The sequence below is a fragment of the Mobula birostris genome, chromosome X, assembly GCF_030028105.1.
Source record: "Mobula birostris isolate sMobBir1 chromosome X, sMobBir1.hap1, whole genome shotgun sequence".
NCBI lineage: Eukaryota > Metazoa > Chordata > Chondrichthyes > Myliobatiformes > Myliobatidae > Mobula > Mobula birostris.
The window spans coordinates 12,059,444-12,545,301 of NC_092402.1; the positions used below are offsets into that span (position 1 = coordinate 12,059,444).

At 44.3% G+C, this 485,858-nt stretch overlaps 1 protein-coding gene across 2 annotated transcripts; it reads right to left on the reverse strand.

Moving 5' to 3' along the window:
• Positions 1 to 103,671: 103,671 nt before the first annotated feature.
• Positions 103,672 to 398,602, reverse strand: npepps (aminopeptidase puromycin sensitive). 2 transcript variants are annotated; one of them, XM_072249568.1, is made up of 23 exons: positions 398,243 to 398,601; positions 329,805 to 329,889; positions 303,162 to 303,239; positions 301,706 to 301,827; positions 297,927 to 298,034; positions 285,879 to 286,079; positions 283,215 to 283,311; positions 279,828 to 279,861; positions 277,669 to 277,783; positions 261,603 to 261,767; positions 250,141 to 250,245; positions 244,813 to 244,873; positions 235,125 to 235,234; positions 216,279 to 216,342; positions 203,002 to 203,141; positions 194,246 to 194,380; positions 182,982 to 183,201; positions 168,141 to 168,283; positions 154,797 to 154,853; positions 143,431 to 143,538; positions 136,491 to 136,646; positions 124,429 to 124,476; positions 103,672 to 104,811 (listed from the first exon to the last, which is right to left on the reverse strand). In XM_072249568.1, the coding sequence occupies exons 1-23, from the start codon at positions 398,525 to 398,527 to the stop codon at positions 104,659 to 104,661; spliced, it is 2,790 nt and encodes a 929-aa protein (XP_072105669.1). In that variant the 5' UTR covers positions 398,528 to 398,601; the 3' UTR covers positions 103,672 to 104,658. The 2 variants fall into 2 exon arrangements, 1 of the variants encoding a protein (XP_072105669.1); XR_011883929.1 differs by lacking the exons at positions 103,672 to 104,811; positions 124,429 to 124,476 and adding an exon at positions 141,889 to 142,024 and having other exon boundaries at positions 136,557 to 136,646; positions 398,243 to 398,602.
• Positions 398,603 to 485,858: the final 87,256 nt, after the last annotated feature.

Here is a 485,858-nt window from a genome sequence, read left to right on the forward strand (position 1 = left end):
ACAGCTTCTTCCCCTCTGTCATCAGGGAGGAGGTACAGGAGCCTGAAGACACACACTCAGCGATTCAGGAACAGCTTCTTCCCCTCTGCCATCAGGGGGAGGTACAGGAGCCTGAAGACACACACTCAGCGATTCAGGAACAGCTTCTTCCCCTCTGCCATCAGGGGGGAGGTACAGGAGCCTGAAGACACACACTGAACGATTCAGGAACAGCTTCTTCCCCTCTGTCATCAGAGAGGAGGTACAGGAACCTGAAGACACACACTCAGCGATTCAGGAACAGCTTCTTCCCCTCTGCCATCAGGGGGGAGGTACAGGAGCCTGAAGACACACACTCAGCGATTCAGGAACAGCTTCTTCCCCTCTGCCATCGGGGGGAGGTACAGGAGCCTGAAGACACACACTCAGCGATTCAGAAACAGCTTCTTCCCCTCTGCCAGCAGGGAGGAGGTACAGGAGCCTGAAGACACACACTCAGCGATTCAGGAACAGCTTCTTCCCCTCTGCCATCAGGGAGGAGGTACAGGAGCCTGAAGACACACACTCAGCGATTCAGGAACAGCTTCTTCCCCTCTGCCATCAGGGGGGAGGTACAGGAGCCTGAAGACACACACTCAGCGATTCAGGAACAGCTTCTTCCCCTCTGCCATCGGGGGGAGTTACAGGAGCCTGAAGACACACACTCAGCGATTCAGGAAAAGCTTCTTCCCCTCCGTCATCAGAGAGGAGGTACAGGAGCCTGAAGACACACACTCAGCGATTCAGGAACAGCTTCTTCCCCTCTGCCATCAGGGAGGAGGTACAGGAGCCTGAAGACACACACTCAGCGATTCAGGAACAGCTTCTTCCCCTCTGCCATCAGGGAGGAGGTACAGGAGCCTGAAGACACACACTCAGCGATTCAGGAACAGCTTCTTCCCCTCTGTCATCAGAGAGGAGGTACAGGAGCCTTTAAGACACACACTCAGCGATTCAGGAACAGCTTCTTCCCCTCTGCCATCAGGGAGGAGGTACAGGAGCCTGAAGACACACACTCAGCGATTCAGGAACAGCTTCTTCCCCTCTGCCATCGGGGGGAGGTACAGGAGCCTGAAGACACACACTCAGCGATTCAGGAACAGCTTCTTCCCCTCTGCCATCGGGGAGGAGGTACAGGAGCCTGAAGACACACACTCAACGATTCAGGAACAGCTTCTTCCCCTCTGCCATCGGGGGGAGGTACAGGAGCCTGAAGACACACACTCAGCGATTCAGAAACAGCTTCTTCCCTCTGCCATCAGGGAGGAGGTACAGGAGCCTGAAGACACACACTCAGCGATTCAGGAACAGCTTCTTCCCCTCTGCCATCAGGGAGGAGGTACAGGAGCCTGAAGACACACACTCAGCGATTCAGGAACAGCTTCTTCCCCTCTGCCATCAGGGAGGAGGTACAGGAGCCTGAAGACACACACTCAGCGATTCAGGAACAGCTTCTTCCCCTCTGCCATCAGGGGGGAGGTACAGGAGCCTGAAGACACACACTCAGCGATTCAGGAACAGCTTCTTCCCCTCTGCCATCGGGGGAAGTACAGGAGCCTGAAGACACACACTCAGCGATTCAGGAAAAGCTTCTTCCCCTCTGCCATCGGGGAGGAGGTACAGGAGCCTGAAGACACACACTCAACGATTCAGGAACAGCTTCTTCCCCTCTGTCATCAGAGAGGAGGTACAGGAGCCTGAAGACACACACTCAACGATTCAGGAACAGCTTCTTCCCCTCTGCCATCAGGGGGGAGGTACAGGAGCCTGAAGACAAACACTCAACGATTCAGGAACAGCTTCTTCCCCTCTGCCATCGGGGGGAAGTACAGGAGCCTGAAGCACACACTCAACGATTCAGGAACAGCTTCTCCCCCTCTGCCATCAGGGAGGAGGTACAGGAGCCTGAAGCACACACTCAGCGATTCAGGAACAGCTTCTTCCCCTCTGCCATCAGGGAGGAGGTACAGGAGCCTGAAGACACACACTCAACGATTCAGGAACAGCTTCTTCCCCTCTGTCATCAGAGAGGAGGTACAGGAACCTGAAGACACACACTCAGCGATTCAGGAACAGCTTCTTCCCCTCTGTCATCAGAGAGGAGGTACAGGAGCCTGAAGACACACACTCAGCGATTCAGGAACAGCTTCTTCCCCTCTGTCATCAGGGAGGAGGTACAGGAGCCTGAAGACACACACTCAGCGATTCAGGAACAGCTTCTTCCCCTCTGCCATCAGGGGGGAGGTACAGGAGCCTGAAGACACACACTCAGCGATTCAGGAACAGCTTCTTCCCCTCTGCCATCGGGGGGAGGTACAGGAGCCTGAAGACACACACTCAGCGATTCAGAAACAGCTTCTTCCCCTCTGCCAGCAGGGAGGAGGTACAGGAGCCTGAAGACACACACTCAGCGATTCAGGAACAGCTTCTTCCCCTCTGCCATCAGGGAGGAGGTACAGGAGCCTGAAGACACACACTCAGCGATTCAGGAACAGCTTCTTCCCCTCTGCCATCAGGGGGGAGGTACAGGAGCCTGAAGACACACACTCAGCGATTCAGGAACAGCTTCTTCCCCTCTGCCATCGGGGGGAGTTACAGGAGCCTGAAGACACACACTCAGCGATTCAGGAAAAGCTTCTTCCCCTCCGTCATCAGAGAGGAGGTACAGGAGCCTGAAGACACACACTCAGCGATTCAGGAACAGCTTCTTCCCCTCTGCCATCAGGGAGGAGGTACAGGAGCCTGAAGACACACACTCAGCGATTCAGGAACAGCTTCTTCCCCTCTGCCATCAGGGAGGAGGTACAGGAGCCTGAAGACACACACTCAGCGATTCAGGAACAGCTTCTTCCCCTCTGTCATCAGAGAGGAGGTACAGGAGCCTTTAAGACACACACTCAGCGATTCAGGAACAGCTTCTTCCCCTCTGCCATCAGGGAGGAGGTACAGGAGCCTGAAGACACACACTCAGCGATTCAGGAACAGCTTCTTCCCCTCTGCCATCGGGGGGAGGTACAGGAGCCTGAAGACACACACTCAGCGATTCAGGAACAGCTTCTTCCCCTCTGCCATCGGGGAGGAGGTACAGGAGCCTGAAGACACACACTCAACGATTCAGGAACAGCTTCTTCCCCTCTGCCATCAGGGGGGAGGTACAGGAGCCTGAAGACACACACTCAACGATTCAGGAACAGCGTCTTCCCCTCTGCCATCGGGGGGAGGTACAGGAGCCTGAAGACACACACTCAGCGATTCAGGAACAGCTTCTTCCCCTCTGCCATCGGGGGGAGGTACAGGAGCCTGAAGACACACACTCAACGATTCAGGAACAGCTTCTTCCCCTCTGCCATCAGGGAGGAGGTACAGGAGCCTGAAGACACACACTCAACGATTCAGGAACAGCTTCTTCCCCTCTGCCATCGGGGGGAAGTACAGGAGCCTGAAGCACACACTCAACGATTCAGGAACAGCTTCTCCCCCTCTGCCATCAGGGAGGAGGTACAGGAGCCTGAAGCACACACTCAACGATTCAGGAACAGCTTCTTCCCCTCTGCCATCAGGGAGGAGGTACAGGAGCCTGAAGACACACACTCAGCGATTCAGGAACAGCTTCTTCCCCTCTGCCATCAGGGAGGAGGTACAGGAGCCTGAAGACACACACTCAGCGATTCAGGAACAGCTTCTTCCCCTCTGTCATCAGAGAGGAGGTACAGGAGCCTGAAGACACACACTCAGCGATTCAGGAACAGCTTCTTCCCCTCTGCCATCAGGGAGGAGGTACAGGAGCCTGAAGGCACACACTCAGCGATTCAGGAACAGCTTCTTCCCCTCTGCCATCAGGGGGGAGGTACAGGAGCCTGAAGACACACACTCAGCGATTCAGGAACAGCTTCTTCCCCTCTGCCATCAGGGAGGAGGTACAGGAGCCTGAAGACACACACTCAGCGATTCAGGAACAGCTTCTTCCCCTCTGCCATCAGGGAGGAGGTACAGGAGCCTGAAGACACACACTCAGCGATTCAGGAACAGCTTCTTCCCCTCTGCCATCAGGGGGGAGGTACAGGAGCCTGAAGACACACACTCAACGATTCAGGAACAGCTTCTTCCACTCTGCCATCGGGGGGAGGTACAGGAGCCTGAAGACACACACTCAGCGATTCAGGAACAGCTTCTTCCCCTCTGCCATCGGGGGGAGGTACAGGAGCCTGAAGAACACACACTCAGCGATTCAGGAACAGCTTCTTCCCCTCTGCCATCGGGGGGAGGTACAGGAGCCTGAAGACACACACTCAACGATTCAGGAACAGCTTCTTCCCCTCTGCCATCAGGGAGGAGGTACAGGAGCCTGAAGACACACACTCAACGATTCAGGAACAGCTTCTTCCCCTCTGCCATCAGGGAGGAGGTACAGGAGCCTGAAGCACACACTCAACGATTCAGGAACAGCTTCTCCCCCTCTGCCATCAGGGAGGAGGTACAGGAGCCTGAAGCACACACTCAACGATTCAGGAACAGCTTCTTCCCCTCTGCCATCAGTGGGGAGGTACAGGAGCCTGAAGATACACACTCAACGATTCAGGAACAGCTTCTTCCCCTGTGCCATCGGGGGGAAGTACAGGAGCCCGAAGCACACACTCAACGATTCAGGTACAGCTTCTCCCCCTCTGCCATCAGGGAGGAGGTACAGGAGCCTGAAGCACACACTCAGCGATTCAGGAACAGCTTCTTCCCCTCTGCCATCAGGGAGGAGGTACAGGAGCCTGAAGACACACACTCAACGATTCAGGAACAGCTTCTTCCCCTCTGCCATCGGGGGGAAGTACAGGAGCCCGAAGCACACACTCAACGATTCAGGTACAGCTTCTCCCCCTCTGCCATCAGGGAGGAGGTACAGGAGCCTGAAGCACACACTCAGCGATTCAGGAACAGCTTCTTCCCCTCTGCCATCAGGGAGGAGGTACAGGAGCCTGAAGACACACACTCAACGATTCAGGAACAGCTTCTTCCCCTCTGTCATCAGAGAGGAGGTACAGGAGCCTGAAGACACACACTCAGCGATTCAGGAACAGCTTCTTCCCCTCTGCCATCAGGGGGGAGGTACAGGAGCCTGAAGACACACACTCAACGATTCAGGAACAGCTTCTTCCCCTCTGCCATCGGGGGGAGGTACAGGAGCCTGAAGACACACAGTCAGCGATTCAGAAACAGCTTCTTCCCCTCTGCCATCAGGGAGGAGGTACAGGAGCCTGAAGACACACACTCAGCGATTCAGGAACAGCTTCTTCCCCTCTGCCATCAGGGAGGAGGTACAGGAGCCTGAAGACACACACTCAGCGATTCAGGAACAGGTTCTTCCCCTCTGCCATCAGGGGGGAGGTACAGGAGCCTGAAGACACACACTCAGCGATTCAGGAACAGCTTCTTCCCCTCTGCCATCGGGGGGAGGTACAGGAGCCTGAAGACACACACTCAGCGATTCAGGAAAAGCTTCTTCCCCTCTGCCATCGGGGAGGAGGTACAGGAGCCTGAAGACACACACTCAACGATTCAGGAACAGCTTCTTCCCCTCTGTCATCAGAGAGGAGGTACAGGAGCCTGAAGACACACACTCAACGATTCAGGAACAGCTTCTTCCCCTCTGCCATCGGGGGGAAGTACAGGAGCCTGAAGCACACACTCAACGATTCAGGAACAGCTTCTCCCCCTCTGCCATCAGGGAGGAGGTACAGGAGCCTGAAGCACACAATCAGCGATTCAGGAACAGCTTCTTCCCCTCTGCCATCAGGGAGGAGGTACAGGAGCCTGAAGACACACACTCAACGATTCAGGAACAGCTTCTTCCCCTCTGTCATCAGAGAGGAGGTACAGGAACCTGAAGACACACACTCAGCGATTCAGGAACAGCTTCTTCCCCTCTGTCATCAGAGAGGAGGTACAGGAGCCTGAAGACACACACTCAGCGATTCAGGAACAGCTTCTTCCCCTCTGCCATCAGGGGGGAGGTACAGGAGCCTGAAGACACACACTCAACGATTCAGGAACAGCTTCTTCCCCTCTGCCATCAGGGAGGAGGTACAGGAGCCTGAAGACACACACTCAACGATTCAGGAACAGCTTCTTCCCCTCTGCCATCGGGGGGAAGTACAGGAGCCTGAAGCACACACTCAACGATTCAGGAACAGCTTCTCCCCCTCTGCCATCAGGGAGGAGGTACAGGAGCCTGAAGCACACACTCAACGATTCAGGAACAGCTTCTTCCCCTCTGCCATCAGGGAGGAGGTACAGGAGCCTGAAGACACACACTCAGCGATTCAGGAACAGCTTCTTCCCCTCTGCCATCAGGGAGGAGGTACAGGAGCCTGAAGACACACACTCAACGATTCAGGAACAGCTTCTTCCCCTCTGTCATCAGAGAGGAGGTACAGGAACCTGAAGACACACACTCAGCGATTCAGGAACAGCTTCTTCCCCTCTGTCATCAGAGAGGAGGTACAGGAGCCTGAAGACACACACTCAGCGATTCAGGAACAGCTTCTTCCCCTCTGCCATCAGGGAGGAGGTACAGGAGCCTGAAGGCACACACTCAGCGATTCAGGAACAGCTTCTTCCCCTCTGCCATCAGGGGGGAGGTACAGGAGCCTGAAGACACACACTCAGCGATTCAGGAACAGCTTCTTCCCCTCTGCCATCAGGGAGGAGGTACAGGAGCCTGAAGACACACACTCAGCGATTCAGGAACAGCTTCTTCCCCTCTGCCATCAGGGAGGAGGTACAGGAGCCTGAAGACACACACTCAGCGATTCAGGAACAGCTTCTTCCCCTCTGCCATCAGGGGGGAGGTACAGGAGCCTGAAGACACACACTCAACGATTCAGGAACAGCTTCTTCCACTCTGCCATCGGGGGGAGGTACAGGAGCCTGAAGACACACACTCAGCGATTCAGGAACAGCTTCTTCCCCTCTGCCATCGGGGGGAGGTACAGGAGCCTGAAGAACACACACTCAGCGATTCAGGAACAGCTTCTTCCCCTCTGCCATCGGGGGGAGGTACAGGAGCCTGAAGACACACACTCAACGATTCAGGAACAGCTTCTTCCCCTCTGCCATCAGGGAGGAGGTACAGGAGCCTGAAGACACACACTCAACGATTCAGGAACAGCTTCTTCCCCTCTGCCATCAGGGAGGAGGTACAGGAGCCTGAAGCACACACTCAACGATTCAGGAACAGCTTCTCCCCCTCTGCCATCAGGGAGGAGGTACAGGAGCCTGAAGCACACACTCAACGATTCAGGAACAGCTTCTTCCCCTCTGCCATCAGGGGGGAGGTACAGGAGCCTGAAGATACACACTCAACGATTCAGGAACAGCTTCTTCCCCTGTGCCATCGGGGGGAAGTACAGGAGCCCGAAGCACACACTCAACGATTCAGGTACAGCTTCTCCCCCTCTGCCATCAGGGAGGAGGTACAGGAGCCTGAAGCACACACTCAGCGATTCAGGAACAGCTTCTTCCCCTCTGCCATCAGGGAGGAGGTACAGGAGCCTGAAGACACACACTCAACGATTCAGGAACAGCTTCTTCCCCTCTGCCATCGGGGGGAAGTACAGGAGCCCGAAGCACACACTCAACGATTCAGGTACAGCTTCTCCCCCTCTGCCATCAGGGAGGAGGTACAGGAGCCTGAAGCACACACTCAGCGATTCAGGAACAGCTTCTTCCCCTCTGCCATCAGGGAGGAGGTACAGGAGCCTGAAGACACACACTCAACGATTCAGGAACAGCTTCTTCCCCTCTGTCATCAGAGAGGAGGTACAGGAGCCTGAAGACACACACTCAGCGATTCAGGAACAGCTTCTTCCCCTCTGCCATCAGGGGGGAGGTACAGGAGCCTGAAGACACACACTCAACGATTCAGGAACAGCTTCTTCCCCTCTGCCATCGGGGGGAGGTACAGGAGCCTGAAGACACACAGTCAGCGATTCAGAAACAGCTTCTTCCCCTCTGCCATCAGGGAGGAGGTACAGGAGCCTGAAGACACACACTCAGCGATTCAGGAACAGCTTCTTCCCCTCTGCCATCAGGGAGGAGGTACAGGAGCCTGAAGACACACACTCAGCGATTCAGGAACAGGTTCTTCCCCTCTGCCATCAGGGGGGAGGTACAGGAGCCTGAAGACACACACTCAGCGATTCAGGAACAGCTTCTTCCCCTCTGCCATCGGGGGGAGGTACAGGAGCCTGAAGACACACACTCAGCGATTCAGGAAAAGCTTCTTCCCCTCTGCCATCGGGGAGGAGGTACAGGAGCCTGAAGACACACACTCAACGATTCAGGAACAGCTTCTTCCCCTCTGTCATCAGAGAGGAGGTACAGGAGCCTGAAGACACACACTCAACGATTCAGGAACAGCTTCTTCCCCTCTGCCATCGGGGGGAAGTACAGGAGCCTGAAGCACACACTCAACGATTCAGGAACAGCTTCTCCCCCTCTGCCATCAGGGAGGAGGTACAGGAGCCTGAAGCACACAATCAGCGATTCAGGAACAGCTTCTTCCCCTCTGCCATCAGGGAGGAGGTACAGGAGCCTGAAGACACACACTCAACGATTCAGGAACAGCTTCTTCCCCTCTGTCATCAGAGAGGAGGTACAGGAACCTGAAGACACACACTCAGCGATTCAGGAACAGCTTCTTCCCCTCTGTCATCAGAGAGGAGGTACAGGAGCCTGAAGACACACACTCAGCGATTCAGGAACAGCTTCTTCCCCTCTGCCATCAGGGGGGAGGTACAGGAGCCTGAAGACACACACTCAACGATTCAGGAACAGCTTCTTCCCCTCTGCCATCGGGGGGAGGTACAGGAGCCTGAAGACACACAGTCAGCGATTCAGAAACAGCTTCTTCCCCTCTGCCATCAGGGAGGAGGTACAGGAGCCTGAAGACACACACTCAGCGATTCAGGAACAGCTTCTTCCCCTCTGCCATCAGGGAGGAGGTACAGGAGCCTGAAGACACACACTCAGCGATTCAGGAACAGCTTCTTCCCCTCTGCCATCAGCGGGGAGGTACAGGAGCCTGAAGACACACACTCAGCGATTCAGGAACAGCTTCTTCCCCTCTGCCATCGGGGGGAGGTACAGGAGCCTGAAGACACACACTCAGCGATTCAGGAAAAGCTTCTTCCCCTCTGCCATCGGGGAGGAGGTACAGGAGCCTGAAGACACACACTCAACGATTCAGGAACAGCTTCTTCCCCTCTGTCATCAGAGAGGAGGTACAGGAGCCTGAAGACACACACTCAACGATTCAGGAACAGCTTCTTCCCCTCTGCCATCAGGGGGGAGGTACAGGAGCCTGAAGACACACACTCAACGATTCAGGAACAGCTTCTTCCCCTCTGCCATCGGGGGGAAGTACAGGAGCCTGAAGCACACACTCAACGATTCAGGAACAGCTTCTCCCCCTCTGCCATCAGGGAGGAGGTACAGGAGCCTGAAGCACACAATCAGCGATTCAGGAACAGCTTCTTCCCCTCTGCCATCAGGGAGGAGGTACAGGAGCCTGAAGACACACACTCAACGATTCAGGAACAGCTTCTTCCCCTCTGTCATCAGGGAGGAGGTACAGGAACCTGAAGACACACACTCAGCGATTCAGGAACAGCTTCTTCCCCTCTGTCATCAGAGAGGAGGTACAGGAGCCTGAAGACACACACTCAGCGATTCAGGAACAGCTTCTTCCCCTCTGTCATCAGGGAGGAGGTACAGGAGCCTGAAGACACACACTCAGCGATTCAGGAACAGCTTCTTCCCCTCTGCCATCAGGGGGGAGGTACAGGAGCCTGAAGACACACACTCAGCGATTCAGGAACAGCTTCTTCCCCTCTGCCATCAGGGGGGAGGTACAGGAGCCTGAAGACACACACTGAACGATTCAGGAACAGCTTCTTCCCCTCTGTCATCAGAGAGGAGGTACAGGAACCTGAAGACACACACTCAGCGATTCAGGAACAGCTTCTTCCCCTCTGCCATCAGGGGGGAGGTACAGGAGCCTGAAGACACACACTCAGCGATTCAGGAACAGCTTCTTCCCCTCTGCCATCGGGGGGAGGTACAGGAGCCTGAAGACACACACTCAGCGATTCAGAAACAGCTTCTTCCCCTCTGCCAGCAGGGAGGAGGTACAGGAGCCTGAAGACACACACTCAGCGATTCAGGAACAGCTTCTTCCCCTCTGCCATCAGGGAGGAGGTACAGGAGCCTGAAGACACACACTCAGCGATTCAGGAACAGCTTCTTCCCCTCTGCCATCAGGGGGGAGGTACAGGAGCCTGAAGACACACACTCAGCGATTCAGGAACAGCTTCTTCCCCTCTGCCATCGGGGGGAGTTACAGGAGCCTGAAGACACACACTCAGCGATTCAGGAAAAGCTTCTTCCCCTCCGTCATCAGAGAGGAGGTACAGGAGCCTGAAGACACACACTCAGCGATTCAGGAACAGCTTCTTCCCCTCTGCCATCAGGGAGGAGGTACAGGAGCCTGAAGACACACACTCAGCGATTCAGGAACAGCTTCTTCCCCTCTGCCATCAGGGAGGAGGTACAGGAGCCTGAAGACACACACTCAGCGATTCAGGAACAGCTTCTTCCCCTCTGTCATCAGAGAGGAGGTACAGGAGCCTTTAAGACACACACTCAGCGATTCAGGAACAGCTTCTTCCCCTCTGCCATCAGGGAGGAGGTACAGGAGCCTGAAGACACACACTCAGCGATTCAGGAACAGCTTCTTCCCCTCTGCCATCGGGGGGAGGTACAGGAGCCTGAAGACACACACTCAGCGATTCAGGAACAGCTTCTTCCCCTCTGCCATCGGGGAGGAGGTACAGGAGCCTGAAGACACACACTCAACGATTCAGGAACAGCTTCTTCCCCTCTGCCATCAGGGGGGAGGTACAGGAGCCTGAAGACACACACTCAACGATTCAGGAACAGCGTCTTCCCCTCTGCCATCGGGGGGAGGTACAGGAGCCTGAAGACACACACTCAGCGATTCAGGAACAGCTTCTTCCCCTCTGCCATCGGGGGGAGGTACAGGAGCCTGAAGACACACACTCAACGATTCAGGAACAGCTTCTTCCCCTCTGCCATCAGGGAGGAGGTACAGGAGCCTGAAGACACACACTCAACGATTCAGGAACAGCTTCTTCCCCTCTGCCATCGGGGGGAAGTACAGGAGCCTGAAGCACACACTCAACGATTCAGGAACAGCTTCTCCCCCTCTGCCATCAGGGAGGAGGTACAGGAGCCTGAAGCACACACTCAACGATTCAGGAACAGCTTCTTCCCCTCTGCCATCAGGGAGGAGGTACAGGAGCCTGAAGACACACACTCAGCGATTCAGGAACAGCTTCTTCCCCTCTGCCATCAGGGAGGAGGTACAGGAGCCTGAAGACACACACTCAACGATTCAGGAACAGCTTCTTCCCCTCTGTCATCAGAGAGGAGGTACAGGAACCTGAAGACACACACTCAGCGATTCAGGAACAGCTTCTTCCCCTCTGTCATCAGAGAGGAGGTACAGGAGCCTGAAGACACACACTCAGCGATTCAGGAACAGCTTCTTCCCCTCTGCCATCAGGGAGGAGGTACAGGAGCCTGAAGGCACACACTCAGCGATTCAGGAACAGCTTCTTCCCCTCTGCCATCAGGGGGGAGGTACAGGAGCCTGAAGACACACACTCAGCGATTCAGGAACAGCTTCTTCCCCTCTGCCATCAGGGAGGAGGTACAGGAGCCTGAAGACACACACTCAGCGATTCAGGAACAGCTTCTTCCCCTCTGCCATCAGGGAGGAGGTACAGGAGCCTGAAGACACACACTCAGCGATTCAGGAACAGCTTCTTCCCCTCTGCCATCAGGGGGGAGGTACAGGAGCCTGAAGACACACACTCAACGATTCAGGAACAGCTTCTTCCACTCTGCCATCGGGGGGAGGTACAGGAGCCTGAAGACACACACTCAGCGATTCAGGAACAGCTTCTTCCCCTCTGCCATCGGGGGGAGGTACAGGAGCCTGAAGAACACACACTCAGCGATTCAGGAACAGCTTCTTCCCCTCTGCCATCGGGGGGAGGTACAGGAGCCTGAAGACACACACTCAACGATTCAGGAACAGCTTCTTCCCCTCTGCCATCAGGGAGGAGGTACAGGAGCCTGAAGACACACACTCAACGATTCAGGAACAGCTTCTTCCCCTCTGCCATCAGGGAGGAGGTACAGGAGCCTGAAGCACACACTCAACGATTCAGGAACAGCTTCTCCCCCTCTGCCATCAGGGAGGAGGTACAGGAGCCTGAAGCACACACTCAACGATTCAGGAACAGCTTCTTCCCCTCTGCCATCAGGGGGGAGGTACAGGAGCCTGAAGATACACACTCAACGATTCAGGAACAGCTTCTTCCCCTGTGCCATCGGGGGGAAGTACAGGAGCCCGAAGCACACACTCAACGATTCAGGTACAGCTTCTCCCCCTCTGCCATCAGGGAGGAGGTACAGGAGCCTGAAGCACACACTCAGCGATTCAGGAACAGCTTCTTCCCCTCTGCCATCAGGGAGGAGGTACAGGAGCCTGAAGACACACACTCAACGATTCAGGAACAGCTTCTTCCCCTCTGCCATCGGGGGGAAGTACAGGAGCCCGAAGCACACACTCAACGATTCAGGTACAGCTTCTCCCCCTCTGCCATCAGGGAGGAGGTACAGGAGCCTGAAGCACACACTCAGCGATTCAGGAACAGCTTCTTCCCCTCTGCCATCAGGGAGGAGGTACAGGAGCCTGAAGACACACACTCAACGATTCAGGAACAGCTTCTTCCCCTCTGTCATCAGAGAGGAGGTACAGGAGCCTGAAGACACACACTCAGCGATTCAGGAACAGCTTCTTCCCCTCTGCCATCAGGGGGGAGGTACAGGAGCCTGAAGACACACACTCAACGATTCAGGAACAGCTTCTTCCCCTCTGCCATCGGGGGGAGGTACAGGAGCCTGAAGACACACAGTCAGCGATTCAGAAACAGCTTCTTCCCCTCTGCCATCAGGGAGGAGGTACAGGAGCCTGAAGACACACACTCAGCGATTCAGGAACAGCTTCTTCCCCTCTGCCATCAGGGAGGAGGTACAGGAGCCTGAAGACACACACTCAGCGATTCAGGAACAGGTTCTTCCCCTCTGCCATCAGGGGGGAGGTACAGGAGCCTGAAGACACACACTCAGCGATTCAGGAACAGCTTCTTCCCCTCTGCCATCGGGGGGAGGTACAGGAGCCTGAAGACACACACTCAGCGATTCAGGAAAAGCTTCTTCCCCTCTGCCATCGGGGAGGAGGTACAGGAGCCTGAAGACACACACTCAACGATTCAGGAACAGCTTCTTCCCCTCTGTCATCAGAGAGGAGGTACAGGAGCCTGAAGACACACACTCAACGATTCAGGAACAGCTTCTTCCCCTCTGCCATCAGGGGGGAGGTACAGGAGCCTGAAGACACACACTCAACGATTCAGGAACAGCTTCTTCCCCTCTGCCATCGGGGGGAAGTACAGGAGCCTGAAGCACACACTCAACGATTCAGGAACAGCTTCTCCCCCTCTGCCATCAGGGAGGAGGTACAGGAGCCTGAAGCACACAATCAGCGATTCAGGAACAGCTTCTTCCCCTCTGCCATCAGGGAGGAGGTACAGGAGCCTGAAGACACACACTCAACGATTCAGGAACAGCTTCTTCCCCTCTGTCATCAGGGAGGAGGTACAGGAACCTGAAGACACACACTCAGCGATTCAGGAACAGCTTCTTCCCCTCTGTCATCAGAGAGGAGGTACAGGAGCCTGAAGACACACACTCAGCGATTCAGGAACAGCTTCTTCCCCTCTGCCATCAGGGGGGAGGTACAGGAGCCTGAAGACACACACTCAACGATTCAGGAACAGCTTCTTCCCCTCTGTCATCAGAGAGGAGGTACAGGAACCTGAAGACACACACTCAGCGATTCAGGAACAGCTTCTTCCCCTCTGTCATCAGAGAGGAGGTACAGGAGCCTGAAGACACACACTCAGCGATTCAGGAACAGCTTCTTCCCCTCTGCCATCAGGGGGGAGGTACAGGAGCCTGAAGACACACACTCAACGATTCAGGAACAGCTTCTTCCCCTCTGCCATCGGGGGGAGGTACAGGAGCCTGAAGACACACACTCAGCGATTCAGAAACAGCTTCTTTCCCTCTGCCATCAGGGAGGAGGTACAGGAGCCTGAAGACACACACTCAGCGATTCAGGAACAGCTTCTTCCCCTCTGCCATCAGGGAGGAGGTACAGGAGCCTGAAGACACACACTCAGCGATTCAGGAACAGCTTCTTCCCCTCTGCCATCAGGGGGGAGGTACAGGAGCCTGAAGACACACACTCAGCGATTCAGGAACAGCTTCTTCCCCTCTGCCATCGGGGGGAGGTACAGGAGCCTGAAGACACACACTCAGCGATTCAGGAAAAGCTTCTTCCCCTCTGCCATCGGGGAGGAGGTACAGGAGCCTGAAGACACACACTCAACGATTCAGGAACAGCTTCTTCCCCTCTGTCATCAGAGAGGAGGTACAGGAGCCTGAAGACACACACTCAACGATTCAGGAACAGCTTCTTCCCCTCTGCCATCAGGGGGGAGGAACAGGAGCCTGAAGACACACACTCAACGATTCAGGAACAGCTTCTTCCCCTCTGCCATCGGGGGGAAGTACAGGAGCCTGAAGCACACACTCAACGATTCAGGAACAGCTTCTCCCCCTCTGCCATCAGGGAGGAGGTACAGGAGCCTGAAGCACACACTCAGCGATTCAGGAACAGCTTCTTCCCCTCTGCCATCAGGGAGGAGGTACAGGAGCCTGAAGATACACACTCAACGATTCAGGAACAGCTTCTTCCCCTCTGTCATCAGAGAGGAGGTACAGGAACCTGAAGACACACACTCAGCGATTCAGGAACAGCTTCTTCCCCTCTGTCATCAGAGAGGAGGTACAGGAGCCTGAAGACACACACTCAGCGATTCAGGAACAGCTTCTTCCCCTGTGCCATCAGGGGGGAGGTACAGGAGCCTGAAGACACACACTCAACGATTCAGGAACAGCTTCTTCCCCTCTGCCATCGGGGGGAGGTACAGGAGCCTGAAGACACACACTCAGCGATTCATGAACAGCTTCTTCCCCTCTGCCATCGGGGAGGAGGTACAGGAGCCTGAAGACACACACTCAGCGATTCAGGAACAGCTTCTTCCCCTCTGCCATCGGGGGGAGGTACAGGAGCCTGAAGACACACACTCAGCGTTTCAGGAACAGCTTCTTCCCCTCTGCCATCGGGGAGGAGGTACAGGAGCCTGAAGCACACACTCAACGATTCAGGAACAGCTTCTCCCCCTCTGCCATCAGGGAGGAGGTACAGGAGCCTGAAGCACACACTCAGCGATTCAGGAACAGCTTCTTCCCCTCTGCCATCAGGGAGGAGGTACAGGAGCCTGAAGACACACACTCAACGATTCAGGAACAGCTTCTTCCCCTCTGTCATCAGAGAGGAGGTACAGGAACCTGAAGACACACACTCAGCGATTCAGGAACAGCTTCTTCCCCTCTGTCATCAGAGAGGAGGTACAGGAGCCTGAAGACACACACTCAGCGATTCAGGAACAGCTTCTTCCCCTCTGCCATCAGGGGGGAGGTACAGGAGCCTGAAGACACACACTCAACGATTCAGGAACAGCTTCTTCCCCTCTGCCATCGGGGGGAAGTACAGGAGCCTGAAGCACACACTCAACGATTCAGGAACAGCTTCTCCCCCTCTGCCATCAGGGAGGAGGTACAGGAGCCTGAAGCACACACTCAGCGATTCAGGAACAGCTTCTTCCCCTCTGCCATCAGGGAGGAGGTACAGGAGCCTGAAGATACACACTCAACGATTCAGGAACAGCTTCTTCCCCTCTGTCATCAGAGAGGAGGTACAGGAACCTGAAGACACACACTCAGCGATTCAGGAACAGCTTCTTCCCCTCTGTCATCAGAGAGGAGGTACAGGAGCCTGAAGACACACACTCAGCGATTCAGGAACAGCTTCTTCCCCTCTGCCATCAGGGGGGAGGTACAGGAGCCTGAAGACACACACTCAACGATTCAGGAACAGCTTCTTCCCCTCTGCCATCGGGGGGAGGTACAGGAGCCTGAAGACACACACTCAGCGATTCAGGAACAGCTTCTTCCCCTCTGCCATCGGGGAGGAGGTACAGGAGCCTGAAGACACACACTCAGCGATTCAGGAACAGCTTCTTCCCCTCTGCCATCGGGGGGAGGTACAGGAGCCTGAAGACACACACTCAGCGTTTCAGGAACAGCTTCTTCCCCTCTGCCATCGGGGAGGAGGTACAGGAGCCTGAAGCACACACTCAACGATTCAGGAACAGCTTCTCCCCCTCTGCCATCAGGGAGGAGGTACAGGAGCCTGAAGCACACACTCAGCGATTCAGGAACAGCTTCTTCCCCTCTGCCATCAGGGAGGAGGTACAGGAGCCTGAAGACACACACTCAACGATTCAGGAACAGCTTCTTCCCCTCTGTCATCAGAGAGGAGGTACAGGAACCTGAAGACACACACTCAGCGATTCAGGAACAGCTTCTTCCCCTCTGTCATCAGAGAGGAGGTACAGGAGCCTGAAGACACACACTCAGCGATTCAGGAACAGCTTCTTCCCCTCTGCCATCAGGGGGGAGGTACAGGAGCCTGAAGACACACACTCAACGATTCAGGAACAGCTTCTTCCCCTCTGTCATCAGAGAGGAGGTACAGGAGCCTGAAGACACACACTCAGCGATTCAATAACAGCTTCTTCCCCTCTGCCATCAGGGGGGAGGTACAGGAGCCTGAAGACACACACTCAGCGATTCAGGAACAGCTTCTTCCCCTCTGCCATCAGGGACGAGGTACAGGAGCCTGAAGACACACACTCAGCGATTCAGGAACAGCTTCTTCCCCTCTGCCATCAGGGGGGAGGTACAGGAGCCTGAAGACACACACTCAACGATTCAGGAACAGCTTCTTCCACTCTGCCATCGGGGGGAGGTACAGGAGCCTGAAGACACACACTCAACGATTCAGGAACAGCTTCTTCCCCTCTGCCATCAGTGAGGAGGTACAGGAGCCTGAAGACACACACTCAACGATTCAGGAACAGCTTCTTCCCCTCTGCCATCAGTGAGGAGGTACAGGAGCCTGAAGACACACACTCAACGATTCAGGAACAGCTTCTTCCCCTCTGCCATCAGAGAGGAGGTACAGGAGCCTGAAGACACACACTCAGCGATTCAGGAACAGCTTCTTCCCCTCTGCCATCAGGGAGGAGGTACAGGAGCCTGAAGACACACACTCAGCGATTCAGGAACAGCTTCTTCCCCTCTGCCATCAGGGAGGAGGTACAGGAGCCTGAAGACACACACTCAGCGATTCAGGAACAGCTTCTTCCCCTCTGTCATCAGAGAGGAGGTACAGGAGCCTGAAGACACACACTCAGCGATTCAGGAACAGCTTCTTCCCCTCTGCCATCGGGGGGAGGTACAGGAGCCTGAAGACACACACTCAACGATTCAGGAACAGCTTCTTCCCCTCTGCCATCGGGGGGAGGTACAGGAGCCTGAAGACACACACTCAACGATTCAGGAACAGCTTCTTCCCCTCTGCCATGGGGGGAGGTACAGGAGCCTGAAGACACACAGTCAGCGATTCAGGAAAAGCTTCTTCCCCTCTGCCATCAGGGAGGAGGTACAGGAGCCTGAAGCACACACTCAGCGATTCAGGAACAGCTTCTTCCCCTCTGCCATCAGGGAGGAGGTACAGGAGCCTGAAGACACACACTCAGCGATTCAGGAACAGCTTCTTCCCCTCTGCCATCGGGGGGAGGTACAGGAGCCTGAAGACACACACTCAACGATTCAGGAACAGCTTCTTCCCCTCTGCCATCAGGGAGGAGGTACAGGAGCCTGAAGACACACACTCAACGATTCAGGAACAGCTTCTTCCCCTCTGCCATCAGGGAGGAGGTACAGGAGCCTGAAGACACACACTCAACGATTCAGGAACAGCTTCTTCCCCTCTGCCATCGGGGGGAGGTACAGGAGCCTGAAGACACACACTCAGCGATTCAGGAACAGCTTCTTCCCCTCTGCCATCAGTGGGGAGGTACAGGAGCCTGAAGACACACATTCAGTGATTCAGGAACAGCTTCTTCCCCTCTGCCATCAGGGGGGAGGTACAGGAGCCTGAAGGCACACACTCAGCGATTCAGGAACAGCTTCTTCCCCTCTGCCATCGGGGGGAGGTACAGGAGCCTGAAGACACACACTCAGCGATTCAGGAACAGCTTCTTCCCCTCTGCCATCGGGGAGGAGGTACAGGAGCCTGAAGACACACACTCAGCGATTCAGGAACAGCTTCTTCCCCTCTGCCATCGGGGGGAGGTACAGGAGCCTGAAGACACACACTCAACGATTCAGGAACAGCTTCTTCCCCTCTGCCATCAGGGGGGAGGTACAGGAGCCTGAAGACACACACTCAACGATTCAGTAACAGCGTCTTCCCCTCTGCCATCGGGGGGAGGTACAGGAGCCTGAAGACACACACTCAGCGATTCAGGAACAGCTTCTTCCCCTCTGCCATCGGGGGGAGGTACAGGAGCCTGAAGACACACACTCAACGATTCAGGAACAGCTTCTTCCCCTCTGCCATCAGGGAGGAGGTACAGGAGCCTGAAGACACACACTCAACGATTCAGGAACAGCTTCTTCCCCTCTGCCATCGTGGGGAAGTACAGGAGCCTGAAGCACACACTCAACGATTCAGGAACAGCTTCTCCCCCTCTGCCATCAGGGAGGAGGTACAGGAGCCTGAAGCACACACTCAACGATTCAGGAACAGCTTCTTCCCCTCTGCCATCAGGGAGGAGGTACAGGAGCCTGAAGACACACACTCAACGATTCAGGAACAGCTTCTTCCCCTCTGCCATCAGGGAGGAGGTACAGGAGCCTGAAGACACACACTCAGCGATTCAGGAACAGCTTCTTCCCCTCTGCCATCAGGGGGGAGGTACAGGAGCCTGAAGACACACACTCAACGATTCAGGAACAGCTTCTTCCCCTCTGCCATCAGGGAGGATGGACAGGAGCCTGAAGGCACACACTCAACGATTCAGGAACAGCTTCTTCCCCTCTGCCATCAGGGGGGAGGTACAGGAGCCTGAAGACACACACTCAGCGATTCAGGAACAGCTTCTTCCCCTCTGCCATCAGGGGGGAGGTACTGGAGCCTGAAGACACACACTCAACGATTCAGGAACAGCTTCTTCCCCTCTGCCATCGGGGGGAGGTACAGGAGCCTGAAGACACACACTCAGCGATTCAGGAACAGCTTCTTCCCCTCTGCCATCAGGGAGGAGGTACAGGAGCCTGAAGACACACACTCAGCGATTCAGGAACAGCTTCTTCCCCTCTGCCATCAGGGGGGAGGTACAGGAGCCTGAAGACACACACTCAACGATTCAGGAACAGCTTCTTCCACTCTGCCATCGGGGGGAGGGACAGGAGCCTGAAGACACACACTCAGCGATTCAGGAACAGCTTCTTCCCCTCTGCCATCGGGGGGAGGTACAGGAGCCTGAAGACACACACTCAGCGATTCAGGAACAGCTTCTTCCCCTCTGCCATCGGGGGGAGGTACAGGAGCCTGAAGACACACACTCAACGATTCAGGAACAGCTTCTTCCCCTCTGCCATCAGGGAGGAGGTACAGGAGCCTGAAGACACACACTCAACGATTCAGGAACAGCTTCTTCCCCTCTGCCATCAGGGAGGAGGTACAGGAGCCTGAAGCACACACTCAACGATTCAGGAACAGCTTCTCCCCCTCTGCCATCAGGGAGGAGGTACAGGAGCCTGAAGCACACACTCAACGATTCAGGAACAGCTTCTTCCCCTCTGCCATCAGGGGGGAGGTACAGGAGCCTGAAGATACACACTCAACGATTCAGGAACAGCTTCTTCCCCTCTGCCATCGGGGGGAAGTACAGGAGCCCGAAGCACACACTCAACGATTCAGGAACAGCTTCTCCCCCTCTGCCATCAGGGAGGAGGTACAGGAGCCTGAAGCACACACTCAGCGATTCAGGAACAGCTTCTTCCCCTCTGCCATCAGGGAGGAGGTACAGGAGCCTGAAGACACACACTCAACGATTCAGGAACAGCTTCTTCCCCTCTGCCATCAGGGAGGAGGTACAGGAGCCTGAAGACACACACTCAACGATTCAGGAACAGCTTCTTCCCCTCTGTCATCAGAGAGGAGGTACAGGAACCTGAAGACACACACTCAGCGATTCAGGAACAGCTTCTTCCCCTCTGTCATCAGAGAGGAGGTACAGGAGCCTGAAGACACACACTCAGCGATTCAGGAACAGCTTCTTCCCCTCTGCCATCAGGGAGGAGGTACAGGAGCCTGAAGACACACACTCAGCGATTCAGGAACAGCTTCTTCCCCTCTGCCATCAGGGGGGAGGTACAGGAGCCTGAAGACACACACTCAACGATTCAGGAACAGCTTCTTCCACTCTGCCATCGGGGGGAGGGACAGGAGCCTGAAGACACACACTCAGCGATTCAGGAACAGCTTCTTCCCCTCTGCCATCGGGGGGAGGTACAGGAGCCTGAAGACACACACTCAGCGATTCAGGAACAGCTTCTTCCCCTCTGCCATCGGGGGGAGGTACAGGAGCCTGAAGACACACACTCAACGATTCAGGAACAGCTTCTTCCCCTCTGCCATCAGGGAGGAGGTACAGGAGCCTGAAGACACACACTCAACGATTCAGGAACAGCTTCTTCCCCTCTGCCATCAGGGAGGAGGTACAGGAGCCTGAAGCACACACTCAACGATTCAGGAACAGCTTCTCCCCCTCTGCCATCAGGGAGGAGGTACAGGAGCCTGAAGCACACACTCAACGATTCAGGAACAGCTTCTTCCCCTCTGCCATCAGGGGGGAGGTACAGGAGCCTGAAGATACACACTCAACGATTCAGGAACAGCTTCTTCCCCTCTGCCATCGGGGGGAGGTACAGGAGCCTGAAGACACACACTCAACGATTCAGGAACAGCTTCTTCCCCTCTGCCATCGGGGGGAGGTACAGGAGCCTGAAGACACACACTCAACGATTCAGGAACAGCTTCTTCCCCTCTGCCATGGGGGGAGGTACAGGAGCCTGAAGACACACAGTCAGCGATTCAGGAACAGCTTCTTCCCCTCTGCCATCAGGGAGGAGGTACAGGAGCCTGAAGCACACACTCAGCGATTCAGGAACAGCTTTTTCCCCTCTGCCATCAGGGAGGAGGTACAGGAGCCTGAAGACACACACTCATCGATTCAGGAACAGCTTCTTCCCCTCTGCCATCGGGGGGAGGTACAGGAGCCTGAAGACACACACTCAACGATTCAGGAACAGCTTCTTCCCCTCTGCCATCAGGGAGGAGGTACAGGAGCCTGAAGACACACACTCAACGATTCAGGAACAGCTTCTTCCCCTCTGCCATCAGGGAGGAGGTACAGGAGCCTGAAGACACACACTCAACGATTCAGGAACAGCTTCTTCCCCTCTGCCATCGGGGGGAGGTACAGGAGCCTGAAGACACACACTCAGCGATTCAGGAACAGCTTCTTCCCCTCTGCCATCAGTGGGGAGGTACAGGAGCCTGAAGACACACATTCAGTGATTCAGGAACAGCTTCTTCCCCTCTGCCATCAGGGGGGAGGTACAGGAGCCTGAAGGCACACACTCAGCGATTCAGGAACAGCTTCTTCCCCTCTGCCATCGGGGGGAGGTACAGGAGCCTGAAGACACACACTCAGCGATTCAGGAACAGCTTCTTCCCCTCTGCCATCGGGGAGGAGGTACAGGAGCCTGAAGACACACACTCAGCGATTCAGGAACAGCTTCTTCCCCTCTGCCATCGGGGGGAGGTACAGGAGCCTGAAGACACACACTCAACGATTCAGGAACAGCTTCTTCCCCTCTGCCATCAGGGGGGAGGTACAGGAGCCTGAAGACACACACTCAACGATTCAGGAACAGCGTCTTCCCCTCTGCCATCGGGGGGAGGTACAGGAGCCTGAAGACACACACTCAGCGATTCAGGAACAGCTTCTTCCCCTCTGCCATCGGGGGGAGGTACAGGAGCCTGAAGACACACACTCAACGATTCAGGAACAGCTTCTTCCCCTCTGCCATCAGGGAGGAGGTACAGGAGCCTGAAGACACACACTCAACGATTCAGGAACAGCTTCTTCCCCTCTGCCATCGGGGGGAAGTACAGGAGCCTGAAGCACACACTCAACGATTCAGGAACAGCTTCTCCCCCTCTGCCATCAGGGAGGAGGTACAGGAGCCTGAAGCACACACTCAACGATTCAGGAACAGCTTCTTCCCCTCTGCCATCAGGGAGGAGGTACAGGAGCCTGAAGACACACACTCAACGATTCAGGAACAGCTTCTTCCCCTCTGCCATCAGGGAGGAGGTACAGGAGCCTGAAGACACACACTCAGCGATTCAGGAACAGCTTCTTCCCCTCTGCCATCAGGGGGGAGGTACAGGAGCCTGAAGACACACACTCAACGATTCAGGAACAGCTTCTTCCCCTCTGCCATCAGGGAGGATGGACAGGAGCCTGAAGGCACACACTCAACGATTCAGGAACAGCTTCTTCCCCTCTGCCATCAGGGGGGAGGTACAGGAGCCTGAAGACACACACTCAGCGATTCAGGAACAGCTTCTTCCCCTCTGCCATCAGGGGGGAGGTACTGGAGCCTGAAGACACACACTCAACGATTCAGGAACAGCTTCTTCCCCTCTGCCATCGGGGGGAGGTACAGGAGCCTGAAGACACACACTCAGCGATTCAGGAACAGCTTCTTCCCCTCTGCCATCAGGGAGGAGGTACAGGAGCCTGAAGACACACACTCAGCGATTCAGGAACAGCTTCTTCCCCTCTGCCATCAGGGGGGAGGTACAGGAGCCTGAAGACACACACTCAACGATTCAGGAACAGCTTCTTCCACTCTGCCATCGGGGGGAGGGACAGGAGCCTGAAGACACACACTCAGCGATTCAGGAACAGCTTCTTCCCCTCTGCCATCGGGGGGAGGTACAGGAGCCTGAAGACACACACTCAGCGATTCAGGAACAGCTTCTTCCCCTCTGCCATCGGGGGGAGGTACAGGAGCCTGAAGACACACACTCAACGATTCAGGAACAGCTTCTTCCCCTCTGCCATCAGGGAGGAGGTACAGGAGCCTGAAGACACACACTCAACGATTCAGGAACAGCTTCTTCCCCTCTGCCATCAGGGAGGAGGTACAGGAGCCTGAAGCACACACTCAACGATTCAGGAACAGCTTCTCCCCCTCTGCCATCAGGGAGGAGGTACAGGAGCCTGAAGCACACACTCAACGATTCAGGAACAGCTTCTTCCCCTCTGCCATCAGGGGGGAGGTACAGGAGCCTGAAGATACACACTCAACGATTCAGGAACAGCTTCTTCCCCTCTGCCATCGGGGGGAAGTACAGGAGCCCGAAGCACACACTCAACGATTCAGGAACAGCTTCTCCCCCTCTGCCATCAGGGAGGAGGTACAGGAGCCTGAAGCACACACTCAGCGATTCAGGAACAGCTTCTTCCCCTCTGCCATCAGGGAGGAGGTACAGGAGCCTGAAGACACACACTCAACGATTCAGGAACAGCTTCTTCCCCTCTGCCATCAGGGAGGAGGTACAGGAGTCTGAAGACACACACTCAACGATTCAGGAACAGCTTCTTCCCCTCTGTCATCAGAGAGGAGGTACAGGAACCTGAAGACACACACTCAGCGATTCAGGAACAGCTTCTTCCCCTCTGTCATCAGAGAGGAGGTACAGGAGCCTGAAGACACACACTCAGCGATTCAGGAACAGCTTCTTCCCCTCTGCCATCAGGGAGGAGGTACAGGAGCCTGAAGACACACACTCAGCGATTCAGGAACAGCTTCTTCCCCTCTGCCATCAGGGCGGAGGTACAGGAGCCTGAAGACACACACTCAACGATTCAGGAACAGCTTCTTCCACTCTGCCATCGGGGGGAGGGACAGGAGCCTGAAGACACACACTCAGCGATTCAGGAACAGCTTCTTCCCCTCTGCCATCGGGGGGAGGTACAGGAGCCTGAAGACACACACTCAGCGATTCAGGAACAGCTTCTTCCCCTCTGCCATCTGGGGGAGGTACAGGAGCCTGAAGACACACACTCAACGATTCAGGAACAGCTTCTTCCCCTCTGCCATCAGGGAGGAGGTACAGGAGCCTGAAGACACACACTCAACGATTCAGGAACAGCTTCTTCCCCTCTGCCATCAGGGAGGAGGTACAGGAGCCTGAAGCACACACTCAACGATTCAGGAACAGCTTCTCCCCCTCTGCCATCAGGGAGGAGGTACAGGAGCCTGAAGCACACACTCAACGATTCAGGAACAGCTTCTTCCCCTCTGCCATCAGGGGGGAGGTACAGGAGCCTGAAGATACACACTCAACGATTCAGGAACAGCTTCTTCCCCTCTGCCATCGGGGGGAAGTACAGGAGCCCGAAGCACACACTCAACGATTCAGGAACAGCTTCTCCCCCTCTGCCATCAGGGAGGAGGTACAGGAGCCTGAAGCACACACTGAGCGATTCAGGAACAGCTTCTTCCCCTCTGCCATCAGGGAGGAGGTACAGGAGCCTGAAGACACACACTCAACGATTCAGGAACAGCTTCTTCCCCTCTGCCATCAGGGAGGAGGTACAGGAGCCTGAAGACACACACTCAACGATTCAGGAACAGCTTCTTCCCCTCTGTCATCAGAGAGGAGGTACAGGAACCTGAAGACACACACTCAGCGATTCAGGAACAGCTTCTTCCCCTCTGTCATCAGAGAGGAGGTACAGGAGCCTGAAGACACACACTCAGCGATTCAATAACAGCTTCTTCCCCTCTGCCATCAGGGGGGAGATATAGGAGCCTGAAGACACACACTCAGCGATTCAGGAACAGCTTCTTCCCCTCTGCCATCAGGGGGGAGGTACAGGAGCCTGAAGACACACACTCAGCGATTCAGGAACAGCTTCTTCCCCTCTGCCATCAGGGGGGAGGTACAGGAGCCTGAAGACACACACTCAACGATTCAGGAACAGCTTCTTCCACTCTGCCATCGGGGGGAGGTACAGGAGCCTGAAGCACACACTCAACGATTCAGAAACAGCTTCTTCCCCTCTGTCATCAGAGAGGAGGTACAGGAGCCTGAAGACACACACTCAGCGATTCAGGAACAGCTTCTTCCCCTCTGCCATCAGGGGGGAGGTACAGGAGCCTGAAGACACACACTCAACGATTCAGGAACAGCTTCTTCCCCTCTGCCATGGGGGGAGGTACAGGAGCCTGAAGACACACACTCAACGATTCAGGAACAGCTTCTTCCCCTCTGCCATCTGGGAGGAGGTACAGGAGCCTGAAGACACACACTCAACGATTCAGGAACAGCTTCTTCCCCTCTGCCATCAGAGGGGAGGTACAGGAGCCTGAAGACACACACTCAGCGATTCAGGAACAGCTTCTTCCCCTCTGCCATCCGGGAGGAGGTACAGGAGCCTGAAGACACACATTCAGTGATTCAGGAACAGCTTCTTCCCCTCTGCCATCAGGGAGGAGGTACAGGAGCCTGAAGGCACACACTCAACGATTCAGGAACAGCTTCTTCCCCTCTGCCATCAGGGAGGAGGTACAGGAGCCTGAAGACACACACTCAACGATTCAGGAACAGCTTCTTCCCCTCTGCCATCAGGGAGGAGGTACAGGAGCCTGAAGACACACACTCAGCGATTCAGGAACAGCTTCTTCCCCTCTGCCATCAGGGAGGAGGTACAGGAGCCTGAAGACACACACTCAACGATTCAGGAACAGCTTCTCCCCCTCTGCCATCAGGGAGGAGGTACAGGAGCCTGAAGCACACACTCAGCGATTCAGGAACAGCTTCTTCCCCTCTGCCATCAGGGAGGAGGTACAGGAGCCTGAAGACACACACTCAACGATTCAGGAACAGCTTCTTCCCCTCTGCCATCAGGGAGGAGGTACAGGAGCCTGAAGACACACACTCAACGATTCAGGAACAGCTTCTTCCCCTCTGTCATCAGAGAGGAGGTACAGGAACCTGAAGACACACACTCAGCGATTCAGGAACAGCTTCTTCCCCTCTGTCATCAGAGAGGAGGTACAGGAGCCTGAAGACACACACTCAGCGATTCTATAACAGCTTCTTCCCCTCTGCCATCAGGGGGGAGATATAGGAGCCTGAAGACACACACTCAGCGATTCAGGAACAGCTTCTTCCCCTCTGCCATCAGGGGGGAGGTACAGGAGCCTGAAGACACACACTCAGCGATTCAGGAACAGCTTCTTCCCCTCTGCCATCAGGGGGGAGGTACAGGAGCCTGAAGACACACACTCAACGATTCAGGAACAGCTTCTTCCACTCTGCCATCGGGGGGAGGTACAGGAGCCTGAAGACACACACTCAGCGATTCAGGAACAGCTTCTTCCCCTCTGCCATCGGGGGGAGGTACAGGAGCCTGAAGACACACACTCAACGATTCAGGAACAGCTTCTTCCCCTCTGCCATCGGGGGGAGGTACAGGAGCCTGAAGCACACACTCAACGATTCAGAAACAGCTTCTTCCCCTCTGTCATCAGAGAGGAGGTACAGGAGCCTGAAGACACACACTCAGCGATTCAGGAACAGCTTCTTCCCCTCTGCCATCAGGGGGGAGGTACAGGAGCCTGAAGACACACACTCAACGATTCAGGAACAGCTTCTTCCCCTCTGCCATGGGGGGAGGTACAGGCGCCTGAAGACACACACTCAACGATTCAGGAACAGCTTCTTCCCCTCTGCCATCAGGGAGGAGGTACAGGAGCCTGAAGACACACACTCAACGATTCAGGAACAGCTTCTTCCCCTCTGCCATCAGAGGGGAGGTACAGGAGCCTGAAGACACACACTCAGCGATTCAGGAACAGCTTCTTCCCCTCTGCCATCCGGGAGGAGGTACAGGAGCCTGAAGACACACACTCAGCGATTCAGGAACAGCTTCTTCCCCTCTGCCATCAGTGGGGAGGTACAGGAGCCTGAAGACACACATTCAGTGATTCAGGAACAGCTTCTTCCCCTCTGCCATCAGGGAGGAGGTACAGGAGCCTGAAGGCACACACTCAACGATTCAGGAACAGCTTCTTCCCCTCTGCCATCAGGGAGGAGGTACAGGAGCCTGAAGACACACACTCAGCGATTCAGGAACAGCTTCTTCCCCTCTGCCATCAGGGAGGAGGTACAGGAGCCTGAAGACACACACTCAACGATTCAGGAACAGCTTCTTCCCCTCTGCCATCAGAATTCTGAATGGACATTGAGTCCATGAACACCACCTCACTACTTTTTTATTTTCTATTTTTTGCATTAGTTATTTAATATATGTGTATATATATTTACTGTAATTCAGTTTTTTTCTATATTATTGTGTATTGCATTGTACTGCTGCCACAAAGTTAGCAAATTTTACAACATATGCCGGTGATATTAAACCTGATTCTGAAATCGATGTTCATGCCATCAGTTGGAGGCTGCCTAGACAGAATATGAGGTGTTGCTCCTCCAAGCTGACAGTGGCCTCATTGTGGCTAGGCAAAATGCTGGCGGAGCCCAGCAGGTCAGATGGCATTTCCGACATTTCAAATTACACTTTTCAAGCACTCAATCGGCCGTGAGTGAACCGCAGGACGTGAGAAGCATTATATAAATGCGAGCAGATTTTCCACCCTTCCCTCTTCTTCAGCTGGATATCGGACAACCCATTATTGTACAGACTGGCTCTGAGCCCTGGCTCAGTGACTTCAGGTTCAGAGCTTGGTCAGGTCAGCAAAAATATCCAAGAGGGGGAAGGGAGGAGGAGAGGAGAATGAAGCTTCAAGCAATGCATTACAGATGCAGCAAATTCCTCCTTTATTCAGCCATTACTTCCTGTCTGTCTCCTACAAGACTTCAAAATTGTTTCATTTCCAGTACACAAGTGTAAAGGAGAACAAAATAATTGTTACTCTGGTTCCAACACAGCACACAAAAAACCACAATAAGATAAAGAATATAATAATTTAAAAAAAACACAAAAACTAATTACACAAGACAGCTTATATACATAGATTGACTGGACGTCCCTAAAGTGATGCTGGGCACAGGAGTGTCTGTACATAAGGTGACTCTGACAGGAAATGATATAGAGAGGCTTTGAGGAAAGAGAAGCAGAATAAACGGGGTAAAGACAGTAAGTTAGTAGGGCTGAAGTGTGTGTACCTCAATGCAAGAAGCATCAGGAACAAAGGTGATGAACTGAGAGCTTGGATACATACATGGAATTTATGATGTAGTGGCCATTAAAGAGACTTGGCTGGCACCAGGGCAGGAATGGATTCTCAATATTCCTGGATTTCAGTGCTTTAAAAGGGATAGAGAGGGCAGAAAAAGTGGAGGAGGGGTGGCATTACTGGTCAGGGATACTATTACAGCTACAGAAAGGGTGGGTAATGTAGCAGGATCACTCTTTTGAGTCAGTATGGGTGGAAGTCAGGAACAGGAAGGGAGCAGATACTCTATTGGGGGTATTCTATAGGCCCCCTGCTAGCAATAAAGATACAGAGGAGTAGATTGGGAGGCAGATTTTGGAAAGGTGCAAAAATAACAGGGTTGTTACATTGGGTGACTTTAATTTCCCTAATATTGATTGGCACCTGATTAGTTCCAAGGGTTTAGATGGGGCAGAGTTTGTTAAGTGTGTCCAGGACGGATTCCTGTCACAGTATGTGGGCAAGCCGACTAGGGGGAATGTCATACTAGATCCAGTACTAGGTAATGAACTGGGTCAGGTCACAGATCTCTCAGTGGATGAGCATCTGGGGGACAGTGACCACCGCTCCCTGGCCTTTAGCATTATCATGGAAAAGGATAGAATCAGAGAGGACAGGAAAATTTTTAATTGGGGAAGGGCAAATTATGAGGCTATAAGGCTAGAACTTGCGGGTGTGAATTGGGTTGATGTTTTTGCAGGGAAATATACTATAGACATATGGTCGATGTTTAGAGATCTCTTGCAGGACGTTAGGGATAAATTTGTTCCGGTGAGGAAGATAAAGAATGGTAGGGGGAAGGAACCATGGGTGACAAATGAGGTGGAAAATCTAGTCAGGTGGAAGAAGGCAGCATACATGAGGTTTAGGAAGCAGGGATCAGATGGGTCTATTGAGGAATATAGGGAAGCAAGAAAGGAGCTTAAGGGGCTGAGAAGAGCAAGAAGGCGGCATGAGAAGGCCTTGGCGAGTAGGGTAAAGGAAAACCCCAAGGCATTCTTCAATTATGTGAAGAAAAAAAGGATGACAGGAGTGAAGGTAGGACCGATTAGAGATAAAGGTGCCTGGAGGCTGTGGAAGTGAGCGAGTTCCTCAATGAATACTTCTCTTCAGTATTCACCAATGAGAGGGAACTTGATGATGGTGAGGACAATATGAGTGAGGTTGATGTTCTGGAGCATGTTGATATTAAGGGAGAGGAGGTGTTGGAGTTGTTAAAATACATTAGGATGGATAAGTCCCAGGGGTCTGACGGAATATTCCTCAGGCTGCTCCACGAGGCAAGGGAAGAGATTGCTGAGCCTCTGGCTAGGATCTTTATGTCCTCGTTGTCCACGGGAATGGTACCGGAGGATTGGAGGGAGGCGAATGTTGTCCCCTTGTTCAAAAAAGGTTGTAGGGATAGTCCGGGTAATTATAGACCAGTGAGCCTTACGTCTGTGGTGGGAAAGCTGTTGGAAAAGATTCTTAGAGATAGGATCTCTGGGCATTTAGAGAATCATGGTCTGATCAGGGACAGTCAGCATAGTTTTGTGAAGGGCAGATCGTGTCTAACAAGCCTGATAGAGTTCTTTGAGGAGGAGGTGACCAGGCATATAGATGAGGGTAGTGCAGTGGATGTGATCTATATGGATTTTAGTAAGGCATTTGACAAGGTTCCACACGGTAGGCTTATTCAGAAAGTCAGAAGGCATGGGATCCAGGGAAGTTTGGCCAGGTGGATTCAGAATTGGCTTGCCTGCAGAAGGCAGGGGGTGGTGGTGGTGAAAGCTTATGGGGTGTTAGCTTTCATAAGTCGAGGGATAGAGTTTAAGAGTCGCGATGTAATGATGCAGCTCTATAAAACTCTGGTTAGGCCACACTTGGAGTACTGTGTCCAGTTCTGGTCACCTCACTATAGGAAGGATGTGGAAGCATTGGAAAGGGTACAGAGGAGATTTACCAGGATGCTGCCTGGTTTAGAGAGTATGCATTATGATCAGAGATTAAGGGAGCTAGGGCTTTACTCTTCGGAGAGAAGGAGGATGAGAGGAGACATGATAGAGGTGTACAAGATAATAAGAGGAATAGATAGAGTGGATAGCCAGCGCCTCTTCCCCAGGGCACCACTGCTCAATATAAGAGGACATGGCTTTAAGGTAAGGGGTGGGAAGTTCAAGGGGGATATTAGAGGAAGGTTTTTTACTCAGAGAGTGGTTGGTGCGTGGAATGCACTGCCTGAGTCAGTGGTGGAGGCAGATACACTCGTGAAGTTTAAGAGACTACTAGACAGGTATATGGAGGAATTTAAGGTGGGGGCTTATATGGGAGGCAGGGTTTGAGGGTCGGCACAACATTGTGGGCTGAAAGGCCTATACTGTGCTGTATTATTCTATGTTCTAGTGGTGGTTGGGGGTGTGGAGGGGTGGGTTAGTGGGTGGAGGTGTTGATCAGCTTGGGGAAAGTGACCGCTTTTGAGTCTGGTGGTCCTGGTGTGGATGCTACGTAGCCTGCTCCCTGATGGGGGTGGGACAGACAGTCCATGAGCAGGGTGGGTGGGAGCCTTCATGATATTGTTGGCCCTTTTTCTCTCACCTTTCTGTATATCTGTCCTTAATGGCGGGTAGGCTGGCACTGGTGGTGCAATCCAGCTGTATTTTTTGTTGAACAACTTCACTCTAGTTCAAGAATTTCTTCCCCACATCAGGTTTGCATTCACTTTGTTATATGACATTGTTGTGTTACAGCAGCAGTACGGTGCAAAGATATAAAATTTCAATAAATTACAAAATAAATAAACAGTGCAAAGAAAATAAATTAAAAGTAGTGTTAATATTAACTCAGCCATGGTCAGTCCCAAGCCCGACTGTGAAAGGAGGAGGGTTGCCAACCCCATCACATAAAAACCTAGAGCTACAGAAACACCAACAGAAGCTTCAAGGACATCCTGGGAGAGGAAGGATCTTCGAAGGACCAGACTTTGAAAGACTGGCCCAGGACAGATGACTCTGGTGAGCTGCTGTTGGTGGCCTACGCCCCAGTAGGGATGATGTGCTTAAGAAGACGAAGTGTTCATATTCTGAAGTTAAGGGTGGATTCCCTTAATGGAGAATGGCTGTGCGTGACCTCGTTTAATGTCGGGAGACTGATGCACAGACAGCCACCACACAGTCCTTGAGAGATTGAGGACATGGAGTGCAAGACGACTGGGGACCCTTCACTGCTGCAGTCTCAGCGCCATTATGATGTGCCGTCATCTTCTGTCAGCTCTACTTTTGAGGTCTTGGTTGGATCACTCTTTGTCTGGAACATCCCCCTTGACCTTACCGCTGTCAGACAGCGTCACCCTCGGGATCTCGGGAACTCACAAGCCCCTCCACTATGACAAGGTGACAATCCTCAGAGAGGAATACACTAAATATACAGTAATACAAATTACAATATTAAATATATATAAAAAATAAAATATGGTGGGTGCCAAAAGAGAGTAAAGTTTTGAGGTAGTGTTTGTGGGTTCATGGACTGTTCAGAATCTGATGGTGGAGGGGAAGAAACTGTTCCTGAATAATTGTGTGTAAGTCTTCAGCCTCCTGCACCTCCTCTCTGATGGTTGCACACCTTTCCTCTTTCAGTGAGTTTTTGGTCCTGGGTTAAGTATGTATGATAGGTTCCTGTGCATTACCATGGAGAACCTCACTACTTTAGAGATGCTCTATTATTGAAAGTTGTTGAGGATTTTTCCAAACGGGCAACACATTGAGATGAGTACTCGATTAGAGGATAAGACAATGGCTACCTTGGGGTCAACTTTTCAAGAACGTTTAGATTTAATGCCACAATATTTATCACCACCATCCCAAACAACTTCCTGCAGGACTTCCCAATTGCACTGTTTGAGAGGGAGAACAAGGCCAAACTTCAAGAGATCAGGGAGGTTTACCAGAATGATTTTGGGAATGAAAGGGTTAACGTATGAGGAATGTTTAATGGCTCTGGGCCTGTACTTGCTGGAATTCAGCAGAATGGGGGAGGGGATCTCATTTAAACCTATCGAATATTGAAAGACCTAGATAGAGCGAACATGGAGATGATGTTTCTTACAGTGGGGTAGTCGAGGGCCAAAGGCACAGCTTCAGAATAGAAGGACATCCCTGTAGGATCAGAATCAGATCAGGTTTAATATCACTGGAATATGTCATGAAATATGTTGTTTTGCAGCACCAGTATATGGCAGTACATTATAAAAAAACTATAAATTACAATACAAAATAAATATTTATTCATCCAGTTTGTGTGCGTGTGGTGATCTGTCTCAATGACTATCGCCCCAATTGCATTTACATACACAGTGATGAAGTTATGTCAGAGATTGGTGATGAAACATATCGGCTTCTGCCTGCGAGGTAACTTGAATCTGCTCCAAATTGCCTACCGAAGTAACAGATCCACGGCAGAAGCTCCTGCCTCAACCCTGGAACATCTGGACAGCATAGCAGCATACATCAGGATGCTCGTTATCGACTACAGCTCGGCATTCAATGCCATCATCCCCTCAAAACTAATCAATAGGCTCCAAGAGCTGGGCCTCAATACCTCCTTGTGCAATTGAATCCTCAATTTCCTCACTTGCAGACCCCAGTCAGTTCAGATTGGCAACAGCATCTCCTTCATAATCTCCATCAGCACGGGTGCACCACAGGGCTGTGTACTTGGCTCCCGGCTCCACTCGATTTACACCTGTGACTGTGTGGCTAAGCACAGCTCCAACACCATATTCAAGTTTGCTGATGACACCACTGTTGTTGGCTGAAACAAAGGTGGTGACGATTCAGTATACAGGAGGGAGATTGAAAATCTGGCTGAGTGATGCCACAACAACAACCTCTCACTCAATGTGAGCAAGACCAAGGAACCAAGTGTAGACCTCAGGAGAGTGAAACCTGAGGTCCATGAGCCAGTCCTCATTGGATGATCAGAGGTGGAGAGGGTCAGCAACTTTAAACTCCTCAATGTTATTATTTTGGAGGACCTGTCCTGGGCTGAGCGTGTAAGTGCAATTACAAAGAAAGCCCAGCAGCACCTCTGCTTCCTTCAGAGTTTGCAGAGATTCAGCATGATATCTAAAACTTTGACAAGCTTCCATAGATGTGTGGTGGAGAGGATATTGACAAAATGCAACACAGTCTGGTATGGAAACACCAATGCCCTTGAACAGAAAATCTTACAAAAAGTAGTGGATATGACCCAGTCCATCACGGGTAAAGCCCTCCCCACCATTGAGCACATCGACATGAAATGCTGTCGCAGGAAAGCAGCCTCCATCATCAGGGACCCCCACCACCCAGGACATGCTCTCTTCTCGCTACTACCACCAGGAAGGAGGTAAAGGAGCCTCAGGTCTCACACCTGTTGCAAGGACGTGGCTGGGGATGAACCCAAGAGCAGGACACAGGCACGGAGACAGGGTCGTGAGGCGTTAGTGCAGCCATGAACGTGGAACAGGTATTCAGGAGAACCTTTACACAGAGACAAGGTTTACGTAGATTATCCAGGGAATAGTGCGCAGCTTAGAACCGACAGTCCTAAGGGATCAGGAAACGAGGTTTACACACACTAGGATAGACCAACGAACTGGCGAAGCGTGACCGTGACGCCAGCGTTCTTATCCTCAGTCTGCTGATGGAAAGCAGGTGTGCTGTAGTTAATGAAAACTGGGAACAATTGGAAATCAGACGAGGGGATTAAGACCTAATCAAGGAGATAATAGCAAGATGGGGCATTGCCAGATGGGACCATGACAGTATCCCCCCCCCCCCCAAATGGGAGCCTCCAGGCGAGCCTCTAGGCTTGTCCGATGGTCCCGATGGAAGTCTTGGTTGAGGGAGGGGCCCAGGAACGCTCCTCTGGGCTGTACCCTTCCCAGTCGACCAGGTATTGAAGGCCCCTGCCCTGATGACACACATCTAGTAGCCGCCAGACGGTGTGTGCCGGATGGTTGTCGATGATCCGGGTGGGCGGAGGGGTTTCGGTCGGAGGACACAAAGGGCTGACAGAAAGTGGTTTTAATTGGGAAACATGAAAAGTAAGTTGGATGTGCACAGATCTTGGTAGTTTAAGTCGGACTGCTGTGTGGTTGATGATATTTTCAACCTTGAAAGGTTCGAGGAAGCGAGGGGTGAGTTTCTCAGGCTCGTTTCTGAGAGGGATGTCTTTGGATGAGAGCCACACCTTCTGCCCAGGTCTATACTCAGGCGCAGGAGTCCGGTGTTGATCGGCAATCCTCCCATTGCGATCGGCTGATCTGAGCAGGGCCGTGCGTGTGTCCTCCCAAACCTTGCAGCACTGATCGATATGGGCCTGAACAGACGGTACCGCAATCTCCTCTTCTGGCGCGGGGAACAGCGGGGGTTAGTACCCAAGGGAGCACTCGAAGGGAGACCTTCCAATGGCAGTACTAACCAGAGAGTTGTGGGCGTACTCAATCCACGCAAGGTGGTCACTCCAGGTAGATGGGTTGTTAGTTGTAATACAACGTAGTGTCACCTCCAAGTCCAGGCTGACCTGTTCCGTTTGCCTGTTCGTCTGTGGGTGGAAGCTGGATGACAGGCTGACCGAGGCACCTAAGACTTGACAGAAAACCTTCCATACCTGCGAGACGAATTGGGGACGATGTCCATGGGGATTTCCGTGTGAAGGGGGTAGACCGGTGATGAAATCTAGGGCGATGTGTAACCAAGGATGACCAGGGACAGGTAGGGGACGAAGTAATCCCGCGGGTGGCCAATGGGAGGCTTTTCCACGGGCACAGACGGAACATGCAGAGACACAGGGACAGGTATCCGCCTCCACGGAAGGCCACCAAAAGTGTCTTTTCAGGAGAGCCAGTGTCCGATCACTCCCGGGATGGCAGGTGAACCGAGATGTGTGTCCCCACCAGAGAACCTGAGACCTGACGGAATCAGGCACTAAAAGGTGATCAGGGGTCAGGGTCATCCCTTTGGGCTTCCTTTACTGTGGACTCAATCTCCCAAGTGAGGGTTTCCACCACACAGGATGGTGGGAGGATAGTGTCTGGGCTGGAAGTGTCCTCCTTGGAGTTGTATTGGCGGGTGAGCGCGTCCGGCTTCCCATTCTTGGATCCTGGACGGTATGAGAGGGAAAACTTGAACTGTCCAAAAAATAATACCCAACGGGCCTGGCGAGAGTTCAAACGTTTGACGGTCTGAATATATCCCAGGTTCTTATAATCAGTCCAAACAATAAACAGGTGTTCCGCGCCCTCCAGCCAGTGCCTCCACTCCTCCAATGCTAGCTTGACTGCCAGTAGTTCCCCATTCTCCACGTCGTAATTCCGCTCGGCAGGGGACAGTCGGCGAGAAAAGAAGGCACAGGGATGAAGCTTCTCGTCCAGAGTTGATCATTGGGACAGAACTGCTCCTACCCTGGAGTCAGAGGCATCAAGCTCAACAATGAATTGACGGGAGGGGTCCAGTTGGACCAGGATGGGAGCGGTTGTGACCCGCCTCTTCAGGTCAGTGAATGCCGGATCGGAATCCCAACGAAAAGGTGTGGTAGGCAAGATAAGTCGGGTGAGGGGTGCCGCCACCCAACTGTAGTTCCTGATAAATTGGCGATAAAAGTTTGCAAACCCCAAAAACCGCTGAAGTTGCTTGCGAGTTGTGGGTCTGGGCCATTCTTCCGCCGCCCGGAACTTCTCAGGATCTGCCCTCATCTGCCCACTCTCGATGATGTAGCCCAGGAAATTGAGCGAGTGAACATGGAACTCACATTTCTCTGCCTTCACAAATAACTTGTTCTCCTACAGTCTCTGGAGGACTAGATGGACACGGTGAATGTGTTTCTGGAGGCTGCTAGAATATATTAAAATATCATCTAGGTAGACGAACACAAAGCGATTAATAAAGTCTCTCAGTACATCATTGATTAGAGCTTGAAAAACGGCGGGGGCATTGGTGAGGCCAAACGGAATGACCCAGTATTCGAAGTGGGCCAATGGTGCATTAAAGGCTGCCTTCCACTCGTCTCCCTCCCTCATCCTGACTAGATGGTAGGCACTACTAAGGTCCAACTTCGAGAAGATGGTGGCTCCGTGAAGTGGTTCAAATGCCGAGTTAATGAGGGGCAGTGGGTACTTATTTTTAACTGTTATATTGTTTAGGCCTTGGTAATCAATACAGGGATGAAGTGACCCATTCTTCTTCTCTACAAAGAAGAAACCCGCGCCCACCGGGAAAGATGAAGGTCGAATAATGCCCGTTGCGAGGGACTCACTAATGTATTTCTCCATGGCCTCTCTCTCCGGTCGGGAGATAAAGTCGACTGGTCGTCTATAAGACGAGGCCCTGGGGAGAAGGTCGATAGCGCAACCATACAGGCGATGCGGAGGCAGGGAAAGAGCCCGGTGTTTGCTGAATACCTGTCCCAGGTTATGGTATTCTGCGGAGACTCCAGTCAAGTCGAGGGGTTCCAAGACAGGCGGGGTCGCGGTAGCCTCCCTAGGGGGTGGAGCCGACCACAGACAGGTGGCGTGGCAAAACGGGCTCCAACTGGCTATCCTCCCGGTAGATCAGTCGATGTAGGGGTTGTGGTGGTTCAGCCAGGGATATCCTAGAACTACGGGGGCTTGAGGAGAATGGATGAGATTAAATCGTACCTCCTCTCGATGGTTTCCGGAAAGAATCAAGGCCAGGGGTGGCGTACAGTGGGTAACCCGAGCCAGCAGTTTTCAGTCCAGCGCCCGGGCCTCCAGAGGGGTACTTAACGGCTCCCGGGAGCAGTCCGGGAGGCGATGTCCTCGTCCAGCAGATTTCCCTCGGCACCGGAATCCACCAAGGCGGATAGAGACAGGGACTGTCGTTGATAATTCACGGTAGCCGGGATCTGCATCCGGGTCTGGGGGACTGAAGGGAGTGTCGTCCGGCTCACCAGGGTCCCTCTTTCCACCGGTGAGCCCTCCCTTGTGGCCGCAGAGGACAGGTATCCCGGAAATGTCCCAGCTGGCCGCAATAGTAACAATCCCCAGCTCTCCGTCTCCGAAGTCGTTCGGCAGGGGAGAGACGGTTCCATGGTTCCGTCCCAGCTGCATCGGTTCCTCCCCCAGGGTAGTGGGGACGGTCAGAGCAGGAGCTGTACTTGGGGCGGCTGGGGAAGGGAGGCTGGCTGAGGATGGGAAAGTGGGACGGGGGCTGACCCGAGAATCGGGGTGACTGGTCTTTTCTCTCAGACGCTCTTGAAGTCGATTATCGAGCCTGGTGGCTGGAGAGATCAGAGAGTCCAGACTGTCCGCGTCATCCCTCGCTGACAGTTCATCTTTTACCTTATCGGAGAGGCCCTGTCGGAGCACCTTCCGTAGGGCCTCGTCATTCCACCCAGAGTCAGCCGCTAATGTTCAGAACTCGATGGAGTATCTTGCTGCGATTCGTGAACCCTGACAGAGAGTTAGCAAGCACTTAGCGGTGTCCTTACCGTGAATGGCCTGTTCAAAGACCTTTCTCACTTCAGAGACGAAGGAGGGGAAGGAGCAACAGACCTCTGGTTGGTTGTCTCAGATCGCAGCAGCCCATGCCGAGGCATCCCCTCGTAACAGCCCCATGATGTACGCAATTTTTGATCTGTCTGAGTTGTACGTACATGGCTGTTGCTCAAAGACCAAAGAGCACTGTGATAAGAAGGCCCGGTACTTCCCTAGGTCCCCAGCGTAGGGTTCCGGTTCAGATACGTACGGCTCTCGAGGGGATTGTGTTGCCATCCCAGGCTGTGCGGTTTGGTCAGTCAGGGTTCTTGGAAGGGGCGGAGTAAGGGAAGCGGATACCCGATGGCCGGCTCACTGTCCTTCCTCACATTTGTGGACAGCGCACGAAGGTTTTCCGTGACCTCTCTGAGCAGCTGGTCGTGGGCGCCCAGTAGGTAGCCCTGGCTGGCGAGGGCCTGTTGCACGGGGTCCATGTCCACTGGGTTGATTCTGGCCAGTTCATTCTTCTTCTTCTGCTTGGTACTGCGCAAGCACTGCCGGACGGCTGTTATAACGCACAGTCTGTGTGAACGGCGTGAGCGTTAAATCGTAAAATAAGCTTTTTTGACTAGATCCCCTAAATCGATTTAAAAATATTAATGTCCGAAATACTGCGCAGGTCTGGCGGCATAAGATTCCACTCTCTTGTTGATCCTGGGTAGAGGGAGTAGTGGTAGCAAATCTTATTGAATGAAGGAGTTTCCAATATGTGAGGTCCAGTTTGCTGTCGAGTTGAACTGACCCTGTGACGAATTTGGATGTTTGGTGGAGTGATGTTATGAACTTCTTTGAAAATGAAAATTAACCGTAGTTTAATACGTCGGTTTTCAAGTGGCTCTCATTGAAGGTTAGAGAGCACGTTGGTGACACTGGATTTCCTGCTGTAATCGTTTAACACAAAGCGAGCAGCACGGCGTTGGATTTTTTCGATGGATTTCTTATTGTTATCTTGATGGGGATCCCATATGGCCTCGCAATACTCAAGCTTTGGACAGACGAGTGTCTTGTATGCCATGTCCTTGACCGATTTAATACATAAGTGGAGGTTTCTTCTCAGGATACCCAGCATTTTATTTGCTTTGGCTGTAATCTGATGTGGCATGCCCAGTGAAGATCCTTGCTAATTTCAACACCAAGATATGGGTGGTGGGTGACTGTTTCAAGGATCTGTCCATTCATGTCATATGTCGTGTTGATTGGTTTAACTTTGTGACTGACATGCATAGCATAATATTTAATAGAACATAGAATAGTACAGCACAGTACAGGCCCTTCGGCCCACAATGTTGTGCTGACCCTCAAACCCTGCCTCCCATATAAGCCCCCACCTTAAATTCCTCCATATACCTGTCTAGTAGTCTTATAAACTTCACTAGTGTATCTGCCTCCACCACTGACTCAGGCAGAGCATTCCACGCACCAACCACTCTCTGAGTAAAAAACCTTCCTCTAATATCCCCCTTGAACTTCCCACCCCTTACCTTAAAGCCATGTCCTCTTGTATTGAGCAGTGGTGCCCTGGAGAAGAGGCGCTGGCTATCTACTCTATCTATTCCTCTTATTAGATGAGTTGAAGGACATTTTCCATTGAGCCTCCCATTGACATAATGAATCAATATCATTTTGCAGCGGCTGAGCATCTTGGTCATTTTTTTATCTCACTGTAGATTATGCAGTCATCTGCAAAAAGTCTGACTTTAGACTTGACTATACTTGGCAAGTCGTTGATGTAACTGAGAAAAAGTAAGGGTCCTAACACAGTCCCCTGGGGCACTCTGGATGTTACTGGAGATTCAGGGGACTCTGTCCCCTCAAGAAGCACACGCTGCTGTCTGTTGGTAAGGGACATGTTTAACCAATGTAGAAGGCTGTTGTTAATGCCCGCATGTTCAAGCTTACGCAGCAATCTCTGGTAGGGGACCGGGTCAAATGCCTTTCTGAAGTCGAGTATGATCAAGTCTGCTTGGCTTCTATTGTCAAGGGTCTTTGCTAAGTCGTTGATCAACCCTGCAATTTGCATGTCACAAGATTGGCCCTGTCGGAATCCATGTTGATGGTGAGTAAGAGCATTGTGCCTGTCTAGATGGTCCATAATGTGACGGTGAATAATATGTTCAAGGATTTTACAAGGGATGGAAGTGAGTGAAACCAGTCTGTAATTTCCCGGGTTTGTACGCTCGCCCTTCTTATAAATGGAACGACATTCGCTTTCAACCAATCGCCCGGTAATGTCCCAGTATCAATAGACTTCTGAAATATCTTTTGCAAAACAGGAGCTAGACTGGAAGCACAACTCTGTAGAATCATAGCTGGTACTTGATCAGGTCCTGGTGCTTCCTTAGGCTGTAATTCCTCGAGAAGCTCCTTAACACCTGTTACAGTTATAATGAGATCTGGAAAGTCTGGGGTATTGCGGGGATCTAAAGTGGGGAGTTCATTCAAATTTTCCCTTGTAAACACGGAGCAGAGCATCCTGTTGCAAGGACGTGGCTGGGGACAAACCCAAGAGCAGGACACAGGCACGGAGACAGGGTCGTGAGGCGTTAGCGCAGCCGCAAACGTGGAACAGGTATTCAGGAGAATCTTTACACCGAGATAAGGTTTACGTAGATTATCCAGGGAATGGTGCGGAGCTTAGTACTGACAGTCCCTCGGAATCAGGAAACAAGGTTTACACCCACTAGGATAGACCAACGAACTGGCGAAGCGTGACCGTGACGCCAGCGTTCTTATCCTCAGTCTGCTGATGGAAAGCAGGTGTGCTGTAGTTAATGAAAACTGGGAACAATTGGAAATCAGACGAGGGGATTAAGACCTAATCAAGGAGATAATAGCAAGATCGGGCATTGCCGGACGGGACCACGACAACACCACCAGGTTCAGGAACAGTTACTACCCTCAACAATCAGGCTCTTGAATAAAAGGGGATAACTACACTCCACTTGCCCCATTATTGAAATGATTCCACAACCAATGATCTCACTTTAAGGACTCTTTATCTCATTACAACATGTAATATGGGTCGATATGGGTAGAGCCGCATAACACTAAGGGGCAGAAGACGCTGGTGGGAGTTGTGTACAGGCCACCTAACAGTAGTAGTGAGGTCGGAGATGGTATTAAACAGGAAATTAGAAATGTGTGCAATAAAGGAACAGCAGTTATAATGGGTGACTTCAATCTACATGTAGATTGGGTGAACCAAATTGGTAAAGGTGCTGAGGAAGAGGATTTCTTGGAATGTATGCGGGATGGTTTTTTGAACCAACATGTCGAGGAACCAACTAGAGAGCAGGCTATTCTGGACTGGGTTTTGAGCAATGAGGAAGGGTTAATTAGCAATCTTGTCGTGAGAGGCCCCTTGGGTAAGAGTGACCATAATATGGTGGAATTCTTCATTAAGATGGAGAGTGACATAGTTAATTCAGAAACAAAGGTTCTGAACTTAAAGAGGGGTAACTTTGAAGGTATGAGACGTGAATTAGCTAAGATAGACTGGCAAATGACACTTAAAGGGTTGACGGTGGATATGCAATGGCAAGCATTTAAAGATCGCATGGATGAACTACAACAATTGTTCATCCCAGTTTGGCAAAAGAATAAATCAAGGAAGGTAGTGCACCCATGGCTGACAAGAGAAATTAGGGATAGTATCAATTCCAAAGAAGAAGCATACAAATTAGCCAGAGAAAGTGGCTCACCTGAGGACTGGGAGAAATTCAGAGTTCAGCAGAGGAGGACAAAGGGCTTAATTAGGAAGGGGAAAAAAGATTATGAGAGAAAACTGGCAGGGAACATAAAAACTGACTGTAAAAGCTTTTATAGGTATGTAAAAAGGAAAAGACTGGTAAAGACAAATGTAGGTCCCCTACAGACAGAAACAGGTGAATTGATTATGGGGAGCAAGGACATGGCAGACCAATTGAATAATTACTTTGGTTCTGTCTTCACTAAGGAGGACATAAATAATCTTCCAGAAATAGTAGGGGACAGAGGGTCCAGTGAGATGGAGGAACTGAGCGAAATACTTGTTAGTAGGGAAGTGGTGTTAGGTAAATTGAAGGGATTGAAGGCAGATAAATCCCCAGGGCCAGATGGTCTGCATCCTAGAGTGCTTAAGGAAGTAGCCCAAGAAATAGTGGATGCATTAGTGATAATTTTTCAAAACTCTTTAGATTCTGGACTAGTTCCTGAGGATTGGAGGGTGGCTAATGTAACCCCACTTTTTAAAAAAGGAGGGAGAGAGAAACTGGGGAATTATAGACCGGTTAGCCTAACGTCGGTGGTGGGGAAACTGCTGGAGTCAGTTATCAAAGATGTGATAACAGCACATTTGGAAAGCTGTGAAATCATCGGACAAAGTCAACATGGATTTGTGAAAGGAAAATCATGTCTGACGAATCTCATAGAATTTTTTGAGGATGTAACTAGTAGAGTGGATAGGGGAGAACCAGTGGATGTGGTATATTTGGATTTTCAAAAGGCTTTTGACAAGGTCCCACACAGGAGATTAGTGTGCAAACTTAAAGCACATGGTATTGGGGGTAAGGTATTGATGTGGATGGAGAATTGGTTAGCAGACAGGAAGCAATGAGTGGGAATAAACGGGACCTTTTCAGAATGGCAGGCAGTGATTAGTGGGGTACCGCAAGGCTCAGTGCTGGGACCCCAGTTGTTTACAATATATATTAATGACTTGGATGAGGGAATTAAATGCAGCATCTCCAAGTTTGCGGATGACACGAAGCTGGGTGGCAGTGTTAGCTGTGAGGAGGATGCTAAGAGGATGCAGAGTGACTTGGATAGGTTGGGTGAGTGGGCAAATTCATGGCAGATGCAATTTAATGTGGATAAATGTGAAGTTATCCACTTTGGTGGCAAAAATAGGAAAACAGATTATTATCTGAATGGTGGCTGATTAGGAAAAGGGGAGGTGCAACGAGACCTGGGTGTCATTATACACCAGTCATTGAAAGTGGACATGCAGGTACAGCAGGCGGTGAAAAAGGCGAATGGTATGCTGGCATTTATAGCGAGAGGATTTGAGTACAGGAGCAGGGAGGTACTACTGCAGTTGTACAAGGCCTTGGTGAGACCACACCTGGAGTATTGTGTGCAGTTTTGGTCCCCTAATCTGAGGAAAGACATCCTTGCCATAGAGGGAGTACAAAGAAGGTTCACCAGATTGATTCCTGGGATGGCAGGACTTTCATATGAAGAAAGACTGGATGAACTGGGCTTGTACTCATTGGAATTTAGAAGATTGAGGGGGGATCTGATTGAAAGGTATAAAATCCTAAAGGGATTGGACAGGCTAGATGCAGGAAGATTGTTCCTGACGTTGGGGAAGTCCAGAACAAGGGGTCACAGTTTGAGGATAAAGGGGAAGCCTTTTAGGACCGAGATTAGGAAAAACTACTTCACACAGAGAGTGGTGAATCTGTGGAATTCTCTGCCACAGGAAACAGTTGAGGCCAGTTCATTGGCTATATTTAAGAGGGAGTTAGATATGGCCCTTGTGGCTACGGGGATCAGGGGGTATGGAGGGAAGGCTGGGGCGGGGTTCTGAGTTGGATGATCAGCCATGATCGTACTGAATGGCGGTGCAGGCTCAAAGGGCCGAATGGCCTTCTCCTGCACCTATTTTCTATGTTTCTATGTTCTTGTTATTTAATGCTATTTATTTATATCTGCAATTGTTATCTTTTGCACTCTGGATGATTTTACATTGATCTTGTTATAGTTATTACTCTATAGATTTATTGAGTATGCTCTCAAGAAAATGAATCTCAGGGATGTATATGGTGACATATATGTACTGTGATAATAAATTTCCTCTGAACTTTGAATCTCCTGCCTTCTCCCCATATTCCTTCATGCCCTGATTAATCAAGAATCTATCAACCTCTGACTTAAATCTACCCAATAACTTGGTATCCACAGCCACCTGTGGCAACAGATTCCACAGATTTACCTCTCTCTGGATAAAGAAATTCCTCCTCATCTCCATTCTAAATAGAAATCCCTCTATTCTGAGGCTCTGATGTCCGTGTTGGGGCCACTTCTTTTTACATTGTGCATCAACGATTTGGATTATGGAATAGATGGCTTTGTGGCTAAGTTTGCTGATGATACAAAGATAGGTGGAGGGGTCGGTAGTGCTAAGGAAACGGAGAGTCTGCAGAGAGACTTGGATAGATTGGAAGAATGGGCAAAGAAGTGGCAAATGAAATACAATGTTGGAAAGTGTATGGTTATGCACTTTGGCAGAAGAAATAAACGGGCAGACTATTATTTAAATGGGGAGAGAATTCAAAGTTCTGAGATGCAACGGGACTTTGGAGTCCTCGTGCAGGATAATCTTAAGGTTAACCTCCAGGTTGAGTCGGTGATGAAGAAGGCGAATGTAATGTTGGCATTTATTTCTAGAGGAATAGAGTATAGGAGCAGGGATGTGATGTTGAGGCTCTATAAGGCACTGGTGAGACCTCACTTGGAGTACTGTGGGCAGTTTTGGGCTCCTTATTTAAGAAAGGATGTGTTGACATTGGAGAGGGTACAGAGAAGATTCACTAGAATGATTCCGGGAATGAGAGGGTTAACATATGAGGAACGTTTGTCCGCTCCTGGACTGTATTCCTTGGAGTTTAGAAGAATGAGGGGGGACCTCATAGAAACATTTCGAATGTTGAAAAGCATGGACAGAGTGGATGTGGCAAAGTTGTTTCCCATGATGGGGGAGTCTAGTACGAGAGGGCATGACTTAAGGATTGAAGGGCGCCCATTCAGAACAGAAATGCAAAGAAATTTTTTTAGTCAGAGGGTGGTGAATCTATGGAATTTGTTGCCACGGGCGGCAGTGGAGGCCAAGTCATTGGGTGTATTTAAGGCAGAGATTGAGAGGTATCTGAGTAGCCAGGGCATCAAAGGTTATGGTGAGAAGGCGGGGGAGTGGGACTAAATGGGAGAATGGTTCAGCTCATGATAAAATGGCGGAGCAGACTTGATGGGCCGAATGGCTGACTTCTGCTCCTTTGTCTTATGGTCTTATGATATCCCCACTCATTCTTCAGAATTCTAGGGAGTACAGACCCAGCACCATCAAATGCTCCTCATGTGACAAGCCTTTTAATCCCAGAATCATTTTTGTGAACTCTCCAATCTCAGCACATCCTTTCTTAGATAAGGGGCCCAAAACTGCTCACAATACTCCAAGGAGGTCTCACCAGTGCTTTATAAAGTGTCAACATTACAACCTTGCTTTTATATTCCAGTCCCCTTGAAATGAAAGCTAACATCACATTTGCCTTTCTCACCACAGACTCAACCAGTAAATTAACCTTTAGGGAATCCTGCACAAGGACTCCCAAACCCCTTTGCACCTCAACTTTTTGAATTTTCTCTCCATTTAGAAAACTGCTTTTGCTTTTATTTCTTCTACCAAAGTGCATGAACATATATTTACCAACACTGTATTCCACCTGCCACCTCTTTGCCCATCCTTCTAATCTACCTAAGTCCTTCTGTAGCCTCCATGCTTCCTCATAACTACCTACACGCCTACTATCTTTGTATTGTCTGCAAACTTGGCCACAAAGCCATCAATTCCATCATTGACATATAATGCAAAAAGAAGCAGTCGCAAACCAGACTACAGTGGGGTTCCCTGTGGAACACCACCATAGTCACTGGCAGCCAACTAGAAAAGGCTCCTTTTATTCTCAGTCCTGCGAACCAATGCTCTGTCCGTGCTAGAGTCTTTCCTGTAATACCATGGGCTTGTAGCTTATTAAACAGTGCCATGTGTGGCACCTTGTCAAAAGCCTTCGGAAAATCCAAGTACACAACATCAACCGATTCTTTTTTGTCTATCCTGCTTGTTATTTCTTCAAAGAATTCCAACAGATTTGTCAGGCAAGATTTTCCCTTAAGGAAACCATGCTGACTATGGTCTATTTTATCACGTGCCTCTAAGTACTCTGAAACTACATCCTAAACAATCAACTCCAACATCTTCTTAACCGCTGAGGTTAGGCTAACTGGCCTACAATTTCCTTTCTTCTGACTCCCTCTCTTCTTGAAGAGTGGAGTGATAGTTACACTTTTCAAGTCCTCCGGAACCGTGACAGAATCCATTGATTCTTGAAAGATCATTACTAATACCTCCACAATCTCTTCAGCCACTGCTTTCAGAACACTGGGATGCAGACCATCTAGTCCATGTGACTTATTTACCTTCAGACCTTTCAGTTTCCCAAGAATCTTCTTCCTACTAATGGCAACTTCACACACTTCCTGACCCCTGACACTCCCTAACCTCCGGCATACACCTAGTGTCTTCCACAGTGAAGAATGATGCAAAATACTTATTCATTTCATCCGCATTTCCTTGTCTCCAATTACTACCTCTCCAGCATCATTTTCCAGGTGTTTGATATCTACTCTCACCTCTCTTTTACACTTTATATATCTGAAGAAACTTTCCTCTTTAATATTATTGGTTAGCTTACCTTTGTATTCCACCTTTTCCTTCTTTCGGACTTTTTTATTGCCTTCTATTCGTATTTGAAAGCTTCCCAATCCTCTAACTTCCCACTAATTTTTGCTCTACTATATGCCCTCTCTTTGGCTTTTATGTTGGCTTCAACTGCCACGGCTATGCCATCTTGCCTTTAGAATACTTCTTCTTTGGGATGTATTGATCCTGCGCCTTCTGAATTCATAGAGATCTACAGCGCATTACAGGCCCTTCGGCCCACAATGTTGTGCTGACCATGTAACCTACTCCAGAGACTGTCTAGAATTTCCCTGGCGCGTAGCCCTCTGTTTTGTGAAGCTCCATGTAGCTATCTAAGAGTCTCTTAAAAGACCCTATTGTATCCGCCTCCACCACCGTCGCTGGCAGTGCATTCCACGCACCCACCACTCTCTGTGTGGAAAACTTATCTCTGACATCCCCCTTGTACCTACTTCCAAGCACCTTAAAACTATTCCCCCTTGTGTTAGCCATTTCAGCCCTGGGAAAAAGCCTCTGGCTGTCCACAGGATCAATGCCTGTCATCATCTTATACACCTCTATCAGGTCACCTCTCATCCTCTGTCACTCCAAGGAGAAAAGTCCAAGTTCACTCAACCTATTCTCATAAGACATGCTCTCCAAGCCAGGCAACATCCTTGTAAATCTCCTCTGCACTCTTTCTATAGCATCCACATCCTTCCTGTAGTGAGGTGACTAGAACTGAACACAGTACTCCAAATGGGGTCTGACCAAGGTCTTGTACAGCTGTAACATTACCTCACAGCTCTTGAACTCAATCCCATGGTTGATGAATGCCAACACAGCATACGCCGCCTTAACAACACTGTCAATCCGCACAGCAGCTTTGAGTGTCCAATGGACACAAGACAAGACAAGACAAGACAAAGGAGCAGAAGTAGGCTATTTGGCCCATTGAGTCTGCTCCACAGCTCCCCCATGAGCTAAGCTATTCACCCACCTAGTTCCAATTTCCGGCTTTTTCCCCATATCCCTTGATACCCTGACTAATTAGATACCTGTCAATCTCCTCCTTAAACACCCTCAATGATCGGGCCTCCACAGCTGTATGTGGCAACGAATTCCACAAATCCACGACTTTCTGGCCAAAAAAATTTCTCCTCAGCTCTGTTTTAACTGGGTACCCTCTAATTCTAAGACTATGGCCTCTTGTCCCGGACTCACCCACCAAGGGAAACAACCTTTCCACATCTACTCTGTCCAACCCTTTCAACATTCGAAATGTTTCTATGAGATCCCCTCTCATTCTTCTATACTCTAATGAATTTTTGAAATTTTCGTTATTTTTTTTTCTCCAACGGCGTTCTGAGAGGCGGGACTGCGCAGGCGTGTGACGTCGGGCAGTGCAGCGCGGCAGATTTAAAAGGAACAGAGCCTCATAGAGCGGGCAGCGTAGTTTGCGGGCTGCGGAGTGAGCTGGGAGCAGAGTGAAGGCTTAAGGGCTTCGGCTCAACGAGCTTAGGTGGAAACGGGCGAGGAAGGTTTGGCATTCATTTTCTGTTGTTATTTGAGGAGAGGGGCAGTATGAGTGTGAGGGCAGTTTGCTGTTCTCGGTGTCGGATGTGGGAGGCCCTGGAGTCTTCAAGCCTCCCGGACGTCTACATCTGCGCCAAGTGCATCGAGATGCAGCTCCTAAGGGACCGCGTTAGGGAACTGGAGCTGCAGCTCGATGACCTTCGTCTGGTCAGGGAGAGTGAGGAGTTGATAGAGAGGAGCTACAGGCAGGTGGTCACACCGGGGCCACGGGAGGCAGACAAGTGGGTCACGGTTAGGAGGGGGAAGGGGAAGAGTCAGGTAATAGGGAGTACCCCGGTGGCTGTGCCCCTTAACAATAGGTACTCCTGTTTGAGTACTGTTGGGGGGGACAGCTTACCCGGGGGAAGCGACAGTGGCCGTGCCTCCAGCACAGAGTCCGGCCCTGTAGCTCAGAAGGGTAGGGCAAGGAAGAGGAGGGCAGTTGTGATAGGGGACTCGATAGTAAGGGGGTCAGATAGGCGATTCTGTGGACGCAGTCCAGAGACCCGGATGGTAGTTTGCCTCCCTGGTGCCAGGGTCCGGGATATTTCTGATCGTGTCCAAGATATCCTGAAGTGGGAGGGTGAGGAGCCAGAGGTCGTGGTACATATAGGTACCAATGACATAGGTAGGAAAAGGGATGAGGTCCTGAAAGGAGAATATAGGGAGCTAGGAAGGGAGTTGAGAAAAAGGACCGCAAAGGTAGTAATCTCGGGATTACTGCCTGTGCCACGCGACAGTGAGAGTAGGAATGCGATGAGGTGGAGGATAAATGCGTGGCTGAGGGATTGGAGCAGGGGGCAGGGATTCAAGTTTTTGGATCATTGGGACCTCTTTTGGTGCAGGCGTGACCTGTACAAAAAGGACGGGTTGCACTTGAATCCTAGGGGGACCAATATCCTGGCAGGGAGGTTAGCGAGGGTTACTGAGGTGACTTTAAACTAGAATGGTTGGGGGGTGGGAATCAAATTAAAGAGGCTAGGCGTGAGGAGGTTAGTTCACTACAGGGGGATGGGAACCAGTGCAGGGAGACAGAGGGGTGTAAAGTGAGGGTAGAAGCAAAAAGTACTAAGGAGAAAAGTAAAAGTGGCAGGCCGACAAATCCAGGGCAAGCATTAAAAAGGGCCACTTTTCAGCATAATTGTAAAAGGACTAAGAGAGTTGTAAAAGAGCGCCTGAAGGCTTTGTGTGTCAATGCAAGGAGCATTTGTAACAAGGTAGATGAATTAAAAGTGCAGATTGTTATTAATGATTATGATATAGTTGGGATCACAGAGACATGGCTCCAGGGTGACCAGGGATGGGAGCTCAACGTTCAGGGATATTCAATATTCAGGAGGGATAGACATGAAGGAAGGGGAGGTGGGGTGGCGTTGCTGGTTAAAGAAGAGATTAATGCAATAGAAAGGAAGGACATAAGCCGGGAAGATGTGGAATCGATATGGGTAGAGCTGTATGACACTAAGGGGCAGAAGACGCTGGTGGGAGTTGTGTACAGGCCACTTAACAGTAGTAGTGAGGTCGGAGATGGTATTAAACAGGAAATTAGAAATGTGTGCAATAAAGGAACAGCAGTTATAATGGGTGACTTCAATCTACATGTAGATTGGGTGAACCAAATTGGTAAAGGTGCTGAGGAAGAGGATTTCTTGGAATGTATGCGGGATGGTTTTTTGAACCAACATGTCGAGGAACCAACTAGAGAGCAGGCTATTCTGGACTGGGTTTTGAGCAATGAGGAAGGGTTAATTAGCAATCTTGTCGTGAGAGGCCCCTTGGGTAAGAGTGACCATAATATGGTGGAATTCTTCATTAAGATGGAGAGTGACATAGTTAATTCAGAAACAAAGGTTCTGAACTTAAAGAGGGGTAACTTTGAAGGTATGAGATGTGAATTAGCTAAGATAGACTGGCAAATGACACTTAAAGGATTGACGGTGGATATGCAATGGCAAGCATTTAAAGATCGCATGGATGAACTACAATAATTGTTCATCCCAGTTTGGCAAAAGAATAAATCAAGGAAGGTAGTGCACCCGTGGCTGACAAGAGAAATTAGGGATAGTATCAATTCCAAAGAAGAAGCATACAAATTAGCCAGAAAAAGTGGCTCACCTGAGGACTGGGAGAAATTCAGAGTTCAGCAGAGGAGGACAAAGCGCTTAATTAGGAAGGGGAAAAAAGATTATGAGAGAAAACTGGCAGGAAACATAAAAACGGACTGTAAAAGCTTTTATAGATATGTGAAAAGGAAAAGACTGGTAAAGACAAACGTAGGTCCCCTGCAGACAGAAACAGGTGAATTGGTTATGGGGAGCAAGGACATGGCAGACCAGTTGAATAATTACTTTGGTTCTGTCTTCACTAGGGAGGACATAAATAATCTTCCAGAAATAGTAGGGGACAGAGGGTCCAGTGAGATGGAGGAACTGAGCGAAATACATGTTAGTAGGGAAGTGGTGTTAGGTAAATTGAAGGGATTGAAGGCAGATAAATCCCCAGGGCCAGATGGTCTGCATCCCAGGGTGCTTAAGGAAGTAGCCCAAGAAATAGTGGATGCATTAGTGATAATTTTTCAAAACTCGTTAGATTCTGGACTAGTTCCTGAGGATTGGAGGGTGGCTAATGTAACTCCACTTTTTAAAAAAGGAGGGAGAGAGAAACCGGGGAATTATAGACCGGTTAGCCTAACGTCGGTGGTGGGGAAACTGCTGGAGTCAGTTATCAAGGATGTGATAACAGCACATTTGGAAAGCGGTGAAATGATCAGACAAAGTCAGCATGGATTTGTGAAAGGAAGATCATGTCTGACGAATCTCATAGAATTTTTTGAGGATGTAACTAGTAGAGTGGATAGGGGAGAACCAGTGGATGTGGTATATTTGGATTTTCAGAAGGCTTTTGACAAGGTCCCACACAGGAGATTAGTGTGCAAACTTAAAAGCACACGGTATTGCGGGTAAGGTATTGGTGTGGGTGGAGAGTTGGTTAGCAGACAGGAAGCAAAGAGTGGGAATAAACGGGACCTTTTCAGAATGGCAGGCGGTGACTAGTGGGGTACCGCAAGGCTCAGTGCTGGGACCTCAGTTGTTTACAATATATATTAATGACTTGGATGAGGGAATTAAATGCAGCATCTCCAAGTTTGCGGATGACACGAAGCTGGGCGGCAGTGTTAGCTGTGAGGAGGATGCTAAGAGGATGCAGGGCGACTTGGATAGGTTGGGTGAGTGGGCAAATTCATGGCAGATGCAATTTAATGTGGATAAATGTGAAGTTATCCACTTTGGTGGCAAAAATAGGAAAACAGATTATTATCTGAATGGTGGCCGATTAGGAAAAGGGGAGGTGCAACGAGACCTGGGTGTCATTATACACCAGTCATTGAAAGTGGGCATGCAGGTACAGCAGGCGGTGAAAAAGGCGAATGGTATGCTGGCATTTATAGCGAGAGGATTCGAGTACAGGAGCAGGGAGGTACTACTGCAGTTGTACAAGGCCTTGGTGAGACCACACCTGGAGTATTGTGTGCAGTTTTGGTCCCCTAATCTGAGGAAAGACATCCTTGCCATAGAGGGAGTACAAAGAAGGTTCACCAGATTGATTCCTGGGATGGCAGAACTTTCATATGAAGAAAGACTGGATGAACTGGGCTTGTACTCGTTGGAATTTAGAAGATTGAGGGGGGATCTGATTGAAACGTATAAGATCCTAAAGGGATTGGACAGGCTAGATGCAAGAAGATTGTTCCCGATGTTGGGGAAGTCCAGAACGAGGGGCCACAGTTTGAGGATAGAGGGGAAGCCTTTTAGGACCGAGATTAGGAAAAACTTCTTCACACAGAGAGTGATGAATCTGTGGAATTCTCTGCCACAGGAAACAGTTGAGGCCAGTTCATTGGCTGTATTTAAGAGGGAGTTAGATATGGCCCTTGTGGCTACGGGGGTCAGGGGGTATGGAGGGAAGGCTGGGGCGGGGTTCTGAGTTGGATGATCAGCCATGATCATAATAAATGGCGGTGCAGGCTCGAAGGGCCGAATGGCCTACTCCTGCACCTATTTTCTATGTATCTATGAATACAATCCAAGAGCCGACAAGCGCTCCTCATATGTTAGCCCCTGCATTCCAGGAATCATCTTCGTAAATCTTCTCTGAACTCTCTCCAACATCAGTACATCCTTTCTAAGATAGAGGGCCCAAAACTGCACACAGTATTCCAAATGAGGTCTCACTAATGCCCCATAGAGCCTCATCAACACCTCCTTACTCCTATACACTACTCCTCTTGAAATGAATGCCAACATAGCATTCGCTTTCCTTACCGCCAATCCAACTTGGTGGTTAACCTTTAGGGTATTCTGCATGAGGACCCCCAAGTCCCTTTGCACTTCCGATTTTTGAATTTTCTCCCCATCTAAATAATAATCTGCCCGATTATTTCTTCTTCCGAAATGTACGACCCTACATTTGTCAACGTTGTATCTCATCTACCATTCCTTTACCCACTCTCCTAAACTGACTAAGTCTCTCTGCAACCTTTCCGTTTCAACATTTCCTGCTCCTCCACCTATCTTGGTGTCATCCGCAAACTTAGCCACAAAACCATTTAATCCATAATCCAAATCATCGATATACACGGACCCCAAGATCTCGCTGATTCCCCACACTGCCAAGAGTCTTACCATTAATATTATATTCTGTCTTCAAATTTGACCTACTGAAATGAACCACTTCACATTTATCTGGGTTGAAGTCCATCTGCCACTTCTCAGCCCAGTTCTGCATCCTATCGATGTCCCACTGTAACTCCTGACAATCTTCCAGACTATCCACAACACCCTCAACTTTTCTGTTATCAGAAAACTTACTAACTCACACTTCTACTTACTCATCCAGGTCACTTATAAAAATCACAAAGAGAAGGGGTTCCAGAACAGATCCCTGTGGAACACCACTGGTCACCGACCTTCATGCAGTATATGAACCATCTACAACCACGCTTTGCCTTCTGTGGGCAAGCCAGTTCTGGATCCACAAAGCAAGGTCTCCTTCAATCCCATGCCTCATTACTTTCTGGGAACCTTATCAAATGCCTGACTGAAATCCATATACACTACATCCACTGCTCTACCTTCATCAATGTGTTTTGTTACCTCCTCAAAGAATTCAATCAGGCTTGTAAGGCACAACCTGCCCTTGACAAAGCTGTGCTGACTATCCCTAATCAAATTATGTCTCTTCAAATGCTCATAAATCCTGCCTCTCAGGATCTTCTCCAAAAACTTGCCCACCACTGAGGTAAGATTTATTGGTCTATAATTTCCTGGGTTATCTCTACACCCTTTCTTGATCAAAGGAACAATGTTTGCAACCTTCCAATCCTCTGGTTCTTCTGTCCCTATAGATGATGCAAAGGTCACCACCAGAGGCTCAGCAATCTCCTCCCTCACTTCCCACATTAGCCTGGGGTATATCTCATCCGGTCTCTGACTTATCTAACAATGCCTTTCAAAAGCTCCAGCACATCCTCTTTCTTAATGTCTATACACTTGTGCTTCAATCCACTGTAACTCTTCCCCACAATTGCTGAAATCCTTTTGGTGAATACTGAAGCAAAGTATTCATTAAGTACCTCCACTACCTCCTTTGACTCCATGCACGTTTCCACTCGCACTTCTGATTGGTCTTATTCTCACACAGCTCATCCTCTTCCTCTTCACAAACTTGTAGAATGCCTTGGATTTTTCCTTCATCCTGCTTGCCAAGGCCTCCTTGTGGCCCCTTCTAGCACTCCTAATTTCATTCTTGAGCTCCCTCCTGGCACCCTTGTAATTTTCTAGATCTCTAACAGTACCTAGTTCCTTGAACTTTCATGAGCTTTTCTTTTCTTCTTAACTAGATTTTCTACATCCTTTGTACACCATGGTTCTTTTACCCTATCATCCTTTCCCTGCCTCAATGGAACATACCCATGCAGAATGCCATGCAAGTGTTCCCTGAACGTCTGCCACACTTCTGCCATGAATTTCCCTGAGGACATCTCCCAGTTTATGTTCCCAAGCTCCTGCTTAATAGCATCATATTTCTCCTTACCCCAATTAAATGTTTTCCAAATTGTCTGCTCCTATCCCTGTCCAGCACTATGGTAAGGGAGATAGAGTTGTGATCTCTACCTCCAGAATGCTCTCCCACCAAGAGATCTGACACCTGACTAGGTTCATTTCCCAATACCAGATCAAGTACAGCCTCTCCTTTAGTTGGCTTATCTACATATTGCATCAGGAAACCTTCCTGAACACACCTAACAAACTCCACCCCATCTAAACCCCTTGCCCTATGTCATTGGTACCAACATACACCTCGACATGTACCTCCCCTTCAAGAATATTCTGCAACTGCTGAAAGACACCCTGGACCCTAGCACCCGGGAGGCAACACACTATTCTGGCATCTCTTTTGCTGCCACAGAATCTCCCATCTGTCCCTCTAACTCTCGAATCCCCTATGACTATTGCTCCGCCTGACTTCACCCTTCCCTTCTGAGGCTCAGAGCCAACTCCTTGTGATTTTTATAATTGACCTGGATGAGGAAGTGGAGGGATGGGTCAGTAAATTTGCTGATGACACAAAGGTTGGGGGTGTTGTGGATAGTGTGGAGGGCTGTCAGAGGTTACAGCGGGACACTGATAGGATGCAAAACTGGGCTGAGAAGTGGCAGATGGAGTTCAACCCAGATAAGTGTGAGGTGGTTCATTTTGGTAGGTCAAATATGACGGCAGAATATAGCATTAATGGTAAGACTCTTGGCAGTGTGGAGAATCAGAGGGATCTTGGAGTCTGAGTCCATAGGACACTCAAAGCTGCTACGCAGGTTGACTCTGCAGTTAAGAAGGCATACGGTGCATTGGCCTTCATCAACCATGGGATTGCGTTTAAGAGCCGAGAGGTAACGTTGCAGCTATATAGGACCCTGGTCAGACCCCACTTGGAGCACTGTGCTCAGTTCTGGTCGCCTCCCTACAGGAAGAATGTGGAAACCATAGAAAGGGTGCAAAGGAGATTTACAAGGATGTTGCCTGGATTGGGGAGCATGCCTTATGAGAAAAGGTTGAGTGAACTCGGCCTTTTCTCCTTGGAGCGATGGAGGAGGAGAGGTGACCTGATAGAGGTGTACAAGATAATGAGAGGCATTGATCATGTGGATAGTCAGAGGCTTTTTCCCAGGGCTGAAATGGCTAGCACGAGAGGGCATAGTTTTAAGGTGCTTGGAAGTCGGTACAGAGGAGATATCAGGGGTAAGTTTTTTACGCAGAGAGTGGTGAGTGCATGGAATGGGCTGCTGGTGGCAGTGGAAGTGGAAACGACAGGGTCTTCTAAGACAGTGGTCCCCAACCACCGGGCCGCAAAGCATGCGCTACCGGGCTGCAGAGGAAGCGATATGATTTGGTGATAGGAGTCAGCTGCACCTTTCCTCATTCCCTGTCACGCCCACTGTTGAGCTTGAACACACGCGAGGTCATTACCCGCGTGTCATCTATGTCAGCGCGGGAAGGAGATCAACTCCTCGAGCTTGCAAATGATGGCGGGCTGGAAAGTATGTTTGACATAACATCTCTGCCGGCATTCTGGATCAAAGTCAAGGCTAAATATCCTGAGACAGCCACAAAAGCACTGAAAACGTTGCTTCCATTTCCAACATTTCTCTGCAATGAATGCAACGAAAACTAAATTGCGGAATAGACTGGACATAAGGAACCCCCTTCGAGTATCGCTGTCTCCCATCACCCCTCGATGGGACCGTCTTGTTGCAGGGAAACAAGCCCAGGGTTCCCACTGATTCAGCGATATTGGTGTGTTGCAATGATTTTATATGTTCATATGGGGAAAATATATGCTGTGTGTTTAATATCCAAACATTACTTAAAATGTTATGGTGCTATTGACTTACTTATATGGCCATATAACAATTACAGCTCGGAAACAGGCCATCTCGGCCCTTCTAGTCCGTGCCGAACGCTACTCTCACCTCGTCCCACCGACCTGCACTCAGTCCATAACCCTCCATTCCTTTCCTGTCGATATACCTGTCCAATTTTTCTTTAAATGATAATATGGAACCTGCCTCTACCACTTCACCTGGAATGTCGTTCAACACTTACTTCAAGCTCCCCGTCCTCCCCTGATGATTGACTTATCACTATATTCATGCGGGGAAAATATGCGCTGTGTGTTTAATATTAAATTCGTTAGATAAGCCCTTTTAGAAAGGAAATTGAGTGTATTAGCCACTTATCACTGATATTCCGGTCGTGATTAACACCCCCCTCCCCCCCCCCGAACAGAATCGCCAAAAACGATTTGTAGAAAAGAACCGTACACGCATGCGCAAATCATGCATGCGCGCTGGTGCCCGCGCAAAGCTTCATGGTCATTGTAGTCTTCCTCGGGGTAAACCCAGCGTATTTGACTGCTACTCTTGTCCGTTGGCAACCCTACCACCACCCCCGGTCGGCCGGTCCACAGTGCGATAAAGATTGCGGACCCCTGTGTTAAATTATCATCATTATTATCTACCATGTTATATGACATAGGCGATCGTGATCTCATGACTTTGATTGCTCTCGGCAAAATTTTCCACAGAAGTGGTTTGCCATTGCCTTCTTCTGGGCATTGTGTCGACCGTTGAAGAACTTTGGTAAAGGAATTAGAGCCAACGCCTGTTTTTTTATTGTTAATAATTTTATTATAAATAAGTCTTAATTCTTGACTAAGGTTTGAGAGTCAATGTACAATTTATGGTAAACATCTTTCATTTGAATATGGACTGAGAGTCAGCGCATAATTTTATTGTAAATAACATTATTTTGTAATATTTCTGAATAAAGTATTTTTGGAGAGAAAAAAATACTCTTCAGAGATTATCTGCTTGGCAACAGTGATCACACTCCCATGGCTTTACATGCTAAACCTTGCCCAAGGGTGACCTAGTGGAGGAAAGGAGATCCTTGTACCTCCTTTGGTAGAGACGTATCTCCACCCCACCACCAACATACTCTGCTAAAGCATCTCACTCAAATGGTAGCAACTTGTCAGTCTAGATAAAGTACCCCACCTCTTGGACTCAGGCTTATAGCAGCAACTCTGTGACTCAGAGATGACATCACAATCCATTGTCGATATGGGATATATAAGGTCGAGTACCCTCATAGTTTTAGCATTTGCTACCCGGATTTGTGTATCGCTATCAGCTTGGCAGATTTCCCCCTCTTAACCCAGGAGATTTGAGACCAACTCTTCATCTTCTCAGCCAGTCGACGCCATGATCATGATCTTGGTTATACTGGTTCTTTTCGCTATGCACCTGTACGTACAGATGTATTTTACTCCGGAACCTTCTGAAGAAAGAATCGATTGGGAACAGAGTGAAGAGAAAGAAATATATGAGAAGCTGGTGGAGCACAGAACCAATTGTTTGTCTTAATGAGCTCTAAGGACTGAGAAATAAACAATAAAGAATTTGCCCAATTTGATTTTGTATTTCTTTATTTCTGAAAGTTCAAAAGAAGTTGAAATTAAATTCATTATCAAAGTACGTAGATCTCCATAAGACCATAAGATTTCAGAGCAGAATTAGGCTATTTGGCCCATCGAGTCTGCTTTGCCATTTCATCATGGCTGATCCATTTCCCTCTCAGCCCCAATATCTTGCCGCTTCCCCGTATCCCTTCATGTCCTGACTAATCAAGAACCTATCAGCCTCTGCCTAATATATACCAAATGACTTGGCCTCCATAGCTGCCTTTGGCAATAAATTCCACAGATTCACCACTCTACGGTTAAAGAAATTCCTCCTCATCTGCATTCTAATGGACCCCCCCCCCCATTCTGAGGCTGCGTCCTTTGGCTTTAGACTCTCCCATCATAGGAAATATCCTCGCCACATCCACTGTATCGAGGCCTTTCAATATTCTGTATTCTTCTTCACCTCATTCTTCTGAATTCCAGTGAATACAGGCCCAGAGCCATCAAACACTCCTCATATGATAAGCCATTCAATCCCAGAATCATTTTCGTGAACCTCCTTTGAACCCTCTCCAACATCAGCACATCCTTTGTTACACGACCATATTCTACCCTGAGATTTATTTTTTGTGAGCATTCACAGTAAATACAAAGAAACATAATAGAATCATTGAAAAACCACACACAACACAAGAAACAAGCAATTTGCAAAAGGCAACAAAATGCAATTACAAAATGAAAAAAAACAAACAATCTAATAAAGTAATAAGCAATAAATATTGAGAACATGAGATGAAGATCCTTGAAAGTGAGAAGTAGAGAAATAAGAGGGAAAGGGTGGTGAAAAAGAGAAAAATGATGGAACAAAGTAATAAAAATAGTCTTAGAATCTCAAAGAGAACTTTACAATCTTGTGGAATGAAATTTTTACAATTTAAAGTCTGGGTCAGAAGGGCTGACTGTCACTGCTTTAACAATGACTAAATTTTCAAACATTAAAGCGAAGTTTACATAAGTAGATGGAGGGAAGGGGTATGGAGGGCTATGGTCCAGATGCAAATCAGTGGGACTAAGCACAGTAACAGTTCATTGTGGACTAGATGGGCTGAAGGGCCTATTGCTGTACTGTGGTGCTCAATGACTATATTTAACATTCTGTGCTTATTGATCAGAGAAATTGCAATTCCAGCAAACTATTAAATGTAGTATGGAGGTTTAATACAAGATATTGTGTGAGGCAGAGTGGAATGGTGATTTATCCAAGAGGTGTTCTCCTTCCTATTTATGTTTAGCTGTTGTGTTTGGAGAAGGCCAAGCACAATCATGCTGGTGTGATAGGAAGGCTTCAAGTTCAAGTTTAAGTTTAATTGTCATTCAAACACACATGTGTACGGGGTCTTTCTTTTGTTACATTTAAAATGGCGATTTTGTTATGTTAATCTGGGAGATGCGGCTTTGTTGTGTTTAACGCTGCAGAGAGTTTGCGCTAACAGTTTGTTTTACTTTAAATGAGAATACCAGGTTCTATTAGCCAATGGGTGGTTATGTATCGTTTTGTTTTCGGATGCCATGCTGTATGACTGTGGACTGAGTTTTGGCGGGGAGTCGGGAGGAGAGACGAGGAGGACGGCGGACGTGCGGAGACGCTCCGGTCGATCACTTCGGGTGGTCCCGAGCCGTGGGTCGACGGAATTCGGGTGGTCGTCTGACGTCGAATTGAGCTCCAACGGTAGCGCGTGAAGAACTTGGACTTTGATAAGTGTTGGCGCCTTTTTTTTTCATTACTTTCCTCTCTGTATCAAATGTATATTAATACTCTAGAATTAGTAATATCTATAAAGTGTATGTGTTAAAATTCACTGGGTGTGCTGGCTGATGATTGATTCGGGCGGTGATTGACCCTGTGGGGAGTGTTGAGGCGGGTGCTGGGCGGGATTTCCCCTAGACATTCACGAGCCAATATAACGGAACGTTACAAGTGGGGGCTACCGTCAGGGATTTGGACTTTTCGGGAAAGTTGTACTTGTCGTTGCGGTAAGTGGTGTGAAGATGGATCGAGATAAGATTGTAAATTGGTGTGAAATGGAGGAGGTACCGGTGAATCATGCGTGTGTGGTAAGCGGGGTCGATTATCGCATTCCGGCAGAGGTACTGGTGCGAGGGTTGAGTTTGATTAAAGGTATCGGGCAGGTAGAACTTGTAGCTGGAAGGGGTGGGAAAGAACTGGAGGCCAGCTGGATGTTGGTGCGGACGAGTGCCGACGTCATGACTTTGGAATTACCAGCGACAGTCCACGCCCCGGGGGAGGCGAGGCCGCGGGGTCTCCACACTCTCCCCGAGGACGCAAGTGAGGAGGTGCCGGAGGAGGAGGAGCTAGATGAGGCCCCCGGCCGGGTGCCCGTAGCAAGAGGTAGAGGTGTGGAGTGGGAAGGTTTGGCCAGGCCCGGCCCCCATGGGTGGGATGAGACTGCCGAGTTAACGGCTGCCATTACCTCCCTGGCGAGAAGGGTTGAGGTGCACCGCCCGAAGCTGAGAATTTTCTCGGGAGCCAAGCCCACCCCGGAAGGGGAGGATGACTATGATACCTGGGTTGAAGATACATCCCAATTGTTAGAGGTGTGGCCAGTTTCGGATGAGGAAAAGAGACAGCGATTGGTGGAAAGCTTAAGGGGTGGGGCGGCCCGGGTGGTCCGCGATCTGAGAGCGGCATGCCCCTTGGCTGCCCTATCGGAGTGTTTAGACGCTTTGGAGGAAGTGTTTGAACTGTCAGGGGATCCCTGGCGGCATTTAGCGGAGTTTCAACGGATGGGGCAGAGAAGAGGGGAAAAGCTCTCAGACTATGCTTTCAGGCTGGAAGGAAAGCTTACGGGGTTGCTGCGACGAGGGGTAGTGAGGGAGGACGAAGTGGCGGAGTTAAGGATGAGCCAGATATGTAGCGGGTCCCGGGAGGATGACAGAGCGGCTTGGAGTGTACGGCAGTCATTTAAACAGAGCTCCCCTCCATCATTCGGACAGCTGATCCGAGAGGTACGGGCCGAAGAGTGTGCTTTGGGCCGACCAGGGGGCTCGGACCCTCAGGGACGGTCTTCAGCGGTTCAGGAGGTGGTAGTCGAGGTGAGACCAGAGAAATCCAAGGGGTCTCCGGGGGGCCGTATCGGGAGGAGAGAGGCGGCGAGTAGTGGGTGCTATAACTGTGGGAGAGAGGGGCATTTCCGGCGGGAATGTGAGTGGCCGGGGGCGTGCTACCGCTGTGGGGAAGCTGGCCACTTGCGGAAGGATTGTGAGAGACGAGATGCGCCGAGTGGGGAGGGCCCCCGGGCCACCAAGAAGGGAGAGGTGACGGGAAATTTAGGAGAGGCTCAGTGAGGGAACGGACTGGAGTTTTGGGAGGAACACATTCCCAGAAAACCGCTATGGAACCCCGGAACGAACAAGCCCAAATTCCTGATGGACTGGTGGGACCCCGTTCCAGCATGTCTCTACGGATAGAGGAAATCTTTGCGAAAGCCATCCTTGACACCGGGTCGCAGGTTACCTTACTGTACCGGTCGTTCTACAACAAACATCTGAAACATTTGGCAGTAACTCCGTTTAACGCATTGGAGATTTGTGGCATAAGTGACGGTGATTACCTGTACGATGGATACTTGTCACTGAGATTGGAATTTTTGGAGGGAGATGTGGGAGTATCGGAAGCCTTTGAGACGCTGGTGTTGGTTTGTCCGGACCCGGTGGAGACCGGTGGTGCTGCCCTGTTAGTGGGGACTAACTCCCCTCTGGTGCGACGGCTCTTGGGAGCCTGTAAGAAGGCGGCGGGGGAGAACTTTTTGGAGACCCTCTCGGTCCACCCCGTGTTCCGAGCGGTGTACGAAGGAGTGGATGACCCCCAGGGGCTGGATCCTGAGTGCAAACGAGGGACGGTGTGGTGCACTCAGGCGAGGCCTAAGGTGATACGGCCAGGGGAGGCGGCATTAGTGATGGGGACCTCCAGATTCCCCGGATTACCGCTGGGTGAGGCCCTGCTAGTAGACGCCCCCGACGACCTGGAAAGGGAGTCCCGGTTCCCGGCTGGGGCGCTGGTGAGACCTGAATTGCAGAGGCCCTCAGCTGTACAGGCACGGCGGATGGGGGTGATGATACGGAACATAACGGAGAGGGAGATCACCTTTAAGCGCGGGATGCCCCTCGCGCACTTGTTCCCGGTGACGGTGATGTCCAGCGCCCCCGTGAAGCCCACTGGAAGAGAACTATTGGGAAACGGGGGGCGGCTGACCGAGGAGGCCTTTAATTTTGAAAACTCCCCTGTACCGCCGGCGTATAAGAGCAGGCTGGTGGAGAAGATGCTGAAGTTAGGGGGTGTCTTTTCTCAGGGCGAGTTTGATGTAGGGTGTTCCAAGAGCACTCGGCACACTATCCGGGTGACAAATGACACCCCGTTTAGGGAGAGGTCGCGGCGGTTGGCCCCAGCAGATGTGGAGGATGTGCGGCAGCACTTGCGGCAATTGAAAGATGCAGGGATTATTGCGGAGTCCCGAAGCCCATATGCGTCCCCCATAGTGGTGGCAAGGAGGAAAAATGGGAAGGTACGCATGTGCGTGGACTATAGGACCCTGAACCGCCGCACTGTTCCCGACCAATATACGGTCCCGAGGGTGGAAGATGCATTGGCCTGTCTGAGTGGTGCACAGTGGTTCAGTGTATTGGATTTGCGGAGTGGGTATTACCAGATTCCGATGAGCGAGACTGATAAGGAGAAGACAGCCTTTATCTGTCCCCTGGGGTTTTTCCAGTTCGAACGAATGTCCCAAGGTATCTCGGGGGCCCCAGCCACCTTTCAGCGGCTCATGGAGCGGACAGTGGGGGACATGAACCTGCTGGAGGTATTGGTGTACCTGGACGACCTGATAGTGTTCGGATCTACGTTGGAGGAACATGAGGAGCGGCTGCTGAAGGTGCTGAGTCGGCTGAAGGAGGAAGGGTTAAAACTTTCCCTGGATAAATGCCAGTTCTGTAAGACGTCAGTCAGTTATGTTGGGCGCATAATCTCGCGAAATGGAGTGGCCACCGATCCGGGTGAGATAGCCGCAGTCACCACCTGGCCGAGACCTCAGAAGGTGAGCGCCTTATGCTCGTTTTTGGGGTTTTGCGGATATTACCGACGATTCGTGAAAGGATATGCGAAAATGAGTCATCCATTGAACCAGTTGCTGTGTGGCTATCCACCTGTGGGGAGGAGGAGGAAGGGAGACCGAGGGTCGGAGGTAGGAGGATACTTGAACCCGGGGGAGCCTTTTGGATTGAGGTGGGATGCTCAATGTGAGGAGGCGTTCCAATCTCTAAAAAGGGCGCTGACGCAGGCCCCAGTGTTGGCTTTTGCTGATCCCCGGAAGCCGTATGTTCTACACACTGATGCCAGTCACGAGGGTCTGGGGGCTGTTCTGTACCAGGAACAGGGAAACGGATTGAGGCCAGTGGCGTTTGTCAGTCGGAGCTTGTCGCCATCTGAGAGAAACTATCCCACTCACAAGCTGGAGTTCTTGGCGTTGAAATGGGCGGTGGTGGACAAGTTGAGTGACTACCTATACGGGGCCCAGTTTGAGGTGAGATCTGATAACAACCCCCTCACTTATATCCTGACCTCGGCGAAGCTGGACGCTACTGGGCACCGGTGGTTAGCAGCCTTGTCTGCCTATGAGTTCAGCCCGAAGTACCGCCCGGGGAGTCGGAACATCGATGCAGATGCCCTGTCTCGTCGGGCGCACGACGAGTCAGGCACGGCCGAGGAGTGGAAGAGTGTCCCTGCCCAGGGAGTAAAGGCCATGTGTCAAGTTGGGAGCGACGGGGAAGTAGGAGCACAGATGGGAACGGATCGGGCAGTAGATCAACTGGGGGCTGACGGTGACGCGCTGCCCACTGGTTACTGTAATGTGACTGCTCTGAGGAACAGGCAGCTGCCGGAGTTGAGTCCCCAGGAAGTAGAGGCGGCTCAGCGTGATGACCCAAGCATTGGCACTATCTAGTACGCGGTTAGCCAGGGTGATATGGGGCAGGTGGAGAAGGCGAAACATGCCTCCGTTCCCCTACTCCTGGACCGAGTCACGGCGCCTCCGGACCACCCCCGGCGCTGGCAGCTGGTCATGCCTGAGAAGTATCGGAAGACTGTGCTCAAGTCACTATATGATGATTCCAGGCACTTAGGGGTAGAGAAAACCTATGGATTAGTCAAGGACCGGCTTTACTGGCCCCGGATGAGGGGGGAGGTGGAAGAATACTGTGAGACCTGTAGCCGTTGCGTCAGGAGGAAGACCTTGCCTGCGCAGGCGGCTCCGTTATCCCACTTGCAGAGTGCAGGACCCATGGACCTGGTGTGTATGGATTTCCTGTCTATTGAGCCAGACACCAGCAATACCGCGAATGTCTTGGTCCTCACGGATCACTACACTAGATATGCGCAGGCTTTTCCTACTAAGGATCAGAAAGCGACTACAGTGGCGAAGGTGTTATGGGAGAAGTACTTTGTTCATTATGGCCTTCCCCGGCGGATCCACAGTGATCAGGGACGGGACTTCGAGAGCAGGCTTATCCATGAATTGCTGGATATGCTTGGGGTTGAAAAGTCCAGAACCACCCCCTATCACCCGCAGGGTGATCCTCAGCCCGAGAGGTTTAACCGGACCCTGCTGGACATGCTCGGCACCTTGGAGATTGGACAGAAGAGTAAGTGGAGTCGGCACATCGCCCATTTGGTTCATTGTTACAATTGTACTCGCAATGATGCTACGGGGTACTCGCCCTGCTATCTGATGTTCGGACGGGAAGCGAGGTTGCCCATTGATCTGTGTCTTGGGACTGAAGCGGGGGAAATACCTTCGAAGCCATGTCTGAAGTACGTGTCCGATATGAGGAGAGAGTTGAAAAGGGCGTACGAGTTGGCTGAGGCGGCAGCCACCAAGCAGAACCAGCGGAATAAAAGGAGGTATGATCAGAAGGTAAAGTTCGTCCAGCTATTGCCGGGAGACCGAGTCCTTATCCGGAATTTAGGACTACAGGGTAAGCACAAGTTGGCGGACCGTTGGGCAGCCACCCCATATGTGGTGGAGAGTCAGATGCCGAATCTCCCGGTTTACCGGGTGAGACCTGAGGGCGGGCAGGGGCCTGTCAAGGTACTCCATCGGAACCACCTGTTGCCTCTGGGTCGAGAGGTGAAGATGGACCCAGAGCCCAAATGGGAGTTTACTCCTATTACGAGGACTCTGCGAGGGTGCGGGGCGAGGGAAGAGCCCGCTGCGAAGAAAACGGGGCCGGTCCCCACCTCGAGAAGGGATACGTCATCGGAAGATGATGATTCGGACGTGTGGTACCTGCTTCCGTTCGCTGATTCCCCGGTGCCGGGAGAAGAGACTCCTGGCCCTTCCATCACTGAGTCAGGGGAACCGAGGGAGGGTGTTGCAGAGCCGCCTGTATTACAGCCGGCATTGGGGGAGGAGAGGGTGGAGGCAGAACCCGAGCCAGAGGGCTCACCGGGGCAGAGGGATCCCGGTGAAGGGGAAGGTCCATCAGATAGGCTCGAGGGGTCAACTGGGGTGCCTGAACAGGGAGAGACAGCAGAGGAAGTACAGGGGCCCAAGAGGAGTAGGCATCCCCCGGAAAGACTCACTTATATAGCGCCGGGAGAGCAGGGTGTGATCTCTACTGCCCTGCAAAGTTATGTCACTGCGTTATGCACCTGGGTTGGGTTTTGTGTTTTACAAGGAGCACTGGTGAATTCTGTTAACGTCATGAGGGCATGACTTTTTGAGGTGGGGAGAGAGTGTACGGGGTCTTTCTTTTGTTCCATTTAAAATGGCGATTTTGTTATGTTAATCTGGGGAATGCGGCTTTGTTGTGCTTTAACGTTGAAGAGAGTTTGCGCTAACAGTTTGTTTTACTTTAAAATGAGATAACAGGGTTCTATTAGCCAATGGATGGTTACGTATCGTTTTGTTTTCGGATGCCATGCTGTATGATATGACTGTGGACTGAGTTTTGGGGGGGGGGAGTCGGAGGAGAGACGAGGAGGACGGCGGACGTGCGGAGAGGCTCTGGTCGATCACTCCGGGTGGTCCCGAGCCGTGGGTCGACGGAATTCGGGTGGTCGTCTGAAGTCGAACTGAGCTCCAACGGTAGCGCGCAAAGAACTTGGACTTTGATAAGTGTTGGCGCCTTTTTTTTTCATTACTTTCCTCTCTGTATCAAATGTATATTAATGTCATAGAATTAGTAATATCTATAAAGTGTATGTGTTAAAATTCACTGGGTGTGCTGGCTGATGATTGATGTTTGTGATTGATTCGGGCGGTGACCGACCCTTTGGGGAGTGTTGAAGTAGGTGCTGGGCTGGATTTCCCCTAGACATACACGAGCCAATATAACGGAACGTTACACATGAATACCCATGTATACAACCAAATGATCCAGCCTTCCTCCAGGGCCGAGGTGTCAAACACAGTACCATCAGTCACACACAGCACAAGGCACACATAGCACATATAAGATATCAGTAAAATACAGTCACACACACACAAATACAATCCAAGTGCTTAAGTACATGAGTGTTGGAGCAGTCTGCAATTGAACACAATACAATTTGCCTTCTGCCTTAAGAACACTGGGGGCAGCACCAACACCAGCTTGGACGCCACAACACACCACCTCTGGTGGAGCGCACCGACCCCACCTCTCTCCTGGGTGGCTGTAAACAAGCGACACTGTGTCTTGAGACCTTACAGCTCCCCTGCCATCTGCCAATACTGTAGATCAGCATTCCACATTAACAATATCCAACAGGATCTCGCGATCACGAGAAAGGAGACTGAGACAATCACTGGCTATTAGATTGCACACCACCTTCATGCACTGACTTCTCTGATGCCTCTAATACAGACAGCAGCATGATATGCACCAAGTTCAGCTCCTTCACTTTCTCAACCAATAAGCAACTCATTCATGGGGTAGACCTACAGTAGTTTTGCAATAGCAAAAATTACGTTTAAAAAAGATAATAACACCTTTGGTTAATCCCGTAGAACCTGCTGTAATCAAACATGCCAGCCTTTTACCAGGAGATTGAGAATATCTTGGATTTTCTATAAATATATATGTGTAAATCACAACTAGTTATGGCAACTTCTGTAACCAAAACCACTGAATATTACAGAGAGTTCTGAATACAGCCCAATGTATCACGAAAACCAGCCTCCCCTCGATTACCTCTGTCTACATTGCACGTTGTCTCAGAAAAGCAGCCAATATGTTCAAAGGCCTTCCCACATTCTCTCTTATTCTTCTGCACCAGGGGTTCCCAACCTTTTTTATGCCATGGACCAATACCATTAAGTAAGGGGTCCGTGGACCCCAAGCTGACAACCCCTGCACTACACCTTTCTTACCTAAGCCCCTGTCCAAATGCCTTGAAACCTTGTAATTGTGTCTGCCTCTACCACCTTACCTGATGACACGAAAATTGCTAGAACAATGGACAGTGAAGAATTGTGTTTAAGGTTACAACAGGAATCCAGATGATATGGAGAAGTGGGCAAAGGAACGGCAGATAGAATTTAACTTAGACAGTTGTGAAGTGATGCACTTTGGAAAGTTAAACCAGGACAGGACATAAACAGTGAATGCCAGAACCCCGGGGAGCGTTGTGGAACTTAGAGACAAGTACATAGTTCCCCGAGTCTGCTGACACATTGTTAGGGTATTGAAGAAGGTGTATGGCATACATGCTTTCATTCGTCTTGACAGTGAGTACAAGAGTATTGATGTCATTTTACAGCCATGCAATACGTTGGTGGGACCACACTTGGAGTACCGTTTGCAGTTCTGGTCAGGATATGATTAAACTAGAGAGGGTGCAAAAAAGATCAGAATCAGAATCAGGTTTATTATCACCGGCATGTGATGTGAAATTTGTTAACTTAGCAGCAGCAGTTCAATACAATACATAATCTAGCAGAGAGAGAAAATAATGATGATAATAATAAATAAAATAAAACATAATAAATAAGCAAGTAAATCAATTAAGTATATTGAATAGATTTTTTTAAATGTGCAAAAACAGAAATACTCTATATTTTTAAAAAAGTGAGGTCGTGTCCAAAGCTTCAAAGTCCATTTAGGAATCGGATGGCAGGGGGGAAGAAGCTGTTCCTGAATCGCTGAGTGTGTGCCTTCAGGCTTCTGTATCTCCTACCTGATGGTAACAGTGAGAAAAGGGCATGCCCTGCGTGCTGGACGTCCTCAATAATGGATGCTGCCTTTGTGAGACACCACTCGCTGAAGATGTTCTAAAGGACTCAAGATTCAAGATTGTTTAATATATTTTCCTGAACACAGTGTAAAGGAAAATGAAACAATTGTTACTCCAGATCTGCTGCAGCACAAAAAACAACAAGATAAAGAACACAATAATAACAAAGCACAATAAATATAAATACATAAGTTAGCTTATATATTGATCGTATGTCCATAAAGTGACAGCAAGGCACAGGAGTGTCTGTACACAAGGTGACTCAGACAGGAAAAGATGAGCTGGTGGTGGTTGGGGGTGTGGTGGGGTGGGTTAGTGGGTAGAGGTGTTGATCAGCCTCACTGCTTGGGGAAAGTAACTGTTTTTGAGTCTGGTGGTCCTGGTGTGGATGCTACGTAGCCTCCCTGATGGGAGTGGGACAAACAGTCCTTGAGCAGGGTGGGTGGGATCCCTCAGGATGTTACTGGCCCTTTATGTAAATATGTCCTTAATTGCGGGTAGACTGGTGCCAATGATGCTGTGGGCAGTTTGGTGTTATCATACCAGAGGCCTTGATTTATGAGAAGGGACTGGATAGGTTGTGACTGTTTTCCTTTTCGTAAAGGAGGTAGAAGAGTAACTTTATAGAGTTTTATCAATTCATAATGATAATGAAGTGAATAATCACAATCTTATTTCCAGTAAAGTAAAAGTAAAGGGCATAGGTCTAAGGTTAGAGGGGAAAGATTTAAACGGGATCTGAGGGGCACATCTTTCCATGTGATCTGTGGTCGGTTTATGAAACAAGTTGCCAGAGGAAGTGGGCATTGTGTCGACCGTTAAAGAACTTTGGTAAAGGAATTAGAGCCAGCGCCTGTTTTTTTAATGTTAATAATTTTATTATAAATATGTCTTAATTCTTGACTAAGGTTTGAGAGTCAACGTACAATTTATTGTAAACATCTTTCATTTGAATATGGGCTGAGAGTCAGCGCATAATTTTATTGCAAATAACTTTATTTATTGAATAAGGACTCAGAATCAACGAATGTCTTTTTTCTATGTAAATAACTTTATTTTGTGATATTTCTGAATAAAGTATTTTTGGAGAAAAAAAATACTCTTCAGAGATTATCTGCTTGGCAACAGTGATCACATAACACCCGCTCCCATGGCTTTACATGTTAAACCTTGCCCAAGGGTGACCTCGTGGAGGAAAGGAGATCCTTGTACCTCCTTTGGTAGAGATGTATCTCCACCCCACCACCAACATACTCTGCTAAAGCATCTCACTCAAATGGTAGCAACTTGTCAGTCTAGATAAAGTACCCCACCTCTTGGACTCAGGCTTATAGCAGCAACTCTGTGACTCAGAGATGACATCACCACAACTTTATGTTTCCTGCAGTTGCCTGCTATCTCTCTGCAGATTTGCACTTCCAATTCTCTTTGACTATTGGGTGGTCTGTAATACAATCCCACTAATGTGGCCATACCTTTCCTGTTTCTCAGCTCCACCCATAAGGACTCAGTAGACAAGCCCTCTAATCTGTCCTGCCTGAGCACTGCTGTAATATTTTCCCTAACAAGCAATGCTACTCCCCCACCTTTCATTCCTCTGCCTCGATCACATCTGAAACATCGCAACCCTGGAATATTAAGCTGCCAGTCCTGCCCCTCCTGTAGCCAAGTTTCACTAATTGCTATAACGTCATAATTCCACGTGTCAATCCACGCCCTCAACTCATCCGCCTTCCCCGCAATACTCCTAGCATTGAAATATATACACCTCAGAAGATTTTTACCACCACTCACAGCCTTTCTATTAGCGGATTTGCTTAAACTTTCAACATCATTTATTTTCACCCCAGCCACACTGTCAGCTCTGGTACTCTGGTTCCCATCCCCCTGCAAATCTAGTTTAAAGCCTCCCCAATAGAACTAACAAACTTCCCTGAAAGGATATTGGTCCCCCTGTAGTTCAAGAGTAACCCGTCTCTCTTGTACAGGTCCCAATGATCCTGAAATCTGAAACCCTGCTCCCTACACCAGTTCCTCAGCCACTTGTTCATCCTCCAGAGCATCCTATTCCTACCCTCACTGGCATGTAGCACAGGTAGGAATCCTGAGATTACCACCCTCGAGGTCCTGCTTTTCAACTTCCTACCAAGCTCTCTATACTCACTGTCCAGGACCTCCTCACTCTTCCTTGCTATGTCATTGGTACCGATGTGCACCACGACATCTGGCTGATCACCTTCCCACTTCAGAATGTCAGGCAATCGATCAGAGACATCATTGACCCTGACTAATCAAGAACCTATCAGCCTCTGCCTAAAATATACCAAATGACTTGGCCTCCATAGCTGCCTTTGGCAATAAATTCCACAGATTCACCACTCTACGGTTAAAGAAATTCCTCCTCATCTGCATTCTAATGGACCCCCCCCCCCCCATTCTGAGGCTGCGTCCTTTGGCTTTAGACTCTCCCATCATAGGAAATATCCTCGCCACATCCACTGTATCGAGGCCTTTCAATATTCTGTATTCTTCTTCACCTCATTCTTCTGAATTCCAGTGAATACAGGCCCAGAGCCATCAAACACTCCTCATATGATAAGCCATTCAATCCCAGAATCATTTTTGTGAACCTCCTTTGAACCCTCTCCAACATCAGCACATCCTTTGTTACACGACCATATTCTACCCTGAGATTTATTTTTTGTGAGCATTCACGGTAAATACAAAGAAACATAATAGAATCATTGAAAAACCACACACAACACAAGAAACAAGCAATTTGCAAAAGGCAACAAAATGCAATTACAAAATGAAAAAAAACAAACAAACTAATAAAGTAATAAGCAATAAATATTGAGAACATGAGATGAAGATCCTTGAAAGTGAGAAGTAGAGAAATAAGAGGGAAAGGGTGTGAAAAAGTGCGAAAAAGGTTGGGGACCCCTGTTCTGTATCATAAAAAGGAAAAGCAAAGTGAAAGTTAATTTACTCATTAAAAAAGTATGTCTTGACATATGTCTTATGTAACATTCCAGACAAGAGTACCAAAGATAAAATTGGGCAGATGACAATGATGCTTATACAAGTGTTGAGACTCAAATGTAAAATAAATTCTTAAGTTGGGTGGCGGGGTGGAGATATGTCTCTACCAAAGGGAGTGTAAGGTGGTCCTTCCCTCCACTATCCTGCAGGTCACCCTTGGCCAAGGTGTAGCAGCTGCTTAGCCCCCTGATCAGGGTCACGGGAAACCACGGGAGCAGGTGGTGGATGGTCGTACTAGCAGCTGGTGCAGATCACAAGTCCTGGTTATGCGACCACTGACGCCAGGCAGACAATCTCTGAAGAGTATTGATAATGGCCGGGGTCACCCGTCTTGTAAAGACACTGCCCAGAAGGTGGCGATGGCAAACCACTTCTGTAGAAAAATTTGCCAAGAACAATCATGGTCATGAATAATGTTGCCAATGTAAGCAATGCAATTCCATACATCTCAGGACAGGTGGGATGGATATCAATGGCTTAAAAATCTTTAAGACTGTGAGTGACTGGGAACAGAGGATATATGATTTCCATATTATGTGTAAGTACTGCACTGAACAATACCTTACTATAAAAACCTAGCCTCCCTCCTCCCCTGAAGGCACTGACTTCTGCTGCTATATGGTTCCATTCATTGGAGTATCACAAATTGTATATGTGGGTTTTCAAAGTTCAAAGTAAATTTATTATCAAAGTAGCCTGAGATTCATTTTCTTGTAGGCATACTCAATAAATGCAAGAACCATAATAGAATGAATGGAAGACCACGCCAAATGGAGGGATAACAAGAGTGCAAAAGAAAACAAACTGTGCAAACACAAAGAAAAAATAACAATAAATATCGAGAGTGTGAGATGAAGAGCCCTTGAGGTGAGCCCATTGGTTGTGGAAACAGTTCAATGATGGGGCAAGTGAAGTTGAGTGAAGTTATCCCCTCAGGTTCAAGAGCCTGATGGTTGAGGGGTAATAACTGTTCCTGAAGCTGGTGGTGTGAGTTCTGAGGTTCCTGTACCTTCTTCCTGCAGGCAGCAGCGAGAAGAGAGCATGGCCTGGGTGGTGGAGGTTCCTGATGATAGATGCTACTTTCCTGCAACAACACTCGGTGTAGATGTGCTCAGTGGTGGGGAGGGTGTTACAGGTGATGGACTGGGCCATACACATTACTTTTTGTTGGATCTTCTGTTCAATGGCATTGGTGTTTCCATACCAGGCGGTGATGCAGCCAGTCAATATGCTCTCCACCACACATCTATAGAAGTTTGTCAAAGTTATAGATGTCATACCGAATCTTCGCAGACTCCTGAGGAAGTAAGGAATTACTGATTCACTATGTCAAATTCCAAAGAAGCAAAAGGCATGAAGCACAAAAGAGTTGCTAGTTCATTTAAAGCGGAATGGCTGAATGAAACAGTAGAAACTGCTGCACTGAAAGCTCATGAGGTCAGGAATGTGCAGGGTGGAGGGTGCAGATGCTTTTTTGCTGGTGGGGGAGGAGGGGAGATTGTTGCTTTGATGCTGCTTGTGTGTGGGAGGGGGGAGCTGGGGGGATCTTTGGGGTTCTAACATTTAACTGTCATTCATTCTTTGGGGCACTCCTCTATTTTCGTGGATGTTTGTGTGGAAAAAGAATTTCAGGATGAATATTATATACACTTCTCTGACATTCAATGTATCTATTGAAACCTATTGAAACATTATTTATCACCTGTACATCAAAACATACTGTAAAATGCATTATTTGTGTTAAGGTTGTGCTGGGGGCAGCCCACAAGTGTCTCCACATAGTCCGGTGCCAACATAGCGTGCCCACAATACTCCACGGCACAGCAGCAAGCCCCTTTCCTCCCTCTCATCCACCCGCCCACCCACTCAAACACAGAGATGAGGACGGCACGGGAGTGTAGTGCTTAGCATTTTACAGTACCGCGACCCTGGTTCGATTCCCGTATCTGCCTGTAAGATGGGTTCCTCTGGGTGCTCTGGTTTCCTCCCACGGTCCAAAGATGTACTAGTTAATTGGTCATTGTAAATTGTCCCGTGATTAGACCAGGATTACACTGGGGGAATTGCTGGGCGGTGTGGCTTGAAAGGCCAGAAGGGCCTATTCTGTGCTATATCTCAATAAGTAAATAAATACAGGCCACTTTCGGGTCTCCAGCCTCCATTGGACTCGTAGATTAACAAATGTCAGGGATTCAACTTGCCCGGTGGACTCACAGACCGAGGGCTTTGGCCATTGGGCCTTGACTTCCGATTGACTTTCAGCCTTCGAACTTCTGTATCATGAGATATAGCCCTGATCTTATTTTTATTTTATTTTATTGATACACAGCGTGGAATAGGCCTTTCCAGCCCTTCAAGCTGCACCACCCAGCAACTCCCAATTTGATCCTGACCTAATCACGGAAGGATGCGGCAGCAATAGACAGAATGCGTAAGAGGTTCACCATGATATTGCCTGGCATGGAGGGCTGTAGTTAGTAGGTGAGATTGGAGAGGCCGGATTTATTTTCACTGAAGCATAGGAGGCTGTGGGGGAGGGGGGGCGACGTTATAGAAGTTCATGAAACTTGGATAGATTATCAGAATATGTTTTCCAGGTCAGGGGACTCTAGATCTGAAGGGCACAGGATTAAGCAGAAAGGGGAGAAATTGAAACGAGGTTGAGGGGTACATTTTCACATAGAGACAGTGGTGAATATGGAGTTACATTGCAGGAAACAGGCCCTTCAGCCGAGGTCATCCATGCCGACCTAAGCTAATCCAATTTGCTTACATTTGGCCCACATCTCCCATACATTTGAATACCCAAATATCTTTTAAACAATGTAATTGCCACTTCCTCTGGCAACTTGTTTCATAAACCGACCACCGATCACATGGAAAGATGTGCCCCTCAGATCCCGTTTAAATCTTTCCCCTCTAACCTTAGACCTATGCCCTTTACTTTTACTTTACTGGAAATAAGATTGTGATTATTCAAAGATCTACGTACTTTGATAATGAATTTACTTTCAACTTCTTTTGAACTTTCAGAAATAAAGAAATACAGAATCAAATTGGGCAAATTCTTCATTGTTTATTTCTTAGTCCTTAGAACTCATTAAGACAAACAATCGGTTGTGTGCTCCAACAGCTTCTCGTATATTTCGCTGTCTTCACTCTCCTCCCAATCGATTCCTTCTTCAGGAGGTTCTGGAGTAAAATACATCTGTGCGTACAGGTGCATAGCGAAAAGAATCAGTATAACCAAGATCCAGATCATGGCGTCGACTGGCTGAGAAGATGAAGAGTTGGTCTCAAATCTCCTGGGTTAAGAGGGGGATATCTGCCAAGCTGATAGCGATACACAAATCCAGGTTGCAAATGCTAAAACTATGAGGGTACTCGACCTTATATATCCCATATCGACAATGGATTGTGATGTCATCTCTGAGTCACAGGGTTGCTGCTATAAGCCTGAGTGAGTTACTTTATCTAGGCTGACAAGTTGCTACCATTTGAGTTAGATGCTTTAGCAGAGTATGTTGGTGGTGGGGTGGAGATACGTCTCTACCAAAGGAGGTACAAGGATCTCCTTTCATCCACTAGGTCACCCTTGGGCAAGGTTTAGCATGTAAAGCCATGGGAGTGTGATCACTGTTGCCAAGCAGATAATCTCTGAAGAGTATTTTTTTCTCTCCAAAAATACTTTATTCAGAAATATTACAAAATAAATATTACAAAATATTACAAAATAAAGTTATTTACATAGAAAAAAAACATCCGTTGACTCTGAGTCCTTATTCAATAAATAGTTATTTAAAATAAAATTATGCGCTGACTCTCAGCCCATATTCAAATGAAAGATGTTTACCATAAATTGTACGTTGGGTTGCCAACGGACAAGAGTAGCAGTTAATACTATTTCCGACACCTCCCTCCCCTTTCTAGATCTTTCTGTCTCTGTCTCTGGAGACAGCTTATCCACTGATGTCTACTATAAGCCTACTGACTCTCACAGCTATCTGGACTATTCCTCTTCTCACCCTGTCTCTTGCAAAAACGCCATCCCCTTCTCGCAATTCCTCCGTCTCCGCCGCATCTGCTCTCAAGATGAAGCTTTTCATTCTAGGACGAGGGAGATGTCCTCCTTTTTTAAAGAAAGGGGCTTCCCTTCCTCCACTATCAACTCTGCTCTTAAACGCATCTCCCCCATTTCACGCACATCTGCTCTCACTCCATCCTCCCGCCGCCCCACTAGGAATAGAGTTCCCCTGGTCCTCACCTACCACCCCACCAGCCTCCGGGTCCAACATATTATTCTCCGTAACTTCCGCCACCTCCAACGGGATCCCACCACTAAGCACATCTTTCCCTCCCCCCCCCCCCTGCATTCTGCAGGGATCGCTCCCTACACAACTCCCTTGTCCATTCGTCCCCCCCATCCCTCCCCACTGATCTCCCTCCTGGCACTTATCCGTGTAAGCGGAACAAGTGCTACACATGCCCTTACACTTCCTCCCTTACCACCATTCAGGGCCCCAGACACTCCTTCCAAGTGAGGCAACACTTCACCTGTGAGTCGACTGGGGTGATATACTGCGTCCGGTGCTCCCGATGCGGCCTTTTATATATTGGCGAGACCCAACGCAGACTGGGAGACCGCTTTGCTGAACATCTACGCTCTGTCTGCCAGAGAAAGCAGGATCTCCCAGTGGCCACACATTTTAATTCCACATCCCATTCCCATTCTGACATGTCTGTCCACGGCCTCCTCTACTGTAAAGATGAAGCCACACTCAGGTTGGAGGAACAACACCTTATATTCCGTCTGGGTAGCCTCCAACCTGATGGCATGAACATCAACTTCTCTAACTTCCGCTAGGCCCCACCTCTCCCTCGTACCCCATCTGTTACTTATTTTTATGCACACATTCTTTCTCTCACTCTCCTTTTTCTCCCTCTGTCCCTCTGAATATACCTCTTGCCCATACTCTGGGTACCCCCCCACCCCCCACACTTGTCTTTCTTCCCGAACCTCCTGTCCCATGATCCTCTCGTATCCCCTTTTGCCAATCACCTGTCCAGCTCTTGGCTCCATCCCTCCTCCTCCTGTCTTCTCCTATCATTTTGGATCTCCCCCTCTCCCTCCAACTTTCAAATCCCTTACTCACTCTTCCTTCAGTTAGTCCTGACGAAGGGTCTCGGCCCGAAACGTCGACTGCACCTCTTCCTACAGATGCTGCCTGGCCTGCTGCGTTCACCAGCAACTTTGATGTGTGTTGCTTGAATTTCCAGCATCTGCAGAATTCCTGTTGTTAATATGCTGGGTTTACCCCGAAGAAGACTACAATGACCATGACGCCTTGCGGGGCCACCAGAGTGCATGCATGATTTGCGCATGCGTGTACGGTTCTTTTCTACAAACCGTTTTTGGCGATTCTGTTCGGCGGGGGAGGGGGGTGTTCATCACGACCGGAATATCAGTGATAAGTGGCTAATACACTCAATTTCCTTTCTAAAAGGGCTTATCTAACGAATTTAATATTAAACACACAGCGCATATTTTCCCCGCATGAATATAGTGATAAGTCAATCATCAGGGGAGGACGGGGAGCTTGAAGTAAGTGTTGAACGACATTCCAGGTGAAGTGGTAGAGGCAGGTTCGATATTATCATTTAAAGAAAAATTGGACAGGTATATCGACAGGAAAGGAATGGAGGGTTATGGACTGAGTGCAGGTTGGTGGGACTAGGTGAGAGTAGCGTTCGGCACGGACTAGAAGGGACGAGATGGCCTGTTTCCGTGCTGTAATTGTTATACGGTCATATAAGTAAGTCAATAGCACCATAACATTTTAAGTAGCGTTTGGATATTAAACACACAGCACATATTTTCCCCATACGAACATATAAAATCATTGCAACACACCAATATCGCTGAATCAGTGGGAGCCCTGGGCTTGTTTCCCTGCAACAAGACGGTGCCATCGAGGGGTGATGGGAGACAGCGATACTCGAAGGGGGTTCCTTATGTCCAGTCTATTCCGCAATTTAGTTTTCGTTGCATTCATTGCAGAGATATGTTGGAAATGGAAGCAATGTTTTCAGTGCTTTCGTGGCTATCTCAGGATATTTAACCTTGACTTTGATCCAGAATGCCGGCAGAGATGTTATGTCAAACATACTTTCCAGCCCGCCGTCATTTGCAAGCTCGAGGAGTTGATCTCCTTTCCCCGCTGACATGGATGACACGCGGGTAATGACCTCGCGTGTGTTCAAGCTCAACAGTGGGCGTGACAGGGAATGAGGAAAGGTGCAGCTGACTCCTATCGCCAAATCATATCGCTTCCTCTGCAGCCCGGTAGCGCATGCTTTGTGGCCCGGTGGTTGGGGACCGCTGATACAGAAGATTTAATCAAAATTTTCATTTTGATGCAAATACTTTAAACCAGAATCCAACACCTCACTGTTTATTTCCAGCTCCTAATAATTTTATGGTGTAGTTGACAATTCCAGGTCATGTTGAAGTACATAAGGGACTATTAATATGTTAAAAAAAAGATAGATTTCAGTAGATTCCTGTGATTTGTCTTTCCACAGACAGCCACAAAACAAAGGAACACCATGGAATCCGTTCGAAGAAAAACATCAGACAATCAACATGCAAAAAAAAAGAAGAAATCGCACAAAAAAATGAGCAAAATACACAAACACCAAGCCACAAATCATCGAAACAGTCCAGGCATATTCAGCTCAGTTCAGTTCAATCTGGCTCTGTGTCGTTCGTCAACTTCAGGCCACAAAAAGAAAGGAGCAACCAAAAACCAGAAAGTTATTTAAAATACTATGTACATATTGATAGGTACTGAAGCATTGCTTTCCACTGACCCACAGCAGCATCATGTTGGCTCATGAACCTTCATTACTTTAACCTCCATTTCCTCGTTAATTTGAGTTCCTCACTAACTAATGTAATTAAGATGTGACACATAGGGAGCAAACTCAATGCCATTTTAGTAGAGTTTTATTTTTAAGTGAATTTCATCTTTGTTTTTCAAATATATTTAAAATTTTCCCCTTTCCTTCCTTGAATTTTATCTATGTTAAACTACCCCCCCCATTCCTTAAATACGAGTGAACACAGGTGATTTGCTTGTTAGCTCAATGTGAACAGTTGTTATGAGGGACAAGAAGAGGTACGGGTAGTTTTGTGGTATTAGAAATGAAACTGGATTGCAGATCCACTGTGCTCTAAGCCTCCTGTGATGGCACGTGTTCATTTCAATTCATGCCATGTCCACATGGTCCTGATTTTGAGAGAATTCTGATTGAAAGAGTAAGTCAGAAATAAAATCCTTCTCTGACTGGCCTCAATCCTTTTAACAGAAATGAATCTCTCCAAAGCTATTAGTGGTCAATTAACATGCCATGTGACTGTCATCTGATGAGTTCAGAATCAGGCTGATTCTCACTGACGTATGTTGCGAAATGTGTTGTTTGTGGCAGCAGTACATAAGAAATTGCTACAAGTTACAATAAGGAATATAAAACAATATAGATAACTATTGCAAAGAGAGAGCAAAATAGTGAAGTAATGTTGATGGACCATTCAGAAATCTGCTGGTAGAGGGAAGAAGATATTCCTAAAACATTGAGTGTGTGCTTTCAGGCTCCAGGACCTCCTCCCTGAGGGTAGTAATAGGAAGAGGGCATATTCTGGGCAGTGAAGGTCCTTAGTAATGGATGAAGCCTTCTCGAGGTACTGCCTTTTGAAGATATCCCCAATGCTGGGGAGGCTTGTGCCTACGATGGAGCTAGCTGAGCTTACAACCCTATGAAGCTTTTTTTTTGTTCCTGTGCACCCTTTCACCAAAATCATCCAGAAGTCCACAAATGACCATGCCACGCCTGTTAGAAAGTGCACCTTACTGTTGACTTTTGACGCCAGAAATAGTAATTGATTTTAAAAACGCAAACACGAGGAAATCTGCAGATGCTGGAATTTCAAGCAACACACACAAAAATGCCAGTGAACGCAGCAGGCCTAACTGGAAGAGAGGAGGAGGAATGGGGTGGCACTCACTTGGTGTCGGCTCTGTCCAGAACCCGGTCCGATTGGTCTCCAATTACCTCCTGGTTCAGGTAGTAACGCATTCTAACCCTGAGGAGCACCCTGGGGAAACAGGATGGGGGAGAGGGGGGTAAGCTTAGTCCTGACGAAGGGTCTCGGCCCGAAACGTCGACTGTACCTCTTCCTATAGATGCTGCCTGGCCTGCTGCTGTGTGTTGATAGTAATTGATTTATGACACCTTTCCAGTCCTGTTGAAGGATCTCAGCCTGGAACACCAACTGTTTATTCATTTCCATAGATGCTGCCTGACCTGCAGAGTTCCTCCAGGGATTTTGTGTGTCCAAGTCAATCATTCTGACCCCAGAATACTAGTACAGTAACCAAACTCTGTAGATAGGCACATGGATGATACAAAAATGGAGGGTTCTGTAGGAGGGAAGGATTTGATTGATCTTAGAGTCAGTTAAAAGGTTGGCACAACATCATGTGCCAAAGGTCCTATACTGTGCTCTATGTTCTAAAGCAGTTACAACAATTGGAAGAACTTTTGAAGTATAGTTACTAATGTAACCTGGTAAACAACTAAGCAAGTGCCCATTAATATCAATGTGTTAATGGGATTGTCTGTCAGTGAGGCTGAGTGAGGGATACATTTTGGTTGGGAGAAAAGGAGAACACCCCTTCTTTGAAATATTTCAGGGGGAGTTTTGTTGTCCAGCTGGATGAGCAAACAAGGTCTCTGTTAAAGCAACAGAGGAACATAAGTCATAGTCATAGTCATACTTTATTGATCCCGGGGGAAACTGGTTTTCGTTACAGTTGCACCATAAATAATAAATAGTAATAGAACCATAAATAGTTAAATAGTAATATGTAAATTATGCCAGGAAATAGGTCCAGGACCAGCCTATTGGCTCAGGGTGTCTGACCCTCCAAGCGAGGAGTTGTAAAGTTTGATGGCCACAGGCAGGAATGACTTCCTATGACGCTCTGTGTTGCATCTCGGTGGAATGAGTCTCTGGCTGAATGTACTCCTGTGCCAAACCAGTACATTATGTAGTGGATGGGAGACATTGTCCAAGATGGCATGCAATTTGGACAGCATCCTCTTTTCAGACACCATCGTCAGAGAGTCCAGTTCCATCCCCACAACATCACTGGCCTTACAAATGAGTTTGTTGATTCTGTTGGTGTCTGCTACCCTCAGCCTGCTGCCCCAGCACACAACAGCAAACATGATAGCACTGGCCACCACAGACTCGTAGGACATCCTCAGCATCGTCCGGCAGATGTTAAAGGACCTCAGTCTCCTCAGGAAATAGGGACGGCTCTGACCCTTCTTGTAGACAGCCTCAATGTTCTTTGACCAGTCCAGTTTATTGTCATTTCGTATCCCCAGGTATTGTAATCCTCCACCATGTCCACCCTGACCCCGTAGATGGAAACATAAGGAGCCCTGGTGTAAGGTTTTAACCCAAGATGTTGACAATTCCTTCATCCCCACAGATGCTGCCCGACCTGCTGGGTTCTTCCAGCAGATTCTTACTTCAGATTCAGCATCTACCATCTCTTGTGGCTCTGTTAAATCAGCGGTCCCCAACCACCGGGCCACAAAGCATGCGCTACCGGGCCGCGAGGAAGCGATATGATTTGGTGATATGAGTCAGCTGCACCTTTCCTCATTCCCTGTCACGCCCACTGTTGAGCTTGAACACACGCGAGGTCATTACCCGCGTGTCATCTATGTCAGCGGGGAAAGGAGATCAACTCCTCGAGCTTGCAAATGACGACAGGCTGAAAAGTATGTTTGACATAACATCTCTGCCGGCATTCTGGATTAAAGTCAAGGCTAAATATCCTGAGACAGCCACAAAAGCACTGAAAACGTTGCTTCCATTTCCAACATATCTCTGCAATGAATGCAATGAAAACTAAATTGCGGAATAGACTGGACATAAGGAACCCCCTTCGAGTATCACTGTCTCCCATCACCCCTCGATGGGGCCGTCTTGTTACAGGGAAACAAGCCCAGGGCTCCCACTGATTCAGCGATATTGGTGTGTTGCAATGATTTTATATGTTCATACGGGGAAAATATGTGCTGTGTGTTTAATATCCAAACATTACTTAAAATGTTATAATGTTATTGACTTATATAACCATATAACAATTACAGCACGGAAACAGGCCATCTCTGCCCTTCTAGTCCGTGCCGAACGCTACTCTCACCTAGTCCCACCGACCTGCACTCAGCCCATAACCCTCCATTCCTTTCCTGTCGATATACCTGTCCAATTTTTCTTTAAATGATAATATCGAACCTGCCTCTACCACTTCACCTGTGATTCGTTCAACACTTACTTCAAGCTCCCCGTCCTCCCCTGATGATTGACTTATCACTATATTCATGCGGGGAAAATATGCGCTGTGTGTTTAATATTAAATTCGTTAGATAAGCCCTTTTAGAAAGGAAATTGAGTGTATTAGCCACTTATCACTGATATTCTGGTCGTGATTAACACCCCCCTCCCCCCGAACAGAATCGCCAAAAACGATTTGTAGAAAAAAACCGTACACGCATGCGCAAATCATGCATGCGCAAGTCACCGGACGCAGTATATCACCCCAGCCGACTCACAGGTGAAGTGTCGCCTCACCTGGAAGGAGTGTCTGGGGCCCTGAATGGTGGTAAGGGAGGAAGTGTAAGGGCATGTGTAGCACTTGTTCCGCTTACTTGTTCTGTGTCCGGTGCTCCCGATGTGGCCTTTTATATATTGGCGAGACCCGACGCAGACTGGGAGACTGCTTTGCTGAACATCTACGCTCTGTCCGCCAGAGAAAGCAGGATCTCCCAGTGGCCACACATTTTAATTCCACATCCCATTCCCATTCTGACATGTCCATCCACGGCCTCCTCTACTGTAAAGATGAAACCACACTCAGGTTGGAGGAACAACACCTTATATTCCGTCTGGGTAGCCTCCAAACTGATGGCATGAACATCGACTTCTCTAACTTCCGCTAAGGCCCCACCTCCCCCTCGTATCCCATCTGTTAACTTATTTTTATACACACATTCTTTTTTTCTCTCTCCTTTTTCTCCCTCTGTTCCTCTCACTATACCTCTTGTCCATCCTTTGGGTTTTCTCCCCCTCCCCCTTGTCTTTCTTCCCGGACCTCCTGTCCCATGATCCTCTCGTATCCCCTTTGCCAATCACCTGTCCAGCTCTTGGCTCCATCCCTCCCCCTCCTGTCTTCTCCTATCATTTTGGATCTCCCCTCCCCCTCCCACTTTCAAATCTCTTACTATCTCTTCCTTCAGTTAGTCCTGACGAAGGGTCTTGGCCTGAAACGTCGACTGTACCTCTTCCTAGAGATGCTGCCTGGCCTGCTGCATTCACCAGCAACTTTGATGTGTGTTGCTTGAATTTCCAGCATCTGCAGAATCCCTGTTGTTTGCGTCCTGTATTCACCCTTTTCGATTCTGTCTGCCTTTTACATTGTGACTCATCCTGTTGACTACAATTTTGCCCGATCATCAGCCTTTCCTTGCTGGCAGTCTCACTACACGTGGCCTCGGTTTGTAAACCAACTACCCCATCCTCAGTCCTTCCACTCACTTTAATATAAATTAAATAAGTCGTGCAAAAAGAGAGAAAAAATGAAAAAGGAGTACTGAGGTAGTTTATTATCCAGTCAGAAAGCTAATGGCAGAGGGAAAGAAGGAGTTCCTACAAGATTGATTGTGGCTCCAGCCTCCTTGATGGTAGCAATGAGAAGAGGGAATGTCCTGGGTGGTGGTTGGGATGCTGAAAAGCCTGAAGATAGATAAGTCACAGGGACAAGATGAACTGCACGCGTCCTGGGTGATGGACGCTGCCTTCTTGAGGCATTGCATTTTGAAGATGTCCTCGATGGTGGGGAGGCTAGGGCTCATGATGGAGCTGGCTGAGTTTACAACTCTCCACAGTTTTTTCCAAACCTGTGCAGTGGCCCCTCCACACCAGACAGTTGGAATGCATGTCCTCCATGGTAGATCTGTAGAAATACGTGAGAGTCTTTGTGACGTACCAAATCTCCTCAAACCTCCAATGAAATACAGCCGCCATTGTGCCTTCTTTGTAACTGTATCAATATGTTGGGCCCAGGGTAGATCTTCAGAGATGTTACCAACACGAACTTGAAATTGCTCACCCTTTCCACTTCTGATCCCTCGATGACAATTGGTGTGTGTGCCCTCGACTTCCCCTTCCTGAAGTCCACAATCAATTCCTTGGTCTTACTGATGTTGAGTGCAAGGTTGCTGTTGTGACACCAATCAGCTGATCCATCTCACTCCTGTACGCCTCCTCGTCACCATCTGAGATTCTGCCGACAATAGTTGTACCATCAGCCAACTTGCAGATGTCTACAGAAATGAAGAGGAATTTCTTTAGCCAGAGTGTGGTGAATCTGTGGGATTCATTGCCACAGACAGCAGTGGAGCTCAAGTCGTGCGATATATTTCAAGCAGACGTCAATAGGTTTTTGATTAGTAAGGGTGTCAAAGCTTATGGGGAAAAGGGAGGAGAATGAGGTTGAGAGAGAAAATTAATCAGCCAAGATGGAATGGTGCAGTGGACTTGACTGGCCCAATAGCCTAATTCTTGTTCTCTACCTTATGGTCTTATAGGGATCTCACTTCACTTCTCGGTTTTCTTTATGACACTGTAAGGCTGCCATTTGGCCCTTCACCTATGCTAGCCCTCAGGGTAACCTATTTTCACATATGCCCATCAATTCTCTACCCACCAAAACAGCAGCCAGTTAACCTACAACCAGCAGGGTTGTGAGATTGTGGGATGGGGGAAACCAAGGTGAAACACACATAGTCTTAGGAAGAACATGCAAACTCCACATGGACAGCCACATGGAACCCAAGTCTCTGGGTCTTCGAGGTTTCAGCACTACCTGCCACCTCAGCTCCCCTCCCTGAAGGACTGCAGAAGCTGGGATTATTTTCCTGGGAGTGACAGTTGAAACATTTGATTGAGCTGGACAAGCTCACAATAGGATCAGATGAGGTAGACGGAGGCAGATTGTCCCCACAAATAATTCAACAAGTTTATAGTTTTGGGCACAGCATATGCAGTAAAGGAGAATTTTGTTTTTTGAGGATGTGGTTATGATCTGGAGCCCACCGCCCGCAAGGCTGGTGAAGACATGTCTAATCTGGCTTTAGAACAGAGAACATTACAGCACAGTTACAGGTCTTTTGGCCCACAATATTGTGCTGCCTCTTTAACCTACTCCAAATCAATCTAACCCTTCCCTCCCACATAGCCCTCCAATTTTCTATCATCCACGTGCTTTCATGAGGGCACTGGGAACGTAGTTGGAGGACACTTGTTTGCAGTGATCATCACACGTGATCAGTTTACAGCAGGGCGGGAAAACAGCACAGTGGCTAGTGTGTCACTGATTGGTGTTCAGTCCCCCCGCTGCCTGTAAGCAGTTTGTACCTTCTCCCTGTGACCACATGGGTTTTCTCCAGGTGCTCCGGCTTCCTCCCACCTTCCTAAGACAAACAAGTGAGGGTTGCAGAGTTGAGGGCACGCTATGTTGGCGCCAGAAGCACGGAGCCACTTGCAGGCTGCCCCCAGCACATCCTTGGACTGTTGGTTGTTGACCCAAATGGTGCGTTTCACTGTTTGTTTCAATGTAGATATGACAAATAAAGGAAATCTTGAATCCTTATTAATGGTCATTGCAATCGCCTTACAGCACCGCGATCAGGGCTCGCGTTCTACTGCTGTCCATAAGGAGTTTCTACATTCTCCGTGTGGATTTCCTCAGAGTGCTTCAGTTATTTCCAACGTTCCAAAGACATACAGGTTAGGGTTGTGAGTTGTGGGCATGTTATGTTGGCCCAGCGCATCCTCAGGCTGTAATGGTTGCCAATGCAAACGATGCCTTTCACTGTATGTGTCAAATAAAGCTAATCTTTATCTCTTCTCCAAATACCTCAAAACTTCATCCCTGGTCTCCCTGCTGCTTTAAGGTCAAGTCTTGACAGCTATCTGAGGTATTGAGTTGCTTGGGTAGGATTCAGTGAGTTTTTGCCAGTCTCCAATACCTCAGCCTATCTTTAGCTCCAGGCCAGCACCGTCTGTGATCCCGTTTGTGTCTCCCCCCACAACCAAAATGAATACAACTAGGCTGCTTCCAACCGGATTTCCCAGATGGTGATCAGGAGCACTGATCCTGAAACTTTCCTGCCCCCCACCAAATGCAGAAACTTTGTGTTTAGAGTCATAGAAAAGTACAGCACAGAAACAGGCCTTTCGGTCCATCTAATCTATGCCGAACCATGTAAACTGCCTGGTGCCATCAACCAGCACCTGGACCATAGCCCTATCCAAACTTCTCTTAAATGTTGAAATCAAAATCGCAAGCACCACCTGTGCTGGAAGCTCATTCCACACTGTCATGACCCTCTGAGTGAAGAAATTTCACCTCATGTTGTTCACCTTTAACCCATGACCTCTTGTTGTAGTGTCACCCAACCTCAGTGGAAAAACCTACTTGAATTTACCCTGTTTACACTCCTCATAATTTTGTGTACCTCTATCAAATCACTTAATCTTCTACGTTCCTAGGAACAAAGTCCTAACCTATTCAATCTTTCCTTATAACTCAAGTCCTCCAGTTCCGGCAACTTCCTTGTAAAAATTCTCTGTATTCTTTCAACTTTATTTACATCTTTCCTGTAGGTAGTTGACCAAAATTCTTTCATTAAAAGATTCCTCTGGCTGAAATAACACAGACAAACCAGGAGCAGGAGAAGGCTTTGAACCTTTGAAGCAGCTGGCCAGCTGAGCCGTTCGGTGAGAGCACTGAAACTGGTCGCATCACCCTTCGGTGTGGACAAGCAACTGCACAGCATTGGAAAAAGCTGAAGAGGGGTTGTAAACTCGTCCAGCTCCATTGTGGGCACTCACCTCCCCACCACTGAGGACATCTTCAAAAGGTGATGCCTCAAAAATGTGGTGTCCATCATAAAGAACCCTCACCATCTGGAGCATGAGTGTAGTTGCTATTACTAAGGACGTGGCTCAAAGCTCTGAAGGTAGATAAGTCATCTGGACCAGATGGACTACACCCCAGGGTTCTTAAAGAGGTGGCTGAAGAGATGGTGGTGGCATTAGTAGCGATCTTTTAAGGATCACTCGATTCTAAAATGGTTCCGGAGGACTGGAAAATTACAAATGTCACGCCGCTCTTTAAGAAGGGAGGGAGGCAGCAGGAAGGAAGTTATAGGCCAGTTAACCTGACCTCAGTGTTCGGGAAGATGTTGGACTCCATTATTTAAGGATGAGATTTCGGGGTACTTGGTGCATGATAAAATAGAACAAGGTCCAGCATGACTTCCTGCAGGGGGATATATTACCTGACAGGTGTGTTGGAATTTTTTTCCAAAAAGTAGGACAGACAGAGGAGAGTCAGTGGATGTTGTTTACTTGGATTTTCAGAAGGCCTTTTACACGGTGCTGTACATGAGGCTGCTTAGCAAGGTAAGGGCCCATGGTATCACAAGAAAGATACTAGTATGGATAGATTGTCTGATTGGCAGGAGGCAAAGAGTGGGAATAAAAGGAGGCTTTTCTGGTTGGCTGCTGGTGGCTAGTGGTATTCCACAGGAGTCCATGTTGGGACCGCTTACCTTCAAATTATATGTCGTTGATTTGGATGACGGAATTGATGGCTTTGTGGTTGGGTTAGCTGTTGAAAGGAAGATAGATGGAGGGACAGGTAGCGTTGAGGAAGCAGGGAGTCCGTAGAAGGTCTCAGATTAGGAGAATGGGTGAAGGAGTGGCAGATGGAATACGGTGTAGGGAAGTGTATGGTCGTGATTTTGGTATTTCATGGACTAGATGGGCCAAAGGGCCTGTTTCTGTGCTGTACTTTTCTCTGACCCTATGATACAAAGATTGGTAGTGTTTTGGATAGTGTAGATGAATAAAGACATAGACTATTTCTAAACGGAGAGAAAATTCAAAAATCAGAGGTGCAAAGGGACTTGGGATCCTTGTGCAGCGAATTTTTAATCTTTAATCTTTCATCCCTCCACGTAATAACACATAGAAAACCTACAGCACAATACAGGCCCTTCGGCCCACAAAGCTGTGCCGAACATGTTCTTACCTTAGAACTACCTAGGCTTTACCCATAGCCCTCTATTTTTCTAAGCTCCATGGAGTCTCTTAAAAGACCCTATCGTATCCACCTCCACCACCGCTGCCGGCAGCCCATTCCACGCACTCACCAATCTCTGAGTAAAGAACTTACCCTGGTATCTCCTCTGTACCTACTTCCAAGCATGTTAAAACTGTACCCTCTCATGCTAGCCATTTCAGCCCTGGGAAAAAGCCTCTGACTATCCACACGATCAATGCCTCTCATCATCTTATACACCTCTATCAGGTCACCTCTCATCCTCCGTCGCTCCAAGGAGAAAAGGCCGAGTTCACTCAACCTGTTCTCATAACGCATGCTCCCCAATCCAGGCAACATCCTTGTAAATCTCCTCTACACCCTTTCTATGGTTTCCACGTCCTTCCTATGGTGACATGACCAGAATTGAGCACAGTAAAAGCATAAAGTATTTTGTAAATGGGGAGAAAATCCAAAATTCCGAGGTGCATATGGATTTGGGAGTCCTCGCGCAGGATTCCCTGAAGGTTAATTTGCAGGTTGAATCAGTGACAAGGAAGGCAAATGCAATGTTAGCATTCATTTCGGGAGAACTAGAATATAAAAGCAAAGATGTCATGGTGAGGCTTTATAAGGCATTGGTCAGACTGCATTTGGGGTATTGTGAGCAGTTTTGGGCCCTTTATCTATGAAAAGTTGTGTTGGAATTGGAAGGGTCCAGAGGAGGTTCCTGAGAATGATTCCAGGACTGAAAAGGTTAACGTATAAGGAGAGCTTAATGGCTCTGGGCCTGTACTTGCTGTAGGTTAGAAGAATGAGAGGGGATCTCATTGAAACCTACCGAATATTGAAAGGTTTTGATAGAGTGGTTGTGGAGTCTCCTATAGTGGGGGAGTCGAGGACCAGAGGGCACAGCCTCAGCATAGAGGGACATCCATTTAGGACAGAGATGAGAAGGAGTTTCTTCAGTCAAAGGGTGGTGAAGCTGTGGAATTCATTGCTACAGGACGACTGTGGAGGCCAAGTCATTGAGTGTATTCAAAGCGGAGTTGGATAGGTTTTTGATTAGTCAGGGTGTCAAAGGGTATGGGGGAAAACATGGGAGAATGGTGGTGAGAGGAAATGGCGTAGTAGAATCGATGGTCTGAATGGCTTAATTCTGCTTCTATTCCTTATGGTCTTAGAATTTAGAATGGGAACAGGCCATTCAGCCCACAATTTTATGCTGAACCCAATAAATTAGTAATCAAATGGCTAACTAAACTAATCTTTTCTGCCATTTTCCTCACATTTATGTGCCTATCTAAACGTCTCTTAGAAGCCTCTAATATATCTGCCTGTACCAGCACTCCAGGCAGCCAATAATCCCTGAGTAAAACATTTTGCTCCTCCTACCTCCTTTGAAATTACCCCCTCTCACCTTAAATACATGCCCTCTGGTATTAGACATACCAAGCCTGGGGAAAAAAGATAACGTCTGTCTATGATAGACAGAAAAGATACTATCTGAGCCTCTCGTAACCTTATAAACCTCTATCAGATCTCCCCTCAGCCTCTGGCACTCCAGAGAAAACAACCCAAGTTTATCCAGCCACTTGTGATAGCAAACAACAGGAATTCTGCAGATGCTGGAAATTCAAGCAACACACATCAAAGTTGCTGGTGAACACAGCAGGCCAGGCAGCATCTGTAGGAAGAGGTGCAGTCGACGTTTCAGGCCGAGACCCTTCCTCAGGACTAACTGAAGGAAGAGTGAGTAAGGCATTTGAAAGTTGGAGGGGGAGGGGGAGATCCAAAATGATAGGAGAAGACAGGAGGGGGAAGGATAGAGCCAAGAGCTGGACAGGTGATTGGCAAAGGGGATACGAGAGGATCATGGGACAGGAGGTCCGGGAAGAAAGACAAGGGAGCGGGGGGACCCAGAGGATGGGCAAGAGGTATATTCAGAGGGACAGAGGGAGAAAAAGGAGAGTGAGAGAAAGAATGTGTGCATAAAAATAAGTAACAGATGGGGTACGAGGGGGAGGTGGGGCCTAGCGGAAGTTAGAGAAGTCAATGTTCATGCCATCAGGTTGGAGGCTACCCAGATGGAATATAAGATGTTGTTCCTCCAACCTGAGTGTGGCTTCATCTTTAGAGTAGAGGAGGCCGTGGATAGACATGTCAGAATGGGAATGGGATGTGGAATTAAAATGTGTGGCCACTGGGAGATCCTGCTTTCTCTGGCGGACAGAGCGTAGATGTTCAGTAAAGCGGTCTCCCAGTCTGCGTCGGGTCTCGCCAATATATAAAAGGCCACATCGGGAGCGCCGGACGCAGTATATCACCCCAGTCGACTCACAGGTGAAGTGTTGCCTCACCTGGAAGGACTGTTTGGGGCCCTGAATGGTGGTAAGGGAGGAAGTGTAAGGGCATGTGTAACACTTGTTCCGCTTACACGGATAAGTGCCAGGAGGAAGATCAGTGGGGAGGGATGGGGGGGATGAATGGACAAGGGAGTTGTGTAGGGAGCGATCCCTGCAGAATGCAGAGAGAGGGGGGGAGGGAAAGATGTGCTTAGTGGTGGGATCCCGTTGGAGGTGGCAGAAGTTACGGAGAATAATATGTTGGACCCGGAGGCTGGTGGGGTGGTAGGTGAGGACCAGGGGAACCCTATTCCTAGTGGGGTGGCGGGAGGATGGAGTGAGAGCAGATGTACGTGAAATGGGGGAGATGCGTTTAAGAGCAGAGTTGATAGTGGAGGAAGGGAAGCCCCTTTCTTTAAAAAATGAAGACATCTCCCTCGTCCTAGAATGAAAAGCCTCATCCTGAGAGCAGATGCGGTGGAGACGGAGGAATTGCGAGAAGGGGATTGCACTTTTGCAAGAGACAGGGTGAGAAGAGGAATAGTCCAGATAGCTGTGAGAGTCAGTAGGCTTATAGTAGACATCAGTGGATAAGCTGTCTCCAGAGACAGAGACAGAAAGATCTAGAAAGGGGAGGGAGGTGTCGGAAATGGACCAGGTAAACTTGAGGGCAGGGTGAAAGTTGGAGGCAAAGTTAATAAAATCAACGAGTTCTGCATGTGTGCAGGAAGCAGCGCCAATGCAGTCGTCGATGTAGCGAAGGAAAAGTGGGGGACAGATACCAGAATAGGCACGGAACATAGATTGTTCCACAAAGCCAACAAAAAGACAGGCATAGCTAGGACCCATACGGGTGCCCATAGCTACACCTTTAGTTTGGAGGAAGTGGGAGGAGCCAAAGGAGAAATTATTAAGAGTAAGGACTAATTCCGCTAGACGGAGCAGAGTGGTGGTAGAGGGGAACTGATTAGGTCTGGAATCCAAAAAGAAGCGTAGAACTTTGAGACCTTCCTGATGGGGGATGGAAGTATATAAGGACTGGACATCCATGGTGAAAATAAAGCGGTGGGGGCCAGGGAACTTAAAATCATCGAAAAGTTTAAGAGTGTGAGAAGTGTCACGAACATAGGTAGGAAGGGATTGAACAAGGGGGATAAAACCGTGTCGAGGTATGCAGAAACGAGTTTGGTAGGGCAGGAGCAAGCTGAGACAATAGGTCTGCCAGGACAGGCAGGTTTGTGGATCTTGGGTAGGGGGTAGAAATGGGAAGTGCGGGGTGTGGGAACTATAAGGTTGGTAGCAGTGGATGGGAGATCCCCTGAGCGGATAAAGTCGGTGATGGTGTGGGAGACAATGGCCTGGTGCTCCTTAGTGGGGTCACGATCGAGGGGTAAATAAGAGGAGGTATCCGCGAGTTGTCGCTGTACCTCGGCAAGGTACGGGTCAGTACGCCAGACTACAACAGCACCCCCCTTATCGGCGGGTTTAATAATAAAGTTAGGATTAGAGCGGAGGGAGTGGAGAGCAGAGCGTTCGGAAGGAGTGAGGTTGGAATGGGAACAAGGTGCGGTGAAGTCGAGACGGTTGATGTCCCGTCGGCAGTTAGCAATGAAGAGATCCAGAGCAGGCAGAAGACCAGAGCGAGGTGTCCATGAAGAGGAGGAGGGTTGAAGACGGGAGAAGGGGTCATCGATGGGGGTGGAAGAGTCCTTGCCGAAGAAGTAGGCTTGGAGACAGAGCCGGCGGAAGAAAAGTTCCGCATCATGGCGAACGCGGAACTCGCTGAGGTGTGGGCGAAGGGGGACAAAGGTGAGGCCCTTACTGAGGACAGAGCGCTCTGCCTCAGACAGTTGAAGGTCGGAGGGGATGGTAAAGACCCGGCATGGTTGAGAGCTGGGATCAGAGGGGGGAGGGGGGGAGGCTGGGGGTGTCAATGGAGAGGGGAGGGTTGGGGTGAGAAGAAGATGGAGCCTCTGAGGGCTCAGGAGCTGACGGTGGGTTCTGAGGGAGACGGGGTTGCAGAGTGGTGGTGGGGGAAGGGGAGACGGGAGTCACAACAGCAGCACATAAAGACCCGGCCTGGAGTTCAAGGCTGGCGTCGCAGTTGGTGGTTGCGCAATCGCTGTGAAGGTGTCCACGGTCGTTGCTGGAGTCCAGGTTTTGAATATGCCCTGAGCTGTTGGAGCCGGAGAGATCAATGGCAGAGGCTGCAATCTGAAGTTCATGCCTGCTAGCGTCAGGGCCAGCAGGCTCTGGAGTCCGTAGATGTAGGATCTTGCGATCTTTGCCTAACATGACGAAGTCAAAAAAACGGCGATTGCGGCGTGAATCCGACGGAGGATGAAATAACGGGTAGGACCATTACAGACGGCGAAGAAAGTGTCCCGAAGGTGTGGAAGGGTCTGGGATAGGGACACCAAGTACCTCCTCATGGCGGAGAGGGTCACCTTCAGAGCTTGACAGGAGAAGCGGCGAGAGGCAGAGTCAATAAAATGTGAGTACCTGGGATCCTCAGAAGGTCCAAATTGAGTGGCTTGGAAACGAATCCTAAAGCCAACTGGAGTAAGTTGGCGACGAGGGTACGTTCCAAGAAAGGATATATGGCTGTGATAGCGAGTCTGAGTCAAAGTGTGGTCGAAAAGTTGAAGAGCCGAAGAAATTACAGATGGGGAGCAGTGAGAGATGGCTTCACTGAACTCCCGTCGAAGAGAGGATCTAAACTTCTTCGGTGTAGGCATCACCGGAAGAGGCTTCACAGTAGTGAATTTAAACACAAACAACAGGAATTCTGCAGATGCTGGAAATTCAAGCAACACACATCAAAGTTGCTGGTGAACGCAGCAGGCCAGGCAGCATCTGTAGGAAGAGGTGCAGTCGACGTTTCAGGCCGAGACCCTTCGTCAGGACTAACTGAAGGAAGAGTGAGTAAGGGATTTGAAAGTTGGAGGGGGAGGGGGAGGGGGAGATCCAAAATGATAGGAGAAGACAGGAGGGGGAGGGATGGAGCCAAGAGCCGGACAGGTGATAGGCACATGTTTTGTAAACCAGGCAGCATCCTGATAAACCTCTTCTGCAGCCTCTCCAAAGGCGCAGCATCCTTCCTGTAGTGGGGTGACCAGAACTGTACACAATACTTCAGACATGGCCTAACCAGAGTTTCTAAAGCTGCAACATAACTTCCTAACATTTGAACTCAATGCTTCGATTAATAAGGGCAAACATACCACATGTCTTCTTCACCGCCTTATCAACCTGTGTAGACATTTTCAGGGAGCTATGAACTTGGATCCCAAGTCCCCTCTGCTCTACACTGTTAAGGGTTTTGCTCTTAACTGTGAACTGTCTCTTCTTAGTTGACCTACGAAGCAAGGTGCAACACTGCACATTTTGCCAGGTTAAACTCCTTCTGCCATTTGTTCACCTGTATCTGCCACCGATCTATATCCCACTGTATTCTCTGTCAGTCATCTACGCTATCCAAAACACTGCCAATCTTTGTATCATAGGGTCATAGAAAAGTACAGCACAGAAACAGGCCCTTCGGCCCATCTAGTCCATGCTGAACCATTTAAACTGCCTCCTCCCATCGATCTGCACCTGGACCTCCATACCCCTAATATCCAAACTTCTGTTAAACATTGAACTTGAGCTTGCATGCAGCTCATTCCACACTCTCACAACCCTCTGAGTGAAGATATTTCCCCTCATGCTTGCCTTAAACTTCTCACCTTTCACCTTTAATCCATGACCTCTAGTTTTCCAACCTCAGTGGAAAAAGCCTGCTTACATTTACTCTATGTGATGTTCAGTCGTTTAGTCGAGCCCAACTCTCCGTGACCTCATGGACCATGGGGTCCATAGGGTTCTCATGGCAAGATGCGGAAGTGTATTGCCAGGTCTTTTTTCCTGGCAGATACTGCTGCTGCCCAGGCTGGGACTCGGCTGGGTTTGAACTCAGCACCATCTGCCTCAAAGTCCAGTGCTGATGCCATGACCCCACCAGCTGGCCCAACTCCATCCGTACCCCTCGTAATCTTGTTCACCTCTATCAAATCTCCTCTCAGTCTTCTACGCTCTAAGAAACGAAGTCCTAACCTATTCAGTCTTTCCTTATAACTCAGGTCTTCCAGACACAGCAACATGCTTGTAAATTTTCTCTGTACTCTTTCAACCTTATTTACATCTTCCCTGTAGGTAGGTGACCAAAACTGTACACAATACTCCAAACTGGGCCTCACCAACATCTTATACAACGGAAACATAACTTCTAATCTTCTGTACTCAATATATTGATTTATGAAGGCCAATGTGGCAAAAGCTTCCTTTACGACCCTATCTGCCTGTGGCGGCACTTTCAACAAATTATGGATCTAGAATTCCCAGATCTCTCTGTTCTACCGCACTCCTCAGTGGCCTACTGTTATCCATGTAAGACCTAACCTGGTTGGTCCTACTGAAGTAGAACACCTCGCACTTATCTGCATTAAATTCCATCTGCCATTTTCAGCCCATTTTTTCCAGCTAATGAAGATCCCTCTGCAAGCTTTGATAGATTTCCCCACTGTCCATTACATCCCCAGTCTTAGTGTCATTCACACATTTGCTGATCTAGTTAACTACATTATCATCCAGATCATTGATATAGATGACAAACAGCAATGGACCCAGCACCGATCCCTGTGGCACACCACTAGTCACAGGCCTCCAGTCAGAGAGGCAACCCTCTACTACCATTCTCTGACTTCTCCCACAAAGCCAATGTCTAATCCAATTACTACCTCGTCCTGAATGCTGAGCAACTGAACCTTCCTGACCAGCCTCCCATACAGGACCTTGTCAAATGCCTTGCTAAAGTCCATGTAGACAACATCCACTGCTTTGCCTTCATCCGCTTTCCTGGTAACTTCCTTGTAAAACTCTCCAGGACTGGTTTGACATGACCTGCCATATGCAAAGCTATGCTGACTATCCTTAATTAGTCCATGTCTATCCAAATACGTATATATCTGGTCCCTTAGAATATCTTCCAATAACTTTCCCACAGCTGATGTCGGACTCACCGGCCTATAATTTCCTGGTTTACGTTTAAACAGCGGAACAACATTAGCTATCCTCCAATCCTCTGGTACCTCTCCTGTCGTTAAGGATGATTTAAACACCTCTGCTAGGGCCCCAGCAATTTCTGCACTTGCCTCCCGTAGGGTCCGAGGGAACATCTTGTCAGGCTCTGGGAATTTATCCACTCTGACAGCAAACACCTCCTCCTCTGTAATCTGTACAGGGTCCATGAAGTTGATGCTGCTTTGCCTCACTTCTGTAGACTCTGTGTCAGTCTTCTGAATAAATAGAGATGTAAACAATTTACTTAAGATCTCCCCCATCTCTTTTGGCTCCGCACATGGGTTACTATTCTGATCTTCCAGAAGACCAGTTTTGTCCCTAGCAATCCTTTTGCTCTTAACATACCTGTAAAATCCCTTAGGATTCTTCTTCATCTTGTCTGCTAGAGCAACCTCATGCCATCTTTTAGCCCTGCTGATTCCTTTCTTAAGTTTTCTTGTGCTCCATAAACACCTCATTTGTTCCTACCTGCCTAGAGCTGCCATGCACCTCCTTTCCTCTCTTAACCAGTTTCCTTACACTCATTGTCTTTACCGTTTCTTCTGACAGGCATATAAAAGCTTTGTACTCTCAAAAATACACTTTTGAAGGCCTCCTACTTATCAAGTACACCTTTTCCAGAAAACAGCCTGTGCCAGTCCACACTTGCCAGACCATTTCTGATACCTTCAAAATTGTCCTTTCTCCAATTTAGGATCGCAACCTGCGGACCAGACCTACTTTTCCCATACTTAGTTTGAAACTAATGGCATTATGATCACCAGATGCAAAGTGTTCCCCTACACAAACTTCTGTCACCTGCCCTGTCTCATTCCCTAATAGCAGATCAAGTATCACACACTCCCCCGTTGGGAATTCTTCGTACTGATTAAGGAAACTTCCCTGAACATAGTTGACAAACTCTTTCCCACCTAGGCCTTTTACAGTATGGGAGTAACATCATCTGCAAACCTATTTACTAACCCACCCATCTATATTTTCATCCAAATCATTTATATACATTGGAATCAGCAAAAGTCCCAACACAGATCCCTGTGGACCTCCACTAATTACAGACCCCCAGCTTGAATAAGTCCCTTCAACCACTACCCTCTGCCTTCTACGCACAAGCCAGTTCTGAGTCCAAACAGCCAATTCGCCATGGATCCCATGCACATTAATCTTCTGGATTAGCCTCGCATGTGGGACTTTGTCACACACCTTCTTAAAATCCATGTAGACAACATCCACTGCCCTACCCTCTTCAATCTTTCCGGTCATCTTGTCAAAAAACTTAATTAAGCTGGTAGGGCACGACCTGCTCTGCAAAACCCATGCTGCCTCTCCCTAATTAGACCATGGGTTTCCAAATGCTCATATATCCTATCCCTAAGGATTCTCTCCAGTAACTTCCCTAACACTGACATGAGATTTATCATTCATTATATGCTGGAAAATTCAAATACTGCCTAGTTTAGTTGAATAAGTCATCCAACGGGCAGATTAACAACTAAAATTTGAGTGTATTGTCAGCTGACTGTACATATACATGTACAACCAAACGAAACAACGTTCCTACAGACCATGGTGCACCCACAAAACATATATCACACACAGCATATAAAACAAAATATTACCACAAATGTTAATAAAACATAATACAATACTCATTTAGTGTGCAGCACAAGCAAACAGTTCGCTGCCCTAGTGATGAGACCTCGGTGGTGGCAGGGTATTCATTAATAGAAACATAGAAACATAGAACACAGAAAATCTACAGCACAATACAGGCCCTTTGGCCCACAAAGCTGTGTCGAATATGTCCTCATCTGAGAAATTACCAAGGGTTACCCATAGCCCTCTATTTTTCTGAGCTCCATGTACCTACCTGTCCAGGAGTCTCTTAAAAGAACCTATCATTTCCATGTCCACCACCGTCACCGGCAGCCCATTCCACGCACTCACTACTCTCTGCGTAAAAGGCTTTAACTCTGACATCTCCTCTGTACTTACTTCCAAGCACCTTAAAACTGTGCCCTCTCGTGCTAGCCACTTCAGCCCTGGGAAAAAGCCTCTGACTATCCACACGATCAATGCCTCTCATTATCTTATACACCTCTATCAGGTCACCTCTCATCCTCCGTCGTTTCAAGGAGAAAAGGCCAGGTTCACTCAACCTATTCTCATAAGGCATGCTCCCCAATCCAGGCAACATCCTTGTAAATCTCCTCTGCGCCCTTTCTATGGTTTCCACATCCTTCCTGTAGTGAGGCGACTAGAACTGAGCACAGTACTCCAAGTGGGGTCTGACCAGGGTCCTATACAGCTGCAACATTACCTCTTGGCTCCGAAACGCAATCCCACGGTTGATGAAGGCCAATACACCGTATGCTTTCTTAACCACAGACTCAACCTGCGTAGCAGCTTTGAGTGTCCTATGGACTCGGACCCTAAGATCCCTCTGATCCTCCACACTGCCAAGAGTCTTACCATTAATGCTATATTCTGCCATCATATGTGACCGACCAAAATGAACCACTTCACATTTACCTGGGTCGAACTCCATCTGCCACTTCTCAGCCCAGTTGTGCATCCTATCGATGTCCCACTGTAACCTCTGACAGCCCTCCCCACTATCCACAACACCTCCAACCTTTGTGTCATCATCAAATTTACTAACCCACCCCTCCACTTGCTCATCCAGGTCATTTATAAAAATCATGAAGAGAAGGGGTCCCAGAACAGATCCCTGAGGCACACCACTGGTCACCAACCTCCATGCAGATCTGAGGGAATCTCACAGTCTGGGGGAAGAAGCTCTTACCCAGTCTGGCCGTCCTAGTCCTGATGCTCCTGTACCTCCTTCCTGATGGTAGTGGGTCAAAGAGAGAGTGGGATGGGTGGTCGGGATCCTCAACAATGCATTAGGCCCTTCGTATACAACGCTCCCGGTAAATGTCACAGATGGGGCGGTGGGGGCGGGGAGGAGGAGGGAGAGCCCGGAGAGCTTGTCTGCGTACAACGTATACAAGTAAAATAATATGTTTCAGATTTATTTATACACGTACATCAAAATACATAGCGTAATGCAAAGTTTGTATTAACAACCAACATGACCTAAGGACGTGCTGGGAGCAACCTGCAAATGTCACCACATATTCTGGCACATCCACTGTGTCCAAAAGAACACCACCAGCAAGGACAACATTACCATGCTCAGCCAGGCTCCAACCCCAGGACAAGCTGCCTCGGGGCCTTCAGTCTACATTGGACTCATAGACTTTAGGGCTCCAACTTCTGAAGTAAACTCACAGACTCAGGGCTTCAGCTATTGGGCTGAATCCCACTCCCATCAGGGAGGAGGCTACGTAGCATCCACACCAGGACCATCAGACTCAGAAACAGTGACTTTCCCCAAGCAGTAAGGCTGATCAACACCTTCACCCACTAACCCACCCCTCCACACCCCCAACCACCACTACTTTATCATTTCCTGTCACAGTCACCTCATGTACAGACACTCCTGTGCCTAGCGTCACTTTATGGACATACAATCAATCTATGTATATAAGCTATCTTATCTATTTATATTTATTGTGTTTTTTAAAAAATTACTGCTGTGTTCTTTATTGTGGGTTTTTTTCTGCTGCATTGGATCCAGAGTAACAATTATTTCATTCTCCTTTACACCTGTGTGCTGGGAATGACAGTAAACTATCTGGAATGTTGAATATTGCAGCTATGTAAATCTTTGGTTAGGTTGGTATTGTGTGCATTTCTGATTGACCCTTTACAAGGAAGGATGTGGCAGTTTTGGAAAAGGCCAGAAGAGAGTTAACTAGAATGCTGTCTGGATTTAAGGATACAAACTACCAGGAGAGGTTGGACACACTTGGGTTGGTTTGTCTTGAGTGTCAGAGGCTGAGGGGAGACAGAAGGTGGCAGGGGTGGGGGAATCGCATTGAAACTAATCAAATATTGAAAGGCCTAGATAGAGTGGATGTGGAGAGGATGTTTCCTATAGTGGGGGAGTCTAGGACCAGAGGGCACAGATAGAGTGGATGTGGAGAGGATGTTTCCTATAGTGGGGGAGTCTAGGACCAGAGGACAGACACAGCCTCAGAATAGAGGGACATCGGTTTAGAACAGAGATGAGGAGGAATTTCTTTACCCAGAGTGTGGTGAATCTGTGGAGGCCAAGTCTCTGGGTATATTTAAAGTGGAGTGTGATCAGTTTTTGATTAGTGAAGATGTCAAAGGTTATGGGGAGAAGACAGGAAAATGGAATTGAGAGGGTTTATCAATCAGGTATGATCAAATGGTGGGACAGATTTGATGGGCCGAATAAACTAAATCTGCTCTTATGTCTTATGGTCTTTATAAAATTGTGAATGGTATAGATAGAGTAGGTAGTTAGAATCTTTTTCCCAGAGTAGAAATATCAGAGTAGAAACACGAGAGGGCATGCATTTAGGATGAACAGGGGGAAAGTGGTTATGCAGGGCCAGTTTTGTTTTTACATACAGTGGTGGATAGCTGGAGCAGGCTGCCAGGGGTCATGATGAAAACAGATATGATAGTGGTATTTAAGATATACAGGGAATGGAGGAATATGAATCACATGCGGGCAGAATTTATTTTAATTCAGCTGTGTTTGGCACAGACAGCACAGGGCAAAGGGCCCATTCCAGTTCTATGTTGAGTCCAATTGGGGCTGGAAAGGGCCTGCCCTGGGGTTGGAAGGGGCTGGAGCATTGTTGACATGTAACCACTAGACTCAACCGACTTGAGTCCATAGCCTGTGGGCTCACTTTCAAGGACTTTGCAGCTCATGTTCCCAGTATTAATTAATTAGTTTTTAAAATTCTTTGCACCAATCTGCCCTCTTTTGCTCATTGACTGTTTGTCAGTCTTTGGTTTTGTGTGGATTCTATTGTATTTCGTTGTTTTCCTGTGGGTGCTTGTAAGAAAATGAATGTCAAGGTTGTATATAATATATATACTTTGATAACACTGGACAACAAAGATTTTGCTTCCTGAATATCTTTGGGAGTATATTATGGATTTTAGGCTGCTGATCATGAAAATCACCTTGAAATTTCCCTATCACATGTCACTTTTTGAAATCACCTATATTTGTTATTTCATTCATAATTCAAATCAGAATAACTGATGCCAAGATTAAGGAAGACATTTTTGTTGATCCACAATCCTACAGGTTATCAATGACAGGCAATTTGAAGAACTTCTACAAACAACAGGAATTCTGCAGATGCTGGAAATTCAAGCAACACACATCAAAGTTGCTGGTGAACGCAGCAGTCCAGGCAGCATCTGTAGGAAGAGGTACAGTCGACGTTTCAGGCCGAGACCCTTCGTCAGGACTAACTGAAGGAAGAGTGAGTAAGGGATTTGAAAGTTGGAGGGGGAGGGGGAGATCCAAAATGATAGGAGAAGACAGGAGGGGGAGGGATGGAGCCAAGAGCTGGACAGGTGATAGGCAAAAGGGGATACGAGAGGATCATGGGACAGGAGGTCCGGGAAGAAAGACAAGGTGGGGAGGGGACCCAGAGTATGGGCAAGAGGTATATTCAGAGGGACAGAGGGAGAAAAAGGAGAGTGAGAGAAAGAATGTGTGCATAAAAATAAATAACAGATGGGGTACGAGGGGGAGGTGGGGCCTAGCGGAAGTTAGAGAAGTCGATGTTCATGCCATCAGGTTGGAGGCTACCCAGATGGAATATAAGATGTTGTTCCTCCAACCTGAGTGTGGCTTCATCTTTACATTAGAGGAGGCCGTGGATAGACATGTCAGAATGGGAATGGGATGTGGAATTAAAATGTGTGGCCACTGGGAGATCCTGCTTTCTCTGGCGGACAGAGCATAGGTGTTCAGTGAAACGATCTCCCAGTTTGTGTTGGGTCTTGCCAATATATAGAAGGCCACATCGGGAGCACCGGACGCAGTATATCACCCCAGTCGACTCACAGGTGAAGTGTCGCCTCACCTGGAAGGACTGTCTGGGGCCCTGAATGGTGGTAAGGGAGGAAGTGTAAGGGCATGTGTAGCACTTGTTCCGCTTACATGGATAAGTGCCAGGAGGGAGATCAGTGGGGAGGGATGGGGGGGACGAATGGACAAGGGAGTTGTGCAGGGAGCAATCCCTGCGGAATGCGGGGGGGGGGAGGGAAAGATGGGAAAGAACTTCTACTGGGACCAGAGAAAATCACTTGGAACATCCTTGAATGGATGCTATTGAAACTTTTCTTGGCAACTACAGAGCTGCAAACTACATGCAGCTGGTTGACAACATGCTTCAAACATGCAAAACCAAGAGGTGCAACATGTCACTAAAGATTCATTTTCTGCATTCCCATTTAGACTTCTTCCCTGTAAGTCTCGGTGCTATCAGTGACGAGTGTGGTGAAAGGTTTCACCAGGACATTGCAATCAAGTAGAAATGGTATCAGGGTAGCTGGAATCCATCAGTGCTGGCTGGATATTGTTGGACACTTAAGCAAGAAGCCACGAGGACTGAGTACAAATGAAAATCAACAAAACATTTTTAGCTTAGTTGAACTACTGTAAGGTGTCAGAACTGTTAAATTAAACATATTATATTCAATAAAAGTTCATTTCTTGTTTCTCCAAATTCCTACATGATACAGTACAAGTAGTCTGAAATTATATTTGTGTTCGGCTTCAAGCGGTCTATCATAAATAAAAACAATTCTGAGGAAGCAACACTTTTGAAGAAATTTGTTGTCCAGTGTAATAAATTTACTTTGAACTTTGATTTGCTGATGTTGTTTGATTACCTGTTGTGTTCAGTGTTGCTCTGCTGAACGCTGTGGGCACGCTATGTTGGCGCCAGACTGCGTGGAGACACTTGCGTGCTGCCCCCAGCACCACCTTAGGATGTGTTGGTTGTTAACACAAAAACGACGTATTTCACTGTCGGTTTCGATGCACAGTGCCTACAAAAAGTACTTACCCTGTTGGAAGTTTTCTGTTGCTGTGTCGAAATAGCCAAATTAAATCCACTGTGATTCAATGTTGTAAAACAATAAAACATGAAAACTTCCAAGGGGGTGAATATTTTTTATAGGCACTGTGTGTGCCCAAGACTTTTGCACAGTACTGTATGTGATAATAAAGCTGATTCGGACCTGAACCTTTGAAATGGAATTTCAAACATACCCTCATGGCTTTCATCAGTCTGGCATCTTCAAAAAAAAACAACCTGGGACCTGGGTACCCTGATCAACAGCTGATGTGGCATTTTTTAAATCTGTTGTCACCTTCATCCCAAATGTAAACCTCAGGTCATTAGCGCATAGAGACAGACTATTCAGCCCACTAAATTTGTGCCAACCAACAACTACCCATTGATCCCTTTTATATAAATATGCCCACATTCTCATGAACTCCCCCAGATTCTGCCACTCACCTACACACCATAAGACATTCGTACTGGATTAGACAAGTCTGCTCTGCCATTGGATCATGACTGATCTATTATCCTTCTCTACCCCATTCTTCTGCCTTCTTCCTGTAACCTTTGACACCCTCACTAATCAACCTCTGCTTTAAATATATTCAATGACTTCGTCTACACAGCTGCATGTGGCAATGAATTCCAGAGATTCATTACCCTCTGGCTGAAGAAATTTCTCCTCATCTGTTCTAAAGGGACATCCTTCTATTCTGAGGTTGTGCTCTCTGGTCCGAGACTGCCCCACTATAGGGAACATCCTCTTTATATTCACTCTATCTAGGCCTTTCGATATTTGATAGGTTTCAATCAAATCCCTCCTCATTCTTCTAAACTTCAGCAAATACAGGCCCTTCTGGTCCTAGACACAAGGGGCAATTTACAGTGACCCATTAACCTATCAACCTGCATGTCTTCTGAATAACATTTTTACATTTGTATTGATCCAAAAGCTGGTTTGCCCAACACTCCTTCAAGACCAGAGGAGAGAGCATCCTGGACATTATTGCCCTGGTCTCCAGGTGGCACATGAACCTGCAATGGTCAGCACATCACTGATGAAACTGTGGACAGCACTCAAGCAACCATAAAGCTGATAATCCATCATTCAGAAGAAAAAGCACACACATCACATACAGGTAGCATCACTGTCTGGTAAGGGAATTGCAAGGTATCTGACCACAAGTCCCTGCAACAGACTGAGAAGACTGCTGAGAGGATCATCGGGGTCTCATTATTTATTATGATACAACGTAGTAAAGACCCTTCAAAGTGCACTGCTCAGCAACCCCCAATTTAACCCTAGCCTAATCACAGGACAATTTGCAATGACCAATTCACCTACCCAGTACATGTTTGGACTGTGGGAGGAAATTGGAACACCTGAAGAAAACCCAAGTACTCCATGGGGAGGACGTACAGAGACTCCTTACAGATGACGCCGGAGCTGAACTCTGATTTCTGACGTCCCGAGCTGTAACAGTGTTGCTCTCGCTACTACACTACCATGGCATCCATCTATCCATCTGGGATATTTATCAAGTGTGCTGCGTATGCAGGGCCCTTAGAATGATCAAGCATCTCTTCCATCTGTCCAATCTCTTTGACCCCCTACCATCAGGCAGGAGGTACTGTAGCATCAGGACAAGAAACATTAGGCTGGGAAACAGCATCTTCCCCCAGGATGCGAAATTACTGACCTTCCTATCACAACCCAGATCTCATCACGTAGCCCGTAGCTTCATACTGTTTACTTTGTAATTTATGTTGTAAATGCACCTTATACTAAATGTTAATCTACTGGAATATACTTTATTTGTTACTCTGTTTGTGGTTAATATTACTTTGTGTTGTGGGGGAGTTGTGCACTGTGTTGTGCACATGGTCCGAAGGTACGTTGTTTCGTTTGCCAGTATACATGACAATAAACTTGAACTTAAAAAAAAAATAAAGACACTATTCACTTTGACAATTTTGTTTTTTATTAACACCAACTGTATCTTAAAACAAAAAGCACAACGAATATTTCAGGGAAGCAGTTTGACAATTAGTTTGATGACCTTCTCCAAGCAAACCAAAGCCACGTTAAACATCAGATTTTTTTTTTGTTAAAATCAGGTACCACCCATCCCTCCGAATGCTTTAATGTATTTTGCAGGATTAGTACAACACGGCTCTCTCACTTGCAAGTTAATTCTACCATTGACAAAGTTGTTTGCCTGCATCCCTCCCGCCCCTCCCCTCCCAAATTACACGCCAGTTTGTACCAGTTTTAAGGCTTTCAGAACGGTTATATGTAAGCAGAGGAATCAGGACCCCGTATTGTTGCTACTCTTAAGCAGTGTTCCCAGGCAAAAGGGGCTTTAACTCACATCAACTTGTTCAAGTATTAAAGTTATATAATTTCTTTTAAAACAATCTCTGTGCTAAATGGCAAATTAACAGTCAGAACGGCCTGGGAAAACACACCACAGATTCATGCATTCTATTCTCATAATGCTCCCTAACCCACATTATTTTAAAATGAAAGCTCATCTAATACAATGGTTTTTATTTATATATCCTATTTTTTTAATTCGACGTGGCTGTTATTCCTCTTTAATGAAGGACATCAATGATTAAACTGAGGCCTAGAAATAATTAAATAAGAATTAGCTTGCCTTGGCCAGAGAGGATGGAAGTAATCACATTACCACAATATAACCAGCAGTCTTGCTTCAGTGTTCAAAGTTGTCACCAATCCAACATTATAATACTATGCCACTGTCCGCACACATGATAACACATTTCAAGTGCCAATAGGTTTATTTTCTCTCTTAAAAATGAGGTATAAACTACATTCATTTCCAGCCACTGTGACAGCCATGAAATATACTTTCAAACTCCCCTCCCTGTGGCAAGGCAGTGGGATGACGGCGGCTCAGGTGGGGGCGGCGGTTCCTCCACTCAGACCGTCAGGTGTGCCGCTTTGCGCTGCAGGAGAAACTGCTGGATGGCTTCGGCGTCACGCTTCAGCCAGGCTCCGTTCAGCAGGATGTTCTCACAGGACTGCTGGATGGTCCGCTCTGCTGCTGGAGCGGGGTGCGTCTCGAAGAAGCTCTGAAAGTGAAGAGAGGTAGACAAACCATTGGGCAGCTGAAGCAGAAGCACCATTATTGAGGCAAGGTAAAGACCTGCTGAAAGTGGCACGACTCATTGACAAACCTGAATATCACATCACAGGGTGAAGGTACAGGAACTCAGCACCCACCCCACCAGGTTCAGGAACAGTTATTACCCCTCAACCATCAGAAAGGAGATACAGGAGCCTCAGGACCCACACCACCAGGTTCAGGAACAGTTATTACCCCTCAACCATCAGGAAGGAGGTACAGGAGCCTCAGGACCCACATCACCAGATTCAGGAACAGTTATTACCCCTCAACCATCAGGAAGGAGATACAGGAGCCTCAGGACTCTCACCACCAGGTTCAGGAACAGTTATTACCCCTCAACTATCAGGAAGGAGATACAGGAGCCTCAGGTCCCACACCACCAGGTTCAGGAACAGTTATTACCCCTCAACCATCAGGAAGGAGGTACAGGGGCCTCAGGACCCACACCACCAGGTTCAGGAACAGTTATTACCCCTCAGCCATCAGGAAGGAGGTACAGGAGCCTCAGGACCCACACCGCCAGGTTCAGGAACAGTTATTACCCCTCAACCGTCAGGAAGGAGGTACAGGAGCCTCAGGTCCCACACCACCAGGTTCAGGAACAGTTATTACCCCTCAACCATCAGGAAGGAGGTACAGGGGCCTCAGGACCCACACCACCAGGTTCAGGAACAGTTATTACCCCTCAACCATCAGGAAGGAGGTACAGGAGCCCCAGGTCCCACACCGCCAGGTTCAGGAACAATTATTACCCCTCAACCATCAGGAAGGAGGTACAGGAGCCTCAGCACCCACACCACCAGGTTCAGAAACTGTTACCACCCCGAACTGTCAGAAAAGAGGTACAGGAGCATCAGGACTCACGCCCCCAGGTTCAGGAATAGTTAGTACCCCTCAACCATCAGGAAGGAGGTACAGGAGCCTCAGGGCCAAACCACCAGGTTCAGGAACAGTTATTACCCCTCAAACATCAGGAAGGAGGTACAGGAGCCTCAGGACTCACACCACCAGGTTCAGGAACAGTTATTACCCCTCAACCATCAGGAAGGAGGTACAGGAGCCTCAGGACCCACACCGCCAGGTTCAGGAACAGTTATTACCCCTCAACCATCAGGAAGGAGGTACAGGATCCCCAGGTCCCACAGCACCAGGTTCAGGGACAGTTATTACCCCTCAACCATCAGGAAGGAGGTACAGGAGCCTCAGGTCCCACACCGCCAGGTTCAGGAACAATTATTACCCCTCAACCATCAGGAAGGAGATACAGGAGCCTCAGGACCCACACCACCAGGTTCAGGAACAGTTATTACCCCTCAACCATCAGGAAGGAGGTACAGGATCCCCAGGTCCCACAGCACCAGGTTCAGGGACAGTTATTACCCCTCAACCATCAGGAAGGAGGTACAGGAGCCTCAGGTCCCACACCGCCAGGTTCAGGAACAATTATTACCCCTCAACCATCAGGAAGGAGATACAGGAGCCTCAGGACCCACACCACCAGGTTCAGGAACAGTTATTACCCCTCAACCATCAGGAAGGAGGTACAGGAGCCTCAGGACCCACATCACCAGATTCAGGAACAGTTATTACCCCTCAACCATCAGGAAGGAGATACAGGAGCCTCAGGACTCTCACCACCAGGTTCAGGAACAGTTATTACCCCTCAACTATCAGGAAGGAGATACAGGAGCCTCAGGTCCCACACCACCAGGTTCAGGAACAGTTATTACCCCTCAACCATCAGGAAGGAGGTACAGGGGCCTCAGGACCCACACCACCAGGTTCAGGAACAGTTATTACCCCTCAGCCATCAGGAAGGAGGTACAGGAGCCTCAGGACCCACACCGCCAGGTTCAGGAACAGTTATTACCCCTCAACCGTCAGGAAGGAGGTACAGGAGCCTCAGGTCCCACACCACCAGGTTCAGGAACAGTTATTACCCCTCAACCATCAGGAAGGAGGTACAGGGGCCTCAGGACCCACACCACCAGGTTCAGGAACAGTTATTACCCCTCAACCATCAGGAAGGAGGTACAGGAGCCCCAGGTCCCACACCGCCAGGTTCAGGAACAATTATTACCCCTCAACCATCAGGAAGGAGGTACAGGAGCCTCAGCACCCACACCACCAGGTTCAGAAACTGTTACCACCCCGAACTGTCAGAAAAGAGGTACAGGAGCATCAGGACTCACGCCCCCAGGTTCAGGAATAGTTAGTACCCCTCAACCATCAGGAAGGAGGTACAGGAGCCTCAGGGCCAAACCACCAGGTTCAGGAACAGTTATTACCCCTCAAACATCAGGAAGGAGGTACAGGAGCCTCAGGACTCACACCACCAGGTTCAGGAACAGTTATTACCCCTCAACCATCAGGAAGGAGGTACAGGAGCCTCAGGACCCACACCGCCAGGTTCAGGAACAATTATTACCCCTCAACCATCAGGAAGGAGGTACAGGAGCCTCAGGACCCACACCGCCAGGTTCAGGAACAGTTATTACCCCTCAACCATCAGGAAGGAGGTACAGGAGCCTCAGGTCCCACACCACCAGGTTCAGGAACAGTTATTACCCCTCAACCATCAGGAAGGAGGTACAGGAGCCTCAGGACTCACACCACCAGGTTCAGGAACAGTTATTACCCCTCAACCATCAGGTTCCTGAACCAGAACGGATAACTTCACCTCCCCCATCATTCAAATGTTCCCACAATCTATGGACTCTTCACCTTACGTTCTTGATATTTATTGCTTTTTAAAAAATTATTTTTTTTTCTATTTTCACATTTTGTTGTCTTCTGCACTCTGGTTGAACACCATAGTTGAGCAGTCTTTCATTGATTCTGTTATGGTTATTATTCTATAGATTTATTGAGTATGCCCACAAGAAAATAAATCTCAGGGTTGTATATGGTGACATATATGTACTTTGATAATAAATTTACTTTGAACTTTTGAAATTTGAACATCAAATACAAGGCATCTTACGGAAACAAGGTAGTTTGTGTATGCTTTCACAGCAGTGGGCAAGAACAGACACACAAAAGCGTGGGACTACAATGCTATGGCCATTACAGAGACTTGGTTGAGAGAGGGGTAGGAATGGGTGATTAATGTACCAGGTTTTTGAAGTTTTAGAAAAGATAGAGGAGGAGGTAAAACGTCTGGGGGCGGGGGGGGGGGGGGAGAAGAAGAGGAGTTGTACTAATCAGGGACCATATCACAGCTACACTCAGGGAGGACCGAATGGAGGGGTCAGACACTGAGTCCATTTGGGCGGAACTCTCGGATAGGAAGGGTACAATCACACTGATGGGATTCTACTACAGATTGCTCAATGACCACTGGGACATTGAATAGATATGCAATAAGATTAATGAAATGTGTGAAAATAATAGGGTTATTGTCATGGGGGATTTTAGCTTCCCTGATATAAACTGGGACCTTCTTAGTGCAAGGGGTTGAGATGGGGCAGGAATTGTTAAGTGTATCCAGGAGGGTTTCTTAAGTCAATATTTGGATTGTCCATCGAGAGGCGGGGCTGTACTGGACCTGGTGTTGGGTAATGAGCCTGGCCAGTTCACCGGGTGAGCAGTTAGAGAACAGCGACCACAACTCCTTAACTTTCAGGGTAGCTATAAATAAGGGTAGGCATGGTCCTTGCAGGAGAGTCTTAAATCGGACTAGGGGAAATTATGAGGGCATTAGGCAGGAACTAAGAGTTCATTGGGAACACTTTTTTGTCAGGCAAGTCTACATTAGATATGTAGAGGGTGTTTAAAGATGAATTGCACAGAGTATAGGAAAGGTATGTTCCTGTTAGAAGGAAGGGTGGGGATGGAAAGATTAGGAAACCTTGGGTGTCCAGAGAGGTAATGAATTTAGTCAAGAAGAAAAAGGAAAAGTGTGTAAATCTTCAGAAGTTAGGATCAAACGAAGCACATGAGGAGTGTAAAGAAGCCAGAAAAGAACTGAAGAAGGGAATGAGGAAAGCCAAGAGGGGCCATGAGAAGTCCTTGGCAAGTAGAATTGAGGTGAACCCCAAGGCAGTCTATACATACATCAAGAGCAAGGGGATAACCAGGGAGAGGGTGGCACCACTCAAGGATTCACTTGGATGCAGAGAATGAGAGAGTGAGGTACTTAATGATTACTTTGCTTCAATATTTACCACGGAAAAGGATATGGAGGAGGAAGTGTTGGGTCTCCTAATGAGTATTAAGGTGGAGAAATCCCTAGGGTCTGATGGGATTTACCCCAGGTTATTGAGGGAGGCAGGAGATGAGATTGCTGGGGTCTTGAACAGTATCCTCATGTCTAAGCACAAGCGGGGGTCCGGAGGACTGGTGAGTGGCTAATATTGGACCTACTTAAATGGGAACAAGGAAAAATCCTGGAAACTACAGACTGGCGAGTCTCACGTCAGTTGTAGGGAAATTGCCGGAGAAGATTCTTAGATAGGATATGTGAGCATTTGGGAACCCATGGCCTAACTAGGGAGAGACAGCATGGCTTTGTGCAGGGCAAGTCATGTCTCATCAACTTGATTGAGTTTTTTGACAAGCTGACGAGAGAGATTGATGAAGGTAGAGCAGTGGATGTTGTCTACATGGATTTTAGGAAGGTGTGTGACAAAGTCCCTCATGGGAGGCTAATCCAGAAGATTAATGTGCACGGGATCTACAGCGAATTGGCTGTTTGGACTCAGAACTGGCTTGTGCGTAGAAGACAGGGGATAGTGGTTGAAGGGACTTCTTCACACTGAGAGTGGGGGAGATTCAAACAAGAGGACATGGGTTGAGAGTTAAAGGACAAAAGTTTAGGGGTAACATGAGGGGGAACTTCTTTACTCAGAGAGTGGTAGCTGTGTGGAACAAGCTTCCAGCAGAAGTGGTCGAGGCAGGTTCGATGTTGTCGCTTAAAGTTAAATTGGATAGCTATATGGACAGGAAAGGAATGGAGGGTTATGGGCTGAGTGCAGGTCAGTGGGACTAGGTGAGAGTAGCGTTCGGCACGGACTAGAAGGGCCGAGACGGCCTGTTTCCGTGCTGTAATTGTTATATGGTTATATACTGGAGGTCTGTAATTTGTGGAGTTCTGCAGGGATCTGTGCTGGGATCTCTGCTGTTTGTGATGTATATAAATGACCTAGATGAAAATATAAATGGGTAGGTTAGTAAGTTTACAGATGATACCATGACTGGCAGAGTTGTGGATAGTGTAGAAGACTGGCAAAGAATACAGCACGATATAAATCAGTTAAAGATAGAAACTGGTTTAGATATGGGAAGAGAAATGGCAGATGGAGTTTAACCCAGATAAACGTGAGGTGTTGCACCTCAGTTGGGCAAATGCAAGGAGACAGCACACTGTTCAGGGAAAGGTCCTTAACAGTGTTGCTGAGCAGAGAGATTCTGGGGTCCAAGTTTATAGCTTCATGAGAGTGACAGGTCGACAGGGTGGTTAAGGCGGCTTATGGAATGTTTGCTTTTATTAGTCGAGGCATTGAGTTGAAAAGTCAGGAGGTTATGTTGCAACTTTATACAGCTCTAGTTAGGCCACATCTGGAATATTGCATACATTTCTGGTTGCCCCACTGTAGGAAGGATGTTGAGGCTTTGAAGAAGGTGCAGAAGAGATTTACCAGGATGCTGCCTGCTTTAGAGGGCATGTGCTAACATGAGGGGCTGGTTGAACTTGGGGTTGTTTGCTCTGGAGCGACGGAGGCCGAGGGGAGACCTGATAAGAGGGTTATAAGATTATGAGAGGCACAGACAGAGTGAACAGAGAGTATCCATTTCCCAGGGTAGAAATGTCTAATACCAGAGGGTATGCATTGAAGGTGAGGGGGGTGGGTTCAAGGGGGATGTGAGGGGTAAGTTTTTTTACTCAGAGAATGGTGGATGCCTGGAATGTGCTGTCTGGTATGGTGGTAGAGGAAAATATATTAGAGATGTTTAGATAGGCATATGAATGTGAGGAAGATGGAAGGATATAGACATTGTGTAGGTAGGGGGGTGGATTAGGTTTTGGCCTTATTTTTGATTCAGATTTTAGTTGGTTCGGCACAACATTGTGGGCTGGGACTGGAGATGCTGGAATCTGGAGCAACAAACTATCTGTTGGAGGAACTCAGTGTGTCGATCAGCATCTGTGGAGGGAAAGGAATTGTTGATGTTTCAGGTCCAACCCAAAACACCAATAATTCCATTCTTCCCACAGGTAAACATAGAAAATAGGTGCAGGAGTAGGCCATTTGGCACTTCGAGCCTGCACCGCCATTCAGAATGATCATTGCTGATCATCCAACTCAGAACCCTGTACCTGCCTTCTCTCCATACCCCCCGATCCCTTTAGCCACAAGGGCCATATCTAACTCCCTCTTAAATATAGCCAATGAACTGGCCTCAACTGTTTCCTGTGGCAGAGAATTCCACAGATTCATCACTCTCTGTGTGAAGAAGTTTTTCCTCATCTCGGTCCTAAAAGGCTTCCCCTTTATCCTTAAACTGTGACCCCTCATTCTGGACTTCCCCAACATCAGGAACAATCTTCCTGCATCTAGCCTGTCCAATCCCTTTAGAATTGTATACGTTTCAATAAGATCCCCCCTAATCTTCTAAATTCCAGCCAGTCTCAGCCTAGTCGATCCAGTCTTTCATCATATGAAAGTCCTGCCATCCCAGGAATCAATCTGGTGAACCTTCTTTGTACTCCCTCTATGGCAAGGATGTCTTTCCTCAGATTAGGGGACCAAAACTGCACACAATACCCCAGGTGTGGTCTCACCAAGGCCTTGTACAACTGCAGTAGTACCTCCCTGCTCCTGTACTCAAATTCTCTTGCGTTGACTGCCAGCATACCATTTGCCTTTTTCACCGCCTGCTGTACCTGCATACCCACTTTTAATGACTGGTGTACAATGACATCCAGGTCTCGTTGCACCTCCCCTTTTCCTAATCGGCCACCATTCAGATAATAATCTGTTTTCCTGTTCCTGCCACCAAAGTGGATAACCTCACATTTATCCACATTAAATTGCATCTGCCATGAATTTGCCCACTCACCTAACCTATCCAAGTCACTCTGCATCCTCTTAGCATCCTCCTCACAGCTAACACTGCCGCCCAGCTTCGTGTCATCCGCAAACTTGGAGATGCTGCATTTAATTCCCTCGTCTAAATCATTAATATATATTGTAAACAACTGGGGTCCCAGCACTGAGCCTTGCGGAACCCCACTAGTCACTGCCTGCCATTCTGAAAAGGTCCTGCTTATTCCCATTTTTTCAGGTACTGCTCGACCTGCTTGGTTCCTCCAGCAGACTGTGTTGGGTGAGAGTGGATGTGGATATTGCTCACCCTTCATCAGATCCTGATATGATTTAACAACCGAGTTTTTATTTATTTTATTTACAGATACAGTGTTCAACAGGTCTTCCCGGCCCTTCGAGCCGTGCCACCCAGCTGCCCACTGATTAACCCTAGGCCTAATCACAGGACAATTTACAATGACCAGTTAACCTACTAACTGGTAAATTGTTGAACTGCGGGAGGAAATGAGAGCATCCGGAGAAAACCCACTTATTCCGCAGGGAAGACACCACTTCCTACAGAGGATGCCAGGATTGAACTCCGACACTGAGCTGTAATAGCATTGCACTAACCGTAGCAGCTCTGGCAGAGGCACTTCTCATAGCGCAATAGCTCCTCAGTGAAATGACTATCTCGATTACACCTTAACCTCCTGGAGCAAGGTTTGCCATTTTTTCAGTTCAAAGTTCTGTAAACTTGCTCAGTGGCAGATCAGTTACAAGTTTTTTCTTCCAGAGCCTCAGATTACTTCTTTACAACTTTACAAATGTTGTTGCAATGTGTTCACTTCACACCATCACTTTCTAAACTAAGGTGAGAGACATCAGAGCGGAAGTTGACAAATTCCCCGTTTCTCTCAAATTTCCATCTGTTTGAGGTCCTCCGCTGGTTGTAGTTGACCATGTATGTTGTACCCCAGCTGTATACACAAGCCAGGGCAGTACTATATGGAGAGCAAACTGTTGCCCATGCACCAGGCTTCTCCTCTCCACACAGCTGATGAACCCAAAGGAACGGCAGAGACCGATACAGTTTGGTACCAGCGGTATTGCAGGAGTTGCCGGTCAGTGTTGAGCTCAATGTAGGACTGTCTTAGGGACTCCAGCTCTGGATTTTTCCCCTCGGGGGTTTACTACCAAAACCTTCCCCATGAGTGGGTATAGCCGCAAGGCAGCAGAGGTTTCTGATCAGAGTATTCCTTCTCCTAGGTGAGCTGCCAACCACGGCTGACGTGCCCCATCTGCTCAAAGCAACTGGTCTTAAGGTGTCAATAGCCCCTTCTCTTGTCAGTAGAAACAGTTCTGCTGAGCTTAGTAGCTAAACCACACGTGAAGGCCAGGAGCTTGACTTGGTTGTCAGAGGCTATTTGAGACACACGTCATTGGGAGCATTTAATAGGTAGTGGGAACTTATCCCCACTACTACCCACCCCCCACCCGTGACATCCTTAAGGAACCAATCTTCCATCAGCTACACAGAAGCCATTCTGATGAAGTGTGGGAATAAACAAAGCAGCCAGCATCAACCCAGGCACCAGATTCAGAAATGACAAAAGGCACATCCAACAGTGATCCAGGAAAGTCAGTCCAACAAGTTAATCAAAGCAACAGCCTGATGCATCATAACCACAAACTCAAACTGCTCCAAATAGGCAACACTGCGGTGTTGCTGAATCTTCAATACTGACCAGGATGTTAAACGGCACATTCATAGAGAGGACAGGGACTGGATATTCTGCGGTGACTCTAATTCCCCAAAATATTCCCACTAACTTTATGTTGAAAGCCAGAAGTGTGATGGCTGGACACAAAGGTTAGTGGTGTTGTGGACAGTAAAGTATGTTGTCGTAGGTTACAGTGGGACAGTGATAGGATTCAGGGCTGGGCTAAGAAGTTACAGATAGAGTTCACTCCAGGAAAGTGTGAAATGATATATTTTGGGAGATTGAACTTGAAGACAGAATACAGGGTTAATAGCAGGATTTTTAGCAGTGTGGAGGAACAGAGAGATTTTTGTGTCCATGTCCATAGATCCCTCAAAGTTGCTGAATATGTTGATAGGGTGGTTGAGGCATATGGTGTGTTGGCCTTCATTAGTCATAAGGTAATGTTGCTGCTTTATAAAACTTTGCCTAGACCTCACATGAAGCATTGCATTCAGTTCTGGTCGCCTCGTTAGAGGAAGGATGTGGAGATTTACCGGGATGCTGTGCAGATTAGAGAACATGTTTTAGGAGAGTAGACTGAGGCTCTTTGGAGCGAAAGAGGATGACAGGTGACTTGATAAGGGTGTACAAGATGAAAAGATGCAAAGATCAAATGGACAACCATCACCGTTCAGATAACAAACAACTTTCAATGTATTACAGACATACAATACAAATCAAATCAGTTTGTTTTCTTACACTTGACAAGAGGTACAGATCAAGTGGACAGCCAGAGACTTGCTTCCCAGGGTGGAAATGGCTAATACAAGGAGGCATAATTTTAAGGTGATTGGTGGAAAGTCAGATAGATTAGGGACATTTAAGAGAGTCTCAGATAGGCACATGGATGAAAGAGAAATGGAGGGCTATGTGGGAGGAAAGGGTTAGATTGATCTTGGAATAGGTGCATTGCGGGCTGAAGGGCCTGTACTGTGCTGTACAGTTCTATGTTCTAAGCCCTCATAAGTGCAGCTCCAATAACATTCAAGCATCCTGGCATTATGCAGGATAAAGTGACCCATATAAAAAGTACACCCTACTCCCTGACTCCAACCCACCCTCACTGGCAAGTAATGAAACAAGAGTGCGACTTGCTGTTCTGTGGCTTTGAGCTTTGCGTTCTCATGGTTGGCGTTATTTCACAGCCATTTTTGATTTCTCTTCATACTCTGACTTCAAATCCTGCCACATAGTTTGGAGTGGCTCACGAAGATGACTCAACATCACCACGCCTCTGGCAGCACACAGTAATGTGTGGACCCACTCTCCTTTCAGTTTCCTTTTTCTTCATCCCTTTATCTTTTCCACCCATCTCCTCCCAGCTTCTTACTTCATTCTCCCCTCTCCCACCCACCCACCTGCCAGCTTGCACTCCTTCCCTTCCTCCCATCTTCTTATTCTGGGTTCCCCCCTCACCTCCTCTTTTCCTGCCCCAATGAAGGCTCTCAACCCAAAACGTCAACTCTTTATTCCTCTCCAAAAATGCTGCCTGACCTGCTGAGTTCCTCCAGCATTTTGTGAGTGGAGCCAAATTTTTGCTTGAATGTGATGAGGCTCAGGTCCTATTCGTTATCTTCAAAAATTATTTTATTAAGTTAAATTTAGTGGAACTGAACTTTACAATTCATTAATGTAAATAATATACAAGACCACAAGAGATTAGGAGCAGAATTAGGCCATTTGGCCCACTGAGTCTGCTCCACCCTTTCATCATGGCTGATCCAATTTCCCTCTCAGCCCCAATCTCCTGCTTTCTCTCCGTATCCCTTCATGCCCTGACCAATCAAGAATCTATTAACCTCTGTCTTAAATATACATAAAGACCTGGCCTCCACAGCTACCTATGGCCAAGTATTCCACAGATTCACCACTCTCTGGCTAAAAAAATTCCTCCTCATCTCCAGTCTAAAAGGACGCCCCTCTATTGTAAGGTTGTCTCCTCTGGTCCTAGACTCTCCCACCGTAGGAAATATCGTCTCCACATTCACTCTATCAAAGTTTTCTATCATTCGATAGGTTTCAATGAGGTCACCCCCCATTCTTCTGAATTCTCATGAATACAGGCCCAGAGCCATTAAACCCTTTTCATATGACAAGCCATTCAAACCTGGAATCATTTTGTGAACTTCCTTTGAACCCTCTCTAATTTCAGCACATCTTTTCAAAGATTATGGGGCCCAAACCTGCTCACAATACTCCAAGTGAGGCCTCACCAGTGCTTTATAAAATCTCAACATTACATCCTTGCTTTTATATTCCAGTCCTCTTGAAATGAATGCTAACATTGCATTTGCCTATCTCACCCCAGACTCAACCTGCAAATTAACCTTTAGGAAATCTTGCTGCATAAGCACTCCCAAGTCCCTTTGCACATCAGTTTTTTTTGTATTTTCTCTCCATTAAGAACATAGTCTACACTTTCATTTCTTATACCAAAGTGCATGGACTATACATTTCCCAATACTGTATTCCATTTCCCACTTTGCCCGTTCTCTTAATCTAAGTCCTTCTGTAAGCCTCTCAACTTAAAACTACCTGCCCCTTCAACTATCTTTTTACCACCTGCAAACTTTGCAAAAAAGCCATCAGTTCCATCATCCAAATCATTAACATATAATGGAAGAAGAATCGGTCCCAGCACAGACCCCTGTGGAACACCACTTGTCGTTGGCAGCCAACCAGGAAAGGCTCCCTTTATTCCCATCCTTTGCCTCCTGCCAATCAGCCACTGCTTTATCCATGCTAGCATCTTTCCTGTAATACCATGGGCTCGTTGCTTGTTAAACAGCCTCATGTGTGGCAGCTTGTCAAAGACCTTCTGAAAATCCAAGTACACAACATCAACCGATTCTCCTTTGTTTATCTTACTTGCTGTTTCTTCAAAAAAATGCCAACAAATTTGTCAGGCAAGATTTTCCCTTGAGGAAACCATGCTGACTATGGCCTATTTTATCACTTGCCTCCAAGTATTCTGAAACCACATCCTTAACATGACCCCAGCATCTTCCCAACCACTGAGGTCAGACTAACTGGCCTACACTTTCCTTTCTTCTGCCTCTCCCCCTTCTTGAAGAGTGGAGTAACATTTGCAATTTTTCAGTCTTCCGGAACCATTCCAGGATCTAGTAATTCTTGAAGGATCATTACTAATGCCTCCACAATCTCTTCAGCTACCTCTTTCAGAACCCTGGTGTGTACACCATCTGGTCCAGGTGACTCATCTACCTTCAGGCCTTTCAGTTTCCCAACCTTTTCCCTGGTAATGGTAACTTCACACACTTCATGACTCCTGACACCCGGAACTTCCACCATCCTGCTAGTGTCTTCCACAGTGAAGACTGATAAAAAAAAAATACTTATTCAGTTTGTCTGCCATTTCCTTGTCCTTCATCTCTACCTCTCCAGCTTCATTTTCCAGCAGTCCAATATCCACTCTTGCCTCTCTTTTACACTTTATGTATCTGAAGGAACTTATGGTATCCTCTTTAATATTATTGCCTTGGTTACTTTCGTATTCCATCTTTACCTCCTTAATGACCTTTTTTTAGTTGCCTTCTGTTGGTATTTGAAAGCTTCCCAATCCTCTAACTTCCCACTAATTGTGGCTCTATTATATGCCCTCTGTTTGGCTTTTATCATGGCTTTGACTTCTCTTGTTAGCACGGTTTGTGGCATCTTTCCTTTAGAATACTTCCAGAATTGCTTCCAGAAATTCCAGCCATTGCTGCTCTTGCATGTTAAATTTGCCTGCTCTACCGTTATCCCTGTCAGTGTTCTTTTCCAATCAATTCTGGCCAACTCCTCTCTCATGCCTCTGTAATTCCCTTTACTCCACTGTAATAGCAATATATCTGACTTTAGCTTCTCCTTCTCAAAACTCAGGGTGAATCTGATAATATTATGATCACTTTCCTCCAAAGGTTCTTTTATTGGCGGGAGGAGAAGATGGCAGCGCGTCGCGTGTGCACAGCTCTCCGATGAAAAATGATGTCGTATCTGTTAAATAGGGGCTGTGGACAATTCTGATTTGATGGAGAAGGGATGTGAAAGCACAGAGCAACTTTGTTGTGTGTTGCTTGAATTTCCAGCACCTGCAGAATTCCTCATGTTTACTGATTTTCTTAATCTACCTGCATATCAAAATCCCCCATGACTATTAAATACAATATATATTCCATTTAAATACAATAATAAAGAAACTACACATCCTGTCATTTTATTTGCAATATTCATGACCATCTGTTAACACTGCAGTCAGAATTTCAATCAGTGGAAACTCAGCCCAGATTCCAGCAGAAAGATGCTGAACCATCAGTGTAACCTCATGTGCTCTCAAACCTTATTTTTTAAATACTTCAGTTGCTAGCTGCTGAAGCAATATCCAAGAGAAGCTTACAATTGAGCCAGTTAAAAGTGAAGTACTACATTTTTGATTTGATAGAAGTATACAAAATTATAAGTGGTATAGATGGAGGTCATGGGTGAAGGGTGAAAGGTGAAATGTTTAAGGGGAACCTGAGGGGCAACTTCTGTAGAGGGTGGTGAGAGTGTGGAACTGGTGAATGTAGGTTTAATTTTAACATGCAAGAGAAGTTTAGATAAGTACATGGATTGGAAAGGTATGGAGGGCTATGGTCTGGGTGCAGGTCAATGCAGCTAGGCATATTCAGCTCAAACTAGATGGGCCGAGGAGCCTGGTTCTATGCTGTTGCGTTCTACGATCGGAAGATATTGAATCCTTGTGGGTTGAGTTAAGAAACTCAAGGGTAAAAGGACCCTGATGACAGTGGCTGGGATGTGGACCACAGATTACAAAGGGAAATGGAAAAGGCGTGTCAAAAGGGCAATGTCATGATAGCCCTGTGAGATTTCAACATGCAGGTTAATTGGGAAAATCAGGTTGCTAATTGATCTCAAGAGAATGAATTTGTTGAATGCCTATGAGATGGCTTTTTAGGGAAGTTTATCGTTGAGCCTACTAGGGGATTAGCTATACTGGATTGGGTGTTATGTAATGAACCAGAAGGTGATTAAGGAGCTTAAGGTAAAAGAACCAGTTGATTAAGAGGCAGTGATCAGAATATGATTGAGTTCAACTTGAAATTTGATAGGGAGAAAGTAAAGTCTGTTAAAGCAGTATTTTAGTGGAGTAAAGGAAATTACAGTGGTACAAGAGAGGAACTGGGCAAAGTAAATTGGAAGAAAATGCTGGCAGGGATGACAGCAGAGCAGCAATGGTGAGAGTTTCTGGGAAAAATGAAGGTGGTGCATGATAGATGTATTCCAAAAACAAAGAAATACTCAAATGGCAAAACAGTACAACCGTGGCTGACAAGAGAAGTCAAAGCTAATGTAAAAGCAAGAGAGGGCATACAACAAAGCAAAAATTAGTGGGAAGACAGAGGATCAGGAAGCCTTTAAAACCCCACAGAGAGTAACTATAAGAATCATTAGGAGAGAAAAGATGAAATATGAAAGCAAGCTAGCAAACAATATCAGAGTGGATAGAAAAAGCTTTTTCAATTATGTAAAATATAAAAGAGAGATGAGAATGGATAGCGTATTGCATCACTAAGTGTATTGCATCAGCCTTCACTGTGGAAGACACTATCAGTGTGCCAGATGTTGAAAGGTGTGAGGGAAGAGAAGTGAGTGCAGTTACTATTACAAGAGAGAAGGTGCTCAAAAAGCTGAGGGTACACAAGTCACCAGACTAACTGCACCCTAGGGTTCTGAAAGAGGTAGCGGTAGAGATTGTGGAGGAATTAGTAATGATCTTTCAAAAATCATTGGACTCTGGCATATTACCAGAGGACTGGAAAATAGCAAACGTCAATCCACACTTTAAGAAAGGAGGAAGGTGGCAGAAAGGAAATTATAGATCAGTTAGCCTGAGCTTAGTGGTTGGGAAAATGTTGGAGTCAATTGTTGAGGATGAGGTTATAGAATACTTAGTGACACAGGACAAGATAGGACAAAGTCAGCATGGTTTCCTTAAGGGAAATTCTTGCCTGACTAACCTGTTGGGATTTTTTTTTGATAAGATTATAAGTAGGATGTGGCACGTGGCCAAGTGGTTAGGGAGTTGGGCTCACAATCTGAAGGTCGTGGGTTCGAGTTGTGGCCAAGTCAGCGTGTTGTGTCTTTGAGCAAGGCACTTAACCACACACTGTTCCAGTCCACCCAGCTGAAAATGGGTACCGGCAAATGCTGAGGGTTAACCTCATGATAGACTGGCGTCCTATCCGGGGGGTGGGGAGAGTCTCGTACTCTCAGTCACTTCACGCCACAGAAACCGGCATAAGCACTGGCCTCATGGGCCCCAAGGCTCGGGACAGACTTTAACTATAAAATAAGTAGGATAGATAAAGTGGATGTTGTATATTTGGACTTTCAGAAGGCCTTTCACAAGGTGCCACACGAGGCTGCTTACCAAGTTAAGAGCCCATGGTATTACAGGAAAGTTACTGGCGTGGTTAAAGTATTGGCTGATTGGTAGGAGGCAGTGAATGGGAATAAAAGGATCCTTTTCTGGTTGACTGTCAGTGACTAGTGGTGTTCTGCAGGGGTTGGTGTTGGGACTGCTTCTTTTTAATTGTACATCAATGATTTAGATGATGGAATAGATGGCTTTGTTGCCAAGTTTGCAGATAATACAAAGATTGGTGGAGAGGCAGGTAGTGTTGAGGAAACAGGTAAGCTGCAGAAAGACTTAGACAGATTAGGAGAATGGGCAAGAAAGTGGCAAATGAAATACTAAGTTGGAAAATGCACGGTCATGCACTTTGGTAGAAGTAGTAAATGTGCGGACTATTTTCTAAATGGGGGGTATACCAAAAATCTGAGATGCAAAGTGACTTGGGAATCCTTGTGCAGAACACCCTAAAGGTTAACTTGCAGGTAGAGTCAGTGGTGAGGAAGACAAATGCAATGTTAATATTCATTTCAAGAGGGCTAGAATACAAGAGCAGGGATATGATGGCTTTACAAGGCATTGGTGAGGTCTCACCTTGAGTTTTGTGAAAAGTTCTGGGCTCCTCATTTAAAAAAAATGTACTGGCATTGGAGAGGGTTCAGGAGTTTCACAAAGATGATTCTGGGAATGAAAGGGTTATCATTTGAGGAATGTTTGATAGCTCTGGATCTGTATTCGCAGGAATTTAGAAGGATGAGGGGAGATCTCATCGAAACATTTCGAATGTTGAAAGGCCTAGACAGAGTAGATGTGGAAAGGATGTTTCCCATGGTGGGGGAGTCTAGGACAAGAGCGCACAGCCTCAGGATAGAGGGGTGTCCATTTAAAACAGAGATGCGGAGAAATTTCTTCAGATGGTGGTGGATTTGTGGAATTTGTTACCACAGGCAGCTGTGGAGGCCAGGTCGTTGGGTGTATTTAAGGCAGAGCTTGATAAGTTCTTGATTGGACACGGCATCAAGGGTTACAGGTAGAAGGCCAGGTAGTGGGGCTGAGGGGGGGAAAAAGGATCAGCCATGATTGAATGGTGGAGCAGACTCAATGGGCCAGATGGCCTAATTCTGCTCCTATGTCTTATGACTCTAAATTATTAGAAAAAGCATTGCTGATTACTGAGTAGAATACCTTCCCGAAAGAAAGGGGGTGTACTGGGCACGTATTTGATGAAAACTAATTTTCAGACTCATGGAGAGAGACTGAGTGTAGGACAAAGTGAAATAGCTCTTTCAGAGCCAACCATAATCGGATAAGAGGCTCCCGACTGCCCTATGCCAGTCTCCTCCCCATTCCATCATGGCTGATTTATTATCCCTCTCAACCCCATTCTCCTGCCTTCTCCCCATAACCTTTGACACCCTTACTAATCAAGAACCTATAAAACACCACTTTAAATATACCCGATATCTTGGCTTCCACAGCTACCTTTGGTAAAGAATTACACCAATTCACCACTAAATGACTAAAGAAATTCCTAATGATGAATGAACGTTTAAGGGGACCACGAGGGGAAACTGCTTCACTCAGAGGGCGGCGGGAGTGTGGAACGAGATGCCAGTGCAAGTGGTGCATGCGATTTTGATTTCAATGTTTAAGAGAAGTTTGGATAGGTGTATGGATGGGAGGGGTAGGGAGGGCTATGGTCCAGGTGCAGGTCAATGGGGCTAGGCAGATTAATAAGATCAACGTGGACTAGGTGGGCTAAAGGGCCTGTATCTGTGCTGTGCTCTATGACTCTATAAGAGGAGAGCCAAGTAAGAGACTGATGAATGAGGCATGAAATAGCCAAGGTGAAACCTGAGTGAGAAGCTAAAATGGATGATAATTCTGTTTCTGCGGTCGAAAGTTATGTGAAAGGGTGAGGTGTGGGAGAGAAGAAGGAGATTACATTTTGTTGCCCAGCTATAAGGTATGAGATGGGGAATGGCAAGGATGTTCATGTTGGTACACTCAATGTGTCAGTTCCGTCTGACAGGGAATGGTCTTATCTGTACTAACTCTGAATTATAAAAACAGGCAAAATGAAGTTGAGATGGTTTACTTTGCAGGCTCACTCACATACGCACATAAGCTTACAGAACTCAGCACTGCGTGCTTACAAATCATAGGAAACAAAGCTCTAAAGGAACTGAGTAGATTTTACACCAATGACGATCCTCCATGAACAGTTTATAGTAGTGAAATATCTTATGCAAAGTGCCTCTGGGGAAACTCTGGAGAAAAATCAATAAGCTATTGATGGAATCATTAATCACTTAACAAACTCAATAATTCCCCTTTAGTTTAGGCCATTAATTCTCTTCTGAGACGATTACACAAAATCACTACAGTTTCAAGCCCCCTTTCACAAGTGGCAAGAGAACAAGAATCTGGATTGTCATCTACATGGGATTATGAAGGTGCAGCAAATGCAGGCTTTAGAAGCTTTAGATATGAGGGTTCATCTGCTCTCCCTAAACAGCACCTATGTCCTTTTAACCACAGAGGCAATCCTCACAGATTGTCAGAGCCATAGAGCACCACAGCACAGAAACAGGCCCATCTAGTCCATGCCAAACAGTATTCTGCCTAGTCCCATTGACCTGCACCTGGACCACAGTGTTCTATACTCCTCCCATCCATGTGCTTACCCAAACTTCTCTTAAATACTGCAATTAAACCTGTAGCCATCACTTCGCTAGCAGCTCATTTCACACTCACACCAGCCTCTGAGTGTAGTTCCTCCTTATGAGCCCCTTAAAATATTTCACCTTTCACCCTAAACCTATGACCTCTAGTTCAAATCTCACCCAACCTCAGTGGAAAAAGCCTGCTCGCATTTGCTCTAGCTATACCCCTCAAAATTTTGTATGCAGTACTGTACAAAAGTCTTGGGCACCCTAGCTATATATATGTGCCTAAGACTTTTTCACAGGACTATATTGGTCAACGCGGTGTGTTGAGTGAACTTGTAAATCTAGTGGGAGCAAAGGATGGTGGGAATGATGAGGGTGCGGGACAGGTGGTACAGAAGGAGTGCCAGGGGTGGGGTGGTGCAGGTGTAGACACATCCAGCCCTGAGACACCAGGCAAGGTCATTTGATTCCAAATAATTGGATTATTGATCATTACAGAATGTCTCTCTGGCGCTTCCCTCTCCCCTCTCCCTTCCCCTTTTCCCCAACCATGATTCCCCTCTCCCGGTCCCCCTTCCCTCTCTAGAAACCCATATCAGAATCAGGTTTATCATCACTCACGTGCCATGAAATTTGTTTTTTATTTGCTGCAGCAGTACAGTGTAATACATAAAATCACTGCAGTACTGTGCAAAAGTCTCAGGCACCCGATCTATATACATGTGGCTAAGACTTTTGCACAGTATTGGACCTCTGTCAAACCTCCCCTCATTCTCCAATGCTCCAGGGAATAACTTCATAACCCACGTTTTTCATTATATGTAATTTTTGTGGCCTTTTTTTTTTAAACCCAATGTTTCCACATGGGAGACCTCCTGCAATGATCAACAAGCCACATGGACATGAGGCAACAACCAGCAGGTACATAAGTATTCCTTGAAAATATCTTTCCCCTCCCCAACTCAAATACTGACAACTTTAAGGACTCTTCTCCCCCCGCCCGCCCCCCCCCCCCCCCACCAACTCTCACATCATTTACACATCTTGGAAAACTCTAAGATCCTCTAATTCTAGAAAAACACACACAAGATGCTGGAGGAACTCAGCAGGTCAGGAAGCATCTATGGAAATCAATAAACAGTCAAGGTATTGGGCCAAGATCTGAAACATCGACTGTTTATTCCCCTCCATAGATGCTGATCAATAACCTTTCAGCAGATCCTGCCTTCTCTCAAGTGTTTTTTTTAAAAACACAGAGATGAGCTTTTAATTGGCATTTCTACCATTTCCACTCAAAGCAACACACACAAAATGCTGGAGAAAGTTAGCACGTCAGGCAGCATCTATGGAGAGCAATAGAGAGCCGACGTTTTGGGCTGAGACCCTTTATTAGGACTCAAAACTTTTTCACTCAAAATTCAGATTTCCTGCATCTGCAGTATTTTGGTTTTGAACCAGAAAGTTGAAGGTTCAGAAGATCGTGGGGCCAGTTTTCCTTCCTAAATCCTCCACTTTCTCCTCCCCAGCCTAAAAAAAATGACTTCTTATGTCAGCAAAGTTGCAACCAGTGGGCAACTTGGTGTCAAAATGGCAAACATTAACCAGTTTGGGATAGAATAAATGTTATAGCTGAAACAAAACCTTATAATGAATACAAATAATTGAGAATTCCTTTTTTACCTTGACATCAGCTGCCATCTTATCACCGGTAAAACCTTCCACCGTTAGCTGAAATGCAGAAGGTAAAAAGAGTGATTAGTAAGAGAACTTTAATATTTTCCTGCCCACAAAATACTACTCAGTACGCAAATCAGAAATAGCCTTCAGGTTAATAAACTTTCAGTTTTGGAATATCACATACCATTCTTAAAACCTAACAATTTAGATGCAGCTTTTGTAATCCTCTTTTGATTGAGCATCTACTCACTTGCCCACTTTCTACTCATTTATTTAGAGATACAGAACAGTAACAGGTCCTTCCAGCCCAACGAGCCTGTGCGGCCCAATTACATCCATATGATCATTTAACCTACAAACTTGTATGTCTTTGGAATGTGGTAGGAAATCAGAACACCCAGAAGCTCACCAGGAAATCCAATCGTAGGTAGGAGTTTCCTGTTTATTTCATTGTGCCCATATCTTCATGGCCATTCTATTAAGAGGTTTGCTGGACTACTTCAAAGGATATGGGTAAAAGTCAACTCTGTGCCCAGAGCTACATACAGACTAGCTTCGAAGGAGCTTACACTTCCTTCCATAAAGGACATCATCAAGCCAACTGGACTTCCTGACAACACAGTGGTAGCACAAATTCAATGGGATATATTCTTTCCATTAACAGTGGGTTATAAGTTTCCTGACCTCCCCATGGCTCTGCCTTATTCAGATTTATCTATCACATGTACATCGAAGCAGGGAAAAGCGTCATTTGCACTTAACAACCAACACAACCCAAGGACTGTGCTGGGTGCAGCCCGCAAGTGTTGTCACACATTTTGGTGCCAACATAGCACAACACACAAAATGCTGGAGGAACTCAGCAGGTCAGGCAGCATTAATGGAAATCAATCAACAGCTGGTGTTTCAGACAGAGAACTTCATCAGAACTGGAAAGGAAGGGAGAAGATGTGGAATTTGTTGCCACAGGTGGCTGTGGAGGCCAGGTCATTGGGTTTATTTAAGGCAGAGGTTGATAGATTCTTGATTAGTCAGGGCGTGAAAGGTTATGGGGAGAAGGGAGGAGAATGGGGTTGAGAGGGATAATAAATCAGCCAAGATGGAATGGTGGAGCACACTTGATGGGCCAAATAGCCTTATTCTGCTCCTATGTCTTGTTGGTAAGTGAGGAGAAGAGGTAGGAGGTCAGTGTGGGGAATAGAAGCAGGAAGGGGGAGGGGAAAAGAAAAAAAACACTGGAAGGAGAAATTGATGTTCATGCCATCAGGTTGGAGGCCACCTAGACAAAATACGAGGTGTTGTTCCTTCATCCTGAGAGTGGCCTCATCGTGGCAGAAGAGGCTGCCATGGACCAAGATGTTGAAACGGGAATGGGGATAGGAGTTAACATGGTCGGCCATTGGGAAATTCCGCTTTTTGTAGACGGAGCAGAGGTGCTCGACAAATCGGTGCCCTATTTTAATTCCGATTTCACCAATGCAGAGGAGGCTGCATCAGGAGCAATGAAAGCAATAGATGATCCTACAGGTTCACAGGTGAAGTGTTGCCTCACTTGGAAGAACTGTTTGAATTCTGGGAAATGGAGACGCAGATGAGGGCAGCGTCAATGGAGGGAGGGAAACCTCATTCTTTAAAGGAGGAGGACATCGCTGACGTCCTGGAAAGGAAAGCCTCTTCCTGGGAAGATGTGGGGGAAGATGAAGAAACTGAGAAAAGGGAATAGTATTATTACAAGAGACAGGGTGGGACATAGCATGCTCATAACGTTCAGCAGAGTAACAGGTGGAGTAGACTTGATGGGCCGAATGGCTTAATTCTGTTCCTTTGCCTTATGGTCGACCACAACAAAAACACCAGAACAAAACAAGCCCCTTTTCCAACCATCAACTGGCGCTACATTCTCAGTAAGGATGAGTTAGCTTCCATCTATAAGGTGATAACACCCAGCTTTACCTCATCATGACTCCCACTGGCTCCACAGCTACATAACACTGACTACTTGTTCAGCATTCACATATTTCAGAGCTGCCAACTACATCTAAAATAGGGGTTCCCAACCTTTTTTGTGTCATGGACCCCTACCATTAATTGAGGGGTCTGTGGACCACAGCTTGGGAACCCCTGACTGACAGTAATACCACACATTCACACGAGTTGCCAGGATTTGAAGGTGTTGGCAAGGTCCCAGTCACTCCCACTCTCATGTACCTCCAGGCTAGAATCAAGCCAACTCCGAGAGTGATGCCCATTGCAACCGTTACACAGACCTCATCAGCTTCCCCACACATAAAATCAATACTTTTTGTTGGCATTTACAACCTTCCCCATTGGCCTTCACCATATGATGTGGCCTCTAGCACTTAGGGATGGCAGAATGTCTTGTTATCTAGGACTTCCCACAGTACACTGCTCTCTTGCTATTGTAATGGAATATGAGATTTTACTTCTCAAAATTTTGGGACTGGTTTTCCACACAAGTATTGGTCTTGGTTGGGTGGAGACATCTCTCTACCAAAGTAGGTGTAAGGCACTCCTTCCCTTTGCTAGCCTGCAGGTCACCCTTGGGCAAGGTGTAGCACCTGCTTAGCAACACCTCTAACACCACCCCCCCCCACCCTCCCCGATCAGGGTGACGTGAAACCATGGGATCAGGTGGTGGATGGTCGTATGAGCAGCCGGTGTATATCACAAGCCCTGGTTACGTGACCACCGACACCAGGCAGACAATCTCGAAACAGTATTGATGACAGTTGGAGTCACCCATCTTGTAAAGACACTGACCAGAAGAGGGCAATGGCAAAACATTTCTGTAGAAAAATTTGCCAAGAACAATCATGGTCACTGAAAGATGATTGCCCTCGTCATATAATGAACAAACAAACACGAGTAAAAAACAAAAAAGAAAGACTAGTTACTCATTGTAAAAATCCACACTACAGGATCAGACCTGAATTAGTTGTGGTCTCAGCCATTGCCATTAGTGGTACAGAGGTGTCCAGTTTAACATCAAGGTTTCAGGCTTCTGGAGGCGGCATATTATTACAGTGCCAGGGATCCAGGCTGAGTTCTGTCACCCTCTGCAAGGAGTTTGTACAATTCCTGCAACCTTGTGGGCTTCCTCCAGCATCACAAAGTCGCACAGTTCATTGGTCACATGGGTGTAACTGGGCAGTGTGGACTCATTGGGTTGTTACCATGCTCTATCTCTAAATAAGAGATGACCTCCTGCTCGCAGCCACTGGATGAAACCAGTTCGCAAGCTGGCTGTGATAGCTCTCAAATCAGGGGAAATTCCCAGGAAGGCTCTTGCTACACAATCTCACAAAGAGAAAATGTGTTTTTATGGCTCAACAGAATGAACAGCTTCTAGAGAAAGCCAACTCGCATGACGTTTAAAATGCAATATGTATCATGTACTGGCTGAGGGGGAGAAACCAGGTGTGGAAAGAACCTTACTTTCCAATTGTTACGAGCAATGACATTGCAATATTAATGACAGTTGAAGGTAATTACAATCCTTTAAACTTGGATCTAAGTGTAGATGCAACCATACTCCATGTCACAAAGACACTCGTAAACTTCTATAGCTGTACCGTGGAGAGTATTCTAACTGGCTGCATCACTGTCTGGTATGGAGGAGCCACCGTACAGGATTGGAAGAAGTTGCAGAAAGTTGCAAACTCAGCCTGCTCCTTTATGAGCACTAGCCTCCTGAGCATCCAAGACATCTTCAAAAGGTGATGCCAGCATCCATCATTAGTGACCACCAACACCCAGGACATGTGCTCTTCTCATTGCTGCCATCAAGGACCATGTACTGAAGACACACACCCAGTGCCTTAAGAATAGCTTCTAACCCTCCACCATCAGATTTCTGAACGGACAATAAACTAACCCATGAACACTAGTTCACTATTTTTGCCCTCTTTTTTCCCTTTTTTTTTTTGCTGTGTGTGTGTGTGTGTGTCTATATCTCTGTGCGTGTGTGTCTGTGTGAGTATAAATATACATACATGTACACAGTCAATATACTGTGCAAAAATCATAGGCATCTCATATATATCCTTTCTATCTGCTCTTTCAAACCCTGATATTTCTACAGCTTCTCAATTTCTTTCTTCCTGATGTTACTGTCATTCGGGAGTGCCACATCTATTACTATTGCTTTCTTCTGTTCGTTGTCCAGTACTACTGTCTGGTTGGTTGGCCAGTACCTGCTTATCAATTTGTATTTGGAAGTCCCACAGGATCCTAGCTCTGTCATTCTCTACTAACTTCTCAGGTGTTTCCCATTTGGACTTGGGAGGTGTCCAATCCATACTCAGCACAGATGTTCTTATACACAATTCCTGCAACTTGGTTGTGCCATTCAGTGTTTACTGTCCCCACCTGCATCTTGCACCCTGCTGGATGGTTTCAGTGGATTCCTTGCACTGTCTGCATCTTGGGTCTTGTCTGGTGTGAAAGACCCCTGCTTCTATTGCTCTTGTGCTCAGCGTCTGTTCTTTGTGCTGTCCCTCAGCCCTGTCATTTCCAGCAATTGACAGGACTTTCTTATGTCAGCCACCTATATCTGTTGATGGTACATCCCGTGCAGTGGCTTGTCCTGCCATGGCCTCTGGTCCTCTGGCTCTACTTCATCCACTTCCATTTCCACGACCCCTGCCTGCTATCTGAGGTATTCTCCTAGCAGGTCATCCTTAGGGTCCATCTTCCTGACATACTCATGGATGTTTCAAATTTCTTCCAGAACTATGGACTTTACACTTCCAAGTCTCTGTCCTCCTTTATTCTGGCAGGTGTACAATCCACCTGACATTGGACTTTGGATGGAATCCCTCCACGCATTGTTAGTAGTTTCCGGGTCTTGATGTCAGTGGCTTCCAGTTCATTGCTTAGCCAGCACACTATTGCGGCTAGGTATCTGATGACTGGTAGGGCAAATGTGTTGATGACTCTGATCTTGTTTTTCCCATTCAGCTAGCTTTTAAGGACTGGTCTCACACTTTGGAGGTACTTGGACACTGCAGCCTTCCTTGTATCCTCATCGTGTCTTCCATGCGTCTGCAGGATCCCCAGGTATTTATAGCTGTCCTGTACATCTGATATGTGGTCTTCAGGTAACTCAACTCATTCGGTCTTGATGAGTTTGCCTCTTTTCACTGCATCCGGCTGCATTTTTCCAGTCCAAATAACATCCTGATGTCTCTGCTGTCACCCTTGTCAGGTGGATTAGTAAGTCACCACCTCTTTCATTTCTGGCACACAGCTTGATGTCATCCATGTACAGGAGGTGGCTGATGGTCACTCCACTCTTGAACCTGTATCCATATCCACTCTTCGAGATGACCTGGCTGAGGGGGTTCAAGCCTAAGAACAGCAGTGGGGATAGTGCATCACACCCTGGTATATTCCACACCTGATGGTCACTTGTGTTACTGGCTTTGAGTTAACTTCTGGCATTGTCCTCCAATGGCCCATCAAGTTCTTGATGAAGGTCATTGGTGTCTTGTTGACCTGTACAGAGACAGGCACCCCAGGATCCATGTGTGGGGCACTGAGTCATATACTTTCTGACAGTTGATGCAGGCTGTGCTTAGGTTGGTTTGCCTGGTCCTGGAGTATCACGTCTGCTTTGTGTACCAGTAGTTGGTGCTTGGAGTCTCTGGTTCCATTATCAATCCCCCTCTGAGCAGGTCTCAGGAATTTACACGTTCCTTCAGCTTGGCAGCTATGATGACTGTTGTTATAGGCTGGTAGTTTGATGGTGTTGCTCCTTTGTGAGGATCCTTAATTATGAGTACTGTCTTGCTTGAGTTAGCCAGTCAGGGTGGGAGCCTACTTCAGGCAGCTGGTTTATTTGAGCTGCCAGGCTGTGTATGTAATGCTGTTAGTTGCTTCAGTCAATAGGTGTGGATCATGTCAGGCCCTGGTGATGACCAGTTCTTCATACTTGCTACCCGTTGCTGGACATCTGCTGCTGTGATAGTGATTGGTTCTTCCTCTGGGAGGTTGCAGAGGCTTGCTTGTAGGTCTTTCAGCCATTGAGCACTGGCTTTATGTGATGCTTCTTTCTCTCAGACTCTTCCAGTACTCCTCAGTTGCTGTTTTGGTTGGTTCAGGTACTGGTATGCTGTTGCTCTGGAACTGTGCAAATACTTCTCCTGGTTCTTTGGAAACGAGTGCATTTAGTTGCTTGGCCTCTGCATTCTTAGTGTATCTCTGTAGGCTGGTAGCCAGAGCTGTTAACTGTCGCTTGGCAATTTCCAGAGGTTCGGCTATGGACATACCCCGTACTTCCTTAGTATCAGAGGGCCAGGGTTCAGGTCCTGGTGATGGCGGCCTGGTAGGGGTCTTGGGCTGGACCCCTTGTGCTTATGCTACATCTGCCCACAAAAACCTTTGGATGACAGTGACAAGAACAAGAAGTGTCACGACAATTCAGATGTCGCCCGGACTAACAAGGTCCACAACAATGGTTGGGGAACCGGTACCATCTGGCGACCAGAACAAACCATAAATGGATGAGATTGGACAAAATGGAATTATTGGAATGCTACTTTAATAGCAACCCACATGAAAGAGTATATATCAAGCACATGCGGGGTCTCTGGCAACAACAAAGACCGTCGTCCACATTCACAGAAAATCACCTGGTTACCCAACGACCAAACATTGTCAACAGAGGATTGCTATCACATCTTGAATTGGAGGACATACAATCACGATGTACCACAACAACACCACCGCAGAATCGAGGTGATTGGGAATTACAAGTTGAAATCCCAGCTCCACAATTCACAGATGGTGCAAAGGTAACACACCTTGTACACAGGAAATGCAAGTTTGAACCTCATCTTGGGAAATATTGATGTTGGTTGCTGCAAAACAACGAGAAGCTCATAGCTAAACTGGAGACTGTCAATTAATGAACCAGGCTCCCCAGACTTAGTAACAAAATTTCATCAGACAGCTTGCTATAAGCAACCAATGAAGCACTACTCACAATTGCAACCTCCAACATAACTGAGACCAATAACCTGATAAATCCATCAGCAGCAGCAGTCCCAGAAATGCTGGGCTACCAAAAAAATACAATGGAGAGTACTGTCATAAACAACCCCCCCCACCCCTCCCGGAGATGATGATTCACAGCCAAATTGAAAACCACTAGGGTGGAAGTCAGCACACTAACTGAGCTGCAGAAAGGTGGGAAGAGGAAAGACTCATTTCGGCTACTAAGGGAAAAAAAAATATATATCTAAGACTTTCGCACAGTATTGTATACGCTATATTTCTTATTGAAATTTATGGTTTATTTTACATATTGCAGCTAAAGCTTCTGTTGGAGCAGCACCGTCATCAGACCATAGCAACACAGGAACGCTGTCCAAACACTGAGAGCATCTTAACATCAGAGGTGTTGGCAGATACCTCAACACTGTTATAGGAGCTTCAAGAGATAAAACAATTCAGGAATCGCATTTCAAGTAAAAAAAAATACCAATTTGTTTCCACACCTGTACTTCTACCCCCACCTCTTCACCATCCCTATCCCAAGACGAGCATAAATCATCCTTAATTTATTTCATCTTTGGCAGGCTTTCATCTGCCAAAGCTCCAGGTTCTTGAGTTCTCTTTCCAAACATCTCAACCTTTTTCTTCCTTTAAGGTGCTCGATCTTTCCCACTCCCATGACCAACCCTTTCGCCATTTGTCTTAACATCATCTGACAGTTCAGCATCAAACACTGATCATGCTCCCATGAATCAGAATCAGGTTTATTACCACTGACACTTGTCATGAAATTTGTTGTTTTGTGGGAGCAGTACAGTAGTGAAGAGCGCAAAATAGCCCTGGGGATGATTTTCCCTGTTGAAGGTACTACTGCATAAGGAACAAAGGAAATTAAAGACCATGAGGAAGTAGTATAATCCCACCAACATGCTCTGACATTCACTACTACCACTGACCCAATGTTCTATCTACCTTCCTGCCCTATCACTAACTTCAAACATCTGTCCGTCTTGAATAAACCCAATCACTGAGCATAAACAGCCTCCTGAGGTACAATATTTCAGATATGGAAAAATGTCCTAAGTTAGGAACAGAATGCAATGATTGTAATCCATTACGCTTGTTATAGAGTCATTGAGAACTACAGCACAGGAACAGGGCCATCAGCCCATCTCATCCATGCTGAACTGTTATTCTGCCTGGTGTCTTTGACCTGGCCCCCGGTTCATAGTCCTCCATACTCCTCCTGTCCATTACTTAAACAAACTTTCTTAAGTGCTGCAAGCGAAGGTGCATCCACCTTCTGTTGGAAGCTCATTCCACAATTACGTCACCTTCTTGAGCGAAGAAGCTCCCCCTCAGGTTCCCTTTAAATATTTCAGCTTTCATCTTTGATCTACCGAACAGTAGTAGTGAGATCGGAGATGGTATTAAACAGGAAATTAGAAATGTGTGCAATAAAGGAACAGCAGTTATAATGGGTGACTTCAATCTACATGTAGATTGGGTGAACCAAATTGGTAAAGGTGCTGAGGAAGAGGATTTCTTGGAATGTATGCGGGATGGTTTTTTGAACCAACATATCGAGGAACCAACTGGAGAGCAGGCTATTCTAGACTGGGTTTTGAGCAATGAGGAAGGGTTAATTAGCAATCTTGTCGTGAGAGGCCCCTTGGGTAAGAGTGACCATAATAAGGTGGAATTCTTCATTAAGATGGAGAGTGACATAGTTAATTCAGAAACAAAGGTTCTGAACTTAAAGGGGGGGTAACTTTGAAGGTATGAGACGTGAATTAGCTAAGATAGACTGGCAAATGACACTTAAAGGATTGACGGTGGATATGCAATGGCAAGCATTTAAAGGTTGCATGGATGAACTACAACAATTGTTCATCCCAGTTTGGCAAAAGAATAAATCAAGGAAGGTAGTGCACCCGTGGCTGACAAGAGAAATTAGGGATAGTATCAATTCCAAAGAAGCAGCATACAAATTAGCCAGAAAAAGTGGCTCACCTGAGGACTGGGAGAAATTCAGAGTTCAGCAGAGAGGGACAAAGGGCTTAATTAGGAAGGGGAAAAAAGATTATGAGAGGAAACTGGCAGGAAACATAAAAACTGACTGTAAAAGCTTTTATAGGTATGTAAAAAGGAAAAGACTGGTAAAGACAAATGTAGGTCCCCTACAGATAGAAACAGGTGAATTGATTATGGGGAGCAAGGACATGGCAGACCAATTGAATAATTACTTTGGTTCTGTCTTCACTAAGGAGGACATAAATAATCTTCCAAAAATAGTAGGGGACAGAGGGTCCAGTGAGATGGAGGAACTAGGCGAAATACATGTTAGTAGGGAAGTGGTGTTGGGTAAATTGAAGGGATTGAAGGCAGATAAATCCCCAGGGCCAGATGGTCTGCATCCCAGAGTGCTTAAGGAAGTAGCCCAAGAAATAGTGGATGCATTAGTGGTAATTTTTCAAAACTCGTTAGATTCTGGACTAGTTCCTGAGGATTGGAGGGTGGCTAATGTAACCCCACTTTTTAAAAAAGGAGGGAGAGAGAAACCGGGGAATTATAGACCGGTTAGCCTAACGTCGGTGGTGGGGAAACTGCTGGAGTCAGTTATCAAGAATGTGATAACAGCACATTTGGAAAGCGGTGAAATCATCGGACAAAGTCAGCATGGATTTGTGAAAGGAAAATCATGTCTGACGAATCTCATAGAATTTTTTGAGGATGTAACTAGTAGAGTGGATAGAGGAGAACCAGTGGATGTGGTATATCTGGATTTTCAAAATGCTTTTGACAAGGTCCCACACAGGCGATTAGTGTGCAAACTTAAAGCACACGGTATTGGGGGTAAGGTATTGATGTGGATAGAGAATTGGTTAGCAGACAGGAAGCAAAGAGTGGGAATAAACGGGACCTTTTCAGAATGGCAGGCGGTGACTAGTGGGGTACCGCAAGGCTCAGTGCTGGGACCCCAGTTGTTTACAATATATATTAATGACTTGGATGAGGGAATTAAATGCAGCATCTCCAAGTTTGCAGATGACACGAAGCTGGACGGCAGTGTTAGCTGTGAGGAGGATGCTAAGAGGATGCAGGGTGACTTGGATAGGTTGGGTGAGTGGGCAAATTCATGGCAGATGCAATTTAATGTGGATAAATGTGAAGTTATCCACTTTGGTGGCAAAAATAGGAAAACAGATTATTATCTGAACGGTGGCCGATTAGGAAAAGGGGAGGTGCAACGAGACCTGGGTGTCATTTTACACCAGTCATTGAAAGTGGGCATGCAGGTACAGCAGGCGGTGAAAAAGACGAATGGTATGCTGGCATTTATAGCGAGAGGATTCGAGTACAGGAGCAGGGAGGTACTACTGCAGTTGTACAAGGCCTTGGTGAGACCACACCTGGAGTACTGTGTGCAGTTTTGGTCCCCTAATCTGAGGAAAGACACTCTTGCCATAGAGGGAGTACAAAGAAGGTTCACCAGATTGATTCCTGGGATGGCAGGACTTTCATATGAAGAAAGACTGGATGAACTGGGCTTGTACTCGTTGGAATTTAGAAGATTGAGGGGGGATCTGATTGAAAAGTATAAAATCCTAAAGGGATTGGACAGGCTAGATGCAGGAAGATTGTTCCCGATGTTGGGGAAGTCCAGATAGAGGGGTCACAGTTTGAGGATAAAGGGGAAGCCTTTTAGGACCGAGATTAGGAAAAACTTCTTCACACAGAGAGTGGTGAATCTGTGGAATTCTCTGCCACAGGAAACAGTTGAGGCCAGTTCATTGGCTATATTTAAGAGGGAGTTAGATATGGCCCTTGTGGCTACGGGGATCAGGGGGTATGGAGGGAAGGCTGGGGCGGGGTTCTGAGTTGGATGATCAGCCATGATCATAATAAATGGCGGTGCAGGCTCGAAGGGCCGAATGGCCTACTCCTGCACCTATTTTCTATGTTTCTATCTCTCGTTCTAGTCTCACTTAACCTCAGGAGAAAAAGTCTGCTTGCATTTACCCTATCGATACCCCTCAATTTTGTATACCTCTATCAAATCTCCCCTCATTCTCCTAGGCTCCAGGGAATAAACCCCTGACCTATTCAACCTTTCCCTATAACTCAGGTCCTCAAGTCCCGGCAACATCTCTGTAAATTTGCTCTGCACTCTTCCAATTTTATTGATATTTTTCCTGTAAGTAGTTGACCAGAACTACACACAATGTTACAGTCTCACTAACGTCTTATACAACTTCAACATTTCAACTGTCGTACTCAATAATCTGATTTATGAAGGCTAGTGCCTTTAAGTTCAAACCCCACCTCTACAACTCACAGATGGCGCAAAGGTAATAAAGCTTTCTTTATGACCCTATCTACCTGTGATGCCACTTTCAAGGAATTATGGATTGGTATTCCCAGATCTCTCTGTTCTAACACTCCTTTTGCTGTATCCGCTTAGCCCTTGACATGATCTGTGGTCACACTGACCATAAGATAGACGAGCAGAATTAGGCCATTTGGCTCATCGATGGGCCAAATAGACTAATTTCTGCTCCTATGTCCCATTGAGTCTGCTCTGCCATTTCATCATGGCTGATCCATTTCCCTCTCAGCCCCAATCTCCTGCCTTCTCCCCGTATCCCTTCATGCCCTGACCAATCAAGAATCTATTAACCCCTGCCTTAAATATACCCAATGACTGGCCTCCACAGCCACCTGTGGCAATGAATTTCAGAGATTCATCACTTGCTAGCTAAAGAAATTCTTCCTCATCTCCATTCTAAATGGACATCGCTCTATTCTGTGGCTGTGCACTTCTGGTCCCCCACCATAGGGAGCATTTTCTCCACATCCATGCTATGAGGGCCTTTCAACATTTGATAGGTTTCAATGAAATTCCCTCCCCCCTCATTCTTCTGAAGAACTGAGATAAAGACTTTTACTGAGGAGTTTTGTGAAATTCAATGACAGCCTTCCTAAACAAGATAGTGTAAAGTTCAATAGCTGAAGCAGCACACTCATCACGTATGTTTTCTGTTTACCTTGATCAATCGTGATATTAAAAAGCCTCCTTGATAGCGATTGTACAGCTCCTCCCAGTTGTCCTTTAGAAACTTCCAGGCTGCTTTTCTCCCAGTTAAACTTCCACCTGACACTCCGCCAAGTACAAAGACTGTGTCCTGGGGACGAACTTCCTCCTGAAAGAACAACATTGATACTGTTAAAAAAAAAATAATAATCACTTTTCAAGAAACACTTTTCCCCCTTGGTTGTGTGTGAGCTCCACGAAGGCAAAAGCACTGTGTACAGAAATAAAACAAAGAAATGCATTTATGGCTCACTGGTGTTGTCTCAATTGTTAGTGACTGAGGTGTCCCCTAAAGCAGGGGTTCCCAACCTTTTTTTATGCCGTGGACCAATATCATTAAGCAAGGGGTCTGTGAACCCCTACCCGAAAGGCATCATCTCATCCAAGTTATAATTGATTCATGCTTGAACTCACATAGATATATTTTCAGATTCAGTTTTATCACATGTACATCGAAATATGCAGTGAAATGTGTTGCTTGCGTTAACAACCAACCCGCCCAGGACGTGCTGGGGTAGCCCACGAGTGTCACCACACATTCCGACGTCAACATAACATGCCCACCATGTTCAGCACAACAGCAGAACTCACTGGTTAGCAGTCAGCGTCTGTAGAAAGGAGTTTTCTTTTTGGCTCTTCCCCATCTCTGGTGGCTATGTTTGAACAGCACTTTCCTGATCACTGCCCTGCCCTAGACCAATTTTGCACAAAGTGATCATTAAATGGACCCAATCAACCACTGAATAATCGGGTGCTATGCTTTTTGGTTCTCCTTCACAATATTGTTAGAACCGTGCCAGGAAGATGTACACTTGCTGAAAGGTGTCAGTGGGATGGGGGCATAAAGATCGAGATCAGACATTTAATACTAGACCAGATTTAGTTCCTTAATAAGTTGGAACTGATTCCCCCTTCACTCATCTGGTTTAAAAGCCAGCAGACGTCTGGAATCAAGACCTGCCAGTCAAAATAATAATTTTTGTTATATAACAAGTTTACCAAATCCTTGCGATTTCACTTCTGTCATTCAGACAAATTTCCTCTGTAAAATAAAACACTACAAAGTTCTGCTAGTTCCCAAAGACAGAGCATTGATAAGGCATTGGTCAGACCATACTTAGAAGTAGTGTGAGCAGTTTTGGGCCCATTATCTACGAAAGAATGTGCTGGCATTGGAGAGGGTTCAGAGGAGGTGCATGAGGAATGAGCGAGTTAACATATGAGGAGAGTTTGATGGCTCTGGGCCTGTACTTATTGAATATTGAAAGGTCTAGATAGTGGATGTGGAGAGGATGTTTCCTATAGTGGTTGAGTCTTGGACCAGAAATCATAGCCTCAGAACACAAGGAGGTCCCTTTAGAACAGAGATGAGGAGGAATTTCTTTAGCCAGAGTGGTGAATCTGTGGAATTCATTTCCACAGACAGCTGTAGAGGCTAATTCATTGGGTATATTTAAAGCAGAGGTTGACAGGTTCTTGATTAGTCAAGGCATCAAAGGTTACAGGGAGAAGGCAGAAGAATGGTGTTGGGAGCCATGATGGAATGGTGGAGCAGATTGGATGGGCTGAATGGCCTAATTCAGCTCTATGTCTTATGGTCTATTGGGTTACAGTTTGAACAATTCAACCTGATTTGGAATGAATTCCAGTTCTGAATCATATTCTATGCAGCTTGGGCAACACTGCCTTATAGCACCTAATTTTAAAGGACAGAACAGCATTTATTAGTTTGTACCTTGTTTAGCATAAAAATCCTGCTGATAGAGAGAGAAAATAAGACTAAAAGAAAACACTGACCAACTAATATAAAGGAAAGTCAAATAAATTCACGGGGGTGTGGATGATAATACTGATACACTTAAGATGAATGGGAAGACGACTATTTACAGCCCAAAACTCCCACTTAGACTGGTTGGGCTTAATAACCAGCTTCTGAATGGCACATTTAAGATATTCATGGTTTTAAGTCCGATCCAAACTGAAACTTTAACTGTAAAGTTAAACACCGTTGACCTCCAGGTTTTCCCTTTCAAGGAGGATTGGTCAGCATGGTTCAGTTGAACCATAGACATAATCTATTTTCCATTTGAGGCTGTAAGCAGTTCTCTTGTTTTTAATCTTTCTTAATACAAGTGCAGAACAGGCCCTTCGGCCCTTCTAGTCTGTGCCGAACTATTATTCTCTCAAGTCCCATTGACCATCTTGGAAACTTTTCACTACAATGACATCCTCCAACCAGTGGCATGACTCAGGTAGAGAGCTGGTCTTGAAAGTAATTGTGGATCAGGCTGACAGGGACACAAGCATGTGCATGAATCACATACACTCAGTGGTCACTTTATAGGCACTGAGTGGTTCTGCTGCTGTAACCCATCCTCTTCAAGGTTTGATATGTTGTGCATTCAGAGACGTTCTTCTGCTCATCACTGTTGTAAAATGTGGTTATTTGAGATACTGTCAGCTTGAACCAGTCTGGCCACTCTCCTCTGATCTCTACTCATTAACAAAATGTTTTTGCCCACAGACTGCCACTTCGTAGATGCTTTTTGTGTTATCCTCTGTAAACCCTAGAGACTGTTGTGTATGAAAATCCCTGGAGATCAGCAGCTTCTAAGATACTCAAACCACCCCATCTGGCACCAACAATCATCTCACAGTCAAAGTTGCTTCAATCACATTTCTTCCCCTTTCTGATGTTCAGTCGGAACGTCAAATCTTGACAATGTCTGCACGCTTTTATGCCTTGAGTTACTGCCACGAGATTGGCAGCAGGATATTTGCATTAACGTACAGGTCTACCAAATAAAGTGCCCACTGAGTGTATATTAGCAGCCCCATGTTAATGTAGTGCGGGCACTGCCAGAAAAGTGAGAAAGCTGAATTAGAACAGTAGATATCAGCAACACAGACACAGTATATGCAAGGTGACCAAAAAAAACATAGCGGCATTGTTGATGGAGTTACTGCAGGGAAAAGAAATGTTTTAATAACCAATAGAAGAATTAGCAACAAAGCATAACAGGAAGAGTGACCGGTTACCTCTGCAAAGAAAATATCAACCAAAATATGAAAGGTAAGTTGCTGAACATGCATGATATAAAAAGTAAAATTATTTGCAAGTCGTAGCAACAGGAAAGTGAGAGAGTACCGCAGACTGGTATCAATTGACATTGTGTCTACACAAAACATTTGGGTAGAGGGTTAGCATTTAAACACATCTAAAACTTTGACAAACTTCAAGAGGTATGTGGGAGAATATATTGACCAGTTGCATAATGGCCTGGTGTGGAAACACCAATGACCTTGAACAGAAAAGCCTCTGAAAAGTTGTGGATACAGCCCAGTCCATCATGAGTAAAGCCCTCCCAATCATTGAGCACATCTACACAGAGTGCTGTAGCAGGAAAGCAGCATCCATCATCAGGGAACCCGCCATCCAAGCCATGCTCTTTTCTCACTCTTCTACTCACGCAGGAAGGTGGTACAGGAACCTCATGGCTCACATCACTAGTCTCTTGAACCAGAGGGGATAACTTCACTCGCCCCATCACTGAACTGTTCTCGCAACCTATGGACTCACTTTCAAGGACTCTTCATCTCAAGTTCTGGATATTTATTGCTTATTTCTTTCTCTTTTGTACAGTACTGTGCAAAAGTACACTAAAAATTCTGTAAAGCGAAGATGCTTTCAAAATTAATGTAAAATTTCTAAATATGAAAAGTACTATAAAGAGCAGTAAACAGTAAAAAAAAAACTAAATCAAATTAATATTTGGTGTGTTCATCCTTTGCCTTTAAAACTGTAGTGCAGTTATATAAGAAAAATCGGCAGGTAGATTGTTCTAAGTATTTTGGAGAACTTGCCACAGTTCTTCTGTAGACTTTGGGTCTGTCTCTCCAGCTAATCCCAGACAGCCTTGATGTTGAGATCAGGGCTCTGTGGAAGCCATACCATCTGTTGCAGAACTTCTTGTTCTTCTTTTCACTGAAGATAGTTCTTTATGACCTTGGCCATGTGTTTGGGATCATTGTCCTACTGCAGAATGAAGTTGGGACCGATCGGACACCTCACTGTTGGTATTGTGTGATAGATGAGAATCTACTTATACTTCTCAGTATTGAGGATTCCATTAATTTACCCAGTTTGATTCCTTCTACACCTGTTTTTTGTTTCTTTCAGTTAATCAGTTTAGTTCATTCAACTCATTATGCCATTGATCATTAACACCCTGTTTGATATCTTTGTTTAATCCTGCACTGGGCTATATACCTACAAAGTAATCAGGTTTTTATTTGAAAAGTAGTCTATTACTTAATATGCTATTTTCTTTAATGAAATACAAAAAAATCTGTCAATTTTAATTTTTTGTAAAATGAATATTTGGAAATGTAAACCTTGCTCTTTTCTACTGACTCACTAATGTAGAAGACAAAACTAAACATCTAAAACAAAATTTATTAAAAAAATCTAGGGTGCCTAAGACTTTTGCACAGCACTGCTTTGCAGTTTGTGTTTTGCACCTTTTTGTCCATCCTGTTGGGTGCGGTCTAACAGTGATTCTATTGTGTTTCTTGTGAATGTCCACAAGAAAATGGATCTCACGGTTGTATATGGTGACATATATATATATATATATATATATATATATATACATACACACACACACTTTCAAAGTAAATTTATTATTAACTTTGAGGGGCCCAATGGTGTTTTGTGATAGGAAGATTCATTTAACAGGTCTCTCTTTTTAAAGAAATATTATTTAAGCTGTCAACATCAGGTTTAGTATCACTGCCAAGTGTCATGAAGTTTGTTGCTTTGTGGCAGAAGTAAAGTGCAATACATTAAAAAACTATAAATTACAATAAGGAAAAAATACATATATAAATTGAACAAGTAGTACAAAATGAGAGCAAAAAATTGAGTTAGTGTTCATGGATTGGTACATTGTCTGGTCAGAAATCTGATAGCAGAGGGGAAGAAGCTGTTCCTCGAATATTGAGTGTGCACCTACAGGCTCCTGTACCACCTCCCTGAGGTGAGAAGTGGGCATGTCCTGGGTGATGGGGGTCCTTAATGATGGATGCCACCTTTTTGAGGCATCGCCTTTTGAAGATGTCCTGGATGCTGGGGAGGCTAGAGCCAGTGATAGAGCTGGCTGAGTTTGCAATCTCCAGGTGTTATTGCATTATTCAACCATAAGTGATAAATCTATAACTCTCAGAAATATAGCTTAATAAAAATCATTGCAGTTCCAGCATGTTCATATCAATGCAACTAAGCCAGAATAACAGAATAAGGTAATCGCATCAGTCAAGTTTCCAACAACACTAATTTGTCTTTGATTTACTCTTTTCAAAGCGTAGTCTGCTCACACCCCCTACAAGCGCATCTCCTGTAAGCGGATCATCTCATCTCGGTGGGCCATTCATGGAGAATACCGTGGCTGAGAATGTCGCACCCTCCCAGCTGGTGGTGAGCAGTTCCTGCAGGGAAAGAGCGACAGAAAACCTGTGGTTTAGGCCCCTGAGCAGACCAGCCATTTAGAATAGTGCGCATCAGGGGTTGGGGGAGGGGGGTACTGGCTCAGATGTGAGTCTGATGGGTTTTTTTTTTGTTTAAAATGGGAAACCATTGGTGGATTTGGGGTATTTTCTACTCTTGAACATACTAAGTTCCAAATCAAACTCATGTATATGTAAAGGGTTTGGCAAAGTGGCTGAACAATGCTAGGATAAAACAAGTCATTGGGCACTACAGCTTGGAGTGCGCTCTGAAAGGAAATCCAACACAGGGTCAATTAAGTTCATTAAAATTCCTCCTGGATGGAAGCTTTGGTGTTGAATTCCAAAGATGGATTTCAAGGCTACATCAGTAACATGGTCCTTTTTCATTATCCAAGATTTTTCAAAAAGGAGCTCTTGAACTTGAGAAATTAACACCAACAACATATCAGTCAAGTCTTTTCCCCATGACTAAGGTAGCTAAGACCAGCTGAAATTTACACTGATGTCATTAGAGTTCCCTTTCCTAAGAAAAATTCTATGGCCCCTACATAAGAGGGAGGTGGATGATAGACAACCAGTGGTTTAGCTCCTCCTGGCTGAATTACTGATCAACTTAACCTTCCATCCAACATCTCGTTAAATGACCAATGGTCATGGAAGCTTTGATCACTGAAAGAAAGGCTTAGGGCAAGGCTGGACTCTCCTTGACTATGATGGCTTGGGTCTGCTGTTCAGAAATCTGCTCTATAGGGCATGTTGAGAGTGCAAGCAGAGGCTGGAGAGGCGTCTTCGCACAGTGAGGTCCTGTACAATAGTGCAGCTTTGAGATCCACAAATGAAAAAAATATGGGCGAAGGAATGGTGATCTGGTATTTTTGTTTGGATGGGCCAATCCTTCTCACGTTGAATCAGTGCAATTATCACAAGTTCAGGTAGGGAGATTCGCTATGCTGATGGCAGTTCTGCAGAGCTAGAGTGAGGAAAAATATTCCTGAGAAAACAAATAGCAGCAAAGATATCAGGCACAGAGAAGTTTAAATTCTGAGGGAATACAATTAAAAAATCCTTAACTACCAAAAGGTAAATTACTGTTTTACTCTTAAAATAATAATGTGAATAGAGAAGATACTGAAAACCATGGCCAGTGCACAACAAATGTAGGATGTACTATTTATGAGGAGCAGTGCTATTTTCAAATGGAAGGGAAGGCGGAAGTTGCTAAAGGTTGCATAAAGTCTTGAGAGGGTTCTCAAAACATTTAAGTTCCATGTGATCCAAACACTGCCTGTTACCTTTGCATTGTGCAAGCTACTTGGAAATTAATGCACAAGTGAGATGGAGTTAAACTTGGACAACCAATTATCAGATAGCAAGAAATAACATACCGACGTAGCAAAGGTCAAAACCTTCTGAATGAGGTCAGGGTGTGAGATGGCGCCCAGTAGTCTTTCAATTCGAACCTTCTCTTCCTGGAGATCTGCTTGGGTATGCAGCTGAAAAATGAAATGGCATACAAAGCTGTTAAGTTGTAGTTCCAAGTGTGTCATACTTGATCTGTGCATTATTTCTCTTCACAAGAAGGGTTTTTGCTGAAGCAAGCAATTTCAGCACAGGATTAAGTAAGAATAGGAAACTCGACTTTCTCTACATCCTCACTACTATTGACAACCAAGTTCCAGTGCCAGTGGTACTCTGTATCTCACACTTCTGGATCCAGCAGACTGCTCATGTAGGAGGACAACCAAGCTTGAGGCACTCACATCTAACATGGGACATTACAGCACAGAACAGACCCTTTGGCCCAAAATTTTGCGCTGATCTTTTAATCTCAGCCTTCCATCCCATATAGCCCTCCATTTTTCTGTCATACATTTGCCCAAGAGATACTTAAATATCCCTCATGTATCTGCTTCTATCACCACCCCAGGCAAGGTGTTCCACGCTCCCACCACACTCTGTGTAAAGAATTTACTTCTGATATTCCCCTATACTTTCCTCCAATCACCTTAAAATCATGCCCCCTTGTATTAGCCATTTCCACCCTGGCTATCCACTCGATCTATGTCTCTATCATCTTATACACTTCAATCAAGTCATCTCTTATCCTCCTTTTCTCTAAGAAGACCCTTAGCTCGCTCAACCTGTCCTTATAAAACATGCTCTGTAATCCAGGAAGCATCCTAGTAAATCTCCTCTGCACTTTTTCGAAAGCATCTACATCCTTCTTACAGTGAGATGATCAAAACTAACCACAATACTCCAAGTGTTATCAAACCAGGGTTTTATAGAGCTGCAACATTATCTCATGGTTCTTGAACTCAATCCCTGATGCACTAAACACCTTCTTAAAAATCTGATCTACTTGCACCGCAGCTTTTGTCATCCTCCCCAACATTTCCCATTTTTGTCTTAATTTTTCAACACTGGAATGTTTTTATTCCATTTATTAGGAAGATGAACCCCAGTTAATTTGTACACAGCCAAAGGGAACTTGGAAGACACTGAGACAAGACCTGACAGTGCAGCTGTCACAAACACAAAGCTGGCCAATTGCTCGTTAGCACCTATTTGGTCTTTAAAGATCTACCCTCAGCCTCCACCTGCTGCCCTTCCCTCCCATCTGACTGAATGCTGTATGAATTTAATTTCTGTCATGATCTATTAGGCCACTCTGCTTGAAAATCTCATCTCCTTTTCCAGCTGAAACCCTGATGAATGATCCTAGCCCAAAACAGTAGCTATTTATTCCCCTCCATAGATACTGCCTGACCTGCTGAGTTTCACCAGTATTTTGTGCACGTTGTTCCAGATTTCCAGCACCTGCAGAATCTTGCTTCCATTTCTGTCAGATTTTCTTAAATTTGTTTATTTTAAAAAGTTAAATCATGTCCATAACATTTCCTGCTCAGCAGACTTTTTTTGAAATGCAGTTTGCTCTTTTATTTGGCAATGTAAGTATATACCTCGGTTGAATCTGTCACTGCCAAGTCAGAACTGCAGTGGTTGAACTCCGAATTTGTCATGATTCTAATATCCATTAAAGAAATTGGTTGCTAGCATGACTGATGACCTTTTCAGAGGTGCTAGTTGACCTGGTGAGCATTCCCGCAGTCACCCCCACCATTTTCAACATCGGGAAAACATTCGGGCTACTGAGCAACAAACCATATATTTGTTGTAAGTTAACAAATTTCACGTCACATGCCGGTGATAAACCTGATTCTGATATATTATTTGCCCTCTTAAGCAACAAGCAATGTGCAGTGACAACCAATTCCCATAGATGGCAGTGTCAGACCAGGTCATAAAAAACTAATCGGTTCCAAATGCAGAAAATATGGAAAATTTAAATCGGATTTAAGGGATGCCTGAAAAATGGAAAGACTTGCATTTATTTATAGGTGAAGACATTTACCTTATAGATAATAGCAATTGGTAACTGTAAGGATGCACAAGAAAATTGCTCCCTGATATCAGACCCGCTCTTACAGTATTATGTTTGTAGCTGTGCCAGTTAGGAATCACAGTACCTATAAAAAGTATTCATTCCTTCTCTCTCCCCGCCCCCACTGGAAGTTTTCATGTTTTATTATTTTACAACATTGAATCACAGTGGAGTTAATTTGGATTTTTTTGACACTGATCAAAAGAAAAAGACTCATGTGTCAAAGTGAAAACAGATCTCTACAAAGTGATCTAAATTAATTACAAGCATAAAACACAAAATAATTGATTGCATAAGTATTCCCTCCGCCCCTTAATATGACACACTAAATCATCACTGGTGCAGTCAACTGGTTTTAGAAGTCACATAATTTGTTAAATGGAGATCACCATGTGCAGTCAAGGTGTTTCAATTGATTGTAGTAAAAATACATCTGTATCTGGAAGGGCCAACTGCTGGTGAGTCAGAATCCTGGCAAAAACTACACCAAGACGACAAAAGAACACTCCAAGCAACTCCGCGAAAAGGTTATTGAAAAGCACGAGTCAGGAGATGAAAGCAAGAAAATTTCCAAGTCACTGATTATCTCTTAGAGTCAGTCATCAAGAAATAGAAAGAATATTCACAGCTGTAAATCTGCTTTGAGCAGGCCGTCCTCAAAAACTGAGTGACTGTGTAAGAAGGGGATGAGTGAGGGAGGCCACCAAGAATTTTATGACAACTCTGGAGGAGTTACAAGCTTCAGTGGCTGAGATGAGAGAGACTGTGCATACAACAACTGTTGCCCGGGTGCTTCACCAGCTGTAGCTTTATGGGAGAGAGACATAGAGAAAACCACTGTTGAAAAAACAGACATGAAATCTCAGCTAGAGTTTGCCAGAAGGCATATGGGAGACTTCAAAGTCAGCTGGAAGAAAGTTCTATGGTTTGATGAAACCACAATCGAGCTTTTTGGCCATCAGACTAAATGCTACGTTTTGCTTAAGCAAACACCGCACATCATCAAAAACACACCATCCCTACCGTGTAAGCATGGCGGTGGCTGCATCATGCTGTGGGGATGCTTCACTGGAAGGCTTGTGAAGATAGAGGGTAAAATGAATGCAGCAAAATACAGGGAAATCCTGCAGGAAAATTTGATGCAATCTGAAAGAGAACTGCCGCTTGGGAGAAGGTGTGTTTTCCAGCAAAACAATGTCCCTGAGCATAAAGCCAAAGCTACACAGGAATGGCTTAAAAACAATAAGTTAATGTTCTGGAGTGGCCCAGTCAAAGCAAGTAGCTGAAGAAGTGAGCGGAAGAATTCGGGTCGAAAAAGTTGTTTTTTTTTTAAAAACTGCTCGGGGAGAAGGGTCTGCACTGCGCAGGCGCGTGAGGTAGCGCGCCAAGGTTTAAAAAGCACCACCATATACAGCGGCCATCGTCGGAGTGGACTGAGTCAGAGTGGGATGGCTTTAGCTCAAACAGGCTTCGGCGAGAACAGGCAAATGCCAGGGTAGGTTCCGGTAAGTTTTTTGTTCAGATTGTCTAGCGTAGAGAGAATGCCAGGCAAGATGTTGGAATGCTCCTCTTGCAGGATGTGGAAAGTCAGGGAGTCCTCCAGTGCCCCTGACAACGACACCTGCAGGAAGTGCATCCAGCTGCAGCTCCTGACAAACCGCGTTAGGGAACTGGAGCAGGAGCTGGATGACCTGCGGATCATTCGGGAGAATGAGGAGATTATAGATAGTAGCTACAGGGAGGTAGTTACGCCAAAGGAGCAGAGCACAGGAAATTGGGTCACTGTCAGTCGAGGGAAGGGGAAAGGGCAGGCAGAGCAGGGTTCCCCTGTGGCCATTCCCCTCAACAACAAGTATACCGCATTGGATACTGTTGGGGGGGATGACTTACCTGGGACAAGCTGCAGTAGCCGGATCTCTGGCACTGAGACTGGCTCTGCAATGCAGAAGGGAGGGTGGAAAAGAGGAGAGCAGTAGTGATAGGGGATTCGATAGTTAGAAGTGCAGATAGGAGGTTCTGTGGTTGTGACAGAGAATCCAGGATGGTTTGTTGCCTCCCAGGTGTCAGGGTCAAGGATGTCTCTGATCGATTGCCTGACATTCTGAAGTGGGAGGGTGATCAGCCAGATGTCGTGGTGCACATCGGTACCAATGACATAGCAAGGAAGAGTGAGGAGGTCCTGGACAGTGAGTATAGAGAGCTTGGTAGGAAGTTGAAAAGCAGGACCTCGAGGGTGGTAATCTCAGGATTCCTACCTGTGCTACATGCCAGTGAGGGTAGGAATAGGATGCTTTGGAGGAGGAACAAGTGGCTGAGGAACTGGTGTAGGGGGTAGGGTTTCAGATTTCAGGATCATTGGGACCTCTTCTGGGGCAGGTGGGACCTGTACAAGAGAGACGGGTTACACTTGAACTACAGGGGGACCAATATTCTTTCAGGGAGGTTTGTTAGTGCTATTGGGGAGGCTTTAAACTAGATTTGCAGGGGGATGGGAACCAGAGTGCCAGAGCTGACAGTGTGGCTGGGGTGAAAATAAATGATGTTGAAAGTTTAAGCAAATCCGCTGATAGAAAGGTTGTGAGTGGTGGTAAAAGTCTTCTGAGGTGTATATATTTCAATGCTAGGAGTATTGCGGGGAAGGCGGATGAGTTGAGGGCGTGGATTGACACGTGGAATTATGATGTTGTAGCAATTAGTGAAACTTGGCTACAGGAGGGGCAGGACTGGCAGCTTAATATTCCAGGGTTCCGATGTTTCAGATGTGATCAAGGCAGAGGAGTGAAAGGTGGGGGAGTAGCATTGCTTGTTAGGGAAAATATTACAGCAGTGCTCAGGCAGGACAGATTAGAGGGCTTGTCTACTGAGTCCTTATGGGTGGACCTGAGAAACAGGAAAGGTATGGCCACATTAGTGGGATTGTATTACAGACCACCCAATAGTCAACGAGACTTGGAAGAGCAAATCTGCAGAGAGATAGCAGGCAACTGCAGGAAACAAAGTTGTGGTGGTAGGGGATTTTAATTTTCCATACATTGATTGGGACTCCCATACTGTTAGGGGTCTAGATGGTTTAGAGTTTGTAAAATGTGTTCAGGAAAGTTTTCTAAATCAATATATAGAGGGACCAACTAGAGGGGATGCAATATTGGATCTCCTGTTAGGAAACGAATTAGGGCAAGTGACAGAAGTCTGTGTAGGGGAGCACTTTGGTTCCAGTGATCATAACACCATTAGTTTCAATTTGATCATGGACAAGGATAGATCTGGTCCTAGGGTTGAGGTTCTGAACTGGAAGAAGGCCAAATTTGAAGAAATGAGAAAGGATCTAAAAAGCATGGATTGGGACAGGTTGTTCTCTGGCAAAGATGTGATTGGGAGGTGGGAAGCCTTCAAAGGGGAAATTTTGAGAGTGCAGAGTTTGTATGTTCCTGTCAGGATTAAAGGCAAATTGAATAGGAATAAGGAACCTTGGTTCTCAAGGGATATTGCAACTCTGATAAAGAAGAAGAGGGAGTTGTATGAAATGTATAGGAAACAGGGGGTAAATCAGGTGCTTGAGGAGTATAAGAAGTGCAAGAAAATACTTAAGAAAGAAATCAGGAGGGCTAAAAGAAGACATGAGGTTGCCTTGGCGGTCAAAGTGAAGGATAATCCAAAGAGCTTTTACAAGTATATTAAGAGCAAAAGGATTGTAAGGGATAAAATTGGTCCTCTTGAAGATCAGAGTGGTCGGCTTTGTGCGGAACCAAAGGAAATGGGGGAGATCTTAAATAGGTTTTTTGCGTCTGTATTTACTAAGGAAGCTGGCAGGAAATCTATGGAATTGAGGGAATCAAGTAGTGAGACCATGGAAACTGTACAGATTGAAAAGGAGGAGGTGCTTGCTGTCTTGAGGAAAATTAAAGTGGATAAATCCCCGGGACCTGACAGAGTGTTCCCTCGGACCTTGAAGGAGACTAGTGTTGAAATTGCGGGGGCCCTGGCAGAAATATTTAAAATGTCGCTGTCTACAGGTGAAGTGCCGGAGGATTGGAGAGTGGCTCATGTTGTTCCGTTGTTTAAAAAAGGATCGAAAGTAATCCAGGAAATTATAGGCCGGTGAGTTTAACGTCAGTACTAGGTAAGTTATTGGAGGGAGTACTAAGACACAGAGTCTACAAGCATTTGGATAGACAGGGGCTTATTAGGGAGAGTCAACATGGCTTTGTGCATGGTAGGTCATGTTTGACCAATCTGTTGGAGTTTTCGAGGAGGTTACCAGGAAAGTGGATGAAGGGAAGGCAGTGGATATTGTCTACATGGACTTCAGTAAGGCCTTTGACAAGGTTCCGCATGGGAGGTTAGTTAGGAAAATTCAGTCGCTAGGTATACGTGGAGAGGTGGTAAATTGGATTGGGCATTGGCTTGATGGAAGAAGCCAGAGAGTGGTGGTAGAAAATTGCTTCTCCGAGTGGAGGCCTGTGACTGGTGGTGTGTCACAGGGATCAGTGCTGGGTCCATTGTTATTTGTCATCTATATCAATGATCTGGATGATAATGTGGTAAATTGGATCAGCAAATTTGCTGATGATACAAAGACTGGAGGTGTAGTGGACAGTGAGGAAGGTTTTCAGAGCCTGCAGAGGGACTTGGACCAGCTGGAAAAATGGGCTGAAAAATGGCAGATGGAGTTTAATACTGACAAGTGTGAGGTATTGCACATTGGAAGGAGAAACCAACGTAGAACATACAGGGTTAATGGTAAGGCACTGAGGAGTGCAGTGGAACAGAGGGATCTGGGAATACAGATACAAAATTCCCTAAAAGTGTCGTCACAGGTAGATAGGGTCGTAAAGAGAGCTTTTGGTACATTGGCCTTTATTAATCGAAGTATTGAGTATAAGAGCTGGAATGTTATGATGAGGTTGTATAAGGCATTGGTGAGGCCGAATATGGAGTATTGTGTTCAGTTTTGGTCACCAAATTACAGGAAGGATATAAATAAGGTTGAAAGAGTGCAGAGAAGGTTTACAAGGATGTTGCCGGGACTTGAGAAACTCAGTTACAGAGAAAGGTTGAATAGGTTAGGACTTTATTCCCTGGAGCGTAGAAGAATGAGGGGAGATTTGATAGAGGTATATAAAATTATGATGGGTGTAGATAGAGTGAATGCAAGCAGGCTTTTTCCACTGAGGCAAGGGGAGAAAAAAACCAGAGGACATGGGTTAAGGGTGAGGGGGGAAAAGTTTAAAGGGAACATTAGGGGGGGGGGGCTTCTTCACACAGAGAGTGGTGGGAGTATGGAATGAGCTGCCAGACGAGGTGGTAAATGCGGGTTCTTTTTTAACATTTAAGAATAAATTGGACAGATACATGGATGGGCGGTGTATGGAGGGATATGGTCTGTGTGCAGGTCAGTGGGACTAGGCAGAAAATGGTTCGGCACAGCCAAGAAGGGCCAAAGGGCCTGTTTCTGTGCTGTAGTTTCTATGGTTCTAAGTCCGAGTCCAGACCTCAATGCAATTGAGGATTTGTGACTGAACTTGAAAAGGATTGTTTACTCACGATCCCCATGCAATCTGACCGAGCTTGAGCAGTTTTGTAAAGAAGAATAGGGAAAAATTTCAGTGTCCAGTTGTGAAAAGCTGAGAGAGACCTGTCCACACAGACTCAAGGCTGTAATTGCTACCAAAGATGCATCTATTAAATAGTGACTTGAAGGGGGTGAGTAATTATGCAATCAATTATTTTTGTTTAATAATTGTAATAAATTTAGACCAATTAGGAATTTGTTTTCACTTTGACACAAAACAGTCTTTTCTGTTAATCGGTGTCAAAAAAGCCAAATTAAATCCACTGTGATTCAATGTTGTAAAACAATAAAACATGAAAACTTCCAAGGGGATGAGAATACTTTTTATAGGCACTGTAACATTAAACATCTTTAATTAAGGTTTGCCAATGCATTAAGAACCCACAATCTCTACAATGCCCTTTTCTATGTTGGGGAAGATATTCTGGCTCATAAAACCATGTAGGGAAACTTCTTTGAAAATACTAACAAAGATCAGATGTGATGCGATGGTGGCATGGTAGTATGCAGTTAGTGTGGCAAACACTGCTCGGGGTTCAATTTCTACTGCTGTTTGTAAGGAATTTGTAGGTCCTCCCCGTAACTGTGTGTGTTTCTTTCCACACTCCAAAGACATTTGTGTAGGGTTAGTGAGTTGTAGTCATGCTACATTGTTGCGGGAAGCATAGCGACACTCGTGGGCTACCCCCTGCACATCTTCAGACTCTGTTAACCATTGATACAAACAACACTGTGTTTCGACATACGTGTGATAAATAAAGCGTTTTTTTTTACCAATTATATAAAGTAGCACTTATATCAGCAGCAATAAACACTCAATGTCAATATCTTAGTATGTGTATGTTTTAAGCAGACTATAGACTTCTCTTTACTCCTACTTCCTGTAGCAATGAAACTCGGTACCATCGAATCTGATAGTGTCTGTGTGTGTCACATGAGAGACAGAGTAGAAATGGAATGCGTAAGACACAGTCTCCCCACAAGCATCTCTGCCAGTCTCAATCAGGACACCAGAGCATCTAAAATTCAGCAAGCTCTGGATTGAACACATCCACATGAAACACTGGATGATGGATGAAGTAGCATCCATCATCAGGACCCCCACCACCCAGGACATGCTCTCTTCTTGCTGCTGCCATCGGGAAGGAGGTACAGGAGCCTCAGGATTCACACCACCAGGTTCAGGAACAGTTACCACCCCTCAACCATCAGGCTCTTGAACCACAGGGGATAACATCACTTGCCCCATCATTGAAATGTTCCCACTATTATGGACTCACTTTCAAAGTCTCTTCATCTCATGTTTTTAAAATACATTATTTCTTTTCGTATTTGCACAGATTGTTGTCTTCTGCATACTGGTTGAATGCTCTAGTTGGGCAGTCTTTCATTGATTCTGTTTTAGTTATTATTCTATAGATTTGTTCAGTATACCCACAAGAAAATAAATCCCAGGGCTGTATATGGTGACATACATGATCTTTGATAATAAATTTATTTTGACACTTTGATAAAACAAAATCTTTGGGATGAAAGCATTTTAAAGATCAGCATTACTTGTCACACGTACATCCAAACCACAATGAAATGTGTCGTTTTGCGCCAATGACCAAATAAGAAGGGGAGAAGTTACATCCTGAAACCCAAGTATTAAAGTCAAAGTATTATTACCCTATCTGCTGCTCATGGCCTCCCGTCAACGAGAGACAAAATGCCCCCTTGGCAGAACACCCTTCAGTCTGCCAAGCTTGTTGTTGCTTGTCACTTTAGATTTCCCTCTTCTCAACTTAACCTGTCCTTGGCCACTGTATCACCTTGACAAATACCACCACCTTCCAACAAAGCACTTTACAGGTTTCTGGATTCAGCACAACAGTCAAACAATTTCAGAGAATGATATTGCTATTTCGACTGTCACTTTGTCTTGACTCCACCTTTTCAAATTCAAATTTAATTGTTATTCAACCATACACGTGTATACAGCTAAATAAAAGTGTGTTTTTCTGGGGCCAAAGTGCAAAACATAGTACATACAGTTACATGCAGCACACAGTTACGATAGCACATACAGCCACAAAATAATATTAACCCAATCTCTGAGTGGTATGTTCTAAAGATTGATGGTGCATGGGATGTTGCCCTGGAGCCATGTTTCTGCAAGAACAAGCAGACCACAGTTCCTCACACTGGGTCACCTGTAGACAAAGGCAATCCAGCTCTTCTTCCAGGGAATGAACACTGAAGATCAACCCCGATTGGAGAGATGGCCTGCAGGGACCAGCCCCCAACCCTGTACAGATTCCAGCACACTCGCCACGCCTCTGTTCCCTCCCACACCACCTCCAGCGCCTCCTCTCCTGGGGGGCATTCCATTAACTGCCCCTGCACAGTTGTTGAATCTCTCAAGTTCCATCTCCTCCAGTTGCTCCTTTGATCTCCCTTCCTCCAGCTTTCCTTGCATCTTGAAACTGATTTTACCAGTTCAATGTGAAAGACTCAATGTTAACCATTAATCAAATGTTAACCAATTCTTCCATCACAAAGGCTGCTCAGCTTGCTGAGCATTTCTAACATTTTGTGTCTTTGGTTCAGATTTCCACCATCTAGTTTTTAGTTTCTCCTGTATGTGCACACTTTCTTTCACTGCTTTGAAAGATTAAAAAAATTAAATCTTTTAAATATTAGCTTTATTTGTCACATATATATCCAAACATACAGTGAAATGCGTCAAATCAAATCACTGAGGATTGTACTGGGCAGCCCACAAGTGTCACCATGCTTCCAACACCAACATTGCATGCCTACACCCCACTAACCCTAACCTGTATGACTTTGGAATGTGGGAGAAAATGGAGCATCCAGAGGAAATCCATATAGTTCTGGGGAGAACAGCGACGGGAATCGAACCCCAATCTTCCAGCTGGTACTGTAAAGTGTTGTGCTAACTGCTACCCTACTGTGCCACTCTCATTGTTCATGGGACCACTCAAAACATTACACCTTTCTCTGAAATAAAGATCTTAAAATTGAATTTATACTCATCTCTCCTCCTCTTACATTATTTTTTGAAGGTACAGACCCTTTCATAATATCAGATGTCCAAATTTATGGTCGGGTCCTTGTTGAACCCTCGAGGAAGATTAGGCAGCCTTAAACTGAAATATAGTCAACACTATAACAATAAATCACCCATTTTTCATGGTAATCTCTGCACTGAATTGTTACTGCATGGGAGCTTAGCTGTTACCATAACCCTTTAAGCGCCAGCGATTGGAAGATCAGTGTTCAGTCTTGCCGGTGTATGTAAGGAGTTTGTACATTGGACTTGTGACCATGTGCTCCAGTTTGCGCCCACATTCCAAAGGCATACAGGTTAAGGGTTAATAAGCCGTGGGCATGGTATGTTGGCGGCAGAAGTATGGCGACACTTGTGGTCTGCCCTCAGCACATCCTCAGACTGTGTTGGCTGTTGGTGCAAATGAAGCATTCCACTGTACGTCTCTGCATGCCACTGGCCCTGGTTAATATTTCCAACTTGGCCAAAGGCCCCATTCACCAAAAGATTGACTAGCACAACACATCCTTCAAACCAAACAAAGTAAGGGAGAAGTACAAATATTGCTCAGTTTCTGGTTTAATTTCTGGAGCAGCAATAGCAACCAGCTGACAGAACATTAATGGGAATAAAAAACAATAATGGCTCGTGGGCTTAAGATGCAGAAACAGTTACCTACCTTCAACATTGTATCTAATGTTGTTGCATCTCCATGCTTCAGAACTGTCAAATATACCTGAGGAAATGAGACAAGTCAGGTCACCTCCAATTGAAAGGAATGTGGTAAGAACATTACAGATCACCGCTTACAGCATGGTTTGAAACACAGAAACAAGATCACAGCAGCACTTCAACTTCGAATGGAGCTTTGATCACCAGCGTGAGTGGGACCTCCTGGCACAACCTGGGAGAGAGAGGGCCAGCACAATATCGTGGGCCAAACTGCATGTTCATCCAACCTATCCTCTTTCCTCATGTTCTTTTCATATCTTACTTCATCCATCCTAATTCATTGGAAACGTGAGTAATTATATTGAATTGAATTTACTTTCTTACATCCTTCACATACATGAGAAGTAAAAATCTTTACGTTACATCTCCGCCTGAATGTGCAATGTACAAATTGTAGTAATTTGTAAAAAAAAAAAAAGCATGTACAGCAAGATATACAACAGAACAGTCAATATAGTTTAGAAATACAGTTGTGTCAGCATGAATTAATCAGTCTGATGGCCTGGTGGAAGAAGCTGTCCTGGAGCCTGTTAGTCCTGGCTTTTATGCTGCGGTACCGTTTCCCGGATGGTAGCTGGAACAGATTGTGGTTACGGTGACTCGGGTTCCCAATGATCCTCTGGGCCCTTTTCACACACCTGTCTCTGTAAATGTCCTGAATAGTGGGAAGTTCACATCTACAGATGCACTGGGTTGTCCGCACCACTCTCCGCAGAGTCCTACGATTGAGGGAAGTACAGTTCCCATACCAGGCAGTGATACAGTCAGTCAGGATGCTCTCAATTGTGCCCCTGTAGAAAGTCCTTAGGATTTGGGGACTCATGCCAAAAGCATGAAAGTATTATACCACAAGCAATAGCATCAGAATTAGGCTATTTAGACCATCGAGTATGCTTTGCCATTCCATCATGGTTGATTCACTTTCTCTCTCAACACCATTCTCCTGCCTTTTCCCCATAACCTGTGATGCTCTTGCTAATCAAGACTCTGTGAACCTCTGTTTTAAATATACCCAATGACTTGGCCTCCATAGCCGTCCATGGCAATGAATTCCACAAATTCACCACCATCTGGCCAAAGAAATTCCTCATCTCTGTTCTAAATGGATGTCCCTCTATTCTGAGGCTGTGCCCTCTGGACCTAGACTTATCCACCACATCCACTATCGAGGCCTTTCAATATATAATAGGCTTCAATGAGAACTGATCCCCCCCCCCCACCCCCCCAATTCTTCTAAACTCCCGCAAGTACAGGCTCAGAGCCATCAAACACTCCTTATACACCCTTTTATTCCCAGGATCATTCTTGCAAAACAGCTCTGGGCCTTTGTTGTCTTCATTCAAGTTGATTCATAAATTACAGAAAAGAAATTGTTGAGGTCAGGCACCAATTCATTGAATATCTGTGGTGCCCTGGTTAAGATTTCTACTGTTATGCTGTAGATATTTCATTTTAGCAGTTTTCTACAAAAACAGTGTGTCCTGTTGGTAAACAACAGGAATTCTGCAGATGCGTTCACCAGCAACTTTTATGTGTGTCCTGTTGGTAGAATGTTTTGCTTTTGGCTAAAGACAAGAAGCCATGTTGTTCAACTTAGGAATGTTGTGTCAGCCAATTAAGATGGTGGGGTGGGGAGAAGATTGTAGATAGAATGGGGCAGAGAGAAATTTGTGACTGACAGTAATCTAGCTTGGGGTCTTTTGGCAGGAGCTGCAGAGCGGGGCACAAGGGAAGAATCCACAGAATGCCATTGGAGGAAAGTCCCCTTTGCCAGAAGTGCTTTGTGCAGATGAATGGCTCCCAAGAGCAAGAGCAAGGACAAGGGAAATTTGTTCGTGATGGACTTTGAAGGAAGTTCAAAATATGGTAAATGCTTTCACGTAGACCATGGGTCCAGCTCGTGAGTAAGAAATACACTTCCAAATACTCCAGTATGAGCTCCAATGATTATGTGCACATTGGACTGGTTTAACTGCAATGGACCCTTTCCTTTTCTTTTTTCCTGTTTAACTGTTTGACAAAGCTGAAATTGTTAAATACACTTTCTTTATAATTTTATGCAGTGTACAATCTGTTATTTCTTGCTAACCGATAATTATATATGGGCAGTATTTAAACAGCATCCACCCAAATCGAGGCTTCTTTAATCGGAACATCAGGACATTCCTGTTTGGTTGAACCTCAAATCATACTGACACAAGACGTATATTGTTTATGAAAGGTGGCCTTCTCACTGCTGAGTTGCGTGGCTGTCAGCAGAGTTAGCTAACGAGCCAAGTTTGTATACGAGCCCCGGTGAGAGGTGAATGCTGTTTTAGGATTGATTAAGCGGTTTGTGTGTTTAAGCCAGTGGTTAAACTACTGTTGGAGAAAGGTACTCTATTATGGATGCCACAGGGATTAATGTTTGCTGCGATTCGAGAAGGATATCCATAAGTAACAATTGTGTTCTGAGCAGGGTGGATGTCTGAATTCCTGACAAACTGTTACTTAGAGTGCTGATTTCTGTAAAAGTCTTGGGAAAAGTTATGCTGATTGAATGGTATTTTGACCAATCAGCTGGTAAGGATGTCGTTAGTCCAGGCTACCAGTGACGTAACTGAAGTCTTGTTGCCTGATAAGATAGGGGCACCTGGAGAGGTGGGGCCATGGGCAGTCCATATTTTTAGAGAAAGGGGGCATGTAGCTGAGGGTAAAGACTTTAAAGACAAGTTGTTCTCATTTCAGTGTAGTGAGGGAAAGGAGTTATCCAATGTGAAAGGTCTAATGGATCCTTCAGCAGTTGATTTAAATTCTGAGCTGGTTTTGACTATTATATCACTGGTTGATAAATGCAAAAGTATACCTGCAGAAAGCCAAAGTTATCATTGGCTGGGAGTGTTCTCTGGGGTTAACCCCACACCCGATGAGGAAGAAGAATATGAGACTTGGGTGGAGCAGACATCTCAGTTACTGGGTGAATGGCAGTGCTCATAAAAAAAGAGACTGGTAGAGAGCTTAAAGGGCCCAGCGGCTGATATAGTGAGGTTCCTAAAAGCAGAAACTCATCAGCCATGTCAGCTAATTATTTGCAAGCTCTGGAATAGGCTTTTGGCATTGCTGAAGGTGCAGCCGATCTTAAGATAAAATATAGGCACACATTCCAGGAGGAAGGAGATAAGTTGTCTGCCTACCTTTTCAGGTTGCAGAAGCTGCTGCAGAGTTTGTGCCACAAAGGGGGCACTCAGCTGTCTGAGAGAAATTATTTGAGGATGGAGCAAGTTCTGAAGGGCGTGCTGTCACATGACGTAATTATGCTATGTATCCGAATGACGCCCAAGGTCCGCCCCCTCCATTTTTTACCGAATTACTCACAGAAGTTAGCCAAGAGGAAAACATGATTGAGAAGCCAAACATTTCCAAAAGCTGAGTAGTCTCTTCAGCGGTAGCCTCTGCTGCTAATGTGACCCCCGGTACCAAGGAGACAAAGCTTTTGTGGAAAGAGGTGAAAAGCCTACAAGCTGAGCTGACTCAATGGATGTCTGCTAATGTTTCATCTAAATGTGACACGTACGTTGGGAACCCAACCCACCTGTAGGACTTATGATGCACAGGAATTCTGCTAAAAAGGGTCTTTTGATTAGAGAGGCAACCAATATTCTCTGTTACAACTGTGGGGAAGATGGATATTTCAAGTGAGACAGTGAGCAGGAAAATCTTCGAAAAGTCAGCAGTTAATCAAACAGAAGAAAAGAGACAATACTACGGAGACACCTAGTAAAAGAATGGGCTGGCGTCTCAGAGAGGATACGTTCCAATCAGTGTATCAAGGAAAATACTAAAGCACAAAAAACTATTCCTTAAGGTTTAGTGGGACCAATCCATATTGATTGAAGGTGTTTATGCTAGAGCTGTACTTGACACAGGTTCCCAAGTAACTTTGCTTCATAGATCCTTTTACAACTGGTATTTGACGTAGTTACCATTGATGCCACTAAGTGCCCTTGAGATTTGCCCCAAGGAAGGGCCTCTGCCCGAAATGTCGACTGTTTACTCTTTTCCATAGATGCTGCATGGCATGCTGAGTTCCTCCAGCATTTTGTGTGTGCTGTTTCTAACATAGCTGAGCAGTTCTGATGTTAATTTATAAAACATGTATGCGTGCGTGTTTGCGTACATGTACACAATGAACAAAATCAGTACAGACATCTAGTGCATGCAGATACTGAATGCTTGAAACCGCAGTGAGCAACACAGTTCTTAATTGTCTTCCTGCATACTTCTCGCCAACTACCAACAATAAAAATCATTACTTTTTAAACACAAACACACACAACTGGCCATTTTAAAATTGATCGCCCTGAGCACGGTGTAGGGTCTAACGGCCACACAAGTGCGCGTGACTGACACTAGCTAGAACCTGTTTGGTAACAGTCTCATGCCCCAATTAAGTGGCATAGTGTCCCAAATAAACAAAGGGAATCCCAACTATTTTGTCAATTAGCTTTCATTCTTTGAGTTGCCCCAAATAAGCAGCTGCCGTGATTAACCGATGGTCCAATTAAATCCATTGTATAATGGTGTAGATTAAATGGATCTTAAACTGCATATTATTTGTCATTTTAAACAACCCTGATACAATTATTCCTCTAATAGAGTACATTACCAGTTAGCAGTTATACTGACTACTGCTGCCCACACATGACATTGTATTAATCATAAGCTGTGGTTAAGACACTTGAAAGTCAGCATTACTCTTAGCTTACCATATCTGAACCCTTCCATTTGAGTAGCCTGGTTTTATTATTCTACACAGAAGTTTCACCACTATAATTTGTACAACAAATTATAGAACATGGTATACACACCCTGATAATAAATTACTGAACTTCGAATAAAAATAGTTCAACCTCACACACCATTCTGGTCAACTAACCCCCCTTAAACCCTCCAAAAACACAAAATTAATAGTTTTTTTCTGTTTTCCTAGTCCAGATTTCCTTTACACAGGGCAAGAATGAAACTTCCTCTCATCCTCAACTACTTACCATAGGAATAGATTTTAACATTAATAGCTGCAGCACAGAGGTGTACAAGATGATAAGAGGGAGGTGATGGACAGATGAGGAGGAGGGATGGGATAAGAGGGGAGCCAGAATGGAGAATTGAAAAAGATGGGGGTGGAGGGGGGGGGGGAGAGAGAAAAATTTAAAAAAGAGAGAAGGGGGGGAGGGAGCAGAGCTGCCAGCTTGTACTTCTTCCCCTCTCCCCCACCTTCTTATTCTGGCTTCTTTCCCTGTCCTTTCCAGTCTTGAAGAAGGATCTTAGCCTGAAATGTCAACTGTTTATTCATTTCCATAGATGCTACCTGACCTGCTGAGTTCCTTCAGCATTTTGTGTGTGTTTCTCTAGATTTCCAACATTTGCAAAAATCTCATGTTTATGTAAAAATCACAGCTGCTGTTGACTCCCACAGAAATACTGAACTGAAGATCTAAATGTTCCCACAGTAAAGCAGGCTGTTTGGCCCACCTTGCTTGAACTGGCACTTTGAAAGCCCCAATCAACCGGACTCTTTCATGGAAGGAGAAACTTATCAATTCTAGCCTGCAGCCCTTCGTCAGAGTGAGGAAAAAGAAAGATGTAAGCAGCTTCAGTAGGCGAGAAGGTGGGGGAGAAGGGAAAACCTAGGATACAGCGAGCCAAAATGATTTAATGGCAGCAGTTCCAGTGTATTAATCTTCTAGTGAGATCTAATCGGATAGCGAGGTCAGCTGAGAAGATCATTGGGGTCTCTCTTCCTGCCATTACAGACATTTACATTACACGCTGCATCCATAAAGCAAACAGCATTATTAAGGACCCCACGCACCCCTCATACAAACTCTTCTCCCTCCTGTCATCTGGCAAAAGGCACCGAAGCATTCGTGCTCTCACGACCAGACTATGTAACAGTTTCTTCCCCCAAGCCATCAGACTCCTCAATACCCAGAGCCTGGACTGACACCAACCTACTGCCCTCTACTGTGCCTATTGTCTTGTTTATTATTTATTGTAATGCCTGCACTGTTTTGTGCACTTTATGCAGTCCTGGGTAAGGTTTGTAGTCTAGTGTAGTTTTGTGTTGTTTTTTACGTAGTTCAGTGTAGTTTTTGTATTGTTCATGTAGCACCATGGTCCTGGAAAACGTTGTCTCATTTTTACTGTGTACTGTACCAGCAGTTATCGTCAAAATGACAATAAAAAGTGACTTGACTTGACTTCTTGGTCTGCGTAATGATCAACTAAAAGTAGATACAAGATAAAAATAATTCCAGGAACTAAGGTCTTTTTTTGAGGAATACACAAAATGCTAGAGGAACTCAGAAGTTCAGGCAGCATCTATAGAAATTCGGATTTCCAGCATCTGTAGAATCTCTTGTGTTTATTATTTCTTTTTGAAGTCCTTCTCTTTGATTGGTAAGACTTCATCACCCATACCAATGTTTCTGGCAAACCTTCCATTTCTCCTCTACTGTAGTTGACAAAGCTTCCAATAATGCCTGTTGAAATGATCCTTGTGGAACGCCACTGGTCACAGACCTCCAAGTCAGAATAACACCTCTCCACCGCTACCCCATGGCCAAGCCGATTTAGAATCCAATCTACCAAGTTTCCATGCACTTGACCTGCCCTCATGGTTTCCTCTCCCTACCAGAATTACAGATTTCATAATGTCTTCATCTTTCACTCTACTAGCCTCAACATTCACAAGATGATCCTCACCACATCCAACAGGACACTTCCATCAAACACATCATCATCACTCACTTCAGCATTTAAGGGAAATTCCCTCTGCAACAATTTGGTCAATCACAAGCAACATCCACCACCATCATTCCATTTCTCCCTACCACTCACCATCTTCCATAGCTAGGTGAAACAATGACTTCCATATACTTGGATATTCCTTTGTCCCAAGGGCAGAAATGGCTAATACAAGAGGACACAATTTTACAGTGATGGTTAGTAAGTTTAGGGGCGATGTCAGAGGAAGTTTTTGCTTTACATAGAGTGTTGTGGGTGTATGGAACATGCTACCGGGGGGTGGTGACAGAGGCAGATACATTAGAGACATTTAGGAGACTTTTATATAGACACGTGGATGAAAGAGAAAAGGGAGGGCTATATGGGAGGGAAGCATTATACTTAACTTACTCCGAGATCAAAGGTGGGCACAGCATTGCTGGCTCATCAGTACTGTGCTGTACAACACAACACTGTTCTATTATACCAAATACAGAATATTGCATCCAGAAGATAAAAACATATGCTGTGCAAGGAAATTTGGTGGATTAGATTCTAAAATAGCTTGGCCATAGAAGACAGAGGGTAGTGGCGGAGAGGTGTCATTCTGACTGGAGCTCTGTGACCAGTGGCGTTCCACAAGGATCAGTGCTGGAGCTTCTTGTTTTTCGCAATGTATACCATTTAAATGAAAATATAGGATTAATTATATTGGGATAATTGGTAAGTTTGTAGATGACATGAAAATTCAGAGTTATAGAGAGTAAGGAAGGTTGTGAAGGATTCAATGGGATATAGACCCGATGTAGAGAAATTGGAGACAGAGTTTAATCTGGACAAATGAGTTGTTGTGGGAGGTAAAAGTATACAGTAAATGAGAAGAACCTTAAGGAAACTGAAGTGCAGAGGGATCTCACGCTGCAAATCCATAAGCTCCCTGAAAGTAAATTAGATGGTAAAGAAAGCACTGGGCATACTTGTTTTCATCACTTGAGGTACGAGGATAAAAGCCCAGAAGTCATGTTGCAGTTCAATAGGACTTCGGTTAGGTCTTAATCCGGAGTACTGTGCGAAGATCTCCTCACCACATTACAGGAAGGATATGGGGCTTTGAAAAGAGATGCGCCAGCATGTTGACTGGATTCAAAAGCAGTAACAAGGATAGGTTGGATAAACTCATTTTGTTTTCATTGGAATCTTGAAACCAGAGGGTGACTTGACAGAAGTTATAAGATTATGAAAGGCAAAGATAGGGTAGATAGTCAGTCTTTTTTTCTCAGGATTGAAATACTAGAGAGTAAAGCTTTAAGGTGAAGGGGGGGGGGGGAGCTTAAAGGAGATTTACGAGACAAGAAAATGTGGTAGGTGCCTGCAACGCAATTCCAGGCTGAGTGGTGGAAGCAGATACGATTGCAGCATTTTGACGATCACATACCAGGAAAGAAATGGAGGAAAAGAGGACCACTTGCAGGTAGCACACATCAAAGTTGCTGGTGAATGCAGCAGGCCAGGCAGCATCTCTAGGAAGAGGTACAGTCAATGTTTCAGGCCGAGACCCTTCGTCAGGTAGGTTGGATTAGCTTTGATTGGAATCATGGTGAGCACAGACCTATGGGCTGAAAGGTCTATTCCTGCACTGTTTCATGCTCCTTGTTCCACACCCAAGGCACATCCAGTTTTCTCTGCAGATGCAGCACAGTAGTGTAGTGGTTAGCACAACGCTTTACAGTAGAGGTGACCAGGGTTTAATTCGCACCGCTGTCTGTAAAGAGTTTGTACATTCTCCCTGTAACTGTGTGGGTTTTCTCCGGATGCTCTGGTTTTCTCCCACAGACTAAAGTTAATAAATTAATTGACAATTATAAATTGTCCTGTGATTAGGCTAGGATTAAATCAGGGGACTGCTGGATTGAGTAACGTGGCTCGAAGGGGGGCCGATTCCACACTGTACCTCAATAAATTAAAATAAAATAAAATACTATTTGACTTGAGCATTTTTAGTGCTGCCTCATGCAATTCTCTAACTGAATTACACAGAGACATAGAAACATAGAAAATAGGTGCAGAAGTAGGCCATTCGGCCCTTCGAGCCTGCACTGCCATTCAGTATGATCATGGCTGATCATCCAACTCAGAACCCTGTACCTGCCTTCTCTCCATACCCCCCCGATCCCTTTAGCCACAAGGGCCATATCTAACTCCCTCTTAAATATAGCCAATGAACTGGCCTTAACTGTTTCCTGTGGCAGAGAATTCCACAGATTCACCACTCTCTGTGTGAAGAAGTTTTTCCTAATCTCGGTCCTAAAAGGCTTCCCCTTTATCCTCGAACTGTGACCCCTCGTTCTGGACTTTCCCGACATCGGGAACAATCTTCCTGCATCTAGCCTGTCCAATCCCTTTAGGATTTTATACGTTTCAATAAGATCCCTCCTCAATCTTCTAAATTCCAACAAATATAAGCCTAGTCAATCCACTCTTTCATCACATGAAAGTCCTGCCATCCCAGGAATCAATCTGGTGAACCTTCTTTGTACTCCCTCTATGGCAAGAATGTCTTTCCTCAGATTAGGGGACCAAAACTGCACACAATACTCCAGGTGTGGTCTCACCAAGGCCTTGTACAACTACAGTAGTACCTCCCTGCTCCTGTACTCAAATCCTCTTGCTATGAATGCCAGCATACCATTCGCCTTTTTCACTGCCTGCTGTACCTGCATGCCCACTTTCAATGACTGGTGTATAATGACACCCAGGTCTCGTTGCACCTCCCCTTTTCCTAATCGGCCACCATTCAGATAATAATCTGTTTTCCTGTTTTTGCCGCCAAAGTGGATAACCTCACATTTATCCACATTAAATTGCATCTGTCATGAATTTGCCCACCCACCTAACCTATCCAAGTCACCCTGCATCCTATTAGCATCCTCCTCACAGCTAACACTGCCACCCAGCTCCGTGTCATCTGCAAACTTGGAGATGCTGCATTTAATTCCCTCATCTAAGTCATTAATATATACTGTAAACAACTGGGGTCCCAGCACTGAGCCTTGAGGTACCCCACTAGTCACTGCCTGCCATTCTGAAAAGGTCCCGTTTATTCCCATTCTTTGCTTCCTGTCTGCCAACCAATTCTCCATCCACATCAATACCTTCACCCCAATACCATGTGCTTTAAGTTTGCACACTAATCTCCTGTGTGGGACCTTGTCAAAAGCCTTTTGAAAATCCAAATATACCACATCCACTGGTTCTCCCCTATCCACTCTACTAGTTACATCCTCAAAAAATTCTATGAGATTCGTCAGACATGATTTTCCTTTCACAAATCCATGCTGACTTTGTCCGATGATTTCACCGCTTTCCAAATGTGCTGTTATCACATCTTTGATAACTGACTCTAGCATTTTCCCCACCACCGGTGTTAGGCTAACCTGTCTATAATTCCCCAGTTTCTCTCTCCCTCCTTTTTTAAAAAGTGGGGTTACATTAGCCACCCTCCAATCCTCAGGAACTAGTCCAGAATCTAAAGAGTTTTGAAAAATTATCACCAATGCATCCACTATTTCTTGGGCTACTTCCTTAAGCACTCTGGGATGCAGACCATCTGGCCCTGGGGATTTATCTGCCTTCAATCCCTTCAATTTACCTAACATCACTTCCCTACTAACATGTATTTCGCTCAGTTCCTCCATCTCACTGGACCCTCCGTCCCCTACTATTTCTGGAAGATTATTTATGTCCTCCTTAGTGAAGACTGAACCAAAGTAGTTATTCAATTGGTCTGCCATGTCCTTGTTCTCCATAATCAATTCACCTGTTTCTGTCTGTAGGGGACCTACATTTGTCTCAACCAATCTTTTTCTTTTCACATATCTACAAAAGCTTTTACAGTCAGTTTTTATGTTCCCTGCCAGTTTTCTCTCATAATCTTTTTTTCCTTTCCTAATTAAGCTCTTTGTCTTCCTCTGCTGGACTCTGAATTTCTCCAAGTCCTCAGGTGAGCTGCTTTTTCTGGCTAACAGACTCCACTAACCTTCGTTTGGTAACTAAAACATTGTCAAATATAAACTGAGCAGTCAATTTTAAAATCACGTAGCCATTATTTAAGGAAGGTCGCATGCATTGCTTGGATAGATTTGTCCACCTGATTACAGAATTTCTAAAACCTATTGTGAAATTAAGAGCCTGCAACAAAGGTGGGCAGATGAACTGAGTTGGCATATGAGTCCACTGAAAGCACCTTGATTTTTGCAGCAACACACATCAAAGTTGCTGGTGAATGCAGCAGGCCAGGCAGCATCTCTAGGAAGAGGTACAGTCGATGTTTCGGGCCGAGACCCTTCGTCAGGACCGCTTCCTAGAGATGCTGCCTGGCCTGCTGTATTCACCAGCAACTTTTATGTGTGTTGCTTGAAATTCCAGCATCTGCAGATTTCCTCGTGTTTGACTTTTGCAGAATTGGCCTTGTTGTTTGGGAAGGCACAAACAGCAATAGGTAACGCATCTGCCAAGTAAGTTTCACAAACATAGATTTTGCAGATGCTGGAGATCCAGAGCAACACACACAGTACAGCATCCACACCAAGGTGAAGCTGTTCCAGAGCTGAGTTCTGTACACACCATTGTACGGGTCAGAATACTGGCTCATGACAGAGAGCAACCTTGCCAAGCTGTTGTCATTCTACACTGTGAGCCTCTGGAAGATCCTCCATATTCTCTGGCTGAGAAAGATCTCTAATCACACCCTACTCCTTTCAGTGTCATCAAGAGATCATTGCCACAATCATCATGAGGAAACACTGGAGATTGATTGGACACGCGATGAGAAGAGAGGTCAACTCCATCATTAAGACAGCACTTGATTGGACCCTTGAAGGGCAGAGGAAATGCAGGACCTTTGAACTACACCTGGGGCACAATAGAGAAGACTGCCAAGGACAGACAGAGATGGATGACCTTCATTGCTGCCCTAAATGATAGCGATGTAATGGGCAGTGAATAAGTACAAACAAAATGCTGGAGGAACTCAGCAGGTCGGGTAGTATCGATGGAGAGGAATAAATGGTCATTGTTTCAGGCTGAGACCCTTCATCAGGACCCTAAAACATCGACTGTTTATTCCTCTCCATAGATGCTGCCTGACTTTGAGTTCCTCCAGCATTTTGTGCATGTTGCCAAATCAGTTTGAGTAGGATTCAGAGTGATATTGTCTGATCTGTTCACTACGTACTGGGACGCTAGAAGGCAGGGTAACATATACTGTCTCATCTAGCATTCAGTAAGACAATTGTGGCCAAAGAAGGACTTTCCCCATCAGTGCAGATTCAGCTGAGCTACATTAACAGGAGGCTCCTACATTATCTTATGATTAAATCCTGATTTCATTGTTCCACTACAATGAAATATTACCATACTGGAGGACTCATGGGACCTGTCCACCACGTGCTGGGATATTAAATTACTTTCTTGTATTCCTTTTCTTTCTTAAATAACTAGCAACATACCATACACCGCAGCTGTGAATATCTGCCTACTCCTCAGTATAGCTGGAGGGGGGTGTGTCTGTGTCTCTGTCTCTGTGTGTCTTCCATTTTGTTGGTTGGTTGTCCCTTCTGTGCACAGTCTTTCATTTAATTTATTGTGATTCTTTTGCTTTGAATGCCCACAAGAAAATGAATCTCAGTGTAGTATATGGTGACGTATGTACTTTGACAGTAAGTTAACAGTACTGGGCAAAAGTCTTAGGCATATATAAAAAATTCTGTAAAGCAAAGATGCTTTCAAAAATAATGATATTAAAAGATTCTAAATATCAGAAAATTCACTATAAAGAACAGTAAACAGTAAATCAAATGAATATCTGGTGTGACCACCCTTTGCCTTTAAAACTGTATCAATTCTCTTAGGTACACTGTTATGCAGTTTTGTAAGAAAGTCAGCTGGTAGGTTGTTCTAAGCATCTTGGAGAACTTGCCACATTTCTTCTGCAGACTTTGGCTGTCTCGCTTGCTTTGTCTCTCCAGGTAATCCCAGGCAGCCTCAATATTGAGATCAGGGTCTATGGAGACCATACCATTTAAAAACATATTAAAAATATATTGTGCCTAGGATTTCTACACATTACTGTACTTTGAACTTTTTTTCTTCCTCATTAATATAGATTTTGGTTCTACAATTTATTCTGGAGGCATCACATTCAACAGATCTTTACCTATTATTCAGCCCCAATCAAAGTGTTAAATTTGGAAACAGGAGCCTAATAATCACATTGAAATAGACACCAAATATCAGGCAGAAACTTCAATTCAGAAACCTACATGGGAAAGGAAACATCAAGGAATCAAATGTGATCACGATAATGACTGAATTGATGACAGGACATAATTTCCAGTAAACTTTCACTCACAGAACATATTCAAGAACCAAATACCAGAAAGAGTTTTTGTCAAGTGGTTCCTTTGTTGTCATAATCTTTTACCCTCTGAAATAAAGCTACATTAAAAGCAACTCAATGCAAACTTACGGGGCTTCGGAGATCAGCAGAGAGAGCCTGCCTTCCTTCAACGTGGTCCTTAAACCTGCGCCTTGCTTCCTCGATTGTTGGTAGGTGTCCAGCTTTTCCCAACTTTCCCAGGACCAACCCTCTCAAGAGAGCATCTAGATGACCTAGGACACATTCAAGAGAAGAGACACTCAGTATTGGTTTAAATTCAATTGAAATGGCACAGAATTTGACATGCAGACTGAGGAAGTGTGACCAAAATGCAGCTTTTATGTGGAAGAGGGCATATTGAAGAATTTAACTTTGATATTTATTCTACAAGGTGCCTGCCATCTGATAGGGCAGCATTTTCCACTCATTTCTAGTATAATCTTCAGGCCACACCATTCAGTGACTTGTGACTGTATGTACTGGATCATAACTATGTGCTGTGGGTGACTATATCTACTATGCTTTGCACGTTGACCCCGGAGGAATGATGTTTTGTTTAGCTGTATACATGTTTATGTTTTAATGACAATGACCCTGAACATGAGATTTTGGTTTTGGCTAGCTTCTAGGTCTTTAATGAGAGACTCTAGCCAGTGGAAATTGTTCTTGGCTTCACTTGCACGTTGCTCAGTGGAAGGGTCAACTTAGCCATTAGCCATGCCTCATCCAATAGAGAGCGAGTGCTTGCCCTGGCTTATTATTTCCACTCAACTACATAATGTCATTCCTCACCAATGGATATCTTTAATAAGATCATTATATACTGGATATATATCTTCAAAAGGCAATACCTTAAATAGGCAACATCCATCACTAAGAACCCCCATCACCCAGGACATGCCCTTTTTTCATTGCTACCACCAGGGAGGTGGATCAGGACCCTGAAGAGACACCCTATGCAGACATCAAACCAACCCATGAATACTACCTATCTCGTTGTTGGTTTTTTTTTGGGAGTACTTAATTTATACAGTACTGTGCAAAATTCTTGGTGGGGGGTGTGTGTGTGTGTGTGTGTACACACACACACACACATACAAACACATATATATGTAACTTGCTGTAATGGCTTCTCTGTAACTCTGGAGAGTTTTGTGGGCTTTTGCTGGGGAGAGTTGAGGAGAGAAGACGCGAATGGAGAGATTTGGTAGACCGCCGGACAGGGTGGACTCGGAGTGAGGGTCCCAAGGGCAGACGATCGGAAGTGGTCAATGGTGAATGATCGACTTATCAGTGAGCAACTTTGCGCAACAGACTGTTAATAAGATTGGGCCCTGTTTTTCTTTTTTTTCCCCCCCAGTTTCTTTACTAACCATATAGTCAAAGTAAGAATTATAAAGCTTAATCGTTTATTTGCATATTGTGTACTGTTTATTATTTCGGAGTACTGATTTGTTACAGGGGACACATTGCACAGCATCCACCCAAACGAGATTTCTTAAGTTTGGCCGGGCCGGGGGTAATCACCCCCTATATTAAGTTGATAGCCGTAGCGACAGTTACATATACATACACACACATACATACATATATACACATGTATATAGAGCTAGGGTGCCTAAGACTCTCACACAGTACTGTACTTGTCAACGTGGATCAGAGCGAGTTTGTAAATCTGGTGGGAGCAACGGATGTTGGGAATGGTGAGGGTGGAGCACCATGGGAGGGATGTGGTACAGGTGGCAGAAAAGGAATGCCAGGGATGGGGGCAGACACATCCAGACCTATGAAACCAAGCAAGGTCATTTGATTCCAAACAATTGGTTTATTGATGCCTCCCCTCTCCCTTCTCCGTTTCTCAACCACGATTCTACTCATGCTTCCCCCTTCCCACTCTGTCCACAACAAAGACCCATATCAGAGTCAGGTTTACCCTTCATACCCCATCCCTTATTTATTTATTTTCCTCTCTCTTTTTTCTCCCTCTGTCCCTCTCACTATAACTCCTTGCCGATCCTCTGGGCTCTCCCCCTCCCCCTTCCTTTCTCCCTAGGTCTCCCGTCTCATGATCCTCTCCCTTTTCCAGCCTCATATCCCGTTTGTAAATCAACTTTCCAGCTCTTAGCTCCATCCCTCCCTCACCTGTCTTCTCCTATCATTTCGGATCTCCCCCTCCCACTTTCAAATCTCTTAATATCTCTTCTTTCAGTTAGTCCTGACGAAGGGTTTCGGCCCGAAACGTCGACTGTACCTCTTCCTAGAGATGCTGCCTGCCTGCTGCGTTCACTAGCATTTTTTGTGTGTGTTGCTTGAATTTCCAGCATCTGCAGATTTCCTTGTGTTACCATCACTCACATATATTTGTTTTTGTTTTGCGGCAGCAGTACAGTGCAATACACAAAAATACTGCAGTACTCTGCAGACTTATCACCCTAGCTATATACAGTATAAGTGCCTAAGACTCTTGCACAGTACTGCTTGTATATATTTCTTACTGTAATTTATAGAATATTGTATGTATTGCACTGTACTGCTGCCACAGAACAAATTTCATGACATATGCCAGTGATATTAAACCTGATTCTGATTCTAGTGTGGGATTACAGTCCCATCTTTCCTAAGCTAGCTGGACATGAAGCTTTTCATGAGTACAGCAAAACAGATGATTTTTAATGACAAGGTTTTCTGGTATTTATCGTCAAATTACTGAATTGAATTCAAGTTTACAACATGCCAAGCTGAAGTCTGAATTCATACCGCTTCCAGTCTAGTGCAATAATCACCAAATTACTGGTGTATATTCTTTCTACAGAACCCTGAGGTAATACAATATTTATTATGAACAGTCTTTGGAAGAGTTGCCTAGTTTGAGTTAATTAAAGCCATTAAATCACAGGAAAACACAAAAGAATACACTAATGAGGCATCTTTTAAGAACTGAAAGACTAAGTATTTGGACCTAGTCATTCCGAGGCGTTTTTGTCCAAATTCATTAACTGCAGACAGTTCCAGGATCATCATTTGTAACATCATCTTTCTTGGGCAATATCTTCCAAAAATCTATTTCCTCTCAGCACAAGGGTTTCTTTGAATTAAATGCCATTATTTTGGCACAGCTTTATTTATATCACTGACAAATTATTGGATAAAAGTCTAATAGGTTTAGTATTTTATTGTTAGAGATATTTTCTGGAAAATTACAATGCTTTGGTAGCAAATTGGTTTGCAAGTTAAATTTGGAAATGAGGGAAATCATGGAAACATACAGTGAAATACTACATGCACACAAAATGCTGGAGCAACTCATCAGTCAGACAGCAACTATGGAGAGTAATAAACAGTCGACGTTTCTGGCTGAGACCCTTGTCCTGATGAAGAGTCTTGACGGAAGCGTCAACTGTTTATTCCTCTCCATAGATGCTGTCTGACCTGCTGAGTTCCTCCAGCATTTTGCATGTGTTACTCTGGATTTCCAGCATCTGCAGAATCTGGTGTTACTGAAATACTACACTTGCTCTAGATTTAACAATCCAGAAAATGTGCAAGCCTGTACTTGTTAAGAATAACTGTTAATCAGTTTAAAATTTCTTTCCATAAGCAAACTCTCTGGATGGAGGATGATTTGTTGCCAGCCTGGTGTTGTGGGTTTTGAGGTGGCTAATGAGGCTGCAGTGCCTTTCTCATCACTGGTCAAAATGGATGACCATTCAGCATGGTGTTGAGAATGTTGATTCCATGAATCAGGAACACAATGAAACTGTCTCACCACCTGCCCCATCTGTGGGTGATTCTGCAGCTGCTATACTGACCTCAAATACCATAATATGAAAGGTATTTTGACTTCCTTCTTTTGGTAGCGCAGTAGTTAGCTTAATGCTCTTGCAGTGCCAGTGACTGGGGTTCAATTCTCAATGTTGTCTGTAAGAAGTTTGTACATTTGCCCCATGACTGCAGCGGTTTCCTCCCACATTTCAAGAATGTACTGGTTAGGGTTAGTGAGTTGTGGGCATGCTATGTTGGTGCTAAGAGCATGACAACACAATATTTGCTGACTTGGTTTGACACAAACAACACATTTCAAGATATATTTCGATATTTTTATGTACATGTGACAAATAAAGCTAATGCTAGTATGAGCAGACCACAATCAGTAATGATAGGCAGGACACCTCCCCCATGATTATTCTCAACACTGCTTCTCCCTAAGGTTGTGTCCTCAGCTTCTTACTCTACTCCCTGCACACTGCTCGGCTAACTACTCCCTCTACAAGTTTGCAGATGATACCACTGTGATGGGCCAGATCTCAAATAATGATGAGTCAAGAGCACAAGAATGAGATAAAGAGCTTAGTAACATGGTGTCATGACAACAACCTTTCCCTCAATGTCTGCAAAGCAAAAGAGCTGGTCATTGACTTCAGGAAAGGGGGGGGGGGGCAGTGCACAAAGTCCTGCCTACATCAATGATGTTGAGGTGAAGAGTGTTTAAAGCTCCAAGTTCCTTGGAGTTAACATCACCAATAGTTTGCTCTGGTCCAACCAAGTGGACACCATGGCCAAGAAAGCTCACCAACAACACTATTTCCACAGAAAGCTAAAGAAATTTGGCATGCCCCAATGACCCTTACCAATTTTTTCAATGCACCATAGCAAGCATCCTGCTTGGAGGTATAATTGCTTGGTAGGGCAACTGCTCTGCAAGTCACTGCAAGAAGCTACAGAGTTGTGGATTTACAGTTGAGCACATCACAGAATCTGGCCTCCCCCTTCACTTCTTGCTGCTGGAGTAAAGCAGCCAGCATAATCAAAGAGTATAGCCCTCGAAGTCAGGGTTTTGAAAAATTTATAACCATTGCAAATTGCACCTTTATCTGGAATGGAAATCCAATTACACCAAGGCAACTGTCGCTCCACATTTGAAGCTTTGTGAGCAGTACTGGACCCCACATCTAAACAATGATGTGCTGGCATTGGAGAGGGTTTCAGATGAGGTTCACAAGAATGAAAGGATTAATGTATGATGAGTATTTGATCGCTCTGGACATGTACTCACTGGAGTTTAGAAAAATGAGGAAACCTCTCGAATATTGAAAGGCGTAGATAGAGTGGACATGGAGAGTCTAGGACCAGATGGCACAGCCTCAGAATAGAAGGATATCACTTTAGAACAAAAAGGAGGAATTTCTTTAGCCAGAGGGTGGTGAATCTGTAGAATTCATTGCCATGGATATCTGAGGAGGCCAAGTCTTTGGATATATTTAAAGCAGAGGTTCTTGATGAGAAAGGGCATCAAAGGTGAAGTGAAGAAGCCAGGAGAATGGGATTGAAAGGAAAAATAAATCAGTCATGATGAAATGGTGGAGCAAACTGGATGGCCTAATTCTGTTCATAGTCATACTTTACTGATCCCGGGGGGAAATTGGTTTTCATTACAGTTGCACCATAAATAATAAATAGTAATATGTAAATTATGCCAGTAAATTATGAAAGAAGTCCAGGACCAGCCTATTGGCTCAGGGTGTCTGACCCTCCAAGGGAGGAATTGTAAAGTTTGATGGCTGGCCACAGGCAGGAATGACTTCCTATGACGCTCTGTGTTGCATCTCGGTGGAATGAGTCTCTGGCTGAATGTACTCCTATGTCTTATGGTCCAATATCACTCTTAAGTTCCTCTGAACTGGTGAAGTGGATGCAAAGTGTACAGTTAATAAATCTGTTCATGATTATTGTAGCTGTGTCCGCTCCTCTTCATTACAGGTACACAGCTAGCAAGCCAATGGTTGATGCAGGCATGATACACACAACAGAGTCAAATATTACTTCCCTACGGGGCCAGACAGGAACAGATATTTATCTCATCATATAACTAAAAGTGAAGAATATTTATTTATACTTTTATTTAGAGATACAGCATGGTATCATATCCTTCTGGTCCAAAGAGCCCATGTTGTTCAGTTGCACCCATGTAGTGAATTAACCTACTAAACCATATATCTTTGGAATGTGGGAAGAAAGTGGAGCAGCCAGAGGAAACTGATGTGGTCACAGAGAGATCATACAAACTCCTTACAGACAACAGTGGAATGGAACTCAGGTCGCTGGCTCTGTAATAGCGTTCTGTGAACTGCTACACAACTGTGCCTTTCCATTCTTGATGGACAGTATATGTTTCCATCATAACACATACCCTTAGGTCAAAGTATAAAATATAAGCAAGGTAATAAGCCAAATATCACACCACTGAGCCCTGTCAGATAAGTTCTGCTCTCCTATCTAAAGGACTAATCTTCCAGTTTCTCATTTCCACACCCAGTCCCACAAGGAATCTTCAGGTGCTCCTGGATGGTTTGGAGTTTGTAAAATGTGTGCAGGATAGTTTTTTGCAGCAATACATAGAGGTACCAACTAGAGAAGGGGCAGTGTTGGATCTCCTGTTAGGGAATGAGACAGGTCAGGTGAAGGAGGTTTGTGTTGGGGAGCACTTTGGGTCCAGTGATCACAATGCTATTAGTTTCAAAATAATTATGGAGGATAGGTCTGGACCCAGGGTTGACATTTTTGATTGGAGAAAGGCTAACTTTGAGGAGATGCGAAAGGGTTTAGGAGGAGTGGATTGGGACAATTTGTTTTATGGGAAGAATGTAATAGAGAAATGGAGGTCATTTAAAGGTGAAATTTTGAGAGTACAGAATCTTTATGTTCCTGTTAGGATGAAAGGAAAGGTTAAAAGTTTGAGAGAGCCTTGGTTTTCAAGGGATATTGGAAACTTGGTTCAGAAAAAGAGAGATATCTACAATAAACATTGGCAGCATGGAGAATATGAGGTGTTCGAGGAATATAAAGAATGTAAAAAGAATCTTAAGAAAGAAATTAGAAAAGCTAAAAGACGATACGAGGCTGCTTTGGCAAGTAAGGTGAAAATAAATCCAAAGGGTTTCTACAGTTATGTTAGTGGCAAAAGAATAGTGAGGGATAAAATTGGTCCCTTGGAGAATCAGAGTGGACAGCTATGTGTGGAGCCAAAAGAGATGGGGGAGATTCTGAACAATTTCTTTTCTTCGGTATTCACGAAGGAGAAGGATATTGAATTGGGTAAGATAAGAGAAACAGGTAAGGAGGTTATGGAAACTATGATGATTAAAGAAGAGCGAGTACTGGAGCTTTTAAGGAATATAAAAGTGGATAAGTCTCCAGGTCCTGAGAGGATATTCCCCAGAACCTTGAGGGAAGTTAGTGTGGAAATAGCAGGGGCTCTAACAAAAATATTTCAAATGTCATTAGAAACGGGGACGGTGCCGGAGAATTGGCATATTGCTCATGTTGTTCCATTGTTTAAAAAGGGTTCTAAGAGTAAACCTAGCAATTATCGGCCTGTGAGTTTGACGTCAGTGGTGGGTAAATTGATGGAAAGTATACTTTGGGATGGTATATATAATTATCTGGATAGACAGGGTCTGATTAGGAACAGCCAACATGGATTTAAAGCGTGGAAGGTCATGTTTGACAAATCTTATTGAATTTTTTTTGAAGAGGTTACTAGGAAAGTTGACGAGGGTAAAGCAGCGGATGTTGTCTATATGGACTTCAGTAAGGCCTTTGACAAGGTCCCACACAGAAGGTTGGTTAGGAAGGTTCAATCGTTAGGTATTAATATTGTAGTAGTAAAATGGATTCAGCAGTGGCTGGATGGGAGACGCCAGAGAGTGGTGGTGGATAACTTTGTCAGATTGGAGGTCAGTGACTAGTGGTGTGCCTCAGGGATCTGTACTGGGTCCAATGTTATTTGTCATATACAGTAATGATCTGGATGACGGGGTGGTAAATTGGATGAGTAAGTATGCAGATGATACTAAGATAGGTGGAGTTGTGGATAATGAAGTAAGTTTTCAAAGCTTGCAGAGAGATTTAGGCCAGTTAGAAGAGTGGGCTGAAAGAAGGCAGATGGGAGTAAAATGCTGATAAATGTGAGGTGCTATATTTTGGCAGGAATAATCAAACTAGGACATACATGGTAAATGGTAGGGCATTGAAGAATGCAGGAGAACAGAGGGATCTAGAAATAATGGTGCATAGTTCCTGGAAGGTGGAATCTCATGTGGATGGGGTGGTGAAGAAAGCTTTTGGTATGCTGGCCTTTATAAATCAGAGCACTGAGTATAGGAGTTGAGATGTAATGTTGAAATTGTACAAGGCATTGGTGAGGCCAAATTTGGAGTATTGTGTACAGTTCTGGTCACCGAATTATAGGAAAGATGTCAACAAAATAGAGAGAGTACAGAGAAGATTTACTAGAATGTTACCTGGGTTTCATCACCTAAGTTACAGAGAAAGGTTGAACAAGTTAGGTCTTTATTCTTTGGAACGTAGAAGGTTGAGGGGGGACTTGATAGAGGTATTTAAAATTATGAGGGGGATAGACAGACTTGATGTGGATCGGCTTTTTCCATTGAGAGTGGTGGAGATTCAAACAAGAGGACATAAGTTGAGAGTTAAAGGGCAAAAGCTTAGGGGTAACATGAGGGGGAACTTCTTTACTCAGAGAGTGGTAGCTGTGTGGAACGAGCTTCCAGCAGAGGTGGTTGAGGCGGGTTTGAAGTTGTCCAATTTAACTTTAAATGACAACAATATGGACAGTAAAGGAATGGAGGGTTATGGGGTGAGTTTCGGTCAGTGGGACTAGGTGAGAGTAAGAGTTTGGCACGGACTAGAAGTGCCGAGATGGCCTGTTTCCGTGCTGTAATTGTTATATAGTTATGGTTATATGGTTAACTACACAGAGCTATAACACAGCATCTTCTTTTCTGTACACTCTCATCAACCTTTAGTGGATTAATTGGAGGTTTTCAGAACCTCAAAAGGATTTCATTTCTTTCAAAAAAGTACTTTTAGCCAGAGACTGCAGGATGAAGCCTGGATTATGGAGGCAGTTCAACAAAAGATGCACTTGGTTTGTGTGAAGAACAACTTCTTCTGCATACTCCGGTCTTCACTTTTGTTTGTACTTGTTCATCCAACCCTTAATCAGATATTGTCATCAGCAGCTAAAGCATTCTGAACGTTTTTCTAGTAACAGCAACAGTCTTTCACTTGTAGACTCTCACACAGTTCAGAAATATCATCGCCCTGCATGATGTGATCAATGAGTGCACAGTAACATTTATTTTCCTAACCATACCCCTCTCTGGGTACCAGACGTAAGACATAGGAGCAAAATTAGGCCATTCAGCCCATTGAGTCTGTTCTGCCATTCCATCATGGCTGATTTTTCCTCTCAACCCCATTCCCGTCTTCTCCCCATAACCTTTGACACCCTTAGTAATCAAGAACCTATCAATCTCTGCTTTAAATATTTTTATTTCAAAATATACTTTATTCAAAAATAAAGTTATATAAAATAAACCATTCAATAACTTTCCATCCTTTACATACGTTTCCATTATGGTCTGTACATATCCATACTGATGGCCACCTACGTGGCACTCCAGTTGTTCACCTTACCACATCATTGTTGAGGGGTATAGTCCCCGCCACCCGACCCCTCCCACTCCCGCGGGTGAAGAAACCTATACCGTGATCCTTCCCCACCGGGCCCTTGCGGTGGCTGCACCAGGTTTCAGCGCGTCCCTCAGTTTGTACTCCTGCAGCCGAGAATGTGCCAGTCGGCAGCATTCTCCCACGGACATCTCCATGTGCTGGCAGATCGTCAAGTTTCGGGCCGACCAAAGAGCGTCTTTCACCGAGTTGATGGTCTGCCAGCAGCACCGGATGTTGGTCTCCGTGTGCGTCCCCGGGAACAGCCCGTAGATCAGAGACTCCTCTGTTACACAGCTGCTGGGGATGAAACGTGACACCAGCCCGTCCATCCTCCTCCACACCCTCTCTGCAAACTGATAGTGTGTAAAGAGGTGGGTCACAGACTCCTCCTCACTGCAGTCCTCTCGTGGGCAGTGGGGTGTGGAGACGACGTTCCGGGTGTACAGGAGGGATCTGACTGGGAGGGCCCCTCTCACCGCCAGCCAGGCGAGGACCTGGTGCCTGTTGGTGAGATCTGGCGATGAGGCATTTTGCCAGATGAACTGGACGGTCTGCTCGGGGAACCACCCCACTGTGTCCATCACGTCCTTCTCCTGCAGTGCCTGCAGGACATTACGTGCCGACCACTGCCCGATGGCCCTGTGGTCAAAGGTGTTCTCCTGGAAGAACTTTTCTATGAAGGACAGGTATGGTGGCAATGACCAGCTGACTGGGGCATTGCGCGGGAGTGGGGCCAGACCCATCCTTTGTAGCCAGGGTGACAGGTAGAACCTGGGCACATAGTGGTACTTGGTGCCCACATACCTGGGTTCTACGCACAACCTGATGCAGCCACACACAAAGCTGGCCATCAGGGTGAGGGCAACATTGGGTATGTTCTTGTCCCCATTGGCCAGGGACTTGTACATAATGGTCCGTCTGACCCGCTCCATCTTGGATCCACAGACAAATCTGAAGACAGCTGGGATGATTTCCGAGCTGTAGGAGCGGGGGATGGGCCACACCTGCGCCAAGTACGGCAGCCCTGAGAGCACCTCACACCTGATGACCAGGTTCTTGCCCGTTATTGAGAGGGAGCACCCTCCCCACAGTCCCAGTTTCTGTTTCACTTTGGCAGTCCGCTCCTGCCAGTTCTTGTTGCACAGCTCAGCCCCTCCGAACCAGATCCCCAACACCTTCACGTGATCAGACCTGATGGTGAAGGGGACACTGGATCGGTCAGGCCAGTTGCCGAAGAGCATGGCTTCGCTCTTCATGCGGTTGACCCTAGCCCCCGACGCTAGCTCGAACTGTTTGCAGATGCTAATCAACCTGCGAACTGACCTCGGATCAGAGCAGAAGACGGTGACGTCGTCCATGTACAGGAAGGTTTTCACTCTGCTTTAAATATACACAATGACGTGGCCTCCAGAAGCTGTCTGTGGCAATGAATTCCACAGACTTACCAACCTCTGGTTAAAGAGATTCCTCCTCAACTTTGTTCTAGGAGGACTGCACATTTAGACCATCTACACCCATTTCCAATATACCAGGGAACAAGATCTAAACAAAACATGAAAGATTGCTTTTTCCTCTCCCTTCAGCCTGAACAAACAGGTAATTTTATATCATATAATCTAACTCAACTATGATTCAAATGCTAAAACACACTCAAGATTATAAATTGATGGGATCCTTGTTATTTGATATTTACATAAATTATTTGGTTACAAATGCTTGAGAAATTAGTTTGCAAATGACTCAAACCTAGGAGGTTTGTTGATGGTGAAGAAGCTCCAATGATTCAAAGTATTTATTATTGAAGTATGTATGCAGTATACAACCGTGAGATTAGTCTTCCCACAGACAGCCACGAAACAAAGAAACACCATTGAATCCATTGGAGAAAACATCAAACACCCAACATGCAAAAAAAAACAAATCACGAAAAAAAGAACGAGTAACACACAGAATATACTTTATACTTTATTGTCGCCAAACAATTGGTACTAGAACGTACAATCATCACAGCGATATTTGATTCTGCGCTTCCCACTCCCTGGATTACAAATATTAAGTATTAAAAATAGTTAAAATTAATAAATATTAAAAATTTAAATTATAAATCATAAATAGAAAATAGTAAAATGGAAAGTAAGGTAGTGCAAAAAAACCAAGAGGCAGGTCTGGATATTTGGAGGGTACGGCCCAGATCCGGGTCAGGTTCTGTTCAGCAGTCTTATCACAGTTGGAAAGAAGCTGTTCCCAAATCTGGCTTTACGAGTCTTCAAGCTCCTGAGCCTTCTCCCAGAGGGAAGAGGGATGAAAAGTGTGTTGGCTGGGTGGGTCGTGTCCTTGATTATCCTGGCAGCACTGCTCCAACAGCGTGCAGTGTAAAGTGAGTCCAAGGACGGAAGATTGGTTTGTGTGATGTGTTGCGCCGTGTTCATGATCTTCTGTGGCTTCTTCCGGTCTTGGACAGGACAACTTCCATACCAGGTTGTGATGCACCCTAGAAGAATGCTTTCTACGGTGCATCTATAAAAATTAGTGAGGGTTTTAGGGGACAGGCCAAATATTAAACATCAAACCGCAGAGTCCTTGAAACAGTCCAGGAATGTTCAGTTTAGTTTAATTCAATTTAGTGCTGTGTCGCTTGTTGACTGCAGAGCCACAGAGCCAGTCCACCCCGATTAAAATTGCGCAAAGTGGCAACAAAAAAAGGAGTAACCAGAAACCAGAAACACATATAACATGAACTGCAGAGTCCTCTACATACGAGGTTGTAGATTTCAGGATGATCTGGTTAAAGAAGTGGGTCAAGAAGTGACAAATCGATTTCAATAAGATATGAGGTGGTGCATTTTGAAAAGTCGAATCAGTGAAGGACTTGCATTATAAATGGTAAGGCACTAAAGAGTGTAATGGAACAGAAAGACCTTGGAGTGCAAGAAGATAGTTTATTGAAAGTAGTATCACAGGTAGAAAGGGTGGTGAAAAAGTCATTTAGCACAGCGGTCCCCAACCACCGGGCCACAAAGCATGCGCTACCGGGCCGCGAAGAAGCAATATGATTTGGCGACAGGAGTCAGCTGCACCTTTCCTCATTCTCTGTCACGCCCACTGTTGAGCTTGAACGCATGCGAGGTCATTACCCGCGTGTCATCCATGTCAGCACGGGAAGGAGATCAACTCCTCGAGCTTGCAAATGACGGCGGGCTGGAAAGTATGTTTGACATAACATCTCTGCTGGCATTCTGGATCAAAGTCAAGGTTAAATATCCTGAGATAGCCACGAAAGCACTGAAAACGTTGCTTCCATTTCCAACATATCTCTGCAATGAATGCAACGAAAACTAAATTGCGGAATAGACTGGACATAAGGAACCCCCTTTGAGTATTGCTGTCTCCCATCACCCCTTGCTGGGACGGTCTCGTTGCAGGGAAACAAGCCCAGGGCTCCCACTGATTCAGCGATATTGGTGTGTTGCAATGATTTTATATGTTCATACGGGGAAAATATGTGCTGTGTGTTTAATATCCCAATGTTACTTAAAATGTTATGATGCTATTGACTAATAAGTGACCTATATAACCATATAACAATTACAGCACGGAAACAGGCGATCTCGGCCCTTCTAGTTTCGGCACGAACGCTACTCTCACCTCGTCCCACCGACCTGCACTCAGCCCATAGCCCTCCATTTCTTTCCTGTCGATATACCTATCCAATTTTTCTTTAAATGATAATATCGAACCCGCCTCTACCACTTCTACTGGAAGTTCGGTCAACACTTACTTCAAGCTCCCCTGATAATTGACTTATCACTATATTCATGCGAGGAAAATATGCGCTGTGTTTAATATTAAATTCCTTAGATAAACCCTTTCAGAAAGGAAATTGAGTGTATTAGCTACTTATCACCGATATTCCTGTCGTAATTAACACCCCCATCCCCCCCGAACAGAATCGCCAAAAACAATTTGTAGAAAAAAATCGTACATGCATGCGCAAATCACGCATGCGCAAGTCACACATGCGCGCTGCTGCCCGCGCAAGGCTTCACGGTCATTGTAGTCTTTCTCAGGATCAACCCAGCGTATCTGACTGCTACCCAGCATATCTGACTGCTACTCTTGTCCATCGGCAACCCTACCACCCCCGCACCCCCCCCCCCACACCCCCGGTTGGCCGGTCTGCAAGAATATTGTCAAAATGAAACCGGTCCGCAGTGTGAAAAAGGTTGGGGACCCCTGATTTAGCACACTGACCTTTATCAGTCAGGGCACTGAGAAAGGAGTTAGGACATTATGTTGCAGTTGTGTGAGTTCTTGGTGAGGCCACAGTCAGAGGACTGAGCACAGTTTTGGAAAAACATGGTTATACTGAAAAGGAATGCAGAGAAGATTTATGAGTATGCTGACAGGATTGGAAGAGCGGAGTTATCAGGAGAGGTTTGATAGGCCGGGTCGTGATTCTTTGGGAGAGAGTTGGATGAGGGCCAACCTTATGCAAGTGTTTAAAATTGAGAGGCACAGATAGGGTGGATGGTTACAGACTTTACACAGTAAGGTGTAAAGATTTATAAGGGGCAACTTCTTCATGCAGAGGGTGGTGACTATATGAAATAAACCTTCAGAGGAAATGTTTAGGACAGATACAATAATAATAGCAGGTACAGTTAAGCACTTAGATACGTATGTGGAGCGGCAGGGCTTAAGGGAATATGTGCCAAATGCAGAAAATTGGGACTAGCTGGGTGGGCACCATGATTACAGTGGAGTGGTTGAAACAAAGGGCCTGTATCTTTGCTATGTTGCTCTGTAACTCTAAGACATATCCCATATTCTAAAGGGGATAAAGATTTAAAGATTAGTTTTATTTGTCACATGTACACATAGAAACATACTGTGTCAACAACTAACACAGTCAGAGGACATTGCTCGGGGCAGCCTGCAAGTGTCACCACACTTCCAGCACAAACGCAGCACACCCACAACTTATTAACGGATATGCCTTTAGAATGTGGTAGGAAACCAAAGTACCTGGAAGAAACCCATGCAGTCACGGGTACAACGCGCAAATACCTTACAGAGAGCAGGTTTGAACTGAACCCCTAATTGGTGATTGCTGGCATTATAAAGCATTGTACTAACGGCTACACTACTGTGCAGTCCCATTCTTTTATATTCTGTATAAAAGGTCCCATATTCTTTTCAATTTTGACATGATTTGAACAGGATAAAAAGCACCTGGGTGGAGGAGTGAAGATGCATCTGTATCAAAGGAGGTGCAAGAACAATCATGGTCATGGAAAGACCATGATCGCCCATGCCATACCACATGGCACATAATGAATAAATGAAAAAGGATAGTTACTTTAAGCAGAGATGAGTTTTTAAATATTAAAATCATACCTTCGCCAGGTTTAGGATCCCAGCCAAGCTTCAAGCCAACGTTGGAGAACAAGTCAACAATGAATTCTTGAATTTCATCATGGAAGTCTGTATGGGATAATAAGGTAGAAAGTGTCCCCAGATTGGTACTTATATCGCTCCACACTGTGTAATTTGGCTCATTCACAAAAGCTTCCATGACTTTCAACACTTCCACTGTGCTGACAATGCCAGCTCGAGCCTGGAAAACACACAAAAAGCCAAATCATCAGCACGGAGGTTAATATATTGGAACAGCCTTCAGAGGTGTGGACGGTTGATGTGTTGAGAAGAATGGGGATGAGAGAAAAGGGATAATAAATCAAACACGATAGAGTGCCAAAAAGACTTAATGGGCCCGATTCTGCTCTTGCCTTATGGTCTTACTGAATTACTACAAGTGATGACTATACATTCAGATAAATGGCAGAGCAGACTTAAAGAGAGTCCAGAGAGCCCAACAATTGTCAACCAACGCCAGATGTTTTAGACAAGAAAACTATGTGGAGGCTAAATCATTGAGTATATTGAAAGCTGAAGAGGTAAATGCGAAAACAATTGAGGGGAAAACACTTAACCTTTCTGGTCAGTGACTTTCCATCAGATTAACTTTAATGCAGGGATTCCCAACCTTTTTATGCCTGTGCACACCAGGTTGGGAACCCCTGCTTTTGTGTAACTCATTATTTCTAACAGCCAAATTAACATTTTGGTAATATTAATTTAGGCCAGATGTAATGAAGAGGGAAGTTTTCATGTAGTTGTTATTTCAATGTAAATTACACACCCCTCCAAGGCAGGAATAAATAATTCTCCCGTCTCTCAGTACCACGCACATATGCAAGGACAATCGAAAGTGACTTTGCCATCATCAGGGTCCTCCCACCATCCAGGACATGCTTTCTTCTCACTGGCGCTAACAGAACGATGGTACAGGAGCCTCAGGACACACACCACCAGGTTCAGGAGCAGTTATTACAACTTGACCATCAAGCTCTTGAACCAGAGAGGATAACCTCACTCAACGTCACTTGCCCCATCACTGAAACGTTTCCACAATCTATAGCAGGGGTTGGCAAACTTTTTGCCTCTGTGGGCCAGTTCGCATATTAACGAGTGGACAGTGGGCCAGATAAATGCCATAAAAAACTTGAAATATGGGAATTATCCATTTAAAAACATCGTTATGTCGAAGCTAATTGGCATCACAACTGATGGGGCCCACCATCACTGGTGCCCCATCAGTTGTGATGCCAATTAGCTTTGACACATTAAGTTTCATTTCAGACACCATTTTCAACAAAGGTTCAAAAATGTCTGCTCCAGTAACCGTGTCCTTCATAGGAATTAATTGAATAAACTTCAAAAATTTGAAAAGTTGAGGTCACTGCTCGCACAAACACTGCAAGTTGCGCAGTGTCTCTCAAGTCTGTGCTCTCATCAAGCGCAATTGAAAAAAAATGCAATTCGTTGCAGGCATCCCTCAAACAACTTTTAACATCTGCTGACATTTCTTCAACTCACCATGTGTTCGTTCTTGCTGACAGGCTGATAGACGCAAATAAAGATTTCTTTTCAGGACAAACAATATCCACCACTGCCAGTAAACATTCTTTGATAAACTCCCCACTTGTAAATCTTTTCTGCAATACGTTTTGAGACTTTGTAGCTGGCACGGGTATTTCCTTCATTTTCACTGCTTTTTCGGCACTCAGCATCTACCTTCCTGCGTTTTGCATTCATTGCCATTGGAATTTTTTTTCTTTGATTTTATTTCGAAACGTGAGTTATTCAACAAGTATCGTAGCACATGTAAATATCTGGACATCTAACGTGGATTTCTTGTTAAAACACAGTAACGTTGTTTCTGTTTACAAATGTGAACGACCCCATCTGAAAACCTGCGCGTGCACGGAGAGTATCTAATACAGATTAATAAGGTAGTCTGCCTTCCCGTCATTCGTATATACCAGTATTTGGTTTGGAACAAAACGGGACCTGGGGCCAGTGTAACAAGACACCATGCATGTCCATCAGTGTGGTCGTGTGAAACACTCAGAATAAGGAAAAACCGCTCGCTGGCCGGATAAGCATAGTATCCCAATATTTGCTTGCGGGCCAGATGCCTACCCCTAATCTATAGACTCACTTTCAAGGACTCAAATCATGTTCTTGATACTTATTGCTTATGTACTATTCTTTCTTTTTGTATTTTCCCAGCTTGTTGTCTTCTGTACACTGGTTGAATGCCCCAGTTGGGTAGTTTTTCATTGATTCTATTGTGACTATTATTCTATTATTGATTTATTAAGTATTAAGCATTCCCGCAAGAAAATGAATCTCAAAGTTGTATATGGTGATATAAGTGTACTTCGAACCTTGCTGAAGGATTTCTGACCTCACTTCTGGCCTCCTTCAATCAACATGGTTGTGGGGCGGTGAGGAGGGAATTTGTTCAACAAAAATGCAACCAAAATTGTGGCACTGTTGGCATCCAACTTCTAAGTCATTTGAAGACATGCCAGTGGGAACAACAGGTACTTGTTCAAGCTTCTAGTCATCTTATAAACATATCAGTACGCTTGCCATGTGAGAGCAGTTTGAAGCTACTTTGTATAAGGGACAAGTTGAGATTCTGGTATGTTAAAGTGAACAGCATGATATTATTTCACTTGAAATTGGACAGCAGTTCAAAGCCAAAAGAATTGCTTTAGAATTAATCACATTGAAGGACAGGTACCGACCGACCTGCAAAAGTTTTGAACTAGCTAACGAGTAGAGAGATCTAGGAATGACAACAGGCTTGATGTGCTGCATCGTTACTGAGTTATAAATCAGAGTCTTGATCTATATTGGCAAATTTGTATAGTATTGTCTGAAGTTATATGCTTGAACCTATACACTGTAGCCCACTGTTTGCTGCGAATACTCTATTCAACTCAGGACAATAAATGACATTACCCTTATTAACCTGAGTTGTGGTGACTGATTTTTGTCCAGTCAAAGTTTACCTCTACTCTGTTACACTGAAAGATATTTTCAGTTTACATATATTCTTCAAATATTCTCACATAGTTTCCATGGCCTGGCTACTTCCTTTCTCCAATTTTCCTTGAGCAGTATACGTCTGGGTTATCTGTGTCCCTTCAACTATTGCACTGAGTAGCTCTGAAAAGCCCCAGCCTTGAAAGACAAAGTCTTCGTCAATTTACTTATTTACTCCTTTAAGGGTGTTTTGACCACACCTTGAAAATTTGTCCTTATATTAATCCTTATTGGACCCAGTGTCAACTTTTTGTTTGATAACATTTTGGGATGTCCTTGCTATGTCAAAGAAACTATGCAAATGGAGCTAGTTAGTTAACATGGTGACTTTAAGACACTTTGCTTCTTATACAAGTATTGGATTATAGTGACTAATGAAGCCTTTTGAAATACAAAAATACAAAAGGATGGGGATTAATACCAACCTTTATACTAATCTTTCACTTAATTGCTACATTTATAGATTATTGTAATTTGAGGAAATCTCAGTATTCTCAACATTATTGTTCTTCAATGCTAGATGTTAGTAGTCTAAAATGACATGGAAATATTATTCACTCTCAAGACAAAAGAATACCCATACAGCACAATTCAAATTATGCAAATTCATAAATTAATGTGGATTAACCAATTAACTAATCATAAACCAAAGTACAGTACTGTTCAAAAGTCTTAGGCACCCTTGATATATACATGTGCATAGTACTTTAAATCCACACTAATTTATGACCCTGCATAGTTTGAGTGAAAAAGTTTATTTGAAGACAATATTTGGAAGAATAATTAAATATGGTTACATATACTATATAGTATTTATAAATACTATCCTGCAGTTTTTTTTTAAAGTCACTTTAAAGCATAGGAACATAGAAAATAGGTGCAGGAGTAGGCCATTCGGCCCTTCGAGCCTGCACCGCCATTTATTATGATCATGGCTGATCATCCAACTCAGAACACCGCCCCAGCCTTCCCTCCATACCCTCTGATCCCCGTAGTCACAAGGGCCATATGTAACTCCCTCTTAAATATAGCCAATGAACTGGCCTGAATTGTTTCCTGTGGCAGAGAATTCCACAGATTCACCACTCTCTGTGTGAAGAAGTTTTTCCTAATCTCGGTCCTAAAAGGCTTCCCCTTTATCCTCAAACTGTGACCCCTCGTTCTGGACTTCCCCAACATCGGGAACAATCTTCCTGCATCTAGCCTGTCCAATCCCTTTAGGATTTTATACGTTTCAATCAGATCCCCCCTCAATCTTTTAAATTCCAACGAGTACAAGCCCAGTTCATCCAGTCTTTCTTCATATGAAAGTCCTGCCATCCCAGGAATCAATCTGGTGAACCTTCTTTGTACTCCCTCTATGGCAAGGATGTCTTTCCTCAGATTAGGGGACCAAAACTGCACACAATACTCCGGACCAAAACTGCACACAATACTCCAGGTGTGGTCTCACCAAGGCCTTGTACAACTGCAGTAGTACCTCCCTGCTCCTGTACTCGAATCCTCTCGCTATAAATGCCAGCATACCATTCGCCTTTTTCACCACCTGCTGTACCTGCATGCCCACTTTCAATGACTGGTGTATAATGACACCCAGGTCTCGTTGCACCTCCCCTTTTCCTAATCAGCCACCATTCAGATAATAATCTGTTTTCCTATTTTTGCCACCAAAGTGGATAACTTCACATTTATCCACATTAAATTGCATCTGCCATGAATTTGCCCACTCACCCAACCTATCCAAGTCACTCTGCATCCTCCTCACAGCTAACACTGCCACCCAGCTTCGTGTCATTCGCAAACTTGGAGATGCTGCATTTAATTCCCTCATCCAAGTCATTAATATATATTGTAAACAACTGGGGTCCCAGCACTGAGCCTTGCGGTACCCCACTAGTCACCACCTGCCATTCTGAAAAGGTCCCGTTTATTCCCACTCTTTGCTTCCTGTCTGCTAACCAATTCTCCATCCACATCAATACCTTACCCCCAATACCATGTGCTTTAAGTTTGTACACTAATCTCCTGTGTGGGACCTTGTCAAAAGCCTTTTGAAAATCCAAATATACCACATCCACTGGTTCTCCCCTATCCACTCTACTAGTTACATCCTCAAAAAATTCTATGAGATTCGTCAGACATGATTTTCCTTTCACAAATCCATACTGACTTTGTCCGATGATTTCACCGCTTTCCAAATGTGCTGTTATCACATCTTTGATAACTGACTCCAGCAGTTTCCCCACCACCGACGTTAGGCTAACCGGTCTATAATTCCCCGGTTTCTCTCTCCCTCCTTTTTTAAAAAGTGGGGTTACATTAGCCACCCTCCAATCCTCAGGAACTAGTTCAGAATCTAACGAGTTTTGAAAAATTATCACTAATGCATCCACTATTTCTTGGGCTACTTCCTTAAGCACTCTAGGATGCAGACCATCTGGCCCTGGGGATTTATCTGCCTTCAATCCCTTCAATTTACCTAACACCACTTCCCTACTAACATGTATTTCGCTCAGTTCCTCCATCTCACTGGACCCTCCGTCCCCTACTATTTCTGGAAGATTATTTATGTCCTCCTTAGTGAAGACTGAACCAAAGTAGTTATTCAATTGGCCTGCCACGTCCTTGTTCTCCATAATCAATTCACCTGTTTCTGTCTGTAGGGGACCTACATTTGTCTTTACCAGTCTTTTCCTTTTTACATATCTATAAGAGCTTTTACAGTCAGTTTTTATGTTCTCTGCCAGTTTTCTCTCATAATCCTTTTTCCCCTTCCTAATTAAGCCCTTTGTCCTCCTCTGCTGAACTCTGAATTTCTCCCAGTCCTCAGGTGAGCCACTTTCTCTGGCTAATTTGTATGCTTCTTCTTTGGAATTGATACTATCCCTAATTTCTCTTGTCAGCCACGGGTGCACTACCTTCCTTGATTTATTCTTTTGCCAAACTGGGATGAACAATTGTTGTAGTTCATCCATGCAACCTTTAAATGCTTGCCATTGCATATCCACCGTCAATCCTTTAAGTGTCATTTGCCAGTCTATCTTAGCTAATTCACGTCTCATACCTTCAAAGTTACCCCCTTTGAGTTCAGAACCTTTGTTTCTGAATTAACTATGTCACTCTCCATCTTAATGAAGAATTCCACCTTATTATGGTCACTCTTACCCAAGGGGCCTCTCACGACAAGATTGCTAATTAATCCTTCCTCATTGCTCAAAACCCAGTCCAGAATAACCTGCTCTCTAGTTGGTTCCTCGACATGTTGGTTCAAAAAACCATCCCGCATACATTCCAAGAAATCCTCTTCCTCAGCACCTTTACCAATTTGGTTCACCCAATCTGCATGTAGATTGAAGTCACCCATTATAACTGCTGTTCCTTTATTGCACACATTTCTAATTTCCTGTTTAATACCATCTCCGACCTCACTACTACTGTTAGGTGGCCTGTACACAACTCCCACCAGCATCTTCTGCCCCTTAGTGTTACGCAGCTCTACCCATATCGATTCCACATCTTCCCGGCTTATGTCCTTCCTTTCTATTGCGTTAATCTCTTCTTTAACCAGCAACGCCACCCCACCTCCCCTTCCTTCATGTCTATCCCTCCTGAATATTGAATATCCCTGAATGTTGAGCTCCCATCCTTGGTCACCCTGGAGCCATGTCTCTGTGATCCCAATTATATCATAATCATTAATAACAATCTGCACTTTTAATTCATCCACCTTATTACGAATGCTCCTTGCATTGACACACAAAGCCTTCAGGTGCTCTTTTACAACTCTTAGCCCTTATACAATTATGTTGAAAAGTGGCCCTTTTTAATGCTTGCCCTGGATTTGTCGGCCTGCCACTTTCACTTTTCTCCTTAGTACTTTTTGCTTCTACCCTCACTTTACACCCCTCTGTGTCTCTGTATAGGAGGGAAGCCAACTTGATGCTAATCTGCCAAGGATTAGTGAAGATCTTTTAGATGTTTGTTAAAATGCTTATTATCTCCTTTTTCTCTTCCCAACCCATTTCCTTCCTTAATCAGGTTAATTTTCATGGTGTATTGAGTCTTATCGTAGCAAAAGCAGATGATAGTGCTGAAGGTGAGGTAACTGGCTTACAAACAAAGGCAGCATTGTACTGAGGAGGAGAGACTGATGATAGGGCAAAAGCGCAGTCAACAAGATGAGTTGCAATGTAAAAGGTGGACAAAATTGAAAAGGGTGAATACAGGACTGAAGGTGTTATATTTGAATGTGCATAGTGTATGGAGTAAGGTTGATGAAATTGTAGTGCAGTTGCAGATTGGCAGGTATGATGTCGTAGGCTGTACTGAATCACAGCTGAAAGATGATTATAACAGGGAGCTTAATGTCCAAGGATGCACATTGTATCGAAAGGACAGGCAGGAAAGAAGAAGGGGCGGTGTTGCTCTGACAGTAAAAAATGAAATCAAATCATGAGAAAGAGGTGATATAGGGTCAGAAGGTGTTGAATCATTGTGGATAGAGGTAAGGAACTACAAGGGTAAAAAGACCCCAATGGGAACTGTATACAGACCCTCAAACAGTAGTAAGAATGTGGTCTACAAATGACAATGGGAGATAGAAAATGCATGCCAAAAGGGCAATGTTACAACAGTCATGGGGGATTTCAATATGCAGGTAGATTGGGAATATCAAATTGGTGCTGGATTCCAGGAGGGGGACTTTCTAGAGTGCCTATGAGATGGCCTTTTAGAGCAGCTTGTGGTTGAGCCCACTGGGGGATCACCTATTCTGGATTGGGTGAATGATTAGAATTGATTAGAGAGCCTAAGGTAAAAGAACCCAGGGTAAAATGATCATAATATGATTGAATTCACCCTGAACTTTGAGAAGCTAAAGTCAGATATATCAGTATTACAGTGGAGTCAGGGGAATTACAGGGGCGTGAGAGGGGACCTGGCCAAAGTTGATTGGAAAAGAACCCTGGCTGGGATGACAGCAGTTCCGTTAAGGCTGGAATTTCTGGAAGCAATTCGGAAGGCACAGGATGTATACACACTAAAGAGGAAGAAGTATTCTAAAAACAAGATGACACAGCTGCAGCTAACAAGAGAAGTCAAAGCCAAAGAGAGGGCATATAAGAGAGCAGAAAGTAGTGGGAAGCTAGAGGATCGGGAAGCCTTTAAAAAACAAAAGAAGACAACTTTAAAAAAAGTCAAAGGTGGTAAAGATGAAATACAAAGGTAGCTAGCCAATAATATGAAAGAGGATACTAGAAGTTTCTTCAGATACATAAAGTGTAAAATAGAGGTGAGAATGAATATCAGACTCCTGGAAAGGTAGTAATGGGGGACAAGGAAACAGCGGACAATCTGAATAAAGTATTTTGCATCAGCCTTCACTGCGGTAGACACTAGCAGTATGGTGAAAGTTCCAGGTGTCAGGGGTCATGAAGTGTGTGAAGTTACCATTAGTAGAGATAAGATTCTTGGGAAGCTGAAAGGTCTGAAGATAGATAAGTCACCTAGACCAGATGGGGTACACCCCAGGGTTTTGAAGGAGGTGGCTGAAGAGATAGTCATAGTAATACTTTATTGATCCTGGGGGAAATTGGTTTTCATTACAGTTGCACCATAAATAATAACAGAACCATAAATAGTTAAATAGTAATATGTAAATTATGCCAGTAAATTATGAAATAAGTCCAGGACCAGCCTATTGGCTCAGGGTGTCTGACCCTCCAAGGGAGGAGCTGTAAAGTTTGATGGCCACAGGCAGGAATGACTTCCTATGACGCTCTGTGCTGAATCTCTGTGGAATGAGTCCTGTGCCCACCCAGTACATTATGTAGTGGATGGGAGACATTGACCAAGATGGCATGCATCTTAGACAGCATCCTCTTTTCAGACACCACCGTCAGAGAGTCCAGTTCCATCCCCACAACATCACTGGCCTTACGAATGATTTTGTTGATTCTGTTGGTGTTTGCCACACTCAGCCTGCTGCCCCAGCACACAACAGCAAACATGATAGCCCTGGCCACCACAGACTCGTAGAACATCCTCAGCATCGTCCGGCAGATGTTAAAGGACCTCATTCTCCTCAGGAAATAGAGACGGCTCTGACCCTTCTTGTAGACAGCCTCAGTCTTCTTTGACCAGTCCAGTTTATTGTCAATTCGTATCCCCAGGTATTTGTAATCCTCCACCATATCCACACTGACCCCCTGGATGGAAACAGGGGTCACCAGTACCTTAGCTCTCCTCAGGTCTACCACCAGCTCCTTAATCTTTTTCACATTAAGCTGCAGATAATTCCGCTCACACCATGTGACAAAGTTTCCTACTGTAGCCCTGTACTCAGCCTCATCTCCCTTGCTGATGCATCTAACTATGGAAGAGTCATCCGAAAACTTCTGAAGATGAGAAGACTCTATGCAGTAGTTGAAGTCCGAGGTGTAAATGGCGAAGAGAAAGGGAGACAAGACAGTCCCCTGTGGAGCCCCAGTGCTGCTGATCACTCTGTCGGACACACAGTGTTGCAAGCACACATACTGTGGTCTGCCAGTCAGGTAATCAAGAATCCATGATACCAGGGAAGCATCCAATGCATCGCTGTCAGCTTCTCCCCCAGCAGAGCAGGGCGGATGGTGTTGAACGCACTGGAGAAGTCAAAAAGCATGACCCTCACAGTGCTCGCTGGCTTGTCCAGGTGGGCGTAGACACAGTTCAGCAGGTAGATCATGGAGACATTAATGATTTTTCAAGAATCACGAGATTATGGAATGGTTCTGGAAGACTGGAAAATTGCAAATGTCACTCCACTCTGCTCCTATTTGTCTTACCTGACAAATCTGTTGGAATTTTTTTAAGAAATAACAAGCAGGATAGACAAAGGAGAATTGCTTGATGTTGTGTACTTGGATTTTCAGAAGGCCTCTGACAAGGTGCCACACATGAGGCTGCTTGACAGGAGGTAGTGTGGGAATAAAGGGACAATTTTCTGATTGGTGCCAGTGACTAGTGGTGTCCACAGGGATCCGTGATAGGACAGATTCCTACTATGTTATGTGTCAATGACTTGGATGAAGGAATTGATAGCTTTGTTGCAAAGTTTGCAGATGATATGCAGATAGGTGGAGGAGAAGGTAGTTTTGAGGAAGTAGAGAGGCTCCAGAAGGACGTAGAGAAGAAATGGGCAGAGAAGTGGCAGATGGAATACAGTGTCAGGAAATTTATGGCAATGCACTTTGGTAGAAGAAATGAAAGGGTTGATTATTTTCTAAATGGAGAGAAAATACGAAAAACTGAGGCACAAAGGGTCTTGGGAGCCGTTATGCAGGACTCCCTAAAGGTTAATTTGCAGGTTGAGTCTGTGGTGAGGAAGGCAAATGCAATGTTATTTCAAGAGGACTAAAATATAAAAGCAAGAATTATAAAGGACAGCTGAGGCCTCACTTGGAGTATTGAGAGCAGTTTTGGGCCCCTTATATTAGAAAGAATGTGCTGAAACTGGAGGTTTCAAAGGGTTCGTGAAAATGATTCCAGTTTGAATGGCTTGTCATATGATGTGCATTTGATGGTTCTCGTGCTGTATTTATTGGAATTTAGAAGAATGAGGGAGAACCTCCTTGAAGCCTATCGAATCGTGAAAGGCCTTGGTAGAGTGGATATGGAGAAGATATTTCCTATGTAGGGAGAGTCTAAGACCAGAAGACACAGCCTCAGAACAGAGGGGCGTCCTTTTAGAATGGAGACGAGGAGGAATTTCTTTAGCCAGAGAGTGGTAAATCTGTGGAATTCTTTGCCACATGCAGCTGTGGAGGCCAAGTCTTTATGTGTATTTACGACAGAGGTTGATAAATTCTTGATTCGCCAGTGCATGAAGGGATACGGGGAGAAGGCAGGAGATTGGGGCGAAGAGGAAAATTAGATCAGCCATGATGAAATGGCGGAGCAGATTGGATGGGCCAAATAGCCTAATTCTGCTCCTATAACTTATGTTCTTAACACGATTAACTTTTACAAACATAAGTATTTATGAGAACTATTTGTATAATTTCATATTATTATATATGGAGAAAACTCTGAATCAGTCAATGATGACTGCAAATGTTATTTTAACAAACTTGTAAGTAACTTCAGTTACGGCCATGAGAGAGATTATTTGAAGCATTTTTAAGAACAGGAGTGATTCATATATGGACTCCCTCCTGACTTACCAGTGAGAACAAGTCATTCTGAAGCCCCAGTCGGTCTACAGGAGGAAGTGCAAGGTTCCGGATGCTGGATAGTAAACTCTCAAGCATTGTTGGACTGTACTGAATTCGGTAGAAGCCCACCGTTCCAGGATTCAACTGATGATTAAACAAAAGGAAAGCACAAGAAGAATGATTTGTGTGCATTGCATATACAGCTTTTACTGAACTCACATTGAGTTAAGCTAAACATCTATTCTTCAGTACTCTTCGAAACAGGTAAAAATGAGCATTAATCTGGGTTTAAAGAAAAATAAGGTTTTAAAGATCTTGGAATTTTGAAAAAATAGAAAATACTGTAAATATTCAGACCAGAAATGCTGCATGACTTTACTGTGTATTTCCAGCATTTTCTGTTTTTCTTTTGTAAACACAAGAGATTCTGCAGATTCTGGAAATTCAGAGTAACACACACACAAGTGCTGGAAGATTTTGAAGTGTCTCAGCCTGAAACATCAGCTCTATTCCTCTTCATAGATATTGCCTGACCTACCGAGTTCCCCAACACTTTGAGAATGTTACACTGTTTTTCTTGTAGGTAGATTTACCTTAGTGCTCAGGGTCAGTACAGTAGACAGAAAATGAGACTTTCATCTAGTACTTTCATTAGTGGGAGAATCTCAAATCACAGGGACATAACTATAAGGAAAGGGCTGATCATTAAAAACTGAGGTACAGGTTTCTCCCGCCATCCGAAGGTACAGCGTTCCTATGAAACGGTTTGTAAACCGGAATGTCGTAAAGTGAAGAAGCAATTACCATTTATTTATATGGGAAAATTTTGTGAGCGTTCGCAGATCCAAAAAATAACCTACCAAATCTTGCCAAATAACACATAAAACCTAAAATAACAGTAACATATAGTAAAAGCAGGAATGATATGATAAATACACAGCCTATATAAAGTAGAAGTACTTTTCCACAATCATTGCCGCACTGTTCTCTGTAGCAAAAATCTCACGCAAGCACTCTGGGCAGGAATACTCTCTCCAGTAACCTTTAAGCTATGAAGCTGCCAAATCATAGCAAATAACACATAAAAATACACAGCCTATATGAAGTAGAAATATGTATGTACAGTGTAGTATCACTTACCAGATCGGGAAGACAGTGCCGAGCACACTGATGATGGTATGTTAGGCTGAGTCGTCGGAGGTTGGGGTTGTGCAGTGGTCCCCAACCTCCGGGCCGCGGACCGGTACCGATCCACGAAGCATGCAGTGTTGAAGCGGTGGCTGGAACACACCCAGCACATCTTTAAGAAAAAAAGCCGAAATAAACAAGCTAATTAATTAGACGCCGCCTGGCACGTAAATGTCAGCCCAGATCAGAGGCGACGCAATCAGCAATTGCCTCTGATTTGGGCTGACATTTATGTGCCGGGCGGCACCTAATTAATTAGCTTGTTTATTTTGGCTTTTTTCTTAAAGATGTGTTGGGTGCGCCCCAGCTACCGCTGCATTCTCCGCGGCAATGTATCAGTCCACGGCCTGGGGGTTGGGGTGGTGGAACACTGGGGTGTCATCTCATCGTCGTCTGTTTCCATCAGGGCAGGCAGGTCATCTTTTATGTCTGTCTGCCTGCCTCGATGTCGAAGGTCGAGGTTCATCGTCTGCTGTGGCTGATGTGGAAGGCTTGAAAAACGACAGTATGCTTGACTGCTTAGCCTTGCGCATTTTGTTTTTAAATCATACAGTCCTTTGTAAGCACTCAAACCATCCTGCAAATATGCCCTAAACCAACGTACCCTTTCAAAATTAAAGTCATACTTTATCATTGCAACGAAAATCTCATGCAGTTGCTTCACGTTCAGTTCCTGGACGACTTCACTTTCCGTCCGTTCGCTACTGCATTTGGTTTTGATTGTTATCCTTTCCTCTTTCAATTGCATCAGCTCTTCATCCATCAGTTCTTGGTCATGGGATGCCAAAACCTCTTCAACATCATCTTCGTCAACTTCCACAAGCCAAACTCACTTTGTCCTTACTTTGTTCACCATGATCGAAATGCTTAATTATGTCTAGTTTTACGCTAAGTGTAAAACCCTTACGAGCTCTTTTAGGCTTTTTCGATACCTTAGAACTCATCTTGCTAACGGCTGCTCACAGGCACATGGTTAAGCAATGCCGGCTAGAATGCAGTTCCGGGGCAGGAGCTTGGCTGCTCGGGGCGCACGCTGCCTTTATCGCGCACTGCTTTTTTTGCCTTTTATCGTAACAATGAAAACACCTTCTGTTAGTGAAAACAGGTAACTAATGTAGGTAACACACATCAAAGTTGCTGGTGAACGCAGCAGGGCAGGCAGCATCTCTGGGAAGAGATACAGTCGACGTTGTAGGTCTTTTGCAACAGCGAGGTTTCATAAAGTGAACGTTCGAAAAGCGGGGGACACCTGTACATAGAAATTTCTCCCACAGGGTGGCCAACCTCTGGAATTCTCTGCCCTGGAAGACTGTAGAAGTTGGATTATGAGTAGTATTTAAAGTGGAAGCAGATAGATATCCAATAGATCAAAGAATAGTGGGGTATGGAGATGGCACAGAAGAAGAGTTGTCGCCAGCATGGATCAACTATAATTGTATTGAATTGCCCAACAGGCTTTAAAGGCCCTAATGACTCACTCCTGCTCCTACTTATGCTCTTGATAACATCAAACAATTCAACTCACCAGCACTGTACTAAGACTGTTCTGATATTCTAGTTCAATGTAATGGTCACCACCTCCTCTGTTTGATGCTTCAGATCCAAACTTGCAACAGGAAAGGGCAGTTCTGCTGACTTTTGCTGATAACTCATGAGTGCAACTGATGCATTGTTTAGTGTGGGCTTGGAGCTTCAATGTTAAAAGTTTTAGAACCGAGCCCAACCAACAGCATTCTTAATGCAACATGAACATGATCATTCCCAGAACCACATGCCCATCTTTCAAAAAACAATTCATGAGGAAAATGAGAAAGTAACTTCCTGCAATAGGAATTCTTATTACACACAACTGCCATAGACCGTAAAACCATAAGACTTGGAATCAAAACTTGGCCCATTAGTCTCCTCTGCCATTTCATCATGCTGATCTGCTGATCTCCTCTTAACCCCATTCTCCTGCCTTCTCCCTGTAACCTTTGACACCCTTGCTAATCGAGAACCTATCTACCTCTGCTTTAAATATACCCAATGACTTGACCACCACAGCTGTCTGTGGCAAAGAATTCCATAGTCATTACTTAATGAGAATGGGGAACAGGAAAGTCACTTAAGTTAATTCCACACATTAGCCAACAACAATCATAATCAGTTTTAATATCACTAGCATATGTTGTGAAATTTCCTGTTATTCCACAACTGTAAAAACTTCAGATTCTGAAGTTTAAATCTCTCCGAAGTTTGAAGTCTCTCTGCATTTCAATAGAATAAATTAATAGATTAATTGCGATTGTATTCATTCCTAATCTGTACACTAAAGGAATCTCATTGAAACCTATCAAATATTGAAAGGCCTAAATAGAGTGGCTGTGGAGAGGATGTTTCCTGTAGTGGGGGAGTCAAAGACCAGAGGGCACAGTCTCAAAATAGCATGACCATTTAGAACGGTTATGAGGAGGAATTTCTTTAGCCAGAAAATGGTGAATCTGTGGAATTCATTGCCACAGATGGCTGTGGAGGCCAACTCATTGGGTACATTTAAAGTGGATGTTGATAGGTTCTTGACTATTGGAGAATGGGGTTGAAAGCGATAATAAATCAGCCATGGTGGAATGGTGGAGCAGACTCAATGGGCCAAATGCTCCTATGTCTTATAAAAATCTCAAGGTCAAAATCACCATTACAGCATTGATGCTTTGAGCCTTCTTTCTCCAGATTTATAAACCAGAATATCAAACTGTTAGGTTTGATGATTTAAATCCAGTGTTAAAGCACCAGCTAACTCACAACTCACTCAGATTAGTCATACAAACGATTTTGGAAATTGAACAATGCAAACTCGATAGCTGCAGAGTTAGTGAAATCTGAACAGAAAATGGACGGGGATAACTCATACTTGTGGAGACTTGACTCTGAGGTTTTTCAAACAGTCTTATAGTTTTGTGTCTCAGATTGGACAGATTTCTGATTCATACACAGATAAACATTATTTGTTGGGTAAAAACATGCATGAAAACAGCTGTAAACATCAATGCAACAGCACTCCATGTAAATGTGCTCAATAGTGAGAGGCAGCAGTGAATACAAAGAGCCTGCCACTATGTTGGAAGATAAACCATCTCCAGGAAAGAAGGGAAAGTCAAAACAAAAGAAGACCTTTTTTTCCCCCTCCCCTCCTAAAGTGTACGCAAGGTGGTTCATGACTGAATCTAACAGACCAGATGGTAGATTGGTCAGTTCAAACTAAACAGGAAAGATGCTCCAAAATTTGTAACTACTAGGGTATAAGCATCACTAAAATTTATACATGCCCAAATGAGTCCAGAATTATTATTATAACCAATTTTCACATCTCCTGGGTTTAGTTCATGTCAAATGTATCAGAAAGTGATTTTACACTGTCAGCCCACTGTTAACCATAGGACTACATTTAAATGTGAAACGGAGACATCTCTTTCTCCCTTACTAGGAAGGGAGAGAACCTGTGGTATGTTGAATACCGGGTGAATGCATAGTCAGTCTTTGGAATGCTGCAAGTCTGCGTCTTTGCTGTTGCTTTTGCTGCACGCTTGCGGTTCTAACATTTAACTGTTCATTCATTCTTTGGGGCACTCCCCTCTGTGTTCATGAATGGTTGCGAAGAAAAAGCATTTCAGGATGTATATTGTATACATTTCTCTAACATCGAATGTACCTTTGAAATGGTGTTTTAAGACAAGTGATATGATATGCTCAAACCTAAACTACCATCAGTGTGAGGTGTTGTTTCTAAAACACCAGATGCAATTTGGTGGTTTAGGAACCCAGTGCATCACAGGCAAAGCCCTTCTCACCAATGAGCACATCTACACGGAGTGCTGCCACAGGAAAGCAGCATCCATCATCAAGGATTCAAGACCATGCTCTCTTTTCGCTGCTGTCATCGAGGTGGTGGTACAGGTTCCACACCACTAGGTTCAGGAATAGTTATTACCCTACAAGCATTAGGGTCCTGAACCAGCATGGATAACTTCACTCACCCTAACATTGAACTGACTCCACAACCTATGGACTCACTTTCAAGGACTCTACAACTTGTGTTCTCAACATTATTTATTGATTTCACAATTTGCCTTCTTTCAGACATTGGTTATTTCGTCAGTCTTTATCTATGCAGTTTTCCACAAAATCTATTTTTTTTTATTTTTCTGTAAATGCCTGCAAAAAAAAAAAACAAAGCTCAAGGTAGTATATAGTAACATTTAATAAGGCACTGATCAGAATTGGACAGGGTACTAACTTTGATAGTCAATTTACTTTGATTTTCTTCATGTTTGATCTCTTTGCCCTTACTTAAAAAAAAAAGCCCCAGACCTGATAGGCTTGCTAAATTAACACACACAAAATGCTGGAGGAACTAAGCAGACCAGGCAGCATCTATGGAAATGAGTACAGTTGACGTTTCGGGCCAAGACCCTTCAGCAGGACTTGGCCCGAAACGTCGACTGTACTCTTTTCCACAGATACTGCTGGCCTGTTGAGTTCCTCCAGCATTGTGTGTGTGTTGCTTGGATTCCAGCATCTGCAAATTTTCTCTTGTTTGTGATAGGCTTTCTAAATTGTCTTTTTAATCTGTTCTGGCACCTGCAAAGATCTGTGCACAAATGTAACCAGATTTCTATCTCTGTATTCCTTGTTCTCAATGGTTATTATTATTATTTTGTTTTTCTTTTTGTATTTGCACAATTTATTGTATTTTGGACAGTGGTTGTCCATCTTTATGTGTAGTTTTTCATTGATTCTATTGAACTTCGAATTAGGAACGGGCAATAAATGTTAGCTTTACCAACATATCCACGTCCCAAAAAAGAATGAAACCTTGAGCCAAGTATTTAATGACCATCAACTGAAATGAACATTTAGAAAGGTCACGTCATATAAAAGGATTCATACCAACTAACAGCTAACTGCATGGGTACTCCATCAGGACATCTTCAAAAGGCGATGCCTCAAGGTGGCATCTGTCATTAAGGACTCCCTAAACCTAGGACACACTCTTCTCATTGCTACCATCAAGGTGATGGTACAGGAAACTGAAGATACACACTCAACGTTTTAGGATCAGGCTTCGTCTCCCCCCGCCATCAAATTTCTGAATAGAAAATGAACCCATGTACAACTACTCACTATGTTTTTTCCCCTTTTGCAGTACTTATTTAATTTTTAAATATTTATCTTTTTGTAATTTATAGCTTTTATGTATTGCAATGTACTGCTGCCGCTAAACAATATATTTCACAACATATGCCAGTGATATTAAACCTGATTCTGAAATGCATTTGCAAATCTCGAATATTTCACCAAATTTCATCCAAGAAAACTGTACATTATGGCTGTCGCCAAATAAGTGTGAAATAAGTACCTTGACAGATGTATATCAATGTACAGGATTTTAGAGAGAAAAACATTTGGCAACAGTTGCAAAGCCAATTGATGTTTGAAAAAAGCACATCGTTATTTTCTTAATTTTGAGGACAAGCTAACTACAAGCCAAGATACTTTGCAAAGAGGGAACAAAACGACTGGCAGAGAAACAGGCAGACAAATTGAGGGTGAGGGCAAAATAAGACACAGAGGTCAAGATAAACACAAACAAGAATCACTAAGATGCACAAGGACAGTGTCGTATCCAATAACAATGAGAACAGAAGCATATGAAAGGCAAAAGCATGGGCAGGGAACAATCAGGCAGAGTGAAAGGTATCGCCAAAGCGAAAGATGAAGGCTAATAAAAATGTGCAAATACAAAGAGGTATACAACTAGAGGCAGAATCAGATTTACATCAGGACAATTACAATCCAAAGTTTGATGTAAATAAATTTTATGCTATGTTTTATAATGATTAGGTTGAGATGCCTCACAGAAAGCAATTGACGAAGATGCTGCATGAACAATCCAAATATTTCATGAAAATGAAGGACAAACTTGTCTCATCTAAAACATGGGAGGCTCCAGTCCTGGGGCAAAAACTGCACTTACGAGGGGTGATTGATAAGTTCGTGGCCTAGGGTTTAAGGAGTCAATCTTAGAAAACCTAGCACATTTATTTTTCAACATAGTCCCCTCCTACATGTACACACACAGTCCAGCGGTCGTGGAGCATACGGATCCCTTCCTTGTAGAAGTGGTCCACAGCAGGAGTGATTGATAAGTTCATGGCCTAAGGTAGAAGGAGAAGAGTTATACAGCTCTCGTTACATGCATATGCAGTTCAACTCTGAGTGAAAATGCAGAAAGTTTGAAATTAATAACTCATCTCCTTCTACCTTAGGCCACGAACGTATCAATCACCCCTGCTGTGGACCACTTCTGGAGGTCCAAGACGCCGATTTCTACAAAGGGATCTGTATGCTCCACGACCGCTGGACTAAGTGTGTAAATGTAGGAAAAATAAATGTGCTCGGTTTTCTAAAATTGACTCCTTCTACGCTAGGCCACGAACTTATCAATCACCCCTCGTATTTTAGCCAGCCCCCACAGCCCAGCTCTCTATTTCCAGTATTTCCTGTCATTCTTCTGGAGTTTCTAGCTTCATGTTTAAAATTTTTGCTAAACTGTTCTAAATGTCCTGAAAGAACTATGCTTGTCTGTCTAGCGCACATTTTGGAACTACTTTAATAATGCACCGTGATGTCCATCAGGAAATATTTGCAAAATAAATGATAACAGATCAAAATTCATTTCAAGCAGCCAAAATTCAAAATTTGCTTTGTACTTTTTTTTTGTTGGGCTACAGTACTGTGCAAAAGCGTTATGCATATATACAGCTTATACAGTTAGGGTGCCTATGAGTTTTGAACAGTACTGTATATCGGTTAAATTAGGAAGGTGATTGGGAAACAGAAATAAAAATACTTAGCTTTGTATTAGCTCAGCAGTATTAAGTGTTATTTGCTAACTGGAAAGACAGAACATACAGTACTGTCTAAAAGTCTTAAGCACCCTAGTTATATATGTGTGCTTAATACGTTTGCACAGTACGTGAGCAAAACAAACCAAGTTGTTTTTTTTTTACTTTATTCTTTTCGTGGTCGATAATAGACATTTTGTTTTCCTGCCAAAGCTTTTCTGAAACCAACACTTACAGAAATGCAATGATCACTTTCCTTGTGCCTGGGTTTTATTCAGCAAGTTTTGCAGGCATCAAGTATAAGATCAAAAGGCAGTCAGTTCATGATCTGTGCTCCAAATTCTGTGGAACTCTGCACTGAGACTCAAATGCACTGCCCTTAAAAGAATATCTTTTTTACAAACAGTATCCTTATACAGTGAATTATCTTATCCTATTAAAATGTCTTCCAGCAGAGGAACAGAAGATGTTAGGTCAAAAGAATGGAGGCAAAGGATTAGATTAGTCACTTTGACTTCACTTGTGTGCATGAAGCAATTCATAAAAGAGCAATGTTGCCAAAGCCCTAGGAAACAGATTGCCTGTCTGGACTTCAGCAAAGACCTAAAGAGGATGGAGAAAAAGCCCATTTAACTGAAAGATGCAGAAGAACACATACCCTAAACTACTTCTGAAGCTCTCGTGACTTACCTTTATCCATTGATGCGGTTTCACATTCTTCACAGTGATAGTCATCTCTGGCTGGTCCAGTAACACCTTCATATTATCACAGCTTACATCTTCACTGGTGCAGATACTAATAGGGACCATCCAGTGAGGACAGTCACTACCTGGGAAACACAGGAGAGGTGTACTTATTCATGAATGGATTTAAGTAGCAGAGCCCTTCAGAAGATTGACCAATTTCCCTCAATGTGAAGAAAAGACCTCAATAGGAGCAGAATATAACAGTTAAATGAAACAGAATACAGGGTCCAAATCAAAAAGCAGCTGAGATTCCTAAAATGCCTGGATAAAGTCCTACAATTTGATTGAGAATGGATGGTGTAAATAAACTGGCCAGAGCCTCATCGCTCCCCATCACCATCCAAGTCAGCTGGCAAGTAGAGGCTTGGCTATGAAGTACCTTCCTGGCTGGAGAACGCACAAAGAATGACCATTCAGAAAAGCTCCTTGACATTTGATAATATCATCCGGTGCTCTGCTCAAAAAGTCCGTGTAGGAAAGAAAGAGAAGGAAAACATGGATTATTTTAAAAATAAAAAATGAGAGAGTAAATAGATCTTTAACAGTTGACCTCACTGGGCTCCACTCTCCACATCAGTTATGACTGATGACTATCACTAAAGACCATAAAACATAGAAGCAAAATTAGGCCATATGGCCCATTGAGTCTGCTCTGCCATTCCATCATGGCTGATTTATCCCTCTCAACCCCAGTCTCCTGCCTTCTCCCCATAACCTTTGACATCCTTATTAATCAAAAACCTATCAACCTCCACTTTAAGTATACTCAATGACTTGGCCTCCATAGCTGTATGTGGCAATGAATTCCACAGGTGCACGACCCTCTGGCTAGATATTCCTCTTTTTCTCTGTTGTAAACGGAATTGTAAAGGGATGCCTTTGTTCCTTTAGTTCAGGGGTTCCCAACCATTTTTATGCCGGCATAGACAATATCATTAAGGGGTCTGTGAACCCCGGGTTGGGAAGCCAATAAAACTTCAAGAAGATAGAACACAGGATCACAAAGGCATTTTTGACAATCAAAAGCTACTTCTAATTCTTCCCTTTTCTTCTGCTCACTATACCACCCAACAGGCTAAATTCACTTAACAATTCTCCAATATCACCAATTAACTTGATGTGTCTTCTTTGTTAGAAGACACTATTACTTCAGTAATCTCACACCATGAATAGGTTCTTAGAAAAGAACATCACATTCTCTTACAAAGGGAGAGATAATGACTTTGAATTATGTTATGCAAATCCTACCTCATAAATTTGGAATAGAGTTTCTGTGGGTAATAACTTGTTTTGAGGATGCTGTTTTAAAGGAACAGCTTCTTCTGCTAGGTCATCAGATTTCTGAATGGACATTGGAGCTATGAACACAACCTCACTACTTTTTTTTTCCATTTTTGCACTACCTATTTAACTTTAATATACATTTTCTTCTTATTGTTAGTTTTTTTTATTATGCATTGCAATGTTCTGCTGCTGCATAACAACAAATTTCACAATATATGCCAGAGACATTAAAGCTGATTCTGAATTCTGATTATATTAATGAGTACCAAGTGTTTTCTGAACAATTTTAAAGAAAATAGCTTTGAATATTTGAATGCGAGAATGGGCTTATTATGCTCATTATTTCCAGAAGAACACACATACAAGTTAGAAATTTAAGCTGAGTGATGACAAGGTGGCAAAGCCAGAACAGCTGCCAACGCACAGCTCCAGCGTCCTGACCTCTGGAGCTGTCTATGTGGAGCTCTCCCTGAAAGTCTCCTCCAAGTGCTCTCATTTTCTCCCACATCCCAGGTGTGTGCGTTAGTAGCTTAACTAGTCACTGTAAGCTGCCACTGGCGTGCAGCTGGGTGATAGAAATTGGGGGGGGGGGGGGGCGTTGATGTGAATATGGGATTAAATAAAAACAAACGTTTCTGCAGGTGCTGGACATTTGAGGTCAGTAAGTCAGGCAATGTCAATGGAGAGGAATAAACAGACAACACTTTGGCCTGATAGTATGTTTTTGAGTTGGTGTGGGGAAGTGACATTTGGACATTGGGCATGAGTCTGACATGCTGAGTTTCTCCAGCACTGTATGTAGAATGGGATTTACATGGGATGATAGACTGAAAATCTTGTTTCCTGAATGGACTCCACACCAAAACGCTGGTAGAAACATACAACAGGTTAATTACCTTCAAGGTTTTGAATAAAACTGACTCTAATGAGTGGAATATGGGGAGACACTTGCAGGCTGACCCCAGCACATCTTTAAGCTGTGTTGGTTGTTAACGTAAAAGCCGCATTTCACTGTACGTTTAATGTACATGTGATAAATGTGATTGGAAACGTATCTACACACAACCTGCTATGAACTCAGTGGATCAAGCAGCATTGGCAGAAGAAAATAAACTGGTGACATGTCAGGCTGAAGCCTTGTGTCAACGTAGAGGCGAGATGGAGAAGGAAAACTGCAAAAAAAAAAAAAAAAAAAAAAAAAATTCGGAAGCTACTGATGGATTGAGTAGGGGTATAAGATGAGAGATGGGCATTAACATGCAAGGGAGGTGAGTAGGCGCAGAATTGAGGTGGGGTGACAGAGACAGTGGGGAGGAGACAGGAGAGGAAAAGTAACCAATGGAGCAAGGTGGGGGAGGAGAGTGTGATTATAGGAGACAGTGGAGATATGCAGGAACACCAGTGCTAGATTCTGATAATTAAAGGAGATCAGAATGGGTACCATTAGAGGAGAGGAGAAAGGTGAACGATTGTTGGAACAATGAATCCATAAAGCAGGGGTTGCCAACCTTTTTTATGCCATGGACCAATGCCACTAAGCCAGGGGTCTATTGCACCCCCCCACCCCCATTTGGGAACCCTGGTCATAGAACAATACATACAAAATGCTGGAGTCTCTCAGCAATAAGGGAGTGTGTTTATTTCCCTCCATAGTTGCTGCCTGATCTGCTGAGTTCCTCCAGCATTTTGTGCATATTCACAGTTGGTACAAGATGAGAGGCGTGGTAGTGGGGAGTGAAAACTGTGAAATTGGTGTATGGAGAAGGGAGACAGGTGCAAATATGGATGAAGGGAGCTGGGAGGAGGATAGGAAGTGAGGCAAAGGAATAGATCAGTAGTAGTTGTGACGGGCTGTTACATCTCACACAGGGTCCTCCCTCCTACAGCTCCAATCACAACTATCTTTAATGGTTCTCATTTTCACTTTTACTTTTCAGAATTGAGCACTTTGTATCCCTGCTTACATCACTCCAGCAGCTGTCTTCCATCCTCACGCTCTCCTCCACCCCCCACCTTGATCCAGCTGTTTTTTTTTCTGTCTCCACCTATCATTCACATTCCATAGGCTTCCAACTCTACTCCACTCACTTCCTCCTCCTCGCTCTAACTCCCCATCACCTTACTGAGACCAGGGGTTCCCTACCTGGGGTCCACAAACCCCCCGGTTAATGGTAAGGTGCCAAAGCATAAAAAAGGTTGGGAATCCCTGCCCTAGACCAATCATCTGAGTCCTTTCTTGCGATTCATTCCACCTCTATACTGGCCATCTTGCCTCTCCACTCTCAGTCCTGATGCAGGGTATCGATCCGAATACTGCTGGACCCTCTGAGCTCTTTCAGTAGATTAACACACACAAAATGCTGGAGGACCTCAGGTCAGACAGCATCTATAGAAAGGAATAAAAAGTCAACGTTTTGGGCAAAGACATCAGGACTTTAGTAGATTGTAAGCTGCTCCAAGCTTACAGTCTCTTAATCCTCTACTGAAACAGGTTGCTATCTTTTTTTTATTATTTAGAAATAATACATGGTAACAGGCCCTTCTGGCCCAATGAGCCTGTGCCACCCAATTACACCCATATGATCAATTAACCTACTTGGCACTACAGCAGCATAGAGGTTAGCGTGACACTATTAAGGCTTGGGGCATCAATGTTCAATCCTGCCTGGCGTCCTCTGTAAGGAATCTCTGTATGTTCTCTCCGCGGAATACGTGGGTTTTCTCTGGGTGCTCCAGTTTCCTCCCATAGTCCAAAGCTGCACTGGGTAAGTTAATTGGTCATCGTAAATTGTCCTGTGATTAGGTGAGGGTTAAATCAGATTGTCAGGTGTTGCCGGGCAAGATGACTCAAAGGGCCGGAAGGGCCTATGTTACGGTGAATCTCTAAATAAAATAAGTAAATCCATACGTGTTTGGAATGTGGGAAGAAACTGTAGCACCTGGTGGAAACCCCAAGGTCATCGGAAGATCTTACAAACTGCTTACAGGCAATGGCAGGAATTGAAACCTAATTGCTGGCGTTGTAATAATGTTACTTTAACTGCTACACTACTGTGCCACCCTGTAACTCCACAGACTTTAATTCTGGAACTCCATAGTCGCTAAGTGCAGGAGCAGAGCAAAGGGATGCTACTTAAAAAACTGATTCAATCCCCAACACTTAACTATATGGTGCAGACTGATGCTGTTTAGTATGTTTGAAAATAGTCTGCACAGAATTCAGTGAGGACTTCAGAGCTCATTCTCTGCCAGATACGTTTTCATGGAGATAGTGGGCTAACAGCATCATCAGCCACTTATTTCAGCTCTGTTCTGTAGTTCAAGTACCACAAATATAACAAGATCCATCTTTTTGCCTCAGTCAAGGAGCAAAAATAAAAACAGGAGTTCCCCCTTTGAATTCATCCAGTTGTGACTTAAAAAAGTCATATAGTGTTTGGCAGAAATGAATATTAAGAAAAAATCAATTGGTTAACAAAATATGATGCATATCTTGCTTCTGTACTCAGACAACAGTAAAAATAACTCATACAAATCAAATTTGGTGAAATGTTTGCATTCTAAAAATCTCAATTTAATGACAATATAACCAGGAGCATCCCTTTTCCACACACTCATTTTTCTACAGCTGGAATTCATTGTTAGTTCCCATCTCGCACCTCATACAAGTGAGTCTTTGTTACCTATCAAGCCCAATTAGTGAGATCTAGAGATAATTTGACCACAAGAGGTGAAGCTGAGCCTGAGCGTGATCCTGCACCTCAGACAGCAATCACTGATAAATGTATTCCTAACTTGCCCGAAAAAAATCCAATTGTGATATCCTTAGAAGTTGTTCAGCACCAACGAAAAATGGCCATGGTTGACCAGACCAGCTTATTCCAAAGCATCTCCTTTGTTGCCCATCTGAGGGTTTTTTTAAAATTCATATTTACCTATCTAGTCCTATCTAGAGATGTAGAAGACTCAAGTAATGGTTTTTCTTCCAAAACCATCAACCATAGCCTTCCCCATTCGTCACAATTGCTCAGGTTTGAGATGAAATCTGATGATATACACATCTAGATCAGTACGTCACTTGATTCCTTTACTTCTTCAACATTATCAACTGTTGTCCAACAATAGGTCCAAGAAATGTCCCTGCATTAAGTTCTGTCCTAAAACGTCAACAGTCCTTCCCACCCCCACCTCAGATGTTGCTCGACCTGCTGAGTTCCTCAAGAAGATAACGTGTTGATCCAGATGCCAGCATCTGCAGTCTCTTATCTCCATTACAGACAAGTTGTTAGAATAACTGCAACTGCTCCTCTACTGACCTGTTTTTCAGGTAACCTTGGACAAGTTATTCTCATGTACTAATAAACTATCCTTATTTAAAATTGAAGATTGGTTATGAACCCCAAGGTTCATCACCAAATTCATTCCTCAGCACATTTCCCATTCAAACTCTCATGATTTTATTGTGGGAGAATTGATCATTCCAAAGTTCTCCTGCTTATCTCTCTCACTATATCATCCATGAACTTAAGAAAATCTCAATACTTATTGCTCATTTCTAAACCTCATGTCAATTCCCAAACATCCACACTTGTGCATTTGCAATTTCCCCTATCCCCCCACCCCATAATGAAAAATCCTCAATACCAATTTTTCCTCATCTACAGTCCACCTGTGTTAACGGACTTTACAGTAAGAAACTACAGCTTCCCAACATGATCATTTTTCACAGTCTGAAACAGAGGCAAGGTGCGAATTGAGCGGTGGAGAGAAGAAAAGAAAAATATATAGAATCTGACTGTCGATGATTTATGGGCAGATTCTATATCAAACCACATTCTCTGATCATTAAGGCAAATACATGTCATTTACTACTTGTTCAGTCCTGAGCAACAGGAAGTCAGGAAAGTGAGTTTGACACCCAACTCCCACTCCGATATATCTCTCAAGTTACAAATTTAAAGATAATGAAGACCATAAGATATAGAAGCAGAATCAGGCCACTTAGCCCATCGAGACTTCACCATTCCATCATGGCTGACTTAAAAACCCTCTCAACCCCATTCTCCTGTCTTCTCCCTGTAACCATTGAAGTCCTGACTAAACAAGAACCTATCAACCACTGCTTTAAATATACTCAAAGATTTGGCCTCCAAGGCTGCCCATGGCAATGAATTCCACAGATTCACCATCCTCTGGCTAAAGAAATCCCTGCTCATCCCTGTTCTAAATTGATGTCCTTATATTCTGAGGCTGGTCCTCAATTCCCTCATCACAGGAAACATCCTCTCCACATCCACTCTGTCCAGGCCTTTCATTATTCAATAGATCTCAATCATTCATTCTCATTCTTCTAAATTCCAGTGAGTACAGGCTCAGAGCCATCAAGTGCTTCTCATACGTTAACCCTTTCATTCCTGGAATAATTCCTATCGACCCTCTCCAAAGCCAGAAAATCGTTTCTTAGATAAGGAGCCCAAAACTGCCCAAACTGAAAGGTATCCACCATAATTTTACAGCATGGAAATAGGCTCTGCTAGTACTTCTACGTCACGGGAATCTTCACTTAAGTAGCTTCAGTTCAATTATATTTATGCCACTTCTCTAAAGACAACTTGCTCAGTCAAAAGTTCCAATTCTTTAACCACTCTGACTGAATTACTTTCACCTAAATTCCTACTGGATATATTCAACTCCCACACATGGACACATCTTCTCTACTTCAATGCTGAACAATCTTTTCAGAAACACTACAAACTTTCCTGAAGAAAGAAGCTTATTTACTGTTGCCTTCCACCAGAAAACTTATCTCCTTTATTTCTTGGTGTCGTCCTCCGAGTTTATCTCCTGATGTCTCTTTTCATTCATTGAACCTTGGACATCTACCTGATTTGTCAAGAGGCAGCTGTCACCTCACTACATGTCATTACAGTCCAATGACCACAGAATCATACAGCACAGAGATGAGCTGATTGGTCAACTGTGTCCATGATGACCATGATGCATAGCAAAGCTAATCCTATTTGCCTGAATTAGGTCTGTTTACTCTAAGCCGTTCCTATCTAGATACCTGTCCAAATTCACTTGGGTGTATTGTGAGCAGTTTTGGGCCTCTTATCTAAGAGAGGATTATTGTAAAGGGTTCAAAGGAGGTCCATGAAAATGATTACAGATTGAAAAGCTTATCATATGAGAAGCAATTGGTGGCTCTGGGCCTGTACTTGCTAGAATTTAGAAGAATGAGGGGGGAAATCCTATTGAAACGTATCATGTATTAAAAGGCCCAAGTTGAGTGGACATAGAGAGGATGTTTCCTATGGTGGGGGAGCTTAAGACCAGAGGACACAACCTCAGAATAGAAGGACATCCATTTAGAATGGAGATGAGGAGTAACTTCTTCAGCCAGAGGATAGTGAATCTGTGGAATTTGTTGCCCCAGGCAGCTGTGGAGACCAGGTTATTGAGTGCATTTAAAGTGGAGATTGACAGATTCTTGATAAATCAGGGCATGGAAGGTTATAGGGAGAAGGCAGGAGAATATGGGGTTGAGTGAAAATTGGATCAGCCATAATCAAATGGTGGAGCAGAATCAATTGGCTGAATGGTTCAATTCAGCTCCAAAGTCTTATGTTCTTTTAAACATTGTAATTGTATCAAACTCTACCACCTCCTTTGGCAGTAATATACAATGGACTTTTCAAACCTACTTAAAATGTTGACCAATTTGCTCAGTGGTAGACAACACACTCTGACTCACTGTCCCATATTATTCAGTCAATTTTAGTTTGGAAGGGCTTGAGCATTGGCCTCTGTGCACTTCTTAAAATTTTGGGATGGAGAACAGTGTTAAATTGCTACTGGCTACAGATTATTTGAGCACTGAAGGGACTGAATGCAAACAATTGTTGTTAGTGGCACAAACCCGCCTGGCTGATGATGTATTATATTCCAATAATAGTCTAGGGAAGATAATATGGTATAATTGTGCTTAAAGGAAATTACTCAAGAATGTATTCACTAATTGCTTCCAAGGAGACAAATGTCACCAAATGCAAAACTAGTTCAAGTTGATAAACTAAATGGCAATATGCAGTCTGTGTCAAAATTTGGGTCACCTTGTTTAAAAAAAACATGTGGTTTGAACATCCTAAGAAGAAACCTGGCAGGATACATGGCAAATTGATCTGGATTCAATTCTCACAGCTGTCTGTAAGGTGTTTGTACATTCTCCCTGTGGCTGCACAAGCTTCCTTTAGTTTCATCTCACATTCCAAAAGTGTACAGTTTAGAAGGCACATGGGTGTAATTAGGTGGCATGGGCTCATTTGGCCGGAAGAGCCTGTTACTGTACTGTACCTCTAAATAAAATAAATGCACATGCAAAATAATATCTAGATGGAAAGCAGTCATGATATACTGTCAATTTATAGACTACAGAATGGTTAATTAAGAGTGAAAGCAGGAGAAAGTTGAAGTCTGAAGATCTCACCAAATTAATTGCAAGTTTGGAATACTGAACATATGATCATCATGTGCCCTGTCATATGGAGTGGGCGATCGTGGTCTATGACCACGATTGTTCTTGGCAAGGTTTTCTACAGAAGTGGTTTACCATTGTCCCCTTCTAGGCAGTGTCTTTACAAAATGGATGATCCCAGCCATTATCAATACTCTTCACAGATTGTCTGCCCGGCATCAATGGCTACATAACTGGTACTTCTGATATGCTGCTCATACAACCATCCACCACCTGCTCTCATGGCTTCATGTGAACCTGATCAGGGGCATTTAAGCAGGTGCTACACCTTGCCCAAGGGTGACCTGCAGGCTAGTGAAGGGAAGGAGTGCCTCACAGCTTTGGTAGAGACATCTCCACTCTGCTACCCAAAATTAACATTATAGTTGAACTTCAGTTGTTGTGTTACTGAACATAACATTTATAAAATCTTTATAAATGCACAAAGGAGGCAACTTGCAAGTATGTCACCTTTATGTCAGTGAAACACAAGTAAATTCTTGTAAAAAGAATCAGTACAGAAAGAAGGAAAATTCAAAACTATCTTTGGAGAAAAAAAGTGGAAATTCTGCACCTTCATGCAACTTGAAATACAACAATCTACTCTTTGTCCCAAGGTTTATCATGTAAATATTAGAATGGAGCACAGTTTGCTGTATTTTTGATAGCTCTTGGCTCAAGTTTCCTAAATGGAAATTGGGAAGAGAATAAACCCAATGTCTTCAAATACTTCTCCCATCACCGCATCTAATTATTCTGCCTCTTCACAAGACCCATCTTTTGAGTTACAATTTCTGGAGTGAGACAGAATCATTTCGCCCAAGTGGTCATTTCTTCATTAACCCAGACACGGATTCCAAATTCACTCTGTTTAGTCCAGTCCTGTCTTTACACGTGCTTTTTCCTATTAGGTTTATGGGTATACGTAGAACTGCTATCAAATTTCCACCACTTTTCAGTGGTGGCAATCCTCAGTCTATTATGGCTTCTAGGTGGCAGGTTGAAGATACATCACTACCAAAAAAGGTGTAAAGCACTCCTTCTCTCTGCTAGCCTGCACATCACCCTTGGGCAAGGTGTAGTGTCCCCACCCCTCAAGATCAGTGTCACGTGAAGCCATGGGAACAGGTGGTGGATAGTCGTTTGAGCAGCCGGTGCATATCACAAGTCCTGCTTATGCGACCACTGACCCCAGGCAATCTCTAAAGAGTATTGGTAATGGCTGGAGTCACCCGTCTTGTAAAGACAATGCCCAGAAGGCAATGGTAAATCACTTCTGCAGAAAAAATTGCCAAGAACAACCATGGTCATGGATAGAGAAAAGAATTTGAAGAGCTTCAGATTAAAGCCCATGATCACCCACATCATACCTCATGGCACATAAAGATGATGATGATGATTATGGTTTACCTGCCCCATCCCTTTTTTTAAAGAAATGTCATAAATTGAAGTTGTAGATGATGCTAGCTTCATTTGAGACAAAAGTTACTTTAAATTAAAAAAGATTAGCATTGCCAAATGTGTTATTCTTGGCAAGACTTTTTCTTCTTCTCCCCATGGGAACTACATTTCCTACAAGAACATTTATCAAAACCACAGGTTTGCCTCGCATGACCAGAATACATTGAAGCTGGGTTTCAATCCTCATTCTGGACAGATTATTTTAATTTGGAGGTAATGGCAATTTCCCTTTTCTTAAAACTCATTACCCCAAGAATACTGTACTTGCATCTTTGGTAAAGTTTTGAAAACAATTTAAAGTAAAATCAACTGGAAAATACACAATTCTTTATTATGTATTCCAATGCACTGTTGCTGCATAACAACAAATTTCATGACATATGCCAGTGATATTAAGCCTGATTCTGATTCAATTCAAAACGTTGCTTTTCTGCCTGTCTCTCTCCATTTAGGATTTAGAACAGAGAACAGTACGGTACAGGCCCTTCAGCCCACAATGTTGTACCAATCCTCTAACCTACTCCATGATCAAGCTGACCCTTCCCTCCCACATAGCCCTCCATTTTTCTATCATCCACGTGCCTGTGTAAGACCTTCTTAAATGTCCCTAATGTTTCTGCCTCTACCACCACCTCTGGAAGAGTAATCCACATACCTACCACTGTTAAAAGAAAAAAACAACCTGCCTCTGCCGAACACCCCCACCAATCTTCTTTCAAACAGCTCAAAGCTATGCCCTTTTGCATCAGCCATTTCCACACGAGAAAAAGTCCCTCACTGTCCACTTGATCTATGCCCCTTTTCATCTTGTACACCTCTCCATCAATTCATCTTGTACTCATCTCCATAGAGAAAAGCCCAAGATCACTCAACCTGGTGCTAAACGGCAATTCCTTTGCTTGCATCTTCAGAAACAGCTCCATTTCTATCTTTAATACCTTTATTTTTATTTTTCCCTTTCAAGGTTATTTTGAAGACCCTAACCTGGAGTTACACGCTGACTTCAGTTCTTTGCAGGAATGGGACCCGCTCTCAGGGTTTCACAACCGGCCGTCGTTCGGCACACCAAAGGCTCGGCCTAAGAGTCCAGCTTGGATTTGGATCTCAGGGCTCTGGAGATGGGCGGATTGAGGGTTGGTGTCATGGCAGGAGACCCATGTGTCATCGAGGTAGTCGGGATATCTGCAGTTGTGTGTCTGGAGACCCAAGATCTTTGAGATCTTCAGGCACAGAGCTCGGAAAAAAGTGACGTAATGGACTTTTAACACTGTAAACCGGTGAGTTGTTTGTTATGTCTCCCACTCGCTGGGAAAACGGAGACACCTCCTTCTCCCTTATTAGGGAGAGAGAGAGAGCCTGTGGTATGTCGTATACCGGGTGAAACGCGAAGGCTTTGGGGTAACTGCAAGTCTGTGTCTTTGCTAATGCTTTGCTCACTCTTGAGTGCTCGGTGGCGGTGCTGATGCTGTTTTTTTGCCGGTGGGGGGAGAAGAGGGCGGACTGTTGCTCGCTACTGCTTACGTGTAAGGAGGGAGAGGAGCCGGGGGGGGGGGGGGGTCTATGGGGTTCAAACACTTAACTGTCGTTCATTCTTTGGGGCACTCCTCTGTTTTTGTGGATGTTTGTGAAGATCAAGCATTTCAGGATGTATATTGTATACATTTCTCTGACATTAAATTGGACCCTTGAACCTATCCTCATAAGACATGCCCTCTAGACCAGGCAGCATCCTGCACCCATTCTGAAGGTTCCACATCCTTCATATGAAGAGGTGACCAGGACTGAACACAATACTCCAACTGTGGTCTGGCAAGTTTTATAGAGCTGCAACATTACCTCATGGCTCTTGAACTCAATCCCTGAACTAATGAAGGCCAACATACTTTCTTAATCACCCTATCAACTTGCACGACAACTTTAGAGTGATCTGTGGACATCGACCCAAAGATCCCTGATGGAAAATGAACTGAAAGTCAGTATAAAAGCTATGCTGCAACTGCAACAACACAAGGAACCAGTAACCCCACTTAAGTCAAAAGGAGAACGAGTGTGCAAGATGCAAACTCACAAATGTAGTTAGTGATGCTAAGCCAGTTGCTTTCAGCTGGGGGAGGTAGAAAGGCAATAACTTCTCAAGAAAATAACAACGGGCAAATTTTGGTTTTGCCAGCGACATCCAGATTCTGTAAATGAATTGCAGAAAATTATGGCTCTAATTTGGACACAGTGGCAGAAAGTTGAAACTACATTTAATGCCTATTTCCAAGTTTTGAGTGGCTAGGTGGAGATGTCTCTACTAAAGGAGGTGTAAGGCGCTCCTTCAATCTGTTAGCCTATAGGTCACCCTGGGCAAGGCGTAGCACTTGCTTAGCCCCCCGATCAAAGTCATGTGAAGCCATGGGAGCAGGTGGTGGACGGTCATTTGAGCAGCTGGTGTATATCACCAACCACTGATGCCAGGCAGACAATCTTTGAGAGTATTGATAACGGCAGGGGTCAAATGCCTTATAAAGACACTGCCCAGAAGGTGATAATAGGAAACCACTTCCATAGGAAAATTTGCCAAGAACAATCACGGTCATGGAAAGACCATGACTGCCCACGTCATATGACACAGCACATGATTATGATTTCCAAGTTGTGAAGCATTATTGCCAAGATGAAATTCAAACATATTTAATTCTTCAAGTTCTAACATTTCAATTTAGCGTAAAATGATCAATCAATTCAGGAACACTATAGTTCAGGGGGTTTCCAACCCTTTTTTATGCTATGGACCCCTACCATGAACCGAGGAGTCTATGAACCCCAAGTTGGGAACCCCTGCTATAATTGCATCCTCTGAGATGACAGTAACTGCACTGGGATATCCATGAAAAGGAAACACATTCAATTCTGGAAGTATGAAGAGCTTTTTTCAATATTTAAAGATAAATTACAACAAAGCAGCATGTGCACTTACCAGTAAATGGTCCACTGGCACAAAATTTCTTCTGGGAAATCTTCAATACTCGGTCATCTTTCTCCTGAAAGAGATTTTAAAGTTTATTTTTAGTTATCACTGAACTCCACATCGAGCATATGAGATGAACACAAGCTTAAATGTTTTGTGACATGTCTCAAATATCTAAGGAGCAATGGGTAGAACTAGTGAATAAGAGAGGGGTGATAACCTTGTTCCTCCAAGAGAACCACAATCTTGTGGTTTGGAGGCTTGTGTGCCCCAATGACCCAGAGAACTATGCTGGCTGGACTCAGGGCTTTTTGCTTTGGGTCTTGGTAGGGTCACCAACTCCAAATGAGTCAAAGAGTAGAGGATAGACTAAGAGTGGTCCACCAGGCCTCCAGGTTCAGAGGTTCAGCTCAGGGCTAACAACACTGACAGGTAAAACAAAACCGTTACAGAAACATAGAACATAGACATAGAAAATAGGTGCAGGAGTAGGCCATTCGGCCCTTCGAGCCTGCACCGCCATTTATTATGATCATGGCTGATCATCCAACTCAGAACCCCGCCCCAGCCTTCCCTCCATACCCCCTGATCCCCGTAGCCACAAGGGCCATATCTAACTCCCTCTTAAATATAGCCAATGTACTGGCCTCAACTGCTTCCTGTGGCAAAGAATTCCACAGATTCACCACTCTCTGAGTGAAGAAGTTTTTCCTAATCTCGGTCCTAAAAGGCTTCCCCTTTATCCTCAAACTGTGACCCCAAGTAATGAAGAATCTTTCTACACCCAAGTGCAATGGTATTCCTGAGTCTCCACCGGGGACTTGCATGACTGACAGCAGTGAAAACTGAGAAGAAGCTACTGGCCTGATGAAGGAAGTCCTGAACACCACCAGAGATGGAGGACCTTCAATGCTGCCCTAAATGCCAGCAACATAACAAGCCGCAAGTAAGATCACCTTTTTGGAGTTATACTTTAGGCTTCCCGATAGTAGGTATTAGAGGAACAGGTAATAAAGCAAATCACATAGAGGTGTAAAGTAAATTGGGTAATAGTAGTGCAAGATTTAAAATTTTCTAACATTGACTGGGGTAGCTTTGAGACAAGGGGCTCAGATGGGGTGGAATTTGGCAAGTACCTCCAAGTAAATATTTTTCAGGCAATATGGGAGGACAGTCTTACTAAAGATAAAGATAAACTGAATCACATGCATATTGAAGCATACAATGAAATACATTTTGTGTCAACCACCAACACAATCCAAAGGCAGCCTATAAATGTCGCCATAACTCCAGTGCCAACATAGCCTGCTCACAACTTACTAACCCAAACTTCAACCATATGTCTTTGGAGTATGAGAAGAAACCAGAGGACTGGGGGCAAAACCACACGGTCACAAGAAGAACATAAAAAACTCCTTACAGACAGTGGAGGTAATTGAACCCTGATTGGTGATCACTGGCACTGTAAAGCATTACACCAACCACTATGCTGCCATCAGCAGACAACATTTGGCCTCATCTTAGGAAATAATGCTGAACAAGTGGTGGAAGTGGAAGTAGGGAAAACACTTCGGGAGAGTGACCATAATCCAACAGAGGGCATAGGCTTAGCATCACAGAAATGTAGAGCACAGAATCAGACCCTGTCAGTCACCTTGTCTATGCTGACCATGATAATTATCCAAACGAATCCCATTTCTCTGCCTTTTCTGTCAAGTATCAGTCCAAACACTTTTTAAACATTGTTGTTATTGTATCTGCCTCCATTGGTAGCTTGTTCCAGATATTCATACTCTTTTTGTGTGGAAAATCTATCCTTCATTTTCTTTAATTCTCCACCCCCCCCCCCATCTTACTTTAAATGCCCTCTATTACCTAAATTTTGCTGTCCTGGGAGGAAGATTCTATCTATCCTATCTTTGCCTGCCATTATTTTATAAACCTGTATAAGGTCACCCCTCATTGGCTAGGCTGCCCAAGCCACCTTCAAAGTTCAAAGGTTCAAAGTAAATTTATTATCAAAGTATGTATATGTTATATGTTGAGATTCATTTTCTTGCAGACATTTACAAGAAAATAAAAAATACAATAGAATATACAAACCCCATTTCCAGAAAAGTTGGGATATTTTCCAAAATGCAATAAAGACAAAAATCTGTGATACGTTAATTCACGTGAACCTTTATTTAACTGACAAAAGTACAAAGAAAAGATTTTCTATAGTTTTACTGACCAACTTAATTGTATTTTGTAAACATACACAAATTTAGAATTTGATGGCTGCAACACACTCAACAAAAGTTCGGACAGAGTTAAAATAAGATTGAAAAGTGCACAAGATTCAAGTATCAGTTCAAAAGGAACATTTCTCAATGCAAGATTGCAGAGAATTTAGGTCTTTCAATATCTACTGTACATAATATTGTGAAAAGATTCAGAGAATTCAGAGACATCTCAGTGCGTAAAGGGCAAGGTCAGAAACCACTGTTGAATGCGCGTGATCTTTGAGCCCTTAGGCAGTACTGCCTAAGAAACCGTCATGCTACTGTCACAATTATAGCCACCTGGGCTCGGGATTACTTCGGAAAACCATTGTCGCTCAACATAGTCCATCGCTGCATCCAGAAATGCAACTTGAAACTGTATTACGCAAGGAGGAAGCCATACATCAACTCTATGCAGAAATGTCGGCGAGTTCTCTGGGCCTGAGCTCATCTCAGATGGACCGAAAGACTGTGGAACCATGTGCTGTGGTCAGATGAGTCCACATTTCAGCTAGTTTTTGGAAAAAACGGGCATCGAGTTCTCCGTGCCAAAGATGAAAACGACCATCCAGATTGTTATCAGCGAAAGGTGCAAAAGCCAGCATCTGTGATGGTATGGGGGTGCATCAGTGCCCACGGCAAGGGTGAGTTGCATGTATGTGAAGGTACCATTGACTCTGAGGCGTATATTAGGATTTTAGAGAGACATGTTACCATCAAGGCGACGTCTCTTCCCGGGACGTTCAGCAGGACAATGCCAGACCACATTCTGCACGGGCTACAACAGCGTGGCTTTGCAGACACAGAGTGCGTGTGCTTGACTGGGCTGCTGCCAGTCCAGATATATCTCCTATTGAAAATGTATGGCGCATCATGAAGAGGAGAACGGAGACCACGGACTGTTGAGCAGTTGAAGTCTTATATCAAGCAGGAATGGACAAAACTTCCAATTGCAAATCTACTACAATTAGTATCCTCAGTTCCAAAACGATTAAAAAGTGTTATTAAAAGAAAAGGTGATGTAACACAATGGTAAACATGCCTCTGTCCCAACTTTTGTTGAGTGTGTTGCAGCCATCAAATTCTAAATTTGTGTATGTTTACAAAATACAATTAAGTTGGTCAGTAAAACTATTGAAAATCTTTTCTTTGTACATTTGTCAGTTAAATAAAGGTTCACGTGAATTAATATATCACAGATTTTTGTTTTTATTGCATTTTGGAAAATATCCCAACTTTTCTGGAAATGGGGTTTGTACAAAGCACGATACATAACGAGAGGTACCAACTAGAGAAGGGGCAGTGTTGGATCTCCTGTTAGGGAATGAGATAGGTCAGGTGACGGAGGTAAGTGTTGGGGAGCACTTCGGGTCCAGTGATCACAATGCCATTAGTTTCAAAATAACTATGGAGAAGGATAGGTCTGGACCCAGGGTTGAGATTTTTGATTGGAGAAAGGCTAACTTTGAGGAGATGCGAAAGGATTTAGAAGGCATGGATTGGGACAATTTGTTTTATGGGAAGGATGTAACAGAGAAATGGAGGTCATTTAAAGGTGAAATTTTGAGGGTACAGAATCTTTATGTTCCTGTGAGGTTGAAAGGAAAGGTTAAAAGTTTGAGAGAGCCATGGTGTTCAAGGGATATTGGAAACTTGGTTTGGAAAAAGAGAGATATCTACAGTAAATATAGACAGCATGGAGTAAATGAGGTGCTCGAGGAATATAAAGAATGTAAAAAGAATCTTAAGAAAGAAATTAGAAAAGCTAAAAGAAGATACGAGGTTGCTTTGGTAAGTAAGGTGAAAATGAATCCAAAGGGTGTCTACAGTTATATTAATAGCAAAAGGGCAGTGAGGGATAAAATTGGTCCCTTAGAGAATCAGAGTGGACAGCTATGTGTGGAGCCAAAAAAGATGGGGGAGATTTTAAACAATTTCTTTTCTTCGGTATTCACTAAGGAGACGGATATTGAATTGTGTAAGATAAGGGAAACAGGTGAGGAAGTTATGGAAACTATGATGTTTAAAGAAGAGCAAGTACTGGCACTTTTAAGGAATACAAAAGTGAATAAATCTCCGGGTCCTGACAGGATATTCCCTAGGACCTTGAGGGAAGTTCGTGTGGAAATAGCAGGGGCTCTGACAGAAATATTTCAAATGTCATTAAAAAAGGGGATGGTGCCGGAGAATTGGCGTATTGCTCATGTTGTTCCATTGTTTAAAAAGGGTTCTAAGAGTAAACCTAGCAATTATCGGCCTGTGAGTTTGACGTCAGTGGTGGGTAAATTGATGGAAAGTATTCTTAGAGATGGTATATATAATTATCTGGATAGACAGGGTCTGATTAGGAACACTCAACATGGATCTGTGCGTGGAAGGTCATGTTGACAAATCTTATTGAATTTTTTTGAAGAGGTTACTGGGAAAGTTGACGAGGGTAAAGCGGTGGATTTTGTCTATATGGACTTCAGTAAGGCCTTTGACAAGGTTCCACATGGAAGGTTAGTTAGGAAGGTTCAATCATTAGGTATTAATATTGATGCAGTAAAATGGATTCAGCAGTGGCTGGATGGGAGACGCCAGAGAGTAGTGGTGGATAACTGTTTGGCAGATTGGAGGCCGGTGACTAGTGGTGTGCCTCAGGGATCTGTACTGGGTCCAATGTTGTTTGTCATATATATTAATGATCTGGATGATGGGGTGGTAAATTGGATTAGTAAGTATGCTGATGATACTAAGATAGGTGGAGTTGTGGATAATGAAGTAGGTTTTCAAAGCTTGCAGAGAGATTTAGGCAAGTTAGAAGAGTGGGCTGAAAGATGGCAGATGGAATTTAATGCTGATAAATGTGAGGTGCTACATTTTGGTAGGACTAATCAAAATAGGACATACATGGTAAATGGTAGGGCACTGAAGAATGCAGTAGAACAGAGGGATCTAGGAATAATGGTGCATAGTTCCCTGAAGATGGAATCTCATGTGGATAGGGTGGTGAAGAAAGCTTTTGGTATGCTGGCCTTTATAAATCAGAGCATTGAGTAAAGGAGTTGGGATAGAAACATAGAAAATAGGTGCAAGAGTAGGCCATTTGGCCCTTCGAGCCTGCACCGCCATTCAGTATGATCATGGCTGATCATCCAACTCAAAACCCTGTACCAGCCTTCCCTCCAGACCCCCTGATCCCTTTAGCCACAAGGGCCATATCTAACTCCTTCTTAAATGTAGCCAATGAACTGGCCTCAACTGTTTCCTGTGGCAGAGAATTCCACAGATTCAGCACTCTCTGTGTGAAGAAGTTTTTCCTAATCTCGGTCCTAAAAGGCTTCCCCTTTATCCTCAAACTGTGACCCCTCATTCTGGACTTCCCCAACATCGGGAACAATCTTCCTGCATTTAGTCTGTCCAATCCCTTTAGGATTTTATACGTTTCAATCAGATCCCCCCTCAATCTTCTAAATTCCAATGAGTATAAGCCTAGTTGATCCAGTCTTTCATCATATGAAAGTCCTGCCATCCCAGGAATCAATCTGGTGAACCTTCTTTGTACTCCCTCTATGGCAAGGATGTCTTTCCTCAGATTAGGGGACCAAAACTGCACACAATACTCCAGGTGTGGTCTCACCAAGGCCTTGTACAACTACAGTAGTACCTCCCTGCTCCTGTACTCGAATCCTCTTGCTACGAATGCCAGCATACCATTCGCCTTTTTCACCGCCTGCTGTATCTGCATGCCCACTTTCAATGACTGGTGTATAATGACACCCAGGTCTCGTTGCACCTCCCCTTTTCCTAATCGGCCACCATTCAGATAATAATGTTTTCCTGTTTCTGCCACCAAAGTGGATAACTTCACATTTATCCACATTAAACTGCACCTGCCATGAATTTGCCCACTCACCTAACCTATCCAAGTCACCCTGCATCCTCTTAGCATCCTCCTCACAGCTAACACTGCCACCCAGCTTCGTGTCATCCACAAACTTGGAGATGCTGCGTTTAATTCCCTCATCTAAGTCGTTAATATATATTGTAAACAACTGGGGTCCCAGCACTGAGCCTTGCGGTACCCCACTAGTCACTGCCTGCCATTCTGAAAAGGTCCCATTTATTCCCACTCTTTGCTTCCTGTCTGCCAACCAATTCTCCATCCACATCAATACCTTACCCCCAATACCATGTGCTTTAAGTTTGCACACTAATCTCCTGTGTGGGACCTTGTCAAAAGCCTTTTGAAAATCCAAATATATCACATCCACCAGTTCTCCCCTATCCACTCTACTAGTTACATCCTCAAAAAATTCTATGAGATTCGTCAGACATGATTTTCCTTTCACAAATCCATGCTGACTTTGTCCGATGATTTCACCGCTTTCCAAATGTGCTGTTATCACATCTTTGATAACTGACTCTAGCATTTTCCCCACCACCGATGTTAGGCTAACTGGTCTATAGTTCCCCGGTTTCTCTCTCCCTCCTTTTTTAAAAAGTGGGGTTACATTAGCCACCCTCCAATCCTCAGGAACTAGTCCAGAATCTAAAGAGTTTTGAAAAATTATCACTATTGCATCCACTATTTCTTGGGCTACTTCCTTAAGCACTCTGGGATGCAGACCATCTGGTCCTGGGGATTTATCTGCCTTTAATCCCTTCAATTTACCTAACACCACTTCCCTACTAACATGTATTTCGCTCAGTTCCTCCATCTCACTGGACCCTCTGTCCCCTACTATTTCTGGAAGATTATTTATGTCCTCCTTAGTGAAGGCAGAACCAAAGTAGTTATTCAATTGGTCTGCCATGTCCTTGCTCCCCATAATCAATTCACCTGTTTCTGTCTGTAGGGGACCTACATTTGTCTTAACCAATCTTTTTCTTTTCACATATCTATGTAATGTTGAAATTGTACAAGGCATTGGTGAGGCCAAATTTGGAGTATTGTGTACAGTTTTGGTCACTGAATTATAGGAAAGATGTCAACAAAATAGAGAGAGTACAGAGAAGATTTACTAGAATGTTACCTGGGTTTCATCACCTAAGTTACAGAGAAAGGTTGAACAAGTTGGGTTTTTGTTCTTTGGAGCGTAGAAGGTTGAGGGGGGACTTGATAGAGGTATTTAAAATTATGAGGGGGATTGATAGAGTTGACGTGGATAGGCTTTTTCCATTGAGAGTGGGGGAGATTCAAACAAGAGGACATGAGTTGAGAGTTAAAGGGCAAAAGTTTAGGGGTAACATGAGGGGGAGCTTCTTTACTCAGAGAGTGGTAGCTGTGTGGAACGAGCTTCCAGCAGAAGTGGTTGAGGCAGGTTCGATGTTGTCATTTAAAGTTAAATTGAACAGCTATATAGACAGGAAAGGAATGGAGGGTTATAGGCTGAGTGCAGGTCGGTGGGACTAGGTGAGAGTATGCATTTGGCACGGACTGGAGGAGCCGAGATGGCCTGTTTCTGTGCTGTAAATGTTATATAGTTATAAAGACTGACAAAGTGCGAAAGACGACAAACTGCAAATGAATAATATAGAAAAGATGAGTTGTGAAGACTCCTTGAAAGCCAGTCTGTTGATCGTGTATCAGTTCAGGGTTGTGCTGAGTGAAGTTATCCACTCTGGTTCAAGAGCCTGATGATAACTGTTTTTGAACCTGCTGGTGTGGGCGCTAAGGCTCTACCCGAAGGCATTAGTGAAGAATGTCCCAGATGGTGGAGGTCCTTGATGACAGATGCTGTTTTCTTGTGGCAGTACTCTTTGCAGATGTACTCAATGGTGGGGAGGGCCTTGCGTGTGATCGACAGGGTTCTATCAACCACTTTTGTAGATGGTTCTGCTCTTGGGCATGGCAACCACAGCCCTCCTGTTTTTGCTACATCCTGGCGAATCTATTCTGAACTCTCTTGCTACTACATCCTTCCTGACATGTGGCAATGAGAACTGTACACAATATTTTAAGTGTGGTCTTTCTTTTTACATCTTTTTATTAACTTTCAAAATTATAAACTCAATAACAAAGTTGATACAAAGAGATTGGAACAATCTTAATAAGCATATACAAAAAGGATTTTAAGTAACATAGGTATAATAGAGTTCCAAACTCATAATGAAATTAGTCATACAGAAAAAAAAGAAATATAGAGAAAAAACATATACAAACAAAGAAAAACCCCAAAAGAAAAAAAAACCCAAAAAGAAACAGAACAGGGCTAGACCAATATCTTGAATCAGACACATTCAGTAATGTCGCCAACTCCGCTCCTCTATTCATATAATTTAAAAAAGATTCGGAAAGGTCAAATTACATCATATGAAAATGTTGCATAAAAGGTTTCCAAGTTTCTTCCAATTTAACCAAAGGATCAAAATTATCACTTCTAATTTTTTCTGAATTTAAATTTAATATAGTTTGAGAAAACCATTGGAATGTAATAGGAGGATTGGTTTCCTTCCAGTTCAACAAAATAGATCTTCTAGCCATTAAAGTAACAAAAGCTATCATCCGACAGGCTGAAGAAGACAAAGATCTATGTTCTACCATTGAGAATCCAAAAATTGCTGTAATAGGATGGGGTTTTAAATCAAATCAGAACTGTTGAAATAATATCAAAAATATGTTTCCAATATTTTTCCAAAAGAGGACAGGACCAAAACATATGAGTTAAAGAAGCCACCTCAGAGTGACATCTATCACAAGTAGGGTTTATATGGGAATAAAAACGGGCTAATTTATCTTTGGACATGTGGGCTCTATGTAATACTTTAAATTGTATTCATGTATGTTTAGCACATATAGAAGTAGTACTAACTAACTGAAAAACGTTATCCCATTTCTCTATAGGTAGACAAAGTTGAAGTTCCCTTTTCCATTCATTTTTAATTTTATCAGATATACCTAGCTGTAATTTCATAATTATATCATAGATAATTGCTATTAATCCCTTCTGAAAAGGATTTAAACCTAAAATTTTATCAATAGTATCAGTAGGATTTGAAGTCGGAAAGGTAGGCAACCTCTTCCGCTTAATCGGGTGGTTTAAGCCATTTGTATTCCAAGAAACCAAATTAATAATCTTATCCATCGTAATGAGCTCGAGCATACGTAAAGGGTTAACCAGAGTACAGACTCATGACCCTGGAAGGGGAAAAAAGATCCAAAGAGGAACTGGAAGTTATGACATTTCAGACATTTTGGTAGTTTCAGGTCAGCTCATTTAAAAAGCAAAAATGAATTAAAGAACAAGAATACCACCCTCCTCCCACAAAACCCCCCCCAAAAAAAACCAGAAAGTGGCCAATGCTAAATCTAAAGCTAATCCTAACCCTATCTTTCCAGAAGGCAACCCAAAAGAAATATGTTTACCAAAAGAAATACCACCCATATTCAAAAAAAAGTAAAAAAAAGCTATAATGGTAAGAAAAAGCTTACACGATTATAAGCATCTAATAGTTCCTTCTTACTCATATTTCAAAGAACATCAAACGTTAGATTATATTACTAGATTAATTTTTCATATATAAGTGATCGGAAGTGACGTTAGAAACAGAAAGGATTCTGGGGAGAAGAAAACAATCCACCATCTTAAAATATAATACTCCAGTAATATTTCAGAAAGAAAACAAGCATTAAAATTGTAACTAAATAACTTTCAAAAAGTATTAAGAGTAAGATATACAAGATCACTAACAGAAAAGCATAATATCATTTAACAGTATAAAGCGAACCTACACTGCAAGATCAAGGGAAAAACCCTCAAACTATAAAATCAAAGACGAGAGAGAAAACAAAACGATACATTAATTAATCGAGGCAGATTATCGAGAAAACTTTGGGCTTCCATCGAATTTTTAAACAGGCTACGCGAGTTGTCCAGCATAACCACTCTCAAACGGGCTGGAAACAGTAGCGCTATTTTATAGCCCCGACAATAAAGTTCTGCCATCTGTGGTTTAAAAGCCATCCGTTTTTTCAGTACGTCTTGGCTGTAGACTTCAACAACCCTGAACTTGAATTCTTGAAATTGGATCATACCCTTCTTCCGAGCAGCTCAAATAACTCGTTCCTTATCATGGACATAATGAAACTGAATGATGATTGGTTTTGGTCTGGTCAAATTCTCTGGATTAAAACAAAAAGAACGGTGCGATCTAATAGTGGGGGCTCCTCTAATATATCGGAACCAAACACATCCATTAGCAATTTAGAGAAATATTTGGTGGGATCTCCTGTCTCAACATCTTCAGGAAAACCGATTATTCGCAAATTCTATCGTCAGGAGCGATTTTCAAGATCGATATTCTTAGCTTGATAACATTCCAGTTGCTGAGTTACCGAAGTTAAACTTGTTTCAAGAGCTTCAATTTTTCAATCCCTTTTGCAGCCATCTTCATCTAGTTCCAAGATTCTGACTTCTTGTTGATTAATTTCACGTCTGAATGTTCTTGAATCCTCTTGCATCGACTTCAACACTCCTCCAATTCCGGTGAGTCTTTGATTAACTGTTTCATCTAGAAGTTTCTTCATTAGTTCCATAGTTACCGGAGCTTCCTTTGATGTTCCAGGATCACCAATTTTTTTTTCCCGTTCCCGCCAGAACCTTTCCCTTCTTTAATTTCTCGTGCTCTGGTATTCATTTTCAGTAAGTAAAAGTCATAGTTCAATGATATAAATGTAATATAAATCATTTATTGTAGGTATAGGTAAAGTAAATAAGAGTGGTTACATGTAAAAGAGTAAAGGGTATGGAGCGGTGCCAAAATACAGCTTACTCCATGGGTCCCCTGCCAGAAAGCCAAGTGTGGTCTAACCAATGTTTTATACAACTGTAACATGACACTAAAGGTGATTGGAAAGAGTATTAAAGGGAATTTCACATGAAATCTTAAAAAAAAAACAATACACATAGAATTTGGCTGGCAGGGTGGTCTCTACCAAAGGAGGTATAAGGTGCTCCTTCCCTCTGCTAGACTTGCAGGTTATCCTTGGGCAAGGTGTAGCACCTGCTTAGCCCCCCAATCAGGGTCACATGAAGCCACGGGAGTAAGAGGTGGATAGTATGAGCAGCTGGTGCATATCACAATTCCTGGTTATGTGACCACTGATGCAAGGGGTCACCCATCTTGTAAAGACATTGCCCAGAAGGCAACAGCAAACCACTTCTGCAGAAAAATTTGCCAAGCACAATCATGGTCATGGAAAGACCATGGTCACCTATGTCATACACATGGCACGTAATCATGCTGACGATGATGACACATAGAATGATTTATATCCAGAACTTCCTACCAGATTTGTTGGTGAAATCAGATACAATCACTATTTTTGAGAGGCATTTAGAGGGGCAAATGAACAGGCAAAAATGTTCATGCTCCCATTGTTTACCCAAGGTCCTCATGTTATTGTCAGAAAAGTTAGTTCGTTGGGCTCACCACATCCATATTGACATTCTTGCACATCAATGCCAATTGTATTTATCCACATGATCCTGGGCAGTGTCTTTACAAGACAGGTGACCTCAGCCATTATCAATCCTCTTCACAGACTGTCTGCCTGGCATCAGTGATCACATAACCAGGGCTTGTGATATGCACCGGCTGCTCATATGATCATCCATCACCTACTCTCATGGGCCTAGCAGGAGCTACATCTTACCCAAGGGTGATTTACATGGTTAGGGGAGAGAAGGAGTGCCTTACATCTCCTTTGGTAGTGACATATCTCCACCTTGCCACCTGAGCCTATTCAAATACCCAAAGTGCCTCAAACAAAAAAAAAGTGCTGGTTGTCAAGTACCAATCTTTTTAGCCAGAGGGTGTTAGATCTGTAGAAATTCATTGCCACGAAGGGCTGTGGAGGCCAAGTCATTTGGGTACATTTAAAATAGAAGTCCACAGGTACTTAATCATGCCGTCAAAGGTTACATAGAGAAGATCAGGAGAATGGGGTTGAGAGGAATAATAAATCAGCCGTGATCCAATGGCAGAGAAAACCTGATGGGCTGAATGACCTAATCCTGTTCCTTTGCCTTATGGTTTAACCCATGCTGTTTTAAGTACACTGGTCAGAAAAGATTTTATTCAAAGCCCTGCAAATCTCATAACCCTTACCTTTAACTTACACCACAAACAATTATGTGAAGCAATGAGTTTCTTACCACTTACACTGTGTCCCTCAATCTGTTACCAAGTAGCTTTTTCCACCCCAAGGAAAACAAGCTCATCCTATCCAGTTCTGCAACGGCAATGTCCTTTTCTATCTGAATACTGATAATTATTCCTTCAAGACTTCAGCTGTTTACTTTGGTGCTAGGCACCAGACAAATAATCTCCAATAATGCCACCCCCCATTTCCTCATGACTGCTTGGAGGCCTCTAGAGACCCTCATTAAAGTCATAGCGTCATAGAACACTACAGCACCAAACTATTAATCTGCCCAGTCTCATCAGCCTACACCAGGGCCATAGCCCTACCATCCACGAACCTATCCAAACTTCTCTTAAACATTGAAATTGAAAACGCATCCACCGATTGCGCTGGCCACCGGGAAGTCCTCCTTGTGACAGATGGTGTGGAGATGCTCGACGAAGTGGTCCCCTAATTTACAAAGGGTCTCACCAATGCAGAGGAGGCTGCATTGGGAGCACTGGTAACAATAGGACAACCCCAGCAGATTTGCCTCACCTGGAAGGACTGTTTGGGGCCCTGAATAGAGGTGAAGGAAGTGGTGTCTGGGCAGGTGTAGCACTTGGGCCACTTGCAGAGATGAGTGCCTGGAGGGAGATTAGTGGGGAGGGATGAATGAACAAGAGAATTGAGGAGGGAGTGATCCCAGCAGAAAGCTGGGGGGTGGTGGGAGGTGAAGACATGTTCAGTGTTATGATCCTTTTGGAGATAGCTGAAATTGCAGAGGATAACGTATTGGATCCAGAGGCTGATGGGATGGTAGGTAAGGAGAAGGGGGACTCCTTACTAACATTAGTCCTGACGAAGGGTCTCGGCCTGAAACGTCGACTGTACCACTTCCTAGAGATGCTGCCTGGCCTGCTGCATTCACCAGCAACTTTGATGTGTGTTGCTTGAATTTCCAACATCCGCAGAATTCCTCGTGTTTGCATTTTTTAATCCTGAAAGCTAATTGGCCGCTGTACATAGCCTGAGTGAATTATTTGTTCTCATGCTTCCAATCTCCGAATGGGTGCTCAAAGTGCCAAGCTGCCGTGAGTTGTAGCCCTTTCCATTCAATCGGCGAACCTGAGCGAGCTATGCCTTCTCAGGCTTCCGATCTATGAATGGCTGCTGCTCAAAGCCTGGAGGCTTAAGTTTTCCTACTTCATTTATTGGTTCCCCACAACTTACTGTACTCACACGTCCGAGTATCTTGACAAATTAGCTTTGGCTCTCCTCGGCAGCTCTATCAAACTGCACCCACGCAAGGACATTAAGCCCACCTTTCGCCAGAATGGCCCCAGCAATCAAGAAATTTAATGCCCCCCCATACCATCTCTTCAACCATGCATTCACCTGATGACTCCCCCTATTACTTGACTCAATAGCACATAGCAATGGATGTAATCTAGGCATTAAAACGTTGTTTTATTTGTTACCCAGTTACACAAGTTCAAATTGCAGAACCTCATTCTTCATTTCACCTCTATCATTGTGACACCAGCTTAACTGCGATTAATCCATTTACACTCTCTCTCTCTCAACAGATATGGTACTGTATATACAATCAGTAGCCAGTTTACTAGGTACATCCTATCCTCGTTATATGCGTCTTCAGACAATGCGGATTCACAGTTATGCAAGGAACCTATTTCTACCAACTTCTTGTTATATGCGTCCAAAACTCACAGTTATGCGAGGGCACTGCTTTCCCGCCAATACAAGTCACGTGCGCACGCCTCACAGTCTCACCCCCGCCAGTCTCGCATTGGTTTTGGCAACATGTGGATGTGCGCTCTTGCGCTCTTAAACTTTTGTGTTTTTACTACGGTGTAGTGATTTTGTGCTTGAAATATTTAACTATGCCTCCTAAGTGTCCGATGTCAAGTCCTGGGCTATCAGCCAAGCAGCAGAGAACCACTAACACTTGGGAAAAGAAGTTGGAAATTATAAACGGGGCGGTGTCAGGTGAAGGTAACACAGCTCTGGGACGCTACCTGTGCAGTTGCGGGCTACATTAGCTGAGTTGGGCATCACACCAAAGCAGGTGTTTAATGCAGATGAAACCGGACTTTTTTGGAAGTGTATGCCGAAACGCACTTACATAAGGAAGAAAAAACTGTGTCAGGTTTCAAGGCAGCAAAGGATAGATTGACTTTGCTTAGGTGTTCCAATGCCAAAGGAGACTGTAAGATGAAGCCTCTCTTAGTTACCATCCTCTCTTAGTTTACCATTCACTAAATCCCTGTGCTCTTAAGGGTTTGTGTAAGAATATGCTTCCTGTCCACTGGGCAGCAAACAAGAATCACTGGTCAAATCTTTGAAGATTGGTTTGCTAATCATTTTGCTGTTGAGGCTGAACGTTACTGCCGGGAACAGAATCTTGCCTTTAAAGTTCTTTCGTTGCTTGACAATGTGCCAGCCCATCCTAAACATTTGGACAGCATTCATCCTAACATAAGTGCGTTTCCTGCTGCCTAACACAACATCGCTGATTCAACCACTCGACCAAGGTGTGATATCCACATTCAAGGCATTTTTTTTTTTAAAAGGCGAACTGTCTCTCAGATGCTGCAAGCAACAGACAATTTTGAAAATCCTGGGAGTTTACCAATGGTGAGGGAATGGTGAAAGTCCTTCAACATCAGACATACCATCAACGACATTGATGAATCCTGGGAAGAGGTCAGGTCTGGAAGGAAAATGCTGGAGTCAATTATAAAAGATGAAATAGCGGTATATTTGGATAGCAGTAGCAGGATAGGTCCGAGTCAGCATGGATTTATGAAGAGGAAATCGTGATTGACTAATCTTCTGGAATTTTTTGAGGATGTAACTTTGAAAATAGACATGGGAAAGCCAGTGGATGTAGTGTACCTGCACTTTCAGAAAGCCTTTGATAAGGTCCCATATTGGAGATTCGTGGGCAAAATTAGGGTACATGGTATTGGGGGTAGGGTACTAACATGGATAGAAAATTGACTGGCTGACAGGAAACAAAGAGTAGGGATTAACGGGGTCTTTTCAGAATGGCAGGCAGTGACTAGTGGGGTACCACAAGGCTCGGTGCTGGGACCACAGCTATTTACAATATACATTAATGATTTAGATGAAGGGATTAAAAGTAACATTAGCAAATTTGCAGATGACACAAAACTGGGTGACAGCGTGAAATGTGAGGAGGATGTTATGAGAATGCAGAGTGATTTGGACAGGTTGGGTGAGTGGGCAGATGCAGTTTAATGTGGATAAATGTGAGGTTATCCACTTTGGTGGCAAGAACAGGAAGGCAGATTACTATCTGAATGATGTCAAGTTAGGAAAAGGGGAGGTACAACGAGATCTGGGTGTCCTTGTTCATCAGTCACTGAAAGTAAGCATACAGGTACAGCAGGCAGTGAAGAAAGCTAATGGCATGTTGGCCTTCATAACAAGGGGAGTTGAGTATAAGAGCAAAGAGGTCCTTCTGCAGTTGTACAAGGTCCTGGAGAGACCCCACCTGGAGTATTGTGTGCAGTTTTGGTCTCCAAATTTGAGGAAGGACATTCTTGCTATGGAGGGAGTGCAGCGTAGGTTCACTGGGTTAATTCCAGGGATGGCGAGAATGTCATATGTTGAAAGATTGGAGTGACTGGGCTTGTATACACTGGAATTTAGAAGGAGGAGAGGGGATCTGATTAAGATTATTGAGGGATTGGACACGCTAGAGCAGGGGTCCCCAACCTTTTTTGCGCTGCGGACCGGTTTAATATTGATAATATTCTTGCGGACTGGCCGACCCGGGGGTGGGGGGGGGGGGGGTGTAGGGTTGCCAACGGACAAGAGTAGCAGTCAGAGAAAGACTACAATGACCATGAACCATGAAGCCTTGCACAGGTATCAGTGCGCATGTGTGACCTGCGCATGCATGTACCTGCCGATATTATTCTCTGCAAAGCGTTTTTGGCGATTCTGTTCAGGGGGGAGGGGGGTGTTCATCACGACCGGAATATTGGTAATAAGGGGCTAATACACTCAATTTTGTTTCTAAAAGGGTTTATCTAACAAATTTAATATTAAACACACAGCGCATATTTTCCCCGCATGAATATAGTGATAAGTCACTCATCAGGGGAGGACGGGGAGCTTGAAGGAAGTGTTGAACGAATTCCAGGTGAAGTGGTAGAGGCAGTTTCGATATTATTTAAAGAAAAATTGGATAGGTATATGGACAGGAAAGGAATGGAGGGTTATGGGCTGAGTGCAGGTCAGTGGGACTAGGTGAGAGTAGCTTTCGGCACGGACTAGAAGGGCCGAGATGGCCTGTTTCCGTGCTGTAATTGTTATATGGTTATATAAGTCACTTATTAGTCAATAGCATCATAACATTTTAAGTAACGTTTGGATATTAAACACACATATTTTCCCCGTATGAACATATAAAATCATTGCAACACACCAGTATCGCGGAATCAGTGGGGGCCCTGGGCTTGTTTCCCTGCAACAAGACGGTCCTATCGAGGGGTGATGGGAGACAGCGATACTCGAAGGGGGTTCCTTATGTCCAGTCTATTTAGTTTTCGTTGCATTCATTGCAGAGATATGTTGGAAATGGAAGCAACATTTTCAGTGCTTTCGTGGCTATCTCAGGATATTTAGCCTTGACTTTGATCCAGAATGCCGGCAGAGATGTTATGTCAAACATACTTTTCAGCCCGCCGTCATTTGCAAGCTCGAGGAGTTGATCTTCCCGCGCTGACATGGATGACGTGCGGGTAATGATCTCGCGTGTGTTCAAGCTCAACAGTGGGCGTGACAGGGAATGAGGAAAGGTGCAGCTGACTCATATCACCAAATCATATCGCTTCCTCGCGGCCCGGTAGCAAATGGTCTGCGGCCCGGTGGTTGGGGACCGCTGCGCTAGAGGCAGGAAACAGGTTCCCAATGTTAGGGGAGTCCAGAACCAGAGGCCACAGTTTAAGAATAAGGGGTAGACCATTTAGAATGGAGTTGAGGAAAAACTTTTTCCACACAGAGGGTTGTGGTTCTGTAGAATGCTCTGCCTCAGAAGGCAGTGGAGGCCAATTCTCTGGATTCTTTCAAGAAGGAGTTAGATAGAGCTCTTAAAGATAGCGGAGTCAAGGAATATGGGGGCAGGAACAGGGTACTGATTGTGGTTGATCAGCCATGATCACAGTGAATGGCGGTGCTGGCTCAAAGGGCTGAATGGCCTACTCCTGCACCTATTGCCTGTTGTCTTCTACTCTGAAGCAACTGGCAGAATTTTTTTTTTTTAAGGCTGAGGAACACTTGGCACAAATGGCGATGGACAAGGACCCAAGTTTAGAATGGAGTCAGCATTTCAGTTGCTCCCTGCAGTCAAGCCTTTTTCCCTACAAGCAAATTTATGCTGAAAAACAAAATGCTGCCAAGCAAACTATCCTCACTACTTTCTTCAAACCGGTGTCATCACCTGCTGCCGGCAGTACTGAGGGTTCTGAGAGTCTTCCTTCACCCCTTGCTGTTCTTGATGATCCTGATGACACAGAACCGTCCACCTCATCCATGTAAAGCTGCCCGACATCACAACAACCACTCAACTCCTGCAGCAAACATACCTGCCACTGCTGGTGAGTACTGTACACCCTAGTATGTTAACTTTCTATGATTTATTATGTTGAATATTACCTTAAATTGATGAAATATAATACGAATGTTGCCTTGTGGTACTGCTTTTGTGTCGTATTGGTATGAAAATGTGAAAATTACAGATAAAGCATATTTAGGAAGCCCTCAAGAACGCATCCCTATTTTCTCCATTTAAATAATTATTCACATTATGAGTTTTCACTTTATCCGTCAACTTCGAAGAATGTATCCCCTGCATATAATGAGGATAGGGTGTACAGGAGAGGAATGCGGTGTGGTCTTCAGCTGCCATAGCCCATACATTTCCATATTCGACATGTTGTGCACTCAGAGATGCTCTTCTGCAAACCACTGTTGTAACGTGTGGTTATCTGAGTTACTGTCACCTTCCTGTCAGCTTGAACCAATCCGGCCATTCTCCTCTGACTTCTCTCATTAACAAGATGCTTTCACCCACAGTACTACCATTCACTGGCTGTTTTTTGTTTGTTTTTACACCATTCTCTGTCAACTATAGAGATTGTTGTGCATGTAAATCCCAGGAGATCAGCAGTTTCTGAGATTCGCAAGACCCCACCTGGCATCAACAATCATTTCACGGTCGAAGTAACTTAGATCACGCTTCTTCCCCATTCTGATGTTTGGTCTGAACAACAACTGAACCTCTTGACCATGTCTGCATGCTTTCATGGACGAGTTGCTGCCACATGATTGGCTGATAAATATTTGCATTAACAAGGTGTACAGGTCTACCTAATAAAGTGGTCACTGAGTGCATATATAGATATAACTTGTCTTAAAGTAACTCACCTGTTCTTCTTCCACATAAATGAGGGGAAACCCCATCTGTTTCGTCCATGTGCTCATTACAGCATTAATAGGCTTCCCACTGGCCTCTTCCAAACAGCTCCAAAGATCCTCTGTAAGGTTCAAAGTTCAAAGTAAATTTATTATTAAAGTACATGTACTTATGTCACCATATACAACCCTGAGATTCATTGTCTTGCGGGCATATTCCATAAATGCATAGAATAATACATAACAGAGTCAATGAAAGGAATGGAGTAAAAAAAATAATGCCACTCAGGGTCCTTGATGTGTTTTTTCAAAACCTCAAAACAAACCCAAATCAGATGAGATTTATTTGTCACATGTACATCGAAACATGGTTCCTGTAAGTTCCCTCTACCTATTAAATGCTCCCACTGGCGAGTCTCAAATAGTCTCTGACCACCAAGTCCAGCTCTTGGCCTACATGCGTGGCTTAGCTACTAAGCCTTGCAGAACTGTTTCTACTTACAGGAGAAGGGGCAAAGGCAGGTTACCTGCACCAGTCGTTTTCGGCAGATGGAGCTTATCAGCCGTGGTTAGCAGCTCCTCCAGAAGGAAAACTCTGATCTCAAACCTCCGCTGCCTTACGGATATACCCACTCAAGGAGAAGGTTTCAGGAGTAAACCCCAAGGGAAAAATCTGGAGCTGGAGTCCCTAAGGCAGTCTTATATTAAGTTCAATGCTGACTGGCAGCTCCTGCTGGTGCCAAACTGTATCAATCTCTGCCGTTCCTTTGGGTTCAGTAACTACATGGAGAGGGTGAGCTTGCTACATGGGCAACAGCTAGTTCTCCATATTGTACTGCTCAGGCTTGCTTATCTAGACAGCTAGGACACAACATTCATGGTCGACCCTGACCAACGGAGGTCTCCACACATCGAAACATGCAGTAAGAAGCATCATTTGCTTCAACAAACATAGTCTGAAAGTGTGCTGAGCATAACGTGCCTACAATTTACAAAGCCCAACATCCTAGGAATGTGAGAGGAAACTGGAGTACCAGGACGAAACCGCGATTTGGGAGGAATTGAATCCTCGATCACAATCAATGGCACTGTGAAACGTGTTACACTAACTGCTATGTTATCATCCTGCCCACATAGTTGCTAATAGAAATATGGAAGCCAGAGTGAGAGACCTGAATGACAAATAAAAAGACAATTTGTGGAAATAACACGAGACACAGGACTAGGAGGAGGTCTGTAGATAAACCTCCAGTCTACTTTGCCATTCAAAAATAGCTCAGCACCATTTTTCTACCCTCTTATTATAAACACAATAGGCAAAGTGAAATCGGCTTACTTAACAATGGAGTATAAACTTTGCATCTAACTGACTTTGTTTTGATGCATACAAATTGGTGATGAGTTTGTTTGTTACGATCTCTCCATGACCATGATTTTAACAATTTTTTTTCCAGAAGTGGTTTGCCATTGCCTTCATCTGGGCAGTGTGTCTTTACAAGACGGGTGACCCCAGCCATTATCAATACTCTTCAGAGTTTGTCTGCCTGGCATCAGTGGTCGCATGACCAGGACTTAGGACTTGTGATATGCACCAGCTGCTCATATGACCATTCACCACCTGGTCCCATGGCTTCATGTGTCCCTGACTCTTTTTTTTGGGGGGGGGGGGGTTTGCTAAGCAGGAGCTATGCCTTGCCCAAGGGTGACCTGCAGGCCAGTGGAAGGAAGGAGCACCTTACACCTCCTTTGGTTGAGACGCATCTCCACCCAGCCACCCAGGTGCTTTTTATCTTGTTCAAATCATATCCAAATTGAAAATAATGTGGAAGCTTTTATACAGAATACTAAAGAATAGGACAGCAAGGCAGTGTGGCTGTTAGCACAGTACTTTAGTAGAGACGCATCTCCACCCCGGTGATGGGCAGACATGCATATAATGATGTTGAGGAATGCAGCACTTCCGCGTGGTCATGTTTTCCTGGCATGGGGGTGGCAAGGGCAGTGAACATAATCTTATTTTGTTGCAACTGAACCTTAGAGAAACCTGTTAAATAGCTGTTTAAGATGTAACAACCAGATCTCTGAGACATAGAAGCCTCTGAGTGCCCTATTGTATGAATCACAAGTCAAAAGTAGCAAATAATTATGAAAGTTCAATGTTATATTTGCAAGGAAACAGACTAAAGTTGGATTTAATTTCAGTCATATCAGGCATTGCTGAGACAACATCTGGAGAACTGTGTACAGTAGTGGTTGCCTTTTTTTTTTAAAAAAAAAACATTTGTTAATGAGATTTAGGCAGTCCAGAGAAGGTGTACTAAACCAATACCAAAATTTGGTTAGTTAGGAAATTAAAAAAAAGTGGCTAGAACTGTACCTGCTACAGCTCAGATGGCCTGATTGAATCAAAACCCTGGAGAGTGCTGACAAGGTGGATGGGGAGAGCATGTGCCCCTCCTGCAGGAGAATCTAAATTAAGGAGTTGATGTTTAAAAACAAGGGGGGGCCAATATGAGTGACAGAACTGGGGGATCAACACACAAAATGCTGGAGGAACTCAGGTCAGGTAGCATCTATGGAAGGGAATAAACAAGACAAAGTCTTGGCTGATACCCTTCATCTGGACTGGAAAGGAATGAGGAAGATGCCAGAATAAGAAGGCTGGAGGGAGGGGAAGAGGTACAAGCCAGCTTCTCAAAAAGGACGGATTGCACTTGAATCCCAGGGGGACCAATATCCTGGTGGGGAGGTTTGCTAAGGCTATTGGGGAGAGTTTAAACTAGAATTGCTGGAGGGTGGGAACCGAACAGAGGAGGAAGAGGCGGTTAGCTCACAAATAGAGAAAGCTTGGAGACGGTGAGAGGGAGGATAGGCAGGTGATAGAAAAAAAACGCGCTCAGACCAATGGTTTGAGATGTGTCTATTTTAATGCAAGGAGTATTATGAACAAAGCTGATGAGCTTAGGGCGTGGATCAGTACTTGGAGCTATGATGTTGTGGCCATTACAGAGACTTGGATGGCTCAGGGGCAGGAACAGTTACTTCAAGTGCCAGGCTTTAGATGTTTCAGAAAGGACAGGGAGGGAGGCAAAAGAGGAGGGGGCATCAGAGATAGTGTCACGGCTGCAGAAAAGGAGGAAGTCATGGAGGGATTGTCCACTGAGTCTCTGTGCGTGGAAGTTAGGAACAGGAAGGGGTCAATAACTCTACTGGGCGTTTTTTTTTTATATCTAGACCACCCAATAGTAACAGGGATATCAAGGAGCAGATAGGGAGACAGACTCTGGAAAGGTGCAATAATAACAGGGTTGTCGTAGTGGGAAATTTAAATTTTCCAAATATCGATTGGCATCTCCCTAGAGCAAAGGGTTTAGATTGGGTGGGGTATGTTAGGTGTGTTCGGGAAGGTTTCTTGACACAATATGTGGATAAGCATACAAGGAGAGGCTGTACTTGATCTGGTATTGGGAAATGAACCTGGTCAGGTGTCAGGTCTCTCAGTGGGAGAGCATTTTGGAGACAGTGATCACAATTCTACCTCCTTTTCCATAGCATTGGAGAGGGATAGGTACAGACAAGTTAGGAAAGATTTTAATCGGAGTAAAGGGAAATATGAGGCTATCAGGCAGGAACTTGGAAGTATAAATTGGGACAGATGTTCTCAGGAAAATGTATGGGAAAAATGTGGCAAATGTTCAGGGAATATTTGCGTGGTGTTCTGCATAGGTATGTTCCAATGAGACAGGGAAAGGATGGTAGGGTACATGAACTGTGGTGTACAAAGGCAGTTGTAAATCTAGTCAAGAAGAAAAGCTTACGAAAGGTTCAAAAAAACAAGGCAATGATAGAGATCTAGAAGATTATAAGGCTAGCAGGAAGGAGTTTAAGAATGAATTTAGGAGAGTCAGAAGAGGCCACGAGAAAACCTTGGCAGACAGGATTAAGGAAAACCCCAAGGCATTCTACAAGTACGTGAAGAGCAAGAAGATAAGACGTGAGAGAATAGGACCAATCAAGTGTGACAGTGGAAAAGTGTGTATGGAACTAGAGGAAATAGCAGAAGTACTTAACGAATACTTTGCTTCAGTATTCACTACAGAAAAGGATCTTGGCAATTGTAAGGATGACTCACAGTGGACTGAAAAGCTTGAGCATGTAGATATTAAGAAAGAGGATGTGCTGGAGCTTTTGGAAAGCATCAAGTTGGATAAGTCACCGGGACCGGACGAGATATACCCCAGGCTACTGTGGGAGGCGAGGGAGGAGATTGCTGAGCCTCTTGCGATGATCTTTGCATCATCAATGGGGACGGGAGAGATTCCGGAGAATTGGAGGGTTGTAGATGTTGTTCCTTTATTCAAGAAAGGGAGTAGAGATAGCTTAGGAAATTATAGACCAGTGAGTCTTATTTCAGTTGTTGGTAAGCTAATGGAAAAGATCCCTAGAGGCGGGATTTATGAACATTTAGAGAGGCGTAATATGATAAGGAATAGTCAGCATGGCTTTGTCAAAGGTAGATCGTGCCTTATGAGCCTGATTGAATTTTTTGAGGATGTGACTAAACACATTGATGAGGGTAGAGCAGTAGATGTAGTGTATATGGATTTCAACAAGGCATTTGACAAGGTACCCCATGCAAGGCTTATTGAGAAAGTAAGGAGGCATGGGATCCAAGGGGACATTGCTTTGTGGATCCAGAACTGGCTTGCCCAGAGAAGGCAAAGAGTGGCTGTAAACGGGTCATGTTCTGCATGGAGGTCGGTGACCAGTGGTGTGCCTCAGGGATCTGTTCTGGAACCCCTGCTCTTAGTGATTTTTATAAATGACCTGGATGAGGAAGTGGAGGGATGTAAATTTGCTGATGACACAAAGGTTGGGGGTGTTGTGGATAGTGTGGAGGGCAGTCAGAGGTTACAGCAGGACATCGATAGGATGCAAAACTGGGCTGAAAAGTGGCAGATGGAGTTCAACCCAGATAAGTGTGAAGTGGTTCATTTAGGTAGGTCAAATATGATGCCAGAATATAGTATTAATGGTAAGACTCTTGGCAGTGTGGAGGATGAGAGGGATCTTGTGTTCTGAGTCCATTGGACACTCAAAGCTGCTGCGCAGGTTGACTTTGTGGTAAAGAAGGCATACTGTGCATTGGCCTTCATCAATCGTGGAATTGAATTTAGGAGTCAAGAGGAATGTTGCAGCTATATAGGACCCTGGTCAGACCCCACTTGGAGGTCTGTGCTCAGTTCTGGTCACCTCAATACAGGAAGGATGTGGAAACCATAGAAAGGGTGCAAAGGAGATTTACAAGGATGTTGCCTGGATTGGGGAGCATGCCTTATGAGAATAGGTTGAGTGAACTCGGCCTTTTTTCCTTGGAGCGACAGAGGATGAGAGGTGTCTTGATAGAGGAGTATAAGATGATGAGAGGCATTGATCATGTGGATAGTCAGAGGCTTTTTCCAAAGGCTGAAATGGCTAACACGAGAGGGCACAGTTTTAAGTTGCTTGGAAGTAGGTAAAGAGATGGAAGGGGTAAGCTTATTGTTGTTTTTTTTAAAAACGCAGAGAGTGGAGAGTACATGGAATAGGCTGCCAGTGACAGTGCTGAAGAAGGATATGATAGGGTCCTTTCAGACACTCCTGGATAGGTACATGGAGCTTAGAAAAATAGAGGGCTATGGGTAACCCGAGGTAATTTCTAAGGTAAGGACATGTTCGGCACAGCTTTGTGGGCCAAAGGACCTGTACTGTGCTGTAGTTTTTCTATGTTTCTAAATAGTGGTGGAAGGTGACAGAATTTTAATATGAGAAATAGAGTACTTAATATCAACCACAAAGCTAATTATGCAAGTACATACACTTCACCACTACATCGTTAAATTTATCTTTTTAATTTTGTCACTATAATGTGGATAGTAATACAAGTCTTCACATTTCCATTGAACCTATATTTTGCAATAGATTTTAACTGGACCAACAATTGTTACAAATCAGTTTTGGAAATAATACACTTAGTATTTTCCAATGACTTTTATGTAATTTGCATCTTCCAAACAAAGACCGTGTAATCTAAAAATAAAAGTCATTTGGCTCTTTGCCCTCATGAAGCACTGTGATGTCAGTTAAAAACATAACAGTGTAAGATTTCGGAGCAGAATTAGGCCATTTGACCCAAGTCTGCTCTGCCATTTCATCATGGCTGATCCATTTTCCTCTCAGCACCAATCTCCTGCCTTCTCCCTGTATCCTTTCATTGCCTAACCAATCACAAATCTATCAACCTCTACCTTAAATATACCCAAAGAAATGGCCTGCACAGCTGTCTGTGGCAATGAATTCCACAGATCCACCACCCTCTGGCTAAAGAAATTCCTCTTCATCTCCATTCTAAATGTATATTCCTCTATTCTGAGACTCTCCGACCATAGGAAACATCCTCTCCATGACCACTCTATCAAGGCCTTTCACCATTCAATAGGTTTCAATGAGGTCCTCTCTCATTCTTCTAAATTCCAGTGAGTACAGGCCATCAAATGCCTCTCATACGATAAGTCTTTCAATCATAGAATCATTTTCGTGAACCTTCTTTGGACCCTCTCCAATGCCAGACCATCCTTTCTTAGATACGAGTCCTAAAACTATATACAATATTCCATGTGAGGCCTCACCACAACCTTATAAAGCCTCAACCCTACATCCTTGCTTTTATATTCTCATTCTCTCGAAACGAATGCTAACATCACATTTGCCTTCCTCATTATCGACTCAACTAGCAAATTAACCTTCAGGGAAGCCCCATTGCACCTCAGATTTTTGTATTTTCTCTCTATTTAGAAAATAGTCTACACTTTTATTTCTTCTACCAAACTGCATGACCATACACCTCCTGGCACTGTATTCTAATCACTTAGATTTCAGAGCTGTTCCATTTCATTGCAGCCCAGCTATTTCACACCCCACCAGGAAATAACCAGGTGTCATATAACACTAAGAAAACACTACTGGCCAGATATACTTTCACTTCAGAAACAAAATGCTTCATGTAATTTAACAAGCTGCAAAATTTAGGCCGACAGATATATAAAACCACAAAATGAGTAGGCAGTTTGACTCCTTGTCTCTGTGCTGTGTCATTGAAAGATCTAATTTGTCCACTTCTTGGTTCTGTTAATGCCACCTTGTAAAAAATGTATCCAACTCCCTTTTGAAAAACTACTTTTGAATCGGCTTCTATCGTCCATCCAGATGGAGATGAAGTCCAAAAATTGGTCTTGCGTCACCTCTAATCTTCTTGCCAGTCATCTTAAATCACACATTTGAAGACCAAACCTATCTCCCTAATATTTTAATGCAATGCATCTAACCAATGTTTGTATTACAGCTACTTGGTTAATTACGCCTAGATACAGAAGATTAACCAAATCAGCTGCTTTGAAACTGATAGAGGCTAAAATGTGAATCAGGAGGAAAACTGTGTCATCATGAGCTCATCAACTTTATCACCTTTGCTTGCATCTTCCACCCTCCTTTCAAATTCATCTGGACCATGCCTGACACTTCTTTGCTTCTCGGACTATTTCCATCTCAGCAAACAAATTTAGCGCAGATGGAGGAGCCTGCAACCTGATGGCATGAATATTGATTTCTTCTTCCGGTAAAAATATTTTTCTTTCCCCCTCCCCTCTTCTTCTACTCCCCACTCTGGCCTTCTACCTCTTCTCACCTGAGTATCACCTCTGCCTAAGTCCTCTCCTCCTTCCCTTTCTTCCATCTTTCTCTCTCCTCTTCCATCAGATTCCTTCCTCTCCAGCCCCTTACCTTTCCCACCCACCAGGCTTCAGCTATCACCTTCTAGCTATCCTCCTCCCCCACTCCCACCCCCCACCTTTTTTATTCTGGTATCTTCCCCCTTCTTTTTCAGTCCTGAAGAAGGGTCACAGTTCGAAACATGATTAAAATTAAGCATGTATATGTATTTCAAAGCCACGGACTCCCACAGGTACATCGAATGCATCTCCCATGCTACCTCCTTTAAGGATGCTACCATTTCTCCCTCAGTTATTTCGGCTCAGCCTGAGATGAAGTCATTCTACTCCGGGATTGATAGATAGATAGGTAGACGTACTTTATTGATCCGGAGGGAAACTGGGTTTCGCTACAGTTGCACCAACCAAGAATTGCTGAAACATTGCCCTGCTAAAGGCAATAGATCCTCTGGTAGCATCGTTGTTATCACAACACTCTACAGTACCAGTGACCCGGGTTCAATTCCCACCCATCTGCAAGGAGTTTATACATTCTCCCCATGACCACACAGGTTTCCCCCCGGGTGCTCTAGTTTCCTCCCACAGTCCAAAGATGTACTGGCTGGTAGGCTTTGTAAACTGTCCCATGATTAGGCTTGGGTTAAATCGGGAGTTGCTGGGCAGTGTGGCCGGTTCGGCCTGAAGGGCCTATTTCACACTGTATCGCAATAAAATAAATAAAATCTGCTCTCACACACCTCCCATCTTTCATTGATCCTTACCTTTCATCCACTACCCTCTGCATCCAGCACATCATCCTTTGCCATTTCCACAAGATTCAATGGGATCACACACCGGGCATACTTTCCCCTCCCTATCACCCCACCCCCTCCAACTCTCTCTGTGACTCCTGGTTCATTCAATTCCTTCTCACCATCCCCTGGAACTCTCCACTTGGCAGGTACAGCACTCATCCTTCAGTTCTTCTCTCATCACCATTCAGGGACCTGAACTGCCCTTCCAGATGAAGCATAGATTCATCTCTGTCGCAGTCAGTACTCATGTGCTCTTTTCTACATTGGTGAGACTAAGTGCAGACAGGCAACTGTTTTGCAGAGCACCTGTGCTCTGTCCTCAAAAGCAAACTTCGACTTCTGGGGTGCATGTCATTTCAAGCCCCATTCCCTTTCCCAAGCAACCCATTTCTCTAACACAAAGGTGAAGGTAAACACAAAGTAAAAGAACAACACCTCATATTCTGCCTGGGCAGCCTACATTCAGTGGCATGAACAATGAATTTTCCCAACCCACACTAGTGTGCCTTGCCCACTTGCATTAGTTCAGCCCGCTTCTCTTTTACTTTTGTTCACCATTTCCAACCCTCTGCCATTGTTAACAAGACTTCTGGCCGTCACTTAACTGGCTTCATCAGCCTATTACCCACCTGGGTTACCGCTCTCTTAGTCGCCCTTTCCTTTCCCCTCTACCCATTACCACCTCCTCATATCACCCACCAGCCTCTGTCTCAACACTCGCCCTCCATCAGCTGGCTCCATCTGCCCATGACATTCCCCTCATCTGGTTCCACCCATCAGCTTTTGTCTCGCTCCTCCCTCTCACTTTTACATAGTTACTCATTTTTACACTACATTGATGCAGGGACTCAACCTGGCTCCATTTGCCATCACCTCTCCCTCATCTGGTTCCCCATCTTCTACTGGCCTCTTTCTTGCTCCTCCTCCTCACTCTATACCATGGCCTTCTTCTTTCGACACTGATGTCAGGTCTCAATCTGAAGCTTTGACCACTCCATTGCCTCCACAGATACTGCTTGACCCATTGAGTTCTTCCAGCCATTTATACTTTCTGCAGGAGCAGATAGCTCCCTACTTTTCATCCAGAAATCTATTCCACAAAGAAATCCTCCATAGAGCTTCAAGTTGAATACTGCTTACCTGTTGCTGCATTTTTATTTTGAAATTTTGTCAAGTACAAGTGCATTCCTTTTCTGAAATCCTGTAAAGAGGCATATTTTTACATACAATTAGTTAAACAATAAAGGCAATTAGTTCAGATAACATCCTACCCCAAAATCAATAACATTGAAATATTATAACATGACCCCTTTTAAAATTAGTTTATTCTGCTAATACGCACAAGGTATAAAGCAATTAAAAGCAAACTGCAGTCTTGCTTGCCTCTTCCATGGACCATATCATTACTTTTATATGTGTAATAACAAAAACGGTTAAAAGAAAATGAGTCACATCCGACACTCACTGTAACCCAGGGGTTCCCAACCTTTTTCATGCCAAGGACCCCGACCATAAACTGAGGGGTCCAGGCCCCTAGGTTGGGAACCCTTGCTGTAACCTATCAATTACTTTCCATACATTCTTGGAATAAAATGGTAGCATTAGACAAAAATAATGAGGAAACTACACAGAAGATTGCAGTGGTTGGGCTAAATGGTTTTAAATTTGAAGAATATTTTGTTTTGATAATGGAAGAGAAAAGAAGTCTGGTCAGTACATCTACAGTTAGCATCAGAACTCCGAAACAGCAAAATACAATATGTAAATTGCTTCACTGGAATTTGTAAGACACTGCTTCATGCCAATCTCTGCCTTGCTGATTTCTGAAGAGGAGTGGGAGAAAAGACCCCATCCCCGAAATGTCTCCAACAATCTAATCATTCCTGAGGTTTGGTGATGAAACACACGTTTCTGCACTCATCCTCAGTAACCATGGCCACTGCCTATTGTGCTTCGATTAGCCTGGAAATACTGCTTGTGGTTTTAATGTACAAACATTTGAAACATTTCTTGTCTTATTTTGAAATGAGTTGTTACTCATTTCAATCCCGACAAATTATTTCTTCCTTTTGAAAGCAAATGACTGAGAACTGTTAAAGAATGTCAAATATTTGCATTTTTATATCTCAGGCAGTTATTTCTAGGCTAATGGAAAAAAAAAAGCTGGCAGGATAAAACTCAGCCTGCTATCCTAATTAGAAAGCATGCCACTTTTATGGCAATAGTATACTTCAAAAAAAAAACGGAAAAAATATTTAATTGTGTAGCTCTTAAATGTTATGGTTCAAAATGATTTTTTTCATTTAAAATTCTGCAAACAACAGCTAAGGAAAATGGAAAGAATTGTAACTTGACCTTGAAGGGTTTATTTTTTTCCTCAGCCCTCTGCCATGACTTGCAGATATACTCAGAGTTGTTATGAACTCCTGCACAAGGCCTGATGCAACTGGGCCCACCTACGTGAAGTAGGACATGAAGATCTTATTATGAAACTTTCAGTTTTAAGTATCTCATCATATATCTTGATGCCCACATGCCTGGACTACGTAAACATGTGATAAGGACAAGGGGATGATCTGTGCTTTATCTTTAATACAATTTTGCATTGCAACAATAGACTTCAGAGTAGTTTTGGTAACCTTGCTTGATCTAAAGAACACAATTAATGATCCTGAAACATTTTTTTCCCCCTAAAGTGCTCTGCAGAAATGCAGACGATTGCAAATTCATTCTATTTTCTTCTGCCGCCCCACCTGGTTCCTTCCCCAGCTCTAGAACCAGCTGCAAAATGCTTCATAACTTGGCTTCTCAGATTATGGACAAAGGAGGTCTGTGACTGAGCATGACCCTGATCCTGTAGCCTTAGTTTATGTAAAGTCACATCATCAATCGAGCAACACATGCAAACACTACACTAGAAGATCTGCATTTTCATTTGTTCTTTGTTCCACAAATTCAATAAAACATTAATGTTTTAAAACTGTTAACAATAAACGTCTTTTTAAATATTAGCTCAATTGGTGGGAATAGGTTGCTTTGCCAATTATGTATTTTTTAAATATACTTTTGGTAATTCAATTTCAATTAACAAAGCTGCAGTTTAAGCATTATCATGGTTTAATTAATCACACCCATGGCTGCCATGTTAAAAAGTAACTTGAGATCTCAGAAAAGCAATATTAGGTTTAAATATTACAGAGGAAGGACTTTAGGGTTCACACTTCAATGAAGCATTCAAATAGATTGTAAATTTCATCTCTTTCATGATACCCATGCACTTTTTCCATTTACAGCCTGTGATCACCTCCTGGTACCCCTTATTCACGTCTCCTCTGTCCCTCAACATCCCCCCCCCACAAAAAAAAGATACTTTTTAAAATAGAGTACAAAACCTGTTTAGATGCAGCAGCTTGACAGCTGAGTTTTCAGTTCTTACACCTACAATTAAATCAATACGACAAAATACACACAAAATGTTGGAATTAAACAACTAGGTGGGCTGCTAAAAGACAGATTAATGCTGCAGGGATAAGCCCTTCATCAGAATTCAGTCCTGATGAACCACTTACACCCTGGCTTTTTTTCTCTCTACAATGATTGATTGCCCCATCCTGTGGCTCCAGAATTTTCATTTAACCTTTTGCATAGTAAGAATGAGAAAGAAAAAGTACTTTTATTTTTTTTATCTTTCATGACCAACTATGTAGTGCTTTGGAACGACCTAATGAGTGACTTTTGAAGCCTTGGGGGACACGTGGTAGCCATTTTTGTGCAGCAAGCACCCACCAACAATGAGATAAGAAACAGATCACTTATTTTAGATCTATTAAGTTTGCTATGCCATTCTATCATGGCTGATTTATTATCCCTCTCAATTGCATTCTCCATAACTGTTGACACCCTTCCGAATCAAGAACCTATCAACCTCCGCTTTAAATATACCCAATGACTTGGCCTCCACAGCCATCTGTGGCAATGAATACCACCCTCTTGTGAAAGAAATTGCTCCTCATACTTGTTCTAAAGCAGGGGATCCCAACCTTTTTTTTTAAATAAACAGAATTGACCCCTACCATAAACCGCGGACCCTAGGTTGGGAACCCCTAATCTAAAGGGACGTCCTTTTATTCTGAGGCTGTGCTCTCTGGTCCTAGATTCCCCACTATAAGAAATATTTTAGGTACTGCATGAGACGCCAATACGGGCCATGATATCAGGAAAAATACTCCTGTTTTTATTCATTCATGGCTGTAGGTTCTTTTTTAACAACTGGGACACACACTCAAAACATGGCTGGTGTGACACTGTAGTCATGACCATCTGTAGTGCATTGGGTTAACACTCGACAGTCTCATTTCTGCAACATGGCTTAAGCCCACAATACTATAACTTGGGCAAGAATCACAAAATGCTTGAGGAACTCAGCAGGCTAGGCAGCATCTATAGAAAAAACATTTTTCCATAGATGCTGTCTGGCCTGCTGTGTTCCTCCAGAATTTTGTGTCTGTTGCTTGGATTTCCAGCACCTGCAGATTTTCTCATGTTTGTCACTCGGGCAAGAGTGCTACTCAGGCACATTTATAATTGTAATGTGGAGTTGGGGAGGGAGAGATACACAAAAATACGAAGATATACAGTGGCATGCAAAAGTTTGGGCATCCCTGGTCAAAATTTCTGTTACTGTGAATAGCTAAGCGAGTAAAAGATTACCTAATTTTCAAAAGGCATAAAGTCAAAGATGACACATTTCTTTAATATATTAAGCAAGATTACTTTTTTTATTTCCATCTTTTACATTTTCAAAACAACAAAAAAGAAAAAGGGCCCGAAGCAAAAGTTTGGGCACCCTGCATGGCAGTACTTAGTAACACCCACTTTGGCAAGTATCACAGCTTGTCAACGCTTTCTGTAGCCAGCTAAGAGTCTTTCAATTCTTGTTTGGGGGATTTTCGCCCATTCTTCCTTGCAAAAGGCTTCTAGTTCTGTGAGATTCTTGGGCGATCTTGCATGCACTGCTCTTTTGAGGTCTATCCACAGATTTTCGATGAGGCTTCGGTCAGGGGACTGTGAGGGCCATGGCAAAACCTTCATCTTGCGCCTCGAGGTAGTCCATTGTGGATTTTGAGGTATGTTTAGGATCATTATCCTGTTGTAGAAGCCATCCTCTTTTCATCTTCAGCTTTTTACAGACGGTGTGATGCTTGCTTCCAGAATTTGCTGGTATTTATTTGAATTCATTCTTCCCTCTACCAGTGAAATGTTTCCCGTGCCACTGGCTGCAACACAAGCCCAAAGCATGCTCGATCCACCCCTGTGCTTAACAGTTGGAGAGGTGTTCTTTTCATGAAATTCTGCATCCTTTTGTCTCCAAACACACCTTTACTCATTGCAGCCAAACAGTTCTATTTTAACTTCACCAGTCCACAGGACTTGTTTCCAAAATGGCTTGTTCAGATGTTCCTTTGCAAACTTCTGACGCTGAATTTTGTGGTGAGGACGCAGGAAAGATTTTCTTCTAATGACTCTTCCATGAAAGTCATATTTGTGCAGGTGTCGCTGCACAGTAGAACAGTGCACCACCACTCCAGAGTCTGCTAAATCTTCCTAACAGTCTTTCGCAGTCAAACAGGGGTTTTGATTTGCCTCTCTAGCAGTCCTACGGGCAGTTCTCTTGGAAAGTTTTCTTCCAGACCTCAACTTGACCTCCACCATTCCTGTTAACTGCCATTTCTTAATTACATTACGAACTGAGGAAACAGCTACCTGAAAATGCTTTGCTATCTTCTTATAGCCTTCCCCTGCTTTGTGGGCATCATTTATTTTAATTTTCAGAGTGCTAGGTAGCTGCTTAGAGGAGCCCATGGCTGCTGATTGTTGGGAGAAGGTTTGAGGAGTCAGGGTATTTATAAAGCTTTGAAATTTGCATCATCTGGCCTTTCCTAACGATGACTGTGAACAAGCCATAGCCCTAACAAGCTAATTAAGGTCTGAGACCTTGGTAAAAGTTATCTGAGAGCTCAAATCTCTTGGGGTGCCCATACTTTTGCATGGTGCTCCTTTCCGTTTTTTCATTCTAGAATTGTACAAAACAAAAATAATACACTAATCTTGCTTAAAATGTTGAAAAGAATGTTTCATCTTTAACTTTATGACTTTTGGAGATCAGTTCATCTTCTACTCACTTAAGTATTCACAGTAACAGAAATTTTGACCAGGGGTGTCCAAACTTCTGCATGCTACTGTAATTGCACCCATCTCACCTCCTGGCCAGATTATGGTGCTATACCACACATTGATCGGCTAAGTATAGATGTTAATGATCCAAACTCAGTTCAGAATTGCCAGCTTTCAAATACAGACATCTAAACAGGTTGCATTTCTGAATTTTCATACATTGCAAATCTGACTAAACATGAAATCATGAATCACTACTGCACAAATTGCTAAGTTAAGCTGAAAGAATCTTACCACATCACCAATGTAATTGTGTAGCATTCGAATCACTGATGCTCCTTTGCTATAAGAAATTGCATCAAATATTTCATCCACTTCTGCTGGATGTCCTACTGCAACCTTTAAAAGAAATATATTTCACTTTTAATTAAATTTTGTTTAAAAGGTTGAAAAAGTTGGATTGTCTCTGTCCTTCTTAAACAAAGGAATAATGTGGGATATTCTCCAGTCCTCTGGGAGTTGGCTATGGCTGAGGAGCAAGCAAATATTTGTCAAAGTCTCACCAATCTCCTCACTTGTGCCTCTCAATAACCTGGGTTGGATCCCATCAGGTCCTGAGGATTTATCCACCTTAAATGTTCTTCAACAGACCCAATGCCACTCCCTGACATTAACAAATGCCTCTCTGATCTCACCACCTTCCAAATCCTCCTACTTGATGAATATCAATGCAAAATATTTATTTAGTATCCTTCTTTATCCTTGAGTGGTCCAACGCTCTCCCCTAGCTATCTTCTTGTTTTCAAATGTATGTATAAAGCGCCTTGGGATTTTCCTTAATTCTACTCACCAAGGACATTTCACGGACACTTTAGCATTCCTGATTCTTTGTTTTTTTTTCTGGCTTCATATTCATCAATGACTTCAGTTAGCTCCTGAAACTTACCACAAATGGGAATAGCCAGAAACCTGCAGAGCCTTGGACATAGCAGTTGTAATGTGCTGGTACCACTGCTCTTCATTTTAGTAAAAGATAGTATTTTAAAAAACATCTCTCCAAAAATTATCTAGCTTTATACAAGACCAATACATATGAGTTAAAGTGGCCAGCTCAGTATTACATCTGTCACAAATAGGATTAATGTTGGAGAAAACACGTGCTAGTTTATCCTTTGACATATGGGCCTGATGCACTACCTTGAACTGTATGAAAGAATGACGGGCATAAATAGATGAGCTATTAACGGAATGAAAAATTTTACTCCATTGATTATCTGAAAATGACTCTTGAAGTTCCGATTCCCACGAGGGTTTAATTTTATCATTAGGTATCATTCATGAGTTCACTAACCATTTACAGATTATAGCTATCAACCCTTTTTGAAATGGTTTAAACTGAAAGGAAGCATCTGTCATATTAGGTGGATAAGCAGAAGGGTAATTTGACAACAAACCATGTAAAAAATTCCTAATTTGTAAATATCTAAAAAACTGTACATTAGATAAATCATATTTATCCACCAATTGAGAAAAAGACATTAAGCAGTCCCCTCAAAACAAATCTGAAAAAGTTATTATTCCCCTGGTTTTCCAAATTAAAAAGACCTGATCCAAAATTGATGGTTTAAAAGAAATTGAGATGGATATTACTAGAAAGAATAAAATTATTTAACTCAAAAAAAATCTACGAAACTGAAACCAAATTCTTAATGTATGTTTAATAATGGGATTAAATTCTTGTCTGCTAATCTTAGAAAACAAAAAGGGAAGAGGAGCTCCCAGTAAAGATGCCAAAGAGATGTGGATGATTTAGTACATGGCAAAAATTTAAAATCTGAAGATGACATTAAGCTTGTAGGTGCAGGAAAAAGCAATAGACTCAAGATGATTTCTATAGGTTGTCAAAAATGGGCAAATAAGAGGCAGATGGAACTTAATGCAGAGAATGTAGTAGTCGTTAAGGGCAATATAGTCAGTTGTAAAGTGCGGAAACAGAAGTGATCGAGTGGATGAGCACAAATCTTTGAAAATGTTAGAATGCATCATCACCTATGGTTGTTAGCAATGGATATGGTATTTTGAAGTTCATAAACTGAGGCACAGAATACAAAAGCAAATGTAGGATATGGAACAGTACAGCACAGTGCAGGCTCTTCAGCCCTCAATGTGCTGACCTTTTAACTTACTCCAAGATCAATCTTACCCTTTCTTCCTAGAGCCCTCCATTTTCCTTTCATCCATGTGCCTATCTACGAGTCTCTTACATGTCCTTAATGTATCTTCCTCTACCACCACCCCTGACAGTGAGTACCATGCAACCACCACTCTATAAAAAGAAAAAAAAACTATCTGACATTCTCCCTATACGTTGCTCTAATCACCTTAAAATTATGCCCTGTATTATGCACTGCTGCCCTGTGGAAAAAAAGGTGCTGGCTGTCTACTCTATCAATGCCTCTTGTACACCTCTATCAAATCACCTCTCATCCTCTGCTCCAAATAGAAAGGCCCTGGCTCAGTTAACCTTTCCACACAAGACATACTCTCTAATAGAAACATAGAAAATAGGTGGAGTAGGCCAATCGGCCCTTTGAGCCTGCACCGCCATTCAATACGATCATGGCTGATCACCCAACCCAGAACCCTGTACCAGCCTTCCCCCCATACCCCCTGATCCCTTTAGCCACAAGGGCCATATCTAACTCCCTCTTAAATATAGCCAATGAACTGGCCTCAACTGTTTCCTGTGGCAGAGAATTCCACAGATTCACCACTCTCTGTGTGAGGAAGTTTTTCCTCATCTCAGTCCTAAAAGGCTTCCCTTTTATCCTCAAACTGTGACCCCTCATTCTGGACTTCCCCGACATCAGGAACAATCTTCCTGCATTTAGCCTGTCCAATCCCTTTAGGATTTTATATGTTTCAATAAGATCCCCCCTCAATCTTCTAAATTCCATCGAGTATAAGCCTAGTCGATCCAGTCTTTCATCATATGAAAGTCCTGCCATCCCAGGAATCAATCTGGTGAACCTTCTTTGTACTCCCTTTATAGCAAGGATGTCTTTCCTCAGATTAGGGCACCAAAACTGTACACAATACTCCAGGTGTGGTCTCACCAAGGCCTTGTACAACTGCAGTAGTACCTCCCTGCTCCTGTACTCGAATCCTCTTGCTATGAATGCCAGCATACCATTCGCCTTTTTCACCGCCTGCTGTACCTGCATGCCCACTTTCAATGACTGGTGTATAATGACACCCAGGTCTCGTTGCACCTCCCCTTTTCCTAATCCACCACCATTCAGATAATAATCTGTTTTCCTGTTTTTGCCACCAAAGTGGATAACCTCACATTTATCCACATTAAATTGCATCTGCCATGAATTTGCCCACTCACCTAACCTATCCAAGTCACCCTGCATCCTCTTAGCATCCTCCTCACAGCTAACACTGCCGCCCAGCTTCGTGTCATCCGCAAACTTGGAGATGCTGCATTTAATTCCCTCATCTAAGTCGTTAATATATATTGTAAACAACTGGGGTCCCAGCATTGCCTGCCATTCTGAAAAGGTCCCGTTTATTCCCACTCTTTGCTTCCTGTCTGCCAACCAATTCTCTATCCGCATCAATACCTTCACCCCAATACCGTGTGCTTTAAGTTTGCACACTAATCTCCCGTGTGGGACCTTGTCAAAAGCCTTTTGAAAATCCAAATATATCACATCCACCAGTTCTCCCCTATCCACTCTACTAGTTACATCCTCAAAAAATTCTGTGAGATTCGTCAGACATGATTTTCCTTTCACAAATCCATGCTGACTTTGTCCGATGATTTCACCGCTTTCTAAATGTGCTGTTATCACATCTTTGATAACTGACTCTAGCATTTTCCCCACCACCGATGTCAGGCTAACCGGTCTATAACTCCCTGGTTTCCCTCCCCCTCTCGGCAGCATCTTGGTAAAATCTCCTCCACACTCTCTAAAGCTTCAGTATCCTTTCTATTATGTGACCAGAACTTAACACAATATTCCAAGTGTGGTCTAACCAGGGTTTTATAGAGCTGCAACATTACCTCGCAGCTTTTGAACTCATCTCCTGACTAACAAATGCCAAAACACCATATGCTTTCTTAACTATCCTTTCAACAAGGGATCTATGGACCCCTCTGTTCCTTCACACTGCTAAGAACTCTCCACCTCTGTATACCTCTATCAAGTCGCTTTTCATCCTCCTTCACTCCAAAGAAAAAGCCCTAGCTCACTCCACCTATCCTTATAGGACACCCTCTCTAATCCAGGCAGCATCCTGGTAAATCTTCTCTGCACCGTCTAAAGCTTCCACATCTTTCCTATAATGAGACTACCTGAACTTAACACAATACTCCAAGTGAGGTCTAGCCAAAGTTTTATAAGGCAGCAACATTACCCTATGACTAATGAAGGCCAACAACTCATATGCCTTCTGAACCACCGTATTAACTTGTGTGGCAACTTCAAGAGAATCTACGGATGTGGACCTCAAGACAACTCTTGTTCCTCCACAACACTGCTAAGAATGCTACCATTAACCTAATACTCTGCCTTCAAGTTCAATCGTCCAAAGTGTATCTCTTCACTTTCCATCTGCCTTTTTACAGTCCTGCATCACCTCAATGTCCCGTTGTAACCTATGACAACCTTCTACACTACCTACAACACCACCAACCTTCATGGCATCTGTAGTTAGTACTCTGCAATGAAGTCAGATTATGTTCAATCTTTATAAAATACTGGTTGTGATACAATTGAAGTTTTGCTAATCACAAAAGATTCAGCAGATGCTGGAAATCTAGAACGGCCCACACAAAATGCTGGGGGATCTCAGCAAGTCAGGCAACATCTATGGAGAGAAATTAACAGTCAATGTGTTGGCCTGAGCCCTTTCATAATTTACTTATTGAGATACAGTGTAGAATAGGCCTATCCAGCCCTTATAACCAAACAGCAACCCCTGATTTAACCTTAGCCTAATGACGACTACATTTACAATGACCAATTAGCCTACCAAACGACACATCTTTAGACTGTGGGAGGAAAATAGAGTGCCTAGAGGAAACTCACGTGGTCACTGGGAGAATGTACAAACTCCTTACATACAGTGGTGGGAACTGAGCCCGGGTCACTGGTACCGCAAAGCATTGTGCAAACCATGACGCTACCACGCCACCTGAGTGTAGCAGAGATCACAGAGGGGTCTTGGCCTGAACGTCAGCATTCTCAGCATACATTCAACTTTTACAGTTGCATTCCAAATTCTTTGGTGTTTATTTACTTTTTGTAAACTACACAATCCCACCAGAAACGTTGCTGCAGCAATTCTTTTAAGACTATGCTTTTACTGAGTGTCTTAGGAATTTAGAATGAGAACAAAAAACTGATAAGTAGCTTATAGAGGTAACTGACATATTTTGTTGAAGTACAGGTTACATTAACTGCATTATTTGCCAATGCAATGTGGTCTTATATGAAACAAAATCATGGTAAATTGACTTGAGTAAAGATAGTGTGCTTTGTTGATTCAGTCCTGCACCATGATTTGCTTGAGGAGTGCCAATAGGATCTCTACATAACTGCATGAATGCAAAGAAAAAATATACAATTTCTTAAAAACCTTTCCATTTGTTGAAGCAATATCCCAGAAATGGTGGTGACTAGGTGAACATCCCCCAAGCTACACTGAGCAACAATGTCATCATTTAATCTCTTATGCCGATGCATTCAAAATTCAAAGTAAATTTATTATCAAGGTACATATATGCTGGTTCCTTAAGGTTGTTATAACCAGGGGTGGTAATGGGCATAAGCTCCACAACCTATTAAATGGTGTGCACCTCAAAGAGCCCCTGAGAACCAAGTTAAGCTCCTGGACTTAGCTGCTAAACCTGGCGGAACCATTTCTACTGACATGAGATGGGGCAAAGGTGGGTTACTAGCACCTTAGAACTAGTCTCTTCGGGCAGATGGGGCTCATTAGTCATGGTTGGCAGCTCATCCAGAAGGAAGATTCTGATCTCAAACCTCCATAGCCTTGCAGCTCATAGGTAAGGCTTTGGGAGTAAACCCAGAGGGAAGAATCTGGAGCTGGAGTCCCTAAAGCAGTCCGACATTGAGTTCAACACTGACAGGCAACTCCTGCGACGCTGCTGGTACCAAACTATCGGTCTTTGCTGCTCCTTCAGATTCATCAGCTGCATGGAGAGGGTGAGCGTGCTGCATAGGCAACAACTTGCTCTCCGCATTGTACTGCCCCAGCTTGCATATCTAGACAGCTAAGAAGCAACATCCATGGTTAACTCTGATCTACAGAGGCCTCAGAAAGAGACATACATGTTACCATACACTACCTTGAGATTCAATTTTTTTGCAGGCATTTACAGGAAAAAATTCAACTTATGAAAAACTATACATAAAAAATGACTAACAACCAATATGCAAAAGGCAAATCACACAAATTAAAAAAACTGAGAACATGAGCTGTAAAGAGTCCCTGAAAGTGAGTCTGTAGGTTGTATTAACACACATCAAAGTTGCTGGTGAACACAGCAGGCCAGGCAGCATCTCTTGGAAGAGGTGCAGTCGACGTTTCAGGCCGAGACCCTTCGTCAGGTAGGTTGTATTATCAGTTCAGAGTCCAACCCCACCGACAGGGATGATCTAACAGGCAAAGTTTAACGACAGCTTCAGTCCAGTGCTGACTCATTAGCGATCACGCATTTCCAAAGATTCAGATGGTGTTTTGGCAGAATATTGATACCCATTACAAACTGGCCGCTTTTGCCTTTAAATTCCCTGGTCTCCAGGCTGTGAGGCAGCTAATTATTATTTCAGCAAAGGTACTAATTTTGTTGTCGTAAGTGATTGGTGCAGAAAAATGTAATCATGCCAGGAAAAGTCTCTCTCAAATTCAACTCCCTGTCATGAGGATTTGTGTCAAAATTAAACTAATTACATTGACATTACACAGCAGGAAGCATTATCAGACTACAGACACAAAATGCTGGGGGAACTCAGATCAGTCAGATCACAGATCTCAGATCTATGGCAGGGAATAAAGAATAGACATTCCAGGCTGAGACCCTTCATCAGGACTCATCTGTGGAAAGGAATAATGAGTCCACGTTTCAAGCTGAGACCTCTCATCAGGACTGATTCAAGGGTTGGGGCCCAAAACCTCAACTCTTTCTTTTCCATAGATGCTGCCTGACCTGCTGAGTTCCTGCAGAATCTGGTGTTTATGAGCATTATTAGATGGCTTCTTTAGTTGAAGGCTCCCTTGCATAATTTTCAAAAGTTTGCCTTGAAGTATAGCAGGTTTTATCTCACTGAATATGAGATGCACATTTTCGGGACATCAAAGCATTACAATGTCCATGGGCCAGGAATTGTATCAGGTTCTTATATCCAACTGCTATGTATGGACTTTTACAGGACACGAAGGCGCTAACTGAGTAGGCATATATATAGCTAGGGTGCCCAAGACCTTTGCACAGTACTGTATTTATCAATGTGGAGCGGAGTACAGGTTTGTAAATCCAGTGAGAGCAAAGGATGTTGGGAATGGCAAGGAGTGGAGTGCCACTGAACGGGTGTGGGACAGGTGACAGAGGAGTGCCAAGGGCAGGTCAGACACATCCAGCCCTGAGACACCGGGCAAGGATACTTGATTCTATACAATCGGTTTATTAATCATTACAGAGGGGTTGTTTTCGCACCCTGCCCTCTCCCTTCCCCAACCATGATTTCCTTCTCCTTGCCCCCTTTCTACTCTCAGTCCACAATAGAGACCCATATTAAATCAGGTTTATCGTCACACACGTCAAGAAGTTTGTTGTTTTTTTTGTGGCAGCAGTACAGTGCAATACATAAGATTACCACAGTACTGTGCAAAAGCCTTAGGGACCCAAGCTATATATACACGTGCCTAAGACTTTTGGCCAGTACTTACTGCCTGCTACATGACTGGTGCTTAGGGCAGCAATGAAGGTCCTCCATCTCTGCCTGTACTGAAGGATTCTTCACTGCTGTTTCCATAACAATTGGCTTTTGACCAGTCAGGGTTGTTAACCCCGAGCTGAACCTGCAGGATCAGTGGACCACTTGGTCTTACCTCTACCCTTTGACCTGTTGACCCTACCAAGAGCCAAAGCACAAGGCCCTGACTCCAGCCAACGTCGCTCTCCAGGTCATTGAGGCGCGCAAGCCTCCAACCCCTATGACAAGGTTGTAGTCCTCTAAGAGATTTGCACAGTACTGTAATCTCAATAATTCTGCAGACTGAATAGATTGCGTTTGCCATCTGGGTTGGCAGATGATCAGTTATACACTATATGGATATTCATGCCCGTTGAACTCAAGACACAAAAAAATTACAGCCAAAATTAGCATGAAATTAACATAGAAAAGTAATTTCTGATGTTATGTTGAAGTTTAATATCTCTATTTTTCCCTTTCAGGGTTTCGTTGAAGATCCTGACCTGGAGTTACACACTAATTTCTGTTCTTTGCAGGAATGGGACCCGCTCTTGGGGTCTCATGACTGGTCCTTATTCAATATGCCAAGGACGTGTCCTAGGAGATTGGCTCGCCTTTGGAGTTTCGGGATTTTGTGGCCCTGGAGGTAGGCTGACTTGAGGTCGGTGCCTCTGCAGGAAGTCGGTATGTCGTGGGAGACGAAAAAATCTCTGACTGTGCCCAGAGACTCGAGTTCTTTGGACACAGAGCTCAGAGAAAGCAATGCAACAGACTTTTAACATCGTAAATTAGCGAGTTGTTAGTTATGTCTCCCCTCTCATTGTGATATGAAGATACCTCTTTTCCCCCTTATTAGGGAGAGAGAGCCTGTGGTATGTCGAATATTGGGTGAACGAGTAGTCTTAGGGGTACTGCAAGTCTGTGTCATTATTGATGCTTTGCTGCACACTTGAGTGCTCCATAGGGGGTACCGATGCCTTTTGCTGGTGGCGAGGGGGGATTGTTGCTTTGCTGCTGCTTACGCGTGGGAGGGATGAGCTGGGGGTGGGGGGGGGGGAGAAGAGAGAGAGAGGGCTTTGGGATTCCAGCATTTAACTGTCATTCATTCTTTGGGGCACTCCTCTGTTTTCGTGGATGGTTGTGAAGTAGTAGTATTTCAGGATGTATATTGTATACATTTCTCTGACATTAAATGTACCTTTGAAGTTGTATGAACAATATACCGTCGTCACTGGGTATCCGCGGGGGATTGGTTCCAGGACACCCCCCCCCCACGGATACCAAATCCATGGATGCTCAAGTCCCTTATATTAAATGGCGTAGTATTTGCAGATAACCTACGCACATGCTCCCGTATACTTTAAATCATCTCTAGATTACTTATAATACCTAATGCAATGCGATGTTGGAGAAGTCCAGAACAAGGGGCCATAGTTTGAGGATAAAGGGGAAGCCTTTTAGGACCGAGATTAGGAAAAACTTCTTCACACAGAGAGTGGTGAATCTGTGGAATTCTCTGCCACAGGAAGCAGTTGAGGCCAGTTCATTGGCTGTATTTAAGAGGGAGTTAGATATGGCCCTTGTGGCTACGGGGGTCAGGGGGTATGGAGGGAAGGCTGGGGCAGGGTTCTGAGTTGGATGATCAGCCATGATCATAATAAATGGCGGTGCAGGCTCGAAGGGCCGAATGGCCTACTCCTGCACATATTTTCTATGTTTCTATGTAAGTGCTATGTAAATAGTTGTTATACTGTACTGCTCAGGGAATAATGACAAGGAAAAAAAAAGTCTGTACATGTTCAGTACAGACACAACCATCGTAGCTCTTCTGGGAACACTGATGCTGCCTCGGCATCAGCCGATGCCGATGCTCCTGTGATCTTTAAGTTCTTGAGGCTGTAGCACTTTACATAGCTGGCCAGCCATCCCTTACTAGCCTTAACCTCCTTCCTCTCGCTCACAATACAAGAAGCGAATGAACGAGACGCAAGGCGAACAATGCTCAAACAACGAGTGCTGGAGAGAGACTGAGGATCTGTGAAATGGCAGGAGGCTACAGCAGGGTATGCCGACACATCACTTCATTCGCGTGGATTCAGTGTAGTGCTTGGTGCACGGCAAATTCAAGTTTTGCTTTTTGGAATTTTCTCCCCCCCGAATATTGTCGATCCATGGTCGGTTGAATCCACGGGTGCAGAACCCGCGGATACGGAGGGCCGACTATACGCCTAATTTGGCATATTACATACAGTTCTGGTCACCGACCTAGAGAAACAATATCAGTAAGATAGAAAGAATACAGAAAAATAAAATTTCCCTCAAAGATGTTGCCGGGACTCGAGGAGCTGACTTATAGGGAAAGGCTGAATAGGTTAAGATTTCATTCCCAAGAGAATTGGTGAATGAGGGGAGATTTGATTCTACTTCCTATTCTGACATCAATGGCCTCCAATACCGCCACGATGAGGCCACACTCAGGTTGGAGGAGCAACACCTTATATTCCATCTGGGTAGCCTCCAACCTGATGGCATGAGCATCGATTTCTTGAACTTCCCGTAACTGACCCCCCTTCCCTTCACCATTTCCCATTCCCCTTTCTCACCTTATCTCCTTACCTGCCCATCACTTCCCTCGTGTTCCTCCCCCTTCCCTTTCTTCTATGGCCTTCGGTCCTCTATCAGATTCCTCCTTCTTTCACCAATCCATTTCCCAAGCTCTTTACTTCACCCCTCCTCCTCTCCCAGTTTCACCTATCACCTATTATCTTGTACTTCTTCCTCCCCTCTCCCTACCTTCTTACTCTGACTTCCCTTATCTCCTTTTTCCAGTCCTGATGAAGGGTTTTGGCCCAAAACATTGAACGTTTACTCTTTTTCATAGATGCTGCCTGGCCTGCTGAGTTCCTCCAACATTTTGTGTGTAATACTTTGATTTCCAGCATCTGCAGATTTTTTTCTTGTTTGTGGCTAGAATTAGAGGTCTTTAGTTAAGGGGGAAAGGAAAAATGTTGAAGGGGGAACTTCTTTTTCTTTTCAAATCTTTTTATTGTTATATTATACAAAAGAAATAACATGAGTACATTGAAGTAACGACACTTACAATGTCTCAAAAAAGACATTATCTTAAAGATTGAAAAATATTTGCGATAACCAAAAAAAACCTTCTAAGCAGAAAGAGTGAGAAAAAAAACCATTAGGTGTACAACCCCAGAGCCATGTGTCATACAAAAAGCTTCTAAAAATAAACATCAAACTGCCAGCAAGAAAAGAAAATATACCAAAAAATTTACAATTAGAATGCGGAAAAAAATCTATCAATTAGCTCAAATGATAATAACAAGCAAATGAGCCCCATCTTTTCTCAAAATCAAATAAAGGTTCAAAGGTTCGACTTCTAATTTTCTCCAAACTAAGACATAGCATCACTTGAGAGAACCATTGTGACAAAGTGGGAGCTGATGTATCCTTCCACTTCAACAAAATGGCCCTCTTAGCTATCAATGTAACAAATGCAATAACATGTTGGTCAGACACAGAAATACCATGAATATTTTGAGCGATTATTCCAAAAAGCACAGTTAAGGGGGAACTTCTTCACTCAGAGGGTGGGTGGAGAGAGTATAAATGCCATAGGGCAAATAATATTGTTCATTTGACAAACTTCAAACCCGGTTTAGGCTTGGTGTGGGATACAACATCAAAGCATTGCTGCATCTCCAGAAAACCTACAAAGAAAAGTAACCTTACCTCAATTGGATGACTGCTGTCAAGAGCATCGAGTTCCAGTGCTCGTGTGTAGTCAGCAGAAACAAACTGGGTCCAGATATCATATTCTGGGAAGCAGTGATCCACACACAAATATTCAATCCAGGATGCAAAGCCTTCATTCAACCACAGATGTGTCCACCACTCCTGCAATCACAGATATTGATTCTGAATGCATTGCTTCAACATTTGAAGAACAACGTTAAATGAACTTTCCAAGGGTGCAATTACAGCCAGAGATTTTAGTACGTTTTGCATTGCTTTAGCTTGAGTTTGCTCCCAAGATGTGTTTTTAAAAAAAGCTTGGAATTTTGAAGAATATTTCTGAAGATTACTGAAAATTTCCCCAACTCTCAAAGCATGGAAAACACATCTGTCAGAATCAGCAGCCTAGAGCTACTATCTAAGCCAACATGCTGTTCTCTCCTGCTGGCAAATTCACAGCCCATAAAAGAGCATACATCTTGCTTGCTGTGCTTGCTATATTGCATGAACAAGAATTTCAGACCTATAGTGGTTGACCTGAGGTACTTGGAACAAAATCTGGTAAGCCAATATTTACTGGCCATGCCACACATATTCATTTTATACCATATGCAGTGCATTTGTGGATTTCCCAGTGGTGGTTTGGCAGGATGCTGCACAGTGAATTTGGGCCATATTTCCATTCATCGCTTTGACACAATTACTAAAATAGTAAAGAGCAAAACTTACTGATTAAGCATAGACAATAATGATTCTCGATTTGAACACATTGTTGTGATCACCATTTTGCAATCATTGATGTACTCACATCATTTACTCAAATATATGCTAATACTTATTATGGGAAACAAGGAAATGGCAGACAAGTTGAACAGATACTTTGGATCTGTCTTCATGAGGGAAGACATAAACAATCTCCCAGATATAATAGTGGCCAAAGGACCTAGGGTAATGGATAAACTAAAGGAAATTTATATTAGGCAGGAAATGGTGTTGGATAGACTGCTGGGTCTGAAGGCTGATGATTCCCTGGGACCTGATGGTCTGCATCCCAGGGTACTTAAGGAGATGGCTTTAGAAATCGTGGACGCATTGGTAATCATTTTCCAAAGTTCTATAGATTCAGGATCAGTTCCTGGGGATTGGAGGGTGGCTAATGTTGTCCCACTTTTCAAGAATGGAGGGAGAGAGAAAACAAGGAATTATAGACCAGTTAGCCTGACATCAGTGGTGGAGAAGATGCTGGAGTCAATTATAAAAGATAAATTTACTACACATTTGGATAGCGGTAACAGGATAGGTCCGAGTCAGCATGGATTTACGAAGGGGAAATCGTGCTGGACTAATCTTATGGAATTTTTTTGAGGATGTAACTATGAAAATGGACAAGGGAGAGCCAGTGGATGTAGTGTACCTGGACTTTCATAAAGCCTTTGATAAATTCCCACATAGGAGATTAGTGGGCAAAATTAGGGTACATGGTATTGGGGGCAGAGTACTGACATGGATTGAAAATTGACTGGCTGACAGGAAACAAAGAGTAGCGATTAACGAGTCCTTTTCAGAATGGCAGGCAGTGACTAGTGGGGTACCACAAGGCTCAGTGCTGGGACCACAGCTATTTACAATATACATTAATGATTTAGATGAAGGGATTAAAAATAACATTAGCAAATTTGCAGATGACACAAAGCTGAGTGGCAGTGTGAAATGTGAGGAGGATGTTATGAGAATGCAGGGTGAATTGGACAGGCTGGGTGAGTGGGCAGATGCAGTTTAATGTGGATAAATGTGAGGTTATCCACTTTGGTGGCAAGAACAGGAAGGCAGATTATCTAAATGGAGTCAAGTTAGGAAAGGGGGAAGTACAACGAGATCTAGGTGTTCTTATACATCAGTGACTAAAAGCAAACATGCAGGTACAGCAGGCAGTGAAGAAAGTTATTGGCATGCTGGCCTTCATAACAAAGGGAATGGAGTATAGGAGCAGAGAGGTCCTTCTGCAGCTGTACAGGGTCCTCGTGAGACCACACCTGGAGTATTGTGCACAGTTTTGATCTCCAAATTTGAGGAAAGACATTCTTGCTATTGAGGGAGTGCAGCGTAGGTTCACAAGGTTAATTCCCTGGATGGCGGGACAGTCATATATTGAAAGATTGGAGCGACTGGGCTTGTATACTCTGGAATTTAGAAGGATGAGAGGGACCTGATTGAAACATATAAGGTTATTAAGGGATTGGACACGCTGGAGGCAGGAAGCATGTTCCCACTGATGGGTGAGTCCAGAACCGGAGGCCACAGTTTAAGAATTAGGGGTAGGCCATTTAGAACGGAGTTGAGGAAAAACTTTTTCACCCAGAGAGTGGTGGATGTATGGAATGCTCTGCCCCAGAAGGCAGTGCAGACCAAGTCTCTAGATGCGTTCAAGAAAGAGATGGATAAAGCTCTTAAAGACAACGGAATCAAAGGTTATGGGGATAAGGCAGGAACTGGATACTGACTGTGGATGCTTAGCCATGATCACAGTGAATGGCGGTGAGGGCTCAAAGGGCCGAATGGCCTACTCCTGCATCTATTGTCTATTTATGTATATTTTATTCAATATCCATACCTTAACCTCTAACTTTATTCCTTAAGCAATTCTTTCTTTATAATTGTAGAATGCTGTTGTTTGTTGTTTAACAAACTAGAACACATTAATGCATCACTGATATTCTTCATTTTTCATTATTTGAAATGAGGCACAAATACATAACATTTTTGGAACATTAAATGCTAATTTAGTTAGGACAACAGAGCATTGCAGTGGCTGGTATCGCTGCTGCACAGCTCCAGGGATGTGTTGGCTTGATCCTGACTTAGCTTATCTATGTGGAGTTTCCACTTTTTCCTCATCACCCTATTGATTTTCTTAGAGTTAATGGTTGAAGCGAAGTAGCTGTCCTTGAAACTGCCGAAGTCCCACACCAGCGAGTTCAAAAACTTTCCTTCCACCATTTGGTTCTTGAATCCAGTTGCACAAACCTAACTATTGCCTCAAAATAGCAACATTCTTACCACTTTGCACTACAAAGTGATTACTTTTTTTTTTGGTTGCTCTAATTGTGTTCATGTAAAGATAGTGTATTATTGAATTCTGCCCATCTCATGCTCTGTGCCTGTGATGCTGCTGCAAGTAAGTTTTTATGGCACTGGTGGACACATGTATTTGTACATATGACAACATACTTGTTTTTGGTCTTTGAGAGGAATGCTTAGTTTATGGATATATTCAAGATTGACACCAATAAGACCAGAGGTATAGAAATTTTTCCAGTGTCTGTAAAGACTAACTATTGAACATGAAATCCTAATTAAAGTGGTTTATAGAGCACTGCAGAAGTGGGCATTGCGGCTGGAAAGCTTCAGGGATCACTTGGCCCTTACTCTGTGAAGGTATTTATTTATTTATTTATTTGATTGATTGATTGAGATACGGCACAGAATAGGCCCTTTAACCCTAGCCTAATCATGAGACAATTACTAACCGGGAAGTCTTTTGGACTGTGGGAGGAAGCTGGAGCACCTGGAGAAAACCCATGCAGTCATGGGGAGAACATACAACCTCCTTATAGACACCAGTGAGAACTGAACCCATGTCGCCCCCTCTCCCTCCATAACTCTACCAACTTCCTCTGTGTGATCCTGTTTAATCTCACATGACAAAACCATACTTGTAGCTTAACTGAGTACTGCAAATTGCTCTTCAGCCAAGTTTGTGGTCATTGAGAGATATTAGATTGTATGGCCACAAGAGATTGATAAAGGATTTGCTCTAGATTGGACTTTATGGGCTCTTCTCAAGTTAGTTCTGAAAAGATTAAATGAACAAATACAATGTTCCACATCTGAAGTGATGATGGCACTAAACGGCGACTCCTTTGCTTGTATCTTCAGAAACAGCTCTATTTCCGTCTTTAATATCTTTATTTTCCCCCTTCAGGGTTCTCTTGAAGACCCTGACCTGGAGTTACAAGCTGACTACGGTTCTTTGTGGGAATGGGACTCACTCTCGGGGTTTCACAACTGGCTGTTGCTCAGCACGCCAAGGGCTCGACCTAAGAGCTCGGCTCGACTTTGGAGGCCTTGGATCGCAGGGATCTGGAGTTGGGCAGATCAAGGGTCGGTGTCATGGCAGGAGGTTTGCGTGTCGTTGGGGGAGTCGGAATATCTACGGCTGTGTACCAGAGATCTTTGGGCACAGAGCTCGAAAAAAGCAACATAACGGATTTTTAACATCGTAAACCAGCAAGTTGTTTATGTCCCCTGCTTGCTGGGAAAACGGGGACTCCTCCTTCTCCCTTATTAGGGAGAGAGCGCACCTGTGGTATGTTGTATACCGGGTGAAACGCGAAGTCTTTGGGGTAACTGCAAGTCTGTGTCTTTGCTAATGCTTTGCTCACTCTTGAGTGCTTGGTGGTGGGTGCCGATGCTGTTTTTTTTGCCAGTGGGGAGAGGGGGATTGTTGCTCGCTGCCACTTACTTGCGGAAGGGAGAAGAGCTGGGGGGGGGGGGAGAGAGAGGACTTTGGGGTTCTAATATTCAACTATCATTCATTCTTTGGGGCACTCCTCTGTTTTTGTGAATGGTTGAGAAGAAAAAACATTTTCAGGATGTATGTTGCATACATTTCTCTGACACTAAATGTACTTTTAAAACCTTTGAAATTAACAGTGATCCAAAAATAACCCCACCTGGATTTCATTCATACTGCCAATATTGCAGAATATAATTGTTTGCCTGTAAGTGTTGAAGCCTGTCAGCCCTCATATCTTGGCTCTACATCAAGTAGCTTAATGAAATTCCATGACTCAACTACAACACAAATCCAGTTTCAGGAATTAACAACTGAAAACTGGAGTATTTTGAGCATCTTATCTAAAAGACATGCTGGTATGGCAGACAATGCAGGGGAGGTTCACAAGGATCCCAGGAATGAAAGAGTTAACATATTAAAGATCCTAGTTTTCAAGTATAATTGAGCACTGATATCTTTCAAAGTGCCAAGTTCCAATACACAGCAAGGTAAACTACAGAATTTACTAAAGCATGAATATTTTTCAAAAATCGCAATAGTTTGTTTTGAAAACGCAAGCAACAGGAATTCTGCAGATGCTAGAAATTCAAGCAACACACATCAAAGTTACTGGTGAACACAGCAGGCCAGGCAGCATCTCCAGGAAGAGGTACAGTCAACGTTTCAGGCCGAGACCCGTCCTGACGAAGGGTCTCGGCCTGAAACGTTGACTGTACCTCTTCCTGGAGATGCTGCCTGGCCTGCTGCGTTCACCAGCAACTTTGATGTGTGTTGCCATAGTTTGTTTTGAGATGGCAATTGAATTTTGCCAGCAAGCTTCATTCCAACCTACAGTTTCATCCCCTCACTCATTGCTGGTTACCCAAGACTTGACATAGCTTTGCAGTTTCTTTTCCTGACTGTTTTGTGCAATTTATGTATAACATATGTTCTGCACGTTGTCTGAATCTATGTGCCTGCGAAGCTACTGCACATTTTTCCCCTACTGTCTGTACCTCACTGTTCTTGTGCGTATGACAGTAAATTTCACTTGAACACTTCAAGGCACTTTATAGTCACATCAAATAGAACACATTAAACTTTTTCAATTGTATAAAGCTTGACTGTCAAATCAATTTCCATACCCACTAGTTTAACAAAAGCCAAATGACAAAAAAAGAAAATACAAAGTATATAGAAATGAATGCTACCCTAAAATCTCCAGAAAAATTTCAGAATTTAAGTCTACCAGAAACTTCACAAGAACCTCAGTTTGTAAAGCCAAGGACAGGCTCTACCAATGATCAGACAATCTTGGTATTCTACATCAATAAACAAGTGATCTTTGAAGTATCGATGTTAGAAATGCTGCAGGACCTACAAGTCAATGGGTACAATTAAAGTGAAGGTAGATAGGCTCTTCATTATTAAGGGTTTCAAAGGTTAGAGAAAGCAGAAGAAATTGAATGAGAGGGAAAATAAAGCAGTCATGATGGAATGGCAGAACAGACTCAATGGGCCAAATGGCCTAATTCTGCTCCAACGTTTTACGGAAAATTGAATTAAGGTTTTGGTGGTGAAGCTGAGGAACAAAGGGAATAAGCAAAAGAAAAAAAACATTGAGATTTTGTGCCACAATGAAGCATACATTGAAAAATAGTACCCCTACTGCACCAAATGTTGGTGTTTCATTGGAATATGAGGGCATGAGAAGAAAAAAAATGGGGGCAAAAAGAAAATAGGACACAAGTGAATATAAAAAGGGATGACTTTGAAAAAAGCTCTGAAAGCTTCATTCTCACAATCAGCACTGAGAAGCAGACAAGTCTGCAATTCCAGCAATGTTTAGTTTATACTTGGGCTAAGTCATCTTTTGCACCTTTTACTGTAGGTGTGCACAGTCAAGTATGCTAATACTATCAGAGCACCCAGATAAAATGAAACTGCATAAATTTTTCAGTTTTTAAAGTGCAAACCAAATCTAAAAATGCTCTGCTCAACAGCTTAAATTCTCAGATAGACACAAAGGCAAATGGAATTTATAAAATCAACTATATCCTGCAGAGTGAATATTGAATAACTACATTGTTTAATTATTCTTCTTTCTTTTTGTAATTGCACAGTTTGTCTTCCGCACTCTGGTTGAATGCCCTAGTTGGATAGTCTTTCATTGATTCTATTATGGTTATTATTCTACAGATTTTTGTTTTGAGTATACTGACAAAAAACTGAATCTCAGGGTTGTATATGGTGACATACATGTGCTCTGATATAAATTTACTTTGAACAGAGCACATTTATGACCCTGATGTAGTAGAAGGGTGGTTAGTAAGTTTGCTGATGACACAAAGGCTGGGGGTGTTGTGGATAGTCTGGAGGGTTGTCAGAGGTTATAGCAGGACATTGATAGGATGCAAAACTGGGCTGAGAAGTGGCAGATGGACTTCAACCCAGATAAGTGTGAGGTGGTTTATTTTGGTAGGTCCAATTTGATGACAGAATATAATATAAATGGTAAGACTCTTGGCAGCGTGGAGAATCTGAGAGATCTCAGGGTCCACATCCATAGGACACTCACATCTGCTGCGCAAGTTGACAGTGTTGTTAAGGCGGCGTATGGTGTGTTGGCCTTCATCAACCGTGGGATTGAGTTCAAGAGCTGTGAGGTAATGTTACAGCTATATAAGACCTTGGTCAGACCCCGGTCAGACCCCACTTAAAGTGCTGTGTTCAGTTCTGGTTACCTCACTACAAGGAGGATGTGGATACTATAGAGAGAGTGCAAAGGAGAGTTACAAGGATGTATCCTGGATTGAAGGGCATACCTTATGAGAATAGATTGAGTGTACTTGGCTTTTTCACCTTGGAGCGACAGAGGATGAGAGGTGACCTGATAGAGGTGTACAAGATGAGGGGCATTGATCGTGTGGATAGCCAGAGGCTTCCTCCCCCCACGGTTGAAATGGCTAACACGAAGGGGCATAGTTTTAAGGTGCTTGGAAATAGGTACCGAGGGGATGTCAGGGGTAAGTTTTTCCACACAGTGGTGGGTGCATGGAATGCACTGCCGGTGGCAGTCATGGAAGCAGACACAATAGGGTCTTTTAGAAGCCTCTTAGATAGGTACATGGAGTTTAGAAAGGTAGAGGGCTATGCGCTAGGGAACTTCTAGGCAGTTTCTAGATTAGGTTACATGGTCAGCACAACATTATGGGCCAAAGGGCCTGTAATGTGCTGCAAATTTCTATGTTCTATGTCTATCATTAGTACTCAGATCAGACAATGATATAACATGAGAAAATACAGATATTGGGCTTAAAGTTGACAAGACTGGTATTGGTTTATTATTGTCACATGTACTAAGATACAGTGAATAGCCTCCTTTGCATAGTGTTTATACAGATCAAATCAATGTGCATTGAAAAAGGTAAAACAATAACAAGGTATAAACGCTAGCGAAAGAGGGCAGCACAGGTAACCGATGAAGTACAAAGATGAATAAGGAATTAGGTAAAAGAATGGCTATACAGAGAGGTGTGAGAAGGTCATCAGGCCTTACAAGTCTGCCCTGTCATTTCACATCAACATGGCCGATCAATACCAGAACCAAATCCTCTTGTGTCACGGCTCCATGTTTGATCTCCCTGATTCAGGGAGATGTTGAAAATGTCAGTAACATCATCTGCTATCTGGCTGCACTGCTTCTGAGCATACAGCCAGGTATGTTACCAAACCCTGCAGCTTTGCATGAGTTGATCTTGGCTTGGGTTTTCCTCACATCGGCTATGGCCAGAGTGCCTGCCCCTGGTGGGGGGGGGGGGGGGGGGGGGAGAGAGTTGGGTGGGCTTTCTTGCCAACATATGTAGTGCATCAAACTGTGCACAGATGATGTTTCGGCTGTCAGGACCGACTGGTGACTTTTCAATATTTTGTATTACTGTTTCTCATATTTATATAACTGCTTGTTTTATTCTAATAGTGCCAATAACATGATACTGTTTTACATAAACTTGCAACTCGCACTTCATGGCAACCTGTCAGTCTTCAGGCCGTGTCACTCAGGGACTTGCGCTAATTTTAGCCCAAACTAAAATTTTGACATAATGACTGAATGTACTATCATAACTATATGTGCTACGCACGACTGTGTGCATTGCAGTTTATACCTTGGCCCTGAAGGAATTCAGTGTCTTTTAACTGTATAGATGTGTATGGTTGAATGACAATTAAATTTGTATTTGTATTTAGCCAGCTTTAAAAATGGAGGGACTTAACTATACTTGACAAATTTGAACAAGAGTGGGAGAAGCAAAGTTAACTTTAAGTGCCAATTTTTCACCAGGCTGAGCACTCAATTATAAAATTTCAAATGACACTTCATTAAAAAAAAATCAGAATGCAGGCAACAATGAGTTAATTATCCTGTGAACTTAATACTGGTTAATGGAGAGTTCGTAGAATCTGATGGCAGAGTGAGTCAGTATTTACAACTTAAAGAATCTGAATGATTTGTTTTGGGCAAGTCACCTTAATTTAAATTTATTGAGAGATACAGCAAGGTAACAGGCCCTTCCCAACCCAGTGAGCCTGTACCACACAATTACACCCATATGACCAATTAACCTACTAACCCACAAGTCTTTGGAATGAGAGAGGAAACCCACATAATCACAAGGAGAATGTTCAAACTCCTGAGACAGCAGCAGAATTAAACCCAGCTCGAAGATGCTGTAATTGCATTATATTAACTGCTACACAATTGTGCTGCCCCATCTTGACTAACCTACACAATTTTTCTTCTCTAGATGAGATCACTCAAACAGAATAGATGTTGCCCACATGGAATTTCTGAAGACATTTGGGAAGGTTCCACATAACGGATTATTAGCAGACATGAAGTCACAGAACGTCTACTACTTAACCCTCTCACTCCTGCTGTAAGTCAGTCCCATTATGCTGACCCCTTTACCTCTGAATTCCCTCTAAGGTTCATTGAGGAAGCAGAATTATTCCTCTTGCATAAAGTGACAGCGAATTATGTTGTGCTCACTGTTTGGAAAGTGGGTAACGTTATATATATTTTTAACATGGAACATTCCAGTACAGGCCCCTTGGCCTATGATGTTGTGTTGACCTTTTAACCTACTCTTATGATCAATCTAACCCTTGCCTCCCACATAGCCCTCTATTTTTCTTTCACCCATGTGCCTAAGTTTTTAAATGCTCCAGTATATCAGCCCCTACCACCCCTGGCCAGGCATTCCATGCACCCTCCACTCTGGGTAAACAATGTCCCTCTGACATCACCACCCCTCCATACTTTCCTCCAATCACCTTAAAATTGCTTTTTTGTATTACCCACTTCTGCCCCGCCTGAGGGGGGGGGAGAGGGGGGGGAGAGGGGGGGGAGAGGGGGGGGGAGAGGGGGGGGGAGAGGGGGGGGAGAGGGGGGGGAGAGGGGGGGGAGAGGGGGGGGAGAGGGGGGGGAGAGGGGGGGGAGAGGGGGGGGGACAGAGACAGACAGACTCTGGCTATCCATTTGATCTATGCCTCTTATCATAGACAAGAAAACACTGAATTGATTTGTATCTTTATATCTGTAATACAACTGATAGATCTGAAAGTCATTTTTTCTATAGTATAGTAATACTGCATCCAAACATTCAGATGTACTAAACATCTGAAAACAAAATTACCAGAATTTTTTTTATTTCTCCTTCTGCCCCAACAGCTTCCATGTTGCAAAGTGATCCTGGCTTTTTCCAAGCCTGTGACCCTGTAGATCATCCAAGTTCTCAAACTCTCAGACAATCACTAATTCCCAGGAGAGACTTCCCTAACTCTTAGTGAATGCCCTACACTCTGCTTCATTTTAAAAGAGTATATGATTACTTCACCTAGTCACATATTATCTGATAGGTACTTCATAGTTTGAGTCCAGGGAACAAACTAAAAACATGATGTTCTTTCAAAGCAGAGAAGAGTACAAGTCAGTACCTGATTTCCACTTGTGGTATTCATTACAATCACTATCAGGTTTAGTATCACTGGCATATGTCATAAAAATTGTTGTTTTGTGGCAGCAGTACATTGCAATACATAGTAATAGAAAGTATAAATTACAATAACTATATCTAAAAAGAAATTAAACAAGTAGTGCAAAAGAGGGAAGTGTTCGTGGGTTAAATGTCCATTCAGAAATCTGATGGCAGGGGGGAAAAATGTTCCTGAAAAATTGTTTCTCTCTCTCTTTAGGCTCCTGTACCTCTTCCCTGATGGTAACAATGAGAAGAGGGCATGTCCTGGGTGATGGGGGTCCTTAATGATGGATGCCGCCTTTTTGAGGCATCGCCTTTTGAAGATGACATGGATGCTAGAGAGGCTAGTGCCCATGATGGAGCTGGCTGAGTTTACAACTTTCTGTAGCTTTTTCCCAATCCTGTGCAGTGGCCCCTCCACACCAGACAGTAATGCAACCAGTTAGATTGCTCTCCATGGTACATCTGTAGAAATTTGCAAGTACATTTGGTGACATACCAATCCTCTTCAAAATTCTAATCAAATATAGCCGGTGTTGTGCCTTCTTTGTAATTGCATCAATATGTTGGGCCCAGTTTAGATCCTGGGAGACGTTGACACCCAGGAACTTCAAACTACTCACCTTTTCCACTTCTGATCCCTTGACAAGGGCTGGTGCATTCCCTTGAATTACCCTTCCTGAAGTCTGCCATCAATTTTTTGGTCTTGCTGAGTGCAAGGTCGAGGCTGTGACAGCAGTCAACCAGCTGATTTATCTCACACCTGTACACCTCCTTGTCAACATCTGAAATTCTACTCAACGATACTTGTGTCATCAGCAGATTTATAGATGGCACGTGAGCTGTGCCTAGCCACACAGTTGTGGGTGTAGAGAGAGCAGAGCAGTGAGCTAAGTATGCATCTTTGAGGTACATGCCAGTGTTAATTGTCAGCAAGATGTTATTTCCAATCCACACAGACTGTGGTTTCCCTGTGAGGAAGCTGAGGATTCAGTTGCAGAGGGAGATACAAAGATTCAGCATTTGGAGCTTGATTAGACCCGAGGGTGTGATTGCGTTGAACACTGAGCTGTAGTCAATAAACAGCATCCTGACGTAGGTATTACTATTGTGAAGGTGATTCAAGGCTGTGTGGAGAACCAGTGAGACTGCATTTGCCGGACCTATTGTGGCAATAGGCAAATTGCAGCAGGTCCAGGTCCTTGTTTAGGCAGTTGATTTTCGCCATGACCAACCTCTCAAAGTACTTCACAGTAGATGGGACTGCCACTGGGCAGCTTATCCTGCTCTTGGGCACTGGTATGATTCTCACCCTTTTGAAGCAGATGGGAACCTCCAACTGTAGCAGTAAGATTGAAGATGTCCTTCACCAGTTGATTAGCACAGGTTTTCAGAGCCCTACGGTACACCATCAGGGGCTGATGCCTTCCAAGGGTTCACCAACTTAAAAAATATTCTGGTGTTGGCCTCCGAGATGGAGATCATAGGGTCACCAGATGCCGCAGGGATTCGCATAGACATAGTTTTATTCTCCCTTTCGAGGTGTGCATAAAAAGCATTGAGCTCATCTGGGAAGGAAGCATCACTACCATTCACAATGTTAGGTTTTGCTTTGTAGGAAGTAATGGGCTGCAGACCCTGCCAGAGCTGATGTGCATCCAATTCTGTCTCTAACTTCAATTGGAATTGTCTTTTCACCCTCAAGATAAGCCTTCCATAGATCATACCTGGACTTTGTGTAGTTTTGGGTCACTGGTCTTGAATTCCACAAATCTAGACCTCAGCAGACCACAAATCTCGTGGTTCATCCAGAGCTGTTGATTTGGCTATGTCTAGTATGTTCTTGAAGACACATAGGTCTTGATGAAGCCCACTGCAACTGTGATATATTCAGACTCTTAAGATGAATCACTGAATATTGTCCAGTCCACCAACTCAAAGCAGTCCTGAAAGCACTCCACTGCCTCACCACTGATGCTGTGGTCCTCAGTCTCTGCCTATACGCTAGGAATAAAAGTACAGCCAGGTGATCGGACTTTCCAAAGTGTGAGTATGGGATGGCATGGTAAGCATTATTGATGGTGGTATAACAGTGGTTAAGTATGTTGGCTCCTTTGGTTTCACAGGTGATATATTGGTGGTAGTTGGTTAGATACTTCAAGCTGGTCCACAATAATAGGGAAGGAATCAGTGTGCATTGTTTCATGCCTGCTGATTATGATGCTCAGCTCCTCCAGAGCCTGCCTGCTGTTGACCTGAAGTGGAAAGTATACTGCTACCAGGAAGTTGGCAGAAAACTCCATTGGCAGATAAAATGGACGTCATTTGAACACTAGCTGTTCTAGGTCGGCTGAGGAGGACTGAGACAAAATTACAATGAGATTGCTGTAAGACATCAGCTACTGTTTAACATCTGAGCAAAAGTTTGGTCGCCATAGACGAGCAATGGCAGGCATCAAAAATATATATAAATTACGAAAGTACACATTCCCTTCAAACATGAGACAAAGGAGCAGAATCACTGGTATTCTCTACTCCAGAGCGCTGTGGAGGTTCAATCATAAGCTCTCTGAACAGAGACTGATAGAGAAATACAGGGAGGGTGGAGGAAAGTGGTATTTGGAGTCCAAGATCAAACTTGCTCTTGCTGAATGGCAGAGCAGGCTTGTAAGGCTCAACAGACTATTCATGATGTTCAGCAGACATCATCAGCCTAGTGTTGGCCCCCACAAAAGTTTTTTTAACTGCATCTTAAACCTACACAGGCACCTTGAACTGTAACTGATAGGGAAGCCAGAGGCCTGAAGTCTGGAAGTTCACTGGAGGTTTGAAGACAGCCCATCCTAGGGTTGGAGGACTATCAGTGTTTTGGGGGGGGCGGGGGCTTTGTTGTTGTATTTGCTTGCGTTGTTGTGGGCTTCCAGTCAAGATGGTGCCAGCCAACGATTCCTCGTGCGACATCTTCCAGGTAATCAATTATTTCACTTTTTCTACATCTTCTACTTATTCTTTTTTATCTTAGCTATGTTTCAGAAACTGTTGGAGCCTGTGACTTACTGTTTACAGTTCCATCAATGCTCTAGCACTCTGCTGTCCCCAAGAAAATTCCAGGAGAGGACCGCAAGCACGAGCTGCCTTGAGGAGAAGACCAGATACAGGCGCAGGGCCATAACAGATTCATGCCTTGCCGATCAAAGCATCAAGGAAGATTGAAACAGAGGCGAATGCGGAGGCCACAGGTTGGCGGTTGCTCTCCACAGGAGGACAGAGTGCAAGGGGTTTGATGTCCTTGTGGGCGATATGTTCATTTTTGTGTGAGGGAGAGGTTAGGGATTTGGGGTCTGATGTTCTTCCGTGGGGCGGGTGGGGGGTATCTGTTAGTTTTTTTGTGTGTGTGTGTGTGTGTGTGTGTGTGTGTGTGTGGGGGGGGGGGGGGGTTTGGATGTTTGATGTTATAGAAACATAGAAAATAGGTGCAGGAGTAGGCCATTCGGCCCTTCGAGCCTGCACCGCCATTTATTATGATCATGGCTGATCATCCAACTCAGAACACCGCCCCAGCCTTCCCTCCATACCCCCTGATCCCCGTAGCCACAAGGGCCATATCTAACTCCCTCTTAAATATAGCCAATGAACTGGCCTCAACTGTTTCCTGTGGCAGAGAATTCCACAGATTCACCACTCTCTGTGTGAAGTAGTTTTTCCTAATCTCGGTCCTAAAAGGCTTCTCCTTTATCCTCAAACTGTGGCCCCTCATTCTGGACTTCCCCAACATCGGGAACAATCTTCCTGCATCTAGCCTGTCCAATCCCTTTAGGATTTTATACATTTCAATCAGATCCCCCCTCAATCTTCTAAATTCCAACGAGTACAAGCCCAGTTCATCCAGTCCTTCTTCATATGAAAGTCCTGCCATCCCAGGAATCAATCTGGTGAACCTTCTTTGTACTCCCTCTATGGCAAGGATGTCTTTCCTCAAATTAGGGGACCAAAACTGCACACAATACTCCAGGTGTGGTCTCACCAAGGCCTTGTACAACTGCAGTAGTACCTCCCTGCTCCTGTACTCAAATCCTCTCGCTATAAATGCCAGCATACCATTCGCCTTTTTCACCGCCTGCTGTACCTGCATGCCCACTTTCAATGACTGGTGTATAATGACACCCAGGTCTTGTTGCACCTCCCCTTTTCCTAATCGGCCACCATTCAGATAATAATCTGTTTTCCTATTTATTGTTGCTGTTTTTTCCCCTTGTAGGCTATGTTAGTTTATTGCAAGGGAGGGGTTGGGGGTTTGGTGTTTCAGCTGCTATTTTCCATGTGGGCAACCTGTAGTTTTTAATGCAAGGAGATGTTGAGGGGGTTTGGGGTGTGAGAGTTTTTGTTTCTTTTTTTTTTGTGCGCGCGCGCGCGGGGGGAGGGGTGATGTCTTTTCTTTCAAGAACTTCCATGGCTTTTCTGTATTTCACAACTATCTGAAGACAAATCTCAGTTGTATTCTGCATATATACTTTTATAATAAGATAACCCTTTGAACCTCTGCTCTGTTAAACATGCCGGAATGGGTGGTGATACGTTGGGGGCTGCCCCAACACAACTTCAGGTTGTGTAGATTTTTAAACATATGATGCATTTCACTATACATTTTCATGTACATGTAATAATTAAATGAATCTGAATTTGAATCTGAAATAAATGTTAAGTAAAAAGTATATAAAGTAAAATATGAAGCAAGTTATTATGTACGAGATTGTCAGGAATGTTTTGGATTGAAATTTTACTTGAGCCAAGTTCAAACCACAAACATGTTGAGTGGGTTCTGTGAACAGTTAAATAGTGCCCCTACAATGGATTAAAAAAAGGACTTCCTGAAAAGAAACTGCATTATCAGCTTTGAAGATAATGCTAGATTAAAATACAAACTGAAGATCAGTTTCATCACTGCCAATAAGGATGGTGCTCAAATCGTTTAATTAGGTTATAAGCTCTCTCAGTTTCAATGTTGCAAACACATCAAGTTACGCTACAGCACCCTGTTTTTGCTTTTCCCCAGACAATTTCAGAGGGCTGATTGTCAGTGTGGCAATGGGATTTTCAAGCTGGCCACCAGCTACTTGGCTACAAAGTACAATCTAGCTGGACAGTGTCCGTGTTTTACTTAGCTATGGCTGACATGATTTGCTAAAGTGTTGTCAGATCTTAATCAGATAATTCAAATATTGCTCAATAAACAAACACTGTTAGACTCAAGCATCAAAACCTCTTGGGAGCAGCAGTGTCTTACGTAACCAATATTCTCCAACTCCCACTATATTTTAAGTTGAATCATGACTTTGATTTTAAATACTAGTGCACTGAAATTCTGAGATGCAAGTAAGCCTTTGCCTGGAGACAAACCTCTTGTTTAAAACAGAACAAGCTGAGTTTTCACAAATGCACTCTCTTTACTTTCCAAGGATTAGAATATTACCATAGTGACGAGGTTTCCAAACCACTGGTGAGCAAGCTCATGGCCGACTACCAAAGCGACCCACTGCCTTGATGATGAGCAGGAATGCTTTGGATCAATCAAGAGAGCCGTTTCTCTGGAGAAAAGAATAGCAAGTTATATATTTCAGTAAATAAGAATTGCATCTCTAGATGTACATGATATCTTTACTTGCTTGTGGGATTTGTGAGTCAGCTAGTATTTATAGGCAATCTGTTAGTCTCATGAGATCATGGATTTGCGCTTTGGAAGGTTTCCAGGGCGTAGGCCTGGGCAAGGTTGTATGGAAGACCGGCAGTTGCCCATGCTGCAAGTCTCACCTCTCCACGCCACCGATGTTGTCCGAGGGAAGGGCTCTAGAGCCGATACAGCTTGGCACCGGTGTCGTTGCAGAGCAATGTGTGGTTAAGTGCCTTGCTCAAGGACACAACACGCTGCCTGAGCAGAGGCTCGAACTAGCGACCTTCAGATCACTAGACCGACACCTTAACCACTTTATTGCCCAGCATTCTGTCCAATTAAAAGTTTGCTGGACAATTTCAGGGGGCAGTTAAGAGTAACAGATATTCCTGTTGACCTGAATCACATAACAGCAACAACTTTGGAAGGAGTATAAAGGAAGAAATAATGTGAACATGTTATTGGGATCATACCTTTCTTAGACGGAATTTTAATCTACACAAACAACAAAGATTATATGGGTAACAATCTGGATAAGGAGAGCAGAGTATTCTGGAGAATCGTTTCTTAACACAGCATTCTTTGAAGCAAACTGTCAACAATGTTCTGGAGCTGGTATTGTGTAACCTCACTTCAACCTTAAATATGGATCCAATACCACATTATAGTACCATGGCCATTAAAGGCTTCTATACAGCGAGATCTGGTGAATGGTGAACAAAAACACTAATACACAATTAACACATTTTAGTTATCCAAAGATTATAAACCTTCCATTCTCCATTCTGATTCCCTTCTTACTCCTTCTCTTCTCCTCTGCTGCCCCTCCTCCCCTCTTTCACAACCCACTGCCTCTCTTATCACATTCCTTTCTTCAGCTCTTTACATCTCCCATCTACCACCTCCCAGCTTCTTTCTTCACCTCCCCCCAACCCACCTATCTTCCCCCTCACCTGATTTCATCCACCTGCCAGCTTGTACTCCTTCCCCTCCTCCCTCCCTTCTTAAACTGGCTTCTGCCCCCTTCTTCTCCAGTGCTAAAGAAGTTTCTCAGCCTGAGATGCTTATTCCTCTCCATAGATGCTACCTGACCTGCTAAGTTCCTCCAGCACTGTGCGGTCCCCAAGATTTCCATCATCTGCAGAAGCTCTATGTCAATGTTGCTTGTTTACTTCATAGATGCATCCTATCTTGACAAAGGTTTTCACTATTCTATTGTTGTGGAACAGGTTTAAAAGGTTGGTTGAATGGCTTTGGGAAGGCCTAAGATTTTGTTCAAAGAGTCCATGATACTTGGCCAGGCCTTCTGAGCCTAGATCTCAGCCACAGTTTGGATCAATCATCCAACAGAGCTCAGGAATGCCCCTTCCCCAAGTTAATGGCTTTGGTGCCAGTAAGTCAATTGGAAAAAAGAGCATTCCCTTGGCTGAAGTAAGCTCTTTCCTATCTCTTAGCCTAGATAGTCTTCGACTTTTAATTTTGACGGTGAATCTTGCTTCGAAGCAAGCATTGAATCACAGACCAAATACTTCATGAAAACAGCAATACCCTTGAATGGAAAATCCTACAAAACGTAGTCAATATGGCCCAGTCCATCATGGGTAAAGCCCTCCCACCAATGAGCTCATCTACAAGGAGCGTGGTTGCAGGAAAACAGCATCCTTGCATCAAGGATCTCCACCACCCAGGTCATGCTCTCTTCTTGCTGCTACCATCAGGAAGGTACTATTCCCGAGCCTCAGGCTCAGGAATAGTTATTAACCCACAACCATCAGGTTCCTGAATCAGAAGGAATAACTTCACTCGCCCCATCATTGAAATGTTTCCACAACTTATGAGCTCATTTTCATCTCATGTTCTCAATATTTATTGCTTATTTATTTTTCTTTCTTCTTTTGTATTTGAACAATTTGTTGTCTTTTGCACTTTGACAATAAATTTACTTTGAACTTTGAAAATACCTGTACGTTACAAGGCCCCAATTTTCCATGGCACCTGTAAAAAAAAACACTTATTAATTCTCTGCATGTTTATTCATCTAAACTCTTGAGCATCAAGTACATCAGCCACAATCACAGTAAATTTTACAGTAGGACTGCCATGCTTCCATTTCTTATAACCTCAGAGTAAATTTCTGTCATGTGACTGGTGGCAAATAGGCCTCCCAAGCGAAACAAGTCAGAGTCAGTCAGTCAGTCAAGGCTATATTTCTACATTTGCGAACCCTTGTGCATTTGGGAGGGAGTAGGTAGGTATTACAAGACTAAGGGAGAATGAAACAATTGTTACTCCAGATCTGATGCGGTATTAAAAAAAACCACCATAAGAATAAAGAACACAATAAAAAAAAACAGAAAAAAATCACAATAAATAAATATAAAAGCATTCCTATCAAAGTACAAGTAACTGTTTTGAAGAGTGTGGCCGTATATACACAAGATTACATTAAGGTGCAGGAGTGTCTGTACATAAGGGGAAATGATGAAGTGACAAAGTGATTCTTAGTAAGACGAACTCTTAGGTATCAGCAGGACAAATGAAAACACAGTAGAACAATGACTGTGGCAGTGTAGGTATGAGATGTTGAGGGTAAGCATAAAGTGGCAGTACATGGGGAGGGGGTGAAGGGTGCTGAGGGGCCATGGAAAGCAGTGGTTGATATGGATGTAGTAGTAGTGGGGTGGGTTAATGGGTGGAGGTGTTGATCAGCTTGACAGCTTGGGGAAAGCAACTGTTTTTGAGTCTAGTGGTCCTGGTGTGGATACTATGTAGCCTCTTCCCTGTTGGGAGTGGGACAAACACTCCATGAGCAGAGTGGGTGGGATCCTTCATGATGTTACTGACCCTTTTCTGGCACCTGTTTATTATATTTGCATAATTGAAAGTTACCAATCCAAGAGGTATTGAAGGATGAAGAGACAAGTAGAGGAAAATGTAAACAACAATAATGTGGGGATTTTAAACATGTACAATTGTTAAACATTTTTGATGTTTGCAACTTTACAACTACTTGACCGTCGTAGAATTAAAGCAACCAGGTGGCTATCAATAGCACTTCTATCATATGACTCGTAATATATTAAGTCAGCCTTCCTGCAAAACATTATTAATTCAAAATGCAGTAACTGTTGTATACAATGTCGGATTAGACTATATAATCGCTATTTTCTTTGCAGCATAACAATTAATTGCCTGCTTGCATTTTGTATCCTCCAAGAGGACCATGACCTTGTCATGGTTTAGAGGCCTGCACACCTCAATGATCTGGAGAGTCAGGGATTTATGCTTTGGCTCTTGGTAAGGTCACCCATGCCAAACAGGTCAAAGGGTAGAGGCCAAACTAAAAGTGCTCTACCGGTCACCCAGGTTCAGGGGTTCAGCTGAGGGCTAACAACCCTGACAGGTAAAACAAAACTGTTACAGAAACAGCAATGAAGTATTGTTGTATATTTGAGTGCAATGGTATTTATGAGTCTTCACACAGGGCTTGCCTGGCTGACAGTAGTGAAAACCAAGAGGAACCTACTGACACCATGAAGGAAGCTCTGAACACCACCAGAGATGGAGCACCTTCATTATTGCCCAAAATGGTAGTGGCGTAACGGGTAGCAAGTTGTATTTTGTATAATTACCTATATACATGTAACTGTTTAGTATTTTTCCCCAGAGGTCACAGTATCATTTACAAATGTTCAGTTTGCCCCACTCATAGCTACAGTTCTCTACGTGATTCGGAAAGCTTCTCTTAGTATCGTATTAGTTGAACAGGGGCTATCTGATTGGTCAATGCTTATCCACAAAGTTGAGTGGAATGTTTCTTTAACCTTTTTAGTTTAATTTATCAAAACTATTTATTTAAACCTTCACTTAGTGATCCTACCTTTTCTCTTTGGAGGAATAAAGGAATTTTTTCCTTTATGGACTTATTTCAAGAAGGCCGACTGATGTCCTTTGAGAAATTAGTAACTAAATACTCTCTCTCATATTCACATTTTTTGCAATATCTTCAGGTCAGACATTTCTTACAAGAATATTTAAGTAATTTTCCATATATACAAGACTCTGACCTGTTAGACATTATTTTAAAAACGAACCCTTCAGTGAAAGGTTCTATTGGGAAAATTTATAATTTACTATTACAACAGGATAACTATCCTTTACTTAAGATCAAGCAAGATTGGGAAAGAGAGCTTAACATGACCTTGATAACAGAGGACTGATTGAGAATTTTGAAGCTGGTTAATTCTTCTTCGATTTGTGCCAGTCATTTTTTAATTCAATTTAAAATTGTACATTGTTATTATTTGACAAAGGAGAGATTGTCTAAAATATTTCCTAATGTAAATAGTCAGTGTGATAGATGCAAAACTGAGATAGCTATATTGACACATATGTTTTGGTCGTGTTCTGTATTAAAACAATTTTGGAAATCTATTTTTTCTACAATTTCTAAAGCTTTAAAAATCAGTTTACAACCTAATAAATTAACAGTTTTGTTTGGTATAATTCCTCAACATATTCACAGTATTTCTATATCAGACCAATACGTAATTGCATTTGTCACATTATTGGCTAGAAGGTCAATTTTATTAAAATGGAAAGATGCCTCTGCTCCCACTTAGATACAATGGTTCTCTCAGGTGAAGTGATGTCTTAGTTTGGAAAAAATTAGAAGTTGAACTTTTGATCCTAGATTTGACTTTGAGAAAAGGTGGGGTTCTTTTGCCCGTTATTATCATTTGATTTGAGTTAATAAAGATGGTCCTTTTCTGATGCTTGGGTATATGGATTTGGTTGGCAGATTGATGTCTTCTTTTTTTATATGGAAGCGTGTATGGCGTATAGCTCCGGGTTTGTGCTCCAAATGGGTTTTTTGCCCCCTTTTCTTTGTTATCAGGATTTTTTTTCTATTTTAGTAAGTAGGGGCTCCTTTTTTTTCTTTCTTTCCTTTTTTCCATAAAAAAAGCTTTAACTTTTTTAAAATTATTATTGATATACTGTTCAGCTTGGTTGATAGTTTAACTCTTATTCTACATTTAGATATGTTGTCTTGATTATTTTGATGTATTTTTCTCTGTTGATTTTCAATAATAATTAATAAAAAGATTTAAAAAGAAAGGAATGTTTCTTATCTACGATATAAAAAGAGCTGAATGTGTTGCTCTACCGTCTTAGTCTTTTTCTCTTCTTTGTTCTTAGCTACTAGAGTTTAGCAGCTCTTTGTTTCCAATTCTCTTTGCTCTATTAGTGCTTAATACAACAATCGTAAAGCAACACATTTTATGCCTCTTTCTTGACTTTGGATTAAGAACATCAGAATCCAACAAGAAGTAATTCATGATACCAACCTGATGCAAAGTCAGCAATAGCTATCAAATCAATTTTTGGTAGAGGATATGGAACATTGAAGTATTCTTTATAAAAAGGTAGTGTCTTGGCAGCAACCTAGCAGAGAGAGAGAAGAAATCAAAGCTTTTATCACTGGAAAGCAGCATAATTAGAACATCTGTAATTGCCTGGCTTCATTCCATAAATATAGAATGCAAGCCGCTTTAAGGTTCTCTACAGCAAAAAAGAATTGGGATTACATAGTACTCAAGCTATGAGGGCAATTATTCTCCTTAAAAACAAAATAAATAATTTATACATAGGCATTCCTTGTTCCTAAAGGGGAAGCCAGGGAAATAATGTCCTAATGTCCGTACTTCCTAATATCCTTAATTATAAAACATTACATTTAAACCTAAAGTGGTGGCTGTACCAAGGGTTCCCAACCCTTTTTAAGTCATGGACCCTTATCATTAACCAAGGGGTCCGTGGACACCAAGTTGGGAACTCCTGTTGTATGCTATCCTATGGCCCATTATAAGATTAATTTTGAGCCCACAGCACTAGACAGTTGTTCCCCGACACCTTTTATTTTTTTTACCTGGAAACCTGGCCCCTATGAGTCAGCAGTTACATCAGGAGGATGAGTAATGTCATTGCTAATGTGAAGAAAAACAGGACAGTTACAAACTTGATTTATGCACAACACAGTAGTGCACAGTTCAAAATACTTCAGCATGTTTTGCATGAAAGTATCTGAATGAAATTCTGAAAAAAAGTCAAGTTTCTCTCCTATTCCATCCTTGCAAACAGTTCCCTTTTAGTTCCCAAAGGGATAGGTTTTTTGCCAGAAAATTAATACATGAAGACCTTTGGAGGCAGCGAGAAGGAGATGCGTCTCTACCAAAGCAGGTGTACCGTGCTCCTTCTCTCCTCTAGGCCTGCATGTCACCCTTGGGCAAGGTGTAGCACTTGCTTAGCACCCTCTTCCCCCCAATCAGTGTCACCTGAAGCCATGGGAGCAGGTGGTGAATGGTCATACGAGCAGCTGGTGTATATCACAAGTCCTGGTTACGCGACCACTGACACCAGGCAGATAACCTCTGAAGAGTATTGATAATGACTGGGGTCCCTGTCTTGTAAAGACATTGACCAGAAGAAAGCGATGGCAAACTACTTCTGCAGAAAAATTTGCCAAGAACAATCATGGTCATGGAAAGACCGTGGTCGCCTACATCATACAGCATGGCACATAACAAATGAACGAAGACCAGAACCCCATCCTCTGGTGTTGCATCCACATGGCAAATATGCTTTTGTAAGCTTGAACAGCAAATACAACAACCAGGTTTAATCAGGTTCTTGCCTGATGCTGGTGCATACATGCACTTTCAGAAAAGTTTGGTAGATACCATCCACTGGTTAAAAATGAGACAAGTTTTGTTCTTTAACTCCAGCTACCCAACTATTTTGATACAACAGGACATTCTTGTGGTCTATGGCAAGGAAGTAACCATTCTAAAACCAATTAACGTTTTGATAGTCAATCTTCAATATTTCTTTCGCAATATCCTGTTCCTATTTTCACACATGCCCATCAACTTTGTAAGCTTTAGGGATGTTGCTGAGAAAATTTACCAGGATGCTGTCTAGATTAGAGAGCATGGCTTATGAAGATGGGTTGAGCAAGCTAGGCCTTTTCTCTTTGGAGTGAAGGATAAGAAGTGACTAAATAGAGATGATAATAGGCATAGATAGGAGTGGACAGGCAGTGCCTTTTCCCCAGGGTGGAAACAGCTAACACGTGGGGCATAATTTTATGGTGATTAGAGGAAATCAAAGGGAGTATGTCAGAGGAAAGTTGTTTTCTTACAAAGTGGTGAGTGAGCAGAACGCCCTACCAGTGTAGAGGTACAGGCAGATACATTAGGGCAGGGGTTCCCAAATTTTTTTATGCCATGGACCAATACCATTAAGCAAGGGGTCCATGGACCCCAGGTTGGGAATCCCTGCATTAGGGACATTTAAGAAACTCTTAGGTGATAGAAAAATGATAGGAGAGAAGAGGTGAAGAGATAGATTGAGTAGGTGAAAAGGTTGGCATAACAATGTGGGCCAAAGGGCCTGTACTGTAATAATCTAGGTTCTATAATATAGTGTTTAATCCTTTTAATAAGAAAAATCATTCAGCTATTGGCTTTTAGGAATTTCCCTCTTCCCCCAGCTAATTATTATTTTGGCCTTTCCTGCCTCCTCCTCTGATACTTTGAGACAAGCAAAGTGCAACTGATCACTGATTTCTAATCCTCTGTACTTGTCATTACAGTGGTGACCACACATTAACCAAATGTTTTGCCCTTCTGAATCTCTGCTCTGCATGAAGCATTTGGAAACTTTGTTTTATGTCTCTTCTTGCTGGGAATTCACAATCTGCAAGTTAAACCTTGGCAGCTGGAACACAGTGTGAGATGTACTACCGAATAACCAATGGCATGGTAAAAAAAAAATGACAACATTCAGAAGCACAAGGCCTCCATCTATTTATTCCAAGGCTACCTTTGTTAGCAATGAAGTGTTGAGTTTCATTCAAGGAACTTGGGAGCATTTACGACAACTTGAGTTCAAGGAAAAGGTCTATTGCACCAGCCTCTCCATTTACTGAAGTATACAAAAACAAAAACAACCTCAAGAGCAAATTTTCCTTGATCTGCTTTTCCAATGGGTGTGTAGACACGAACTAGAACGCCATCTGATGACTTGGCTTCCACAAAGTCATATTCACCGACCACAAATGCCACCAAGTATGTGGACATTATTGGAGATTTGGCAAACTTGACTTCAACCAGGTCTTCATCATCAGGATAAGGATTACGTTCAATCACATTCTGTAACATTCAAGAGAGAGATCGGGTTACAAGCTGCAGAATGGAGTCACAATAAAATAAGATGTTTCACCCTGAAAATACTCAAATATTCAGGAAATTTTTTTTTCATATAAGAGATAAAGCACAGAACAGGCCTTGCTGACTTTTCCTAGCAACCTACCTAATTAACACAAGCCTAATCACAGGACAACTTATAATGACCAATTAACCTCCTAACTGGTATGTTTCCGACTGCGGGAGGAAACCCATCGTTCACAGGGAGTGCATACAAAGTCTGGAACACCAAACCCCCAAACTCCAGAACGTCCTGAGCTGTAATAGTGTTGCTCTATCTGCTATGCTACTGTGAAAATTCCAATCTTCCACTCAGCAAATCCCACTGGACAATCAATTATGGTTATAATCAAACCCCACTTAATTTACTTCCACACAAAATGCTGGAGGAACTCAGTAGGTGAGGTAGCATCTGTGGAAAAGAATCCTTGGCGTGAAATGACCTGATGAAGGGTCTCCGCCCTAAATATCGACTCTTTATTCCTTTCTACAGACGCTGTCTGGCCTGCTGAGTTACTCAGGTATTTTATAATTTACTGACATCATGCATGAATACAGTAGATTTTTGACACAGCATAGATTTCAGAATTGCATTTCCTCCTAATCTCATATTAAATCATGCTTCAATCAATACGAGCATCCTTGCTCACATCAGAAATCTGAGTTCAATTTGTAGTCTCTATTTAAGGTTATGATCTTTGAGTGTTGGACATGACAGATGTCGATGAGATATAAAACTACAGCTCCAGCTGCTCCCTCATGATAGATCACAGACCCCTTTGCTCCATCAATAGAGGAATATTGTGGAAAATCAATATCCTTCAACCTACATTGCAACAAAGGAAATCTCACTGCTGCTAATGGGAATGGGCAATGGGAACATTGGTTGTCTCCATAGTTGATTATAGATCAGTACTGTTGCCCCACAGCTCCAGATACCATGTCAACAGGTGTCAAAGGTTACAGGCAGAAAGCGAGAATGGGGGTTGAAAGGGATAATAAAAATCAGCCAAGATGAAATAGCGGAGCAGACTCGATGGGCTGAATGGCCTAATTCTGCTCCGATATCTTATGGGCTTGTGCTTCTTCCTGATCTCTGGTGCTGTCTTTATGGCATTTACATGTTCTGTCCACTGCTTGGGTATCTCTTCCATCCCTCATGCAAGCACATATCAGAATGAGCAAATCACCCACTACATTTGCAAGATTAGGACCTCTACTCCTAATGAAGGGTCTTGGCCCAAAAGATCGACTCTTTATTCCTCTCCTTTGATGTTGTCTGACTTGTTGAGTTCCTCCAGAATTTTGTGTACATTCCTCTAACAGTTAGGATGACATTTGTAATTTAGAAACTAATTTAAGAGATTTGTTTTAAATTGCTCCAAGCGCATGCATGTTGAGAAGAAACAAGAATTGAAGTCTAACAATCCACATTTCATTCTGCATGATCTATGCCCACATAAAGCACATGACCATGGTAGCTACAATCAGAGCAAATTTATTCAGTGCAACTGTGGTCGCAAGACCTTGTTAGACATTGGTAACAGAGTACCAAGTCCAGTTCACTGGGTTACTGGCGAGACTGATGGCAGGAGAGCTGCGATATCTCGGTTGTTGTGCGGACCAGACCCTCATGCCATGGTGTCGCTTGTTGCGGCTGACTAGGGAGAGGAGATACCGGGAGCTGTGTAGAAGAGAGCAGATGTCTCTGTGGGCATGCTAACCCCACCCGTCAGTGATGCCCTCCAGTGTTTGCTTGATGGAAAACTAACTGGATTATGTTCATCCGCGGCTTCACTAGTGTTTGATGAGGAACTGCTGCATCTTGTTCTTGAGAAACGTGGCTCCAGGACATCAATCTACAGCCCATGACACTCAGGGACTTGTTCTTCTGCTATCATAACTATACATGCCACGTGCTATACAGAGGAACGCTGTTTCATTTGGCTATATTCTTGTATACCAAATTTCCCTCGGGATTAATAAAGTATATCTATCTATATAGCTGAATGACAAACTTAAATTTGAAAACCAGTAAACACCAGTGGTGTTCTGCAAGGATCTGTTCTGGGTCCCCCGCTCTTTGTGATTTTTATAAATGACTTTGATAAGGAAGTGAAAGAATGGGTTAGTAAGTTTGCAGGTGACATAAAGGTTAGAGGGTTGTTGTAGGTCGCAGTGGAACATTGACAGGATGCAGAGCTGAGCTGAAAGGTGCCAGAGTTCAACCTGGAAAAATGTGCAGTGATTCACCTAGGAAGGTCCGATTTGAAGGCCAAATGGAGGGTTAATGGCAGGATTTCTGGTAGTGTGCAGGAACAACGTGATCTTTGGGTCCAAGTCTATAGATCCCACAAAGTTGCCGTGTGAACCGATAGGGTTAAGATTATGTATGGTGTGTTGGCCTTCATTAGTCAGGGGATTGAGTTCAAGAGCCGCGAGGTAATGTTGCAGCTCTATGAAACCTCAGTTAGTCCACACTTGTCATATTGCATACATTTCTATTCCCCTCATTATAGGAAAGATGGTGGAAGCTTTAGAGAGGATACAGAGGAGATTTACCAGGATGCTGCCTGGATCAGAAAGCTTGTCTTATAAGGATAGGTTGAGCAAGCTAGGGCCTCTCTTCAGAGCTGATAGATTAGTGGTTGTGCAGGATAATAAGAGGCATAGATCAAGTGTATAGCCAGACTGTTTAGCAGGGTGCAAATGGCTAATGCAGAGGGCACAATTTTAAGATAATTAGAGGAAAGTATATTGGGATTTCAGAGACAAGTTCTTTACACAGAGTGGTGGGTGTGTGGAACACCTTGCAGGGGTGGTGGTAGAGGCAGATACATTAGGGACATTTAAGAAACTCTTAGATAAGCACATCAATGACAGAAAAGTGGAAGGCTATGTAGGAGGGAAGGGTTAGATTGATATTGAGTAGGTTAAAAGGTCGGCACAACATCACAGGCCAAAGGGTCTGTACTGTGCTACTATGTTCTCATGATGATGGGGAGACATGTGAAGCTTGTGAAAGAGCTTTGCAAGTTGTTATAAAAAGGAACATGTGACACTTATGACAAATAACCATATTTCATCACTACAATAACTGACTTAATGGGAAACCAGCAATAGATTGACTACCAACTTTCTGATGATTTACAGAGTTCCAGTTTTGATTGAAGTTAAAAGTTTTCCAGTGAAAGTAATATTTTACTGGACCTTTTACTTTCTGATAGGAATTTTCAGGTTGGCAGTCAATAGTACAACAGCAGAGACAAAGATTCACAAACCAGGCATATCCAGGCAGCAATACTCTCTCAGCTTAGCATCCTCCAGATTAAAAAAAAGATAAAAGATCTAAAGATTAGCTTTATTTGTCACATGTACATCAAAATATAGTGAAATGTGACATCTGTGTCAATGACCAATATAGTTTAAGGATCGCACTGGAGCCAGTCTGTAAGTGCCACCACACTTTCAGTGCTAACATAGCATGCCCACAATTTTACTGACCCAAATCTGTACATCTTTGGAATGTGCGAGGTAATCAGAGCACCCGAGGAAACAGTCATGGGGAGAATGTACAAACTCCTTACAGGCAGCCGCGGAAACTGAATGCCGATTGTGATCGCTGACACTATAATAGTATTATGCTAACCACTCTGCTACTGTACCTCCCACACAACCACTCCACTTGCATAACCGCTTGCACAGCCTACTCAAGTACACAAGGATTTCTACACCTGGAAGTACTTAGCACAGTGAATCAAAGGTGGTGATGAATCAGTATATACAATATATAAGAGTGAGATTGAAAATCTGGCTGAGTGACTCAATGTCAGCAAGAACAAGGAGCTGATTATTGACTTCAGAAGGAGGAAACCAAAGTTCTATGAACCAGGCCACATCTTTGGGGGGCGGGTGTCAACAACCTTAAATCCCTCAGTGTTATTATTTCAGACGATTTCTGTCCTGGGCCCAGCACGCAAGAGCAATTACAAAGAAACCACAGCAAAGCTCATTCCTCAGAGATTTGCAAAGAATCAGCGTGACATCTAAAACTTTGACAAACTGATGTGTGTTGGGAGTGTATTGACTGGTTGCTTCACTGCCAGGTATAGCAGTGCCCTTGAATGGAAAATCCAACAAAAAGTAGTGGATACGGCCCAGCCCATCACAGGTAAAGCCCTCCCCACCATTGAGCACATCTGCACAGAGCGCTGTCACAGGAAAGCACCACCCATCATCACAGACAACCACCACCAAGGACATGTTCTCTTCTCATTGCTGCCATTAGGAAGGAGGTACAGGAGTCTCACGGCCCTGCACCACAGATTCAGGGACAGTTATTACCTCAACCGTCAGGCTCTTGAACCAGTGGGGATAACTTCACTTGCCCCAATCACTTTATTTGTCCCCACAAATAATGGCCTTACTGAGGGATTCTTCACCTGAGGTTCTCAGTATTTATTGCTTATTATTTATTATTTTGTTTTCTTTTGTATTTACACAGTTGGTGACTCTTGCACATTGGTTGTCCATCTTGTTGGGTGCAGCTTTTCATTGATTCTATTATGTTTTTTGGATTTACTGTTTATGCCCATAAGAAAATGAATCTCAGGGTTGTATATAGTGACATTAAATGCATTTTGACAACAGGTTTACACTTAACTTTTGTGGTGAAAATAATGAAAAGCAAAGTGAACTGTACTTGGAGTTGACTCACATTTCAGAAATATGGCTGAAGCTGCTTCATCAGTTATGCTTTAAATTTGCAGGAGTGATTATTAATAGAAAAAGAAAAGTTATCCAAGCAAACACGAGGAAATCTGCAGATGCTGGAATTTCAAGCAACACACATAAAAGTTGCTGGTGAACGCAGCAGGTCAGGCAGCATTTCTAGGAAGAGGTACAGTCAACACTTCGGCCCGAGACATCGACTGTACCTCTTCCTAGAGATGCTGCCTGACTTGCTGCATTCACCAGCAACTATAAAGTTATCCAAGTTCCAGTTTTGCCAAATTCAGACGGAGATATTAAGTGTATGTTATGAGAGGTTTCCCTAACTGAAAGACTTTTCTAAAAATCTTGGATTATTAATTTAGAATGAGAACTTAAGTCTTAGTATTTGGGTATGTAATGTACACAATTTAGACCACAGAAATATAAAACACATTACAGGCCCTTTGGCCCACAATGTTGTGCCGACCATGTAACCTACTCCAGAAAATGCCTAGAATTTCCCTACTGCATAGTCCTCTGTTTTTCTAAGCTTCACATACTTATCTAAGAGGCTCTTAAAATATCTTATTGTAGCCACCTCTACCACCTTTGCTCGCAGTGCATTGCACACACCCACCACCCTGTAGACTTACCTCTGGCATCCCCTTTGTACCTTCTTCCAAGCACCTTAAAACTATGCCCCCTCATGTTAAGCCATTTCAACCCTGGGAAAAAGCCTCCAGCTATCCCCACAATCAATGCCTCTCATAATTATATGTCTCTATCAAGTAACCTCTCATTCTCTGTCACTCAAAGGAGAGAAGGCCAAGTTCACTTAACTTATTCTCATAAGGCATGCTCTCTAATACAGGCAATATCCTTGTAAATCTGCACTCTTTCTATAGCATCCACATCCTTCCTGTAATGAGGTGACGAGAACTGAACACAGTACTCCAAATGGGGTCTAACCAAGGTCTTGTATAGCTGTAACATTACCTCACGGCTCTTGAACTCAATCCCATGGTTGATGAAGGCCAACACAGCATACACCTTCTTAACAACACTGTCAACCCGCACAGCAGCTTTAGGGTGTCCTATGGATACGGACCCCAAGATCTCACTGATCCTCCACACTGCCAAGAGTCTTGCCATTAACAATATATTCTGTCTTCAAATTTGACCTACTGAAATGAACCACTTCACACTTATCTGGGTTGAACTCCATCTGCCACTTCTCAGCCCAGTTCTGCATCCTATCAATGTTGCACTGTAACCGCTGATAACCCTCCAGATTATCCACAGCACCCCCAACTTTTGTGTCATCAGCAAACTTACTAACCCACCCTTCTACTTCCTCATCCAGGTCATTGATAAAAATCACAAAAGGAGAGGTCCCAGAACAGATCCCTGCAGAATACCACTAGTCACCGTCTTCCATGTAGAATACGAACCATCTACAACCACAGAATTGGCCTTCTGTGGCAAGCCAATTCTGGATCAACAAAACAATGTCTCCTTGGATTCTATGCCTCCTTACTTTAGGAAAGAGCTTCTCATGGGGAACCTTATCAAATGCCTGACTGAAATCCATATACACTACATCCATTGCTCTACCTTCAATGTGTTTTGTTACATCCTCAGAATTCAATCAGGTCCATAAAGCATAACCTGCCCTTGGCAAAGCCAAGCTGATTATCCCAACTTGACTAACATCTGTGCATAAATTCAAGGAGACTGAGCAAGGTTTCAGTGAAGTAAATTGCATCAGGAATGTGTTTGCATTGGAGAGTGTAGTTATACAGCACAACACAGAAATGAACCCTTTGGCCTATCTAGTCCATGCTAACTGTCACAGTATGTTGTCTCATCCATCTACATGCACCTGGATTGTAGCTCATCATACCCTTTCCATGTACCCATCCAAATTTCTCTTAAAATGTTGAAATTAAACCCACATCCACCCCTTCCTCTGGCAGTTCGTTCCACACTTGCACTACGGAGTGAAGTTGGTCCTCCTCAGGTTCCCCTTAAACATTTTACCTTTCACCCTTAACCCATGACCTTTAGACCTAGTCTCATGCAGCCTCAGGAGAAAAATCCTGTTTGTTGTGAGAAAAACTATCTATACCCCTCATAAGCTTCCGGTTAAGTCGCCGGACGCTCAACCATGGCTTTCGGTCCGGCGCCGGACACTCGGAGAGATTTGGTGGGGGGCGGGCGCCCAGCCAGGGGCTGTGGTTGAGTGGTCGGCGACTTGGGCCGGCTTCCCCACCGGACTTAGTCTGGTGAGGAGGGTGTGAGGACACCCAGCAGGACTAAAAACAAATAAGACCTGACAAAGGGCGGATGAGCTCCTTGTGAGCCAACGGCCATCTTCCATGGAAGAGATTAAAGCCTCACCACGTATCTACGAATCGTATGCTATGCACCTAGTTAGAAGAGATATGATGAACTTGGGCGCTGCACCGTGTGCCTGGACCTGCCCAAGGCCTCCACCTAAGGAAGGGCCGAGCTCAAAGGAGCGGCCGCGGCTGAAGGCCAACATGGCCTCGGGCTCGAGTTCGGCGGGGGTAGCGGCCGGCGGTGCCAAGACGGCCAGCGAGAACAAACGGGAGGAGAGGCTGTACTCGATGCTGTCGCTAGATCGAAGATGGAGGTGCATAGCTGCCAACCCCAGATTCGGGACAGCACCCACTGACTGACTGACTGAAGCATCTATTAATTCTTCCCTATTCTCATACGCACCAGGGAATAAAGTACTCACAGATTCAACCTTCCAAAGAACTCAGGTCCTCAAATCCTGGCAACACCCTTACAAATTTTCTATGTACTCTTTCAATCTTACTGATATTGTTCCTGTAGTTTGGTGACCAGAACTGCGCAAATTTCTCCAAATTTGGGCTCACCAATGCCTTAAACAACTTCAACGTCAACCCAACTCCTGTACTCAATATGAAGTTCAGTGTGCCAAAAGCTCCCTTTACAAATCTATTTATCCATGACATCACTTTCCAGGAGTTAAAGATCTGCATTCCAAGATCCCTCTGTTCCACTGCACCCTTGCTGTTCAGTATGCAATTCCTACCCTGGTTTGTCCTCCCAAAGTGCAGCACCTCAGACTTGTCTGCATTAAATTCCATATGCCATTATTCAGCCCATTTTCCCCAGCTGGTTCAGATACAGAAGTGATTCAAGAATGAAGTGTTTCACTTGTGAGGATTTCCTTGGAGCAACAGAGGACGAATGAGGCAATGAATCTCATCAGAAGTATCCATAATTGTGAGGTAAGAAATTCCCCCCTACTCCCCCACCAAGAAAAGGTATCTAAAGTCAGAGTACATGGGTTTAAGGTAACGAGTGGGAGGTTTTGGGCCCCTTATCTGATAAAGGATGTGCTGGCATTGGAAAGGGTTCAAGGGAGGTTCACAAGAATGATCGCAGGAATGAAAGGGTTAACCTATGAGTGTCTGATGACTCTAGGCCCGTACTTGCTGGAGTTTAAGAATGAAGGGGAATCTCAATGAAACCTATCAATTTAAAAGGCCTAGATAGAGTGGATGTGGAAAGGATGTTTCCTATAGTGAGGAGTCTAGGACTAGAATAGAAAGATATGCCTTTAGCACAGAGGCAGTGGAATTCTCTAGCCAGAAAATGGTGAATATATGGAATTCATTGCTTGATTCTTGATTAGTAAGGGCATCAAAGGTTACAGGGAGAAGGCAGGAGAGTGAGATTGAGAGGGCCAATAAATCAGACATAATGGCATGACAGCAGACTCGATGTGCTGAATGGCCTAATTCTACTGCAATGCCTTATGGTCTTTAGAGGGAAGCTAAGGGAAAAACAGCTTCGCCCATGCAATGCTTGTAATCTGGAATATACTCAGAATTTTTAGTACCTTGATGAGTGCTTAATCATCAAGGCATAGAAAACTATGGACCAGTGATGGAAAATAGGGTTAAGTATAGATGAGTACTTAATGGCCAACACTGTTATGATGAGCCAAAAGGCCGGTTTTGTACTGCATGACTAAGAGCTTGCCCAGTTATAAATACTCAGTCATTTCCAATTTGTAATATCTAACTAACCAAAAGGAACACTTCCTATACACAGCTCAAACGAACGACAGCAGAAATATGAAATTTAGGAATTGTGCCTGGAGAACCTTGAAAATAAAAACTTATAAGTAATGGAGGCGTTAGAAGACATTTGTGGCTGTAGGTGCTTTGGAATAGCTAGATCATAGGCAGAGGTGCAATTATTCTTCAATAACATCATAATTAAATGCTAACTAAATGTAGTAGCTGACTGCAGTATTCAACACATGTACATTTTAGTAGATCACAATAGAAATAAAATTATTTAATTTGCAGGTTATTGTGATATTCGGTTCAAAGATGAGTCACCAAGGGGGCAACATCATATAAACAAGAAGCATGAATAGTACATAGTGGGTGAGAATACAGAGTCCTTGATAAAACATTTTATTACGTGCTGGAAAATAGGTCTTATTTTTAGACCTGATTTAAGGCAAACCTGGAACAGATGGAATTCGGACTGGCAGGAAATAACTACCTCTCCACAAGCAAATTGAGAGTGAACAGTAAATAGCAAATTAATTCAGAAACTCTTTGAGCACATTTTCCTGAGTGCTGGCACAGGAAAGCAGCATCCATTATCAGGGACCTCCACCATCCAGGCCACGTTCTCTTCTCACTGCCGCCATCGAGCAGGAGCTACAGGAGCCTCAGGACTCGCCCCACCAGGTTTAGGAACAGTTATTACCCCTCAACCATCAGGCTCTTGAACCAGTGTGGATAACTTCACTCACCTCAACTCTGAACTGATTCCACAACCTACAGACTCACTTTCAAGGACTCTACAATTCATGTTCTCAGTATTATTTTTTTATTTGCACAAAATCTTCTTTTGCAAATTGGTTGTTTGTCAGTCTTTATGTATAGATTTTCATAAATTCTATTGCATTTCTTTATTTTCCTGTAAAGGCTGCAAGAAAATGAATCTCAATTACATATAGGTACTTTGATAATTAATTTACTTTACTTTGACTTTGAACTGGAAAATAATCAATTTTAATTCCATTTGTAAGATTTGACTATAGAAGAGTAAAAGGAACATTAATATCTAAGGTCAGATCATCGCTATACCCTTGAGCCTCACACCAAAGCTACAACCTCAGAACCACAACACATCAGTTATGCCTATGAGAGTTAAACCTCTGTTCAACACAATTCAGTCATGTCAACCAAGCTGTTGCTACTAAGAGACCAGAATGTGCCTTTATCTAGCCAAAACCCATTAACAGTAGTAAGCCCAAGAGATGTGAAATAATCTCTATTACCATATTCTGACTTTGTAAGGTTGTTGGACATACCACTTGACTAACTGACAATAATCAACAAGAGGTAGAAGGGGCAACAGAAGGAAAGGCAACCATCAATTTACAATAACAAAAAAATTACTATCCACAGATAAGTGAGAGGAAGGAGCCAACAGTATTATTTTATAAATGCGATTCTCTACTCCCTACATAGATACTATTTTGGTCTCTACCAGCTACAGCTTAAAAGTCAGCTTCAGTATTGGATTGACTGAGATTGTGGCAAGTGCACATGCATGGATTGATCGTATACAGTGAATTGACTGGGTCTCCTTGGGCAGACAGTTCTCTTTTGGCACGGAGGTTCAACGGCACATGTTTTTTTAAAAAATATCTCAGCTGGCCCAGTTCAATGCTACCACACCAAGTTGCCCAGTGTGCATCATTACTAACATGACTTAGTTAAAGCATTTAATCATACTACTCCATTCTTGCTCTATGAATACTGTACAAAACACAAATGAGTGAAGATGTGTGCTGAAACTATTGTGCCTCAGTCTTAAAAGATCACCATAATAGGCACCATAGCACTTGTAACTGCAATTAAGACTGAGAACACATGGTTTAAACCAGGGGCTCCCAACCGTTTTTATGCCATGGACCAATACCATTAAGTGAGGGGTCCGTGGACTCCAGGTAGGGAACTCCTGTTTTAAACAATTTGATTACAATGATTTGCAAGTCACAACCTAATTTCGCCACTCAATGTAAATTTCAGGTGGTCCAAGTTAAAACAGGCTTTCTAACTGCAGCTACCCTAGACATTACCTCTCTGGTACTGATCACATTGGTGTTCATAACATTGAAAATCTATTCATACAGAAGAACATATGCAGGCAAAAGAGCATTTGGTTGAAGACTAAATCTTTCCAACGTTGCACTCGGGTTTCTAAGAGATCTCCAGCAACAGTAGATAATGTATTGTCCAAGCCCAACCAACTGATCTCTCCAAATGACCAGCAATAAATTGAAATAAAAAACTGAACCTTCATTTCGAATAAAGACATCAACTCTTCACCTAATCCACAAAAGTATTTATCCTAGAGACAAACATATGTGATGCTGTCAAAAAACCATAATTAAGATTTCTCAGCTGGAAAAACAAATTTTGCAGGTCAAAATTAATCATGAAAGAGAATGGCAACCAAAATGCTTGCAGCTTCAATAATACCCTTTCCCCCAATCCACAAAGTGTGAATTGCCACAGTTGGATTTTAGGAAGCTTTAGATAGGAGAAGAGTTTCAGTGCTGAATGGGAGATGATGGACATTACTGAACCTAGGTGAAGATAAGGCTTCAGAATAAGGCACAAAGTCACAATAACTTAACAGTACAAAAAAGAAAAAGGCAAGACTCCAGAAAAGATAAAGGACAAGCAAATCTCTTTGACCTTAAACTTTTGTATAGGTTAATGCCAATGTACATCAGTGAAGGCTAATAGATATTTGAACTATAAGATCATAGGATATAGATAAAGAGCAGAAAAGTTGTTCGAGACCAAAACTGGATCTTATTGAATGTGGAACAGATTCAAGGCGGCAATTGTCTTGCCCTTGCCCCAAACTAATTTTAATATTTTATTTCTTTCTGGATTCATTAATTAAAATCACGAGGTCCTCATTTCTTCCACCATTTGTCGCTGGGCTAATGAGAGAGACAAATCGATGATTGGTACTAACCATGTTTGATAAGGCAACTTTGTCCTTTGGAACGATGAGTGTGATGTCAAATGTTGCTTTAATGGAAGGTTCGTCCCAACATGGAAATGCTCTTCTTGCATCTGTTGGCTGGAAGGAAAAAAAAAGTTAGGTAAAACTGTAAGAGGAGTAAAGAAAAAAAACCAGCAGAGTGACAGATGGAGGAGAAGGAAAGTTTGGTTCAAACAGTGCAAACATTACTAAATATCTAATGCACTGTATAGACACCAGAATGCATCACTCTACAAATAACGCTGGGAAAAGTTATTCAGAGTTCATCCCCACACATAAAAATATTAAATGTATAATGAATCACAGAAGGGTTATCATATGTAAGAGTGCTTGATTCTTCAATTTCCACATAACAGTTATTCAGTTCTCTGGAGGGCTCTAGAATCTTTATTTTCAGACACTTAACCACTTCCCATTTGAACACTATAATTGAATTTGTCTCCACTACTGTCATTAGCACAGAAAACTGGACCCTAATCATTTACTCAGCATGTTGGCCCATGATCTCTTCCATTGCCATGATGAGGCCACACTTCAGATTCTAACTGGGTAACCTACAAACTGATGGCATGAATGTTGATTTCTCTGACTTCCAGTTATTTCTCCACCCTCCCTCTTCTCTCTTTATCCATTTCCCATTCTGGCTACCCTTTCACCCCTTCCCTTTTCCTCACCTTCCCATCACCTACCTCTGGTTTCCCTCCTTTCCTTTCTCCCAGTCCATTGTCCTCTCCTAACAGATTCCTCCTCCTTCAACCCTGCTACCTATGAACTCCTAGCTTCTTTCTTCATACCCTCTCTCCTCACTTGGTTTCACCTATCTTCCAGCTTCTACTCCTTCCCCTCCTCCCTCCCCCCTCCCCAGTCTCTTTTATGGAAGAGTATAGCACAGGAACAGGTTCTATGGCTCACAATATTGTGCTGAACAAAAATTAGCTAACAAATGCCCAACTAACCTACTCTCTTCTGCCTGCACAACATTCACATCCTTCCATTTCCTCATATTCACATCCCTATCCAAACCTCTCTTAATAGTCCCTGATGTACCTGTCCTTTATCACCACCCAAAGCAGTGTATTTTACCCACCACTATTTGTGTAAAAAACCATGCCCCTCACATCTCCTTTGAAAGTACCCCCTCTCAACTTAAATGCATGCCCTCTGGTACGAGGCATTTCAACCCTGAGAAAAAGATACTCTGTCTACTCTATTTATGCCTCTCATGATCTCTATCAGATCTTCAGCATCTACTGCTCCAGAGAAAACAACCAAGTTTGTCCAAACTCCTGTTACAGCACATGCCCTCTAATACAAGTTGGTAAACCTCTTCTGCAACCTCTCCACATCCTTCCGATAATGGAGTGACCAGAACTTTGTGCAATAATCCAGATGCTGTCTAACTAGAGTTTTATAAACTTCAACACAACTTCAACTTTTGCACTCACTGCCTTGACAAATAAAGGCAAGTATGCCATATGCCTTCTTAACCACTATGTAGCCACTTTTTATTCTGGCTTGTGCCCCCTTCCTTTTCAGACCCTGACGAAAGGCTTTGGCCCGAAACATTGACTGGAGATGTCAGGGGTAAGTTGTTGTTGCTTCTTTTTTTTTTTTAAAAAAAAGTGGTGAGTACATGGAATGGGCTGCTGGCAACGGTGATGGAGGCAGATACAATAGGGTACTTAAAGAGACTCTTGAATAGGTACATGGAGCTTAGAAAAATAGAGGGCTATGGGTAACCCTAAGTAATTTCTAAGGCAAGGACATGTTCGGCACAGCTTTGTGGGCCAAAGGACCTGTATTGTGCTATAGTTTTTCTATGTTTATTCACCTCTATAGATAGTGCCTTACTTGCTAAGTTCCTCCAGCATTTGTATTACAAAATCAGCTTTTTGTTCCAAATGCCTTTAATTACTTAAATTCAAATCAATTGCTATGATGGTATACAAACTATCCAAGTCAACACTTCTGACCTCAGAATATTAGTGCAGTAACCAGACTGCAATGCTACCATGCCTATTACTGAATTGGAAATATCAGTCCAAGTTACAATTAAGCATGAATAAGGTGGTGGGAAACAGGAGGAATACAAACTGGAAGGTGATAGCTGATAGGCTACAGGCGATTCCCTCAGTTGAGAGGGAAGGAGAGGGGATGCAGTAAGCTGGGAGATGATAGATGGAGGCTGAAGGAGGAATCCAATAGGAGAGGACAGTGGACCATAGGAGAAAGGGAAGGAGGGGGGAACCAGGGGAAGGTGATGGGTAGATGAGAAGGGGTGAGAGTAACCAGAATGGGGAATGGAAAAAGAAGAGAAGGGAAGGGGGGGAAATTACCAGAAGCTACAAAAATTGATGTTCTTGAGTGCGCCCCATCATGGTAGTCGAGGCAACCATGGACAGACATGTCAGAATGGGAATGAGAAGTCAAATTGAAATGGGAAACCATCGGGAAATCCTGTGTTGTGCAAAAGACAGAACAAAGCAGTCCTCCAAACTGCACTAGGTCTCACCGATGTAGAGGAGGCCACACTGATCCATCACATTTTTTCTCCTCTACTCTATTATTCACATTTTTTCCTCTTCTACACTCTATTCATTTGGTCATCCATGGATCTCAGTCTTTAATTTCTATATCTGTCTGCTTCATGAGAATGTAACTAGCTTTTACTAACATCTCCACTTTAAGGGCCTTCCATGGTTCAGTGACACTTCTATCTGCCGAGCTCTGGTTTCATTTAACCTGACTACACTTGGTCTCATCTCACTGAACTTGGCCTTTCTCCAATTTTTTTTTTTAAAAAACCTTGAAACTGTCTATATCATTTTCCACAATTATTCTTAATATTGTGATACTGTGACTGTCGGCTCCAGATATTCTTCACCCCACCTCCCCCAACTCCCCTATGTTTCTCCCACTTGGCCTGGCTCGCTTCCCAAAAGCAAGCCTAAAAATTGAGACTTTTTGTTGGACCAGAAATCACAAACATTTTTCTAAATGTATTTTAAAAAAGCCTCATGTTTTATTATTGCTGTTCCAGTGTGCATTTACATGCCTGAAGTCCGCAATACTTCATGGTTTTTAACTCTAGGACCAGAGGACACAGCCTCAGAATAGAGGGACGTAGATTTAGAACTAAGGTGAAGAGGAATTTCTTTAGCCAAATTGGTGAATGTGTGGAATCCATTGCTACAGGCTGCTGTTGAGTTGTGGCCAAGTCATTGGGTACGTTTAAGGTAGAGGTTAAGTTCTTGATTAGTCAGAGCATGAAGGGTTACAAATGGATCAGCCATGAAATGATGTTGCATACTCAATGGGCCAAGTGGCCTAATTCAGCTCCTATATCTTATGGTCTTACAATTACTTTGTAATGGAAGAAATGATATAATTATATTGGCCAGGAAAAGGAAAAATATTGTTTTATTGAGAAATATCTGGTTTGAGATAGAATCCCAAAGTCAAGCAAATTTAAAGAAATGCATGCCAAACAGTTAAAGAATGCAAAAGATCCAGACTTGGAAGACCATATAGCCAAAGGAAATAATTTTAGGTCAACGACCCAAGATGGTCAGTAATTTCAGGTGCGAGGCAAAATGCAGTACCCCCTCTACACCATTTCCCCTCCCCCCCATCAAAAACCCAAACAAATTCAACACTTTCAAAATCATCCCTTGACCTTTGCATAAGATTTATCAGAAAGGTGCTCATGATAGAATGGACACTGCTACACTAAAGTTATATTTTCAAACCTCAAACTGAGAGACAGCAGCATAGTGGGTTTCTCCTGACGGTGTGGTATACTTGCTTCTGTAAAATCCCTTCATTTTATCATTGAGTTCGCCAACAAAATCGATCTTCAAAGTGCCATTACCTGTTAAAATGTAATCTTATCATTAATAACAAACAAAAATCATACTGCATAGCATAAGAGTGGAAGATGAAGAAAGCTGTCATAAAAGCCAGATGAGAGCGTTCATTAAACCTAGGAGTAACTTTTTGTACAGAGACTGGTTAGTGTGGAACACTCTGCTGGGGTGGCAGTGGTGGTGGAGGAGGCAGATACGTTACAGACACTCAAACTTTTACATAATCACATGGATGACAAAGAAATGGAGGGTTATGTGGGAGGGAAAGTTAGATTGACCTTAGAGGTGGTTATAAGATTGGCACAACCTTGTGGGCCAAAGGGCCTGCACTGCACTTTAGTGTTCTATGGTTTAATGAGTACATCTCTAAGTGCTTCAGTAATAAATATTTTATTATCTATTTTTGCAATAACAACAACAGCTCTGGAACTTAACAGATTTTCCAGCCCTTTACCTCTTCTACCTATCACCTCCCAGCTTCTTACTTCATTCCTCTCATCTCACCCACCTTACTCCTCACCTGGTCTCACTTATCACCTGCCAGCTAGCCCTCATTCCTCTCCTTCCCAAAAATTAATAGTTTAGAAAATAGCAGTAGCTATTAATATAAGTATTAATATCTCAAAACAATTGTGAACATCACCTGCTTTAGACCATAAAACACCAGAGCAGAATTGGGCCATTCAGCCCATCAAGTCTGCTCTATCATTCCATCACAGCTGATTCATTATCCCCTCTCAAACCCATTCTCCTGCCTTCTCCCCATAATCTCTGACACTCTTACTAATCAAAGAGTTCTGCTTTTGAACAAAATACTTTCTTTCTACTATTAATCGAATAAAAACCCAATTATCTAGATGTTCCAAAATGAAGAGTGCAACAATAATTAGGAATGGAATCTTTCTTTCTTTTTTTTTAAAAAAACAGCTGACAATGTTCTTCTGTACACAGTAAACTACGCAAAAATAAATAAATAAATAAGCTTCCGGACAGAAATTATCTAAGGTTCAGCCCTAACTGAGGAAGGTACATCTTATAGAATGGATTCGTGTTCAAGAAACAAATGCATTATTGTATCCACTTTGCAAAGGTGCACAACTGGAGCCTGTAGTTACCATCATCTATTAAGGTCGTGCAGGCTATGTACAACAGGGAACTATGCTCTAGTCTCACAAAAAAAAAACTGATAAGTCAGAATTTGTATCTCTCGGCAAGAACAAAAAAGGCATAACTATAAAACAAACTTATCCAGTTCTTAGAAGCAAAAGAATGGAAACTACTGCTACTGAATTTTACAGAAAATGGAAGGATGTTATCGTATTCAATGATCTACAATTACCTTTTTGTAGAGCGCTAGGAAACGAGAGCGTCACCTTCTCATCTTCATTTTGATAATTGAACCCTGTTGCATTTATTTCTGTAAAATGATATAAACAAAGTTTTATTATTGTTAAATCACTCCAATAGAGTATCCTTACATCAGCAGCTATTGTCTGGTTGGTACAGCATCTTCCAACAATATGCAAAATCTACAGTGAACTGTCAGAGCAGCAAAGGTCATTGGCTGCAGTCTACCATCACTACAGGACTTGTATGTGTCCAGGACAAAGTAGTGGCAAATTTTTCCTAAAGAAATAGCTTGCCATTGCCTTCTTCCAGGCAGTATCTTTACAAGATGGGTGACTCCAGCCATGACCAATACCCTTCAGAGAGATTGGCTGCCTGGCATCAGTGACCACATAACCAAGACTTGTGGTATACACCGGCTGCTCATACGACCATCCATCACCTGCTCCCATGGCTTCACGTAACCCTGATCAGGGGGCTAAGCAGGTGCTACACCTTGTCCAAGGGTGACCTGCAGGCTAGCAGAGGGAAGGAGCACCTTATACCTCCTTTGTTAGAGACACATCTCCAGCCAGCCACCCAAGGAAAGTGCTAAAGAACTATTAAAACAAAAAAAGTTATTACATCTTTAAAGCTTCTTCCCCCAGACAGTTAATTTAATGATTCTAGTTAGTCCCACCCAACTCCCTCTATCACTACTTTAAAACATTTTTACAATGTAAACTGCATTATAAAATACATAATATTCATGTACTGTACTTATGTACATTTTACTCCATATCCATACTCCTAAATTTATTTTTATATAGTTCTTTATAGTTGCTTCCAGTAAAAGGGCTGCGCATACATACACAGCAGCCTCTCAGGGGCCAACCAAAGGTGTTTTTTATTCCCTTGTAAAATGTGTTTATACATGGTAAGACTATTCTTGACTCCAATAACTGCGTTCACAGCAGGCTGAACGCATCAGTGAGCCGCTCATTGTTTGCAGTAATTGGCTGGGGTGTTGCAAGAGCCGGGCCAGGGGATTCGAACAGGGCCATCATGGCACAGAAGCCAGATTTGGTTCAGAAGAGCTGACCTGGGTGCAGACCATGCTGCTGCTTGTTACTCTGAGGCACTATTCTGGTGCCTTCGAGTTGGCACAAAGGTGGCGTGCAGTGAAACTGAGTGACTGTCTTGAACGTTTCTTTTGCAATCGCAAGACTCTGTTGGACATTGATTGCTGCAGGCCTGCTTCCCTTGTATTGTAATGAGACAGGTGGTGAGGTAGCAGTTGGTGGCATGGTTAGTATTTACTACCCACCTTTAAGTACCCCAACTAAACTCAAAACAGCTACAGCCCTTTTTGAGGATTTATTTATGGGTAAGGAATTCCAGTGGCCACTATTAGGTACACCAACTCGTTAATGCAAACATCTAATCAACCAATCATGTGACCACAACACAAGCATGCAGACACAGTCATGAGGTTCAGTTGTTGTTCAGACCAAATATCAGAATGGAGAATAAATGTGATCTTAATGACTTTGACTGTGGAATGATTGTTGGTGCCAGAGAGGGTAGTTTGAGTGTTCCAGAAACTGATGATCTGCTGGGATTTTCACACAACAGTCTCTACTGCAGGGGTTCCCAACCTGGCGGTCAAAGATCCCTGTTAATGGTAGCAGCCCATGGCTAAAGGTTGGGAACCCCTGCTCTAGAGCTACAAAGAGTGGTGCGAGACAGAAACATCGATTAAGCAGCAGTTCTGTGGGTGAATATGTCTTGCTAATGAAAGAGATAAGAGAAGAATTGGCCAGACTGGTTCAAGCTGACAGGAAGAGGTGACAGTAACTAAAATAACCACACGTTACAGCAGTGGTGCACAGAAGAACGTGAATATGCACTCAGTGGCCACTTTATTAGTTACAGGAAGTACCTAGTAAAGTAATCACAGTGCAGATTTAGTAGTAAGAAAACCACTGATACATTTCCAAGTCTGATGGTAAATTAATTGGAGGGACGGTGCAAATGGTGATAATCCATTGTTTCTGAAATTATCCACATTAGTGGAAAGTTACAGGTTCAGTAGCTGCTATAGAGTAATGTTTACAGGCAATTGGAGTGGATTGGGAAATTGCTTTTCACTCCTGTGACTGCAGTGAGTACAAAGAATTGTGGTCGATGTACAGGTTTCCCCTGCCATCCGAAGGTACAGTGTTCCTATGAAACGGTTCGTAAGCCGGAATGTCATAAAGCGAAGAAGCAATTACCATTTAGTTATATGGGAAAAATTTGTGAGTGTTCGCAGACCCAAAAATAACCTACCAAATAACACAAAACCTAAAATAACAGTAACATATAGTAAAAGCAGTAATGATATGATAAATACACAGCCTATATAAAGTAGAAATACTTTTCCACAATCATTGCCTGCACTGTTCTCCGTAGCGAAAATCTCACGCGAGCGCTCTCGGCAGAAACACAGCGCAAGCACTCTCGGCAGAAACACTCTCTCCAGTAACCTTTAAGCTATGAAGCTGCCAAATCATACCAAATAACGCATAAAAATACACAGCCTATATAAGGTAGAAATAATGTATATACAGTGTATCACTTACTGGAATCAGGAAGACAGCGCCGAGCACACTGATGGTGGTGTGTTAGGCTGAGTCGTCGGAGGTTGGGGTGGCGCAGCAGTGGCCGGGACGCACCCAGCACATCTTTAAGAAAAAAGCGGAAATAAACAAGCTAATTAATTAGGTGCCGCCCGGCAAGTAAATGTCAGCCCAGGTCAGAGGCGACGCAATCAGCAAGATTTCTTAAAGATGTGCTGGATGCATCCCGGCTACCGCTGCATTCTCCGCGGCAATGTATCGGTTTGTGTCCCGGGGGTTGGGGTGGTGGGACACTGAGGTGTCATCTCATCGTCATCTGTTTCCATCAGGGCAGGCAGGTCATCTTCTTCTATGTCTGCCTGCCTCGATGTCGAAGGTCGAGGTTCATCGTCTGCTGTGGCTGATGTGGAAGGCTTGAAAAACGACAGTATGGTTGACTGCTAGCCTCGTGCATTTTTCTATCATACAGTTCTTTGTAAGCACTCAAACCATCTTGCAAATATGCCTTAAACCGACGTACCCTTTCAAAATTAAAGTTGTACTTTATCATTGCAGTGAAAATCTCACACAGTTGCTTCACGTTCAGTTCCTGGACGACTTCACTTTCGGTCTATTTGCTACTGCATTCGGTTTCGATTGTTATCCTTTCCTCTTCCAATTGCATCAGCTCTTCATCTATCAGTTCTTGGTCATGGGATGCCAAAACCTCTTCAACATCATCTTTGTCAACTTCCACAAGCCAAACTCACTTTGTCCTTCGTTCACCACGATTGAAACACTTAATTATGTCTAGTTTTACGCTAAGTTTAACACCCTTACGAGCTCTTTTAGGCTTTTCCAATACCTCAGAACTCATCTTACAAACGGATGCTCACAGGCTCGTGTTTAAGCAATGCCAGCGAGAATGCAGTTCCGAATCTGGGGGAGGAGTGGCTGCTCGGGGCGCACTGCTTTTTTTTTTCGTAACAGTGAAAACACCTTCTGTTAGTGAAAACAGATAACTAATGTAGGTCTTTCGTAACAGTGAGGTTTTGTAAAGCAAACATTCAAAAAGCAAGGGACACCTGTATCAGTCAAGTGCTTGCCCTGCACGCTATCTAGCTTCAAATATTGTTTCACAGCCTCCTTGACGAATGGAGACCATTCCATCGATCTCCCAACTTGCTTCTTATGTATAGTGAAAGGCTCTGGTGCAGCCAGATGTTGAGTAACCTGACACAGCCAACTTAGCTCCAGATGCATCCTTGTGATCACATTAACTTAGGAGTTCCCGGCCTTTTATAAGCCATGGGCCCCTACCATAACTTGTGGGGCAGGGGGCATGGGCCCAAGGTTGGGAATCCTTGCATTAACAGATGGCTAAACTAGTTTAGTTCCTGTTTAATGATAACATACAGGATGCCAATTGGGATCCTCAATCTCAAGGGGAGGTGGTTAGGCACACTGATATTGAGATGATCACTGCCTGGCACAACCACAGCATACGTGTACATGAGGAATTCTGCAGATGCTGGAAATTCAAGCAACACACATCAAAGTTGCTGGTGAACACAGCAGGCCAGGCAGCATCTCAAGGAAGTGGTACGGTCGACGTTTCGGGCGTCCCATGATCCTCTCGTATCCCTTTTGCCAATCAACTGTCCAGCTCTTGGCTCCATCCCTCCCCCTCCTGTCTTCTCCTATCATTTTGGATCTCCCCCTCCCCCTCCCTAATTTCTTACTATCTCCTCCTTCAGTTAGTCCTGACGAAGGGTCTCGGCCTGAAACGTCGACTGTACCTCTTCCTAGAGATGCTGCCTGGCCTCCTGTGTTCACCAGCAACTTTGATGTGTGTCGCAGCATACGTGTGACCTGTTCCGGGGACAGTGGCAAGTGGGGAGTTTAGTCATGGTCATAGTCATACTTTATTAATCCCAGGGGAAATTGGTTTTCATTCATTTGCTCCATAAATAATAGTAATAGAACCATAAATAGTTAAATAGTAATATGTAAATTATGCCAGTAAATTATGAAATAAGTCCAGGACCAGCCTATTAGCTCAGGGTGTCTGACCCAGTTGTAAAGTTTGATGGCCACAGGCAGGAATGACTTCCTATGACGCTCTGTGTTGCATCTCGGTGGAATGAGTCTCTGGCTGAATGTACTCCTGTGCCCAACCAGTACATTATGTAGTGGATGGGAGACATTGACCAAGATGGCATGCGACTTGGACAGCATCCTCTTTTCAGACACCACCGTCAGAGAGTCCAGTTCCATCCCCACAACATCACTGGCCTTACGAATGAGTTTGTTGATTCTGTTGGTGTCTGCTACCCTCAGCCTGCTGCCCCAGCTCACAACAGCAAACATGATCGCACTGGCCACCATAGACTCATAGAACATCCTCAGCATCGTCCAGCAGATCTTAAAGGACCTCATTCTCCTCAGGAAATAGAGACGGCTCTGACCCTTCTCGTAGACAGCCTCAGTCTTCTTTGACCAGTCCAGTTTATTGTCAATTCATATCCCCAGGTATTTGTAATCCTCCACTATGTCCACACTGACCCCCTGGATGGAAACAGGGGTCACTGGTACCTTAGCTCTCCTCAGGTCTACCACCAGCTCCTTAGTCTTTTTCACATTAAGCTGCAGATAATTCTGCTCACATCATGTGACAAAGTTTCCTACTGTAGCCCTGTACTCAGCCTCACCTCCCTTGCTGATGCAACCAACTATGGCAGAGTCATCCGAAAACTTCTGAAGATGAGAAGACTCTGTGCAGTAATTGAAGTCCGAGGTGTGAATGGTGAAGAGAAAGGGAGACAAGACAGTCCCCTGTGGAGCCCCAGTGCTGCTGATTACTCTGTCGGACACACAGTGTTGCAAGCACATGTACTGTGGTCTGCCAGCCAGTCAGGTAATCAAGAATCCATGATACCAGGGGAGCATCCACCTGCATCGCTGTCAGCTTCTCCCCCAGCAGAGCAGGGCGGATGGTGTTGAACGCACTGGAGAAGTCAAAAAACATGACCCTCACAGTGCTCACTGGCTTGTCCAGGTGGGCGTAGACACGGTTCAGCAGGTAGACGATGGCATCCTCAACTCCTAGTCGGGGCTGGTAGGTGAACTGGAGGGGATCTAGGTGTGGCCTGACCATAGGCCAGAGCAGCTCCAGAACAAGTCTCTCCAGGGTCTTCATGACGTGGGAGGTCAATGCCACCGGTCTGTAGTCATTGAGGCTGCTAGGGCGCGGCATCTTCGGCACAGGGACGAGGCAGGACATCTTCCACAACACAGGAACCCTCCAGAGCCTCAGGCTCAGGTTGAATACATGGCGAAGTACTCCACATAGCTGAGGGGCACAGGCTTTGAACACCCTGGTACTGACACCATCCGGTCCTGCAGCCTTGCTTGGGTTGAGACGTTTCAGCTGTCTTCTCACCTGTTCAGCTGTGAAGCCCACCGTGGTGGTTTCGTGTGGGGAAGGGGTATAGTCATGAGAGCAGGGTGGGGGACTGTGAGGAGGGGTAGGAGGGGAGAGTGGAATATGTGTTGGTTGGGGGCCAACAACAGATGGCTCATGTGTGGGATGGGCAGGGCCACAATGTCAAATCTGTTAAAGAACAGGTTAAGTTCATTGGCCCTGTCCACACTGCCTTCAGCTCCTCTGTTGCTAGTTTGCCGGAACCCAGTGATGGTCTTCATCCCCTTCCAGACCTCTCTCATGTTGTTCTGCTGGAGTTTCCACTCAAGCTTCCTCCTGTACGTGTCTTTAGCCTCCCTGATCCTGGCTTTCAGGTCCCTCTGTATTGCCCTCAGCTCCTCCCTATTTCCATTTCTAAACGCCCTCTTTTTAGCATTCAGAATGTCCTTAATGTCCTTTGTTACCCATGGCTTGTTATTTGAGTAACAAAGGACAGTTCTTGTCGGAAGATTGCAGTCCACACAGAAGTTGATGTAACCAGTGAAGCACTCTGTGAGCCCATCAATATCCTCTCCACGTCGCTCACAGAGTACCTGCCAGTCTCTGTCACCTCAAAACAACCCTGGAGCGCCTCATGAGCCTCCTCCGACCATTTTCTCACTGTCCTCGAGGTTGCAGGTTTACTCTTCACCAGAGGCACGTAGCAGGGTTTTAGATGCACCAGGTTGTGATCTGACCTTCCCAGTGGGGGGAGGGGAGAGGAGCTGTATGCATCCTTAACGTTAGCATACATCAAATCCAGAGTCCTCTCCCCTCTGGTTGTACAGCTCACATACTGTGTGAAGTTGGGCAGTGTTCTAGCCATGGTGACCTGGTTGAAGTCACCTGAGATGGTAATGAAGGCACTCGGGTGCTGGGTTTATAATCTGGCTATGACAGTGTAAATGATGTTACACGCCGACGCCAGGTTGGCAGAGGGAGGGATGAACACAACAACCACAATTGCATGCGAGATTTCTCTTGGCAAATAATATGGCCGGAGTCCAACAGCAAAAAGTTCAATATCCGGGCTACAGACACGTTCCTTGATCGTAATATGCCCAGGATTGCACCATCTGTTGTTTACCAGAACCGCCAGACCCCCTCCTTTATGCTTACCGCTCTTAGTGCAATTCCGGTCAGCTCGAACGGTCTGGAAGCTCTCTATGGAAACGTTTTGATCGGATATGTCCTTGTGCAGCCACGTCTCAGTGAAGCACATGACACTGCTCCCCCGAAATGTTCTCTGGCTCCTGACAAGTGCAGTCAGTTCGTCCATTTTATTCCCCAGCGATCTCACATTGCCCATAATGAGAGAGGGGAGACACGGCTTATAACTTCTCTTCTCCATAAGCCTCTGTTGTCTCGACCCGGTCCTCTTCCCTCACCTTTTTGATCTCCCTCTGCATCCTTTGTGTTTTCCCCCAGATTTCAGCCAGTATGTCCGCTGCTCTGTTCGCTAAACCAGCAGGCATGAGCGCAATCAATTGGTCCCTGGAATACACAATGCGGCCATCCTGCTGCCACGCTAACAAGACGTGTCCGAATGTAACTAATTCCAGCACTAAAAAAAACAAGTAAAACTCTCTCCACCAGCATGTTTGACTGGGATGGTACACTTGTCACACAGTAATACAGGTGTCCTAAGACAAGCTCCGGCAGGACAGAAACTTCCCATACAGCATCAGCATATTACACTTATCAGACAGCTTGAATGCTTTCTGGTTTTGTTAAATGCAGGAATGAAGTTGCTGAAGTATTGTGAATGGAACTGAACATTATCCAATCGACAAAATTCTCAGTTCCAAACTGTTTCACTGCCCTAAGGAACAGAACACTACAGCACAGTACAGGTCCTTCAGCCCACAATTTTGTGCCATTTAATCTACTCCAAGATCAATCTAACATTTCCCTCCCACATGCCCTCCATTTTTCTTTCCTCCATGTGCCTAACTAAACCTCTATAATAGGGGTTCCCAAAATTTTTTTAATGCCATGGACTCCTACCATAACCGAGGAGTCTGTGGACCCCAGGTTGGGAACCTGTGCCCTATACGGTCATCTCTCAGCCTCCTAAACTTCAGGAAAAACAATCCCAATCAATCCATATAACCAAGTCCTGGAAACATCCTTGTAAATCTCTTTTTTTAAATTTTACAGCTTCTCGAGTTTAATAGCATCCTTCCTATAGAAGGGCAACCAGAACTGAACACAGTTACCAATGTCACGTACAGCTGGAACATGATGTCCCAGCACCTGTACTCAATTGCCTGACTGATGAAGGCAAGCATGCCAAATGCCACCTTGTCTACCTGTGATTGGCATCAGCCTACCTGCCATCAAAGACATACCAGGGGTGATTGATAACTTCGTGGCCTAAGGTAGGAGTCGTCAATTTTAGAACACCTAGCACATTTATTTTTCAACATAGTCCCCTCCTACATTTACACACTTAGTCCAACGGTCATGGAGCACACGGATCTTGGACCTCCAGAAAGTGCCCACAGCAGGGGTGATTCATAAGTTTGTGGCCTAAGGTAGAAGGAGATGAGTTATACAGCTCTCGTTACATGCACATGCAGTTCAACTCATTGAGTGATTATGCAGAAAGTTTTGAGGTTAATAATTCATCAGTTAATAACTCATCAAGGGTGATTGGTAAGTTCGCGGCCTAAAGTAGAAGGAGATGAGTTATTAACTTCAAACTACTTTATCATTTCCTGTCAGTCAGCTTATGCACAGACACTCTTATGCCTAGCAGAACTTAATGGACATATAATTTAAAGTTCAAGTAAATTTTATTGTTAAAGTACATGCCAGTTGCTGGAGTTTATACCTTGATTTGAGCTTTCCCAAATATCTATGACGCACCTCTATCAATTTTTAAAATTATGGCTTATCATAGTTCAAGAAATGTTCTTTTCCCTCTAAATTTTTGCTCTTCCTGATGGGAAACAACCCTTTACAGTTCCATGGCTGCCTCCTTATTTTTCAATGATTCGTGGGACAGCGCAGCACAGAATGCTGGCAGGCTAACACACAAACTGCTGGAGAAACTCAGCAGGTCAGGGAGCATCTATGGAAATGAATAAACAGTCCACATTTTGGGCTGAGAACCTTCATCAGGACTGGAAAGGAAGGGGGAAGATGCCAGACTAAGGTGGTGGGGGCTAGAGGAAGGAGATCAAGTTAGGTAGTGATATGTGAAGCCAGGTGGGTGGGGGAGGGATGAAGCAAGAAGCTGACAGGTGCTATTTGGAAAAGGTAAGGGCTGGAGGAGGATCTGATGATAAGAGCGTGGACCTTGGGAGAAAAGGGAGAGGGGCATCTGGGGAAGTGATAGGCAGGTGAGAAGAGGTAGTTGACTATTCACAAGGGGATCAAACACAACCCAACTTGACCTCTCTCTCTCTCTTACAACAGGATGCACATTTTGCTGGAGAATGGCAGAACTTCCTTTTCCACCAAACCCAGGGCCACCCGTGGTCAAATTCACCATCACTCTTACTGCCTCAGCTGACCCTACATCTTTACCTTTTGCCTGCTTTTCATTCTAACTCCTGTAACACAAATGCAAAGTTACTAACAGTTATTATGCAGCAATTATACAACTGTGGCAGTAAATGTTCACATCATATGTAATAGTCAACTATAAAAATTCTTCCCAATATACTTTCATAGCTTAAGACAGACAAAGTTGAGAGCCATTTTGTCTAGTCATTATCAGGCAAATTTTAAACAAATGGAAACATTCAAAACAATTCTGCTGACTTAAAATGAATAGCTTTTGAAAGAAATGGAAACTGAGGTTCAGAAAGATAATACCAGAGCCAATGGCCTAATAACTAAAGCAGCGGTCCCCAACCACCGGGCCGCAAAGCATGCGCTACCAGGCCGCGAGGAAGCGATATGATTTGACGATATGAGTCAGTTGCACCTTTGCTCATTCCCTGTCATGCCCACTGTTGAGCTTGAATGCACGCGAGGTCATTACCCGCGTGTCATCTATGTCAGCACGGGAAGGAGATCAACTCCTCGAGCTTGCAAATGACGACAGGCTGAAAAGTATGTTTGACATAACATCTCTACCGGCATTCTGGATCAAAGTCAAGGCTCAATATCCTGAGATAGATAGCCACGAAAGCACTGAAAACATTGCTTCCATTTCCAACATATCTCTGCAATGAATGCAACGAAAACTAAATTGCGGAATAGACTGGACACAAGGAACCCGCTTCGAGTATCGCCGTCTCCCATCGCCCCTCGATGGCACCAGCTTGTTGCAGGGAAACAAGCCCAGGGCTCCCACTGATTCAGCGATATTGGTGTGTTGCAATGATTTTATATGTTCGTATGGGGAAAATATGCGCAGTGTGTTTAATATCCCAACGTTACTTAAAATGTTATGATGCTGTTGACTTATATAACCATATAACAATTACAGCACGGAAACAGGCCATCTCTGCCCTGCTAGTCTGTGCCGAACGCTACTCTCACCTCGTCCCACTGACCTGCACTCAGCCCATAACCCTCCATTCCTTTCCTGTCCATATACCCATCCAATTTTTCGTTAAATGATAATATCGAACCTGCCTCTACCACTTCTACTGGAAGTTCGTTCAACACTTACTTCAAGCTCCCCTGATAATTGACTTATCGCTATATTCATGCGAGGAAAATATGCACTGTGTGTTTAATATTAAATTCATTATATAAACCCTTTTAGAAAGGAAATTGAGTGTATTAGCCACTTAATCACCGTTATTCCGGTCGTGATTAACAGCCCCCCTGCAACCCCCCCCCCGGGAACAGAATCGCCAAAAACGATTTGTAGGAAAAAAAATATGGGCATGTACACACATGCGCACACAGGTGCCCGCACAAGGCTTCATGGTCATGGTAGTCTTTCTCGGGGTAAACTCAACGTATTTGACTACTAATCTTGTCCGCTGGCAACCCTACCCCCCCAGGTCGGCTGGTCCGCAAGGATATTGTCAATAATAAACCGGTCCGTGGTGCAAAAAAGGTTAGGGACCCCTGAGCTAAAGCATCACAGCCAATGTAGAGTGATGAAAATCAGGGATTAAAAAAATTTCCAAAACTGCAAGGAGTTCAGACATCTGACCCTTCAGTCCTGAAGAAGGGTCTCAGACTGAAGCACCAACTTTTGATTCCTCTCCATAAGGTGCTGCCTGACCTGCTGAGTTCCTCCAGCATTGTGTGTGTTACTCAGACATCTGTATCAATATTGAACATAGATGTTTACAGGTTTTCCAAGGAAACCAGAGGTGACATCAACCACAGCCAACTGATTTTCTTCAGTCTCATTATCCATTTGAAGTAACACACAAAAGCTCTTTGCGATTGCAAGGTCAGACCTCCTTTTCTGGAACTTCTGTCACAATGAGAGCAACTTTCATCTTTTTTTAAATCAGGTACATGCATTCATACTACTCCCTATTGTAAATATGTAACTAAAACAGAAGCAAATTGCTTTGATGCACACATTTAAAAAAATGCTTATGAATTTTTTTCCCCTGTAAAATTAGGTTCTAAGCCTTCTTTTGCCGAATGCTTTGAGGAAAATAGATATGCACAGGGATGGAATATTGAAAGGCCTGGTGGATGTGGAGAGAATGTTTCCTATAGTGGGGGAGTCTCAGAGGGAACAGCCTCACAATAGAAGGATGTCCCCTTAGAAAAGAGATAAGGAGGAATTTCTTTACCCAGGGGGTGTTATTGTGGAACTTATTGCTACTGACAGTTGTGGCGGCCAAATCATTGGGTATGTTTAAAGTGGAGGTTGATTAGTAATGATAAAGGTCATGGGGAGAGGAGAAGGCAGCAAAATGGGGTAAGAGGGATACTAAATCAGCTATGATTGAAAAACAGAGCAATCGCTTAATTCTGCTCCTACGTCTTATGGCTTTATATGTCAATGGTTGAGAGTATCACTGGGCCTTAACAGGTACGGTCTGACACCTCTTGAGGGTTCACCCTCTTGAATGATGGTCTCCAAGATTTATATCACAGGGTTACTAGATACTGCAGGCATTCGCCCAGGTATACTTTTATTGCCCCTTTCAAAGCACGAAAGGAGTTGAGCTCATCTGGGAGTGAAGCATCACAGCCACCCATGATGTTAGGTTTCACCTTGTAGGAAGTTATGGCCTGCAAACTCTGTCAGAGCCGATGTCCATCTGATTCTATTTGTAACTTAAATAGGAAAATATTGGTTGTATTAAAATTTAAATAACAGAATTATCAAGAAAATTAACCAATAGTTTCAGAAGATAAAAATTTTGTACTGAGTCTTCTGACCATGGATAATCTACTCCTTTTCAACTTTAACTTCAAATACCATATCTCATCATTGAAGTTCTGTTTAATATCATACTTATGTTTTGTATGTCTCATTTAATCACACAGTACAAATTTCACGATGAAGTATAATTAAAAATAAAGAGCAATTATGAGAAACCAAAGGAGCAAGTGAACAAGGAAAAGAAAATTCAAAAAACCTTGATAATGAATCTGTACTCCTTTCAGGCAGCTTAAGTTAATTTGATAATACAGAACAACTTGGGGATTTTGACTCAAAATATGATCAAAGTAATTAACTGAGGGAGTACTCAATGTTTGGGTGGGGTGTGGCACTGTACAAATTCTATGCTTGTTATTTTGCTTAAACTGTAACAAATAGTCTTGCATTTATCAATTATCAGCAAAGTTAGTATTCAAAGTTTTTCCCCTTACCACCCCCACCCCTGCCCATAGCCCATTCTGGCTCCCCTCTTACTTTAGCTCCTTACATGCCTATCACCTCCCCCCGGTGCCTCCCTCTTTCCTTTTCTCCCGTGCTCCACTCACCTATCAGATTCCTTTTTCAGTCCTTTATCTGTTCCATCTATCACCTCCTAGCTTCTTAACTTCAACCCACCTGGCATCACCCATCACCTGCTAGCTTGTGCTTCTTCCCCACTCCTCACCATCTTATTCTGGTTTCTTCCTCCTTTCTAGCCCCGATGATGAGCCTTGGCCCAAAATGTTGACTCTTTATTCCTCTCCATAAAAACTGCCTGAACAGCAGAGTTCCTCCATCATTCTGTGTTACTATTGATTTTCAGCGTCTGCAGAATCGCTTCTGTTTATAAATGCTATTATTTAATATTCTGTTGAAGATGGACATTGTTCGTGCCATTGTTCTTATGTGTAAAACGCAATGATAACTTATGAAGGCAAGGATAAAATCTACAGATGAATCACACATAAATAACAAACTAGAGTGTATTAATATTAAATATAAGGTATGGAATAGTTTAACCAGTGACATGACACTTTGAATATGATGCAGCTGGAGTTTCAGAAGCCTATTGGCCTGAGGGAAGAAAACGTTTCCCATCCTGACCATTCTTGTTTTTATGCATGGTAGTCTTCAGTCTGATGGTAAAAAGTCAAAGAGGATGCTGGACAGATAGGTGGGATCCTTAATAATACTAAGGGCCCTGCATATGTAGGAGAATGAGGGGAAATTTGACAGAGGTATACAAAATTATGAGCGGTATGGAGTAAATGCAAGCAGGCTTTTTCCACCAAGGTTGGGTGAGACTACAGTTAGATTTCATGAGTTAAGGCTGAAAGGTGAAATATTAAGGGGAAACTGTAGGAACTTCTTCACTTGCAGGATGGAACAAGCTGCTGGTGAAAGGGGCAGATGTGAGTTCAACTGCACATTTAAGATAGTTTGGATAAGTATGTGGATGGCAGAGGTATGGTCAATGGGACTAGGCAGTATAACAGTTTGGCATGAACCAGAGAGGCTGATGAGGCTGCTACTGTACTGTAGTGCTTTATGACACTTGTATCTTTATACCAAAGATCTGAGGAGATATTGAAGGATTATAGAGTATCATTTTGTGCTCTTCTATCAAACTCAGTGGCAACACACTTCTGAAGATGAAGTGAAACTGCTCTCAACTCACTACCAATTAGCACACTCAGTAGTTCTGTAATGATTGATCCATTTAAAACTAGAGCCAAGTTCTTATCATTAGATGAATTAATCTAAAGAGACAACATGTAAAACTATGCACCAGTGTAAACTCTTAATTCAAAACAAAAGTTCTCTAAAACAGTAAAATCATTACTTCAAAATAATTACATAATTAAGGAACTTTGTCTAAAGGGGAAGGAAACAGTAGGGCAAAGTGTTCTAGAATTAGAAACTTGAAATATATCTAGTTCACATTACTTCACTCTATATTTCAGGAAAAAATGCTGTAATCTCAGTTGAAGATGATGTTAACCGTGACAGTCGCATTTTTTTTTACAGAATAGATAGGGTGGCAGAGTGGAGATACATCTCTACCAAAGGAGATGTAAGGCACTCCTTCCCTCCACTAGCCTGCAGGTCACCCTTGGGCAAAGTTGGCACCTGCTTAGCCCCCCGATCAGGGTCACATGAAGCCATGGGAGCAGGTGGTGGATGGTCGGACGAGCAGCCGGTGCAGATCACAAGTCCTGGTTATGTGACCACTGACACCAGGCAGACAATCTCTGAAGAGTAGTGGTAATGGCTGGGGTCACCCATCTTGTAAAGACACTGCCCAGAAGGAGGCAATGGCAAACCACTTCTGGAGAAAAATTTGCCAAGAACAATCATGATCATGGAAACCACGATCACCCACATCATATGACACCGTACATAATGAACGAACAGGTATAGATCAGGAGAAATAGAAAAATAGAGCTAGAAGACAATGAATGAAATGAGAAAATCTAAACAGAAGGGCTGGAGTCAAGAGAACTCCAGCATAGTAGTAAAATATGATTTCCCCTTTCTGAACCCATGCTGGCTTTCTACTAACATGCCCATTCTTATAAACTGCTTTGCCATCTCATTCTTTATTAATGTTTACATTATCTTACCTACAATACACATTAAGCCTCCTAGCCAAAAGCTACCAGGGTCAGTGAGGTCACCCTTCTTGTATACCGGGACAACGTTAGCCCATTTCCAGTCTACTGACTTGAAAAATACATGTTAGGGGTTTGTATATATAATCACAGACCTCTTTAAGTACCCTTGGATATATGTTGTCTGGCCCTAGATATTTATTATTTATTTCCAAAGATAGTTTCTAAAAAGTTTACATTGATGAAAGATTATAAACTAGAAGATTACAAGGCTAATAGGAAGGAGCTCAAGAAGGAAATTAGGAGAGCCAGAAGGGGCCGAGAGAAGGCCTTGGCAGGCAGGATTAAGGAAAACCCCAAGGCATTCTACAAGTATGTGAAGAGCAAGAGGATAAGAAATGAGAGAATAGGACCTATCAAGTGTGACAGTGGGAAAGTATGTATGGAACCAGAGGAAATAGCAGAGGTACTTAATGAATACTTTACTTCAGTATTCACTATGGAAAAGGATCTTGGTGATTGTAGTGATGACTTGCAGCAAACTGAAAAGTTTGAGCATGTAGATATAAAGAAAGGGGATGTGCTGGAGCTTTTGGAAAGCATCAAGTTGGATAAGTCGCCAGGACCGGGTGAGATGTACCACAGGCTACTGTGGGAGGCAGGGGAGGAGATTGCTGAGCCTCTGGCAATGATCTTTGCATCATCAATGGGGACGGGAGAGGTTCCAGAGGATTGGAGGGTTGCAGATGTTGTTCCTTTATTCAAGAAAGGAAGTAGAGATAGCTCACGAAATTACAGACCAGTGAGCCTTATTTCAGTTGTTGGTAAGCTGATGGAAAAAATCCTGAGAGGCAGGATTTATGAACATTTGGCGAGGCATAATATGAATAGGAACAGTCAGCATAAATTTGTCAAAGGTAGGTCGTGCTTTAAGAGCCTGATTGAACGTTTTGAGGATGTGACTACACACATTGATGAAGGTAGGGCAGTAGATGTAGTGTATACGGATTTCAGCAAGGCATTTGACAAGGTACCCCATGCAAGGCTTATTGAGAAAGTAAGGAGGCATGGGATCCAAGGGGACATTGCTTTGTGGATCCAGAACTGACTTGCCCATAGAAGACAAAGAGTGGTTGTAGACGGGTCATATTCTGCATACAGGTTGGTCACCAGTGGAGTGCCTCAGGGATCTGTTCTGGGACCCCTTACTCTTCGTGATTTTGAGAAATGACCTGGATAAGGAAGTGGAGGGATGCGTTAGTAAGTTTGCTGATGACACAAAGGTGGGAGGTGTTGTGGATAGTGTGGAGGGCTGTCAGAGGTCACAGCGGGACATTGATAGGATCCAAAACTGGGCTGAGAAGTGGCAGATGGAGTTCAACCCAGATATGTGTGAAGTGGTTCATTTTGGTAGGTCAAATATGATGGCAAGAATATAGTATTAATGGTAAGACTCTTGGCAGTGTGGAGGATCAGAGGAATCTTGGGGTCCAAGTCCACAGGACGTTCAAAGCAGCTGCGTAGGTAGACTCTCTGGTTAAGAAGGCATACGGTGCATTGGCCTTCATCAATCGTGCAATTGAATTTAGGAGCCGAGAGGTAATGTTGCAGCTATATAGGACCCCGGTCAGACCCCACTTGGAGTACTGTGCTCAGTTCTGGTCACCTCACTACAGGAAGGATGTGGAAACCATAGAAAGGGTGCAGAGGAGATTTACAAGGCTGTTGCCTGGATTGGGGTGCATGCCTTATGAGAATAGGTTGAGTGAACTTAGCCTTTCCTCCTTGGAGGATGAGAGGTGTAAGATGAGCGGCATTGATCGTGTAGATAGTCAGAGGCTTTTTCCCAGGGCTGAAATGGTTGCCACAAGAGGACACAGGTTTAAGGTGCTGGGGAGTAGGTAGAGGAGATGTCGGGCAAGTTTTTTTTTAAAACTCAGAGTGGTGAGTGCGTGGAATGGGCTGCCAGCAACGGCGGTGGAGGCGGATACGATAGGGTCTTTTAAGAGACTTTTGGATAGGTACATTGAGTTTAGAAAAATAGAGGTCTATAGGTAAGCCTAGTAATTTCTAAGGTACGGACATGTTTGACACAACTCTATGGGCCAAAGAGCCTGTATTGTGCTGTAGGTTTTCTATGTTTCTATAGGAGGGAATGAAACATTCTGCAAAATATTCCGATAAACTAAAATGTAGCAGTTGATAATTAGTATAATTAGAACAAATGGTTGGAGATGGAGATTTTTATCCGTGGTAACAATGATTGCATGAAAAACACTGGTGGATTCAACTAATCCATAAACTGTATCCCTGAAAACCAGATGAGAAGACAGACTACTAAACTACACAAGACAAGCTAGAGTTATGGGAAAGAGGCAGGGATTCAGAAATAGCCAAGATCAGATCAGAAGATGAGACAGACTCTAGCAACCATCTGACCCACTTCTCAGAATGAAGTTTAATATTACTAGCATATGCCTTGAAATTTGTTGTTTTGTGACACAAATACACTGTAATACATAATTTAAAAAAAACTTAAATTACAGGAGGAAATCTATTCAAAAAACTAAATAAGTAGTGCAAAAAGAGCAAAGTGTACTTGGGCTCATTGTTCATTCAGAGATCTGAGAGCGGAGGTGAAGAAGCTGTTTCTGAAGCATTGAGTGTGGGTCTTCAGGCCCCTGTACCTCCTCGATGATAGCAATGAGAACAAGGCATGTCCTGAGTGATTGGGGGGGGGGGGGGGGGTTCCTTTGATTTTGCAGCTTTCACTTAAAAGATGTACCAACGTACATATTTCATTTAAACTTTTCTTTTAAATGACGTAAAACACCATACCAGGATAGCACCATTAGTACTTTGTAAATGAAAAACAAAGATCAAGAAATAAATTGAGAAGGACATTGAGCAGAAGAAAATGGCTAGATACCCAAGTATTAAGCAGCATCTTGTAGGGGGGAAAAAAAAAAGATATTTTTGTATCCAGATAGAAAATGGCTACAGATGATTCACTCACTCCTTGGCAGCACAAACACAAGATCAGGCGTACTGAAAGCCATTATATGATGTTGGTGATCATGGTCTGCCACCTCTGCCAGACGAGGCTTTCCTTATTCAGCATCTTTCTTACCCTTCTTTCCTGCTTCTGTCCCACTGATAAGATTATTGAACAATTAGATGGCCCTTTGACCCCAGTCTACCGTGTTATGGCCTTGTACACCATCTGGTTTGCTTGCACTGCAATTGCTTTGTAACTGTGACACTATTCAGCATTCTGTTATGGTGTTACCTTGAACTACATCAATGCACTGTTGCAATGAACTGATCATTATTGATGACATGTACCTCAGTACATGTGACAATATTAAACAAATTTTATTAGTTTAAAGTTCAATGTAAAATTACCAAAGTACATATCTGTCACCATACACAACCTGAGATTCACTTTCTTGAGGCCATACTCTACAAGTCCAATAATTATAGAGTCAATGAAAGACTGCACACTGGTTATCTTCCCTATTGGTGCAAAGACAATAAACTGGAAATACAAAAAGAAACAATAATAATAGATAAATAAGCAATAAATATCAAGAACACGAGGTAAAGAGTCCTTGAAAGTGAGTCCATAGATTGTGAGAACATTTCAATGATGGGCCAAGCGAAGTTATTCCCTTTGATTCAACAGCCTGATGCTTGAGGTGTTTTGACTGTTCCTGAACCTAGTGATGTGAGTCTTGAGGCTCCTGTACCTTTTTCATGACAGTAGCAGTGAGAAGACAGCATGTCCTGGGTGGTGGGGGTCCCTGATGATGGATGCTGCTTTCCTGCAACTGCATTCCACGTAGACGTACTCAATGATGGGGAGGGCTTTACCCATGATGGACTGGACCGTATCCACTACCATTTGTTGGATTTTCTGCTTAAGGGCACTGGTGTTTCCATACCAGGCTGTGATGCAGGCAGTCAATATACTCTCCATCACACATCAAAAGAGGTTCGTCAAAGTTTTAGATGTCATGCCAAATCTTCACAAATTCCAAGGAAGTAGAGGCGTTGCCATACTTTCTTCCTAATTGCCCTTACATACTGGGCCCAGGACAAGTCCTCCAAAATAATAACACCGAGAAATTTAAGGTTGCTGACCCTCTTCAACTCTGATGAGAACTGGTTGCTGGACCTGTGGTTTCCTTCTCCTGAAGTGGTTTAAAAAGAGAATGTTTTCAACGGTTCTTGTTTCATTCGAAGCAAGCAGCTGAAGGAGGAAGTGGAAGAGCTCGGCTAGAATAAGTCGTTTTTTTTTTAAAACACTGCTCGGGGAGAAGGGTCTGCACTGCGCAGGCGCGTGACGTAGCATGCCAAGGTTTAAAAGCAGACCACCATATACAGCGGCCATCGTCAGAGTGGACTGAGTCAGAGTGGGACGGCTTTGGCTCAAACAGGCTTCGGCGAGAAAAGGCAAAGGCCAAGGTAGGTTCTGGTAAGTTTTTTTTTTTGTTCAGATTGTTTTAGAGTAGAGAGAATACCAGGCAGGATGTTGGAATGCTCCTCTTGCAGGATGTGGGAAGTCAGGGAGCCCTCCGGTGTCCCTGACAACCACACCTGCAAGAAGTGCATCCAGCTGCAGCTCCTGACAAACCGCGTTAGGGAACTGGAGCAGGAGCTGGATGACCTGCGGATCATTCGGGAGAATGAGGAGATTATAGATCGTAGCTACAGGGAGGTAGTTACGCCAAAGGAGCAGAGAACAGGAAATTGGGTCACTGTCAGGCGAGGAAAGAGGAACGGGCAGGCAGAGCAGGGTTCCCCTGTGGCCATTCCCCTCAACAACAAGTATACCGCATTGGATACTGTTGGGGGGGATGACTTACCTGGGACAAGCTGCAGTAGCCGGATCTCTGGCACTGAGTCTGGCTCTGCAGTGCAGAAGGGAGGGTGGAAAAGAGGAGAGCAGTAGTGATAGGGGACTCGATAGTTAGAGGTGCAGATAGGAGGTTCTGTGGTCGTGACAGAGAATCCAGGATGGTTTGTTGCCTCCCGGATGCCAGGGTCAAGGATGTCTCTGATCAATTGCATGACATTCTGAAGTGGGAGGGTGATCAGCCAGATGTCGTGGTGCACATCGGTACCAATGACATAGCAAGGAAGAGTGAGGAGGTCCTAGAGAGTGAGTATAGAGAGCTTGGTAGGAAGTTGAAAAGCAGGACCTCGAGGGTGGTAATCTCAGGATTCCTACCTGTGCTACATGCCAGTGAGGGTAGGAATAGGATGCTCTGGAGGATGAACAAGTGGCTGAGGAACTGGTGTAGGGAGCAGGGTTTCAGATTTCAGGATCATTGGGACCTGTACAAGAGAGACGGGTTATACTTGAACTACAGGGGGACCAATATCCTTTCAGGGAGGTTTGTTAGTGCTATTGGGGAGGCTTTAAACTAGATTTGCAGGGGGATGGGAACCAGAGTGCCAGAGCTGACAGTGTGGCTGGGGTGAAAATAAATGATGTTAAAAGTTCAAGCAAATCCGCTAATAGAAAGGTTGTGAGTGGTGGTAAAAATCTTCTGAGGTGTATGTATTTCAATGCTAGGAGTATTGCGGGGAAGGCGGATGAGTTGAGGGCGTGGATTGACACGTGGAATTATGACGTTATAGCAATTAGTGAAACTTGGCTACAGGAGGGGCAGGACTGGCAGCTTAATATTCCAGGGTTCCGATGTTTCAGATGTGATCCAGGCGGAGGAATGAAAGGTGGGGGAGTAGCATTGCTTGTTAGGGAAAATATTACAGCAGTGCTCAGGCAGGACAGATTAGAGGGCTTGTCTACTGAGTCCTTATGGGTGGAGCTGAGAAACAGGAAAGGTATGGCCACATTAGTGGGATTGTATTACAGACTGCCCAATAGTCAACAAGAATTGGAAGAGCAAATCCGCAGAGAGATAGCAGGCAACTGCAGGAAACAAAGTTGTGGTGGTAGGGGATTTTAATTTTCCATATATTGATTGGGACTCCCATACTGTTAGGGGTCTAGATGGTTTAGAGTTTGTAAAGTGTGTTCAGGAAAGTTTTCTAAATCAATATATAGAGGGACCAACTGGAGGGGATGCAATATTGGATCTCCTGTTAGGAAACGAGTTAGGACAAGTGACAGAAGTCTGTGTAGGGGAGCACTTTGGTTCCAGTGATCATAACACCATTAGTTTCAACTTGATCATGGACAAGGATAGATCTGGTCCTAGGGTTGAGGTTCTTAACTGGAAGAAGGCCAAATTTGAAGAAATGAGAAAGGATCTAAAAAGCGTGGATTGGCAAGGATGTGATCGGTAGGTGGGAAGCCTTCAAAGGAGAAATTTTGAGAGTGCAGAGTTTGTATGTTCCTGTCAGGATTAAAGGCAAAGTGAATAGGAATAAGGAACCTTGGTTCTCAAGGGATATTGCATCTCTGATAAAGAAGAAGAGGGAGTTGTATGACATGTATAGGAAACAGGGAGTAAATAAGGTGCTTGAGGAGTATAAGAAGTGCAAGAAAATACTTAAGAAAGAATTCAGGAGGGCTAAAAGAAGACATGAGGTTGCCTTGGCAGTCAAAGTGAAGGATAATCCCAAGAGCTTTTACAGGTATATTAAGAGCAAAAGGTTTTGAAGGGATAAAATTGGTCCTCTTGAAGATCAGAGTGGTCGGCTATGAGCGGAACCAAAGAAAATGGGGGAGATCTTAAATAGGTTTTTTGCGTCTGTATTTACTAAGGAAACTGGCATGAAGTCTATGGAATTAAGGGAAACAAGTAGTGAGATCATGGAAATTGTACAGATCAAAAAGGAGGAGGTCCTTGCTGTCTTGAGGAAAATTACAGTGGATAAATCCCCGGGACCTGACAGGGTGTTCCCTCAGACCTTGAAGGAGACTAGTGTTGAAATTGCAGGGGCCCTGGCAGAAATATTTAAAATGTCGCTGTCTACAGGTGAGGTGCTGGAGGATTGGAGAGTGGCTCATGTTGTTCCGTTGTTTAAAAAAGGATAGAAAAGTAATCCGGGAAACTACAGGCCAGTAAGTTTAACGTCGGTAGTAGGTAAGTTATTGGAGGGAGTACTAAGAGACAGAATCTACAAGCATCTGGATAGACAGGGACTTATTAGGGAGAGTCAACATGGCTTTGTGCGTGGTAGGTCATGTTTGACCAACCTATTGGAGTTTTTCGAGGAGGTTACCAGGAAAGTGGATGAAGGGAAGGCAGTGGATATTGTCTACATGGACTTCAGTAAGGCCTTTGACAAGGTCCCGCATGGGAGGTTAGTTAGGAAAATTCAGTCGCTAGGTATACATGGAGAGGTGGTAAATTGGATTAGACATTGGCTCAATGGAAGAAGCCAAAGAGTAGTAGTAGAGAATTGCTTCTCCGAGTGGAGGCCTGTGACTAGTGGTGTGCCACAGGGATCAGTGCTGGGTCCATTGTTATTTGTCATCTATATCAATGATCTGGATGATAATGTGGTAAATTGGATCAGCAAATTTGCTGATGATACAAAGATTGGAGGTGTAGTAGACAGTGAGGAAGGTTTTCAGAGCCTGCAGAGGGACTTGGACCAGCTGGAAAAATGGGCTGAAAAATAGCAGATGGAGTTTAATACAGACAAGTGTGAGGTATTGCACGTTGCAAGGACAAACCAAGGTAGAACATACAGGGTTAATGGTAAGGCACTGAGGAGTGCAGTGGAACAGAAGGATCTGGGAATACAGATACAAAATTCCCTAAAAGTGGCGTCACAGGTAGATAGGGTCGTAAAGAGAGCTTTTGGTACATTGGCCTTTATTAATCAAAGTATTGAGTATAAGAGCTGGAATGTTATGATGAGGTTGTATAAGGCATTGGTGAGGCCGAATCTCGAGTACTGTGTTCAGTTTTGGTCACCAAATTACAGGAAGGATAGAAGGTTGAAAGAGTGCAGAGAAGGTTTACAAGGATGTTGCCCGGACTTGAGAAACTCAGTTACAGAGAAAGGTTGAATAGGTTGGGACTTTATTCCCTGGAGCGTAGAAGAATGAGGGGAGATTTGATAGAGGTATATAAAATTATGATGGGTATAGATAGAGTGAATGCAAGCAGGCTTTTTCCACTGAGGCAAGGGGAGAAAAAAACCAGAGGACATGGGTTAAGGGTGAGGGGGGAAAGTTTAAAGGGAACATTAGGGGGGGCTTCTTCACACAGAGAGTGGTGGGAGTATGGAATGAGCTGCCAGACGAGGTGGTAAATGCGGGTTCTTTTTTAACATTTAAGAATAAATTGGACAGATAGATGGATGGGAGGTGTATGGACGGATATGGTCCGTGTGGTCAGTGGGACTAGGCAGAAAATGGTTCGGCACAGCCAAGAAGGGCCAAAAGGCCTGTTTCTGTGCTGTAGTTTCTATGGTTCTAAGTCAATATTCAGCTCCTTGGTCTTGCTGACATTGAGCAAGAGGTTATTGTTAAGGCACCACTCAGCCAGATTTTCAATCTCCCTCCTATATGCTGAATTTACTCTGGCAATTGGCACCAAAACCATTAACTTTTCTCTCTTCACAGATGCAGCACAAACTGTTAAGTAGCTGCAGCACCTAGTGTTTTATTTCTGAGAAAAAATGTCTCGTCACCAAAGTTTACAGATCAACACCTTGCTTAGAATGCTACTCTTTGACAAAAAATACTAGCTTGGTAGATATTATACGAAAGTAATGGTCAGGGGCAGGGTGGTACAAAGAAAATCATGTGCTAAAATACCTACTCTATAAATAATCATTACCGTTGGAAAACAAATCCATTTGAAAACCAGTGGGTAGCTTTAGTGTTTGCCAAGAAACTGCTGCCACATGCTCTAATGCACTACAATAGCAACAGTGAAGATGAGATCATGTACTATTATCCAATGCAATAAAATACCAACACTGGTTCATCACTGCCCCAAAGTTCACTAGAATCAACCAAATCTTCCATTTAAGAATCACATCCAGAGAGCAACCCTGCAGCTAAAATATTTCTAGCTCCCACTCACCATTAATAATTATTAAGGGTTTGGTTTTGTTTTCTACAGAATCATTACTTTTAAAACAAATAAGCTAAATAAGCTGGGGGAGGGGGGTCAGACATGTGAAAAAGTCATCCATTGTCGGAGATTTGTCACAATGTTGCTATTGTCTATTGTTTCCTTCAGAAGGCAAACAGCTCAAGTGTATAGTTCCATAATATGCTACCAGAAATCCACTCTTTATGGATGAAGATGCTAATGCTGTCAACCAATTGAATGGTTTCAACAATCCACTTCTTAAGCTCAATTTGCAGCTTTCAAATCACCCGCACTGTCAGATTGGATAAATTAGGAGTACAAAGTATGTCACTTCCTCTACATTATTTACAAAAATTCACAGGTCATCTAGGGAGTTCTAATCCGCATTACACTGTGTGAATCCGGGTTTGATTGATGCGGACTGAAGCTCTTTGGTGAAGAATAACTCTGCAATCTGCATTGGCTAGCAGCATGGCACTGAACTGTACTGCTGATCTGATGTTTGATATTCTACGTGTTGTTTGATCACTGTTTGCACAATTTGTTCTTTTTTTGTGCGTTCGGTGTCTGATGTTTTCGTGAACTGGTTCCACAGTGTTTTTGTTTTATGGTTGCCTGCGGGAGGACGAATCTCAGAGCTTTATTCTGTATACATACTTTGATAAATGTACTTTGAATGGGCAAATTTAGGAAGTGAGACTTAAACAGCGATGCTTAGGACTGGTCAAATACTGAGGAGGATTTTTTTTCCCCCATCAGAGAATAACGAATCTGTGGAATTTGTTGCCACAGGTAGTTGTGGAAGTCAGGTCACCAGGTGTATTTAAGGCGGAGGGCTGATAGGTTCTTGATTAGTCGGGGCATGGAAGGTTCACAGAGGACTGGAAGATTGCAAATGTCACTCCACTCTTTAAGAAGGGAGCAACACAAAAGAAATGAAGTTACAGGCCAGTTAGCCTAACCTCAGTGGTTGGGAAAGTTTTGGAGCCTATTATTAAGGATGAGATTTTGGGGTACTTAGAGACTAATGATAAAATAAGTCAAAGTCAGCATGGTTTCTGTAAAGGGAAATCTTGCCTGGCATATCTGTTAGAGTTCTTCAAGGAAGTAACAAGCAGGGTAGACAAAAGAGAGGTAGTGGATGTCATTTACTTGGATTTTCAGAAGGTATTTGATAAGGTGCCACACAAGATAAAATCCTATGGCGTTACTGGAAAGATACTGGAACGGACAGAAGAATGGCGAACAGACAAGAAGCAGAGTGTGGGAATAAAAGGAATCTTTTCTGGTTGGCTGCCAGTGACGAGTGGTGTTCCTTGGGGTCAGTATTGGGACTGCTAGTTTTTAACATTGTTCGTCAATGATTTGGATAATGGAATTGATGGCTTTGTGGCAAAATTTGCAGATGATATGAAGATAGGTGGAGAGATAGTGCTGAGGAAGCAATACGATTGCAGCAGGACTTAGGCAAATTGGAAGAATGGGCAAAAAAGTGGCAGATGGAATAATGTTGGGAAATGTACAATAATGCATTTTGGTAAAAGGAACAATAGTGCAGACTAAATAGGGAGAAGGTTCAAACATCAGAGGTGCAGAGGGACTTGGGAGTCCTCATGCAAGACTCCCGTAAGGTTAATTTACAGGCTGAGTCTGTGGTCAAGAAAGCAAAGGCAATGTTGGCATTTATTTCAAGGGGATTAGAATATAGAAGCAAGGAGATAATGCTGAACCTTTTTAAGACACTAGTCAGGCCGCACTTGCAGTAGTGTCAACGGTTTTGGGCCCCGTATCTCAGAAAGGATGTGTTGCTATTGGAGGGTCCGTAGGTGGTTCACAAGGATGATTCCGGGAATGAAAGGGTTAACATATGAGGAGCATTTGGCAGCCCTAGGCCTGTACTCACTGGAACTGAGAAGAATGTGTGGAGATCTCATTGAAACCTATCAAATGTTGAAAGGACTAGATAGAGTGGATGTGGAGAGGATGTTTCCTATGTTGGGGGTATCCAGAACTAGAGGGCACAGCCTCAAAATTAAGGGGCAACCTTTTAGAATAGAGGTAAGAGAGTAGTGAATCTGTGGAATGCTCTGCCACAGAGTGCGGTGAAAGCCAAATCCGTGGATATATTTAAGGCAGAAGTTGATTGTTTCTTGATTGGTCAGGGCATCAAAGGATATGGCGAGAAGGCAGGTGTATAGGGTCGAGTGGAATCCAGGATCAGCCATGATGAAATGGCAGAGCAGATTCAAATGGATCAAATGGTCTAATTCTACTCCTGTGTCTCATATTGAGAAATGGCTACTGAAAAAAATAAACAGTTACTAGTAAAACAGTTATGGAAAGTCTAAGAAATCAAAGTTTGTTTCTCTAACCTAGCTGATCAGTACTAGTATCCCATTGCAGCTGCACACAATTCTGAAAGCAGTGAGATCACGTTACATTCAACAAGATACTGGGCATCAAACGTGAAGAGTATAGAAAATACTAAGTAATAGCAAAACAAGATCCTGAATAGTAGTTATTTCAAATTTTTTAAGGTCATCTTTATTGAAAATGCATAGACAAATGTCAGAGTTGAGCACATTTTGCACATCCAATGGATGCGTTGTACCTATGGCACATTGATTGAAATAAAAAAATCTTACCTTCACCACCTTGTGGAACATACGATGCTGTAATGATGTCTATGTCAGCACAGTTCATAACAATCTGATTGGTTGTCTGTCTTACCTGTAAATACATACACAAATATATAAAAACCAGTAAACTTGAACATACACATTCTCATTTCATTTGTTATTTTGATCTAGATGGTTCTTTCAATCTCATCCTCAAACTCCACTTTGTAAAATTAGTTCCACATTTGAGTAACTGAGGAGGGAAGGAGGAAACCAGACTCCTGAGGAGATGTGCTTTAAAATCAACTATCATACCCTGGAGAAGCTGCAGGCAGTAGTTCTGTAGCCTTTGACTATGTGGAGAAGTTGAGATTAGTACACTTTTGTGGAACATTCAAAAATATCGTCACCCTAATATTGTGGCAGGTTATGAATTGTATCATATGAATAAGCACAGCAAACAAACCAATGTACACCTTCAGCCTTCCTCATCAGCTTTGCATTTGCTAAAAATATTTATATCATCCTTCAGTAAGATGTGTTGCATTTCAGATTATAAAAGAAATCAAACATTGAACCTAATTTCAAAGCAACACCCACAAAATGCTGGCGGAACTCAGGTCAGGCAGTATCTAAGGAAATGAATAAACATTCAATGTTTTGGGTCGAGAACCTTGGGTTGGAAAGGAAGGGGGAAGATGTCAGAATAAAAAGATTTGGGGGGGGGGGGGGAGGGGAAGAAGGATAGCTAGGTGATAGGTGAAGCCAGGTAGATGGGAAAGGTAAAGGGCTGGAGAAGGAATTGGAGAGGAGAGTGGACCATAGATAGATACTTTATTGATCCCAAAAGAAATTACAATGTCACAGTAGCATTGTAAGTGCACATACATAAATAATTTAGAATAAGAAGAAAAATAAAAATTAAGTTACCACAGTCTAACGGGGGGGGGGGGGGGGTCATCACTTCCCCAGCTATAGATTAACTCATTATAGAGCGTAATGGCTGAGGGTAAGAACAATCTCACATCACACTTTTTGGAACAGCGTAGTTATCTTAGCCTTTTCCCCCAGCCATGAGGGTTGTATGGTATTGAAAGCACTTGAGAAATCAAAAAACATGATCCTCACTGTGCTGCCCTGCTTATCCAAACGGGAGTAGGCTTAATACAGCAGGTAGGTGACAGTACTGTCAACTCCAATGTGCTCCTGGTAGGCAAACTGCAGGGGATCGAGGTCTGATCTGACCAGAGGTTGGAGGTGAACCAGGACTAACCTCTCATGATTCATGATGAGAGGTCAAGGCCACTGGACGGTAGTCATTCAAGACTTTCGGTTGGCCCTTCTTGGGTACTGGGACCACACATGATGTTTTCCACACCTGACTGTAGACCCTTTCCAGGCTGAGACTCAGACTGGAAATGCACTGCTCAGCACACTCCTTCAGGACCTTGGGGCTCAAACCATCCACTCCCAATGCTTTGCTGTATGAGTTTCCCCACAGCCTTTCTCACCTGCTTAATAGTGAAGGTGAGTCTATGATGACTGAGGAGTTGATGGAAGGTGTGGGCTGGGGGAGCTGAAGATTGGGACGATAACAATGTGGAGGTGTGGATGGTAGGTACAGGGCAAGGAAGGGATGTAGACAGTGGTAGCCTGTGTTGTTCATCCACACGTTAAACTGGAGGAGGGAGGAGGGGAAGCACTGGGTGATTCTGCAACTAAAGTAGTGTGCTAAGGGGGTGTGAACAGGAGAGCAATCGTCAAACCTCTTGAAGAACTGGTTAACTTATTCCTTCTTCTTTCGCTGTCCATTGATTTCAATGTTGACTGTGCTGAGAGTTTAGTCTCTGCAGGCACGTTTATAGGCCACAAGACCAGCATTGGATCAGCACTGTCTCCCACATCGGTTGCATTTGTGATTTGACTGGTCTAGCACCGAATGTCTGCGTTCATGACCTGCTTCATATTTCTTCTGCCTTTTCTCCTCGATAGCTGGGATTGACTTCTTGACAATGTCGTGCCAACTTCTTCTGTCCAAAGCATCTTCCTCCCAGGTGTTGACATTCATGTCAGTGTGCTTCATTTGGTACTTGAGCACATCTTTGTAGAGCAGCTTCTGACCACCATGCTTCCTCGCTCCTTCATGTAGCTCACCACAGAAAACAGCTTTGGGTAAGCGAACATTGCTCATTCTTGTGACTTGACCAGTCCAGCGCAGCTGAGAAGCTGTAATGAGCGATTCTACGCTGACTGTCCCAGCACGTTTGAGCACCTCCACATCTGGTACCCTCTCTTGCCACTTGATGTGTAATATTTGGTATAAATGCCTGTGTTGTGTCTTGGTCAATTTCTTGATGTGCTTCCGATACAATGTCATCATTTCAGTTGAATAAAGCAGAGATGGTAAAACATCTATGTTATACACTTTGACCTTGGTTGCCATTTTAATGTCATGACGAGACCAAAGTTGCTTTCGCAAAGCACCAAAGACTTCTGTAGCTGATTGAATTCTCCTCTCAACTTCCAGATCTGATGAGTTGGTGTTGGTCACGGTCACAGCGCTTCCTAAGTATGTGAAAGAGTCAGAACATTTCAGTGCTACCCCATTGACCGATATGACTGGTGGTTGGGTCTCACTGGGACTACACAGAGGAGGAGGGTGGTACAGAAGTTCAGTTCTGGAGACATTGATTCTTAGGCCAAAAAGAGTGGCAGCAAACAAGAAGTGGTCTACAATTTCTTGAATCACATTAACATCAGTAGCAACCAGGGCTGAGTCGTCTGCATACAGAAGCTCTCTGACACATATCTCTCTTGGTTTGGTTGAGGCTTTGAGTCTTGACAGGTTGAACAATTTTCCATTTGAACGAGTCCTGATGTATACATCTTTGTCCAAATTATGGTCCATTATTTCCAAGACGACAAAGACCCTCTCAATGACCCAACCAATATTGAAGAATGCTGGAAGCAGCTCAAGAAAACCATCCATTCAACTGCAAGTGCGGTGCTTGGTCACCCTAAGAGAAAAACTCCTGACTGGTTTCAAGGACAAAATGATTCAATTCAAGAACTGTTGAAGATGAAACAAAGGCTTTACATGTGTCACTTGAAAGAGAACTCTGAAAGAAGCAAAGCAACATTTAAGGCCGTGAAAGCCAAAGTTCAAAGGGAGTTCAAATGTCAGACAGGAATGACTACCACAGGCTCTTCTCAGGACTGAAAGCTATCTATGGTGCAAGCAGCAATACAGTGGCCCCAGTAAAAACTGCAGACGGGAGCAAGCTATGCACTGACAGGAAAGACATCATTGAGCGATGAAGAAACACTTCTGTAACCTTCTAAACCAACAAGGTGTGGCTGACCGCAATGTATGTGAAAGGCTCACAACTAGACCAGTAAGAGAAGAGCTATATGGACTCATCACTATGACAGAACTTAATTAGGCTTTAAAAGATACCAGAAGTGGTAAAGCACCTGGGCAAGACGGCATTCCATCAGATGTACTGAAGCAAGGTGGTCCTGCTCTGAAGACTGAACTGTTGAACTTATATAATGCTTGTTGGCAGAGTCAATGTCTCCCTCATGACTTCAAAGATGCACTGATAGTCACCATCTACAAGAAGAAAGGCAACCGTAGTGTTTGTGGAAACTTCTGTCCACAGCTGGCAAGATTACGGTGAAAATACTGCTCAACCAACTCAAGATCATCTCAGAAGATGTGCTTCCTGAAAGCCAATGTGGCTTTAGGGCTGGAAGAGCAACCACTGACATGATAACTCATTAGCCCATTCAGGCTGCATTCCAAGGCTCTATAGCTAGGCTGATTGAAGCCAATGATCTTCATGCCTCTCCACACCTTCCAAGCTTGTTCTCCAGCTCTCTCCTGTATTCCTCTTTAGCCACTTTGATCTTCGTCTTTTGCTCCCTCTGCACACATTTTAATTGCTCATTGTCTCCTAATCTAAAGGCTCTCTCTTCGTAGTTGAGAAGAGCCTTTAGATCACTGGTGACCCAAGGCTTGTTGTTGGTATTGTGGTGTCCTTGAAGGTATTATAATGTCCACACAGAAGTTAATGTAGTCAGTGAAGCAATCAGTAAGTTCATTAATACCCTCCCCATATGGCTCACTAAGCACATTCCAGTCAGTAACCTCAAAGCAGCCCATCAAGGCCTCGATGGCCTTTGGACACCATTTCTTTACCATCTTAGTGGTAGCTAGCTGTTGCTGTACTTTGGGCTTATACAAGGACATGAGGTGACCCAGGTTGTGATCTGATCTTCCAAGTTGTGGGGGGGGGGGGGGGGGGGGGAGGAGAAGAGCTGTGGAGTTGTATGCATCTTTAATATTTGCATACAGGGAGATCCAGTATTTTATTTTCTATTGTATGACAATTGACAAACTGATTGAAGATGGGTAGGGTTGTCGAGAGAGAAATGTGGTTGAAGTCTGCCGATACTGCAATGAACATATTGGGAGGTGGAGTCTGGAGTCTCACGATGGTAGTGTGTATGACGTCACACGCAACATTGGGACTGTGTCAGGGAGGCAGAATGTAAACAACGAGCAATATGGCACAGCTGAACTCGCAATGGGTAAAACAGACACAAACTCTCAATAAGCAGTTCGATGGACTGTAGGCTCGTTCTTTTACAGAAATATGACTGGGATTACACCATCTGTTGTTCACAAGCACAGCAAACCCACCTCTCTTCCTTCCTTCCACTGTAGATTAACTCTTATTTGCTCATGTCGTTGCAAATCCATTTACAGTAGCATTGGAATCCAGGGTTACATGAGCAAATCATGTCTTGGTGAAACATATAACTGCATTCCAGATATTCATTCTCTGCCCTCACGAGTACTGCTAGCTCCTCCATTTTATTTGCTAGCTATCTTACGTTCCCCATAATGATAGATGGAAGATATGGTTTATATCTCTACCTCTTGTGCCACTTTTTATCTGAATCTGCAGCCTCAGTACAGTATCTCCATTTCCACTCGTCCAGAATATCGAACTTCTGCTGGGCAAACAAAGTTTGCTTCCCAGCTGCTAGTAGCTGCTCCCTCGTATACACAGGTCTGCCTCACCTACTGTAGTCACAGCGCTCAATGAAATAAAGTATCCTGAGAGCCAGAAGGATGGTGAAAATGTTCTTAAAACAGATTAATGTCCATTGTTATTTTGCAGTATTGCTCACCAGTACAAAAACTAAAGAAACATTAAATATCGTTAAGGCAGCAAACACACGGAGCTACTGAAACGCACTGCTGCATCGCACATGCACGCACATTAATGATAGAAAGGAAAAGGGAAGGAGTGCGGGGGGGGGGCACCACGGGGAGGCGATAGGCAAGGCAAGTGAGGAGACTTAAGAGGCCAGAGTGGGGAACAGAAGGCGCAGAAGGGGAGAGGGAATTTTTGTTTTAGTTGGAAGGAGAAATTGATATTCATACCACAAGGTTGGAGGCAATCTTGACAGAATACAAGATGTTTCTCCTCCATCCTGAGGATGGCCTCATTTGGCACAAGAGATGGCTATGGGCTGACATGTCAGAACGGGAATGGGAATCGGAACCGAACTTACAAGAGTAACTTTTACCATTATAGTTTACTTTTATAAATTGTCACATAAGTATTCAGTACTCTTTAACAGCTAATATTCACATTTTCCTCTGAACCCATGAACATTACTTCACTTTTTAAAAAAATATTATTTCTGTTTTTGCATTTTTTTTACTTATTTTTATTCTTCTATATTATCATGCATTGCAATGCACTGCTCCCACTAAGGTAACAAATTTCATGACTTATGCTGATGATATCAAACCAATTTTGATTCTTTATTGAACACACTGTAGCATCCACTACAGCCTTGCACACTTGTGTTGAGAAGCCTCTTCTCAAGGACTGGTATTCCAGAACACTTAGTCAGTGACAAGTCAATTGAATAAGTATTAAAGTCAATTCAATGGACTACATTTTGCTGCAGAACAGTTTCAGTCATTCATGAAAATGAATGGAATATGACATTAGATCTGCACCACACCACGCAGCTGCAAATGGCTTGGTGGAAAGGTTTGCCCATAGTCTAAAGAACACACTGACAGCAATGTCAGCAGAACTCTGAACTAACTCTGAATCAGAAGCTCATCAATTTTCTCCTTGCATATCACAATGCAGTGAGAACCCTTGTATTAATTAACTGATAGAACCTCCTTTAGTAGCAACAACTTCCAACAAATGTTTCCTGTAGCTGCTGATCAGACTTGCACAATGGCGAGCAGGAATTTTAAACCATTCCTCCATACAAAACTGTCTCAGTTCATCAATATTTCTGGGATACCTTGCATGATCATCCCTCTTTAGCTCAACGCCACAGCACCTGAATTGGGTTAAGGTCTGGACTCTGACTTGGCCATTCCAAAACACAAATTTTCTTTTTAAACCATTCTGTTGTTGATTTACTCTTGGGTTTTGGATTATTGCCTTGTTGCAGCATCCAACTTCTATAAAGCTTCAGCCAGCAGACTGCTACCTTGATATTCTCCTGTAAAATATCTAGATAAAATTTTGAATTCATTGTTCCCTTAACGACTGCAAGCTGTCCAGGCCCGGAGACAGCAAGTAGCTCCAAACCATAATGCTCCTTCCACCATGTTTCACAGTTGGGATGAGGTTTTAGTGTTGGTGAGCAGTGTCCCTTTTCCTCTAAACATAGCGGAGTGCATTGCTGCCAAAAAATTCAACTTTTATCTCATCTGTTCACAGAACATTGTCCCAGAAACGTTGTGGATCATCCAGGTGGTCTTTTGCTGTTAAGCTTGGGTTCTTTTTCACCTTCTTCAGCACTGCACGTTGTGTTCCTGGTGTGATCTTTGCAAGATATCCACTCCTAGGGAGAGTAGCAACAGTACTGAATTACCTCCACTTGTAGAGTTTCTCTTACCGTGGACTGACGAACACTCAGGTCTTTAGAAATGCCTTTCCCAGCTTCATACACCTCTACAATTCTTCTTCTAAGGTCATCTGAAAGTTGCTTTGATTGAGGCATGGTGCACATAAATGGATCTTTCTTGAGAAAAGCAGGCTCTGCCAGTAACCTGACTGCGTGTTTATAGAGCAGGGCTCCCCTACAACCCACACCTCCAATCTCATCTCATTGATTGGACCACCTGACTCAAAAGAGCTTTTGTAGAAGGCATCACCTCCTGAGGTTCCCATACATATTTGAACTTAGACTGATTTTTTTTTTATATATAAACATCGTGTACTCAGTATTAACAATAAGTACAAGTGTTTGTGTTATAATTTGTCTAAACTAGCATTTGTCTATTATTGTGACTTAGATGAAGATCAGACCACATTCAGAAAACCAGGCAATTGCAAACAGCTCTCAAACATTTTCTTGCAACTGTAACTGATGGATCTCATAACCAAATAAGCTTTACAGAAGAGATGTGCAAGGGGTAAATGGTGGGGGGGGGGGGAGAGAAAGAGGGGGGCATGGGTAAATGTTAAGGATGACATCAAAATGGTGAAAACAAGAAAAAAAAGTACAGTGATTTGGGGAAGTCAGTTGTTTTTGAGGCCTGCTCTAGGCAGATTTACAGCTCTGCCATATACTTTCTATTTTTTGATGATTTCTTAACTCTACTCCAAGGGATATTCAGTGACTTGGAAATGTTCTTGTATTCATCTCCTGACTTGTGCTTACAGGTGTACTTTTACTATAATCAATTGAAACACCTTGACTGTACACAGGTGATCCCCATTCCATTTAATTATGTGACTTCTAAAACCAAATGGCTGCACCAGTGATATATATATGTTTTTTATAGGAACATTGGGCATTAATTTTACCACCCTTCCAGATACATATTCGTACCGGCACCAGCACATTTACAATGGCTTCTCCCCTTCATAACCTTACAAATCCCTCCTGGACTGCTGAAGTCTCCACACTAAACCCGACACTTCAGATTTTAGTTGCTCCAACTTGACTGAACTGTGTATAATGCCTTACAGTGCCAATAAAAAGTATTCATCCCCTTTGGAAGTTTTCACATTTTATTTTCTTACAACATTGAATCACAGTGGAGTTAATTTGGCATTATTGCCATTATTTTACAGCTCATATAATTTAAATATAAATCATAATTATAATTGTAGCATGCAGGTGCATTTCTGTCAAGGGTTGATGGCAGCTGGAAGGAGGAGAGGAAACCAAGAAATGGCTAACCTGGATTTATTGCAAACTGCCCAGCCTCCATTATTTGTCCAAAATGTTATGATCTTGGTTTCCTCTCCTCCTTCCAGCTGCCATCAACCCTTGACAGAAATGCACCTGCATTCTACAATTATAATTATGATTTATATTTAAATTATATGAACTGTAAAATAATGGCAATATTTTGAATAATTCAAAATATTTATACAAGCCCCAAGCAACTCACTTCAGATCTACAGCCATACAGTGATGAATCTCTCACATGCAACAGGAACCAATTCACCTAAAAACAGTCAGAGCTATAAGGTTATTACAAGGTTATTACATTCACAGGATCCACAAAAGAGATGCAATCATACATACCACTCAAGTAATACTCTGCAACAACAATGGCGATTTACTTTTTCTTTGGAAAAAGTTAATCCATGAACAGGCAGAAGTATATAAAATATTTCAAGTCAATTAAAGCCTAGGTATTCAGACAAGAAAATCTACAAAACAGCTGCTCATGTTACAAGGGATTTTGATGAACAAACTACTGAATAATGTTAATAGTGGCTAAATTAAAGTGATAATCAAAAATATCTGCACCCATTTTGTGTATGAACTGTAATGCAGTGTTGGGCAAGCGAAAAGTTGGATAAAGTGATCTATAGGACTCATCACCAGGTTCAGAGATAGTTACCACCCCTCTACCATAGGTTCTTGAACCAGATGGGATAACTTCACTTGCCCCATCATTGAAATAATTCCCACAACCTTGGACTCACTTTCAAGGACTCTTCCTCTCATGTTCTTGATACTTATTGCTTATTTATTATTTTTCTTTCTGTATTTGCAGAGCTACAGGAAAAAGTTGAGACAATAAAATTTGTTCTTATGGAATGAGTGCATGAGGGGAGCTGATAGACGTAAAATGCAAAATAAATTATTTTTTAATATTATTTACTCACTCAATACTGTGGGGCAATAAGATTTCACTGCCATTCCAGTGATTGGCAGCCACAACTGAATCCTTCGTCTGGCATGCCCACTCCAGACAGAGGACATAGAACATTACAGTACAGGCCCTTCGGCCCATGATGTTGTACCAACCTTTTAACCTAGTCCAAGATCAATCCAATACTTCCCTCCCACCTAGCCCTCCATTTTTCTTTCATCCAGTCTCTTAAAAGTTCATAACATATCTGCCTCTAACACCACCCCTGGCAAGGTTCCACACCCACACACACACACACACAACTCCAAAGAACCTACTTCTGGATTCTGGGAATGCAACCCACCTGCACCCCCCCCCCGCATTATCTGTTAAATGCACCAATGCATTTCCCAGTGAAATAGAAAATTCAACATTGACAACAGTCTCTTGTTTGAATTATTCATTTTGTGCCTTGGTGCATCGATGGGCCCATGTATGAAAACAATGCCTTCTCTATTGAAATATCACAGAGTTTAAGACCACTATCAGATCACACCCTGTCTTTTATTCCTTTCCTGGCATATAGGAACTTGCATTTTGGCTACAATTTTACTTTTTTTTTTGCATCTTCTCCAGTGCCATATCTTTTAGATCAGCGGTCCCCAACCACCAGGCCGCAAAGCATGCGCTACCGGGCCACGAGGAAATGATATGATTTGGCGACAGGAGTCAGTTGCACCTTTCCTCATTCCGTCACTCCCACTGTTGAACTTGAACGCACGCGAGGTCATTACGCACACATCATCCATGTCAGCGCGGGAAGAAGATCAACTCCTCAAGCTTGCAAATGACGGCAGGCTGAAAAGTACGTCTGACATAACATCTCTGCTGGCATTCCGGATCAAAGTCAAGGCTAAATATCCTGAGATAGCCACGAAATCACTGAAAATGTTACTTCCATTTCCAACATATTTCAGCGAAGCGGGCTTTTCTGCAACAAATGCTACAAAAACTAAATTGCGGAATAGACTGGACATAAGGAACCCCCTTTGAGTATCGCTGTCTCCCATCACCCCTTCGATGGGACCATCTTGTTGCAGGGAAACAAGCCCAGGGCTCCCACTGATTCAGCGATATTGGTGTGTTGTAATGATTTTATATGTTCATACGGGGAAAATATGTGCTGTATGTTTAATATCCAAATGTTACTTAAAATGTTATGATGCTATTGACTTATAAGTGCCTTATAATTGACTTATCTCTATATTCATGCACTGTGTTACATAAAACCAAAAATAACACTAACATATAGTAAAAACAGGAATATGATAAATACACAGCCTATATAAAGTAGAAATGTATGTACAGTGTAGTTTCACTGAACAGAATTGCCAAAAACGATTTGTAGGAAAAAAAGGGCACATACATCCATGGTCATGGTAGCCTTTCTTGGGGTGAACACAATGTTTTTGACTGCTACTCTTGTCCATTGGCAAGACAGAGGGAGAAAAAGGAGAGAGAGAAAAATGTGTAAATAAATAAATAACGGATGGGGTACAAGGGGGAGGGGTCTGTCCCTCTCACTATACCCCTTGTCCATCCTCTGGGCTTCCCCCCTCCCTTTTCTTTCTCCCTAGGTCTCCTGTTCCATGATCCTCTCATATCCCTTTTGCCAATCACCTGTCCAGCTCTTGGCTCCATCCCTCCCCCTCCTGTCTTCTATCATTTCAGACCTACCCCTCCCCCTCTCAAATCTCTGACTAGCTCTTATTTCAGTTAGTCCTGACGAAGCGTCTCGGCCCAAAATGTCGACTGCACCTCTTCCGAGAGATGCTGCCTGGCCTGCTGCAGTCACCAGCAACTTTTGTGTGTGTTGCTTGAAATTCCAGCATCTGCAGTTTTCCTTGTGCTCATATCAATTATATTCAAAAGGCACACAAAAAGCTCTTCTGGTCCTCAAACAATAACAAAATAATGACAATGAACTTATTATCTCTGCTATGTTAAACACAGGGAACTTTAGTTAATACTTGTAAAGCTAAGCATGTAAAAGTAATGTACTCTCAACTATCTTTACAGAATAAAGGAAATGTATTTCCTCTTCAAAGTTTAAAGAATAGAACCCTAAAGCTTTCAGTCAGTCAAATCAATAAACGTGTGGTGAATACTTACATCCAAATTAATGCAAATACATGGTGATATGAAAATGCATGGAAATATTTCTGTCAATTATAACAGACCTTCAGTGCATCAAGGACATACATGCAGAAAGGTGCCAGAAAAGGGCCAGTAACATGAAGGACCCCGCCCACCCTGTTCATAAATTATTTGTCCCACTCCCATCAGAGAGGAGACTACATAGCATCCACATCAGGACCACCAGACTCAAAAACAATGACTTCACCCAAGCAGCAAGGCTGATCAACACCTCCACCCACAAACCACCCCTCCATAGGTGCAACCACCACTACTTTATCATTTCCTGTCAGCCACTATGTACAGACACTCCTGTGACTAGCGTCACTTTGTGGACATACAATCATGTATACAAGCCATCTTATTTATATTAATTGTGTTTTTTTTAATCTAATTGAGTTTTTATTTGTGCTGTATCAGATCTGCAGTAACAATTATTTTGTTTTCCCCCACACTTATGTACTGGAAATGGCATTCAACAATCTTGAATTCTGTTGACATTTAAACACAAGTAGAGGACAAAGGCAGTCGAGCATTGCAATTGTAATTTCAAGCTAATATACACAAATGTTAGTAAAAAGAAAAACAAAAGCAGCCAGGATTTTAAATAAAATTTAGTTCAGTATGGTAGCCAGCTGTCCCAGCATCCAAAAGATGGAGTATCTCCAGTCTAGAAGGCACGCTTTAAAACAGATTCCAGGAGAGTAAATGGAAAGTAAATGGAGTCATTAGTCCACCAGGCAGGCATGTTCATCTTTCAGCTGCCAAATAAACAGAATTTATTTTCAGATCCATAAATTACTGTTTTCCAATTCTACAAATGAAATTTTGTAACTTTTACGATTTCAGTTTATAAAGGACCCTAAAGTCCTCTTTAGCCTCATTTCACCTTATAAGCCAGTCAGTATGTCACTCAATGGGAAAAGCCTACAGTACTGAACAATCAATTCAACGCTGCTTTTGCCTCATTTTCAGCTATTCCTCCTCAGCATCACTGAATACTGATTAAATATTTAAGTCCTGATGAATAACTTCAGTAACTTACAAGGCTGGAGTATAATTAAGCTCTGATGAAGGGTCTCGGCCCAAAACATCAGCGCTTTATTCCTCTCCATAGATACTACCTGACCTGTTGAGTTCATCCAACATTTTGTCTGTATTACATATTTAAATTGTTTTCTAGGTGCAGGTAACTTGGAGCTTTAACATACAAGATGCTGGCTCAGTAAGTAATGGATCTGCACCGATTCAACATATCACCCTACCTATTAAATATTTTGACATGAACAGACACCATCATATGGTGCTGGTTAAATATTAATTTGATGAGAAGCACCTTGTATAGTAATGCAGAGCTGTCACAGAACGAGTCCCAGCTTGTCACTCATTTGGCTGCCAACACAATCAGCAAGAAACAAAGACTGGGTGGTTCTTTGCTCCTGCCAAAAATTTAGGCTGTTAAATTTAGTCAGATGAAGTCTCCACACAGTCTAGTCCTACACTGAACAGATCTATCCACAGCAATGACAAATGGCAAGCTAATGCAATAAGCTTTTCTGTTTGAGTGGAAGGACCATGTGGCTAAGTACAGATCCAATTATGTTATTTAAGTTTGCTGATGACACCACTGTTGCTGGTCGAATCATAGATGATGACAAATTGGCATATGGGAGGGAGAGTGAAAATCTGGTTGAGTGGTGTCACAACAACAACCTCTCACTCAACGTCAGCAAAATCAAAGAGTTGATTATTGACTACGTGAGGAAGAAGCTGGAGGTCCATAATCCAATCCTCATTAGAGGAATGGAGGTGGAGGGTCAGCAGCTTTAAATTCCTTGGCTTTTGTCAGTCTTTGCTCATTTTTTTTTATATATATATTAAGATACAGCCCAGAGTAGGCCCTTCCGCCTTCAAGCCACGCCACCCTGCAACCTGATTCCAACCCCAGCCTAATCACAGGACAATTTACAATGACCAATTAACCTACCTACTCTTACATTTTGGACTGTGGGAAGAAACTGGAGCACATGAAGGAAACCCACGTGGTCACAGGGGAGAATGTACAAACTCCTTACAGTCAGCAGCAGAAATCGAACCTGGATCGCTGGTATTATAAAGCGTTGTGCTAACCACTACGCTACCATGCCATTCTATTGCATTTCTTTTTCTTTCTGTGTAAATGTCTGCATGAAAATAAACCTCAATGTAGTATATAGTAAAATTTGAAAATAAAGTTATTTGGAACTTTGAATTTTGATGCAGTCTTTATTCATCTGTGGTCAATCAGTAAAACACTAGATGTTGAAATCTGCATTTAATTTATGCTGGAATGGCTATAGAAAAATAATGTGGATAAGCTTTGGACTTGACTGCATGGCTTGTTAGAAAGTTGAGACAAAATATGGATCATAGCCACACAATGTAGTTAAACGAGAGTCCAAACATCTGCAACATTTGTGTTCATATTTGCAGCCACTACATTTTTATAACATGAATATGCAGGAATTCAGATCATGAACACAAGATATTCTACAGATGCTGGAAATCGAAAGCAACACATACAAAATGTTGAAGGAATTCAGGTCAGGCAGCAGCTGTGGTGGGAAATAAATGGCTGTTATTTTGGCCGAGACCATTCATCAGAACTGAAAAGGAAAGGGGAAGCCGCCAGATTGGTGTGGGGGGGAGGAAGGGAAGGAGTACAAACTCCCCATCCCCCCGCTCCATCATTTATTCTGATACAGGGTTTCCACCTGAAGCATCAGCAATTCCTTCCAAATCCCCCTCCAAGATGCCGCTCATTGTAGCCGAATTTAATAGTTCAATTGTTCCAGTTAATCAGAGAAATGTAAGCAATATACATCCTGAAATTCTTGTTCTTCACATACATCATAAAAACAGAAGACTGCCCCAAAGAATGAATGACAGTAAAAAAAAACGTTGAACCACATGCACAGCAAAACAACAATCCTCCATCCCTACCCACTTCCACAAAAATAAAGCATCCAATATCTGCAGTCTCTCCGGTCTCCATAATTTCTCATTTGTGCTTTCACCTATAGAAGTCGCACTTTTAAATTCCATCAGTTATTTTTTCCTCTCCACTGTTTAAAACCTCCTTAAAAGATTTTTGCCCAACTACTGAATTCTCTCCTTCAGTTCAGCTTCCACCATTTGTCCTTGGACAACGATGAAACACTTGGGAATGCTTTTTCTCGGTTAATATTTAAATGCAAATTATTATTGCTGAATAGCCAGCCAATACTCAAATCTTGACATGTGAAAAATAGCCACTTGGGCAAGCTGCCAGAGAACTGACTGACAATCCAGCATAAGCCAGTGCAAGGACAGAAGGGGAGCAATACAAGAATGCTTTTACTAGAAACAAGAATCAATTTTTGGCAATATTACTTTGTATTAGGATTTCTTCGGCTCATTTCACATTGTATCCAAAGGCCTCTAGAAAAGATCTGCAAACAAATTAATTGTAAAAGGTACCACCCATTTTTTCATTGCCTGACATTAACTTAAACCTACACCTGGTACCATAACAACACTGGATATCGTCCAAAAGCAACTGAACCCAAATGGTAATTTACCTTACGGAGTTAACAGAACTGATCTTAAAAGCTAAGCCAACATCAGTAAAACATTTATGTGAAAAATTTAGGACCACAGAACTGACACCTATTTAACGATAAAGGAGGCCATTAAGCCCAGAATCCATGCCAGTTCTCAAAGCAATTGCACTAATCCCATCCCTCCATTTTCCCTGTAACCTACTCTCTTAACTCCATCCCTGTTCTACTTTTCACAATATCCAAGAAAGGGAAGAGAACAACCATTTAAATGTGAGCAAAGGATGAAGTTAGAAGCCAAGTAGATGAAATACACTCAATGACGACATTATTATGTACCTCCTGTACCTAATAGTGGCTACTGAGTGTATGTTCATGGTCTTCTGCTGCTGTAAGCCCATCCACTTCAAGGTTTGAAGTGTTGTGTATTCAGAGACGCTCTTCTGCACACCACTGTTTAATATGTGGTTATTTGAGTTACCATTGCCTCCTTGTTAGCTTGAATATTTGCCTCTCTCATTAACAAGGCATTTTGCCACTCGCTATTTGCTTTTCACAGCATTCTCTAAACTTTGAGACTGTTGTACATGAAAATCCCAGGAGATCAGCAGTTTCTGAGAGACTCAAACCACCCTGTCTAGCACCAACAATCATTCCACGGTCAAAGTCACTTAGATCACATTTCTTCCCCATTCTGATGTTTGGTCTGAACACTAAATGAACCTCTTGATAACTTGAGAAGGAGAAGTTAAAGTCAGATGTATCAGTATTACAGTGGGAATTACAGAGGCACGAGAGAGGAGATGGCCAGAATTGATTTGTAAATAACACTGGTATGAATGACGGCAGAGCAGCAATGGCTGGAATTTCTGGAAGCATTTCGGAAGGCACAGGGTGCATACATCTCAAAGAGGAAGTAGTATTCTAAAGGAAAGATAACACAACTGTGGCTAACAAGAGAAGTCAAAGCCAACACTAAAGCCAAACAGAGCATATAAAAGAGCAAAAATTAGTGGGAAATTAGAGGATTGGGAAGCATTTAAAAACCAACAGAAGGCAACTAAAAAAAGTCATTAAGGTAAAGATGGAATATGAAAGTAAGTTAGCCAGTAATGTTAAAGAGGATACAGGTTTCTCCCGCCATCCGAAGGTAGAGCATTCCTATGAAACGGTTTGTAAGCCGAAATGCCGTAAAGCGAAGAAGCAATTACCATTTATTTATATGGGAAAATTTTGTGAGCGTTCGCAGACCCAAAAATAACCTACCAAATCATGCCAAATAACACATAAAACCTAAAATAACAGTAACATATAGTAAAAGCAGGAATAATATGATACATACACAGCCTATATAAAGTAGAAATACTTTTCCACAATCATTACTGAACTGTTCTCCGTAGTGAAAATCTCACACAAGCGCCATGGGCAGAAAATCTCACGCATGCGCTGTTGGCAAAAACACGGCGTAAGCGCTCTCCAGTAACCTTTAAGCTACGAAGCTGCCAAATCACACCAAGTAACACGTAAAAATACACAGCCGATATAAAATAGATATAATGTATGTACAGTGTAGTATCACTTACAGGAATCGGGAAGACAGTGCCAAGCACACTGATGATGGTGTGTTAAACTGAGTCAGAGTTTGGGTGGTGCAGTGGCCCCCACCCTCCAGGCCGCCGAGCGATACATTGCCACGAAGCATGCAGGGGTGCAGCAGTATCCGGGAGGCATCCAGCACATCTTTAAGAAAAAAGCCGAAATAAACATGTTGATTAATTAGGTGCCACCCGGCACGTAATTGTCGGCCCAGATCAGTGCCAACTTCCGATTGCGTTGTCTCTGATCTGGGCCAACAATTACGTTTCGGCAGCACCTAATTAATTAGCATGTTTATTTCGGCTTTTTTCTTAAAGATGTGCTGGGTGCCGCCCGGCTACCGTTGCATTCTCCGTGAATCGGTATCTGTCCATGGCCCGGGGGTTGGGGTGGTGGGACACTGAGGTGTCATCTCGTTGTTTGTTTCCATTAGAGCACGCAGTTCATCTTCTCCTATGACTGCCCACCTCGATGTCGAAGGTCAAGGTTCGTCGTCTGCTGTGGTTGATGTGGAAGGCTTGCTTGACTGCTTAGCCTCACGCATTTTTCTATCACACAGTTCTTTGTAAGGACTCAAACCATCCTGCAAATATCCCCTAAACCGATGTACCCTTTCAAAATTAAAGTCGTACCTTATCATTACTCATTCAGTTTCAATTGTTATCCTTTTTTCTTCCAATTGCATCAACTCTTCATCTGTCAGTTCTTGGCCAAAACCTCTTCAACATCATGTTCGTCAGCTTCCACAAGCCAAACTCACTTTGCCCTTACTTCGTTCACCACAATCAAAACGCTTAATTATGTCTAGTTTTACGCTAAGTGTAACACCCTTACGAGCCCTTTTAGGGTTTTCCAATACCGTAGAACTCATCTTGCAAACAGCTGGTCACAGGCACGTATTTAAGCAATGCCAGTGAGAATCCAGGGGAGAGCGGCTGCTCGGGGCGCGAGCTGCCTTTTATCGTGCGCTGATTTTTTTTAATGTAACAGTGAAAACACCTACTGAAAGCGAAAACAGGGTACTAATGTAGGTCTTTCGTAACACTGAGGTTTCATAAAGCGAATGTTCGAAATGCGGGGGACAACTGTACTAAAAGTTTCTTCGGATACACAAAAAAAAGGTGAGAGTGGATATCAGAATACTGGAAAATGATCCTGAAATGGCAGACGAACTGAATAAGTGTCTTGTATCAGTCTTCACTATGGAAGACACCAGCAGTATGGTAGAAGTTCCAGGTGTCAGGGCTCATGAATTGTGTGAAGTTATCATTACTAGAGAGGATATTCTTGGGAAACTGAAAGGTCTGAACGTAAATAAGTCACCTGGACCAGATGGTGTACACTCCAGGGTTCTGAAAGAGGTGGTTGAAGAGATTATGAAGGCATTAGCAATGATCTTTCAAGAATCACCAGTTCTGGCATGTTCCCAGAAGACTGGAAAATTGCAAATGTCACTCCACTCTTCAGGAAGGGAGGAAGAGCAGAAGAAAGGAATTAGTCATAGTCATACTTTATTGATCCCGGGGGGGAAATTGGTTTTCGTTACAGTTGCACCATAAATAATATAGTAATAAAACCATAAATAGTTAAATAGTAATATGTAAATTATGCCAGTAAATTATGAAATAAGTCCAGGACCAGCCTATTAGCTCAGGGTGTCTGACCCAGTTGTAAAGTTTGATGGCCACAGGCAGGAATGACTTCCTATGACGCTCTGTGCTGCATTTCGGTGGAATGAGTCTCTGGCTGAATGTACTCCTGTGCCCACCCAGTACATTATGTAGTGGATGGGAGACATTGTCCAAGATGACATGCAACTTGGACAGCATCCTCTTTTCAGACACCACCGTCAGAGAGTCCAGTTCCATCTCCACAACATCACTGGCCTTACGAATGAGTTTGTTGATTCCGTTGGTGTCTGCCACCCTCAGCACACAACAGCAAACATGATAGCACTGGCCACCACAGACTCATAGAACATCCTCAGCATCGTCCGGCAGATGTTAAAGGACCTCATTCTCCTCAGGAAATAGAGACGGCTCTGACCCTTCTTGTAGACAGCCTCAGTGTTCTTTGACCAGTCCAGTTTATTGTCAATTCGTATCCCCAGGTATTTGTAATCCTCCATGTCCACACTGACCCCCTGGATGGAAACAGGGGTCACCAGTACCTTAGCTCTCCTCAGGTCTACCGCCAGCTCCTTAGTCTTTTTCACATTAAGCTGCAGATAATTCTGCTCACACCATGTGACAAAGTTTCCTACTGTAGCCCTGTACTCAGCCTCATCTCCCTTGCTGATGCATCCAACTATGGCAGAGTCATCAGAAAACTTCTGAAGATGACAAGACTCCGTGCAGTAGTTGAAGTCTGAGGTGTAAATGGTGAAGAGAAAGGGAGACAAGACAGTCCCCTGTGGAGCCCCAGTGCTGCTGATCACTCTGTCGGACACACAGTGTTGCAAGCACATGTACTGTGGTCTGCCAGTCAGGTAATCAAGAATCCATGACACCAGGAAAGCATCCACCTGCATCGCTGTCAGCTTCTCCCCCAGCAGAGCAGGGCGGATGGTGCTGAATGCACTGGAGAAGTCAAAAAACATGACCCTCACAGTGCTCGCTAGCTTGTCCAGGTGGACATGGGCATGGTTCAGCAGGAAGACGATGGTATCCTCAATTCCTAGTTGGGGCTGGTAGGCGAACTGGAGAGGATCCAAGTGTGGCCTGACCATAGGCCGGAGCAGCTCCAGAACAAGTCTCTCCAGGGCCTTCATGATGTGGGAGGTCAATGCCACCGGTCTGTAGTCACTGAGGCCGCTGGGGCGTGGCGTCTTCGGCACAGGGACGAAGCAGGACGTCTTCCAGAGCACAGGAACCCTCCGGAGCCTCAGGCTCAGGTTGAATACATGGCGAAGTACTCCACACATAGCTGAGGGGCACAGGCTTTGAGCACCCTGGTACTGACACCATCCGGTCCTGCAGCCTTGCTTGGGTTGAGACGTTTCAGCTGTCTTCTCACCTGTTCAGCTGTGAAGCCCACCATGGTGGTTTCGTGTGGGGAAGGGGTATAGTAATGAGAGAAGGGTGGGGGACTGTGAGGAGGGGTAGGAGGGGAGAGTGGAATACGTGTTGGTTGGGGGGCCGACAACAGATGACTCGTGGGGGATAGGCAGGGGCCACAATGTCAAATCTGTTAAAGAACAGGTTAAGTTCGTTGGCCCTGTCCACACTGCCTTCAGCTCCTCTGTTGCTAGTTTGCCAGAACCCAGTCATGGTCCTCATCCCCTTCCAGACCTCTCTCATGTTGTTCTGCTGGAGTTTCCACTCAAGCTTCCTCCTGTACCTGTCTTTAGCCTCCCTGATCCTGGCTTTCAGGTCCCTCTGTATTGCCCTCAGCTCCTCCCTATTTCCATCTCTAAACGCCCTCTTTTTAGCATTCAGGATGTCCTTAATGTCCTTTGTCACCCATGGCTTGTTATTTGAATAACAAAGGACAGTTCTTGTCGGAATATTGTAGTCCACACAGAAGTTGATGTAATCAGTGATGCACTCTGTGAGCCCATCAATATCCTCTCCATGTGGCTCACAGAGTGCCTGCCAGTCTGCCACCTCAAAACCACCCTGGGGCACCTCATAAGCCTCCTACGACCATTATATGGCAATTAACCTGACCTAAGTGGTTGGGAATATGTTGGAGTTGATTGTTAAGGATAAGGTTTCAAGGTACTTGGGAGGCACATGATAAAATGGGCCATAAGCATGGTTTCCTTTCTGGAAAATCTTGCCTGAAAAATCTGTTGGAATTTTTTGAAGAAACAACAAGCAGGATAGACAAAGGAGAATCGTTTGATGTTGTATACTTGGATTTTCAGAAGGCCTTTGACAAGGTGCCACACGAGGCTGCTTAACAAGCTATGAGCCTGTGGTATTACAGGAAAGATTCTAGCATGGATAAAACAGTGGCTTACTGGCAGGAGGCAAGAATGGGAATAAAGGGAGCCTTTTCTGGTTGGCTGCCAGTGACTAGCGGTGTTCCACAGGGGTCTGTGTTGGGACCAATTCCTTTTAAGTTATATGTCAATGATTTGGATGATGGAATTGATGACTTTGTTGCAAAGTTTGCAGATAATAAGATAGGTGGAGCGGCAGGCATTTGAGGAAGTAGAGGCACTACAGAAGGACTTAAGACAGATTAGGAAAATGGGCAAAGAAATGGCAGATGGAATCCAGTGTTGGGAAGTGTATGGGCATGCACTTTTGTAGAAGAAATGAAAAGACTGACTATTTTCTAAATACAAAAAACTGAGGCGCAAAGACACTTGGGAGTCCTTGTGCAAGATTCCCTAAAGGTTAATTTGCAGGTTTAGTCTCTTGGTGAGGATGGCAAATGCAAAGTTAGCATTTATTTCAAGAGTAGAATATAAAAGGAAGTAATGTTGACACTTTATAAATCACTGGTGAGGTCTCACTTGAGGTATCAGAAACATAGAAAATAGGTGCAGGAGTAGGCCATTCGGCCCTTCGAGCCTGCACCGCCATTTATTATGATCATGGCTGATCATCCAACTCAGAACCCCGCCCCAGCCTTCCCTCCATACCCCCGATCTCCGTAGCCACAAGGGGCATATCTAACTCCCTCTTAAATATAGCCAATGAACTGGCCTCAACTGCTTCCTGTGGCAGAGAATTCCACAGATTCACCACTCTCTGTGTGAAGAAGTTTTTCCTAATCTCGGTCCTAAAAGGCTTCCCCTTTATCCTCCAACTGTGACCCCTCGTTCTGGACTTCCCCAACATCGGGAACAATCTTCCTGCATCTAGCCTGTCTAATCCCTTTAGGATTTTATACGTTTCAATCAGATCCCCCCTCAATCTTCTAAATTCCAACAAGTACAAGCCCAGTTCATCCAGTCTTTCTTCATATGAAAGTCCTGCCATCCCAGGAATCAATCTGGTGAACCTTCTTTGTACTCCCTCTATGGCAAGGATGTCTTTCCTCAAATTAGGGGACCAAAACTGCACACAATACTCCAGGTGTGGTCTCACCAAGGCCTTGTACAACTGCAGTAGTACCTCCCTGCTCCTGTACTCGAATCCTCTCGCTATAAATGCCAGCATACCATTCGCCTTTTTCACCGCCTGCTGTACCTGCATGCCCACTTTCAATGACTGGTGTATAATGACACCCAGGTCTCGTTGCACCTCCCCTTTTCCTAATCGGCCACCATTCAGATAATAGTGTTTTCCTATTTTTGCCACCAAAGTGGATAACTTCACATTTATCCACATTAAATTGCATCTGCCATGAATTTGCCCACTCACCCAACCTATCCAAGTCACCCTGCATCCTCTTAGCATCCTCCTCACAGCTAACACTGCCGCCCAGCTTCGTGTCATCCGCAAACTTGGAGATGCTGCATTTAATTCCCTCATCCAAGTCATTAGTATATATTGTAAACAACTGGGGTCCCAGCACTGACCCTTGCGGTACCCCACTAGTCACCGCCTGCCATTCTGAAAAGGTCCCGTTTATTCCCACTCTTTGCTTCCTGTCTGCTAACCAATTCTCCATCCACATCAATACCTTACCCCCAATACCATGTGCTTTAAGTTTGCACACTAACCTCCTGTGTGGGACCTTGTCAAAAGCCTTTTGAAAATCCAAATATACCACATCCACTGGTTCTCCCCTATCCACTCTACTAGTTACATCCTCAAAAAATTCTATGAGATTCGTCAGACATGATTTTCCTTTCACAAATCCATGCTGACTTTGTCCGATGATTTCACCGCTTTCCAAATGTGCTGTTATCACATCTTTGATACCTGACTCCAGCAGTTTCCCCACCACCGACATTAGGCTAACCAGTCTATAATTCCCCGGTTTCTCTCTCCCTCCTTTTTTAAAAAGTGGGGTTACATTAGCCACCCTCCAATCCTCAGGAACTAGTCCAGAATCTAACGAGTTTTGAAAAATTATCACTAATGCATCCACTATTTCTTGCGCTACTTCATTAAGCACTCTAGGATGCCGACCATCTGGCCCTGGGGATTTATCTGCCTTCTATCCCTTCAATTTACCTAACACCACTTCCCTACTAACATGTATTTCGCTCAGTTCCTCCATCTCACTGGACCCTCTGTCCCCTACTATTTCTGGAAGATTATTTATGTCCTCCTTAGTGAAGACAGAACCAAAGTAATTATTCAATTGGTCTGTCATGTCCTTGCTCCCCATAATCAATTCACCTGTTTCTGTCTGTAGGGGACCTACATTGGTCTTTACCAGTCTTTTCCTTTTTACATATCTATAAAAGCTTTTAGTCAGTTTTTATGTTCCCTGCCAGTTTTCTCTCAATCTTTTTTCCCCTTCCTAATTAAGCCCTTTGTCCTCCTCTGCTGAACTCTGAATTTCTCCCAGTCCTCAGGTGAGCCACTTTCTCTGGCTAATTTGTATGCTTCTTCTTTGGAATTGATACTATCCCTAATTTCTCTTGTCAGCCACGGGTGCACTACCTTCCTTGATTTATTCTTTTGCCAAACTGGGATGAACAATTGTTGTAGTTCATCCATGCAACCTTTAAATGCTTGCCATTGCATATCCACCGTCAATTCTTTAAGTGTCATTTGCCAGTCTATCTTAGCTAATTCACGTCTCATACCTTCAAAGTTACCCCTCTTTAAGTTCAGAACCTTTGTTTCTGAATTAACTATGTCACTCTCCATCTTAATGAAGAATTCCACCATATTATGGTCACTCTTACCCAAGGGGCCTCCCACGACAAGATTGCTAATTAACCCTTCCTCATTGCTCAAAACCCAGTCCAGAGTAACCTGCTCTCTGGTTGGTTCCTCGACAGGTTGGTTCAAAAAACCATCCCGCATACATTCCAAGAAATCCTCTTCCTCAGCACCTTTACCAATTTGGTTCACCCAATCTGCATGTAGATTGAAGTCACCCATTATAACTGCTGTTCCTTTATTGCACACATTTCTAATTTCCTGTTTAATACCATCTCCGACCTCACTACTACTGTTAGGTGGCCTGTACACAACTCCCACCAGCGTCTTCTGCCCCTTAGTGTTACGCAGCTCTACCCATATCGATTCCACATCTTCCCGGCTTATGTCCTTCCTTTCTATTGCGTTAATCTCTTCTTTAACCAGCAACGCCACCCCACCCCACCTCCCCTTCCTTCATGTCTATCCCTCCTGAATATTGAATATCCCTGAACGTCGAGCTCCCATCCTTGGTTGCCCTGGAGCCATGTCTCTGTGATCCCAACTATATCATAATCATTAATAACAATCTGCACTTTCAATTCATCCACCTTATTACAAATGCTCCGTGCATTGACACACAAAGCCTTCAGGCGCTCTTTTACAACTCTCTTAGCCCTTATACAATTATGTTGAAAAGTGGCCCTTTTTAATGCTTGCCCTGGATTTGTCGGCCTGCCACTTTTACTTTTCTCCTTAGTACTTTTTGCTTCTACCCTCACTTTACACCCCTCTGTCTCTCTGCACTGGTTCCGATCCCCCTGTTGTGAACTAACCTCCTCACGCCTAGCCTCTTTAATTTGATTCCCACCCCCCAACCATTCTAGTTTAAAGTCACCTCAGTAGCCCTCGCTAATCTCCCTGCCAGGATATTGGTCCCCCTCGGATTCACGTGTAACCCATCCTTTTTGTACAGGTCACGCCTGTGCCAAAAGAGGTCCCAATGATCCAAAAACTTGAATCCCTGCCCCCTGCTCCAATCCCTCAGCCACGCATTTATCCTCCACCTCATCGCATTCCTATTCTCACTGTCGCGTGGCACAGGCAGTAATCCCGAGATTACTACCTTTGCGGTCCTTTTTCTCAACTCCCTTCCCAGCTCCCTATATTCTCCTTTCAGGACCTCATCCCTTTTCCTACCCATGTCATTGGTACCTATATGTACCACGACCTCTGGCTCCTCACCCTCCCACTTCAGGATATCTTGGACACGATCAGAAATATCCCGGACCCTGGCACCAGGGAGGCAAACTACCATCCGGGTCTCTGGACTGCGTCCACAGAATCGCCTATCTGACCCCCTTACTATCGAGTCCCCTATCACAACTGCCCTCCTCTTCCTTGCCCTACCCTTCTGAGCTACAGGGCCAGACTCTGTGCCGGAGGCACGGCCACTGTCGCTTCCCCCCGGGTAAGCTGTCCCCCCCAACAGTACTCAAACAGGAGTACCTATTGTTAAGGGGCACAGCCACCGGGGTACTCCCTATTACCTGACTCTTCCCCTTCCCCCTCCTAACCGTGACCCACTTGTCTGCCTCCCGTGGCCCCGGCGTGACCACCTGCCTGCAACTCCTCTCTATCAACTCCTCACTCTCCCTGACCAGACGAAGGTCATCGAGCTGCAGTTCCAGTTCCGTAACGCGGTCCCTTAGGAGCTGCATCTCGATGCACTTGGTGCAGATGTAGACGTCCGGGAGGCTTGGAGACTCCAGGGCCTCCCACATCCGACACCGAGAACAGCAAACTGCTATTGTGAGTTGTTCTGAGCCCCTTATCTGAGAAAGGGTGTCCTGAAAATGGAGAGGGTTCAAAGGAGGCTACAAAAATGATTCAAAGATTGAATGGCTTGTCATATCAAGAGCATTTGATGGGTCTGGGCCTGTATTCACTAGAATTCATAAGAATGATGAATGGCCTCGTTGAAATGTACTGAATGGTGACAATTCATGATACAGTGGATGTGGAGGATGTTTCCTATGGTGGGAGAGTCTAAGACCAAAGGACTCAACTTCAGAATAAAGGGAAGTCCTTTTAGAATGGAAATGAAGAGGAATTTCTTTAGCAGAGGGCAGTGAATCTGTGGAATTCTTTCCCACAGGCAGCTGTTGAGGCCAAGTCTTATGTATAGTTAAAGAAGAGGTTGATAGATGAAGAGGTTGATAGATTTTTGATTGGTTCGGGCATGGAAGGATCCAGGGGTGGGGGGGGGGGGGCGTGAGGAGGCAAGGAGGCAGGAGATTAGGGCTGAGAGGAAAATTAGATCAACTGTGATGAACAGGTGGAGCAGACTCGATGGGCCAAAAGGACTAATTCTGCTCCTATATCTTATATCTGCATACTTCTATACATTGAATTGTTGCAACACGATTGGATGATTGGATATTTGCATTAAAGAGGTGTACAGGTATACAGGTGTCCTCTGCTTTTCGAACATTCGCTTTACGAAACCTCACTGTTACGAAAGACCTACATTAGTACCCTGTTTTTGCTTTCAGAAGGTGTTTTCACTGTTACGAAAAAAAAATTCAGCGCGCAATAAAAGGCGGATTCGGAACTGCTTTGCTTTAACACGTGCCTGTGAGCAGCCGTTTGCAAGGTGAGTTCTATGGTATCGGAAAAGCCTGAAAGAGCTCATAAGGGTGTTACATTTACGGTAAAACTAGACATAATTAAGCGTTTTGATTGTGGTGAACGAAGTAAGGACAACTCGAGTTTGGCTTGTGGAAGCTGACGAACATGATGTTGAAGAGGTTTTGCCATCCCATGACCAAGAACTGACAGATGAAGAGCTGATGCAATTGGAAGAAAAAAGGATAACAATGGAAACCGAATGAGTAATGATAAAGTACGACTTTAATTTTGAAAGAATACATTGGTTTAGGGGATATTTGCAGGATGGTTTGAGTCCTTATTAAAGAACTGTGTGATAGAAAAATGCGCGAGGCTCAGCAGTCAAGCATGCCTTCCACATCAGCCACAGCAGACGACGAACCTCGACCTTCGACATCGAGGCGAGCAGAGATAGAAGATGAGCTGCCTGCTCTAATGGAAATAGGCAATGAGATGACACCCCAGTGTCCCACCACCCCAACGCCCAGGCCACGGACAGATACCGATTCGCGGAGAATGCAAAGGTAGCCAGGAGGCACACAGCACATCTTTAAGAAATAAGCCAAAATAAACATGCTAATTAATTAGGTGCCACCGACACCTAATTGTTGGCCCAGATCAGAGACGACGCAATTGGAAATCGGCACTGATCTGGGCCAACAATTACGGGCAGCACCTAATTAATTAGCATGTTTCGACTTTTTTCTTAAAAATGTGCTGTGTACCTCCCGGCTACTGCTGGATCCCTGCGCTCTTCGCAGCAATGTATCGCTCAGCGGCCCGGAGGGTGGGGGCCACCGCACCACTCAAGTTCCGACAAGTCTAACACACCATCAGTGTGCTCGCTGTCTTCCCGATTACCACAAGTGATACTACACTGTACATACATTATTTCTACTTTATATAGGCTGTGTATTTATCATATCATTCCTGCTTTTACTATATGTTACTGTTATTTTAGGTTTTGTGTGTTATTTGGCATGATTTGGTAGGTTATTTTTGGGTCTGCGAACGCTCACAAAATTTTCCCATATAAATAAATGGTAATTGCTTCTTCGCTTTACGACATTTCGGCTTACGAACCGTTTCATAGGAACGCTCTACCTTCGGATGGTGGGGGAAACCTGTACTAATAAAATGGCCACTGGGTGTACAGCTACAAGAAGTTTGTGAACCATTTGCAATTACCTGGTTTTTCGTATTAATTACTCAAAATGTGGTCTGATCTTCATTCAAGTCACAATAATGGACAAACACAATCTGCCTAAACTAATAACACACAATTGTATGTCTCATCAATACTGAGTACACCATTTAAACAACCAGTCCAGGTTCAAAAATATCTGGGAACCTCTGGGTTAATGCCTTCTATAAAAACTATTTGGAGTCCGGTGTTCCAATCAATGAGACGAGATTGGAGGTGTAGGTTGTAGAGGTGCCCCGCCCTATTAAAAAAGACAAAGTCAAGATACTGACGAAGTCTATCCTTCAAGAAAGATCTGTCTAGGTGCACCATGGCTTGACCAAAACAACTTCCAGAGGACCTTAGAAGAATTGCAGAGATGCATGAAGCTGGAAAAGGCTACAAAAGCATTTCTAAGACCTGAGTGTTCATCAGTCCAAGTTAAGAGAAATTGTCAAAGAGGAAATACGTCACTGTACACCAACACCAAAATCTCATCCTAACTCTGAAGCATGGTGGAAGAAGCATCATGGTTTGGGGCTGCTTTGCTGTTTCAGGGCCTAAACAACTTGTAATCATTGACAGAACAATGAATTCAAAATTGTATCAAGACATTTTACAGGAGAATGTCAGGGTAGCCATCAGCATCTGAAGCTTAACAGAAGATGCATGATGCAACAAGACAATGATCCGAAACACACGAGTAAATCTATAACAGAATGGTTTAAAAACAAGAAAATTCATGTTTTGGAATGGCCAAGTCAGACAGTCCAGACCTTAACCTAATTGCGATGCTGTGGCGTTGACCTAAAGAGGGCTGTTCATGCAAGGTATCCCAGAAGTATTGATGAACTGAAACAGTTTTGCATGGAGGAACTGTCTGAAATTCCTCCCTGCCGTTGTTCAAGCCTGATCAGCAGCTACAGGAAACGTTTGATGAAGGTTATAGCTGCTAAAGGAGGTTTTACCAGTTATTAAATACAAAGGTTCAGACTTTTTCCTCCAGCCTGGACTGTGAATGCTTAAACAATGTGTTCAATCAAAACATGAAAAGTACAATTGTTTGTGTTATTAGTTTAGGCAGATTGTGTTTATTATTGTGACTTAGATGAAGATCAAACATTTGATGAGTAACTAATGCAGAAAAACAGGTAATCGTAAAGGGTTCACAAACTTTTTCTTGCAACTGTACGTTCAACATTAACACCAGAGTTGATATAACAAAAGGGGCTCCCACAACCAATCAAAATTTCCAAATCATAAAAACCAATCTGCCACTCTCACTCTCCCTGCTTCTTATTACTGTGCCAATATCAGATCTAATATCCGCAAACTTCTGAGGAAGTAGAGACACTGCCGTGCTTTCTTCATACTTGTTCTTACACGCCCTCTGAAATGATAACACTGAGGAAATCACAGTTGCTGATCCTCTCCACCTCTGATCCCCCAATGAGGACAGGCTTATGGACCTTCATTTTCCTCCGCAGAGTCTCAGCTCCTTGGTCTTGCTGACATTGCGTGAGAGGTTGTTGTTGTTCAAGCTCATTAAAACAAATCAAAATGGTACTAGCGAGATACAGCAACATTTTGTGGACAGCTAACTGCAAACTATGCATCGGATATCTGAAATAAAAATGGTAGAAATACTCAGAGCAGATAGCCTCTGAAGAAAAACAGCTAACATCTCACCTCAATGATCTTTAATCAGAACTGCTTCGTCACAGAGTTTTCTTGCTTCAGTTCTCCTTCAAATTTACTATGCAGAATTTATTAACATTTCAATGAAACTCAACGTACTGAGAACAGTAACTGTCTGTAATTTTATGCAGCTCAAACATGCCAACTTGGAAAATTCCATGAACCACAGAAATTTTTTCCAGAAGTGGTAACATGTTTTAAGTTATTATCACTTTCAAGATTTAATCTTCTAGAAATCTTGAGCAATTACTACAGCCAGGAACAGTACTTCCTACCGCACATTTTCAAGATTGTTTACTGTCATTCTTCAGTACACAAGCGATTCAATCCAATGCAGCATAATAGAACACAATAAAATAATACAAATATAAAAGCAATCTCATAAAACAATGTATATAGACTGATTATATATACACACCCATAAAGTGTGTAGGTATGTACATGTTGAGGTGCTGGAGTGGGTTGAAAGGTGGAGGAGTTGATCAGCCTGATGGCTTGGGGAAAGTAACCGTTTTTGAGTCTGGTGGTCCTGACCCTGGATGCTACGTAGCCTCTTCCTTTATGGGAGTGGGACAAACAAGGCAGTTGGGATCCTTTATGACACTTCTGGCCTTTTGCCAGCACCTTTCTGTATACAGATCTTTGATGGTTAACAAGTGGTTTGCCCCTTTTTGGCTAATGTTGCAGAGCAAATCTGACACAATTTTATGGTTTTTATTCAAATACCAGGAAGCTCCATTTGCAAAAGCAACACCTCTGTTGTCACTTAAACCAAACTGCCACAGTAGAACATGTGGAAAACTACTAGTAAAGAGCTTGAGTTTCTGATCACCAAAGCTTTTTAAAAAATAAATTCAAAATGAAACAAGGAGAGAATTACTAATGTATTTCAAAGCCTGCTCCAATACAAAACTGCTCTCTAAAATAACCTAGCAAACCAGAGTTCAGCAACAAATGGGCGCATTGTTTACAAAGTTGATCTCCAGAAAATTCTTTCCTTTAAAACGATTATCCTATATAAAGTAGGCCCCTATGTTTGGTTGGCTCTAAAAAGTCAAATGGTTGAAATTTAAGTGGCATAATTTTAAGGTATTTGGAGGAAAGTATAGTGTGGGGTTGGGGATGTCACACTTTTTTTTGACAGTGGTGGGTGCACGGAAGGCGCAAGAGTAGAAGCAAATACATCTAAAAGACTCGCAGAGAGGCACACGGATGAAAACAAAATGAAGGTCTATGTGGAAGGGAAGTATTAGAACAGGGGTTCCCACCCTGGGGTCCACAGACCCCCCAGTTAATGGTAGGGGTTCATGGCATTAAAAAGGTTGGGGAACCTCTGTGTTAGAATAATCTTAAACTAGGTTAAAAGGGTCAGCACAACATCATGGGCCAAAGGGCCTGTACTGTGCTGCACTGTTCTACGTTAAAAGTAGAACACTGACCACTCTCCAAACAATGAGCATAACACAATTCACTGCCACCTCATGCTCCAAATCAAAAGCTGGCAAAGTCTCAGGTTCTGGCCATGGAAAGATTTGGTCACAATCAGAAACAGGAAATCATTTGGTTTCTTGCTTTTCTCAGAAAAATACTTAATCCTTTGCTAGATTAGAAATATAACTGAATAGGAAGTAAGTTCAAGAACAAGGGGTGAAAGTAAGCCCCTAAGGATAAAGACTGTAGGAAATGCACATGTGCATACCTAGTACTCTTATTAATATTCACCATTCACAAAAACAGTTTATGACAAAAAATTTTTCATGGTCTAAATGCTCAGAGTTAATACTACAGCTGGTAGCTTCAAAAATTCAGTTAATTGCTGCTGCAGAGACTTTGACACCAAGAGGAAATGACATTAATTTATGAAATCGTTGACTTCCTGCTGCGGCAGCTCAAGGATCACTGAAGCTGCTACTTGTACATTCATTTCTGTAATGGAGAAAACAAGTCATGACTAGACTAAATTCCTGCCTCAGCAAGGACCTGGGTCCATTTCAATTTGTCTCTCGCCACAACAGGTCAACAACAGGTGCAATCTCAATGGCTCACCACATAGCTTTAGACCAACTGGACAACACAAACACCTATGTCAGGATGCTGTTCATTGACTATAGCTCAGCATTTAATACAATCATTCACACAATCCTGACTGAAGTTGCAGAACCTGGGCCTCTGTACCTCCCTCTGCAATTGGATCCTCAACTTCCTAACCGAAGACCACAATTTGTGCGGATTGGTGATAACATCTCCTCCTCACTGACGATCAACACTGGTGCACCTCAGGAGTATGTGCTTAGCCCACTGCTCTACTCTCTCTATACCCATGACTGTGTGGCTAGGCATAGCTCAAATACCATCTATAAATTTGCTGATGAGACAACCATTGTTGGTTAAATCTTAGATGGTGACAAGAGGGCTTACGGGAGCGAGATATGCCAACTGATGGAATAGTGTCACAGCAACAACCTGGCACTCAACGTCAATAAGACAAAAGAGCTCAGTGTGGATTTCAGGAAGGGCAAGATGAAGGAATACATACCAATCCTCATAGAGAGATCAGAAGTGGAAAGAATGAGCAGCTTCAAGTTCCTGGCTGTCAAGATCTCTGAAGATCTAACCTGGTCCCAACATATCAATGCAGTTAAAAAGGCAGCAAGACAGTGGCTATACTTCATTTGGAGTTTGAAGAGATCTGGCATGTCAACAAATACACTCAAAAACTTCTATAGATGTACTGTGGAGAGCATTCTGACAGGCTGCATCACTGTCTGGTATGGGGAGTGGGGAGCTACTGCACAGGACCGAAAGAAGCTGCAGAGGGTTGTAAATTTAGTCAACTCCATCTTGGGTACTAACATACAAAGTACCCAGGACATCTTTAAGGAGCGATGCCTCAGAAAGGTACCATCCATTATTAAGGACCTCCAGCACCTGCCCTTTTCTCACTGTTACAATCAGGTAGGAGGTACAGAAGGCTGAAGGCACACACTCAGTGATACAGGAACAGCTTCTGCCGCTCTGCCATTCAATTCCTAAATGGACATTGAACCCTTGAACACTACCTCACTTTTTTAATATATTATTTGTTTCTGCACAATTTTTAATCTATTCAATATACATACACTGTAATTGATTTATTATTTTTATCTTATATATTATGTATTGCATTGAACTGCTGCTAAGTTAACAAATTTCATGACACATGCCAGTGATAATAAACCTGATTCTGTTCTGAACATAGATAACACCGGGGAAAGGACATTTTGAGCTTTGTAATTTAACATGAAATACTACCTGCTACAGATCTGTCACCAGTTACAGTCATGTTGGCAGTAATCCAAGTAGTATTGATGCAGATTTAAGCACACTAGTGTGTAATTTTCACCGTACGGCAGACTAGTATTAATGCATTAAATGAAATTGGTAATAACAGTAAATCATTTGGATGTGCTTATTTAACGTATTAGAAACACACTCAGTGGCCACTTTATTATGTACCTCCTGTACTTAATAAAGGGACCACTGAGTGTATGTTTGTGGTCTTCTGCTGCTGCAGCCCGTCCACTTTAAGGTTTGACGTGGTACGTTCAGAGATGGTCCTCTGCACACCACTTGCTTATTTGAGTTACTGTTGCCTTCCTGTCAGCTTGAACCAGTCTAGCAATTCTCCTCTGACCTCCCTCATTATGGGGGCATTTTCACCCACAGAACTACTGTTTACTGGATTTTTTGTACATTCTCTGTAAACTGCACAGCAGGGGTTCCCAACCTGGGGACCACAGACTCCTTTGCCTGGCAATGGTCCATGGCATAAAAAAGGCTGGGAACTCCTGCTCTAGAGACTATTATGCATGAATATCCCAGGATATCAGCAGTTTCTGAGATACACAAGCAACGCTATCTGGCACCAATGATCATTTCACAGTCAAAGTCACTTAGATCACATTTCAAAGTTCAAGTTTATTACCAACGTACATATACGTCACCATATACAACCCTGAGATTCATTTTCTTGCGGACAATGACAGTAATTACAAAGAACACAATAAAATGAATGAAATACTATATGCAACAGGGTGAACAACAACCAATGTGCAAAACAAAGAAAAAGGACACTGTGCAAATACAAAAAAAACTAACTCAGGTCAAGTCCCAGCAACATATTTGTAAATTTTCTCTGTATATTTTCTATCTTATTGATATTGTTTCTGTAGGAAGATGACCAAAACTGCACACAATACTCCAAATTAGGCCTCACCAATATCAATTTCAACATGAAATTCCAACTCCTTTACTCAATACCTTGATCTACAAAGGCCAACGTGCCAAAAGTTTTCTTTCTGATCCCATCAACTGATGTTGCCACTTTCAATGAATTATAGACCCACATTCCCAGATCCTTTTATTCTATCATACTCATCAGTGCCCTACCATTCACTGTGCAAGACTTACCCTGGACGATCCTCCCAAAGTGCAACACCTCACACCTATCTGCACTAAATTCCATCTGCCACTTTTCCAGATCCCGCTGCAAGTTTGCAAATACATTCTTGCTGTCCACTACACTGCTGATCTTGGTGTCATCCATAAATTTGCTGATCCAGGTCTCTGTGACTTTAGACCCAGCTACAAACAGTGTTAACTGCCTCCTCGATAGCAGCAAGGTGAACAATAAATGCTGGCATTGTCAATGTCCACATAATACCAATGAATAAATAAGCAACTTTTTATCTACACCTGTGCCAAATAGTTGAAATATTTTATAGAATGATTTTCTTGGGTTACAGGATAATGGAATGTGGGACTAAAATCTTGCAGAACTCTTCAGCATTGACTTTTTCCTTCCACAAAAGATGACTTGTTTTCAGATGCGTAGACCAGTTGCTGGTTGGTAGTATTCTATCAACTTATGCACCTTGTCAAAATCATGCATCTTCCCAACTCTGAAGGCAACAGAATATTCACAACATTCATCGGGTGCTCTGGTTTCCTCCCACATTCCAGAGGTTTGGGATTGAGTAAATTGTGGGCATGCTACACTGGCGCCAGCAGTGTAGCAACATGTGGGCTGCCCCTAGCACAGTCCTCACTGATTTGATTGTCGCAAATTATGTGTTTCACTGTATGCTTCCATGTACATGTGACAAATAGAGCAATCGTCTGCAATACTGTCTAAAATTACTGTGTTGGCTTCCCGGTTAACGTTGGCAAAGGCTGTTAAATTAACCACAGGCAGCAGCTCAAGCTACAACATGGCTTCAAACATTTGAGCTCATTTTATCTCTGTAATAAAGTGTCAAACACATCTGGTTTCCATGAAAACAATCAAGATACTAAAATTGAAGCAATCTGTACAACACAGTCTGTTTATAAATACAAGTGCTGAGAGAAAACTACAGCTGAAAAATAATTTATTGCTTTAAAGTCTTTCCAGCTTGATCATCTCATAACAAAACAAAGGACCAAATAATTGTGTTTTTTCTCTCACCAGGGCATAATCAATTAATAGAATTTAAGACAGAGTCCAGAATTCTGCTAACATAGTTAACTATTCACTGCCTGAAATAACAAATATGTTAAGGATCCTTCCCAAACACATCCCATACCACCCATAAAAAAAAACAAATCTGCTGCCAAGTCTGTGGATTAGTTGGTAACACACTTCCCTCTTGGTCAGAGAATTAGAGTCCATGGTTCAAAAATGTGTAGAAGCTGTCAGACTTCCGAACCAACAGACCTCAGATAGTCAGGATGCACAACTGCCCCCGCTCTCTCTCCCCCCATCATCCTCAACACATGTGCCTCCCCTGGGCTGTGCGCTAAGCACATTGCTGTAAACTCTACTCACACATGACTGCACGACCAAACACCCGAGTAATCACATTGTCAAGTTCGCCAATGACAGAACAACTGGGGGCTCATCACCTACAACGATGAGATTGTCTGCAGAGAGGAGGTGGAAGTGCTCGAGGCCTGGTGCCAGGCAAATAACCCCTTCCTCAATGTCAAGACAAAGGAGATGGTTACTAACTTCATGAGAACTTGCACTACTTACACCCCTCTTTATATCGGCAGCACAGTAGTAGAAACTGCAAATAGTTTCAAACTCCTGAGAGTATACATCTCACACAACCTCTCAATATCTCAGAACACATTCTACACAAATCAGGAAAGCTCACCAACACCTCTGTTTTCTGAGAAGGTTGAAGAAAGCTAAACTCTGAACATCCACATTCGTGTCACTCTGCAGATGTGCAGTAGAGAGCAGCCTGACAAGCTGCATCACTGCACGTTACCGTAACTGCACTGCAACAGACTGGACAGGACTACAACAGACAGTCAAAACTGCAGCAGCCTACCCATCATTAAGGATATATATACAGAATGGTGCCAAAAAAAGGGGTCAGTAATATCATGAAGGATCCCACCCACCCTGCTCATGGGGAGTTTGTCCCACTCCCAACACAGAGAAGCATCCACGCCAGACTCACCAGACTTAGGCTACATCCACACTAGACCAGATAAATCCGTAACCGAAGTTTCTTCTCTTCGTTTTGACCCTCCGTCCACATTGAAATGACGTTTTCCTCCCCCAAAAGCAGAGCTTTTCAGAAACACTCTCCAGAGTGAATAAATCTGAAAACACCTAATATCGGGCGTAGTGTGTATGGGGTAACCGGCTATTTTTAAAGCCGCTGTCATGACGTGCCGGAACAAATGGTGGCATTTCATTGTTTTCTTGAACGCAACCTCCAACACCACAACAACAATATCTGACAATGGATGTGTAACAGCCTAATGTAACGTTGTATGGAAATACAAGGTAACACTGATGCAGACATGTTTTATACATTTAACAAGGTGCTTTATTAATGTATTGCTTGTGCAAACATTCAATAGATGCAATTGTCACTTTTGCCCAGTAACTCATTTTATTGCACATGTTAAATACAGCAAAATAATACAGAGACATGGCAAAAGTACAACAAACAAATGAGGTAACTGCAAATTTCACTTTTGCCCAGTAACAAGCCTTATTGCATTTAGTTGTAGCTGTCGTCCCTTTCATCGGTGAAGAGACTATGGCTGTAGGAAATGTTTCTGGACAAATGCGTACCAAGCCTTTCGTTTGGCAATTTCCTTTTATATTTTCCTAGTCTGTAACTGGACAAACATGCACCAAGTATACAGTTTCCTCTTCGCTTGCTTTGTGTCTGTCCTGCGCATGCCCAGTAGGAGAAGGTTCTCCCAAATATCTGTCTTAATGTGGACGGAGATATTTTCAAGAACGGCTGGTGTGGATGCCTATCGTATTTACACGAAACCAGCGTTTTCAAAATTATCCGGTCCAGTGCGGACATAGCCTTAGTATAAGGCTGATCAACACCTCCACTCACTAACCCACCCCTCCACTTTATCATTTCTTGTCTGTCACATTATGTTCAGTTTAAACGCAAACAACAGGAATTCCGCAGATGCTGGAAATTCAAGCAACACACATCAAAGTTGCTGGTGAACACAGCAGGCCAGGCAGCATCTGTAGGAAGAGGTGCAGTCGACCTTTCAGGCCGAGACCCTTCGTCAGGACTAACTGAAGGAAGAGTTAGTAAGGGATTTGAAAGTAGGAGGGGGAGGGGGAGATCCAAAAAGATAGGAGAAGACAGGAGGGGGAGGGATAGAGCCAAGAGCTGGACAGGTGATTGGCAAAAGGGGATACGAGAGGATCATGAGACAGGAGGTCCGGGAAGAAAGACAGGGGGGGGGGGGGAAGAAACCCAGAGGATGGGCAAGAGGTATATTCAGAGGGACAGAGGGAGAAAAAGGAGAGTGAGAGGAAGAATGTGTGCATAAAAATAAGTAACAGATGGGGTACGAGGGGGAGGTGGGGCCTTAGCGGAAGTTAAAGTTGTTGATGTTCATGCCATTAGGTTGGAGGCGACCCAGACGGAATATAAGGTGTTGTTCCTCCAACCTGAGTGTGGCTTCATCTTTACAGTAGAGGAGGCCGTGGATAGACATGTCAGAATGGGAATGGGATGTGGAATTAAAATGTGTGGCCACTGGGAGATCCTGCTTTCTCTGGCGGACAGAGCGTAGATGTTCAGCAAAGCAGTCTCCCAGTCTGCGTCGGGTCTCGCCAATATATAAAAGGCCACATCGGGAGCACCAGACGCAGTACATCACCCCAGTCGACTCACAGGTGAAGTGTTGCCTCATCTGGAAGGATTGTTTGGGGCCCTGAATGGTGGTAAGGGAGGAAGTGTAAGGGCATGTGTAGCACTTGTTCCGCTTACACGGATAAGTGCCAGGAGGGAGATCAGTGGGGAGGGATGGGGGGGGGGGGGACAAATGGACAAGGGAGTCACGTAGGGAGCGATCCCTGCGGAATGCAGAGAGAGGGGGGAGGGAAAGATGTGCTTAGTGGTGGGATCCCGTTGGAGGTGGCGGAAGTTACGAAGAATAATATGTTGGACCCAGAGGCTGGTGGGGTGGTAAGTGAGGACCAGGGGAACCCTATTCCTAGTGGGGTGGCGGGAGGATGGAGTGAGAGCAGATGTACGTGAAATGGGGGAGATGCGTTTAAGAGCAGAGTTGATAGTGGAGGAAAGGAAGCCCCTTTCTTTAAAAAAGGAAGACATCTCCCTCGTCCTAGAATGAAAAGCCTCATCCTGAGAGCAGATGCAGCAGAGACGGAGGAATTGCGAGAAGGGGATGGCGTTTTTGCAAGAGACAGGGTGAGAAGAGGAATAGTCAAGATAGCTGAGAGAGTCAGTAGGCTTATAGCAGACATCAGTGGATAAGCTGTCTCCAGAGACAGAGACAGAAAGATCTAGAAAGGGGAGGGAGGTGTCGGAAATGGACCAGGTAAACTTGAGGGCAGGGCGAAAGTTGGAGGCAAAGTTAATAAAGTCAACGAGTTCTGCATGCGTGCAGGAAGCAGCGCCAATGCAGTCGTCGATGTAGCGAAGGAAAAGTGGGGGACAGATACCAGAATAGGCACGGAACATAGATTGTTCCACAAAGCCAACAAAAAGGCAGGCATAGCTAGGACCCATACGGGTGCCCATAGCTACACCTTTAGTTTGGAGGAAGTGGAAGGAGCCAAAGGAGAAATTATTAAGAGTAAGGACTAATTCCGCTAGACGGAGCAGAGTGGTGGTAGAGGGGAACTGATTAGGTCTGGAATCCAAAAAGAAGTGTAGAGCTTTGAGACCTTCCTGATGGGGGATGGAAGTATATAAGGACTGGACATCCATGGTGAAAATAAAGCGGTGGGGGCCAGGGAACTTAAAATCATCGAAAAGTTTAAGAGCGTGAGAAGTGTCACGAACATAGGTCGGAAGGGATTGAACAAGGGGGATAAAACCGTGTCGAGGTATGCAGAAACGAGTTTGGTGGGGCAGGAGCAAGCTGAGACAATAGGTCGGCCAGGACAGGCAGGTTTGTGGATCTTGGGTAGGAGGTAGAAACGGGAAGTGCGGGGTGTGGGAACTATAAGGTTGGTAGCAGTGGATGGGAGATTCCCTGAGCGGATAAAGTCAGTGATGGTGTGGGAGACAACAGCCTGGTGCTCCTTAGTGGGGTCACGATCGAGGGGTAAATAAGAGGAGGTATCCGCGAGTTGTCGCTGTGCCTCGGCAAGGTAGAGGTCAGTACGCCAGACTACAACAGCACCCCTCTTATCGGCGGGTTTAACATTATGTTCAGTGTTGGAGTTTCTCAGTTGAAACATTTAATAGAGACTTTATATTCCTCTGTGGAATATAAAGATCCTATGGCATTACCTTTAAAAGTGATACTGGAAGCAGCACAAATCCAGGTAATACTTCCAACTCCACATATGCAAAAATTGCAACAGAAAATTACATTAACCTTATGAAAATTTACACCAATTTCTGAACACAAGTGTAAAATAGTCTTGCAACACTGTGCTGTCTTTTGTACAACAAATCACTTACTGATGCATTTCTAAATTTGAAACAAAATTACATCTGGATGTTGTGAAATTACTGTGGCAGTGAGGAAGATGTAGTTCAATTTACAAGGAGTGTTTGATGGCTCTGAGCCTGTACTTGAGAGTTTAGAAGAATGAGAGATCCCGTTATAACATAGAAATTTACAGCACGTTATAGGCCCTTCAGCCCACAATGTTGTGCCAACCGTGTAACCTACTCAATTACTTCCTGTAATTGATACTTTTTTTTCCCTATATTATCATGTATTGCAATGTACTGCTGCCACTAAGTTAACAAATTTCACCACGTATGCTGGTGATATTAAACCTGATTATGATTTTGACATTTCAGTCCATGGCCTCCTCTACTGCCATGGTGAGGACACACTCAGTTTGGGGGAGTAACACCTGATATTCCTTCAACTTTCATCCTGACAGCAAGAACATCAGTTTCTCCAGCTTCCAGTAATTTCTCTCCTCTCCCTCTTCTCTCTTTTATCATTCCCCATTCTGGCTCAACCTTTAGAATATTGAAAGGCACAGATAGAGTGGATGTGGAGAGGATGTTTCCTTAAGTGGGGGAGTCTAGGACCAGAAGGCAAAACTTCAGATTAGAGGGACATCCCTTTAGAACAGAGGAGGAGGAACTTCCTTAACCAAAGGGTAGTGAATCTGGAATTCATTGCCAGAGACTTGGCTGTGGAGGCCAGGTCATTGGGTATATTTAAAATAGAGGTTGATAGGTTCTTGATTAGGTGTCAAAGGTTACAGGGAGAAGGCAGGAGAATGGGGTTGAATAAATCAGCCACGATGGAATGGCAGATTAGACTCGATGGGCCAAATGACCCAATTCTGCTCCTATGTGTAACGGTCTCATTGTAACATCAAGGATACGTTTTGAAAAATAAGCATTTGACAGAAACTCACATTTTCTAAACAGAGAAAGTTGTAACGAAAACAGAATCCAGCTTCAAAAAAAAAGCAACAATCCAGAAACAATCCACATTTCATTTACTGTACATAATTCTCCAAGCCATAATGTGGAAATTAAATCCACTGATGTCTGCAATAGGTGGTGGGGTGAAGATATGTTTCTACCAAAGGAGGTGCAAGGTGCTTCTTCTCTCTGCTAGCCTGCAGGTCACCTCTAGGCAAGGTGTAGCACCTGCTTATCCCCTCACCACCCACCCCCAGATCAGGGTCACATGAAGCCACATGAGCAGGTAGATGGTCATATGAGCAGGTGTGCGTATCAGAAGTCCTGGTTATGTGACCACTGACGCCAGGCAATCTCTGATTATGGCTAGGTCACATGTCGTGTAAAGACACTGCCCAGAAGAAAGTAATGGTAAACCATTTCTGTGGAAAACTATGCCAAGAACAATGACGGCCATGGAAAGACCATGATTGCCCATATCATACGACATGGCACATAACAAATGAACAATATCTACAATATCAAATTGTGCCACTGTGAAGAACCATTATGAATAAATTGTTGGCCATCAAATTTATACAAAGGGCAGCGCTAAACAGCTTTGACTAAGTAACATGACAACAAACTGGCAGCGTTAATTTATTTGGCTACGAATCTTAAATAAATGCTTTTGTTGAACTTTTTTGTTTAGCTACTTGGCTATGAACTGATATCACAGAATATGGCAGCATAAATCAAGAGGTAATTAAACCATTTAAAATAAATGCTGATGGATGATATATAAAGAGGCCTCTCCTTTAAAATTAAATCAAGGATAAATTACCCTAGACAGCACAACAGTTTCAAAAATGATGTCTTCAAAGCTATCCATTGAAGTATCAGCCAATATCTAGAATGCAGCAGTGACTATGCAATAAAGTGGAAAGACTGCACAGGATGTTGAATATAAAGGCAATAAATTTACCTTTTCCAGAAGTTTTAAATGTCTACACTATATCGATTCCAACTGGCCCAATTCCAAAATGCAAATAGACAGGGATAAAAACTTGTAGCTTTAATTTGAGAAGGCAAAAAAAAGCCATTGGTCAGACCACACTTGAGGTATTGTGAGCAGTTTTGGGGCCCTTATCTCAGAAAAGATGTGCTGGCATTGGAGAGGATCCAGAGGAGGCTCACAAGAATGATCCCAGGAATGAAAGGGTGAGAAGTGTTTGATGGCTCTGGGCCTGTACTCACTGGAGTTTAGAAGGATGAGAGAGAATCTCATTGAAATCTATCAAATTTTGAAAGGCCTAGATAGAGTGGATACAGAAAGGATGTTTCCTACAGTGAGTCTAGGACCAAACAGCGCAGCCACAGAATAGAGGAATATCCATTTGGAACAGAAATGAGGAGCAATTTCTTTAGCAAGGGTGGTGAATCTGTGGAATTCATTTCCACGGGCAGCTCTGGAGGTCAAGTCATTGGGTATATTTAAAGCAGAGGTTGACAGGTTCTTGATTAGTCAGGGTGTCATATGGGATAATGGATCAGCCATGATGGAGTTGGCAGAACAGACTCCACGGGCCAAATTGCCTAATTCTGCTCCCATGTCTTTTGGTCTTATGGACTACCAATACTGAAAATTTAAAACAAAATATAACCATAATCAAGAAACGCCTAGTTACTCTGCAGGTCAGACCACATCTGTGAGAAGAAAAACAGGGTTACTGTTTAATATTAAAGACATTGTCAGAAATGGGAAGGAAAGAAAAGCTCGTTATACACAGCAAAGGCATAAATTTGGGGGGGGGGGGGGGGGGTAGTTGTGGAAACGTCTCTGATAAAGTCAGGAAGACCATGAAGTTAAATTATAAACTTGGTTATGTGGGCAATGAGCAAATGAGAACAGTTAGAAAGTGAGAACATACACAAACAGAGATAGGAATTGTAAGATTCAGTGCAGGAAGACAGGCCTAGCAGACCCAGCTGCGTATGTATTCCATTTCCAGAGAAATGAAAGGGGAAGAATCTTTCTTCTTACTCTTCCATGGTTTTCCATCTTGGGAGCTGATTAGTTACTAACATTCATTCCAAGGCTTACCAACTCTCACTGCTTTATCACCTGCTCTGCATCCCATTTCTGTAAGGATTCACACCGTTCCTCTGTCTCCACTGTATTTGCTCTGATGAGACGCTCCCTACAGATGCCTCTGAACTGCATTCCTTCTCTCCGGTTTCTGTTCTATCTTTGTTAACAATGCCCTGACAACATCTCATCCATTTCACGCGCCTCTTTCATCCCCTCTTCTCCCAGACAAAACAAGGATGGAGTTCAACTGAGTTTCACACCTTCAAAAGATATTCCAGTATTTCCACTCTCATTCCCTTTCAGCATTTCATAGGAACTGTTTGTAACCTGTGTAGAAGACACCAACATTATGCCAGAAGTTCTAGCTTGTCAGGAGCAAAAGTGAGTACAGTCACTACTATTAGGGAGAAGGTGCTTGGGAAGCACTGTTTGCAGTAACAACCAACATAGCTCAGGATATGCTGGGGCAGCCTGCAAATGCCACCACATATTCCAGCACCAACGTAACATGCCCACAATTCTAGGAAGAACACAGAACACAACAAGCAACAAAACAACTTAAAAAAACCTCTTCCCCCTCACACCCACCCACATGGATAATCATCCAACTCCAGGGAATGCCTCTTGGTCTCCAGCCATCACTTCGAGTTCCAATTGATCTTCAGAATTGACCCCCAGACTAGCACAAGAATAGCAAATAATGGGGGTTTGTTCACTGCAGCATGTACAAATGTAACAACAGTATTTAAAGATTATTGTAAGTTTTACAGCCATGAAAGAACAACAAACATGGATGTACACAAGAACCTTTTGTATTCTCAGAAGGTACTAAAGTACTCATGGGCAATTAAGTCATAAATTATAGCCTTGAGAAACAGAAATGGGCATATTCTAAATGGCTCAAGCCTGCACCACCATTCAGTAAGACTGTGGCTGATCAAATCTATAAACTGTAACATAAGGAAAGACAACAATGAATCTGAATGCACTAAGGGCTTAGAATTAGCAAAGAAATAACCAATATCACAGCACCAGCAACCCAGGTTCAATCCTGACCTCCAGTGGTATCTGTGCAAACTTCACACATTTTCTCTTTTAACCTGGGGTTTCCTCTGGGTGCTCTGGCTTTTTGCCCAGTTCCCAAAGCGTAGGACGTTAGATTAACTGGACACTGAGAATTGCTCATAGTATGCAGGCAAAATCTAAACCAGAATCAGGTTTACTATTACTGATATATCTTGTCAGTGCAAGACATAAAAAGTACTAGTCATTCATTCATTATGTGTCGTATGGCGTGGGCGATCATGGTCTTTCCAGGACCATGATTATTCTTGGCAAATTTCTCTACATAAGTGGGTGACCATTGCCTTCTTCGGGGCAGTGTCTTTACAAGACGGGTGACCTCAGCCGTTATCAATACTCTTCAAAGGTTGTCTGCCTGGTGTCAATGGTTGCATAACCAGGACTTGTGATCTGCACCGGCTGCTCATATGACCATTCACCACCTGCTCCCATGGCTTCAAGTGGCTACAAGAGGAATAGTGAGGTAGCATTCACAGACCATTCAGAAATTTAAACAGCAGCACGGAAGAAGCTATTCTGAAAACATCGAAAAAGTGTTTTCAGGCTCCTGCAGCTTCTCCCTGATGATACTAATGAGAATAGAGCATGTCCTGCATAGTGAAGATCCTTAATGATGAATGCCGCCTTCTTGAGGGACCACCTTTTGAAGATGTCCTTGAAGGTGGTGAGGGTTGTGCTCTTGATGGAGCTGGCTGAGTAACTCTGGTGGAGTGTGAGGGACAGGAAATACAGAGAGGTTAGTACTGGTGTAAATATATGCTTGATTGTCAGAGCTGTCTCAGTGGGCCTGCTTGAGTTGCATCACTGAGTATGATTCCAATTGCGAACAAACAGCAAATCTAATGTCCACAAGAAAACAGCATGCTTAGGATAGGAACAGACTGCCTTAGCATTGAAATTCAGTTGTCATTTCATCTAGATCTAAATGTGAAGGAAATCTGCTATAGATTAATAAGGTCTAGAAACTATAGGCTTGATAAAACCTGGCTAAAGGGAAATCTTACCAAGTATTGAATTGAATAGACTATTTCTTACATACTTCCCAAGTAAAAATCTTGTAATAAATAGTATGTACAGTAAGATATACAACAGTTAATATAGCTTAGAAATACAATTGTGTCAGCATGAATTAATCAGTCTGACAGCCTGGTGGAAGAAGCTGTCCCAGAGCCTGTTGGTCCCGGCTTTAATGCTGCGGTATCATTTCCCAGATGGTAGCAGCTGGAACAGTTTGTGTTTGGGGTGACTCGGATCCCCAATGATCCTTCAGGCCCTTTTTAAGCACCTGTTGCTGTAAATGTCCTGAATACTGAGAAGTTCACATCCACAGATGTGCTGGGCTGTCCACACCACTCTTTGCAGAGTCCTGCAATTGAGAGAAGTACAGTTCCTATACCAGGCAGTGATACAGCCAGACAGGATGCTCTCAATTAAGCCTCTGTCGAAAGTCCGTAGGATTTGGGGACTCATGCCAAACTTCAACCATCTGAGGTGAAAGAGGCGCTGTTGTGCTTTTTCTCCACTACACAGCTGATATGTACAGACCAACTGAGGTCTTCAGTGATGTATATAGCTCGGTGATAACTTAAAGCTGTTCATCCTCTCAACCCTAGATCCATTGATGTCAATAGGGGTGAGCCTGTCTCAGTTCCTCCTGTAGTCCATAACCAACTCCTTTGTTTTTGGGACATTGAGGGAGAGGTTGTTCTCTTGACACCAATGAGTTAGGGTGATGACTTCTCTGTAGGCTGTAGTATTATATTCTACATGCATTGGACCAAAGAAAAGTGCTTTAGAAAGTGAAAAGTAATTACCAATGAGTATATTTCAATGACATTAGTCACTGTGAAAGATAGGCCAAAAAAAAGGACAATGTTGTCACCTCTGGTGCATGAGATGTAATGGGTCACAGATTAGAGATGTACTGAAATAAATTCTGCTTTGTGTTATTTGGGGAATTTTTGCCAAAGGCTAGGGGATTTTCACAACTCTTGTCTATTGTAAGAAGCCAGCAAACAAGTTTATCACTACTGATCTCTGAATGGGTAATGAACCCATGAACACTACCTCACTATTTCACCCTTTTGCATCGATGCTGCTTGACCTACCAAGTTCCTCCAGCGTTGTGTGTGTTGCTCACTATTTTTCTCCCTTTATGCACGACTTTTTATATAACACCTCAATTCATAGTTTTTTATGTACCACAATGTACTACTGTTGCAAAACAAATTTCATAACATTTGCCAATGATATTAAACCTGATTCTAATTCTCACACCAGCATTGCAGATTGAAACTCAACAATGGGAATGCTGCAGTTAAAACAAATGTACAAATAACACAGAAAGCTGAATGTACAAACCAGAAAGCAGGGTTCAAATTCCATCTCTGCAGGCATGGAATTTAAATTCAGCTTATAACGGAACATGAAAAAGCAAAATCAGCTCCAGAATAATCACCATACAAAAATTCTCAATCAAAACCATCTGCTTATTAATGCCTTCAGGAAAGGAAATGTACCATCCATACAATATCTGTCCAGACAAGCTTTTTACTCTACCCAGTATGTGTTATGATATTAATTCAAAAACATCTCAATTCCAATTTTGACTCCAGATGTAGATGGATTTTAAAATGACAACTATTTGACTTTAAACAATGAAAGAGAAAAATGTTAACCACCAGCCTTTGCCCAAGGAACCAAATGCATACACCGTAAAGTCACGCCCTACACAGTTGCAAAAAAAATCACAATTTTACCTTACAATGTGTCAGAATATTCCATTACAATCTCTCGTGTCCCATCAGCAGATTAGACCCATCAGAAGTGGTGTACAGATGAAAGGGAACAGTTTGAAATGATTAACAGCGACTCTGGACCCTCTGCCTTGTGGCATCAAAATGACATGGAAACTATCTCCTGATTGCACACCAATTGACGAAGAGCTCCAAGTTGAGCAACACTTGGAAGCACTAGAAGTTGTAAGGAAACAGAATTCCCTTTGGAAGGGAGGGTGGGGGCTGCTTTCAAAATTCATTACCAGGACTGTCTGGAGTAACTAACTGCTGAGCTGGCTCTGCAACAGATAGTGAGTGATCCAGCATGAGGAACTGACCTACTTAATTTCTGTCCACGAAACACCGGAAGACAAAACCACCAGATATGCCTTGTAGCAAAAGTCCCATCTTCACATCAAGGACACCCTTTGCCATACTGTGTGGTACTACAATCATGCTGAAGGGAATGTACTCAGAACAGATAGGACCACTCAAAACTAGGCATCTTTGAGGTGCTGTGGACCATCAGCAGCAATATACACTACATAAATCAGTAATCTCATGGTTTGGTATATGCCTCACTATCAAATCTCCATCATGATGGACCCTCACCATCCAAGACAGGCCCTCTTCTTATTAGTAACAATGAAGTACAGGAGCCTGAAGATGCACAGTCAACATTTTAGGAACAGCTTCTTCACCACCTCCAACAGTCCGTGAAACCACGAATATCACATGGTTATTTATCTTTTGCACTATTTTGTTATTTTCCAAGTTATATCTGCAGAATCTCATGTGTTTTTTATTTGTCTTGGACTATACTGCTGCTGCAAAATAAATTTCATAATATATATCAGTGATAATCAACCTGAATCTGATTAACTTTAATCCAGAGAAGTGCAGAAGTCAACAAATATATCAAAAAGTGATAAGTTGCCAACCTGGTGCCAAACAGCAAATGATGCACACCGTAGATCAGGGGTGCCCAAGCATTTTTATGCCATGAATCCCTACCATTAACCAATGGGTCCTTGGACCCCAGGTTGGGAAACCCTGCCAAGTAATCTTACACCCAACAATCAGATCAAATCACATTTCAAGTCTTTCAATCATTAGAAAAGTGATGGAAATGTCACAGGCAATGTTATTAACTTACTCATCAATAACCTGCTCATTATTGCTAGGTTTGAGCATCACAAAGACTACTTGGTTCTACAAGCACGAGGAATTCTGCAGATGCTGGAAATTCAAGCAACACACATCAAAGTTACTGGTGAACGCAGCAAGCCAGACAGCATCTCCAGGAAGACGTTTCGGGCCAAAACCCTTTGTCAGGACTAACTAAAAGAAGAGCTAGTAAGAGATTTGAAAGTGGGAGGGGGAGGGAGAGATCCAAAATGATAGGAGAAGACAGGAGGGGGAGGGATGGAGCCAAGAGCTGGACCGTTGATTAACAAAAGGGATATGAGAGGATCATAGGACAGGTGGTATGAGAGGATCCCACTCTGATATGTCACGTCCCATTCTGGTATGTCTATCCACGACCTCCCATACTGTAAAGATGAAGCCACACTCAAGTTGGAGGAACAACACCTTATTTTCCGTCTGGGTAGCCTCCAACCTGATGGCATGAACATTGACTTCTCAAACTTCCGCTAATGCCCCACCTCCCCCTCGTACCCCATCCGTTACTTATTTATATACACACATTCTTTCTCTCTCTCTCCTTTTTCTTTCTCTGTCCCTCTCACTATACCCCTTGCCCATCCTGTTTCCCCCCTCCCTCCCTTTTCTTTCTCCCTGGGCTTCCTGTCCCATGATCCTCTCATATCCCTTTTGCCAATCAACTGTCCAGCTCTTGGCTCCATCCCTCCCCCTCCTGTCTTCTATCATTTTGGATCTTCCCCTCCCCCTTTCAAATCTCTTACTAGCTCTTCTTTCAGTTAGTCCTGACGAAGGGTCTCAGCCTGAAACGTCGACTGTACCTCTTCCTAGAGATGCTGCCTGGCCTGCTGCATTCACTAGCAACTTTGATGTGTACTACTTGGTTCTAGAAAACTTTGGCCTGGAGATCAGATAAAAGTGACAACTATTGACCTCAAGCGGAGCAGTGCTGCCAGGATAATCAAGGACACCACCCACCCAGACAACACACTTTTCATCCCTCTTCCCTCCGGGAGAAGGCTCAGGAGCTTGAAGACTCGTACGGCCAGATTTGGGAACAGCTTCTTTCCCACTGGGATAAGACTGCTGAACGGATCCTGAGCCGGATCTGGGCCGTACCCTCCAAATATCCGGACCTACCTCTCGGTTTTTTTGCACTACCTTACTTTCCATTTTTCCATTTTCTATTCATGATTTATAATTTAAATTTATATTTACTAATTTTTACTATTTTTAATATTTAATATTTGTAATCCAGGGAGCGGGAAGTGCAGAATCAAGTATCGCTGTGATGATTGTACGTTCTAGTATCAATTGTTTGGCAACAATAAAGTATAAAGACAGTATTGGGCCAAGTAGGCCTTGGTAAAACTGAAGTCTAACAGGGATCAAGTAGAAAGTATCTGCCACAAAGCAAGTTTGTTGTGGTTAGAAGACAATCATTGCAACCTATCATTGCAGGAGTTGCACAGGGCAGTGCTGTAGACCAAATTGGATTTTGCTGTTTCAATGACCGACTTTCCCTCAAGGTCAGAATGGGGGTGCTTGCTAATAATTGCACAATGCTTAATCCTATTTATAATTTGTTAGCAAATGAAGCATTCGCTGCCTGCATGTTAACAAGAGCTAAACAATATTTAGGCATCAGCTAAGTGGCAAGTGACATTTATGTTACTAAAGTACCAGGCAATGATCATCTCCATCAAGAACATCCAATGACTTATCCCCAACATTCAAAAGAATTACAAGGTCCCACCTCCAAAAATACATCCAGGGGAGTTACCACTGACCAGAAATTCAAATAGACAACAGTTACGAGGCTGGACTCACTGACCCATACACTGCATTGTGGCAAATGATTCACTTCCGGACATCAACAAATCGAGAGTGTAAAGAAATATTCTTTATGCCTGGGTGAGTGCAACTCAAGCTCAACCCCATCCAGGATAACTGGCAGCCAATCAACCTCACTGAACATCAACTCCCATCTACCACCATCGTCACTGCTTCATACACAATCTAAAAAATACAGAGTCACAGGAGTCTATGCTAATCCAGCAACACCTCCCAATCATGTGATCTCTGCCAAGCCACCAAGACTGTCTGATGCCTACTTGGCCCAATGCTGCCTCGAGGTCAATATCTGTCACTATCATCTCCTCCCCAGCAGAAAATTGGAACCAAGGAGTAAATATAAATATACTATTATATTCCATGGACATTTCTTTAATTAAATTAATGTTTTTCCCATATGGTTACCAACTAAAATTGTACTAAGATAATCCAATTGTTACACTGAATAACAGAATTGAATATCATTACAGAGGAATGCCAGGGAACATTAATAATATGGGCTCCTGGTGTTCAATAATACAGATCAACTTCACTTGACCAATCAAATCTGGGCAGCAGTGATTAATCCCAAACTCAAGAAATTCTGCCGATGCTGAAGGAACTCGGGTCAGGAACCATCAATGGAAATGAATAAATAGTTAATGTTTCGAGCCGAGACATTTCTTCAGGACTGGAAAGGAAGGAGGAAGACGACAGAATAAAAGGTGGCGAGAGGGGGGAGGGAAGGAGGCTAGCTCGAAGGTGATAGGTGAAGCCATGTTGGTAGGAAAGATAAAGGGCTGGAGAAGGAATCTGAGAGGAGAGGAGAGTGAACCATAGAAGAAAGGGAAGGAGGGTGTAATCTGGGTGGAGGTGATAGGCAGGTGAGAAGAGGCAAGAGCCAGAATAGAAGAGGGTGTAGAAGAACTGCGTATTTTCCAACAGCTCAGATATGGCACCTTGATATGTCTGAAGGTCAGCCATCACTGGAGGAGAATGCAACTGGGTGGACTTGTGGTGCCTATAGTAAATATACTTTGTATATATGGTGTACATACTTTGATATAAATTTACTTTGAACCCTGAGCAAGCTTAATGATTTCATCTGGTTACTGTGACAGAAAAATGTTTATAGAGGAATCATTACTGTAACAGATTAAGGATTGTTCACAGAAATTTTACACCACCTGCAAATCTCAAAATTTTATATCATTCCCAGACAAGTTAGAAAGACAGGGAAACATTTGAAAGAGAACCCACTGAACTGAGAGCTTGGAAGAATGTTTTCATTGTCCAAAGACAACTTTCTCATCTTCAAAGATTAACAGAAAACACCTATAATTGAAAAGTACTTCAACTGAAACTGGCTACATGTGCTTTGGAACAGTACTGTGCTACAAAACTTCAGTTAAGCTTCATGGAACACGTTTCCTCTAATTCACATCAGAATCAGGTTTAATATCACTGTCATATGTCGTGAAATTTGTTAACTTCGCAGCAGTAGCATAATGCAATATATAATAAGAAAAATCATGAAGTATATATATTAATTAATTAAATAGGTAATGCAGAAATAAAAAATGAAAATGTATTGAGGTAGTTAAGTAGTCATGGGTTCAATGCCCATTCAGAAGTCTGATGCAGAGGGGAAGAAGCTGTTCCTAAATCGCTGTGCACGCCTTCAGGCTCCTGTACCTGATGTTAGCAATGAGAACAGGGTATGACCTGGGTGATGGGGTCCTTAATGATGGACGCCACATTTTTGAGGAATCGTTCCTTAAAGATATCCTGGATACTATGGAGACTAGTACGCATAATGGAGCTAACTTAAGCTTACAACCCTCTGCAGCTTATTTTGATCCTATGCAGCACCACCCCCCCCCCATACCAGACGGTGACACAGCCAGTTCATGCTTTCCACTCTAACTGTAGAAATTTGCAAATACCTTTGGTGACCTACCAAATCTCCTCAAACTCCAAATGAAATATAGTCGCATCGATATGTCGGGCCCAGGAGAGTCCCTCAGAGATACTGACATCCAGGAATTTGCTCACTCTTTCCACTTCTGATCCTTCAATAAGGCCTGGTGTGTATTCCCTCATCTCATCCTTTCTGAAGTCCACAATCTGTTACTTGGTCTTACTGACGATGAACGCAAAGTTATTGCTGCGACACTACTCAATTAACTGATATAGCTCGCTCCTGTACACGTCCTCATCACCATCTGAAATTCTACCAGCAATAGTTGTGTCGTCAGTAAAGTTACAGATGGCATTTGAACTGTACCTAGCCAGACAGTCAGAGGTGTATAGAGTGTAGAGCAGAGAGCTAAGCACACATCCTTAAGGTACACCAGTGTTGATTGTCAGTGAGGTAGAGATGTTATTTCTGATCTGTACAGATGGTGGTCTTCCGGTTAGGAAGTCGAGGATTCAGTTGCAGAGGGGGGTACAGAGGTCCAGGTTTTGGAGCTTTTCAATCAGATCTGCAGGAAATATTGAATTTAACACTGAGCTGTAGTCAATAAACAGAATCCTGACATAGGTGCTTGTATTGTCCAGGTGATCATGGCAGGTAGTAACTTCACCTGTCAAAGCACAACACAGACACAATACAACTATCTAACTAGTCCCAATCCCCCATACTGTTCTCCCAAGCCCTGCAAGTGATCTCTTTTCATATTTTTATCTGGCTCCCAACAGACCATGAGAATCAATCTTCAACTACCATACTGGCAGTGCATTGCAGGTAACTTGCCGTAATAAATTAAAATTCCTCCTGCAACTTTTGCTTCTTTTGACAATCTTCAGTCTATGTTCCTTGTTGTTGACATTACTGCCAAACAGTTTCTATCTACTCTGCCTGTCCCTTTCATGATTATAAATACTTCTCAGATCCCCTTGCAACCTCCACTGTTCCAAGAACAATGCCAAATGCTCCTATCAATCCACAAAAGCCCCTCATAAATACCATTAAGCAAGAGGTCCGTGGACCCCAGATTGGGATCCCGTCTTTGACCATAAGATATAGGAGCAGAATTAGACTATTTGGCCTATCAGGGCTGCTCCGTCATTTCATCATGGCTAATCCATTTTCCCTCCTCTTCATTCTCAATAAAATGTATCACTTGACATTTCTCAACATTGTTTCATCTGGCACATACCCATCCATTCTACCATGCTGTCCATATGCACTCACTGTACATCTTATTGAGCAAAGCAGTGGAAAGTCGTGTGTGGTCTTCAGCTGCTGTAGCTCATCCACTTCAAGGTTTGATGTGTTGTGCGTTCAGAGATGCTCTTCTGCACACCACTATCAGCTTGAACAAGTCTGGCCACGTCACTGATTCTATAGATGTTTAACGATTAAGAACAGGGCTTTTTCAAGAACATAGAATAGTACAGCATGTTACAGGCCCTTCGGCCCACAATGTTGTGCCAACCCTCAAACCCTGCCTCCCATATAAGCCTCCACCTTAAATTCCTCCATATACCTGTCTAGTAGTCTCTTAAACTTCTCTAGTGTATCTGCCTCCACCACTGACTCAGGCAGTGCATTCCACGCACCAACCACTCTGAGTAAAAAACCTTCCGCTAATATCCCCCTTGAACTTCCCACCCCTTACCTTAAAGCCATGTCCTCTTGTATTGAGCAGTGGTGCTCTGGGGAAGAGGCACTGGCTATCCACTCTATCTATTCCTCTTATCTTGTACATCTCTATCATGTCTCCTCTCATCCTCCTCTCCAAAGAGTAAAGCCCTAGCTCCCTTAATCTCTGTTCATAATGCATACTCTCTAAACCAGGCAACATCCTGGTAAATCTCCTCTGTAGCCTTTCCAATACTTCTACATCCTTCCTATAGTGAGGCGACCAGAACTGGACACAGTACTCCAAGTGCGCCCTAACCAGAGCTTTACAGAGCTGCATCATTACATCGCGATTCTTAAACTCTATCCCTCGACTTATGAAAGCTAACACCCCATAAGCTTTCTTAACTACCCTATCTACCTGTGAGGCAATGTTCCGGGATCTGTAGATGTGTACCCCCAGATTCCTCTGCTCCTCCACACTGCCATTTACTTTGTACTCTGCCTTGGAGTTTGTCCTTCCAAAGTGTACCACCTCACACTTCTCCGGGTTGAACTCCATCTGCCACTTCTCAGCCCACATCTGCATCCTATCAATGTCTCTCTGCAATCTTCGACAATCCTCTACACTATCTACAACACCACCAACCTTTGTGTCGTCTGCAAGCTTGCCAACCCACCCTTCTAACTCCACATCCAGGTCGTTAATAAAAATCACAAAAAGTAGAGGTCCCAGAACAGATCCTTGTGGGACACCACTAGTCACAATCCTCCAAACTGAATGTACTCCCTCCACCACAACCCTCTGCCTTCTGCAGGCAAGCCAATTCTGAATCCACCTGGCCAAACTCCCCTGGATCCCGTGCCTTCTAACTTTCTGAATAAGCCTACGCTGTGGAACCTTGTCAAATGCCTTACTAAAATCCATGTAGATCACATCCACTGAACTACCCTCACCTATATGCCTGGTCACCTCCTCAAAGAACTCTATCAGGCTTGTTAGACACGATCTGCCCTTCACAAAGCCATGCTGACTGTCCCTGATCAGACCATGATTCTCTAAATGCCCAGAGATCCTATCTCTAAGAATCTTTTCCAACAGCTTTCCCACCACAGATGTAAGGCTCACTGGTCTATAATTAACCGGACTATCCCTACTACCTTTTTTGAACAAGGGGACAACATTCGCCTCCCTCCAATCCTCCAGTACCATTCCCGTGGACAACGAGGACATAAAGATCCTAGCCAGAGGCTCAGCAATCTCTTCCCTCGCCTCATGGAGAAGCCTGGGGAATATTTCATCAGGCCCCAGGGACTTATCCATCCTAATGTATTTTAACAACTCCAACACCTCCTCTCCCTTAATATCAACATGCTCCAGAACATCAACCTCACTCATATTGTCTTCACTATCAAGTTCCCTCTCATTGGTGAATACTGAAGAGAAGTACTCATTTAGGACCTCGCTCACTTCCACTGCCTCCAGGCACATCTTCCCAACTTTATCTCTAATCGGTCCTACCTTCACTCCTGTCATCCTTTTATTCTTCACATTATTGAAGAATGCCTTGCAGTTTTCCTTTACCCTACTCGCCAAGGCCTTCTCATGCCCCCTTCTTGCTCTTCTCAGCCCCTTAAGCTCCTTTCTTGCTTCCCTATATTCCTCAATAGACCCATCTGATCCTGGCTTCCTAAACCTCAAGTATGCTGCCTTCTTCCACCTGACTAGATTTTCCACCTCACTTGTCACCCATGGTTCCTTCAACCTACCATTCTTTATCTTCCTCACCGGGACAAATTTATCCCTAACATCCTGCAAGAGATCTCAACATCGACCACATGTCCATAGTACATTTCCCTGCAAAAACATCATCACAATTCACACTCGCAAGGTCTAGCCTTATAGCCTCTTAATTTGCCCTTCCCCAATTAAAAATTTTCCCGTCCTCTCTGATTCTATCCTTTTCCATGATAATGCTAAAGGCCAGGGAGCGGTGGTCACTGTCCCCCAGATGCTCACCCACTGGGAGATCTGTGACCTGACCCCGTTCATTACCTGGTACCAGATCTAGTATGGCATTCCCCCAGCCGGCCTGTCCACATACTGTGACAGGAATCCATCCTGGACACACTTAACAAACTCTGCCCCATCTAAACCCTTAGAACTAATCAGGTGTCAATCAATATTAGGGAAGTTAAAGTCACCCATGATAACAACCCTGTTATTTTTGCACCTTTCCAAAATCTGCCTCCCAATCTGCTCTTCTGTATCTCTGCTGCTAGCAGGGGGCCTATAGAATACCCCCAATAGAGTATCTGCTCCCTTCCTGTTCCTGACTTCCACCCATATTGACTCAAAAGAGGAGTCTGCTACATTACCCACCCTTTCTGTAGCTGTAATAGTATCCCTGACCAGTAACACCACCCCTCCTCCCCTTTTCTCCCCCACCTCTATCCCTTTTAAAGCACTGAAATCCAGGAATATTGAGAATCCATTCCTGCCCTGGTGCCAGCCAAGTCTCTGTAATGGCCACTACATCATAATTCCATTTATGTATCCAAGCTCTCAGTTCATCACCTTTGTTCCTGATGCTTCTTGCATTGAGGTACACACATTTCAGCCCTTCTACCTTACTGTCTTTACACTGTTTATTCTGCTTCTCTTTCCTCAAAGCCTCTCTATATGTTAGATCTGGCTTTACTCCATGCACTTCTTTCACTGCTCTATTGCTCCGGGTCCCATTCCCCTTGCAAGTTAGTTTAAACCCTCCCGAACCATACTAGCAAACCTACCTGCAAGGATATTGCTCCCCCTCGAGTTCAGGTGCAACCCATTCAATCTGTACAATTTTTCTGATTTTTCTGATTTCTTTCCTTGCTTCCCTGAACAAGCCTCAGTTGCATTCCAATTGGACCAGGTGATTTATCCACAATGTACAGCTATCCTTCATAGTATCAACTATTCAGTACACTCAGAACCTCAAATACACTTTCCACATCTTCCTTCAGAAAACTGATATAAGGTTTTCACCTAGCACCTCAACCATGTCCTCAGCAATTTCTTATTTGGTCTTCAACTGGTCCCACCACACCTTTCACAACCCACCTTGCTCTATGTCTACAGAAAAATGTTGGATTCCATTTTATATTTGCAGCCAGTCATTTCCTGTGGCATTTGCCTCTCACTTCCTTTTTTTAAAAAAAACTTTCTACAATCAGCTTGGTTTTCATCCATTTTAACAGCTTGGAACTACCACATGCCTTACCTCTACTATATTTTATTTCCTATCTTTTAAGTTATCAATAAAGAATCAATCACTTAATTGTGGTGTTCGTACACACACACACACAAACAAACAAAATTTGGAGCTGAAATATTGCCTTCAATTACAGTTTCAGCTACTAAGTTTCAATTCAAGTATCTGACCTAATTACTATCCATAGCAGAAGGTGATTCCATTTGCAATCTGCAGTATTTTACTCAGTCGCTAACAGTCCTGTTAGCAGATGATCTGACTGGTCCCAAGCAATGATCCAGCACAATTAACAGCACCCACCTATTGGAACTGGACAGCATCTTTTCATGCACCAGAAGTCCCCATGGATCTGTGGTGATATTTGCAGCAGTACATTAAAATGATACCGGCATTCGCAACTTCGTTTGAACCTTCAGGGGTTTCAAAGAGCAAGAATTATATCCCAGAAGTGCTCACTGCACACAATTCCTGACAAAATCATATCCAGCTCAACATCATGGCTCTTTCAGAATAGAACTCATAAGTAAAAACAACAGTGTAACTGTGGAATGCCTTTGTTCCACTGATCACTCCAGCTCACCACACCACACACAGGAGTCAAAGTTTGAAGTAAATTTATTATCAAAATACCTGTGGGTTACCAACTACTATCTTGAGATTCATCTTCACAGGAAAACAATGAATTACAATAAAATTTATGAAAAATTATACACAAAGACTGACAAACAACTAATGTGCAAAAGACAACAAATTGTGCAAATAAGAAATAAATACTGAGAACATGAGCTGTAGAGTCCTTGAAAGCCAGTCTGTAGTTTGTGGAATCTGTTCAGAGTTCTAGTGAGTATTCCAATTTATGCAGATCTATTCCTAAATCTCAACATCTAGTCTCTATTCTTCCATACAACCTTGTCCTTTAAGTCCATTTTCTTTGCAAATTTTCAAGAAATGTTTTACATTTAAAAAGTCAACTCTGGCTTGTTCTTAGTTTCCTTGCCAGTACCATCAAACAGCAGTTCTCGTTGATTAACACTGAAATACAATGCTTCTAATGGAAAATAAATTTCACGAGTATTAAAAAAACAACCACCATGTCCTAAACTTCACAGGGAAATTGCCTACTGTTGGCTGCCTCAGGCTTTGATTTCTTTCCAAATTGAAACCCGAGTTCCAAATCATTTGCTCTCTTCCCATACAGTGGCATGCAAAAGTTTGGGCATCCCTGGTCAAAATTTATTACTGTGAATAGCTAAGCGAGTAAAAGATGACCTGATATCCAAAAGGCATAAAGTTAAAGATGACAATTCTTTAATATTTTAAGAAAACTTTTTTTATTTCCATCTTTTACAGTTTCAAAATAACAAAAAAGATAAAGGGCCCGAAGCAAAAGTTTGGACACCCTGCATGGCAGTACTTAGTAACACCCGCTTTGGCAAGTATCACAGCTTGTAGACGCTTTCTGTAGCCAGCTAAGAGTCTTTCAATTCTTGTTTGGGGGATTTTCGCCCATTCTTCCTTGCAAAAGGCTTCTAGTTCTGTAAGATTCTTGGGCTGTCTTGCATGCACTGCTCTTTTGAGGTCTATCCAGATTCTTGATGATGTTTAGGTCGGGGGACTGTGAGGGCCATGACAAAACCTTCAGCTTGTGCCTCTTGAGGTAGCCCATTGTGGATTTTGAGGTGTTTAGGATCATTATCCTGTTGTAGAAGCCATCCTCTTTTTATCTTTAAGCTTTTTTTACCCCAGACAGTGTGATGTCTGCTTCCAGAATTTGTTGGTATTTAATTGAATTCATTCTTCCCTCCACCAGTAAATGTTCCCCGTGCCACTGGCTGCAACGCAAGCCCAAAGCATGATCAATCCACCCGTGCTCAACAGTTGGAGAGGGTTTCTTTTCATGAAATTCTGCACCCTTTTTTCTCCAAACATACCTTTGCTCATTGCGGCCAAAAAGCTCCATTCAAAAAGTTCAAAGGAACATCTAAACAAGCCTGATGCATTTTGGAAACAAGTCCTGTGGACTGATGAAGTTAAAATAGAACACCTCAAAATCCACAATGGACTACCTCAGGAGGTGTAAGCTGAAGGTTTTGCCATGGCCCTCACAGTCCCCCGACCTAAATATCATCGAGAATCTTTGGATAGACCTCAAAAGAGCAGTGCATGCAAGACGGCCCAAGAATCTCACAAAACTTGAAGCCTTTTGCAAGGAAGAATAGGCGAAAATCCCCCAAACAAGAATTGAAAGACTCTTAGCTGGCTACAGAAAGCGTTTACAAGCTGTGATACTTGCCAAAGGGGGTGTTACTAATTACTGCCACACAGGGTACCCAAACTTTTGCTTCAGGCCCTTTTCCTTTTTTGCTATTTTGAAACTGTAAAAGATGGAAATAAAAAAAGTTTTCTTGCTTAAGATATTAAAGAAACGAGTCATCTTTAACTTTATAACTTTTAGATATCAGTTCATCTTTTACTCGCTTAGCTATTCACAGTAACAGAAACTTTGACCAGGGGTGCCCAAACTTTTGCATACCACTGTATATTTTCATATATCTGACATTCCCTGGAATTATCTTCCCAATGCAATCAAGGTGCCTGCTTGAATAACAATGAGCAAAAGAGTTTTATATACTTTATGTAAAATAATTACTTCCTGCATCATAACTGTTACCCAAAATAAAACATAACAACTTTAGTGGTTTACGATCTTGGAATTATTACAAGTTAAAATGGTAAACATACTACTTCATTTTTTTATTAACTACTGTTTCGTACCCTTAAAGGAGCATGCCACCTCAATTGACGATGACCAATAGCTAACCATTGAACTTTACAAAGCACTAAAGTTGCACTGAAATCCTATGTGAAGTTCCAGCTCCTACATTATAGGAAGCAGTTGTTTGCGCTGGAGAGTGTGCAGAGGAGATTCCCCGGAATGTTGTCGGGATTGGAAGAATTTAGTTATCTGGAGAAATTAGATCAGCTGGGTTTGTTTTCCATGGAGCAAGGCCAAGCAGTGAGCTAACAGTAGGATACAAGATGAGAGATGGGGCAGATGGCCAAAATCTTATTCCCCATAGTTATCATCATGTACTGTGTCATATGACGTGAGCGATCATGATGTTGGCAAATTTTTCTGCAGAAGTGGTTTAACATTGCCGCCTTCTGGGCAGTGTCTTTACAAGACAGGTGACCCCAACCATTATCAATACCCTTCAGAGACTGTCTGCCTAGTGTCAGTGGTTACATAGGCAGGACTTGTGATGTGCATCAGCAGCTCATACGACCACCTTCCATGGCTTCATGTGACCCTGATCGGAGGGGGCGGGTGGGGGGGCTAAGCAGGTGCTGCACCTTGAGGGCATCATAACAAGAGAAGTCTAAGATGAAAACAAGGACTCTTAAAGGAGGTCTGAGGTGCAAGCTTTCTTAAAATACTCATTGATATTTGGAATGTGCTAGAAGAGATGACAATTAGATATAATTTAAGAGGCATATAGACAAATGCTTAAATAGGCAAACCACAGAAGGAAAGTGTCCAAATGTGAACAAATGGGATTATTATAGATGGGCATGGATGTGATCGAAACAATGGACCAAATTCTGTTCTGTAAACCATGACAATACTCAGCACTATCATATTTTTGCAGTTTGTATTGAAGCATGTAAACAAGTCAAAATAATATTACATAAAAGACCAGAGCCACTACCTGTCCCCCATAAACACCAAAAGTATCAAGTCATTAAATATGTGAATGAGAAAATAATGTACTGTTCACTACCTTCAAATTAAATTTTAAAAGATAATTCGCTAATGGTAAATTTTCCAGTGCTCTTTTCCTGACTTTTACTTGTACAGAGAACAGCTCAGCCAAGACAGCAAGACTGAAAAAAACAGCTTCTCCTGAAGGGCTGTTGTGCAGATGAATAATACTATGCCCTAGCTTGCCAATGGTCTTTGAGTGTTATGGACTATCAAAGTCACTTGTTGCATGTAAATATGGGATTTTTTTTTTAATTAAGTCATACCACATGCATTATAAATCTGTTTTGCATGGACTGGAGTAGCACCGCAATCTTGTCTTGAGCAATGCCAATAAAGTTCTATTCTACATCTATCCACCTTCCACATTGATACTAAGCTATACTAAATATTTTATTGCTACAAACTTTACCTCCATTTCTGTGGTCCATCTCCTAAAACTGTGATTGAAAAGATCACCTGAAGATCCTCCATCAACTGAACTTGGTCTCACCTTGAAAATTCTACTTCCTTCAAATAAAAGGTGCAGCAATGGCGACTTCATAACTTTGAGCAGCAAACGTCTGAACAATTCAATTTCAACCCCAATCATGTGTTTTCCAAGACTTTACTTACCTTGCAATTAACTGCATTCTCCGGCTTCTGAGAATTTAAATTTTATATTTGGGCAAGTACCACCTATTTCTCTCCAATGACTGCATACTGCACCTTAACCCCATCTTTTCTCAATTAATCTTTTTACAGTACTGTGCAAAACTCTTAGGCACATACATATAACTAGAGTGCACAAGGCTTTTGCACAGTACTATATACTATGTCTTTCTAGTTACCAAATAACACTTAATACTACAGAGCCAATACAAAGCTAAGTGCTCTTATTTCTGTTTCCCAACCACCTTCTCAATTTAACTAACATACAGTATGGTACAAAAATTTTAGGCACGCTAGCTGTATACATGTGCTTAAGACTTTTGCACAGTAGTGCATAACTCACACTCTCGGCATTTTTTTTCTATCTGCGCAGTCTGCCTGTAGCACATTGGTTGTTTTTCAGTCCTTGTTCATGTATAGTTACCCCCCCATAAATTCTATCGTATCTCTATTTTCCTGTAAATGCAAGCAAGAAAATCCCAAAGGGGATAACTTCACTTGCCCCATCATTGAAATGTTCGCACAACCAATGGAATCACTTTCAATGACTCTTCACCTCATGTTCTTCATATTTATTGCTCATTTATTATTTTTCTTTCTGTATTTGCAGTTTGTCGTCATCTGCACTCTAGTTGAACACCCCAGTTGGGCAGTCTTTCATTGATTCTGTTATTCAAAATGAATCTCAGGGTTGCATACAGTGAACTATATGCACTTTGATAATAAAGTTTACTTTGAACTATATGGTAACATATACGTACTGGGTTTAGATAATACATTTTTCTTTGATTTTGACAGTCTCTCCATCAGGCTTTCCAATGTCATCTAGTCATCCCAAAATTTCAATTACCAAGAAGAAACTTCTCCCCACTTCTATATCCAATTTTGATTAATGATCTATACTCTCCTACTTTACATCTCTGTCTCGGTCCTTTATCTCAGAATCCGGTTTATTATCTCTGACGTAAGTTGTGAAATTTGTCATCTTCTGGCAGCAGTACGGTGCTAGAAGTTACAATAAGAAACAAAAGTAGTAAATAGTGTTAAAAAGGAACAGTGAGGTAGTGTTCATGGAATGTTGAGCAATCTAATGGCAGGGAGGAAGAAGCTGTTCCTAAAACATTGACCGAGCGCATTCATGCTCTTGTACCTCCTCCCTGACGGCAGTAATAAAAAAATAATGGGCATGCCCTGGATGACGAAGGTTCTTAATGGTGGATGCTGCCTTCTTGAGGCACCACGATCATGATGGGGCTGACAAAGTCTGACACCCTCTGCAGCCTCTGGTGATTCCGTGTATTGGAGCCTCCAACCCAGGCAGTAATGCAACCAATCAAATGCTCTGCATGGTACTTCTGTAAATTTGCTAATCTTTGGTGACAAATTTTCAAAAGTCATTGGTGACATTCAGAATCTCCCCAAATTCCTAATGGCTATCAATGATTAACTTCCAATCCATAGTGTTTGAATATTTCAGGAACACCAAACTGGATTCATCCCATTTTCCATGTCTCTGCCTTGGCCAGATTTCCCTCTTCTAAAATGCCTAACCATGATTATTACTCTTTCTGCCCCAGCATTCACTGTATCTTTCCCCACTTCAACCAACTGTACCAGAACACAAATGACTCTTCTTTCTATCCCCTTCTTTCTGAGCTTAATCAAACTGCTTTATTCTTTCTTAAAATGCAATTCCAGAGCTACCTGTGACACTTAGTGTTCTCTCATGTATTCCACATCTGACTTTAGTGATTGATCTTCCCCACCCGAAAAATAAGATATTTTTTTAACTAAGTGCTCTGTGACACTCTGCCCTTTTTGCTAGGCTACAAAGACTTCTACCAAATCTGCCCAATTACAATTAATGTAACCGATTTCTTACTTTGCACATCCAAAATGTACAAACAAATTAGTCTGTTCTCTTAGCTACTCACTGCCATTTCACATAATTAATATTCTGCATGCATCTACCAACTGATCCACCATCCAGGATATGCTCATTTCTCACTACTGCCATTAGGAAAAATATACAGGAGCTTCAGATCCCGCACCACCAGGTTCAGGAACAGTTATTACCCCTCAAGCATCAGGAAGGTGGTACAGGAGCCTCAAGTCCCAAAACACCAGGTTCAGGAACAGTTAACCATCAGCCTCTTGAACCAGTGTGGATAACTTCACTCACCTCAACACTGAACTGATTCCATAACCTATGGACTCACCTTAAAGGACTCCTCATCTCATGTTCTCAATGCTTAGACCTTATTATTTTGTTTTTTCTTCTATTTGCAGTTTGTTTTCCTTTGCACATTGGCTCTTTGTCCATTTTGTTGAGTGCAGTCTTTCATTGATTCTATTGTGTTTCTTGTATTTACTGTGAACACCCACAAAGAGACATGATACATGTACTTTGATAATAAATTTACTTTGGACTTTGTTGGCTTTACACTTCACTCATTTAATATTCTACACTCATTTAACGATCAGAGAGCATTTCCCCTTTACACTAAACTCTAATTAGTTATAAAGGAAACTATACTTCATTCCACTCATCATTAAAAAGGTCTTCGGCAGAAATACAAGGTATTCATCTTATTCTACTCATGTCAGTTGTTTGTACGAGCTATTCAATTAATCTCATTCCCCCATCTGTTTCTTCATATTTAAGTTACTATTGAAACTGTCTCCACTACCCTTTCAGCTACAGCACAATTCAATATAAAATACATGAGAAATTCTGCAGATGCTGGAAATCCGGAGCAACACACACAAAATGCTGGAAGAACTCAGTAGGCCAGGCAGCATCTATGGAAATGAATAAACAGCTGATGTTTTGGGCCAAGACCCTTCATCAGGACTGGAAAGGAAGGGGGAAGACACCAGAATAAAAAGGTGGAGGAGGGGAAGGAGGATAGCTGGAAGGTGACATGTGACGCCAGGTGGGTAGGAAAGGTAAAGGACTGGAGGAGAATTGGATAGGAGAGTAGTGAACCATTGGAGAAACAAGGTGGTGATAGGCAGGTGAGAAGTAGTAAGAGGCTAGAGTGGGGAATAGAAGAGGAAGGGGGGGAGGGAGGGATGTTTTTTAAAAAACAGAAGGTGAAATTGATATCAATGTAAAAAAATGCTTCTTGTCCCCTCTGGCTGTAATGTCAATCATTTTAAATTTATATCTGCTGTGTTTTTTTTTTGCAAGTGTTCTGCACTGCAAATAATGAGTTTGAACACCCTTGTAACATCTTTTTATTTTCTCCAAGGTGCACAGCACAAGAGAGTGCATCATGAAGGAACATGCTGAGGAGGTAATTTAAACAACATATGGGAAGATGGGTTTTATAAATAGAGACAATAAACACAAAGGTTACGTTGAACCATTAACACTGTTTCGGTTACAAGAATATCAACTCCTATTCTGGCTAATAATTACAAAATGCTGGAGGAATTCAATAAGTTAAGCAGAATCTATGGAAATGAATAAGCAGTTGACATTTCGGGACGAAGGGCCTTGCTCAAAACATGAACTGTTTATTCCTCTTCATTCAGGAACAGTTATTACCCATTAACTATCAGGTTCCTGAACCAGTGTGGTAATTTCACTCATCCCAACAGTGAACTGTTCCCACAACCTATGGATTCACTTTCAAAGACTCTTCATCTCAAGTTCTCAAAAGTTGCTGCCACAAAACAAAGGCAGTGATTGATAATAAATCTGATTCTGAAGACCTTGTAGAATAGTCCCAGGGACAAAGGCTAACAATTCCACATCTAGGTAGAGAAGATACAGAGATGATTGAGAAGTTTTCTGGAGGCTTGAAACATCATGAAGATATGAATTAAGAAAAATTCCCATTAACAAGGTCAAGAAGCAGAGGACACATGGAAAATTAATTGCGAAAGGAATACTAGTGACACCAGAAGAAATATTTCCAGCAGTCGATTATGATATGGAATATACAGCTTAATGAGTTAATTATCATTTTCAAAGTGAATTTACAGATGCTTGATGAACAAAATATTGGAAGGCCATTAGACTCATTAAGTGGTTCTTGAAGAGAATTTTATATCTTATTTTTCTGAGAAAGTCATATTTTTGTGTGAAGCTCTACTTAATCCCATATTCGAACTGAGGCAGGGAAAAAAAATTCCTCAGGAAACACGACTAAAAGGTACTGGTACTTATCTGATAACTCACCTAAATCTCTACACCTCATGTACATCTCTAAAAGAGAGCATCCATAGATTATTCAGAGACTAATCATATTCACACTCTGGTCTTCATACATATTCTTGTTGAAATTGATTTAAAAAAAGAGAACGGAACTGCAAGAGCCATCAATCAAATTCAAAGACAAAATAAAACTTATCAAATATTATTTATTTAACCTTAAGATTTATTTTCTTGTAGGCACTTACAGGAAAATAAAGAAATACAATAGAACTTATGAAGAATTATACATAAAGACTGAAACAACCAAAGTGCAAAAGACAAATTGTGCAAATGAAATTTTTAAAACTATTGAGAACACGAGTTGTAGAGTCTTTGAAAGAGTCTATAGGTTGTGGTATTTACCCCCTTTATTCCTTTAGTCTAAGGGATACCAAACCTGAGGGGCTTATAGCATAAAAAAGGATTGGAAGCCCCTGCCTTAGTCAAATGATAACATTTTTGTTTTAAATTCTCGGTATTTGAAGGAAAAATGAATAATGAAACTACTACTTTCAAGCATACATAAATTTTAACAAGGAGGTGGAAAAGAATTTCCTTCATCGACTTTATTCCCTAGAATTTAGAAGAATGAGAGGAGATTTATCGAGTTATGAGGGGAATAGCAAGGTAAATGCAAGTAGGTTGTTTCCACTGAGGTTGGGTGAGACTACAACTCAAGATCATATGTTAAGGGTGAAAGGTGAGAAATTTAAGAGGAACATGAAGGGAAACTTCTTCACTCAGAGGGCGGTGAGACTATGGAACAAGCTGCCAGCGCAAACGGTGGATGCAGGGTCGATGTCAACATTTAAGAGAAATTTGGATAGGTACATGGATGTGAGAGGATGGAGGGTTATGGTCCAGGTATAGATCAATGGGACTAAACAGATTAATGATTCTGCACAACCTGGATAGGTCAAAGGGCCTGTTAATAGTTCTATGACAAGATGAAAAGAAAACATTAGCTCTGGTGACAGGTCAGACAAGATGTGAGCTTTCTCTCCAGAGATGCCGCATCATCTAAATACTTCCTATATTTTCTGTTTTTATTTCAGCTTTTCACCCACAATATTTTGCTTTTGATATTAGTTCTCTGATTCAATCTGAGTATACATTAACTCCCTTAGACTTACTAAGTCTTCTCAACGATTTCCTCTTCACGACTGTTTGCCGAGGGTGGTAATGGGGACAAGCTCCCACTACCTATTAAATGCTCACAACAATGAACATCTCAAATCGCCTTTGACAGCTAAGTCCAGCTCCTGGCCTTCACATGTGGCTTCGCTACTAAAGCTGGCAAAACAGTTTCCACTGACAGAAGAAGGGGAAAAGGCAGGATACTTGTGTCTTAAAAACAGGTGCTTCAGGCAGATGGGGCTCGCCAGCCGTGGTTGGCAGCTCATCCAGGAGGAACTATCTGATCTCAAACCCTTGCTGATTTGCGGCTATACCCACTCATGGGAAAGACTTCGGGAGTAAACCCCGAGGGAAAAATTCTGAGCTGAAGTCCTACATTGAGTTCAATGTTGACTGGCAAATCCTGCAACACTGCTGGTGCCAAAATGCATTAGTCTCTGCCGTTCCTTTGGACCCATCAGATACATGGAGAGGAGGAGCTTGCTGCACGTGCAACAGCTTGTTCTCCATGTTGTATTACCCTGGATCATGTATCTAGACAGCTAGGACGCAACATCCATGGTCAACTCTGACCAATGGAGGCCTCAGACAGACACTTCCAACCATGTACTGAAAACAATTCCTCTAAAGACTTCACTAAAGGACTTACAAGCATTAGGGTCATGGTTTATACATTAAATACACTCCTTTAGAATCTCCAATATTTTAAATCATCCCAGGTTGCATCCGTCTCACAATTAATACATCAGACACACAGTTACCTCAGTCCCAGTCAGAATCTTAATTCTGAGTGAACCACGAAAGTATCGTTCATTATGTGCTGTGTCATATGAGATGAGCAATCATGGTCTTTCCATGACCATGATTGTACTTGACATTTTTCTACAAATGGATTGCCATTGCCTTATTCTGGGCAGTGTCTTTACAAGACAGGTGACCCCAACCATTATCAATACTCTTCAGAGATTGTTTGCCTGGTGTCAGTGGTCATATAACCAGGACTTGTGATCTGCACCGGCTGCTCATACGACCATCCACCACCTGCTCCCATGGCTTCACCTGACCCTGATCCATGGAGGGGCCAAGCAGGTGCTACACCTTATCCAAGGGTTACCTGAAGGCTAGCAGAGGGAAGGAGCGCCTTACACCTCCTTTGGTTTGGGACATATCTCCACTCCGCCATTCATTGAAAGTATATAATTGGTTTATATACATCTGCATTTGGGTCAAAATATCTGATGCAGAAAGAAACATTTCAAGGATTACAACTCAAATAGCCATGTTATTACCTGAATTCTGCAGCTGAGAGTGAGTCATTTTACTTCATTTATAAAGGTGGAGGCATAACATCCTCCCGAATTTAATATAAAAAAGTATTTTCAATAATTCAAAAAAAACATGATGTTACTTTTGGGTCCCTTAACTGAGAAAAGATGTGCTGGCAGTGGAGAGGGTCTAGAGGTAGTTCATGTGAATGACTCCGGAAATGAAAGGGTTAACATTATGAGGAGCACTGGATGGCTCTGGGCCTGTATTTGCTGGAGTTTAGCAGAATGGGGGGGGGGGGAGAGGAAGAGGAAGAGAAACTGCATTGAAACCTAATCAAATATTTAAAGGTCTTGATCAGGGGTCTCAAACCCTCCTTTTATGCCATGGACCCTTACCATTAACCGAGGAGCCCAGTTTGGGAACCCCATGTCTAGTTACAGTGGATGTGGAGAGGATGTTTCCAATAGTGGGGGCATCTAAGATCAGACAGCACACACTCAAAATAGAAGGACGCCCCTTTAGAACAGAGGTGAAGAATTTCTTTAGCCAGAGGGTAATGAATATGAGGAATTTGTTGCCACAGACAGCTGTGGAGACCAAATCATTAGGTATATTTAAAGGGAAGGTTGATAAGTCTTTAATTAGTCATGGTGTGAAAGATTGCAGTGAGAAGGCAGGAGAATGGGATTGAGAGGGATAATAAATCAAGACATGGTCAAATGGTCTAATTCTTATGGTCTAATTTGAAATGCCTAATACAATCCTTTTGAACAAAGTGCCAAGTAGAATCTGTGAATATGCTCCTAAATACCTTAAAAGTTGCAGAACATTTTTCTACAATACGACTTTAGACAGAACTCCCAAGAATTTAGAAAATTGCTCTTAAGCACAGCATTATAAATAGACAAAAAAACTTTACATTCCCAAAAATAAACAGTCAATATTACACGACGCTAAGAATGGTTTGTAGTTGTCAGTACTGTAATATTAAGCGCCCAAGATACAAACACTATAAATACACACTTCAATTACAACTGAACGCAGTTCCTGATAAAAAGATTGGCTCTGTATTTAGCAAAGTTTATCAAAAGGCAATCCGAGGAAAATTATGGTAAACACCAATGAAAGAGCAATAAGTTGCCCAGACAGATATACAAGAGATAGATATTGGCTGCAATCCAAGGCTTTGTGCACAAGGAAATACCGCAACTATTATTTTACAAACAAAAGCTAACTACATTTAAAAATGTAACGTTTATGACATTATATATATATAACCTATTAACGTCATATAAATTGATAAAAGATTGGCGTCTTACAGCCCCATAAACATCCATATCAAACGATGGAACAAGATTTTTTTGAAAATCACTTTTGTTTTATTTGAAAGCACACAAGAATAAAACTCAAAGATTGCTGCTGTCAATGGCAACAGTGTGGGCACGGCTCCTGTGCCTCAATCAACCAGCAGACAGATTCAGCATTCTTCACAATGTGTGTGTGTGTATACTCTCTCTCGTCGCTTCTTCTAACTAACCTTCCATCGTGTGAATTTCTCGCCTTGTCTATTAACATTAAGGGGGCGAGAAGAACGGCCATTCTACATGAATATATCCCACGTTTTTATTATATATTTTTTTCTCTCGAAAGCCTCAAACCACCTTCTTCCCTCTGGAATTACAATAAAAAAAGTAAATATTTCAGGACACCAACCAATTGCTCACTCGACGCGCTCTCTCCCTTAATTTCAGAGTTAGGTAGGCCTGATAGTCAACGGGTTTAAAAGCATCACGCCAATCGGAGTGCAGGTAAAGGCCCGCGGCTGCAGCTGAGCCGTCGACACCGAGCTGGATCCAAATGGGAACCCCTGGATTTCTGGAGGCCAATTTGAGGCCTTTCGGAACAACCCACCCCTCCCCCTTATTCCACCCCCACAACCAGGACCCGGAATACAAATTGGATCTCACCGGCGTACTCCCTCTCCCCGCCTTACCTCAACCGAGGCTTCCAGCTTGCCCTCGAACGTGAAGTCGACGAGGTCGGGCTTCAGGCACAACACATAGTTCTCCGGGTTCACGTCGGTGGGGAGCCGCTCGAAAGGTCTCTTGGACGGCATTTTGTCTGAGGAAGCCTCCCTGAGGCCGGCCCAGCTACCGAATGCGGTAAAAGCGGATCTGGCTCGGGGCCTAAGCAGGCGAGGTACGCAGCCTCTCCAACAACCGGAGGCAACGAGCAGACGGCGAGATACGAGAACCACGGCAGCACCGCCGAGCAACATCAATGAAGCTGACAAACTGACTGTCTCCTCCCTCCCCCCACCTCTCGCCACAACTGCCGACGTTTGCGTGCACGGCTCCGATTCGCCGCGAACGAGCGCGCGCGCTCACACCCCCCCCAGGCAAAAAGAGTGCAACGTGCCTCTCGACACGGGCATCCGCAATAGCGAAAACCGGGCGTACGCTTCGTACGGACGACCTCACGTTACGTCACGCGGCTCCTAAATCACGTGCGCGTGTGTGCGAGCCTGCTGGGAACGACCGCGTATGCGTGGGGTTGTTGTCTGTGCTTAATATTTTAAAGCTACGTTTTTTTAAATATCTAATGAAATTCTAAACAATGAAGACGCCAGCTAGGTTGAATGCTTCATCAAATTATAATCATGCCAGGTCTGTAGGATGTAAGAGTAAGAACGGAAGGTAGCAGCAGAAATACTGTGTCTTGTCATGTAGTTATATAACTGTTAGGTAGTGTAATAAACTCACTTTCTTCCTTTAATCACCACTTCCTAACTTATATGGAGGATACCCATTGTTGTGCTTTTACAAGTTCATAAGCTCTTCAATTAAAGTATTATATAAGTGCAAGCTGCTGTTGTTATAATAGACCCCTGTCTTTTTTTTTTGCTTGGTTGCAAGTAGGGTGAAGAGCATTTGGAAAGCTGCTAGAACAGGGGTTCCCAACCTTTTTTATGTCATGGATCCCTAGCATTAACCAAGTGGTCTGTCAAAGCAAGGTTGGGAGCCCCTATGCTAGATGTCAGCCTAGATAAAGTAACCCACTCAGGCTTATAGCAGCAACTCTGTGACTCAGAGATGACATCACAATCCATTGTCGATATGGGATATATAAGGTCGAGTACCCTCATAGTTTTAGCATTTGCAACCTGGATTTGTGTATCGCTATCAGCTTGGCAGATATCCCCCTCTTAACCCAGGAGATTTGAGACCAACTCTTCATCTTCTCAGCCAGTCAACGCCATGATCATGATCTTGGTTATACTGATTCTTTTCGCTATGCACCTGTACGCACAGATATATTTTACTCCGTTACCTCCTGAAGAAGGAATCGATTGGGAGGAGAGTGAAGACAGCGAAATATACGAGAAGCTGTTGGAGCACACAACCGATTGTTTGTCTTAATGAGTTCTAAGGACTAAGAAATAAACAATGAAGAATTTGCCCAATTTGATTCTGTATTTCTTTATTTCTGAAAGTTCAAAAGAAGTTGAAAGTAAATTCATTATCAAAGTACGTAGATCTTTGAATAATCACAATCTTATTTCCAGTAAAGTAAAAGTAAAGGGCATAGGTCTAAGGTTAGAGGGGAAAGATTTAAACGGGATCTGAGGGGCACATCTTTCCATGTGATCGGTGGTCGGTTTATGAAACAAGTTGCCAGAGGAAGTGGGCATTGTGTCGACCGTTAAAGAACTTTGGTAAAGGAATTAGAGCCAGCGCCTGTTTTTTTATTGTTAATAATTTTATTATAAATATGTCTTAATTCTTGACTAAGGTTTGAGAGTCAACGTACAATTTATTGTAAACATCTTTCATTTGAATATGAGCTGAGAGTCAGCGCATAATTTTATTGCAAATAACTTTATTTATTGAATAAGGACTCAGAATCAACGAATGTCTTTTTTCTATGTAAATAACTTTATTTTGTAATATTTCTGAATAAAGTATTTTTGGAGAAAAAAAATACTCCAGAGATTATCTGCTTGGCAACAGTGATCACATAACACCCGCTCCCATGGCTTTACATGTTAAACCTTGCCCAAGGGTGACCTAGTGGAGGAAAGGAGATCCTTGTACCTCCTTTGGTAGAGACGTATCTCCACCCCACCACCAACATACTCTGCTAAAGCATCTAACTCAAATGGTAGCAACTTGTCAGTCTAGATAAAGTAACCCACTCAGGCTTATAGCAGCAACCCTGTGACTCAGAGATGACATCACAATCCATTGTCGATATGGGATATATAAGGTCGAGCACCCTCATAGTTTTAGCATTTGCTACCTGGATTTGTGTATCGCTATCAGCTTGGCAAATATACCCCTCTTAACCCAGGAGATTTGAGACCAACTCTTCATCTTCTCAGCCAGTCGACGCCATGATCTGGATCTTGGTTATACTGATTCTTTTCGCTATGCACCTGTACGCACAGATATATTTTACTCCGGAACCTCCTGAACAAGGAATCGATTGGGAGGAGAGTGAAGACAGCGAAATATACGAGAAGCTGTTGGAGCACACAACCGATTGTTTGTCTTAATGAGTTCTAAGGACTAAGAAATAAACAATGAAGAATTTGCCCAATTTGATTCTGTATTTCTTTATTTCTGAAAGTTCAAAAGAAGTTGAAAGTAAATTCATTATCAAAGTACGTAGATCTTTGAATAATCACAATCTTATTTCCAGTAAAGTAAAAGTAAAGGGCATAGGTCTAAGGTTAGAGGGGAAAGATTTAAACGGGATCTGAGGGGCACATCTTTCCATGTGATCAGTGGTCGGTTTATGAAACAAGTTGCCAGAGGAAGTGGCAATTACAATGTTTAAAAGATATTTGGGTATTCAAATGTATAGGAGATGTGGGCCAAATGTAAGCAAATTGGATTAGCTTAGGTCGGCATGGATGACCTCGGCTGAAGGGCCTGTTTCCTGCAATGTAACTCCATATTCACCACTGTCTCTATGTGAAAATGTACCCCTCAACCTCGTTTCAATTTCTCCCCTTTCTGCTTAATCCTGTGCCCTTCAGATCTAGAGTCCCCTGACCTGGAAAACATATTCTGATAATCTATCCAAGTTTCATGAACTTCTATAAGGTCGCCCCCCCCTCCCCCACAGCCTCCTATGCTTCAGTGAAAATAAATCCGGCCTCTCCAATCTCACCTACTAACTACAGCCCTCCATGCCAGGCAATATCATGGTGAACCTCTTACGCATTCTGTCTATTGCTGCCGCATCCTTCCGTGATTAGGTCAGGATCAAATTGGGAGTTGCTGGGTGGCGCAGCTTGAAGGGCTGGAAAGGCCTATTCCACGCTGTGTATCAATAAAATAAAATAAAAATAAGATCAGGGCTATATCTCATGATACAGAAGTTCGAAGGCTGAAAGTCAATCGGAAGTCAAGGCCCAATGGCCAAAGCCCTCGGTCTGTGAGTCCACCGGGCAAGTTGAATCCCTGACATTTGTTAATCTACGAGTCCAATGGAGGCTGGAGACCTGAAGGTGGCCTGTATTTATTTACTTATTGAGATATAGCACAGAATAGGCCCTTCTGGCCTTTCAAGCCACACCGCCCAGCAATTCCCCAGTGTAATCCTGGTCTAATCACGGGACAATTTACAATGACCAATTAACTAGTACATCTTTGGACCGTGGGAGGAAACCAGAGCACCCAGAGGAACCCATCTTACAGGCAGATACGGGAATCGAACCAGGGTCGCGGTACTGTAAAATGCTAAGCACTACACTCCCGTGCCGTCCTCATCTCTGTGTTTGAGTGGGTGGGCGGGTGGATGAGAGGGAGGAAAGGGGCTTGCTGCTGTGCCGTGGAGTATTGTGGGCACGCTATGTTGGCACCGGACTATGTGGAGACACTTGTGGGCTGCCCCCAGCACAACCTTAACACAAATAATGCATTGTACAGTATGTTTTGATGTACAGGTGATAAATAATGTTTCAATAGGTTTCAATAGATACATTGAATGTCAGAGAAATGTATATAATATTCATCCTGAAATTCTTTTTCCACACAAACATCCACGAAAATAGAGGAGTGCCCCAAAGAATGAATGACAGTTAAATGTTAGAACCCCAAAGATCCCCCCAGCTCCCCTCTCCCACACACAAGCAGCATCAAAGCAACAATCTCCCCTCCTCCCCCACCAGCAAAAAAGCATCTGCACCCTCCACTGAGCACTCAAGCGTGCAGCAAAGTACCAATAAAGACACAGATGCAGTACCTCAAAGACTACCTGTTCACCTGGTAATTCGACATAACACAGGCTCTCCCTCTCTCCCTAATAAGGGAAAAAGAGATGTCCCTGTTTCACAGCGAGAGGGGAGACATAGCAAAACAACTCGCTGATTTATGGTGTTAAGAGTCTGTTGCGTCGCCTTTTCTGAGCTTTGTGCCCAAAGCTCGCTGCTTTCGATCTTCCGTGTACTCCCATGCCACATCAGGCCGCGGCACCAGCCTCAAATCAGCCCGTCTCCAGAGCCACGAAAATCTGGCACCCTGAAGGCGCACTGGCCTTCCAGGCCGTGACCTTGGCATATTGCAAAGCGGCCGGTCATGAGGCCCTGAGGGCGGGCCCCGTTTCCGCAAAGAACCAAAGTCAGCCAGTAACTCCAGGTCGGGGTCTTCAAGAGGACCCTGAAACGGGAAAATAGAGGTATTAACGATAGAAACAGAGCTGTTTCCATAGATGCAAGCAAGACGCCATCGTCCTCCTAAGCTCCGCCCCTCCGAGAACGGTGAGGCGATGGCAAACTGCTTCTGTGGAAAAATTTGCCAAGAATAATCTTGGTCATGGAGACCGTGATCGCCCACGCCATACAACGCGGCGCGTAATGATGATGTGATAAATAAGTGAATCTGAATGTGATTAAACATGGGTCTCTGTCACTGTGAGACAACAACTCTACGAGCTGTGTCACCCAGCCGTACCATTGTGTTACTGTCTCTGTAGGGGCCATGAATCTATTTTCTATCTGTACTGTATTTCGTGTTGCCCATTTATTATTTTATTATGGGTAGTTGGGGTGTATCGGATGTCTGGAGAGCAATGTTCTCTCTAATTTGTGATGACCAGTGTGAGCAAAAATATTGTGCTGTGCAATTTTTTACCCAGTAACAGCAACATGAGCTCACTGAATTTTATATGTGGAGGTGTTCATTTTAACAGCCAGCAAAACATTGTCAATAAGAACGTCGATCTCCTCTGGGTTTGATCGTTTTTGCTCTCGTTCATCTGCACTCTCACAAAACAAATGAAACAGGCCTGTAAAGGGTAATGAAGGATTTTCTCACTGGAGCTTTTGCACACCACCTGTATGTGATTTACTTGCTAAATGACACTTCAAAAATTCAAGTTTCCAAATATCACTCCACTTCTTCCCACTTACAAATTCTCCAGCGACTTTTGTATCATGACAACACACGCAGCTAACACCAGTTTCTGTATTGTGCATAAATATTTCTCATAGCTGCACATTCCTGACCTCATGAGCTTTCAGTGCAGCAGTTTCTACTGCTTCATTCAGCCATTCCGCTTTAAATGAACTAGCAGCTCTTTTGTGCTTCATGCCTTTTGCTTCTTTGGAATTTGACATAGTGAATCAGTAATTTCTTAAATAAAAACAGCATAAAAAGCCAGTTCTAAAATCTGCATACAAATCATCGCAAACTCTGCGTTGTCAACATGATCCGCATCAGAAACCAGAAGAGGAAATATGATTGTGTACGATTGTGAAATGTACTTAACACGCCAACGAGGTAGAGAGTGACAACTTTTTATGTGCAATTTAATTTCCTTTGTGTGCTAGTAGCAAAAGATGTATATGTGCACACACCTTACAGGGAACTTTATTAGGGAGGGGTAGCACGTCTGGTGAAGGGGCTTGTCATGTCCATTCTGGGGCAGCTCACTCACCTTTGGTCCCCACCGGACACTCAGCTCTCACCTGAGACTTCAAGTTGCTGTTTGCGTGTGACAGCAGCCTCATCCTGGTACACAGCATGAACAGGTGGACTAAACCAGGTAAGGGTAGCTGGTGGGCCTCATACCCTGGTGAGATAGGGACATACCTGTCCTAGCTTGTGAAGTCAGCTCCAGCAGACTGGGCAGATGAGATCTGGAGTGAGATCCAATGGCCAGGAAGGTGATTCTGCAATGCTCCGTGGAGAGCGAAGGGCATGATGAGGCACAGAAAGCATCATGGTCATCCACTGCAACCAAGGAAGAGCCCAGTTGTGACGACTACTCGGACCTGAACTTCTGAGGTTGAGAGAGTGGAACTGCCCCAGTGCAATGGCTTTTCCACTTTAAAAACTCTCCCGTACAAGTTTCCTGTTATCGTCGGACACAATGGTCAACCAATTGGTAGCTAGTCATGTGGGCTGGGGTGTGGTAGAAACAAAGAGTTTAGTTACATATTCATGCTTTGTCTTTGGGCCAGGCTAGTTTCGGGAGAGCTAGGGAGTGAGCTTGAGGCTGAAATCTTTTTCGTTGACTATTTAAACATGCTTAAATTAGTTTTAAGGTCACTTAAATATGTTTGAATATTCTTGAATACATTTAAAAACACTAGGCTTAAGTGCATTTAATATGCTAAGACTATTTATTTTGTTATACCACTAGTTTTAGCTTCATTATTTTTTATCATTTCAAGATTGTTTTGTGGTTTCCTAGTAAAAGATTGATCTTCGACTTTGGAGCTTTGTTATTGAATGTGTAGCACATGATACAGTATTAACCCAACCTCCCCCCATGCTTAGTCTCTAAGTGGTTTTGGCTTGTTTGAGTAACTGCTACTCTTTCAATGAATTTTTTTCTTTAATTTCTCTCTAACCTTTCGAGCAACTGCATTAACTTATGCCCATAAATGTTGATTCTTCATTTAAGAGCAATAGGGGCCTTTCAATCCACTCTTGCACAGGTCTTTCAATAGTCTCCCTGCCAAAGAAAATACATTCAGACATGCCAATCATTTCTCAGGAGGAAACATTTCTGGCCCTGCTTACAATCTCTACAGTGTATCACAACATTCCAGTAAGGCGATATTCAACAGCATGGGCTGTATTCCAGCTGCACTCTAATTAGAGTTTTATGTAGTTTTAATCTTTCCTCTCATTGTACATACAAAATTCCGAAACCCTCCAATTCTGGCTTACTGCACGCCCACCCCCAATTTTCACTCTTCCTTTCACCATAAACTCTGTATCTCTTTCCCAATCTCCTTTGCCTTGTGGGTATTATCTATTACCTAGTGGCCACTTTTTTAGGTTCATGGTCTTCTGCTGCCGTAGCCCATCCACCTCAAGGTTCGATGTGTTGTGCGTTCTTCTGCACACCACTGTTGTAACGCATGGTTATTTGAGTTACTGTTGCTTTCCTGTCAGCTTGAACCAGTTTGGCCATTCTCCTCTGACCTCTCTCATTAGCAAGGTGCTTTCTCCCACAGAACTGCCGATCACTGGATTTTTTTTTGTTTTTCACACCATTCTCTGTAAACCCTAGAAACTGTTCTTCATGAAAATCCCAGGAGATCAGCAGTTTATGAGATACTCAAACCACTCCGTCTGGCACCAACAATCTTTCCACGGTCAAAGTCGCTCAGATCATATCTTGTCCCCATTCCGATACTTGTTCTGAGCAACAACTGAATCTCTTGACCATGTCTGCATGCTTTTATACATTGAGTTGCTACCACATGATTGGCTGATTAGATATTTGCATCAGTGAGTAGGTGTACCTAATAAAGTGGTCACTGATTGTATGTTAATTTTAGTATTGGATAACATTGCAAAATGCCTTTACTCATTTGTAATACATTAAAGTTAAGATATTATTACAGTATCTAGCATACATTCTGACGCTGAGATACATCCTGGGATGCACTGGGACATATCATCAGTGATGTAACCTGGAGTCATCAGGTGTTTCCTGTCTTTCAACATCAGACACCCTCACCCAGGCGAAGCAGTCAGGGTTGCTCAGACCCTGGTTGGTAACTCTCAGCCTAAAACAGTACCTTACTGAACTTATTAGCAATGTCTCATATTTATGATTTGCTGATTGTAAGGAGAAACATCTATGCATGTACCAAATAGATTCTCTTCAACTTTTTAAAATTAAGCCATCTTTCAGGCTTCCTTCCGGAGAAAAAGAATACTGTCTGTTTGGACTCTATTGTTCCAATGTCATCCGTGATATCAGTGTCTCTGTCTCTTCTATTAATTGAGCACAGTGTCTTTATGATTCTAAAAAAATTCAATATAATTTATCTGTTTCTGAATTTTGTCCATTTAGAAGTGAATGCTAATGCTTTTATTTTGGATTGTGATACATTGTTAACCGAAGTGAAGTGATTTGGGGCAACAAGCACAAAATGTTAGAGGAACTCAGCAGGTCAGGCAGCATCTATGGAGGGGAATAAACAGTCGACATTTCAGGCTGAGACCCTTCTTCAGGACTGGAAAAGAAGGGGGAAGAAGCCAAAAAGAAGGTGGGGAAAGAGGAGGAGTACAAGAAGGTGATAGGTGAAGCCAGGCGAGGGGGAAGGTGGGTGGCTGGGGAAGAGGGGGAATGAAGTGAGGAGCTGTGAGGTGATAGGTGGAAAAGGTAAAAAGCTGAAGAAGGAGGAGTCTAATAGGAGATGTGAGTGGACCATGGGGGAAAGGGAAGGAGGAGGGGCACCAGTGGGCGGCGATGGACAGGTGAGGATAAGGGAAGGGGTAAGAGGGGAGTCAAAAGGGGAAATGGAAAAAGAGAAGAGGGGGAGGAGGGGAGAAATAACCAAAAGTTAGAAAAATCAATGTTGGCACATCTATCAGTTACCATTCTGTCAGCCGGCCCAGTTTAGCCAATGACTTTATTGGTTCTTATGATCAATCCAGCTATCTGAGAATCAAAAAAAAATGTCAATTAAACAGTTTAAGGCAAAATAAAAATAAAATATCCAGGCATCTTTCTCTTACCTCTGGTATTGTGTTCAAAAAGAATTTCAGGATGTATATTTTCTAGACATTTCTCTGACATTAAATGCACCTATTGAAACCTATTGATAATTCCCTGCCATCTCCTCCCCAAAACCTGGGACATTAAGAAATTCTTTTTCTGGCTTGAGACAAAATAGTGTGAATCGATGTTGACTTTGGACAAGCCTAGCGCTCAGCGGTTAGAGTAACATTATTACAGCTCCAACATCCCGGGCTCATTCCCACCGTTGTCTGTAAGGAGTGCTCTGGTTTCCTCACACATCCCAAAGACATACCACTTCAGAGGTTAATTGATCACATAGGTGTAATTGGGCAGCCTGGTCTCTTTGGGCTGGAAGAGCCCGTTACTGTGCTGTGTCTCTAAGTAAATAAAAGAAACAGTCATAATGTAGAGAGACTCGGAGCTGAGGGAAATGTGAGAGAATTTAAAACACATTAACTATATCCAGAAATGATGGAAGGTCATTGTCCTGAAACATTTGTCTGGTATTGGATTTCAGCTATTTTTTTGTGCACTGAAATGTAGTTTAATTTTGTGCTGCTATCATATTAGCTGTCCTTCAGAAAACAGCAGGAAATTTGTCAAGATGTCTGAAATAGAAAGAGCCATATAAGCATGGCCTGTACAGTTTTTGATTGGACCGGGTTCAATTAAATCCAACCGATACTTTATTGCATAGTAGTCAGAAAAGATACACATTCTTCTGAACAGTGTGTCTTTTGAGGATAAGACCATAAGACATCGGAGCACAATTAGGCCATTCATCACATCGAGTCTGCTTCGCCATTCCGTCAGGGCTGATTTATTATCCCTCTCAACCCCACTCTCCTGCCTTCTCCCCCCGTAACAGTTGACGCTCTTATTAATCAAGAACCTATCAACCTCCTGGGTGGCGGGGTGGAGATAACGTCTCTAACAAAGGAGGTGTAAGATGCTCCTTCCCTCCGTTAACCTGTAGGTCACCCTTGGGCAAGGTGTAGCACCTGCTTAGCCCCCTGATCAGGGTCACGTGAAGCCATGGGAGCAGGTGGTGGACGGTCGTATGACATGGTGATGCGACCACTGATGCCAGGCAGACAATCTCTGAAGAGTATTGACAATGACTGGGGTCACCCGTCTTGCAAAGACACTGCCCAGATGAAGGCAATGGCAAACCACCTCTGGAGAAAAATTTGCCCCTGGCCTTCACATGTAGCTGAGCTACTGAGCCCGGCAGAACCGTTTCTACTGACAGAAGAAGGGGTAAAGGCGGGTTACTGATGCTTTAAAACCAGTCACTTTGGGCAGATGGGGCTTGTCAGCTACAGTCGGCAGCTCATCTAGGAAAAGGAAAACTCTGATCTCAAACCTCCACTGCCTTGTGGCTAAACCCACTCATGGAGAAGGCTTCGGGAGTAAAAGCTGAGGGAAAAATCTGGAGCTAGTGTCTCTAAGGCAGTCTCACGTTGAGTTCAATGCTGACTGGTAACCCTGAGACACTGTTGGTGCCAAACTGTATCGGTCCCTGCTGTTCCTTGGGTTCGTCAGATGCGTGGACAGGGGGAGGGTGCTACATGGGCAACAGCTTGCTCTCCAGATCGCACTGCCCTGGCTTTCATATTATTTGACAGCTTGGAAACAATATCTATGGTGGACTCTGAGCAATAGAGGGCCTCAAGTTCCTGGCAGCACCACCCCAGGGACTGGCATTGCAAAGGATGAGCAGAATACATTAGAGGAATGGGTGTCACAGGAAGAGAACTACTATAAAGCTGCAATCAAGCACTGGACTTAAGGAATCTGGTGGGTGTGGAGGTGTTCACCAAAAGATAGGCCCTCATATGACAAAGGACATTAAGGACATCCTGAATGCTAAAAAGAGGGTGTTTAGAGATGGAAATAGGGAGGAGCTGAGGGCAATACAGAGGGACCTGAAAGCCAGGATCAGGGAGGCTAAAGACAGGTACAGGAGGAAGCTTGAGTGGAAACTCCAGCAGAACAACATGAGAGAGGTCTGGAGGGGGATGAGGACCATCACTGGGTTCCGGCAAACTAGCAACAGAGGAGCTGAAGGCAGTGTGGACAGGGCCAATGAACTTAACCCGTTCTTTAACAGATTTGACATTGTGGCCCCTGCTCATCCCACACACGAGTCATCTGTTGTCGGCCCCCCAACCAACACATATTCCACTCTCCCCTCCTACCCCTCCTCACAGTCTCCCACCCTGCTCTCATGACTATACCCCTTCCCCACACAAAACCACCACATTGGGCTTCACAGCTGAACAGGTGAGAAGACAGCTGAAATGTCTCAATCCAAGCAAGGCTGCAGGACTGGATGGTGTCAGTACCTGGGTGCTCAAAGCCTTTCCCCCTCAGCTATGTGGAGCACTTCGCCATGTATTCACCCTGAGCCTGAGGCTCCGGAGGGTTCCTGTACTGTGGAAGATGTCCTGCCTCGTCCCTGTGCCGGAGATGCCGCACCCCAGCGGCCTCAATGACTACAGACCGGTGGCACTGACCTCCCACATCATGAAGACCCTGGAGAGACTTGTTCTGGAGCTGCTCCGGCCTATGGTCAGGCCACACTTAGATCCCCTCCAGTTCGCCTACCAGCCCCGACTAGGAGTTGAGGATGCCATTGTCTACCTGCTGAACCGTGTCTATGCCCACCTGGACAAGCCAGCGAGCACTGTGAGGGTCATGTTTTTTGACTTCTCCAGTGCATTCAGCACCATCCGCCCTGCTCTGCTGGGGGAGAAGCTGACAGCGATGCAGGTGGATGCTTCCCTGGTGTCATGGATTCTTGATTACCTGACTGGCAGACCACAGTACATGTGCTTGCAACACTGTGTGTCCGACAGAGTGATCAGCAGCACTGGGGCCCCACAGGGGACTGTCTTGTCTCCCTTTCTCTTCACCATTTACACCTCAGACTTCAACTACTGCACAGAGTTTTGTCATCTTCAGAAGTTTTCTGATGACTCTGCCATAGTTGGATGCATCAACAAGGGAGATGAGGCTGAGTACAGGGCTACGGTAGGAAACTTTGTCGCATGGTGTGAGCAGAAGTATCTGCAGCTTAATGTGAAAAAGACTAAGGAGCTGGTGGTAGACCTGAGGAGAGCTAAGGTACCGGTGACCCCTGTTTCCATCCAGGGGGTCAGTGTGGACATGGTAGAGGATTACAAATACCTGGGGATATGAATTGACAATAAACTGGACTGGTCAAAGAACACTGAGGCTGTCTACAAGAAGGGTCAGAGCCGTCTCTACTTCCTGAGGAGACTGAGGTCCTTTAACATCTGCCGGACGATGCTGAGGATGTTCTACGAGTCTGTGGTGGCCAGTGCTATCATGTTTGCTGTTGTGTGCTGGGGCAGCAGGCTGAGGGTAGCAGACACCAACAGAATCAACAAACTCATTCGTAAGGCCAGTGATGTTCTGGGGATGGAACTGGACTGTCTGACGGTGGTGTCTGAAAAGAGGATGCTGTCCAAGTTGCATGCCATCTTGGACAATGTCTCCTATCCACTGCATAATGTACTGGGTGGGCACAGGAGTACATTCAGCCAGAGACTCATTCCACTGAGATGCAGCACAGAGCGTCATAGGAAGTCATTCCTGCCTGTGGCCATCAAACTTTACAACTCCTCCCTTGGAGGATCAGACACCCTGAGCCAGTAGGCTGGTCCTGGACATTTCATAATTCACTGGCATAATTTACATATTCCTATTTAATTATTTATGGTTCTATTACTATTTATTATTTATGGTGCAACTGTAATGAAAGCCAATTTCCCCTGGGATCAATAAAGTATGACTATGACTATATCCTGAGATCTGACTTCTGGAGCACTTCTGGGAGACTTTTATGACCAAGGCTGTATACACTAGTCCAGCAGGGAGTAGGCCTCTGCTCTCGATGTCACATTTATTGGTATCCCGGGAAAACCTGAGTTTAAATATTGTTCATTGGGGAGATTCAGGTGGGATGTGGTGACTCAGTGGAAGAGACTCTTTGCTGACTGGACTTCTGTCCTGATGTCCCCGTCCCACATGGACTAGACAACTGTTGCCATAGCAGCACCTCTGGTAATGGCTTGCTGGCATTGATGACACTGCTAATGCATGTGTGGAAAGTGAATCACGGCAACTAATAGCCAGGGCAACATTTCCTGTGAGATGTAGCTGACTGTGGACTTTGGTAGTGTCCGACAGCCTGCAGCAGTCTGTTCTAAAGGTCAAGTCTTCTGATATCATCTGAGTGCCCTGTTAGATATGAAATACAGCAACAAACAATCCTAATGTTTCTATTGTTTAACTAAGATTGTTCCATGATGTGAACTTTGAGCACTAAATTTCATCAACGTAGGAAAAACATGCAGAGTGCAACTTGTAATAACACAAAGTCTTGGAGGAACTCATTGGATCAGGCAGCATTTAAGGAGAGGAATTAACAGTCGATGTTTCTGGCCGAGACCCTTCATCGGTTAGTATTTGTGAAAGAGAAACAGATGTTTCAAGTTGAGACTTTTCAACAGACCTGAAATATTAGACCATAAGACAAAGGAGCAGAAGTCAGCCATTCGGCCCATCGAGTCTGCTCCACCATTTTACCATGAGCTGATCCATTCTCCCATTTAGTCCCACTGCCCCGCCTTCTCACCATAACCTTTGATGCCCTGGCTACTCAGATACCTATCAATCTCTGCCTTAAATACACCCAATGACTTGGCCTCCACTGCCACCCGTGGCAACAAATTCCATAGATTCACCACCCTCTGGCTAAAAAAATTTCTTTGCATTTCTGTTCTGAATGGGTGCCCTTCAATCCTTAAGTCATGCCCTCTCGTACTAGACTCCCCCATCATGGGAAACAACTTTGCCACATCCACTCTGTCCATGCCATTCAACATTTGAAGTGTTTCTGTGAGGTCTCCCCTCATTCTTCTAAACTCCAAGGAATACAGTCCAAGAGCGGACAAATGTTCCTCATATGTTAACCCTCTCGTTCCCGGAATCATTCTAGTGAATCTTCTCTGTACCCTCTCCAACATCAGCACATCATTTCTTAAATAAAGAGACCAAAACTGCCCACAGTACTCCAAGTGAGATCTCACCAGCGCCTTATAGAGCCTCAACATCACATCCCTGCTCCTATACTCTATTCCTCTAGAAATGAATGCCAACGTTGCATTCGCCTTCTTCACTACCGACTCAACCTGGAGGTTAACCTTAAGGGTATCCTGTACGAGGACTCCCAAGCCCCGTTGCATCTCAGAACTTTGAATTCTCTCCCCATTTAAATAATAGTCTGCCCGTTTATTTCTTCTGCCAAAGTGCATAACCATACACTTTCCAACATTGTATTTCATTTGCCACTTCTTTGTCCATTCTTCCATTTTAGCCAAATCTCTCTGCAGACTCTCAGTTTCCTCAGCACTACCCTCCCCTCCAACTATCTTCGTATCGTCAGCAAACTTAACTGTTTCCCTTTTAAAAGTTGCTGTGATGGGTGGTGGAGTGGAGGTACATCTCTACCAAAGGAGGTGTAATGTACTCCTTCCCTCCACTCGCCTGCAGGTCACTGTGGATAAGGTGTAGCACCTGCCTAGCAACCCCCCCCCAGCAATCAGGGTCACGTGAAGCCATGGGAGCAGGTGGTGGATGGTCGTATGAGCAGCTGGTGCAGCTCACAAGTCCTGGTTATGTGACCACTGACACCAGGCAGACAATCTCTGAAGAGTATTGATACTGGCTGCGGTCACCCGTCTTATAAAGACACTGCCCAGAAGAAGGCAATGGCAAACCACTTCTGTAGAAAAATTTGCCAAGAACAATCGTGGTCAAAGACCATGATTGGCCACGACATACGGCATGGCACATGATGATGATGATATGTGAACCACTAAATATATGAAGAAATTTCTGTTTTTATTTGGAGTCATAGAGAATGCATGGAAACAGGCCCTTCAGCCCAACTTGTCCATGCTGACTGCATTGCCTAGCCAGTGAATCGCAACTGCCCATGTTTGGCCTATAATCCTCCAAACTTTTCCTATTCAAGTACTTATCTAGATGGCTTTTCAACATTGCTAATGTGCCTGCCTCATCCACTATTTCTGGCAACTCATTTCAAAAATGCACTACTCATTGCATGAAGAAACTGCCCCTGATATCTCTTTTAAACTCTCACCTTCAACCTCAGATCTTACGCCGTCTTCTTTTTTAACACCTCCTCCCTGGAAGAAGAATATAGATAGAGTGTTCTTTACCTTATTGTGATTTTTTTTTGTGCTGCATCAGACCTGGAATAACAATTACTGTATTCTGCTACACAGAGTGTACTGGAAATGACATTAAATAATCATGAATGATTCTTGATAGCCAGACTTTTTCCCAGGACAGAACGCTACTCCAGGGGTTCCCAACCTGGGACCCACAGATCCCTTGGTTGATGGTACGGGGTCCGTGACATTTAAAAGGTTGGGAACCCCTGGGCTAATACAAGGGTGCATCATCTTAAGGTGATTGGAAGAAAGTATAGGCGGGATGTCAGAGATAAGTTTCTTTTAAACACAGAGAGTAGTGAGTGCATGGAACATTCTGCCAGGGTGGTGGTTGAGGTAAATACATTAGGGACATTTAAGAAACTCTTAGATGGGCACATGGCTGCTAGAAAAATAGAGGGCTATGAGGGAAGGAAGAGTTAGATTGATGTTAGAGTAGATTAAAAGGTCAGTACAATGTTGCGGACCAAATTCCTGTACTGTGCTTTAATGTTCTATGTTTAAAAAGAGTGTGCTTGTAGACTAAACATTTCAACTGGTATTTTGTAGGTCTGGAAGGGTGAATTCTGGAAGGCAAATGTTCCGATGTTTCCAGCCCGGTTGTAGTTATAATCGTAGCATTTTGTCTCAATCCTTTCAAAGTGGTAGAAATACACAGGATGTGCAAGGACATACCAGCAGAAATTGGACAGTAATGTTACAAGATGCCTTCCTTGTCAGAATTGGGAGCATGTCACCATTAGGTTTTATTCACAATGAGGATTGTCATGAATTGTAAAGCACACCATCTTCTGAAAGATGAGAAGAAGACAAGCTTTGGTTTATTTCTCACATGCAAGTCAAAAACATTAAAACATACAGTGAAATCTGTCGTCTTGCGTCAATGACTGCCAGTCTGATGCGTGGGCTGGGGTAGCCCGCAAATGTCGCCTCGCCTCCGGCACCAACATAACTCACGAAAGCTAACCATTCGTCTTTGGAGTGTGGAAGGAAACTGGAGCCGATGCAGTCACAAGGAGAATGTACAAACTCCTTTCTGGATAGCGGCAGAAAATGAGCTTCGATCAGTGATCACTGGTGCTGTAAAGTGATCGCGCTAACCTTTGCACTACTGTGCTCTCCCTAGGAACACAGAAAGCACGCACAAAGCAATGGAGTTGGCAACTCTGTACCCAAACAGCCGCACAACTAATAAGAATGTGTCAGTACCTGGGATTGTACTCTGTCTGTCTGAATATTGACTCTGCCTGTTTCCTGATTCTGGTTTTTGGATTTCTCTAGATGTTTTGATCTCTGCCTGAACTTTGACGCTGACTTTGTTTGCACCTCGGGATTCGCTACTCAGTAAATATCACTGTGTGCACAGTACTGGGTCTGTGAATGGATCCCTGCTGTAGCGCCCTGACAGTACATTCTGGCCAGAATAGATCCAGCAGACCCTGGTTCTCTGAGAGATGCCCTGGATCAACAGGGAGTGATGCTGGGGAGACACCAGAACCAGCTGGACTCTGTGTTTAGGGCAGTGGAATCACTTTCTGCCAATGTAGCTGATTTTGTGGCCCAGACTCAGTCACTCCAGCTGTCCCAGAGTGCCCATCAACATCTGTAACTGCATCTTCTGCCCTGCCCTCCACATTCTCGCATGCTCCTCCTGTCCAAGAGCCCCGTCTGCCTCCTCCAGAACAGTACTCAGGTGAGCCCAGTACCTGCTGCTCCTTTCTTTCCCAGTGCACACTCATTTTTGAATTACAACCAACTACCTTTCTGACTGATCGAGCCAAGGTAGCCTACGTCATCACCCAACTGTCCTGTTGGGCAAGAGAATGGGGAACAGCTGTCTGGGAGGCAGGCTCCCCTTTCTGCAGTAGTTTTCAGTTATTTTCTGAGGAGATGAGAAAAGTGTTTGATCGCTCCAAACATGGGTGAGAAGCTGCCTGTGAAGTGCTGCACATGCACCAGGGACACAGATCTGTGTCAGATTACACCATAGAGTTCGGGACCCTAGCCACCTCCAGCGGCTGGAACTCGGAGGCACAGTACGACACCTTCCTGAACGGCCTCTCTGAAAACATCAAGGATGAGCTGGTCACCCAGGACCTTCCTGCCACCTTTGAAGCCCTGGTGGACTTGGCCATCCGTATTGATGTTCGCCTTCAGCAGTGCCGCAGAGGGAGGGGTTCCAGAGGGTCTCTGGGGGCACTGGGTGAGTTCCAAGCTCCTCGTCAGTCTACATTGCCCTGCCGTTTGCCCCCGCCTACAATTCCCGTTCCAGAGCCCGAAGCTATGAAGGTTGACTGTACCCGCCTGACGCCGACTGAAAGACAAAGGAGAATCAGCACCCACTCCTGTCTGTACTGTGGCCAACCAGACCACTTCATCTCCACCTGCCCAGTAAAAGCCAAGTGCTCACCAGTAGGACGAGGAGTACTGGTGAGCGTGACCCCTGTCCGGCCCTCCTCGACACCACTCACTCTCATACCTGCTTCTCTGGAGTGGGGCGTCCAACGGCGAGCAGTCTCCATCTTGGTCGATTCTGATGTGGAAGGGTGTTTTATCGATTCCAGCTTGGCTGCCCAGTGAGGGTTACCCACGTCTGCTCTCCAGTCACCATTGATGGCCAATACCTTGAGCGGTCAGAGACTGGCTAACATTACCCATGTCACGGCCCTGGTGAGTCTCAGTTTATCCAGCAACCATCATGAACAGTTAACCCTTTATGTTATTGACTTTCCTCAAGTTCCCATTGTCCTGGGCCATCCCTGGTTAGTTAAACAGAACCCCCACATTGACTGGTTCAGTCGCAAGATTGTAGGCTGGAGCCCACTCTGTCACTCCCACTGCCTCCGCCAAGCCCAGATCCCCCCGAGGAATTTCTGGACCTTAGTGCCATCCCTCCTGAATACATGGACCTCACGGCTGTGTTCAGCAAGTCCTGGGCCACTTCCCCCGCCTCATCATCCATGTGATTGCGCTATTGACCTCTTGCCTGGCACATCTCCCCCAAGGGGCCGCCTGTATTCCCTGTCCGTACCTGAAACAGAAGCCATGAGTAAGTACATCCAAGAGTCTCTGGCTGCAGGCATCATCCGGCCGTCGTCTTCCCCTGCTGGTGCTGGATTTTTCTTTGTTGAAAAGAAGGACGGCTCCTTACATCCATGCATTGATTACTGGGGACTGAATGAAGTCACTGTTAAGAACCGTTACCCTCTTCCGCACATGACCTCAGCATTTGAACTACTGCAAGGAGCCTCAGTTTTCACCAAGCTTGATCTCTGTAACTCCTACCATCTTGCCATTCTTAGTCTGGACTGATCACAAGAATCTGGAATATATCCGTACGGCCAAGCATCTTAACTCCATCTAGCTCGTTGGTCCCTGTTTTTCCTCAAGATTGAATTTTACTCTGTCCTTCTGCCCGGTACCAAAAATGGAAAACCTGATGCCCTATCCTGATGATTTCCTTCCTCTGAGACCCCTGAGGTTCCCGATGTCACCCTCCCTGCTCACTGTCTCGGGGGTGCAGCGCGATGGGACATTGAACCATGGTGCAAGCTGCTGGACAGAGCGAGGCGGCCCCTGGTCAATGTCCCTCTAACCGTGTTTCTGTTCCCAGCTCTGTCCACTCACAGGTATTGCAGTGAGGTCATTCTTCCTGGTGATCCTGTCACCCTGGAAACAAGCTTACTCAGGCCTTCATCAGTCGGTGGTTCTGGTGGCCCTCCATGGGAGATGACATCCGCAACTTTGTCTCAGCCTGCTCGCTCTGTGCTCAAGGCAAAAACTCTAACCAGTCACCTGCAGGTCTGTTACAACCTCTGCCTATCCGCAAGAGACCCTGGTCCCACACTGCCCTGGATTTTGTCACCAGTCGTCCCCCATCAGATGGTAACACCACCATTCTCACAGTAATTGATCATTTCTCCAAGTCTGTACACTTCAGTCCTTTACCTAAACTCCCCTCTGCCAAAGAAACAGCCAAATTAATAGTACTACACATCAAAGTCGCTGGTGAACGCAGCAGGCCAGGCAGCATCTCTAGGAAGAGGTACAGTCGACGTTTCGGGCCGAGACCCTTCGTCAGGACTAACTGAAGGAAGAGCTAGTAAGAGATTTGAAAGTTGGAGGGGGAGGGAGAGATCCGAAATGATGGGAGGAGACAGGAGGGGGAGGGATGGAGCCAAGAGCTGGACAGGTGATAGGCAAAGGGGATATGAGAGGATCAGGGGACAGGAGGCCCAGGGAGAAAGAAAAGGGGGAGGGGGGAAAAACCCAGAGGATGGGCAAGGGGTATAGTCAGAGGGACAGAGGGAGAAAAAGGAGAGAGAGAGAAAGAATGTCTGTATAAAAATAAATAACGGATGGGGTACGAGGGGGTGGTAGGGCATTAATGGAAGTTTCAGAAGTCAGTGTTCATGCCATCAGTTTGGAGGCTACCCAGATGGAATATAAGGTGTTGTTCCTCCAACCTGAGTGTGGCTTCATCTTTACAGTAGAGGAAGCCGTGGATGGACATGTCAGAATGGGAATGGGATGTGGAATTAAAATGAGCCACACTCTGGTTGGAGGAACAACACCTTATATTCTGTCTGGGTAGCCTCCAACCTGATGGCATGAACATTGACTTCTCTAACTTCTGCTAATGTCCCACCTCCCCCTCATACCCCATCCGTTATTTATTTATATTCACACATTCTTTCTCTCTCTCTCCTTTTTCTCCCTCTGTCCCTCTGGCCCCTCCCCCTTGTCTTTCTCCCCGGACCTCCTGTCCCATGATCCTCACATATCCCTTTTGTCAATCACCTGTCCAGCTCTTGGCTCTATCCCTCCCCCTCCTGTCTTCTCCTATCATTTTGGATCTCCCCCTCCCCCTCCCACTTTCAAATCTCTTATTCACTCTTCCTTCAGTTAGTCCTGATGAAGGGTCTCGGCCCGAAACGTCGACTGCACCTCTTCCTAGAGATGCTGCCTGGCCTGCTGCGTTCACCAGCAACTTTGATGTGTGTTGCTTGAATTTCCAGCATCTGCAGAATTCCTCGTGTTTGCGTTTTTAAAATTACTAGTACTGCATGTTTTTAAATTACATTGTTTACCTGTAGATGTTGTGTCAGACAGGGGCTCTCAATTCACACCCAGCTTCTGGAGGGTATTCTGTAATCTTCTGGGTGCCCCTGAGCCTGTCTTCAAGATTCCACCCACAGACCGATGGCCAGACCGAGTGGCCAACCAACAGCTAGAGACAGTATTGTGGTGTCTGGTCTCCCAGAACCCCTCCGTGTGGCGTCAGCGGCTACCCTGGGCCGAGTACGCCATAAACTCTCATCCGTCCTCATCCACCGGTCTGTCCCCCTTCGAGTGCTACCAACCTCCACTGTTTCCTGCCCAGGAGGAGGTTGGCGTTCCACCTGCCGAGGCATTCATCCACTGTTGTCAGCGGACATGGAGGTGAACTCGCTCTGCCCTTCTCCGTGCCTCTGCTAGGATCAAGCGTCAAGCTGACCGCCATCGCTCCGAGGCCCCACGTTACCACCAGGGACAGCGTGTGTGGCTTTCAACCCGAGACCTGCCCCTCAAGGTGGATTCCCGCAAGCTCCCCCCCCCCGCTTCATTGGCCCCTTTCCCATTGCTAAAGTCATCAGCCCTGCTGCCGTCCGTCTCAAGCTCCCATCCACTCTCCACCGCATTCATCCCACCTTCCATGTGTCCCGCATCAAGCCTTTCAGGAGCCACCCCCTGTGTCCTGTCCCCAACCCCCCCTCCCCCACAGCTCATCGATGGGTCAGAGGCCTTCATGGTGCATCAGCTGCTGGACGTTCGTCGCCGTGGCCTCCGGTACCTTGTGGACTGGGAGGGCTACAGTCCTGAGGAGAGGTGCTGGGTCCCCGTCCATAACATCCTGGACCCCTCTCATCAGGGGCTTTCATCACCAGCACCCAGCTCTACCGGCCGTGACGCCAGGAGGCGTCCGTGTGTGGTGGGGGGGGGGTACTGTCAGTACCTCCAGTTGGACTCTGTCTTTTTGTGTGTTTTCCCCTCACTGTCAGTCTGTGGTTTTGTATTGCCATGTGCTCCTGTCCCTGCTCCTGTTCTACTCCGGCCCCTGTATTACTGAGTACTCCATCTCTCACCTTTTTTTTTATTATTAAGTGCAATTGTGAACAACAGCCAGATCAGAAATGCTGATCCAGTCAACTAGTTCCCAAAGAGAACTCTGATAGGCCAACCAAATGGTTCACCGCTGCTCAGTGATAGAACACAAAAAAATCATATGTACAATTAAGAGCAAGTACATAGGACAGGCACAAGGGTCGCTCACCCCTGTACCCCAGAAACACACCTGAGCAGTGTGGCAGAGGTATGTGCTATGCATGACCTGATCTGAAAGCATCATGTTGACACATAACAGACCGTGTTCACGGTGGAACAGCTTAGTCAAGGATGGGGTGATCAGCACTGATGGACAAATTATACCTCCACTACCCCAGATTCTACCCCAGAATAATGTTTCTCATTATTCTCTGTATTGCTGCCACCTGTGCTACATTGTGCTCCACCTATCATCTGCCTCTCTGTTTATTGTCAGTGTATTTCAGTCCTGTGTTTTTACCTGTTTGTTGCCAGGTTGTGCTAATGAGTTTTCCTGAGTCTTTCCAGCATTTGTGTCTGTCTGTTTGTATATTGAATCTGCCTGTTTCCCGATTCTGGTTTTTGGATTTCTCTGGATGTTTTGATCTCTGCCTGAACTTTGATGCTGACGTTGTTTGCACCTTGGGATTTGCTACTCAATTAATATCACTGTGTGCGCAGTACTGGGTCTGTGATTGGATCCCTGCTTTCATTAGATAAATCTCAGGGTTGGATACTGCATAATAAATGTACTTTGAATCTTTGACTTTTGCAGCTTAGCTTGTCTCTGTCTTTTTCCCACTTCTTCACTGGTCTTTAACTAACAAGTAAAGCTTTAACATAAATTGCATCTGTAACAGAATCATAAAACAGATTATGAAAGAATGGGTTCACATTGATCTATGCTCCATATGAATCTCCATATCCATCCTCATCATCATCACGTCCCATGTCCTGTGATGTGAGCGATCATGGTCTTTCCATGACCATGATTGTTCTTGGCCAATTTTTCTACAGAAGTCGTTTGCCATTTCCTTCTTCTAGGCAGTGTCTTTACAAGATGGGTGACCCCAGCCATTATCAATACTCTTCAGAGATTGTCTGCTTGGCGTCAGTGATCACATAACCAGGACTTGTGATCTGCACCGGCTGCTCGTCCGACCATCCACCACCTGCTCCCATGGCTTCACCTGACCCTGATCAGGGGCTAAGCAGGTGCTACACCTTGCCCAAGGGTGACCTGCAGGCTAGCAGAGGGAAGGAGCACCTCACACCTCATTTAGTAGAGATATATCTCTACACCACCACTCACCCTTTCTACTTTATCAATATGCAGAAGCCTTTCTTCCTCCTTTGTTTATCTTGCTTCTTAAACGCATCCCCTCCATTGTTTCAATTGCTTGATTTCAATCCACTCTCTGGAGGGAGAATTCTATTCCAAATTCCACATTGAATTTATTTGTGACCATGTTATATTTCAGAGACCTATTTCTGAGGTCTCTGTTGGTCATGGTTGACCATGGATATTGTGTCCTAGCTGTCGAGGTGTGCAAGCCAAGGGAGTACAATATAGAGAGCAATCTGTAGCCCATGTAGCAAGCTCCCCCTCTCCACACATTTGATGAACCCAAAGAAACAGAAGTGACCAATACAGTTTGATACCAGCAGCATCTCAGGGGTTACCAATCAGTGTTGAACTCAATGCACGACTGCCTTAGCGACTCTAGTTACAGATTTTTTCCTTGGGGTTTACTCCTGAAGCCTTCCCCATGAGTGGTTATAACTGCAAGGCAGTGGAGGTTTGAGATCAGAGTTTTCCTTCTCCTAGATGAGCTGCCGACTGTAGCTGATGAGCCCCGTCTGCCCGAAGTGACTGGTTTTAAGATATCAGTAACCCACCTTTGCCTTTTCTCCTGTCAGTAAAAACAATTTTGCCAGGCTTATTAGTTAATCCACATGTGGAGGCCAGAAGCTGGACTTGGTTGTCAGAGGTTATTTGAGGCGCATGTCATTAGGAGCATTTAATAGGTAGTGGGAGCTTGCCTCCATTACCACCCCCAGCTATGACAACCTTAAAGAACCATCTTATATTTATACTTATGGCTCCTAGATCTGGTCTGTCCCACAGTGGAAACATAAGCCTGGATATCTGATTACATAGAGTTATTCAACCTGGTTCCGCACAAATAAAAATAGACTCTTCACAGATGAAATGTGATGAAATCTGTTTCAATTCAACAAGGAATTCAAGTGGTTATTCTTTTTGCCTGTGAGTCATATTTTTATCTCCGATTCCACTTCACATCAGCTGCAAATCGAGTGATGTCAACCAAGATAACCCAGGAATAATCATTCTGGCCACTTCAGGACAACTGTTGTCCCCCCATGGTCTGGGATTCCAATTCAGTCCATTACTTATTTTCATCTGGACCACGCTCAGAGACAGAACAAACCCAACCAATTCCATCCCCTCCATATCCTGAACACAAGGGATTCTGCAGATGCTGGAAATCCACACATAAAATGCTGGAGAGACTCAGCAGGTTAGGCAACATCTAAGGAAAAGAACCAAGAGTCAACATTTCACACAGTGACCCTACCTGATGCGGGGTCTCAGCCTGAAATGTCAACTGTTAATTCCTCTCCTTAGGTCTGCCTGACCTACTGAGTTCCTCCAGCATTGTGTGCGTGTGTGGGTGTCTTGTGTTTAAAGCATGACTTGAGTTGTAATTAGATGTGTGATCATAAGGAAAAGGTCAGGTATTTGCATACTTTCTTGTTACCATTTGACCCTTTGAGTCCCAGGAGAGCAACACAATTAGTCCCATCTTTGCTGACCTCCTGACATCTCTCTCCTCCCTCTCACCTACTCTCCCTAACACAACCAGTCGTTGATTGCTGCAATATGCCTCATCTCCCCTGATCACTCTGCTCCCGACATCCCTGAGCATCGTTCACCTCCACCCTGGATTACTGGCACAACCACCTTATATTTTGCAAATCATGGTTCATGCAATCATGAGGCCAATTGACAAAGTCCTTCGTTATCTCAATTGCATTCAGTACATCACCCATTGACCCCAGCTCTTGAATAAATCAAAGCAAATGGGCTGACAAAGCAATCATCATCATCATCATGTGCTGTGTCGTATGACATGGGGGATCATGATCTTTCCATGACCATGGCTGTTCTTGGCAAATTTTTTTACAGAGGTGCTTTGCCATCGCCTTACGCACATACAGGCAGGCCTCCAATCCCAGGATAGGCCCCATCATTAAAATGTAAGACCATAAGTCATAGGTTCCCTCAAACTATGGACTCACTTTCAAGGACTCTTCATCTCTGATTCTCAATATTTATTGCTTACTTATTGATGATTATTATTTCTTTCTTTTTGTATTTGCACAGTTTGTTGTCTTTTGCACTTTGGTTGAACACCCAAGATGGGCGGTGTTTCATTCATCTACTATGGTTATTATTCTATTATGGATTTAATGAGTATGCCCGCAAGAAAATGAATCTCAGGTTGTATATGGCGATATACATGTACTTTGATAACAAATTTACTTTGAACTTTGAATTCTTTTGAAAGTGTTTCTTCTTCCTGGTGTTAAAAAGGGAATACCATCTCTATTTCTTTCAATCCCTGCTTGTTTTCTAACTTCATCTTGAATTTTCTTGTTGTAACCACCATAGATTTATGCCACCTCTTATTTATCTCACCATGCAATCTAGCAAGATAAGAGCTCATGTTAAAGATTATTTTGTAAATTAAAAATACTGATTTTTTTTCGAGTTGTAGCATTATTAGAAATTTCCATATGATTTTAACCAGGCCAACTTGAAAAAATCTCTAAACAACTATCGTCAACAAATCACTTGTTGTACCGGAGGAAATAACACACTGGACCACTGTTACACTAAGATCAGGAGTGCTATGGTCACACCACCATCAATAGTGCTTACCGTGCTACCCCACGCCCTCACTTTGAAAAGTCTGATCACCTGACTGTACTTCTACTCCCTGAGTATAGGCAGAGACTGAAGACTGCAGCACCAGTAGTGAGGACCCAGAAGGTATGGACAAGGGAAGCACAGGAGCGCCTACAGGACTGCTTTGAGTCGGTGGACTAGACTGTGTTCAGTGATTCACCTTCAAATCTGGAAGAGTATACCACGGTTGTTACCGACTTCACTAAAACCTGTGTGGATGAGAGTGTGCTTATGAAAGCTTGCTGTACATTCCCAAACCAAAAGCCGTGGATGAACCAGGAGGTACGTCATCTGCTGAGGGCTAGATCTGTGGAAGCTACATCTGGCGACCCAGGCCTGCACAAGAAAACCAGGTATGACTTGTGGAGGGCTATTTCAAGAGTGAAGAAACAATTCCGAGTGAGTTTGGAGGTGACATTGGATGCACGTCAACTCTGGCAGGGTTTGCAGGACATTGCTTCCTACAAAGCAAAACCCAATCTCATGAATGGCAGAGATGCTTCACTACCAGACAAGCTCAATGCCTTCTATGACTGCTTTGAAAGGGAGAATATAACTGCAGCTGTGAAGATCCCTGCTGCACCCGGTGATCCTGAAATCTCTGTCTCGGAGGCCAATGTCAGCCTGTCTTTCAGGAGGGTGAACCCTCATAAGGCAACAGGCCCCAATGGAGTACCTGGTAAGGCTCCTAAAACTTGTACCAACCAACTGGCGGGTGTATTCAAGGACATTTTCAACCTCCCATTGCTGTGGTTGGAGGTTCTCACCTGCTTCACAAGGGCAACATTATACCTGTGCCCAAGAAGAGCAGGGTGAGCTGCCTTAATGACTATCATCCAGTATCATCACATCTATGGTGATGAAGTCCTTTGGGAGGTTGGTTACGGCGAGAATCAACTCCTGCAAGAACCTGGAGCCACTGCAATTTGCCTATCGCCACAATAGTACACAATGTCAGTGGCTCTTCACACAGCCTTATATCACCTGGACAATACAAATACCTCTGTCAGAATGCTGTTCATTGACTATAGCTCAGCATTTAACACCATCATTCCTGATCAATAAGCTACGAAACCTGGGCCTCTGTACCTCCCTCTGCAATTGGATCCTCGGCTTCCAAACTGGAGGACCACAATCTGTGCAGATTGGTGATAATATCTCCTCCTCGCTGACGATCAACACTGGCACACAATCCAGTGCTTAGCCCACATCTCTACTCTCTGTATACCTATGACTATATGGGTAGGCATAACTCAAATTCCATCTATAAATTTGCTGATGATACACCCTTTGTTGGGAGAATCTCGGATGGTGATGAGAGGGCGCACAGGAGTGAGATATACCAGCTAGTTGAGTAGGCCACAGCAAAAACCTTGCACTCAATGTTAGTAAGAACAAAGAGCTGTTTGTGGACTTCAGAAAGTGTAAGACAAGGGAACATGAGCCAATCCTCATAGAGGGATCAGAAGTGGAGAGAATGAGCAGCTTCAAGTTCCTAGGTGTCAAGATCTCTGAGGATCTAACCTGGTCCCAACATATCGATGCAGCTATGAAGAAGGCAAGACAGTGGCTATACTTCATTAGGAGTTTCAGGAGATTTGGTTTGTCACTTAAGACACTTGAAAACGACAGATGTACTGTGGAGAGCATTCTGACAGGCTGTATCATTGTCTGGTATGCGGGGGCGGGTGGGGTGGGGTACTGCTCCACAGGATTGTAAGAAGCTACGGAAAGTTGTAAGGTTAGTCAGCTCCATCTTGGCACTAGCTTCTGTTGTATCTAAGACATCTTCAAGGAATGATGCCTCAAAAAGGCATCATTAAGGACCCCTACCACCCAGGACATACCCTCTTCTCATTGCTATCATCAGGAAGGAGGTACAGACTTGGCGATTCAGGAACAGCTTCTTTCCCTCTGCCATCAAATTTCTAAATGGATATTGAACCCATGAACACCCTTTCACTTTTATTATTTCTGTTTTTGCACTATTTTCAGTTTAACTAATATATATATAACGCATATATATACTTCATGTAATTGGTCTACTTTATTTTCTATATTCATCGTGTATCACATTGTGCTGCTGCTGCAAAGTTAACCAATTTCACAACATATGCAGGTGATATTGAACCTGATTCTGATTCTGGTTCAAAATCTGTGTAGCATTTTCTACGTTGCTTTTCCATACCTCCTAAGCAATAATTGAAAAATACGGATTAATAATAGTGGGTGACGGGGTGGAGATACGTCTCTACCAAAGGAGGTGTAAGGCGCTCCTTCCCTCCACTAGCCTGCAGGTCACCCTTGGGCAAGGTGTAGCACCTGCTTAGCCCCCCCCATCAGGGTCAGGTGAAGCCACGGGAGCAGGTGGTGGATGGTCGGACGAGCAGCCGGTGCAGATCACAAGTCCTGGTTATGTGACCACTGACACCAGGCAGACAATCTCTGAAGAGTATTGATAATGGCTGGGGGGTGGGGTCACCCATCTTGTAAAGACACTGCCCAGAAAAAGGCGATGGCAAACCACTTCTGTAGAAAAATTTGCCAAGAAAAGTCATGGTCAGGGAAAGACTGTGATCGCCCACGTCATACAACATGGCGCATAATGATGATGTCATATGACATGGCACATAATGATAATGATGGTTAATATGGTATAGCAACAGCCTTTAACAATACCATATTGCTAGGTGTCAAAGTCATGGAGCACTATAACACAGAAACAGGCCCTTCAGGCCATCTAATTCATGCTGAACTGTTATTCTGCCTCGTCCTATTGACCTACACCTGCATCATAGTCCTTCACACCCCTTGTGTGCACAGACTTAACCAAGTTTCTCTGAAATGTTGAAATCGAACATCAACCGCCACTTTCCGCTGGCAGCTCATTCCACACTGTCGCCACCCTCTGGTGAAGAAGTACCCCTTCAGGTTCCCCTTAAATATTTCATATGGCGTAGGCGATCATGGTCTATCCATAACCATGATTGTTCTTAACAAATTTTTCTATAGATGTGATTTGTGATGGATGCCTTCTGGGCAGTGTCTTTACAAGATGGGTGACCTCCCCAGCAGCCACCACCTGCTCCCATAGCTTCCCGTGACTCTGATCGGCGGGGGAGGGGCTAAACAGGTGCTACACCTTGCCCAAGGGTGACCCGCAGGCTAGCAGAGGAAAGGAGCGCCTTATACCACCTTTGGTAGAGACGTATCTCCACCCCACCACCCCTTTTGTACACCTCTATCAAATCTCCCCTCATTTTTCTACACTCCAGGGAATAAAGTGCTAACCAATTCAACCTTTCCCCATAATCAGTTCCTCAAGACCCGGCAACATCTGGTAAGTTTTCTCTGTACTCTATTAATTTAATTGATAGCTTTCCTGTAGGTAGGTGACCAGAAGTAAAAATTGTTAGTCCATTTTTATCTACAACTCCCCAACTTTAAGACTGAAAGACCTTACCCTCCCTTCTCTCAGTGCAGTGTCTTCCATATAATTAGAGTTTGTTTGCATATTTCATTGACTGGAATGCATTGGCTGGAATTTGCTGGTAAGTGCCAGCAGGGTCGGGATTCACTGGCTGACTTTTGTTAGTAGTTTCCTTGCTGTGCTCTACTATTACAGCAGGGGCTACTGAGCTTTCCAAGCACTTACTGACTTAAACCCATCACCCCTACTGGGGAACACACACTAAATGCCGGAGGAACTCAGCAGGCCAGGCAGCATCTATGGAAAAAAGCAAACAGTCGACGTTTCGAGCCGAGGTCCTTCATCAGGACTGGGGCATAAGCCACCAACAGTAGCTTGCCAGTCCTCTATCCTGGGCCAGTCTTTCACGTTGTCTCCATCTTCTTTGATCCTTCCTCTCCCGGGATGAGGTCTTTGGAGTTTCTGTTGGCATTTCTGTAGCTCTGGGTTTTTATGGGATGGGGTTGCTAACCTCATGCCCAACCCTCATCCTCTCGCAAACAGTCCCGGGGCTGTCCATGGCACAGTTTCCAAGGACTTGCAATGGGGAATTTGTTCCAGGAACAGCATAGCTGGTCAGTTGTTGGCTGTGGAATGTGCTGCACTGCAATATGCAAGGAGGAAGCTGATGAGCTGCTGATTCAGGGTTTGCAGTGCATTCTTTAGACAAATTTTTCTACCAAGCCACGTTTAGCTGGTGGTACAGTGCAGATGTAATATGTCTTATTCCATTCATCTTCAGAAATGACTGAAACTGTTCAGCAACAAGCAGTCCATTGTCACTGACTAAGTGTTCTGGAATACTAGTCCTTGAGAAGAGGCTTCTCAACACATCAACAGTGTGCAAGGCTGTAGTGGAGACTATTGGGAACACTTTTAGCCACTTCGCAGCTGCATCCATTACTACCAAAAAGTTGTGTCCATGAATGGTCTGAAAAAATCTACTTGAATCTTCTGCCAGAGCGATTCATGCTGTTCCCAGGGATGGAGAGGCACTGCTGTTGGCATCTTCTGGATGTGCTGGCATCCCGAACAGTGTGAGACAGGGGGCTCAATCGGCTGATTTATCCCAGGCCGCCTGATACAACTTTGAGCCAACACTTTCATTTTAACCACGCCTAGATGACCAGCATGTAGTTCCTCCAACACTTTAGCTCTCAGCTTGGATGGTGCAACAACTCACAATCCCCACAGAAGACAACTCCTGTCCAGGGCAAGTTCATCCTGGCACTGGTAAAAATGGGGGAACTGGAATTTCTGTTGCATATTCCAGCCACTTTGGTTTGCTATGTAGACCTGAAACTTTTCCGGTTTCCCTTTGGATCATCTCTGTCATAATAGGGGGACTTTTGATTTGCATTAGGGAGAATACGTCAAGAGGAGTGATCCCTTTTGTACATGTTTAAGGTATTTCCTTCTCCACGGGTAAATGGGACAATCCATCAGCATTTCCATGATTAGTCATCCCCTTGAATTTGATCGTGTAACTGTGTCCTCCAAGAAACAGAGCCCATCTCTGCACTCACACTGCTGCTGTTAGGAGAATACCCTCCTGTGGACTGAAAATGGACACTAGCGGTTGACGATCAGAAATGACGGAAAACTCTCTCCCACATAAATACAGGTGAAAATGTTTTACACCTCAAAGCAGATCCTATCAATCTGTGTGTAATTTTTCTTTGCAGCGGTAAGGGAAGCAAAAGCTATGGAGCGTTCACTTCCATCATTCAGAACATATGACATGTCTACACCTTTACTATAAGACAAGACATCACAGGCAGGCTTCACTGGATGATGTGGATGATAATGTGTGAGTACAGTATCTGATATTACCATTGCCTTTACCTTTTTGAAAGCCACATCACACTGCTTTATCCGGTGCCTTTTCTTCCCAGTCTGAAGTAATGAGTTCGAGGGGTGGAGGACAGTAGCCAGGTTTGGCAGGGACCTGTTATAGTAATTGACACATTGTAAAGAGAACTGCAACTGTGACATGTTATTTGGCCTTCAGGCAACCACCACTGCTTGCATTTTCTTGGCATACTTGGTATAAATCTTGTGCATCAATGCTGTGACCAAAGTAAGTGATGCTTGGTTTAAAGAATTCACACTTGATGCTCTGACCCCATAATATTCTAATCTTTTTAACACTGCCTTGAGATTTTGAAAGTGTCCCTTGTCATCCTCACCATTAACAATGATGTCATCCAGGTAACACAGAGTGCCTGGGCAGCTTTGCAACATCTGGTCCATAGCTTCCTGCCAGAGTGCAGATGCAGATTCTACTCCGACAATAAGCCTATCATAGTGATAAAACCCTTTGTGAGTGTCTATAGTGAGAAACACTTTGGACTCTTCTTCCATCTCCATCTGTAGGTGGGCCTCAGCTAAGTCCACTTTGCTGAAATGTTTCCCTCCAGAAAAGTTTGCAAAGATATCCTCTATACTGGGCAGAGGATATTCATCTACTTTCAGTACTGGGTAGATGGTGACCTTACAGTCACCACAGGATTTGACAGACCCATCCTTCTTGGCTACTGGAACCACTGGCATTGCCCATGGGCTCCGCTTAACCTTGGAAAGAATTCCTTCAGCCTCCATGCAGTCTAGCTCACTGGCTACTTTATCACGGATGGTATAAGGAACCAGGCGGGCTTTGTAAAACTTGGGTGTGGAATTTTCATTTAACCCTATGTTACCCTTGATATGTTTGCGTTTTCCGATGCCATCCTTGAACAGTGCTGTGGCATCACCCAGTAACTTTCTTCATTCACTTTCAGTTGACTCTGTTACAGAGGATGTGGCATGCAAATGGGGGATGGATCTCCAATCAAGTTGTTGTTGTCTCAGCCAAACACAGCCCCACAATGCTGGCCCTCCTGTTTACATTACATACAAGCCCAATGTTGGTTATGAGTTGTTGTATTTCACTGTTAAAAATGTTATTCCTACAGGAGTGATATTTTCTCCAATATAAGTTCTTCATTGGATATCTGTAGGCTTCAGTTCAGTATCTTTGAAATGCCATTCAAAGTCATTTTGTGGAATGACTGAAACAGCTGAGGCAGTGTCTAAATCCATTAATTTGTTGTTCATTTCTGGTGTAAGCCATATTGCTTGTCTGTTGTTAGTTATCACATTGTAAATCTCAAGGCTACGCAGTCTGGAGCCACTCTCATCATTTTCAGATTTTTCAGCAACAGCAACTTGACTTTTCATCTTTTTCTCTACCCTCTGCAGTCCATTTATTTCAGTCTGCCTGGCATGCTCTTCGTATGTGTCCTACTTTGTAGCATTTTCTGCAAGTTTCGGCTTTAAACCTGCAAGTGTGCGGTGTACGTGAACCCCTGCTACACTGATAACACAATTTGTTTGGCCAGGCAGATTTCTGTTTTGGTGTTGCAATTTTGTTTACACTTACTTTCATTCCTGACTGCAACTCAGTTGTATTTGCATGCTGTTTCCATTGATACAGTTTTGTCAACTGATTTTTTTAACTGTAAGTTGTGTTTCTTTCAGGAGCCGTTTTTGAATGCTTTCTTGCAAGATTCTACAAACTAAACGATCTCTCAGTACATTACTGGACCCATCACTGAACTGACAATGCTCGGACAATAAACCCCAGAAGCTGAAATGGGCTCCTATTCCTTCTGATTCCACTTATGAAACCTAAAATGTTCTGCAATCAATGATGGTTTTGGTTCTAAGTATTACTGCATTTCTTTCACAATATTTCACAAGACAAAGGAGCAGAAGTAGGCCATTCGGCCCATCGAGTCTGCTCTGCAGCTCCCCCATGAGCTAAACTATTCACCCAAGAATATCAGTACAGCTAATTTCGGCTGGTTTGGTTGGAGCAGTTAAACTTCTAAGCAAATTGTATGCCTTTAAACCCAATGCACTCAGCAAAATTGGCACTCACCTAGTAGCCATTGGCTATTTCATTTGCTTCAAATTACTGCTCAGTACGGTCAATATACACGGCCCAGTTATCCATTGTGCAATGGAAGGGTCTATCTTTCTGACATAGCCAGCCATTTCTGCTTTTTTAAATTTATTATTATTATCGCCCAGTACACACTGTTTATGAACCTATGAATTCATCTGTTTCCTGCCTGTTTTAAAACTCAAACATATTCCCCTTGTGAAGAGAGTGTGTTGCACACTTTTTAACCTCAAATATTTTGCTGCACCTTTTTACCTGAACGTCGGTAGTCACCTCAGGTTTGTTTTAAAAAGACCTCATCACCACTTTTATGTTTTGTAACTCCAAGACATAAAACTAATGAAAAGGAAAACAAGGGAGCTGAGAGATAACGTGTGTAGTTTTGATTTTTCTTTAAGTGAGGCACACACATATAACATGGTGGCATGATGGTATATACCATTCATGTATTTTTGCATCTAGCACGCAATGAATTATTTAAACAAACAAAGAATGCTTAATCAAACAATATATTTACAATATTACTGATATATTAAATGCACAACACTCCCCTTTCCTCCTCCTTCTATAGATGCACAGTAGAGTATTGTGACTGGCTGCATCACAGCCTAGTCTGGAAGTAGCAATGTCAAGCAATGTAAAAGTTTATAAAAAGTGTTGGTCCAGCCGAGTCAGTCAGTGGAAAAGCACCCCCCCCCCCCACCACCACAAAGAGCACTGCACAGGAAAGCAGCATCCATCATCAGGGACCCCCACCACCCAGGACGTACTCTCTTCTTGCTACTGCCATCGAGAAGAAGGTATAGTAGCCTTAGGTCCCACACAACAAAGTTCAGGAACAATTATTACCCTTCGACCATCAGGCTCCTGCACCAGCATGGACAACTTTGCTCATCTCAACTCTGAACTAAATCCACAACCTACAGACTCACTTTCGAGAACTCTACAATTCATGTTTTCAGCATTTTTTAAATTTGTCCATTTCGCCTTCTTGTGCACATTGGTTGTTTATCAGTCTGTTTATGTATAGTATTGTTCATAAATTCTTTTGTAATTCTTTATTTTCCTGTATAAGGCTACAAGAAAATGAATCTGAAAGTAGTATATTGTGATATATATATCATCTTTATAGATTATGAGAACATTCAGTCCTCAGTTATTGTCATTTAGAAATGCATGCATGCATTAAGAAACGATACAATGTACCTCCAGAGTGATATCACATAAAAACAGGACAAACCAAAGACTAACACTGACAGAACCACATAATTATAACATATAGTTACAGCAGTGCAAACAATACCATAATTTGATAAAGAACAGACCATGGGCACGGTAAATAAAGTCTCAAAAGTCCCGGAGTCGATCGACTCCTGAGTCCCCGATAGCAGGCGGCAAAAGGGAGAAACTCCCTGCCATAAACCTCCAGGCACCGTCAACTTGCCAATGCCTTGGAAGCAGCCGACCACAACCGACACTGACTCCGTCCATCTGAAAACTTCGAGCCTCCGACCAGCCTCTCCGATACAGCCTCCCGAGCGCCATCCTCTGCCGAGCGCCTTCGACCTCACCCCGGCCACCGAAACACGCAAAGCTGAGGATTTCGGGGCCTTCCCCTCCGGAGATTCCGGTTACCACACAGTAACAGCGGCAGCGAAGCAGGCATTTCAGAAGTTTCTCCAGATGTTCCTCCGTACTCTCACGTCTGTCTCCATCAAATCAGAATGTGCACGGCACCCTACTTGACAGATAACAGATATCATTCACCGGAGAGACCACGCGCGCTGCCATCGCGCCGCCATCTTGTCCTCCTCCTTTAACTTTCGGTACTACCATGCAGTTTAATAAAGGTGCCTTAGATGAGGTCCTAAAGGATAGATGTCTTTAATACAAGAGATTCTGCAGATGCTGGAAATCCAGAGCAACACAAACAAAATGGCGGAGGAACTTAGCAGGTCAGGCAGCATCTATGGAGAGGAATAAAACATTCAGTGTTTCAGGCTGAGACCCTTCTTCAGAAGAGGGAAGACGCTAGAATAAATAAAGGTTGGGGGAGGGGAAGGAGGACTAGATAGAAGACGACAGGTGAAGACAGGTTATATTTGTTTATGGGACATGGGCATTAAGACACTAATACTCAATCTCCCTAGCATGGTTATTCCATAGGAGAGAATAGAACTTTATTTATTGAGATACAGAGCAGAGTAGTCCCTCTGAGCCATGCTGCCCAGCAACCCCCGATTTCACCCTACCCTAATCACGGCACAATTTACAATCACTAATTAACCTACCGACTGACATTGCTCAAGACAACAGGATTGCAGTGCTACTCCAGTCCGTGCAAAACAGATATTTACAATGTATGCGGTATGGCTTAATTTTAAAAAAAAATTCCTGCATTTGCATGCAGTAAGTACTTTGATAGTCCATAACATACAAAGGTCATTGGCAAGCCGGGGTGTAGCATTATTCAGCTGCACAACAGCCTCGGGAAAGAGCTGTTTTTCAGACTTACTGTCTTGGCTGAGATGTTTTTGTATCTCCTACCAGTTGGCAGGAGATTGAACAGACAGTGTCCGGGATGGGATGGGTCTTTAATGATGTTATGAATGTGCTGTCGGCATCGAGACTTGTAGATTGTCTGCAAGTACTAGTTGAGTCCCAATGATGTGCTGAGCCGTCCTAATCACCTGTTGGAGTGCTTTGTGATCTGTCTTGCTGCAGCTTGACTACCACACTGTCATTCCATATGTCATTCCTGTTCGGGAATGAGACAGGTCAGGTGACAGAGGTTTGTGCTGGGGAGCACTTCGGGTCCAGTGATCACAATGCCATTAGTTTCAATATAACTATGGAGAAGGATAGGACTGGACCCAGGGTTGAGATTTTTGATTGGAGAAAGGCTGACTTTAAGGAGATGCGAAAGGATTTAGAAGGAGTGGATTGGGACAATTTGTTTTATGGGAAGAATGTAATAGAGAAATGGAGGTTATTTAAAGGTGAAGTTTTGAGGGTACAGAATCTTTATGTTTCTGTTAGGTTGAAAGGAAATGTTAAAATTTTGAGAGAGTCATGGTTTTCAAGGGATATTGGAAATTTGGTTCGGAAAAAGAGAGATATCTACAATAAATATAGGCAGCATGGAGTAAATGAGGTGCTCAAGGAATATAAAGAATGTGAAAAGAATCTTAAGAAAGAAATTAGAAAAGCTAAAAGAAGATACGAGGTTGCTTTAGCAAGTAAGGTGAAAATAAATCCAAAGGGTTTCTACAGTTATATTAATAGCAAAAGGATAGTGAGGGATAAAATTGGTCCCTTAGAGCAGGGGTCCCCAACCTTTTTTGCGCTGCGGACCAGTTTAATATTGACAGTATTCTTGCAGACCGGCTGACCCGGGGGGGGTGGGGTAGGGTTGCCAACGGACAAGAGTAGCAGTCAAAGAAAGACTACAATGACCATGAAGCCTTGCGCGGGCACCAGTGCACAGGTCATCTCTGCAAAGCGCTTTTGGCGATTCTGTTCAGGGGGGGGTGTTCATCACGACCGGAATATTGGTAATAAGGGGCTAATACACAATTTCGTTTCTAAAGGGGTTTATCTAACGAATTTAATATTAAACACACAGCGCATATTTTCCTCGCATGAATATAGTGATAAGTCAATCATCAGGGGAGGACGGGGAGCTTGAAGGAAGTGTTGAATGAACTTCCAGGTGAAGTGGTAGAGGCAGTTTCGATATTATTTAAAGAAAAATTGGATAGGTATATGGACAGGAAAGGAATGGAGGGTTATGGGCTGAGTGCAGGTCGGTGGGACTAGGTGAGAGTAGCTTTCGGCACGGACTAGAAGGGCCGAGATGGCCTGTTTCCGTGCTGTAATTGTTATATGGTTATATAAGTCAATAGCATCATAAAATTTTAAGTAACGTTTGGATATTAAACACACATATTTTCCCCGTATGAACATATAAAATCATTGCAACACACCAGTATCGCGGAATCAGTGGGGGCCCTGGGCTTGTTTCCCTGCAACAAAACGGTCCTATCGAGGGGTGATGGGAGACAGCGATCCTCGAAGGGGGTTCCTTATGTCCAGTCTATTTAGTTTTCGTTGCATTCATTGCAGAGATATGTTGGAAATGGAAGCAATGTTTTCAGTGCTTTCGTGTCTATCTCAGGATATTTAGCCTTGACTTTGATCCAGAATGCCGGCAGAGATGTTATGTCAAACATACTTTCTAGCCCGCCGTCATTTGCAAGCTCAAGGAGTTGATCTCCTTTCCCCGCTGACATGGATGACGCGCGGGTAATGACCTCACGTGCGTTCAAGCTCAACAGTGGGCGTGACAGGGAATGAGGAAAGGTGCAGCTGACTCCTATCACCAAATCATATCGCTTCCTCGCGGCCCGGTAGCAAATGCTCTGCGGCCCGGTACCGGTCCACGGCCCGGTGGTTGGGGACCGCTGCCTTAGAAAATCAGAGTGGACAGCTATGTGTGGAGCCAAAGGAGATGGGAAAGATTTTGAACAATTTCTTTTCTTCGGTATTCACTAAGGAGAAGGATATTGAATTGTGTAAGGTAAGGGAAACAGGTAGGGAAGTTATGGAAACTATGATGATTAAAGAAGAGGAAGTACTGGAGCTTTGAAGGAATATAAAAGTGGATAAGTCTCCGGGTCCTGACAGGATATTCCCTAGGACCTTGAGGGAAGTTAGTGTGGAAATACCAGGGGCTCTGACAGAAACATTTCAAATATCATTAGAAACAGGGATGGTGCCGGAGAATTGGCGTATTGCTCATGTTCAATATATTCAATATTCAGGAGGGATAGACATGAAGGGAGGGGAGGTGGGGTGGCGTTGCTGGTTAAAGAAGAGATTAACGCAATAGAAAGGAAGGACATAAGCCGGGAAGATGTGGAATCGATATGGGTAGAGCTGCGTAACACTAAGGGGCAGAAGACGCTGGTGGGAGTTGTGTACAGGCCACCTAACAGTAGTAGTGAGGTCGGAGATGGTATTAAACGGGAAATTAGAAATGTGTGCAATAAAGGAACAGCAGTTATAATGGGTGACTCCAATCTACATGTAGATTGGGTGAACCAAATTGGTAAAGGTGCTGAGGAAGAGGATTTCTTGGAATGTATGCGGGATGGTTTTTTGAACCAACATGTCGAGGAACCAACTAGAGAGCAGGCTATTCTGGACTGGGTTTTGAGTAATGAGGAAGGATTAATTAGCAATCTTGTCGTGAGAGGCCCCTTGGGTAAGAGTGACCATAATATGGTGGAATTCTTCATTAAGATGGATAGTGACATAGTTAATTCAGAAACAAAGGTTCTGAACTTAAAGAGGGTTAACTTTGAAGGTATGAGACGTGAATTAGCTAAGATAGACTGGCAAATGACACTTAAAGGATTGACGGTGGATACGCAATGGCAAGCATGTAAAGGTTGCATGGATGAACTACAACAATTGTTCATCCCAGTTTGGCAAAAGAATAAATCAAGGAAGGTAGTGCACCCGTGGCTGACAAGAGAAATTAGGGATAGTATCAATTCCAAAGAAGAAGCATACAAATTAGCCAGAGAAAGTGGCTCACCTGAGGACTGGGAGAAATTCAGATTTCAGCAGAGGAGGACAAAGGGCTTAGTTAGGAAGGGGAAAAAAGATTATGAGAGAAAACTGGCAGGGAACATAAAAACTGACTGTAAAAGCTTTTATAGGTATGTAAAAAGGAAAAGACTAGTAAAGACAAATGTAGGTCCCCTACAGACAGAAACAGGTGAATTGATTATGGGGAGCAAGGACATGGCAGACCAATTGAATAATTACTTTGGTTCTGTCTTCACTAAGGAGGACATAAATAATCTTCCAGAAATAGTAGGAGACAGAGGGTCCAGTGAGATGGAGGAACTGAGCGAAATACTTGTTAGTAGGGAAGTGGTGTTAGGTAAATTGAAGGGATTGAAGGCAGATAAATCCCCAGGGCCAGATGGTCTGCATCCCAGAGTGCTTAAGGAAATAGCCCAAGAAATAGTGGATGCATTAGTGATAATTTTTCAAAACTCTTTAGATTCTGGACTAGTTCCTGAGGATTGGAGGGTGGCTAATGTAACCCCACTTTTTAAAAAAGGAGGGAGAGAGAAACCGGGGAATTATAGACCGGTTAGCCTAACGTCAGTGGTGGGGAAACTGCTGGAGTCAGTTATCAAAGATGTGATAACAGCACATTTGGAAAGCGGTGAAATCAGCAGACAAAGTCAACATGAATTTGTGAAAGGAAAATCATGTCTGACGAATCTCATTGAATTTTTTGAGGATGTAACTAGTAGAGTGGATAGGGGAGAACCAGTGGATGTGGTATATTTGGATTTTCAAAAGGCTTTTGACAAGGTCCCACACAGGAGATTAGTGTGCAAACTTAAAGCACACGGTATTGGGGGTAAGGTATTGATGTGGATGGAGAATTGGTTAGCAGACAGGAAGCAAAGAGTGGGAATAAACGGGACCTTTTCAGAATGGCAGGCAGTGACTACTGGGGTACCGCAAGGCTCAGTGCTGGGACCCCAGTTGTTTACAATATATATTAATGACTTGGATGAGGGAATTAAATGCAGCATCTCCAATTTTGCCAATGACACGAAGCTGGGTGGCAGTGTTAGCTGTGAGGAGGATGCTAAGAGGATGCAGAGTGACTTGGATAGGTTGGGTGAGTGGGCAAATTCATGGCAGATGCAATTTAATGCGGATAAATGTGAAGTTATCCACTTTGGTGGCAAAAATAGGAAAACAGATTATTTTCTGAATGGTGGCCGATTAGGAAAAGGGGAGGTGCAACGAGACCTGGGTGTCATTATACACCAGTCATTGAAAGTGGGCATGCAGGTACAGCAGGCGGTGAAAAAGGCGAATGGTATGCTGGCATTTATAGCGAGAGGATTTGAGTACAGGAGCAGGGAGGTACTACTGCAGTTGTACAAGGCCTTGGTGAGACCACACCTGGAGTATTGTGTGCAGTTTTGGTCCCCTAATCTGAGGAAAGACATCCTTGCCATAGAGGGAGTACAAAGAAGGTTCACCAGATTGATTCCTGGGATGGCAGGACTTTCATATGAAGAAAGACTGGATGATCTGGGCTTGTACTCGTTGGAATTTAGAAGATTGAGGGAGGATCTGATTGAAACGTATAAAATCCTAAAGGGATCGGATAGGCTAGATGCAGGAAGATTGTTCCCGATGTTGGGGAAGTCCAGAACAAGGGGTCACAGTTTGAGGATAAAGGGGAAGCCTTTTAGGACCGAGATTAGGAAAAACTTCTTCACACAGAGAGTGGTGAATCTGTGGAATTCTCTGCCACAGGAAGCAGTTGAGGCCAGTTCATTGGCTATATTTAAGAGGGAGTTAGATATGGCCCTTGTGGCTACGGGGATCAGGGGGTATGGAGGGAAGGCTGGGGCGGGATTCTGAGTTGTATGATCAGCCGTGATCATAATAAATGGCGGTGCCGGCTCGAAGGGCCGAATGGCCTACTCCTGCACTTATTTTCTCTGTTTCTATGTTTCTATGTTGTTCCATTGTTTAAAAAGGGTTCTAAGAGTAAACTTAGCAATTATCGGCCTGTGAGTTTGACGTCAGTGGTGGGTAAATTGATGGAAAGTATTCTTAGAGATGGTATATATAATTATCTGGATAGACAGGGTCTGATTAGGAACAGTCAACGTGGATTTGTGCATGGAAGGTCATGTTTGACAAATCTTACTGAATTGTTTAAAGAGGTTACTAGGAAAGTTGACGAGGGTAAAGCGGTGGATGTTGTCTATATGGACTTCAGTAAGGCCTTTGACAAAGTTCCCCACAGAAGGTTAGTTAGGAATGTTCAATCATTAGACATTAATATGGAAGTAGTAAAATGGATTCAGCAGTGGAGACGCCAGAGAGTAGTGGTGGATAACTGTGTGTCAGATTGGAGGACGGTGTGTAGTGGTGTGTCTCAGGGATCTGTACTGGGTCCAGTGTTGTTTGTCATATATATTAATGATCTGGATGATGGGGTGGTAAATTGGATAAGTAAGTATGCAGATGATACTCAGATAGGTGGTGTTGTGGATAATGAAGTCGCTTTTCAAGGCTTGCAGAGAGATTTAGGCCATTTAGAAGAGTGGGCTGAAAGATGGCAGATGGAGTTTAATGCTGATAAATGTGAGGTGCTACATTTTGGTAGGACTAATCAAAATAGGACATATACATGGTAAATGGTAGGGCATTGAAGAATGCAGTAGAACAGAGGGATCTAGGAATAATGGTGCATAGTTCCCTGAAGGTGGAATCTCATGTGGATGGGGTGGTGAAGAAAGCTTTTGGTATGCTGGCCTTTATAAATCAGAGCATTGAGTATAGGAGTTGGGATGTAATGTTGAAATTTTATAAGGCATTGGTGAGGCCAAATTTGGAGTATCGTGTACAGTTCTAGTCACCGAATTATAAGAAAGATGTCAACAAAATAAAGAGAGTACAGAGAAGATTTACTAGAATGTTACCTGGGTTTCATCAAGAGAAGAGGAGAAGATGGCAACGTGACGCAGCTCGCAGCGGCCACTCCGGTGGTGATGTCTGTTATCTGTCAAGTAGGGTGCCGTGCACAATTCTGATTTGATGGAGGCAGACGTGAGAGCACGGAGGAACATCTGGTGAAACTTCTGAAATGCCTGCTTTGCTGCCGCTGCTAGTGTGCGATCCAGAATCACCGGGGGGAAGGCCCCGAGTCCTTGGCTTTGCTTGTTGCTCGGCGGCTGGGGCGGGGTCGAAGCGCTTGGCAGAGAATGGTGCTCGGAGAGGCTGTGTCGGAGGGACTGGTCGGAGGCTCGAAGTTTTCGAACAGACTCAGAGTCGGCTGCGGTCGGGTGCTTCCAATGCTTCTGCAAGTTTGCGGTGCTTGGAGGTTCATGGCAGGGACAGTTTCTCCTTTCTACCGTCTGCATGAGATGTTGGGGCTATCGGGACTTTGAGACTTTTTTTTACCGTGCCCATGGTCTGTTCTTTATCAAATTACGGTATTGCTTTGCACTTTTGTAACTATATGTTACAATTATGTGGTTTTTGTCAGTTTTAGTCTTGGTCTGTCTGTGTTTCTGTGATATCATTCTGGAGGAACATTGTATCATTTCTTAATGCATGCATTTCTAAATGACAATAAACGAGGACTGAGTGTCCTCATAATCTAATCTAAAAAAAGTTACAGAGAAAGGTTGAACAAGTTGGGTCTTTATTCTTTGGAACGTAGAAGGTTGAGGGGGGACTTGATAGAGGTGTTTAAAATTATGAGGGGGATAGATAGAGTTGACGTGGATAGGCTTTTTCCATTGAGAGTAGGGGAGATTCAAACAAGAGGACATGAGTTGAGAGTTAAAGGGCAAAAGTTTAGGGGTAACATGAGGGGGAACTTCTTTACTCAGAGAGTGGTAGTTGTGTGGAACGAGCTTCCAGCAGAAGTGGTTGAGGCAGGTTCGATGTTGTCACTTAAAGTTAAATTGGATAGATATATGGACAGGAAAGGAATGGAGGGTTATGGGCTGAGTGCAGGTTGGTGGGACTAGGTGAGAGTAGCGTTCGGCACGGACTAGAAGGACCGAGATGGCCTGTTTCCGTGCTGTAATTGTTGTATGGTTATATGTCGGTATGTTCTCTGTCACACATCGATAGAAGTTGTCCAGCAACAAAGACTCCCCAGGGAAGAGGTCTTTGGTGTTTCTGTAGCTCTGGGTTTTTACAGGATGGGGTTGCTCAACCCTCCTCCTTTCACAGCCGTGGTAGAGTCGATGTACAGAGGGTGGTTAAGAGTTTGGAATCACAACTAAGGCCAAAGTGAAGAAAGAAGGTAATTAAGGACTATACACGAGGAATTCTGCAGATGCTGGAAATTCAAGCAACACACATCAAAGTTGCTGGTGAACGCAGCAGGCCAGGTAGCATCTCTAGGAAGAGGTACAGTCGACGTTTCAGGCCAAGACCCTTCGTCAGGACTAACTGAAGGAAGAGCTAGTAAGAGATTTGAAAGTGGGAGGGGGAGGGAGAGATCCATAATGATAGGAGAAGACAGGAGGGGGAGGAATGGAGCCAAGAGCTGGACAGGTGATTGGCAAAAGGGATATGAGAGGGTCATGGGACAGGAGGCCCAGGGAGAAGGAAAAGGGGGAGGGGGAAAAAACCCAGAGGATGGGCAAGGGGTATAGTGAGAGGGACAGAGGGAGAAAAAGGAGAGTGAGAGAAAGAATGTGTGTATATAAATAAATAATGGATGGGGTACGAGGGGGAGGTGGGGCATTAGCGGAAGTTAGAGAAGTCAATGTTCATGCCATCAGGTTGGAGGCTACCCAGACGGAATATAAGGTGTTGTTTCTCCAACCTGAGTGTGGTTTCATCTTTACAGTAGAGGAGGCCGTGGATAGACATGTCAGAATGGGAATGGGATGTGGAATTAAAATGTGTGGCCACTGGGAGAACCTGCTTTCTCTGGCAGACAGAGCGTAGGTGTTCAGCAAAACGATCTCCCAGTCTGCGTCGGGTCTCGCCGATATATAGAAGGCCGCACAGGGAGCACCGGACGCAGTATATCACCCCAGCCGACTCACAGGTGAAGTGTCGCCTCACCTGGAAGGACTGTCTGGGGCCCTGAATGGTGGTGAGGGAGGAAGTGTAAGGGCATGTGTCGCACTTGCTCCGCTTACACGGATAAGTGCCAGGAGGGAGATCAGTGGGGAGGGATGGGGGGAACGAATGGACAAGGGAGTCGCGTGGGGAGCGATCCCTGCAGAATGCAGAGAGAGGGGGGAGGGAAAGATGTGCTTAGTTGTGGGATCCCGTTGGAGGTGGTGGAAGTTACGGAGAATAATATGTTGGACCCGGAGGCTGGTGGGGTGGTAGGTGAGGACCAGGGGAATCCTATTCCTAGTGGGGTGGTGGGAGGATGGAGTGAGAGCAGATGTGTGTGAAATGGGGGAAGGTCTCAAAGCTCTACGCTTCTTTTTGGATTCCAGACCTAATCAGTTCCCCTCTACCACCACCCTGCTCCGTCTAGCGGAATTAGTCCTTACTCTTAATAATTTCTCCTTTGGCTCCTCCCACTTCCTCCAAACTAAAGATGTAGCCATGGGCACCTGTATGGGTCCTAGCTATGCCTGTCTTTTTGTTGGCTTTGTGGAACAATCTATGTTCCGTGCCTATTCTGGTATCTGTCCCCCACTTTTCCTTCGCTACATCGACGACTGCATTGGCGCTGCTTCCTGCAGGCATGCTGAGCTCGTTGACTTTATTAACTTTGCCTCCAACTTTCACCCTGCCCTCAAGTTTACCTGATCCATTTCCGACACCTCCCTCCCCTTTCTGGATCTTTCTGTCTCTATCTCTGGAGACAGCTTATCTACTGATGTCTACTATAAGCCTACTGACTCTCACAGCTATCTGGACTATTCCCCTTCTCACCCTGTCTCTTGCAAAAATGCCATCCCCTTCTCACAATTCCTCCGTCTCCACCGCATCTGCTCTCAGGATGAGGCTTTTCGTTCTAGGACGAGGGAGGTGTCCACCTTTTTTAAAGAAAGGGGCTTCCCTTCCTCCACCATCAACTCTGCTCTCAAACGCATCTCCCCCATTTCACGCACATCTGCTCTCACTCCATCCTCCTGCCACCCCACTAGGAATAGGGTTCCCCTGGTCCTCACCTACCACCCCACCAGCCTCCGGGTCCAACATATTATTCTCTGTAACTTCCGCCACCTCCAATGGGATCCCACCACTAAGCACATGTTTCCCTCCCCACGTCTCTCTGCTTTCCGCAAGGATCGCTCCCTACGCAATTCTCTTGTCCATTCGTCCCCCCCCGCCATCCCTCCCCACTGATCTCCCTCCTGGCACTTATCCTTGTAAGCGGAACAAGTGTTACACATGCCCTTACACTTCCTCCCTTACCACCATTCAGGGCCCCAGACAGTCCTTCCAGGTGAGGCGACACTTCACCTGTGAGTCGGCTGGGGTGATATATACTGCGTCCGGTGCTCCTGATGTGGCCTTTTATATATTGGCGAGACCCGACGCAGACTGGGAGATCGTTTCGCTGAACACCTACGCTCTGTCCGCCAGAGAAAGCAGGATCTCCCAGTGGCCACACATTTTAATTCCACATCCCATTCCCATTCTGACATGTCTATCCACGGCTTCCTCTACTGTAAAGATGAAACCACACTCAGGTTGGAGGAACAACACCTTATATTCTGTCTGGGTAGCCTCCAACCTGATGGCATGAACATCGACTTCTCTAACTTCTGCTAATGCCCCACCTCCCCCTCATACTCCATCCGTTATTTATTTATATACAACACATTCTTTCTGTCTCTCTCCTTTTTCTCCCTCTGTCCCTCTGACTATACCCCTTGCCCATCCTCTGGGCTTTCCCACCTCCCCCTTTTCTTTCTCGCTGGGCCTCCTGTCCCATGATCCTCTCGTATCCCCTTTGCCAATCACCTGTCCAGCTCTTAGCTCCATCCCTCCCCCTCCTGTCTTCTCCTATCATTTTGAATCTCCCCCTCCCCCTCCCACTTTCAAATCTCTTACTAACTCTTCCTTCAGTTAGTCCTGACGAAGGGTCTCGGCCTGAAACGTCGACTGTACCTCTTCCTACAGATGCTGCCTGGCCTGCTGCGTTCACCAGCAACTTTGATGTGTGTTGGTTGTATTAAGGACTATTCTAGAATTATAAGAATATAGCAGATATTAATTCAAACAATAACTGGTTTTCAGTTCTTAATGAAAATTGTAAATTGCAAGCAGTAAATTGAAGTTCAAAACACACTTGACACATTGCATTTTCATCGGCCAAATGTTAAGACGACAGGATTGTGTTAACTGGCCTGCATCAACCAGGTAAGTATGGGTTTCATCTGGCTCTCTGTTGTGAGAATATTTATGTTAATGAGTTTCTCCCAGCAACGGCTGTCATATAAATTACAATGTGCTTCCACTATAAGTACAGTATGTACCTCAAAGAAAGCACTTGTCAACCCAAAGTACTTAGTAAACAATGTCATTGTAGCTATTGTGATTGTATTGAATTACCTTTTGGCTCTGCAATGACCTGAAGCTGTGGCCTACTTCAGTTGCAGTGCTGTCTGGCTTTGTGTCTTTCGTAAAACTTCAGTTCTCAAGCAATTTGCTTTCTTTCATTGTTTGCATGATTTTTTTCACTCTTTGCACATTGGGTGTTTGAGTCTTTTTTTCAATGGGTTCTATGGGGTTTCTTTGTTTTGTAAGGGGATGAACGTCAAGGTTGTATAAAGTATACATACTTTGATAATAAATGTACTTTGAACTTTGTTACCTTTAATCTTATGTGTATAAAAATGTGATGTACAGCACTGTATATACAGTATATACATCAGCTAGGGTGCATTAGACTTCTGCACAGTGCTGTATTTGTCAATATGGAGCGGAGAGCGGGTTTGTAAATCTGGTGGGAACAAAGGATGTTGGGAATGGCGAGGGTGGAGTGGCGCGGGAGGGGTGAGGGACAGGTGGCAGAGAAAGAGTGCCAGGGCAGGGGGTGGCACAGGTGCAGACACACCCAGCCCTGAGACACCAGGCATGGCCATTTGAACCAAACAATTGGTTTACTGATCATTACAGAATGTCTCTCTGATGCTTCCCACTCCCTCCCCTCTCCCTCCCCCTTTTCCCCAACCATGATTCCCCTCTCCCTGCCCCCTTCCCACTCTCAGTCCACAATACAGACCCGTATCAGAATCAGGTTTATCATTACTCACACGTCATGAAATTTGTTTTTTTTTGTGGCAACAGTACAGTGCAATACATAAAATTACTACAGAACCGTGCAAAGATCTTAGATAACCTAGCTAAATATATGTGTGTCTAACACTTTAGCACTGTGCTGTGAGTTTGGGGGACTCCATGTTGCGATGAATACAGTCTTTCATCTCCACTCTCTGGTGGCTTTGACCACAGTCACAACAGAAGATGATATTTTGCCTTAAGGATACCAGGCAAGCTTTTACAACAAACCAGTCAGTTTTGTTTATAATTGTTAATAATATCTCCTTACTGACTTACTGCCTGTTACACCGCTGGGATTTACGGCCGCTGTAAAGGTCCCTTAAGGATTCTCCATTGCTATTTCTGTAACAATTTTTTTGACCAGTCAGGGGTGTTAGCCCTGAGCTGAACCCCCGAACCTGGAGGACTGGCGGGCCACTCTTTCACCTGTTTGGCATGGGTGACTGTACCAAGAGCCAAAGCATAAAGCCCTGATTCTAACCAGCATAGCTCTCTGGACCATTGAGACACGCAAGCCTCCAAACCCTGTAATCCTCTTGGAGGAATAATATCTCCAGCTGTATTTAATTAACTGCCCCCATGCTCCACTAAACTCATATCTCCAGGTCAATAGTCCATCCTGTACTTTCCCTGCTATGTATCATGCACACATTCCTAGTTACCGTCCTTCACAAAAAAAAGTTAGATATAATAAATCCAAAAGAATAAAAAGTATGATAGTCACTGGAACATCAATATCACTGCTCACAATTCACAACTGATAAACAATTTTGCTACATTGACACTAGGCACAGCTTCAAGTTTATTAATTTACTGAGATACAGCACAGAATAGGCCGTTCCAGCCTGAGCCGTGCCACCCAACAATCGCCTGATTTAATCCGAGCCTAATCACGGGACAATTTACAATGAACAAGTAACCTACTAACAAAGAGATCTTTGGACTGTTGTCGGAAACTGGAGCACCCGGAGGAAGCCCATGCGTTCCACGGAGAGAACATACAAACTCCTTCTAGGCAGCAGTGGGACTTGAATCCCGGTCACCCGTACTACAAAGCGTTGTTCTAACCACTGTGCTACCATTCCGCCCTACAAGTTCCTGGGTGCCAACTTCTCAGAGCGTCTGTCCTCAGCCCAACACATTGATGCATCACGAGGAAAGCATACCAGCAGCTCGACCTCATTAGGAGTTTGAGGAGATTTGGTATGTCACCAAAGACTCTTGCAAGTTTCTACAGATGTACATATGGTGGTAAGTATTCAGACTGGTTGCATCACCATTTAGTATGGAGGCTATGAGGCACAGCACTATAAGAGGACCCAGAGGGTTGGAAACACAGCCAGCTCCATCGCGGGCACCAGCCTCCCCACAATCGAGGATACCTTCAGGACACAGGTCTTCAAGAAGGTGGCATCCATCACCATAGACCCTTCTCATTACTACAATTGGGGAAGAGGTACAGGAGCCTAAAGACCTATATGCTCTTTCCCCTCCACAATCAGGTTTCAGAATGGTCCATGAGCCAATAACAACTACCTGGTTATTCCTTTTTATTTGCACTTTTTATTTATTTTGTAATTTATGATAATCTTATGTCTCTGCATTGCCCTGCTGCCACAAAACTACATATAAGACCATAAGTTATAGCAGCAGAATTAGGCCATTCGGCCCATTGAGTCTGCTCTGCCATTTCATCATGGTTGATCCATTTCCCTCTCAGACCCAATCTGCTGTCTTCTCCTTGAATCCCTTCACGCCCTGACTAATCAAAAATCTATCAGCCTCAGCCTTAAATACACCCAATGACCGGGCCTCCACAGCCGCCTGTGGCAATGAATTCCACTGATTCACTGCCCTCTGGCTAAAGAAATTCATCCTCATCTCTGTTCTAAAGGGATATTCTTCTATTCTGAGGTTGTGGCCACTGGTCTTAGACTCCCTGACCATGGGAAACATCCTCTCCTCATCCACTCTATCAATATTTCACATTGCATAAGCCAGTGATGATAAACCTGATTCTGAGAACATGGCATCAAGAAATAACTGCTCATTATCCTCTTCATCTGTTTAAGAATTTAGGAGAGTTGCAAAAGGGCAAAGTACAACAGCAGGTGAATCAGCATTTACGACAGGGTTTCTGAACTGGGTTCCGTAAGATGTTGCTAGGAGTTCCGCGAGAGATCGTGTTAAAAAAAGGGCGGTGCTAGCATTCACAGTGGTGGGGAGTGACAGAGCAGCCCCATTAGCAATCTCAGCCCCGTGTGGTGCTGCACAGTGGCACCGTGTTTATTTGGTCGAGTTCATCCTCAATTTTTGATGGGACAGAGGGGAGGCCGCTGACGATTGGTGGGCGCTGTATTGCATGGAGGGGAGGACGGTAGATTGATGAGAAGCATGAAGTGTATTTTCTGAGCATTGAGTAGACTCACCCAACTTGGGTTGTGATGTCAGCCTCTCCCTCTCGAATGACCTCCCCCGACCTCCCCTTACGCACCGCTGAATGACTTATGGGAGCGAACAAACTACCAGTGTAGTAGAAAATTGGGGGGAAATTTTCATTCTAAAGAAGGAATTTTTACCTGCCGCGACTCAGCTGCTGGCCTGCCGCTTTGCTGCTGTTGTAAACATTGCAAAAGGTGAACTGTGTAGGTTAGAAGTGAATTGTATTGTGAAGTTCTTGTATTTTTTGCGGTTTTCTCATTTAGTTATTTTATTATGCTGTTCTTATACAGTCCATCTTTACAATGAAAGCTACTTTACATGGACTGGTGACCCAAGTTGTCCTATTCCATTGTGCCTAGACTGTGGCAAACAATTTACAAATGTAGCAGTGGCTCCTGCAAAATTAAAAAGAGACTTAACTACAATCACAACCATATGACACATAAAAGTGCTGATTATTCTAAACAGCTATTGGAATCTTAAAATAAACAGAATAAAGTTTTTGTTAATAAAGTCAAGTCAATAAAAGGAGTCAGGAAGCAAGTTATTTACTAGCAAAACTTATTACCCAGAAAAGGAAAAGTTACACAGTTGTTGATAAACTAATAATGCCAGCATGTAAGATTGTAAAATGATAGTAGATGAAATGCTAGGGCAAGTTGCAGTATGAGAAATTGAAAGGTTTTACTCTCGAACAGGATGATAAGTCAACATATCGATGATATGTCACATGATGCAGAAGGAGCTTTGAGTGATAAACTGAAAAACAACAGTTTCTCTATCCAGGTTGATGAGTCTACAGATTTCACCAATAAATGTCATGTTGTAGCATTTGTAAGATTTGTAAATGATAGTGAAGTTCAAGAAAACTTTTTCTGTTGCAAAGAGCTGCCCAGAACAAGCAAAGGTCAATATATATTTAATGGTTGGTCTTCATATCTGGAAACTAAAGGTCTGCCTTGGAGGAACTGTGTTGGCATCTGGACTGATGGTGCCCCATCAGTGGTTGGCTCCATGAGAGTTTCCGTTTACACACACTGCTTCAACATTGCAAATAAATTTTCATGTTGTAAATGGCATTAACTAAAATCAATTTTAAATTATTTAAATTTAAATTAAATCTACCGAGCCTACCTTTAGAAAAATAAATCCCATTCTGGCTTAGGCCAGTTCTTTAACAAAAATTTATTATGTTTGCCTTATGGGTTTTTAACATTTATGAATGGGAAAGGAAGATTAATTTCAAGAAAGGTAAGCTGAGCTTAACTAGCTGTTTTTTTCAAGAAAGATTGGCAAAAAAATCATTCTCTACCCAAAAGATCAATGACAATTATTTTTAGATTATTATATCTACAATTTACTGATCACACTAACATATCATGAGCTGTAGATATAATTTTTACGCAGGGGTTTTCTGAGACCTGAAAACTATTTCAAGGCTTCCCTCAGGGCAAAAAAGTTGAAAAAAGTCGACTTACGATATGTGACTTTGTTTAACATATTAAAGTGTGGTTTATTTTCCACACTTAATGTAATGTGTTCCTTAGGGTTGTTATAGCCGGGGGTGGTAATGGGAACAAGCACCCACTACCCAATAAATGTTCCCAGTAGCGTGCATCTCAAATAGCCTCTGATAACCAAGTCCAGCTCCCGGCCTTCATGTGTGTGGCTTAGGCAGAACTGTTTCTACTGACAGGAGAAGGGGCAAAGACAAGTTACTGGTTCCTTAAAACCAGTCACTCTGGGCAGATGGGAATTGTCAGCCGTGGTTGGCAGCTCATCTAGATTAGATTAGATTAGATTAGATTCAACCTTATTGTCATTGTGCTGAGTACAGATACAAAGCCAATGAAATGCATTTAGCATCTGACCAGAAATGCAAAGAATAGTGTTATTTACAAAATAACTGCGAATAAAAAAAGTGCTACAGCACACAAATATAAAAGTACTGAGACAGTACAATACGGATGCAATACTGTTTAGCGCTGTGATGAGAGGTTTAGCAGGGTCACAGCCTCAGGGAAGAAGCTTTTCCTGTGCCTGCTGGTGCGGGAGCGGAGACTCCTGTAGCGCCTACCGGATGGGAGGAGAATAAAAAGTCCATGGTTAGGGTGAGATGCATCTTTGATAATGCTTTTCGCCCTGCCCAGGCAGCGTTTATGGTAGATGTTCTCAATGGCGGGCAACTGGGTGCTGATAATCCGCTGGGCAGTTTTCACCACACGCTGGAGTGCTTTGCGATCTGATTTGGGACAATTGCCATACCACACTGAGATGCAGTTGGTGAGTATGCTCTCAATGGTACAGCGGTAAAAGTCCATCAGTATCCTGGGACAGAGGTGAGCTTTCTTCATGCTCCACAGGAAATAAAGGAGCAGTTGCGCCTTTTTGATCAGGATGGAGGAGTTCAGGGACCAGGTGAGATCATCGGAAATGTGGACACCAAGGAATTTGAAGCTAGGAGTAGGAAAACTCTGATCTCAAATCTCTGCTGCTTTGCGGCTGTACCCACTCATGGGGAAGGCTTTGGGAGTAAACCCCGAGGGAAAAATATGGAACTGGAATTCCTCAGGCAGTCCTACATGGAGTTGAAGACTGACTGGCAACGCCACGGTGCCAAACTGTATCAGTCTGTGCCGTTCCTTTGGGTTCATTGCCTGTGTGGAGAGGGGGAGCCTGCTACACGGGCAGCAGCTCGCTCCCCATCGTACTGCCCCGGCTCGCACAATGGATTGCGTATTGATTTCGACAGCTAGGGTGCAACATCCATTGGTGATCCCGACCAACAGAAGAGCATTCCAATGCAGTAAGACACCCTAATCTATTCTGCAGGTCTATGAAATAAAAATGGACAATGAGTCGCCTATGATAGGCTAGACCAAGGACAGAGGTTTTAAGGAATGCTTCATAGATTACGTACAAGATGGCATCGAGATGAGGTTGTTTTTAGTGCTTTTTGGATTTGTGGGGATGGTTTTAGAGACAGAGAGTGGAGTTAAGATTCAGGTTAGGGTTGAGAACAGGCCAGAGTCTTAAGTATCAATTTCACATTTGAAGGCCAGAGATGTGGATGTGGGACATCCACAGGCTGGGCCACTGTGTCAAGCCAGATGACACTTCCCCCAGGGTTTGTGAATAGGTGAGACCAGAGTTTGAGGCCTAGTGTTTGGGGTCTTGTCATTGCCAGGTCCAGAGTTCGAGGCCTGATGTTCAGTGATAGGTGGGTCCTGGGGTGGATGCCGAGGATTGAGGCCCAAGGTCGAATCAGATCCAGAAGTGGAACCCTGTTGACTGGTGTCCCAGGTCTGCAAATCTCCGTGAGTCTGTTGAGGTAGTTGTAGCCCCAATGTCTGCAAGCCCGACTCTGAGTCTGCTGGCGTCTGCAGACCGAGGAAGACTGCCTGTGTTGGGATTAGTGGATTGCGAACGTGCATGGGTGGGCAGAAGGAATGAGGCTTGATTTGCTGTTGTGTTCTGTATTGTTCAGGCAAGCGTTGTGTGATGCATTGCACTAGATGTTCCGATGCCTGAATCTTGAACTTAGGAGGAGGGAGATAAGAGAGCATTAGCAAGCCCTGTGTGGGGTGGGGAAAACTTTCAGAACTCTGGATGAAGTTTCAGTCCCCACAAGGAAACAGCATTGTTATGAAAAGGTTTGTTTGCAGAGGGGAGTTTTGTTTCAATGCTAACAGATTCCAAGCACTGCACCTACCTGTTTGCAAGGACCAAAAGAGAAAGCTTGTGAAACTGATACTCATGAAAGGTTATAAAACACGCCCTTGTGCCAAGACGTGAACCTTAGATGTGGAAAAATTGAAGCCACTTAAAGAGGATTCAGTTAGTAGATGGGTGTCATAATCTCTGAGGGTCTATCCTGGTAACATATTGTAATATATTGATGCAGTTACAAAGAAGGCAAGACAGCGGCTATATTTCATTAGGAGTTTGAGGAGATTTGGTGTGTCACCAAAGACACTCGCAAATTTCTACAGATGTACTGTGGAGAGCATTCTCACTGGCTGCATCATCGTCTGGTACGGGATGAGGGGTAGACCTGCACAGGATCGAAAGAAGCTGCAGAGAGTTGTGAACTCAGTCAGCTCCATCATGGGCACCAGCCTCCCCAGTATCCAGGACAACTTCAAGGAGCGATGCCTCGAAAAGTTGGCATCCATCATTAAGGACTCCATCACCCAGGACATACCCTCTTCTCATTGCTGCCAGCAGGGAGGAGGGTCAGGAGTCTGAAGACACACACTCAGCGATTCAGGATTAGATTCTTCCCCTCTGCCATCAGATTTCAGAATGGACATTGAACCCATAAACACCACCTCACTACTTTTTCTCTTTTTGTACTTTTTATTTAATTTAACTTTAAAAAAGTATATATGCTTCTTACTGAAATTCACAGTTTTTATTATTAAGTATTTCAAAGTACTGCTGCTGCATAACGACAAATGCCGGTGATTTTAAACCTGATTCCGATTTTGATTCTGTTTCTAAATGTTAAACTGGTTACAAAGCAAACCCAGCACAAGGCAGCATGTTTCATTCATGACACTGAAGCCAAAAACATCTTTTATATCAAACTGGAGTGCAGCAAGCTAAATATGTGAGAACTCACGAATAAAGGCAAGCCTTTGGAGAATTTGGGTCAGGATACAAAGAAAGTTGTTCCTATTTTCTTCATTTATTATTCTGATATTTTCCCAAGGTTTTTGTTGGAACACTGTTTTTTTTGCAAGACTGTTGATCTAGAGGAAGATTGTAAAGTGTCCAGAATTTGAGATCACTGACAATGAGGGCCATAGACCACGGTAACAATAAAAGCCTTCAGTTCTGTTCTATTTCGAGCTGAGTTGCGCAGCAGCAGGCTCTCCAGGCGCTGTTCCAACATGTTTAAGTAAACTGAACGATTCAGTTGCTCTGGTTGTTCGATGTGTCAATGTTGTGGTTTGATTTTGAGCTACAAATCTTGGTACTAATTCATGGCCTGTGTTACTGCAGTTGTTCAGCTCCCTGGGCTGAAAGACAAGGTAGAAGTGAAAGTCAAACTAAGTTCTCCCTGCTGAGCATACTACTGTCACTTGGTTGTAAAATGCACAACATGTGGAACTTAGGTAGGGCCAAAATCAAGATTAGCTCTGAAACTTTCAAAGTAGCTAAGTAAAATGTATTATCAAAGTCCGTACACGCAGTATTCATTTTATTAGGTACCTCCTGTACCCAATAAAGTGGTCACTGAGTGTATGTTTGTGGTCTTCTGCTGCTGTAGCCCGTCCAGTTCATGGCATGTGCATTCAGGGAAGTTCTTATACACACCACTGCTGTAATACCTGGTTATTTTAGTTCCTGCCAGCTTGAACCAGTCTGGCCGTTCTCCTCTGACCTCTCTCATTAACACGGCGTCTTCACCCACAGAACTGCCGATTACTGGCTGTTTTTTTTGTTTTTCGCACCATTCTCTGTAAACTCTGGAGGCAGTTGTGTGTGAAAATCCCAGGAGATCAGCAGTTTCTGAGATATTCAAAACTCCTCATCTGGCACCAGAAATCATTCCACGGTCAGTCACTCAGATCATACCTCATCCCCATGCTGTTGTTTTGTTTTGAGCAACAACTGAATGCATTGAGTTGCTGCCACATGATTGGCTGATTCAGAGGCCTCGGAGACCATAGTCAGGGGCGACCATGGATGTTGTGTCCTGGCTGTCTAGACGCACAAGCCTGGGCAGTACGATACGGAGAGCAAGCTGTTGCCCCTGTAGCAGGCTCCCCCTCTCCACACAGCTGATGAACCCAAAGGAACGGCAGAGACCGATACAGTTTGGCACCAGCAGAGTCACAGGAGTTGCCGGTCAGTGTTGAACTCAATGTCGGACTGTCTTAGGGACTCCAGCTCCACATTTTCCCCTCAGGGTTTACTCCCAAAACCTTCCCCATGAGTGGGCATAGGCACAAGGCAGTGAAGGTTTAAGATCAGAGTTTTCCTTCTCCTAAATGAGCTGCCAACCACAGCTGACGTGCCCCATCTGCCTGAGGCAACTGGCTTTTCCATAGATGCTGCCTTTAAGATGGTGCTGGTGAAACACAGCAACGAATTTCTGGCAACAAACAAAACTACTAGCTACTCTATTAATCACACTCTTTCTGGAAAAACATCGCTGTAACAAAAAGCCTGGAACTTTCTTTCAGAGTTAAGCTTTTGATCTGCCTGTATGACCTGGCATTTATACAGTGTGAACTGAAGTCTTAAAGGTGCAGGATGGTTGCGGCATGGTGGGTATGGTCCGAATCGAGGCAGTGGGGCCAGGCCTGAGAGTGAGGAATGGGCCAATGTTTGGCTATTGCTGGAGTAGACTTGGAACCGATTCAAAATGGCAGATCTGAGGCAAGGCAGAGTCAAGGAACTGGGGCCCGAGCCCAGGAGTGAGAAACATGCTGATGTTTGACCGATTTACATATCGAGCCAGATTGGAAAGGTCAGGTACGGGCCAAATTGAGGCATCAGGGCCCAGACCTGAGAGTGAGGAATGACCTGACATTTGGCCAATTTAAGCGTCAGGCCTAATTGAAAAGGTCAGGGTGTTGGGGCCAGAGTTGAGGGACGGGCCAGTATTCAGCTCACTGCTCAATGAGTTTTACTCACCTCTGCACTGAACTGAGGCTGTGGCCTGCAACTAACGGGCTCCTGGACCAGCTACAGTGACGACAGGCTTCCTGGCTGTGAACTCACTTTTGCAAACTTCAGTTCTAAATGTTATTTGCTTCCTTTTTATTGTTTGCACAGTTTTTTTCTCTCACAATGGTTTTTTGACACTTTTTTAATAATGTGTTCTATTGGGTTTCTTTGTTTTGTGGCTGCCTGTAAGGAGATGAACTTGAAGTTGTATATATCGTACATACTTTGATAATAAATGTACTTTGAACTTTGTACTGTTGAACTCCTCCAGCATTTTGTATGTATTACTCTGGATTTCCAGCATCTGCAGAATCTCTTGTTTTTATGTTAATAAATCTGACTCTGAGGACGCGGTGTGTAGTAAGATCTGCTCTGAATCGTCTCCCCCTGCGGGGCGGAGAGATGATGCTGGAGTGACAGTGTCGGGTGTTGTTCAGCCCCTGGGGCAAAAGACAGGGTTGAAATGAATATTGACCGAGATCTCCCTGCTGAGCACACTGCAGTCACTCAGTTGAAAAGTACACAACACGTAGACCATGGGCAGGGCCGGAATTAAGATTAGTCATGAAACTTTTAAAGTAAGTAATTAAAATTTATTATCAAAGTAAGTATATGTTACAATGTACTACCTAGAGATTCATTTTCCTACAGGTGGTCACAGAGGAAAAAAAAGGAAATATATTCACACACATAAAATGCTGGAGGAACTCAGCAGGTGAGGCAGAAACTATGGAAATAAATAGTCTATGTTTCGGGCCGAGACCCTGCTTCAAGGCTGGAAATGAAGGGGGAAGATGCCAGAATAAAAACTTGGGGTGAGGTGAAGGAGGATAGCTGGGAGGTGATAGGTGAAGCCAGGTGGGTGGGAAAGATAAAGGGCTGGAGAAGAAGGAATCTGACAGGAGAGGAGAGTGGACCGTAGGAGAAAGGGAAGGAGGAGGGGACCCCGGGGGGGGGGTGGTGATGGACAGATGAGAAGAGGTTAAGAGGCCATAGTGGGGATAGAAGACGAGGGGAGGGGGAGGGAAACGTTTTTTTACTGGAAGGAGAAATCGATATTGATGCCATCAGGTTGGAGGCCACCCAGACGGAATATAAGGTGTTGCTCCTCACCCTGAGGGTGGCCTCATCTTGGCACAAGTGGAGGCCATGGACTGACATGTCGGAATGGGAATGGGAATTGAAATTAAAATGTTTGACTACCAGGAAGTTCCACTTCTGGCGGATGAAGTGGAGGTGCTTGACAAAACAATAGAATTTATGAAAACTACACATAAATGAGAAATGTGTTGTAGGGGCCTTGAAAATGTGTCCATAGGTTGTGGAATCAGTTCAAAGTTGGGGTGAGTGAAGTTATCCATACTGGTTCAGGAATCTGATGGTTGTAGGGTAATAACTGTTCCTGAACATGGTCATGTGGAACCTAAGGCTTCTGTACCTCCTTCCTGATGGTAGTAATGAGAAGTGAGCATGGCTTGGATGGTGGGGGGCCTGCATGATGGATGCTGCTTTCCTGTGGCAGCGCTCCATGTAGATGTACTCAATAGTGGGAAAGGCTTTGCTGTGATGAACTTCAAATAACCTCCCAGTGCCAGCTGTCAAGAGTTATACATTGATAGTTTTGGAAAGGCTACTTGGGGCTTTATCCCAACAAATTAAACTTTAAAAAAAACTCATTGCAAAGTAACATACGTGTAACATTGTTTGTCTATATATAGCGATACTGAAAAGGCCAATGTTCATTGCTCAGCCCTTGTTGCTGCTTAAGAAGGTGTTGGCCTTTCTTAAACATTTACAGCCCACGTAGAACTATCATATCGTCAAATGTGAATCTCTGCGAGTCCGCTGAGGAGGTCAAAGCCCAATGTCTGCAGGCCCGAGTCCAAGTCCACTGGAGGCTGGAGGCCTCTCCTGGAATTAAAAGACTGTGCATGAATGGGTGGGAGGGAGGGAGGGAGGGAGGAACGGGGCTTGTTTTGCTGTTGTTGTTTTGTTGTTTGTTGTGTTCTGTGTTGTTCTGCTGAGTATTTGTGGGCATGCTGTGTGGCCGCCGGGAAGGTGTGGCTCCCCCAACCTCCCCAGCTCACCAGGTGTGTTAGTTGTTATCACGAACAATATATTTCACTGTATGTTTCAACATACACAGGACAAATAAACTTGAGTTTTAGCCCAAGAACACAATGTTCAAGGGAGCATGGACTGATAAGCATGTTCCCAGGTACAAGCTTATCCTGTCCTTCACAAAAGCAGAACTAAGAAGTTTGACTAGTAATGCTGAACAGCCTCGAGCAGCTTGTGTGCAGAAGATATTGTGCCCTGCAGCCACCGAAGAGTTGGATCAGACAGACTCCGAGGTGGCTGGACTGCTGGCAAAGTGACCTGGTTAAGTGTTTTCGATGGTGGTTGGGCTGCAGATTAACTAGTCTCCTTTGCCTGAAATTATGGTACTTTTAAGAGGTTTTGCAATCTAAACTTTACAAAATAACAATAAAGAGCCGCATTGAAAAATGTCACAAACAAAATGGGTTATTGGAGAGTGGGATATCATTGACTGTATAGACTGGATGGTAAATAATCTTGATAGGTGTGATGGTGGACTTCAATCCAGTTTTTTGTTGTAATTCAAAGTTGCTGGTGAATGCAGCAGGCCAGGCAGCATCTCTAGGAAGAGGTACAGTCGACGTTTCAGGCCGAGACCCTTCGTCAGGACTAACTGAAGGAAGAGTGAGTAAGAGATTTGAAAGTGGGAGGGGGGGGGGAGATCTAAAATGATAGGAGAAGACAGGAGGGGGAGGGACGGAGCCAAGAGCCGGACAGGTGATTGGCAAAAGGGGATACGAGAGGATCATGGGACAGGAGGCCTAGGGAGAAAGACTCCCCCCACCCCCCCCTTGTCTTTCTCCCTGGGCCTCCTGACCCATGATCCTCTCGTATCCCCTTTTGCCAATCACCTGTCCGGCTCTTGGCTCCGTCCCTCCCCCTCCTGTCTTCTCCTATCATTTTAGATCTCCCCCTCCCACTCCCACTTTCAAATCTCTTACTATCTCTTCTTTCAGTTAGTCCTGACGAAGGGTCTCGGCCTGAAATGTTGACTGTACCTCTTCCTAGAGATGCTGCCTGGCCTGCTGCATTCACCAGCAATTTTGATGTGGGTAACTTCACTCAACTTGACTTGCCCCATCATTGAAATGTTCCCACAACCTGTGGACTCACTTTCAAGGACTCTTCATCTCATGTTCTTGATGCCTATTGCTTATCTATTTATCATTGTTATTTCTTTCTTTTTGTATTTACACAGTTTGTTGTCTTCTGCACTCTGGATGAACACTGTAGTCAGGCAGTCTTTCATTGATTCTGTTATGGTTATTATTCTATAGCTTTATTGAGAATGCCCACAAAAATGAATCTCAGGGTTGTATATGGTGACATATATGTACTTGGATAATAAATTTACTTTGAATTTCGAACAGCTTGGTTTCTTCAGACAATTAATAGTAGTAGTGTGATCACTGAAGTTGAGTATGATGTTCTCCTCGGGTTTTCTCTATCGGTGGGTCCTCAGGTGACTGTAGAGGCCGATCCAGGATCCACATATTCTGGAGCAGTGTGGGCAAGAGCAGGTGGTGGTTGTGGTCAGTGGCTGGGTCTTTTGGTTGTCCAGCCTCTCCTTTCATAGCTGCCGCTTGTTCTCTGTGGCACAGCGGATGTCGTTCTCGTGTAGGGCAGCTCCCTCCTGAACAGATTTCCTCCAGGTGGGTCTGTTGAGTGAAATGTCTTCCCAGTTTTTAGATGTAAAGTTGAATAAGAAGGCCTATGGTGTGTTGGCCTTCATCAACCATGGGATTGAGTTCAAGAGCTGAGAGGTAATGTTACAGCTATATAAGACCATGGTCAGACGCCACGTAAAGTGCTGTGCTCAGTTCTGGTCACCTCATTACAGGAAGGATATGGAAACTATAGAAAAAGTGCAGAGGAGATTTACAAGGCTGTTGCCTGGATTGGGGAGCATGCCTTATGAGAATAGGTTGAGTGAACTCGGCCTTTTCTCCTTGGAGCGACGGAGGATGAGAGGTGACCTGATACAGGTGTATAAGATGATACACCTCATTCGTATCATCTAACATCTTTTCCCATTCATTTCATCCAGGGATCCAATTAAGTTACATATATGCATTTTTTTTTTATTTTAGTGGTGGTTGTCCATCATGTCCAACGATAACAGGAAACCTGTGTGGGAGAGTTGTTAAAGTGGAAAAGCTGCTGCACTGGGGCAGTTCCACTCTCTCAACCTCAGAAGTCTGGATCCACTGGTACGAACAAGCGTTACAAACTGGGATCTTCCTTGGTTGTAGTGGATGACCACGACGTCTTGTGTGCCTTGTCACGTCCTTCGCTCTCCACGGAGCGTTGCAGAACCACCTTCCTGGCCGTTGGATCTCACTCCAGATCTCATCTGTCCAGTTAGCTGGAGCTGACTTTGCATGCCAGGACAGGCGTGTCCCTAACTCACCGGGGTACAATGCCAACTGGCTGCCCTCAACTGTCGAATCAGTGAACCGGGGTGAGGCTGCTGTCGTATGCAAACAGCTACTTGGAGCCACAGGTAAAAGCTGAGTGTCCAGTGGGACCAAAGTTGAGTCAGCCACCCTGGAATGAACATAACAAGCCTAGAGGACATCGCATACACCTCATATATATATATATTCATAACATTTCATTAAAAAACAGTAAAGTTATAGCCCATTGAGAATCTCCTGTGGCCCCCCAGTTTCTTGTTTTTTACTTGTGGCCCCTACAAAATCCTGCCTGGCTTGGGGGAGCATACGGCCCATGTTGAGAACCACTGCTGTAGAGCACAGTCTTGCCCCCTTCACCAACTACTGATCACCACGGGACTTAATCTGGGATGTTAAGGTAGATTTGCTTAACGGAGAATGCCTGTGTGTGACTTTGTTTAATGTGGGGAGGCTGATGTACGGGCAGCCATCACATGGTCCTTGACAGATCAGGGTCAGAGTCCAGTGACATGGAGAACAAGACAACTGGGGACCTTTCACTGCTGAAGCCTTCCTCTGCCTTCACTGTCATTGTGGTGTGTCATTATTCTCCACCAGCTCCACCAATGAGGTCTTGGTTAGACCGCTCTTTGTCTGGAACGTCCCCCTTGACCTTATCGCAATGGGTAAGATGAAATGGCATTTTTGTCTGTAACAAAAAAGAACCTGTATTGTACCAGAGTGCGTTGCTAATAGTGTTCATGCAACATTATGTTGATGGAACCTGAGTCCTTGACAAACTGCAGACCAGTGGATGCATTAATGAAAGAATGCTAAGTACATTGATTAAGCAGATGAACAGAATACACTCTGTCCTTAAACTGAGGTGCAGTAGCTGCACTTATGTGTAAAGAAGTCACTATGCTGCCTTTTTTTTTCAAAGCTATCTCTGGTTCTTGTGTGGTGCTAGTCTTCCCTTGCAGCAAGTACAATAAACGTGCTTATGATTGGTCCACTCTGAGTTAATTGTTATTTATTATAAGACATAGCAAAAAGGTGTACGACAGTGACAATCCTCGGAGAAGATGTACTATTAAAGAATAGGGACTTTTTAAATTCTCAGTCTCTTTCCAGTCCATGCTCCACCCCACTGATAATTTAACATTAACATCAGGAGACAGGCCAGTTCAGCTATTATCAGTAAGAGTGAAGCCTTTTCTGTCTCATTCAAATGCAGAAAGTTGTTTGAATTGAGCAGGGCTTCCTGACGAATGGTTGAGCTGATTTATGGTGGTACAGTTGCACCATAGCAACAGGAGGACAAACCGGATTCTCATGATATAATCGGGAGCCTTTCCATCAGCAGCATTTGTGAACTGTAACCAGGAAGTTCTGTGTGAACTTTCAGGCAGTACATAACTCGATATTTTTCTCAGAAATCATTTAACCCAGTTTATATTTCTTTTAGCTGTGTGGCTGTATTATCCTCTGAGAGAAGGGATCTATACACTCGAAGTTCAAAGAAAATTTATTATCAAAGTACGTATCTGTCACCATATACTACCCTGAGATTCATTATCTCGCAGGCATTCGCAATAGAAAAAGGAAATACAATGGAATCAATGAAAAAAGACACACAAAGGCTGACAAACAACCAATGTGCAAAACAAGATAAATTGTGCAAATTAAAATAAATAAATAATACTGAGTCCATGAGATGAAAAAGTCCTTACAAGTGAGTCCATAGGTTGTGGAATCAGTTCGGTGTTGGGGAGAATGAAGTTATCCCCTCTGGTTCAAGAGCTTGATGGTTGAGGGGTAATAACTGTTTCTGAACCTGGTGGTGTGGGACCTGACACTCCTGTACCTCCTTCCTGATGGTTGAGGGGTAATAACTGTTCCTGAACCTGGTGGTGTGGGTCCTGAGGCTCCTGTACCTCCTTCCTGATGGTTGAGGGGTAATAACTGTTCCTGAACCTGGTGGTGTGGGTCCTGAAGCTCCTGTACCTCCTTCCTGATGGTTGAGGGGTAATAACTGTTCCTGAACCTGGTGGTGTGGGTCCTGAAGCTCCTGTACCTCCTTCCTGATGGTTGAGGGGTAATAACTGTTCCTGAACCTGGTGGTGTGGGTCCTGAGGCTCCTGTACCTCCTTCCTGATGGCAGCAGAGAGAAGAGAGCGTGTCCTGGGTGATGGGGGTCCCTGATAATGGATGTTGTTTTCCTGTGACAATGTTTCATATAGACGTGCTCAATGGTGGGGGGGGGGGCTTTACCCGTGATGGACTAGACCATATCCATTACTTTTTGTAAGATTTTCTGTTCAAGGACAGTTCCATATTCAAGGGTATTTCCATACCAGGCTGTGATGCAGCCGGTCACCAATGGGTCATCTAAAAATTTTGTCAAAGTTTTAGGTGTCATGCTGAACCTAAGTAGAGGTGCTGCTGTGCTTTCTTCGTAATTGCACTTATGTGCTCGACCCTTGCCTCTTAGATGCCTCCAATTTTGCATTAAAATAATGCAAAGTTAGTTTATGCAATTCTGCATTAAAATAATGCAAAATTAGATGCACCTAAAAGGCAAGTAAAACATAACCAACAGTCCTTTATTTCTTTTGTGCTCTGTGAAGAGGTTTGCAGAGACCTTGTGGGGATAAAAGGTGTCGTTAAATGCTTTGTTCAAAATGTAGTGTTGAGAAGAAAAACTTGCATTGGTGTGTGTGGAAGCTGACACTGTTCTGCTGTCATGAGCAGTGCTTTGAAAAGAATGGAAAGATTGGCATCATTGGTAGTTTGAATTGAAATCCAAAAACTGTGGCCAATTCTCTCTGATTAACCTGCTGCCCACTGAGGATATCAAGAGTCATCTGTCCCTTGTGCAGTTCACCCTTTGATTTCCAAGTGTGAATATAATTCTCAGAAAGCAAGTTTGTAGCTGCACAGCTTGTCATCTTTACCACATTGTGTGTAGTTTTTCATTGATTCTATTGTTTTTCTTTCTTCTACTGTGAGTACCTGCAAGAAAACGAATCTCAGGGTAGTATAGGATGAAATGTACTGAATGCACTTTGATAATAAACTTACTTTTAACCCCTCCAACAAAATCTTATAGCACACCGCTCTCCACTGCAAGATCCTATGGATCACATGCACCATGATATCAACGAGTCAGTGACCTAAACAGAGGAATGTGGTGCTCATGATAAATTAATTAAAATTATTAGCTCAGATCAAATTACCCTCAAGAACAATTTAATGAGACATCAACATTTCTATTTAGTATACTCTTTCAAATGATATTTACTTACAAAGTACATTTATTGTCGAAGTATGTATGCTATATTTGAGGCGGCATGGTCATGTGGTGGTTATCACAACAATTTACAGTACCAGCGACCTGGGTTCAATTCCTGCCACTGTCTGAAAGGAGTTCGTATGTTCTCCCCATGACCATATGGGTTTCCTCCCGGTGCTACAGGTTCCTCTCACAGTCCAAAGATGTACCAGTTGGTAGTTTAATTGGTCGCAGTAAATTGTCCTGAGATTAGGCTGGGGCCGGCTCAGCTTGAAGGGCCAGAAGGGCCTATTCCACGCTCCATCTCAATAAATAAATAAATAAAAACACCTTGAGATTTGTCTCCTTACAGGCAGCCACAACACAAAGAAACCCAATAGAATCCAATAAAAAAGAGACTGTCAAACACCCAATGTACAGGGAAAAGAAAGCAAATTGTGCAAACAATAAAAGGAAGCAAATAACATTTAGAACTGAAGTTTGCAAAAGTGAGTTCACAGCCACGAAGCCTGTCGTCACTGTAGCTGGTCCAGGAGCCCGTTAGTTGCAGGCCACAGCCTCAGTTCAGCGCAGAGACGAGTAAATCTCATTGAGCAGCGAGCTGAACACTGGCTCATTGCTTGTCTCTGGCCCCAACACCCTGATCTTTTCAGTTTGGCCCAGCGTGTATGTCGTCCAGACCTCAGGTCATTCCTTGCTCTCGGAACCAGGCGCCGCCGTTTTTCTATTCAGATATATGGCACAGTAATGGGCCCACACCACCCAATTACACCCATGCAGCCAATAAATTAATAGCACTCGTATGTCTTTGAAATGTGGGAGGAAACCAGAGCACCTGGAGGAAACCTACACGGTCACGGGGAGAACGTGTATAACATATCCTTACTAATAATGCTGGGACTGAACCCGGGCTGCTGAGGCTGTAACAGGGTTAGAATCCAGTGTGGTCACAGGGCTGGAAGGCTCTATTCTGCAGTGTACCTCGATAAATAAATGAATAAACAGTAGAACAAAGAACTACACTAGAATCAATGAAAAACTACACACTAAGACTGACAAACAACCAATGTGCAAAAAAGTCAAACGCCGCTCTTAGATGCAATATACCTTCCTGCACCCCCATACATGTCTACCATGTGCTCACATGAGAAAGACGATCCTGCTTTAAATTTTTATTTGTCTTTAAACTTAGCTTACACATTACTTGTGCACTGCATGATATCAATGATCCTTGAGCTTGATGATTTTTTGCAAGAGTTGAAATATTTGGTTCAAGTTGTGACAGCAAAAGGCTTAAGTCCCCAAGCGTAAGTGGTTTCTTAAGTGGTTTCTGTTTTTTGTGAGAATATGGTTCACTGCACTGAAGCCTTTTTCAAGAGGGTAGGAGGATGGAAATGCAATGAAGAGCAGTTTAGCTCTTCTCCAAAGACCAGGAAACTTCGTATGACACTGTAGCCACATACCACACAAGCTGACATTTTTGAAAAGCATTTTTGCTTCTTCATCATTCTGAATTTTGATAGTTTCTTCTTGCAAAGAAATGGGTTAATTACCCAGTCCAAAATTTCCAGTTCGTTCAAGTCCTTGAATCGATTCTGAAAATTCTTCTTCAGAAACTGCAGGTGCAGGCAGTACTCTTGCAAATCACTAACTATGAAAGAGAGTGCCATACTTTCCATGCAGGGAAACTGTGAGAATATTCTTCTGCCAATGTTTTGCTTTTACAGTGCCTATAAAAAGTATTTACCACACACCCTCACCCCTGGAAGTTTTCATGTTTTATTGTTTTACAACATTGAATTACTGTTGATTTAATTTGGCTTTTTTTGACACTGATCAACAGAAAAAGACTCTTTCATGTCAATGTGAAAGCAGATCTCTACAAAATGATCTAAATTAGTAACATATATAAAACACAATATAATTGATTGCATAATTATTCACCCCCTTCAAGTCAGTGTTTAGTAGATGCACCATTGGCAGCAATTACAGCCTTGAGTCTGTGTGGATAGGTCTCTATCAGCTTTGCACATCTGGACACTGCAATTTTTCCCCATTCTTCTTTACAAAATTGCTCAAGCTCTGTCAGATTGCATGGGGATCATGAGTGAACAGCCCTTTTCAAGTCCAGCCGCAAATTCTCAATTGGATTGAGGTCTGGACTCTGACTTGGCCAGTCCAGGTCATTAACTTTGTTGTTTTTAAGCCATTCCTGTGTAGCTTTAGCTTTATGCTTGGGGTCATTGTCTTGCTGGAAAACAAATCTTCACCTAAGTCGCAGTTCTCTTGCAGACTGCATCAGGTTTCCCTCCCGGATTTCCCTGTATTTTGCTGCATTCATTTTACCCTCTACCTTCACAAGCCTTCCAGGGCCTGTTACAGTGAAACATCCCCACAGCATGATGCAGCCACCACCATGCTTCACAGTAGGGATGGTGTTTTTGATGATGTGCGGATTTTGGCTTATGCCAATCAGTGTTTAATCTGATGGCCATAAAGCTCAATTTTGGTTTCGTCAGACCATAGAACCTTCTTCCAGCTGAATTCAGAGTCTCCCACATGCCTTCTGGCAAACTCTAGCCAAGATTTCATGTGAGTTTTTTTCAAAAGTGGCTTTCTCTTTACCACTCTCCCATAAAGCTGTGACTGGTGAAGCACCCGGGCAACAGTTGTATGCGAGGCTCACCCATCGCATACAATGGGTACGAATAATACTTCTGCAATCAATTATTTTGTGTTTTATATTTGTAATTAATGTAGATCACTTTGTAGAAACCTGTTTTCACTTTGAAACGAAAGAGTCTTTTTCTGTTGATCCGTGTAAAAAAAACAATTTAAATCCACTGTGATTCAATGTTGTAAAACAATAAGACATGAAAACTTCCGGGGGGGGGGGTGAATACTTTTATAAGTAGTGTGTATTCCCAATTTTCCAATAAAAGTGGACACTGCACTTTTTGCCTGGATTAAATTGAAATTCTCACTCTGCAAGTTCATGTTTAAAATGCTCATTTTGTCATACAGATCAGCTAGGTATGCCACATCTCCACGTAAAAGTTTAATTTTGCTTCCCAAGTTCTTGTTGACTAGAACATAAATTCAACCACAGTGTCCAAAAGATCAAAGAAACGTTTTAACCAGCGGCCTTTAGACAGCCAGTGCTCTTCAGTGTGAAGAAGCAAGCACACAAATTCTTCATCGTTATCTTGGCATAACTGGCGAAATATTCTGCTATTGAATGGATGAGCTTTTGTTGATAGCAGATATTACAAGAGTCATGCATGAAAAAAAAGTCACTAGCTGAGGTTTTTGGCTGCAAGATGGCAATGATGAATTACACAATGGATTGCAAACAGACTTGGCATTTCTTTTTTCATAAATGCCACTAAACCAGCATGGTGACCTGTCATATATGGTTCTCCATCTGTTGCACAAGAAATCATGTTCCTAATCGGAATACTTTTATCCTCAATATACATTTTGAGCTTGTTGTAAATTGATTCTCAGTTGATATTTTTTACAAAAGAGAATCTTCATAAACACTTCCATTTTTGATTGTCTGTACACACGCCATTAGCAATGTCTTATTGTCTCACACTGTTGACCCATCCAGTTGTATCCCAAATTCTGCTTTTTGTAACTCTGTGCATAGTTGATACTCAATGTCTTCACTCCTTTCATTAATACAACAAACTACAGAGTTACAGTATTACATAAAGGAATTGATTTTAAAATACTTCTGAGAACAGTGGTGAGCATTTCTGATACAGCAGGCATTATTCATCTTTCACCAATTGTACAAGATTTTCCACACTTTGTTATCATTTTGGAAATGTTACAAGAAGCAATGAGACCGCTATCAAGGTCATTTTTAACTTTCTTGGCAAATGACCCAAGTGTGCAACACTTTTCAAATGCTTCTTTCATCTTCTGGAACTCAGTAATATTAAAAGTAGCCTTTTCAGGGTGCCTTTTACAGAGATGTCCCTGTTATCTTGATAGTTTTATGGCTTCACTAGACAATATTACAAATAAGACACGTGGGGCGTTGCTGATATGACAGGAACAGAATAAACCATACTTCAAGTATGTAACATTGTAATAATGCACTACCTGTAATTTCTGTTTCCTTGCATGATTGGAATTTAAGGCTTCACTGCCTTCAGACTCGTAGCGATCGTGCCATATGCGTTTATCCATCACTATTGGGGCTAAATTAAAATAAAAAATTAACACAAAAAACGGAATGCCTATCGGAAGGTAATGAGGGCAGCGAGTTGACACAGATGGACCAATGGTAGCAGCACGCAAAGGAACAGCGAGGTGAAGATGAAGACAATCACAACAGTGAAAATTATGTTGAGAAGGATTCAGACTGGAATCTGAATGATAGTCGGGATAGAGCTGGTGTTTGGCAAGCTACCTTTATACTATTCCCATTAGAGTGATTGACCAATCATGTAAGGTCTCATAATCCCCAAAGATGGTTCTTGACCACACATGTGAAGTTGAGGTTGTTTTTGAACACTTCAAGGGGAATGCTTGGGGTGGGCAGGTTCACTGTTTGGTTCTGGTCAGTGCTGTATCATCGCACAACATGTTTTTTGTAGATCTGTAGAGAAAGTTGAGAGGGCATCTTGACTTACCAATGAACTTATGCATCCCCAATAATGTCTCAAACACGAGAAAATCTGCAGATGCTGGAAATTCAAGCAACACACACAAAATGCTGGTGAACACAGCAGGCCAGGCAGCATCTATAGGAAGAGGTACAGTTGACATTTCGGGTCGAGACCCTTCGTCAGGACTAACTGAAAAAAGAAATAGTAAGAGATTTGAGAGGGGGACGGGGAGGGGGAGACCCAAAATGATGGGAGAAGACAGGAGAGGGAGGGATGAAGCCAAGAGCTGGGAAGTAGATTGGCAAAAGGGATACAAGGCTGGAGAAGGGGGAGTATCATGGGACGGAATAATGTCTGTTTGGTGGTAAGGTCGGATGAGATTGCCAGGTTTCAGATACACTGTGATGATGAGTGCTCACTTCCTGTGTTCCAGTGCCTCAGCTTTTTTCTTTTGGAAGTGCCTGCTCTACCAACAGTCGTCAGTTCTCGTGCCTCAAGTTAGGGTGCCACTTACCTCTTCCTTCCCCCCCCCCCAAGAATTTTGAATGCCCCCCATGATTTCTATTTTCCCTAACACCCCCTTAGGACACGTAACCGCCCCTGTTGGGAATCACTGCTCTAGGCCATGCTCTCTTCTCACTGCTGCCATCAGCACGGAGGTACAGGAGCCTTAGGTTGCACACCACCAGGTTCAGGAACAGTTATTATTGACTTTTTTCAATTATATGCATTATTGTCATCTTTTGTATATTGGTTGTTTGTCAGTCTTTATGTATAGCTTTTAATAAATTGTATAGTATTTCTTTTTTCCTGTAAATGCCTGCAAGAAAATGAATCTCAGGGTAGGCAGTATAGAGTAACATACCTTGATAATATTTGACTTTGACCTCCCATAGATGCTGCCTGACCGACTGAGTATTTCCGCCATTTTCTACATTTGCTTTGGTATTCACATCATTGTTCAGTGCAGCGAGGGAAGAAGAGAGACAAGTATTGGGTGGAGTGAGTTGATTGGTGTTCACGGGATAACCACAGGAATTGCAGTTACCTGTTTGCAAGTTGAGTCAGCACTTTTTAATCTAATCAGGATTGTGTTTGAATTGTTTGCTGAGGAATTTCATTCAGGGCCAACGAATCAATGATCTCATTTGATCTCTATGTCAAAATAATGCATTGGGATTCTGGTTAACTCTGTATTTGACAAGCAGATTTTCCATTGAAGGTCCAGAGGAGGTTCACGATAATGATCCTGGGAATGAAAGGTTTAACATATGAGGAGCATTTGATGGCTCTGGGACTTTACTTGCTGCAATTTAGAGGAATGGGGGCGGGGGAGTTCTCATTGAAACTTATTTGAAGGCCTAGATAGAGTGGAAATGGAGAAAATGTTTCCAGTAGTGGGAGAGTCTAGGACCAGAGGGCACATACTCAGAAGGACATCCTTTTATAACAGAGATGAGGAGGAGTTTCTTTAGCCAGAGGGTGGTGAATCTGTGGAATTCATTGCCACAGATGGCTGTGGAGACCAAGTCATTGGGTATATTTAAAGTGGAGGTTGATAGGATCTTGATTACTCAGGGTATCAAAGACTACAGGGAGAAGGCAAGAGAATGGGGTTGAGGGGGATAGTATGGTGGATTGGTGCAGTAACCTCGATGGGTTGAATGGCCTGGTTCTACTCCTATGACTTATGGTTTGACTGCCTGCTAAAATCTACAGCTCTTCATGAAACTTGCTTCTTTTAGTTCTGTTATTCTTCCTTTTCTCCTCCTGTGTATCAGAATCAGAATATCACTGATGTGTCATGAAATTTGTTGTTTTACAGCAAGAGTACAGTGCAATACATGAAAATTACAAAATACATAAATGACAAAAAGAATCATAATGGAGACACGCTGGGAAAACGGAGACACCTCTCTCTCCCTTATTAGGGAAAGAGAGAACCTGTGGTATGTCGTATACCAGGTGAAACGTGAAGTCTTTGGGGTAACCGCAAGTCTGTGTCTTTGCTGTTGCTTTGCTCACAGCTGAGTGCTCAGAGGCGGTGCTGATGCTTCCTTTTGCCGGTGGGGGGAGGGGGGTGTTGTTGCTCGCTGCCGCTTACGCGCAGGAGGGGGGAGCTGGGGGGCGACTTTGGGGTTCTCACGTTTAACTGTCATTCATTCTTTGGGGCACCCCTCTGTTTTCATGAATGTTTGTGAAGAAAAAGCATTTCAGGATGTATATTGTATACATTTCTCTGACATTAAATGTACCTTTGAAAGCTTTGAATAATGCCCTGGTTTGCGCATCACGTAGGCCGCGAGGATGCAACATTCGTGCTCGACCCCAACCAACTGAGGACCTCAAGGGAGAGGGGAGAGAGCAGGAAGCACCAGAGAGACATTCTGTCATGATCAATAAGCCAATTGTTTGGAGTCAAATGACCTTGCCTGGTGTCTCAGGGCTGGATGTGTCTGCACCCTCCCACTCCTGACACTCCTTCTCTACCACCTGTCCCACACCCCTCCCACGGCACTCCACCCTCACCATTCCCAACATCCCTTGCTCCTGCCAGATTTACAAACTTGCTCTCCATTGACAAATACAGCACTGTGCAAAAAGTTTGAGATGCTGCCTGACCTGCTGAGTTCCTCCAGCATTTTGTGTGTGTTGCTCTGGATTTCCAGCATCTGCAGAATCTCTTGTGTTTATGATTTTTTTTGCGGCAACACTCCTTGTAGATGTGCTCAATGGTGGCGAGGGCTTGTCCTGTGATGGACTGGGCTGTACCTACTACTTTCTGTGGTGCTGGATCACACCAGCATATCAGTTCCCACATGGCGTCACCTTCTTACCAAAGCACCAAACGTTTAATGTTATACATACAACCCTCACACAGAATAACCGGACCTGCTCCACACTGCTGGCTTACCATTAAGAAACTTTGCCCGTGATGGACTGGGCCATATCCACTACTTTTTTAAGATATTTCATTTCTTGGGCATTGGTATTTCCGTACCAGTCCATAATGCTACCAGTCAGGACACTCTCCTCTCTGCACCTACAGAAGTTTGTCAAAGTTTTAGATGGCATGCCAAATCTGCACAAACTTCTAAGAAAGTCGAGGTGCTGCTGTGTCATCTTTGAAATGGCAGTTACAGGCTGATCCCAGGACATAGTGGAACAATCAGCCATGCCAAGAGTGATCTGATCATTCATGGCTACCCTTTTGTCTCTGCTTTCATACCCTATCAGATTTCAAAGACGCAATCAATTTGCGTAAATGTACTTTATACAAAGAAGTTTGCTGTCTGTGTTCAGCTGAGGTTACCGAGTGAGTGATTACAAAAGCTGGTCGCTAAAGATCTGCAGGTTGGCTGCTTCTGTTTGGAAGCTGACATCCAGTCATCTCTGAGTGAGGCCTCCACCGGTCAGAGTCCACCATGGATATTGCACCCCAGCTGTCTACACGATACGCAAGCCAGGGCAGTACCATACCGAGAGCGAGCTGTTGCCCGTGTAGCAAGCTCCCCCTCTCCACGCAGCTGATGAACCCAAAGGAACGGCAGAGACCGATACAGTTTGTCACCAACAGTGTCTCAGGAGTCGTTAGTCAGCATTGAACTCAACGTAGGACTGCCTTAGGGACTCCAGCTCCGCATTTTCCCCTCAGGGTTTACTCCCAAAACCTTCCCCATGAGTGCAAGGCAGTAGAGGTTTGAGATCGGAGTTTTCCTTCTCCTAGCAGAGCTACCAACTACGGCTGACGTGCCCCACCTGCACAAAGCGACTGGTTTTAAGGTGCCAATGATCTGCCTTTGCCCCTTCTCTTGTCAGTAGAAATGGTTCTGCCGGGCTTAGTAGCGAAGCCACACGTGAAGGCCAGGGGCTGGATCTGGTTGTCAGAGGCCATTGGGAGTATTTAATAGGTAGTGTGAGCTTATCCCCACCACCCCCAGCTATAACAACCTTAAGGAACCAAAAACAAGAGAAAATCTGCAGACCCCGGAAATCCAAGCAACACACACAAATTGCTGGAGGAACTCAGCAGGCCAGACAGCATCTTTGTAAAGAGTACAGTTGACGTTTTGGGCCGAGACCCTTCATCAGGACTGGAAAAAAAGATGAGGAGTCAGTAAGAAAGTGGGGGGAGGGGAAGAAGAACCACAAGGTGACAGGTGAAACTCGGGGGTGGGGGGGGGGAGGTGGTGAAGTAAGAGCTGGGAAGTTGATTGGTGAAAGAGATACAGGGCTGGAGAAGAGGGAATCTAATTGGAGAGGACAGAGGCCATGGAAGAAAGAAAAGGGACGACAGAGGAGCACCAGAGGGAGGCGATGGGCAGGCAAGGAGATAAGGTGAGAGAGGGGAAATGGGAATGGGATATGTTAAAGGGGGCGGGGGGGCATTACCAGAAGTTTGAGAAATCGATGTTCATGCCATTAGGTTGGAGGCTACCCAGATGGAATATAAGGTGCTGTTCCTCCACCATGTGTGTGGCCTCATCTTGACACTAGAGGAGGCCATGGACTGACATGGCAGAATGGGAATGGGATGTGTAATTAAAATGGGTGGCCACTGGGAGATCTCATCAAGTAATAACCTGTAATAATATTGTATAGTTGACAGGTTGCTTATAGCTTGAGGACAATTTGATTCTAACAACAATATGGAGATCGATTTCTGCAGCTGTCTGCAAAAAGACTGTACGCTCTCCTCTGTGACCGCATGGGTTTGCTCCGGGTGTTCCGCTTTCCTCCCACACCCCAAAGACGTATGCGTTAGGATTAGTGTGTTGTGGGGGTCGGAAGCACGGGGCCACTTGCAGCCTGCCTCCGGTACGTCTCGGACTGTGTTGGTCACTGACGTGAAATGGCGCATTTCACTGTACAGTATGTTCTGATACACACATGCCAAATAAAGGTAATCTTTTAAAAAAATCCTTAACCAGAAGCTCAAGGTGGCCATCACAGACAGAGCAAAGCAGAGGTAAAGATCATTTCTTTTTATCTCTGTTTAATCAGAACAGTAGTGTAGCGGTTCGTCTAACACTATTGCAGCGCCAGCAATGCGGGTTCAATCCCACCGCTGTCTGCAAGGAGTTTGTACGTTCTCCCCGTGACCGCGTGGGTTTCCTCCCACAGTGCAAAGGCGCGCAGGTTAATTGGTCACATGGGTGTACTTGGATGCTGTGGTTCGTTGGGGCCAGAAGGGGCTGTTACTGTGCTGTATCTCAACATAAACAAAAATAAAATGTCACTCCATTACCGGTTACTGCGAGCTAGTCCTCTCTGTTGTCTGTGTGCCGTTTCCTCTCCTCCTCTGTTGCCAGGTTCCACCTTGAGCAAGATACTCTTCATTTGCAAAAGCGAATCGCTTCTCTAGAGCTGATTGTGGGACAAAGGATAAGTTGATGGCAGGCACGAGTGTGAAGATAGAGATAGTGCAGAAATTGCCTCTGCGGTGCCAGCTATCATTTATCCACCAATTCTACTGTTGGAAACCACTGTTTTAATACACGTTGAGATATTAAATGAATTAATGTAAGACCAAAGTCATAGCATAATCATTTGTACTTTTCAATCAAACTCATGCATTTTTCACGGTATGTAATGGTTCGTCCTCTCTGACTGGCAGAAAGCAGTATAGCTGGAAATTCAAGCAACACACATCAAAGTTGCTGGTGAACGCAGCAGGCCAGGTAGCATCTCTAGGAAGAGGTACAGTCGACGTTTCAGGCCGAGACCCTTCATTCACCAGCATTTTTTGTGTGTGTCGCTAAGTATCCAAGTGATGCAACTGTCCAACCACTGATTAGTTGATTTTTATCCAAGGAATTTTCTGCCAACTTGATTATAAAGGTGATGGATTTTTCAGAGCCACCACTTCTCTTTATCTTCACCTTCGTTTTTAATTAAATCTCTGCTTTGCTCCTCAGATCTTCACTTAGTTTCAAATGTTTGTATATTTGTTTAAACTTTAAAATAAACAGTCATTAATTAAGCACGAGGAATTCTGCAGATGCTGGAAATTCAAGCAACACACATCAAAGTTGCTGGTGAACACAGCAGGCCAGGCAGCATCTGTAGGAAGAGGTACAGTCGACCTTTCAGGCCGAGACCCTTCGTCAGGACTAACTGAAGGAAGAGTGAGTAAGGGATTTGAAAGTTGGAGGGGGAAGGGGAGGGGGAGATCCAAAATGATAGGAGAAGACAGGAGGGGGAGGGATGGAGCCAAGAGCTGGACAGGTGATTGGCAAAAGGGATACAAGAGGATCATGGGACAGGAGGTTCGGGAAGAAAGACAAGGGGGGGGGGGGGGGGAGGAGACCCAGAGGATGGGCAAGAGGTATATTCAGAGGGACAGAGGGAGAAAAAGGAGAGAGAGAAAGAATGTGTGTATAAAAATAAATAACGGATGGGGTACGAGGGGGAGGTGGGGCCTAGCGGAAGTTAGAGAAGTCGATGTTCATGCCATCAGGTTGGAGGCTACCCAGACAGAATATAAGGTGTTGTTCCTCCAACCTGAGTGTGGCTTCATCTTTACAGTAGAAGAGGCCGTGGATAGACATGTCAGAATGGGAATGGGACGTGGAATTAAAATGTGTGGCCACTGGGAGATCCTGCTTTCTCTGGTGGACAGAGCGTTGATGTTCAGCAAAGCGGTCTCCTAGAATATACAGAAGGCCACATCGGGAGCACTGGATGCAGTATATCACCCCAGTCGACTCACAGTTGAAGTGTCGCCTCACCTGGAAGATCCTGCACATTGGAGTCCCCATAACCAGGCAGTGATGCAACAGGTCAGAATGCTCTCCACGAATGGAAATTTGGAAGCGTTTTCTGGATATGAATCTCCTGAAATCTTAAAGAAAGAATGTTCATGTGCCTTCTTTGTGATTGCATCCATATGTTGCATCCAGGAAAAATCATTTGAGATATTGATGCCATAAAATTTGAAGCTTATCACCATGGACCTTCCCCCCCCCCCCCCAATGAGGATGGGTGTTTGTTCTCTCGATTTCCCCTTCCTGAAGTCCACAATCAATTCCCTTTTCCTGCTGACATTGAGTATGAGGTTGTTGTTGTGACACCAACCAGATGATCCACCTCACTCCTGTGCTCCTCCTTGTCGCATCTGAGATTCCTCTAACAATGAGACCATAGAACATAGCAACAGAATCAGGATATTCAGCTCTCTCTCAACCCCAGTCTCCTACCTTCTCCCCTAACCTTTCATGCCCTGACTAATCAGAAACCCAGCAGCTTCTACCTTAAATATACCCAATGACTTGGTCTCCACAGCTGCCCGTGGCAATGAATTCCACAGATTCACCACTCTGGCTAAAGAAATTCATCCTGAACTCCATTCTAAATGGACGTCCTTCAATTCTGAGGCTGTGCCCGCTGATCTTAGACTTTCCTACCACAGGAAACATCCTCCCCACATCGACTCTGTCTAGGCCTTTCAGCATTCAAAGTGTCTTAATGAGATCCCCTCCCTCCCATTCTTCTAAATTCTAGTGAGTGAAGGACCAGAGCCATCAGTCACTGCTCATACGATAAGACTTCCATTCCTGTGAACTTGCTCCAATGTCAGCACATTCTTCCTGAGATAAGGGGCTCAAAACTGCTCACAATACTCCAAGTGCAGTCTGACAAATTCCTTATAAAGCCTCAACATTACATCCTTGCTTTTATATTCTAGTCCTCTCGAAATGAATTCCAACATTGCATTTGCCTTCCTCAATGTCAGGACACTGAAGCAGGGACCCAATCGCAGACCAAGTACTGTGCGCACTGTGATATTTACAGAGCAGCAAATCCAGAGGAGCAAACAAAGTCAGTGTCAAAGTTCAGGTAGAGATCAAAAATTCCAGAGAAATCCAAAAACCAGAATCAGGAAACAGGCAGAGTTGATATTCAGACTGACAGAGTACGGATACAAATTCTGGAAAGGCTCAGAAAAATTCACTGGCACAATCTAACTACAACCAGGTGAAAACAGAGGACTGAAATACACTGACAATAAACAGAGAGGCAGATGATAGGTGGAGCACAATGAGACACAGGTGGCAGCAATACAGGTAATAATGAGAAACAGGTGAGAGATGGAGTACTCAGTAATACAGGGGCCGGAGTAGAGCAGGAGCGGGGACAGGAGCACATGGAGCATGAAAACAAACAAAAGCACATGACAGTACAAAACCACAGACTGTACCCCACCCCCCCCGCCACACACGGACACCTCCTGGCGTCACGGCCGGTAGAGCTGGGTGCTGGTGATGAAAGCCCCTGATGAGAGGGGTCCAGGATGTTATGGATGGGGACCCAGCACCTCTCCTCAGGACTGTAGCCCTCCCAGTCCACAAGGTACCAGAGGCCACGGCGACGAACGTCCAGCAGCTGATGCACCATGAAGGCCTCTGACCCATCGATGAGCTGTGGGGGAGGGGGGGTTGGGGACAGGACACAGGGGGTGGCTCCTGAAAGGCTTGATGCGGGACACATGGAAGGTGGGATGAATGCGGTGGAGAGTGGATGGGAGCTTGAGACGGACGGCAGCAGGGCTGATGACTTTAGCAATGGGAAAGGGGCCAATGAAGCGGGGGGGGGGGAGCTTGCGGGAATCCACCTTGAGGGGCAGGTCTCGGGTTGAAAGCCACACACGCTGTCCCTGGTGGTAACGTGGGGCCTCGGAGCGATGGCGGTCAGCTTGACGCTTGATCCTAGCAGAGGCACGGAGAAGAGCGACAGAAGTTAGCAAAGCCCAAGAAGCATTACAACTCCCAATGAGTCGAGGGTTGGGGGCCATTCGACCACCGCCTTGACCTTCTGTTGGTCCATCTGAATGGAACTGCCTGAAATTACATACCCCAGGAAAGAGTTGGTATTGTGATGAAACTCACATTTCTCAGCCTTCACAAAGAGCTAATTCTCCAGAAGCTGCTGGAGAACTCTGCAGACGTGACCTGTGTGTTCAACAAGGGACTTAAAAAAAATCGAAATGTCGTGGAGATACACAAAAACAAACTGGCTCAGCATGCCCCTGAGAACGTCATTGACCAGGGCTTGGAAGACGGCGGGGGGCACTGGTGAGACCGAAGAGCATGACCAGATACTCATAATGGCCTGAGGTGGTGTTGAAGGCTGTCTTCCACTCTTCTCCTTCGCGGATACGGACAAGATGGTAGGCATTATGGAGATCAAGCTTGGTGAAAACTGAGGCTCCTTGCAGTAGTTCAAATGCTGAGGTCATGTGCGGAAGAGGGTAACGGTTCTTAACAGTGACTTCATTCAGTCCCCAGTAATCAATGCATGGATGTAAGGAGCCGTCCTTCTTTTCAACAAAGAAAAATCCAGCACCAGCAGGGGAAGACGACGGCCGGATGATGCCTGCAGCCAGAGACTCTTGGATGTACTTACTCATGGCTTCTGTTTCAGGTACGGACAGGGAATACAGGCGGCCCCTTGGGGGAGATGTGCCAGGCAAGAGGTCAATAGCGCAATCACATGGATGATGAGGCGGGGGAAGTGGCCCAGGACTTGCTGAACACAGCCGTGAGGTCCATGTATTCAAGAGGGATGGCACTAAGGTCCAGAAATTCCTCGGGGGGATCTGGGCTTGGCGGAGGCAGTGGGAGTGACAGAGTGGGCTCCAGCCTACAATCTTGCGACTGAACCAGTCAACGTGGGGGTTCTGTTTAACTAACCAGGGATGGCCCAGGACAATGGGAACTTGAGGAAAGTCAATAACATAAAGGGTTAACTGTTCATGATGGTTGCCGGATAAACTGAGACTCACCAGGGACGTGACATGGGTAATGTTAGCCAGTCTCTGACCGCTCAAGGTATTGGCCATCAATGGTGACTGGAGAGCAGACGTGGGTAACCCTCACTGGGCAGCCAAGCTGGAATCGATAAAACACCCTTCCACATCAGAATCGACCAAGATGGAGACTGCTCGCCGTTGGACGCCCCACTCCAGAGAAGCAGGTATGAGAGTGAGTGGTGTCGAGGAGGGCCGGACAGGGGTCACGCTCACCAGTACTCCTCGTCCTACTGGTGAGCACTTGGCTTTTACTGGGCAGGTGGAGATGAAGTGGTCTGGTTGGCCACAGTACAGACAGGAGTGGGTGCTGATTCTCCTTTGTCTTTCAGTCGGCGTCAGGCGGGTACAGTCAACCTTCATAGCTTCGGGCTCTGGAACAGGAATTATAGGTGGGGGCAAATGGCAGGGCAATGTAGACTGAAGAGGAGCTTGGAACTCACCCAGTGCCCCCAGGGACCCTCTGGAACCCCTCCCTCTGCGGCACTGCTGAAGGCGAACATCAATACGGATGGCCAAGTCCACCAGGGCTTCAAAGGTGGCAGGAAGGTCCTGGGTGACCAGCTCATCCTTGATGTCTTCAGAGAGGCCATTCAGGAAGGTGTCGTACTGTGCCTCCGAGTTCCAGCCGCTGGAGGTGGCTAGGGTCCAGAACTCTATGGTGTAATCTGACACAGATCTGTTCCCCTGGTGCATGTGCAGCATTTCACAGGCAGCCTCTCACCCATGTTTGGAGCGATCAAACACTTTTCTCATCTCCTCAGAAAATAACTGAAAACTACTGCAGAAAGGGGAGCCTGCCTCCCAGACAGCTGTTCCCCATTCTCTTGCCCAACAGGACAGTTGGGTGATGATGTAGGCTACCTTGGCTCGATCAGTCAGAAAGGTAGTTGGTTGTAATTCAAAAATGAGTGTGCACTGGGAAAGAAAGGAGCAGCAGGTACTGGGCTCACCTGAGTACTGTTCTGGAGGAGGCAGACGGGGCTCTTGGACAGGAGGAGCATGCGAGAATGTGGAGGGCAGGGCAGAAGATGCAGTTACAGATGTTGATGGGCACTCTGGGACAGCTGGAGTGACTGAGTCTGGGCCACAAAATCAGCTACATTGGCAGAAAGTGATTCCACTGCCCTAAACACAGAGTCCAGCTGGTTCTGGTGTCTCCCCAGCATCACTCCCTGTTGATCCAGGGCATCTCTCAGAGAACCAGGGTCTGCTGGATCTATTCTGGCCAGAATGTACTGTCAGGGCACTACAGCAGGGATCCATTCACAGACCCAGTACTGTGCACACAGTGATGTTTACTGAGTAGCGAATCCCAAGGTGCAAACAAAGTCAGCGTCAAAGTTCAGGCAGAGATCAAAACATCCAGAGAAATCCAAAAACCAGAATCAGGAAACAGGCAGATTCAATATACAAACAGACAGAGTTCCAATACAAATGCTGGAAAGGCTCCGGAAAATTCACTGGCACAATCTGGTAACAAACAGGTGAAAACAGAGGACTGAAATACACTGACAATAAACAGAGAGGCAGATGATAGGTGGAGCACAATGAGACACAGGTGGCAGCAATACAGGTAATAATGAGAAACAGGTGAGAGACAGAGTACTCAGTAATACAGGGGCCGGAGTAGAGCAGGAGCGGGGACAGGAGCACACGGGGCATGAAAACAAACAGGAGCACATGACAGTACAAAACCACAGACTGACAGCTGCTGGAAAACACACAAAAAGATAACGTTCAACTGGAGGTACTGACACTGACCAGCAACTCCACCTGCAAATTAACCCTTACGGAATCCTGCATGAGGACTCCCAAGTCACCTTGCACCTCTGAGTTTTGAATTTTAGTCATAGTCATAGTCATACTTTATTGATCCCGGGGGAAATTGGTTTTCGTTACAGTTTTTCTTCCCATTTAGAAAATAGTTTATGTTCTACCCTGTGCTTTTCCTCCTTTGGAAAGTGATGCTATTGGTGAATTTACAGATGGTGTTTAAACTGTGCCTATCCACACAGTCAGGAGTGTAGTGAGGGGAGAGCGCTGACGTGCACCTGTGTTGACTGTAAGTGAGGAGGAGATGTTAATACTGACTGTGCCTCCCAATATGCAAGGTGCGAGTCCAGTTGCAGAGAGAAGTACAGAGGCCCAGGATTTGAAGCTTGTTGATTAGTACTGAGGGGGTGATGCTGTTGAACACAGAATTGTAATTGATAAACAGCAGCTTGATGTCTGTTTTACAGTTGTCTTGGTGCTCCAGAGCAGAGTGGAGAGCCAGTGAGATTGCAAATACCTCTTATGGTGGTAGGAGAATCACAGGAGGAAAATGGGCTGGAGGCAGAAGATGGACAATGACACACTTCACATTCTTCACGTTCATCTGATCCAGAGCTGCTGTGCTAATAAACCCCAGACTTTTCTGCCAGGTTTTTTTTTAGATTATGAGAACACTCAGTCCTCTATTATTGTCACTTAGAAATGCATGCATGCATTAAGAAATGATACACTGTTTCTCCGGCGTGATATCACAGAAAACAAGACAGACCAAAGACTAACACTGACAGAGCCACATAATTGTAACATATAGTTACAGCAGTGCAAAACAATACCATAATTTGATAAAGAACAGACCATGGACACAGTAAAAAAAAGTCTCAAAGTCCCCAAGTCGATCGACTCCCGAGTCCCGGATAGCAGGCGGCAAAAGGGAGAAACTCCCTGCCATAAACCTCCAGGCCCCGTCAACTTGCCGATGCCTTGGAAGCAGCCGACCACAGCCGACACTGAGTCCGTCCGTCCGAAAACTTCGAGCCTCCGACCAGCCCCCCTGATACAGCCTCCCGAGCGCCATCTTCTGCCGAGCGCCTCGACCTCGCTCCGGCCACTGAAACAAGCAAAGCCGAGGATTTCAGGGCCTTCTGCTCCGGAGATTCCGGTTACCACACAGTAGCAGCGGCAGCGAAGAAGGCATTTCAGAAGTTTTCCAGATGTTCCTCTGTGCACTCGCTTCTGTCTCCATCAAATCAGAATTGTGCGCGGTCCCCTACTTGACAGATTACAGATATCATTCACTGGAGAGGCCGCGCGCGCTGTCGTCGCACCGCCATCTTCTCCTCCCTCCCGGCATTTCATAGTCATAGTCATAGTCATGCTTTATTGATTCCAGGGGTTGATTGGGGCTTTATTGATTTCAGATCGATAATAAACCCACAGAAGAACTTATTGGTCCCTGATTCAATCACATATAGATGAAAAGATAGAGTGAAATGCATTGTAGTGCATAAACAACCAATGCAACCTGTTGGGGGGGCGAGGAGGCATAGCACAGTAACGTAGCAATTAGCGTAAAACTACTAGCGACACCAGTTCTATTCCCGCCCTCTCTGTAAGGAGTACAATCTCCCTGTGACCGCATGGGTTACCTCCAGGTGCTCTGGTTTCCTCCCACATTCCAAAGACATGGAAGTAGGTACGTTTATTGGTCACTTGGATGTAATTCGGTGGCGTGGGACCGTTAGGCTAGAAGGATCCATTACTGTGTGGTATCTCAAAAGACCTCCGCCTAATCAGAAATCTGTACTGGGAACAAACTGCTGCTGTAAGAATAGATGGAGAATTGAGTCAGTTTATGAAAATCAAGAGAGGCGTTAGACAAGGGTGCGTTTTCTCCCCTGATTTATTTAATGTGTACAGTGAAACAATATTACAAAAAAAAAGACATTTTGGGAATCAAAGTTGGCAGTGAAAACATCAATAATTTTAGATATGCGGATGACACTGTGTTAATTGCAAGTACGGAGGAAGAACTACAAAACTTAATTGATATAGTTGTTGAAGAAAGTGCAAAAATGGGTCTATCTATCAATTGCAAAAAGACAGAATGTATGGTGATATCCAAAAAGAAGGAGAATTCTATCTGCAGGCTGAAAATAAACGGGGAAGACATAAAACAAGTACAGAACTTTTGCTACTTAGGAAGCTGGGTGACATCAGATGGCAGGTGTGACTTGGACAATAAAAGAAGAATAAGGATGGCAAAAGACACCTTTACGAGAATGAAGAGTATACTGTCCAATACTAAACTAGGCATGACAACCCACCTCAGAGTACTGAAGTGTTATGTTTATTCAGTTATGTTATATGGCTCAGAATGTTGGACAATATCTAGTAACACAAAGAAATGAATTGAAGCAGCAGAGATGTGGTTTTTGAGGAGGATGCAAAGAATATCATGGACGAAACGAATATCTGACGAGGGTGTCATGAACAGAGCAAACACAAAAAGAGAAATAATGTATAAGATCATGAAAAGGCAACGTAACTTCATTGGACATGTGATTAGGAAAGAGGTGATTATGGGAAAGATTGAAGGGAAGAAAGTAAAAGGAAGGCCAAGACAAATGATGATGGAGACAGCAGCCAAAGAACTGGGAATGAATACCAATGAACTGATCCACTTGACCCGAAACAGGAGTGTGTGGACCATGGCAGTCAAAGCTCAAACTGGGCATGGCACCTGACGATGATGATGATGATGATGATTTCTAAATAAACACTCCAACTCAGGACAGGCTGCCTCCAGGCCTCCAGTCCTCCAGTCCTCTGACTCAAACTCTCAGATATGACGCTCTCACCTGGAGCGGTGGGGGGGAGGTTGATAATATTACTACAAATTAGTGATATTATGACAGTAATATTATGGTAGTAATATTACTACAAATATTACTCCCATATCCTGGTGATAAGTTATTTACTGTTCCCATTATCACAGAGCTGGCACTGGGACATGGCTCATGAAGTACCACCTGAGTCTCCTTCATTTCCATGGGTACCTCATTCTCTGCCCTGACACGTTCATGCATGGTTTCCCCTCTTTCATTCCTCCACCAATCCAATGCAATTCTCCATAGGGTAACTCCATGATATTCAGTGAGACTACCTCTTCTTCAGCTTGGATGCTACTGGGACTTGAGAAGGGAAAGGGTGAATAGGTTAGCGCTGGGGTGTAGGAGAATGCGTGAAGACTTGATAGAGACATACAAAGTTATGTGGGGTATAGTCAGGGTAAATGCAAGCTGGTTTTTTTCCACTGTGGTTGGGTGAGACTGGAACAAGAGGTTATGGGTTAAGGATAAAAGGTAAAGTATTTAAGAAGGGAAACCTCATGGGGAGCTTCTTCACTCAGAGGATGGTGAGAGTGTAGAATGGGTTCCGGTGTAAGTGGTGGGTGCAACTTCGATTTCAACATGGAAAGGAAGTTTGGATAAGTAAATGGATGGACATTCCTTCTGATCTCTCTCTATCTCTATCTCTATCTCCATATTTCTATCTCTCTATCTTTATCTTTCTCTATCTCTATCACTATTTCTTTCTCTATCTCTCTATCTCTATCTCTGTCTATCTCTTCTCTATCTCACTCTCCCTATCTCTATCTCTCTCTCCCTATCTCTATATCTCTATATTTATCTCTCTCTATATATCTATCTATCTCTCTCTCTATCTCTATTTCGAATATCTCTCTCAATGGTTCCATTTAATATCAGAAAAATATATACAATATACATCCTGAAATTCTTGTTCTTTGCAGACATCCATGAAAACAGAAGAGTGACCCAAAGAATGAGTGACAGTAAAAACGTTTGAAACACAGAGCCCCCCCACTACCCCTCCCGTGCACAAACAGTGGCAAAGCAACGACCCTCCCCCTCCGCCAGTTACTTCAGCAAAAAAAAGCATCAACACTGTCCACCCACCAAGCCCTCAAAGACCATGATCAGCAGTCCTACAAAAACTAATTGTTCACCAGACAATTCGACATCCCACAGGCTCTCTCTCTCCCTAATAAAGGGAAATGAGGTGTCCCCCTTTCAGAGGGAGAGGGGAAACATAACAAAACAACTCGCTGCAACACACATCAAAGTTGCTGGTGAACACAGCAGGCCAGACAGCATCTCTAGGAAGAGGTACAGTCGACGTTTCAGGCCGAGACCCTTCGTCAGGACTGGGTCAGGGTTCTGACGAAGGGTCTCGGCCCGAAACGTCGACTGTACCTCTTCCTAGAGATGCTGCCTGGCCTGCTGCGTTCACCGGTAACTTTGATATGTGTTGCTTGAACTTCCAACATGTGCAGAATTCCTCGTGTTTGCGTTTTAAAAAAAAAACAACTCGCTGATTTAGGATAATAAAGTCTGCCACAGCGCTTTTTTTTCCTGATTTGTCCGACTGGAGACTCAGCGACAAACTCTCCCCACCACCGAGAGAGAGAGCGATCCGAGTACAGAGCCCCCGACAGTTGATCTGCCGTTCCTGAGGTTCCGCTTCAGCGGGTGGCACCGGATTAGAATCAGCCTGTCTACAGGGCCGCAAAGCCTTGGAACCCTGAAGGCACGCCCATCGTCTAGGCTGCGCCCTTGGGATATCGAAAAGTGGCCGGTCATGAGCCCCCCGGAGGAAGTCCCACCACTGCAAAGAGCCAGTCTGAGTGTAACTCCAGGTCAGGGTCTTCGACAGAACTCCATCCACCTTGAAAAGGAAAAAGAGAGACATCAAAGGTAGAAATTAAACTGTTTGAACTGCATTCTCTCTCTGTCATTTTCTCTCTATCTCTCTTTCTATCTCTCTCTATCTCTCTACCTCTATCTTTCTGTCCCTGTCTCTCTATCTATATCTCTGTCTACCCCTCTATCTCTCTCTGTCCCTATCTCTGATCTTCCTACACCAGCACACCTTCTGATCTCTCCTCTCTATCTGTCATTCCCTCCTGTTTCCCACCTCAGTCACTCCCTGTGTGTGGGCCCACATTCTCACTCTCTAAGAAGGCTCTCCTGAATTTCCAACCGGATTTATTAGTCATTGTCCTAATTTTTACCTCTTGACAAAGATGGTAGTGTAGTGGTCAGTGTAACGGTATTACAGCACAGCGATCTGGGTTCAATTCCCACTGCTGTCTGTATGGGAGTTCAGAATCAGGTTTAATATCACCGGCATGTGTCGTGAGATCTGTCAACTTAGTGACAGCAGTACATTGCAATACGTGATAACATAGAAAAAAATCAATCAATTACAGTAAGTATATTAAAAATAATGCAAATACAGAAATAATAAAAAAGTAGTGAGGTGGTGTTCATGGGTTCAATGTCCATTCAGAAATCTAATGGCAGAGGGGAAGAAGCTGTTCCTGAATCGCTGAGTGTGTGTCTTCAGGCTCCTGTACCTCCTCCCTGATGGCAGAGGGGAAGAAGCTGTTCCTGAATCGTTGAGTGTGTGTCTTCAGGCTCCTGTACCTCCTCCCCGATGGTAACAATGAGAAGAGGGCATGTCCTGGGTGATGGGCGCCACCTGTCTGAGACATTGCTCCTTGAAGATGTCTTGGATACTATGGAGGCTAGTACCCATGATGGAGCTGAGTAATTTTACAACTTTCTATAGCTTCTTTTGATCCTGTGCAGTAGACAACCCCCCCCCATACCACACAGTGTTGCAGACTGTCAGAGTGCTGTCCACTGTACATCTCTAGAAGTTTCTGAGTGTTTTAGGTGACAAACCAAATCTCCTCAAACTCCTAATGAAGTATAGCCGCTGTCTTGCTTTCTTTAGTCATAGTCATAGTCATACTTTATTGATCCCGGGGGAAATTGGTTTTCGTTACAGTTGCACCATAAATAATTAAATAGTAATAGAACCATAAATAGTTAAATAGTAATATGTAAATTATGGCAGGAAATAAGTCCAGGACTAGCCTATTGGCTCAGGGTGTCTGACCCTCCAAGGGAGGAGTTGTAAAGTTTGATGGCCACAGGCAGGAATAGCTGCATCAATAGGTTGGGACCAAGTTAGATCCTCAGAGATCTTGACACCCAGGAACTTGAAACTGTTCACTCTCTCCACTTCTGATCCCTCTATGAGGATTGGTTCATGTTCCCTCGTCCTACCCTTTCTGAAGTCCACAATCTTTGGTCTTACTGACATTGTGTTTGTATGTTCTCCTCATGTCTATGTGGGTTTCCTCCGGGTGCTCTTGTTTCTTCCCACATTCCAAAGTTGTACTAGTTCGTAGGTTAATTGGTCACAAGGGAGTAATTGGGTGGTGTTGTTTTTTTCTGCAAAAAGGCCTGTTACGTTGCTGTAAATATACTTTAAATAATATCACTACAGGTATCTGCTTTACATATCCCCAATGACTTACCCTCTACAGCTGCCTGTGCCAATGAATTCCACAGATTCACCACTTTCTGGCTAAAGTAATTCCACCTCATTTCCATTCTAAATGTATGTCCCTGTATTCTGAAGCTGTGTCCTCTCGTCCTAGACTCCCCCACTGTAGGAGACATCCTCTCCACATCCACTCTATCTGTGCCCTCTGGTCCTAGACTCCCCACTATAGGAAACATCCTCTCCACATCCACTCTATCTGTGTCCTCTGGTCCTAGACTCCCCCACTATAGGAAACATCCTCTCCACATCCACTCTATCTGTGTCCTCTGGTCCTAGACTCCCCCCGGCCACTATAGGAAACATCCTCTCCACATCCACTCTATCTGTGTACCCTCTGGTCCTAAACTCCCCCACTATAGGAAACATCCTCTCCACATCCACTCTATCTGTGCCCTCTGGTCCTAGACTCCCCCACTATAGGAGACATCCTCTCCACATCCACTCTATCTGTGCCCTCTGGTCCTAGACTCCCCCAGTATAGGAAACATCCTCTCCACATCCACTCTATCTGTGCCCTCTGGTCCTAGACTCCCCCACTATAGGAGACATCCTCTCCACATCCACTCTATCTGTGCGCTCTGGTCCTAGACTCCCCACTATAGGAAACATCCTCTCCACATCCACTCCATCTGTACCATCTGGTCCTAGAGTCCCCCAGTATAGGAAACATCCTCTCCACATCCACTCTATCTGTGCGCTCTGGTCCTAGACTCCCCACTATAGGAAACATCCTCTCCACATTCACTCTATCTGTGTCCTCTGGTCCTAGACTCCCCCACCACTATAGGAAACATCCTCTGCACATCCACTCTATCTGTGTCCTCTGGTCCTAGACTCCCCCCGGCCACTATAGGAAACATCCTCTCCACATCCACTCTATCTGTGCCCTCTGGTCCTAGACTCCCCCACTATAGGAAACATCCTCTCCACATCCACTCTATCTGTGCCCTCTGGTCCTAGACTCCCGCACTACAGGAAACATCCTCTCCACATCCACTCTATCTGTACCCTCTGGTCCTAGACTCCCCCAGTATAGGAAACATCCTCTCCACATCCACTCTATCTGTGCGCTCCGGTCCTAGACTCCCCACTATAGGAAACATCCTCTCCACATCCACTCTATCTGTGTCCTCTGGTCCTAGACTCCCCCAGTATAGGCAACATCCTCTCCACATCCACTCTATCTGTGTCCTCTGGTCCTAGACTCCCCCCACTATAGGAGACATCCTCTCCACATTCACTCTATCTGTGTCCTCTGGTCCTAGACTCCCACCCCACTATAGGAAACATCCTCTCCACATCCACTCTATCTGTGTCCTCTGGTCCTAGACTGCCCCCTCCCCGCCCCCACTATAGGAAACATCCTCTCCACATCCACTCTATCTGTGCCCT

What these genes read in the sequence shown, in the direction of transcription:
- npepps (XM_072249568.1), bottom strand. Translation starts at nt 398,527, where the DNA reads ATGTTGCTCGGCGGTGCTGCCGTGGTTCTCGTATCTCGCCGTCTGCTC. An exon ending in AAGTTGCCTTATCAAACATG is followed by an intron (nt 286,080 to 297,926) that starts GTTAGTACCAAT and finishes TGAATGTTACAG; the next exon opens with AATGTGATTGAACGTAATCC. An exon ending in AAATAAAAATGCAGCAACAG is followed by an intron (nt 235,235 to 244,812) that starts GTAAGCAGTATT and finishes TGAACCTTACAG; the next exon opens with AGGATCTTTGGAGCTGTTTG.